General features: G+C 30.9%; 12 protein-coding genes and 2 long non-coding RNA genes across 25 annotated transcripts; 7 read left to right on the plus strand and 7 right to left on the minus strand.

The window, feature by feature from the left end:
• Positions 1 to 3,448: 3,448 nt before the first annotated feature.
• LOC115882396 lies at positions 3,449 to 5,819 on the plus strand. Its single transcript, XM_030900448.1, has 3 exons — positions 3,449 to 3,467; positions 3,529 to 3,652; positions 4,012 to 5,819. Exons 2-3 carry the CDS (start codon positions 3,539 to 3,541, stop codon positions 4,483 to 4,485), a joined length of 588 nt encoding a protein of 195 aa, XP_030756308.1. The 5' UTR covers positions 3,449 to 3,467; positions 3,529 to 3,538; the 3' UTR covers positions 4,486 to 5,819.
• Positions 5,820 to 12,815: 6,996 nt separating this feature from the next.
• Positions 12,816 to 13,604, plus strand: LOC115882404. Its single transcript, XR_004050188.1, has 2 exons — positions 12,816 to 13,093; positions 13,172 to 13,604. It is a non-coding gene; the product is annotated as an uncharacterized LOC115882404 (long non-coding RNA).
• A 14,998-nt stretch (positions 13,605 to 28,602) lies between these two features.
• LOC115882458 (probable G-protein coupled receptor CG31760) lies at positions 28,603 to 244,909 on the plus strand. 2 transcript variants are annotated; one of them, XM_030900525.1, is made up of 11 exons: positions 28,603 to 29,650; positions 143,723 to 143,906; positions 159,233 to 159,353; positions 170,892 to 171,038; positions 208,727 to 208,927; positions 210,929 to 210,997; positions 215,841 to 215,950; positions 222,836 to 223,050; positions 238,432 to 238,570; positions 240,974 to 241,079; positions 244,098 to 244,909. In XM_030900525.1, exons 1-11 carry the CDS (start codon positions 28,765 to 28,767, stop codon positions 244,839 to 244,841), a joined length of 2,922 nt encoding a protein of 973 aa, XP_030756385.1. In that variant the 5' UTR covers positions 28,603 to 28,764; the 3' UTR covers positions 244,842 to 244,909. The 2 variants fall into 2 exon arrangements, with proteins under 2 accessions (XP_030756385.1, XP_030756386.1); XM_030900526.1 differs by lacking the exon at positions 28,603 to 29,650 and adding an exon at positions 138,481 to 138,534.
• Positions 244,910 to 245,110: 201 nt separating this feature from the next.
• On the plus strand, positions 245,111 to 252,699 carry LOC115882461 (pyruvate dehydrogenase phosphatase regulatory subunit, mitochondrial-like). 2 transcript variants are annotated; one of them, XM_030900527.1, is made up of 15 exons: positions 245,111 to 245,623; positions 245,682 to 245,896; positions 246,075 to 246,236; positions 246,317 to 246,439; positions 246,496 to 246,684; positions 247,205 to 247,377; positions 247,912 to 248,060; positions 248,122 to 248,276; positions 248,336 to 248,475; positions 248,924 to 249,072; positions 249,139 to 249,460; positions 249,671 to 249,820; positions 249,874 to 250,046; positions 250,368 to 250,715; positions 252,156 to 252,699. In XM_030900527.1, the coding sequence occupies exons 1-14, from the start codon at positions 245,349 to 245,351 to the stop codon at positions 250,609 to 250,611; spliced, it is 2,619 nt and encodes an 872-aa protein (XP_030756387.1). In that variant the 5' UTR covers positions 245,111 to 245,348; the 3' UTR covers positions 250,612 to 250,715; positions 252,156 to 252,699. The 2 variants fall into 2 exon arrangements, with proteins under 2 accessions (XP_030756387.1, XP_030756388.1); XM_030900528.1 differs by lacking the exon at positions 252,156 to 252,699 and having other exon boundaries at positions 249,874 to 250,049; positions 250,368 to 250,501.
• On the minus strand, positions 250,722 to 251,762 carry LOC115882463 (PRA1 family protein 3). The gene is made up of 3 exons (XM_030900532.1): positions 251,442 to 251,762; positions 251,168 to 251,385; positions 250,722 to 251,107 (listed from the first exon to the last, which is right to left on the minus strand). Exons 1-3 carry the CDS (start codon positions 251,633 to 251,635, stop codon positions 250,983 to 250,985), a joined length of 537 nt encoding a protein of 178 aa, XP_030756392.1. The 5' UTR covers positions 251,636 to 251,762; the 3' UTR covers positions 250,722 to 250,982.
• Positions 252,700 to 253,687: 988 nt separating the features above from the next.
• LOC115882462 lies at positions 253,688 to 257,854 on the minus strand. 2 transcript variants are annotated; one of them, XM_030900531.1, is made up of 9 exons: positions 257,679 to 257,854; positions 257,415 to 257,623; positions 257,169 to 257,288; positions 256,924 to 257,043; positions 255,486 to 255,682; positions 255,250 to 255,429; positions 254,815 to 255,018; positions 254,582 to 254,758; positions 253,688 to 254,510 (listed from the first exon to the last, which is right to left on the minus strand). In XM_030900531.1, exons 1-9 carry the CDS (start codon positions 257,741 to 257,743, stop codon positions 254,205 to 254,207), a joined length of 1,578 nt encoding a protein of 525 aa, XP_030756391.1. In that variant the 5' UTR covers positions 257,744 to 257,854; the 3' UTR covers positions 253,688 to 254,204. The 2 variants fall into 2 exon arrangements, with proteins under 2 accessions (XP_030756391.1, XP_030756390.1); XM_030900530.1 differs by having other exon boundaries at positions 254,815 to 255,024.
• Positions 257,839 to 264,170, plus strand: LOC115882464. Of its 3 annotated transcripts, none has more exons than XM_030900535.1 (6): positions 257,839 to 257,863; positions 260,808 to 261,435; positions 261,500 to 261,757; positions 262,847 to 262,968; positions 263,139 to 263,262; positions 263,749 to 264,170. In XM_030900535.1, the coding sequence occupies exons 3-6, from the start codon at positions 261,662 to 261,664 to the stop codon at positions 263,842 to 263,844; spliced, it is 438 nt and encodes a 145-aa protein (XP_030756395.1). In that variant the 5' UTR covers positions 257,839 to 257,863; positions 260,808 to 261,435; positions 261,500 to 261,661; the 3' UTR covers positions 263,845 to 264,170. The 3 variants fall into 3 exon arrangements, with proteins under 3 accessions (XP_030756395.1, XP_030756394.1, XP_030756393.1); XM_030900534.1 differs by lacking the exon at positions 257,839 to 257,863 and adding an exon at positions 258,627 to 258,741; XM_030900533.1 differs by lacking the exon at positions 257,839 to 257,863 and adding an exon at positions 258,650 to 258,806.
• Positions 264,171 to 271,073: 6,903 nt separating this feature from the next.
• On the minus strand, positions 271,074 to 274,243 carry LOC115882351. 2 transcript variants are annotated; one of them, XR_004050181.1, is made up of 7 exons: positions 274,163 to 274,243; positions 272,958 to 273,235; positions 272,764 to 272,903; positions 272,524 to 272,673; positions 272,062 to 272,187; positions 271,738 to 271,869; positions 271,074 to 271,461 (listed from the first exon to the last, which is right to left on the minus strand). It is a non-coding gene; the product is annotated as an uncharacterized LOC115882351 (long non-coding RNA). The 2 variants fall into 2 exon arrangements; XR_004050180.1 differs by having other exon boundaries at positions 271,075 to 271,461; positions 274,098 to 274,237.
• A 6,556-nt stretch (positions 274,244 to 280,799) lies between these two features.
• LOC115882318 (small conductance calcium-activated potassium channel protein) lies at positions 280,800 to 364,869 on the plus strand. Of its 5 annotated transcripts, XM_030900319.1 has the most exons (14): positions 280,800 to 280,978; positions 319,896 to 320,163; positions 324,404 to 324,632; positions 333,612 to 333,866; positions 343,519 to 343,626; positions 347,987 to 348,337; positions 349,233 to 349,328; positions 351,163 to 351,587; positions 355,802 to 355,937; positions 357,374 to 357,484; positions 361,279 to 361,406; positions 361,463 to 361,532; positions 362,209 to 362,361; positions 364,449 to 364,869. In XM_030900319.1, the coding sequence occupies exons 2-14, from the start codon at positions 319,931 to 319,933 to the stop codon at positions 364,599 to 364,601; spliced, it is 2,448 nt and encodes an 815-aa protein (XP_030756179.1). In that variant the 5' UTR covers positions 280,800 to 280,978; positions 319,896 to 319,930; the 3' UTR covers positions 364,602 to 364,869. The 5 variants fall into 5 exon arrangements, with proteins under 5 accessions (XP_030756179.1, XP_030756175.1, XP_030756176.1 ...); XM_030900315.1 differs by lacking the exon at positions 343,519 to 343,626; XM_030900316.1 differs by lacking the exons at positions 343,519 to 343,626; positions 349,233 to 349,328.
• On the minus strand, positions 294,350 to 299,840 carry LOC115882319 (sodium- and chloride-dependent glycine transporter 1-like). The gene is made up of 9 exons (XM_030900320.1): positions 299,819 to 299,840; positions 299,527 to 299,680; positions 299,160 to 299,438; positions 298,386 to 298,584; positions 297,288 to 297,604; positions 295,765 to 296,101; positions 294,764 to 295,061; positions 294,550 to 294,705; positions 294,350 to 294,489 (listed from the first exon to the last, which is right to left on the minus strand). The coding sequence occupies exons 1-9, from the start codon at positions 299,825 to 299,827 to the stop codon at positions 294,391 to 294,393; spliced, it is 1,848 nt and encodes a 615-aa protein (XP_030756180.1). The 5' UTR covers positions 299,828 to 299,840; the 3' UTR covers positions 294,350 to 294,390.
• A 5,313-nt stretch (positions 364,870 to 370,182) lies between the features above and the next one.
• LOC115882317 (putative elongator complex protein 1) lies at positions 370,183 to 374,217 on the minus strand. Its single transcript, XM_030900314.1, has 5 exons — positions 373,254 to 374,217; positions 371,202 to 373,197; positions 370,900 to 371,143; positions 370,508 to 370,839; positions 370,183 to 370,337 (listed from the first exon to the last, which is right to left on the minus strand). Exons 1-5 carry the CDS (start codon positions 374,076 to 374,078, stop codon positions 370,267 to 370,269), a joined length of 3,468 nt encoding a protein of 1,155 aa, XP_030756174.1. The 5' UTR covers positions 374,079 to 374,217; the 3' UTR covers positions 370,183 to 370,266.
• Positions 374,218 to 374,320: 103 nt separating this feature from the next.
• Positions 374,321 to 375,918, plus strand: LOC115882322 (mitochondrial import inner membrane translocase subunit TIM50-C-like). The gene is made up of 5 exons (XM_030900323.1): positions 374,321 to 374,526; positions 374,583 to 374,881; positions 374,935 to 375,088; positions 375,145 to 375,471; positions 375,528 to 375,918. The coding sequence occupies exons 1-5, from the start codon at positions 374,388 to 374,390 to the stop codon at positions 375,722 to 375,724; spliced, it is 1,116 nt and encodes a 371-aa protein (XP_030756183.1). The 5' UTR covers positions 374,321 to 374,387; the 3' UTR covers positions 375,725 to 375,918.
• Positions 375,919 to 376,108: 190 nt separating this feature from the next.
• LOC115882321 lies at positions 376,109 to 378,954 on the minus strand. Of its 2 annotated transcripts, none has more exons than XM_030900322.1 (3): positions 378,424 to 378,954; positions 377,978 to 378,299; positions 376,109 to 377,921 (listed from the first exon to the last, which is right to left on the minus strand). In XM_030900322.1, the coding sequence occupies exons 2-3, from the start codon at positions 378,293 to 378,295 to the stop codon at positions 376,605 to 376,607; spliced, it is 1,635 nt and encodes a 544-aa protein (XP_030756182.1). In that variant the 5' UTR covers positions 378,296 to 378,299; positions 378,424 to 378,954; the 3' UTR covers positions 376,109 to 376,604. The 2 variants fall into 2 exon arrangements, with proteins under 2 accessions (XP_030756182.1, XP_030756181.1); XM_030900321.1 differs by having other exon boundaries at positions 378,758 to 378,950.
• Positions 378,955 to 409,891: 30,937 nt separating this feature from the next.
• Positions 409,892 to 551,235, minus strand: LOC115882260. Its single transcript, XM_030900202.1, is given in 6 exon segments — positions 409,892 to 413,160; positions 413,163 to 413,964; positions 418,926 to 419,161; positions 511,912 to 512,014; positions 533,586 to 533,795; positions 550,928 to 551,235. Coding segments are annotated over 6 exon segments (3,852 nt in total). The 5' UTR covers positions 550,994 to 551,235; the 3' UTR covers positions 409,892 to 410,725.
• Positions 551,236 to 576,716: the final 25,481 nt, after the last annotated feature.

The following is a 576,716-nucleotide window of genomic DNA, read 5'->3' on the forward strand; positions in this document are numbered from 1 at the left end:
ATAATTTGCAGTGTAAATAAACATAAGAATAAATTAAAAACGAATATACGTTTAAAATATGTTTGAAGATAATGTTACTAAATTGTTGATTTTGTACACTGTTTAACAATAGGCACTAATAGAAGGATTCTTAACATGATAGTATATATAAATTATTTTTCATACAACGACTTATATTAATCCAAACGTTGTTGAAACTGTAGATGTATAAATAAAATTAGACCATTTGATTTAGTATTAAATTAGTTATTTAATACATAAATAAATAAACATAGACATAGGCAATAGAGAAGACAATAACAAGAGCGGTGTAAATAATAAAGAATTATTTTCTTTTTAAAATTCCAACGTGACAATAACTCATTATACAAAAAGTAAAAATAAAACGAACCAAATAATGTGAGATTATTTACCTACATATCCCGCATATGATCAAGCAAACCAGGTAATGAAAATTTTTACCGTTTTAGCAACAAGACAAATAAATATATCACTTGTAACTCGTAAAAAGATGTCTTCCGAAACATAATCACTCTATTTGTGATTCCTTAGGATTAATTTTCAGTATTAAAAATAACGGTAGTGTATAATAATACTACAGGTAACATTAATTGACATTGGGTACCATATCTATATTTAAATCTATAAAATATTATACAATCCACATTAAGCATTATAGTTGACATCATTAGAAAATACTCAATGTATTTAAAAGAAATGATTGTGTATTATTACCCATATTAAAATGACTGACACAGTATTTTTTGTATTACTAAACATATACCCAACTATTTCAAAAATAATTAGTGACCATATCTTTTTATCTTTATATCATTTTTTTTAATTTTTGCCCCTTACATAAAAATCAAATCTTCAGCAAAAATTTATTAAAGAATATAAATTAGAACTTCAACCTGTATATGGCATTAAACTACTTTTACTGGCAAGAATTAAAAAAAAATTTAAGTAATTTTCTAAATGCATTCATTAATAATTTACACAGACAAATTCTTAGGCAAGTATACTATTAAGTTTCGTGAACTGTGAGACAAGTACATATTGTATATAACCATCTATGATTTATTACAGAAGCTTAATTGAATATTTTTTTTTAATATAGGTAAGAGAATATAAACATTATAATATAAAAATAGGTTTTCCTTCAGAACCTTGTTTCTTGAAATACTTGAGAAAATACATTTGGATGGACCAAGGTCAAAACGATTCTGGAACTTGAAAGTATATTATTATTCTATATCAAATTGCTCAATATCTAATATGTTAAGTTATTTTAATCAAAATATACCTTATGGATCTATATGAATTGATTTCCTGGTATAAAATATTTAAAATAACCAAAACATATCTTGTTATAAATAAAATTCTAGAAATGTATTTTACCAATAAATATTGCACAAATTAATAAATAAAATTATGTATTTACATCAATCAAATATATATTTATACAAAATGAAAACATTGGTTATTTAAAAATATTTAGATGGAAATATAAACTGAACTGTTATTTCTTGTAGTATACTTGACTATCTTAAATTTATTTAAGCAAATGTCTGTCAATATAATCCTACTATTTATTTATAGCCTTTTTAGCTAAATCTGAAAGCAGAATTGACAAATATACAATCATACATTGTTTATATAGGGTAGTAATGTAATAAAATAACTGTTATGGCATTTGTTATGTATTAAATTGATGTATATTAATAAACATATAAATTAATATATTATCTTTACCTCGAGAAATATAAAATGTATGTTAATGACAATAATTCAATAAAGTATTTGTATAAATCATTAAGTGAAGTTTTAATTTTTGTTTTTATTTGGGTGAAATAACTATTTTATAATAAAAAAATGAACAAAATACGAAAACAGGTTATCATGTGTAAAAAAGCTTCGGTAAAGCATAAACTTAGAACTGAAATTTTGTTGCAAAATTGAATGATACCATTGGTTACCCAGACGGACTTTTTTAGAATGCTTATTTACTTGAGAGGTACGACGTCTTGACTGAACATTTACAAGTTTTAAATGGTAAGACTGACAGGTAAAACGTTATGTGTAGACTAGTGTATGTATTAGTTGTTAATATAACATAATGTTTGTAACTTCTCATGCGTAAAGAATGTACCCTGTCGAATTTAGGGGTATATAGGTACATAGAAATATAAATACATATATATTTGCTACTTTTACAAAGAATTAAATATAACCGTAATAATTGCAGTATCGGTGAGAACCAGCCTCTGGACAGTCCACCTGATGAAGGGTAGGCCCAGAAACCGGTTGTGGGAGTGGAGCTTGGTTCCCCCCTTTACGACAAGCAAAACAATTTTCTTTTTACTTTTTATTTTTTTTCTCTACTTTCGATTTTTCGAAATTAGAAAAAATACACAGCTAAAGGCAAGAAAATATTATTTATTAATTAAATATAACTTACCCTACAGTGAACAGCTGCTGATTGTCCATCAGAGCCAGGTATATAATATTGAGGTTTGCTGTTTTAAGTAACATTACCATATACCCTGTAAAAAACAATTATAAAATTACTAAAATTCTTAATCATAAAACATTTTTGCAATATTAGGACCATTCGTAAAGGAAACTATATAATTAAGACCAACCAGTAAATATTAATGAGGTCAAGTGGTCAAATTTACTTACATTTTCAACAGAAATATAAGATGTTTTTTGTTGTCTTCTACCCCCATTATCATTTGCCTATGCTATCTTCTACCGATCCAGAAAAAGAAATTCCAACATTCGCGACCCGATATAAAGTGTCTTACCAGGATGAACCATGACCCCAAATGAATATCTCAAAAATTTGGGTAGCATAGTTCAGCGTATATAGTCTTAGTCCATGTTAAACTTTTGCAAGTTTTACCTAAACTTACTCTACGTACAATCCTAATCGCGGCGCGTCCGATATAAAAGCGAATGTAGTGATTCCCGAGGCTCTATATATTATAATGACTAGATTAACAATTATTTTTTTTTTCAATAGAATATTAAATTTTTAATCATGTTCGAACACTAAAATCTCGTATAATAACTCAGTATAAAGAAGCGTTTATTTGAAGGGACGCTCAATATGGCGGCCTAAGAAAAAACAAAAGAAACTGACATCAAGCGCCATCTGTCGTAGAGTTTCTGTATGTAGAGTATCTATCTGCATGTAGATTACTGCTTTGAACTTTTAGAATTAATATGTTTAATTCAAGGATATATAGAATAAGGATATTCGACTGGCCCAAAAAAAACGTGCCGTATTTTGTCGAGGAAGACGATTTCGTCACGACCAATGGCCGAGTATGGAGGGCTTAAAAAAGGAGATTATCGGCAATGGGCAATTTGAAATTTCTGTCCCACCTTTTTAAGCAGCTTCCTCGGTTTGACAGCAGAGGCACTGCGATCGACTGGGACTGGGATACTACATTTTCATTGTTAGTATACGATTTAATTGTGTTTTTAATAAAATTTATAGTTAATTTACTGAATTTTTAGCAGTACAACAATGAGTCGTGGTAGAAATTGCTTTGTACCTGGCTGTACAAGTGGGAATCCCAATAAAAACAAGGCAAATAAAGAACGGGGTGAAAGAAACCCAAGCCTTTTCAAAGCTCCTAATGTAAGTAGTATGACTATTTATTTATAAAAATTATGGATAGATGTTAAGAAAAACATTAAAATTATATACTGTCAGTGTACAGATTAAATTATAAACCAAATTAATAGGAAATATAGCCTAAAATCAACATGTGTATAACATAACCTAGGAGGCCTTGTTATAAAATTAAAATAATTTAATACTTACTAGGTGCTAAAATTACCTGTTGACATGTACCTATATTAACCACAGTTTGAACAGTGCTATTGAAAGTGAATATTAAATATTTATACTTCAAGATCGTATTCTCAAAATAACAGCTTTAATAGTGAAAAATGTTTTTTTTTTATTTTATTTAACAATTATATATCTTTTATTAGGATCCTAGCTTGCTACAGCAGTGGCAAAAGGCGATACCCAGATCAGACAAGACACTTAGCAGCAAAGATGCTGTTTGTGAACTACATTTTCTAGATGAAGATATTTTGACTCATTATGAGATCAAATTAACTGACGGAACTATCAGTAGAATTGAGCGGGGTAGACCATTATTAAAGGAGGGTTCAATTCCAAGAATTTTTCCTAACCTGCCTTCATATTTCTCTAGTAATAAAAGAAAGAGGAAACCACCATGTGTAAGGAGTGAAGCAACTGAAAAAGTTTCTAATTCAAAAAAAGTAAAAGGTCTGCCTATTAATCATGTTGAAAATCAAACTTCAGAACCTAACTTTGAGAATGAGAATGAAATTCTTCGTGATATTACTAATGTGCCAGTTGATGTTACAGACAGTAGAGTTACTATGTTCACAAATTTGAAAAATAGTTTGCATATGTCAGATTGTAAATTATTATAAAAATTATTTAGATTTTTGACTAGCCGTCGCAAGACGCTTTTTCATTGAGGAATAATAAGAAATAATTTGAAAATTATTGTATTGTGGTTGATACTTTTGATTGTGTATATAAACCATTTAGAATAGTTTTTATGAATATGAATAAGCTCTTTAAATTAATATGTAGGTATATTGTAGCTAGGTATTTTTTTAGAATGCATTTTTTTTAAATTGTAATTTTTTGTGTTCTTGATATAATATGATGTTCCTGTTTTATTTTTTGGCATAGTACATATAGATATTTAATATCTAAGTGCTAAATTGTATATTAAATTTATATATTGTATATTTTATTTATTAAATTTAGTGGAATTAGTTAATAGAAACAAAAGTTGTAATGTATTAATATTGCTAAATAAATATTTATATGATGAAATAAGTCAGCGTATATACATATTCACAACTCTGTATTTTTGTGCTTTTGAAATAAACTGAGTACATTATTTATTCATTAATATTTTATTTACAAACCTACCTTATATTAATAAAGTGAATATCAATAGAAAAACCTTTACAATTATTAGGTGACATTGAATATAATATATCTTGAATTTAATTGTCTACGAAACAGTGACAATTTGCAAAACTTTGCTAATGACATTAAAACTTACAATTCAACGCTAGAAAAAACGCTATTGAACACAGGAAACGTTTCAGCTCAATATACCTACTCTCTAGTTTCAGCTATAAAAAGTTATGGAATAGATAACACCGATCAAAGGGTGCAATGGTAACGTTCGTCTTCAGTTTCCATTTATGATTAAGTTATTCCTGATAAAATACTCTTAATTTTCGTTATTCAATCTGTCAATCGCCATAAAACCACTACTAGTTCGAAAGATTTTAATGTTTATTAAAATGGTATCACACTAAACTGCATGTAAACATGTCAATTTCAAATGTTTTAATGAAAAACTATGAACCTTTAAACTGCATCAACAAAACTATTAATAAAACACTAACACAATCACACCATAAACTATTTCATTCGCATTTCTCATCAAGAAACAATTACTGTTTACATCAAATCAAAGGTTGAACTGGTGATAAATTTGTTGCTGGAACTTCTATCTTTTTTGTACAACAGTTCTAGGGAAGATTTATTTTAGCAGCTTATATGTTTCTTCGGTCGTGTATGCACTAAAAAGAACCACATAATAAAACATTTTTATAATATCAACTTAGGAAAAGGATATATTAAACCGGCATCTAATATAACCTAACTAACTTTTCAAACTCAAATTTAAGGTTTTGTATTCACAATTTTAGCCACGCACATTGCTCAATTAGAAAAACCACGTTTCTAAAAGCTAACTCTGGTAAAAATATGCCCAAATATTAACTTGGCTCTATAATTTATAACAAAATAGTTATTCTTGCCATAAGAAGCTGTGTATTTCTAGTATCCCAATCATCACAAGCGCCCCTAACGGCGATTTTCGAACTTCATTTAGATCTCAAAACTGGGCCTAATTCAAGGATATATGGGAATAAGGATGTTCGACTGGCCCAAAAAAACGTGCCGTATTTTGTCGAGGGAAGACGATTTCGTCACGACCAATGGGCGTCGAGTATTTGAAATTGAAAACATATAAATTGACGGTAACCTATGTTTTTACTCATTTCACTGACAAATGTGATGACGATTGTTATTGTAATTTATAGATCCAAAATCCAAACGTTTTTTGAATAAATAATTTATTTTAAAGTTATTTCCTAGAGGTTTGGTTTGGCCTTCTATATTCTGGTATTTGTCTACTAATAAATAATATCTTATTTTGTATTTCGATGTATGGAAATTCGCAAGTTTTGTATCTGAAGCCGCAAAGAAATTTCGCTCTGTAGTGAGAAAAATGTTATTATATCTTTTTAGACGTGTAGAATTACAAAATTTCTTATTTCAGATGTTCTAAATGTGAGTGCTTAATGTCAAAAATTAAAATATATACTTGAAATATTATTTCAAGTTACATGCTTTGACATTGTTTGGAAGTAAACAAATATTGAAGAAAGTGTTGTGCCTTCACAGAATTTAAATTGGCATTAGGAATAGATTTCCTTGATTTAGTAATGATATTGCTCATAGAAATTGATGATATACTATTTTATATTCACTCGTTCAAGTGCTGATCTATTTTTAAATTGAATATTTATGTAAATATTATGTATAACACGATATAAATAATTTAAGGACATAAGAAATTAATATTTCAAGTGTCAATATTGATTATTTTTCCAGTTTTATTCAAATATATTGAAATTAATATGGAAACAAAAGTTCATAAATATTATTCTTAATAACAAGAATTGAGATTTGGGGATAAGTTTGAAAAGCCATGTCAGAAGAGTAGGATTAAAGACAAGTATTAAGGTAACATATATTTGCATAAAGTTTTAATAACACTGACAATTTTATTTGTTTATGTTTATTAATTAAAATTTAGTTGCAATTTATTTCATATTCTAATATTTTTGAGAAAATTTTACTTAGATACATACCTGAATATTATGCTGCTTTTTTATTTTAAAGTGTGCCGACTGTGCTGTTATTTTTATACTAGTAATATTGTATACTGTAGGTATTGTATTCATATATAGTTATATATATACCTAAGGCCTATATATATATATATATATATATATATATATATACTTTCTTTCTATGTGTATTCTTTCTTTCTATGTGTACTTATATCCTTTATAGTCTTTCTAAGTGCATATAATAGGTACTACTTTTTTATGAGAAGGCAGTTTTTAATAATCTATTGTTAATTCCCCTAATTCTGTGTCCCCTGGTTCTGCTATACAACAATTATATATTTTTTTATCATTACTGATTTTAAAAGTTTCTTTTCAAAGAATTTGACCATATATTTTTTTTTCAGAGTAATTGGGCTGTTCCTGAACAATATTGAATATAAATATTCAAAAATATGATAAACTGCATATCCTACTAAGTAGATCAATACCAAAATTCCATTAGAGAAATAAGTTAAAATTATGTTTTACTTGTATAATTTTCTTGCTATTTGTCCACCATTATTTGTGACTTAGAAATTAAATAGTCAAAAAGAATTTAGTACCAGTTTTTATTTCCCAAAAAAAATAATTGTTAAATAATTACATATTGCTTAAGAACAGTATATTATATTTTGTTTATAGTTGATAATTCTAGTTCTTAGTTGTTTATAGTGATAATTAACAATATTTCTGATGTTAGATATTATATTAGATAAAAAATTTAATTACCAATAGCTACCTACCAATAGCATAATTCTTTAGTTCAAGAAACAAACATCAGTACAAGTATATAACCAAAAAAATGTTAATGCAAATTCTTTGTATAACATACGTACCCCTATGGTATTCAACTTTTCATTGTTCTTTTAATTAGACACACAATAAGCATATTAATTCGTTTATTAAACAACCAAAACTAACTACTTAAATTCACAATATAAATATCACAATAAATGTATAAGCTTTGATCAATTCCTATTATTAATACCTGACGACTTCATACTTTATAACTACTAATGGCTATCCTACTAACACACTAGCCAACTAATAATAAATCTGTTCTAAAAAAATACAACATAAAGACATCGTTATTGCAATAATATAGAAATATATTCCATATATCATTAACTACCTATAAATACAATACCCACATCTTCTTTTACGCGAATAGTGCATTAAGAGGCAGAAATATTGCCTGCATTGTACATCATACAAATTGGCTAGAATTTATTAATATCCATTGCAAACATTTCTCTTTCAAAGGGTCTAAATGTTTTGTCTTTTTACTGTGTCCCTGTAATATGTTATCAATTAACAACAGTTATCAAATGACCTGGAGAATAATAATTGTTTTACCTTTTTTTCAAACTAAACTCTTTAAACAAACTATATAAATACAATTTATCTCATAACCTAACTTCCTGCTAGAATTTCTTTCTTGTTATTCTATGTTCCTGTATTGTTATTCTTCACATTATCAATTTCTATGAGCAATATCATTACTAAATCAAGGAAATCTATTCCTAATGCCAATTTAAATTCTGTGAAGGCACAACACTTTCTTCAGGTGCTTGTCAGATATAACACCCTCCGAATTTGGCATTTATTTATATATCAGTCGAAAGCATACACTTCAATAAGAATTTTAAGCAAAAAAAAATTGCGGATGAACAACAAATTATTGAAAAACAAATAAATTAAAAGTGCATTTTTAGGTTATGGTGAAGTTGTATAAGCGTGTAATTATTGTAAAATATGACGATTATATGCATTTTTTATTAATATAAAGGTCAGAATTAATCAGTGAGAAGTATTAATAAGTCATAAGTCAAAAATAGAGTTGGTGATATCTTTTGTAATACTGCCTGATCAATTTACTCTTTCGATTCAAACTTGCCGCCGGAGCCGTCTGTCACCATTTGTTGTTAAGGATGTAAGCTGCCTAAGCATTGTTGCCAAAGTTATTTCTCTTGTTTGTATGATACATAATACCGTATGATCGAAAAAAAAACGGCGTCCAGCTGGCTTGGAAATGACGATCGATGACATTCCCCATATAATTTTACATATAAAATGACAGCGATGTTCATTTCATAGCCATGGCTGACGCCGTTTTTTTTCGATCATTCGGTACGTTACATGATACAAAAAAAGAGTTGAGACCGAAAGAGTTTTGATTGCGTTGGTTTCAACCTTTCCGTGAGTGTGTTAATCTTTTGTTTTGTTTTTTATTTTAATACGAATCTGATTGCTTTCACTTGATTTTACGTGCCGGTCGCCGGACGAACAAATCCTTATACAGTAGCGCTGTCACGATAAGAACAGATTATAAGTTATTTTAAAATCAAGATATTGAAAGCACTCAGATTCGTATTAAAATATAAAAAAACAACAGATTAACCCCCAAACAAGTTGAAACCAACGCAATCAAAACTCTTTCGTGCAACTTTGTAGTTATAAATAGTCAGATCTCGTAGGCAAAATATCAGCTATGGGTAGGAGCAGTTCCTCAGACGATCGCCTTTTCTTGATTTTAAAATAATCTGTTGTCATAGTCTGTTGTTAACGTGAGTTTTCTTCCGACCAGCACGTGTTTTTTTAATGAACCTTTCAAGAAGAAATGAATGAATCTGGCAACGCCGACAAAATTTGGAGGAGTTTTCGCATAGAAAGTAGCCTGTTGTAGCAATAATTAGATGTTTATTTTTTCATTAAATTATGGATCATCCACACTTTTTTTTGGCTTGAAATACTTATTTCTATGTATGCTTTCGAGTGATATAAAAAAAAGTACAAAATTCGGAGGGTGTTATATCTGACAAGCACCCTTTCTTCAATATTTGTTTACTTCCAAAAAATGTCAAAGCATATAACTTGAAATAATATATCAAGTATATATTTAAATTTTTGACATGCACTCACATTTAGAACATCTGAAATAAGAAATTTTGTAATTCTACACGTCTAAAAAGATATAATAACATTTTTCTCACTATAGAGCGAAATTTCTTTGCGGCTTCAGATACAAAACTTGCGGATTTCCATACATCGAAATACAAAATAAGATATTATTTATTAATAGACAAATACCAAAATATAGAAGGCCAAACCAAACTCTAGGAAATAACTTTAAAATACATTATTTTTTCAAAAAACGTTTGGATCAATGCCTTCTATTAAAAGATCAGCCTGCGGGCGAGATTTATGACGTCACGCTAGTTAGATATAACGGATTAATAAATATGTTGTAGAATACATGGAAAACATAATTATTCCTCAGATTTTTGGTTTGTATTTTAAAAATGATATAGTTTAAATGAAATATACATAATATACAGTTAATAACTACAACATATATACCTATTTATAGTAATAAATACTTTGGCAAATAAACTATGAACCATACAAATGCAGCAAATGTTTTACGATGTACAAATAGTGTATAGGTACATAACATAATGGGTAAAATGTAAATATATTTTAAATTTTGGGGTTTGAAAATCGATCTAATTTAACAAAAAACATTCAATATCTAATAATAGTGATGTATTATTATTTGCATTCACAAAATTTATATGTATATCTTGCAAGTATCAATCTTCGAAAAATTATATTTACAAATAATACAATATTATCTAAAAAAGGCGTCAGCGATGGCTATGAAATGAAGATCGCTGGCATTTTATATGTAAAATTATTCTAAAATTTTTGATTTTCTTGGGATTTTTAGGTTCGGGAAAAACGCTGATTTAAGTTTTCATTTGGGTTTTCATTATTTTTATTTGGTTTAAAAAAACGTTTCGGCTAACTATAGCCTTCATCAGTGTTGTGTCATATGAGAAAAATAGTGTCGAATATAATCCAAAAAATTACATATACAATATAATTCACACCTCATAATATTTACTGCAATTAATAAACTAATATAAACTAATCAAAACATGACCACATATTTTTTAAAATTATTATTCTTAACACTAAAATTATCTACATTGACTATGGAGTACGCAGTACGCAGTAAACATTATGTGCGTGGTATGAATATTTTATATGTAATTTTTTGGATTATATTCGACACTATTTTTTTCATATGACACAACACTGATGAAGGCTATAATGTTAGCCGAACCGTTTTTTTTTTAAACCAAATAAAAATAATGAAAAACCAAATGAAAACTTAATCAGCGTTTTTCCCGAACCTAAATCCCAAGAAAATCAAAAAATTTAGTATATTTAGAAACAAGATTCAAGAATATCAAATTTTCCAAGATTGTAAAATTCTAGTTAATTATTTTATGTGTACAGTTATTTAGGGCATGTCATCGATGTTCATTTCCAAGCCAACTAGACGCCGATTTTTTTCGATGATACGGTATAATTCTTACATAAAATGTAAATAACATTAGACCAATTAAAACAAATAAATATGAATTTCTTAGTATTTTTAGTAACACCTTTATTCTTAAAACTTAATTTTGTATTATGCAAATATACCAATTTTATTGTTATTTTATTCATATTGTATTCAGCCATCACTTAAATATTTGATATTAATTTGGTATTATAAATAATACATACATTATATATTATCAAACAAAAACACATTCTTCTTTTAAACTGTATCAGTCTTGTCTTTACAAAAATCTTTTTTAAAATTTGAACTCAAAATAATAATCTTTTTCATGATCTTTAATACACATATTCTTTATTTTTCCCTAGATCATAATACCAACTTACGTGTTTGAATCTATCGAAGCTGAACCAACAACACTTGGAGTGGAGATTCCACAATATGAATAAAATAAACATAATTGTCCAGTTTCATTAATACCATCATGGGAGAATATTATTTTTAAATTTATTAAAGATATTTTCAATAAAATTCTCTTGATTTATAACTCGTACCCACTTTTCTTGCTCTTCCGGACACTTTAGGCTGCCTAGTATAATAACTATCCTTAGTAACTATCCTTTCCACCAGGAACACAACAAAGATGAGGCATAGCACCAATAACACACTCCACTTAAGCTTTATTGATGAATTGTTAGAGTCTTAAAAAACACACACAAAAATCACGATAAGTAAAAAATGTATGGGCACTTTTAGGTTAAATCACTTGCACAACGTGTAATTTTTAAAATTTCTATTTTTTTATGCGAAACCGAGAGTGACCATATATCTGGTAGTAGTTTATGTCACTTCAACACCAAAATAATTAGTTTTTTGCACTACAATAATAAATAATACCAAAAATCAAAGAGTTAAAACCAAAAATCAACCGACAAAATATGAAACGGAATCTAACCCAATATCTAAGTATGTACAGCTGATGAAGTAAACAAAAGTCCGCCCGTAGGCTGATCTTTTAATAGAAGGCATTGTTTGGATCTATAAATTACAATAATAATCTCATCACATCTGTCAGTGAAATGAGTCAAAAAACATAGGTTACCGTCAATTTATATGTTTTCAATTTCAAATACTCGACGCTCATTGGTCGTGACGTAATCGTCTTCCTCGACAAAATACGGCATATTTTCCTACATAGCCCGCTATAGGGAGTTGAATATCCTTCTTCTATATATCCTTGGTTTAATTACATTTTAAAACGTAAAAGTAAATTGTTTTATACCAACATTTGGAATATGCTACTCTATTTATATTTATATTAAATATATATTTTGAAGATAAAACAAGAACAAAGAATTAATTTTTGGGTTATACAACCAGTAATTCACCTCCCGTAGAACCACGTAGAACCAATCAATAATCAATCTTATTCTGTGATCTTATCCAATCTGTCAAAGTAAAATATACCAAATAATAAAAAAAAATATAATATACTAAAAATTACTTTGGGAGGAAAATTAAAATGTAAAAAATTATCAAGATAATCTGATATGAAATTATAGAATTTTCCAAATTGTACATATTTTTGCGTAAGATATGTGTAAATATTTTGGGAACGAGGTAATAGAAATCGTCAGAGAATATGTTCGAACGATAAAGATATTCCTGATACCTGTAGGTTGTTCACAAATGTCAGAGGTGATTACGAAGATCTTATATTTATTATTTTATGACTCTCAGATATTAATTTATTCTGAAATAAACCTTATTTTTCAGTTATTTTATGGTATTTCCTACTAAGTCAACAAACCAGGGTATACGAGTGGATAACGACAAATTTGCCAATGAGAGAGAAGGCTACTGTACCCCCATTTAAATTACGTTACTTCAATGTATATATTGTGTTAAATGTTGTTGGACCCAAATCAGTTAAATTATTAAGTGCATTATCAAACAGTGACTTTAATGATGCCCCCTTATTATATAGAACATTCAATATAGGATACATATTAGCTGCCATGCTTTATATAATTACAAACAATTCTTATGTGAAAAAAAGATTTTTAAGTTTTGTATAAAACTTTACATGTACATGTACTGCCAAAATATCATTTTACTGCCAATGACTGCGAAGAAAACTGCCTATGACTGCCTGGTCAAATATAATGGGTCTAGTACTTTATTAAATGAACAAATACATTAATTAAAATTATTGTTTTATTTCAAAATTACACGAAAATTTATCTAGGAAATATTTTACTTCTTGAAACTATGAATATATCATGCAGATAGATACCAGATATTTCTCTAAACAATCTAATATTGACCTACTAAAATATCTTTCACTTTACATTCATTAAAAAAAATTTGGTCTTTAAAAAACTACAATATATAGGTACCTAACTCTACATTTAATTTTTATTTTTTTATTTAATATACAGGTCTTCAATACTTATTTTTTTATTATTATTTAAAATATCCTTTATTTAGACCCACAATATTTAGTTACATTTACATATTTCTTTTACTTACAGTTTAAATGAAAGTATCTTCCAATCAATGCTTATTAGCATTGATAAAGAAGAACTCTATGAAATGAGTGTTATTTTGGTAATAACAGAATAGTATACATGGCACATGGCTTAACAATCTTAAATTAACTTCAACATAGATTTATTTGATATATTCTTTTAGATTCTTTTTAAATATATTTGGTCAGTTCTCAGATGTCAAGTTATAGGTAAACTATTGAAAACACCAATTCTAAGATTTCAATTATACTTTATGTTGCATTGCACTGTTGTAAAATCCGTTTGGACCAGTATTGGGACCAGTAGACTTCATGATTTTTACCGGTTCTGTCCATAAGGGGTAATGCATTCTCCCATTTCTTACTATTCTTCTTGTATTTATAGTTAACTTCTTGTAAAATATAATAAAGTTTCAATCTTCTCTGATAATTTTTCCAATTCCCTTAGGTTTTAAACACATTTTGAATGGTTAAATGAAGCCCTGTATTGATATCTAAATCCAAATTCTTCAGAGTTATAATATTCTTCTAGCCAGATTGTTTTTATAACTTTGTATTATGGCTTTGTATCTTTTAATTTTCGTCCATTCGAAAATAAATTTAGTATAAAAATAATTATTAGTTTTTGTTATGATGGGATGAGGTATTACTGGTTGTATACCCTTAAATTTAATTTTAATTTTTTGTTCTTAATTCTTATATACCTTTAAAATATATATTTAAAATATATAAATAGGCTAATGAATAATAAATGTTTAGCTAATTTACTTTTACGTTTTAAAACAGAATTTTAAACTTTTTTAAATTATTAATTCTAAAAGTTTCACGTGCTACTTCACATAGAGATGGCGCTGCAGTTTGACGCGAGAAATGCGAGACGATAGTTTCATTTGTTTTTTGGTAGGTGGCCATATTGAGCATTCCTTCAAATAAGCGGGTCTCTAATTTTACTTATTATAAGAGATTTTAGTGTTAAAATGTGATTAAAAGTTGAAAATTCGGTTGAAAAGCGAAGATTTATTGCTAATCTACGCTTTGTAATATATAGACTTTCGGTAATCGCTATATGCGTTCTTATATCGGACGCGATATTTCATTTATAGAAAACTTGAAAAGTTTATCATAAACTAAAAATATACACCCTGAGATATGCTACCTAAATGTTTCTCTTTCGAGATATTCATTTGGGGGCATGGTCGGTTTATCCTGATAAGAGTATATCGGGTCGTGAATGTTTGAGGACTTTTTAGCATGTCAAATGAAAATGCAGAAGACAACATAAAATATCTTATATTTCTGTTGAAAATGTAAGTAAACTTGATCTCACTAATATTTACTGGTTTGCCTCACTTTGTTTCCTTTATACCAATAATGGTCCTATATTGCAGAAATGTTTTATGTCTAAGAATTTAATTTGTTTTATAATTGTTTTTCTTTTTTTACAGAGTGTATGGTAAATGATACTTCAGCAGCAAACCTCAGTACTATATACCCGGCTCTGATGGACAATCAGCAGCGGTTCACTTAAGGGTAAGTATATTTAATACCTACTTCTTTAAAAATTAAGCAAATAATTTGTTATTTATATTTCCATACACCTATATAGGTACCTAAATTCAATATAACATATTCTTTTGTATGAGAAATTACAAAAAAAAGTATTCACTTAAACGTGTGTATAGAGCTGTAGTAGATGTTTTTATGCAATATGGATATACAATTCCAGAAACCCAACTTGTGTCACAGCTGACAAATTAAAATAAAAAAATTAAATAGTATACCTGACTAAAAATTTGTCTGTGTAAATTATATTATAGAATACATTAGGAACATTATTTAAAATATTTTAATTTTTTAATTTTAAACAGATTGAAGTTCTAATTTATCTACTTTAATAATTTTTTCTAAAGATTTGATTTTTATGTTTGTAGTTATAGGTGGCAAAAATTTTAAAAAGGAATTATCCTTTCGAAAAAATATGGTCACTAATTATTTTTGAAATTGTTCGATATATTTTTAGTAATATAAAAAATTCTACAGAGTGAGACTTAAATAAGTGCAAATATTTTCAGGGGTAGTAGATATCGATAAAAGAAACATATTTTACCGTTCTTCAAATAAGTCCAAAATAACCGAGTTATTTTACTTTGATAATTAAAAAAATGATTTTTGCTTAAATTTTGAGAACCACTTGACCTTTCCAGGGTTTTAATTTTTGTAAATTTAATCTGGTATACCTATATGTTGTCATATTATCATTAAATTATGTTATTAACTTAAAAGTAAAACATTTTCCAATTTTTTTTTCAAAAAATTTCAAAATTTCAAAAAATTTTGTTTGCGAAAAAACCTCATGGGCGGGTTTCCATACTATACTGCCACTAAAAATAATTGCGCTTATTTGAGACTTACCCTGTATATTTTTTGATGTGATCTGGCCGATATGAAACTTAGATAGAGTTACTTAATTCCCAATAATGCTTTAGTTTAAACAAATTTATTTTTCATATGTTTCTTCTAAAAATATTGAAAGCAACTATATTAAAAGGTGTATTTTTTAAATCATATATTTTACTCCAACAGTTTTATCAGTAATAAATCTACTGGCAATATATTGTATTTTTCAAACAAAAATATTAAATCCCATAAATACATCACCATTTGACAAACACTGGGTCGTTATATTTTTGAACCTTTTTTTCGCATTACAGAAGCCCAAAACACAATAAAGGGCCCAAAAAATACAACCCATTGAATGTTTTAAATGAAGAAAAGGTGTCAAAAAAATGAAAAATGGGATTTCTTTCTTTTAAATATTCTAGACAAAACACGTCCTAACTGGAATTTAATAATTATGTCATTGAAACAAATTAATGAAACTTTTTGTATAACAATTAAAAAAACAATTACTTTTTATAGAATTAAACTGATTGAAATTATAATTTATATCGCATTCATTTAATATGAATTTATAATATAAACTGATAGTACTATAAAATGTTATCTAATAGACAAAAATTTGTAATAATATAATAATATAGATTGCATTAAAGCAAAGCATTTATAAAGCCTTTGCAAAGCTCTAGTTATCTATCTGACGGGTGGTGCACAGTTGTTAGAAACATAGGAAATCCCATGCAAATTTTGAACTTTCCAAATATTGGTTCCCCTGTTGATTTACAGCCAATATGCTGAATACACTTGCCAAATTTGAACAATTTTGGACAAGCTGACTTTAATTAATTTAAGAAAAACTTCCATATTTCTATTTTTAAATTATAGCTGAACAAGTAACAATGGAAAACCAGGCAAATATAAGTAATATACAGCAAAAGTACTAATTAAAAAATACAGGGTGAATACAATGAATGATATTTATGCTTCTTTTGAGTTTTTAGTACTGTGCTATGATGTTATTTTACTTTTTTACCAATACTTCTTATATAAATATTCTTATTTACATCCATGAAGTAAATTATTCAGATCCCTATAATTATAATTGTCTTCAGTCCTCTCGCGATTGTCTATTGTGCTTACCAGTTATTATGAGTTTTTAAAACAGCAATAACTTTTGGTATTGTCAACTTGGTAGAAATTGATAAAAATCAGTAAAATTAACTGAAAGCATGTTAAAGACACTGATGCCTAAAATATTTCCCGCATAGTAGCCTTTTTATAATGGTATTTTTTTCTTCAATTGTGTAGCTAATAATATGTATTTACATAAACTCCTATTAGTGTTAAATATTAAAATTAATATTTTAAAATTATATTTGACAATGACAAAATCATAGGTTCACAACATAAGGTGTGTTGATATTTGCCTGGTGGTGCATTGTTATCTGTTCAGTTTTAATTCAAAAATAGATTCTGTTTTTCTTAAGTTAGTTAAAAACGGCTTGTCCAAAATTGTTAAAATTTGGCATGTCTATACAAAGACCTTTCAAATTTGCATGGGATTTTCAACGTCGATACTATACAGGGTGGTCCGAACTGTATTCCGGAAACTTCGGCAACATATTCTGCAGATAAAAATAAGTAAAAAAGTTCGTATAAATATGTGTCCTAAAATACTTAGTTTCGGAAATACAGGGTGTAGAAGTTTCATTTTTATTTCGATTTTTTCCATATAATTTCTGAAGTAACGTCAATATTTAAATGAAAATTGGTGTCTGGGAGTTTCTTGACATGAACAATTTGATTTTGATGTCAATATGACTTCTACTTGTAGGTGGCGCCACCTACATGTGTTTTAACTCTTTTGTAGAGTAAGTAAACCTTTTCGTCCATACCTGTATGATTTTTTATGTAATAAATGTCTCTTGGTAAAAATCGCTACGAGCAACCATTCTCAAGATATTTAGAATGTAATTAGTCAGTACATATCATTATTGACATAAAATAAACATATGTTGAGTAGATAGTAATTTGACTGAAATGATAAATTTGGGAACTTTTTATTTTTTTTTAAATTAATCATAAATTTGTCTTCGAAAAAATTATGATAAAAGTGTTTCTGTTGAACTTTTGGCACAAAAACATTTCAAATTTATGATTTCAGTCTAATAACTATTTAGTCAACAACATGTTTAATTTATGTAAATGATGACAGGTATTGATAGCTTCGATTCCAAATATCTCGAGAACCATTACTCGTAGCGATTTTTACCAAGAGGCCTTTTTTACGCAAAAACGTCGTAAATGTATATTTTTTTACCTAGTAGTTTTATACAGGTACGGATGAAAAGTTATTACTCTTCAAACCAGTTAAAACACATGTAGGTAGGGCCCTCTACAAGTAGGAGTCATATTGACATCAAAATCAAAATTCTCGTGCCAAAAAACTCCCAGACACGACACCAATTTTCATCCAAATATTGAAGTTACTTCAGAAATTATTTGGAAAAAATCGAAATAAAATTGAAATTTCTACAACTTGTATCTCCGAAACTAAGCATTTTAGGACATACATTTATACGAACTTTTTTACTTATTTTTATCTGCAAAATATGCTGCCAAAGTTTCCGGAATACAGTTCGGACCACCCTGCATATAAATGTTCTCTATTTCCAAACCAAACCAAACCAAACCGTACGGTGAATTACTGCCAACTATAATCCTTACGTAAATCCGAAATAATGAAGCATTACTGCATATATGTGCATATTAACTGAACCAATTAAAGTCAGAACCCCCTAACAATATTTAAAAAATTTTCTTTAAACAGTATAAAAAACGTAAAGCACCACTATTTCAGCCAATGATTGGAGAAAATAAAAAAACCGGTATTATTGAATGAAAATTAATATTCCTATCTCAAGCGGCAGCTCTCTTAAGAGAACGTCAATATTAACCTTCTGAAAATATTTGAAATAAAATTCAATTAAAAACTTAAAATTACTGGGGGTTATATGGAGTACCGTAACTTATAATTTCTTTTTTTTTAATAAAAATATTGATGTAAGAATAGCTACCCGTAACGAAATTACTAGGTTACTTAGAAGTCTGTCTGAACCTTGCCAAAGACAATTATTCGTAGCCCAGCCCTCTAAAAATATATGGAAATAAAAATTAAATGATACAATCCAAGAAATGATATTTGCGTATAATTTTATGGTAAATTTGGTAAGTTGAAACAAAAAAAAAATAACTCTCGAACGGTTACCAGGGAAGTGAAGGGTTCAAGAGGAGGGTGAAGCGGGTGCCAGGTTCAAAGACCAATCTGTGTTTGAATCTGTTCTCCACATGCTGTTTCTATGTATAGGAGGCCATATTGTATTTTGATACCTAAAAGTAACTCTTTATATTCTCAGATTTATGATTTTATCATGTGATCTATTTAAGTGATAATATTGAGCTTGTATTTGTCATTTAAAAGTAACGATTTCAGTTAACGTCTCCTTTTTGCTGCCAGGGCTAATCTGGATGGGACCTACTTTGTTTACGCGGAATCCGAACCGCGGTCCTCGGCCATACCATGGTCAATGGCCTACCGACTTGGCAAGTGTCTAAATCGACTCTTACTCACGAGATATCCGATCTCATCCGGCCTCGAACCGGCGTGAATGAGCAGTGTGTGTCAATAGATTTCACACTTTTGCCTTTTTTTGGACAACAGCACGATACAGAGTTTCAAACCGGTCACCCGTTCATCCACTAGTATCGCCTTACGTCGCTTAACTTCGGTGTCCTAATGGGAACCGGTGTTTCAACGTAGCTCGGCCGTTGCCGCGGTTCAAGAGGAGGGTGAAGCGGGTGACAGGTTCAAAGAATAATCTGTGTTTGAATCTGTTCTCCACATGCTGTTTCTATGTACAGGAGGCCATATTGTATTTTGTATTATAAAAGTGGCTGTTTATATTCTCAGATTTATGATTTTATCATGTGATCTATTTAAGTGATAATATTGAGCTTCTATTTGTCATTTAAGTGGAGCTTGTAGAATATAGAATTAAGGTTAGTTTTAATGTTTTACTATTACCACAGATTATACAGATTATAAACTTATCGTCAAAGGCATTGTTTTTCGTGGTTTCAATTTTCGGAGTCGCGCACTAGTTAGGTTACTAATTTGGGCACAAGCACACCCACTTTTGGCCTCTAAAATTGTGCACAGCGCCTGACCGGCCCAGTCATTACGCTGTTTAAACGGAAGTTTATTTTTGCGCACAAGAAAATTTACTCGTTTGCTCATCGTCATAAAAGCAATTTTCGTACCACGAATTAGGGACAGTCATTATCAAACAACTAAAAGAAAAGTCAATTGAATTTAATACACCAGCATACGTCTGCTTCATCGACCTCACCAAGGCATTTGATAGGGTGCGCCTTTACGACATCGTCAATATACTAATGGCGAGAGAGGCGCCAGACACCATTGTAAGAGCGATCCACAACCTAAACATGAACAACAGGACTAGAGTAAAGGCAGGAGACACTTATACGGAAGAGATACCGACACCAGGAGGCATCAGACAAGGTGACAGCCTTAGCCCATTTCTGTTCAATCTCTTAATGGACAGAATTATAGAGGAAGTATCATCACTAAATATAGGATACCGAATGGGACAGAAAAGAATCAGCATGGTATGCTACGCCGATGACGCAGCCATTTTCGCGGAAACGGAGGACGACCTGCAGAAACAGCTTCACAGATTCTACCAGGTCAGTCAAGCGATGAATATGACCATATCTACAGAAAAACGAAAAGCATAACCTTTGCTAAAGACCCCGTGAGATGTAAGTTGGTAGTTCAGGACAAAATCATCGAGCAAGTCTCACAATTCAAATACCTGGGTATGGATCTGTCGAGCCACCATGATCCAGCGAAGGACTTAAGAAGCCAGATCAATAAAGCGACTGCCATGTCGGGCTGCTTAAGGCAAACAATATGGGCGAACGAATACATGAGATGGGATAGCAAGGTAAAGATATACAAGACTTGTATCAGACCAATCATGACATACGCAATAGAAACCAGAGAGGAAACCAACAAAACGAAGAGCATGCTACGAGTAGCCGAGATGAAAACGCTCAGGACAATAATGGGAAAAAACAAGAAGAGACCGAATTAAGAACACCGACATCAGGGAACAATGTGAGGTGCAAGACATAGTAAGGTGGGGCAGACAAAGAAAAAGAGGTTGGTACGCCCACGTGAGAAGAATGGATGAGAGAAGACTGCCACGAATTGCATTGGAAGCGAAACCAAGAGGGAAAAGAGAACCTGGAAGACCACCTAAGAGATGGAAGGACAGCTGGCAGTCCACCTCCCAAGAACTGTTACAGAGGACCCATCAAAATTAACAGATCGCGAGATCTTAAAAATGAATAAGAAGAAGAAGAAGAAGAATTAGGGACAAGATTTTTATTTGTAAACTTATAGTATACCTAATCTGTGCTATTACTACAATTACTATAAAATGTATTTTTCTTAAGGAGAGTTTGAGGACGTTTGAAATAATTTTTGTGGGTACTGTTGAAACAGTAAATAGCAATAGTTGATTTATGTTTGATTGTTGAAATGTTTCCTTTTAGTGTATTTTTAATTTATTTTTATTTATCAGCTGGGTCTAAAACAATACTGTAGATTTTAGCTATTTTTCTTACTTATTTTACTTAATTTTCTTATTAATTTATTTACATGCTTTTACTGGTGAAAAACTAATTAGAATTATCTTTATGGATAATAAAATACTGCGATGTTGCAATAATCTTTTTTGAAATAAATCTTAATCTATTTTGAATTAATTTCACGTGTTTTAATTGACCCCAATCACTGTTTTAACTGCCTGCGCCCTTGGCATTGAGATGTTTGAAACGAATCTTTTTTTTAATATTGTATACTCCTCAAAATAGCAAGGAACTAAAATAGTATAGCCCTGTCAAAGATAGAAATGCCGTTCTTGAATTTAACATATCATCATCGCTCAGGTAATAAACAACAATACTACAAAAAATAAAAGCCAAATCGTTTCAACCATACCCTACTGTGTGAAATTAATTAATCCTATTATCGAAAATTAATGTAACTTATAATCCACAATCCCGTTAATTTACTAACGAAATTATAAAGCAAATAACAGTTTTTCACTGTAATACAACTAGAATTCACACACGCGAAGGTATAAACGTAGTTTTCCTGCTAGCTCTTTATTTGAAATATTTACCCCATACTGAGAATAACTTAAAACCCTGAGATTAGCGTTAACCTTTTCACCAGTACTTTGTCAAAGGCCACGCAAACTATTGTATAACCCCTTTTTCAACGTTAAGCAGGAAAAACTCTAAGTCTAAATTCATGTTATAAAAATTTAGATAATTGTACAGATAATACAATGGCGAGCGGAAAACTAATTACTACTAAAACTTTAAACTTGATTTATTTTAGAACTTAATTATAAATCTCTGTAAAAAGGGTAGATTAATGAATTGCATAATATGTGTTTTTTAAAATTACAATTTTGATGAAATAAGATATTTTCTTTCATTGATAATTGTTTTTAATTTTGAAGTTGTAAAAGTCTTACTCTAGTATATACAGGGTGTTTCAAAAAACATTTGTTATCTCTTGTACGGAGATTCCTCACGTAATAATAAGACATGCTAAAGAAAATGCTAAAAAAGTCACCTTCAACCTTCGGGGCATCAGGGGGCACCTCACTGTATTTACTTCTTACTTCTACAGGGCCCGGCAATAGTGCGACAGGCATCTCTAGCTCCTGGAGTAAAAAACTTGGGAATTTTGTTTAAGTGTAAACGTAAAGTATGTATATACAAGGATGTATGAAAAGAAAATATTTTAACTTCTATAGAGTGGCTCTAAAAAAGTGTGAGTGGATCGGGATGATATTTGTTAAATGGAACACTCTATATATTATTGCATTTTTGACTTTTTTTAAATCGATTTACATAATCCTAAGATATGAATAAATATATTTCGATAGTTTCAGAGATATTAATAAATAAATAAAAAAATTATATTTTTCAACCTTAATTAAATAAAAATATTAGAAATACAAGAACTGTCCTGAAATCAAAACTATATTAGGTATTTAATTTAGATGGTCTATACTTAACTTTACTATAAACATCATAATCTTAAATCATACAGGATGTTAGATTTGATGAATTCTACGCCAAACTTTCTAAAATATAAAATAATTTTTCCATTTTAATACCATTGTATTTATTTGGGAATTTGCTATAAGTAGGACTGAACATCATTGTTATAAATTTTAATAAAATTTAATAATAAGTTATATAAAATAAATAATTTAAATTTTATTTTAATTTTATTAATTGTGATTTTGCGTTTATGGAACGACAATGATATCAACAAGAGATGGCATGTGTTTTTTAGACACCCTTTATAAGTTCAATACTTAATTATAAATAAAAATATTTAAATTAGAAATTACATTTTAGAACTGGGTTATTATTATTTAATGAAAGGAAATAATATTTTTTAAATAAATATATAAAATGTTATATTTTTAATGCAGACATACCTATACGCGCAGTTATGAAAGTAAATGAATAAAAAGATAATTACAAGTTAGATAACATACATAAAAAATGTATGAATTGCGAAATAACTTTATATGAATAGTCGTATAGAAAACGAGATAAAAAATTATATTTAGCAAATAGCCTTTAGGTGCCTACATAAAACTTTCATGAAATTTTAAATGTCTACAAAAATCATCCAGTGAGCACGGAACTTTTGATATAAAAGCCTGTTATCTATGCATTTAAAAATAAAATATTACCTGAATGAGAATAACTTCTCTATTCATGAATTTTTTAGTTATAGGCGTTTCCAAATGCGTTGTAGCAAAGAATTATAGATTCTTTTTTTCTGTTGTTCTATGTAAAGTATTCAAGTATTATTTTTTATCTAAACCCTTTCGCAATTATGACAATTTGGAGATTTACTAATTTAATAAAACTTCCAACTAAACAAAAAATAGTAATAGGAAATGGTTTATTCAATTATACGAAATAACAGTGAAATGAGTATTGTACACATTAGGTAATTGTGTAAATATATTTTTTTTGAAATAGATCTTGTGTTGTTTCATATGATTTTGTCAAAATTTAATTGCCAACTTTTATTTGTGTATTTTAATTAAGTTAAATAAAATATTCAGAGATTAGCAATAAGCCCAATAGAGGAATATTTAAAATATATGTGATTTGTTATAGCGGTCCTAGTTTTATTTTTAATTAAACCTGCAAAACAGATATGGTACATGGATATATAAACTTAAACGGGTACTAATTTAATGCCTAACATAAATTTAATACAAATTTAGAAACTTTCGATGTACTAACAATAGGAAGAAATAGAAAAATTATGAACAAAAAATAAAACAAAGAAATAAAAAACAAATAGGTAACAGTATAATATCCGATAAACTTAAAATAAGCGTTGCAATTCGGATTATGCTTCATTACTTTGCCAAAATAATAAAAAATACTTTATACAAGGTGTCCCACAAATAAGTGCAAGTATTTTAACTGGTAGTATAGTAAAAAAACATAATTTCTTGATAATATGGCAACATAGGGTTTAGATTAAATTTACAAGAAAGAAAAAATCCAGTGGTTCTCAAAATTTTAGCAAAAATCATTTAATTTTGGAAATTTTCAAAGTAAAATAACTCCGTGATTTTGGACTTATTTGATAAACGATAAAAAGAAAATATGTTTCTTTTATCGAAATCTACCACCCCTTAAAATACTTGCATTTATTTCTGGGACACCCTGTAAACTAAGGGTCGGCATTTCTGGTCTTGGGTGCCGGTTTTCATGTGTACGAAGAATACGGTCAACACGCTTAGTAAAATAAGATGTACTGAATAAAGACGGAAACTAGCGTCAGATTAAGTAGTTATATAATAAATACTTCGTATTTTTGCTCACTCCGACTTACTAGATTGCCATGACGACTCACTCCTGTACATAAACGCCGACCCAAAGGTTCGCTTGTCAGCGTTGTATGATATTACAAGTGATGTTAAATATTTTTTAAAAATACTATACTATATGTATTAGAATAAATACATAAACCTGTTAATTTATTAAAAAAAAATATTACTACTATAATCTGAAGTTTTTGAATAACTATAATCTGAATTTTGTCAATAAATGTAAGAAAACGTGTTTCATAACCAGATCAGTTATGATTTAATATACTTTACATATGTTTCAACACCGTATAACGATGCTAACTTTCCCATTTGTTTTCTATTCCTAAAAATTATGTAATTAGTAATAATAATAATACTTCTATTTCCAAAAAAATGAGAATGGTATAACCTATCTCTCACAAATTACAATAAAAAATGACATTGGCATTACTAATAATTTTTTTTTGTAATTTATTAATCTAGATATTTTTTAGGGATATTTTATCAGATTATCCTAAAGCAACAGTTATTAATATAACTAAAATACATTAGACAAAAATAATAATATGTCCGATTTTGAGCGTAACTACCTGACATAAAATTGTATATACTAGGTATTTTATCAATTTACGTAAAAAATAATATGTTATTTTAATGGTAGCTTTCATATTAACTCTACGTAGGCCTAACTGAGTTATTGCCTTCAACTTTCTTAATTATTGCTTCATTAATTTCCTTTAGATGTTGTAAGTGGTTTTGAAACTAGTTAACCGCTCTTGCCTGCAATTATCTTACTCGATTATCGCATTCTGCTATTATGTATTATTCATAAAATTGCGTCTCAATCTATTTCTAGACTTACTGATTCTGTTCTACGAGTTTTAGTTCATACAAAACTATTCGTTCCTTCTATAAACTAGAAAGAAAATAAAAGAAACTTGTTTTATGGATATATTCAAATATTGTCACTAAATAAAATAATAAAAATATACACGCCACATTTTATGCTAACTAATATAGACATTATTCATATAGAGTAAACGTAGCTAGCAGTAGCTATTTCCAGCATAGCCTATAAGCTGATGTGATAAGGAAGATTATATACACACCATGATTAGTATTGTATTGGATTTTCAGTGGAGCGTGTTACTCCTGAAAGTGATTTTCATGAGCGACCCGTGAACCAATCTACCCCCACGAGTTCTAATAATTCTCTAAAATTTATCTGAACAAAACTTTAGAGCAGTTCTTAAGAAGTTTGTTTAATCAAACTTTTCCATCTTTTACTTTTATGAATATTATTGGATATCTTTTTTAATATTCGTTATAATTATTCAATTAATAAAAATATGTATATGAAATAATATAATAACTATTTTATTAAAAATTATTATAACTATTAAACAGCTATAATATTTTTGCTTCAAAAAATATTTCTGGGTATTTCGCCACTAGAAGAAAATATATGAAAGAAAAAAGCTTCCTACGATGCGCAACGGAAGGAGGTATACCTCCTGAAACTTTTTTTCTCCGTTAGGCAAATTTGTTTTATTAGTAAAATATTGCTGACAAATTGATCTTTCTTGAATCAACATTTAACAGCGGTGTTTACAAAAAATAACGATTTCATTCCGTAAATTTTCTTCTAGTGGCGAAATACCCAGAAGTCTTTTTTGAGGAAATTCATCCGCAACAAATGTTTAGACATTATTTAGAAATCTAAAAAAGGTTATAATTGTTGTCTTAAAAATTTGTCTATGGCTTGCACTAAATAAGAAAAGGAATATCTTAAGAATTCCCTAAAAAATGAAATTTTACAAATCACAATACAATATAAATTGTTACTTTAAAAACACACAATTTATTATATTTTTAAAATACAATTAAACAAAAAAGACATACAGTCATAATATGAATTATTGTATATAAAATTAAGAGATCCTTGACAGATGTTTTCCTTAACAACTTCCTTTTAGTAGGCGCTAGATTAGAAAAGAGATGAAAAAATAAAAACATAGCACGGAATTTTTGTTCATTGGAAGAAAATGATTTTTTTCAATCAAGCAGCTTGTTTTGCATTTTTTTTTCAAATATTTTATGTTAATATTTTATTATACCATACGATCGAAAAAAACGGCGCCAAAGACGTTACTTACCTGAAGCGAAATTTTGTTATTTTTTAATGGTGTTTGCTGCCAGTTGGCATTAAAAAAAATGTAATTTATTTTTATATCGAGTAGTAATGATTTTTGAACAGCGTAATTTAAAATTCGAGAAAAAAAATTGGAAATAGATTTGTGTGAGACTTTCATTTGGTTCAGTCTTTTTTTAATCTGTGTTTAGTGTAAATTTTTGACAAAATTTATGTTAATGTTTGACAAAATTTATGTTAATTATTTTAAACTTTATGTAAATTTTTAGTAAACGATGTCTAGAAATTGAACTCCCTAAAATGATCATTGATTGTCATTTCCCAGCCTTCTTTGACGCCATTTTTTTTCGGCCATATGGTATAGTCTTATGAAATTAATAAAAAATTGTATTTTCTAAAAATTAAACAAAAAAAATATGGTGTACTATTGTGAAATTAATTTTACTAAATTTGATGTTTAATTCTTATCAAAATTTGTAACGTAAAAATTAAAGAAATAATAATAACCTTTAGAATAATTGCATATTTTTGCATTTTTTAGCAAAATTTGATGCACTTAAATTCGTATATTATTGTCATTTTGTTTGCATTTTCTCCTTGCTTTAACAATCAACAGTGGTATGTATATATAATAGTAATAATTAAAGTTTTTATTGCAACAATTAACATAAATTATTACAAAAGACGGAGTTGAAGTATAACTTCCTATCTCAACGAAAGAGAAAAAAGATAACATTTATTATAAAAAATTTAAAAAGTTTACGAGAATTATCTTTGATTGTTACTGAAAATTGATTGATTATATACATTTTTTGATACTTGATAACTAAAGGATCTCTTATAATAAATGTTTATTTCTTAAGATATGAATTATTTTTTTATATATTATATATTTAATGAATACATAATAATATCCATTCATACGACATATAAATACTATTTATATATCGTAAGAATGGATATTTTATAAATCTGATAATAGAATAAGTTAAGATTAATTAACAAAACTAGAAACATATATAGGGTGAGACGAAACCGCGCCGTCGCGATATCTTATCCTTCTTGTATTTCGCTCTTGCCAGCGCTCAGTTTAAAACCCGTGCCCTAGCAATCCGGTCGCTCAGAGCTTCACTCCCTCTCCAACCGATTACGCGTCGAGATCTCTCCAGTTCTCCAACTATGAAACTTTTAACTCGCACCCCGGCAGCTTACGTAGAATCCACTTGAAATTAAAATTCGATTAACATGACATCTTCCTCTCCGTAACTCGACGATGGAACTCAAATTCGCTACTATTTTCTTACTAATAAATTTACTCGCCGCAGATCTAATTGACGAAGAGATCGAAATTAGACACCAAAGATCGCGCCTAATTCGACTCAGAAGAACGGGTAATCGTAACCACAAGAATGCTGAAAAGAGAATCAAACAATTTATTAATGAGAAGTCAGTATTTTTAGAAGACAACGTTACGGTATCTGCGCTGGGCAAAGAGATGGTTGGTAAAGTATCAACGACAGACAACGAAATCGTAAGGTCTGATCTTGACACAGATGAACCTGTTAATAACAACTTCTATGATAACTCGTTGTTATATTTAAGCGATTTCTCGGGGGAGACGATCATGGGGTATGATTTTAATCAGACTGATCAGGATGGCAACGGAACTTTTGATGCTGCTGGCGAGGACGTAGACATTGTAACGCATTTTTTAAGAATAGTAGAGACGCAACACTTGCTGGGGGATAACTGCACTGCCGGAACTAATTTAACCCTGCAAGAAGGGGTGGTAGATGGATACGCCCAAGAAAGGTTTCGCGTGGAGGCAGACGTCGCTGTAAATAAAGCTAACATGTTAACCCGACTATGGAAATATGCCGAGCCTGAAGTGATGGACTCGGAATATTTATTGTACGCCTCTGTGTTCTCTATGGTTGAATTCGACGATGTTATCTTTGCTGCCGGCAACTGCTACGACCAGTACCAGTACAAAGATTACTTGCTCTTTTGTCCTTACGCTTATCGTCTGCCCGAAGGGGGGATTCTGGTAAAAGACCTTGCAGTCGAATACAATTATCTCAGCAATTCATCGGAATGGTTCTATAAGGCGAGGAAAAATGCCGAAAATGTCATTAAGAACTTCGATCAATTTAGCGAAGGTAAGTCGTAATCACTTTAAACATGGCACGGTTTTTTATTTAAACCGTAAAACTTAAATACTTTCTTAAGTAGATTTTTAATATCCTTTATCTCCACTTTTAAACCGTTTAATTAAAAAGACTCTGTGTTTACTTAATCATCGCATAATTGCGCTCCTTCTTGGCAAATGCCATCCTCAAAATAGCTACTCCTTAGACGTAAATATTCGGCGAGATATGCAGTCCCTTCCTGGGGATATATACTTTGTAATAATATTCTTATATACTTGCAATAAATAAAATTACTACTTATAATTATTATTATAAGATATGTGAATTTATCAGGGGCCGACACAGGAATTTATTTTAGGAGGGGGGGCAAATAAAACTACTGTAGAATATACTTTTCAGGGCGCCATTTTTAACCGAAAAGCCTATTATGTAACCCAACTTATATATTTCAGGGGGGCCTGGGTTCCATGGGCCCTTCTCTGTATCCGCCACTGGAATTTATCATTATAGTTACGGATAAAATAATATATGTAATAGATTATTTATTATCACTCTCAAATTATAAACAATCATATAACAGAAAATTACTCCTAATTAATTTTTTAAGTTTAGCAGTTAAAAGAAATATTAATTTTTTTGTAATGTTTTAAATAATAATAATAATTATAATAATAAAATAATAAAAACTTTATTGCGAAGTTTAAAAAAAATTACAACTGGCGAAGTTGAAGCTTAGTTTCTTAACTTAACCTAAAAATAATATATCACCAATAAAAAATAAAAATGTTTTATATAGAACTAACATAACCTATGCGCTGATGCGTTGATTTGATTCGTCCATGTCTACAGTGAGCATCATTCGGATCGTCGATGCGATGCGTAGGTTCGTTTGACATCTCAGCGAACCGCCGCGCCGCACAACTTATCGCATTGAAGCATTGGCGCTTCAAGTCAACGTATTTACAAACCGCATCAGCGCATAGTGAGTATAGGGCTTTACTTTAATACTAATAAATGGCAGACAAAATATTTTTCAATATAGGAATCACCACAATACAGCATAATATATTCATATTATTATTAAAAGAATTAAATCTTAAATATATCAACTCCAAAAAAGCATATAATATACTATTCATACTTTCCTCTTTACTTTTCTATATCATACATAATACATATCCCTTTGCCTTTAAGGTGACGAATTTGAATTATCAATACAATCAAAAATACAAATTTTAATTTGAGTTGGTAAACTAAAATTACCACAGTACAACAATATAGTATTTTTTAAACTTTAATAAAAATGAAATTAATTACATTAGCAAAATATGTTATATACATATAATTATATTTTGCATATGATTTTGAAAAATATTATGCAGCTACTTTTTTATTTTATTATTCTAAAAAATATAATGCAATAGACAACATTAATATATTTAAATTACTAGCAGACTAATTTTAAAATAAAGCTATTGTTTCGTAAAGTATGAGGTAAAGCAGATTTTGATACTCACTTTTGACATTTTTTTGTCCCACTCTAAATCAAAACAATTCATTACAATGCCCAGATACTAAAAAATACTTTATATATGCTAAACCGTAAGGGAAATATAGCGAAATATATTTAAAAAATAATATATGTATTGCAATACATACTTAAACCTTTATTAATATATTAAAAAAACTATAATCTGAAGCTTTTTCCAATAAATATAAGCAAACGTGATTCATATCCAGACCTGTTATGATTTAGAAATGATTTAATACACTTTATATATTAGAACAGTATAACAAGGCTACTTTTCCATTTGTTTTCGATTTCTAAATATTATGTAATTAATTATACTAATAATTCTATTTCCACAAAATTGGCAATGGCATAACCTGAGTCTCATAAAACACAACAATATTGGCATTACTAATGTTTTTTTTTCGAGCATAACTACCTCAGATAAATTTGTGTACTAAGTATTTTATCATTTTACTTAAAATAATACGTTATGTTAATGGTAACATTCCCCGAAACAGAAAAATATAATGCTATAGACAGCATTTAAATTAAAATAATCTCATTGAAACCAAAAAAAATAAGTCGAATATTTATAGTGGTAACTATATCACAAAACTATGCTATTTATCTCCGGAGCTACAAGAAAACAGAGGCAAACACCTTGTTACATGCAAACGCAATAAAATTCTGTTAATTCCTTCTTTGCACGAAGTTCTTTAATATCAATAAAATAAAAGATCTTAGAAAAAACTAACATAGTAAATGCCTCTCTACATTACACAAATATATTTCTCCTATAAATTTATTTGACGACCAACATTTATTTATTCCTTAATTTTGAATAATTAAAAAATAAATTTAAGTTAAATTAAACTAAATAAAACCTAAATCATGACAAATATAAAATTATAATGATTTTATCAATAGAATAAAGAAAATAGAATAATAGTAAATATTTTAAGCTCTAAATTGTCTAAAATGTTTCTTACCGTAATCTACTTTGGTCCAATATTTAGCACTTAAGGCTAATTTAGAACGATTAAAATATAACTTTAAATTAAATCAGACAATAGAAGGTTTTTATATTTTAAGATAATCCTTTAATATGAAATTATAATCCCATAAGACACAAATATATGCAAACTTACGAAATATGCTAATTTTAACAGCAGCTTACATTTTCAAGTTAAACGAGAAATAGAATAATCTTTATACTAAAATCCCGTAAAGTTCGCACGTAACAAATTAAACAAATTAGTAACACTTCAACACTTCAATTAACCGTAATATTTCACAAAATGGGGTTTCTTTAATCATCGTTTTACCCCCAATAATAGCCGATATAGGGATAGAATAAATTAATTAAGCTGCAATTAGCGCAAGATAAAGATAAGAGTAATTAAAATAAATTAGCTTCTCCTCCACCGTTTCAGTAAAAAGGACCAAAAAGAAACACATTGTATATTTAGTTACATTACATTATTTTCAGAAACCGAGAGTCACGATATAATCTGTTTAAACTCAAGAAACCAGTAAGTGTCTATCTGGCAAGTGAACAAATTTATTTGAAACTATTCTCGAGGTTTCGTTCTATAGCTTCTTACTTGTATAATCTGTTAAACGGATTTTATATCCGAACCATTATTTAAGCTTGCCGAAAGGGTTAAAGGTATAAAACGAAATATTTGGAGATAGTGAAAATATATTTTAACCTGGGAATTAATACGTGTTAGGAAATCCCTCTTTAACACCTTCAGGCTGTAGAAATAATATATCTGACAAGATTTTTAATGTACCCCTGTCTTCTAACTATTAAACTGTCACAATGATCAGAAAAGATAAACCATATTTTAAATAACATAGTATTGGCATCAGACAGATATCTAAGTATGGATATAGAAAGTTAAAAATAAAAAAATATATCTATGTATATACAGCCAAAACCTCAGTAAATACTTAAATACAGATTTCATTCAAAGACAATTTCATTCTAGTATTTGTATCAATTAAAAATTATTTCTTTTTATTCCGTTTTTATCATACTATGGCGCGATCAGGAATTATATATAGTCAGTTTTAGCTTTTCTTTATCTTCTTGAAAATTTACGAGTTTTGACTTTGTTACTTGTGAAATCGAAATATTTTTTAATGTAAAAAATTACTATTTTGCAATACAAATATAGTATTTAACATGGAAAAGGAACACTTACATAATCACAAGAGAAGTTGTCCAGGTTCTTCAGTTCCGGTTAAAGTTGGTTTCCCCTTGGGAAGCAGAACGGTTCTGGTCCAGTTAGTGGAGTGTTCGCTGCTTTTCTAGCTAGATTCTATCGGAGGAATTTATTATCTTTGCCTAATTTGTTCAGCTTCTCTGACCATTTTTTGACCAACTTCGAATTGGTGATGTTGATCACTTTTAATGCTGCTTAAGTGTTGGATTGGTTTGGTTTGGTAACAAACATTTTTATTAAATTTTTTAATAGACTTATTCAATTTATTTATTTTTCATGTCGTTTTAACTAGTCTTACATTTTGAAAAAAAAAGTTAAATATCGTAAAAAAGGTCATATTATTTAATTTTTGGTTCGTTCTGACGCTAGTGATAACAGCCGATAAATATTTTAATGTTGTAAATTTATTGTCAACCAAAGGAACAAATCAATCATTTTTGATCGCCCTGTACATATTTTTTCGTCGTAAAGCACATTTGTAAGTTAGGCGAAAATTAAGCTGATGATAGTAGGAAAGGATAGTAAATTAAATTTGTATAAAATCTAAGAAAAGAAATTAAAGCGTATTGAATCTTAGAGCTCTTTAGCGCTTCCTGCTTCTTTAAGTGAAACATGGGATACACTGTCTAATATATTCACCGACCGATAAAATAGAAAGCATTGTATTATAAAGTAGAAACCTGTACTAGCCTTAATATGCTTTCTCATTTTTATTTTCGTTTAAAATTGGGATTTTATGGCTTTTCAACAATGGTCTGGTCGTGAATCACTATATCACTATGATGCTTTTGCGCGTTGCCGAAAACGAGTTCTTTTATATTATATAAAATATTTACGTAGCAGCAAAAGCATGCTAGAGATTAAATTGATTTAAATTTCACAGCTTCCAGAAATGGCGAATATAAAAATAACTAAATGGATACATAATCTCTTCGATGCTAAAAATATAATTAATTTACTTTGTACGCCTACTGTGACATCGTTTTCATTCATTTCATTACTTTGTTGTTAACTTATTACCAGTGAAATCCAAATATTTATCGATATCCATTGCAACTGTCAAAATTAATTCTACGGATACAATTAAAATTAATGATTTATATAATTTAAATCTGTTTTTAGGTACATTTCAAATAAAACATTATTTCTATGAATTACATGAATATTGTTGATTGTTATAATGTAAAAATATATAACATATAATATATAAAATTCTCGTGTCACAGTTTTAGTTACCATACTCCTCCGGAACGGCTTGAACGATTTTGATGAAATTTTATATATAGTATACTCAGTAGGTCTGAGAGTAGGTTGTTATCTATTTTTTTATACCGCTAAGTGATTAGGGTGGTCCACCCCATTTTTTTTATTTTTTAGAGAAAATGTTTATTTTATTTTTTATGATGTGGCATTAAAAAATACATACAACCCTAAATTTTTACCCTCCTACCATCAACCCCTATTTTTTAATGGCGATATTAGTAATTCGATAATTTTCGACTCGGCAAATAAAAATGACTGTTGTACTGTAAAAAAATATTTATATGGCAAGACAACATTTGCCGGGTCAGCTAGTAAGTTATAAAATTCAGAGAAACAAATGTTATAGGACATCTAATAAACTAGATCATGTTTTATTATAAAATAAATAACCATTTCGTAGCAGTCATTATCTGTAGCTTTAGAAAGCTTTACTTTAAGTATCTCTTTCAATAACAAAAAGATTTATGTAAAAACAACGAGGGGATTTTGTACCATTTCTTAGATTTATTTCGCTACAAAACTCAACTTTTTGTCATGAAGCAGACACACACTAAAGAAGTCAGTTAAGAAAACAATTATCCGTGTAAAACTAACAAAAACTCCCACGCATGTTGGCAAACAGTATATAATTGAGCGCTATCAAATAAGATGTCGAAAAGATTTGTTTTTTTCTGTAGCTTAATACAATTTATTTTACCCCTCATGGTGTGTGACATCTTTCTTCAGATTCCAGATACTTTCAGATTTATGGGGTCAACTTATAAACTTTTTAGAATAAATGGTTTTCAGGAGTTATTATTTTGTATACTTTTACTTAATTCTTTGTAACACATCCTACAGAGACTTTTAAAAAGTCTTCTGGGTAGGTATTTCGCTACTAGAAGTAATTCTACAAGATAAAATATTTACTTTTTGTAAAGATCGCTGCTTTGATCCAACGTAGACCAATTTGTCAGCGGCATTATAATAATACAAATTTGCCTGACGGACAAATAAATGCTTAATTTTTCAGGAAGTATATTTCTTTTCCTCTTCCCGCCGTCTGAAGCAAAAAAACTACAAATAACAGAGAAAAAACTACTTAAAATATCTACATACAGCTCTTCAATTTAGCAGATACGCCTATTATAAAGCGTTGACGTTCTGTTAAAATTACATTATAAAAGCCAAATTACCAAACCAAACCAAACTATTTTGTACATTTTATTTTGTACCTTCACTTCTAGTGGGGAAATACCCAAAAGTCTATTTTGAAAAAATGAACCTGCTACAAAGACATAGACATTATTTAGCTTACAGTTACAAATAAATGTAAATCTAGCCTACAACATATTTTCTTAAATAATTTTTAGGTTCGCCTATTTCTATTGAAAAATACATCTCCGTGATATTAATGACAGTTGAGTCTTGTGCAGACATCTATTCATTTAGTTAATTCGAGCCTTGATTAGAACATTCCATCAGTGAAAAAGTTTCCTTTAATTAAAACAACCAATCCCAATTTAGGTGACAACTAAAATGGTCAAATCCACAAACCGCACAGTGGCCTACTTAAACGATTATATGGTAATAAATAGGCAATATAAGCGTTTTATTTCGTAAATGCCAATAAATCTTCAAGTAGAAATAAACCTTGGAAATTATTGAACGAAATATAAGCGATGCAAATCATTATTTTCAGACAATCTTAGTTTAGATATTTAACAGAGTATTTTTGTCATTGTAATACGTTTTATTAAACGTGCGAAGCTATAAACGTCAATTGACACAATATTTCAACAATAATATAATCACTTAGGAGTATAAAAATAGATAACCTATTCTCAGACCTACTGAATATATATATATATATATATAAAATTTAATTAAAAAAGGTCAAGTCGTTGGAGTATGGTAACTAAAACTATGACATGAGAATTTTATATATTAGATAAGTCTCACATGAAATAAACAAAGAAAAGCTTTAGCACAATATTATAACAGGGAATTAAACTATAATATGCTTTAGTTAACACTAGTTAAATATTGAGAAAAGCTAGAAGACCTATCGTCTCTTTTCGTTGTGTGATTTCCCTCTTCCTAGTTTGCGTATAATATTTTAAAAATCAATAATTAGTTATGTATACAGAATGTCTTAAAACTGAATGTTTTGAATTTAGAGAAATATGTTTATTTTTAAACCCTATTGAGATAACCCGCATCTCAATAGGGCGCTCTGTAGAGAAATAAAATTTCATATATGCATAATTTCCAGTTTTACGCCTTTAAAATTGTAGCCAGTAAAAGTTTTATTATTTTATTCGTGTTAAATCCTGGGTTTGTCTTACTAAAAGAGCATTGCTTTCAATTTAACGTTGTACAAAATTACAGGGCTCGAATTAAGGCGTATTTAGATTTGAAAACAGTGATATCCCTTGAAATGAGACCCCTAAAAAGGGCAAGAGTGGACTAAATGGGAAAAAAATTGCCGAAAGGGACCTTTTGGTAGGTAGGGACGTGGAATCCATAATGTGTCCCAATTTCCTCCTTCCTTCATAGTTAGTGAAATAATAAAAACTGGATGTTGTTAATAAGCATGCTTATTGGGAAGGAGTAACATTTACGATCAATGGCATTACTATTATGATGACAGGTACCATACGATAAAAAAACGGCTTCAAAGATGGCTGGGGAATGAAAATCGATGATAATTTTGTCGAAATCAAGCCCTAAAGGTCATTACTTGGCCTGTACTGTTCTTTATTTTTTTAATGACATTTACTGGCAAATTAATTTTATATTGAGTAAAAATTACTTTTAAATAGTGTAGTTTAAAATTCAAGAAAATATAATTTTAGGGAAATATATTTGTGTGTCTGGAAACGTCCTATCCTTTTTTAATCTTGCTATAATTATTGCTAATTTTTTACTAAGTTTATGTCAGGTTTTAGTAAATGACATCTAGAGATTGACATCGACAAAATTATCATGGATTGTCATTCTCACTATTTAAAAAGAGCACTAGAATAAATATTATCTTCAATATTAATTATTCTAATAATGGATATACTACAAGTATTTAATGACTATGAAATTATTATCTATTTTTAAAATAATTTAAGACAAACTAAAATTAACTCTTAAACAACTAATAATCTAAATAAACATATGATAAAGATAAAATAGAACTAAATAATGAATATCAAAAAACAAACCTGCAGCTTTTTCATGTTGAACGAATTCTTAATTGTGTCCTCTGCAATTGATGAGTTTTAAATTTTCTCCTCGATAAATGAATTTTCATACAATGGGGCGCTGACTTAATATATTAAAATATGCAAATTATAATGAAACCCAACTGTAGATGAAGAATATTAATTACGAAAAAGTGATATGAATCGAAATAAGATTTTAGATTCAGTTGCATTAGAACTAAAGAGTCCTTTATAAAAATGATTACATTTAACAAAAATACGAGAATATATAGAATTTTATACTGATGGTTCCAAAACTGGCACAAACAAATATTCTCAACGAGTCTAATGGACTTTGTGACATGAAACAACAGCTTTATTCACAGAACATGTTGCTACCTGAAAAGCCCTATCTTTATGTCATCGAGGAATACAATCAAACTAGAGTGTTTTGGTTTGTTTGGTTTGTTTCTGATTTGGAGATCGTGTCTAAAATTATTGGAATATTTGTCCAAGACCTTTTAAAAAATTCAGACTCTTATACAAAAGTGCAGGTAAAAAGGAATTAAAACTAAGATTTATATGGGCTCCAAGCCACAATAATATCCTTCTTGCCAACACTATGGCAGATGAAGAGATACCATTAATTTTCCAGATATTAGTACATGTGATCTTAAAGTACGACTACATAAAGGAATAGAAAGGGAATGGCACTATGACTGGACAAGTAAACTTTAGAAACTTACTCAATAAAACAGGATCCGTCAACTCCACCCTTACATTTTACTCTAAGACGAGCAGATGAATCCAGAGTGCTTTGTTTTTGTATTGGACATACTGCAGTGACACATGCACATACCTGCTTAACCAGTGTACATAGACTTTTATGTTGAGTTGACAGTCAGCCACATTATAATATGTGAATGTCCTCAATACACGACAGAAAGAAGTAGATTCCAAATAAGTTGCGAAATCCGTGAAAATTTAGCTGATAAAGAAAAAATTATGAACGTTTTGAACTTTATGAAAAAAATTAATATATATTACTGTGATACTGCATAGAAAATCCATACTTGTGATGTGTGATGTTACTGCATGCTTACCTATCTTCTTGTTTGTTTTTTTTTCTACATTTTTCAACTTAAAATATTTATTTTGGGCTTAAAGTGTCATGTACAATTAATTGCCTTAATCTACTATGACCAATTTAAATTTTGAATTGTCCTTGTAACTGCTTATATCCAGCGACTAGTTGTGAAACGCAGTATAGAGTGATCCCTGTGATGGGCTTGATTGTTTGGAGCCTATATGGGGATAATAAAAATGCACTGTCTGTCCATCCTGTCTGATCCTAAAAAAAAAAGAGAATAATGCTACTAAAAAAATAATATATATTAATGAATAACTTATGATTGCTTTTGTCAGGTTCTTAATACTAAGCAAAGTAAGTTATAATTGTAGCCTCTAAAAGGAATACCTTTCACCAAATTTAATTAACAAATTTTCCTAAAACAAGACGCTGATTTTATATATCAGAATATGTAAATTATAAGAAAACCCGGCGATGGAGAAAGATTATTAATTACGAAAAGAGACAAGATCAAAATACGAAGGAATTTTCATTTAGCAACCCTAATTTTTAGGACACTTCCTGTCGATTTATGATTCCAGCCCCCCAGAGACCGAAAACAAGGGACAAAAGAGATAGGTAAACACCAGTTTTCCATCATCCATACCGTTAGGTGAGCATTCCTTATGGTTTCAAGGCACTTTTTTGGGAAACGTTCATTGTTTGCCTCTATTTTCTACGTTACACTTTCTGATTCCATCTTCCTTCAGCCTATTTTATTTTATCCCTTTAACGTGAAATTACGTAAAATATCAATATTTTAAGGCACTGCCATTTTCTAATATTGAAATACAGTTAAATCAAAACTATAAATTGAAAAATATATCTTTATAAATCTATAGTACCTACGAAAATAAGTCATATTAAAACTATAGGATATTTTCTAACGCAAAAGCATAAAAAAACAGGAATTGTCGTCACAACCATACGATCGAAAAAAAAACGGCGTCAAAGACGGCTGGCTTCGATAATACTTTTAGGTTAGGGCCTTAAGGAGGTTGTAGTTTATTTTATATTGAATAAACATTTTTTAAATGGTGTAGTTTAAAATTTGAGAAAAAATTATTTTTTGGAAATATATTTGTATGTCTAGAAACGGGGGGCTCTATACTTTTTTAAATCTTCTATAATTAGTGTTAATTTTTGACAAGTTTTATGACAATATTTAATAAATGATATGTAGAGATTGACCTCGCTAAAATTCACATCGATTGTCATTCCCCGGCCGTCTTTCACGTTGTTTTTTTATCATACTGTATTAATAAACATAAATAGCATCAATATAATCGTCGTAATATATAAAGTACGTATAACAGATTACAGATAGATTAATTGCAATACGTGATGATAGAATTATTTACTGGAAATTTTATTTTGAAACAGATATAGGTACTCAAAATCAAAAATATCTCAAATGGGGTTTATAAATATGTATTGCAATTTATTTTCAATTTCAATTTAAAAAAATATATATTTATTTTTGTTATTTCATGTTTTCCAAATTGAAACCGATAAATTCTAAAGCCAGTTTTGATTTTCAATTCATCGGAAGGTCTATTTGTGGCATATTTAGCACGTTCCCAATCACTTGATAATCAATAAATATTTTTCATCATTGTAATATATCTGCAACTCCGTACTCTGTTAATTTAAAAAAACCAGTGACTTCCAAATAGTTTTATTAAAAATCTGCTATATCAACTTTGATTAACAGACGATATAATATAATATGTACATTTTTAATTAAAAATTGATAATGATTGGAAAAACTGAAAATCGTCCTTTCTTCACAACATCCTTTTTTGAGGTTGAAATTACAAATCTAAACTTTTTTGGCGGTCTCTTAACCGCTTTCAGATATTATTTATTAATCACCGCGACATTATAGATCCATTATCCTTCAGTTATAACTCATCATACAGTCCCAGAGCTTTGACAAACGCCAGTATCAGAGACGGTTTTACAGAGGCTAGAGGTTAGATTATTTGCTTTTTTATTACCTTCTATCCCTGGGTGGGACGGCACCCAGAAGGAAGACTTTATTTTCTTTGCCTAATTTGTTCAGCTTCTTTAGGCATTCATTGACTAACCTTGAATTGATGGATACTGAATTGATCGCTTTTAACGCTGCTTAACTCAGATAAGATGGATATTTTTTTCCCATGGTTCCTATAACTAGTAACAAAAAATTAGCGTATATAGACTAAATAATAAAAAACATCAAAATTAATTAAAATTTCGAAATATTTCTCAATTATACCGAAAAATAATTTATGGAAAATGTAATCTTTATGTTATTTTTAGTTAATATAAATCAGGTATACTAATTATACATTTGCCTTAAGCTTAAATTAATTATATCACCATTTCAATAACAGATAGGCTCATTATACAAATACGAATATAATATTTCAAATCAGTTGTACGTAACTTATTTTAAATAATGATTATAAATTCCCTATTTTCATATTTAGTCATGCTATTAAAATTGTTAAAAATAATATTTCCAAATTACTGTTTATACTTCATTTTTCCTTAACGGTAACCAATAAACTTTAAAAGCCTTCTCGATTTTAAATTCATAGCAAACACCATTAACTGTCAAACACGCTTCATTCATCTCATAGTCAATGGATATTTTTTGCAGGAGTTATGATTTCACAGTCTTTTGTTATGTTAATATAAAGCCTAATTGACTTTTCAATATTTTTTTAAAGTTCAACACTATTAACGGGTAAAAAGTGAATGAGAATAATAAATGTGTTTTCGAATAACAGATGTACGTGTAAAAAAATAAATTGCGATATATATCAAAGGGATAAAACCAGTAAAAGACATTAATTCTCATTTGTTTGCAAATGACTTCGGTAATGTAAACAAAAATTTGGAAAAAATTAACACTTTTTATCAACAGTAAAAATCCTTCATCCAAAAATCCATCAAAAAATATGGAAATAATATAAATTTCTTTCAATTTCACGCAAATTTCTGGCATTTTTTTTAACTGACAGAAAATGGTAACTAGTTGTTAAAGTTGAACCAATTTGACAAATATGTTGAAGTAGCGCCAAGATTTTTTTTTAAATCATAAGAATGTAAAATTGTATTTACTTCCAACTATCTTCTTTGAAGTTAAATTAACGATTTCTAAAGTTTATAACAATTCTTCTGTGACTGATCTCATTCATTGGCTATGGTTGTTTTTCTCTTATTATATCTTATATTTTATATATTTTAGATTATCAAAAAATAATATATTTTTTGATAATCTGGATGAATAAGTTAATAGTCTGTTCATAGTAACCTTCCATATCATACAGCGGGGTAGTATATTTCACTTTTCTAGTTAACATTTAAAGGTTTCATTATTAATTTATTTCTATAGATTCTAGAAAAGTTTTTTTTTCTAAGAAAACAAAAGTCAGCCATTTAATTTTGATAGAAATAATAATTACTAGAGTAAAAGACAAATGTTAGCAACCTATCATTTATTTGAAATAAATAAGTTTAAAGTTCGTTGTAACAAAGCAGTTTTTAAAATGACATCGCAATATATATAAAAGTCTGACACAACAGTTTAGCCAATTAAAAACATACCAATACCGTCGACTAAATGAAATACGACCTCTCCTACACAATAATTTCATTATTTTAGACAATGGGCAATATTTCTTAGAGTAGAAAACATAAAGCATACCTTATTCTTTACTCGTAGCAAAGAAATGGTGCTTTTGATATAATTATTGTATTTTGTTCTACAGGATGGTCCGAATTGTATTCGGGAAATATCGAGAGCATATTCTGCTGAATATTAAAATAAGTAAAAAAATCTTATAAATTTATGTCCTAAATGCTACATTTCGGAGGTACAGGGTGTAAGTTTCATTTTTATTTCGAATTTTCCAAGTAATTTATGACTTTGTCAATATTTAGATGAAAATTGGTACCTGAGTATTTTTGACATGGTAAATGGTGATTTAAATGTTAATATGACTCCTACTTGTAGAGGACACCACCTACATTAGGTTTAAACTGGTTTGAAGAATAATAACTTTTCGTCGGTTCTACCTAAAAAAAGTATCTTGGTAAAAATCACAACGAGTAACCGTTCTCAAGATATTTGAAATGTAAATCATCACATGTCATCATTAGCAAAAAATAAACATGCTCATGCTCACTTCATAGTTATTTGACTGAAATGATAAACTTAGGAACTTTTTATTTCTTTTAATTAATTAATCATAAATTATTCTAGAAAAAAATATGACAAAACAGTTTTTTTAACAGATCTTTTTTACGTATACAATGGCGGAAATGTATATTTTTACACTCAGTAGATTTATACAGGTACGTACGAAAAGTTCTTAATCTTCAAATTAGTTAAAAATAATTAAGTGGCGCCCCCCAAGTCGGAGTTATATTGATATCGAAATGAAATTTTTCATACCAAAAAAATCATAGACACCAATTTTCATCCAAATACGACAGAAAAAATAAAAATAAAACTTCTACACCCTGTATGTCCGAAACGAAGCATTTTAGGACATGAATTTATACGAACTTATTTACTCATTTTTATTAGCAGAATATGCTGCCAAAGTTTCAAAAATACAATTCGGACTACCCTGTATAATCATGATGTTTCAAGATTTTATAATGGATAGCTTAAATAACAAAGCACTTATTTGATTTCATAAATTATTGTTAACACATTTGTCAGATAACTAAATATTTAAGTTTGAAATTACAATATAACTAGCAAGGGATCAGCAAGTCAAATTAAAATATTTGAAATATGAAATTATTACATAATTACATTAAAGTAAAGACAAAATAGAGCAAAGTTAATTAATTAACGACAATATACATAATAAAAAATTGCTGCACTTCATCAATATCTTTTTTAACACCCTCATATTATATTATTACAGAAAAACTATATTATAAAGTAAACCTTTTAACCCTACCCATAAATCTCATTTCGCTGTAAAAACGCCTTTAATAACTATTTTTTAATTGAACCTTTAATATAAAAGATTGGTTAAGCCCTTCTCCTAGATAAGATCTGGCTTATTTCAACATTGATTGGTCCGTGTTCGTTCAGTTTTAATTTAGTAGAAACCAGCTAGAAAAAATGAAACTGCTTCAGAAAGCATTTCTTAGTTCGATTGAAATAATTTAGACCATTTCGAGTAATATTCTTTTCTCCAATAATTTTAAGTTTTCTTACACTTGTCCTTTACGCTTTAAGTAACGACGAGAAAGCCAATGTCAAAATTTAGCACGATTCTAAAATTACATATAACTATTTAAAAACTGTTTAGCCGAATTTAGTGTCTAATATACAGGGTGTCTCAATATTCCGTGGACATAGAACGCATTTTATACGTTCTATACTACGTATTTTTAAAGTCAAAATAAGTTCATTGGAGACAATTTACCTCGGGACGAAAGTGTTCCGTTTGTCCGTTACAGGTCACCAAACTTTAACAAAAATTAAAAAAAACACATGGGAAGGGTGAAACTTACCCCCACCTCTACATACATTTTAGTAGAAATGTTTTACAACTCCACCGACGACTAAATGTTTTTCGTAAAATTGTTCTAGTATTTACTACATTTTTTGTCTGTTGTGAAAAACGCTATCGCGCATACTTTTTGAAGAATAAAAATATTTTCTTCCGAAGCTAATTTACAAAAAATATTTCTTGTCACATCAACCTATGCAGGCGCATAAAATCTAGTATGTGCTAATAAACCAGTTGACGAAAATATGGAATTTTATTGTAGTATTACAAATGAGCTTTGACAGTACAAGCTTCATAAGTTTTAAATTAATTAACGTTCGCGCTTATTTTTCATTGTTTGGTTTGGTTTGTGTCCAATGAACTTATTTTAATTCAAAAAATACGTACTATGTCTCCGAAATATTGAGACACCCTGTATAATATTTCATTCCTAAAAAAAATATGAATGCATTTGGAACAAGGTGTGATATCAGACACCAACGTTAAAAGACTAATAATCCTAATGTAATGGAAATAAAAGAGCCCTATTTATAGGATGCAATTCCCAATAATCATTAAACTTGTTGATTAAGTTGATTGAAAATTGCAAATATATATTCACCATAAATTTTGGAGAAAGAAGTTTACTTTTAAAAAACAAAATGCTACATTTGTGAAGTTCAATAAGTTAGCATTGTATGAAAATAATGCTTTGATAGAAATAGATCTAACTGCACAGTTTAAAAATATCTCTTTTAATTTAAGTGCTAGGACATTCACGATTCTAATTAAAACGATTAAAACTAAATCAGATATATCTTGATGAATGCGGCAATGTACGACCGTTATACAATGTATTTGTAACAAAAACTGTGGAATATCTAATTCCATTCCAGTTAATAATTGCAGATAGGGTTACAGGGACACATAAACTTCTGATCGCGAAGCCAATAGCCGTAATTTTACGATCTCTGGTTCAACGTAAATTCAAATACATGCCCCATCAATCAGAATTCTAATATTCCATTTATTAAGTATGCAACAACGTTGCAGTTTTCCAATAAAATGGAGTTTTTTTAAAATAGAAAATATGAGTCTGACATTTGACTGACTGCATATTATGCTCTTCCGGTAACAACATAAAGAAAATTGATAAAAAGTAGATTAAACACCGATAGTAAGTATACCGAAATCCTTTCTAACACTGTCCGCACATGGGTCGTCTGGCTTTCGAAGCGGAAGCTTCTCGAACTCCAAGCCAATCTCCCTCCACTCTATCTTCGTATGTAAAAAATAGTATCAATCACATCGACTCCGAGTCGACCGCAAAACGACCCGTTTGTGTACCTACTATTATTTACGTAGGAAGTAGAGTTCGAGACGCTTCCGCTTATGAGAATTTGAGACGACCCGTGTGTGCACGGTCTTGGTGAACTAGTTAACGACCTTTTCGGCAACTATATGAAGAAAATACATTAAGTAGATATTTGTAGATGTAGATGTTGATTGTATGGGAGGGGGGAATTCAATTTCAATGTATATTTTTAAATCTATTTTATTTTGAAATAGTTCCAATGACTTCCTATTTTTAAAAAACGTCTTTTAGAAAAAAAAAATCTATTGCCCTCGTGGATTTACAGCTTGGAATAGCTGATCTCTATTTTCCCAGTTCATCTTCTTTGTATGCTAAAACGCCAACGCAAAGTAAAATTTTATAAAGCCAAAATATCATATGAAACGAAAACCTTAAACAAGCAATCTAGATCGGTGCACTGAAGTTTGAGTATCCTAGATTACGTTGTGGCCGTATAAGAGTTTATCTCGTCACCATAAACCAATTCCGGCTTTTTATTTTCCTCCGAGATTTTAGCGAATTGATCGAGATTTAACTCGTTTCTACATTGAGTTATTAAGATTTTTTACATTAAATCTGTTTTTTTTACTAAAAAATCGTTTATTATTTCTCAAAGCAAAAAAAGCTCATTCTCATTCACCTAAAAAAAATACTTCTAAACACTGGACGTGCTTTCTAACCATGTTAGCATCATCAGCAGATCATTAAAACTAAACTAATATCTACAAATTCACGTTTTATATAGCTGCTCTATTGGAAGGAATTGGGTTTTTATCTCTGTACATTTTATCTTTACATTCTTTTGACCCTATCATATGCATCTAACTGTGTGTAATTGGATACTTGTTTAATTAATTTTAAATTATTAATATACAAAGTGGTCCGAACTGTATTCCGGAAACTTCGGCAGCATATTCTGCAGATAAAAAATACGTCAAAAAGTTCATATAAATGTATGTCCTAAAATTCTTAGTTTCGGAGATACGGGGTGTAGAAGTTTCATTTTTCTTTTGATTTTTTCCAAATAATTTCTGAAGTAACGTACATATTTAGATGAAAATTGGTATCCGGGAGTTTTTTGACATGAGAAATTTGATTTTTATGTCAATATGACTCCTATTTGTAGGGGCGCCACCTACATGTGTTTTAACTGTTTTGAAGAGTAATAACTTGTTGTCCGTCCCTGAATAAAACTACTGAGTGAAAAAACATACATTTCCGTGATTTTCTACGTAAAAAACGTCTCTTGGTAAAAATCGATACGAGCAACCGTTCTCAAGATATTTAAAATAGAATTAGTCAATACATGTCATTATTGACTAAAAATAAACATGTTGAGAAGATAGTTATTTGACTGAAACCATAAATTTGGGAACTTTTTTATTTTTCTTCGAAAAAATGATAATAAAACAGTTTCTGTTGAACTTTTGGCACAAAAAACATTTCAAATTTATGATATCAGTCTAATAAGTATTTAGTCAACATGTTTAATTTATGTCAATTATGACAGGTATTGATTATTTCGATTATGAATATCTCTAGAGCCATTACTCGTAGCGATTTTTCCAACAGCCTTTTTTACGTAAAAAAGATGGTAAATTTATATTTTTTTACTTGGTAGTTTTATACAAGTACGGACAAAAAGTTATTACTCTTCAAACCAGTTAAAAAATATATAGATGGCGCCCTCTACAAGTAGGAGTCATATTGATACCAAAATCAAATTTTGCATGTCAAAAAACTCCTAGAAATAATTTTTTATCTAAATATTGACCTTACTTCAGAAATTATTTGGAAAAAATCGAAATAAAAAGAAAACTTCTACACCCTGTATCTCCAAAACTAAGCATTTTAGGACATACATTTATACGAACTTTTTTACTTACTTTTATCTGCAGAATATGTTGCCGAAGTTTCCGGAATACAGTTCGGATCACCCTGTATATGCAATGAACTTTTTTTCCAATATGTTGAGCAAAGCAAAATTTATCCGGTTTACCATGTCTTATCTGAGCCATATGTTGTTTAAATCTAGTTAATCTTCTAGTTTGCCGGACATATTTCTGATTACAATCTTTATTTAATAATTATCTCATTTTTTTTATAAAAATACATTTTAATTCGTTGCTTTGCTGACCGTGTTTGCTTTTATAGTTTCATCACACAGATTTTATTATTATTCTTTTTAAACTCATTAAACAAACTGTGTTTTGTTCACTTCTGTTCCACTCAATATTATCGTATCCATATTGATTGAAATAAAAATTATGTTATCTTTTAATATCAAAATCTCTGCGCAATTGAATGTTGATTTGAACTATCAGAAATTATGAATGAGTCAGCCAGGTTGGACACTTGCCCCACGTTGGCCCACCGTGCCTGCGCCCATGGCCGTAAGTTCTAATTTTCTCAATTGGATTTAAGTAAATAACTAACACACCTTTACGTGTAGAAACCAATAAGAACGCAGCTTAATTCAGAACAGAGGATGAAGCTCTTTACAATTGCAGATTGGTTGCAACTAATTAAATGTAATTATCAAAGCTTCTGCGAATCGAGAGTATTTAACGTTACAAGGGATTTAAATTATTATACATCGTACATATGCTGTACGTTTCCTTGATCCAATTAAGCACAGTTAAATTCTTAAGGATACTATTTACAAAAAGTTTATACAGGGTTGTTCACCACATACGACACGGGGTATTGTAGCTAAACGATTAGATTTTTACAAATTGTAAGTTTTAGATTCGTTGAAGGACTATTAGAGCTGCAATTTAAAATATTTTTATAAGATACCTACAGAGTGTCCCAAATAAATAACAAATATCAAAGTTCTATTTTTTTAAATGGAACACCCTGTATATTATTACATTTTTAGTTTCTACGATTAAAATAAAGGTAAATTTGCTTAAGGTTTATTACACTTAAACCTTGCCGTTTTTGAAATATTTACAATTTTGTGAAACTGCAGCAAACATTTTAAGGCTTTATTTCTCCAACGGTATCAAAGTTTTTAATACTAAATATTTACTGCAGTTTATTTATTGATCAGTTATTGTGTTGCAATAATAAAAATAATACTACCTCATACAGAGTGTCTAAAAATTTATTTCAAATAATTTCTAGTTTTAAACGGCAATGATTTGTTAAATTTAAATAGAAAGCCCTGTATATTTTAAGAGAATTAGATGCACAATTTAATTGTCTATCAAATTGTATAGTACCATTTTTACCTATCCCTTCAAGTTTACCAAGAAAATGCATTTTCTTATAATTTAGACCTCATTTATCAATATACCCATGGAATATTGACATTTTAGATTGTTTTTAATGTACAAAATGTACAGTCTAGTAATATTGTACATTTTGATAAAAACGTATGTAAAAAGAAAACTATTTAAATTTTTATAAAAGAGTATACCATTAATTAAGTATACCACCCATTATTTCCGCCCAAATACTAATTAATTACATACTTAATTGTGTTCGTTAATAAATTATTCTAAATAAATGTGGATTTGAATCAGAAATAAATATAATAATGTTGTTATAAATAAGCATTTATCAAAAAATGAAATATCATTTTTAAGGTGTTACTTTTTACCACACTGTCTAATACACATACAAAATTCAGTTATTTAGTATCTGGAGCAATTATTATTAACCAACGCAAACAGTCAATTAATGTAGTTTGAATACAGGAATCATATTAATTGGTCCTCTTTAACAAATATTTAAACAGTTTTTTTATTTTTTTTTAATGAAATAAACGAACTATATCGACAATATTAGTATCTGTACTCTTTAAAAATTTGGTACATGTTTAAAAATAATCTAAAATGTCAGTATTCCATGGGTATATTGATAAATGAGTTCTAAATTACAAGAAAATGCATTTTCTACGGAAACTTGAAGAGATAAGTAAAAAATTGTATAATACAATTTTGTAGACAATTATATTGTACATCTGATTCTCGTAAAATATACAGGGTGTTCTATTTAAATTAAACAAGTTATTGTAGTTAAAATCTAGTAATTATTTAAAATAAATTTTTAGACACTCTGTATATGGTAGTATAATTTTTATTATAATTATAGAAATACTTCAGTACAATATTTGGTTTTAAAAACTTAAATAGGCTTAGAGAAATGAAGTATTAAAATTATTACTGCATTTTGACAAAAACCTAAATATTTCACAAACGGTAAGGTTTAAGTGAGATAAACCTTAATCAAATTTAAAATGTGTTCCATTTAAAAAAATGTGTTCCATTTAAAAAAATACAACTTTGATATTTTTTATTTATTTGGAACACTCTGTGTCTTGCAAAAATATTTTTAAATTGTAGCTCTAATAGTCCTTCAACGAACCCAAAACTTACAATTTGTAAAAATCTGATCGTTTAGCTACAATACTCCGTGTCGTATGTCGTGAACAACTCTGTATATTTTACTTCTACATAAACGTAACAAATAGAAAATTGAATTAATTGTTTTATAAACCCGCTAATTTTTTATATGTGGAATTATTTAAGGAAACTGAACAATAATTAATAGAAATCGGTATATAATGCGGTCCTGATATTCATCAACTTTATTTCGAAATTCAGGATTTAACGAGCATTTTTACGTGAAAGCTTATTCATCGACATGACTCGAATATATGTGTATAATTAGTGAGCAAATTAATGCTAAAATTCTGATAAAGTCAGTTGATTTTAATCACAGCCGAACACACATAGGCGATTGGACTGCTGGATCGTATTCCACATTTTTTTATGATAGTAAGTAAAACATATTATACATTTGTATATATTTTTTATTTTGACCTTAATTTTGTCTTAAACATATTAGGGTTTTTAGTAGCAGTGTAAAAGTACATGTATACTTTAATCGGCTGCATATTCATCTTTAAATTCAATTATATATTATACAGGATAATTACAAATTTGACCCAAACCATTGGGACCTCGAAAACTATAGGAGATAGGAAGATGGTTAAATTAGGGTAAAGTTGTACACAGCAAGAGAAATGCCTTGGACGGCAAAACTCCGATCCATGTATTGGTGGGTTGGTAATAATTCTCAGTTAAAAAACGAAAACCAGGTGTTGTGACAAACCAAGCCAGTTTACATACGGAATAGAGCTCTGGAGAACAGCAAGTAATAGCAACATAGAAATCCTGGAAAGGTTTTAGACTAAAAATATTAAATCTGTGTTTAACATTCCAAAATACATCTGTAACAAATATATTCTGATGCTCAACATTGTAAAACAAGAAATCGCTGCCCGAAGACTAAAGACCAAACCAAACAAATTTACAATACATGTGTTAAGGCTCTGGCTGCCAAATTAACGGGTTCTGGAAGTACCATTGACTCAAGACTGAGAAGGAACAGCGTTTCAAATCTGAATAAAAGATTAACTATACCTTCTTACAGTGCCATACTCTATATAGAGCGTCGGCTACCTCTCGCATGTACTTGTGATATGTGTCATCAGTGTTTCACAAGTACATGGGACCTACAGTTTATTGCCGAATCCGAACGGCACTATTTGAGAGGCTGTACAAGGCAAATATACTCAAGGTGGTTTGCCATTGCCTTTCTTGAGGTGGCGGCTCGTTGGTCGCTCTATTTAGATAAATAAATAAAGCAACCGTACTGGCTGGGCATCGAACCCAGTACCTTCCGCTCCGTAGATCGACACACTAACGCTGGAGCTACGGCCGGCCACACTAACTATACCTACTTTCTATAAACCGTTCAAACCTTTAAAAAGATAACCTGTATATTAAACTTTATTGCAGATTTATAAAACAAATTAATCAAATATCGCCATTTCCCACGATTGAATATCACTTTGATAAATAATGCAAAAAAACTTTCTGACGAAAAGTTGTGATTTTTAATTTTACAATTATTATGTTTACCAATTAATAATTTTACATTATTATCAAGACTGTTAAAGTAGAATTACTGTATATATAACAGCGACAGTACAAGAGTATCTATATAAACAGTACTAAAAGAGAAACAAAACAGAATATTTATCAAACATGTATTCTTTTCAGTATATCACGGAATAAATCAAGGCTAATGCCACTAGCTGGAAGATAAATTATTCTTTGAAAAATCCACCTAAATACGGAACATGACTTTCTCTACATTGCGTGTTTTAGGATTGACTTCGGTATTTCGCTGTAGCTTGGTCCTTAAAGGGTTTGACTAAGAGGAATGATTTTTTTCTTCGGGATTCCATTACAGCACAAGAAGACTTGGTTTTGTATAAGTTATAAAAACTATTTATGATATTAATAACTATTGAAAATAAAGTTATACGTAAATGAAATAAGGAAACTATCAGTTTGTACTAAACCATTGTATGTCTAAATAACAGAATGTTCTAAAAAGTGAATTATAAAGTTGGCCACCGAACTATATAACGCGGCCAAGTGCTGTACAACAAACAAGACCAAACACACACAGAAACTACCGAAAATTATGTATGCCACTGACTCAAACAAAATTATTCTCTCTAGTTTGCGACATAGCTAAGTTGTCTGTTTCTAACACAGATATTTCGAAAAATCTAAACCCGTTCTAGCCAGCTTTAACAATCGATTCCGGAAAAACATACTGTCTCGCATATATACAAAGAAGCAAAGTTGGAGTAAAGCTTAGTAAAGTACTTCCAAATCCTGCTTATTTTTCATTTTATTTCATTCCAAAACAAAGTTAAAAAGCTAAATCATGATCTCAAATACAGTCTATCCTACTTGTTTAGAAAATATTTTAGTTTAAGGTTAAGTATGTCCTTCTCAACAAAAATATTATTCTTTGAGTGGTTTTATTTTATAGGCTTGATGCATTTGAATCGATTTTTAAAATTTGGACAGTAGCGTTCGGTACGGCAATTAATTGGGCTAGAGGTGGGAATTCTAGTTCCTTGGGAGGAACTAGTTCCTTGGGAGGAACTAGTTCCTTAGTTCTAGTTCGTCCAGAGGAAAAGTTTCTTGAACTAGGTCCTCAGTTCACAATAGTTCCCGACTAACATTGACATCCCCGTTGCTTGCTAATGGATTTCGTTTTCAGTCAGAACAATTCACCCCCCAGTTTACTATTCAAAATTATACAGATCATTATAATTTTTATAATGTACGAAATATAAGAAGACTAATTGCATATGTTAAAAACATATAGGTAAGTTTTATAGCAGATAAAAAAATTAAAGAAACTCAAATCAGAGTTTAAAAACTATATCACAAATCAATTGGAGGAAATAATACGAAAAATTTACGAAAAAATTTATTTTTCCTCACTTCAAGCTTTTTGTTTTTGTCTAAAAATTCGGAATATCTACTTCGTTTTATAAGATATTTCTTAATTTTAGGGACCTAAAGTGAAACATTCCCATAAAATATTTAAAAAACAAAGTAAAAATCAAAAACAGTATCCACGACAATCTGGACAATTCTGTGGCAATAGACAAGGCCGAATCCATCGTCGTCGCCTTGTATTTTATCTCGGATCTGCCGACTGAATAGGTTCCCGTGAACTAGTCTTTTAATAGTTCCTCTATGTCCGGATCCGATAACATACAGCTGGCACTCCTCACGCCTGCCTAGCATTAATCGCGCTGGCTGATCCATACGTAAACTAATCTTTTATTTAGTTCCTCTAGTTCCTTTAGGTCCGGATCCGATAACATACGGCATACGGCTGGCACTCCCCACTCCTGCCTACCATCGGGCTACGCGCGCTAGCCGATCCGTCGCCGTCGCATATAATTCTATATCGGTCACAGTCTCGATCCCGCAACAGGTCCTGAGGAGTCCGGGTTCTTTGAGAAACCAGGAACTAGTTCCTTTCATTCTGGGGTCGGAATAGTTCATTGGAACTAGTTCGTTCACGAACTACACACCTCTAAATTGGGCATATACTATGAGAATAAAATATAAAATAATCAATATTAATAGTCTACTTCTTTTTAATCAACTAGTGCTTAATTTTTTTATGGACGTGTTCTAAAATTATAATCACTTAAAAAAGTCGTTACACACCAGATAACCCCAGTTATATCCCAACTAGCAAAATCGGTGCATAAAAATATGATAGCTAACGTAGTTCAAGCACCCCCTCTGAAAAGTTTTATTAGCTTGAGTAATAAATTATAATACACGTTAGATCTTCTGAAGATATCAAAAGATTTACAATTTTAATTTTTTTTAGAATTTTCACAAATTGCACTTACTAATACTTTTCAAATAATATTATAACAAATTTTTCTGTACTCGCTATTTAACCCCTGTATTTGTTTTGTCGGCTGTTTACGGTATTTTTTGGTGGTGGTCAAATAATTAAACTGTCTGAAAACATGTTTGATTCATTCATATCTAAAAAAATGCAAATTTAGATATATAAAACTGGTCAATTCATTTTTAACAAAGTACAAAGTTTAAAAAAAGAGCTTTTATTAATGGCTCTTTTTAGGTATAATTTAACTGAGCCAGAGCACTCGGAACAAAATGAAAAGTAACAAAAATGCCTCTAGAAACTGAATAAAAAGTAAGGGATCGTGGCCAAATATATTTTTTGTGTTTTGTTTACATTAAAAATTATAAGCCTACGAGTTTTATAATCATAACACTATAATGGCCAATTTGCTTTTTATTTAGTCTGCTTCTTATTTAGTCTGCATTTTGATTATTATGTTTTTATGAGCGAAGCAAAAAATATGTATTAAAAGTAAATAACATACATATATGTATGTATTTTAAAATGCCTATCTAAAATTTGAAAAAAGTAAATTGGTATGTACATCTTTAAATTGTATATCACTTAAAGATGTATACAATATTTATACAAATTTTCATCTTTTCGATATGTTATAATAGAACCTAGACACGAGAGTAGTCGAAAAATGCAACAATGTCAAATTTGCCCTGTACTTCAGGAACTAAGAGGGCTAAGACCAATTTGTGTGCAGCATCTTTAGTATCATAAAAAGTAGCATAGTGATGTGAAAACCGCATTTTTGTACTTCTTCCCATACTTAAGCTAGAAACCCTGTACAACATATGAAGATGGGACACCCTATAAATAAACAAAAAGCGTAATTATACAGGTTGTCCTAGAAATAAGTGCAAGTATTTTAATGGGCGGTAGATTTCGATAAAAGAAACATATTTTCTCTTTATCGTTTTTCAAATAATTCCAAAATAACGGAGTTACTTTACTTTGAAATTTTTCTGATTTTTCTTTGAAAATGTTTTTTTGCTAAAATTTTGAATTTTCAATTTTTTTTTTTCACGAAAAAAACCTCATAGGCGTATTTCTGGGGTTGAACTATACTACCAGTTAAAATACTTGCACTTATTTCTGGGACACCCTGTATAATAACTGGGTCAATTTTTATATTACTTTTTTTGGAAGAATTGAGATTCCTGTTAGGAAATAGATTCGTGTTATCGATGTGATGTGACAAGTATAGTATATTTTTTTTTTGGAAAAATATATTCGTCAAAAGAAATTCTTAAGAAACGAGATCCTATTCTGACCCTTATATATTTTTCCTTCTTTAGCAGTAATATTTCATATTTTTTCTATAATATCATTGTAGATCTTAAAAAAATATTATTGATATACATATATTGTGATGACCAATAAAATATATTGGTTATATTTGGGAATATTTTTTTGAAAGAAAGATTAAATCCCTAAGTACCTAAGTGAGTAAAACTGGGAAATTTAATAAACCTCTAAATGGAATAAATGATAATATTATTTATGTTATAAGTTGTTTGAATGACAAACGTAGACTAATGTCAGATAATTTATCGTTAAAAGTAATTGTTTGGAAATGCCTCTCTGTCACCGATAATATCTATATCAAAGTTTCTCTAAACGATAGATGAGTCCCAACGGACCTTATTTGGTGGTCATTAAAGCCTTCAGACCCTTTTCTATAGAATTATTTACCGACTGGGAGAGCGAATAAAAACAATAAAATTGTTATAAATTGAGTAAATTCTTATTTCTTCGACGAACACAAAAACTGCAAATAAGGTTCTTTTGTCGTTCATTCCATTTAGTACTAAACTAATCGCAAAGCAAGTTTGTAAGTTTGAAGATGGTAAAATGTTTTAGGATGTGCACAAACTACTTGACTAAGTTGAGCTCTAACGTATGGCATACGTTACATTCAAACATATAAGTTGGTCCAAGTTAAGGCTGAAACACACCTGGAAGACTTACATAATATATTTCTATGTTTGCAATTAAGCTCCTCCCAATTTGCACGTCATTCATTCCATTTTCGAGCGTATGCAAGATTTCCACAATTAAGATGCTATTTAGATGTTGTGTTTATATTACTTCGCATCCCTTACTTTACTTGCTACATGAAAGTTGTTTAAAAACAATTTACATAAGAAAGACATCTCATCTTATTAGAAAAAGTCTTAAGTAGAACTACTAGGTAAAATACGAGCTAAAAAATAGCAATAAAAAATAATAGTTAATCTTCAAAAGAGAGTTAAAATACATGTAGATTGTGCGACGCCATGCATACACCAGTTTTAATTCAATTATCGACGATAGTTCAGAAAATATTTGGAAAAAATCGAAATAAAAATGAAACCTCTACACCCTGTATCTCCGAAACGAAGCATTTTAGCACATACATTGATACGAACTTTTTTACTTATTTTTATCTGTAGAATATGCTGCCGAAGTTTCGTGAATACAATTCAACCAGGTTTAATAGTCAAATAAATTTCTAATCTTAAAATGATAAAATATGTATTACTTGTTGCAAATTAATCGTGTTTTAAAATAATGACATGCACTGGGCCAAGTTGGAAGGAAACAAGGACAAAATCACTGACAAAATAAACATAGAACATTATTAATCTAATTAGAGTTTTAAAAATAATGGATTTCAAAAAGCGTATTCCATTATATGAAACTGTTTTCTAATCTGATGCATTACAGCACATGTTTATGCAATTTTGCCATTACTTTTGCTTCCATGTCAACGAGCAATATGGCCTGGATATAGGTAATCTTGCGTAATTTTTTATTGTTCGCTGAGCGTACATTGCGTTATTACTGTTTTGCTTGCAAATGAGTTTTCAGGCGAAAACGTAATATTTACACGAAAATGACCATTTTTGGCAATTTTTTACACATTTTTAAAGGCCTTAGAAACATAGTAAACATAGACATACAATTATGAAAATATCAGAATTTGTAGGAAATTTTATGTAGATTCAGAATATACACGTTGAGCACTTGGATACCTTGAATTTTTGAGAAAATTAATTTTTAGAGTGCTTGTTTTTGAGCTATTTTTGATGATGGTTAAAACGTCGCCTAGATCAATTACCGCTCTCGAAAAACCACAATACGCATATATTTTTAATTAGTAAATAGCAGCAGAACAAAATCGGTGATATGACAAAAATCGCCAATTTTCGTGACTGCATGAAAAAAAATCGGAAAAATGCCCATTTTTGGATAATTTTTAGACAATTTCAAAGGCCTTAGAAATATAGTAAACATAGTATGACTATATAAATTATAAAAGTCTCAGTATTTATAGAAAATTTTATATAGATTCAGAATAGATACAACTTTGGAGGCTTATTAGATACCTTAGATACCCAAAATTTCAGCATTTATAGCAAATTTTATCTAGGTTCAGTTGTGGGAAAATTAAGTTTTTGGACCCTTGTCTTTTTACCTATTTTTGATGATAGTTTAATGAGAAGTCGAAAAAATGTCCATTCGTTTAATTTTCAAACATTTCTCTATTTCCTACTGAATCGATTGGCTATTTTGTGTGTATAACTTTCTCGTTTTATTTAAGCCTTCAACCCCTAACTTTGCTTTGTCCCCCTTTACATTGCGTACTATTTTCGTAAACAAATCGCCTTTTTTATTCACGTCACGTATTTAATTTTTTAAAAACACCTCCGGAGATATATTGTGCCCATACCTACCCGTTTTATTTAAAACCAATTCAAAAAAAATCGATCAAAGAGAGGGTATATCCTCAATCGGGGATTTAACCTCCCACGAAAATGTTTTTCGTAGTATAAAAATCTAACTTAACATAATCTTGCGGCAAACGAATTACCACATTAGCGGTGCTCTTATCTTTTTTCCTTTAGAATCTTCATCATCTTATAATAAAATTGGAAACACAAATATTTTCTTAAAGGCGGAATTTAGACTTCGCAATTTGAAATATTTCAAAACCACTCAAGGGGTTAGAAATAAAAGCAAACAACGAAACGGTTTTAAAATGTCTGAATCGGAGATAATAACTCTAACAAGAATACTAACTGAAAGAACGAGAAGGTACTTAAAAACTTTTATTACTATTTAAGAAAACTAATTTTTCTTTTTAGTCTTTTTTAAACATTTTATTATCAGCAGAATGTTAGTTTCATGAAATGGCAAATGGTTTTTGTTATTTTAAATCTAGATAACTTTTAAACAAAATAAAAAATTAAAATCAGCATTTTAAGAGATCGACTTTTAATTTAGAAACTAGGACGGTGTTCATAAATTGTAGAAAATTAATTTCGTGTCTTTTGCACAAATAATCTGTACAAAATGGTACAGACTATAAGGTCAGAAGAGTGAGAGTAATAAATTTGAAGGGGTTTTATATGAAAAACCTTTGAAAATTGATTTATGCCTCAATGTTCAACGCAGATTGCCAATTCATTTTACGTAGATATTTCTCTAATAAGAAAATAAAATAGTTTAAACTGAATATTTTCCACCGAATAATATAAATTATATGTTTATTTGTTTTCAATTTTTGTTTTATTGATAATATTTGTGCAATTCTGTCGAAACAATTACGAGAAGAATAACTTTAGCAATAACTCATCGAAAATAACAATATACAAATATCTTTGAACGTCATTTTCAATTTAAAACTTAGTAAATAAAAATATTATTCATATAAATAATATCTATACCTTTCTGGAGTATTTTTGGAGTAATTCCTTCAGAAAGGGTTTCTCGGTTTTTCACCATTAGAAGAAAATCTACAAAACGAAATAATTTACGAACATCCTGCAAAACACAAAATACACTTAGACCTATTTTAACCCGTACTAAGCTAAGGGTCACTGAACAACAAACAATTATTATTCACATTGGTGAAACATCTCGACCGTTAAATGTTTGAATTAAAGAACTTAAAAATGATTGAAAAAGGCAGATTTCTGCATATCTAAGATTTGACAGCATTCATGGGACACAGGGCACAGAGCAGATTTTAATAATGCAAAAATTATTATGAAAGAATCGATAGCCTCTAAACGAAAAAAAAAGTTTGTATTGTCAGTCTGTTCCTACATTAGTAATGTATGGATATCGCTTCTTTCATTTTAATAAACATAACATATATAAACATTAAAAACAAAATCTAATCATATACAGAAAGATTGAAGTTTTTTTTTTCTTTTTCTTCATTAAGTAATTGTTATCAGGTAGTAGTTTTTAATTTTGAAATTTGACGTCATATAATGTCATTTTAACAGAAAGTCAACAGTTTATAATAAACGTATCTGCTAAGAAACGCTCTTGAATAATTGTATTTAGATATTTTATATATTTTTTTTTCATTTTTTTGCTTCCGACGACGACGGGGGGAGATGTACATCTTGAAACGTTAAGCATGTTTTGCTTGTTAGGCAAATTTGTTTTATTAGTAAAATACGGCTGATAAATTATTGGTCTTCGTTGGATCAATGCAGCGGTGTATACAAAAGTGGATTTTCTTCTAGTGGTCAAATTACCGGAAATATTTTTAAGCGATCTTTTAGTTCGGACAATTTCCTAAAATAATAAGATTTTTTTGGTATTTTTACTAAATCAATTTCTATAATTTGAGCAAACCAAAATACGTATCTCCGGTATTATTTTACAAAAATAGAGGATACGCTGTATTTCTCTAAAGTGTATATTTCTAAAAGCTTGTTTATGTTTGGCTGTGGAAAAGAGTCAACCCACTGCGTACACACTATTCCTTCCAGGAAATTGCCCAGCAAGATCAAATGTTTAAAGGAAGCTAAATTACGTAAAAATCAATAAAGTCTTATAGCTGAAAAGACAAGAGTCGCGCGTGTTCGTTTTTAAAATGTTATTTTTCGAGATAAATCAAGCAATTATAAATAGAAACTTAAACGAAAGCTGAGGGTGTTTTATAAATAACTTGTTAAAATGCGTCTCTCGGATTTGTTTGGTTTGGTTTGGCATATTTTGCTAATACCCAAGTGTTTTAGTTAAAATTTGGATAAACTTCTGAAGTGCAACGAAATTATAGTCTTTATTTACCGAACAGAGACGGTGAGGGTGCTTAAATTTCATTTGCTGATTTTCAAACATCCCTTTTATGCCATAACCGAGCCACATTATTTACATTCGCTCTTAAACTAGAAAAATATAAATTTCTAGATCCCGGGCTCGACATTTATGCATCAGATTTAACTAGAAAACTTATAATTTATTTGGTTAAAGCTGTGTGCGGATTTTAGATACTAAATTATTTCAATCCAGATTTCAGAACTTTTTTGTTTACTTGTTTGCATATACATATTTAAATAACCTCCAACAGTTTAGTTGTATCCGCATTGTAATAGTGAAACTTTAATCTCTTTCAATTAAATTTTAATCTGCTATAAAAGCTATTTTTGAGTTTTATTTGAGTTTTTGCTGAGACTACATAAAGTGTTGATCATATTCAGGATTGTACACGCTTTTCGACACGGAGTATTGTAGCCAAATAATTAGACTTTTAGAAACTGTGAGTCATGGGATACTTGGAGTACTGGAGCTACAATTCAAAGTTATTTTTAAAGGTACAGAGTGTCCCAAATGAATAAAAAAATAACACAGTTTTTTAAGTATCACTTTTTGAAAATAATTTTAAATTGTAGGTCTAGTAGTCTTCCAGCGATCATACCACACACAATTTCTAAAAATCTAATCATTTAGCTACAGTTAATACTCCGTGTCGAATATGGTGAACAACTGTGTATAGCTGGATTTAAAGAACTATATACAGATTCTATGTAAAAATTTATATTATACAGTGTGGAATGTGCAATTAGATTTTCGATTTTCTAAAAAGCAGAATGTAAAATGAGTGAGAGGGGTTTAATTACCGCAACCTTAAGGATTTATTGTGTCCACTTTTCTTGAGTTATAACTCATCGTATCCTCTATAACTCATCATACATAGGGATTTTCCTGTTGGAGGGTGGCAGAAGGTATTTCCCATCCTCCTCTGCTAACAGATTTCTTCCTCCGAGGAGTGGTCATCTACCTCCTACGAGGGTATACACCCTTTTACGGTTGGGGTTTGGCCCTCCGTGCCCTTGACAGTCGAAGAGCTTGTATCTGTCTATTTCGGTTTCCGAGATACCAATGCTCGTACCCCGAATTTGTAGCACCCTGTATATTTCTAAACTAATTAAATCCGTACCTGCTTGCAAGTAACACTGTAAAAAGGGTTTTAAACTAAAAGGTTACTTTTAATACACAAAATTTAGAGGTGGAGGACTAAATAAGCTATAACTAGGAACAGCTAAATATTTAATTTAAAAAATTAACTAATTTAATTTTTTAAATTATTCTATAAAATTCTACAGAGTTTAGAAAACCAACAAAAACAAGAAAGAAAGCACAGAAGAACTATATAAAACGACTAAATCTAACAACGACAGAAACACTTTGTAAATACACAAAAAATACTTTGATTCAATTGTTGATTCTTAAATTAAGGTGTTTAGTTAAATAAAATGAGCAGATTATCGACTTTTGCAGCCTATTCAAAAGAAATCCTTGTCCCCAAAAAGAGCCACAATCAAAACGTGTCATAATGAAAGACATTTTTCTTACGTTGGGTCCTACATACTTGAGTTAGGCAGCTAAATCTCCGGGGACGTACAACCCTTAGCTCTTACATAACAAACTTCCTAATTTTTCAGCTTATTCTATTTTATTCTCTCGCTACTTTCCACTTTGGGATTTGCGTTAATATTAATTTAGTTATTTTTCTTTTTGCTGAAGTTTTTCTGGACTTACTTTCACAATCAAGATATATATCTCACTTAGATCATCGTGAACATACAGAGTTCCTTATAAATAATATAATATAATTTATTACTGCTGAAAAAATACAGTTATGAATTTTATTACAGATTTTTTTATTCTTTGTTAATCACAATTCGTCGAAAATTTTTGATAATCAAAATAAATTTAATTTTAATTAATTAGTTCTGCTTTGTATATGTTATATTAACTGCAACAAAGTCCCTTTAACGATGAGATAGATATTCTATATAATTTTGGATGGTAAAATTTGTCTTTGTAACACATCCACCTATTACCCGGATATTACTGCATCAAAGCTGACATGTTATCGCTTGTTATACATTGGCGTAATTGAATATCCATGTAAAAGGAGGATAAAAATCCAAATACCGAGGCTTATTATTCACTAATTTAATTGAACATCATGCATGCTGTTGATATTAAACATTCATGGACAGTTATTTAAGTATACTCTAATATTTTGCATAGAGGGAGAAAAAAATACGGTAGATGACTCTTAAACACTATTGTTATTCGAAGTATTCTCCGCGAAGAGAAATACATTTTTGCATCCGTTGCAACCAAGTCTGAAAGCAGATATTCCATTCGCTTCGTTGGTAACTTCAAAATTGCGTTCTTGTGCTTCTATAGGCAAAATAGAAAAGACAATCCTAGTAATGATCTGGAAAAAACGTTTATACAGAATACTAACAATAATTTAAATGCACAGTAACCAAATATTAAAATCTTATGAAAATAGATATAAAAAATACATTATTTTAAATTATGAGAAAAATATTTAAAAAACAGCAGGATGATAAACAAAGATATTTTTTGTACACATAATAGTGATTGATTCGATTCACAGGCCATAAACGCCTACGACATAAACGTGTTTAGAGCTTCCACTACATTTATTCAGGATTTTTCTATACATATTTTTTTCCATTTTTTTGGCCACCTACTTTTACAGATTTCAGTCATAGACTAAGTACAGGGTGTGACATTTTTGTGTGTTTTACATGGTTTCTCACTTATGAGTAGAAATAGAAAAATACGGTTTTCACATCACTCCTTCTCCTTTCTTAGTAACTAAGATGCTACACAGATTTGTCCCAGCCTTTTTAGTTCCTGAAATACAGGGCGAATTTCAAAATTTTGCATGTATCTCGATTATCGTATGACTTATAGAACATGTGAAAACTGAGTAGTTTCGTTGCGTCTTTCACGTAGAATCCAGTGGCGTAACTAATTTTTTACTGGGAGCTGTCATTTTCGAAATATGAGCCAAACTTATGTTTTTTTTAAATGCTACAATGTACATTATTTTTTTATTTAATTTTTTCTTGGTATGGGTTTTCTAAAAATATATTATTATTTTCATAAATAAGGTAATAAATGCATTATTTAACTTTATAACATAAATCAACCTAGGTTTTAAGAATATTGTTATTTTATTTCATTTAATTTAACCAGATACGTTTGTTTTCCATCGTGTTATCTTAGCAAACTGCACTAAAAATGAACTTGTGCAGGTTTTAGAGAATAGACTATCAAACAGAGTTATTGATATTTTTGATACACACAATAATAATTCTACACACAGAAACTAGCGGCGAATGGCCAATATCTAAAATTTGACGTCAAATAAATTATTTGATTTTTTTTATATACCTACTTTAAACCGTCAGCCCTATGTTAAAAAATTAAATAATGCATATTTCACCTCGTTTATAAACATAAGTATAGAGTATCTTTAGTTTCATAAAAAGTAGCAGAGTGATGTGAAAACCGCTTTGAAAACCGAAAAAAAATCTTTGTATCTCTTCTCATAAACGAGAAACCCGGTAAAACACACAAAAATGGGACACCCTACACAGCCCTTACAAAATATCCTTCCTTTATTTTCCTTACCTTGCTTTATTTTCTAAAATACAAAAGAACAAAATGTGTATCGTATCCTGTCAAGTTTTGCTAAAAGTTAAATAGATATAAGGAAAATTTCTCACTTCAAATTAAGTAATAAAATAATTCAAATTAAATACTAAAGTTAAATAGATATAAGGAAAATTTCACAGTATATAATTTTATATTTGACTTGATGAAGAAGAGTTTGCTTAAATTGTTAGCGTTTGTAATTGATAGAAGTCGCGTAAATGAAGTACATGTAAGCAAAAAAAATACGTTCTGATAAGTAATATATTTGTACAAATATATTGTCAGTGGAATGTGTTAAAATAATAACTCCATTATTCCTAATTTTACAGGAGAGAAAAGAAACTACAAAAAAAAGTACGCAGGTAGCAAGTATATTTATGCGTTAATATGATAAAGAATAACAATAATATTTGCTGGCGAACAATAAAACTCAATATTTCATTAAATATTTAACGTAAAAATTATGTATTAAACGTATTATTTAATTAAAGTCTAAAATGGAGTTACTAGGTTAACACGTTTCATTGGCGATATAATATTTAGATCAATTATCATATTTAATATATTATAAACTAGTAGATTGTGTTCGGATAAATCTCTCGTGTACTGTTTCAGGTGCGAGACATCTAAATTTTGTAAGCGTTCAAATAAAATGATTTGTTCAATTGGATGGTTCATATATTTTAAAACTACGTTAAATTTCCTACAATTCGTATTAAAAAAGGCAATGTTGTATAAGAAAAAGTGTAATAATTCCTATATTAGTTTTGCTTGGATATTGTAATGGACTGTAGCACGCGGAAATATGCTGAATTGCATTTTATTCGTGGAATCTGCCTTGGAAATGCAGCAGCTGCTGTTGAAGAATACCGATGATGCTCCATTCACATTGTTGGCATTCTAACTAGTTGCCGGGATGGTCACCTCGCTTACCACATGCACGTGCATTTTTTCGATTTTTAAATATTTTGTTTGTGTGATAAAATGTCCATTCGAAATAATATTTGAAAACAAATACTATATATTTTCTATAAATACACCCTAGATGTTTGTATAAAAATTACCCCAATATTATGCCGATAATATCAGCGTCAACTTAATAGAGCTACACTCGTCGGCACGAAAAACGGGCACCTTAAAATTTTTATGTATTTTAAAGTTTTACAAATTGTGTTCTAATAGACCGATTTTGATGATCTTTTAAGCAATTTGTGGCTAAATTATTTGACAGTCTAGTTTATCTGTCAATTATATGAGGGAACACAAAATGAAGTTATTTTAGTGAAAGTTTGGAACACCCTGTAATCAAGGAATTTGAATTTTATTTTATCATCTAGGTGCCTCTTTTCTTGATGATTTATTTTCCCCGTATAATTGACAGGTTGGAACTTTTATTTTTAATTTAGATAGAGATACTAAAAAATTAAATAATTTAGCTACATACAAAAATCATCAAAATAGGCCCACTAGAACAAAATATGTTAAACTTTAAAATACATAAGAATTTTAAGGTGCCCTTTTTCGTGCCTGTGAATGTATTAGAAAAAGTTCTCACAAACCTGTCAAAAAAGGCCATTTATGGCAAGATATCTGGCACGCTTGTTGTCTGGAAATAGATATGAATCAATTTTCAAGAAAATAGTGTGGTTTGCTAGAACGCGTATCCCAAGACGGTGAACACAAGTCCCGAAATCAGTTGGCGAAGGGAACAGTATTTTACGCTATGTGTTTCGGTAAATAAAACTGTCTGAGCTTTTGTTTTATGTCTTGTGTGTCAGATAATAAACTCTCTGTTTGTTAAAGTGAATTAGAGTTCTTTTATCGCGTTTTTCTTTATATAAAACGCAAACATTTGTTTTAAATGCCTCACACACGTAACAATTTATCGTTTTACATGTTGTCGGAACAAGTCGTTCTAAACATTTTCTTTTCAGGAGATGGTCAAATATCATGCTGCATTAACCATGTTCTATTTTAAAATAATAATTTTCAAAAGTCTGAATCATTTTAAGTATTGTATATGTATTAATTATTTTCTTTATTCGTATATTAGAACGGCAAAAGCTTAATTAACATATACGTGTTAAGAACTTGGATATTTTTTTCTAAATAGTTTAGATTATAATTTTAGATGGCTGTCGGTTTGTTCCACTTCGACCTTTTCAGATCTATTGTGGTACTCTTCTGATCTCTAAGTTACATTCCTCAACCATATCATTTTCAAAAAGTCTAAAAGTTGGGGACTGAACCCTCCACATAACTTTTTATGTCCAACGTCAATGGCCTGTCATTGCGTAATAAAAAGGACCACACTTTTGTCAGGCTATCACACTGGCATAAAATGTGTCCTGTCGTTTCTTCTTCAGATTGACAAAATCTGCATAGGGCTTGTTTAAGCTTAATGTGGTTAGTAGACCCACTAGAGCTTTGGCAATCTTTCTGTTTTTGTTTATCAGCGAATATTCTATGAACATTTTTTCAAATAGTTTAATTTCGCCAGTTGAAAAATCTTTATTCTTTTTTTTTTGCTTCTGACGAGGAGATATTTGTTTGCTAGTAAAAAAACTACTGAAAACCTGGTTTCCCTTTGAATTCTAACCCAGCAGCATTTTACAAAATATAACCTACAAAAAACTTAACCTTTACTAACTATTCGTTTGAAATTACTATTCCGAATTAAAAAATATATCTCTATAAAAAACTAGTTTGCAAAATAAATTCCTACTGGATTATTTGACGGAAACATCCAAATATCTATAATTTCACAAGGTGATTCAATCTATCTCGTTATCATAAATATGTTTAGAAAACCCGACATTTTCTAGGCTACCGCAAATGTGAAATAAAATAGAAGGAAGACGCCAGCGCATTTGGATAACGTAGAAAAGTTGCAGGGTGCAACAGTCAATGGAATGTCAAATTTCTTTTAAAAGTGCACTTCGACTTTATTTAGTCAAAGGATACACCAGGCCGGGTTTATACCGCTGACCTTATTTGCATGCGTTATATTTCTTCAGCAAGTTTTCCTCAAACTTTTCCGTCGGTGATCTTCTTTAACTTTAACAAAATTACCAAGCGAAACCCTAAAAAAATCTATTTGCTTTCGTTGCTGACATTTAGAACTGTATATAGGGGTGATTCATGGCGATCATCAATAGATCAATTTTTTTTGAAAATCTGGATTTTTTGGAAATGAATAAAGCATGTCTAAAACTGACAAAAACATGATCGTGAATGAGCATTGGTAAAATTATAAATAAAACATTTTTAAAGTTGAAATTTGTGTTATAAGTTAACCAAAGTGTATATATTCCATCTCTATAAATTAACCGATTGGATATTACACAGGGAGAGCAAAAACATTATTCATTTCCATTTATTATAAAATTGTTCAAATCTTTGTTATTTTAAATACAACCATATTATTTAAAAAATCAAAAGACTAATAAAATTCCTTTTCAACCATGTATCATGTTCCCATACCCAACTCTTCCGGTTTTTTAAGTAAAGCTATTTAAAAATGAATAATTATAATATTTATTTAAGTATCATTTCAGGTTCAAGTATCAATTTTGTTACCATGACAATTCTAGAAATTTAGCAAGTAAAGTCTAATTTATACTCATAAAGTTTCAATATTGTCATGGTAACGATTTTCGTTACAGAGAATAATTATAATACAATATTTTAAAATAACTTACTGATCAATAACATAATATATTATTAAAAAGGAATTTTAGTTGTGTTTCGATTTTTTAAATAATATACATAGACTTGAATTTACAATAACAATGGTTTGAACGATTTTATAACAAACGGAAATAAATATTTTTCTGATCTTCCTGTTTGATATCCAATCGGATGATTTAGATTTATGTCGACTTTCCTTTGCCCATAAACCAAATTTCAGCTTTCAATATGCCGAATTTATGATTTCAACAATGCATATTCAAGATCATGTTTTTGTCTATTTTACACGTTTTATCTTTAACTTTCCGTCTCACATTCGATTACATTATGGATTTTAATAATTTTTCTTTTAACATTTGATGAATTAATTAATACTGATAATATTACAGTGAAGGAAAAGCCTAGCGAACAATCTTCACCAAGAAATTTTCCGGATGGGAAAATGTTTAAAGTTTATCCCTAACTCACGATCAAATAAATGCTACAATACGATCGAACTCGATTATTTCTTCAAACTTCGAACTTCAACATCTAAAAGCTATATTTTCATTATATTATTAGAACATCAAAGTTTTCTTTTCAACTGTAACATACTTTCATTCAATTGCAAAGAAACGGCACTATATTCGACAATTTCAACGAAAAGTAAAATAGTTACAGAGTTAAACAATCGTCGTTATTGTAAAATCTCTTTTAAAAGTACAATTTTGAACTCGATTTCATCTGGCCTGACAAAAGCTGAAGTTCTTATTTTATTTTACGTGAATAATATCATTTTTAGCAAAAAACAACTCATTTTTACTATTAACGTATTTAATAGGTATATACTATTATAGTTATGAGTAAATGCAAGACCAAGTCTAGCTTGGTTCTGGTCTTGGTCTTGCAGTCTAATGGCTCGGAAATAAGAGATATCCATCGTATCCAACAGTCAAGCAGCATTAAAAGCGATCAACTCAGTAAGTTGGTCCAAAAATGCCTAGAGCTGAAAAAATTAGGCAAAGAAAATAAAGTCCTCCTACCCTGGAGCCCACCGAGGGATAGAAGGTAATGAAAAAGCAAACTATTTAGCTTGGCAAAAAGAGCAACTGGACACTGCCTCCTCAATGAAAACCTCAGCAGATTGAAGCTAAGAAACAACGACGAATGCAGATTCTGTGGGGAAAATGGGGAAACAACAGAACACCTCACCACTAAGTGCATCGAGACGATAAACATTAGCACCGTGAATTTTGGTAAGACTTATATCAGTGATGGAGCACTAACCTCTGTAAAACCTCTCAGATAATGGCTTTACCAAAACCCTGAGACTGCATGATGAGTCATAACTCAAGAAAGGGAGACACAAGAGATCTTTATGGTCGCGATAATTAACTCTCGCCCCATAAATTCTACATTGTAGAATATAATCACTCACTTAGAGAAAATGTAACTGTCGTTATAAATTTTAAAAAAATAATGGTTGTGATTTAGTTAACCAACGGAGGGCAGAGAGATTTTTTTTGTTAAGTAAATGGCAACATAGCGTCCCAAAAATACTAAAATAAAAATAATATATTACTGTATTGTTCTAATACATTTTTGATATTCTGGAAGATATAGCAAATGGATCAGACAGGCATTTCGACCTTATAAAACGAAACAGGAAACAATTTGGAAGCAGCCAAGTGTTTCATATTTTTTTCTGCTCAAGTTCTTTTTTGCATCTGTTGTGCGAGAGCCACAATATCAGGTATATAAATATAAAGATCGAATCAGTGTAGCACAAATTGTTGAGGTCCCCTTCTCAAACTAGATTCCGTAAAAGTCCAGAGTACGCATTTGAAATATAAAAGAATTCTGTTATATCTTGCGGATAGAAATATAATATTTCATATTTTTGAAAAGTAGAACTTTTATGTACCATAAGGTACCAAAAAAATCTTAACACAAAGAATGTATGTATATTAGTTTATTATTTTGCATCAAGCTATGTATGCATGTAAATTTATTCGATTGTGTACTCTTTGTTGAAATTTTAAATTCGTATTTTTGTCGTGTTTATAAAACCTTCAAAAACTTTTAATAAAGTCAGACCTTTATGGAAAAAGCAAACAATAATATAGTAGAAACTTTGAAGTGTTTTAGATGTTGAAAGTCGATAAAACTCCAAACAAAAACAAGTTATGTTACCATGATTTGTGGTTATCGGTATTGTAGTTTAAACAGGTATGCAAATAAAAAAGTCATACGGTAGAAATGACTGTTTTGCTGGACAGATTAATTTTATTAAAAAATAGGCTGTTTTTTAAAAACCTTTTATTTATACATTTAATCTGAGGGCACGGTGTTTGATCCCTTTGGAACTTCGTTGTGGATAAAGCAAGAATATTATATTTTTACGAATGAAGGGGAAATGCTATAGCTGGTTAGATTGCCAATATATCTAGTAATTATATCGCATATTTTATAAATTATTGCCTGTCAAGTTTCTTTAATTTGGACAGTGATTCACTGAGAGATTATCAAAATTTTAAGGTAGTTTCACGAACAGATTTTGAATTTTAGGTATCTTTAAGCTTATAACGGGAGGAAAAAATAAAAAATCTATAAATATTCTTATGTATTATTCTGTAATACTCCATAGCCACAACATCTAACTGACTATCCAGTGGACAAAAATTTAGAAAACTACAAGTAATCGATTTTGCTATAGTATGTATTTAACAACAATAATTCAAAGTGTTTATGAATTACTGCTAGTCAAACTTATTTTACTTCGACAGTGGCTCACTCACCGTCATCAAAATTCTAAGGTAAATTCTAAGCTTATAGTGGGAGGAAACAATGAAAATTATATGTCAAAAACACAGAAAGATAAGAAAGTAAGTAAAGTAAATAACTAAAAGTAATTAGTAAGTAAATCTAAAAAGAAATAAGTTTTATTTTTTTCAGATTTACTTAGTAATCGAAATTGTAGATTATTCCTTTATAATTATGGTGCCGTGCAGTTGACAAGCCATTATAATTATTACACAAATAAAGATGTCTAATATTAATACTAAGAATTTATAACAAAATTGTTGAATAGGTGCTTCCATAGAAACTAAATAAAATAAACTGATTTGGTTTTACATGAAATCTCACAACTTCTTGTAGTGCAAGAATTGCATAGCGAGACATGGAATTTTTTACGTTCACTGTTTTTCATGAGATATTATTTAGTTAAAATAATACCTCTCTGGTATTTCATTTTGAAAAACAAACTTCAGCTCACATACAGAATATTGGTATTAAATAAAAGAAAATTGATAATGATCACAAAAATATATTGAGATTAAATTTTTCACTGAATTCTTAAATTTTCCCAAATGAAACTTTTCAAGGGCGAACTCCAGGAATATGCACTAGGAATCGCTATACGCTATTTTCTCGTTTGATTAAAAAAATAAGTTAGCACCTTTACGCTTGCTAGAGCAGATGTGCCGGTACATAGAAAACTACTTAGTCTAAAGCAGCTTAAAAAATTGACGTGTTAAGGTCGATTCTTTAGTCCCGTGTGTACGTAATATGTACTATCAAAACTTCTCTTTTCGTCATATATCATCCCTAATTTTTCAAGCAAGTTTGTAACAAATGGAGGCCTCAGATCTCAACAGTTACTGCCATATGTAATATTATATATACTGGTATATAGCGGATTTATATATACAGTTTTACTTATATTGTAATATTATGCACATTATATACAGGGTGGCGCCTCTCATATACTTTATGTATGTTAATTTAAAGCATTTTTTAACAATATACCGAATTAAACAGGGTGTCTCCAAGAAAAAGTAACGCATCAATTTTTTTTTATTTTTTTTTTGTAATGGAACACCCTATACATTATTTTTTTATTATTTATATAAGTTTTTGGATTCTAGAAGAAAATTAAAGCTGAGTTTAGAATGTAAGTTTTTTACCTAAAAATAAAGAACACATTTTAAATTTCAATAAAAACTAGCTAAATGGGAATTTACTCGGTATAGCCTTATATAATAATATAAATAGCAATTGTACTGTATACCAAATTAAAATGTGACCTGCAAAGTTATAAAGGGTGAAACTAAATTAATATTGAACATTTTCACTTTTAAAAGCAAGTTACTCTTTTATTTTAAATGGAACGCCCAGTATATTATTCCGATAATCAACGGAGAATTCATGTCTTTTCAAACTACTGTTAAAGTTGTCTACACTTCAAATAAAGATTGTCCTAGATAATTTCATTTTTACGATTTACTGTCAATAAATTTTTTATTATTTTTAAAATCTAGGCGACTGTGATATGCATGACTGTCAAAATAGTTCAACTTTAACAAATAGTTATCATTTCGTGTGTTTGGTTTGGTTTGGTTTGGTTTAGGTAAAAAGAAAAAAATATTCAGAAATTTCCAAAAAATGGAAACTACAGTAGAGAGAATTGATATGATTTTATTAATTTGTAAATGCTGTGTGTATTCACTAATTAATGATTTATTAGGATATGGTAAATACAGTGTCTACAAAACTCGGCCATTTACTGTCGACAACATTAGAGAAAGGTATGTTGCTGTTTTTTGTAGTTTAACTCGTAATGTGACCATATATTTTGATCAGGAATATTAGAAATAATATTTACATTCTTTTGAAAAAGAATCACTTTATACAGTATTTTACTCTAATTTTTTTAATTTTTTAATTTTTCTAATTTTGTTAGATTAACGATAGGCATATCACAGCCGCTTAGATTTTATAAAAAATAAGGATCTACACTAAGTCATAAAAATGAAAATATCTCATCAAATTTGCCCTGTATTTCAGGAACTAAAAGTGCTAGGACAAATCTGTGTAAAGCATCTTAAATTTCATCAAAAAGTGGCATACAGATGTGAAAACCGCATCTTTGTATCTCTACTCATAAAAGAGAAACTGTAAAACACACGAAAATTGGATACCCTGTACAGTTTTATTTCCATTTCGAGAAATTTAACGTACCAACAGGTAGGAAACGAAACAATCTTGACAAGATTTAATAAAAACAAGGGAAATCGGCTCAATTTACTGCTATCGGCGAAGTTTCAAAGGTGTTGTTGTAATCGCATTACTTAAGTAGCATAATTAACGTTTATCCTATCAGTGAGTTTACGAGTGGCCTAACTGGGATCTTCTATCAGAGCTCTTAAAACTTTGTCGAAAACTACGCCGAGTCTGTCTAGAGGTTATTTTGAAATGACTCTGACTAGTAGAAACTTTTCAAACTAGAGTATTGTGTTGGGTTGTTTATTTGTCGGTGATGGGCTCACCGTATGCTGTTTATTTGTTTGCCTCAACTGGTTCCAATAACAGACTTTAAATTTATATTAAATTACCGAATGTTTTGCTGAATTGATATTAGATATTTTAGAATTTATCATTCAATTTCAATTAATGATTTTAAATTCAATAATGTATAAAGAAATAATATTAGTCTTCAAAATATATACCTATCCCATCAAACACATAGAATGTAAAACATTACCTAGTCTCACAACACAATTCTTCCTCTACAAAAAGTAGTGGTTAGGTTAGATTGCAGTTTATTTTATTAAATTTTTATTTATTTTATTCAATTTATTATTTATTTTTTTATTTCAAATTTTTCCTGTTGAAGCACTTATTCAACAGTTTTGTTATAAATCGTTAATAACAATATTAGACATCTTTATTCCTGTATAATGATTTGGCAATTTTACGGTTTAGATTTACTTAGTAATCGAAATGTGGTAGATTATTCTTTTATAATTATGATGCCATGCAATTTCCAAGTCATTAAATTATTACAGAAATAAAGATGTCTAATATTGATACTAACAATTTATAACAAAATCTTTTTGTGGGTCATCCTTCTATTCTTTTTTTTCGGGTAATATATCTTTGAAAATATTGATAAAAAAGTCTGACTAGCAATAATTCATAAACTTTCAATTATTGTTGTTACATTGATATAATAAACAAAATCAGACAATAACAAATCAATTAATTCTAGTTTTCTAATATTTTATCAACTGGAAAGTCAGTTACAGGTAGCGGCTAAATACTTAACTTTTAATCCATAAGGATATTTAGAGAGTTTCAATTTTTTCCATCCATTATAAGCTTAAAGCTACCTAAAACTCAAAATTTAAAGATTGTGACACTTCTACAAGTACTTTAGAATTTTGATGATATGTCAGTGGGTCACTGTCAAAATTAAAGAATATGACAAGCGATAATTAATTCATAATCTTTGATTTATTGTTGTTAAAAATAATATATAACAAAAATAGATTCATATTCAGATAAACACAAAATAACAATGTAATAAACAAAAATACCTGAATTGTTTATACACATGATTTGCTGCAAATACATATTTTATTTAAAATTTAAATATTTCACCCAGTAACAGCTCTAATTAATTTAGGTCACTCCAAGTTGCATAATTCAGTGCAACTTAAAAAACCATGCCTGCGCTAGCTAAAGTGTTACTTTTAACTAAAGTATTACAGTTAAAAAGTCATTAGGCGTCGCTTATGTAAACTACTAAGACCCTGTTGTTTAAACCAGCGTGTTGGCAAGTATCCACTAAAGCCTTTTGCTTATTAAATCTGTTTGTAATAATCTTTTAATCTTCTCAGCCACTGAAACTGGCCAATCCTAAAACGCATATATTACTCTCAGAATGCATAAACCCAATTTACGACTGAAATGTTTGTTATAAGGGTTCAAAAAACGTTATTATACAGAACACATCTATTTAAGAACTAATTTGCTACATCTCATTAAAATTTGAAAGTTAAAATGAAACATTATAATAGTCTTTTAAACCAATTGCAAAATTAAAAATTTCACTCTTTAGTATCAAACTCAGATTTGATCACAACAATGAACAGTTGTTGTGAATGAATGAACAATAGGAACAGAGAACTGGAAGGAATTGGACCATTATCTTTGTTCATATTATCTTTACATTTATTTATTTTTACACTCTCATATGCATCTAATTTCCTGTAATTTTAGAAATGTTTGATTAATTTTAAATTACGTTTGAATCTAGTTAAAATTGTATGGTTCTTCTAGTTTCCCTAACATATTTTTGATTTTTTATATAAAATTTCATAGATATCCGACTATCCCAGGTTTTAAGGTTATATATTTATTATGTTTGAAGGTGTTTTATCTTTAGGATTAACTAATAGTTAATTTATTATTACCTCTAAACACAAATTTATAATTGACACTCTTGAAAATTCTTTTCAAACCACGGGATAACAATTTTCTATCAAACGGCATTGAAAGATAGTTTAATGTATCTTTTTCTCCCCCTGAAAAGTCGCTAACGGAAGCCAGAATTCGCAGAAATCGCTAACTTATACCATCGTTTTCTAATTATTTTGTCAAGTAAATAAGGATGTTATAGATATACAGATTTATCGCTAATATAATCCAGGAAAGTAACTCGATATTCATTATCTGATTAAAAAGTTCAAACAAGATTATGAATATCATAACTCCAGTAAGAAAGTTGGCTGCAGATCAGCTGAAGAAAATCTTCTCGATATTAACCGAAAAAGTAATTTATTTAAATATCTCTTTAAATGTTACAAAGCGAAAGACATTAAAAGAATTAATTAAATTTTAAGCATAAATCATCTGAGCTCGACAGAAAGCTATACGAAATTATAATTTATTTACTTCCAGATGGTGTATACACACCGATTCTCATTTCTTCAGCAGCTGAAGAATTCTAAAATATGTTTAGTCTTTTTTATATTCACGTCTCAAGTACATGTTTGATTTTATTAGACACTTTACTTATATAAATATTACATATCATATGGACATTTAAAAATTTTGATACAGTTATTTGTTAAAATAATTATAAAATTAAAATAAACACTTTCGAAGTAGCACAATATTTCAAACTCTGATACACTTTTTTTCATAGCTATTAAATTTTGCATGATTTTGAAATATTATTTTTTCCCTAATTGGAAATGTCAAATGTTGATATATGTCATGTCTTTCTACTCTGAATGCAATTTTCTAAAATGTAAAAAATAGCGAAAATAATTGAATACGTCAATCAATCCTGATTTATATACAGACATAGGTACATATACTGACATGCGAAATCCTGTTTTTTTATTTGAAAAATTAAAAAGTTATAGGGGTGAGCCACTTTTGAAAAACACCCGGTATACAATATTTAATTATAATCAAAATAACAGATTCTTGTCACATACACATATAAAAACAGAGTTTTTAAAGAAACCTATATAGAAATGATCCATTTCGAGCCAGATAAATGGAGATTCCATGTAAGAATGAAAGAAAAAGGAAAATTAATTAACTATATATAGGCGGTTGATGAAAATGTTACGAAGAATTAAACGTACCTCAAAAGGAAAAAAAGAGGAAGACACTTTAAGTTTTGTGGGTACTTTGTGGCTCGTGATACGCGACGAAAGGGTCCAGAAGGTGTCCATTTAGGCTCCTAAATGACCATTTTGAAAGATATTTGCGGCTGCTGACCACCAGAAAAGAAGTCTAGATTTTTTTTGATATATAAGGTTTTGTAAAACTGTTGACAATTTTTTTTTCTTATAACGAACTTGTATAAGTAAAACGTTAATAATTTTTTTTTTAATTTATTAAGTTGGGTAGTACAGTTCAACCTCTTTAATAGGAACAGCTAATTTTAACGATCTATTATGATTAGCAAATATACACCATATAAGATGTAGCAGTATGTTAAATGTTATATGCATTTTAAAAAAATATTTAAATATCTATCAAAAAATATTTATTAAAAATAAAATCTTATCTTATACAAATAATGGAAATAAAAACAAAATACTTACCTTTTGTACAGAAAAACTGGCACATCATCATGACTATTGATTTCACCTACATTGGTTTTGAACTGTTCTTTTATTGACCAACTTTAAAAAAATCTTGTTTTTCTCTGCCGTTTATATTTTTTGAAATGCAGCTTGCCTACAAAGATACAAGGTATCAAAATATATAGTTATACAGATATCAAAAGCTGATTTAAGTTTTCTATGTTGAATCATTTGCCAGAGACAGTCTGATAAATATTAAACGGCGGGTTCAAAAAATATACAACTAGCATTTTTTTTTAAGAAATGTACCCACCACAATATTTAGCCATTATCTTTCGATCTCTAGTATTTCACCAAACTGATGAAAATATTTTTATATTAAAAACAGAAACTTATTCGTAAAGATCGAACATATAGCAAAGTCAGCTAAATATAAATATAAATTAATAAATACTTAGAAGGCATTAAAGCTAAATAATTCCAGCCTGTTAAAATAATAATTCTTTTGAAAGCTTGTTGACAAAAGTATTATCTTTCATCTTGTTGCGACAAAGTACAGAAGTTTCAGTTTATTCTCTTTTTTAATTTTAGTAACTAACTAATTACAGACAAATTTAAGCATTTTTTACTTTAAAAATCTTTCATATTTAAATATTCTCTAGATTCACTAAATATACTGATTTTATTAGATTTAGTATTTAAAAAATATAGAACTAATGGATGTAATAAATCATGAAATCAGATATTCACACTGACAAAAATGGAAATCTGAATTAGCATATAAATGAACTGAACAACAAACTGTCCCAATCCCATGGACATTTGTAAGTAATCTGTATACTTTAGTTAATCTGACAACGTCAAGTAACTCGAAATTTAAACAAGAAATCTCTAAAATTTGGTTGTTATTCTTATCGACTTCTAAAGTAAACTCAAAGAGTATAAACAATCAAATAAGTTTAAAAGATTTTGGTAGATGTTTTTTAAATATCTGATGATTTAGAGGCAGACACTTGATGTTTAATTTAGATATTTTACTTTAAGGCTGAGTATTCCAGAGTACCAGAATGATAAAGCAGAAGTATATATCATAAAGTTGCTTTTAGAAATGCATCTGTAGAAAGATTTAAAAGAAGAAATATACTTTTATCAGACGGCTTGGGGCTAAAACGACTTTTTATGGACTAAAACCATTCTCAGGCGTCAACGAGAGCATTTACTACAAAAAATTTAGATGGAAATGCTAACTTACCTAAACAACTGTTTGACGTTATATAAACTGAGAATATTATTCCGCATTTCAGCTTTTACAAGGAAATGTAAATTTTAAATAAGCAACATTTTTAAAGTTTTAAAATTCAGTTATAAAATCTATTTATCTTTTTAATTGGTAAAATACCATTTGAAAATTTGTTCCTATGTTAGAGTCTGGATAACTTTATGTTAAACTATAATGAATTATGATACTGCTATCTAATAATTTTTCAAAGTATTTCGTTTTATTATCTCAAAACTTATTTGCTTCTTTTGTTACGACATAGTGACATTCCGACTTCGACAATATATCTCTGCCATAATAAAAAGTAAGGTAGAGTCATGGTAAAGTCTAGTCAGTTTTACACAACGTCTAAAACATTTATTGGTTTTACGTTATTCAAAAAATGTCAAATGTTCTAGTCATGCTTTCTTCAAGGAATGCAAATTTCTCCTGTCTGAGACTTAATTTTGAAAGATACAAATATGTTCGGTTATTGATCAGGACTTCGCACTGATTTATTTTAGCTAACAAAAATGTTTTATTAATATTTTATTTCAAAATCATGCCCTTTAGTATTGTCTTATTTTTTTTGGTAAAGTTTAAATTACACAAAACTATTTTCACGTTTGATATATTTAAAAAACGCAAAAAAACTATTTAAAAAAATCATCCCGATCCACTCAAACTTTTTTGGGTCGCCCTGTAGAAGTTAAAATATTCTCCTGAAATACATCCGTGCATATTTTAGGTTTGCAAAATTCCCAAGTGTTTTATCCTAGGAGCCACAGATGACCGACTAATCACGTCGTATAGTTTGTATTTTTGACAACAATTTGTCAATATTTTTATTAACTCTCATTATTTTTTTTTAATTTATCATAATAAATATGTCTTAAATAAAAACAATTAATTTCTATATTGTGAAATAATAGAGGCTACAATGGGCTTGTATAACTCACGTGTCACCATAAATTTTCTTGACAGACAATCCCTTCAAACAGAGATTATTAATCACTAGGCAATTCTTCATTTTGTCATTAATCAATGATAAATTAACACTTAAGAGAATGAGAATTTTTGGGGAGTTGAGTGAAAGTTTGAAAGACAACGTAAATAATAATGGAATACTGATAAAACTTTAGTTTTCTAGTATATCCTGTAATAGTAGAAAAAAATATAAAACAACTTAATTGGTATGAAGGCAGTATCATACTGCAAAGTCCAACAATTATACAAAGTTCGATCCCTCAAGTTATGTTTAATGGTGCCATAGTTAAATATTCAGAAAACTTCGAAACTAATTAATGCCGAAGACTGCTTGAATGACAACAACAAAACTAAATTTTATCAAGTGCTAAAAACCAGGAACTTCTCGAAACTCACTTATCGACAATTGGTAATTCAATTTTCCTTCAACTGTATTGGCAGTTTTTGTCTTCCTATATATTGAGTTACTATTTAAATTTTAAATTTTACTAAGACTAATAAATTACCTATGAAATTATATATTTAATCCTATGCAGTGGTTTGGCAGTCTTATAATTTTATATTAGTATATACGTCAAACACATATTATGGTTCAATATACCGACATCTGCATTTTTTGTGTCACATACTAACCGATATGGAAAAAATTTGACACAAATTTGAGTTAAAAATAAAATAAATTATTAAATAAAAGTCAACTTTATCTCGATTAAGAAATATCTTCTTAGGCTGACATTGGTCTTTTTTTAATGCCTTTTTAATAATTAGATATTATCTGTCCCGTTTTATTTCTCTTTGCAACTAAAAGGGCATGCTTGTTAGCTGTTTAGACTTTTTGAAGTGAAACATCTTTACGCGCGATGGGAGTAAATGTTCAAGGCCGTGACACACCACGGCCTTGACATGACATGACCTTAACCATCAGGGGCGGATACAGAAATTTATTTTAGGGGGGGGCCAAATAAAAAATAATGCCAAATATGCCTTTTAGGGCGCCATTTTTAACCCAAAAGCCTAATATTTAACCTAATTTACAGATTTTAGGGGGGGGGCCGGGCCCCATGCCCCCCCCCTGTACCCGCCACTGTTAACCATGCTTTTACTATGGAGTGTAGAGGTTGTAGAGTGTAGAGGAATGATTTTCTTGCTTTAAATTTCAGTTAGCTTAGATTCAGTTAGCGCGATTGTCACATGTTGTAAAATATAAGAATAAATAAGGATAACTTGAATAAGAGGCAATAGAAGGATAACATTAAATTGGGCTTAACGTTGGCAACAGTGACAGGCATCTGGCGTAAATTCGCTTTGTTTTTTCGTGGTTATGTATAATTGTCTACAACCTAGCCTAACCTCTACACTCCATAGCTTTTACGCACGAGCCAGCGAGAAAAAAAGTAGTAAGGATCGCCTAAACACCAAGAAACGTTTGATTTAAAGCTAAGAAAAGCATTATAATAAACTGAATACTGTACCTGGGTTGCAATATCTTCTGGTTGTGTGCTAGGATGTAAATTTTCATGTAAATTTTCATAGATAGGTTTGTAGCTTGACACACCACGGGCTTGACACGACATGACCTTAACCCATGCTAATTGTCTACAACCTAACCTAACCTCTACACTCCATAGCATTGACGCAGGAGCTAGTGAGAAAAAAAGTGGTAAACTGGATACTGTACCTGGGTTCCAATATCCTCTGGTTGTGTGCTAGGAAGTACATTTTCATATAGATTTTCATCGATTGGTTTGTAGCTTCTGAATAACGGTCTAGGCACAGACAACTATAATAAATATATAACAAATATATAAGTTAGTTTGTGGACTAGGTAAAGCATTTAGCTCATTTGCTACCTTAGAATTAGAATTATTATTAGAGTTAAGCAACTCGCATTTTCATTGGAGGACATCGTCATATATATTTCAAACCAATAATCAACGAGAATATTCGTATAATTTAACAAAATTACTGTAAACCACTATAAATACGAATTGTTGGTTAGGTTCAAAATTCTTTCTCTTCTTAAATACATTTAAGCGTTATCATTATTAGGCATTTGCTTAAAAGTGTGTATTTTGTGTGGTATTCTACCTGTGGCTATTGAGGAAACAGAAAATGTACAGATTACAGAAAGAAATTATAAACATTTATATTAAAACAGCATTATATGTCACTTTTCGAACCTGTCCTTCCAATCCTCCAATTTAATAGCTGTTAGTAAGAAGTTTCACTTCAGATATGTGCACACACAATAGTGCACACACAATTTTTTATTTAATTTTAGCTCGTATCATCACCGACTTTAAAGCTAAAAAAGTTTTTTTTAAAACATTATTTGAAGTAAAACATAAAATATATTATCCAATGTGCATTCAAATGAACCGAGTGCAATAGATCGAATCAAATTTATTGAATGGGATTGAGGCCACACATTATGAATTTCATCGTTCAATTTTTGTTCAGTTTTTGTTATTAGTCATAGATTCGAATTTGAATTTTAGCTTTAGTTTGAAATAACGTAGGCCATTTAACACAAAACTTTTGGTTACATTGATAAATCTCCAAATCAATATCATTGTTCCTTCGTAAAAATAGAGGTAAATATCAAGGAAATTAAATTATGATATATGATCTATCATTACTGTGGTGTAATAAAATCAGGAAAATATACCACTTCGATCTTAATGGCTCTAAAATTAATATTTTACAAAATTTAATTTTAAAATTCTCAAGAGTTTAAGGCTATTTAGAAAAGTGAAATATACTCGTAATCCGACGATATGAGCTGCTCTACGCTTGAGGCATCATCAGTAGCTGACAGCACTATAATCATTATTTTTAATCAAAATTTTATTTGTTTTAATTAAATTCTAGGAAAACTAGCAGACCAGTACATGCACAAAATTTTTTGTTGGTTTTTTATATTTTGCATGGTAAATGCATACGATGAACAATTTCCGAAACTTTTTTGTTCAATTAAAAATACGCCTTAATTTATTCCGACGTGTAAGAATCAAGGTTTGGTCCTAAGCATAACTCAGGCCTAAGTTTTAGACAATATTAGTATATCTTACTAAAATATGTCCATATAACCGCCACAGCCACATTCTAGATTTATTTTGGGGTCTTGAGAACCTATTATACCCAAAATGTGGCTGTTTCGGATAGGGACAAGATTAAAGCACATTTGTGTACTAAAATGTATCCATTTGACTTCAATTTGCATTAAACATACATTATACAAAGTTTAAATCATTTAATTATAATAGATTTTTAAAATAGAACATTATACAAACTGTAATAAACTGATAATTTATATATTAAAAAATGTTTATACCTCTGTGGCGGATGTCAGAGGTTTGAGAAGCAAGGCGGATGAGACTGTTTAGAGAGGTTAGTTCTCCATCTCCGATATCAGCAGTACCGAGGTTTTTGGCGCGAGTGGTTGTCGTCTCGGCGCTGCGCCGGCGCTTACTTAATAATGGGTTGTTTTGGTTTTTCCCCATTTTCCCTACAGAATAATCATTCGTGGTTGTTTCTTAGCTTCAATCTACTGAGGTGTTCATTGAGGAGACAGTCAGTGGGATTCTGTAATTTCCTGTCTAGCCTATGCTATTTGTATACGACTGATGAGTCACTAGACAGGAAATATGTTTACAGAATCGCTAGCAGTGTCTTGTTAAAAACCCCGAGACAATCTGAAGATTGTTCTTACTTATATCAAGGTCATGAAAGTCTGGGTAAAGTATATATTGAAAAACATTTCAATTTCATACATTGCCTGAAATTGTTGGTAATTTTATAGAACACCTAAGTTTTAAACAAAATGACTTGTGATGAGTATGTGTGTATATTGGCTTTAAAAAACTGAACTGTTTCGAAAAATTTAATTATAATGACTATAATATTATTTTTGTAAGTCGTTCGGTATTCTAAAGCTAGTAAAATGTGAAAGTAAATAGACACCAACTTAATTGAAATTTAAAATTAATTTTCCTAGACCGCGAACGTCGTCCACTTTTCTCTTACTTTTTTTAATTAATAAATTTGTCTCCCTAAGTTACGGCGGTAGAAAACCCCTTTTATTGCATCAGCTACTTCTGAATAAAATAGTGTTTCTTCCGCACCGCAAATAAAACGATCTTATAATTTAATCTTAATCCCAGACAGTAATGCACATTTCAAGGCATTCCCTAAACCCAATCTGACCAACTATTCCAGCTTAAAACGAACACAAAACATTCTATTAAATAATTTCTCGACGCGAAAATAAACAGGTATAAATTGATTCTGAGACTAAAAAATTGTGGTGGAAATCTGGAGAAGTAAATTAAATTACATAATTTTAAACACGAAAACCACAAAAAAAAATAGCATTAACAGTAAACGCAAGAGAATTATCAAGAGGTAAATAATTTGTATAGAACAATTTGGAGAAATTTAAGTATTCTTAAGGCTAGATAGCATATAAAGCACGAAAAAAAATTAAAATGGTTAGATAGAAAGGAAGACGAATATAACAAGGAGTAGATATATCCATTTTCGATTAACAGGACAGTGTCTCCTCAATGAACACCTCAGTAGATTGAAATTAAGAGGAAACGGCGAATGCAGATTCTGTGGGGAAAATGGGGAAACACCAGTACACCTCATCACTGAGTGCGCCGAGACGACAACCATTCGTGCCATGAACTTTGGTTCGACTGATATTGAAGATGGAGAACTACCCTCTATAAAACCGTCCCAGATACTGGCTTTTGTCAAAGCCCTGGGACTGTATGATGAGTTATAACTCAAGAAAAGGGGACACAATAGATCGGTAAGGTCGCAGTGATTAACTCCCCTCCCACTCATTCTAAATTCTAAAAATCCATTTTCGATATGATATTTAAATTATATTTTAGACAGAAAGGCAGATGAAATGAGCAAACCATGCAATATCACAATGTCATTTTTTTTCGAACCAATAAGCTAAAAATACACATAAAATTAGTAGTGGGGAATAAAATGGTGATAGACCACAAAACAGTGAGTAGCCAACAAATTCTTAGAATGGTGGAGAAATTCACCAGGACCGAGATAGGTAAAACAGTTTATAGCAGATTTGATAAGCAAAGACAGGAAGACTGTGAAAGTTGTACTGGGTCTAATAACATAGCGTTGTAAGCTTAATATGCATTTAAAGCTGATGGGATTGACGAATGAAGTCATGTACAGAATCTGTCAATCTGAAGAAGAAATGACAGGACAAATTTTATGTCGGACAGAGCAGATCTGATAAGCAAAGATAGGAAGACTGTGAAACTGTACTGGGTCTAATAACATAGCATTATAAGCTTAATATGCATTTAAAGCTAATGGGATTGACGAATGAAGTCATGTACATAGTCTGTCAATCTGAAGAAGAAATGACAGGACAAATTTTATGTCGGACAGAGCAGATCTGATAAGCAAAGATAGGAAGACTGTGAAACTGTACTGGGTCTAATAACATAGCATTGTAAGCTTAATATGCATTTAAAGCTAATGGGATTGACGAATGAAGTCATGTACAGAGTCTGTCAATCTGAAGAAGAAATGACAGGACAAATTTTATGTCGGACAGAGCAGATCTGATAAGCAAAGATAGGAAGACTGTGAAACTGTACTGGGTCTAATAACATAGCATTGTAAGCTTAATATGCATTTAAAGCTGATAGGATTGACGAATGAAGTCATGTACAGAGTCTGTCAATCGGAAGAAGAAATGACAGGACAAATTTTATGTCGGACAGAGCAGATCTGATAAGCAAAGATAGGAAAACTGTGAAACTGTACTGGGTCTAATAACATAGCATTGTAAGCTTAATATGCATTTAAAGCTGATGGGATTGACAAACAAAGTCATTTACAGAGTCTGTCAATCTGAAGAAGAAATGACAGGACAAATTTTATGTCGGACAGAGCAGATCTGATAAGCAAAGATAGGAAGACTGTGAAACTGTACTGGGTCTAATAACATAGCATTGTAAGCTTAATATGCATTTAAAGCTGATGGGATTGACGAACGAAGTCATTTACAGAGTCTGTCAATCTGAAGAAGAAATGACAGGACAAATTTTATGTCGGACAGAGCAGATCTGATAAGCAAAGATAGGAAGATTGTGAAACTGTACTGGGTCTAATAACATAGCATTGTAAGCTTAATATGCATTTAAAGCTGATGGGATTGACGAACGAAGTCATGTACAGGTAAATCTGAAGAAGGAACGACAGGACAAATTTTATGTCGGACAGCCTGGCAAGTGTGCGGTTCTTTGTAACAGGCAATGATAAGCCATTAACAAAGAACTATATAGATGGTCCAGTCATCAAGCTGTTAGACTTTTTGAAAAGGACTGGAGAATGTAACTCACAGATCAGAAAAGGACCACAATAAATCTGAAAATATCGCAAATGGATCTAATTTCCAATAAAATTTATAACACGTTTTAGAGTTTATAATAATTAATTTATCAACAAGTCCGAACAATGCAGAAATAAAGAAAACTTCTAAATGCACAGTAATTATTTCATCGAGCGTTAAATTCCTACACATAAAGCCTTCTAAATATCTAGTTTGACTGGAACTGAGGTGTAGTTTATGTAATAATAATTAACAGAAAATCAGTGTTTGTTAAACTAAACTGACCACGTACCGATAAAGTTACCATCAATTTTATTATCTGTGCGTTTACATAAAGTTTCGAACTGACAGCTACATTATGGGTATTAAAACTACAACTTAAAAACCACCAAAACATTAACCGCATTATAGGTACTTCAAAGATAAAATAGACGTTAAAGCTTTAGTTAGTGTTCTCGTTTGACTTCATTCTTACACCTCCCATGATATTCATATCGTACTGGTTAAACAACCGCCGGCGGTATTTTTAGTGTATACAAAAAAATACCGTTATCCGGCGGCATGATATTTTTATATCTCTAAATTCCAGAAAAAAATTGAATTAATTTTATTTTGCCAGCGGTATGCTTAACGTGGCAGATAAATGCCGTATTTTAAACCTCAAATGCCGCCAAAATCATAACCTTGCTTTTGCATATTCTTTGCTTGAACCAAGCATGTCATTCAATGACTAAAGAATCCAAGGACAAATAACACCCGAGAGCAAATTGTTACCATGTCACCAAACAGTGCCGTGGCACATATTTTTCTTAACTTAGCTGTTTGAAGAGATATTTATATTTGTTGATAAATGTTTTGACCACGCCTATGGTGTATACGGTGGTATCATACTAATTAATTACGAAAAAAACGTATTAAAATGTTAACAAAAGGTAAAAAACTAGTATCGACGTATAGCACACATGAAGTACATATAATACCGGAAAAATAATTATTGAATTCAATAAGAAAACTAAAAAAATGCTAAAAAGGTGGAGTGGACTGTTTATTTAACTATGAAACGTAACTCCTGGCTCTTTCTTATCGCTACGGCTTTTACACTTGAAAGCTGAACAACTAATCACCATTGTAATAAAGTTTATACAAAGTTCACTACACACAAACTATTAAAAATCGCTAAAATAAGGTCACAAATTCTGCTGCAGCCCATATATGGGCGTTACTTGTCCTTGTATTCTTTAGTCATTGGTGTCGTTGATCTTTGATATTGTAAAAAATTTTAAAACATCGATCAAAATAGTCAAAGCAATCAGATGCGCATTAATCAAACAGAGAAAAGCGAAAAAAAAAGAGACCAAATCCACATCAAAACACTATTTTACACTAGATATTAACCTACCTTTAAGATCCACTTGCCGCCAAATCTTTATTGTTTTGAATGTCTCCATTATGACGAACTCATTTCGAAATGATAACGTAACCTTTATTTTTGGTCTTCAAAAAAATCCTATGGGTATTTCGCCACTTGCATTGTAAGAAAATCTACAAAATAAAATAATTATTTTTTGTAAACACCTTTAAAAAAAATGTTGTAATATTCTGTGCTTAAAGCTTTAGCACAGGATATTACAACAGGAAAACAAGCTGTAAGTATGCTGTGCTGTATGCTTTAGTTAACACTAGTGAAATAATGAGAAAACATTTACTTTACCTTTAATACACTCTTTTGTCACAATAACTAAACTTATAAAAACACCAGTGCATTAAACACCAAAATAACATCAGTGCGTCTCGAACGGTAATCAAAAACTATTACCTAATTCCTGTCATCTGTGTTCATCATCTTACCTAACTCCTATCATCTGTGTCTGATTTCCCTCCCAAAGTATGCAAATAATATTTTAAAAATCAATAATTATGTATGTATATGTATACAGAGTGTCTTAAAAACGAAACGAATAAATATTGGATTTCAATTGTCATCTCAATACCTTAGTGAAAACAATAGCACATAAAATTTAGTAAAATCATGCCGGAATTTTTGTTCTTTTACAAAGTATTTTTTAAAAGACACCAAAGGTTTTTCCCAACTGTAATCTGCGATATACATATATATTTTTTATTATATTTGCAGTGTTAAATGAAATACGAAATATGATTTTAACTATTTTGTTAAAATATTAATGATATTAAATGTATAACCTCACAAAAATGGTTCAATTTATCTGTTAGTAATTAAGATCAAATCAAAGTTTAATGAACTGAACGTGCCAATAAAGTTATAAACAATTTTATCTCAATGCTTATGCAAACTTCGAACTGCAATATGTATATATTTACAGTACAGCCTGAAACACCAACAACATGAAACGATTTATTATTAGAGTTTGCTTAAAGCTTCTGAAATTAGTGTTGATACAATTTCTAATAAATTCGGGTTTTAAAATATTTAACTTTAATAATAATTTCAGATTTAGTAAGCAAATATTCATAAAAAATGAGAATATATTATAATAATGCAGATCCAATGCAAATATATGTAATTTTTGAAATATATTCGTTATAAAATAAAATAAGTATTTTCATAAAACCTTTAACGATATTTACGACCCACACTTAAAATCACGACCGCCAAAGCAAGGTAGATTAAATTTACCGATTAGTAATTAACAGGAAATTAAACAGTTTAGTAAACCAAACTCAAACGTGCCGATAAAGTTATAAATAATTATCAGAATGTTTACGCAAACTTCAAAATGCAAGCTGCAATATGCATATTTACAATTCAGCATGGACCACCAACAACATGAAACAATATATTATCACAAGTTGAGAGAAAACTTCTAAAATTAATATCGATCCATTTTATAATTAAATTCGTTTTAAAAATAAAGTCTTAAATAGGCATTTTGTTTCTACAAACAGTAATTTTGTCAAACAGAATTATTACATCTATTCATAAATATTCAAATGCATAAACATAAAATCCTTTAATCGTATATAGTTTGATAGTGTATAAGCGTGATTTAGTTCATTTAATAGTAATTAACCCAAAATCAAAGTTTGGTAAACTAAACTCTACTTAAAACGGCAATAAAGTTATAAACAATTTTGTTTCACTGTTTGCTCAAACTTTTAACTACAATATGCGTTTTACACTACATGAAACACCAACAACGTTTTAAACGCTATACGTATTACAGAGATTTGATTATTTTTAGTTTAGAAATTAGTTATAACTGACTTTTATAATACTTATAAAAATTAGTCAAATGCATGTAATATTTAAGTTTACCGAGTGTTTCTCAAAAGTCGTATTTTAGTATATGACAGAAGTTAGGATTGATAGATCTATTTAATTGTTTTTGATCGCTTCCTGTTTCACCGGAAATGGCTACAACTTTTGATTTTTAAATGGCCCCCTCGGTATTTTTTTACTTTATTCGACAGAAAATGACACTAAATATAAATATAATACCATATCATATGTCAACTTTTGACATTCTCGCTTAAAAGGTAATAATAAATCGTATTTTAAATACGTGTATTTTAAATAGAGTGCCAGGGCAGTGTTAAAAACCTTAACTTTTAATCTAGGAGCCCTTGGAAAAATAGATTTGATCGTCTAATGTTTTTCATGTCTTGTCCTGGGCGGTTAATAGTTGCCCAAATCTTCTTTTAAATCATAACTCATTTTTTTTAAATAGAACGAAGAATAATTAATATGTTGACTTTGAAAGAGTAAGGCCGTGTTTTGTTGGAGTTGTGATAAACTATTAAACGCAAATATATACAAGTGTACTAGCGGAGCAACCAAATAAAATGCATTTCAATGCAATTCAAAAATGGAAAAACGGAAAATGAAAAAGAAAATGGAAAAAGTGGAGCTGTGAGTACATTGGTACTTTTTTGTAGCTTATTGATAAAAGCAGTGAAAAACGATTATTGTGGTGTGTCAGATAGTCAGATTTCTGCTGACTATTCAAGAAGGTTTTTTATCGCTCTTTCTAAAAAACGGTCACTACACTACTCGCGAAATAGGCCGAAGTACCGAAGTACGTCAAAGTCAATTAGCAAAAAGGGGTATTTCGTATTTATTCATTTAAACAAGGCACACACCACATAGTTTTCGAATTACCAATTACTAACAATTCTGTATTTAAAATGCAAATATTTTGTAATAAAATGAAACATAATTTCTCATTTCTCAAGTTCTAATATTCATAATGGATATACAGCTTAAAATAGCTTCATACGTGATTTGACAGATTGATTAAGGACATCATTTACATAAATTGCCGAGTTTAGGAAATTGCAGACATAATATCTTATGCATATGCATGTGTTATAGTTTAATAACCCTGATTAAGCATTTACTATAGTTTGGGTAATACATTTTCCACCTATATATTTTTCATTTTAATATGTTTAAATAGCTGAATTGAATAAGATTACAATAACTAATATTTGTGTAGTACAGTATGATCGAAAAAAACGCCATCAAAGACGGCTGGGAATGACAATCGATATGCATTTTTGCGAGATTAATCTCTAGACGTCATTTACTAAAAGTTGACATAATTGGTCAAAAATTAACACTAATAGAATAGAAATATTAAAGAAGGAAAGAAACAATACCAGAAAAACAAATCTATTTCCAGAAAATAAATCTTCTTGAATTTTAAACTACACTATTTAAAAATCATTTTTACTCAATATTAAGAGAAAATACAACCTTTTAGCGCCATTTAAAAATAAAAACGAGTACCGGGCGAGTTAATAATATCTAGGGCTTGAACTCGCCAAAATTATCATCGATTGTCATTCCCCAGCCATCTTTGACGCCGTTTTTTTTCGATCGTATGGTATAAGATGCCTACCTAAAATACATATAAAGACAAACACAAAATAATACAAAAATGTAATAGAAAAACAAAAATTAAATTATTAAATGTAATTAAAAAATTAAATATAACACAAAAATTATCGAAAAAAAATACACAATTTCAGTTCTTACTAAAATAAAAATTCATGTTCAATTATAAGAAATTAACCAAAACTATAAAACAATTTGTTTATACAGTCTCTGTTCACCATACAGCAGAGTTAACGAATTGTATTTGCTCGGTAGACAGAGAACAGGCTACCTAATGAGGTAAAACCAAAATATCCAGTTGTTTATATGAATTTAACTCGTGCGTTTGACTTTTCAATTAATTAATCAATAAGCTATACATTGCACAATTAGCATTGTACTATTCGTTTCCTTTTCAAGCTAATTGTTAATTTAATTGTTTGGTAATAAAACGACATCACAGCAACCGTAGAGTTATCATTTTAATTCGAGATTTACTCTATGTCTATTTTTGTTGAAAAAATGATGAAATGATTGAAACGAAAATTGGTCGGACAAATTTTATTTTTTTTAAGTTAAATACACATATGCTGCATTAAACGAAATATCAAAGAACATTTAAATGATTTGTCTGGAACCTTGTAATTACAACAAAATAAATAGATTTCGGGCTACATCAGCCTTGTCCTTTATGACCCTTAACTCCCTTGTAACACTAAAAATACATACGTAGGGTATCCCTGTTAAGTGAAATCTGATTTGCTTTTACATTTTCGTGAAAATGCGAAACCTTTCGGTATAATGCAGTAGCTTTTTGAAGTATATGTTAAAAGCAATTATGTTTACCTAATATGATAAGCTTTAACTTTCGAAGACCTACAAAAACGCTTTTTTAAAGCACATGATCTTATTAAGATAGATTAAACTAAAATACTAAAGGGCATAATAGTTAATCAAATTAAGCGATAAAACGAGTAATAGAAAAGAAGATTAAGTAAGTTTACTTCGTAGAATATTTTCTCAATGTCACTGCAATATTACACTGTATGACCGATAAATGATGGCTGACAGACGAAGATAGACGTTATTTACTAAAAATCGACATAAAACGTATCAAAAATTATTAAATTATAGGAAGATCAATGCAGAAACTTTTCCAGAAACAAACAAATCTATTTCAAAAAAATATGTTTCTCGAATTTTAAACTACACAGTTTAAAAATCATTTTTACTCAATATAAAAACAAAATCCAACATCTTAAAACTGGCTCATTGATAGATATGCCAATGCGATGATTATTGACGGAAACAGTGTACTAGGAGAATTGCCAGCTCAGAAGCTTGAGAAACCCTCAAAAGGAAAATGCCACTCCTTCAACTCTCAGTGGATGACATACCATTAATGTAGAACTTTGAGGAACACCTCACTGTAGTAATGAGCAACAAAAAGAAGTTGAAGAGAGAAACGTTGGCTCAGTAGTTAAAAGATGGTGTACATTACGTAGTATACTGATGCTTCCAAAACTACAGCAGGAACAGAGATAGGAGTATTTGTTTTTCCGCACAAATACTCCTATCTCTGTTCTCCGCACAAATACTCCTATCTAAATTCTCCGAACCAAATCAAACCTACCCCAGCATACTTCAGGCAGAAATCCACGCTACCGAAAGATGCGTACAACTTATCTTAGATAGGAAGTATCATATAGCAACCTTAAGAGCAACATTTTGATTTAGAATGACATCTAGGGCTTGACCTCGCCAAAATTCTCAATTGTCGTTACCCCCAGTCTTTGACGCAGTTTTTTTTGAGTGTATGATACTTTTAATAAAGGAAGTTAAAAAATACAGTATCTATATAATGTTCATAGGTGTGAAAAAAAACATATTTTTAATGTAAAGAGAAAAATACAGTGGATTGACATAAAATGATAAATTTTTAGTTAATTAGTACTGCAATTTTTCATTTATATCAATATTGTCTTTTAATTTATTTTATTCTTTTTCCGGCATTCTGTGATAAGAGTGGGGCTTTCTCGAAGAGTAATGATGCTTCCTTAACAAAATGAAAGCTAGCATTTTTTCCTGTTAGCAAATATCATTAAGCAGCGTTTGTATTTGACAAATAAATAAAATTATACTCAGGATGGTCCGCCTGATAGGTTTATAAAGTTATATAAACAAGACTTACGAAATAATATTTGTTCCCAACACGGTACAAATGTATATATAAATAAGAAAGGTTTATGAAATTTAACATACTTGATATTTTGTGAAACTGCTATTAATATTTTAGAATTATTTTTTATAAAAGGAAATTTTAAAAAATTCCACTCGATAAAAAATGTTTAAATGAAAGAAAGTTGACCAATTGTATTTAAACCAACCCTTTCAAAGTATTTTTATACCTAAAATGTTTTTGCATTTTAATGGACATTTCCGCTGGTTAAAGAAGGCAAAAAACAATATTTATTTAAACCCAAAAGTGTGTGTTTATTTTGGTACAAAAAAAAATGGTATTTACAAAACATTTCTAGAGTAATACTGCATTTTCTGTAATTAGGGATTACATTACTGGTTTATCGATTTACCGGATAAAATGTTTTAAAAGCGCGATATTACCGGTAACTCGTTTTTTACAGGTAATTTCGGAAATCTTTAAAAAAATAAATATACACTAGGCTTGAATTCAGAAACCAAATTAGTCCAAACTCAGAGAGTATTAGGCTGAGGCCAAAGATTTCCCAGTACTGCTGCCACATTTATTAAGATGGTAGTAGGTCTATAAATATTTATAATATTTATTACTGGTTGGGAAGATATTAGAGGAAATACTTGAAAAAAAATATATACATATATAGTATTCGAGTATTATTGTAGAGTCAACAAAAAATTTTTCTTCGTCAGGATCAAATAGGTCCTAGTTCTATGATTGCTTACCCATGTTTTGTTCTCTCAGAGATTATCTATTGAACAAAAGATATGAATAGATTATATTTTCCTAAGCTAAATTAATTAAAAGCACCTAATATGTTAATTATCTTCGTTAAAATTGAATGTTATATTTGTATTACTATACTATGAACATGTATTCTTATAGGTTTATACAATGTGTTCTATTACATATTCCTACAATACAATTAGAAGTACGTTTTGAATAATTTAAGATTTAGTATGTTTATTTATTTTATTTGATTTTTATTTTTTTATATTCATTTTTTATTCCATTCTACATTAAATTACCCACGGCCAGTCGGTAAGTTTGTGTCTGTAAGTTTATCTGTAATTTACAATAAAAATAATTAAAATTATTTTTTATTTATTAGTAGAAAAAAAAAATAACTCCATAGTTAATTATGAAACCCTCTATTTTTAGATTGAAGTAATATATAACTTTGAAATTTAGTACAACCGTTCATAATTAGGTAATCCACGTATTTCTAATTTCACACTCAATTCATTTTTAGTAGAACAAGTAAATATTAATTATACAATGCGGATTAATTATTACGTGCGCTGTAATGAAATTTTAGTTATAGCCTCAAAATGCATTTTAGTAAACGTAATGTATGTTGTAGCTGGAGGCACACAATGAATAATCAATAATAAAACCATATTTTACACTATAAGCTACATATCTTAACCGCCTACTATTATTTGATAAACGGTTAATATCATAAAACCTTCCTGGGAATGCATCGCTAAACATTACCTACATAATAACGTTCATAAACTTTAAAAAGATTAATTAATGCTTCGTTAAAATAAAATACATGAGTAAATAAGCAAATAAGCAAATAAAACAAATATATATATATATATATATATATATATATATATATATATATATATATATATATATATATTTACAAATATTCTTAGGCTGGAAATGGTATCTAAGCTTAAACATTAATCTGGATTATATAACACCTGTCTAAATTTAGGGTGAATGATAATCTTAATAATAAGACAACACATGTTTCTCTACAAATGGTATCTGAAGATTAACACAGTTCAAGATTGCAGAAATGAAGTGGTCCTAAATAAATTAAAAATAAAATAAAATTTATTGATTAAAACCACACATATCAAGTAAATTTAAAATGACGAAGACGTTCGATTAGTTTGAAATATTAGTGCTATGCCCTTTGGATCTAATATGACAGATGGATATAAAAAAGAAATCTACTTCCTTCTGAATACTACATTACCTTTATCATTTTGCTTTGAAAAGTTAAAATCCCTTTAGCAGCATTATCTACCCTATCACGCCGCATATTATGACAAATGGAAATGTAATAAAGATGAACTGCCTCCCAGTATTCTTAACTCGCCTTGCATTCAAAACCGAAAAATATAAAAAAAATGCGAATAGACGGAAAAAAAGTATAAATCTCTCTTTGCAGTCGGTGTTTTTATTGTGCTTACTTTAAACTCAATAACCGGAATTTATCGGTAGTTAGAATGTACTTCAAATACCTATTTTGACCATTATTTTTGCTCTAAAATATTTAACAAAGTCTTTTATAACGTTGTAAAATGTGAACTTTATCTCGCATAAAGAAGAATAAAATCGTTAATAGGTTGTTACTTTTCGTTTTAGCGAGTTAAAATGAAGGAGTATTTTGTCGCAACGATTCCCCCCGTTATTATATTATTAAAGATCATCCGGACTGTCAACTCAGTACCGTATTTAACTGTCACATAGTTTACAAGGGATAGCCGCAAGCGACAAAAGCTAAGATATGGCTCCTCTTAAGTATTGTCGAGTAAGCAAGATCTATCTAAATTTCCGAAACATAAATGTCTTTAGAAGACAGAAATATGTATTTATCTTATTACGTATTTTGGAATTTTACCTAGATATACAGAGTGGTCCGAATTGTGAAACTTCGGTAGCATATTCTGCTGATAAAAATAACTAAAAATGTTCTTATAAATGTTTGTACCAAAATGGTTTCGGAGATGCCGGGTGTAGAAATTTAATTTTTATTTCTATTTTTTCTAAATCATTTTTGAACCAACGTCGATATTTGGATGAAAATTGGTATCTGGTGTTTTTTGACATTAGCAATTCGATTTCGATATCAGTATGACTCCTGCTTGTAGGAGGCACCACCTACATGTTTTTTAAGGCAGGGCGCCCACCGAAATAACGTGGTTTATAACATGGCGTATGATCTAGCAAGTGGAATGCATCTGGCATGCTACATCAAACTGAACCAACGTAAACAAATAAACAGGAACCCACCAAATGACCAAGCGAGCAACGCGCATGTCGTGACACGTGGCATGTCATGCGACTGCATTAAAAATAGAACATGTTCTAATTCTTGTCACGTCAGAAGGCTGCAAAGTTGATTTCATCCTATAGAAAGACTGAAATTTGTCTGGATATTGATGCAAATCTTTAAATACATTAAATCCGCTATATGACTGCCTGTATTTCCAATACGGATGTATCCAATGCCTACGTTTAGTCCGTTTTTTATTAATATTAATTAAATTTACTATGGCTAAGGCATTTTCATCTGAGGACGACATTATTTACTCATAATGGCGAGAAACTATACAAATGTATCAAATGCCAATTGCTGGTTTTTGACTTTGCTTCTGCTAACTTTTGCCATTTAAGTGGGCGTCTACTGAACCACGCTACTTACATCGTGGTCATGCTGCACGCGCCATATCATATGCTATGCATCACGACACTTTGGTGGGCGCCCTGCCTAACTGTTTTGAATACTAATAACTTTTCGTCCGTACTTGTATTATTATAAGTAAGAAAAAAATACACAAAATCAACAAAAATTAAACCTGTTGAGTAGGTAGTTATTAGACTGAAATAATAATTTTGGAAATGTTTCTGTGTCAAAAGTTCACAGAAATCTGTTTTATCATAGTTTTTTTTTTCTAGAAAAATTTATAATAAATTTAAAAGAAAATAAAAATGTCCCAAATTTACTATCTAGTCAACATGATGTTTATTTTTGGATAATTTTGACATGAATTCGTAATTTCTATTCCTAATATATACGGACGAAAAGTTATTAGTCCTCAAAAATGTTAAGGAACATTTAGGTGGCGCCCCTACAAGTAGGAGTCACACTGACATTAGAATTTAATTTCTTATATCAAAAAACACTCAGATGTAAATGTTATCCAAATATCGATGTTAGTTCCGAAATAATTTAGAAAAAAATCGACATAAAAATGTTCTACGCCCTGTATCTCACAAACGATACATTTTAGGATACAAATTTATAGGAACTTTTTTACTTATTTTTATCTACAGAAAATGCTACCTAAATTTCCGGAATACATTTCGAATCACACTGTATATTCTATTTTCAAGATTAATTGTTAATTAATTAATTTATTATGATTTTCTTTAAAAAGATAAATAAATTCATGATTCTTCACTGTGAAAAAAGCATCAAGTTAAAACAAGATTTGTTTAAATATCTTAAAATAAATCGCTATGAAAACCCGCACTAATTAGTATTTCGTAGCGTTATAATTTAAGGTAAATAAGGAATCTCGCTCCATTTAAGTTTCAAAGAACATTTATTTTCCGGAAAAAAATAAAAATCAAATTCTGAAAAGCGGTAATCTACTAAATATAGTCTAGACAAGGAATGGATAAATATTTCTTAGTTTGAAATGATTCGAAATTGTTTACTATTTATCTTTCATTACATATCTAAAAATCATTCATTCTTTAAGCTATAGCAATTTTAATTAAAATTTACGTTCTCTTATGTGATTTTCTTGACAAATATATTATTCTTCAATTTAAAAACAAAATCACTATTGGATTTTGTATGTCAAATAATAGCCCTAGAAAAAGAAATAAATGCATTTGAAATTTTATATATACATATGTAAACAAACAATTTTCATTTTTGCTTCATGATACTCAGAAAAATAGTCTTCAAATATATAAACCAATATTATTAGCGCGAAATGTTGCAGGAATAACGAAAATAAGTATATTGCGTATATAGAAAATTCAGAACTTATTGACAATCAATTTTATTGAAGCGTTTTGCAACGGTAGAAACTATCATCAATGAATGCAATTTCAATTTCAAATGTTTGCGTTCGAATTTCTCTCAACAAGGCACAAAAAGTAACCGTGTGCTTCTATTCACTTTACATTTTGTTTGGAACCGGTGCAGGTACACCAACCGCGGTTTCAATAAATAATTTATCAATACGGGCAAATTCGGAACTAAAAGTTTAGTAGAAACCTATTTCTTCGGATCTGTCTAAAAGGGTTTCAAGTACAGTAATTGAAAAGTTTCCCGATATTCAAAAGCATATGTATGTATACATAACTTTTTCGTGCTTATCAACAATATTTTTTAAATTAATGCAGCTAGTTGTGGATATTAACATGCAAGTGCATTATTTTTATGCGCCATTAAAAAAACAGAAAACGCTTGCTTTTGCTGGTTAAGCGATAATATTCTCTTTGGATTATATGTTACAAAAAATATACTAAGAATATACAAGTATTATTAAAATAAAAATGAATTAAAATAAATTAACACAATAAACAGATTGGCTTATGACGTTTGATTATCACACAGGCTAAACAACCGCCGCGCCGGCTGTATTGTATTTATACCGCCGAACGGCTGTTTTCTTTATATATTTTGCAACAACCGCCATACTTGAAAAAATTACCTCATTGTTCGGCGGTATTCATGTAATAAATATGTAAAACCGCCTAAAGGTGGTCTTCTTTTGTTAAATGTCTATACCGCCGGCGGCAGTACTCACCCACTTTATTTGATAATACAAAATGTTATCACCGCGATCTTACATGTCTATTTTGTCCTCCTTTCTTGAGTTATAACTCATCATACAGTTTCAGGGCTTTGACAACAACGAGTATCTGAGATGGCTTTAGAGAGGTTAGTTCTCCATCTCCAATATCAGTTGTACCAAAGTCCATGGCAAGAATGGTTGTCGTTTCGGCGAACGCAGTGATGAGGTCTTCTGGTGTTTTCCCATTTTCCCAACAAAATCTGCATTTACCGTTGTTTCTTAGCATCAGTCTACTAAGGCGTTCTTTGAGGAGCCAGTGTCTTGTTAAAAACCCGGAGATAATCCGAAAATTAATCTTACGTAAATCAAGAAAAATCTTTTTGATGAATGAAATTGAAATTTGAATTTTCTCGGTTGTAAGGAAGATTCCCATTTTAAGTTCTTAAGTTTTAAGTCTTCCAGGTTTTTCAGTTCTGGTTTTAGTTGATTTCCACTTGGGAAGCAGAACAGTTCTGATTCAGTTAGTGGACTGTTCGCTCCTTTTCTAGCTACATCATAATAATAATGATAATATGGTATTCGGAACTAAGCGTCAGTTATTGGTAAAAGCTAAAAAACATTGTTGCCGAGATATAAAATAAAACCCAAATGCCACTGTTTTATATGAGAACCTTCTTTAATATAAAAATATACGTACCAACAGATATGGCTGTGCAAATAATCCAGCGCAAAACAGTTTACAACGCTTTATACGTGTATTTGCATAGTTTTTCGGAACAATCTATTTGATTACTCCGAAGGTGAAAAACACAGCACTACAATGCTTACGGAAATCTAACTTTGTCCAACTCAATTAAAACCTTAAAGGGGTTTTAATTGTAGATAGCGCCCATGAGAGTTTATTTGGTTTGAGCAGCGCTAAACATTTTAGTTTCAAAAGCAATTAAATCGCGCCCAAATGGTTTTGTAAGACTAAATTTGACCAATCCCAAAAGAATATCGTCTGCTAACAATACACTAACTCTCCAAAATGAAACTATTCTTTGTTTAGTTGTTCTTTCCACTAATACTGATATACAGAAAAGAATTGTGATTTATCAAAAGAATCACTTACTTATTTTATTGGAGAAAAATCTTAATTAAAATTGGAAAAGTTGTAATTTTATGTTTGCCAATAATTTTATTAAGCTGGTATATTCCGAGTAAAGCACTCAAAATGAAAAGTGAAAAGTACCATCTCCTGATATAACAATAAGAAAGAAAAAAAAAAAAAAAATGAGTTTACAATGTTTATATGGAAAACTTCCGTTACAACAAGTTTTTGTGTTAATGTAAAATTATCTGCTTTAACTATTTCCGGTACAAAACATTTTGCTTTGACTGAAAAGAGTCTTCTCCAGCAACTAAATTCTAATTTACTGACTCATATATATTTCGACCGAGCATTTAATTCCGGTACTCTGTTTATGAGAGTTTGCCTTAATTTTAGCTACATAGTTGGATTATGAAGAGGTATTGAAGTATTCAGTAAAACTATTCAGAAGAAACTTTGGTTTTAGCGGGCTTTTGATTAACTGAAATTTTAGTAATATTTGGCTGTTATAAGTTAAATAATTTCATAATATTTACATAAATCGTTATATGAAAATATTAATACAATCAGACAATAACATTTATTAAAATCCTTATTCCATAAACTTCCTTTGTTTATTTTCTGCAATTAGAAGTATAAAACTACGGAAAAATGAGGAAATAGTCTGAAAAACTTTTCCTATTTTAGTAGTTTACTGCTTTCGGCTGCAGACAGGATAGGCAAGTTAGTTCTGAACTTTTTGCAATAAGCCCGAAGAAAGTTTTGTTTGCATAGAATTATTTATATTTTACATATACTTGCTTATATTTCGTACAAGAATTTAATTAAATCAGAAAAGCGTATAGCGGCATCTAAATGTTTCAACCAATAGAACTGTTCAGACATCGGTTTATAATTGATACCATTAAAATCCAGTTAATCGAGTTTCACTCAGTTGTTAACCCCAAATTAGACCACCATTAAGTTTTCGTATAGTAATGGAACAGATGATATTCTACAGGATGGTCCGAATTATATGCGGAAAACTTCGGCAGCATATTCTGCAGATAATCATAAATCAAAAAGTTTGTATAAATATGCTTCTTTGGGAGATACAGAGTATAGAGTTTTTATTTAGCTTTTTTTGCAAATAATTTCACTAAACTAATATCGATATTTGGAATAAAATTGGTGTCTGTTCATGTCAATATGATTCCTACTACAAATAATTGTGATCAAATAGTTTGCGTTGAAATAATTCTAGGAAAAATAATAATTAATTGAAGAAAATAAAAAAATCTCAAATTTATCATTTGAGTCAAACATGTTGTTAAAAAATAAACATGTTTCAGTCAACATGTTTATTTTTTGTCAACGATGACATGTAGATATTGATAATATATATCAAAAATATCTTGAGAACGGTTAACACTGCCTGCCAATATGTTGACATCGAAATCAAATTTCTTATATAACAATTTTCATCGAAATATACAGGGTGTCCCAGAAATAAGTGCAAGTATTTTAACTAGTAGTATAGTTCAACTCCAGAAACACGCCTATGAGGTTTTTTCGCGAATTTTTTTTTCAAAATTCGAAATTTTTTGAAAATTTTTTTGAATTTTTTTTTTAGTTTTTAGTTAAAAACATAATTTCTTGATAATATGACAACATCGGTATTAGATTAAATTTACAAGAAAGAAAATCCAGAAAAGATCCATTGGTCTCAAAATGTTCGCAAAAAATCATTTTTTTGTAAATATTCAAAGTAAAATAACTCGGTTATTTTGGAGTTATTTGAAAAACAATAAGAAGAAAGTATGTTTCTTTTATCGAGATCTACTACCCCTTAAAATACTTGCACTTATTTCTGAGACACCCTGTAGAGAATAAAAAAATAGTTTATAAATTATTTGGAAAAGATCGAAATAAAAATGAAAATTCTACACCCTGTATCTAACAAACGAAACAGTTTATACATAAATTTATACAAACTTTGTTATTTATATACAGGGTGGTCCGAATTGTATTCCGGAAACTTCGGCAGTATATTCTGCTGATAAAAATAAGTAAAAAAGTTCGTATAAATGTATGTCCTAAAATGCCTTTGTCCTTTATTTCGATTTTTAACAAATAATTTCTGAAGTAACGTCAATATTTGGATGAAAATTGCTGTCTGGGAGTTTTTTGACATGAGTAATTTGATTTTGATGTCAATATGAGTCCTGCTAGTAGAGGGCGCCACCTACATATTTTTTAACTGGTTTGAAGAGTAATAACTTTTTGTCCGTACCTGTATAAAACTACTGAGTAAAAAATATACAATTACGACGTTTTTTACGTGACAAAGGTCTCTTGGTAAAAATCGCTACGAGTAATGGTTTTCGAGATATTTGGAATCGAACTTATCAATACCTGTCATCATTGACATAAATTAAACATGTTGACTAAATAGTTGTTAGATTGAAATCATAAATTTGAAATGTTTTTGTGTCAAAAGTTCAACAGAAACTGTTTTATCATCATTTTTTGCAGAAAAAATTATGATTAATTTAAAAATAATAAAAACTTCCCAAATTTATTATTTCAGTGAAATAACTATCTTCTCAACGTGTTTATTTTTCGTCAATAATGACATGCATAACTATTTCCATTCTAAATATCTTAAGAACGGTTGCTGGTAGCGATTTTTATAAAGAGATATTTTTTACGTAAAAAATGTTGGAAATGTAGATTTTTTCGCTCGGTATTTTTATACAGGTACGGACAAAAAGTTATTACGCTTCAAAACAGTTACACATGTAGAACAAAAAAACACATGTAGGTGGCGCCTTCTACTAGTAGGAGTCATATTGACATCAAAATCAAATTTCTCATGTCAAAAAACACCCAGATACCAATTTTCATCCAAATATTGACGTTACTTCAGAAATTATTTAGAAAAAATCGAAATAAAAATGAAACTTCTACACCCTGTATCTCTGAAACTAAGCATTTAGGACATACATTTATACAAACTTTTTTACTTATTTTTATCTGCAGAATATGCTGCCGAAGTTTCCGGAATACAGTTCGGACCACCCTGTATATCTGCAGAATATGTTTTGCCGAAATTTCTCAAATACAATTCGGACCACTCTGTATAGCAAGGATGAGATATTGTGTGGAAACTTATTTAAAAATAAAGAAATTTATTTCGTATTTTGCCTGGAATTTTTAGATCCTAGTGAATTAATTCTAGTAATCGTCTTAACGACATTACTACATTTGCTAATGACCCTTTTTGTTAGTTATCTATAGTATATTCTGCTGCTTAATGGCGCATTTTAATTTGTTTTTTTTTAACACCATTAAGTTTTCATTAGAGTAATCTTGTTTTAATATTACCGCAATTTTATGCCCGCATTTACTTAAGAGAACTCTAACACAATCATAATTATGCACTATTCCAAAATGTGTTGTTATAATAGCAGTGTTCTGACAAACTATTGTAATTTAGTGATTTTAGACTGAAATGCGAGTCTTCGTTCTTCATTTAGAATGACAAATACATTTTATTGACAATGATAATAGAGGGAGATCTTGAAAACTGTAGGAGATACGAGGATGGAAAATTAGGGCAAAAGGAAAACCGAAAATTAAAGATTTCGATTTTATTTTTTGACGAGGTTTTTTATCGCAAAATTAAATTCACATTTTTATTAACTAATTACTCGGTATGATAAAAGTTTTCAAATCGCATATTAATGCCCAACTTTACCCTAATTTAACCATCCTCGTATCATATAGTTTTCGAGATCCTAATAGTTATATAAAAATATATTTTCTATTGATTTCTTGCTATTGAAATACATTTTAAAAATCACCCACCTATTTTTAAACCCCTATAACATTAAAATATAGAATTCTTAATGAGTTTGGGGTGTTTTAACTTTAAAAAAACATCGAACAAATTCAGACCGTAGGCAAAAATGCTTTTAAAAAGTTTTAAATTGACAATCTCAATATCTCGGAATAGGAACAGGTATGAAAAGCATGAAGGTTTCTATTCGACATAAATTTACTTTTAATATCCTTTTCCTTTTTTCGGTGCGATATGTCCAGAGGATTTTAAGCGATTTAAAATGACTATAATGGCAAATACCGTTGTAAACATTCAAACACGATTTTGAAAATAGCTCGTGCATTCACGTAAGTTTTATATGGCGTTATGCATACTGAATTTTTAAATATCTGTATAACGTACTTACATTCTATATACATTGAAGATCAGAAAATTAATCGAATACATAATTTAGATACATATTTTATCAAGTTTTATTAGGATTGACATTTATCAGTACAGCTTAAATTAATGAAAGTGGATAAATTAACAAAAAATCTAATTGAAGGAATATCTCAAAAAATTAATTACACTCTGTATATGTATATATTATAGAGTATTGCTTAGTTTTATTTTTAACTCTAAAATACTGATTTGGCATAATATTGATTGCTTCTTTAACCCCATACATCTATTCTACGAAAATACTTTTTCGTCAATATGTCAATTCATCCTGATTTATGTCCTATACTAAAATATCAAATTTCGTTTTTATCTATAGAGATAAAAAAGTTATAGGGGTAGGCCACTTTTGAAAAACACCCGGTATACCAGTTGAATAATTGTGATCTAGTAAAACTAATGACCAACACTTTTCAGCAGTTATTCATTCTTATTTTCAGCAGAAAAATGTGCAAAGAAGAAAGATTCAAGAGAATAGTGATAAAAAACAGATATATCCACTTTAGTACAGATTCAGCGATAGGAATCTTAATATTTTTTTTATCGAAAATATTATCTATTGTGTGTTTTTTGATTGGCTACCATAACTAGAGCTATAAAAATAAAATATTATGATGATAAACATTCTTTAGGATCAATATAACAGTTTGAAAGTGTTGATGGGTTTTAAAAATCAGGTTGTGTAAAATATTGAACTGCTATGCTTGAGGCAGAATTTTCTTGACTTACATTTCACAAGATATTCTTTAGTATTATCCCAGAATATACGAGTTTAAAATTTTACTACCGTGTTATAAAAACCTAAAGGTTGACAGTTGGCATATTGATGTTGTATTAGAATATATACGATTTATGTTCTGTAGAGTTTGTCATCGAGTCCAGGGCCGGAGAGGAAGGGAAATAACCAAGAATATTTAAGCTATTTTAATAATGCATTTTCACTTGGAGATACTTCAAATGTAATAGTGTTTTTTTTAATTACAACAAACATAATAATAATAGCTCCCGTATATAGCGTTTAACGCCTTGGGAGTAGCAAGATGCAGCTTGCTATACTAGAGCCGTTCGGTATACAAGGAAGGTACCGAAAATTACTTACAACAAACATACCTACAAAATATTCAGGGAGTTCCATGATTTCGTGGATATAGAACCACTATATGTTTTTGAATCAAACTAAGTTAATTGCACACTATTTAACTCTAGGCACCCCAAATCTCATTCAAATCGGACTAACCCTTCTTAAAATATCTTAAAAATGTGTTTATTTCTTCAAGTTTCATGCCCTCTAACGGGCAAACGAAGCAGTTTTTTATAAAGGTAAATTGTGCCCAATGAACTTAATGTGATTCCAAAAATACGTCGTAGTTCTATGTCCACAGAATATTGGAACGCCCTGATTTTCTTTAGGTGTTGTGGTAATTGCAAATATTTTGAGGTGGAAATTGACAGTAACGACTAAAAAAGCACCCCTTATATTCGGCTCTCCAGATCGTGTCTAAAAATATAATTTTCTCATACGTACCCATAACTTAGTTATTAATATTTAACTTCTTATCTTAACACGGGGCTAAAACTTAAAACTTTAAGGATGGACTTTAAAACAATTTGTATTAAAAACAGATAAAATTTTCTTAGAAAGTTAGCAAGGAATCCGAGTCCTTAATTAAATCTAAAGGTCCGTGATTCGATGGGAATCGAGAACATTTGGATTTACAGACGTTCACTTGTCTGTAACCAATAATCCTCAAGTTCGAATCAAGTTTTCCACTTCAAACTTCCCTATCTATCTAAGTATAATTATATGCTGGAAAATTAAAACTAAGACATGCTCTTGTGCTGTTCTAACTACTCACTCAGAAAAGGCATTCACGTTCATTATATTTCTAATATTCCACATTTCCTCGGTTTAAAGTCGGCTAAATTTAGGGTTTCCATGCAAGTTTTTGGAAATTCAGCACAAGTGAGCTCTGGAATCCGGACAAAATTCGGACTTTGTTGAAAAATAAACTATGAGTTTATTTCGGTTTCTAAAGTTTTTGATTTTGGTTTGTAAAGAACACTGTTAACATCCCTTAGCTAAACTTTCTTCTATGTATCGGTGAATTGTATCACCAAGTAAGTTGTACGACTGATATCAGAGACGGAGAACTAACCTCTGTAAAATCGTCTAAGATACTGGCTTTTGCCAAAGCCCTGGAACTCTATGATTGGTTATACCTCAAGAAAGGGGGACACAACAAATCTCTAAGGTCGCGGTGATTAACCCCGTGTCTCTCCCATAACTCATAACTAAATACTCCAAAACAATGGGTCCCAAATACTCCAAACCCCAGCATCCTTTAAGCAGAAATATACGCTTTCGAAAAATTCGTACAGCTTATCTTAGCTTAGAACTAGCCTATGTAAAGACGTCTCAGATACTGGCTTTTATCAAGGCTCAAAAACTGTATGATGCATTATAACTCAAGAAAGGGGGACACAATAGATATGTAAGGTCGTGGTGATGAACCTCCCTTTCAAACATTTTACATTCTACTATCACAAATTTAAGTCGATAAAAGTACCAAAATTTTTATCAAATTTATTATTAATAGGTGACTTTACTGAAGGTCATAAGTGGTTCACAAATATATAAATGCAACCAATCTAAACTGTGCCTCTGTGCGTTAGGTAAATCTCATTTCTGATTGGAACACAAAATCTTTAGGGATTACTAATGTATCCAATGTACTCCAATTAGTATCGATTTGAAACAGTGGTTGAACCGAAAGATGCAAACTGAACTTCAACAATGCTTTAGTTAGACCTGTAGTATCTATATTCGTTATAAAAATTATTCGGAAAATTAATTAAAAATATCGATGTCTGCTTTGGAAATGTAATGGAGGAAAGTAAGAAAATTATTGAAAAATCAAATTAAAAAAAATACTTTTTTATCAGATTAAACACATAAAAATGCATACGCCTCTTATTTTTCTTTACGATAATGAATTAAAAATTAGAATTAAAAAAAAATGACTAAACAAACTAACTCAAGAACATTTTAATTTCAAAGCTGAATTAAAAACGTCTCTTTATTTTTCCCTTTCGAGTTCTATTCTTTATTACTTTTGTATTATTCCAATTCTGCCAGCACTCATGGGACTTAAGACATAAAATTGGAATTATTCTGAAGTAATACGAAGGAACCGATAGCTAGAAACAGATATTTTTATTCCAATCAAATACAGATAAATGTATTGCAAGCCTCTGTAGATTTTTTTAATTTTTTAGCATTTTTATCGATGTTCTGTATATTTTGGTATTCAAAAAATAATGACACGAAGAAAAATTGTTAGTCAAATAGTGGCTTTAAAAAAATAGAAATATTTCCACTATGACATAGAAATTGCAACATTTAGTACACGCTTAGCTATTGTTACGTTTTTCGTCGGTTCCGTGTGGATAGAAAGTCACAATTTATTTAAACCCTATTTATTTAACACTAATTAACAAAAACAATAACGATAAAAGACTTATAAAACTATTTACAAACGATTTATAACTAAAAATTTATTTTGAATTTTAGCGCGTCAACTGTATATTTATAACTGCCCTCTCTAGGCCACAGCCGCCGGCTTTTATACCTACAGTTAAAGTTTACTAGGATAGTCCATAGATCGTTAGGTGCATAGAGAAGATTTTTGGTGACCTAGCCTCTGTGAAGTCGTCTCAGGGCTTTTGTCAAGCCCTGAGATGAGATCTGTATGGTAGCGGTGATTAACCCTCCTCCCAAATATTCTACATTTTACACTTTTTAGCAATAATTCCTGTAGGAAGACCGTGTATCGTCAATTAAGTGAATTTGAACGAGTGTATGTTCTATTGGGAAATTAAAAATAGGATTGGCCGGAATGCTCCAACAGTGATGCGATGTTGAACAGAGTAGTCTGTATATAGTCTTGGACGTCGTATGGGCTGGGACTTTAAGAAGATCAAGTGATCTCGAAGAAAGGCTCCTAAGACTTAGTACCTTTAGAAACCTCTTCAGCACTAGCAGCTCAATCGCATATGAATGGAGGCCTGGACAGACTTATCGTATATTGAACATGTCTGAAATGTGAAAAGTATAACGCTGAGTGTCGGTTGCCACATCTTATACAGAATGTACAACTTCTACATCACGAGGTAATATTAGCATGGAGAAACATAATAGAGGAACATATTGCAACATGCTACGAAGAGTTACAGAATCTCAAAACATACGTAAAGGTGCAACACACTATTGTTTGAAAACGTCATCGATTATCATTCATATTTATCCCAACTACTTCCCAAAGTGTTAATAAAATACTTTTGCGTTTACTGGGTGTTGCAGTGTTACACCAGTTTATGTATAAAATTTATATTGACAAAGATAAGACTTTTGTTTTCGGTTTGTCTATTCAATTTAATGAAATAGTTACGTTTTATGCGACTAGAAAATTAAAGATGAAGAAAAGGTATGTGAGTTTTGAAAACCTCCATATTTCTGTTTACAGCGTAACATAAAATTGCGAACGGTATATCTCTACAATGTTTCATAAAGAATAAACATACAAAATAAAGTATCAATCATCAAATACCTAAGTTATTTTTTAGATAACACATAATTATGGCAAAAATTATAATATAAAAAGTACATATAAGTACATATTAACATAAATAAAAATGATAGTGTTTTAAAATTCCATTTTTATTCTAACAATAATTGGATTAGAAATTGGAACAAGGAAATTCAATCTTTCTTCTTTGGTTATATCGATGTTATGACAAGCATATGCATCTTATTCGACACTAAGTTTTGAATGTGGAAAAGTTTGATGCGATACGTTTCGGAAAGTTATATGTTTCTGTTTATGATAATATATAAATCCATAATAATATCCTTTGACTCATGAAGAAGAGGAATTCAAAAAATTATTTTTTTATAAAATTAAGATATCTAAGCCTTCCAAGGTGTATAAATTCCCAATCTGCATAAAATTTCCTACAAATGCTGCTATTTTCATAATTTTATGTCTATCTATGTTCATTAGCTTTTTAAGTCCTTTGAAAATGTGTAAAAAAGCCAAAAATGGTCATATTTTCCACTTTTTATGATACTAATAAAATAACGATTTTTGTCATGTAACCGATTTTGCTAAAACTGCTGCTATTTACTAATTAAAAGTGGTAGAATAAGAAAATATAGTCTATTATAGTCTTACGAGAACAGTAATGTATATAGGAGACCTTTAAAAATAGCTCAATACAAGGGTCCAAAAAATAATTTTCCAAAAATCCAGGTATCGACGCTTATAAAGTTGTATATATTATGAATTTAAGTAAAGCCCTAATTAAAAAAAGTTTCTACAAATGCTGAGATTTTCATAATATCATGACTATGTTTATTAGCTTTCGAAGAACTTTGAAAATGCATTAAAAATAGGCAAAAATTGAGCATTTTTCGACATTTTTCCATACAATCATTGGAATCATGAAAATCGGTGATTTTTGCCTTGTCACCGATTTTATTAAAACTGTTGCTATTTGCATATTAAGAGGCGTAAAATACGAAAATATAGTCAATTGTGATTTTATTATATTAAAGACAATATTGGATTTTGAAATTAAATTTGGAATAAGCTTTTTTAGAACACAATATTAATAAAAATTTTGTGATATAAATACGAGTAAATGTCAAAAATCGTAATTCAAAGGTCCTCGCATATAAAAACTGTTTTTTATAGTGCTTCTGTTACACCCTTATAAAACTTTATTACAAAAATATATCCGTATGTCCTGCTATTTTTATTAATGGTTTTTATTTATTTTCAAAGTATACTCTATAGAAAAAGATAAATAAATCTGTCCTGCAAAGCTTTAAATGAGAAAAAGCACATGAATTATAAAATCTGTCGTTATTCTTTTCACAGAACTTTATAAATGTATAAATGGTGGGTTACACATAATTTCTTTTTGTCTTATGAAGTATATTACTAGACGTTTACAATTTACAAAATTAATAATACAACACTTTGTGTAAAATGAAATACACAATATATTTTATACAACAAATTGTGCATTTTGCAAATTGTTTATTATAATATAAAGTAATTAATTTCCATTTGTATATAATTTTATATTAATAAAAGAAATAAATCAACCTTAAATGTGCACTACAATATATAACTAAAATTGAAAATATGCTTTAAAAAACTTATTATTAAAGGATTATATATTTTGTAAATGATTCCTTTATAATAGGGAATTCAGAGCAATGTATTCATATTGATGTATATACTACTTGCTAAAACCTTATCGATTAGTGATGCGAATAATTAGAAAAGCACTAATTGAGGTTAATTTGATTATCACATGTGCTTAATGCGTATGCATCTAACAGTGGCTGACTGAACTACTAGTCGATAAATTGACAATATGAGGAAATAACTAGGTAACAATTTACCTAATTTTATACCTCTTGTGCTGCTTAATACGTAGTCTATTATATCAGTATATACAGGTGCCGATTTTCGTGTGTACGAAGAGTACAGAAGAATAAAGAAATTCCAAGTGCAGTGCAATTTTTCCACTTCAATATTTGAAGTTTGTGGAACTTCTAGAAGTACCTTAAGAATGTTGATGACGGTAACATTGACATATAAATAAAATCAGACAATATCAAATCGATTAAGGCACGATTCTCACTATAACATACCGCCACCGTCACCACGGTAAATATTCTTAAATGGCCAACAATGAACATATTCACACTACCCATAACGTCGCCGTCGTGTCATGGCAACGTTCATGTCCCATTCGCTTCGTGTTTTCTATCGAGACGGCGTCGGCGCGGCGCGGCGGCTCAACGTGACGGTGACGTATAGTGAGGATCGCGTCTAATTCTAGTTACTACCTTTTTTCTACCTTTCTTTCGAATTGAAAATCAGTTACCAAGAGCGGCTAGACACCTAACTTTTAACTCATCAGGATATTTTGAGATTTATTATTTTTTCCTTCATTCACTATAAGTAAGTACCTGAGAATAATTTATTAACGTAGTATATAATTACTTGAAAACAAAAACAATGTCACATATATGTATATCTTGCAAGCAATTAAAAGACTGAAAAAACTTTCGATTATGACTCTGAAGAAGATTATTTATATTTTACTGAATGCGAAAATCGACACTGTCTGAGAAGATATACCCAATTAGTCTATAGGCAGTTCTATATTGTTCCGTCCCTCTAATGACATCTTCGGATTTAGAAATTCAGATGCTGGTATAACAAGATCAATACGTAAGTTGGTCAGATCGAGAGAGCAAGTTTATTGAGAAATAAACCGCTTTAAAGAGACAAACAATTAATTTTACGATGCTGTAAATACTCGTTTGCCTTTAATTGAAAAGAAAGACTTCAATTAAAAAATCGGAAGCTCGCGGATCTTTTACGAAGCTGAATTACGAGGATTAAATATAGAGGAAATTATTGACATAACACTTTTATTTCAAACAAAACATTGTCCACAACCATTATTGAATATAAAAAAAATGTTTATATATTATTGAAAATTTACATACAAACTAACACCAATATACTCATTAAATTTATCTAATTATTTACACACGTTATTATAAACTTCAAGTAGTACATGACCATTACATCAACATTCCCATTGCAGTAAATTAATATTTAAACTTTAACAAGCATTGATCCAAAACTTTTAACCACTTAACTCCATAATTCAAAAAAAAATAAATGCCGAAAACGGAAAACCAAAGATGTTACACGTCTCTCCAACTTTCAAAAATTTATCTGAATGTTTAAATTCAAACTGGACCCTTCAGGTGCCGCATCTCAACTTAACCTCAACTAAAACTAATATCGATACAGTCATAGATTCAATTAAAAATTCGTTTCCAATATTTGATTCTTATAGTGATACCTATGGCGCTCACAGTGATACTTTATTCATGATATGGAATATCGTATTATCTGTCTTAGTAATATATCTCTTATGTAATCGTAATAGACTAGCAGTTGCAACGTCATTAATTCAAATGGTTCACGGTCAAGGTGCGAAACTTGATCACGACACGTCTCATGACATACTTTTTGGGCTAGTTTGCACTTTTTTCATTGTTTTCTTTTTATGTTTAGTTATTTACTGTATTTGGCATTACTTTATAAAGTTAAAAAGGCAAAATAATAGGCGTTTAAAAAATTTAAATAGATGTAATTTTAACAATGAAAATAAAAATATTAAACTCTCTTGCGTATCTAGCGAAAATCGAACATTTCATTATAATTTAGAGCCAAATGATAATCAGAACCTCCTATCTCTATCTCCTGGGGATAAAATAAATGCAACTATTGAATGCATACAAATAGAATAAGTATTGTGTATACGTGTATTGGAAAGGCAACTCTGTATGCCCAAGTTAGTCTTCTTCAAAATAAAATCAAGATGGAATATTGAAATAATTGGAAAAAAGATATGTTTTTCTTAACATAAAATATTAATGATGTCTTTATTAATGACATGTATTATTGGAGCTCCCCTAGTGTGTAGGTTTTAAATTGATATTTAACCCTAACTGCGCGCAAACTCTAGGACAAATATCAATTTGAAACGAAAAGTATTGAACCACTAGAGTTAATTATTTAGCGCTTAATATAAAAAATAAAAGAAATAAAGTAAATTATTATAAACCCAAATGTAGGTAGGAGATAGAGGGCATACAAATTAGGTAGGAGTGTTCATAAATCCTACAAATTTGCAACGAAAATATAAGTTTATTGTTTGTTTTACGCCCAATCATATAAAATTTTTATATTCTCCCTTGCCGTCAAGAACAAAAAAAAATGATATTCTGAACTAAGTTGAAAAATGAAATTAAACAAACAAACTTAAAATAGGATTAAGTTTGATATACTTTAAGAACTAGTTTATAAGACATAATAATTTAATACAATAAGCTGTAAGTAAGAGCACATATTTACTCTTTGTTCTCTTTTTTCATGTAATTACTGGTCAAAACTGCCAATACCAAGCAACAAGTCAAGGAACACCACTGAGAAGAATCGACGTATGGACTCAACCCCGAAGGAGAAAGAAGAATGTAGTACCACACCATCATGCCTATACGATGCAAACTGCCTACCCTTGTTTATGAAGCTTTGTGAACAGTACACTATGGTAATGCAGTCCGAAGCAAGTAGTCCAATTCAAAAATGGGTTCAGAACGTGCTGTCAAATTTGGTTTGGCGATATAAGCAGCTACAGGAAGAGTTATTGTCTTGTCTAAAAACTGGTCTCTTCTTCGAAAGATGAATTCGACGCCAATCCAGATGACAAACAAAATCATACTGGAATTTTGTTTCCATTGTCAGCCTACACCGATATCAAGAAACAACTCCCTAAGGACGCAAGTATTGAGAAACAGCTTACCAAAACAAAGAGCTTTTCAAAGTGCAGGGAACGGGAGGCATGTGTGCATTCGTTAGGTTTATGATGTGAAGGTGGATACTACAATCAAAACTTCAGTTTTCAGCCTCCGTGAGCAGCCGACGAGATTTGTGGGTGGGTGTTTTATGAACGAAGTCAGTGCAAAGTATTGAAACTTAAAAACTATATAGGTATTGTGCAGTTCACGTTAGTGCCAGTATTAAAAGACATTTTTTTTTGTCTATATGTAAACGGCTAATCGCCATCCTTAAACTTATAGAGAAGCTTTTTTTTATATTTTTTTTTAGTTAGTAATTTCTTTAAAAACATTTTTTTTAATTTTTTTTTAATATTGTATACTTAAAACATTTTTTTATTATGAAACGTTAAGCACAATTTATTGCAATGTATAATAATTATTGTTAAAAAGTATAATTTCATAAATCTTGAATTATCGCTGGGGTCCAGCTTTAGAGGTGCGGGGGAAGTGTCAAGGATGGAATTATTCGATATATAAAATAACATATTTAATATTAATATATTTCGTAAATTAATAATTCGATTGAAAGGAAGTATAAAATAATTAAAGTTCATTGGCATTTACGCAACAAAAGTAAAGTTTTAAAAATCAAAGTTATAAGCATAATTGGCAATTGCGAAATATTTCCTTTCAATACTACGAACTTTGTAAAATCATCAAATCAGCACTAACGCGGTCATCGCACCGGTCATCGCACCGATAGACCAATAATGCTGATTCGATGATTCGACGTAACGAACCAATAAATACAAAAAAAATGTCACCTGTTGGGGGACAGTCGACAGTCGACAGTCCACAGTCGATAGTCGATAGTAAGTTCGATAAGGTCGCGGTCGAGATTCCGGCATTGGCGTTACACTACCCTGACACTACCCCAGAGCCAGTGATGATGTTCGTCTCATTAAATTTATCTAATTATTTACACACGTTATTATAAACTTCAAGTAGTACATGACCATTACATCAACATTCCCATTGCAGTAAATTAATATTTAAACTTTAACAAGCATTGATCCAAAACTTTTAACCACTTAACTCCATAATTCAAAAAATAAATAAATGCCGAAAACTATTATATGATATAATAATATATTCTAAATTTTTAAAATATTGTAAACCTAAAAATATACTAAGTGGCTGTTATAAACGTTTTAACAAAAATATATTTCCTTAACAACAATCTTTAGAAGATTTATATCTGATAAAAGGAAAACTCAACAATAAATACTGCATATATTGCACAGTTATTGATGTACAATAAATAAAAAATGCATCTGTAAAATATATAAAATGTTGAAGCTATAAATATAGGTATCTTGTTATAAAAATAAACAGGCATTTCTATGTGTTGCCAATAAAATATGATTGGCAAAATAAAATCATAGAAAAATCAAACTAAAATCGTATCTTGTAAAGGGGAGAGTAGTTTAAACAACACTATATAAACGAACTTTAGCATACATAGTTTCATATTAAAATAAAATAAACCAAATTAATTATAATTGTATTTCTACAGCTGGCGAAATAATTTTAAGTTCTTATCAGGCTTTCTTCAAATAAAATTTGTGGAGCATTCAGCATTCGTATATGGCGAGCACCAAAAGAACGACTCAGTTCCCAAGTTAAATGAGCTGCACATTGTTGCACCAACTTTAAACACGCATTCTTTAAAATAAACCTTCAGTTAAATAAGCATGCCAGGAATAATGAGTGAGCTTAAGCTTTTGTTTATTAACTAGCGGATAGTTTTCATCTATTTAACTTTGGTTCCCTTATAAACCAACCAATTTTTGCTGATTAGGCAAATTTGTCTTTAAAATTGATTAATGTCAATCTAAGTTTAATTATTTTTTTGTTAGTTTATTTATTTTTTTTAATTGTTAAAAAAATAAATATACACTAGGCTAGAAGCCTGAAGTCAAAAAAGCTTGAGCTCAGAAAATGTTAAGCCGAGGTCGAAAATTACCAGCACTCAGGCCCGTTCCTGGGGTATCTATCTCAAAAATTTAAAGAATTTATATTCTGCGACAAACGAGCAATATGTAATTGGAAATGTAAAAATACTATTCTAATTAAAGTATAAAAACATTTATTAAATAAAGAAAACAAACAAAACCACAAAAATATTTAGCGACAAAAATAGTACCCTAAAGAAAAAATTGACCCATTTTATATGAAATACATAAAAACAATAAACTAAAGATCGAAAAAAATATACATGTACTGATTTCTTTCGAAAATCGACAACTATGAAACTATGATCCCGTCCCTGACACAAACGGTACATTGTGAGACAGGAAATTGTAGAGAGAAACAAGTCCTATAACATAAGATACAACATTTTAATAAACAGTGCTTTCTATAAAAGCAATAAAATGAAAAATATACGAAATAATATACATGTACTGATTTCTTTCGAAAATCGACAACAATGAAAATATGATCCCGTCCCCGACACAAACGGTATATTGTGAGACAGAAAATTGTAGAGAGAAACAAGTCCTATAACATAGGATACAACATTTTAATGAACAGTGCTTTCCATAAAATCAATAAAATGAAAAATATACGAAATAATATACATGTACTGATTTCTGTCGAAAATCGACAACTATGAAACTATGATCCCTTCCCCGACACAAACGGTACATTGTGAGACAGAAAATTGTAGAGAGAAACAAGCCCTATAACATAGGATACAACATTTTAATGAACAGTGCTTTCCATAAAATCAATAAAATGAAAAATATACGAAATAATATACATGTACTGATTTCTGTCGAAAATCGACAACTATGAAACTATGATCCCTTCCCCGACACAAACGGTACATTGTGAGACAGAAAATTGTAGAGAGAAATAAGCCCTATAACATAGGATACAACATTTTAATGAACAGTGCTTTCCATAAAATCAATAAAATGAAAAATATACGAAATAATATACATGTACTGATTTCTTTCGAAAATCGATAACTATGAAACTATGATCCCGTCCCCGACACAAACGGTACATTGTGAGATAGGAAATTGTAGAGCGAAACAAGCCCTATAACATAGGATAGAACATTTTAATGAACAGTGCTTTCCATAAAATCAATAAAATGAAAAATATACGAAATAATATACAAGTACTGATTTCTCTCGAAAATCGACAACTATGAAACTATGATCCCTTCCCCGACACAAACGGTACATTGTGAGACAGGAAATTGTAGAGAGAAACAAGTCCTATAATATAGGATACAACATTTTAATGAACAGTGCTTTCCATAAAATGATAAAATGAATAAAATGAAAAATAAATAGATGAGATCAATGTGTTGCCGACAGATTGCCCTAGACTTGTTTATTCGGTGCGGCCAACGCAAAAAAGGCGCTAAGCAAACTTTATTCTATGATGTATGTTTAAGTATTTGTTTATTAACTAGAAAGCGTATCGGTTTTTTGTTACAAAATACTGACTGACACTTTGATTTTGCGCCCCCAAAATGTTGCGCCTACGTGCGTGCACGCACTGCACGCTTGCCAGGAACGGCCTTGCCAGCACTGCTGCCATCTTTAGTACAATGGTAATAGATCTATTACAATTTTTTTTTCTATAACGCTATTAAAATATTCATATTAAAATGTATTGCTGTTTTCAGGAATCCTATAAAAAATATTATTTAGGGTTCAATCGCGCCTATATTTTCATATATGATATAGTTTTGAATTGCAGCATTGCAACCAATAAAAATTACTGTAGCAGTCCAAGAAATACCAAACGATCGAAAAATAACGGCGTCAAAGATGGAATGACAATTAATGATCATTTTAGCGAGGTCAAGTTGGTAATTTAAAGAGCCCGTAAGTTTTCAATCTCTAACTTCAGGTATATTAAATGAAGATAAAAGTACTGACTTATCTTAAATAATAAATAGAGGTAGGCATTGTACACTTTTCAGGGTTTTAAAGTTTTGAATACTAATGGAAATATAAGCTAAAATCTACGAAGGACTAAATTTTAATGATGAGCTTAAGTCAGACGAATTACACTGGCAGGCCATGTTTAACAGCGGAAAAAGAATTTTAAATATTTAACTCAGACGAATACGCTAACATTTACTAATGAATAATGAAAATCCCAATATGCCGAAAACACCAAGGACATAAGATTAAACAAAAAGTTAATTGCTTTTCCTACAAAATCATTATTTTTTGTTATCTATGTTTTTAATAAAACCTACATACAAAAATCGATGTTATGCATATTATAGTTAGCTCCTTTTTACTAGAATTTTCTATTTTTTCATGAAGGAATAAAAGCTTCTAATCAGGAAGGATTACACACTTTCTTAAAGCAGAACAGTCTCGGTGAAAAATTGAAGCATTTGTAGAAGTAATAGAATAGTTAACTGTAGACATATTTCACAAGTTAGCGGAAGTAAATATGGGATGAAAACAGATGAAGATCTAAGAGAAAGTAACTTTGTCTAACTCAGCGAAAAACGCCGTTTATTTAAAATATAAAATCCATTACAACCATAAATTAATTACGTTAATACTATAAATACTAAATAATATTAAAAACATTCCGGGATTTTCTGTAAAAAAAGTAATTCTAATATTTCTATACTTTCTGATTTGTGATATCCACTCTGCTGTTATAATATAAATTTGATATGATATATTTTCATGTACGATTGTACGATTGAAAGGGCATTAAAAAATAATTAACTATATTTATAACAATAAAATGTTAATGGTTTTTTCATTTTTTTTAGTAGTAAAACATAAAAAATATTTTATTTTCCAGTTAACAAAAAGAGAATAGAATAGAATATTAACAAAAATAGAATATTGAATAAATTCCAAATATTTAATATCCAAAATGATGTCGTCATAATAAAATTAAAAAAGGCGCTTCATCGGAACTGCATATATACCTTGGGACTTAGATAACAATCAATCATCTTTCACAATTCAATGCATAAAGAATTTATGATATTAATGCAATGGCTCACGTTAAATAGAAAAATAGTTTCCAGACAGATCGGCACGGATATACAGGGTGGTCCGAATTATAATCGAGAAACTTCGACAACATACCCTGCAGATAAAAATAAATAAAACAGTTCGTGTAAAATCAGGTCCTAACATGCATAGTTTTGGAGATACAGGATGTAGAAATTTTATTTTACTTCATTTTTTACTAAATAATACCTGAACTAACGTTTATATTTGGATTAGAATTATGTCTGTGTAAAACTTGGAAAATAAGTTGGTTATAATCTTGTTATAATAATGGTTTTATAATTCGGAAACTCTGTATTTATTTATCTAGCAATGCTAGAACACTATTAATTTGAAAGTCGATTAGAGAAAGTAGTATGATTCATTGGTAAACGATGTAAATATTTGTGAGCAGGTAAAAATGTGATGTGAGGAGGCTTAGCTTGCCGACGCGCAGGAGGTCAGTCAGTAGTAGACGGGACAGCCAGCTGTGTAGTAGTGTTGTGTTGTGTTTTGTTTCAGAGCTGACATTTGCTAGTTGTTGAAGATTATGACTAAGGTTAGGTATAAAGGATTAGATGGAATATATACTATAGGATATATTGACTATTAGTATACGAGTCTTGGCTAGGGGGGATACGGGTGTTATTGACTATTTGGATACGAATTCTTATCCAGATCATTAGGATATACGAGTGTTATTTTCTATTAGGATACGAGTCTTATTGACTATTAGGATACTAGTGTTATTGATTGAATTTGGATACGAGACTTATTGACTAAGTGGATATACGAGTCTTATTGACTATTAGGATGCGAGTGTTTTTGATTATTTGATACTTAAATTATTGACCATTTGGATACCAGTCTTATTGACTAATTGGATACGAGTCTTATTGACTATTAGAGTAATAAATTTTCGTGAGTCCCTGTACAAAACTACTGAATAAGAAAAAATAAAATTTCCATAAAATATTGACTATTAGGGATGCGAGAAATCTGTTTAGCTGCAACGATTTGCGTCCGGGAAGGCCCCTATACTTGTTTCAGGTGACACCGCTAGTTGTTGAAGATTAACTAATATATCCGAATAATATTTGAATTAGATGGAAGATATGGAATGGGATATGTTGAATAGAATACCAGTGGCTAGGGGGCGGAGTACCCCCGGGGGAGTTTTACTATTTAACTATCAATTTTATCCAGATCAGTAAATGTTTGTTTTGTTATTTTCATATACAATGAGAGCCTGCTTGCCAATGACCAACTAAATGGATATTTGAGGTGAATTTGCATTGTGAGACCCGGTTGAGTAAGTCCCAGATATAAGCGATTTTACATCTGAGTGTTTTTGACATGAGAAACTTAAATAAAAGTCAATATGACTCCAACTGGTAGGGGGCAACACCTACAGTAGCACCATCGTGAGTCCCTGTACAAAACTACTGAATAAAAAAATATAATTTCCGCCAAATATCGACTATAGTTCAGTTATAATATTTATTACCACCTTATAATATAAAAATAATATTCAGAATATGCTGCCGAAGTTGCCCGAATACACTTCGGACAACCCTGTAGATGTCTCTAAGAATCATCAATGTATTGTATTATTTTGATGTTAGAAAAAATCTATTGACACACACTGCTCATCCACGCCGGTTCGAGGATGAGATCGGATATCTCGTGAGTAAGAGGCGATTTACACACTTGCCAAGTCGGTAGGCCATTGACCATGACATGGCCGAGGAGCGCGGTTCAGAATCCGCGTAAACAAAGTAGGCCCCGTCCAGATTAGCCCTGGCACCAAAGAGGAGACGTTAACTGAAATCTTTACTTTACTTTACTTTTTCTTTATAAAAAGACCTGTATAGAGAACGCACATACTTAATCATATCAGACGTTTATTAGCATCATATGAGAGCATATTGCGGTAATAAATTTTAATGTATTAAATTACACAGTAATAGTGACTCAAATAGAGCACTTTGTTATTTCATTGCCAACGAAGTTACCATCATATATCACTTTTTTCTTATATTGTTTTCTGTCTCTGACACATATTGGGATAAGGTTAGTTTTGTTACACGACGTTTTTTTATAGCATTAACTCTTTCATTATTTCAATTCATCCAAAAAAACTACTTTAACATTTAAGGAATTTCGATGTTCAAAGAAAAAAAATTAAATAAATTAATAGGTTCATTTCAGATAGAAAATACAGTTTCAAATAAAACCTGTTTGTTAATTTAATATGATTATAAATCTAATTTCGTTGGCAGCTACATTTGCAAATATATTTCAGTAGATATCGAAAATGATGTATTCAGTACTGCGACTTATATAAGCCCATTGAAGGAAAGAAATTACTTTCAACTTGACTCCATATCTCAGCGTCCCAGACTAAAATAGTTCATATTACGTAAAAATCAAACTATGTTTACCTCATCGAAAAGATCAATGACTGGTTGTGGCAAATTTATTTATAAGTTCTTCGGAACATCGATAAATCTAATGTTACGTTTTTCAATTTATTTCTGTTATGTAATATAACAAGATACGTATACCTATATAGTGTTATATAAGATGTCTTTGGGCAAAGCTTGCATTAATAAAGTAAAAAATGAGATTTCCACTAGACAAAATGATGTGTACACTACCAGACAAAATGATGTGTAACAAAATGCATGTAACATTGTTCTAATCTGCTTGATGAAATATGAATTATACGAGGGTTGTCTATTAAATTTTGCATATAAGGGTAGAAAAACACACCCAAGCAGCATTTGGACGTCGGGACAACGTTGTGTCACGCGACCAAACGTCGGGGCGCAACGTCGGCACAACCTCGTGCCAACCCTAGTCTGCACTAGTTTGGAGAATAATTTTTGGGTCGAAACGACGTTGGATACCGACGTTGGCTAGAAGCCTAATTTAGTACAATCTGCAACGTTGTTTAGAAAAGTAAAATAGTCGTTAAAGATTTCGGTCGGGACTGTATGGAGGTTAGTCCTTGCTTTAAAAACTTAAATACAAAACTAATATGGCGTCTAAGTCGCGTTTTATCCTAAATTGGGATAATTATAGTAAAAATATTATATTTATAATTTAGTTAGAGACATATGTCAGATGGCAGTGAAGGAAAACAAAACAAAAGTATTTAAGTGTGGAGGATGTTTGAAGATCATAATTATTGAAACACTTTAACCGACTCTGTAACTCGTTACCCAAGGTAAAAAGTTAAACGCAAACAACTTTATTGATAAATGTATTGTTTCTACTTTAAAAAATACTAATGGGCCTTGAAATTAAAGAAGTTTTAAAAATTTTCTTGAATTTTTTTTTTAGTAAAATGAGAATAATTTATTCGCATTCGAAAAAATTGTTTCCGCGTATTTTTTAGGGTCAAATATTTCAAGTTAATGTATTCAAAAAGCAGGAATTGCTATTTTAAGAACGAAACATTTTCTTATTTAACAACATGGCGGCTTTAACTTTGTTGTTTTGGAGATTAAGATGGAGTAGTTCGAGTAGTCGCATACTGGACTAATAAAGTCGCAGTTCGGCCTTAACAGGTAGTATACTAGTCGCAAGATTGCCTAATTTAGTCATTCTAGAGTCTAGCTTGTGCCGCCCTCTATAATCTAAATAAACGAGGAAGTGTCGGTAATATATGTCGATGTATATTTAAATTTAGTTTTATATGTACCTTTCTTATGTCCCATTTTAATTAAGTTTTTTTTTTATAAAAACAAAAACAGCACTGAACTGTCTGACTGAACAGAACAATGAATTGAAAATTTAAGATTTAAGGTTATGGTTCAATACAGTTGCAAAAAGGTAGTGACTCTACGTCCTACCAACGTAAGAATAAGGAAATCTAAACAACGTTGGAATTAGTAAAACAGACGACGTTTGCATAACGTTGGAATAGGTCCTGAAACTGACGTCGGAAAACTCTATATTATCCAACGTTGTAACTACGTTGTCCAAATCACCTAAAGATCACTTAAGCAAAAAAGGTTACAAGACAACGTTTATTCGACGTCGCAGAAGCTTCTACTTTGCTGTAGTACAAGTCCAACGTCGGCACAACGTTATAAAAACGTTTAAATTTATTTTAATACCTAAGGTAGGGAGCTAACTATTTTTTGTAACTAATCCAACGTTGTGTTTAGTAAACATGTGGTCGCAAGTCGTGAAAATGCTACTTGGGCAGTTGATAACTTTTAAACACTATTGTTTTTCGAAGTATTCTCCACGAAAGGAAATGAATTTTTGCATCGGTTGGAACCAATTCTGAAACCAGTTATTCCACTCGCTGCTGGTACCTTCAAAATTGCGTTTTTGAGGCGCCTAACCTAACCTAACCAGATCATCTTAATTTTTAGAAAAGTAAAATAGTCGTTAAGATTTCGGTCGGGACTGTATGGAGGTTAGTCCTTGCTTTAAAAACTTAAAGTGTTAAAAGAATTATTGGGCGAAAAATGTCTCGGCTTAATTCCATTTTTTGACTGATTGGTCAATTTCTTAAACGAAGAGGTTTTGGCGTTAAGCTAACTAAAGATGACAGTTAATTTTAACATTTGCTATATACCGACGGGCACCTACTATATTTCTGTATGCAAAATATAAAAGACTACCCTCGTATTGATGATTTTTTTAGAACTTAAACATTGATAGACCTTTCGTTAGACACACTTATTAAAAAAGAAAGCGTTAATGGCCATCAGCACTGGGGAATAAACTACCATTTATATTTCGTTCTGTTCTTAGAGCATTGTTATTTTTTAATATATTTTTTCAAAGAACAGCCAACAGCAACTCGAAATTACGCCAATATGTTTTTAAAAACGTTTTTGAAACATTTCTTTCACTCTTAGATTTTATATACATTTCCATCAATATCGGTCTGGCTTACAAAAGAGTCTCCGGGATTTTTTTTGTAAAGTATTTTCTCCCATGGCCCTTCCTAAATTTTCTATTCGTTTCTTTATTGTTTTGCCATTATTGAAAGCTTTTTGTTTTTTTTTATTTCGATTTATTCCATTTCTGGATTCTCAAAAGAGTTATCTCCGATATATGGTCCAGCTACTTTACCTCTATCACCCACGCGATAACCAAATATACTACCAACGATTGAAAAAAAACAGCGTCAAAAACGGCTGAGGATTGACAATTGATGATAATTTTGACGAGATCAATCCCTATACGGCATTTATTTCGCACGTATTCTTCTTTATTTTTTAATGGCGCTTATTGTTAGTTTGCCTCAAGCAGATTATAATATATTTTTATATTGAATAAAATTCATTTTTAATTGGCGTAGTTTAAAATTCGAGAGAAAAATATTTTTCTCTTTTTGGAAATAGATTTCTGTGTCTGGAAATGTTCTATCGTTTTTAGTCTTTCTATACATTTTTTGAATTTTTTAAAGTTTATGTCAATTTTTACTAAATGACGTCTAGAGATTTATCTCGCCAAAATTATCATTGATTGTCAATCCCCAGTCGTCCTTGACGCCGATTTTTTTCGATGATACTTTATATACTATACATGGTGAGTCTGAAATTAGTGCAAGTATTTTTAGGGCTGGTAGAACACTATAGAAGAAACATATTTTCTCTTTCTTATTTTTTCAAATAAGTCCAAAATAACTGAGATATTTTACTATAAAAATAAAAAAAATATATTTTTGGTTTGAATTTTAAGAACCGCTGGATCTTTTTTGTTTTTTTTTTCTTGTAAATTTAATCTACTAGCCATATTGCCAGATTATGAAGGTATTATGTTTTTTAACTAAAAATTAAAACTTCCAAATTTTCAAAAAAAAATTTTCGCGAAAAAAACCTGCATAATAATTAAACATAAACTAATAAGGTTGCATAGTATTTTTACAGTTTTTAATTAAAACAGATGTTCGCTGAAAAAGTTCGTTATAAAAGCGGAGCAAAGTTCTTTTGAAAGTTCAATTTTGGTGCGATAAAAAAATTTCAATAAATGAACATCCAGTTCTAAATATCACTTAAAATATGGCAACGTTATTTTTGAACAAACACCACGTGGAATTCAGAGGGTGTTAAAGTATAATTTTAAACACCCTTAGTTCTCATGAATATACATAAAATGTTCTAATAACACTTCATGTTAGAGCAAAACGCGTTTAAAGTGTTTTAAAGTAATAATGTTGAAAGTTTCGCCCATTTATTTTTAATTTTAGAAGTGTCTTTTGAGAGACAGCTTTTAGTATATAATATCATATTTTAACTGGCTACTAAAGAACTCTATACATTTTTTAATATTTCTCCGATAAAACAATAATAAAGTTTAAAAAAGTAACGCAAAAACATAAAATCTTCCTTTATTAAAAATAAACATCTATTAACTAAGCAAGTGCATTGATTCAAATTTTAACAATAAAAGTTGATTCGAATAGCTGGTAAATTGCCTTATTTTCGTAATTAAACTGTTATTATTACCAAGAAACAAGAAATGCGCAACTGAATGGATTAGCAAGTATGTACGGAAATTTTTAGAAGAAAACAACATAACAATCTTATTGAAGTATACAATTAATATAAAAATACATTTATAATTGCCATACATTGATTGATACACATTGGCGTAACTAGAGGAGTGCCCGAGGGTGCCGGGTCCCCCTAGGTTCTGCTGGGCACCTCCCAAAGAAATCTTGAGATCTGAACGATGACCCTTGGCTAAATATTAATTTTTATTAAAATTGTTTGTGATAAAAATAATTTTTTCCATTTTTATTTAGATAATATTTTTCTGTGTTCAAAAAAGTGTGTTAGTTTTTATTTTTTTACAAAATTTGTAGGTATTTAAGTAATCCGCGGGAACAAGAGTTGATATAATCAAGTCTATCAAATTTATTGATAGAGAAATTCATGTAAACGTTATATACAAAAAATGTATTTATTTTGAATGATATTATTCTCCATTTTTTAAAAAACCAAATCCCTACGACCCCCTAGGCTCAACCCTAATCCCCCCAGATGAATTGCTTGCTACGCTAATGTTGATTTATATTCATTATATTATACACTAAAACAGAATTTTTTTAACATTTTTTATTTTTTTGTGTACACTAAAAATACCGCCGGCGCGGCTGCGTCGGTTATTTAGCCAGTATGGTATAAATCATACCAAATATCTTTACTCTGAAAAGTGTCTTTGTCAAGTGTCAAAATGGTAATATCAGAAAAATAAAAAGTATCAGAATTTGTTAAAAATATATCAGAAAAAAATCATATAAAAAAATATAAAAATATATATATTTTTTTTAAATGATGAAGATATACCTTAGAATTAAAGATCAGTCGTTAAATAATTATTACCACTACCCTAACCTCACCCTTGACATTATTTTAAGTATACCCTTTTAACGATCAGCTACTAAACCCCGAATAAAATGTCATTCGCAGTTCAGGCGCTTTTTGTCGGGCATAAAGGACAGAATACTTTATTCCAAAACTAATCCGGTCCCGACTATTGTTTGCCACGTCACTTTCACTAACATTAACTTAAAGAACGTAGAGAGAGACACTGGCTTAAATAACTTTTAAAAGTACGCGTCAAATGCTATCATTTATTTTAGTTTACCAGATGAATTAATACGCGGTTCCAAACTTAAATTCGGAAATTTGTGAAAGGAGACTTTTTCAAAGTGTATTCGTTATAAAGAACCTTTTTACTTGATAAAACATCTATTCAAATTCATTTCCAATTCAACGTATTTATTCTAGTAACTTTGATTCTCCAAAACCTCGAACCTCATTTGGTGAAACACCTACACCATTAAATTTATTTTATTTTTTCACTCATTTGTTATAAGAAGCTTTATAAAGAGTGAGTCTTAAATAAGTGCAAATATTTTTGGGGTGGTGTATTTCGATCGCAGAAAAACGCCTACGAGGTTTATTCGCAAAAAATAATAAAAGATTTTTCATTTAAAGATTCATTTAAAAAAATAGTATTTTAAATTTCAAACTAGAGTGCAATGGCTATTTTCATAACGATAATTTGCCTCGAAATACCAACTATATAGCACCTAATTATTCGTTAAAATATGTTCTTTCGGATATTCTAATGAGACATCCTCAATCTATTTGAAGAAAATTAAATTATGAAAAAATTACTTCCAAATCAAAGTGTTTAAACCAAGAATTTAATGCCTCAAAACCTCCAACCTTAATTGGTAAAACATCTAGATCTAGACGAATAAATTTAGCATTAAATTTGCTGTGTTCTTTTCGTAGTCAACTTACAATTTATGCAAAATGTGCAAAATTAAAGGAGCTGAAAATTTAATCTACATACTAACGTGCATAATGTTAGAAATTCTTGCTGTATCAAGGCAAGTTTCCCGTTACAACGCTGTTTTACTCTCGTTAAATAACCATAAGAAAACGTAATATCACACAAATAGAAATCTGAACAACTTTTTTACTTATAATAGTTAATACCTACTTTATAAATTTGGAAATATGTATACAGGAAATACCGGGTTTCCTTTGAAATTTCTCTTTATTGTGCGATACTTATTTATATGTAGCCCACGCGTCCTTTTAAAATATCATAAAAATTACGAGATACGAGGAAGTAATAATAATCGGGAAGAGATGAAAATACGAACTGTATAACCTACGAAAAACAAAGTAAATATGAAGATAATCAAACACGTTCGTACTAGATATGCCTTACATTATTGCAGTATTTCTGAAACGCATAGAGGAAAAAGAATTTAAAATCCTAGCTTGGCTGTTTTCACATAATAATCAGTGCAGAGAGATAGACGTTATGCACTGGTGTATGAATATTTCAAGGAAAACTAAAACTTCAGATGAAATTCTATTAAATATTAGCAAATAACATAAGCAGAGTTATATCTTATCTATTATTTAAGACAACATGTAGTTGCCTTCTCTATGTTAGTAATAAAATTAGTTTGGATAAAGTTCCATTAAAATGCGAATAATACTGCTTGTAATTTTGTTCACTCGAAATAGTCAACTCAAAATGTATGCAAATTATGCAAAATTAAAGGAGCTGAAAATTTAATCTACATACTAACGTAGGTAATGGTGTAATTCGGGCTACATCAAAGCAATTATCTAGTCAAACAAAAATCATGTTCTACTGTAAATATACATAAAAAATAGGAATGAAGAAACAGTTTAGAAATTTTATTAAGTTTTTTATTATGATTAAATTAAACATAATTTTTAATTCTTTATGACTCTTTGGTATATGATTTGCCATTTTTAATATATCCTAAAATTATACCAGAATTCTAAGTAATTAAAGTTTATATTATTTAAAATACGCAGTTTTTAATTTTAATAAAAATTACAAAATTTGGAAACCTTAATAACATTTTTATTGCCAATAAATTAAAAATAATTTTTAATTCGTCATCACTCCCTAATATATGATTCCCCACTTTTAAGATATTCTTAAATCGACCAATAAAATATGTACGTAGAAATAACATTATTTGAAAAGAAATAAAAATAAAAATTGCATAAACAAAAAAAGCAGAATAAACTTAAAGAGAATCAGACACGCATTCGTATTCTAGTTGAGCCGTGCAAAACATTGCGATTTTCTTGAAAAGCATTGACAGAGCGGAATTTTAAACAATAGCCTCGTGTTTTAATTGAACCGCCATGCCAGTCTAGCGAGAAAGAATACCTCCAAGACACTTTCTGTTCATTACTCAACACCACCTGAGTATAAATGTTTTGCAGTTAATTAAACTATAAATAAATTAAATAATTAAAATATAAATTTGTTTCGAATATTAAGGTATTATGAAACCAACATTAGAATAGTTTAATTATTATTCAATGAAGTTATTATATATGTCAGATTTAGCTTTTTATAATTTATAGATATGACACTAGATATTATGTAACGGGAATGATGAGAGGTTGGGAGAAACACTACGCTAGATATAGTAGCTTTGTTCGGGTTCTTTTTATTACCGATTCTGAACCGTCCTAGAACTCTGCAGCGCATGAGCAAATGAAATAATGTCTTCATATTTCCTTCTGCGCATACGCACCCGAAGTAAGCTAGTTAGTTAAGGGCAGGTTATTACGACGGAATATAGGAGTTATATGAAGGAAATCCAGTGTTTTATTTGAAAAGTACGTACTACATTCTTACTTCAGTACTGAAATCGACCTGCTAAAAGTACCAGAAAAGTTTTAAAAAATGCCAATAAGCCATGTTGCGTGAGAATCTGGAGGTGTTGGAAAAGAAGATAAAATTATAAAGCAACAAGTCCAGCAGAGTTAGTGAAAAAGAAGGATAGTACCTAAAAGAAAATTTGGCAATTTATTACGACGTAAAAATCAATGGAGAGAAAATATCACACATTTTACTTCAAAAAAATTCAGGGCTGTTACAAAGTGCAGGACGCAAACTAAAAGTCATATTTGCTAAAATAGATCTGTAGAGTGGTAATGTTCATATAAAAACTAAAACACTGAAAAAGTAAAACTTCGGAGGGTACATTTGAATTAGATAGTACACAGATATCGATTAAGTTAGGAATATAAAAGTTGTAGTTGTTTGCTTGTGATTTTAAAGGCATAATTGAAATTAACATTCCAGTAAATTAAAATTGTAGAATAATCAAATAAAAATGAAGGGTTCATATTAATTAATGAAAATGATATCATTACAGGACAGCCTTTGTAATGAGAAAAAAGGTTATAACTGAAATTAAAAATAAAAATCTTTTGCAAAATCTCACATATACAATAATAATTTGAATTGTATTACTTCTAAATGATATCCTATCAAAACTTATTTGTTGCTTAAAAATAATCACAAACTCTTATTGTTCTTTAGAACGGTATAATAAACTATTTATAAGTTATATTATTACACGCTTCCTGGACTCCTTAAAGTATTCTTTTATGTAATTTGAAATTAAAATTTAATGTTAGAAATGGCTCAAAGAAATTTAAATTTACTTCTTTTCCTGTTGCTTTCCGTTCTATTGTACCGTACCATTCAAGAAGTAGAAAATTCTAAAGTTAGCACTAAATTTATGCCCAAGGAAGAATACTAAAATGCTAAACAAATTAACTTTATATCATTTAAATCACATAATTTTAAATTTGAGAACAGATTGCAGAACTTCATTAAAAAATGAAATAATGAATTCCTTATTCCTAAAATAAATATTATAGAATTAAAACTGCTGTTATAACAAAATGTAAATGTCTGAAGTATATAAAACGGCGTAATCAAACTATTTTTGCCGTATGTTCATTACATCTTTTTAAATCCCTTTCTTGTCTATGTCGCCCAATAATTGTGTTAAAAACCAAATGCCTCAAAACTGTTTCCAATTCGGAAACAACGCAAATCCATATGTTTGTCGCTGTTAACTACATTAAAGCTACAGCATTGTTTAACTTTAATAATATTGCCGTGAAAACATAACCGCGCTGCTTTTTTTCGGAACTACGGATTTGCAACAATGTGATAAAAAAATTTAAAAATCCCTTACTGTGTAAAATCCCAAATTTACGCGAAAAATAAAGTGCGCGACATTTTTGCTTGTTAAGCTTAGTTTTTGTTGAAAGAATTGCGAAATATTAAAGCTACTTTATTGTTAGTTTCAGTCAAAGGTAATTGAAAATTCAACGATGCCAAAGTAAAAATAAACAGTGCCCGTGAAACATTTTCTATAACAAGCATCTGAAATTTAATATTCGTCATTGAAACTTTGTTTTAATAAAAACCGTAATAAGAGATATAAAATTACGACTCCCCACTTTGCTATTTATAAAACGAAAATAAACGCTCCTTAAATTCTTATCACAACAGCCGTATAAATTTCAATATTGCCAGGCAAAATTATTTCATTATTTTTTAAGTTTGAATTAATAAATTTATCAATAACTAGAAATTTAGTCCGGTAATTATGTGTGGCAATTTCGAGGATTTTTAGACCCCCTAGATGATATACTGTGAGATTTGTCTCGACCCCCTTACCCCTTCTCTAATCTCACGGCTTTATAATTGTTACTAAGACTAGTAAAGACTATTATTGGAGACAATTTTATTCTACAAATACTAAATAACTATACATATATTCACGGGTTTTAATATATAGAAGAATTGTGCCAAATATCGGAAAATTTTAATCTGGAAACATGTTTTACTTTCAAATAATCTGATTTTCTCACATTTTTACACTATTTTTTAGCCCGAAAAAAATTACGCGATTTTCGCCGAAACCCTCTATCTCCCCACGTGAAATTTAGTGAGATTTGATTTGACTCTCCCCTCTCTCATGATCCCCTTATGTAATTAATTGCCCCAAAAAAAGTAATAAATTTATTAATAACTAGATATTTTAAGTAAAAAATGAAAATTTAAATCTAAGAATGTAAGAATAAAAATGACAATCTAAAATATTTGTAGAAATTTATATAAATCGAGGGTCTTTAGAGATATACATACGTACATTTTTTTCAACCCCAAACTTGACAAATCTATATTAATTACAACACATTCATCTTTCTAAATATGAGTTTGAAATGATTCAGGGCCAGCTTTGACCTACTTTTATTTAATTCCATGGTTTAAATTCACTGTTAAAACTGACACAAGTTGTCTCTTGGACATAATAAACTCTCCAGAAGGGCAATTATTTAAAATCTCTCCATATATACGCTCCTGCATTTTCCTCACATACCACAGATATTGTTATTTTTTAGTAAGAGTTTGTTTGTTAAATTCACTAGAAATTAGATTTTAGTCTTAACTTATTCAAAACTTAGAGTTAATTTATACAAAATATTTTTATATAACTGTATATGTCAATATACATAACAAATATTTATAACTGAATATAGTTCCGCTTGCGGTATAAATAATTGACGGAAGAAAGAACGCCGTTAGACGGTGTTGCATATTTACTATGAATACCGTCGAACAACGAGATACATTTTTCAAACTCGGCGGTTGTTGCTAATATATAAAGAAATCCGCCGTTTGGCGGTATACTTTTTTAAAACACAGAAATACTGCCCTTATTTTACCTTACTTTATGTGTTTACGCGATTAGGTTAACAAAATAAAACTACATTTCATTGCATACAAAAATTAACATTTTTGACATTGATATTTAAATTGCAGTATACCACCGTTGGATGGCATTTATATACCAGGTTAAGCAACCGCCGTCAATATAAAGAAATTAATTCAATTTTCCACTGGCATTTACAGATATAGAACTGTCATGCCGCCGGATGACGGTATATTCTTGTATACTTTAACAATACCGGCCGTCGGTTGTTTAGCCAGTGTGTGTTTTTAAACCTGCAAACAAAGAATTTTGTACGAATATTTTATTCTTACTGAAAAGAGGTGAATATTTCACACGCAGTAGAAAATATATTTATATCTCTTTATTATCTCAATTTAGCAGCATTTGCATAACTCAAATGTTGCGAGAATCAACGTAACGAAGTTACAGTCCCCTAGAGCTTAAGCCGCCACATATTAAAACTGGACAGTTTCATAAACGAATAAACAAAAAATAAAATATATATTTTAAAAGGTGTAAAAACTTCTGCAAATAAAATATGAATTAAAATTTTAGTGCATTAAAAATAATTGTTTTGCTTCAAATGCCAACAAATCAAGCTTAATGTTAATTGATTTTCTTGGAAAGTACAATGCCTGTAGAAAGAAAAATGTTTGGATCAACTTATATATAACAATATTACTAATATAATTTATATGTTATAAATTAAAATAAGCATAAAAGATAATTATTTTCTACTTACAATTCTACTAACGCAAGTTCTAGAAACATTCAAATATTAAACAGGAAAGATATAATTTTTGATGTAATGTTACATTATATAAAAATACTATACCGCGATTCTGTTTTATTACTGCTGTTGATTTATATGTTGTTACGTTGAAAATGTTCAATTACATTTAATATTTCATAGTTCCCGTCTACGACACAGTATATATTTTCATAAATTCTTTTAATAAAATTCCTTGACGAAGAATTGTAATTTTTGAACTACTTTAAAGAAAAATCTTACAAAGGGTTTTAAAAGGTTTTACGGAAAATCTCTAAATTTTCTTTGAAATCTTAGTACAAAAGCCAACTGTCTTATTTCTGCTGGTAAGAATGAAATTGCTTTTAAATTGTTGGAGAATCGACAATAAACCGTTAAAGACATGTGAAGTGTGGGATGTTTTGAGATCGCAAACGCACCTGATTCAATGGGATTTGCCAATCCCAAGCGCGCAGGTTAATCTCTTAATCTATTAAAGCTAATATCCTGGATAGACCAGTTAGCCTTTTCTTCCTTTTTTCCCAGCTGAGATTATGCTTCGCCGTGATACCCAATTTTATTTTTAACAACCTTTTATGTATATAGTCTGAATATTTTCTTAAAATTGTCAAATAACTTGATTATCTCAAAAAGCGCTCATTTACTCAAAAATACGTTGTTTTTCAATTACCTCCAGAATTCTTTTTCACAGTTACCATAACCTTGTAACTTTGTAAATTGACTCGTCAATTTAGTGTATCTAATAATTAATCGATTTATAAAAATAAGTTTTGCATGGGTTAAGCTGAAATTAACACAGAGGGAGAAATATTAGAAATGTTATCACGATAATTGGAATGTAACGATTACAATGAAGGCCTTCAAAGAACTGCTTTATTAAAATTACTTTCGAAACAAACAAATAAATATATCTAGTTTTAAATAAAACAAAGCAAATTTTGTTTTACATTTAAAAACAAATATTTTTTATAATTTTTTTAATACGATTTACGTGTTTTAAATAAAAGCTGAAAATAGTTTGAACATCAGCAAATTTGTTTGATTTAAATTATATTACCCTGATTTCATTGAACTAGAATGAAATTTATTTTGTATTGCCTTTTTAAGAATGGAGAGAGCTATACATAAAACCAAACAGATTATTGCCTTTTTGAATGTTTATTTTGTTGTAGTATTTCCAGGAAAAATATTTGAATAATGCTTTTTTAAAATTTATTTTTTTTCTGATGCAGGTACCTTAAAAACTTCAAAATTAATACTAATTATAGAAATATTAAAAAAGAGTAGAACATTTTCACACACACAAAACTCTTTACAAAAAAATATTTTTATCTCCAATTTTAAACTACGCCATTTAAAAATCATCTTTACTCCATTATAACAATAAATTACAACTTTCTTAAGGCCAACTGACATTAAGCGCTATTTGGTTGAGTATAAAAAAATACACTCAGATTTACCAACAACATTTTTTACAACCTTTCTTATAAACTTATTTTTTATTATTTAATATCCTCTTCTAATCATTACATAAAAGCCCCAAAAAATCAGTTTCTATCTATGTATTTAACAAGGCCATAAAGACATAATGCATGGACAAAATTCACGTAAACCGAATTTGAGTTGATGATTGGATCTGCCAATCGATAAAAAATAGAATTTCGAATAACAATGCGATTCGGAGTTAAAGTTTGGTTATCCACATGATCCCTAACCATTCTATATGGAAATGAACTTATTGTAGGAGCCCAAAATTGTGCGTCGATAGGAACAAATGTGTGTACGGTAATATTCTTGCGAAAGAAAACTTAGAGGTATAGTCATAGTCAGAGCTGCAGCAAGTCAGTTTTTAGAAGACTTAAGTTAATTATATCAAAAATCAAAATGGTTTAAATCTCGCAACATAGGCAATTTCAACCAAAAAGTTTAAATGATTGAAATATTAAGTATTTGTCTTAAATCGTTTTCTTTCAAGTGTTTTTAAGACTTAAGTTTATATTTTTGGTTGAAATCATGATGATGTGCGAGATAAGTCGACAAAATGACTTAAATAAAAATAATTTCCGTCAAGACATTCAAAATTCAATTTAAGTACCTATTTTTAGCCAACCATACCGACAGGCTATTAAGATCGGCAAGAGAAAAGTTTTTTTAATTTCACTCAAAATAAGTTATTTGGGTCATAAATGACCTAAATACAAAATATTTTCATGGTGTCTGTCTGTCTGTCTGTCTGTATACGTGCCTCCCGGCGCCAATTTTTTATTGTTAATATAAACTTTCTTGTATTACCCATTAGCCGATTTCATTATTACGTATCTACATAATTAATTTATTTTTTATTTATATAATTTCTTGCGTTGTTCTTTCGGGCTATATAACGGAGTGGGTGTTTGATTTGTTACAAAGACAAACCAAACCAAACCCGTGCACGGAGCCTTCTATAACATAATGACACAACAGCAGCTTTCTGAGAGACTATCGTTTGCTTTCCTGAGGTCGAGCGGCTTAAGATCTGAGACAGAGGGATTTATACTTGCATGCCAGGACGGTGTCTATGGCTCTTTGGTGTATCGTAGCCGTATTATGGGCCAACAAATCGAAGATATAAGATGTAGAGCATGCCATCAAGCTCCGGAGACCCTGTGGCACATACTATCAGCCTGCCCTACTTATGCGGCTTCAACTTATACCCAGCGCCATAACGCCGCATTGAGGGTGATATACTATCACCTTCGTCATATGCATGGATTTGATGAAACGCCAGTGCTACCACAAAGACCGAAAGAAATCCTTGGTGGAAAACGAAACAACCAAAATTTACTGGAACTATCCATTCCAGGCCTTCGGACAAATACGGGCGAACAGACCAGACATAGTTCTCCAGGATATAGCGAAGAAAATAATTTATGTCATAGAATTCTCGGCGCCATCAGAGAAGAACATAATCAGTAAAGAAGAGGAAAAGAGGGAGAAGTACCAGGAAATCCTGGAGCAAATGCGCAGAATGTACGCTGATCATTCTGTAAGGTTGGTGGTACTAGTGATAGGAAGTTTAGGAGGAGTTAAAGACACCCTGCTCCAGCAATTGAAACTGATACCAGCGTGTTATAATGTAGCGGAACGACTTGCTGCAAGCATGCAGAAGGCTGTGATTTTGGGCTCTCTCAAAATACTCAGGGCACACGAACACTGAAAGAGGACACCGGCAAGTTTCCTTCAAGTGTCGGAGCTGAAGGAAGCAAACCGGATTTGTAAAAAAAAAAAGGATTCTTACCACTTAACTGCTAATATAGAAATTTAATTCTACGCTGTGTTTGTCATAATCCATTTTGTGGATCTCCCAAGCTCACCTGATGATGGAGTAGGGCTCCGAAACCGGTAGTGAGAGCAGGTTGTTCCGCATTATGACAAACACAGCGTAGAATTAAATTTCTATATTAGCAGTTAAGTGGCAAGAATCCTTATATAATTTTATTATATACCTCTACTGCAAGAAATTTGTTTTCTATTTTTATAATTTGGCTTGCCTGAAAAAAAAGCCTTTTACCATCCTTTTACTATCGATAGTTGCGCCTCGGTGGTACGAAAGTACTACCATTGCACGCAGGCCGCTATCTCCCGTTCGGGACTTAATATCTAACCGATACTTTCCGACAAGTCGGAATTAACTATCTCTGCGCTGTGGTTGTCATTTTGTGGATCTCCCAAGCTCACCTGATGATGGAGTAGGCTCCGAAACCGGTAGTGAGAGCAGGTTGATCCGCATTATGACAAACACAGCGTAGAATCAAATTCTATATTAGCAGTTAAGTGGCAAGAATCCTTATATAATTTTATTATATACCTCTACTGCAAGAAATTTGTTTTCTATTTTTATATATATATATATATATATATATATATATATATATATATATATATATATATATATATATATATATATATATATATATATATATATATATATATATATATATATATATATATATCTTTATTCCAAAATAGAAAAATAGTAAAGTCATTAAAAAGTTTTAAGTCTTTTTATTAAAAAAATATATATATTTTTATGATCAATTTTTAATATCAGCATTTCTTTTAAACTGTTCGGCGGCAGTCAGGCCAGCTGATAAAAAATACTCAATACCGCTAGCAAATAAAAGGTTGATTTTTCGAACTGGTTTTGATTATTATATATATATATATATATATATATATATATATATATATATATATATATATATATATATATATATAGATAAATACTCATATACCGCTAGCAAACAAAGGTATATATATATATATATTTTGATATATATATATATATATATATATATATATATATATATATATATATATATATATATATATATATATATATATATATATATATATATATATATCAAAACCAGTTCAAAACCAATCAAAACCAGTTCGAAAAATCAACCTTTTTATTTGCTAGCGGTATTGAGTATATATATATATATATATATATATATATATATATATATATATATATATATATATATATATATATATATATATATATATATATATATATATATATATATATATATATATATATATATATATATATATATATATAATAATCAAAACCAGTTCGAAAAATCAACCTTTTATTTGCTAGCGGTATTGAGTATTTTTTATCAGCTGGGGGGGCCTGACTGCCGCCGAACAGTTTAAAAGAAATGCTGATATTAAAAATTGATCATAGATCATATTTAAATTACAAATAATTTAAGTCTTAAATCGGCTTTTGAAAATTAATAGAATTAAGTTAATAAATTAATTTGAATTCAATTTCCAACGTTATAACATTTTCAAAAAATCATAATAATAAATTTTCCCGCTGATGTGCATGCATATAGTATGCGTAATGGAAAAGTAAATCTAAATAAAATTAGGTATTCCTAGGAGTAAGGCGGCAACGGTAAATTTTCTGTAGCTGTGTGGCGGCGTTCCAAATAATAGAGCATGAAAAGAGTTCCGATATCCGAAAAAACTACAGCCATAATTTGCAAGCGAACGCCTGCACCTGATATCTGCAGGAAAGCAAGGAACCTGGAAGAAGATATTCTACACTATCTACCTCAGATTTTACAGCCACAATTTACTTTCTTGTAATTTAAGAGACAAACAGGAAATCATATAAAATTAAAATATGAACGAATAATGAGAAAATATTAGAATAATGACTATACAGAAGTCAAGTTCGAACCATGCCATTGGGATCTAACTATCCTTGTATCTCCTATAGTGTATATACGAGGATACATATTAGGGCGAAGTTGAGAATTAATGTAAACAATAATATGATAAAAAGGCGAAGTGCTGGATGACAGATCTGAAAACACTATTATGTGGCTGGAAAAAAGTTGCAATTTTTCTTCCAAATTTAAAAAAATCGCGAAAAAACTTAATATCGTGTTTCTGGGTTCGAAATAGACTACCCCAAAAATATTTGCACTTATTTAAGACTCGCCTTGTATATAGAAACAAATATTTTATCTGTGTTACTCACACCTTTTGCACAAAATCTAGCAGACGGTTAGCAGCAATGCGATAAAAGGCATCACATCACCCTAACATCAGCCAGACCTACGTAAATTTGTTTCAAAGTTAAACCTCCTTTTTAGTATTCAGGATGTGGCACACAATGAAAAAGCACAACAAGTGATAGGGGAAAGGCGCTTAAGCTGACATACTTAATTTCTCATCCAGAGAAGTGGAAACGATATAAATCCACATTAAATTACATGGCTAGTAGCATGTTAAGAGAAGCAACAAAATCTTAATTTTTGTCGTCAAATTTTGAACTAAATTAAGAATTGAACATAATTTGAGACAATAATTTATTTAAAACTATACCTAATGTCTCAAACAAACTGTCCTTATACAGTGTCGCCTGTAAGTAAATTACAAAAAAACTTGAAAAAAAATTAAGAAACACATTACTAATAATTGTATTAATCAATAATAAATATGTAAAAATATGTAAAAATTAAAAAAAAAACTATTAAAAAAAGTCGCCTTGGCTAGGATTCGAACCTACCTTACTACGGCTTCAATATCATAGCAGCGTAAAGTCCTAACACTTTAACCACGCGGCTACCGAGGACTTCAACATAGATACATTATCTATGAAAATTTCAACTGTCTAGCTATAACAGTTCATAAGATAGACCTTTGTGACAGACGGACGGACTGACGCACAGACGGACAGAGAAGTCTTTATATTATATTTATTACCATAGGGTTCTCGTTTTTACCCTTCGGGTACGGAATCCTAAAAAGACCTGATAAGTAACGAAAGAGTCGAAAGTCCTCCTTGCCTTGAAAAAGAAGCAAGATGTTTTTGGAAAAAACCCTAGACCATGTTTTCATCTATTAACTTAGACAGCCTTTTGCAATCTGTTTTAAAACGATGTGAAGACAACGTTTTACTCTGGATTTGACCTCATTTCAAGACTGCGAAGTTCGAAATGCTGTTATAAAAAAGGAATATGTATTTTACAAGTTATAAACGTTACTACAAGTTATACTCTCACTCAGCAATAATAGACAACTATGGGCCAAATTACAGGAAGATTATCTAAATAGGTATGGGTGGCCTACACCATAATTGGCAATGGTTGAATAACCTGGAAATAATGATAATGGTACATACAAAAATGGTGAAACTTTATAAAAATTTAAACTTATATTCTATTGTATGGCAATATAACTGATTGTGATTTTTTCAATATTTGCCAGGTTTACGTAAATTATTTTTCTTTTATTTAGGTTGAGTATTAAATATTTTTAATTTTCTATATTAATTTTTATTTTATTATATTTACATATATCAAATATAGATATTGAGATGACTCGCTTATTTAAAAATAAACATATTTCTCTAAATCCAAAATATTCAATCTAAGACATTCTGTATACATAAATAAGATTATTGATTTTCAAAATATTAATCACAAACTAGAGAGAGAGAAGTCGGACAACGAGCAGAAACCATAAATGTTAGGTAATAGTTTTTAGACTACCGTTCAAGACGCATCGAAGTTATTTTGGTTTGTACGTTTTGGTTATTCTGACAAAGAATATTGTTAGAGGTAAAGTAAATGTTTCCTTATTATTTAGATAGTGTTAACGAAAGCATACATATATTTTATTTCCCTGTTGTAATATTCTGTGCTAAAGTTTTTCCTTATTTATTTAATTTGAGACCTATATCAATATATACAGTTCTCGTGTTACAGTTTTGGTTATCATACTCCTCCAAAACGATTGACCGATTTTGATGAAATTTTATATGCATATACCGAGTGCGTCTCAAAAGTGGCTCAGCCCTATACCTTTTTTATTTTTGTAGTTAAATAAACCAATTTGGTATGTTACTATATGACATAAATTAGGCATATTCATTTGTTTTCAATTTTTTTTATTCAATTGACGTATTCAATTGTTTTCGGTCACTTCCTGATAGCCAATCGGTATTTTTTTACTTTATTCGATAGATAATAGCACTATGAATAGAATGACTATCATATGTCAACTTTTGACATTTTCACATATGGTTTATTTGAAATTATAACAGGCGGTTCATAACGAAAATTTGACTAGAAATACCAAGTGTGTGGTATTAACTTATTCGTAAAAAATGCTTTTTTCAAATATGCTTATGAGCCACCCTCGTTCCATTTGAAGAAATTGAGATGTAATTAAAATACGATTTGGACAACTTCAAACAGGCCAGGACAAGACACTAAAAACATTAGACGATCAAATCTATTTTTCCAGGCTCATTGATTATAAGTTAGTGTTTTTAACATAGCCATGGCATTCTAGATTGAAATTTAAAATACGATTTTTTATTAAGTGAGAATGTCAAAAGTTGACATGTGATATGTTATTCTATTCAGAATGTCATTTTCTATAGAATAAAGTAAAAAAATAACAAGAGTGCTAATTAAAAACCAAAAGTTGTAGTCATTTCCGGTGAAACAGGAAGTCGCCGAAAAGAATTGAATACGTCAATCAATCCTAATTTATGTCATATACTAACATATGTACCAAAATCTCTTTTTTTGTCTTAAAAAATAAAAAGTTATATCGGTGAGCCACTTTTGAGACGCACCCGGTATATATATATATATATATATATATATATATATATATATATATATATATATATATATATTCAGTAGGTCTGGAATAGGTTGTTATCTATATTTTATACCTCTAAGTGATAGTGGTAAGAGTGGTCCACCCCATTTTTTTTTATGATATGGCATCAAAAAATACATACAACCCTACATTTTCACCCTTATACCATCAACCCCTATTTTTTAATAGCGATATTAGTAATTCATTAATTTTCAACCCCGGTCGATAACTGACCAATTGCCACTTGATCAGTTATCCCCGCCAGGCGTCTACCGTTGTCACGTGTGACCCAGTCAACAGCACGGAGTAAGGATGAGATATCTCTCACGCAGTAAGTCGTTTCTCACTCTCTACAGTTTTCGGCCATTATTATTATTATTTGTTGATCATTCGTAACAGTGACGTTTACAATGCTAATTTGGCAATGAAAATGTACTTTTAGTTTCGGGATGCTTTAATCAAATAACGTCAGAAAAAAATAAAATCGAAATCTTCAATTTTTTTTTCTAATATCTACGGAACTACCCGGAATTTTGAATATTTATAAACGGCATATTATTAGGCATATTAATGCACAACTTCACCCTAATTTAATCATCCTCATATCTTTTATAGTATTCAAGTTCCCAATGGTTCCAATGATCCCAATGGAAGTCGAAATTGAATTACTCTGTATAATATAAAACTCAAAGAGATTACTCGTAGTAAGACTCTTGTCTGCTCGAATTTTTCCTAACGATAGGTGTAGTTAACGTACTCCTCGAACAAAATTCATTTCGAGTTTGCCTCGCCATCTGGCTGGTAAGCACGTCCTAGCCCTACATTTAACATCTGGATTGGTATAATTTATTTGTCTATGTTCTTTTTAATAGCAGAAATTCCAGAAAAAGTTTGCAAGGGTTATGCTCTCCAGTTTCCGTTTCAGCCAAGAATTCCTTAAAGATTTTTAAATAAAAAAATCAAACGAGCTTAACGTCTTCAAATTATACTTTATAATCTATACAGTATGTCCTCGAAGGATTGTTTTTACAAAGGGAAAAACTTTTTTATTATTGACATTTGCTTGTTCTAAAATGGTTAATCCCGTTTAATTCTTTTCCAAATATCCATATCGTCATAAGTCCTAAAAATTAAAGGGCGTTTCTATGGTAATGTAATTTTGATTCCATTCTTTGAGAAATCGTTATAATTAATTTTGATTAAAGTCATATTTTTTGATGTTGTTAAAGTATCACATTTTCCGATAACTATTATCACCCTTTCCGTGGCATTGAACTAAATAAATGTTGTGCTTTTTACCATTTTAAATCAGGAAAAAATATGACGTTAATTAAAATTCGATAAAAAAGAATGAAAAGGAAATTATATTATCATACAAATGCGTCTTGATTTCTAGGACTAGGAAAAAATTCAACTACATTTTCATGTTTTTTTTTTTAATTTTTTCTAAAACGGTATGGAAATTTGGAGTACAAACGGCATTAACCATATCAGAACAAGCAAAAATGTTTTTATGAAAAATGCATTTTTCACAAAATATCAGTAATAAAAAAGTTTTTTCTCTTGTAAAGACAATCCGGGGACATACTGTATATCTAAGGTTTTTTTTAGATAATCAGGAATAATAATAATCGTTATTTCTTTAAAACATACTCGTATTAGCTTTGTTAATGGTCCATTATATTTTACTTTTACGATTTCCGGGTTTATTTTGGACGTATTTCATCTAAAAATGTAAGTTTTAATCATACATTTTCTAAACCGTCGGAGTTTCGTATTGAAAATGTCGATTTTTTTCTATTTAGAGTTTCGAATTGAAAACGAAAGAAAAATGGCAGATGATACTTAAAATAGAAAAAACTGTACGGGATATTCTTTAGTAATGAAGCTTTTTATTCTGCGAACTATAAAATTATTCGAGTTGAAGCCAAACTTCTGTTTTTTTTTATGTGGTTGATTATAATATTGTATTATTTTATTTAAAAAACTTTAATAGACAATAAATGAAATAAACTGTCTTATAAAACCAAGTCAGGTTATCTCATTTATTGTCTATTAAAACATCTATTCAAGAATTTTGTTATAAATTGTTAGTAGCAATATCAGACATCTTTATTTCTGTAATAATTTAATAACTTGGTAATTGCACGACACCACAATTATAAAAGAATAATCTACCATTTCGTTTACTAAGTAAGAATATCGAACAGTTCGAGCTACCTAAAATTCAAAGTTTGAAGTTTGTGACATTTCCAGAAGTACCTTAGAATTTTGATGATTCAGTGAGTCAGTGTCGAAATTAAAGAAATTTGATAAGCGATAATTCATAAACTATTTCGTCATGATTACTAAAAAAAAAGTCAAAAGTGCCGTTAGTTGCTTTAAGAAAAGGATGCTTTATATATTTGAAAAATACTCTGTATTACGTTACATAACCTTAGAATAGAGAAGCAATTACTGTTTGTACTTGAATACTTCAATAAACGCCAAAAATTAATATCATGAACTAACAGAACATAAAGTCGATTTTTGCGACATAGAAAAGGTCATTATGTAGACAACGTAGACCTAAGTAATTATTAGGTTAATAAAGAGTGGGGAGAATATAATTCATATGTAAAAGCGCGGGACCTATTATGACAGTTAACAAGGGAGCTTTTAGCATATAGTTGTCGAGACATATACGATTTTTAAGTGGGGCCAACTTGTTATCTTCTGCAAACCAACTATTACAAATACCATAATTTAATCACTATTATTTTACGACGATATACTTAAGCACAAATGGTCATATTAATAATAAAATATTCAGGATTAACGACATCTAATGTAGTTTAAAAGCTGAAAATGTTTTAGAAATAGAGTCCTACTTAATAACACATTAAAAGTTCAGTCAACTTGAGTTAAGTAAATTCTGAAATGTTTTATAAGTTTATGTCAACCAGCCATTTCTCAAGAAGTATTTTAAGTATTCAAGGAGTATACCGTATGATCGAACAAAACGGCGTCAAAGACGGCTGGGGAATAACAGTCGGTGATAGTTTTAGTGAAGTCAAACTTTAGACCTCATATATCAAAAGTTGGCATAAAACTTGTCAAAAATTAACTTTTATCTATTTAAGACACTAATTATAGAAAGATTCAAAAAGGATAGAACGTTTCCAGGCACATAAATATATTTCCAAAAAAAATATTTATTCGTGAATTTTAATCTACATTATTTAAAATTCATTTTTACCAAGTATAAAAATAAATTATAACCTTCTTAAGGCAGTCCGTGCCATTAAAAATTATAAAGCCAAAAACACTAAATAAAATTCATTATATAAAATATTAAATTTTGATCAATAAAGATGCACCTAGCCTGATGACAATATATATCCAAAGTATTTAAAACACTGTTGGATGACACTATAATTAGTACATTGTAGTGTCATGCTAGTGTCATGTATATTATTTATCTATTGAAACTAATGAAGAACTGCATTAAAGTAATATTTGCCTCAGTATTTCCTACATTTATAAATATTTCGCAGAGCATGTATAATTTTTTACTTTTAAAACTCTAATATACTCCATAAAATGTATAACAATTCGGATGTTATTACTCAGAAAATAGAGCAGTAAAATTTAACATTGTCTCTATCGTATTAATAGTAATTTATGTAATAAAATACCATAAATGAAAGTAACCTAAACGCAGCTTATAGCCATAAAATTTTAGAACTAAAATAGGGGTTGATAATGCATTAAAACTACAATCAACTGGGATTAATAAAATTACCATTAGGTCCTTAAAACTTACGTGTGTTAAACACTAATAAACCAAAACATATTTTTAGCATTAGAGAGTTACCGAAATACCTATAATACTAACCGATACGTATACAATTATAGTGGATAAAGACTTGTAGCATTAAAATCGCATTGTTACGCAAAATTATCATTAAATAAACCTGAACAAACGTTTAAAAATTAAATAAAAATATACTTAGTTCTAAATATTCACTTTAGTAGTAAACTCGAATCGTAGCCTCTTTAATTATGTTCATATCAAGTTTAAATCGTATATTGTATTCTTCATGTTTGACACTAAAAATAGCTAAATTAATAAAATATTTTGTTTCATTTTAGGTTACATGTCATTCAGATTTAACGGGTCTTCGCATGATGACCGAATACCAGATGAAATATTAACTGTCACATATGAAGATGGTAAATGGTCAAAACCCTACTACGACTGCGGAGGGGGAAATATTTGGATGCTCACCTACACAGTTCCTTTTTTTGGATTCACAAATAATACGTACTTTTTTAAGTAAGTAGTTTTAATCATAACTTTTTACATATTACTTGACATCATCTCTCGTCCAAGGTATAATCATAATATACTATTGTCTACATATTTCGAAAAAACAATTGATATCATGTAAATAAAAATAAAAAGCGAATTATTTCTTCTGTTTGTTGTACTAAATCGCATACTTCGATATATACGAAATGTGTATAGTTATTTATAAATTATTCCTCTCTATAATAAAATAATAGTATTCAATTTATAATTAAATTTAATTTCTCGACTGCCCGTAGGCCGATGTGTCAATAAAAATATTTTTAAATTATAAAACAAATACTATTTATATTAAATCCAATAAAATTATTAAACATATTAAATAATTCTATATTTAGGCCACTGATTGGAAAATTTAAACACATTTAATATGCCTGATAAACCCAATCGATTTCAAGTGGCGTACAAAAAAAATATTTGTATTTAATTAAACTTTACTCTATTTTTACAGAAAAATTACTAGTTTAAACAAACAGTATACATAATTAGTTATTATATACCTCATACTTTAATATAACCATTAGAAAAAATGTATGTGCTGGGGAAGCACATGTAGGTTTTATAGCCATGATTGATGGTATTATACTTCAGACCAAAAATTTTTTTACACGAAATGAGACACTTCAAATAAGTAAGTGCAAATTATATTCACGTAATCAAGAAGTTAAATAATACTTTCAGTGAATAGCAACAATATGCGATTGTATTTGGTATGTCTCAGAGGCAGAAAAATTTCTATAGCAAGTTCGGTTCTATTTTCATAGAAATTTATTATTTCAAACACTCGTACAATTTTTGTGTATTGTCAAACAAAAGTATGACGAATAAAAAGGGAGTAATGCCTTTGTCGTTCACGAAATGAGCTTTATTACATTTTATAAAAAGGCCAGTCTTGTTTAAATAACTTTATAGAAAAAGGCTCAACAATATTATTGCCTCTCTTCGTATAAATTTACTGGAAGATAAATTTAAAGAAAAATGTAACTTGAAAATAATTGCAGTCGGGTCTACTGACTGGAAAATAAAAATAGACAACATAACATAAATGCAACAATTTATCTATAAATTATATTTTTATTATTTAAACATGGTACCGGATGGGCCACTAAGAATAGCTCTCGGCTGTATTTCGAAAAGAATTAGCAGTAGAGCCTTCGATAAAATATATTTATGACTAAAGAGATCATGAGAAATAGCTGGAAATTATTTTCAAGCTCGTAGAACAGCCGCTAGAGTGCGCAATTGCTATGGCAATTAAGAAAATGAAATTTTGCTGAGATAAGGGATTATAGCAACCCTTATCGCTTCTGAGATTATCAAAATGTTGATCTAATAACACTTCGAAGTTTAAACTTTTACTTCAAAAATCACTATTTTCCCAAGCTTACCATGACTTCACTGAGGCTTCGTGTATTGTTTACTATCATCTAACATAATGATATTCTGGTATATTATCGATATTAGAAGAAATTAATTGTTTCTATTTTATGTTTTATTAGATTGGTCATAATCAAAAGGGCTACTGATACCGTGTTATAAAAAGTAAGGTAGTTAAGGTTTTCTCATTTATTATATTTGTGCTAATATCTTCGGTTTCAAAAAAGATATCAAGATGGGGTTTTCGCTGACTTAAGCTTTTATTTTTCTTTACTCTATTTAATATAATTTCTTTTGAAAAAATCACGCACTATTTGCTAAATTGTAGAACAGCACCTACTATCGTCTACTATCAAATGCATATTATTATTGTTCATATGGTAGGTACAATATAGAGTGCAGAATGCTCTTTTCCCACCACTTCATTTTAGCAGATATGACAAAATGATTTAAAAAATTGAAATATCCTGAAAATTATGACAGAATTATTTATAGTAGACACATTCTATAGAGATTCATGTAGAATATGACATTCTACATTCTACATTTATAGTACCCCTTATCTAGGCAAAATTTTATAAAAATATAATTTTTTTATTTGCCGTAGCAGCTGCGCCCTCTATCGGCCGTTCTAAAACCTTGAAAATAAGTTCCACCAGTTTCTCATAGTCCCTTTAGTCATAAATAATTTTTCCGCATGCTCTACTGCTAATACTTTCCGAGATACAGCCGAGAGCTCTTCTTAGTGTAAGACCCTGTACATAAGGGACTAATTTTAATCCTATATCTTAAACGAAAAATGTAAGAGGGGCTATATCAAAAAACTTTATTTGCAACATAAAAAAGTGTTTTAAAGTAAAAAATTACGAGGAAAAATAAGAGCAGTTAAGATTGCATTCTTAATACTTTTTAATTACGGAATCCTTGAAAGTTTAAAAACATACGAAAAGTGAGCTAATGGATTATGAGATAAATATCGACTTCTAACTGAACAAAGTTGTTTACACGAGGAGGGCAACATATCGGTTAACGGCAGTAAGAAATTCAAACTTATGTAAGATCTTATAATCTCGCCGTCGAGTTTTAAGCTTGGGTGAGCCATAATAACACCAGATTGTATTTCTAAGTCAACTTGATGACGCTTATTTTCTATATATCGTACGTACTTGTTTCTATAAATAAATGGAGATAAAAAATGAGGATGTGTAAATAAGATAAAATGATTTAAATACTAAATTAAGAATTCGAAAGATGAGTCATTGTATTTTGAATCTTTTCCAAAACTGTATTTCAAAAATTTGTGATATACGATGCTACACCTAGGTGGCCAAGGTCCACTCAAACTGTTTTTTTTTTTCTAAATATTAAAGGACCATTCTGTGCCGGAAACACTGCAAATTATAATGCCTATTGCGTGTGTGTTTGTCCTCTTTCTATATCTATACCCACTCTCCTATCCCTGTACCTTGTACCAACTTGAGCAGGTCCTTGATAGGATGGAAGCATAGTTCTTCCGGTACTATGCTTTTCCAAATAGAAATTGTTACTTATGATCCAGAGCCCCGTAGTAACATATTATGTGTTTCGTTGTTTTAGGATCTTAAAATTAGGTCTTTGGATGAAGGTCTTGCTATGCCTGTGCCCCCCTCATTCTCCAGCGTATGGTTTATTTTTTTCCGACTCAGAGTTTTACTGCACTGATAATAATAAATAATAACTACGGGATATACATTTCGATATTCGCAATGCTGGCTCTGGACCAAGACCTGGATGACCAGCTGGTTGAATGATAGATCTAACAGGTGTTGAGTAATTTGGTAAAATATGCAAAACAACAGATCTTGACTTATATTTTAGCTGAAGTTATAAATAGATATAATTCAATTTATTTTTATTAACACCAAAAAATACCTAATGCCCGATTCTGTAAACATATTTCCTGTCTAGTGACTCATCAATCTTATACAAATAGCGTAGACTAGACAGGAAATTTCTTGCTACGGAGCTTACAGAATCCCACTGCTGGTTACTCACACATTCACAACTTCAAACAACGTAAAAGACGAAAATAAAAGAATCCTGATAAACTAGAGCAAACTTCCACACTTTTTTCAAATTGAAAATTAATTTTCTTCCATACAAAGAAATGCCTGAACAAAAACTTGTTTCCATATAATTTCAATGAAATATACAAAAGAATAAAATTGTATCTAAAAATACCGGTGTTTTATTACAAAGCAGCCATACACAAAAGTTGATTTTACAGCCTAATATTTCTTTATATCTAGCCAAAGAAAATTACTTCATATATATTTCACAGCAATTTAGGTAGCTAAAAATCCTCGCGATTTAGAGTCGCACTTTATCCATTGAGCGAACATTGAAGCGTTCAGAGTTAATAAATCTGATAAAAATGAAATTAAGACCTCATAAAGCAGCAACCTTGTGGAAATGGAGCCAACTCAGAATTTATGAGGGCTTAGTCTAAGTGTAATCTCTAGGACATTACCCACTATGTTCTAAAATCGTTGATACGCTAAGATATATCGTATGTGTTAAATAATCTAGCTCTTTACAAATGCTTTATAGTTCCTTTAAATTACTTTTGTTTTATGGATAATAAAATTTAGAGTTCATGAACAGTTTCAATATATAAAGTATCCTTTAGAATTATGTATTAATAGGAGTCTATTTATAACCATTAAAATTTTATAGTTATATAAGACCACTATGTAAACGATATATTTAGAGTAATACATTAATTGATTTTAGTAAAACAAATGCTTGCAATTCGAACATTAATGGCATCATTACAAATAACAATTAATTTACGCAGTTTACCTAATTACCAAGCCACCATAAATAAACAGTAACTGAAAATAAAACGCCACAAGATAAACCCACCACAATTAATTTCAAATAGTATTTATATACCAATATACTATTTAGTTAGAGCTTAATATATTAAATATTTTTAAATTCAGTGTACGTATCAATACACACATCAATAGCATTCTGAACATTTTTAACTTTCACTTTGCAAATCGTAAACTTCGTCCAATAAAAAACTAGGTCTCATACACTGTATTTGCATATCATGCCGCTGGCTAGATCCGGAAAACGGCACCACGTAATATATTACAAAACGAAAAAATAACAAGAAATGTTTATATGGATATGCTTTATGTGCAGATAAATTTCAAGTCTAATATAAAAGTATAAATGTAAACTGATTTAGACTACGTTTCAATAAATCTAAGGTTTATCTTAGAATTATTTTTTTTTTCGCAGCAGTTTCAAGTTTTAAATACCTATACAGGGTGAGTCTTAAATAAGTGCAAATATTTTCTCGATAAAAGACACATATTTTCTCTTTACCGTTTATCAAATAAGTCCAAAATAACCGAGTTAATTTCCAAAAAAAAAATATTTTGCTTAAATTTTGAGAACCAATGGATCTCTTCTTGGTTTTATTTCTTGTAAATTTAATCTACTGCCTATGTTGCCGTATATCAAGATTATATTTTTTAACTAAAAAAAATTAAAAAAAATAAAATTTTCCCTAAATATACTACCCCTATAAATATTTGCATTTATTTAAGACTCACCCGGTACTTACTTCTTTATAAGAGATTATTTCTCCATAAGCAAATAAAACATCAGAAACTATAGACAAAGAAGCCTACTACTTATTATAAAAAAAGGAATGTCGAACGTTTCCAGACACACAAATCTATTTCCAAAAAAAAACATTTCTCCAATTTTAAACTACACCATATAAAAATCATTTTTGCGCAATAAAAAAAATCAAGTACAATCTTTTTAAGGCCGACTTATTAAGTAAGGTAAGAGCCTTTAAAAGACAAGGAAGAGTATGAGCCAAATGAAGAACATCTAGGGCTTGACCTCGCTAAAATTATCATCGATTGTCATTCCCCAGCCTTCTTTGACGCCGTTTATTTTTCGATTGTGTGGTACATTTATTTCTATAAGACGAATCAGAAAAATTATATTTATTTTTGGTGTTGAAACTATCTGACCTCTTATAAGGTTGCAATTATTAAACTATATTTCCTGGTAACTCACAGACAGTTTCTAAAAAACTAAACGAATGTTACAAAACCTACGTAATTAAACCCATAGCATCTATTGTGTCCTAACAAAGAACTCTCTGGAATTTGCGCTCTAAAGCTGTAAAGGAAGTATTTAATCCTAAAAGTCCAAATTTTACCACTTAACCCCACTACGCTGGCATATATTGAAGCTGTTAAAATATTTAAGTTAGTTTTAACGTATATTCGTGGACTATTACTCTCAACCACAGATAAATTGGGCAAATATACTTTAGGATCAGACAAGCTAAAGGCATACGTCGAACTCTGAATAGTAAAGAACTTTTTTATTTTATTTTTGGGAAAACTTTATTTCTTTATTTATATTTTCAGAAGATCTGAACGTTAATAGAATTAATTCAGTTAAATATCTTTGCAAAGAAACATTAATATTTATTAATATATATAATAAACTAATTCTGAATAAATCAAAGGGATTATTCTGTAACAGCCGTTAAGGTTTTTGCCGAAATTAGATGCAAATGCATTGAGATTGTAATTACGGAAGGCTATTGAGATGCCCAAGTCACGTATTGAGCATGGACGTCAGTTGACGTCCTAAATACTAACTGTTTATGTGGCCATAGATAAATTTACTAAGAGGTCAAATAAAATATTTGTGTTACTCTAACAAACATATTTGTAATAGTAAAATATCATTAAATCAGAAATATTATGAATAATCTGAGGTAATTATTTACAAAACGATTGTTGAGAGTTTTTTGGAACAGATATGTTCTGTTGTTTGTAAGGAATATGATCAATCTAAGTATATACAAGATTTTAAATTCGTTTGATATTCAGAGAATTAATTTTCGAAGCGTCACCAAAACTTGTAACATAAAACACTTAATCCGATTAATGCTTTTTATTACTACACGATTTAGTTATAATTGTTTTGGGTTACAGAAATTAGAGTATTATCTCACACATACTAACGCTCTATTTACAATTACATTCATTTCGTTAATGTAAACTAACAATAACAATGGGTCAAGCAGACATTAGCAAGTTTGCTTATTGCTTCCTATAATTGATAATATAATTATTTAAAATAATATAAGACGTATAAAAAGTAAATCGTACAGCATTTGGTGAATAACCGTAAAAATGAAATTTCTGATATTTAAGAAAATTGGTAGATGGCAAAAATGTGATGGCAATCTAACAACTTTATTCCTCTGGAGCATAACTTCATGAGCAGGTAGTAAAACCTGCAAGTGCATAGTTCTGGAATGGAATTTTTTATCACTTAATTTTAAAAATTTCATCCATACTTTTAATGTGTTTCCTTATTTCTTTGTAATTATTCAGAACTGAATACTATTTTATAGCCTATAAACTTTTGATTCAATAAAGCCATACTAAATTACTAGTCATAAACAGAACTACTTACAATAAATACTTATTATCATCATTAAATAAAAAATTGGCTTTAACCATAAAGCACTTCACATTTTAATATTATAGCTCTATAAATCTTTATTACATTAGTTTTAAAAAAGAAAAATAATAAAATTTGCATTGATATACGTGTTTCTAAAAGTAATTTGGCTTGAAATAAACTTTTTTCCAGCGAAACCTACATCTTACTTCCTTTTTAGACCAACTAGCGAAAACATGGTTACTATTTAAAGAAAACAGCTTCACATAATGTAATTAGTTGAAAAAGGCCCAGAAAACTTTAGAAAGGAACTTTGTTGATGCGATTAAACAGAAAAATTAAGTTTTTTGTCAACTTGTTCATTAAAACTAATTAATTTCATTTTACTTTTGTCTGGGCTTAGAAATAAACCAAAGCAATTTATTTAAACATATTATTTGTTTGATTTGTTCAGAATATTTTTATTTATATTTAAAATAACTAAGGTCGAAAATATAATCAAATAAACTAAAATATTTTATCAAAGAAAGAAGCAAAAAAGTATTTAAGTTTTTATGTTTAGAATTGAAGCAATACGATAAAATTATGTTTTTTTTATACAGGGTGGTTCGAATTTTATTCGAAAAACTTTGACAGCATATTCTGCAGATAAAAATAAGTACAATGTCTACACACTGTATCGCCGAAACGAAGCCTTTGGGGACATACATATGTAATATGCTGACGATGTTTCCCGAATACAATTCGGTCCACCCTGTATATTAAGGTATAAATTATATATAAAAAATAGCAGGTTTAGTTGTGACTGACCAAGTTAAGAAAAAACTATTAAATTTAGTGATGATGCAGTCAATAATTACCACATAGGCTAATAAAACTACTTATCAATTTGTCAAGCTTTCGAGAAATTTATTCCCATCACCAGGACAGTTTCTAAAATATATAAAAAAGGCATTAAAATATTGCACTTGTATAAAAAACAAAGTTACGATGAGTTAATTAAAATATATAATAAAATATATATAATTTATACACCCTTCTTAGCTGTATCGTTTAGAAAGACAAACATTCGCCGTTCTTTATATTTGACTGCTAACGAAAATTTATATGAAACTTAACTGTAAATCTGGAGCAATTAACAGCACCGTACGAAATCAAGATTTAAGGGCAAAAGAAGACAGAAAAGTTTCATATTTTGTTCAGAACTGTATCGAGTTTTGTTTCGTGCATGCACTTTCGAAACATCCTCGTTTTAAAGACTGAAAATGTGTTAGAAATTTTGTTTCGTAAAATTTACGGTTGCATTTACCGTAAAAAAACTACAGCGAAATGTTTAGCGGACTGAAGTTATAGTTTTACATCGAGAAAGGATGATAAATAGTGCCATTCCTTGTTTTTTAGTACCTGAAACTTTTTTATGCCAACATAAATGGTTTATCTTTACAAACTACTATTTATTTTCATCTAAATTCATTTTATCTAAAGTTTCCAGTCTTTGATTCCTCTTAATTTAAAATACAAAGGCTTATCAACACTGTCTCATTAAACCAATATTATTCAAAGGGATATTATAGATATCAAATTTGCCTACAGCGGCTTCCCCATAATATCAAATATTCGAGTTTATTCGCTTATAGATCAAAATGCAAGGAGAGATTACTTCCGAATCAATGCCAACCAGAATAACCTTATAGGTATTGTTAATACAAGGCAGCTGGAAATAATTTCTATGCCTTTCTGACAGGTTCATTACCTATAATATTTTGGATATATCGCCATTGAAACAGAATACATCTAAAAACTCATTTTTTTTATATAAAATGACACTGTTGGTATTAAAATTTCTTAATAGCTTTTTATTGAAACAAGTAGGAATTAAGTAATCGGTAATTTAAAACATGGAATTACCGGTTACCTTTTTCTTTTACCGTTTTTTACCCATTATCTAGGGTTTTGGGGCAAAAATACTTACCGGTAATATTTTGGCGTGTTTTTAGGACATTTAACCGGTAAACCAGTAATGAAATCCTAAGAAACAAGAAAAAGTTAAATTAAATGACTCAACAGAAACGATAGCACCTTAACATATTATATTTAATCTACTGACAGTACCACATAAACTAGATTAATAAATATAGCACAAATTAAATAGAAATTATTTCAAATTCTTTATTACTAATTTCCCCTTCGTTCTAACTTCAAAGAAAACATCTTTAGATATTAAAAATCTCAAGTACTAAGAAAAACATATTTTATAAAATGTGCTGATGCATTTAGAACAAAAAACTTTGCCGAGAGCCCTTAGAACGCGACGTTATTGTTTCCAGGCTGGAAACCAAGGAAAATGCTTCCATTTATCGTGTTACATTATTTTTGACTGTATGAACTGAACTTTTTCCACTTTTAAAACGTTATCTTTGTTATTTTAATTCAACAGCTTCGGTCTACTTGCCTATCTTTCAGCTCAATTTATTTTTATTCTGCAGGTCAGAAGTTTTGCAGTCGAATGTTTGTTGACTTTATTATAGTGGAAAATAAAGGTTAAATATCAATTCTGTACATTATATTATATTTTCGGCTTAAAATTATCAGCTGTAAAGTTGTCTCTTTCTCATATTACATATATCTTGGAGAATAAAATTGAGTTATTACAATAATTGATTTAAATTCAATAATTTGTTAATTGAATTAATAATAATTAAAACTATACATAAATTAATTCCATCTTTCAGAACAGAAAACAAACTGGTTAAATTCTAAATAAGATATCTTATTAAGGGTGATATTCTATTAAGAAAATATTTTATAAAAATATTAAGACGAGGCAGCGAAATGTCAAAGAACACCACAGAAGAATATTTGTTTTTCATTATGTCGTCAGTCTGCTCCTAAATTATTTTGAATAAAAAAACTGAATAGACTAAAATATGTTTGCCTTTGCGACTAACGTTCAAGAAGATATACATGCTTATTTTGCCTAAACTCAATTTAAATTGAAATTAAATTTATAGTGTGCCGTTTCATCTTTGAGTCTGTAGGCTACAGATAAGAAAAAAATCAAAGGAAAATAAATTAAAACCAAGCAAGTAAAAAACAACAAAGCATTATAACACGTACTTTTTTGATACTAAACACAAAGTAATACTAAACATAAAAGATATATTTTGATAAGCTGTCACCAACATTTAGCCTTAAAATACGCACATTTAACAGCAGTTTTAATATTTTACGAAGCCTTTTCATAAAATTCTGTAAAGGGATACGCGTGTCTATATTTTAATTGGACGGACCATCAGGGTATCCATTATACTCGTTTTTCTCAGAAAACAAAATCTCTCTATATGCAAATAATCCGAATATCATTCCTCATGAATAATTTGGTGTATGGGCGTTTTTAATCGAAAGCGATTTTTATTAATTATTAACAAATTAAAATATTTCTCATTTTATCCTTACTCAATTACAGAACTTCACTATGCCTAAGTGAGTTAAAAAAGCAGAGTAGCCAGTAGTAAAACCACCTAGTATTACACTAGTGTTAGAGGTCCTATAGAATTGTGCATCTATTATCTTATAATAGATGGTTCCCTTAATATTAGGATGATTTAATCTGAGTCAGTTCACAAAAACTGCGTTACGTAAGAATACGAGATATATTCATTATTCAATAAGAAACCATTGTAGAGATTAGTCGTTGCTATAAAATACTTATTCTCCTCTAAAGAGCATTATTATTTGAGAGATTCCTAATATCAGAAGTGGGACATTTTTTGTGTGAATTTATCCGCAGTGAATACTTGTACTTTTGATTAAAAATTAGTGCCATAATTGGCATCAGGAAGACCGACATACAGAATGGTCGAGTGTTGTTGTGATGTACTATAGAATTGTGCATCTATTATCTTATAGTCGAAGGTTTCCTTAACATTAGGATGATCTAATTTGAGTTAGTCTATAAACACTTATGAGATATATTCATTATTCAATATGAAATTGTGGTAGAGGTGTCAGAGTTGTCACTATAACTTTTTTATTTTCTACTAAACAACATTATTATTTGAGAGATCCCTAACACTAGTTAACTCGAAAAGAGGAAATAAATCTATATTTGAATTGAACTACGGGAATTATGTTTTCATTTTAATTCTGGTATGAATAACGAACTACATCTGCATACGAATAATTTAAGCAATCCTTCGTATTATTTCGCATACATCAAATAATTATCTACGTACTATAAACGCCAAAAATACATTCTGTCATCAAATAAAGCTAAATAATTTAGTTTCCAAATCAAATAAGATATTAATTAATTCGCCTACTCTTGTTAAATAATAAAATTAAATTGAAAATAACTGTTAAAATCAATAATAGCAGTCACATATTTTAAATAATCTTTATAATAGCCCAAATATGTGTTTAGCAGTGGCGAATGGTCCTAAAGGACACAGTGGCACGTTCACAGCGAACCACCAAAATGAAATAAAAATATAAGAATAAAGAGAAAATTAAGTGCATTTTAAATTGATTGCACGATGATATGTTAACCTGGTACTTCTAGACGATTAAATAATCTTGACAGGACATGTGGCTGTCAAGAGCTACCTGAACAAGCCCAACCTGTATCAAGGAAGTCTCTACTGCAGACTCTGCGATAAAGATCCTGAAAGAGCGGAGCACATAATATGTCACTGGGGGGCTCTGGATTGCAAGTGACACGTACTATTTGAGAGAACAAGGCTAGAACCTGAGAATAACTATGCTCCCGTTCTATTAAGGACATGCACAAGTTGGTGCAGGGTACAGGGTACAGGAGAGCGAGCATAGAAAGAGGACAAAGGCAATAGGCATTACAGCTCGCAGTGTTTTCAAAACAAGACGGCCCCTTATTATTAAAAAAAAGCATGAAAACGATAGGTTTAATGAACTAAAAATTGTAGATACGTTTTTTACTCGTGAAGGCTGCGCACACACTCCTTTAGAACTCCCAAGCCGCCTCTGATTGAATACAATTTTTTATAGTTGTTAGCTAAAATTAGATTAAATTTATCTGTTATAGTCACAGGGAGTATAAACACTCCACTAAGCTTTAGAGAGAAAGCTAAATCTAAATTTGAATTGGACGGTTCACACTTTCCATTGTATTCCGTTTTCTCTTGAATGAAAGGCAAAATATCTCGGCATGCAACTAATCGGAATAAAGCACAAACATGTACAATGGACGTTACAAATCACAACTAGCATTCAACCTAAAATATGTAGATAGTTAAATTAAATTGGAGAAAATTAGTTATTTTAATCAAACCTACATTTTGTAATGGTTTAATCTCGGGTTTAATTTAAATATATCAAAATTAATGTATTACTTATACAGGATGCGCTAGAGTTTGCAATAAGTGAGAAATATTTAATATTATTGAAGTTATAATTTACAGAATTACTCCATCATGCCCAAAACAAAAAAAATACATATTATATGTCGTCCATAGACTGTCGTGGCTTTTTAGGAACTTTCTTTTTCATATAGTTAAAGGGTGGTGACTAAATAGAAAAAGGAAGATAAAAGTTGTTCAGAATACGATTTTAATTCTCTATAATATTGATTATCATAAATGTGCAAAAACTTTCAAAAATTACCATTTTTTTATATTTTCCGACAGATTTTCAAAAGAAATGTATATTGTTCGCTATAATTACATTGAAACAACAGAAATTCATTTACAACTAGCAGAAAATAAGCAATAAAACAAACTTATTAGAGAAAAAAATGAATACATATCCACAGTCTGGATATCGAAAAATATTTTATGCTCCTACATGTAATCAAGATAAACTAATACTATTTCGTATGCATTATATAATCACGTACTAGGAACGTTACAAAGCATACTGTCATTATACCAAAATAGGTCATCTAGGGTCCAATTCGAAATGACTAAACATTAATTAAACCAATAAGGGCAAAATCACAGAGGCCTGCATTTCATTATAAACATTTATTAATTTTTTTATGCAAGCATTTCCCAAACATTGTATGCAAATTACTTAACTGGTATCATTATTCTCAAATTAGGTCAAATTTATCGTTTACGTAGAAAATTTTAGGGCTACTTTTAGGCTGTTTTAGAAGGTTTATTAGCTGTCATAAAACTGTATAAACCTTATAACCTTTTTTACTAAAATAAATACCATATGATCGAAAAAAACGGCATTGTAGATTGACTTGGTTGGGGCATGACAATCATTAATTATTTTGGCAAGGTCAATCCCTAGACGTCATTTACTAAAAATTTACATAAAACTTTTCCGAAATTATGGAAAGATTAAAAAAGGATAAAACATTTCCAGACACAGTCTATTTTCAAAAAAATATTATCTCGAATTTTAAACTACACCATTTGAAATAATTTTTACTCAATATAATAATACTTACAACCTCCTTAATGCCAACTGGCAGTAAGGTCCATTGAATATAAAGAATAGTCAAGTTATCATCTCCAAAGTTATCAGTAGTTATTTCTAGCCGTCTTTGACGCCTTTTTTTATCATATGGTATTATTTTGAATAACCATATTTTGCAGTAACACATTTTATTTTAACAATTCAATTTTACCAGCTGCCATATTTATTTGATATTAAAACTGTTATAGTTTTAACACAGCTCTAATTGAAATTCGCATTTACTGAAATTTCTCTTGATTCAAAGTATATTTTAAGCACTTGTTAAAAGACCAAACAAGTTAAATTACAAATTTCAAAGTCTAGAGGCAAATTCATTAAGTTTAATTATATAGTTAATAGGTTTTCTTATAAACTCTACCAAAAGACACCTTGGCTAATAGATTTCAAGTAAATTAAGTGATAAAGGTGATTAATTATTCAGTTTGTAGTGCGATAGCATTAAAAACGAGCTATAACCAAGAAAAATACTACTGAATAAAGATTACGGCGTGTAAATCGACATTGATGGGACAAAAAATAAAATAAGAATTATATCATTAATCTTTATTTTTTATATTTAAGTAATCTAAATTACAACAGTATAATATGTCACATGCACATACAGTTCAACTGTGTTTGTCAAAAACAAGCCTACTGTTGGCACTTCAGTTAACAGATGCACTGATGTTAATAGCCAGTAATATGAACAGAACTGTTAACTGAGCATCCATTCAATTAATGTCATAATCGATTCATTATGAACTAAGCATGGAAAAATTTGTGCCTAATAGTTTCAATCAGTTTTAGCTAAATTGTATTTTAAATTTAGTTGATGAATGTTACACACAGTGTACAGAAAATACTAATTAAGTTATATTAGTTTAAATAAATTAAAAACGACATACTTATCTCAGATCGAGTTTGTATACTTCCTATGTTTGCTGTTCTCACATTCCAGGACTACTAATAAAACTGATCGTTTATTTTGAATAGTAAATAATGCACTGTGAAAAACTATGGCCATATTCTTACCAGCATCGGGGCATGCATTGAAAATTTGCGAGAATATGGAGATTCAAATCGGCGCCACCCGATGCATTCTGGCTTCCCCGAGGACCAATTTCAAACCATTTCAAATTTAAACATGTCCCTACGGGCATGTCCTGCGTCTTGGCAAAAGAACCTTTTTTTAACACCGATAAGTTTTAAATTAAGTAAGACTTAAACATAATGAAAATAAAATAATTTTCGAGTGTTTAAGTTTGGAAAGATACCGCATGAAAAATATACTATAAAAATAGATTTATTATCGCCTTGTGTATACAGATTTGTGTATACAGATGTTTTATATCGATATTCAGAACACATTATAATATAATTATTAATACCTATACTTTTCTGTTTGATTTGCTTATTCAAAAAAGTCTTCTGGGTATTTTGCAAGTGTAAGAAAATCTACAAAATAAAACAGTTATTTTTTGTAAACACTGCTGCGGTGTTCTAACGGAAACCAAATTGTCAGCGGTATTTTACTATAATAAAACAAATTTACTTAACTGACACAAAATGCTTTCACTACGTCGGAATAAAAAAAACACAAAGAACAAAGAAAAAAAACTATTTAAAATTTATCTAACTACAAATTTTATGTGTTATTTGGTTTTTAATAGACGGATTAGTTAAAAAAACTGAATAGAGTTCTTGAATAGTTGTAGTTCCATATTTTAAATAGTTTTTTTTGTTTTCTGTGTTTTTTTGCTTTCGAAGCATTTTTTGTCCGTTAGACAAATTTATTTTTTTAGTAAAATACCAAGTTGGTCTTCGTTGGATCAACGTAGCGGTATTTAAAAAAAATATTTTATTTTGTAAATTTTGAAGACATTATAGTATATTAATAGATTGATAGAAAGCCATCATTATATGATGTTTTATAATTCTAACATATATTTTTGTATACGTAACGAAGAAATATTTTTTAGGGGAACCAGCGGCATCGACATTGATCTACGTCATGTGGATATTGACCAGTGTCCAACTCCAGCGGGCGAAAAGAAATTAAACATATTCGCAGGCTCGGCAAAATGTAAACCAACAACCAAGGTGAGTTAGCATTTTATAAATAAAACCCTATTTAGATCCCCTAACACGAGGGCACGCTGTTACCTATTATTCATAATATCGAAGTATACGATTCAACACTTCTTTTCTTTTAATTTTGAGTAGAGGTCTGTAAAAACATTCTTTATTTCAAAGAATTCGTTAAACATTATTAAAATTAAAACTATTAAATATATACGTATGTTTGAATACACATACATATATCTAAAATTATTGTATATCGATAAATAGAGCATCTAAAAATACAATTAGAATTAAATATTCATTACGTAGGTATTGTTCACATGTTTTGAACAAACTATAACAAAATATAAAATAACATAAGGAATATTTATTTATATTTTATTATGCTGTGCGTATTAGTAGTATTTTAGCTCTTCTCTGTATTCTGATCACGCCATTATCGTATAAAACTGCCACAAGATGTTATTTGCTTCAACGTCTTTTAATTTTACCAAACAATCATATGTAATAATTTTGGACATATGTGTAGTAAAAACCACAATGTATAAAACTATTTCTATGGCCAGAACTCATAGGAAATAAGCCATAAAGCCCTTTCTAGTTCATTTAATAGGATTTCTTCAAAGAAGAGACTAATTTGTCTGTTACTGATAGATCGAAACTCGTTCATTTTTATCCAGTAAAAAAAGATAAAGGATTAAGAAAGGAAAATATTTAACCCAGTGAAAAATAGAGGGAAAATAAAAGTCTTATCTTCCTACAGGCAATGCCATTTATTTTTTCCGTTAAATATAAAAATAAATGATATTTATCTAGATACTGTGCGATAAATCTTAATGCATAATGAATAACATTTTGAACGAAATTACCTAAAAAAATGATTGTACACAAGAGCGCAAACAGTTCTAAAGAGTGTCATTACTAAAATGGATTATACGACATAAAGAACACGTTGAGCTATAAATATTATATTCGTTATAAAAATAATTGGGTGCCGCATACTTGGTATTTTGTATTTTTTATTAAAATACTTTCTATAAAAGATAAAATCAATATGCTATATATGTTAATTTGTGGAATATACTGGGGAAAAGAATACATTAATAATATATATATATCTTAAAAAGTTATATTTTAAATCAATCTAAAATTTTCCGTATGTGTGTATAAAGCAAGTTAAGAATTTATTGTTCGCTATGTGTTTTCTGGGAATAAAATATTTGTTCTCTAAGCCTGGAATATAAGCTGGTCAAATACGCTTGACTCGTGTTATTAATCATTAGTACGGAACATTCCTGTTTTCATTGTGGTATGAAAACCTGAATTGGTTAGTACAACCGAGATGGTCCTAAAATATTTATTTTATAATGTACTAACCCGTTGTTCTAATAATATTAATTTTATTTTATTATAATATATCGTGTGGTGCATCGGAAAACGGGACATAGGAAATCTCATCTCTCCATATGATTTTATGCAAAAGTTGTATTAGACATTTTGTAGTTCGTATTATAATTTTACTAATTTGTAGCTAGATTATTGCAAATAATCTTTATTCCAAATACTCTAGGCATAATTAAAACTTTAAAAAAGTGTAATAAAAATTTTGCATAGAATTGTCTGCGGAGATAATATTTGGCCATTTTAAAATTTACATGAAATTTCCTATTTTCCGTGTTTCAATTCACCATACGGTATAATAGATTACTTGTCTATTATATAATCAAAACTTAAAGTCAAAATAATTTGACACGATAATGCCGCATACGCCAGATTGAATTTGTGCATCTCTTGTAAATAACAAGGCCCCATATTGCAGTGACAACAGGTTGACATGGCAGACTGAAATTATGTCCCGCAGAGACCACAATCTGACTACTATCTGTCTGTTTATGCCGCATTTCTCAGTATTTTACGGACTATGATTCAGATTTTCTTTTACAAAGTATATAATTTTCATATATATATTTCTTAAGTATTCTCAAACAAAAATAAATATTTTTTGTAATATTTTATTTATAAAATATACAAAAATTAATTTTATTTAAAAAAAAAATATTGCATAGACCCAGTTAATATACAAAGTTCAAAATCTAATTTTTACATATATATTTCAGAAATATTAACTAGTAAATAAAATAAATTTTTGGCCTTTTTTAAGACAAAATATTAAAAATACAAGAAATGTTCAAAAATCAAAACTATATAAAGTAATTACTTACTTACTTTAGTGGGTCTGTACTTACTTTCCTATAAATATCTTAATCTTAAGCCATACAGTGTGTTCAAAATTCTATGCCAAACTTTCTAAAATATAACATGCTCTTTCTTGTTTTTTTTTTTAAATGGATTGGTGAAAAAATTTTAAATTTCTAGGGGCCAATTTTTTTTATTTTAAAATTCTTTAAATACAAATCAATTTTAATTAAAAAACGTTCATTTTTTAATTTTCCATCTAACAAAGAGATAGTATACGGGGTTCCATTTAAAGAACGAAGAAAAATCATTTCATATTTTAAAAAAGTTGGCATGGTATTTTGAACACCCTGTATGGTTTAAGATTACGATATTTATAGGAAAATATGTACAGACCAACTATAGTAAATACTTAGTAACATATTTAATAATATCTTAGAATTATGTAAAGTGAGACAGGAAGCCAAAAATGTAATAATATACCGGGTGTTCCATTTAAAGAAATAATACCTATCCAGTCACACTTTTTGAGCCAGCTTGTAGAAGTTAAAATAGTTTCCTGATGTTAAAATACATTCTAATAAATACTTTATGTGTATTGGCACTAATACAAAATTCCAAGTTTTAAATTGTATAGAAGCTACAGATGCCGACTTTGAACCTTGAGAACCCCTATTTGAGGTCACTTTTTAATTGACACCCTGTTAAAAGTGTATACCCCTATTCATAAATATATATAAAAAATAGTAAAATAGAATGCAACATAAATAATTATATGTAAAAATTTTGATTAACTATATGATGAACATACTAATCCTGCAGCCTGATCCTGTACTAATATTAATATGAAGCTATATGTTCTATTTTCTTCTTTATCAAATACTGTTGCTATAAAATTTAGAAGAGAATTCATTTACCCTCAGTGGAAAGTAAGAAATTATGTGTTGTTGCCCAGTTAACTTGCATATTTAATTTAATTAAATCCTTAGCTATCCTTAATTTGAAACATTTACAAAACGTGTCTAAAATTTATTCATTATTTTAGCACAATAATGAATTGTTAAAACTGTTTTACATTTTTAAATAATTATACATACTTATCAGTTATTACAGCCTTTACTGTACAAAAAAATAATAATCATTGAACATTGTTAACAAAAACGTGCAAAATTTTTGAATGATTTTAAATGGCAAATTAAATACACTTTATATAAATTATATTTATCAAATACCATTAATTTTGCTGTGAGTTTATTAAAATTGATTTTAATTTGTTTCCAAATCTACTGTCGCCGGACATTATTAATAGTCATTTAGTTTCTTATTTTCATTCCAAACAAACTCGTTGATTTAAGACTGTCGACAAGAGCGAAATTTAATTGGGACCATTTATAAATTGTAATTAAAAAGTGCAAGTCTAACTAGTGAAAACTCTTGAAAACTTCAAATAAAAATGCGATTTTGAAATAAGTTTCTATAAAAAGAGGCAGATGTGTTAAAAACAGCAAACGCTCAAGGGCATCAGTTTTGCAACTTAGGTTAAAAGCGGATTTCTTAAAGTTGCAAGAGTTTTTTGTGATAATTTTCAATTTATTTTAAGCTTGGACTTTTATTTTACTTATTACTTTAACTTAATTACACTCACCGGCACGAAAAAAAATGTTCTAGAGGACCGATGATTTTTAGTACCTTTTTCTAAATTAATGAAAGTTCTTATCTTTCAATATTATAACACTTGTTGGAACACTAAATGTTGATATTTTGGTGACAGTTTGGAACACCCTGTGGAATATGTTAATCACCACGAATATTTTTTTTAGAATTTAGAATGAGTGGGAGGGGGGTTAATCACTGCGACCTTACAGATCTATTGTGTCCCCCTTTCTTGAGTTATAACTCATCATACAGTCCCAGGGCTTTGACAAAAGCCAGTATCTGGGACGGTTTTAGAGAGGGTAGTTCTACATCTCCAATATTAGTCGTACCAAAGTTCATGGCACGAATGGTTGTCGTCTCGGCGCACTCACTGATTAGATGTTCTGGTGTTTCCCCATTTTCCCCACAGAATCTGCATTCGCCGTTTCTTCTTAGTTTCAATCTACTGAGGTGTTCATTGAGGAGATAGTGTCCTGTTAAAAACCCCATGACAATCCAAAGATTGTTCTTACTTAAATCCAGGAAGATATTTGATGTTTCTTGGTCGTAAGCCCTCAGGAATTTTTTCGAGTGTCTTAGACTGTAGCAAGATTTCCATTCCAGGTTGCGGATGGAGTCTTCCAAGTTCTTGAGTTCCGCTTTTAGTTGGTTACCACTTGGGTGGAATATGTTAACAAAGCAAAGGAATTTGAAAAACATTTTATCATCTAGGAACATCTTTTCTCGATAGTTTATTTTATAGTTCATCTCAATAGCTTTATTTCTTTTTGAAATATTGGCTTTTGCAGAAAACTAACATTTTTTCATAATTTTTACATTAAAAACATTGCTTTTGGTCCTAGTTAAGTCCTTGCTATCTTAACATATTCCACAGGGTGTTTCATACTTTCCCCAAAATATCAACATTTTGTTTTCCTTCGTATAATTGACAGATGGAAACTTTCATTTTTAATTTAGAAAGCGATACTAAAAAGTCAAATAATTTAGCTACATATTGCTTAAAAAATCATCAAAATCGACCCACTACGGTGAAATATATTAAACTTTAAAATATAGTTTATTTTATAGTTCATCTCAATAGCTTTATTTCTTTTTGAAATATTGGCTTTTGCAGAAAACTAACATTTTTTCGTAATTTTTACATTAAAAACATTGCTTTTGGTCCCAGTTAAGTGCTTGCTATCTTAACATATTCCACAGGGTGTTTCATACTTTCCCCAAAATATCAACATTTTGTTTTCCTTCATATAATTGACAGATGGAAACTTTCATTTTTAATTTAAAAAGCGATACTAAAAAGTCAAATAATTTAGCTACATATTGCTTAAAAAATCATCAAAATCGACCCACTACGGTGAAATATATTAAACTTTAAAATACATCAAAATTTTAAGTTGTCCGTTTTTCGTGCCGGTGAGTGTTTTTGTTAAAAATTTGAACTTACAATTAAACAAGTTCATTGATATTTTTTTAGATTACTTTCTAAAACTGAGTTAGATACAATTCTCAATCTTGGTTAAGCTTGCATGACAGTTACTTTAGATTTAAAACGCTCGTTTTAGTAAGATTATTCTCAGAAGATTGATAAAATGAGATTTACTATCGGGTATGAGGAAAATTCTTTATTTTTCATCCGTACTTTGCATAAAATATTGAACTCACCTATTTAATTCGACAAAAGATTTATTTCTAAGACCGAATTTTTACCTCTTTCTCTCTCTATGTAAATACTTTTGCCAGTCTTTCGTTAGTTTGGCACTCTATCCCAATTACCTAATAAATCTTATCTTTAAATGATTCCTTTTACAATACTTATCCTGAAATACAGTAAAAATTTATTCAACTTAATTATTACTCAAAAAAATAACAAAAAAGAAATAGTCAGATTATCTGTTAATGTAAACAAAACTTTGTATGATCTAGAAAATAATAGGATAGCTTAATATATTTTGATCAAAGTCGTCTATATTGTCAAATACGTTTTAACTAAACCAAAAATAAAACTTTTCCATATATATTGCAGTTTTGGAATAAAATATTTGTCTTCAAATAACAATACGAACGAAATTTTATTAAGCTTCAAGGGAAATATATCATAGACAATACTTTTGCAGACATGCCAATATATCATTGTTTTAAAATAACATTTTCGTCGGGCATATATTTACGTCAACGATTCGAAAGAAAAATATCTGATTTGAGGTTTTAAAATGACGATTATACAGGGTAGTCCCATTGTCAATGCACCAGCTTTGAGAATATCGCTTTTCATTAGCTAACACAATGGACGCAATTTGTCGTCAATTCCATACTTTAAGAAGGTTTTTTCTTTAAATGGAAGTAACGTCTAATGCATTTTCGTCATTTTATGACTACGATATAAAAAGCGCAATAAAATTTCGCTAACATCTGGCAGTCAAGCAAGCCCTATAAATTTAACCATTAAAAGTTCAAATATTAATTAAATAGGAAGTATAACAAAACCACGTGCCGTAAATTAGAGCTCAAAAATAAATGAAGAAATTAGATTATTTTTTACTTGTCTAATTTTACATTCGTATTATGAAATGAATACGGGTAATCGGTAATTTAAAAGATGGAATTACCGGTATTTACCGTTTTTTATCAGAACTAGCAGAAAAAAATATAAAAGCCACCTTTTATCAAATTAAAGCAGCATTTTTAAATATTTCCACTAATTCCTTGTTGCTGAAAATATTGCATTTCTGTTTTCTAGCTTTGGGCAATAAACATAGATGTTTACAGCCTTGTTGTTAAGCTTGGTTGGCTTCTGTTTTTTTTCTCACTGAATGTAACAGATTTGCCTTAATCGACAACAGAGTTTCTGCCAGTGTTGAAGAAACCGGAATATTAGCGCAATTCAACTTTGACCTTTCTGGAGACTCAGTTAGAATTAACGAATTCGTCAATATCAATAGCGTTCGCGTCCGCTTTTTTTATTTTGAACTTTAAGATGCTAGTTATAGTTTTTCCGAAGTCAATTGGAAATAGGATGGAACACTTAATTTAGGCACTGTCTTTGTTAAGAGTACCAGTATTTCCAATTGTTTCCAGTTTCCACCAGTATTCCACTTTTGAAATAAATAACGTTAAAAGTTGATGTCCGATCTTAATCGGGGTGGGACGGACAGACAGACGGATTTCTTTTAATAATTACCGAAATTACCGGTAGTAGTAATATATTCTATTAATTTTAACTGTATTTTTTAGACATTGTGAATGGGTAAGGTCGTAAATTCTTAAGTAAAAAGTATAATTGAAGCAACTTATTTATACACTAATTTTGAGGTTCTGAATGAAGCTTTAGACATATTTAAAGTAATCATATGTAAAATATTTTCATCTATATATAAACGATGAAATGCAGAGGTAGAATTGTCGTTACCAACTCGGAAATAGTGCATTACTGGTATTAATTCTAAGTTGATACCCGCGCGCTTAGAGCCTTAGTTGTATGTCATTATCCAATTATTCAATTACCTGCATTCTCTCGCATCGTACGATAATTCTCTCCAGCAAAGTACCCATCTTAATTTCGCTTTTTGATTTGACTCACCGTATTTTAGTTAATTAAAATTTATTTCAGTTAGGATCACACTTCCTAAGCACAATCCATATAGATTCTTAAAAATCATTTGCGTTAAACAATTTAAGAAACTTTCTTTTATAAAAGAAAAGCCGTTAAATTTAACATTCATTATTTTATTATTTTAATAAATTATTATTTCATGTTACTTCGTTTGGAAATAAAACTTAAAAAAGAAATGAGCTGCCGTTGTAAAAAATACAAATTTAAAACTCTAAATGAGCGTTAAAATGAAGATAAAAGTTAAACTTTAACTCAAAAACTTTTAAATCTCTTTGTAAAAAAAAGGAGGTACATAAAGTATAATTCCCTCTATAATATTTTAAAACTTTGCGAAATAATAAAGAAAATAAAATTGAATTTCCTTTGCAAGAGTTAGATTTCCACCATCACCATTAGGCAAAGATTTTACTAAGATTAAGATCAAGTAGCGCAATAACTGATCAACTAAATTTCAGTATTCTACAATTAAAAATTCAAACCAAACTTGTATTATGTACTAAATTACTTGGCTGAATTACTAACTATGTTTAGATCAACATATATGGCTTGGTTTACAGGTGTCCAGCAATTTAGTTAAGTAGTGGCATATATATAATTATCAAACGGATTCATAGACTACTTTTTGTCTGGTTTAGAATACAAGTTTTTTCACAATTATTTGTAAGATTTTTAAAAACTTTCATTTCATTATTATTTCAGATTGCGGTTTATAATTATTATACATTCTATACATTCTTCGTTTCTAGTTTTAGATACTAAACTAATAGTTACATATGAACATTTTGCTGTTAACCAACTGATTAGTATTAACAAAATGTTTTTCTATTAAATTACTTTACCATACTAAATTACTAAACACATGTAAACCGGGCATTATGTAGAACAATCGGGTTCTCTAAAAGGTCCTAAACTAATTCTACTCACTTAAAACAGTGTCCCAAATTTATTTTAATAGTTACATATTAAATTATAAAAGCAAGTATGTTTTTGAGTTTAAAATTCACATATATGAGCAACGCATCAGCAAAAAAGAAACATTTTGTTCAGCAAGCTATTCTGTTTTTATGAAAAAACATTTCCTTTAACGGAAGAAAAATATAAATGCGCTTTTATGTTTCAGCACGACAGTTTAAAAAGCTTTTAGATGTTAAAAAAATAGTACTGCATATAAACATATGTTTAACTAAACGTTTTAACTATCTAGTTCATGAATAATGTTCCGGAAAATTAGTATTATTCATGACTAGCTATTAACAAGAAAATCTTAGTTAAATTTTTAATGAATGAAAAGCCAAAGAACAAACATATTTTAAATAGATTCAAAGCGACTTTTCCGAAAGTCTTTCCATTATTAAAGTTGACGAAGTTCGAAAGTTGAGCAATATTTAAGCAGCGTTAGACTAGATTCTGTATTATTGAGGTGAAAGGTGTTGCAGTTTCATTTAATGGAGTGAGAAATGTACGTTTCTCTTATCTGAGCTAGACATCATTATCTGACTTGAGACGTGGCATTTTATTTTGGTTGGAAAATTGATACGTAGTGTAATCCTCGTTCGAAATGTACAAGTATATTTATTTTCGTGATATTTAACAAAACGTTCATAGTAATCACCACGAAAATTTACTTTATTTGCATAATAAAGTCTAGTGATTCCTATTGTATTTTAACTGCTTATTTACGATTTATTATTAGAGGCAATTTATTAATCAGCAATAGAAATTTATTTTAATAACATTTTACTCTCGATTTTTATTATTTTCGTGTTTAGGATCAAGTAATATAAATATGATACATTTCTTAGCTACAACTATTGAAATACAAAAGTTGTTCCCATTAATATAATATTGAAATCGTGGCTTTGTCAAATATTTTAGTTTTTTGCTAGTGCAGTTATTGAAACTATAAAACACCCAGGTACGAGGTTTGTGTGATGTAACGCAGTTTCGTGTAGTAAAAATTAAGTGAAAAAGAACTCGAACTGGGCGCCGCATTGTGTTCTGGCAATATCCAATGTTAATAAAATTGTTGAAAACATGTTAACGCGTAAAGGAGGGCGTTATTACGTGGTTGTTGGGTGCAATAACATTCAATAACTCAACTTTCCCGAATATTTGAATCTCTCGAATCAACATTTTATGGCTTCACAGCTTCTCAAACTAATTTGATCAAAAGCAAAAATGGATTCAAGCAATTCGACGAGACAATTAAGTGAGTAAACAAAATTTTTAAAAAAATTCAAAAAAAAGCCCATTTTATAATCAAAAAAATTAAATAGACATATACAGTCTGACAAACGGAACTAAAACAGCAAGAGGAATTCGGGCAAAAAAAGTCGACGTTGTCACTCGTTGTTTAATAATAGAAAAGCAAAGTTGCTCAATATTACCTATAAATTGAATAGATTTTAGTTCATTTCACAAAATTGCGATCCCCTTACCGTTGCTCCGTTGTTTCAGATCCGTTTGTCAGACTGTACAATAAGAGGATAAAATATAATTTGCAATATTAATGGTATACTCTTTTAATTTTTAACCAATTAGTAGTTGAACTCGTCTAAAAAGTTTTTTTAGCTTCAATAATAAATTATAATACAAGTTATACCTTCTGAAGGTGTCAAAATATTTACTTTTTTATTTTTAACACTTTTAGAATAATTATATAAACTTTTTTTCGTATACTCGCTTTTTAAACTCGTGTATTTGTATATACTGACTGTTTATGATGTTCTTCGATGGTGGCAGCACCGGCGGAGAATGAACCAAACCTAGTGATGTTGGTAGCGAATATTTCCATTCGAATTTTGCAGGAAATTTCAGAAATTTCCGAAATATTCGGTCCCAAAATCGCGAATATTCGCCAAAAACCGAATTTTTCAAGATATTTCTTTTCAAAATTCAAGACATTGAGCAAAAATTTAACGAAAGTGTATCAAGTATGCCTATTCTTAAATCAGAGGAAAGAGAATGCTTCTCAGCATTACGAAATAGAAAACGTATGGCCCTTAAACCAATGCATTTTACCGCGAATCTCTTGGACCCCTCTGTTTCCTGGGAGAGCAACTTAACAATGGCTAACACATAGCCGCTATGGAATTTATCAACAATATCACCAACAAGCATCCTCAGTTTGTCAATAATAAAGAAGCCATTTTTACAGATGTAACAAATTATTGCGCCAAATCGGGTTTATGGGCTCTCGACTACGTTTGGATATCAGTTAAAAATGTAGACTGTCTAAGTTGGTGGCAAGCAATGTGTAAAAATACTCAGTTGAAATATTTAGTTGTTGCTCTGCTGTCTTTACCAACGTCATCTGCAGCCACTGAGAGAAGTTTACTTACAGTTTTATCCATACTAAAAAAAGGAATCGATTAACTGCACAAAGAGCCGGCAAAATAATGTTCGTAGCTCATAACAATAAATTATTACTACAAAAACAAAAAGTGGATATGGAGCACGATATTCAACAACCTTTCTTCTGAATCAAAACCAGATGATACATCAAATATATCTGATTTGGATATAGAGACTGACGAAGACAGTACTACTACTACTATAATACCCTATGAAGATGGGACCAGCTCGGCGCCTGAAAGTATTCCGGAATAGAATAATTCAGTTATTTGTGTTTTACGTTTTTTAAATTTATATTTCGTGCTTTTTTATTTTTTTTTAAGTTCATAGTCATAGTTCATGGTTTATGTACAAAGTACAAACGTTTCCAAATGATTTTTGTTATGTGTTATGTTTATGACTTTTATGAGTTATGTATTGTTTATTAAAAATATAACAACTAATATTTTGTTTATTTTTTTTCACTTACATGTTGGTATCAAATGTCTATCTAATTTATTCCTTTATTGTATCATCAAAAAATATGTAAAATTGTAAAATTTACTAAAATTTCATAAATTTCCGAAAGTTTCCGAAAGTTTCTGCAACAATCAAAAATTTCTGAAATATTAACATCACTAACAAAACATATATGCAATATAATTTTATTCACAGTTCTGTGATTCGAGGATAAAATAATTTCATTTTTCTCTATATTACTCGTAAGATATAACGATAATAATTTCTCATGTTCTTTTCAGTGCATACCTATTGCCGGTTTAGGATTTCGCCGTGGAAGTTATACATGCAACTGTGAAACAGGGTTTTACTTCCCCAACACTACCAACACTGAACAACTCTTCTACAATGGCACGGAAATTGAGGAAGAGTACGAGAAAAAAATATTGGTAAGTACAGCTTAACATTAAAAAGGACAAAAAATTTATTATATATTAATAAATACATCTACAACTTTTAATATCTAGCAGTACCCTGCTAACAAATTTAGTTAATATGAGTTTTTACTAGTAACGACTGTATAACATAGAAATTGCAACACCCAGTATATACTTAGCTATATTTCTAATATTTTAATTACTTACTATAAAGTAAGTAGTATACAATAACATTTTTATCCTAGTCTTTATGCGTTATGGTTTGAGGTGCTATAACAGATGGAAGCTGGTCACATCTAGTTTTTTTTTCCAAAAACATGAACTCTTAATACTAAATTAATAACAACCTGTCGCATTGGCCTACCTTCAACAAATGCAAGATTCCTACCACAGGAAGATATCGATCCATTCTGATTAGCATCATGCCACGAAAAACTACAGAATGTCAAAACTTACGTGGAGGTGCAAATTACTATCGAATTGTTAAGAATTCCTTTCAGTTTGTATGAAAATGTCTATTCTATAATTCTATACCACACAGTATATACTCGTATATCATTTGAGGTATCCCTTATAATGAAAAAAAATATATACTTGCTGATTAAACTACCTTATGTTTAAGCATAAAAAATATTAAAAGCGAATCTTTCGACTTTTAACCAAATTACTTTTTGCATAAAAAAAAGATAATTTAATTTGTCAATCCTTGTTTTCGTTATTATACTTCTCGAAAAGAGTAAACAAACTCTTTGATTTCGCTTTTCTCTGCCATCTTAACATTTTACTTTGTCATGTACTTAATTAAATTAATATCTTAAATACCATTAAAAGTTTCACTTTGTAATTTGATTACAAAATAAAATTTTTCCTGCTCTTTAAAATGCCCCTGCCTTTAACAGGTTGTAATATAGATTATGTTGTAAATATTTTAATAAACTTACCAGCACATTATTAATTGGTTGTTTTTAAAAGATCCATAAAATGTCATAACATCAAATGTCATAAAATATTTTCTTGTCCAAAAATCAAAACTTATGAACTTACATAATATAGAGAAACTAGCTGACGCGGAAAACGTTGTTTTGCCATATAATATTGTTTTTTTTTATGAGCTTGACCAATTTTGATGAAATTTTAGATGTCTGTATATTCAGTAGGTCTGAGAATAGATTGTTATCTATTTTTTATACCCTTAAGTGATAAATGTGGTCCACCCCAATTTTTTTTATTTCTTGGAGAATTTTTTTTATTTTTATAGATGTGGCATTAAAAAATACATTCAACCGTAAACTTGTACTCTTCTACAACAGTTTTAATTTAACAACAAATTGTTAGAACACCTTAAATTCGAAACGTACTCACGTTGATTGGGTATATACCGGGTATAATGGTATTTACCCAAATATCAATATACCGGGTACTTGCGCATCACTGACCTTAGCCACAGCAGCCACAACAACGCGTGGCCAGGTCTGCTAGTATACATATAAAATTTCATCAAAATCAGTCAAGCCGTCCCGGAGGAGTTAAGTAACTAAAACTGTGACACGAGAATTTTATATATTAGATTAAAAATTTTTATACATAAAAAAAAAGAAACCGACAGATTGGTTATTGTTAGTTATAAAATACACTGTATATAGATTGTGGTTCAAGGTAACGCAGTGTTTTTCTATTTGATTTGTCGTTGTTTCCTTTTGAAAAATCCGTTAGCAATGTGACGACAAAATCTCTTACTCTGCATATGTGAATTCTAGGCGAACACAAAGTCTTTATGTTTTTGCTTCGAATATGTGGAATATTTCTTTTTAAGTCTTACAATATGTGCAATACTCCTTTACGGGCTTGCCTTGCCATACAAAAATTCGCAATAGCACGAAAAATATCCGGTACGCTTCTTAATATTTAAACTAAGTTTTATTCACTTTTATAAAAAAATCAAGTAAGGGATAAACCGGTTCAGGAATAAATACCTAAGGGAATTCTGTCTAACTTTATTTATAGTTACTTTTTCTTGGGCCCCTTCATCTTTTAGTTGACAATATTTCTCCTGATATATTGCGAGCCATATCGGAGACTTGCTTTTCAAGAGTTCATATTTTTTCTCTCACTCACTTAACTTTCGATTTATTTTTGAGTTACTTTTCCTTACTGGCAACCTTGTTTTGAAAATAATTGTTTTTTTTTGTATTATTATAGAGGAACTGAGGCTAATTCGGAATACTATTGGTAATTTAAAACCTAGTTAAAGATGGTATAATCTACTAGTTCAGCTTGTATATAGCGAAGAACAAATTGTGTAGTTATTTTAATTTATTATACAGCGCAAACATATGTAAAAAATTAATTGTGACATAACAAAAACTTTTATAGTAGAAACTAAATCGAGAATCATTGCTCTGATTTTTTTTAAATTAACTCTCAGTGGATCTTCAGGTACAATGTATAATGTTTGGCAGATATTTAACTATATTGGACAGAAATGGTTATGTTTAACGTATCTTTCATTCGTAACAATAAGAAATAATTGAATTGAATGTTAATAAACTGGCTACAACATTGATGCACAACTACAAACAAAATAACACAATGGCCAAAATCATTCGATCGAAGGATATTAATAATTAATAAACTATAGCTTCTTTATATTTGGACGGCCATTTCACATCTCGAAAAGTAAATTTAAAACTAAAACGCCAAACTTTTATGTTCTTAAGTGAATTTTCCTCTACGTGCTTTCTTTCTCTGGCCTCTTATTACCACAAAGCTACTTTAACAAATTTATTAGATAATAAACCCATAATTCTTTCAATTTAGAGGTTTGAGCTTGAATCTCAGGCTTATTTTTCAAGCTGTTTATTGATTTTCTTTTTAGAAAATATCCAGTGTAACAATTAAGTGGAATTATTAAACAAAAAATTATTAATTTAAAGAACAACACTATATGTATTATTAAGTTCTTTTTGTCGGGTTGTCCATGAAACACTTTCGTGTATAGTCGCGTGATAAGGTCTCTAAATTATTAGTTCTGTTAAAATTTTGCATACAGCCAAATTTCTTTGGTTTAATAGAGTACAACAATAGTTCATTTTATATCAAATTGCCATTAATAACTGTTATCTGATTGGCAAGATCCATTTTGTATTTTTTTGTTTTACCATAGATTTCTGTTCATAGTAGAGTTAGGATTTTAAGAAAAAAATATTTATGTGCGTAAAAGTTAATTAAAAACAAGTTCTAAAATACACTTGGGGAGATTCTTCACGTAAAATTCTTTATTTTTTATATCAACATGGTTCGATTCTGCTTTGTTTCGTAGCTACAGGGGGTTAAAATGTTTTTTTTTCAATTTATTATAATTTTCTTCCAAGTGCTTTAGCTCAAACGCACTGACCACCAGGTCGCAGCGACCATTAATATATCAAATGATAACAGTAAATCAAACCAGTAATACAATCAAATTAAATGCTGGTCGCTGCGACCTGTTCGTCAGTGCATTTAAGCACTTAGTAATTCGAAAAAAAAATTAAGAATAAAAGTTACCTTAAGTGCGAAGTTGGCCATAGAATGCTTAGAAAAGCTGAATAAATTAGGCAACGATAATCCCCTACTCTGGGTAACAACTTATCAAGGTATATGATGCTTAGTTAAATAAATACTCATTGATTCATCAAACGAACAAAAAAATTACAATCATACAAAATTATGTTCATTTTAGACTTATTTTAAGGGCTACAAAAACGTTCAGAGTGATCAAACTATAGATTAGATGAACTGTATGGGCCTGAATTTAGCCATTTCAGCCATTGCGCGGAATTAACTGAAAAACAATTTATGCCAAGCGTATAGTAGATGCTAATAAATTATTAAGAGTATCTGATAGATAGGACTCACAAATTGCGAGACATAAATATAATGAAATGGCCCTAGTTTATTTATCGTTTATGTATTGTTTATCGTGTATGTATAATTTTTCAGGGAGTTAATAAAAATATATTTTTAATATTTCCATCAAAATCTAGACAATTTAACTTTTTTGACCGCACTGTTTTTACATTATAGCTTTAGTCGAATCCTTGAACTTGACAGTAAACCACAGCAAAAAAAATCATTATTGCCTTTTTTCGTCCAAAAGCAATTGAGGATTTGTTTAAATTGTTATTTCCTACCCTTGCCAATACGCTCTGGGGTTTGCGGCACAGAATTACTTTACCCTTGTGAAGGCATCAAAATTTGACATTTTACATTGCGGGGACAAAGATATCTAATTCGCCCTTTTATTTTTTCGTACAGAAAATCAGAAAAACTGTTTCTATAAAATAACAGTTTATTAAAAAAGAAAATAGAGTTACCCAATTTTTTAATTTTCCTTTAAAACTTTTTTTTGTTAAAAGTAATTTATTATACTGACAAATTAAATTTGAATGAAGAATTGTTTTTCTATTCGGTTTACAAGCTTCAAGATTGTATTAGATTATAGAAGTATTTAACGGAACTTTATCAAAGCTTCTCTGAAAATAAACGTTTGAATCCAACATAAAGTAAAACGGTCTGAATAGGAAACCGAGCAGTCTGTCTTTAAAAACTATTTTAAGTTTTTTTTTGCTGAAAATATATATAGTCCTTTTAAGGTCTTATCAAGAAAGACGGCAGTTAATGAGAAAGTTTAGTTGACAAATTAAATTCAGATAATCTAAACAAAATAAGGGCTTATAAAATAAAATGCCTCTGGCTCTCCATACTATTCTATTATTCCAATAAAAAATATTTACTCTTTAGTAATTATAGTTTCAATAGCACTCGAAATAGTAGATGAGTACATAATACTATATACGCAGGTCAGGATCTCGACTACCAGAAATCTACAGAGGAATTAAATTAGCATAAAGTACAATATCATCATATTCAAATCTAGAATACCAGTTTATCTACAATAAAAACATTCGATCAATGTGTACTACCATGGCCTATGCACGCAAAACTACACAACGCTCAATGGAACGAAATATGCTGGAAATAACAAAGAAAGACTGTAAAAGAAGAAAGTGGACACGACAAAGTTCCAGGTAATAGATTTTATTCACAAAATGGGGAAAATGCTTTAAGTTGCAATGGTCAGGACACCTGGCAAGAAGGACACAGGTAGGCCACAAAAATTACAGCATGGCTCATACGAGAAATTAGGAGACCATGCCTAGGAGACCAAGCCTAAGATATAGCAGGGATAATTTGAACCCGCGTAGCCTAAAATAGGCAACATTAGGCCCAATTACATATGCAATTGGGTCTAATATGTAAGGAAGACTACACCATAATTGGAAATGATTGAATAAACTGCAGATTATGATTATTACAAATTAAATTTAAAAAAATAAGTACAATAAGGAAGTCTTATAACAAAGCGATGTGTCCATTAAAATTGCCCAATAAAAGTATGGCAACAATCCTGGATATTTTCGAGAAATAATCAAGTCGAGGGAAAAACTAAACACGTGCCGTTTAGAACTGCTATTTACAGTTTTCTGCCTCTTTATCGATAAACTTTTTGCGATAAGGGAAAACGTGTGGTGTTTATTCTCGTGTTATAACTCGATTAAACTAAGACACTGAGTGCGACGGCTTTTATGGACGGATAAGTTTGCATTTAATATAAAGCGATTAGAGAAATTATGCTTTTATTTCGCAGATATAAAGCAATGCCACTTAGAGTTTGAAACAATTTTCACTTTTATTTTCAGCTGATATTTTTGAACTGAAACTTTTTTACGCGCGCTGGGAGTAAAAATTTAAGGCCGCGACACACAAGCTAGCGAGATACAGCCTACGGCTTGGAAATACGTAGTAACGCGATGTGTATTTGTGGGAAGTCCACGTGTTTATCAAAAATATTGATATTTTAATACATATTTTTTTGCTAATGAGATGTTTTTTTTGCTAAGGAGACACTGTCTTGTTAAAAACCCCATGACAATACAAGGATTGTTCTTACTTACAACCAAATTTCTGATAAATTTCTCTCTTTCGAGCGTCTTAGACCGTTGGAGGATTCCTATTCCAGGTTACAGATGGACTCTTCCAGATTCTTGCTTTAACTTGATTTGTACTTGGAAAGCAAAACTGTTCTGGTCCAGTTAGTGGTGTGTTCGCTCCGTTTCTAGCTAAATCGTTATCTATTTCATTATCTTCTATTCCTTGGTGGGCTAACACCCAGAGTAGGAGGACTATTTTTTTTGCCTAATTTGTTCAGGCTTCTCTAGGCATTCTTGATCCAACTTCGAATTGATGGTTACTTAGTTGGTCACTTTTAATGCCGCTTGACTCTCGGATAGGTATTTAAATTACAATAAGATTTTTTTAGGAAATAAAATATTATAAAAAAATAATATATTGTTCAGTGTTATCATATAGGGCGTAGGCACAGATCAGATTTATTTTTGCAAATAACCTAATGAAGAAGCAAGTTACTGGATGCCAATATTACCGAAAACGCCCTTAAAGGACGTGTCTCGGCTCGTCTTTCTGCTTCGAAGAATCAATCACGAAATATAATTATCTGATTTGCTCCGTTACCCTAATAAAAAAGCGTTTCTCCGGTATTTAAGAAAAATCGACGTCAATTAGTATCAAACAGCAGTAAACAGACCGAAAGGGCATTAATGTTGTCGTCATAAAATATCTTTATATATAAAATACATTAGAAAAATTGGTCATTATTAGTCTTTCTGTGCCATCAGTGTATTCTCTCTGCTCTTTACAGTGTTGTTCTTAATTCTAATATCAAATTATATAAATGTAGCAACTTTCAAGACTTTTGCTGACAGCTTGATGGTAAGCTTTATTCTAATATGGTTTTTAGTAGTAAATATGGTATCATTTAAAATGTGACAAACACTTAAAATTGTTCTATTTCTTATGTATATTCTAGTTCATCGTACTTATAATTTGTTAAGTTTCTTCAAGAAACAATATGATTCCATTGAACTTACTAAAAATATGTTTTGTTTTTTATAGAAATTCATTCATTCAAAATTTAAAAAAATGCTGTGTTTCGTAACTACCGGAAGTTACAATTATTGTGTTTTCGATTTATAATAATTTTCTTCCAAGTGCTTATAGTAATTCGAATGAAATTTTGAGAGTAAAAGTTATTATAATATAAGTTCATATTTTGTCAAAATAGCAAGAAACAGCTTTTAATCGGCATTAAACGGCCTGCCTAATTTTTGCTAACTTGAGAAAAAAGTCAGTGGCACACATGTTTTATTTACAAAATATTCTACTGATAACCTATATGGAGCTCCCTGGTGAATCTCAGCATTTTTTTAGGATTAAAATAGGATGCACTTATAGTAACTTTTACCCTCAAAATTTCATTCGAATTGCTAAGAGCACTTGAAGAAAATTATACTAAATCGAAAAAAATGAAGACTGTAACCCCCTGGCGCTATGAAACAAAACAGCATCGGACCTATCTATGTTGATATAACAATTAAATCTTATTTTTACGTGAGGAATTTCCCCACGAGAGATGACATATGTTTTTAGAAATACCCAGCATTGGAATTTATAAAATATCACAACTGATTAATAAATGCTGAGTTTTCCTTAGTAGTTAATATTATGTATTTTTTTAGTATATATAAGTAGTTATTTTTCTGATTCCTTTCAAGAAAATTAAAGCCATTAGTCAATACAATTAATTTATTATAATTACTACATTAATATATTAAATTAAAAACTATCTAACTTTATTGTTATTCAAGTTTACTAATCCTAAGTAAATTCACTCAAAGCAAAACCACTCACTAAATACCGTTCTAAAGGGTACATTGTTGGGTTTATGAGACTTTTAGAGTTTCCGTCAGTGACATTTCAAGAATGACAATGCAGTTTGCAGGGTTGAATATATCCGGAAATAAACAGAAACTCTTATTAGTGTCATTAACTATAATTATCTACCGGGTGGTGCATAGGCGTTGGAAACAAAATATCCCAATAGTTCAAACATTGGCTCCTCTGTTGATCTTACAACAAAGTCGTAAATAAGTTTTTTAAAGGTCTGCGTATGCTGAATACGCACAACAAATTTGAACAATTTTGCACAAGGCGTTTTTAGCTAATTTAAGAAAAACTGCATCTATTTTTATATTAAAACTGAACAAAGTAACAGAAAAACCAGACCAATATCATCGTACCTTAAGTTATCAAAAATACTTTAAGTTACTTAAATCAAGGAAAATTTTTGATTTTTCTCAGTCGCGTAAATTCTATGTATAGGATACACAAACTTTTTTATTGAACTTTAAATATTTAATAAAAAATTGATTATTTTTTGAAATTTAATGAACCAAAATAAATTGTTTGCATCGCATCCTTACATAAACTAAAATTTGATGAATAGTTTTTGCTTACAAACTATCCAAGCTCCAAGAGACTCGAACAAATTAAAAAACTCAAGTTCACTTCGGTGTCTTATTATGAAAGCCGCCCGTAAAGTCAAAAGAAATTAATGAAGCCGTCAGCAAATATCAAAATTACAGCGAGTTGTATACTGACACTCATGTCCAATGCAATAACCCAATTAGCTAACTTTTAACTCCGGCTATATTTTCAACTTCTTCTATCGAACTTTCCCGAGCGCAAACTGAAACGAACTCGATAAAAGAAATGGGAATGTTGACTGGAGGCTCTTTTTTCTAACGGCTTCGAAAACACTATCCATATTTTCATAGAAAGCGTCACAGTAAAAAGGTGTCTGCAAAAGCCATAAATTAAATAGATCTTTTTTCGCATTTTGATTTTCTATTCAAACGAGAAAAAAAAGAGCACAAGGAAGAACTTAAAAATAAATGGAAAATATATGGAAATCAACAGGATTATGAGTGCACGGCATTTTACAAAAGAAAATTAGGCATAGAAAGAAAAATTAACATAATTAATTAACGTTATTTTCTTAACCAACGATTTTCTCTTACTAGTTTAAATATTTAGAAACTCACATTTTGAATACCCAAAAATGATAAAAAGAGCCTAGTATTTTTAGTGTATAAAATTGGCGTGGTTTCTTAAAGTCTGGCAAAATAATGAAATTTTAGTTATACAGCATCAGTCATAAAAATAACGAGAGAATTTAAATTTTCAAGCTATTTTTCACAGTGTTTGTGAACAACTCCGTTCATAAGTGGTAAAAAGGAGGACCAGTCTTTTACGTTGCCTTGAATATTCCAAATTTAATAAATGGATTCTTGTAACCACAGAATTTTCGTTTAGCATAGTTGACAATCACGAGAGGACTGAAGAGAATTATGATGATAAAGATCTAAATAATTTACTTCACGTGGATGAAAATAAGAATATTAACATAAGAAGTATTGTAGAAACTGTAAAAGAACATCAATAGCACACACTAAGAAACATAAATTTCATTCATTTTAGTAACAAAATCATCAAGAAAGGCCAGTGAATGAAGAAGTAGTACGCTGTGTTTTTTATTATACTTAATAATTTGGTACCACACACTTCGGTATTTCGAGTCAATTTGTCGTTATGAATCGCATGTTGCAGTTTCAAATTTCAGAGGGTGCCATTTAAAAATCAAAAGGTGTAGAAGTGACCGAAAATAATTCAATACGCTAATCAATCTCTAATTTAAGTCATATACTAATATACCAAATCTCGATTTTTTATCTAAAAAAATAAAAAAGTTATAAGTGTGAGCCATTTTTGAAACGCACCCGATATATTCAGCTTGTTTGGATAGTTCAAAATTTGCATGGGATTTCCTATGTTTCCAACGGCGATGCACCACCTGGTTGGTATAACTGTTTTGCTCCCCCTACTACTCTTGCAAACATTAGATAAAAAGAGAATATTTCCGACTTTTAAGAGTGTAGATGTTATTTATTGATTGCTCTGAAGCAACATCTTTTACGGTATACCGTCTTTTCTCAGATTATCTTTCCATATTTTATTAAATAATGCAAATTTATATCTTCCACGTTCGCTTCATATTTAAAGCTTTCAATCAAGTTATTTTTTCACGTCGGTTCGATAACGAGCCCGCTGAAACACAACGAAAATAAAACCTTTAAAACAGTTGTCGGCGATTTCTGCTTGGTGGCGCTGGTATTGCAAACTTGCAAGGCCAAATTGAAATAAATCAGTGTGTCAGTGTCAACACAGATGGTGAAAAAATAGCTCGATATTTAATTTCAGAAAAGTTCAGCTGATCGTAACTAGGGATGGGTGATAATGGATTTTACCTATCGATAAGTTATTGAAATGCATCTATCGATATATTTTAGTTATCGATATCGTCGATAATTATCGATATTGTGATGAAGACCAAAGTCTGAATCGACATAAAATTTCCTATATATTCTGAAATTTTCATAATTTTATGACCTTTGAAATGAGTGAAAAATAGCCAAAAGTCATGAAAATTGGCGATTTTCGTTAAAACTGCTGCTATGTACTAATTTAAAAGGGTAGTATATGAAAATATTATATCGCTACCTCAATTCTACACGTAGATATATCGAAAATTGGTTGTTTTTAGTTAACTCTTACCAACCTTTGTTATTTTGGATTATATTTGTATTGAAACAACTAGGTAACTTAAAAATGACGTCATCCACTTTATATTTGAAGTGTGAAACGTAGATATTTCCCAAATAAATTTCCATGATATTACAACAACTAGACAGCTCAAGTTGTCAAAACTATGATGAGATATCTAGTTAAAGGTTTGAGGTAGCGATATAACAGTAATAGATGTAGGAAAAGGTCACTATATTCTGAACCCATCATATACTGAAAAAAATATCTATACCTACCCCTGTAGCGGATGCAGCTTTTTAAAAAAGTCCTATGGGTATATCGCCACTTGTACTGTAAAAAAATCTTCAAAATAAAATAGTTATTTTTTGTAAATCCAACAGAGACCAACGTGTCAGCAGTGATTTACTGATAACCAAAATTTGCCTAGCGTTTTTGTTCGCTAGGCAATGCTCAACGTTTCTGGAAGTATATCTCTTCCCATTCTCGGCAGCAAAAAAAACACAAAGAACAAAAAAAACTATTTAAAATATCTAAATACAACTATTCAAAAACACTAGTTTTTTTTTTTACAGATACATCTATAAAAACCGTTGACGTTCTGTTAAAATTACATTTTTTTAAATTAAACTTTAAAATTTTTAGAGTAATTGATATTCTAATCAAAAAAAATAAATATATATAAACCTACCTTTTATATACTCTTATATAACTTTACATGCTAGAGCTAAAATATTTTTATTTGGTATTATCCTAGAATTCGTCTATTATTATTCAGAGTGTGTGTTCCATAGTTTATTTCCTAGACGCTTCGTCACAAAGCCTTATTAAAATGTAATTCACCAATTTTATGGAAAAATACTCTGAATTCAGTAGGAGTCAAAATTCAGTATTAAATACGAAAGAGGAATCAAAAATTAATAAGAAGTGGCAGTAAAAACGGGGATATTTCCAAACAAGCAGTACCATTATACAAGGTAAACATCTTTTTTAGAAAGAAAAGTACACTAATGAGGCTATTGAGAATGTCAGTGGATAAAAAGGTTTCAAAATTAGAAAAAAATGTACAACGGTGCTCATTTGAAATATTTGAAGAAGTATTATTTACATAAGACATTTAAAAAAATGTTCAGACATGTATATTTATTCAAAATTAGTAAGAATACTAAATAATTTGTAAACAAAATATTCCTTATTCTTAAATAATTAAGTTATTATTTTCTAAAATAATTCGATATAATAGAAATAAATTCTCAATGTAACAATCAGCGTGAAAAAATATTACTTGGTTACATTGCCTCTAGTAATAAAAGCAGGATTGTCTAGAACTTCATCGATTACATTTTGCTCATTGTTAGCATTCTCTTTCCTAGCATAATTACCACAACTATTATGTACAACAGTTTCAGGAATTACGTAAATGTTACCCTTAGAAACGTTAAGATTTTATGTATATTGAGACATTCATATTTTATATAACTAAACATACATGTTATAATTTACATCAGCCAAACAGACTGTATACTGTGTGACTATAGAACTAACTTTAAATTTTCCATTAACAGATCAATTTCGCTGCTAATGACTCAAACTACTAATGCAATTACAGATTTTTTATATAGGATGATCAAAACTGGTTTGTACTGGCCAACCGATGTCATTAAACGTAGGTCGAACGAAGAATTAGGTTGCTTTTGATTGCTAGTACCAGAAATCAACAGAAGTATTAAGTTAGCATGGAGTACATATGGAAGAAACTCAATCATATTCAAATCTAGAATGCCATTTTATCTAAAAAGGAAACCATTCGACCAGTTTGTACTACCAGTCATGACCTATGTATGCGAAACCTGGACACTTAAAACGGCCATTACAAGGAAAGTATAGGTCGCACAATGTTCTATGGAACGAAATATGCTGAGAATAACAAGACAGACCGTAAAAAATAGAGTGGATACGACTAAAGACCCAGGTAATAGATGTCATCCATAGAAGAAAATCCCCCAAGTGGCAATGGGCAAGAAGGATGGACAACAGATGGACCGCAAAAATTACAGCATGGTACCCGTACAGGGAATTAAGAGACCTAGGAGAAGACCAGACCTGAGATGGGACCATGATATTAGGAAATTAGCAGGGATAACTTGGGCCCGCCATAGCCAATAATAGACGACAATGGACCCAATTCCAAAGATTTTATCTAAATATGTGAGGGATGGTGATAAGCTGATATAAATTGTTTAATTTTTATTAAAATACTAGCGTGTACCAGCGACTTCGTTCGCGTCGAATTAATCATTTATAATGGTGATGATAAAGCAAAGCAAGAATTTCCATTAACATACAAACTGGATAAAATTTTCTCACATTTATGTCAGCATGAGAAAAAACAATATGGCGATATTATTATATAACTTGGTAATATTTGAGGAGTAGTTTCATCTCGTTGAAATTTGACTTTTTGCCAAAAATAAGCTTTTTACCTCAAGCAGTTTAAGCAGAATCGCGGTTAAGAAATTACCCAACTTTTTGGAACACCCTGTATGATTTTTTCAAAAATATGTAAAAAAACCATATAAATTATGCTTGTCCAAGCGTTTTCGCGAAAGACTAACCGTTTTTTAAATAACAAATATTGTAATATTTTTAGGGGCGTTTTCACCCTCTTGGAATTTGAGATTCGAGAAACTCCTCCTTATCGAACCTCTACACCCCACAGTCAATCCGCTTGCCAAAAATCAGCTTTAAACGTCAAGCAGTTTAAGCAGAATCGTGATTACTCAATGGTCATATTTTATGAAACACCCTGTATGAATTTATAAAAAATCTTAAAATATGCAAAAACAACAAAATAAAATATACGTGTTTAAGAGTTTTTCCGAAGAACTCACCGGTTTTTAAATAAAAAATATTTTAATATTTGAGGGATAGTTTCACCTCGTTAGAATTCGAGTTTCGAAAAATCCCTTCTTATCATACCTCTACACCCTAAAGTCAATCTGTTTTCCAAAAATCAGCTTTTTACGTCAAGCGCTTTAAGCAGGATCGTGGTTAATAACGTGGATCGTGGTAATGACCAGATTTTTCGAAACATCCTGTATACATTTTTAAAAAATCTTAAAATATGTAAAAAAACAAAATAAAATATACGTGTTTAAGCGTTTTTTCGGAAATTGACCGTTTCTTACTTTCTTGACTTAAAAAATATTGTAATATTTGAGGGGTGGTTTCACCCTCTTGGAACTGGAATTTCGAAAAATCCCTTCTTATCGAACCTCTACACCCTAGAATCAACCTGTCTGCCAAAATTGAGCTTCTTACGTTGAGTGGTTTGAGCAGGATCGTGATTAATCAGTATGTCAGTCACTTAAGGATTTTATATATTAGTATAGATATGACTTCCAGATAGGCTATATAAGCTGCATCACCACATTCACCATTCATCACTAAACTAGCATTTAAAATGTACAAGTGAACTGACACTACTTAAATATAAATTAGACAATTAAAAAATTAGAAATTTAAAATAGGACCTTTTAAATAATTTAATTATTTTAATAATGACCCTCTGATAAGATTACAATTATCCAGAAAAGCATTTGCCCCCAATATACAAATTGAATAAATAACAAACCTGGATGGAATAACATTAACTGACGAAATTCCAATTTGTCAAAGCCCCAAGGCCTACTTTGTCTCGTAAAAAAGCCTCGGTTCCTATGAATATTTTTTACAGTGGGAGAAAGTTAATCATCGAGATAAATCGGCCAAATAAGCTGAACGGATGCAAATCCTTCAGTTATTTATCAAGGTCTCGATGAAAAGTATACACACATTTAAAAGGACGTGTAATGTTTTGATAAAGAAACGGATTTTTATCGATATTTATCAAGATGATGTAAAAAGACGAGGAGGAATGTTAAATATTTTATCTCGATCGATAAAAAAGCCCTCTTCAAATGTTTTTTACAGATTTAAAAAATATGTTTTATAATTTTTTTCATTTTATTGATTTTATGGAAAGCACTCCCCTCCATACACTTCACATAGTTTCATAGTTGTCGATTTTCGAAAGAAATCAGTACATGTATATTATTTCGTATATTTTTCATTTTATTGATTTTGTGGAAAGCACTGTTCATTAAAATGTTGTATCCTATGTTATAGGGCTTGTTTCTCTCTACAATTTCCTGTCTCACAATGTACCGTTTGTGTCCGGGAAGGGTTCATACTTTCATAGTTGTCGATTTTCGAAAGAAATCAGTACATGTATATTATTTCGTATATTTTTCATTTTATTGATTTTATGGAAAGCACTGTTCATTAAAATGTTGTATCCTCTGTTATAGGGCTTGTTTCTCTCTACAATTTCCTGTTTCACAATGTACCGTTTGTGTCCGGGAAGGGTTCATAGTTTCATAGTTGTCCATTATCAAAAGAAATCAGTACATGTATATTATTTCGTATATTTTTCATTTTATTGATTTTATGAAAAGCACTGTTCATTAAAATGTTGTATCCTATGTTATAGGGCTTGTTTCTCTCTACAATTTCCTGTTTCACAATGTACCGTTTGTGTCCGGGAAGGGATCATAGTTTCATAGCTGTCGATTTTCAAAAGAAATCAGTACATGTATATTATTTCGTATATTTTTCATTTTATTGATTTTATGAAAAGCACTGTTCATTAAAATGTTGTATCCTATGTTATAGGGCTTGTCTCTCTCTACAATTTCCTGTTTCACAATGTACCGTTTGTGTCCGGGAAGGGTTCATAGTTTCATAGTTGTCCATTTTCAAAAGAAATCAGTACATGTATATTATTTCGTATATTTTTCATTTTATTGATTTTATGAAAAGCACTGTTCATTAAAATGTTGTATTCTATATTATAGGGCTCTCTACAATTTCCTGTCTCACAATGTACCGTTTGTGTCCGGGAAGGGTTCATAGTTTCATAGTAGTAGATTTTCGAAAGAAATCAGTACATGTACAGGGTCCGGCAATAGTGCGTCGGGCATCTGTAGCTCCTAGAATAAAATACTTGGGAATTTTGTTTGAGTACAATCCTAAAGTATCTATTAGGATGTATTTCGAGAAAATATTTTAACCTCTACAGGGTGGCCCAAAAAAGTGTGAGTGGATCGGAATTATTTTTTTATAAATGGAACACCCTGTATATTATTGCATTTTTGACTTCCTTTCTGATCACTTTACATAATTCTCTAAGATATTTTTAAATATGTTGTGATAGTTTCAGAGATAATAACAAATAAATAAAAAAAATATTTTTTCAGCCTTTTTAAAAAAAAATATTTAAAATACAAGAACTGTCCTGAAATCAAAACTATATTAGATATTTATTTTAGATTTCTACTTACTTTGCTATAAATATCGCAATCTTAAATCATACAGGGTGTTCAAAATTCTACGCCAAACTTTCTAAAATATAAAATATTTTTTCTTGGTTTTTTTAAATGGAATACCATGTATATTATTTTTTTAATACATTCCGCTTACTTGTTAATAATACAGATATTTCCTCTGAGGAGTGGGCAGTGGAGTGATATCCTCTGAGGAGTGGGCATCTATACACCCTACGAGAGTATAAACCCTTCCACGGTTGCTAAATCCCAACCGTGGACCCCTCCGTACACCTCACAGTCGAGAAGCTTGTCTCCGGCTGAGGTGCCCGTGAGGTGGAGGCTGGAGGATCTGTCTCCATTTTTTCCATCTCTTTAACTTGGTCTCTCCTTAGACCTGATACCGTTGTTGTCCCTATCTATAATAGAGGATATATCCCTCTTTCTCCATTCCCTCCTTAGATTTGAGGTCAATTACACTGCAAGGGTTAGTCGGTCCACTTCTACAGAGCCCTGCAAGTGAAGAAGAGAATACAATGGGTTGCCCCCTGACGGAATAATGACCATACAGTATTACTATTAATCAGTTATTATCATTCAGTAATAGACTAATTGTTTTGCTAACATATTCAATTTGCACTGCCCTCAATATATACGTATGTAGCTTCTGCCGGTATGCAAATTGGTGGTATTATTAATGTTTATTAGACATGTATCAGTATCCTTATTATCTCTAATTGGAATAATCTGATATAAATTTAATTAATCTTTAAATTTAAACAAGAAAAAAATATATTTTCCAACTAAAAGTTATTTCATATCACATATAGAAATTATTATCAATTTATTACGAACAAATTTGTGTGTAAATCTTGACTTTATTTTGCGGTAAATTAAAAAGGCCGCCAAAAATCAATAATAAATTTGGGTAATTGACTTTCTAGGGAATTTAAAAATACTTCCTAGCTTCCGGTGGCCGAACTTTTGACAGAGAATATTGATGGATTCTGGTGCATTAGAATTTTAATCTACTCACATTTTTTATAACGTTTTTTTTCAATACGCCCACATAACTGCATTCCATATCAGCAGCAGAGTCCGCCTTTTTTTCTATCGGACATTATAAACTAAGAAAGGAATATAATGTAAGGCCCTTTTTATGATTCCCGTTTCTTTTGTTAGAAAACATTTCGGGTTAAAACCCCTCTCAATAAAAAACATTTCTTTTTATCAGAGGCATGTTTCTCTTCAAGGGTCCTTTTCTTTTTGTTATAAAGACTTCTGTCATCATCCACAAATTACTAAACAGATGCTTCAATGCTTCAAGTTTTGTTAAAGTATTAATTTTAGCAGTTGACAAACAGTTATTAAATAAAACATATATTTTTGTATATTTAATTATTTTACATATAAATACATTTACGTGGCTGATACCAATTATTAATTAAAACAAAATGTTTGCTATTTGTTATTGATGATGTAATGTATACATGTTCAATTTAATTTAAAATTTTATCAATTAAATAATTCAAAAGTAATGGAAGGAATTGTTGTTAATAATATATTGATAATATCTTGTTTGGCGGATAAATGTAACAATAAACGATAAACAGTATATCGCTCGTATAATTTAAATTAAAACGTGCCAACTTTCATGCCAGAGAAACCAGTAAGCCACCGATTAAATACGAGCAAGTCGTTAGTAATAATGCTAAATACGAAGATTATAATTTATTGCAAATGTATATTTAATTAAAATAATTGAAACTTATTTATGACCCAAAGAGATTACGTACTTTTTTGTGGTTAAAACTTTTATTAATGTCTTGCTACTTTTTGGTCATAAATGCTGATTTATTTTTGTGTAAAACTGTTATAATTTATATCTTTATTTTTAGAGTGTTTTAGAACAAAACCGATAGAATTATTAAAAGAGATAAATAATCTGGCCTGACGTTCTTCATAATACGTAAGTGTTAGTAGTTTAGTTATAAAGGCAAAGTGTTTTGATGTATTGTGGTGAATTACAGCGCTTTCAGATGGAGCGGACCGTCCGCGACTTCCAGCAAGTACCATGAGTTTGATTTTGTCCGACGGCTATCTTGAAAAAGCACGCGGACGACCAGCGCGAACGCTCCGCGACTTCGAGCAAGTACCATACGTTTATATGAACAATTTCACATGGGTCGCGTATGCTCCGTCCGGATGGTGACATCCGCGAAATCAAACTTATGGTACTAAACTCATGGTTGAAAAAACATCCACGCGGACGGTCCGCTCCATCTGAAAGTGCTGTTAGTGTTTTATTTTACTGTTGTAATACAAAAGATTCCTAAACCCAACTTTAATACCTTTGCCGGATATAAAACATGATAATTGTAGATTATTTAAAGAAAATGTTTGAGAAGAGGTGTTTTTAATATGATATATACCGTGTAACAAACTCACAATTCCGATTTTGATTTATACAAATCCAAACAGCGTTTGTGGCTCACACGATATTATTTTTTTTCAATTTAACCTTTAAAAAACGATAGCAAAACCACTCCCATCCATTTTTTTATTTACTAGAAGGAATGCAATATTATAGGCTTAGAATTGAGCGGAGGAAGCTGGCAATAGATCTAATAGCGCTCAAAGGAGCTCTGAAGCCTGACGAGATATATTTACTTTATATTAACCCCAAAACCAAAGTAATTACATCAACAGGTAACTTGTAATACTGTTCTATCTAACACGGAAGAACGTTTCTAATACAATTAAAGATCAGAAAGTTTCTCCAGAAATGCGCTCCTCAGCATTCCTGGGAACTATTAACTATTAAAGAAATGTGCGGTGCGGTGCAGATTTTTACGTTATTAACTAATAGACCGAGAGCTGGCTACATAAAAAACCTTATCATCGTTACATGGCTAATTTTTTGTGTGAAGTATCCTTTTGTGTAGCCATTGTGAAATAGTGATGTCTGCCAGCGCGATCCCGGGGCTTAAAGCGGAGGCGGCCAATTGAACGGGTGAAATTTTGGCACTAAAAATATTATAAGGTACACGAGTTATAAATGCCAAATAGCTTTTATTTATTATTAGGAAACGTGCAAAATTGTTGACAGACATTTTTCTCGTGTCTGAAATGCCGGCAGACAACGCGAAAGAGGCATAGAATGTTGACAAAAGAAAATCATCGCATCCATGCATGTCGGTTGGTGGAATGTCATGTTTATTGTTAATTAATTTAAAAAGCCATATGCAAAAGGGCAGACAAAAAAATCGTTATTGAAATAATAAAAAAATATATTTAAAATATAATCGTATATTATATGGTTTATCTATACTTAAATGGATGAGGCGGCCAGCGTTCCCTGAATAAAGCGCTAGAGTAATATCGCGCTTTTGATAACTGTCTGCAGCTGATTGAGCTACGATATTTTTGTCTGCCCTTTTGCATACGGCTTTCAAAATAAATAAATATGACATTTCACCAATCGGCATGCAAATATGCCATAATTTTTTTCATTCTTCAAATTTCATTTTTAAATAATTTTTAAAATTTAATGCCTCTTTCGCGTTGTCTGTCGGCATTTTAGCGACTAGAAAAATATCTGCCAACAATTTTCCACGTTTCTTAATAATAAATAAAAGCTATTTTAGCAATTATAACTCATGTATCTTATAATATTTTTAGTGTCAAAATTTCACCCTTTCGATTGGCCGCTCCCGCTTTAAGCACCGGGATCGCACTGGCCGACATGACTATTTCATAATGGCTACACAAAAGGATACTTCACACAAAAAATTAGCCATGTAACGATGATAAGGTTTTTTATGTAGCCAGCTCTTAGACTATAAGATATTCTCTAATGAACAAAATGAAGGAAATTAAATTTTTAGATAGGGGATTTTTTAACTCCCTCCCCAGCTAGTGAGCTATCATGAGATTTTTCTGGACTCTCTCCTCCTACTTTAATCTCACGTGGGATCTTTCAAATCTTAATAATTTTTAGAATATAGAATCAAATAACTTTAGCGTCTAAATCTATTTTTTAACATGCATATTAGTAGATTTATTTGTACGTTTTATTCCAATACATTTATTATCTAGCTAAAATCTACACAAAAGACAAACAGTATAGATTCATTGGAGCTAGGTAAACTAGAGAGCAAACGGTAATAATTCTTCGAGCAATATACTGGAAACAGTCAACTTGGACTAATCTGTTACTCGTGGCTGACCATGTAACAAGAATAGATAGTGAAATTGAAACATTGTATGCAATGTTCGCCTGAAGCTCTTGGAACGGCGCTTACCTTACTGTCCCAATTTTGCGACGCAAGCAAGCCCTGTGGCAGGTGCTGTTAATAAATAGTTCAGTTCTATGTCAATAATTAATTAATTACATGTAATATCATGTCTATTAACGAGTTCTTCGCGAAGGAGTTGTTTCTTTTAAAAGAAAAAAGCGTTCAGAAAAAAAAATCATACCAAAAGGACAGAAAATAATGTAGAATCATATTTTCTCTAAACACCCAGTGAAAACTGGTTTCCGTTGGATGATTGTGGGATTTTTCAAAGCATTAAAATACTCACAAAAAGTCAAATTAGCCAATGATTAGATTAATTAATAAAATAAATGAAAAAATATATTAATACAAAATAAATTTCCGAAAGAGTAAAATCTTTATATGCTACTGTTAGATAAAAGAAAATTTATTTGTTTCTCGTTTTCTTTTATCTTAAACTGAAGAGAATTTTCCACTGCCAGGCATTTTAATAAAACCTTTATAAAAGGCTTCAAAACTTTTGTAACTATGCGTGAATTTAAATTAGCAATCGGTGACAACTTTAACTCTTAAATATTTCCCTCATTAAATTTAATGCGAACTACAACAAAATTCTATTCTGAAGTGAGTATTATTTTTAAAGCTAGATTATTTTTATTTTTTAATACCCCATTAGTTTAAGTAATACATGGGTGTCCGAATATTCCGTGGACATATATTTTTATTAATACTGTAAACTGATTCTTATGTACTGTAACGTGCTTTTTAACTAAGCTTTAAGCTTTTATTTTGCGATCTAGAACATTCATTAAAAATAAAATATTTGGATTTTCAGTTAATTTTTGATACCTATTAGTCGTGCCCAAGTTAAAGAAATAATTTATATAAACACTTTTTATTCTAATTATAAGAGAGTTATCGAAAGAAATCCTTTGCTGATTCTGTTTATATTGGGAACAAATCGAAAACAAAACAATAAACAAAATTTAGTCATTTAAAGCGATTTTCTCAGTAAAATCGAACGTTTCCTACACGACACAGGGAATATATCGCCGAAAAGGATTTAAATGTGAAGCTAATATAGGGGAAAATTACTTTACGTCGAAAATATTACTGTTTAAATTCAATTTACGGTCACAATTCCAAGAGCTTTCATTGAAAATATCAAAACAATAGCCTGGCATAATAAATTTTAAATGTATCTAATTTATTTATTGTTTTTATACAGTTTTTAGCTTGCACTGATTTGTTTGTTAAAGCAACGAATTATAACTGAAGACAATGTCTGTCCTTCAATAAATATTTTATCCCCTATAACCCCCATCGTGGTTTTTGATGTTTAAGATGATAAAATAATAATAATTGTGCTCTTAATTTAGACTATAACCAAAACCATAGTTTTCAATTATTAAAACACTGAACATAATGTCAATCTATTTAATGGCATTATTCTAATCTCAACCTACTTATCATAACGTCTTATTTACTTACTGTCATTACTCGCTGACGAGTAATTGACACGCATCAGAAAATAGTTACGCTGGGTGTTTTCTTTCATGAGCTTTTCTATGACTGAAAAGCCCGATACGTGATGCCATCTGTCTTCCGCACTTCGGACATTCAAAAATCTCATTGCTTGGTTGCCTCTTTACTTTTAGGTTGTCGTTGTTAACTGAGTTTACAATTCTTCTTCATTGTGCTCTATTCTACGCTGCTTCCTCCCACTGATTCTGCATGCTTGTCCCTTTTAAGTTTTCGTGGAAAATATCTTTGTACCTTTTGTGTTGTCTACAAGCTCACCGTAAAGATGTCTGTCTTATTTACCAAACTATTGATTAACTTTAAAAAAAAATTACGGTTAAATTGATCGATCTAGACACTATAAAATTATATATCGCTTCTAAAATGCAAGTGGGTATTGAAAATTGCTTGAGTAAACCGCTTTATCTTATAAAGTAATTGAAAAATGTGTTTAATTTACTTATTCTGTAAAAATAAAATCCACCCAGGAAGACTTTTTGTTACTTTTTTTTCTTCGGTGTACTGGTTTAGCGAGTGTGCATGACAGATTAATTTTGAGCATCAAACCTAGAGTTTGTACGTTATGGAAAATTAAAATTGTCATCTCTACACGTTTTCCAGCACAAAGTTGTTATAAGGAAAACTTACCTTGTATATTAAGTTATATTTGCAAGCTCTTGTTTTTAATCTAACAATGAAATTTATGGCGGAAGATATACTATGATTTTTTATGTTTCTCTCCTTTTTTAAGCAATTAAATATTGGCAAAAATCAAAATTAAAGGCCCAGTAAAATATAATTAAAATATAGAAAAAAAATTGGAAAAATTCAGAAAAAAAATGTAAATTGCAAATTATACGGGAGCAACATTTAACCGTATTTTTTCGTAATTTTCTTTTAATTTTTAATTGAAAGTCTCTCCCTGTCCTTATTTATATTAAAATAGCCTTTGGATACCCTCCTAAGGAGCGCAGGGAAAGTGCCCCTCTAATACCCTTAAACATTATAATTATGTTTATTACGTGGCTAAATGCCATAGCGAAGGAGAAACAACCTAAAGAACGTATCTTCAGACCCAATTTATTCTTCAAAGATTTTTTAAATCAAGTAAATGTTCTCCATTTCAGAGTTTTATTTATTTTCAAATCTTGTTTTAAACATAATATCATTTTACCTATATTGTAAATATATTATATTTCGAAAATAATTAAGCAGATGTCTGAAGAAAAGCAGTAATACGAAATGAGAACGGAAAATACCCTTTTCAAAGTTTTAATGCCAGTTAAAGTATATCCATACCAGCATCATTTATCATTTGACGATAAGCTCATCACTGACTAACTTTTCCTCCTTTAAATATATTTTATTGTTATTTCCATTGTTATATTGTTATTTTTATACTAAATAAAAGATACTCATCTCCAAATCTTTTTATGGAAGACATCATTTTCTTTTAATTGCTTTGCGGCTTTCGTTTTTCTGATGTTCTTTTTTCACGCTCTTCTAAGCCTTCTTATTTTTCTTTTCGATTTAAGAATCTATTAAAATAGTTATTTGGAAAAGAGATACAATGATATTATTAAGGAAGAATATCAAATATATCAAAATTAAACCTTTTAAGGACACCACAGACGCTCAGTTTTATAGCTCAGACTACCTGTGCAAACCTGGCTTGTACAGGTATCACATCATCATCATCATCATTTAACTACATAGAGTCATGTCATGTTTACGGGATATAAACAATACAGATCATTGTGACTGGAATAAAAAATTGGCAGCTTATGAATACTTCATACAGTAGAAATATCAAAGAAGATTGATTCGGAAGTAAATAGGGAATCAATTGTTAAAATAATTAGTAATTTAAGAAGTTCTTCTAGAAAAAAAATAATTTAGCGTAAAACTGCACAGTTAAAAACTGCATAAACTGGCCTGCACAGTCCGCCAGAGGGTTCATACGTCGCGTCGGTTATGTTAACTCAATTTTTTCAAATTGTTTGAACTTGAAATTGTTGAATACATATATCTAACTTATTTTATTTTAATATTGCAAATATCGCACACTATTTTGATCATTGAGGATTTTTGTTATTTCAGCTAAAAAAATCTTAATGGAGTTTTTTTCCGGCTTCTCTCATCTAGACATTATTTAATAAATGACATACAAAAAGCGGGTAATAAAATAAATGGCATTGAGTTAATTCGCGCAAAGCTTTCACTTAAGGGCCGATTCTGTCTTTATATTCAAGCAGAAAGGTATACTTAATCTAACCCCGGATGGATAGATTAAGCAACATTTTTTGCCCTTATTCCTCCTATATACAGACATAAAAAATAATTATTTTTCAAATTAGTATTTTAGTCTGTATTACTTTTACTACAATAAAAAAATCTACAACTAATAAAATGACTTTCATAATTAATAAAATTATGAAAAAAAAGTATTAATAACAATTGTAAAAAATATAGAAACGCGAAATTTCGAAAAATGCAATCCCCAATTAAAATTTTAAATCGATAAGATTTTCTATTTTGTCTTTCTTTGCAATATTTTCGATATTTCAATTTTCCAGCAACAATACAATGCCAGACCATATATAACACTGCAGTTATTAGAAAATTTTCCATGGCCAGCAAGGTCACCAGACTTATGGCCTATTGAACTAGTCTGGGTATAATACTTAGCAAGCTGAGTCGGCTGCAATATCTTATACTGGGTGTACATCGTCCACGTGACGAGGCAAAGTTAGCCTGGGAGAAATTACCTCAGGAATATAATCGATCATCTGATTCGCAGCATGCCACGAAGAGTTACAGAATGTCAAAACTTACCTGGAAGTGCAACTAATTATTCAATTCTTAAGGATTCCTTTCATTAAATTTGTTTGAAATTGTTATCAATTATTATTCAGATTTATCCCAACTACTTTCAAAAATATTAATAAAATATATTTACATTTACTAGGTATTATTTGTCCCACTCGCAATAAATCAACTATAAATGTTCTCTACCTCTATACAGCGGTTTATAAATAAAAAACAGATAACGTTATAGTATGCTAAGCATTTACTGTAGAATTGAAAAGAGTGGTTTAGTTAAAAAAATGTTTATACAATGTAGTGTTTGGATAACACAAAAGTTTTAATATTCATTTCGATATCGATTGCATAAGAATTAAAAAATTTAAACAAAACCGATATATTTTTGTTTGGAAAGACTATTTACAGAAAAAATAATAAAAGTAAATAAGATGAATTAAAACGATAATAGTTTCCTCAATAATGCACATCAATTATCAACATGAAAAAATATGTTTCCTTGATAAATGTTTAATTTTTTTTATATATTTAAAATATATATCTTAAGCTGCAAAATTTTAAATTTATTGAGGATTATACTACTATGCCAAATCTACCAAAAGAAAAGAAAAAAAAGACATTTCGCGAGGATGTGGAGATTAATTAGAAAAAAAACCTTATTTAATGTGAGTTTTATGTGTAGCATAGCATAAAATAGTTGTTAAACTTTAAAGACGGTCTTTTTAACTGTAGGTGGATATAAAAACTTTTGATATATTAACTTCGTAGTTGTAGCGACAGGAATTACACTTGAAATATTAGATTTCTGTAACGATAAAATAAACGAAAGAAATATATTTTAAGAATCAAATAATATTGGTTTGCTAGTCAATTTAACAATGTATTCAGATCGGAAAGTCATCACATTTTTTTGTCTAAAAGAAAGTCCAATCTACTACATTTTAAAAATATTTCTTACGTTATTACACCTGTGTCTCAAACACTATAGACGGTTTATGATTTTGACGTAAGAGTGTAAATAGAAATCAAAAGCTTGTCAGCTATGTATCAAAAAAGGTAGGTTCTTATTTTAAAAAATAGGTAGTAGAAGTGGGCATTATTACCTTGTATGTAACGAATATATATAAACTTATTAATATATACCCCAAGCTAAATCATCATTATCTACTGTAAATCTGTTAGATAAATGTAAATCTATTGTTATATATATTTTAGTGCTCAATGTTTAGTAAAAAACTAGAATAAGAATATCACAGTTTTCTACATAAAACTTGAAATAATCTTGACGCCAAAGTCGTTTGCATGCAACTGATTCGTATTCGGACACAATATCCAAACTCGTGATGGAATTTCTTTTAACTATTACTATTACCATTGCAGATTGGACCTCTATTCCTGATACGTATTGTAATTTGTTGTTTACAAGCCGTGCTATCCTGCAATCTACGTTAATGTTATCCAAATCAAAAGCGGTATTAGGTCACGACCGTTTACATTATAAGCTAGTTACAATATGTGGGACGTTAACACTTGATACTGGATTAAAAACGTTAGCTTTACGCATGTTGCTGATTAAACGTTCCATTCAAGAGAACATATAGAGTCTCAATAATTAAGTGGTGATGAGAACACATTTCTCCTTAACTATTCGATGTAGGAAAATATCTAGAAAAAAAGTCCTAAAATTGATTTTTATACATGATTATTTTTATTTAAAAATTACTCAAAGGATTGAAAAATATAGTAAACTACGCACGTATAGAGCAGTTGATTATACTGTAGTTGATCACTCCGTACCGAAATAATGATTTTACCTAAAACGGGACTTAATTAGTGACAATATCTCACCAAATTCCAACTTTTTAGTGTTATAACCGTTTTTAAAAACTAATATTGCAAATGCTGTCTATATATCTTTGTGGCGGGTTCAATAACTAATTACCGAAACTAGAGCAATAGGAGGGGGAGAAAGAACTGGATGGAATTGAACCATCATTTCTGTTCATATTATCTTTACATTTATTTAATTTGACGCTCTCATATGCATTTAATTGCCTGTAATTTAAGACTTCTTTGATTAATTTTAAATCAGTAACATCTATACAATGATGTTTATTAAAAATATGTTGAGCACGGCAAGATTTATCCTCTCTATCATATCTTATCTGAGCCATATATTCCTTAAATTTAATTAATAATAATCTTCTAGGTTGCCCAACATATTTTTGATTACAATCTTTGCATGAAATTTCATAAATACCCGACCTTTCCGGTGGAGGTGTTTTATCTTTAAAATAAATTAATGCCTAAGCGTAATATTTGTAATTTATTATTAGCGCTATACGCAAGTTTATAATTGACATTCTTGAAAATTCTTGTTAAACCATGGAATCACTCTCTCTTAAACGGTATTGAAATATAGTTTGACGTATATTTTTTCTATATAGTTTAATATAAAAAAAATCATCATTTTAAGTTTAAGTATATTCTACATACTCGTAAGTCATTTACATACACTATAAAATTAACAATAAGCTGGAAAGTTCGATAGTATTGTTTTAAAAGTGGATTTTTATTTTAAAATGAGGAAACATTATGTTGGTATCGTAATCTGATTTAGAATAAGCCTTGCGTTCTATGTTAAAAACTTTAAACTTTAAAAAACACTTAACCTTGCAAACTATAATATTGACAAAGCTAATGTAAAATAAGGTTTGTAAGATATATTACACTTAGTAAGACACTATGAACTATCTTTTAATGACAACGGAAGTAAAACTTTTTACCAAATATTATTAAAACCGCAGAAAGTAAATTGTATTGCAAATTAGTGCAAAACTCCGATTACATTGATGTTGATTGCTCAAATTTCTAGTGCATAATAACAACTCTAAACCGCACCATTATATGAACAAAATAGCGAAAACCAAACAAATAATTTTTAATTTAACATTTTTTAATTTAAATTCAGACAAAAAGTCTCATTTGTCTTCATGTTCAAGCAAATTTTGAGAACTGCTACTATAAATAATTTTATAAATGAATTTTTCATTACCAAAGTTTATCTAAATTTATAAAACATATTTGTAACCATACATGCATTAAATAACATATATAAAAACTAATTTAGAAGCATAACATATAGATATCAAGACAAACAAAAATCAATTATCTTTATTTGATCGAATAAAAACAATGCTTTAATGGAATATCAAAAAAAAATCTTGTAATTATGGCCGCTGAATATCTATCATCACTTTATACCAATTTTGATACTTTGAATGTTTTATTTTTAAATCTTGAATAAACAATGCAGGGTGTTCCATTTTCTTATGTTTTATAGGGTAATGGATTGCCTTGTATATTATTTTTTATTTTATTTGTCTTGTTATGATCTTTCAATCAAACATCAAAAGATAGAATAATATATACTTATATTTATAAATATGGTAAAAAAATCGCCCTGTATTTTAGGAACCAAGAAAGCTATGACAAATCTGTCTGTAGTATCTTTAGTTTTATAACAAAAAAGTACTGCAGTGATGTGAAATCTCTACTCATAAACGAGAAACCCCATAAAACACACGAAAATGGGACACCCTGTACAAAACCAAATGTATTATAGAAATTGGTATATTTCTAACATCTTGTAATTTTTTTTTAATTTTAAAGTATTTTAATTCAAAAAAATTATGTTATAAAAAAATTAAATAAATATTTTTATTTCAATTTTCTTGATGAAAGAGACTTAGAACAAAAGGGAACGCCATTTTATATTAATTTTACTTTCTCATATTCTGACCTGACTCTTTTTTATTCTAAACCTGATATTTTTCCTCTGCGAAAAATATTAAAGTTCCCTCGCAAAAAAAGTGGAAAATGTGTTAAACGAGAATCCGCGCATTCATACAATTTTAATTAATTTGACGGAAATAGAGTTAAAATTTTACAAGCGTAAATAATTAGACACATATGTGTGCGTACCCGTATAAATAGTATTTTTGATATATTAATTTTACTGCAAACTTTTATATATAATTTCGCATTTATAGAAAATTATAAGTAAACAAAATTTTATTTGACCCTTGACTGGATTAAATATATTTTATTACTCCCAATAAACTGTACAGGGTTGTTCACCACATACGACACGGAGTATTTTAGCTAAACGATTAGATTTTTACAAATTGTAAGTTTTGGGTTCGCTAAAGGACTATTAGAGCTACAATTTAAAAATAGTTTTACAGAATACAGAGTGTCCCAAATAAAGGTAATTTATCACTAAACCCATGGAATATTGACATTTTAGCTTATTTTTAAAGATGTAACAAATTTTCAAAGGATATAGATACTAATATTGTCGACATAGTTCGCTTATTTAATTAAAAAATAAAAAAAACTTTTATTAAAAAATATTTAAGAGGACCAATTAATATGATCCCAGTATTCAAACTATATTAATTGACTGTTTATGTTGATTAATAATAATTACTCCAAATACTAAAAAAACTGAATTTTGTGTATGTATTAGACAGTGTGGTAAAAAGTAACGCCTTATAAATTTTATTTGATTTTTTGACGAATGCTTATTTGTAAAAACAGAGAGGTTTATTTTCATAACTTATTATTATATTGATTTCTGAGCCAAATCCACATTTATTTAGAATGCTTCATTAATTAAAACAATTTAAAAGTATATAATTGACTTATTTTTGGTATTTTGGTCGGAAATAATGGTGGTATATTTAATTGGTATACTCTTTCACAAAGATTTAAATAGTTTTTTTTTGTATGCCAAGTGGGGTTACAATATTTGCCACCTGTACATTTTGTACATATATGGTGCTAAAAAAATTTGAAATGTCAATATTCCATGGGTATAGTGATAAATGAGGTCTAAATTATAAGAAAATGCATTTTCTACGAAAACTTGAAGAGATGGGTAAAAAATGGTATAATACAATTTGATAGACAATTTAACATTGTGCATCTGATTCACGTAAAATATATAGGGTGTTCCATTTAAATTAAACAAGTTATTGCCGTTTAAAGCTAGTAATTATTTAATATAAATTTTTGGACACTCTGTATAAGGTAGTAAAATTTTTATTATTGCAACACAATATCTGATCAATAAATAATCTTCAGTAAATATTTAGTATTAAAAACTTTGACACCCTTGGAGAAATAAAGCCTTAAAATTTTTACTGCAATATCATAAAATTGAAAATATTTCAAAAATGGTAAGGTTTAACTGTAATAAACCTTAATCAAATTTACCTTTATTTCAATCGTAGAATCCAAAAATAGACTAATATACAGGGTGTTCCATTTAAAAAAATAGAATTATAATATTTTTTACTTATTTGGGACGCTCTGTATCTTGTAAAAATATTTTTAAATGGTAGCTCTAATAGTCCTTCAACGAACTTAAAACTTACAATTTGTAAAAATCTAATCGTTTAGCTGCAATACTCCGTGTCGTATGTGGTGAACAACCCTGTATATTATTCTCTTGTATATTTATTACTCCCAATAAACTATATATTCTTCTATGCATTTCTTCTTTTCTTTCATCTTTCTTTCTTCTTTTTCTTTTCTTATCTTACCTATTTTAATCGGTAGAATACGTTGTCGAAATTTTCCGAAAACAATTTGGGTCACTCTGTAGAGACACGATATTAGGTGAATCATTTAGTCATTTAAGAGGTTAATATAATCTTATTTGAATAATTTTTAATAAAAGTACAAAGCTAATAGTAATTTGTTATTATGACATGCTAATAGACAAAGATTTAAAGAAACGTTTTTTATTTAGGGCCAAACATACTTTAATAATTTCAACATTTTTCTAAAGCTGTAAAAATATAAGAGGATTTAGTCATTATTCGGTTCTTACAAGAACATACTCGCATTCTCTTACGAAGCTTTAGAATTTTAGTTTCAGTTTGAAAAGTGAGGTTTATTACAGGATAAAATGCTTTTGTTGTCCCAAGATTGTTTGCCATAAGAGACAATATTTTTAAAACAGGTTTCTTAAAATTGTTTATAATCCGCCTTTAAAAGCACGTAACGTATATTAAAGCGCCTCCCTTATTTCATGCGTGACTGAGAGCACAGAAAATAAAACAATTTTGTTTGTTTAAGAATTTTATTATCAGATATATCTTACATTAAAAACGCGATAAAATATTACCAGTAAATCGTTTTGAAATACCGGTAATATATGTATATGTTACGGTTAAGGTCCGATGTCATGTTAATGTTGACATTACCCGGTTAATCTTGAGAATAACACACAACAAAACAACCAAAAACATAACCTAACCCAAACATTAACATGTTAATGTCGACATTAGCCGGACATCGGATTTTAACCGTAACATATACAGGGTGGTCCGAACTGTATTCCGGAAACTTCGGTAGCATATTCTGCCGAAGAAAATAAGTAAAAAAGGTCGTATAAATTATGTCCTTAAATGCTTAGTTTCGAAGATACAGGATGTAGAAGTTTCATTTTTATTTCGATGTTTTCGTTCCACTATAACGAATACAATAGTATACAGTATTTCCGAAGACAATTGGAAATACTGGAACTTAATTCGTTTGTCCAGACGAACCCGACAATGGCTCTCACAAAGACTCAGTGGCGAAATTAAGAATTCCATCCTATTCCCAATTGACTTTGAAAAAACTATAACTAGTTCAGCGCCATCTCAAAGTTCAAGATAAAATATTCGAACACAAACGCTATTGATATTAATGAATTCGTTAATTCTAACTCATTCTCTAAAAACGACAAAGTTCAGTTAATACTCTGGTTCCTTCAACATTGACAAAAACTATCGTTGACTAAGAAAAAGCTGTTCGAGGAAATGTTTAAAAATATATTTTTTTTTATTTTTATAAAGGTAGCTTTGATATATTTTTTTTGCTAATTCTGATATGAAAATACCGGTAAATATCGGTTCACCGTTAATTCCATGTTTTGAAACCGGTAATAGATAACCGGTAAATTGAAAACCTACTGAGAATAATAATAGCTATAAAAAGGAATAAAATTAGAAATATTAGAAAACTTGGTAACCTTGTATTAAAAAACAAACTCAATGTATTGCCTCCTTATAGACTCGCTTGTAGATAACAGAAATGATAAATCAAATTTAAAAAAGTTTTACTAGCTCATTTTCACATTTAAGCGAAATTGGCCCAATGGCAAATTTCCTACCCGCGATAGGATCGAAGTTGCTTTTCCAAAAACAAAGTTATTTTTCCCATTCGGAAAATCTACGTTTCAATTAAAAAATCATTCGACCTACAAGTTTTTACAATTGTAAATTTCAATTGCGCTTTGTTGAATTTTGATGCCCGGCTTTGCAAACTCTAATGCCCTTCTCAGGCAATTAATTATTCAATGTTTGAATCTAGATTACAAAAGGTTTTATATGTTGGAAGTTGTTTTCAAGAGTTGATATTAAAATATTTTGAGCCATTTACTACCATTTCTGATTTCAACAATTAAAGAAGTAACTCAATATTCACCCTTTTTAGATATTCAATAGTAGACGTGAAGTACTGTATGATCGAAAAAAAATTGGCGCCGGGAGGCACGTATAGCCGACCATACTAAAATATGTAAATAAAAAGTTGGTAGGCAGTTCTTTTAGTTTCAAAGTATAGAAACTTTTCCAATTTTTTTTATCTCAAAAACTGCGACTTTGACTGATTTTGATGTTATTACAAATTTTGTTGCAAATATTATTCCTAATCTTAAATTGAAAACCGCGTTTCGCTAGCTACTGTAATTTTGGAGTCACGATTTTTTTAAATTTTTAACCCCCTCCCATACCCCCTTACCAACCACCCACCTCACCAAAAATTAATGGCCTGATTTTGTGGTGCCACAGTATTTCTGTGCCAAATTTGGTTAAAATCGGTTTAGCGGTTTTTGAGTTATCGTGTTACAGACGGACAGACGGACAGACAGACAGACACCATGAAAATATTTTGTATTTAGGTCATTTTTGACCCAAATAACTCATTTTGAGTGATCATTGATTGCCATTCACTGGGTTTTTAACGCTGTTTTTTTTTTCGATCGCATGGTATTAATTAGAAACAAATTCTGCAAACTTAAATGATGGGACAAAATTAATATTAACAATTGTCTAAAAACTTTAGGGAAGTATTGAAATATTAATAGACCATTTTTTTTAAAAGGAACATAAATTTATAATGTTGTATAAGAGAAAATGAAATAAATTCTAATTATACTTGGATCTTCTGACATTTTTGAGTTGGAGCAAAAATGCTTTATAACAGATTGTAGCTTTGTTGTTTACAAAACCACTAGGGGCCTTTGACAGCTTTACAGTCACCGTGAAATCAGATCAAAAAGGTTTAATACATGTTGCAGATAAATCGTCATTTGTTTGCTACGTTCCGAGAATTTCCAAAAAAAAATACTTCTATTAACTAACCAATCGATGCAATTTATTATTGCAATTAGTTTTATAAATACAAAAATATAAAAAAAATCAACTGCGAAGAGTGTTTTAATCAATTTTAAATTAGAAAAAGTAAAATTAAACTCTTGCTGAAAATGCTTGCTTGAAAAAGAAAAATAATCATTCAGTGTGATGGCCGCCAATATTGAAAAATACGAAATAGTCTGCCAAATTGATTCAAAAACTACGTGTTTGAACATACAAGTTTTTTGTATATATTTTCTTTCTTTTCAAGTTTAAAACCAAATATCCATCCGATACAGTTCTAACTCGACAAATAACTCATAGTATAATAAAAAAAACTTTACGATTTATATGTCATAAACATTTTAACTGGTTTTCATATACCCACTGCAAAATTGACAAACTAAATAAATGATCACTTTGTGGAATTCTATCAGCAAAAGTGAGTCGAAGAAAAAATCTTGCGTAATACTGTCATTTACAGTTATGAGGTTTTTTGGTTAAATTTATTTTATGCGGTATATATCTTCAAAACGTCAAAATAAACATATCACAAAATCCGAATAAATCTGAGATCAATATTTACTAGCTGAGCCGAAAAGACATATCGAATTCACTGGTTCTCCAAATAATAAAATGTCGAAAAGCATTTTAGAAGGTCGCGATTGACATGAAAAATGTTCTCGTTCCATTTAATAGTAACTTAATTATAAAATATTATTAAAAAATATGTCTTAGACATATAAAAAAATTTCATTCAAATATTTTTAAAGTGTATAGAATAAGAAAATAATGGAAGTTTTAACCATATTTTTAAATTATATATTAATATACAGTGTGAGTCTTCAATAAGTGCAAATATTTTCAGGGCTGGTAGATCTCGATAAAAGAGTTATATATTATCTTTCCTGCTTTTCAAATTAGTCCAAAGTAATTAAGTTATTCATGTTTGAAAGTTTACAATAAAATAGATTTATTTAAAAAAAATTGAGTTACCGAAAAGTTTTCTAAGATATACAGGAAAATCTAAAAGAAAATACAAAACTTTCAGCATATTATTTTGCGAAAAAGATCATAATTGTCGTGTTCCTGGGGTCGAAATATACCACCCCTAAAAATATTTGCACTTACTTAAGACTCACCCTGTACAATTAAAAAAGTAACAAAAATAAAAGGCTATAGTATATTTTCTTTGTGCTTGTTGTCACTTGTGTCGAATCTAATATTCTACAATCTAAAATATATTTGATCAGGTAATGTTAGGGTACTCCATATTGCACCACTGAGCTAATTGCTCTTTACATAAGGTCTCTAAGCGTTGTATGAATATTTATAGATGATATTGACAGATATTATGTAGTTTATTGGGATTGTAAACAGAATAGAGATGCCTATTGGAATAAAGCTTAATTTTAACTTTTGCCCTTAACCCAGAAATGTCTATTTTTATGGCTTTCCTATGCGTGCCCTTGCCCTCAAATTTGCGTGTATGCATGCAGATGTTTAAATTACCTCCGCTCAGAAGCAGTGTGCAATTTAATTATGCTATCGATAAATATATTGAAGCGTTTTACAGTGTGTCACATTTTTGTATGTTTTGCAGGGCTTCTTGTGTATGGGTAGAGCTACAAAGATGCGGATTTCACATCAGTATACTACTTTTTTTTAACATGCTACACATCTGGATTAGGTAGAACAAATCTGGATTTGTCTTAACCCTCTCAGTTCCTAAAGCACAGGGCGAAATTAAAAATGTTGCATTTTTCAGTTTATAACCCAATCCAACACCCTTCGTATCTCGGTTATCTTATAACTTATCGAGAAGGTAAAAACTGAGTCCCATAGCGTTTTTTACTTAGAATTCAGTGAAATAACTAGATTTTTCATTTTTAGTGGGATATTTAAAAACATTAATAACTCTGATTGACAGCGTGTTGTCTAAAAGCTGTACAAGTTTATTTTCATTGCAACGAAAACCCCCATAAACCACACGAAAATGGGCCACCCTGTACATATGATGTAAATAGTTTTGTTATTAATCTTTAATAGATTAATAGATTTAGGAAGTGGTTTCTTTAAGTACAGAGCACTATAATTCCTTTTTGTTTTTAGCATCAATTATTTAAAGAAAAAAATCATATTACAGGAATATCAAATAGTAAGCTATTTTCGAAAACACTTTGAACAAATATCTTTCTGGATTTTCATAATAACACCACTAGGTGACTAAAGTGTATCCAACAACTCAGAGAAAATTTCGACAGAACACATCCAAGGCATGGCACAATTTAATTGTGAATTAAAATGACATGTTTTTGTAATTTCTTCTTTTGGAAACTTAAGTCCTGTGTATTGTGAATAGAAAGTGTAGTCCTATTTGCTTCCAAAAATTATCTGTGTCGTATGATAAACGCTGCTTTGTAATACTGTAATTTAATATGTTTGTAATTATCTGTTTTCGAAATTTAAAACTGGTGTATTGAATTGCATTGAAAGTTTCTCTCAGCCCATTGGTTAAACTACTGTAGTTAATTGTCGCTTATCTAATAAAATTAATAATCCTCAACTGATTCCGGCTCATCCCAGCTTTCTAATAATTAATGATGCAGTCGAAAACAGATTTCGGTAAAGTTCTGAATGAAAAGGAAGCGAGTGCTTATCAAAATGGGTGTTGATTGGCAGATCAATACACATTCTTGTTGAAAAAAAAACAGACCAAAAGAATGCTCTTTGGTTTATAGAAAGGAAATTTCCTGTAATAGGCTGACAAAATAAATATTAAATTTATACCAAAAGAATTTAATTTTTAACAATTGACAATTGCGCATCATAAATCAAAAAGTTATGACAATAACAAACAAAGATAAATGTATTTCTTTAAGCTATTTTAGCTGCGCATTAAAGTATAAAATTATATTGAATAAATAAAATTTCAGGGTAATAAATAACTATTCATTATGGTGGGTAGTTATCAATTAACAGCAGCAAACAAGATAAAATGTGCAAGGAAGTAAAGTTCCATTTGCAGCTAAAACAGCTGAATTTAAGCCTTCTATAAGATAAACGACCATTGTCAGATGCTTAAAATAAAACTTGGAAATCGTATGTCGATAAAAGTGCTAAGTAATAATTGCCTGGAATAGAAAGATATATTCTTAATGAGTCTTATCATAGTGTTGAACATATGTAAGATGGCTAGTTTATTTTTTTTAGTTAGACTAAAAAGTTTTCCACATAACCAACGAAGGATATGAAATAGACAGAATTTATATTAGGGGAATGTAGCTGAGTGTAATGGTTTGATGTAAAATGTTAATTTTTATCTCATTTTTTTTGTTTGGCAATAAATAAATACCAATTTCGCGATTTATGATATGGCTATTACAAATACAATAATCACTTCCTTTTGAGAGTCCCTACTGCGGGGACCTGGTGATTTTCCCACTGCGGGCACCATTCACTTGATTTTAATAAATGACAATATATCGATACAACAGACACTATTCAGTGGGGAAAAAAATAAAAGTAGGTAAATTCGTTTCACTTTTTATTTAATTTGTTCCATTTTAAAGCAAGCATTGATTGTTTTATTGCTTACATTAGGGCTCATAGTTCCGGATCTGCGTTTCATCACGTCAACGTTGCAATTGACGCAGTTTACATTCCTACTGCCAACTCGACCGTTGTATTTTTTTTGCTAGGGCTGATTTATTACAGAAATCGTTGGTAAATTTGTCAGATCCATACACTTGGTATTTGAATTGCAAAAACAAATTATTTTATTGCCAAATTGATTAACAAGTCAAAACAAAATTTTTATTGTCATGAAAATCTTCGATTCTTATGTAAAACCACATTTTTTCAGCATTATTTGTTATGATAATATTTACACGTTAGAGAGATAAAATATGACTTTTAAGTTAGTAGAATCTTCTCATCAGTTGATTTTTTTTTGGAAAATCTATATATTTTCCGGAAACCGCAAGCCCTTGATGAATTTTAATTTTTTTAAGTCTTTTTTATATTAGAGAAAAATTAAAGCAATTAACTTTAAGATGTTTATACACTGCTAAACTAAAAAGAAATCCTAACATAATAAAAATATACATTATCTTTATAATAAAAGTTTAATTTATATATACCCAATTAAATAAGCCTCTCTCCATTCCAATAGCATTATTAATCAGTAATGGGAATGAATACTATAATAACGTATATTACAGTAATATTCTATAATATTATACTTAACAAAATTAAAATTAATTGCACTGGATGCTATTCTAATAATTAATATTAATTATTAAAACACTCACATTTAAATTACATTAGCTAATTTTGAGTAAATTAAAAACAAATAGAAATGTGCAAAACTATTGAATAATAGCAAAAATCTTTCTAAAATATATCCTACTTTAATCATTTAACAGTTTTAAATTAAAGACTTAACTTTAAGTCTATAATATACAGAGTGTAAATTAAGTGCGAAAAAAATTCTAGAGATTATTTATTCAAAAAATAAATGGGAATTTTGACTACTATATCAGATACAAAATTGCTTATGCCGGGTGAGCCAAAATCACAATATGCATTCTAAAATGAATGAAGATTGCTTTTAGATTTTAAGTGTTTTTGAAACAGCAAGTCTCTATATAGATATTATTCTTATTTTTCTTTTCTTTTGTTTTTAGGGACAGGAAAATCTTTATGCGGATAACAACACGTTCAAGTGTCTGCCATGTTCGGAAGGGTGCGAGTCATGTACAGATGGTCGTCCTTGTGTTGTAACCTTAAACTGGATGATGAGAACTTCAATTCTGGCATTGTCCTGCGTAATTGCTTGCTGTTTACCCGTAATACTCTTTTTTACGTGGAAATGGCAACATATGAAGGTAACTATAATCACATTCTTTGTATAAAAAGTAGTATATCTACTAGTTACTTATTTACCGAAGTTTTTTTTAATATTAATCATCTATATTTACGCACAGCATTTTTCTTTTGTAAATGTCTTCTAATATGTTATAGCTTTGAAAGTATTAGATAAATTTCTTATAGAGAAAAAGAATTTATAGAAGATCGGAAATAGAAGAAGAAATAAACGGAATTATTGTTAACTTGTGTGAATTATATTTACAACTCGGTTTTGAAATATTACACCTTAGTACTTCTCAAAATAAATCAAGCAATTTAAAGAAATAGTAGTACTCGGGTTTTCTTTTAATAGTTTGTACACGGCAGGATCTAGATATTAAGAGCTGGGTTGTATAAAACCATAATTTGAACTTCGAGCTCTAGGTAACAGCCAATTTTCTTCCAACTTTCACATATTTATTGGACATCTGTGCAAGTTTTTTTCTTTATTACTCGTACCTCTCTTGTTTCTTAATGTTTCCTTGCAAATTTTCACGTAACACTTACGTTATTACTAAAAGAAGTTTGTTGTAGGCCTACAAAGTGTCGAATGTTTATATTTTGATTTACATATGAATATAAAATCTAAAAATATGTCATGAAGATAACTATATTTTTATTCTCAGTAGTTTGCTAATTATCGTTTTAAAAGTTAAGCAAAGCAGACATAAAAGTTTTTTTATATATTTAAGTAGGATGAACCTTAATACAGCAAAACTGTCCCAGAGTTTCACATTATAAATTAATGACAATTATGCAACTCCCCCTTAAATCTTACCTTTCAAATTTTACAAACTTCCCCTGCCTTATATTGAACATGTAAAGTTAATTCAAGTTAGTTAAATAGACGTGATTTTCAAACCTACGCTCACTCGAGACGCGAGACGTTAAAGTATCATTATCTTATTGCTTTCTTGGCGATATCTTCCGAAGTCTAAACAACTACTTGCAGTATTAAGATTTCCTATCACTACTAAGTGCCTTAGCACGTTTTATCGCAATATGTCAATCAGAGATGTAAGAAAACAGTCGTTAACACAGTACCATACATAAAGCCCGTATCAGTGATTTTGCTAATTAACATATATGATATATTTTATTAATTTTATCTCTTCATTTCTTGTTTTAATACATACATAATAACTTTTAGTGTTTTTTGTCTAATTACCAGATTTATTAAATTCAAAATTTATCTTAATAACTTATAATGTGACTTTCATATACAAATAGGTTATGTTTAAATTGAGATTCTTATAAAATTAAATCATTATGCTTCTGACGACATAATAAAATGTAACGCATCTGCTTAAGTAGAGTATTAATTAGTTTTGTATATAGTTTGATCAATTGCAGCCCTAAATCAAACTTTGTTTTAGCTCACAATTCTATAATGTATAATAGCTCGTTTTCGTTACTAACGAACCACCTGTATAACACAATTAACATAGTCTCTTATGTGCTTTACCTTCTTAATATAAATATTTAACAAGGCTAATTTCCATCAGACATTTTAGATTCAAAACGTTTTATGTTGCCTTGCATTCATCGGCTGCATTACTTTAACGCCCGTCATTAGGGCTTTTAATAATTTAAGTACCCATTGAAGCAAATTTGTATTATTGGTTTATGTAATTGCATAGTCAGTAACACCCTTGACTTTGACAAATCATACAGGGACCCAAAGGGATATTATTATGCATTTGGAAAATATAATATAATTTTAATATAATAAACTTGCAATAATGCATTAATACAAAAGCACTGGTTAAGAGAAATCTAAAAAATTAAATATAAAATTATTAATTAAAAAAAATTTTAGAAACAAGCTATTAATCCATCAGTTTATATATATATATATATATATATATATATATATATATATATATATATATATATATATATATATATATATATATATGTATTTTTCTATATAAATATAGAAAGAATTCAATTTAATAATAAAATATTTTTTTTTTCAGGTTGTGAAAGCTGCTAGTCCACTGCTGCTGGGTGTCATAGCTTTGGGGGCATTTTTTATGTACGGCACCGTGAGTATTAACTGTTACAATAAGGTAAAGGCATTAATCAGTCGCAACCCTTGTTTCACTGGCTTTTGTAAAATTAAATATGTTTTCACCTGCTTGCCACTAGGTTATATTTTACACGCAATATATATTGTTTGCATTTGTTTGAACAGAGATAGACAATTCGTGTCAAAAGCATTGTTTTACAAAAAAAGTGTGAGAGATGTTAATAATAAAAAATCTCTTAAGTAGCTATTTAATGTAGTTCTTGGCTCTCGAATATTCCTTCTAATTTACATTCCACATGGACAAATACATAAAAAGTCGAATCAAGTGTTGTGGTTTCATAAATTTTCTAACAAACTGAAATAATAAGCCATAAAAAGTCTCCTGGCACTCTCTATCTTTTACAGTTGGCAGCCCCATGCTATCTGTCTAAAATATTCAATGCTTAAATCCGAACCTGGCTATGAAAAAGCCAATCTCCATTTTTGTCGGTTTGGAGATATAAACATTCTCGAATTCCCTCAACGGAATATTAACTGCATTAAAGAAACTCTTCTTAAAACAAGAATTATTACTTTGTACATCATAAAAACACCTTAAGATTGTTTAAACATATTTATATTTTAGAAAACTTTTTTTTATAATTAGGTAAATATATAATACCTTCAAAAATTTTTATTTTTGTTGTTAACGTTTAAATTAAAATTAAATGTCTCTGATCTTTATAAATGAAGATGTTAAAAAACACGTGCTAATGGAAAAGTTTAATTAACTGTAGAAAAGTATACAGTTCATTTATTAGATTCGTTAAATAAATAAGAAGAAATGCTTTCAATTTAATAAACAACACTGGAATACAAAAGGCAGACGCTTTAATTACTCAGTTAGAGATAAAGTATTTTTTATATCTATATTTAATTCATATTCAATCATCCACCCAAACAATGCCGTGGGTTATCGCTACTTAACAACCTAATTATATCAAAATATATAAAAAAAAATATCGCAAATGGCTTAAAATTAATTAGATTAACCGTATTATTGAGAGAAATATATTAAAAAAGTATTCACCTTAGTTTTAGAGACCTAAAAACATTAATTAATTCTAAAATAAAATAAGTGCAACATAAAAAACTAATATAAATTCCAGTCGTCAAAAACAAGTCTAATCGGTTACAAAAAATAATCTTTTAATTATATGTCTCCAAAATTATAGAAAACTATATAAAATAAAGTAAATATCACACATTAAAAAGAAACTACCATCCCGTAATACTAAGTCTGGAAATAGAGTTTCAAATAAATATTTCCATGTTCCAAACTTTCTCCAATCAGTAATGATTTATCTAGAAGGAAGTAATTTCGCCAAGAATATAATTTATATAGATTCACGAATTAGTCTCCTGGTGTTAGATAGCATGGAATCTCAAAATATTCATGCAAATGAGTTCTAACCCTTTCAGTTACAATATACCTCCAAAGTTGGATCGATTAAACATCGGAGAGCAAATCGAGAACAATTATCGATTCAAATTTCTCAATGCATCAAATATATTTGCAAATACTTGTGAAGTTACGATTCTCATTTTGATAAATAGACAGTTCGTAAAATGATTTAATTTCAAGTTTGGTAAAAGGTCTTTTGGAAAACAGCTCAGAATTAGTATTTTGTTAATAATAGTATATTAATTCTGAGCTTATTAATAATGATTTATTGATTTATTAATACTTTATAATTATTTAGTATCTTAATACAATACAACTATTATTTTTTTAGAAATTACACTGACGAGTACTGATAACACAGCAGAGTAGCAAATTTTCATTTTCTATTAAATTAATATATACAGAATAAAATACATATCTTTAACTAAAATTTAAACAGCACCGCTTTTTTAGGAGTTACAATTACACATACATAATTTTAAAGAATAATCTTTTTTCTATATTTTCGTTGTAGAATGTAGAATGTCTGGGAGGAAGGTTAATCACCGCGAACTTACGGACCTATTGTGTCCCCTTTTCTTGAGTTATAACCAGTTATAACTCATCATACAGTCTCGGGGCTTTGACAAAAGCCAGTATTTGAGACGGTTTTACAGAGGTTAGTTCTCTATTTCCAATATCAGTAGTACCAAACTTCATGGCACGAATGATTGTCGTCTCGGCACACTCAGTCATGTGGTGTTTCCCCATTTTCCCCACAGAATCTGCATTCGCCGTTGTTTCTTAGGTTCAATCTACTGGTTGAGGAGACAGTATCCAGGTAAAAACCTCGTGACAAAACAAAGATTCTTCTTACTTAAATCAAGAAAAATCTTGATTTTTCTCGGTCGTAAGTTCTGAGAAATTTCTTTGAGTGTCTTGACCGTTGGAGGATTCCCATTCCAGGTTACGGATGGAGTCTTCCAGGTTCTTGAGTTCCGCTTTAAGTCGGTTTCCACTTGAGAAGCAGAACGGTTCTGGTCCAGTTAGTGGAGTGTTCGCTCCTTTTCTAGCTAGATCGTTTGCTTTTTCATTGCCTTCTATCCCTTCGTTGGCGGGCACCCAGAGCAGTAGGACTTTATTTTCTTTGCCTAATGTTTTCAGCTTCTCTAGGCATTCTTTAACCAACTTCAAATTGATGGTTACTGGATTTATCGGTAAAAAACAGTTAATAGGCATTGACGGTATCATGTATGTCAGTTTAATAATTATTTAATAGTTTGAAATTGGTTTAATTCTGTCATAATGCAAACGCTCTCCCCAACGTTAACTGAACCAGTTTTTTTATATTTAAGTTAAAGTGTGCTTTCATATTTATATGATTCCAAATAATAATGATTAAAGAATCAGAAATATCAGGAACTGAAAACAATATTTAATGTAACAGCGAGCAACAAGTGTGCAAAAAAGAAGAATTATTAGTGTCTAACTTGAAAGCTAAATTGTTGGGTGATCTATCAAAAAAGAATTTCAAACCATCCAGTATTTAACGCCAAATTAAAAATAAATTGCAAATAATTATATTGCCACGACCGAGTTGTTTTTTATGATTAATCTAAGTGTGCATTGGGATTTATTCGACTCTAGATTATATTGTTTTCAAAATCTCTTTCGCTCCTATTTGCATTTAATTTAATTCGGTAATTTGTTCAAACATTTAACGTATGTGAAATGGGCGTAATTCAATTAAGGATGAAAGATGTATGAGATCGCTCATATCGAGTGTTCTTGTTTTCTAATTATGAAAACGCTCCAGTGTGAACTGCCGGGAATTCGTGAAAATATATATATAGTTGTGTTGCTCGGCGATACGCAAGTACGTTGATAATTTTAATACGTAATCAGCGCTTGTATTATAAATAATTTCCTTCTTGACTAATACCATTACGCCAAAAGCAATGACTCAAAAAATATATTTTTTAGAAAAATTAAATATTTTTTTTTAAAAGACATGCAAAATTCATAATTATATTCCTATGTTTATATTTTACTGAGACAGATAAAAGAAACTCTTAAATATCGTCTATTTATCAACATTCTTGAAGTGAGACTTCTTTACGCGGGATGGGAGTAAAAATTGAAGACAGTGACACACGAAACGCGAGAGAAAAAGTAGTAACGATGGAACGTTACGACGGACGTTGTAACTGGGCCCCTATGTGAGCTAGGGGGCTGAAATTTGGAATGTAAAGAGACCTATCTTTTTATGATATTTTGACGACATTTCATGCACTACGAAACCCCATCATCGATGAGTCAAACCAAAAAATCGTCCGACTTAAATGAAATTTGATGTGTCTAGAATTACGTCTATACGTTCCTCTTTACGTTAAATATTTTAAATATCTCTGTTTCTGAGTATCTTTAAAAAAGGGCCGTTTTTTTTTTCGTTTCAATTTCTATGCTAATAAGAATCTTCGTTTTAAATCAAGAAAAGATATTCTAAATCCTTAAATAATGTCTAGTAACTTAAACTAGCGGTTTTAAATTTATTATGCCACAAATCTTAATATATTTCCGCATTTTTGCTTCTCCGTATTTTACAATACCCAACAGAATTCTAATTTACAAACACTAAATAGAACAAATAAATGTTTGTATTTGAAAATGTCTTTTAATACTTTATTTTTCAACATGTATTTTAAAATTAAGATGAATAATCTTTTGTTTTTTTATATTTTAGCATAAGTTGTTTTGCATTAAGGTGGATTGTATAAAAAACTGTTTCACTGGAATTTCAAATGACAATCCTTGATGATATGACAACCTCTGTCAGGCTAATATCTACAATATATCGTTTATTAAATATTGAGATAAAAAATTGTTAAAAATGAATATTTAATTTAAAAAAAAGTATAAATTGCTACTAGAAGCTTTTAACTAGTGACAACTAACTTGATTTGTGAAAAATGGCATACCCAATAAATGATATATTTATTATCGAAGCACTTTCAACGAATGGATTCTGTAATAGTCAATAATGGAGACTACAATAACACTTAAAATGATCAATAATAGTGAAAACAATAGGTTATTGCCGATTTGAAATCAAAATTAACAATGTTATTAATGGCGATACAACGTTTAGCGTGTTCAATACAAAGGCAAATTCAATACTGTCCGAGATAAATCAAAGGCCCCAATAACGACACAAAAAGAATATTCACTACGGCCCATTACTCTGAGTTTAGTTTTGGCATTCGACAAAAAGAAAGCCTCTAAAATGTCCTTCTACACCAAAAATCTATAAATAAACGCATTAAAGTGTCTCATAAACGGATCTGACGTTACTTTTATCGCTTCATTTTACGATTTGTGAAATAAAGGCGGCGTTAGACGGAATTCTCTCTAACTGTGTATCTGTCATTTTTTTCAGATGATCGTTACTTATTTCAATCCAACCATATATTTTTGTACCGCACGTATTTGGCTTCGAGAGATTGGCTTTGCTCTCACGTACGGTGCTCTGATGCTGAAAACATGGCGGTAAGTGTAATCTTGTTTTTATAATATACGATCAGTTTTTTTTTATTCTAATAGTTCCACTTATAAAATTATAAAACGTCGATAGGTATTAAGGCACTACCATTTTGACTGTAGAAATGTCCAGACATTAGTTGTTTTTTACTTTAAATGGTGATTGCATGAAAATGATTATACAGGGTATTTCAAAAAACATGTGCCATCTCCCGTGGGACGATTCCTCACGATTCCTAAAAATATGAAAAATTATTTTTTATGTAAACATAGATCCGATACTGAATTGTTTTGTAGCTACAGGTGGTCAAAATCTTCATTTTTTTCGACTTATAATTTTTCTTCTAAGTGCTTTTAACAATTCAATTGAAATTTTTAAGGTGGATATTTTTATGCTTAAAGATGTCAACAGATTCACCAAGGACGTGTATATGGGGTACCACTGGAATAATTTTATAAAAAAAAACATATGCACCACTGGCTTTTTTTTTGTTATCAATGCCAATTAAACATTTTCTGTTATTTTGCCGATTTCGGTTTTCTTTGTGACATAACCGCAATTTTATTAATTTGTCTTAATCCAAGTCGTAATGAACGTTTAATTTTTTTTTTAATGTCATTAACTAGCCAAAGTGTTAAATAAATAATCTGTAGCACTGCATACGCGTTTCAGTAATCATGTTAGCATCATCAACTGATGATCGAAAACTCAACATTATTTCTAAATTAAATAATAATTTTCCTTCCATTAAATTTGTCTATTTTAATTTCCTATAAATTGAGAGAAACGATAGTTTACCATTTTTAGATTTATTAGTTATTAGAAATACTAATAATTGCCTGGAATTTGATATCTATAGAAAAAAGATTGCTACACACAGATATATTCCTAATGATTATCATAGTGTTGAACATATAAGACTAGCTACTTTAAATTTCTTAGTTCATAGACTACTTAGTTTTCCACTTACCAACGAGAGATATGATATAGAAAGAAATTACACTAGGAATGTAGCTGAGTTTAATGGATATTCTCCTTCATCAGTTGATAAAATATTTAGAAAACATAAGTGTAAGTTTGCGATTTCTGCAAATTTGACTTTTCAAGTGGAGAAAGATACGTCAAACTATATTTCTGTACTATTTGATAGAGAGTTATCCCGCGATCTAAAATGAATTTTTAAGAATGTCAATTATAAACTTGTGTATAGCACTAATAATAAATTACAATAACTATTAGATCTATTAATCATTATAATGATAAAACACCTCCACTGGAAAGGTCGGGTATTTAGGAAATTTAGAAGATCAGTATTACGTAGATTTAATTTTAATCATCTGCTCATGATGCTAACATGGTTAGTGAAACGTGCGTTCAGTTTTAAATGTAAAGTGTTTTGGTGTATTGCGGTGAATGAGTGTTTTGAAAAGGTTCCAACCCCCAACTGTAATAACACATAAAATTAATTTGATTAATTTTTAAAGAAATTGTACAAAATTAATTACTATTAGAGAGATGTCAATGGTTATCGTAATTGTCAAGAAATGTTAAAATAGGAAATGGGAATCGTCCTATCACATATTAGGAAAAAAATCTAATAAAGCTACTAGGGAGGGCTCCTGACAATCTTGTTTCCCGAAAGCCCTATCCTAAAGCAACTTGGGAGATAGTATTTCAAAGCGACAGTAAAAATCAAAGTTGTGCAAGCCACAAATAACTACAACTGTACTAACAAGTCTGAACTTCTGAAATGCAGCTGGACATTTTATCCGTACAGGAACTCAGTAATGTGTCGTTTTAAGGAAGAATAATAGACATAATTCTCTGTAAGACAGGTTCACAAATTAAATGAAAACATCGCAGACAACACGAACGTTAAATTATCTTTATGAAAGTTTAGAAATTGAAATTTTGGATGACTAGTTATCATTATGAGTTTGCTTAGATAATTTATACACATACAGAAACAATGCATGGCACTCTAAATTTAAACACTATATTTTAATATTACTCCTACTTTTCGCAGGAAAAATCTACAGTATGTCCCCGGATTGTCTTTACAAGAGGAAAAACTTTTTTGTTCTTGACATTTTGAGAAAAATGCATTCTTCATAAAAAAGTGTGCTTATTTTCAAATGGTTAATCCACTTTATGCGATCCAAATTTCCAAACCGTTTTAAAGAAAATAAAAAATAACATGAAATTGGGGAGTTGAATTTTTTCTACCAATATGATTAGAATGTGATTTTATACCAAATACAGTAAAAATATTAGAAAAATTTATTTATTTAATATACCTAATATGTAATATTTATCTGAATAAAAATTAAAGATTAAAAAATAGAAATAATAGAATAAGATAAATATTTATAGAATAAAAAAGTTACAGGGGTGAGCCACTTTTGAAAAACACCCGAAATACAAACAAAAAATTTCATAACAGTTTCTAATTCTTATGTTTTTGGTACTAGAAACAATACAAACACATTTAAAAATCATCCATCAAGAGAAAGATAATAAAATTGACTGTTCAGTATTGGTACAATTAATTTTTAGGTGGATACATTAATCCAAAATTAAAAGTCACAACCGACGAAGCCAATATTTTGTTCGTTTTTAACAGCCACCATTAAAGCATTTGATTTATGACAAAAAGAACAGCAAGCTTAAAACGGTAGAAATCCGAAGCCAAATATGCTAAATATCGAAGAGAATAAATAAGCAGTTGAATTTTTAATCTAAAATTTAACAGATGGCGAAAAGTAGTTTTTACCAAACTAAAAACATCTATTATACCAAATCATTATATTTTTTTCTCCCCATCTGCCCCTAGTATTGAAATGTTAAAATAACCTCCATAAAAAAATACTAACATAAATTAATTAGTATATTTAACGTATGTGTTAATTGATTATTAGAAAATTATGCAATGTTATTTTAAAATAATTATATAATTATTGAGATGAAATAACTAATAAATAATTAATTGCATTTATAGTAATAATAATGGTGCTCTGTTAGTAACATCAAACGAAACAATAAATATTATGTAATATTTTTTAATGCTAATAAAAATCGAAATTATTTGGTATTTCTAATAGAAACAATTATTATTGTTATTTTTAGGACAGAAAATATACTAATTTATTATTGCAACATCTCTTAACAACATATTAGTTATATATAAAACCTCTTAACAGCACACATGTTTAAAGGGATTTTTCGATTCATATGTTACGTTCAAAATATTTTAAAAACTACCATCTCGCCATATCGCGCACCCGAAAATAGAAGATGCGGTTTAGACTTAAGACTTAAGCGGTTTTCTTTGAAACTGAAATAAACTTTTTTAAAAAACACATATATTTTGAAAACATATTGAGTTTTAAAGAATTACGAATATAAATTTGGCAGTTACTCTCTTTTATTTGGAAAAGTCAATACGACATACATATGTCTTTTTGTGAGTTCCACTACATTAAACATAAGTCCCTTCTAAGCATTGGCGAGCTTAATCCAAACTTTTTTTCTCAATTTTTTATGATTAATTTTCTGTAGATATCCAATCAAATTAGATCGTTATCAGTTCGTGGCGATAATGAGAACGAAATAATCAAATTGATCAATTGATAATCAAAATAGATATCAACATTATTTTGCTACTTTTCCCTCCAAATAATAAATTTTACTGCATTTATTATGAATATGTCAACAACAACACACTTATACATAATGAAATAAACTACAAAATTAATACATTATAGCCTTGGCCTTAAAATTAACTAAACTAAGTAATCTTTTGAACTCCTCACTTTAGTGAACGAAATTGAAAGTTGGAAATCAGTGCAGTGAAGTCAACTTCCCACCTATAAGGCAGACAAATTACTAATTTCTGGTACAAGTATAAGGTCGGCTATATTGGGCTATTTGTCGTTGCACGGTTTTATGTCCAGCTGTGGAAGAATAGCAGGTGGCTGTTGTTTCGCCACAGCTGCTGCAATGTCATAGTATGACGACAACAAGGCCCACGGAGCGGCGATTGTTTTCAGAAACCGCACAAACCTCTCTAATGAGACCTTGGGGACCGAAATGCATGAGAAACTTCTCAGAAACAATGAACATGGCAGAGATTTTGCCTATTGCGATGTAGAAACAGGAAATTATGGATGGGGATATCGCTAAGAAACATTCTCTAACTATATAAATATAAACTTTATAAATTATGAAGAGTAATAAATAGTTTTACTCACTTTTGTTTCATAATATAACGGATTATTAACTAGTAAGAGTATCGACGAATTGAAAAAAATGGAATTACTGTTATTATCTATTAAAATGGAGATTGACTTGAGCCGAGTACTGTAGGTAATAACGCTTGTTCGCTGCTCGCGAGTCGATACGCAAAAATCTCATTTCAAATGCTTGGCTGTCAATGCTCTATTATTTTTCTATCATATTTTTTGCGATATTGTTTGGTGAATAATAAAAGTTTGTCTTCAGACAACTCCATTTATTATAACGGGTGCGTATCAAAAGTGGCTCACCCCTATAACTTTTTTATTTTTTCAGATAAAAAAACGAGATTTGGTATGTCAGTATATGACATAAATTAGGATTGATTGACGTATTCAGTTATTTTTGGTCACTTCCTGTATCACAGAAAATGACTACAACTTTTGAAAATAGCACCCTGGGTATTTTTTTTTACTTTATTTGATAGAAAATGACATTCTGAATAGAATGACATATCATATGTCAACTTTTGACATTCTGGCTTAATGAAAAATCGTATTTTAAAATTCAATCTAGATTACCATGGCTATGTTAAAAACACTAATTCTTACTCAAGGAGCCTTGGAAAAATAGATTTGATCGTCTAATGTTTTTAGTGTCTTATCCTGACAAGTTAGAAAATGCTGAAATTGTATTTTTAATCATATCTCAATTTTTTCAAATGGAACGAGGGTGGCTCATTAGGATATTTGGAAAAAGCATTTTTTTACGAATAATTTGATACCACACACTTATTTCGAGTCAAATTTTCGTTACCAACCGCAAGTTATAATTTTAAATAAACCACATACGAAAATGTCAAAAGATGACATATGATATGTCATTCTATTCAGAGTGTTATTTTCTTTCGAATAAAGTAATAAAGTAATATATATATATATATATAATAAATAATAAGTTAAATATAAACTATGATACCAATCGTAACCAATCGGATGTAGAAAACTTAAAAAATGTTACATTATATCTACTATTTATCCTATCCTAGTAGTCTATTAAGTCACAATGTATTTCTTAAATATTAAATTATGCAGTTATTAAAAATAGCAGCTTTTATTTCCAAATTAGCCCCCATAATTTATTTATTGAGAGTCTGACGTTTTAATCTCCAAATTTACACCCTATTATTACCCCTAATTGGGCCGTGATTTATTTGAATTTTTAAATTTTACGGACTTGATTTGCTAGTTACAATGCGGAAAAAAAAACGTAAATCACTGTACATATCAGTGTTTTGACTAAAATACACAATATAAAAATAAATTACAATCTTCTTAAGGCTGGCAGTAAGTGCCATTAAAAAAATAAAAAAGACAACGTGCCAAGTAATGACGTCTAGTGCTTGACTTCGCAAAAATTATAATCGATTGTCATTCCCCAGTCGTTTTTAACGCCTTTTTTTCAGTCGTATAGTACTTTGGTTTAAAATATGAAAATTGAATAGATGAATTATTAACATGTGAAGTGTCTTGGAAATGTTAATTACTAAAGCATACTTGGGATATGGTTTGGTTGGATATTACGTATAAATAATTTCAAAATTGTGTGTACATTTTAACACACTATTTCATTTTTACTTAACTGGCCAAGCTTGTAGAACAATTAATAATGGGAAAAATAAAACAAAACTCCAATTTGTATCGTGGCGTTCGATTAGCTGACCAAACTGAGCAAACAAATTAGAGTTCATTTTCTAGAATGCAGTGTTAATAGTGTAACGCAGTAGAATAGAAGTTACGGATATTTAAAAGTTAAGAGGCATTGAAAGTATCTAAAATTTAAACTATTCATATAATAATTCTCCAACAAACTAAAAAGGAAATGTGAATCATAGTGTGGTATATTATAACAAGAATCTAATAAAACTACTTACAATAAACAGCAGTAATAACAGGCCACATAAGCTATATAATATTAATTGCATGAAATAAACTTCCCGTATTATTGTCAAAGCTTCATTAAAATTTCAGGAATAATCTTACTGAAGGCTTTATTGTGATAAAAAAGTTACAGATTCAGAATGAAACAATTTAGTATGCCAATCGGCGGTAAAAATCTAATTATAAGCGAATTTTGTCGTAAGAATCTGACAATTTAATCAAAAAATGTCCTCGTCTGCAAGACAATGCCAACGCTTCTCGTGGCATTTATTTCATTCTTCTTCTTATATGGCGGAGGCCTCAGAAATGTTTAATTAATGGAAGGAGAAGTACAATTCAAGTAATGAATTCTGCATATATTTCGTTTCCGTGCCGAACCGATTTAGTTTCTAGAAAGAATTGCTGGTTACTTTCATGCCCTTTGAATAGGGATTTTATACGTCCAGATTTACCTGGGCATGTCCAGATTTTTAAGGTGACCGAGATGGACATGGACAGGCCGGAATTAAAAAAAATGTCCGAGAAATCAAATTTTAAAAACTCAACTTTGTTGAATGTTTCAATCTTACGGTCTGGTCAATGTTTTCGTTCTCGGTGCACCTCTTTTACAATTCACTTTTTTGCATATGAATTGTAAATTCTTTTGAATAGACTTACCAGACTTTGCATAGAGCTGTAACAAATCATGTGGTTTAATGCGAAAAATCTTTATACTTCCAGAATATCCCTCATTTTCCGAGTCCGATCAGCCAAAAAAGTAAAAATCAGCGATATGGGCCTACTCAGAAGATTGGGTGTAATAGTGTTCATTTTTGCATCAATGCTGGTCGTACGTACAATTGTGGCACCACCTATAGTGACAGTTGGCAAAACTGAAGACGATTTGAAGGCCTACTTGTGCCGCACCGATCTTTGGGACAATTTTTTCAGTGTTGGTAAGTAAACAACAGTAGTTTTTTCTTTGCTAGAAACATTTTTAACCCGTGCATCCAATATATCATTAACTATCTAAATCAGCACCTCTAATCAACATAAATTTGGGACATTAACCATGAGCGTGAAGAGCCAGAGCGTTTTCAGGCTATAGCGTTTCCAGAGCTGCAAGCTCACAAAAAACTTGAGTGATTTTTCGAGAACTGACTTAAAACTTAAAATTATTTTTAAACTTACTTGTGATTTAAGTGCTTATTCCGAAATATTATATATAAACATCAGATAGATGTAAAAATTATGTTGTTGTAATAATTTTTTATATGGTGGGATATAAACAACTGTTTTTATACTCTTCACGTGCTTTAATTTTGAAATATTTATATATTATATTGACTCATAATTATAATAAACTTTATTTCCACTATAATGGTTTTAACCTAGATCGGTTTTATTTATATCTCTATTTCAAAATCACCCATTTCTGTTATTTCGACTTTTGATTTGAAAAGCAGCAGTAAACTTATCGAGAGTACTTCAGCTTTACAATAAAAATCGGATATAACTTAAAAAGGAGTTATACTACTTTTCCTTTAATGACCAAGAGTTTCCAGTTACATTTTATACAAAATTTAAGTTGGATCAGACGAAGATGCAATCATTTCAAAATAGTACGTTTTTATTTAACTAAATGTACTTGATACAATTAGCAAATTATAATATTACTTCTAAATCTAAAAGTATACCCTAAATCATATTTATAACAATATAGAAAGATTTTAAAAATTTCAATATAAAATTAAGAAGAAAAGTTTATTTTATATTGGTTAGAATGTATTTCAGTTTAATAAAATGTTGTATAAGCTGAACATAAGTAACCAGCAGTATTTTTTTTTAAGTTTGAGAGAAACTCATGTTTCTTAATATCATCTCTAAATATGCTAGCCTATAATGTAATGTGGTACACCAAATTTGATTATATTTCCAAAATTTCGAGTTCTGTCAAAATTAATCTTTGCAAATTTCAACATCCTCTATTTTTTAAAACATACTATTTTTGATCCCATACTGATTTGATTTGTCACTCTGAAAAAATCCTGGTATTTTATATATTTACCAATTATTAATATACTTAAAACTAAAATATCTTGGAAATGATTTTTTTTCCAAATATAGTATGCCCTTAAAATCTTAAAATAACTCTCAAAAATTTGGTTATCTTTCACATACCTACTAAAACGGTATCAGATGTTGACACCATATTCCAATAAACTTTTAAGTAGATGGAAAACATCTAGTAAAAGTTTGTTGGCACAAATACTTCATAAGTTTAAAAATGTTTTAATATATTTCGATTTGGGGTATTCTGCAAGTGTTTGAGAAATATATAAAATATCTCATTAATTTTACGTTGCAACTACAGTGTTTAAACGGATATAAAACAGACCCAGCCAGCTTTGGAATTGCATTTTAAATTCAAATTAATGCAATCTTAATTGTAGATTATTCAAAGAATACTATGAGACAATTAGCTGGACATTTTGTTTAAAACTAATCTCAATAATTACCCAAGTTTTTTTGTAATATTTTTTTTAATTTTACACTTGTCATCCTTCAATTACGATATAAAACTCAACAAGGAAAATATAAATTTATCAAATTGAGTTATTTAAATACACGAAAAATATAGTAAGAATAGTGTAGGATAATTTTGTTTCAAAATTTATAGAAATTTAAAAATTTAGGCTAGGAATGATATTGTTTTTAATAGTATTAGTGAATTATTTAAGTGATACTTATTTGATAACAAATTTTTAACACATATCTCTCTGAACATCACGTCATCAAGTAATACAGTAATGCAAAAATAAGTTCTCTCTATGTCTCTATCCTTTTAAAATGTTTATAAAAGCTAAAAATTCCTGGCGGTGACACTTCCAGAGATTTACGAAGGTTTACTTTGTTGTGTGGACATTTTAGTAAAAAGAATCTTTCCACAAGTATATGAAAAAAAGCTGTTCCCTTATTTTTCCAAATAGCAATTTTTACACAAAGTTCTAAAGTGATTTACATGGTTTTATGGCATATTTACTAGAAAAAAAGCTTCCAGCATGCTTTTATAATAAAAATAAAAACATATTTGGCACAAACTCAAGTTACACCTATATTATCCTTGGTGTTAGCAGGATCCAAAAAAGATCTATAAAACCTTGCAAAAAAGCATAGAATAGGGGAATAAAATCGTAACATATAAAGATGTCATAATAACCTATAAAAGGTTTATACCGTAAGAAATTGTCGATGGTTGAATTGATAGATGAATGCTGAAAAAAACCAGGCCATTTATATGATCTATTATCATTAACTAAATCGGGATTAATTTAATACGTATCATACTCCAAAATATATATTGTTCAATGGAGAAATATGCAGAGTGAGATATTTTGGATAACATTTTAAAATATTTTTTATAATTCTCTTTTGTGTAATAGTGTATTTTTAAACTAATGGAGAAGAGACCCGCAATGATTTACCTACATTTGAACATGAAATCGGCATCTCAAAATGAAATAAAAGAAGTAAATAATTTTCTAAACAAATCAGGATATCCAAATACTTTCTTCCAAGCAAGTAATGCAAAGAGTCTCAAATACGATTAAGAATGGCTAAATATAGGTATTTTTTCGACATTTTCCATACAATATAGTCATGAAAATTAGCGATTTTGGTAATGTTGCCTATTTTGATAAAAGTATTATTATTTCTTAAAGTATTATTATTTCTTAAAGTAATATTATTTCTTATTTTTGATGTAGGCAAATTCATTAAAAAAAAAAGATCATCAAAATTAGCTCACAAACTAGGGTTGAAAAAATACATTTTTTAATAATTTTCCTAATATTTTTATATGTGCTAAAAGCCCTTCCGCGTCGTAGGAGGAGCCATCCTGTACACAGAGAGGAAATTTGAATTGAGGACAAGCAAATGCGGATTTTCATTAAAGTAAATGCTGGTAAATTAGGGTTTACCACTACTTCTTAATTAGAGATAGTGTTTACTTGGTTCCCTTAAAAGTTAAGCCACTTTGATGAAGATGTCGTTGACGCACTTAATTCTCAATTTTTAATTTCCTTCGTCAAAGACAAGCTGTGTAGGCGAAGGCTAAGCTTAGTTTGGCTTAGTTTACTTCACTTCAGCTAAACGTGGCGAGTTAATTAACAGCACACTGATCCTGTAGGATCCTCGTACTAAATATCCCCCTTTTTTAATCATACCGCGATACTCCTATCGCATTCTGTATTAACCCTAAAATTAAAGAGTCTGATGAAGTCTTTGATTTGTCATGAAACGTTATTTGGGGAGGAGTATACAGGGTGTTATAGATAAAATTCCGACCGCAGCGCTTCAACAGAAAAAATTTGAAATTATCAATAGATAGTTCACGCCGTTTTTGCTATGTATTTCACACAGTCCCGGTTACAGTTCAAAAAAAGATCGCATTAAAATAATATTAAAATCGTGGTTTTGTCATAATATTTAAGTATTTTGGTTTTTTGCTAGTGCAGTATTGAAACTATAAATTCACACTCAGGTACGAGATTTGTGTGATGTAACGCTGTTTCGGGTAGTAAAAAATAAGTGAAAAAGAATTCGAACTAGCCGCCGTGTTATGTTATGACAATTTCTAATGTTAATAAAATTGCCGAAAAAAAAATGGTAACTCGTAAAGGAGAGCGTACTTAGGCCGTTGTTGGGTGCCTATAGGGAAGGTTGCAGATGAAGATGCACAGTTTAATTTTTTTTATTACAGAGTATTCGTGGTTTATATATTTAATTTTTTTTATGCAACACCTTATTTTTTATTTTATTATTAAACTCTGTGTGTGTTATTTACCTAAAATTAGTAGTTTTTGTAATATTTTAATTTGGAATTTTCCGGTATCCTGGTGGATTCATCAAACCCTGAGCGTTAACACAAAAAATAAATAAATATATCATTTGCATTAAAATATGTTTACAACTGTTAACTAAAACTGAATTTTCTCAATCAAGTAAATACAAATAAAGTCGTATCATTTAATTATCGTATCATTATATCGTATTTCGCAATTCAATTATAATTTTCCTTTGTGCAACAGTTAACCGTAAGTCTTCTAATCAGAGTAAAATAATTTAGTAAACTGTAAGCCAGGAAAGTAGTTACTGCAATCCCCCCAACTCTATATACAAATATTTGTAGCTATAAACTGTTACGTTAAATATTAATGTTTGAAAGTTTATAGTTTTATTGGTCGAAATAATTCAAAATAATACCTACATCTTGTGGAATAAATTAGTGTTTTATATATCTTCTGATGTTTATAATACTTTATTTAAGTTAAGTATTTAAGGTATTAATGTTCCAATTTAATATTGAAATCATTACATACTTTAACATAGGTAATAATAATTTATATTTCATTCAAAACAGTTTCATTAACCAAATATCAATTAATTTTTATCTATCAACGGCCCAGCTACGTCGAAACAGCGGTTCCTGGTAGAACACCGAAATTAAGCGACCTTAGTGAATGCACCTGGATGGACGGGTGACCATCTGGAGACTCTGTCGTTGCTGTTGTTTCGTGGCAAGAGTATAAAACCTATTGAGACACACTGCTCGTTCACGCCGGTTCGAGACCAGATGAGATCGGATATGTCATAAGACTCGTGAGTAAGTGTCGATTTAGATATTCGCCAGATCGGTAGGTCATTGACGATGATATAGCTGAGAATCGCGGTTCGGATTCCGCGTAAACAAAGTAGACCCCGTTCAGATTAGCCTTAACAGAAAAAGGGAGACTTTAACTCAAAATACTTTACATTAATTTTTATCTCAATCAAATAATAGTCTGTTGAATATATTGTTTATTAAAAATGACAGCTTCAGAAAATAAACTACCCTATTAGTGAGATGTAGAGAAAAATAAATTTCATCCGTCTGGCAATTTGTCAACTATAGAAAATTACTGTTCAGTAATCTTTAAACTTTAAATAACTCTGTTCCATACATGCGATCAATCTTAGTTTTACTCAGACTTTAACATAAATTTATGCAGTAAATTCTAAATGGATATTCAACCATATAATGGGATATTAATACTATTAACAAAACGTGATTATTTGTTAATTAAAATTTTTCTATTTTATATACCCTATTGTCCAAATTGTTTAAACAGCTGGTCATTAAAATTATCAACTACTTTTTAATTTTATATATATTCTACGTTGTGTGTGTGAATTGCAGTCCCTAACTGATTTAAAAAAATCATTACTTAATAAAAATATATTTTTTATTAATATTATTAAAAAAATATTTATTTCTAGTCCACCATTTTTTATCTAGTGTATTTACTAGAATTCAATTAATAATGGAACGAGTAGCAAATAGTATAATTAGGCAACGATACTTTTAAATAACCAAAATAGTAATAATATTCTTTTCTTAAATCTGTTAAGTATTTTTAACTATTCGATATAATTTTGAATAATCTGCAAACAGAAAATATTGGCTAGAGAATTGATCACTTCATGATTATGTCATTTATAAAAATATTGAATAGAATTGGAGTAAGACGTGAGTCCTGAGGTACACTTGAAGGAAGATTATAGACTGAAGAAAAACAGCCGCTTATCCTCACTTGCTCAGTCCTGTCAGAAACATATGATCCCAGGAAATTGATCGTAAAATTAAATTAATTATAATGAAAAAGAATTATCGAGATGCTTTAATTACTATATACTGCTTAAAAATATAGTTTTTTCGTTGCTAATCAAACACCTGGAACTGTCGCTAACAAGCGAATAGAAAATATCTATCAAAAAATATTTATGTACTATCTAGATATATTGTTGGTAGTGGATACTGGAAAGCTTTCGTATAAATTATTTCGTTTGCCGTCCGCAAGCTTCTTGTTTAATTGTTTCGATAGTCGCAGATATTAATAATCTTAAAAGCTCTCAAATTACAACAGTTGATAACGATTACTCAAAATAGCTTTCTAATTTAAACCTTGCCTGGAAGCAATTTAACATTTAAGCGTTTAAAGAAATCAATTTCGCGCTGTTTGATAAAGTTATTTGCCGAGATATTGTGAGGGAGAGAACAATTCCCTTTTATTCCGATTGTTTTATTTACTTTTTTGAACTGCCAATGGGCCATCGACAATTTAATTAATCGAAAGAACGTTTATTAAGGAGATACTCTTAAAATTATCAAGACTAATGGCTTTAAACCGACTAAATAGATCTCTAAAATTTTAGCCAATTAACCATTAACCCAAATACCCTCGAGGCGTTATTAATAAGACCTTTAAAATCCTTAAACCTTTTAATTATACTACTTATTAAAGATGTGGGAGCGTTATCTTTGATAAACGGACAATTATTGTTACGAGATCACGTTTTGAGTAGGGGTTATAATGAAAAAAGCAAAAGTAAAAGCTGTACAACTGCTTTTGTACGAATTTTCGGATAACTTGCCATGTTCGGAAAGGTATCCCTGTATACAAAGAACACCTCAGTAGATTGAAGCTGAGAAACAACGGTTGAAATGAGAAAAAAAAAACTGAGAAACAAAAAGTTTTAAAAATTTCAAGGATTGCTGAGTTTTTTGGAAAAATACGGATTTTTTTGAAATCAAATTTTATTTTTTCCTGTCATTTCTTTTTAGAAAATCAAAAAACTAATTGCACATTCTCATAGTCACTTTATTAGGGCTATCTGATAGTATTTTTAGATTTTCAAATTCGCTGATAATTTGTGAGATACAGAGGCCAACTTAATTTTTTTTAAATACGGACATGCATTTTTTATTTCAGATTTTGAAAGAACTCACTTTCCTGAGTACAATGATATGCCACACTTTATACTTTTTTTTTGTTTTGGGTACCTTAACAGCAACAAAACTATTTAATTATTATTTAAAAAAATGTCCGACTCTGTTTTTTAAATTATTTAATCTGATTATATTCATCGCAACAATATTGATCAGTGCTAATTAAAATTGAATAAGGAAAATTGAGCCAATTGAAAGATTCAAATAAATAATATCCAGATCAGCAATTTAAAGATATTATTGAAATTCTCAGTGTACGATCTAATAATTTGCATAATATTTATCGTAGTTATTATGAATAAATTAACTTCTACAAACTAGTTTCTAAAGCTTTACATAGTCTACATGTTCGAAAGGGTTACCACCCTCCCTATTGCACAAATTTATTTTTAGTTCAATTTTATTTATAGCTTTTGAATAGAACTTCTTCTTATACTTACTATTGCATTTTGTACTCTGTATTGTAACTGCCGAGATGTGTTGATTTCACTTTTTTGTAAAATTTGGACCTGTCGAATTACTTGACGTCATCAGACGGTCCAGGAACCTCGCTGGCCTTTATACTGCTCTACCATTTCCAATCCATCTTCCGGGGAAATGGTTTGATTGTTTATATTACATTTTATTTATATTATTTTTTTATTATTTCATTGCATTGGATTTTCCGTATTCAACCCACGTCACTGTTAAGTTTGAAAGCTGTTGATTAAATATTAAAAAAAAAAACAGAGCCGGACTTGAAATTAGTTTAAATAAATTGTGTCCAAATTTCCAAAACAAAAAGAAAATAAGTGTGGCATATTATTGTACTCAGAAGAGCGAGTTCTTTCAAAATCTGAAATAAAAAATGCAGGTCCGTATTTAAAAAAATTAAATTGGCCTCTGTATCTCACAAATTATCAGCTAACTGGAAAATCTAAAAATACTATCAGATAGCCCTAATAAAGTGGCTATGAGAATGTGCAATTAGTTTTTTGATTTTCTAAAAAGTAACGACAGGAAAAAATAAAATCGATTTTCAAAAATATCCGTTCTTTTCAGAAAACTCAGCAATTCTTGAAATTTTTAAAACCTTTTTTGATTGCATCTTGGTGAACATCCCAAAGCGCAACTTTGCCCCAATTTAACCATGTTCGTATCTATTACGGTTACCGAGTTACCAATGCTCGTACCTCGAATTTGTAGCACCCTGTATACACACTATATTCACAGGCACTCAAATAATTATTATGGAAATTTAACGGTTAAAAACATTTATTCTGGATTTACATTCACAATACTTTTCAGAAATTTCCATAAGTCCTAAAGACTAGTTGCCATCCAACTACACACACAATTATAATCCTGTAAGAAGAAAATGTAAATCTCATATTTTATTACTGCAGTAAATATATTTTGTAAGTGAGAAAATTCTGAATCTTATAAGATATGTAAGTCTTCTCTCCAGTTTATTTATCAAGTAACAAAATACATCGCTTGACATAATTCCGAAAAACAGGAAAATTGATCATTTTTCTTTATTTTTCTTTATTCCCTCTCCTAAAATTCAACACCTTATTTAAAGGAATATTTACGTTACGTTTTTGCTTGTTATCTTATAACCATAATTAAATAAATTCGAGGAAAACAATTTTGGACTTCACTCTCTTCGGATAATTCTGCTTCTCGTTTAGAAAATTTCTTTTCAGCTTCTGTCCTATTTATTATTCATCTTCTATTTATCATTTCCTTTTTCTTATTTTCAAATTATCCAGTTTGTGAAAAACATTACTAATTAACTGTGTATTTACGTTCTATTAACAAGAATATTATTAATTTATTTCAAGAGACATCTCGGTTTAATTATGTAAACTAAAGCAGAATGCTTACTAGTCATGTTGACTCCTGTTGACAAGACAAGCGCATAATTGGATTTTTTCATTTCAATTTCAACCCACCGGAGAGATCTTCAAAGCAGTGTAAGAGATAAAAGTTGGTTTCGACATTTTTTTATAAAGCAAATTATACAGGGTGGCCCGAATTGTATTCGGGAAACTTTTTCAGTATACTCTGCAGATAAAAATAAGTAAAAAAATTCGTATAAATTTATGTCCTAAAATTATTCCTTGCGGAGATACAGGGTTTAGAAGTTATATTTATTTTGAATTTTTACTTCATTTCTCTGAATTACATCGATATTTTGGCCGAAAATTGGTATCTGGGTATTTTTTGGCATGAAAAATTTTATTTCAATATGTTAATATGACTGCTACTTGTAGGTATCTACATATTTTTAAGAAATTTAAAGAGTAATAACTTTTCGTCCGTGCATGAAACTACTGAGTGAAAAATATACATGTAGGCCATTTTTTACGTAAAAAAAAGTCTCTTGCTGAAAACCGTTATGGGCAACCGTTCTCGAGGTATTTGGAATGGAAATTATCAATTCATGTTAATTATCAATTCAATGTTGACCAAAAAATTAAGACTAGGTAGTGATTTGAATTGATAAAGTTTTATTTTTAAATTAACCATATTTTCTTCTAGAAAAAACTGTCTCTGTTGAACCTTATTTGACACAAAAGTATTTCAAATTTATTATTTCAATAATCTAGTCAACATATTTAATTTTTGTCAATATTGACATGTATTGATTATTTCGATTCCAAATATATTAGAGAACCGTTAGATGTAGCGATTTTTACCGAGAGACAGACCTTTTTTACGTAAGAAATGGCGGAAATATATATATTTTTTCCCTCCGTAGGATTATACAGATACGGACGAAAAGTTATTACTCTTCAAAACAATTTAAAAAATGTAGGTGGTGCCCTCTACAAGTCGAAGTAATGCATTTTAGGACAGGATTATATGCGAACTTTTTTACTTATTTTTTTTCTACATACAGTATGCTGCCAAAGTTTCCTGAATATAATTCGGACCAATTTTATACTATATTTTTATAATATACGGAATATCACAATGTATAGAATTATACAGGGTGAGTCTTAAATAATAAAAGAAACATATATTCACTTTACCGTTTTCGAAATAAGTCCAAAATAACCGAGATATTTTAGTTTGAAAACTAAAAAAAATATATTTTTGCTTAAATTTTGTAAACCACTATATTGTTGTTTTCTGGGGTCTCTTTCGTGTAAATTTAATCTTCTATCTATTTTGGCATATTATGAAGATATTTTTTTTTTAATAAGAATTTAAAAAAATTCAAATTTTTTTTTCTTGAAAAAAAAACTCATAGGCGTGTTTCTAGGGTCGAAATATACTAACCTTAAAAATATTTGCAGTTATTGAAGACTCACCCTGTATAAAACTAAATTAAACTACAACAGGACGCAAAACTAAATATACACATTAATGTGTAACAGGCCATGATAAATCCATCTTATAATATGCTTCCTATTTGATTTGAACAATTTTTTGGGCACCTCTGGTAGAATTTAGAATACAAAAGAGATGCTGTGTTCTCAGCAACAAAATTACTCCCTGAAGAAGAAATCTTGAAAATTCCATTAGTGGAGAACAGAAAACATGGAGTTTTACGTCAAAAATTTGTTGATGAATTTCTGTCACTATTTGCCATTAGAGCAAAAACTCATATGTCTTTTTTTATTCCCCTTTAATTAGAGCTAAACTAATATACGCATACCTGTATGTACTAAAACGAGAATTTCGAGGGTTTAATTACTGCTTTGAGTTGTACATTCACCAAAGCAACGTATTTTCTATTCCCTTATTTAAAAAAATGTTGAAAAATATCAGAAAAAAATCTACATGAATGACGGCAGGGTTAAGTTTCGTCTAGAACATACTCTTTGATGTAAATCCGCGGATTTCTGTTCACCTCTAGCTTTTGTACACGCGGAACTAACTACACTAACATTCTTGAACAAAAATACCTCTATGCACGAAGCCAAAATAAAATGCTTACGTGTTAAAGCCTGCTAGATCTTAACAAAATTAATTAATGATATATGTTAGTTATAATTAGTTTTATACAGGGTCCGGCAATAGTGCGTCGGGCATCTGTACATATACGTATTACTTTTTACAAATATACTCAGCCTAATCTCCAAAAAATGAAGCCCAAACAGTGAAAGAACAATATGGAATTCTGCATAAGTCTATTTCACCCGGATATTCATTTAACTGAGCATGCCTCACCTGAAGAAGTTTTCATTGGTCGATGTTTTTAAAGGGAAGTGGTTGACTGACATTTCCCCTAACCTTCAATTTTATTTATATTTTTATTATTTATAACACATTATCATGGACTTGGAAAAATATCAAAAAATAGTTGGAAACAATAAACTAAACAAAATCACTCTTTTACGCGCACAAATAAAAAGTAATCCAAACAGAACTAAAACAACAATCAATCGGAGTTTGGCGCAATCTCAGTTCAATCCATATCCGGGTGAAATAGACTTATGCAGTTTTAATATGGAGCTGGGTTATGTTGTCTTTTTCTTACGGCACAGAAATTGCACACGGGGTTAAATAGGGAACCCTGAGTATATTTGTAAAAAGTAATACGTATATGCATCTGTAGAAATAAAAAAACTTGGGAATTTTTGTTTAATTGTAAACCTAAAGTTATTTTTTGATAAGTATGTCTTTCAGGAAAATATTTTAACTTCTATAGGGTGGCTCAAAAAATTGTGAGTGGATCGGTATGATGTTTTTTAAATAGAACACCCTTTATATTATTGGATTTTTGGCTTCCTTTCTGATCACTTTACGTAATCCTCAGATATGAGTAAATATATTTCGATAATTTCAGAGATATTAACAAATAAATAAAAATATATATTTTTCAGCCTTTCTTAAAAAAATTATTAAAAATACAAGAACTGTCCTGAAATCAAAACTATATTAGGTATTTACTTTAGATGGTTTATACTTAGAATTAGAATTTAGAATAAGTGGGGGGGTAATCTCTGCGACCTTAGAGATCTATTGTGTCCCCCTTTCTTGAGTTATAACTCATCATACAGTCCCAGGACTTCCTACGGAGACCCGTGTCCCTCACAGTCGAGGAGCTGCGACCCAGGCCGGGTAGACGAAACGATGGTTTATACTTAACTTTATTATAAATATCGTAATTTTAAATCATACAAGGTGTTCAAAATTGTACGCCAAACTTTCTAAAATATAAAATAAATTTTCTTTTTTTTTAAATGGAACACCCTGTATATTATTTTTTTATTAGATGGAGAAATAAAAAAATGAACATTTTTTGTATTTAAAGTATTTCAAAATTTTTAATGGTTTCGCAGATACACGCAGTATTATTTCATAACGGTAAAATACAAAAATAAAAACTTACTATTGGAAAATGCCATATGAAATATGAAACCGCTAATATCTGCGCAACCGTTAAAAATTTTAAAATAGTCTGCGTACAAAAAATGTTCATTTTTTAATTCTCCATCAATTAAAAAAATTATATATTATATGTCCCATTCAAAAAAAAAATGGAAAATTATTTTATATTTTAGAAAGTTTGGCGTGAAATCATCTTGTATGATTTACGATTACCATATTTATGGCAAAGTATAAGTACAAACCATCTAAAGTAAATACCTAATATAGTTTTGATTTCAGGACAGTTCTTGTATTTTTAATATTTTTTTAAGAAAGGCTAAAAAATTAATATTTTTCAGCCTTGTGTCAAACTGATCTGAAAAGAAGCCAAAAATGCAATAAGATACAGAGTATTATGCAATAAGATACAAAGTATTTCATTAAAAAAACATCCCTATCCACTCACACTTTTTTGAGCTACCCTATATAGAAGTTAAAATATTTTCCTGAAATACATCCTAGAACATACTTTAGATTTGCACTTAAAGAAAACTCCCAAGTTTTTTATTCTAGGAGCTACAGATGCCTGAAGCACTATTGCCGCAGGTCCGTTCCTGGGGTATCTGGCGCCTACTTTGGTGCGCCCTTTTTATATTTAAATCAATTATATATTTTAATCTTAATTTCAAAAATTTAAAAAATTTATATTCTGCGACAAACGAGCAATATGTACTTGGAAATGTAAAAAAACTATCCTAATTAAAGTATAAAAACATTTATTAAATAAAGAAAACAAACAAAACCACAAAAATATTTAGTAACAAAAATAGTACTCTAAAGAAAAAAACTGGCCCATTTTATATGAAATACATAAAAACAATAAACTAAAAATCGGAAATAATATGCATGTACTGATTTTTTTCGAAAATCGACAACTATGAAACTATGAACCCTTCCCGGACACAAACGGTATATTGTGAGACAGAAAATTGTAGAGAAAAACAAGTCCTATAACATAGGATACAACATGTTAATGAACAGTGCTTTCCATAAAATGAATAAAATGAAAAATAAATAGATGAGATCAAAGTGTTGCCGACAGATTGCCCTAGACTTGTTTATTCGGTGCGGCCAACGCAAAAAAAGACTCTAAGCAAACTTTATCCTATGATGTATGTTTAAGTATTTGTTTATTAACAAGAAAGCGTATCGGTTTTTTGTTACAAAGTACTGATTGACACTTTGATTTTGCGCCCCCAAAATGTTGCGCCTACGTGCGTGCACGCACTGCACGCTCGCCAGCCCTGTATTCCCGGACCTTGTAGTATGTATCACAGATAAAATCTGCATCATATGAGATATATTTTTATTAATCAGTGTAGTAATTAGTTTTTTCTTCAAATTAGATTGGATACAAAAAGAAATTTAACTTGTTGCTCTTGGATGTTTGTTAAATTTGATATTTTAAGTAATAAATGAGAAAACAAACAATTCTTTTTATATTAAATTTCTATTTTATTCGAAAGATACAAAATGGCCCTTTCATCTGAACCATTTTAGAAAAATGTATGTACGTACATACAATATATAGGCAATATATTTGTATGTCAGCAGAATTTTCACTGAAATCCATACATATAACCTATTGTTTCGACAGAAGTCCTCCCTATTCATTTATTTTGATATGTTGCATTGGTATTCTCTTGAAGAAAGATTTATGATTTCTATAAGAATAAACACGAAACAAATAGGTTTTGTGACTGTGGACAAAAAAATTGGATTGGTCTGGATCTTCTATTTTTATTAGTATTACTAATTTCTTTTGTGATAATTTTATTTAATACCACATTTTATCTTATATAAAGCACAGTTGTTTCTTTTAACATGCATAAACTGCATAGTCATTTAAGTAAATTTAGTAGAAAATTAATTTTATACTCAGAATATTATGACTCCATTTAGAGTATAAATTGGGTTATGGGCTTAAACTATTTTTGTTTGTTGTTATTTATTCTAGGTGGTTATTTATTCAAGGTGGTAGGAGTTTCGGAACTATTTTATATTGCTTTACAAGCCTTACTTTAATTTAATTTATTGTTGCTGTTTAGAATCTAATTTAGTTGGGATATATAACACAAAAAGTTTTAAAATATGTGTTAACCAGAACTATATTTTATATAAAGTTAAATTTTGTAATAATACGAAAAATTTTCAGGAAAATGTAATTTAATTTTATCCTTCCAATGTGAACCATAGTTTGAGTAAAAATAAAAACAAAATTTATAGTTCCCCCGTAGCTTATATTATGTTTCTTTACTAGAGTTTATTTTAGAACAAGATAAGCGTTAAATTATTATTTTAGAACATATAAATTTCCTTTGCTTTAATATAAGTTCTAGAGATGGGCATTACGATTCTTTTCAGCGAATCGAATCACACTATTCAATTTCTCATAATGAATCGACTCTTTTCGTTCATTTGAACAAACTAAGTACACATTTTACGTATCACAATATAAATCGGTATTTTTTGTAAATAACTTTTACATCCCTAGTATTTTGATGGCGTTAAATTACAGTTTATTTTATTACTAATGTATACAGTTAGTATAAATAGAACATAAAATTTTATTACTAAAGTAATAATTACTGATCTATATATCATTGCAATTTATACCTAAAATACAAACCGTTTGGGTATCCAAACTAATAGTATATAATTCTAATATTATTTTTTCAAACGAACAGTAATATAGGTAATGAATCAATTCTCACGATTTATTGAATGAACGAACCATAGGAATGAACGAGTCGCATTGTAATCCGATTCAATTCTTACGACTTAATTGAACGAACCGTATTCTAAACGGTGAATCGATCTCACGATTAATACTCGTTCAAGTAAACGACTCGTTCAATCTTTGACGAACAAGACATTGAAGACTAATACTTCTTCAATATTGACCCATTCTAACTGAAAATATAGTCGATATACGTCAGTGTTTACCACAGAGGACGGATCCTTATTATGGAAAAAAAGATCAGTCTCGCTCATCACTACGAACGCGCATTAACAATATTAAAATGTATTGATAGTTTTATTAGTCTTTAACTAAAATGCATTTTATTTCAATTGATTGGGTTTTAGAATTCACTCCTATAAGTAATTAGTAAAACTAATTAACTAATTTGTCTTGTTCTAGCGGAAATTACCTTTTTGTCATGGGGCGTTAGACTCTGCGTGGTGGTAAGAAAGGCACCTTCCGAATTCAACGAGAGCAGATTCATTTCCATGGCAGTTTACAATGAATTCATTCTCGGGCTCTTCTTAAATGTTACTACGTGAGTATATTTTACTTGTTGCACTAAATTTAATTTTTAAAAGCAAAGGAAATATAGGAAGAAGGCACACCTTTTTGAATGTCTTTTTCCAAAATTATAATAGATTTTTTTGCTCTGTTCGATAAAGAAATTAATTGCTGAAAATATTCGACCTCTAAATTAATTGACTTAATGAAGTTAATTCCAAGTTCTCGGCATTATTGACCGTATAATCTAGTTCTAACATATAATCAATTGTGGTTAGGTATCAAACCGTACACCTGAACTAATACACCAATTTCTATACGTCACTGAAGTTTAGCAATGCAGGCATTGTAAGGTATTTGATTGGGCAACCGCTAAGTTAAGCAGCAGCATTGTGTGCATTCAGAAGCAAAAATCAAAATTAGCTTTTCTTATTTGTGTTACTGTATAAGTAAAGTTAGAATCTTTCGTACTTAAGTAATAAAGGGTCAATAACTAAAGGTTTTTATGAACAAATCATTTTTATTATCTTTAATACTTAAAAAATTATAATATTTTTACTAGCCAAAACAACTGACACTGCAATTAAAATATATAGTTTATCCCTGTTCACACATCTAAAAGTAATCTAGCCAGCTAATAATATAAAAAAAATCTAAAATTACTATTGAAACGCTAAATCACTAAATGTAACCGTTTGCTTTGCAATGCTCTGTAAAACTGCGCTGAGCGGAACTAAGGAGATTACATGCGTTTACAAACATGATTAACCCTGCTCCCGTAGCCGATTCAAACGTGGAATATAAGCAGTGACGGCGGTATGTTCTATGTATATACAGGGTAAGTTTTAAATAAGCGCATATATTTTCCAGGGCTGTATAACATATTTTCGCTTTGCCGTTTTTCAAATAAATCCCAAATAGACTAGTTATTTTACTTTGAAAAATAAAACAAAATATTTTTTCACTTAAATTCTGAGAACCACTGATTATTTTCTGTTATACAGAGAGTATCAAAAAGCATGTGCCATATCTTGTGCGGAGATTCCTCACGTAAAAATAAAGTTTTCTCACGTAAAAATAAAGGATTTGTTTTTCATACCAACATAGGTCTTCTTTTTTTTGATTTATTATAATTTCCTTCCAAGAACCTATAGCGATTCGAATGACATTTTAAAGCTCAAAGTTACTTTAAGTATACAGGTTACCACTAGAATAATTTTCTAAAAAAAAACATGTACCCCCTGATTTTTTTTTCTTTTGTTGCCATAATTTTTAGGCTGTTTAATGCCGATTAAAAGTTGTCTCTTGATATTTTGTCGATTTCGATTTCCTTGATGAGATAAACGCAATTTTATTAATCTCAATTAATAGAATTAAAATAAAAAATAATAATAAATTTTATTTATTCAATCTAATTTATTATTCAACTTTATTAAAATTTGTTACACTTATGTTCAATGCTATCTACAGAAAATTTAAAAAAATAATGGTACTTAAGATAATTACAAAAAACTTTTATAAAGGTTTAAGATCCTGTATCTTTAGAACTATGCATTTGTTTAAAGGACCTGCACCCATGTTTATAGGAACTTTTTTTCATTTTTTTTTTTGATAAGGAATCAATGAATACTTATTTAACACTTTGGTCAGTTAATGACATTAAAAAAATTTAAAGGTTTGCATTAAGGCAGATTAATAAAATTGCTTTTATGTCATCAAGGAGATTGAAATCGACACAATATTAAGAAACAAGTTTTAATCGACATTAAACGGCCTACACAATTATTGTGTTAATTAGAGAGAAAACTCAATGGTGTACATTTTTTAGAAACATATTCCCGTGATAACCCATATGAACATCCCTGGTGAATCTATCGACACTTTTATATCATTAAAATATGTATACTTATAGTAGCTGTGTGTCAAAATGTGCACTTAAAAAAAATTATAATAAATGAAAAAAAAGAACTTTAACACTCTGTAGCTACAAAACAAAGCAGGATCGAACCTATGCTGATATGAAAAATAAATATTATTTTTAGGTGAGGAAAGATGGCACATGTTTTTTTGGAACACCTTATTTTTTATTATTTTTATTTCCGATAACTTTCCTGACCGAATATTTGATATCTTAAAAAAAATCTACAGTAAAATCTCTTTGTTTAACTTCCTATCGTTTTTCATCTAGTTAGTTAAATTTATTAAAAGTGCATATTCTAGAGTAACGTTGAAGTATCAAATCTGCATAGTTCGAAACTTTTGATACCTGCAATTTGCTCAGAAAAGAAAAACAAGCTAACGCGAGGGCTTGAAAGAGAGCAGGGCAAAATAAAAGCGGAAGCTCGAATTGGACTCCCCTATTTCCTAGATTTTCTTTACTTAAACTTTATTAAAGCTATCGATACACTTTTAATTAAAGTCGAATGTTCTTTTTCAGATTTTTCCTAAGGAAACCAGCCAATCCGGATTTGATGTACATCATCTATTTCGTTCATACTCAATTAAGTGTTACTTTATTGCTGGTACTAATATTTGGAAGCAAGGTACAGTATAACCGTTCCCTTCAAGTGAAAATAGACATTAGAAATGGTTAAAACTAAAATAAAATGTCTATCCGGTTTGTCTCTAAGCCAGTAGTAATTAAAGAAAAACACAAAACTTTACTCAAAGTACATACATCGGAGTCGTTTCTGACATAATAAATTAATAATATAGAATTATATGACTGAACCTCGTGGAGAGAGAGGGGGGTGCTTGAGCCCCTGAGGCCCCCCACGTGGATCCGCCACTGGCAGTAATACAATAATAACTTAATCTTACAATAGTAATTGTACGAGTAAAATAAAACGCTAATTCATCACAATACACCAAAACACTTGTTAACCATGTTAGCATAAAATAAATCCGAATGTAATCTTAGTAATTGTACGGTTAGAAGATGTTATGGGACTTCTCAATACCTCAAATTGCAAGTACATAATGCCAAAGTATGTAATTTCTTAAGGCAGAAATAAGTTTTCCGTCCTTCAATAAACTTCCAAACAATTATGCGTGCCCTAGACTATCTAAAATTAAGATACTCCAGAGAACAATCCCCTTTAAATATATTACTTCAATTAAATCCGACATTATTGGCCCACGTTCACAATTATATAGCAAAAGGTCGATTTCGAAAGGTATGCGAAGGTCTTGTAATAAAGACATTAACAAGATATACAAATTTAAACTATACAAATCTAAATTTAACAAGGGTAGATGAGATTACCTATATACACAGCCATTTATGTAATTCAATTTATTTTTCGTTTAATATGACATGTGCATTAGTCCTGCCTTGTCTAGTCCCTAACATCCTGTAGAAACGTTTAAATCTCTTAACGATATCGTGGTTTCACAATGAGAGTTCCTATGTACTTAACTATTTTAAGCTCGCTTTCATGCAGAATGCACAATTACAAAAGATACCTTTGATGAAATATCGTTCTTGAGGTGTGCGGCTTCGTTAAATTTATCTTTCTCCTTAAGTCTGTAGCTGAGGAAACTTTTACAAGAATTTACTTTGAGGAAACAACAATATTACTGGCTTAGAACTATGCGCTTTATATATGCGACAGTACTTCCTTTTTATATACGAGATAGTGTTGTATTTTAGTGACCCCAAGAGCAGTTTATAGAGCATGAGCCATTTCATTTCCCTTGAGCCTGGTGTAGTCTAGTATAGAGATTAACGTTACATCATTCTGTCTCTGCCAGACTATTTAGTTTCTTAAGACCTCGCATGGGGCATTTCGCTTACCAATTTTCGGTGTTAAATTTATATACATTTTCCAGTTTATCAAAATTTAATAGAAAATATAAAAAGAGCTAATAATTAAGTGGTAAACATAATTAGTTTTATACTGCACTTATAAAAGACGAAAATAATAACTGATTTCTTATTTTATTTATTATCATATACTATTTAGTATTATCCTTATTATACAGGGTGTCCTAGAAATAAGTGCAAGTATTTTAACTGGTAGTATAGTTCAACCCCAGAAACACGCCTGAGGTTTTTTTCGCGAAAAAAAAATTTTGAAAATTCGAAATTTTTTGGATTTTTTTTTAGTTTTTATTTAAAAAACATAATTTCTTGATAATATGGCAACATAAGTATTAGATTAAATTTACAAGAAAGAAAATCCAGAAAAGATCCAATGGTTCTCAAAATTTTAGGAAAAAATATTTTTTTTTGGAAATTTTCAAAGTAAAATAACTCCGTTATTTTGGACTTATTTGAAAAACGATAGAGAGAAAATATGTTTCTTTTTTCGAGATCTACCACCCCTTAAAATACTTGCACTTATTTCTGGGACACCCTGTATAGGACCATATGAACATACTGGATATATTTTTATACAGTCTTATAAATGAGATATACAGGATGAGTCTTAAATATATGCAAATATTTTTAGGGGTGTTATATTTCGACCCCAGAAACACGATTAGGAGGTTTTTTCCGCAAAAAAAATTTTGAAAATTTAGAATTTTTCGAAAAAAATTTTGGATTTTTTTTTAGATTTTAGTTAAAAAACAATCAATTTCTTGATAATATAGCAATATAGGGAGTAGATTAAATTTACAAGAAAGAAAAATCTGCTTAAAATTTAAATAAAAAATCATTTTTTTTTTGGAATTTTCAAAATAAAATAACTCCGTTATTTTGGAGTTATTTGAAAAACCATAAAGAGAAAATATATTTCTTTTATCGAGATCTACCAGCCCTGAAAATTCGCACTTATTTAAGACTCGCCCTGTATAGATAGTTATTATAGTAAATTATATCTTTCTTTTTTATCTATTTTCAAAATGATTACTTACTTATTATTAGCACAATAAATTTTGTCCTGTGTCTAAGTAAATTTAACAAGATCTAAACTAAAGTGAATTTTGCCTATGTTAATTTCTCAAATAAATATATAATTTAATTCTTATTTCAATTAATAATTCTATTTTAATTCTAATCTTATTTGAATTCATTTAATTTAATTTAATAACCTAATTTTAATTCTAATTTTTTATCTTAATTATGCAAATTTAAATATAGGCACAGTTCATAATTGAAAATTCAAATATACGCTAGTTTTAAATATCTAATTCAATTTTAATCTGAAATGCAAGTTTCCACATAAAGTGAAAATCAAATTTACTAATTTATTGTAATTTTTTTAATAGAACTATTTATTCTATCTAGATCAAGCAGCTTTTGAGATAATCTTGCAGGACAAGAGTCTTTTGAACTACTTCCGTTTCATTAGATATTCAAATATTCTACCTGTTACCCTAAAGATGTAACAATAACCCTCAGACTTTGGAGTGTGTAATTTAAATTACATTCGAATCTAAAAATTCTCCAAGAAATATATAAAACAAGCTTTGAGCAGAAAGGATTCCTTTAGAAAATATATATTTATTTTTCTGTTTCGTGTTTAATAAAAAAAAGGAGTATTTATTTTTTGAGAGGTTGTATAAAGTATTTTTGCAGATAAATAGTATCTCTTATACAAATTTTCTTTTTATAGCTAATAATGGTTATCAAAAACAAAGGAAAACAACAGGAAGATAGTTCGAGCATGGTATATAAGACGCCATCGAAGTTCCTGCTGGGAAGACGTAAAGAGCCATGCCTATACTCGAGCGGAAACTCGTCTGTGGCGGGACAGGAAATAATTTACTCAAAATACTCCGAACAAGATATTCAAGAAGAGTTCCTAAGACTTTACACCCAACTCGAACTATTAAAAGAAAGGAATATGCGCGTTGGGAACAGGCATTTAGCTTCGAAAATCAACGCAATGCAGGACGCAGCTCGGATGTGTGACACCGACAACGAAATCGACATCGAAAATGAAAACGAAAACGAAAAATCGTCTTTCATCATAAGAAGCAACAGCAGTGTGTCTCTATCTGGCGACAAATCAGTCATAGAACTTCAGGACGAGTCCTTTATTGAAATCCAACGCGAAAGCATCTCATTTAGCAAAGAGAAAAAGGCTAGCAGCGAAGCCAACATCGAGAAGAACTCCAACGGCACACCTCTCAACGGCGTCGATAAGAAAAGCGATAACGACAAATCCGAAACGTCTAAAAAAATGAGTGAGACGGATATTGATCAAACTAGCTCAACGACATATCCAAAAAGTGATAAAAAGAAAACTAGTACTGACAGTAACGGCAGGCATTTAATGTCGGGTCACGCAAGAACGCATTCTATTGTTATTAATTTAGATGATAAAAGTCGTTTTACTGACGAAATTACTGTTTAAAACTGTTTTTTTTTACGTTCATGTACCTGATGAAAGGTTGTAATATAAATGTAACTCATTCTTTTTCAATAAATGGTATCTCAAAATCACATTTTTTTTAATCAGGATTACTATTTGACGCTCCCCCGTAATGTTGTTCTCTAAGACTCTGTATATCTGGTTGCATATAGAAATGTCCCTCTGAAAAAATTGGTTTTATCCTTGTTTCGAACATATCACTTATCTCTTATCTCCCTCTCGTGTTTTTTAAATAATAAAATGTCATAATAAAATTCTAACCTTTAAATTCTTGATCTGTAGAAAACAATATAGGTCTATATATATGTTATTTTTCTATTTTTGGAATAATTTGATTTCATAAACAAAAAGGCCGATGAAAAAACTTAACATCCAACTGCACGAAAGTGTGCGCTATAAATTCTATGTCGTTTAAATATATATTTAAAATAATATGTAACAAAAAGTTCTCTTAAATAACAGTATTAAACAAAGTGATAATTAGTAATAATGTTATTGCAATGTTACTTAAGACACTGTGGTACAAAGACGTTACCCAGTTTATCCAGAATTCAAGAATACTCGACTAATAATTTTCCCTCGCAAGCTCAAGTTGTAATAGCCGGCGCTGGAGTGGTAGCTAATTCAGTGGCATATCATTTGGTTAAAAGTGGTTGGAAAGACGTCGTCGTAGTTGAACAGGATAAAATTGGTAGCGGGTCTTCTCATTTCGGTTCAGGAATTTTGGGCCTTTTTAAACCAATAGCTCATCGAAATGTCATTTGGTAAGACCTTTGCTTAATTATTCTGCTTAATAAATGTTGTTATCTATTTCTTATTAAGGTATAGCATCAGTTTGTATAAAGAGTTACAAAATATGGGTTACGATGTTGGAATGAGACAGTGTGGAAGCTTAAATCTTGCCCAAACCAAAGACCGGCTCATTGCTCTCAAAAGAAGAGTTGCATATAATACTCCATCAGGTTTAAATTGTGTATTTCTTAATCGTAAAGAAGTACAAGAACTACATCCTTATATTAAAACGGATGATATAGAAGGTAAATATTCTTTCTTGTAATTTATGTTTATCAAATTCAAGGGTCAATGTACCATATGATTGAAAAAAATGTCGGAGATTGTTTGGAAATGAAGATAGCTGTCATTTTTTTGTTATATACAATTAATTATTATAATACGGCATAATTCTTACCGGTTTTTATGTTTTGTTTTATCCAGGTGCAGTTTATGTTCCTGAAGATGCTGTTATTGATCCCAAATCTATTTGCGATGTTTTGGCTTTATTGGCCCGACAAGGTGGAGCAACCTATATTGAAAATACGACCGTGCAACAAGTTTTTACAAATAATTCTTGTGTCTACGGAGTCGAGACTGACAAAGGTGTGAAAATAAAATTATATACTTTTAACTGGGTCCTAGCATTTTGTAATTTCTAATAAAATATTTCTTGTCTATTTTAGGCGTTATTAACTGCGAATACTTTATAAACTGTGCCGGAATGTGGGCTAGGGAGTTAGGACTACAATGTAATCCGAAAGTTCGTATTCCAGCTTATCCAGCTGAGCACTTTTATGCTGTGACAGGTTTGAAAATTATATCAATATAATATCCAAAAAAATAATCTGTTTTAATTATATAGGTACATTATCACAGAAAATGAATGAAACCCTTCCTATAGTAAGAGACTATGATAGCCACACTTACGCAAGAGAGTATAACAATGGTTTAATGATTGGTTGGTTTGAGCCAGAAGCTAAACCGGCTTTTGAGAAAGGCAAAGTGCCTAAAGACTGGGAAAAACATATTAATGTAGATTTAAAACATATTGGTAAGAATGTTTATTACATAAAGTTCACTTCATAAAATATAATACCGTATGATCGAAAAAAACGGGGTCACAGACGGTTTAGGAATGATAATGAATGATCATTTTGGCGAGGTCAATCTGTAGCATCGTTTACTAAAAATTGCCATAAAACTGGTCAACATAATTGTAGAAAGATTAGAAAAGGATAGAAAACGTTTCCAGACACACAAATCTATTTCCAAAAAAATATTTTTACTCAATATAAAAATAAATTACAACCTTCTTAAGGCCAACTGGCATTTAGTGCTATTTAAAATTAAAGGAGTATGGGAGTCTGTGGTACGGGCCAAGTAAATGACGTCTAGGGGTTGACCTCAACAAAATTGTTATTGATTGTCAGTTCTCGACCATCTTTGACGCTTGTTTTTTTCGATTGTGTGGTATAAATGAACGGTTTATAGAAATTGGATTACTGTAATAAATTAATTGCTAATGATTTTATTGAGATGTACTTATGTATTTGTATGTTCTTATTTTATAGAACCCCTTTGGGAAAATGCAGTGTCTCGTTTTCCTATTTTAAAAAGTTGTTCCAGTCCCAAAGTCGTCAATTCTCCTGATAACTTCACTCCCGATGGAAGGTGGATTTTAGGTGAAGCGCCAGAAGTAAAAAATTACTTTGTGGCATGTGGAATGAATGGCAATTCACTTCAAGTAATATTTTAATTATAATCATTACACTGTATGATCGAAATAAACGGCGTCATATTTAGCTTACAAGTGAAGATCGCTGTCAGTTTATTCATAAAATTTAATAATATAAGAAATAATAAAGTAATATATAAGAAATATATAATTATATAAAAAATATATTCAGCAATGATACTTCAATATGATTGACTTAAATTGCGGTTTTGACATTCTAATTATTTTGTTAAAATTGTTAAATAAACATATTTCTAATAAAAGTAAATAATTTCCTAAAGATTATTATAAATAGATTTAAAAGTTTTTAAACTTAAAGATAACACTAATAAATTAATGTAAAAATTTTTCTAATTCTTGTTGTTAAATTGTCTAATTCTATTTTTACATTACTGTAAAAATAGAATTAGACTCCTTCCTTAAATCCTTAAATTATATGAAGAATATCATTGATCGTCATTTCCAAGCGAGCTAGACGCCGTTTTTTTTTTTGAGTTAGGTATATGGTGTTTCAATATCACTGTTGTAAAATGTTTCCTTTAGGGCGCAGGTGGCATAGGTAAAGCGGTAGCAGACTGGATAATTGAAGGAGAGCCAAAACAAGACTTGCTGCCTTTTATCCTACAGAGATTTTTAAATGTGCATAATGGTAGGCATTATTTAAAACAAAGAATCAAAGAAATTGTAGGCAAGTATGTTGTTTTTATAATCGTCAGTTAATTTCTTTTCATTCCAATCTTAAATTTGTCTTAGGCACTATTCAATACTGTATCCATTTCAGTGTGAATATAAATACGCAAGGGAATTAAGATGTTCTCCATTATACAGCGTTTTAGAAACTAGAGGAGCCGTTTTTGGCATCAAAATGGCGTACGAACGAGCTTTGTATTTTGATTCTACTTATAAAAGTAATTTTTTACACATTTTTTGCCAATTTAACGTTAGCTCTTGATATTCTCTTCTTTAGGAGGTGAACCAAAACGAGAAATGCCCCAGGGTACATTTTTTAAGCCGCACTTCTTTGATTTCATGAAGGAGGAATATGTTGCGTGCATAGAAGGAGTTGGAATTATAGACATGTCATCTTTCTCTAAAGTTGAAATTAAGGTATAACAAGGGTATAACAACCATAAAGTGAGTGAGAATGTAGTTGATTATTTTTTTTTACTCTTGACCCTATTGCTCTTACACTGAGATTAAGAATAAAAATTCTTAGATAAACATATGTTTTACATATGAAGGGTCCAGCGGAAAAACATGATAAGCGCGATTTTGCTAATTTTACAGTAGAGCACTGGACGTCTGGCGGTTATCAGGTTCTTTCCGTGTATTCTTTATTTTTACTAGGCATATATCATAGGATTTAACCAACTTATTGCCCTGCATATTTTATACATATTGTAGGAACCAGTTAGACCTACTAAAACATTGTAAAATCCTAAAATTAAGAAATTGGCGTTTATCAAGTTTTTACCATGGACCCTTGCATTTGTATTCCTGAAAGACAATCTGATATGAGATTTGACGCCGACATATATACTTTTATTTTTTTAAGTCATCAGGGAATGAGGTAGTAGAATATCTTCAAAGAATATGTTCGAATGATATAGATATTCCTGTAGGCTCCATTGTTCACACTGGTATGCAGAATGTTAGAGGTGGTTACGAGAATGATTGTATGCTTGTTAGGCAGTCTCCTAACAGGTAACGCCAATAAGAAAAGTCCGTCAACTAGGAATAATCTATTCTAAAATATCCCTTACTTTTAAGTTATTTTATGGTTTCTCCTACAAGTCAGCAAACCAGGGTTTATGAATGGATGAAGAGAAATTTGCCATTCAAAGCTGCTGTTCATTTAAATGACGTCACTTCAATGTATACTGTACTAAATGTTGTTGGGCCCAAGGCAGTAAAATTATTAAGCGAATTATCAAATAGTGACTTAAATGTTGCTCCCTTTTCCTATATGAAAGTCAATATAGGATATGCATCAGACGTAATGGTTATGTCATTTACACATACTGGAGAACCAGGGTATTGCCTCTACATCCCATCTGAATATGCCTTGCATGTATACTATAAATTAATGTCAGTAAGTATTAGCCTTATTAGTAAAGAATACTGAAAAATTATTTATACAGGGTATGCTAGAATTAACATCAAATGGGAAAAGTTTTATTACTAAGTTAGTTAAAATTCAAACTGCAAAATGAAATAATAAAAAGTGTAATGGGTAATAAAAAGTTTTCCCATTTGTTGAAAACTTTATCCCACACTCTGTATAAATTACCTATATTACCAGGTTGGGAGAGACTATGGTGTTCGAGACGTTGGTGTTATGACACAAAGATTTATGAGAATTGAAAGATTTATCCCATTCTGGGCTGAAGAGCTTAGCAGTTTCACCACACCATTTGAAGCTGGCAATGGCTGGAGCGTCAAGATAGAGAAAGTATAGTTTTAGTATCAATTGAGATTTATTATTTCGCTAATTTAACATTTTAGAAAGAAAATTTCATAGGAAAAGCTGCTTTGCAAAGGCAAAAGGAAAAGGGTGTCCAAAAGCAGTTGGTGTTCTTCCATTTCAATAATATAGATCCAGATGTGGACATATGGCCTTGGGGTGGAGAGCCTGTGTATAGGAACAATGAATTTGTTGGGACTGTCACATCTGCTGGGTAGTAAGATATTATTATAGTATAAAAAACTAGCCATGTGAAATTTTTTCTTAGTTACTTTAACTTTAGAAGATTGACTTGCATGTTGTTCATTAATTATAATTTTTCAATAATGATTTAAAAATATATTGCTCAAGAATTGGAAAATTTTCCATAATAAATTAAGTGTGTTATAGAACTTAATTTATATAAATTAGCTTTATTTTCTTATAGGTATAAATTTTTCATTAAATTAGATTAGTTTAACTGTATTCTATTCAGTAAAACTTATATTTGCACTTGAAGTTTAGAGAATGATTATAACTCTTTTCCTTCTTTTAGATTTGGATTTTCAGCGAACAAATTGATTGGTTTGGGATTTATTAGGAAACCCGCTAAAGATGGTGATAAGATAGTCACAAACGATTACATTCTTTCAAAAAATGCGGTATATGAAGTCGATATTGCTGGACATAGGTTTAGTGCTAGTCCATATTTACATGCACCTGCTATTCCAACAATAAATAACGAGAAGAAAAAGTATAGGCCGACGCCCATCAAATATAAGAGTGATATTTCAGTATAATTGGTACCTACTGAAATAACTGATAATTTTATTACTTGATCTAGTCAATTGTACTTATGTTATTGTAATTGACCGAGCAATACAAGAAAATTGGAATAAATAAGGTATTGAATTTTATTTTTATTCTTTATTGTAATTAATTTTAAAAACTTTATTAAAAATATTTCAATATGAGCTAATAAGATTTTTAAAGTAATACAAAAACACTTATGACTAAGATTATACATATATAGCTTATTACATAATAACAAGTATTATCACAAAATAAACTGGATTTAAACATGCTTTAAGCTAAAACTGACAAGAGTTTAGTTTAATTATCTTTGGAGGTGATAGTAATTTCTCTGAAAAAAACAAGTATGAGCAAATCCTTATTCATACAGCATTTCATCAAGGAAAAGACCCATTGGGGTTTTCTTTAGCCCTAACCCTTCCACTTGATTAGCTAATTTATTTTTAATGTTTCGTAGTCTCAATGAGGCATGAATAAATGTTACTAAAATTAATTGAAATAAACATTATGATTGTATTTCAGTAAGTTGTATAAATTTAATACCTGCCACTGGTAATAAAATTCCGAGAGAGAACACCAAAACACTTTGGAACATATATGCTACGATGCATAATGTTACAAAGATAGTGAGCAAAGACAATATGGGGTGTTTCACTTTTAACTGAGCTGCGTATTCCTTTTCAGAATTGATGTATATAAATGTTCCAAAACTTAGCAACATTACTAAGCCACCGCATATTACCTTAACAGGATGAATAATCCTATAAAAGAAAAAAGAATGTGAAAATGGGTTCTTAAAATAAGTCGCCTAGCTTACCCAACAATAACAAACATAACGAGACCTAACAAGAAGTAATTCGTTTGATAATATAATAAATTGTTAGTGACTCGGAAGGCCCATTTTCCCAGATCCCTATAATTTGGTAGTTGAAATACAGCTCCTTGTAAAAGAAAATCGTCTAGCGATCTTAAAGGTGCAAGTTCGATATCTAAACCCGACTTTTTGCTCATGGTTTTGAAGATATTAAAATTAAATTATAAACAATAGTAAGAATATTTTCCCTTTTAACATTGAATAACAATCAAAAATGTCAAAAATCAAAACGTCACAACATCTCTGAAATGTCAATGTCAATTGTCAATAATTACCTTAAAGATCTAAAAGATCCTAAAAATTGAAATTCGTAATAAGCCTGAAATTGTAAATTTTTAAATTACGGTAATTGCTAATAGATGTCTCTCTTTACTGGCGCATTCGCCAGTTTCTTAAAAGGGTTTGTTAAATTTTGGAAGGATTGGGAAGGATATAAATGCAGTTTAACTTTTTTAACTAATTTATTTTCAATTTATTATTTTTATTAACTTGTTTATTGTAACCTTATAACTTGTATTGAATATATTTATTCAATATTTTTTTTCTGTGTCCCAAATTAACTTAATATAAATATTATACACATAACATTCAGTTATTTATTTATTTTATATCCTTTTTTACAGAAAATATATTTTAATTACATCTTTTTTATTTCAGATTTCCTACAAAATTACCACCAAAAAATGGGTAATGTTTTAGTGTCACAACAGGTACTACTTCTTATCCTTATTTTTTATATATAATGTATTTATTAAAACTTTCATACTTATCGTAACAAATGTACTATAAGGTCAATTTATACATAAATATAATATATTATATTTTTGTACAATAATTGTCATTAAGTGTATTGTTATTATTGTATAATAATAATTGTCGATAAGTCATTATAATAAATTATTTATTGTAATGACTTATCGCGTAAAGAGAACATTATTTATTTTGATTTATGCACTTTTAGTGGCTATGTGTCCAGATTTACCTTGATTTGGTCATTACAAATATATAACAAATTAGTAGGAATACAGATACAATACCTAATAATATTACATTTATTAGGTTGCAATAATACATGTATTAGGTTGTAATAATACATTTATTAGGTTGTAATAATACATTTATTATGCAATAAATAAAGCAAAATTCTCCTTTGTGCACATATAAAACTTAAGGTTTTTTCTAACACATCAATAGAACTTAATTTTTAAAGTTTCTGAAAAGTTCAAAGCAAAATTAGACTAAAATTATCCAAGAAACAATAAAAACAATCTTACCATTAGCTCCTTATATGCTTCCTGTGGTACTAAGTTCATTTTAATCATATCTTGGAATAGCACTTTAATTGTCCCAATACGTTTTTCAAGTCTGTCTTTTTGCACTCTTAAAAGTCTTATTTTTTTAGTTTTGTTGTTAAACGCATCTTTGATAAATTCAATACTTCTTTTTGTTTGTTCAGGAGTAGAAAAATGTTCTACCCGTAAATTACCAATATATTTAGGTGTTAATGGAAAGTTTGCTAAAAATTAAACATATACATTTTTAAAATAGTTATTTTTTGTAAATTGTCACAAAGGCCACTAGCAGCGAAATTCTGTAAGCAATAGAGTAAATTTCTAGAAATGTCTTGTCTTTCAAGAAGATTTTGTTATATTTTTTAGTTCGCATTTTTTATGTTAAGTTTATCCTACGCACACGTAAGGCAGTTTCCTGTGTAAATTTATAGGCAGTTTTTAAAATTGCACACTTTCGGTAGTTACAGAAATAAATAACCTACTAAGTATGTAACAATGAAAAAACTAAGTCTTCTTCGTACTTCGCCACTTGCAGTGTAAGAAAATCTACAAAATAAAATAGTTATTATTGTAAACACCGCTGCGTTAATCCAACGGAGACCAACTTGTCAGGGATATTTTACTAATAAAACAAATTTGCCAATTTTTTTCCATTTGCCTATATACTTCCTGAAACATTAAACATTTTTTGTCTGTTAGGCAAATTTGTTTTATTAGTAAAATATCGCTGACAAGTTGGTCTCCGTTGGATTAACGCAGCGGTGTTTACAAAAAATAACTATTTTATTTTGTAAATTTTTTTGTAGCTTACAGTGCAAATGGCAAAATACCCAGAAGACTTTTTTGGAGACATGAATCCACCACAAAGGTATAGACATTATTTAAAGAAAAATCTAACTATCACAAAAATATATTTCAATTCAGTATTCAGCAATGTAGTATATACAGTATCTTAGAAATAGAAAATTATAACCTACAGCATAACATAGGTAGTAAAAAAATCAATCAATTAATATTATATTTAAATAAAATATATGTTTGTCGAATAGTTAACTAAATTATTATTTACAAATTACCGAGACTAGAGCAATAGGAACAGAGAACTAGAAGGAATAGGACCACTATCTCGGTTCATACTGTCTTTACATTTATTCATTTTGATGCTCTCATAAGCATCTAATTGCCTGATTAATTAATTTTAAGATTGATGATTAATTTATTATTAACATTTGACCCGTGATCTTCATCAAAAATACGTTGATCAACACAAGATTTTTCTGCTCTCCCATATCTTAAATTGTGCCATATACATTTGTTTGATGAGTATTACTATTGATCTTGAAGTTTGCCGCTACATAATTGTAATTAAATAAAAAAAAAACTAAATAAATATTTCTAAAAAATCAAACCAAATCTAATTATTTCCATTTTTGGTAACATGGTCAACAACCCTCTTAATACTATTACTTATATCTGTAATGGCTGCTGCCATAACAGCCAAATTTTTATCAATACCCGATAATTTTTTCATTAACTGTCCATGCATTCTGTTTTGGTAAACAAGCCGCCTTGCTTTTCTTGATATTATTTTTCTTTTCTTTTTTAATGGTACCTCGTCTCTGGCAGATAAATTAATTCTTTTACCTTTACCTAAGTAGCTTTGCCGAGGTTCTTCTAGTTTGAAACTGGCAGGTGTAGCTAATGCATTTGCACCTATATTCTACACACAAATGACAATATAGTTAAAAATATAAAAAATAATCAATTATTTACTCATCGATTAAAACTTACTATTCTTAATTCCGTGTTTTCATTATCCGTCATCGACTTCCAGCCTAATAAACGTAGAAGTTTTTCTTCTGTATCAGTTAGAGGTGGAGATTGCACCAGATTATCCCCACTCCTCTTCACTTCCAACCAAAATGCAGCAGCTTTGGCTTTAATTTTAGATTTCCAGCGTCCAATAGCCTATTAAAGTTGTTATAATTAAAATTTTATTAGATTGGTTATGGGGCAAAAATTACTTGTTGCCACTTTTCCCCTGATCTCGTTCCCATTCCCAACGAATTTAGATGATCCACCAACTTATTCCATATTGCCTTTTGATCTGCGCGATTACGATCAAAATTTTTTTCGAATTTTGATTTTAATAGGATGGGATATTGCTCTAAATATTGTACTACTAATTTCCAGTGCTCTGGAGTGGTTTTGAAATCACGCTCTTCAGCCTGAAACTGGCACTACATTTTACCAACACAACAATAATTATGAACTAGTTAGAAGTATAAAAAACAGGCATTTTAAAATATAAATTTCACATTGGCGTCGAGGATAAAATCAACATTTTTTTAATTCTATCCTTAAGGATTCTATGTACCTACAAACATGATGTAATAATATGTTTATATTACAATTATTTACACATAAAATACATAACATAGATTTTAATTAAAACTTACCGGTCTTAATTCCATGTTTACAGACTCCTCCGTCACTGACTTCCAATCTAATAAATTTAGGAGTTTTTCTTCTGTATCAGTTAGAGGTGGAGACTGAACCGGGTTATCCCCACTCCTCTCCATTTCCAACCACAATGCAGCAGCTTTAGCTTTGATTTTTGATTTCCACCGCCCAATAGTCTATTAAAGTTGTTATAATTAAAACTTTGTTAGATTAATTATGGGACAAAAATTACTTGTTGCCACTTCTCTCCTGATCTCGTTCCCATTCCCAACGAATTTAGTTTATTCACTAACTCATTCCATATTACCTCTTCATCTGCGCGATCACCATCGAAATATTTTTCGAATTTTGATTTTAATAAGATGGGATATTTCTCTAAATATTCTACTACTAATTTCCAGTGCTCTGGAGTGGCCTTGAAATCACGTTCTTGAGAAATATATAAAAGAGGAAAACTTTAAATTGGAAAAGCATTTCTTGCAGTTACGTTACATAAATAAAAGATTAAATTCTTGCCGCAAACAACTGTTAAGGTCTATTCACACATGTCAGTCACGTCTCAGTTCCTTTCCGTCAAACAGTCTCATTTTCGATAGAAATATATTGTTGCCGTTCATTTCAACGGACATTTTATTCACACACGACATTCACTTCGTCGACGGCTTAGCCGTCCGTCTCGATTCAGTATCCGTTCAGTCATAAATTCATCGTCAATGATATTTTCTTGTTTTGATTGGTATCTTTTCGTAAGAAATTAGTTTTTACACAAAAATAGCCGTTCTCCAGTAAATGTTTTCTTTTTTTAGGTGGGGTTTACCATGGTTAAGAAGTATATAAAAACAATCTATATGTCTACTCAAGTCGTCTCTCCTTCCTCATCAACAGCGATCTCATACGATCGAAAAAAACGGCGTCAAAGACGGCTGGGAGTAACAATCGATGATAATTTGGGTGGTCAAACCCCAGACACACTCTCCATTATTCTTTTAACGTACTCTCCATTATTCTTTTAAATTAACATTAAAAATTACCATCGGTTGTCATTCCCCAGCCAACTTTGACGCCGATTTTTTTTTATTATGCGACTGACGTGTGAATATTGTAATGGAGGAAAAAAGAACGATGGTGCGCGCAAGATAGTGAAAATCAAAACTTTTCACAGCTTAATTCTTGATCGAATTTTATAAATTTGAAACTCCCCCATATACCAAATAAAATATTTGAATTTTGACTAGAATATTGAAAGTTTGACAACACGCAAACGCAACATCTCACAAAATTTCTGACGAAACTAAAATAATTATTTTCTCCATACTTGCGTCCAATGCTTTTGGAAACAATGTATATCCTAAAAATATCATACAACAGACAGGAAATTTCTTCTCTATTGGCTTACAGAATATGGCAATAGTTGGCTGTTTACTTGTAAACAAATTTTTTGAACCAACAAAGAAGTTATATAAAATTTAAACAGAATAGCTGTTTGATTTATACTGGTTATTAGTATAAATACCGTATGATCGAATAAAAACGGCGTCCAGTTGGCTTGGAAATGACGATCGATGACATTTCCTATATAAATTTACATATAAAATGACAGCGATCTTCATTTCATAGCCATCGCTGACGCCGTTTTTATTCGATCATAAGGTATTTTAAAAATCACTTACTATAATCACGTTGCATGAATGAATTTGTATAAGTGCCATTACTAGTGCATGGTTCTGTACAGATAGTAATAACTGTTGGCATTATATCCTCACTTATTGTTGGTTCCTCTATTGTTAAATCTAAAATTTGAAATGATAATCATAAAAGAAATATATTTATTGAAACTACATAATAAAAATCAATGTTATTCATATTTAATGTCCCTAGTAATAATATTAATTTTCTATATGAACTTATGACATACCATATTCCTCTTTGACAAGAGGATCAGTGCTCGTACTTGAAGGAGACTCATAAGATTCCACATCCGAACCAGAACTTTGTTTAAAAGTGTCTTCAATTGATTCTGATTTTTCTAATGAGCCTACAAAAAATGTAATAGTTATTTTACTTTAGAGATACTTACTTATTTGTATATTAATAATTATTAATTAATTTACTTCATATAAAAGCCCAGTAAGTTCTTAGATAACATATTATAATAACTAACCTAGATTCTTTTTCTGTATTTTATAACAAGCACTGGGTTGAGGAAAAGCGTGAGGCAGAAGCATCTTTTTTGGCCAATGATACATATTATCAGCAAAGTCTACAATTCTAAAATGTTTGGAACAGACAAAAGTTGTAGGGCCAACATTAATATCTTCTATTCCTATGGCATCCAACCATTTCTTACGTATTTCCGGACCTTTGGGGAACCTAAAAACGATTTCTACTAATAAAATTGTTTTCAAAACACGTACTGTGCACTTACCGATGAAAAGATAAAATAGTGTCTTTTTTATATTTAGATCCACATACAATACACGCTTTTGACATGTTTAATAAAGTTTATTTAATAATAATAAAACCAAGGAATTTATAACTTACAACAAATTACAAAACAATCCACAGAAGATAATACACACAGATAATACACATAAAAGACAAAAGAGTGAGGTTAGTAAAGATGTTCAAAACTATCGATATTTTTAAAAATGGGTTTTGATCTATGGTTTTAATCTGATATATCGATAACAGGACTCGTGTAGGGATAGGCCGGCGACTCGACGCTCGACGTGCCGGTGGCGGGGTTATAGTGAGAATCGCGCCTAAATACTAATTTTTGACAAGTAATTGTTTCATATTCCCTCTTGTATTTTTTTTTATTTACAACTTTATTTGGAATAAAAGGACTATTTCGTATTCTTAACTTGATTTTGTCTTTAAATTTACAGGAATAAGATACTTTTGCATCTAGTAATTGACAATAGAATTAAGAACTTTTTTTCTAAATTAAAGCGAATATTATCTATCGTCATTTCCGAGCCTAGTTGACGCCGTATTTTTTCGAACATACCTACAGTATCACCAAATATTGAGTTGAGTGCCCCAAGATCTGTTTTTGAAGTGCTCTTGCTGTTACAAATCATTCATAATAGCCTTTTATAAAATTTTAGAAATACATTTGTATATTAATAATTATTCACCCTCATGTTTTAAAGTGATAAATCATTAAAATAATAAGAATATCTTATTTATTCAAAAAATAAAATCAAAACCATTTATTGTAAAATACCTATTAATTTGACCCAGTTTTAAGTAATTTGGTCCACTGGTTAAATTTAAAATAAATTATTCTTTATCCTCTTAACTAAGACGGCTGTGATTTTTGCTATCTTAAAATACTTCCTTCTTATTGGTCAAGTCACATATGTCATCCCGACTTCCGGAAATTGGATCGGGACATGTTGATCATGTTGATTTTGAATGCTGATAGATCTGCATCTCTTCGTCGCCGGTCGCCGGCTTTCAAGTTTTGTGATTTTTGATAAAAAGTGAGTTTTGTGTACACTATTTATTCGTAAATTCTTGTTTGTGTATCGCTCAGCCTCTCCAAAAAGTGAGTAATTAATATTTGCTTTATATTTCATTATATCTCGATTAACATTTTTTGCAGTCTTGTAACCGTCATGGCGTCTTCGCGTTCTTGTCCTAATAATATCTAAAATTCTTAGTTTTCGATATGTTTTAGGGTGATTATAGATATTATCCAGAGTTAGAGTTTAAAATATTGCGCGTGTTTTGAAAATTTTCTAAACTTTTAATGCTCTTTAGTTTCGTTCTATTATGTAACGGGTACGGGTATATTTATCTCCATTAACTTTTATCGCATTTTTTAACTATCATGACTTAAATATTCTAAAAGTCCAAGAAATTGTACATTCTTCGGTACCTGTTTAATATTTGTGTATTTTAATAAAAATTTTATTTTGATGTAGTCTGCTTGTTTGAAAATTCTTGTTTGGACATCGTTCAGCCCATGTTCAGCCTCTTCAAAATGTGACTACATTTTTTGATTTCATTTTTATTCTCTAATCGATAACGATTAGACTCCATGAATCTAATTAATTCAGCGCTATATAGGGTGATATTCATTTTTTATATGAAATAATATGTTTATTTATTTTTCTTATTGAAATATATGTTATTAGTTATTTTTTTTACTTATAATGTTTTTTTACTTAATCTTAACTTATATATCCTTTACATAACAGTTATTTCATATGTTTTTTCTTGTCTATACTAATATATAAAATCCTTAAGTGACTGACATACTGATTAATCACGATCCTGCTCAAACCACTCAACGTAATTAAGAAGCTCAATTTTGGCATACAGGTTGATTCTAGGGTGTAGAGGTTCGATAAGAAGGGATTTTTCGAAATTCCAGTTTCAAGAGGGTGAAACCACCCCTCAAATATTACAATATTTTTTATTTAAAAAAAGGTCAAGTTTCCAAAAAAACGCTTAAACACGTATATTTTATTTTGTTTTTTACATATTTTAAGATTTTTTAAAAATGTATACTGGGTGTTTCAAAAAATTGATTATTCACGATCCTGTTATTTAAAGCGCTTGACGTAAAAAGCTGATTTTTGGAAAATTTATTGACTTTGAGGTGTAGAGGTTCGATAAGAAGGGATTTTTCGAAACTCGAATTCTAAGGGGGTGAAACTATCCCTCAAATATTAAAATATTTTTTATTTAAAAACCGGTGAGTTTTTCGGAAAAACTCTTAAACACATATTTTAAGATTTAATTAAGATTTTTTACAAATTTATACAGGGTGTTTCATAAAATATGACCAATGAGTAATCACGATTCTGCTTAAACTGCTTGACGTTTAAAGCTGATTTTTAGCAAACGGATTGACTGTTGGGTGTAGAGGTTCGATAAGGAGGGGTTTCTCGAATCTCAAATTCCAAGATGGTGAATACGCCCCTGAAATATTACAATATTTGTTATTTAAAAAAAGGTTAGTCTTTCGGGAAAACGCTTGGACAAGCATAATTTATTTGGTTTTTTACATATTTTGAATTTTTTAAAAAAATCATACAGGGTATTCCAAAAAGTTGGGTAATTTCTTAACCGCGATTCTGGTTAAACTGCTTGACGTAAAAAGTTTATTTTTGGCAAACGGATTTTTCGAAAGTCAAATTCCAACTAGATTAAACTACCCCTCAAATATTACCAAGTTATATAATAATATCGCCATATTGTTTTTTCTCATGCTGACATAAATGTCTAACATAAATGTCTAAAAATGTATAAAAATATTATCCAGTTTGTATGTTAATGGAAATTCTTGCTTTGCTTTATCATCACCATTACAAACGATTAATTCGACGCGAACGAAGTCGCTGGTACACGCTAGTACTATATGTATATATGATACGACTATAACAGTATAAATAAAATAATACCTATCAAAAAATCTTAATTTAATAATAAACACATTTTTTGATTCGATATTTTATGGCATTTATGTGGGATATGTAAACTATCTTTAGTGAATTTTATTTTTCTCTTTTTATTTTTACATTTTTTCTTTTCTTTTCAGACGCGATTTAATACTACCATACTCCATACACTGTCGCCTAGCGGCCGAACCGGCAGGGATATTATTAATTAACTCGAGGACAGTTAATGAAATTTACATAAGAAAATTTTGCCGATGGTGTCCCGACGGATTACATGCAAAGGGTGACGCTCCAGAATGCGACGCTTCCTTCTTCCGAAGAGGAGACCTGTAATTTTGTATGAGCTGGGTGTTCTAATGGAGATCCCTTGTAATGCTAGAAGTTTCGGCCGGATACGACCTGGCACTGCTGGCACCCAAGCATATGCCCAAGCCACCCCAAGCTACGAGACTTATCGTGCACGTATTGCGTGGCACCTCGAGGGCGTAGGGGACGGGATACGGACACATTTGATGATGAGGAAGGGGGTGAGGCCGTAGGGGGTCCCGATGGTAGGTCGTTCGATAGGATAGGAAATTAAAAAAATATCTCAAATGAGGCTGTTTAATTTGGGATTAAGAGTGACTGCTGAGGCACAATTATCGTAATGGGTCAAATCTTTAGAACAGAGCAACCACACTTCGGACGCGACGTGATTTGCTTTTTTTATGGGTAGTGATTCGTGATAGAGAGGCTAGCATACCCCAGCTCAGCCAGAAACCAACCAAAGTAAATTTATTTTATTTTTCTCTATTACGAGATCCTAAACTGATTATTTTTTTAATTTTTCTAGGTTAATTCGAGCTTGTGGCATGTATAAGCCAAAGAAGATCCCAGATGAAACATTACAAGACGTGTGTGATTGGTCTTAAAGCTTCTTCTGGTTCTCCCAGACTCCCAGGCAAGGTCGAAGTTCAGAGGATCGTCCGATGTCCAGGGAGTTGGGGCATTCGGCATGCCCAAGTGCAGCTTGATGCCTGGCCTTTTATTAATGGGACTGACCATCATAATAGAACTGAAGAAATACTGGTGGAGGGATATGGATATGGTGGTAAGTTTATAATAAATTTTATACTTATTATTTGTGATTATTCTAATATTACATCCTAAAAAAGACCATATTATTATTCTGTTTGTTAATACTCATATAATATGCTATTTTATGAAAATTTACAAGCCTTTGCATTATAATTATTTTAAACTAACTTTAATATCTTTAAAACTTTAATATCTGCCGAAATTATATAGGGTGATTCTTAAATAAGTGCAAATATTTTCAGGGCTGGTGTAGATTTCGATAAAAGAAATATATTCGTTCTTTTCGAGTTTTTCAAATAAGTCTAAAACCGTGTTATTTTACTTTGAAAATTAAAAAAAAATGATTTTTTGCTTAAATATTGAGAACCACCTGGATCTTTTCTGGAATTTCTTTTTTGTAAATTTAATCTACTATCTATGTTGATAAATTATCAAGAACTTATATTTTTAAACTAAAAACTAAGAACAATAATTATTGCAAAAATTTTTCCATAAAATTCAATTGAACGTGTTTCTCAGATCAAAATATACTACCCCTAAAAATATTTACACTTATTTAAGACTCACCCTGTAAAGTAACTGATAAATTGATTGAGTTGGGGTAAATTGCTTTGCAAAATTATTTCATTGATCTAAAATTTATTTTCCAATCTAACTTTTTTTATTATCCAAATTCTTTATTATGTATATGCAGTATGTCCTCGGATTGTCTTTACAAGAGGATAAACTTTTTTATTATTGACATTTTGAAGAAAATGCATCAGGAATTTGCTTGTAAAAATATGTAAGTTTAAATTTAATCTTTGGAAAAATTGTCTTGATTAAATTTAGATATTTTGAATATTATTTTATTATGTATGTGAGGCATACGATAAAACTCTGGTTTCTATCTACTATTGCCAATTTCATTTAAAACATATACCGTATGATCGACAAAAAACGGCGTCAGCGATGGCTATGGAATGCGCTGTCATTTTATATGTAAATTTATATGGGAAATGTCATCGATGTTCATTTCCCAGCCAACTGGACGCCGTTTTTTTTTCGATCATACGATTTAAACGATGATGAGCTAGAAATTTTATTTATTTTTTTATTTTAGGAAGTATTGCAATATGGCCTAAAGACTGGTCTGTCCTCTCATATCTTACAATGTAGCAGCTGTAAAAATAGCTTGTCCTATCTCATGAATCAATCTGGAAGAGGCAACGTTCTGTTACATATGTAAGTTTATAATTTTATTTATTTTTCTTAACACTAAATAACTGGCCTTATGTGAATAGTTTAATGATTTGTATGATTACATTTATTTTTGTAATTAAGTTGTTATTAACTGTTTGAAAAACATTTTAGGGTATAATAGAGCCAATACTTATTAATTTATTTGATGTTAGGGTATATTACAGTATGATTACAATACATATTCTGCATATTTCTATGACTCGGTTAACCTCCCATATGTTAATGGAACAGATTGAACAGAACAAATTGATAGAGCTACCTGCATTCTCCTTAAAAGTAAGAAACATTTTAAATTTTATACTTAAGACTGATTTTTACGTATCCAGTAGCTTGCGCAAGTGTCACTGGAACAGTACCACTGCCATGACATTGGCACCATTAAACACTTCTTCATGTCAGTGATATAGATATTTATTTACACGGTGCCATATTGATGCTATTGTTGGCGTACCAGTGAAAGTAGCGCCCCGCAACCTTTATATTTACTAGAGATATAATAAAAAACACGGAAAGGCAATAATAAAAGACGAAAAAGATGTATGCAGTATGAAAAAAAATAAAGAAATCGCGGCTGTCTTTGCCCTCTACGTTTTAGTATTTTTATATCTCTACGGTATTTGAAAGCTGTCCTTTGTCCTTAGAGTTTTACAGTATTATAAAAATTCTTTTAGTAATAAAATTTAAATATCTTATATATTTAGATTTTACAGTTCTTAAATATCTTATAGAAATACTTGTTACTTATAGTATTTTTTCATGCAGGTATTTATTTTTGCTGCTTCTGTTGCCGCCCTCTTGCTCCTCCTCATCTTCAACAGGATTCAACAAAAAATCCTCTTGCTCTTTCACCATATATAAAAAGGTTGGTTTTGTGTATTTTGTCTATAGAGGTCTATTTTTATTTTGGTACTGTTGTAAAACTTTGATAATCTGGACAAACTTTAGACTTTAAAAATGTCATTAAACTGCAGAAAATATTATATAGATGATAATTTATCCATCATATCTAAAATCATGCTTTGAATTTCATTTAAAATGTTCGTAATGCTGCTTGTATAGTATCTAAAGATATTTTTTGTATAGTGGTAATCTCGATTCTCTATAAATGAGGGTTACTTGTATTTTTTATTAAGTTAATTATTTTTTTTTTAATTAAAAATCTACTCTTATCGATAATTAATATTTTGTTTAGTTATTTCAATATGCCAAAAAAATATTTGTTTATTTAAATAATGCACAACTTTACAATAATACCGTATGATCGAAAAAAAAGGCGTTCAGTTGGCTTGGAAATGACAATCGATGACATTTCCCATATAATTTTACATATAAAATGACAGCGATCTTCATTTCATAGCCATCGCTGACGCCGTTTTTATTCGATCATACGGTATTAATAGCTATAACTAGAAAATCAGTAATTATTGCTTACATTGACTACTATCTATAATCATTGTTTTTGGATGTTAAATACTTAAAAAGTTTAATTTTTGTTGAAGGTAGTCAAATATAAAATATAATTCTCTGCATAACGCGCAGTTCTTAGAATTATTAATAATCAGAAATACAGAATAGATAACTAAATAACAAATTGCCTATGTTGGTTTCTATTAGGATCACTTTGAATAATTTATTATATAAATTTATTCTCTTATATTAATGTTATACCAATAAATCAGTGAAATTAATCAAAAAGTCATATTTTATTATTATATAATTTATTTTTTTTTATTATTATATAATATAATTTTTTTTAGTATCCTTATACTTAATATAATTACTGTTGTTAATATTTACTGCCAATCATATTTTTACACAAGTAATTTTCTAATATACTAACTGTTATATTTTTTTAATTCTTATTAGTTTTAGTTAACAACCTATAGAATTTCCAGATTATCGCAGTTCTTTGGTATATTTTACTTGCGTAAAAGCGTCACTATATAATGTGGCAATGTGAATACATAATTTTTTTAATGGACATCAAAACTTTGTAATGTTCTTGCAATTGACAGTTCATTTTGCTTTCAACTGTTTCTATAAATTGGTTAGATATATTGTATATAGCAGATTTTTTTTCTAGAAAATTAATAATTACAGTTCAAAAAAGGCTAATTTTATTTTGCAACGTTTTCATTAACAAATTACTTTTTTTATTAAAACAACTAAATTATTATCTAATGCATTTAGTCAGTTTATTTAGTCGGTTTCACAACGCCAATGTTCTGTTTAATAAATTATAGTTTGTGGTAAATGTATTCATAGAGCTACTTCTAAAAATTAAACTCTAGAAGTTTATAATTGATTATTATAAGCACATATTAACATATAATTAACTAATGTATATAGGTAATTTAATTTTTTAGTTATATATTTTTAAGTAATAATAAATTTTAAATAGTATTAATAAAAAATACTGTTTAAAATTCATTAATAGATATTTTTTAGAAAGGTATATTTAATAAATTTAGTTACATTAATTAATTATTATGATAATAAAATATAGAGTCTATTAGTTATAACGTCGATGGATTTGTTTCTCTAGTGCATATGCAGCCAACAACAATGGTTTAATTCTGTATGCCCGACGTCTGGCGCCGGCGTCTCGCCGCACACTGGTTCGTTTACTCATATAAAGTCATACATTACTTTTCATTGATTTAATAAAATACCGGGTTTGGCCAGGTACGTTCATAAAGACGAACCAGTGTGCGGCGAGACGAGGACGCCAAACGTCGCTAGGAAATCGCACCATTAGACACTGTTTGGAACGGAACATTTAATTTTTTAATTAACAAGTGGGGTCAAAGTGAGACGCGCACAGCGTCCAAGTGTAATGTATGTTACGGTCAAAGTATAAAAAAAATATATATATATATATATATATATATATATATATATATATATATATATATATATATATATATATATATATATATATATATATATATATATATATATATATATATATATATATGTTACGGTTAAGGTCCGATGTCCGGTTAATGTCGACATTACCCGGTTAATCTCGAGAATAACACACAACAAAACAACCAAAAACATAACCTAACCCAAACATTAACATGTTAATGTCGACATTTACCGGGCATCGGACTTTAACCGTAACATATATATATTAACACAGACGAGTGTGTGTATGCGTGTATTATGCTTATACAACACGCACGGAAGGTAGGTATTATAATAAATAGTACCTACTATTCTGTGCGTGTTGTGTGTCATAAAACATCCATAACACACACACAGTAGGCTTTTGTAATTTAACATATAAAATGTTATGTAACCCCTGTTGATTTTTTTAATATTTAATAAATCTGTGTTAAATAGAATCCTGTTTTTCATTTCTTATAATTATAAAAAGTTATACTACAGTGGCGCCCTCTTGCGGCAAAAGGCTGAAACTAAATTTATTGTTCAGTGTTTTGTCGCGAGAGGGCGCGTACGTAGCGCCCTCTGGTGGCTAAAGGCTGAACTAAAATTGCGAATGTGCCGCCCTCTTGCGGCAAAACATTGAACTAAAAAGTAAGTTTCACCCTTTTGCCACCAGAGGGAGCCACAAAAATAAATTTTTGAGCGACGGTGGCGCCCTCTTGCGGCAAAATGCTGAAACTAAATTTTTAGTTCAGTGTTTCGTCGCGAGAGGGCGTGTGTGGGGCCCTCTGGTGGCTGAAGACTGAACTATGTGGCGCCCTCTTGCGGCAAAAGGGTGAAACTAAATTTTTAGTTCAGTGTTTTGTCGCGAGAGGGCGCGTGTGAGGGGCCCTCTGGTGGCTACAGGCTGAATTAAAACAGCATATGTGGCGCCCTCTTCCGACAAAACATTGAACTAAAAATTTAGTTTCATCCTTTTGCCACCAGAGGGCGCCACAGTCGTATTAATTTCTGTGAGCGTCTGTGGCACCCCTAGTGGCAAAAGGATGAACTTTAAAAAAATAAAACAACCAAATGTCTGCAAAATGTATTTATTTTATTTTTTAAGTTAACAAAAAGGATGTCAGGTTGAAGTTTTATATTTAGGTTTTTTGGTCTAGGTCAGTGTATATTTTATACATTGGGGATAAAGAAGTCTTGTGTTGGTGTATGATCACATATACATACAGTAGTATGTGTTGAACTATACACGCACACTACTGTGTGGATATGTCGTAAACACACCCATACTTCTGTACGTATATGCGTTTAGTACACGTGTGGTACACGTACAGACCCGTGTACTAAACACACACGTAGAGGAGTGTGGGTGTGCCAAACTGCAACACAACTTCCATGGCTGTACCGACAAAAAAACAATGCGGCATATGGAAGTTCCTCCAACGCCGCTTTGGTTCCAGGCTCGGTGCAGCCAGAAGAAGTTTTTCTTACCCGCTACAACTGTAGCGGATAAGGCCAACTACGCAAAATTCTGTGGAATACTAACTAAAAGGATTGTACAGCAGTGCGACTATAACAGTAACGATCCAAAGTATATGACACGTATGTGACAGCTTGCTGGTTCATGGGACTCTATCGATGCTGCCGATGCCGCCCTATTCTCTGGATCGCTAGAGCCAGAGGTTTTGCACTGTAAATAAGTTTTTGAAAATTTACTGTAGGCAAGGCCAACTGAGAAGGAAAAGATATTAGTAGGCTGAAATCGACTTATAAATGGCGTAAAAAAGGTAAGTAGTTGTGGCAGAATTTATAGAACTCTTCAGGTACGTAGTACTTTTCAGATTTAATACCGTATATGATCGAAAAAAATCGGCGTCAGCGATGACTATGAAATGAAGATCGTTGTCATTTTATATGTATATTTATATGGGAAATGTCATCGATCGTCATTTTTCAGCCAACTGGACGCCATTTGTTTTCGATCATATGGTATAAAAAATACCTTGTGATTGAAGAAAAATGGCATTACAGTATGTGTAAATTATATACAGAGCGAGTCTTAAATAGGTGCAAATACTTTCAGGGCTGCTCGATAAAAAAACATATTTTCTCTTTACCGCATTTCAAATAAGTCCAAAATAATTGAGTTACTTTGAAAATTCCCAAAAAGATGATTTTTTGCTTAAATTTTAGAGAACAACGGCCTACGGTCTAGTCGGCCGCTGCTGGCACGTATACGTAAACGTAAAGAATCTTTTACGTGTATAAAAAATAAAAAATATTAGAAATGCGCATGCGTACGTAAACGTTTATACGTGTTTGTAGTCTGTACCGTTGTTCTCTTTTGAGAACCACTGGATCTTTTCTGGGTTTTCTTTCTTGTAAATTTAATCTACTACCTATGTTGTTATATAATGAAGAAATTATGTTATTTAACTTAAATCCAAAAAAAAATCCAAAATTTTTTTCAAAAAATTTCAAATTGTCAAAAAAAAATTGCCAAGAGGACTTCATAAGCGTGTTTCTGAGGCCGAATATACTCTCGCTAAAAATATTTGCATTTATTATATTATGAAAATCTGTTTTTTAACTAAAAATTTGCCCCCCCCCCCCAACAAATTCCAAAATAATGTTCAAAAAATTCCAAATTTTCGAATTTTTTTTCGCGAAAAAACCTCATAAACGTGTTTATGGGGTCAAAATATACCACCCCTCACAATATTTGCACTTACGGTATATATTAGAATCACCCTGTTTATCAGACTCACCCTGTATATATTAGAATAAATATCTCAAACTATAAGAATAGTTTAATTCGAAACTTGATACACATGGCAGACGTTTATTCATGCTATTCGAGACAGAGTTTTGTAGATAAATGATTTGTTTGTTAACGTTGTTAGAATTGTAAATTATGAATAGTTGTTGAAGTACTACTATAGCTAAAAATTAATTTTCCTTCGCTTTTCTTCCTCAATAATTACACAACGTAGTATCGCTGATCGTTCCTGCGGATCTTCGGAAGAAAAGCTCAGAAAATTACAATTGATCTTCCTTTCAGGTAAGTCGATCAATTTATTAATTTCATAAGGAACACAGTGTACCAAATAAATGAAAAAAATTCTGGTTTTTCTTAAAAAACTTAAATGCGCTTAGAAATACGAAGAAGTAGTGAGCTACACCTCAATCAAATTTTCCTAAAGGTAAATGTCACAATAGATCTGTAAAGTCGCCGTGATTAATCCCAGTCCTATACATTTTACATTCTACCTATATTTTAACCGTAGAACCTAAAAACATAATAATATACAGAATGGTCCATATAAAAATACAGCTTTAGTATTTTTTATTAATTTGGAACACTGTATCTTCTGAAAATAATTTTAAATTGTAGCTCTAGTAGTCCTTTAACTACTCCAACAGTTATAATTTTTAAAAATCAAACAATTTAATTACAATAACACTTCGTCCGAATAGCCCTTTTCACTGCCAAAAAATTCTATGATTAAGTGTGCTTACAGAATAGTAAAATTATTATTATAAGAATTGCGGCAGAATTTTCGTAACTAGAATGAAACAATATTATATATACGTTATAGAACTTTCGTCTCGCATCAAAATCGAGTTTGTCTATGAGGCTGCCACAGACCCGGCTTTGATGCGAGAGGAGACTCTTCTAGAGCGTACAATAATGCTTTGCTACTACCCTTTACTACCTAAAAGTCAATGCCCACTTGGTATGGACCTAATAATGAATAATGGGTTTTCCACAAAATATGTATAAAAATTTCTAAAATAAATGCACTGTATAATGTATACTAAATCTCTAAAAGCAATGCAGTGTATACTGAAAAAAACATTAAAATGTGTATTGAGAGATAATTAAATGTATTCATATTGCTCATATTGTTTTACCGAAATAAAATTTAATTGGCTTAAGTGTGCCATTCCTACATATGTTAAAATATAATTTTATTTATCTATTACTGCATTTAATTACTTTAATTATCAGCTATAAATTGTATAACTGTACTGACCTAAAAAAATAAACCAATACAAAGAGATATGAAAATATAAAAGTTGCAATAATACAAGAATAAAAGTAGTGTTTTTGTAGTAATAAAGTAAATTAGCATGGATTTTACTTAACAAATATAAGTGCTCCAGTTGAATTTAATCGTTTTTAATAAAATAAAACGAATATAAATACATATAAAAAGTAAAGTGTATGGGCATACAGAATTGCACCATTGATGTATCTTTGGTTGCATACCCACTAGTTTTTCGACGTTATAACCACAAAACAGATACAAATTTGTATCTGTTCTGTGTTATTTTTAGCCCTCCATAGTTATAACTATAATAGACTCTATATTTCATTAACAAAATAATTAACTAATGAAACTTAAATTATTAAATATACCTTTCTAAAAAATACGTAATAATAAATTTTGAACAGTATTTTTTAATAATACTATTTAAAATTTATTATTACGTATAAATATATACTTAAAATTTAAATTACCTTCGTTAGTTAATTAGATGTTAATATAATATGGTCTTTTATTGAAAGTTTACCCCGAACCAGCTTATGATAAACGATTAAAAACATCTAGAGTGCTTATTTTAATTTTAAAAAAGTAGCTTTATGAATACAAATATTACAAAATATAATTTATTAAACAGAACATTGGCTTTAAAACCAACTAAATAAACTGAGTAAATGTAATTAGATAATAATTTAGTTAGTTAAATTAGTTGTTTTAATAAAAAATAAGAACGTTTTTAATGAAAAATGATTCTTAATTAAAACTTAAAATTAGTCTTTGTATCCCAAGGGGAACTAAGAAATTAAATAAAAAATCTGTTATGCCCTAAATATATCTAACCAATTTATAATACAATTTTAAAAACCTTAAAAATAATGTATTCATATTGCTACATTATAGCCTGCTTTTGCGCAAGTAATATATACCAAAAAACTGTGATAATCTGGAAATTCTATGGGTTCTTAATTAGAACCAATTTAAAAAAAAATATTATATTATATCCTTGTTTATATTATATGTATAGCTAATATTATATAGTTATATAGCTAAAAATTATTGTAAAGTCGTGCATTATTTAACCAAACAAATATTTTTTATCTTATGAAATATTACTAAAAAAATTCTAAAGATTAATAAAAAATTAGATTTTTAATTAAAAAAATAATAACAATAAAAAATACAAACCCCCATTTATAGAAAATTGGTTTACCCATTATACAAAAAATATTTGAAGACAATACCAAGCAGCATACATCAACGTTTTAAATAAAATTCAAAGCATGATTTTAGAAATAACAGATAAATTATAAGCTATATAACTTTTTCTGTAGTACAGTACACATTTTTAACGTCATATTCAGATTATCAAAGTTTTACAACAAACCAGAATAAAAATAGATGCCTATTATACGCATAATATTCAGAAGCGACATTTTGGTGTATGGTGAAGGAGCAAGACCAATTTTTGCTAAATCCTGTTGAAGACGAGTAGGAGTAGGATGGAAGCAACAGTCAGAAGCAGCAAAATAAATACCTACAAGTAAAAATACTATAAGTAACAAGTTCTATAATATATTCAAGTAAAATGGCAGATGCATTTTTTTTATTTTTTCATTATGCATATTATATGTTTTTTGTCCTAGTTTATTATACTTCTCATAAATATAAAAGCTGAATTACACGTATCCATGCAGTTGCGGGAGCCAGTTTTACTGCATTTTACTGTAACGCCGGTGCTGACGTACCAGTGAACCAGCGTACTGGATACGTGTAAATCAGCCTTTAGTATAAAATTAAAAATATTTTTTACTTTTAAGAATCCTGGTAGCTGTATCAATTACAAGATTTGTGAAAAAGTCAAGATAATCTACTGCTGCTGTTCCATCAACATAATACGGGAGTTTCCAGCCAGTGTTAGATATTATATGTTATTGTAGTATTCCTTAAAATAAAATAAATAAATAAATATTGCCTTTCTATAACACTATAACATGTTTAAAAAAATAATTAAAGAACAACTTAAATTAAACATAATGATACAATCATTAAACTGTCCAAATCAGGATTGGTGTTAAAAAGTTATTGGTTTGGTTTGGCTATGGTGTTAAAAAGTTAAATAAAATTATCAACTTACATTTCTTACACAAAGTTGCCACTTCCAGATTGTTTCAGGCTCAGACAATCTATTTTAAGTGTGTTACTGTTGTTACATCGTGAAATGAGAGAACTATTTAGACCATAACCCATAATGCAGTATTTCCTAAAATAAAAGATATAATTAATTTCCAGCTTTATTCATAACATATATTATTTATTACAGTTGGAGGTTGGAACCTTTGGTGTACAACAGCAAATTAAAACACTAATTCACCACAATACACCAAAATACTTTACTTTGGCACTGGACGCGCGTTTCGTTAACCAGTTCGTTAGTCCATTGCAAAAGTAAAGTGTCTTGTGGTAAATTAGTGTTTTATTTTGCATATGATTTAAATAAAACGGTTAGTAGTAGATGGAATTATAAATACTAAAATAATATTCAAATTATCTAAATCTAATCAATATAATTTTTACAGAAGATTAAATTTGAACTTACATTTTTTAGAAACAAATTCCAGATTAATTTTTATTGCTTCATTTTTTTAGATTGCTTCACAAGTTGGACAATCTACTGAAATACTAAGACGTAATATCATCTAAAGCATGATAGAGGCCAACCAAGAAAGTTTAGAATACAATATATTCCCTGAAAAAAAATCCAAATAAAATTTACTTAACCAAAATAATAATAGCAACAGTAATGAGTATCAAACAATTAGAAATCAATTAAACTTACATTTATAGAAAGAATATTCATCTGAAGAAAAGTGCTTCCTCATATTGAGCACAGTATTGACCGCTCGTAAAATGTCTGCATGTCTTCTCAAAAAGATTAAACCTTCCCGCCAGACTTAACCATATTGATCAGCAATTCAACTGAAAAAAAATCTAAATAAGTATCTGCATACTAGTAAGTTGTTTAAAAGCTACCTTATAAATGTTCCAAATATTTCCACTGTTTTAAACACTTAGTTTAAACACATATTTATTCAATCCTTCCATCATCTCAATTTCATGAAAGTTCGGGAGATATTCCAGGTCTCCTTTTCGGAAGAAGGCAGCGTCGTGCTTTGGAGCGTCACCCTTTGATCCAATCCGTCGGGACACCACCTTACGTAAATTTCATCTGCCATCGAGCATAATTAGTAAGATCCCTGGCGGTTCGGTAGCTGGGCAGCAGTGTGCTGATGTGTGATATTAAATCTCGTCTAAAAAGAAATGAAAAAACACTGTAAGGTCTCAAATTCATAAAAGATAACCTTATCACAATCAAAAATTCCAAAAAAATCTCGTATCAAAAATATCGGTATTATACTTTATTTATACTGTTATATCGCCATACAAGTACAAAAAAAAACATAATCAATGTTATTTATAAAGATATAAGTAAAAATATTTAATAGATAAGATGAGGTATTAAGAAAACTACATAACATATTTCATATCGAAAAATAAAAACTACCTAGATAAAAATCACCCTATAGGTATATCCCTAAATATTAATTAGACTCCATAACGATTCGACAATAAAAAATAAAAATTGAAATCAAGAACGTACACACATTTTAAAGAGACTGAAGGACATACAAACAAGAATTTTCCAAAAACAGTGTAGGTACATCAAAACAAGCATTTTATTATAAAAAAACACAAAAATTAAGCAGCCAGGCGACAAAAAATGTAGAATGTAGAATTTTTTCGACTAGAATGTTAAAAAGAAGTAGAATGTTAAAGTTATTACATAATATAAACGTTTTCAATAAACATTAAACAACATGGGAGATATTTAATTTTGGAACTTCAGAACAATTTCAAAGTGATAATAAGACCTTTTAGGATACTGCATTAGTATACGTTTACATATTAAAATTATTAACCGTAATTGTTCTTTTCTTTATAAAATTCAGAAACATTTAAAAAACTTTAGCTCGCCATTACATAATAGATTATACAACCGAGAATTGAAAATATAATTAAGACGAGATAGGCGAAGACGCCATAACGGTTAGAAGATTATAAAAAATGTTAATCAACATATAATGAGATATAAGGCAAATATCGAGCACCCACTTTTTAGAGAGGCTGATCGATGCACAAACAAGAATTTATGAAGAAATAGTGTACACAAAACTCACTTTTTATTAAGAAATCACAAAATTTTAAATGCCGGCGATAAAGAGATAAAGATCCCTCGGCATTAAAAATGAACATGGGCGACATCAATTTCCGGAAGTTATCATGACATATGCTTGACCAATAAGAAAGAAGTATTTCATGTAGCAAAAATCATAGCAATCTTTGTTAACAATAATTTTATTATAAATATGCACAGTAGGTTAAAATAATAAAAAGTGGGTCAAAGTAATGCTGTAATAAATGGTATTTATATAGAACTGAAACATTTAATAAAAAAAATTTCTGACACAAAGTAAAGGGCAATATTTATAAATACACCAATGAAAAAATGTAAAATACATGAATGAGAATACTACGCGAATCGTATATTTATATAATTCTTTCTGTACTGAGTTGCATTATCCGTAAGATTATTACAGCCATTATAATACCTCTAATCATGGTATAAACTGTTTTAAAGATTTTCCACCATAAGTATACCTATCCGTTCGCCAGTATTTCTTCAGTCTCCCTTTTATATATGATACATTATATAATATACGTTACATTGCACTGAGGCATTTCGAATGCCCTCCAACACCTATAATGCTCACACGTTCACATTTAATGATTATTCACAAAAAATATATATAAAATACAAATACTCCAAAAAGTATTCCATTTGCAGGATTTTGATTACCGAATTAATAAAAAATGTCGAAACTGATGTTAAGATGAGTCATTTTCTGATAAACTAAAAGGTTTTTTGATAAACGATTTTTGTTTCTGATAAACTAAAAAATTTGATTTGTCAATCCATTAGCAAAATAAAACACTAATTCACAATAATACACCAAAACGCTCTACTTTTGCACTGGACGCGCATTTTCGTAACTATGTTAGCATCATCAACAGATGATTAAAACTGTTTTTGAGTTTTAATGATTAGCGAGACGCGTGTCCAGTGCAAAAATAGTGTTTTGATGTATTGTGGTCATTTTATTTAGTGTTGTATTCTGTTGTTGGTTTGGTTCAACACCAAAGATTCCAACCCTCAACTGTATTGTCAATCCAATCACAGAATCCAATATCACAGTCCAATATGAGCTTCTTTTTGCGACTGGATAACGAATGACATGATAACGTTGACTTTATGTTTGTTGCCCTCAAAATCACGCAACCAGTAATACTACTAGATGACAGTTATAACACTATCTGTCCATATTATCTTTTCAGTTTTCAGACAACCCTAAACATACCCCAAATCCGTTCTAAAGCTAAATTATCTCTTTTACATATGAAAAAATAAATTCTACTGTAACTTCTGTCTATCATCTGCCGTAAATAGGTATATCTTAAAAAAAGGTCATTGTCATTACAACAGGGTTTTATTTCAAGAACGATTAGAGTAATTTCTCTAGGGTGATAGATTGCATGCTGCATTTAATTCTTTTACGTAGTGTGTATAATTCTAATTTCGTTATGATATATAGAATTATTAAATGTTGGCCTTCAATTTATTTTCAGATATCAAATTACATAGCAAATATGTCAGTTGAAGAAATGTATTTTTATATATATTTAAATATTTAAATCATAGAAGTAATGGCTAAAAACTAATAGTATAGTATCATGTACAGGGCGATTTTGTAACTTAAAATATATATTTTTTTTCATTGCCAATTGTAAATGAAAGATATTTTTTATCTATGTTTTACCCCGAAAAATTAATAATAATTGATAATATATAAGAAATTAATTATAGTTGATAATTAATAAAATTGAGATATTTTATTGGAAAATCTGGTTTTTAATAAGCATCAGTTATCGAGCTTAAATATTAAAATCTCTGAAATATCATAATTAATCTAGAAAAAAATGCAATTAAAAATCCTGAAAATTATGAAGGAAAAAGTGAAATCGATTAAAGTTAAAAATAAGCTCAGTATTTATATTTATTTCATAGAAAATACGTTAAATTCTTCCTTGACATAGAACGCTACTAACCTGGATTGTAGTGAGTGTCTTTATTTCTATCGATCCACTATTGAAAGGATCAATTTGTTCAATTTTAATATTTTATACTCAAACTTAATACGTATCTAATGGAATCTATGTAATATGTCTCATACATATATTTCTGAAAATTTAAAAGAAAATCAAAATAATTCAAGCTTTTTATCCTATCGAAGATAAAATTTATTGGCGTGAAAAATATATTTTTATAATAAAATTTTTGACGCGTCATAAGCGTAATTGCGGCAGTCTATGAGCTATAAAGCATTAACAATTTAATTTTACGCTTTTTGAGCATCCAGTGACAAACAACAAATGCCGTATATATTTAATTATAATTTTTAACAAAAATGAGTTTAAAATTTAACGATGAAAAAGCAAAACATTCGAGTTTTGAGTGTTACGATATTTAGTAAACATCAAAAATAAAAGGGAAAATAAGGTGGAGGTAGTAAAACAAATAAAGCGGAGGTATGAGAGGCGAACTTATTTGTATTTGTCTTGTGGAAACTCTAAATATTGTAATCCGTATTAGCATTTTTATGAAAAAGTTTGATGAATAGACTCAAAGAAGAAGAAGTCTACTTTTACGAAGAGGAGAACAGTTTGATAAGAAACCTATATTTTCGTATAAATATTAATAAACAATTATAGTATATACACTCATAGATCAGAGTGTAGAATATTGAATTTGTATTTCTTTAAAATTTCTTGTATTTTTTAGAAAACTTTATAGAACTGCAAGTTTAAATAAAATTTTCTCAGAATATTTCCTCGGTTACTGCAATATGTAAGGGCTTGCAATTTTACAACTTCGTACATGATCTACATTTTTAATTATCTTATCAATAACCATGTTTTCTAAAAAGTTTTCTAAAATAACTATTTTTGTTCTGGGAAAAAACTATTAGATATATTTCTAGGGTTGAAATTACAGTACCCTTAACATAGTTGCACCTATTCAAGGGATACCCTGTATAGACTTTATATTAAATTAAACGAATTCTATTTCATTGCTATATGCTCAGGGTGAATAGTGCAGGGGTGTTTTTCTAGGATATGTATTTTATTTGAATTTTCGTTTAAATTGACTTTAATTGCAAAAATTAAACTGCATAAATTCATAATTATCCTAAAATTTAATGAACTTTTTATCATATTTTTATTCTATATGAATCATAAACTTACGATTTTTTGTCTAGTTCTTTAATATTAACACGAGTACTACCATGAATTTAATGACAATAATTTTGAAAATCTTATTATTATACAGGACGAGTCTTAAATAAGTGCAAATATTATCACGGCTGATAGATATAGATAAAACAAACATATTTTCTCTTTGTCGTTTGTCAAATCACGAAAATTTAAGAAAAAAAATATTTTTTGGTAAAATTTTGAGAACCACTGTATTTTTTCTGGGTTTTCTTTCTTGTAAATTTAATCTACTACCTATGTTGCCATATTATGAAGATATGTTTATTTATTTAAAATTTTTGAAAATATTAAAAAATTTTCAATTTTTAATTTTTTTTTTTGCGAAAAAAACTCATTGTCGTGTTTCTGAGATTGTAATATACTACCCCTAAAAATATTTGCACTTATTTAAGACGTATCCTGTATAATGTATCAAACAAACCTGAATTTTAATCTTGAGTTTAAAAAAAATGCTTAAATATGCATAAACGTTTGTTATACCGGGTGCGTCTCAAAAGTGGCTCACAACCAAACCAAACCAAACCCCTATAACTTTTTTATTTTTTTTAGATAAAAATAAACGAGATTTGGTATGTTAGTATATGACATAAATTAGGATTGATTGACGTATTCAATTGTTTTTGGTCACTTCCTGTTTCACCTACAACTTTTGATTTTTAAATGGCCCCTCGGTATTTTTTTACTTTATTCGATACAAAATAACACTCTGAATAGAATGACATATAATATGTCAACTGTTAACATTTTCGCATATGGTTTCTTTGAAATTATAACTTGCGGTTCATAACGAAAATTTGACTTGAAATACCAAGTGTGTGGTATCAAATTAATTGTAAAAAAATGCTTTTTCCAAATATGCTAATGAGCCACCCTCGTTCCATTTGAAAAAATTGAGATATGATACGATTTGAGCATTTTCTAACTGGCCAGGACTAGACATTAAAAGCATTAGACGATCAAATCTATTTTTCCAAGGTTCCTTGATTAAGAGAATTAGTGTTTTTAACATAGCCAGGACATTCTAGATTAAATTTTAAAATAAGATTTTTTATCAAGCGAGAATGAAAAAAGGATATTTCCTTGTTGCTAGACACAAAACTTGGAATCGTTGCACTGGTAATTGGACGAAATCAGAAATGCAATAAGTTTTCTGTCTAGCCGGGCTTAGGAAAATGCCAGAAGGGCTTTAACAGCATAACAGGCTTTTTGCCTGATCAACAACCATTGTAAGGATTAGATTTTAAAATAAATTACACAGCTTAGCTATATTAGCACCTTCTAAACTAAATCAATATTCTAAAGATTCAGTGTCTTTTATTTAATTTTATTAGAGCTTCCAAATATTAATTTTTAAAATACACAACTATGGCATATGTATACAGTTATGTATTTTCTGATATACCCACATACTCAGAAACTTATTTTACTGTATGTATGTATGAGCTTTGAAGTTTAAAACAGCTGACACATTTCTTGGAGATCAGCAATATTTCCCTGGTAAGTTTCATGTTGTAAGTTTAATCTGTCTTAAAGTAGTTTTAAGAAATTTACATCACATACTCTGCCTATATTTACATACGATTTATTCAAGTTTCTACGTGAAAATTTCCTTCCAAAGATATTGGTAACTGGCAACTAATTTAAAATGATAATACATCACATGCTTTGTTCCTTTTAGTTATTCAAGTTGTTACACCGTTGTTAGTTTAGTTATACAAAGACTTTACTAGGAAGCAAAGTAGTAGCTGGAAAAACAATATTTTTCTTTTGAAATATTTCACTAAGGAATTTTGGAGATCAAGCTGTTTCCCAGCAACTACGGCGAATTTTTTTCACGAAACTCTCAATAAAGTTAGGATAGTCTTGTTTGTCGCATTTAACGAGACCTATTGGCAAGAAGATCTTTGGAGAGGAACAAATAAAAGTTAAAATTTCGGTAAATATGTGGGAAAATAGACATATTATCCTGATCCTGAAAAGGTCTTATGATAATGTTACCGCGCACAGTGTTGCCAAAGGTTAACATCTTGAGTCTGCATTTAAGAAGAATCTCTTTCGCTGTCAATAAAGTTAGGGATAGTCCTTTTGGTGGCTTTTATTCACACCCGTAGATGAATATTTTCGGCGAGGAACAAGCAAAAAGTGGAAATTCCGGTTAATCTGCGGGAAATTGGAATTATCCAGTGTAACCTTCTGATCCTGAAGATGTACTATGATACACACTGATTACACACTGTTGTAACTGATCGACTAAAGAAACACATGGCGAAAACCGAGTCTTCATTGAAGAAGACTCTCTTTCGCTGTCAATAAAGTTAGGATAGTCCTTTTAGTGGCATTTATCGACACCCGTAGATAAAGATTTTCGGCGAGGAACAAACAAAAAGGAGAAATTCCGGTTAATCTGTGGGAAATTGGAATTATCCAGTGTAACGTTCTGATCCTGAAGATGTACTATGACAATGCCGTAAAACTTTTTCTGCACTTTTTTACCAAAGGTTGTTATACACTGTTGTAACTGATCGACCAAAGAAACACACGGAGAAAACCGAGTCTTGATTGAAGTAGAATCTCTTTCGCTGTCAATAAAGTTAGGAGAGTCCTTTTGGTGGCTTTTATCCACACCCGGAGCTGAATATTTTCAGCGAGGAACAAGCAAAAAGTGGAAATTCCGGTTAATCTGCGTGAAATCGGAATTATCCAGTGTAACGTTCTGATCCTGAAGATATACTATGATAATGCCATTGTGCACTTTTTTACCAAAGGTTGTTACACACTGTTGTAAGGGATCTACCAAAGAAACACATAGCGAAAACAGAGTCGTGATTGAAGGAAAATGGATTTCACTGTCAATAAAGTTAGAATAGTCCTTTTGGTGGCTTTTATTCACACCCGTAGAATATTTTCGGCAAGGAACAAGCAAAAAGTGGAAATTCCTTTTGTCGACACCCGTAGATGAAGGTTTTCGGTGAGGAATTAACAAAAGTGGAAATTCCGGTTAATCTGCGGGAAAATGGAAGTATCCAGTGTAACGTTCTGATCCTGAAGAAGTATTATGATAATGCCATTGTGCACTTTGTTACCAAAGATTGTTAAACACTGTTGTAACTGATCTACCAAAGAAACACACGGCGAAAACCGAGTCTGGATTAAAGAAGAATCTCTTGCGCTCCCCATAAAGTTAGGATAGTCCTTTTGGTGGCTTTCGTCGACACCCTTAGACGAAGATCTTCGGAGAGGAACAAACAAAAAGTGGAAATTCCGGTTGGCCCGCGGGATAATGGAATTATCCAGTGCAACGTCCTGATCCTGAGGGAGTCCTACGGCACTGGCATCGCAATTGAGGCGGCGCAAAAGGCGTCGCGGTGCCGTATACCGGCGTCGGAACTACGAGCGTGTGTAGTCTAGTCGTGGATTCGGTAACAGAGCGGTTCAATTTTCGCGGCCGACAAAAAAATCGTCTTCTTTCTTCAACGCCCGTGCTATTTTTTTCTCGCCCGAACATGACAACTTTCTGACATGTTGCGATCCTTTGCAGTGCCAGTCGACCGCCTCGGCAGGGGAACCCCCGCACTTAACAGTAACAAACATCATGAATAAAGGTAAATTCCATGTATTTTTCCCTGTTTTTACGAAAATAGTCGCGTCAACTACACCCCGGAGCCAGTTGACAACTTGGAAAACTTTTTCCAAGTGGTCACGTGTCAACTTCAATGGGCCTATCCCCACCACTTTCGCGCAGTTTTATAACCTCATATTTCACTAACATTATTTATTACCCATAAATCTGCAATTATTTGTGTCGCCAGATTATAATTGTTGTACCGCACAACACAAAGAAACATGCATTTTCAAACTATGATCTAAGGACTAATAACATTTGTTACTGCAAGAATGTAAACATTCAAATTTTTAAACTGCATTAACATACGAGTACAAAACTATGTTAATATAAAATTAAACTTTTTTATATTTAACTAAAACTTAACTTAAATCATAGTCGATATTGAAGCTTACCATGTTTTATTGTAGTTAAATGTGTACTATATCGACTACTTTTCGAACTACAAAGTAAATAAATATATACATTATAAAAAAGAGATAATATAAAAATCATTAGAGTCAATGCTTTGATAGTCTGTTGATGTTTTTCCAATTCCTGTAATTAAACTGGTGTTTGTATATTTTTTAGGACTAAACAAAATTAACCCCTGAAACAGAGTTTCTCAATTAGCCTCTAAATTTTGCCCTTAAGTAAAATATCCCTGGAAAACACAAATGTCCAAATTATATAGGGAGTATAAGAACTACCGAAAATACTACTTATTATATTATTATTACCGAGTGTGAGTTTTTTTAAACTCACACAGATTTTCCATTATTTAAATCCAAAATATTTGTTACTTTACTTTAAAAATGTATGCAAAAAATATACTGTCTTAACTACTGGACATTTTACTCAATTATTTTTAATACGTTGCCGTATCTTCAAGATAATATTTTTTTTAATTGAAACTTAAAAAACAATCTAAAAAATTAATGGTAAAATACAAAATTTTCAACATTTTTTGCGAAAATCTCATAGACGTTCATGGGATCGAAATATACCACCTCTAAAAGCATGCGCTTATTTAAGACTCATCCTGTATATACACTGGTATTGTAACCGTATATAATTATAAAGAAAAAAAATATTAGTAAATTATTCAAATTATAAATTTGGTATCTTATGGCTATACATATTTTGATTAGAGGAAATTAAAATTGTAATAGTTAAAAAATAATAGCTATAATAATCTAACCCTATACCTTTTCTCGAAAAATATTACGTGCAATATTGGCCTAAAGGGCAAGTTCTATATAAGTACACTCCTGGAACTAAAAATAGAAAATCTAATTAAGAACTACGTACTTCGTAAAAATTCAAAGACTATCAAAAATTTCAAAGTTTCCAAAGAAATCCAACCACGAACTTTGTATAAGTAATAAGTAATATACAGATTTTCAAACTGCTCAAACGTTTTAAAGTTTTATAGAGAAACCCAATTATAAAAGTTTCAACTAAAAAGACGATATGATTCCCTTTTATCATTTTTTAGGATGTTTGAAACAAAAATTATATTAAAAAATACAAATTTAAATTAAAAAAAATTGTATGGAAATATAAACATTTATTTTCCATAGCTACTGCTAGAATATTTTCAGTATTAATTAAATTATAGAACTCTGTCGGTCCAAAAATAAGATAAAACAAAACTAAAAGGGCTTTGAAAATGCCAAGGGCTGTTTTACCGGTATTTTGAGGATTATCTATTTAACTCCATCCTATTAAATTTCAGTATACAGCCTGAGGCCAATTAAATGAGCAATTTATATCCACAATGCACTATTCATTCATTAATAAATCCTTTAATATTCACATTTTTTATGTAAGAAGCTCGTTGAAGCTTTATCAGAGGATTTAATAGACATTCTTATTTTATACCGGTCTACACGTTTTATATTATAGGTACGTAAAAAGCGCAGTTTTTATTACAATGTGCAAAAAATCCGAATATAAAACGGGGAGCATGGCAATATGAAACAAAACTAATTTAACTTAAAACTGAAAATGCAGTTTTATGGGAGAAAATCCTGCCACACTAACGATTTTTAGTTAGGTGGGACAAAAAAATGGAATAATGGCATCTGTTTTTTTTGTTTTCACTCCGTGACAAGAAAATTACTTTTTATCATCCTGCACAGCCGTGGAAATGTCGCCTCAAATATCAGAAAAGTCGAAATTTATTTGAATCTTCCTGATGCTTCCTGTCGAACGCTTCAAGTAAAATGATTTTTGATTATTTTTTCTCTTTAATAATATTTTACGAGATCGATTTATAATACAATATTCTAAATAAAATAGTATGAAATAAACCTATTTAGAATAGCACAAAATCAACCCCCATAGTTTCCTAACGCATAAAGCATCTAAATAAATATAAAAATCGTTTTATACGGTCCCTGACGTCACGAATACGTCACCCATTACATGGGTGATGATGAATGTGTTATTTTTCTACGTCAGACTAAAATAGGATTTCAATGTTTATTTTTTCCCACTGAGTTGAGACAAAAGAACAAAGAATTAAAAGGTCAGAAATATTACGACTAAAAAAAAGAAATTTAAAAGTTTGTTTAAGAAAAAATGCAAATATTTAACAAGATTATTATTTTTATGCATATCTGAAAGTACCACAATATTTCCTTAACAAGCTAGGAGCTTTATATCAGAAATAAGATAAACTAGAGCTTGTTATTCAAGACTTGAGAAGGACCAAGGCTATGATACGACACTAGAAAATACTCAAGTAAACAAAATGGATGTGGGATCGATAGTCTAACTTGAAACATCCTATTATATGACTATATACAGTGAGATGCTTTGAAGACAAAATAGTTTTGTTTTATTTATTTTCTTTTCGAAGTACTCATAAGACTATGATAGCTTAAATTTTCTTCTTTTACTGTCGTTCGTAACTAATTAAAAGGTTAAAAGTTAATTTTTATTTGCAAACTAAACTAAACTAAAACTATTTATTTTTGGGTAATTTTTACACATTTTTAAGTTGCTTAGAACAGTAATAAAGCCTGTCATATCTTTTTTAATAAAAAATTAAATTTAATTTGTTAATTCTGGTTCGAATTTTTAACTCCTTCAGGATTCTTAGAAAACTAGACTAGTAAACATAACGGCAAAATTATTATGTATTATATATATGTATAGTACTTTGAAAATATATTGGTCCCTAAAAGCTTAAATGAATACGTAAGAAAATATATATTTTCAAAATTTGTGTATCATAATATAAAGTAAATACCGTATGATCGAAAAAAAAAACGGTGTCCAGTTGGCTTGGAAATGACGATCGATGACATTTCCCATATAATTTTACATATAAAATGACAGCGATCTTCATTTCATAGCCATCGTTGACGCCGTTTTTATTCGATCATATGGTATTATTAGAGTTGAAGGTTGGAACCTTTGGTAACATGGTTAGCGGAACGCGCTCACGTGCATAAGTAGTGTTTTGGTGTATTGTGGTAAATTAGTGTTTTATTTTGCAGTTATAAAAATTATGGCACATTAATAAACTTAGTTCAGAAAAAAAAACAATGGAGATTGATTTTTTATTTTTAAAATAATGAATTTAATTCTTAATGAATTTTAATAATAAATTGAATTTAATTTAAAAAAATGATGTATCGATTCAATTGTAATAAACCTAAATTATTCTTTTTTTGAGACTGTTCATTATTCTATCGTGTTTTTTTATCGAATTGAATTTAATTCAGTAAATAAGTAAACTTGTAAACAAAGAAACCTAATTGTAAATAATCTGTTTGATTAAGCTACTCAGTTTTATAGGCCTATAAAATTTTATGATTTAGCTATAACTGAAATGGTTGTAAAATGTCTAATACGGCAAATTTCGGAAACATGCACGAAGAACATAAACCTCCTTGCTAGTTAATTTAACTATTAGATTAAGTACAACTATTTGCTACAAGTTAGCAAAACGTTCTTTTAAATGAGCTAGAAAACAAAAGTTTTTTTTTCTGCTAACAAAATATCCATTCTTCTACAAAATATTAATCAGGTATAAATATTAAAAATTGATTCTCAACAGCGAAGACTAAATTTAGCTTGAGAAAGCCAATTGATTGATGATCGATATCATTTAACTTAATAGTGGTGTAGTCTAACAAATAATTAAAAAATAATATATTGAAGATTTTTTTGTTTATGTCTTATTTTAGTTGTTACCAAAAATCAGAGGAAATAACAAAAATAAATAATAAAAAAAGTTTTGTTTGGGTAATAAAATGTTTAAATATTCATTACACAAATACTAAAGAGTTATGAATATTAAAAATTGATTCTGATGAATGAATGCAGACTAAATTTAGAATAAATAAATAGTTGATCGATGGCAGAACCTTTTCTTAAGACTCATTGTGGCTCCCCGACGAGTATTAAGGACAGATAAAATTAAAATAATAAAATAATAAAAATATAAAACGATGTCCGATGTATGACAGAAAATGCGAGTCGTCCCTAATCTAGCTGTTTTATCTAAATTAAAGTTATTCCTGCACGAAGGGCTAGAACGGTATTTTCGTTATAACTGAAAAAAATATGGCGATGACTAATCTCCACCAAGAATCTTACTTTTAATACTAATAGTTTATGCACTGTAGTAGAATTTTAGTTTATTATTTAGCGTGCCCTCGAAAAAATCGAACATGTTTGAAACATGATCCTCAGACAACATGCAATTCTATGATCTTGTACAGTTCGTTATTCTAATGCCTTTTATCTTTGAATATAAATTTCTCAGTTGGCTGCACCGTATATATTGATTTAATCGCCATATAAAAGCTTATTTATGTCTACGAAAGAATTTTTATGCAAATCTTGAAGAATATTGCCCTGCTACTGCATTTTTAATGTACAAAAAGGCTTTTGTTGCCGCTGTCAATAAAAGTATACGAAAAAGAAAATTTGAGAAATTAATATTTAAAATGTTTTTTCCACAGCTACCAGAGAAGGAATGATTGCTTCTAAACTTTTCTTTAAACCCATTTTTCTTTTTCAACCAGAACGAAAAATGTATTAAAAAAAAAAAGAAATTTCTGTTTTAGTTTATTTCATTGAGTTAACGATATTATAAATGGAAATGGCTGACAGCTTTAGTTTGCAATTTCAAATTAGCATAAAATACCCAGAGCTAATTTCCACAGAATAATTTTCTACGAAACATTTCAATATTGAGGAAATCGATAGATCATTTCCAGTTCAGATATAATTAATCTTAAGAGCCCATATATATCTCTTCATCTTTCGTTTATTTTTTGGTCTCACTTTATAACACTAATAATACAGGAAAAATCTATATCTAAAAAAGAAGTATCTATTATAAATTCAGAATATAAAAATGTATATTATCTTTATTCCTAGCATCCAGAGGGAATTAAAATATTCCAGTATTTAATAGCGGTAATTTAAATGACGCAAAGTCCAGAAACAAATGTGGCTAGGTATAAATTAATACAGAAAGGTAAAATTATTTAATCGATACGAGTTAGAGAACATTGTGGATACATATTTCTTTTGCGCATTTTTCGGAATATTAACTTATTGTCAAACGCACATAGACGATAAAATAAACCTGTCTGGTATGGAAGTGTAAACAAAGCTTGTTTTTATTCCGAAGATTTTTCTTATTTATGTAAAAAATTGCTCGCAGATCAGTTGTAAATCAATTTTAATTTTTTAGAGAGCTCTTGGCTATCTGCCATTTCCATCCTATCACATTTTTCGTTTGCTTTCGATGTTAATGGACGGTAATTACCGACTCATATTCATGTCATTTAAAATAGTCGTAAATGTGCATTTCTAATAATAACAACTAAAGATGTTTGTTTATAGAGACTACGTAGTATGTAGACTAATGTAAATCTTTCTATCTTTTTAAAATACACTTTGTTAGTTGGATGTTAAAGTTCATTTCACTTAAATTTGCACGACAAAAGATTTCTTTCTTGTTGGTTTCGAGACTTGCTGGTTTATACACTTTTTCTTTTGTTTCTCTTTAACACAAGCTCCTTTAACTTTTTTCAGCTAACTGACATTCTTTTCTTAATACCTAAAATATGGTCTCACTTCCTGCGATAAGATATTTTTGTTCTTTATTTCGTAAGAAAACCAACAGAACTGTATAGCTTTTCATATACCGTTTTTTATAATGATTCTTCTTGGGATTCATTTTTCAGTATTTCTTCAAGGCCTGGACTGCGCGTAAATTATAAGAGTGTGGTAGTCATTCATATTGTCCTTACTCCTACTTGGAGCAAAGGGCTTCAATAATTGCTCTCCAGCGGGTTCGGTTGTTTGCAATTTATTTGACATCTCACCATGATCGGTTTACTGTTTCGATCTCTTTTTTGACTGTTCTTTGCCACGTGTGTCTTGGACGACCACTTCTACTGCCTTGTGGGTTCCACTCAATAGCTCTACCAGCGATGTTGCTGCCGCTTAGCCTTAATGCGTGACTAATCCACCTCCATTTCCTCAGTTTGATCTCATTATACACCTGCCTCTGGTTGGTTATGATCCATCCTCATTTCTGCTAGGCTAATCTTTATCTCGCCATGATCGATTTACTACTTCAATCTTCTTTTTGATTGTTCTTTGCCATGTGTGTCTTGGACGACCACTTCTACTGCCTTGTAGGTTCCACTCAATAGCTCTACAAGCGATGTTGCCGCTTAGCCTTAATGCCTGACTAATCCACCTCCATTTCCTCAGTTTGATCTCATTATACACCTGCCTCTGGTTGGTTATGATCCATAAATCCTAATTTCTGCTAGGCTAATCTTTATCTCGCCATGATCGATTTACTACTTCAATCTTCTTTTTGATTGTTCTTTGCCATGTGTGTCTTGGACGACCACTTCTACTGCCTTGTGGGTTCCACTCAATAGCTCTACAAGTGATGTTGTTGCCGCTTAGCCTTAATGCGTGACTAATCCACCTCCATTTCCTCAGTTTGATCTCATTATACACCTGCCTCTGGTTGGTTATGATCCATAAATCCTCATTTCTGTTAGGCTAATCTTTATCTCGCCATGATCGATTTACTACTTCAATCTTCTTTTTGATTGTTCTTTGCCATGTGTGTCTTGGACGACCACGTCTACTGCCTTGTGGGTTCCACTCAATAGCTCTACAAGCGATGTTGTTGCCGCTTAGCCTTAATGCGTGACTAATCCACCTCCATTTCCTCAGTTTGATCTCATTATACACCTGCCTCTGGTTGTCAGTGGTATCCTATTACCTATCGTATAATAATTTAGTACGTGTAAAAAAAAGTGTAAAAAATGCTACGATATGAATAAAAAAGATGCCAGATAGTGCAAGATTGGCAGAAAAACTGAAAGAGATTGAGTCGAATGCTACAAAAGCTGACGTTAAAAAACTAATTCAAGAAGTCCTTACAAAAAATAAAATAAAACACTCAAAGACTAATAACTTTCCCACCAAAACCAGTAGACAATCGATGTTTTGAATTGAGAAAAAAACCTGTGTGTGGCTACCTTTAGAGAGCAGTCATATTTACATTGTCCGCTATAAGTTTAGTATCCAATATTTCAGTTTATAGATTTATGTAATGTTTATCCGTTCAGCATTTTCGCTTAATAAAATCTATCCAACCACTTTTTTACTTTAAACAAGATTATTTAAACGAAGTACTCACATCATCGTGTCGATTTATCACACTCATATTGATTTTCTAATTTGTTATTAAAATAATAATTAATCGAATAAAGCTGATAGAAATTGTTTATTTGGTCTTTCAGCTAGTTTTCCAGCTTTCAAGTTATTTAAATTATTAGTTCGGGATATTTGACAACTTGGGGCAAAAAAATACCCTAGACGAGTAGTTGTTGTTATTAAAAATGTAGTAAACACTGGGTTGGAGGGGATATAATAAATAAATTAGTAGACAGTCCCCATCAGAATCGATACCTGCAACTAAACTCCTGTGGCATCGGGTTATTTCACTGATATTTTATGAATTTCGGAGCAATTATTTTACATTTAATTACATTAATTAGTGATTCATTTATACCACAACGAGTCGGATTTTTCGAAGTATAACGAATATTTTTACCACCATTTATATCAACGAATATACATTAATTAAATTATACTATAATATATACATAGAGAGAAGACCAACATTCGACCAATGTATACTACCACTCATGACCCATGGGAAACCTGGACATTTAAAACCGACATTATAAGAAAACTACAGGTCGTAAACGCTCAATGGAACGAAATATGCTGGCAATAAACAAGAAAGACCGTACAAGAATAGAGTGGATACGACAAAAAAAACCAGGTAATAGATGTCAACAGAATCAAATCTTGTTGAATATGCTGAAAATGATGATGGCATACAGAGGTATTTTTAATCAATCTAATTCCTGAAATATACTGACTTTATTGAATTTATATTAATCTAAATATTGCAAAATATTGTAAAAAATGTTAGCGGATTCAACAACAAAACATTCACCATCTTATTTTAACAATGAAATTAGCCTTTAGAGAGATAAAATCAAAAATAAACTATGCATATTCTGTTTCCGCTTGTGTTTTTTCATGCCCTTAAGAATTTATGGTAGTACAAACACTAGAGTTCCGTATATATTTGCATATCAGACCTCGCAACGAATGCTTACGAACGCATGACCCAGAAAGATTAAAACAGTAACACTTGCTACAAAGTAATAATTAAAAATATTTGGTTAGTGTTCGACCCGGCACAGACGCTAATATCGACGAATGCTCATGAGTTTTTTATTCTAACAGCCTTGGCTATACATAAATTCCATCGATTTCTTTTCAGTTAAAGGAAAGAAAAAATAGAGCTAATATATTTCATGATATATATCTAAATATCTAGTAAATCAAGATTAAAAAATAAAACAGCTGGAAGACTAATTTACACCACTTCATTTGATTTGAATGAATATATATCTCTAATTAATGAATAATAACATAAATATAACATTTAGGATGCATATGAGTGGTACAATATGGTAGGTACATTTTACAAATCTACCTCAGAAGACTAACAAAAAAATGATTTGCTGCCAAAACCTTATATCCTGATAGAGATATCTTGGTATAATTGTTATAAATTAATTAAACAATTTTATTTATCTTATACACTAAAGTTAATTGATACATAAATAATTACCTACTACCATCCAAGCAAAATTCGACATGGTTTACCATTTTATTACAAGTAAATTATCAAAAGCGGGTGAGAAAACACCCTGTGATTTTGATATATATTTTTATTAATATTATTAATAAGTTTTAGTATTTTCGTTTATATTTTGTTGATTCCGGGGTTATTATTTGCGTACTATAAAAGTTCATAAATAAATTTGTAGTTTCTTTTTTGCGACGTCTGGATTTTGTCCGGATTTCAGAGTGCATTTGTCCGGATTTCTGGGGTAGTATAGTTTTATGAAGATAAATACGGAACTGATGGGGCTATCTACTTGATTGAGCTGCCATTTGCTTCAGTGGCAAAAAACGCATCGATTTATGGTAGTTTTATTCCTCTTCAACCCTTACAATAGGGGTAGTTTTCGTTTTTAATAGTTTTTAGGCAATAAGTTGGAAATGGATGGGGTAAAAAAATTACCAATTTTGCTGAGTAAATACATTTACCTTAAGTACAAAAACTAGATTCTTGTTGTATTATTATTGTGAAATCTAATAAACAATTTGTTGTGTTGGTGTTTGCTTGTTTAAAGCATGGCATGCGAACAAAAGACCAACTGTTGCTGTTTAAATTTCTAACTTATTCCATAGTTGCTAAAATAACTTGCTAGATAAAGAGAGCCTACGAACAATGACTTCGGAATTCCGTAGAAAAACTTTTCGACGCATTCCGGTTTTGAGCGAAATGTTTATTAAATGTTTTTGAACTAATAAATATACCAAGCACAAAATACAAGTTACATTTCCAAGTTGTGAACGGAGAAGCAGGGAAGGCACGCTTGCAAAATAAAAGTTTAAAAATTAACTCTTCACGTGTGCTGTAAAGAGAGAGATATTTTTAAAACTGGCTCTTTTATTTTTACTCTCCGGACTCTAAAAATAACAGAGTCTGTTTATTTTTGAGTTTATACTCTCATGTAATATTGACTTAAATATTATACGAGACATAATAAAATAAAATGAGATTATCTAATCTGTTCCTTTTTCAAAATAAAACATATTTCCAGGAGTTCCAGGAAAACGTACGTTATTGTAGCTTAATTACTTTATTTACTTAAACCAGGCTACTTGGACTGTCTTTCTTAAAGAAACCTAAAGTAAAGCTACACAATTTTAATCTTGCTAACGCAATATACTAAAAAAGATGGAAAAAAAGGATTAAAGAAGACGTTGGAACAGAACTTTAAAGATATTTTTAAAACTTAATGTTCTTATTTTTATTGCATTTCTTATTAAATGTAAAAATATGTGAATTCTTCCAAGTTCAGTTAAGAAACTGGATAAAATCAATACAATAAAAGAAGGTAGTATACGTAACAATTCAATTAAAGATGGAATTGTTTTCGTAAAAAACATATAAAAAGCTACTCGGGAATTTACGTTATTTGTTGTAAAAACTAGTCCTTAATTCACTGACCACTAGATAGGAACTTTAGAAAAAATGGACATCATTAATCTTAGTAAATGCCCTCCACTTGAGGCTTATGAATTTACTAAAACAATTTGTGTAGTTAGTCTCTGAAGAAAGGGTATTTAACCTTTATTTAAACGCTACCATATTTTACTTTAACTAAGGTCCATTCATTTATAATTTGCTACTACTTTACGCGTATACAGAGTATTCATTTTGAGTTTGCCATTAGTATAATTTTGTTTAAGCTTATGTTCTAAATAGGAGTTTTATTTTTATGTCTAGTTTTATCGAATGACTATAAAAGTAATGTTAAATTATGATCGTAACATATTTTTATTTCGTTTTTAAGCTTTCGTACAATCGGATTGTGTAGATAATAGTGGGACAGTGAGCGCTGGCATTATATATTAAAGCGGGCCAAAAAAATCGATATGCTAGTGTAAAATTGTCACAAATTGACTGAATCGTTAGGTTTCTCCTGTGGTCTTATCTTTTTTCAGTCGTTTCTGTCGATAATTGCTCCACGCATTCCCCCAAATTTCGTCTACCAAATATATTCTGCGGCATTATCTTTTTTTGCATCTCCTCTATCTGGTTAAGGCAAAAGGTCAAAAGGTTTTTGTTCCTCCGCCACGCGATAGGCGTCATCGTGTACACGTACCCTTTAAGGATCATAGACGTGCCTTCACGCTTTCTTGTTAATTATATAGTTGCCGTTATAATAATTTATTTATGTATATATTTTGTTAATCATAACGGGACGTGAGCGCATTACAAACGAGGTTATATAGGGGATTATCCAGGTTATATATTTTATATTAGGTAACTTCCGAAAATTAAAATTCATTTGGTTATTCGCACGCTCATAGTTTTTTCTTTGAAATTCAGAATCCTAATTTTATTATATTAATTTTAATTTACTATATCTCAGGTTCTGGGCATAGGACCCACACCATATTTTAGTGATTTAACGTAGAGCCTGCTAGAAATATTTCTGTATTGTGCACTACCAACACACCAACTTAACTTTTTAAAAATCAAAAAGTCGATTTTTATAAAAAAAACCCTAAAAGAATGATGAATTGAGCCAACAATGTTTCTGTTTGCTCTAAAAACTCAATACGCATAAACATATTTATATAAGCGAAATATCCGAAAGCTATAATAAAATCTGATACTTTTTGTTCAACAGCATCAAAAATTTTAATTCGTGCAAAAGGTCTTAAGTTTCACAACATACTGGCGCAAATATAATTCAGAAGGTATTTATTCAATTTAAACCGATAATAAAAAGCAAAACCGTACTGTTTACCCTTTAGAAATATTAAATAACGTTGGATATATCAAAAATCCGAGGAATTAATAAAAGAATGCTCAGTTATAAATAAGCCATTTTGCTGAAGGAACATATAAAGTTTGAAGTAATGTTTCGCTGTTCGAAACACCATAATAAAACCTAGAAAATTCATGTTCGTAAACATGGATTACACCGAAACTAGATTGTTTTCTAAAAATTCCATCTGAACTTTCCCCAGGGTGCGTTAAACACAAAAGGAGCTCTATTTACAGCTATATAAAAGGCTATTTTATACTACCATACAACCTAATGACTTTATGTGTATCTCTCTGAAGTACTATTTGCTTGAATAAATTTATCCTAATTCACCATCTCTAATTTCTTTAAACAAATTGCTTACTAGTACAAAAGAAATTAAGCAAAAAACAAAGTACCTATAAGAAAGAAAATAATTATATTTTGTCGTTTAATTGAGATCTCGTTATTTAACTTCTGCAACGACAGAAGAATATTTTATGCAAAGCTTCGTTAAAAGTTTTCGTATTTATTAATATTCCAAAGAAAATTCAAAATTTTCAACTCTTCTTTGTTTACATTAAACTTTCTTAGCAGAAAAAAACTGATTAAATTTTTGATGCGCCAGTACAATTGAAAAAAAGGCATGATTTTATGAAATTTATACATATTATAGATAGAGTAAATTCGGGTAATATGAAATATACAGGGTAATATGGGATTCCTTATATTTTCAAAACAATATGTCCCATCTATGGTCTAATAACTAAAAGACCATTAATATATAAACTACAGTTCACATGATCGAAAAAAACAAGAAAAGAAACAAATCGAAAACACTAGTTTTTAAAACTTTAATAGGAAATCATTTCGATTACTTAGTTAAACCAGGCTAAACAAAATATTTATTATGTATTTAGTTAACTGCTTCGACTTAAATTTTAATAATATGCAACAGGTATTGGGGGAAATATGAAATATTACCACTTCGTAATGAGTCGCAACAAAGAAGGTGGAATGTGTCATTTGTAAAGAATTGGCTCATAAAGAAATACCAAACTTGACACATTGAGGTAAATTTTGTTTACCGTTTATTTAACTCATTATTTAGCTCATCCTATATTACCCTCCATTGTTATCCATACCTCCATTGTTATCCAACTCTTACGGGAAAGTATCTTAAATAAAATTGCTAGCTATTTGCTTCCAAATTTGATATTTTATATGGGAAAATCAAAATTGAATTCCATGCTACCAGAAATTACTCTACGTTTGGAATTTTTTAAAATTTTTTAAAAAGTGATAAAAAATGCTTAAACTTCTTGTAAAGGTTAAAATTAAATAAGAAAAATTGGATTACTGGAGTTAAACGGTCTCGAAATAAATAAAACACTTTTCTAAAGATTTTTATTTACAAAACTACGCCATGGACAAGTTATTCCGTGCCCTCTTTCGGTGTGAGAGACCATTGACTGTCCGCAACTGCTCCTTGCGCTCCCCATTTTGTAGTGTTCTGGAACAAAGCTTTTCCCCGCTGAAAGTACACAACCGTTTAGCTCATTATTCTAATGCCCCCCTCTAGCAAATGGCTTACATGTTCCGTCCTCCAGAAAACATAAACTAAACCGAAAATAAAGGGCACCAACGTAGTTAGTCCGATTAAGAGACCCAAAACATCGGCCCACACGGGAAATACGTAGCCCTCGTACGAAGCTGGCGAGTAATCCACCATTTGGAATACAAAAATTCCCTTAAATTTGCCATATTATTATTTTAAATCAATTAAAAATGTATTTTAAGGTTCGCACCAAAAGAGTTACGGGTGTTACGATAACCCAAGACGTCCACCAATAACCCTTCCATAGTGCCCTCATGCTCATCTCCATGTGGGTCATGTGACCGATAAATTTGAGACAGCCGTAGCACCATGATATGGCTACAACCTCCGCGAAACCTATCAACATTATAGCCCAGGATGCTGTGTTCCACTCCATAAGGGTAAATAAATATACTCCACCGGAGAAACACATAGGGATGGCGAGTATGAAGCAAACGGTGCATATAATTAAATTGATATAAGATTTGTACTGTCTCAGATGCGTCCACCTAAAAAAGATTATAGATTTCTAGAGCTAAAATTTGTTTCGCCTATTTCCCGGGAAAATAGAAGCATCTAAGATGATTAAAATAAATTTTATATATTTAGTTTCGCAAAGCAAAATACTCAAAGTATAGCTACAGAAGTTGCTGTATTTGCAGTTATATAGAAGCCAATTTCACACCTCAATAATTATGATTTTGTATAATGCTCTGTAGTATTAACTCTGGATAAATATATTCAAACCTATCCAGTTTATTTTGTACAGAAAATTAAACGTAATTCCTAACTTTCTAATTATGTTTCATAAGCACCATTTTCATAAAATATTTACTTTACCTCTTAATTAAAACAAATATGTTTATCTAAAAAGAAGCTACAAAGTTATATAGTTCAAATTTCTGTAAATCTCCGTCAGTAACATTGAATAAAAATGCTAAAGAAACCTTGCAACAATAAATTTGGCAATTGATAGCGATTTTAACTTTAAAAAAATAAAATAGCCTTTATCTAAGATTCACACAGACACTGAGACACAATATCATTCCAGATTTATACTCTATGAATATAAAAATAGTATTGGGCTTCTTCCTTAGTCTTTTTATTCAATAGTTAATAGTTTTAATTAAACAAATAAAGTACTAGACAATTAGATTTAAAGAAACTCAAAGTGTAACACTTCTAAAATGTGGTAAAACCTTGTAAACATACTTATCCATAATACTGCAGCTTATAGCTTCGACACCGGCGAATTGCGTGCCCAATCCAAGAATAAACAGCATGAAAAAGAACATGAGTGACCAAACGGTCGAAGCGGGGAGCCTTAATATAGCTTCCGGATATGCTATAAATGCTAGGCCAGGTCCGGCATCGGCTACTTCTTCGACTGGCAAATCCATCTGATTGGCCAGGTAGCCTAACATGGAAAAGATCGCAAACCCTGCGTACACTGACGTGAAGGCGTTGGTAAAACTGACAATTACAGCGTCCCTAATGCAGTTGTTCTTGAAATTGTTGTAGGAGGCTAGCGTTATTAGAGAACCGCAAGCTGAAAAAAACGGGAAAGAATATAAAGATTTTTTGAATTACTGTAAATTTTTTTATTAAAAAGAAAATCTAAGTCATGGAAGTGATTTATTTTTCTGAAACCCTATATGCGTATATGTCTGATGAAGAAAGGAACTCAATATGCATAACAAAAGAAGCGGTTATAGGTATAAGTTTCTGTCGCGTTGTATTTATGATGAGGTTTCTAATTTTGGCAACACATTTATGTTTGCTTGCCTTTGCTGAAGTCCTACAAAAGAAAACGTTTCCACCAGACAAAAATGTTTAGTAATTCTAGGAGTTTATTTATTTATATGTTCTGATTATTTATACACTCAGATACCAATAAAACGCAACGCATATTTTTTTTCGTCAAATTTAAAGTGTTACATTTTTTATTTTTAATCCTATTTTCATGAAATTTTTAGTGAACTGTGTACAATTATATAAACTTTAATTCGTAAACTCAGTTTTTTATAAACTTTAGTATTTGGCTTATTAAACAGGGTTAATTTAAAGGTTATTTTTTACCCTAAAATTCTCTGTGTAATAATTTGGTGAGTAAACTCATTGGCAGGAGGCTTAGAGGTTGTAGGCTCCAGCTTCATTAAGTGAACTCTCTTGGATCTTGAACAAAAATGGAAAAACATAACGCAATATTTGCAGCCTTACTGACAATGAACCGACGACGTCTACAGGCAGTTATAGCAGCCAGGGGAGGCAATACAAAAATACAAAGTATAAGAATATTTTTACAAGTTTTTTCTGTTTATATACATAGTTATTACAGTTATGCCTTCTTTAATATCGTTAGTTCTGTTATTGTTATTTCTGTTTATATAACCAAGACTCGATCTTTATTCTTTAACGTTTTTAATTAAATTTAATATAGTACAGAGTATCTAATGCGGCTTTAATATGACATTAGGACATTTTAAAATGTAATATGGTAAAGAACACTTCGCTCTTAAAAATTAACCAAGGCATTTGTTGACATGAAATTATTGTACAGGACGTTTTAAAGATAGGGTAAAAATAACCCTTTGATTAACTCTATGTAACAGGCCAGATTAAACTTTAGAAAAAATGATATTACGAATTAAAGTTGATACATAAAAAATATAAAACTTTTAAATTGACAAAAAAAGAGTGTTACATTATGTAAAAATAAGCACTGCTACACTTACCAATGCCAAAAGAATAGAACGTTTGGGATGCGGCGGAAGCCCACAGATTAACATCCGTTAGTTTATTCCAATCAGGTCTTAGGTAAAGTAAAATGCCGTCTTTGGCTCCTGGCAATATGGCTCCTTGGATAACGAGGGCGGTCAGAATGAAATAGGGAAACAATACGGTAAAATAGACAACTTTTCCCGATGTCTTTACGCCCTTGAGTACGGCCAGATAGCAGACCACCCAGGAGAATATCAAACAGCCAAAAATTTCCCATCTCATGCCCCCAAAATTCTCCCATGTCGCATCTCCAATACCCAAAACATATTCTCTATATAAAAGGAAAAAATGAGTGAGTTTTTCCAGTTCTGTTTACTAAAGGGAATGAAAAATATATCTAAAACAACCTAATTAACTATATAATGCTAATATATTAAACTATATATGCTCACGAAAATTCTTTAAATATATTTACTATTACATACTTTACTTTTGTGCAAATCTAGATATATTTAATTTATCTGTAGATCTAATCTTTCTCTCGTTGTTAAGAAAATGTTAAGTCATGAAACTTGATCGTTTGTTAATCACAATTAAAATATATAAAAGATAGTTGTCATTGATACTGTTATCCTTATTGATTAATAATATATTATATTGAGATTAATATGTTATTAACATTTGATTAAACACTTTGATAATACAAATAATATAATTTAGCAAATATAGTAGATTTTTTAACATTCCTGGAATGATTTAAAGTTATTAATATTTAAGTATTGTATAACATATTATAAAAAAAATAGCAAATCTAAAGAACGTTTCTTTATTGATTTGCAGGAATATTTTCTGGAATTTGGTTTCTATTTTATTATAGAGCGTCCATTTTTACTACGTTTACCCCAGGAGTATTACTAAGGATCTGGATGCAAAGACCTAACAGTAAAACCCTTGAGGGTCCATTTGAATGTTTCCGTTTTTTTTCGTTTCCTTTTATTCTTTTTCTCACGATATCTCCATTAAAAGTATTGACATACGGTATTGTGGATAAAGCAAAATATATTTCAAAATGAGAAACATTTCAGATGGCTTGATGAGAATGGATGACCTACCTAAAGTACTCTGAACTAGCTAAAGTCCTGTTGACCAAATTATAAATAGAGACATCCGCGGTACCATTGTAACAATAGGTTCTGTTAGTAGCATCAACCATACCAAATCCCTGGCAAAGTTCTTCTGTATTCATACAATCTTTGGCGTACCATGTTTCGTTCATTGAGCATCTCGCTTCCTCTAAAGCACTATAACAACCTAAACAAACCCTTCCATTGTAGCGATGGAAAAAAATACAGAAAACAATTTTTGAATTTTTTATGCGTTTATATACAGCCTATTTCAATTTATCAGCACGTAGCCATTAAAACAGAGTAATCGTGAACAACTCGTGGTAATGGCTGATTTACCGGCAGATTTTTTTTCCAAAACATGAAAAACAAGCTTTTTAATAGTGTTTTTGTCCGGCCTAGTAAAGTTAGTTACGTTCAACTAAACAATAAACGGTTTTTGAGGTTTTTTTTAAACAAAAGATAATCAAAAGTAATAGAAGTAGAGAGTTTTACGTTATGAAGGACTAGCTGTTGAAAATTAAAGTTCATATTAGTCTTGGATGCCCGACTTTCGATATAGATCGCCATTACTCTTTGGTCTGGGACATATTTCAAGATTAATTGAACGAACTAAAAGTTTCCCGAAGCTTGGCTATTCTTGTAAGTTATAAAAGCTCTATATATTTCTAGTACATTAAGCTAGAACATATTTTTCAACCAGTTAACCAGTTAAAAACAAATTATCTTATAGAGAAATATACATTACATGTAGCATATTACCTAAAGTATTAAATTCGTGATTGCATCGTCCATATCCTAAATCTTTGGTAAATGAAGCGAAAAAATAGAATATAGTCCAAGAGACTATCATCATGTAATAGACGGTGATGAAGAATACGACCAAAAGACAGCAATATCCTAAGCCAGTAAAAATGGGAGCTATATGCCTGAAAGCCATATCTGGCCCTAATCCAGAATATTGACCTATAAGCAATTCCAGGAGAAATATCGGCGTTCCCATTAGAACAAGCATAATGAAGTAAGCCAGCAGAAAGGCACCTGAAAAAGAAATGTACACTCAAACAAAAACACCAAATCAATATTCCTAAATATCTTGTACATAATTTGACAAAATAAAAATACTTACCACCTCCATTGCTGTAACATAAATATGGAAATCTCCACACATTTCCCAAGCCTATGGCATAATTCAAGCAGGAAAGGACAAATTCAACTGGACTGTCCCAATTCGATCTTGAATTTTCCTTTTCTGCCGATTTTTGTGACACTTCATCTTGTTTCTGGAACAAAGAGATCTATTTATTTTACAGTTTTAGAATTATAGGTATATATTTTTTTGTATGGTACACCCTATATCATTAAAAGAACGAACTTTCAGATAAACATTATTTAACGTGTTCCAAAACCACACACCATACCTGATCCATGGCTGAAACAGGATAAAACAAATAAATATTTCCTACTACATTTTTTCTTTGGATCGTAAAAAGATTAAAGGTTTTACACTATCTTTAGATAAAACTGTTTTAAATAAAGTCGCAACAAAAAAAAAATAAAACATTTTTATGCCAGACAATCAGAAAAAAGTGGAATATAAATAGAGAGCAGTAAACTCCGGAGAAGTTTTTATGACAATTAAGACAAAGTAATGTTTAAAGTTTGGGATCTTTCCAATGCATTCTCTTGTGTATGTAGAGCGATATAATCCGGGATTAGGGCATATCACTTCTAACGAAAATTGGAAGCTTTCGCTGAAACGCCGGGGCTCAACTTTCTTAGTTAAAAGTTTCCGGTAATCATGTTTTACCGTTAACGAAACCGTCAACTCACAACGTTCCCCTCAACGTTATCGAAATATTTTCTAAAGAATTCTGTCGATAAACGATCTATTTTTAATAAAACCGCCACATTGTTCAGTTAAAGTTGATAATTAAATTAATATTACATTTAGATCGTTGGAAAACAAACAACGAAGTATTATATTAGTTTATATTTATCCCTGTTTTCAGCAAAAACAAAGTTTATTCAGATTTTCGACAAGCAATCATTATTAAACGGATATTACACTACCAATAGATATTTATACAATACCGAGCTAAAAGAGGGAAAGAAATTAAATGTTGTAGGTCAGAGAATTTAGTCACGTACCCAGTTAGAGTGATATAAAGTTAGCCCTTTCAGCAATATCAGTTTATATGTCGTAGAAAGACACTCTGTCCTTTGACACGGACTCGTAAGATTAAAGCGAATTAAATTTTTAAGTCCACGGTTTTCTTTTTTTCTGTATTAGTGACATTAAATGATATTTAAGAGCAATTTCCAAGATATAAATTTAGCCCTTTTAGCAATATCAGTTTATATGTCCTAGAAATATACTCTACCTTTTGACACGGATTCGTAAGATTAAGGTGCATTTAATTTTTAAGACGCTTTCCTTTTTTTTTGGTGTATTAGTGACATTATTTGATATTTAAGAGCAATTACCAAGATAAAAATGTAATAATTAAAAAATGTCAAAAACAACCCCAATCTTGTAAAATTCCTGCCTAGTTTGATATATTGTTTAGTACGATTTTTCTATATTAAATTTCTGTGAAATCGAAAAAGGTACGATATGCTGTCGCATGTTATTCTAAGGAAGTTTATTGCCTCTTATCGATTTCGTTCGTCATGGTTGATCGATATGCAGGCTTAACTTTTATCTCTAAATAAATTGCATTGTTACTGACATTAATGATTGACACAAATACATAACGAAAAATCATTTTTAAAACAGCAATTTACAAGGCAAACTATTTACAGTGTCAATTAAAAAAAAAGAATTTAAATAACTTAAAATCGGCTTGTCCAAAAGTGTTCAAATTTGGCATGTGTATTCAGCACATCTGTAAAATTAATAGGCGAGCAAATATTTGGATAGTTCAAAATTTGCATGGGATTTTCTATGTTTCCAAAGACGATGCACCACCCGGTATAGTGATATAGTATGAAATTTATGTTAGCATTTTATCGTTTTGTAACAACATTATCTGAAAAAAACAAAAAAAGGACGCATGCATTTTGTATGTACCTATGCTTTTTTGTAAAAATATTTAATTTTTTTGAACCTTTGCCCTTTCAAATATTAAACTTGCTTCCCATTGGCCCAATTCCAATACCTTCAATCTTTACGTCGATTGTCCCAATGGATTTCCTTTTTTACGTTTTTGTCGTCTTTGGACGGTTTTGATGTAGTTTTTTTCCCACTCTGTTCTTCAGAATGGTTTTCCCATTTCGGTACAAAGGGAATGGGAAGTTAGAGCAATAAAATTCCTATTAAGCATTTGCAATCTTTCGCTGTTAAGGGAACTATAACACTTTATCTCAAACGATTCAGAATTTTAACGTAAAGTATATTGTACTGAATATCAAAAGTCCTAAAATCCTGGGTTTTAAATACTTTCTCAATCGAGTTTCGGTACAAAAACTTCAAGAACATGTCTCTTTCGTTCTGATGGTTTTCCTTTCAGTGAAATTTATTTTACGTTCTGTCTTTTTACACAGACACTCTTCAAACCAGTTCAGTTTTTTAGTATCTTTTTTATTTCATCTTAAATTAAACTTTCTCCTGTCGAATTCTCGTATTTTTTCACATTTCAAGATGTCTTATATTCGTCCAACATCTCCAGAGAAAAATACAAAATTAATGAAAATAGAACATAATTATATATGTTTCCAGAATTTTATATTAAGCGATATAGAACAAATATTTCTTAAATCAATCAGAAATAAGTTAGATCTTAATTTCTGTATTTATTTCAACATACATATTAAGTTTAATGTCCCCAATGAGTAATATCTTGCATAATTGAATCCATCATTAAACTACCAAAAATCGATTTTAATTGACACAATCAAAGCTGACCAACAAACCAATTATCTCGCACTAATGCCAAGTCAAATAGTTCAGGTCATTCTAGAAAGGCATTACTTAACCCTAGACTGGCTAATTGGAAGAAATAATTGGACACTGTGCATATCAAAGAGATTAGTTAAATTTAACCCAAGCCAGCCAGATAATGAAAGGACTGGAGAGTAAGATCTTTTTTATCTGAACAAGTCAGATTTACCCTCAAAAAACACTTAATTCTGTTATATTGAATTAAGGCATAAATCTAATTGAAAACAATACAACCCTTTCCTCGGTGTACGAAGGGCAGAATAATAAATAATAATAATCTTTCCCTTCCGAACAGATTGCTATCTGTTTTTGCAAATATTTTATTATATCCGGTAATAAATTTAATTACCAGCAGCCTTGGGGTTAATAAAATCTAATTTCCCTTCAATCTCAGACTTGCCGCAAAATAAACTGCTTAAACGCTTTCTTAAACCACCTAAAATGGAACAAACAAAGCGATTTAATTTAATTTAGTCGTCTTTAAATTTGAGGAGAAGGAAAAAAAATACGGACACTTTCAATTACACTCTCAATTAAGGGCTGTCTAGTAACAAGGTTTAATTGAAAGCATCTTAAAATATCTTTTGTCGAATGCTCTTGCTTTATCCAATAACAGGATTTGCTAAATGGATCTTGGCGCTGGAATGGAATGTTTTGGTTTGCTGGAGTAGTAATTTTAGCAGTTAGAGTAAAACTGTTATTTAATAAAGAAGATAAACGACATCGACTTGGGAAATGCATAATTTAAGAGATTTTTTCCTTTATTTCCTTTTATTTCGGATGAAACTTTGTTGTAATTGAAAAGTAAATTTCTAGTGCTAAAACTCTCTACAGGGTATCCCAATATTCTGTGGACACAGAACTACTACGTATTTTTAGAGTCAAAATAAGTTCATTGGGCACAATTTACCTCTATAGAAAAGTGCCTCATTTGTCATTGCATGTTTTAACGTTTGACTTTCACAGAAATAGAGAATTTTGTCAAAAGGAAGTCAAATAATGTTAAAGCGCTTAGCAAAACATAGGTACTTCAAATCTCATTCAAATCGGAATATCAGTTCTTAAAATATCTTAAACGTTTTTTTTTTCAACTCTCCAAAAAATCCTTTATGGGTATTTCGCCACTGCACTGCAAGAAAATCTACAAAATAAAATTTTAGTTATTTTTTGTAAACACTTCTGCGTTAAACCTAAACGGACACTGCTTGTCAGAAGTTATGTTTACAGTTACACAAATTTGCCTAACAAAGAAAAAAATGCTTAACGTTTCGGAAAGTTTATCTCTTTCCGTCGTCGGAAGCAAAAAAATAAAAAGAATAAAGAAAAAAATTATTTAAAAATATTTAAATTCAACTATTCGAGAACACTTTACTTTTTTAAAACAGATACGTCTACAAGAAACCGTTGACGTTTTGTTAAAATGACTTTCTGTATGATTATTTTTAAATTTTACGTATGTTAGGTTTATTTATGTTATGTTCTTTAAAATCAAAGAAGCGATTACCATACATTACTATATCAAACCAACATCTACAGATGCATGAGCAATACATTTATTTTTATTAGATTGAATTAAAAAAGCCTCTTTTATTTTTCTTTTAGAGGCTATCGCTTCTTTCATTATAATTTTGGCGTTATTAAAATTTATTCTGTGCCCTGTGTCCCATGAATGCTGACAAATCTTAGGTTTGTGAAAATCTTCCTTTCTTAAATAATCTTTATGTTCTTTAATTCTAACATTTAAGGGTCTAGATGTTTTACCAATGTAAAATTTATCGCATTCACATGGTATTTGGTATATTACATTTTTTGTTTGTTGTTCTGTATTCATTGGTTTAGTATGTGATAAAATGGATCTAAGTGTATTTTGTGTTTTTTTTTCAAGTTTGATGCCCTGTAACGGACAAATGAACTACCGTATGATCGAGAAAAAACGGCGTCAACGATGGCTATGAAATGAAGATCGCTGTCATTTTATATGGGAAATGTCATCGATCGTCATTTCCCAGCCAACTGGACGCCGTTTTTTTTCGATCATACGGTACTTTTAACTACGTAAATTGTGTCCGATGAACTTATTTTGATTCCAAAAATACGTAGTAGTTCTATTGGAATATTGGGGCCCCCTGTATGTCTATACATAACTGTTTTTATATGTTTTCAGTTATTTTCTATGAAATTCGCTCTAATTTAATGAGGTTCTAAATCGATATGCTCCCCCAAATGAAAATACAAAATTTAAACAATCAAAATGATTATTACTGTGACAAAAATACTGAATTATGACCATAAACATTGAAAATAGGTTCAAAAATTTATCTTTGATCTGAAAAGTCTTTATTAACACGCAGTTAATTTGAAATTCTATTACTCTTGTACTGATTAAAAAAAAAGTTGTATGCAAATCGTGATTGAACAAAAACAAAGACTTTTAGAGATTCAGATTTTATGCAGATTTTTCTACGCTTGACTTTGATATGAATAAAGTATGAAATCCTTGCATAAACTATAGATAAACTAAAGTTATGTTAATTCTATTAAAATATGAGCCAACGCAATTAAATTATGATTCCAGAAAAAAAGATTATATATAAATAAAAAATATTCGTCCAGTATATTTATTCTGGAAAAACCTGGATATTATATTTTTTAAGAAATAAACTGTTAAAATAAGGTGAGTCTCGTGAAATAACAATGTTAGAAACACTAACCAATTATTTCGTTAGACACGAAAAGTAGGAAAACGAAGAAAATGACATTTTCTTTCCCTAAATCTTTTGGGAATTTACGAAATTGTTAAATCTCAGGGCTTATGTATTTTCTATGTTCTTGGTGCCTGTTATGATTTTCTTTTAAGGAAGGAAAATCTACCGTGTTTTTAAAACTTTTTCTTTTGTCCACACATATTTTACTTTAACACTGGTTCTCCGCCGGTGCTGCCACCATCGGAGGATACTGTAAATAGCGGACTAAACAAATACACGGGTTTAAATAGCAAATACACGAAAAAATTGTTATATAAAATTATTCTAAAAGTGTTAGGAAGTATAATTTGTCAGAATTCTAAAAAAAATATATAAAAGTACATATTTTGAGATCTTCAGAAGGTCTAATTTGTATTCTAATTTATTATTCAAGCTAATAAAACTTTTTAGATGAGTTACTTACGGTAGCGAGTTACAACTACGGTAGCGAGCATAGTTTTACGCACCGGTTTTGCTAGTGAGGATATATCTGTGTCTATTTTGGCTATAACGAAAAATTTTAAAGGTACATCATTATAAGTTTAGAATATTTTCATAAAAAATAAGCACTAGTTGATTAAAAAAAGTATACCATTAATATTGATCAAATTATATTTTATCTTCTCATGGTATATGCCTATTTAATTTTTTGATTATGTAATGGGAACTTTGTTTACTCATTTGTTTCGTCGAACTCCTTGAATCCATTTTTGCTTCTGATCAAATCGTTGTGAGAAGCTGTGAAGCTATAAAATGTTTCGGGAGAGTTATTAGAATTAGAATATCCGGGAGGCAAGAAATTTTTTGTCGAGCCTATGCTATTTGTATACTATTTATGAGTCACTAGACAAGAAATATGTTTACAGAATCGGACCTCTGAATTTCCTGTATTACTCCTTTATTGCATCGTAGAATCAGAGGTAGTACTCAGGATTACATAAGAGCGACACGACATTCTCAATCGCCTGTTCTTAACTAACTTATTCGAGCGTAGGGTTTCTCCCAATCTATGATTCTCGTTACATAATATCTAGGGTCATTTTTTTTAATTATAAAGAGCTAACTGAATATACTTTGATAGTAGGAACATAAAAGAGCGATAAAATAAAATATTATGTTTTTTTTTCAAGATAATTTGCTAAGGTAACTTTAAGAAACTATTCCAAAACTACTCTGCTGTTTGAAATGACTCCAAAATGCCCGACGGAAATTTTAATAACCTTCGCAATTTCGAACACCCTATATATACAGGCTTTATTTTAATCCTCGTTTGTTTTTATAGGTCGGTCAAATAATCCGTTCCAATCAAAATTTCAATAGCAGCCGCTAATAAAAAGGCAAAGCGTGGGTAAATCGTGTGTTTGAAATTTAAACAAAGGCTCCGATATGTTGTTTTATTGATAGGTTCGAAGACACGGGACATGGTTTAAAAACCACACTGTTGAAATCGTTGACCACACTTCTAAACCAAACGCGTTAAATTTGATTGAGCCAAATTACCAAGAGGTTTATTATTTTTTTCTTCTAAATATATATAACAGGAATTCTTTCTAGCACTATAAATGATTGATGTTTGTTTGACTTTAAGACACAGATATCATAAAAGCATTAAAACTTTTATAAAAAAAATCCATCCGAAAAACATAAACAGAAGAACATTCTAGAAATATTTCGTGAAACATTTCGCAAAGCACTTCTCGAAATACTTTCAGAGGTAAACTCAGTGCTTTTCTTATGTTATGGGGAATCTTGACTGGTCTCGGCCGCAAACTCTCTACACTATGCCCGAAAAATTCGCGAAATATTTCTAGAAATATTTCATGAAACATTTCGCCGAAGCACTTCTCGAAATACTTTCAGAGGTAAACTGAGTACTTTTCTTATGCTACGGGGAATCTTGGTTGGTCTTGGCCGCAAACTCTCTACATTATGCCCGAAAAATTCGCGAAATATTTCTAGAAATATTTCGTGAAACATTTCGCGAAGAACTTCTCGAAATACTTTCAGAGGTAAACTCAGTGCTTTTCTTATGTTGCGGGGAATGAGCACATAGCAGGAACAAAAACAGCGCGGACGGACGGTCCGCTCCGCTCCATCTGAAAGCGCTGTTACTTCGCGAAGTAATCAAGGTCAAACTTTGTGGTGGTTTCGGAAAAATAAGTAAACATGTGGTAGGAATAAATATCATTAGTTTGTAATCGAGTATAATGTACCTAATGTCACTAGTAAATAGTAACCGATGGTAGGTTAAATTGGCTATTCCTCTAAGGTTATACAAGAATATTTAGTTTTAATGATTGTCTAATATTATAATTATTATTTATTATTTCTCAATGGATTTATATCACTGAGATTTATGAAAAAAGGTCCTTTATCGGGTATAAAATCCGATACGTCGTGAAAGTAGCTCGAGACAAAACGAAAATGAACGAGACACAGAAGACAACCGAAAGTCGCCAAATAAAATCCCCTCACACCCTATTCCGCAATTTAACGAGTAGTTTCAAGACGTTTATAAGAAATGAAAATAAACCGAGACAACCGGACACCAACCGAGACGAGACAAAGTTAGACGAGAAAATATGACTATGACTTGCTTCTGACTGTTTCGCGAATAGTGTAGATGGTAGACAACCGAAAGTCGCCAAATAAAATCCCCACACCCTATTCCGCAATTTAACGAGTAGTTTCAAGACGTTTATAAGAAATGAAAATAAACCGAGACAACCGGACACCAACCGAGACGAGACAAAGTTAGACGAGAAAATATGACTATGACTTGCTTCTGACTGTTTCGCGAATAGTGTAGATGGTAGACAACCGAAAGTCGCCAAATAAAATCCCCTCACACCCTATTCCGCAATTTAACGAGTAGTTTCAAGACGTTTATAAGAAATGAAAATAAACCGAGACAACCGGACACCAACCGAGACGAGACAAAGTTAGACGAGAAAATATGACTATGACTTGCTTCTGACTGTTTCGCGAATAGTGTAGATGGTAGACAACCGAAAGTCGCCAAATAAAATCCCCTCACACCCTATTCCGCAATTTAACGAGTAGTTTCAAGACGTTTATAAGAAATGAAAATAAACCGAGACAACAGGACACCAACCGAGACGAGACAAAGGTAGACGAGAAAATATGACTATGACTTGCTTCTGACTGATTCGCGAATAGTGTAGATGGTGTATTAGAGGTCCTATAGAAATTGTGTATCTATTAATTAAATTATAGTCGAAGGTTCCCTTAATATTAGGATGATTTAATCTGAGTCAGTCGGTCAAAAATAACGTTATGTAAGAAACATTAAAAATTTATTAGTAAATAAGAAATCGTGGTAGAGATCAGTTATATTGCTATAAGATTCCTATTTTCCTCTAAACAATATTATTATTTGAGAGATCCCTTACACTAGGTAAAAATAAGAGATTTAAGAGGTTCATACCCTCCCAATTTAAAACCGATTGTTTCAGTAGGACGCCTCTGGAACACAATACGAACGAAATATCCCGGTTCCTATATGCGATCCCCTTCTATTTCTTGCATACGATGCAGCATTTCTAATCTTTTGTTTGGCCGAACCGCTTGGAACTCCGATTAAATATTCACGAGTGCCAAAACTTAATTTCAGTTCTCACCGACTGACTTATCTGGGAATTCTCCACGGTGGAGAAAAATAAAACAGCGCGAAAAAGAGGGAAAAAAAGGCGAACCGTTCGAGATGTTTGGAAGGAAAAAATCCAGTTGAGTTTATTTTTCGACGATGTATCTTATTCTATTTAGATTAGAAATACTGCGAGCAGACCAGTCAGTGATAAATGTTTGATTTAGATAATGATACAGTCAAATTTTAAATAATCAAAAGTTGATTAATACTTCAGAAAAGGGATTTTTAAAAAATCAAAGAAAAAATGTATTTAAAGACTTTTTTTTTCAAAACAATAACTAAAGATTTATAGATGTTTCTGTTATAAGTAATAATTTTGATAATATTTAATCAAACTGAGTGCCACAGAAATTCAGATAAAACCTTAAATAACGTTTATATCATCGAAATAAATATGTTTAATTATTTAATTTAAATCCAAAATAAATTAAATTACTGTTTGGTTTCCTGTCTATATTGTTCCGTTTTGGGATAACGCTAATATAATTAATTGAAGAGAAAACAAATTAAAGAATTAACATTATTATGTCGCAACATATTTCTACTATATGTTACTATATTTTGTAAAATATAGTATACAATGTATTGTTACAAAAGTTATTAAAGAAATTGGTTAATTAATGGTTGATATTTATAATAAGAATTTATTAACCGCCTTCGTGAAACACTGAAAGCGATACACAGAATAGGAATTGAAAGAAATAAATGAAATATTATTACTCCAAACGCTTTACAAAACAAAAAGCTTTCAATTAGATTAAAAAGTTTTCGGAGCTCTTTGAAAATATGCAAATCGGCCTAAATCATTCTCTTATTAACTGGAATAAAGCTTGGAAACACAATTTAGATGCAAAAAAGATGTAAATTAGATGAAAAATGCACTGGAAATATGCATATTTACATCCATAATTAAGATTAACACCAATAAGGAAAAATATAACATGAAATACATTCAGATGCAAAAAGAACGCAACGCAAACATTTTTCGTCAAATTTAAAGTATTATATGATTCTTATTTTTAGTCCTATTCCCATGATATGTCATTCTATTCAGAGTGTAATTTTCTATCGAATAAAGTAAAAAAATATCGAGATTGCCATTTAAAAATCAAATGTTGTATAGTCATTTCCGCTGAAACAGGAAGTGAAAAGAATTGAATACGTCAATGATTCCTAATTTATGTCATCTACTAACATACCAAATCTCGTTTTTTTATATGAAAAAATAAAAAAGTTATAAGGGTGAGCCACTGTTCAGACGCACCTGGTATAGTGGATACCTTGAGTATACTCACTCGTTTTGTGTACTGTTAGGTATTTTTTGTATATCCATTAAAGAGTCCAGGAAAAAACTGAACAGCTAGACAAACACAAACATAGAAATTCTATCCATTTAGAGGGACAGAACAGAAGCATCAGCGTATAAACAAACTATTAACACTTCAGCGATTTAGTCACATAACAAAAGTTTTGCACTTTTTGCAGCAGTTCAAAAATAGTGCTTCCCAATTTATGTTCTACCTAACTTAAATTAATTAAGGTGAAACTTACTGCAAATTCTGTATGAATCTCAAAACTTCCTATAGAACGCTAGCAGATTAACAGCTTACTGCCTGTGTGTAATATATAACTAAGGTGCAGCATTCCGTAATTTTCTGTTATACATTGTTAAATTATATTGTTTACATTTAGAGGATTTAAAAGTTAACAACGTGTGTTGTTCTGAACGTCTAAGTAGAGTTGTCAATATTATTTTAAAATAATATTTTCAAGATACAATATAATTATTTAGAGTCCTTGTCTGCTGGAACTATTACTATCGAATTATTACATTTATAATAAAAATATCGTTGGCGTGTTTAGCTGACCTAATCTAGTTTACAAAAAGGTCAAAGACCTTTCCATTTTAATAGTGCACTTAAGCCTCCGAGAAACATGCAAACAGTTCCCAATTTAATGGAAATTCTCAATTTTAGGCCTCTATGTCAAATCCATGTTAGATTAGCATGTAGGAAATTGCTCCTACCTAACCATATACCTCAGAAGCTATGATACGTTCAAAGATAATATCTGGTTTTATGCTTAAAACCTAATTTAATCAAAAAGTGATTTTGTAAAATAGCTTAGAAGAGGAAATAAGCCGAAATTTAATTTCTTCCCTTAGTTGAACCCTTGCTGGGGTAATAACGGGCACACCTATTGCTTTTCGGAGCAGAGCTCAACATACAAATTAAAACTGGTAGCTCAATATGGTTCCAATTAAATTTGTTAAGCGATTTTGCTACGCCGTATTATTTATTAGTTTGTTCTGAGCTTTTACACCCATATTCTTTAATTATTGGATTAATATTCCTGAACCCTTATCAAATATAAACGTATTTCGGTAAAATATACACAGACTATAGCTAAATTGTACATATTTTTACAGTAATTTAATTTACAAACTGCTGTTAATATATTATAATTCGGTAAAAATGAAAAAAAAAACTATATGCATGGTTGTGCTTGGTAGTTTTAAGTTATTAGCCAAGTTAGCATCTATTCTGAACAGAAAAATAAATTTCAATGAGCGTGTGCAACGAAAGGAGAGGAGCAGCCACAATTCGCAAACAGCTCTGAAAATTTACGGCCAAAGTCAGTTTCCTGAAGTCAAAAGTGCTGGCAATAAATACGACTTTTTTTTATCAAGAAATGGATGATACAGTGGACATTTTTCCAGACATTATAAAAGGGCATTTTTAAGAATTGCCTGTTCCAATTATTTTTGTTCTAAATTTTAATAAAAACAGACCATGCCATAGTTCTTTAAATAGTGCATAACTAGGCAATTAACAAAGGTACTGAGATGAACCGCCTATTTAAAAATAGACAATATTTATTTAAATTCGAAACATTCATTTTTAAGACACTCTGTATAGATAAACAAAATTATTGATTTTTAAAATATTATTCACAAACTAGGGAGAGGGAAATCAGGCGACGAACAGTAGTGATATTTGTTAGATAATAGCTTCTAGACTACCATTCGCGACGCATTGATATTATTTTGGTTCTTGAGTTTTGTGACAAAGAATATTATTAAAGGTAAAGTAAATGTTTTCTCACTATTTAACTAATGTTAACTAAATCATATTATTTTGTTTTCTTGTTGTAATTCTGTTCTAAAGCTTTTCATTATTCATTTGATCGGATAAAGGCAATATATAACATGTGTATGCATTTAATGGAATCTATTTATGCTGTAAATAATTTCAGTTTAAAAGTAATCTAAATAAAATCGTTTACTGTTCCTTCGTGCCGATGTTTGTGGTTTGTGAGAATAAGAGCCTTGTTGAGTGTACTAACAATTTTCGACCTTGCATGGGCGAATATCTTAGCTCGCAAAAGGGCAAACAAAAATAATAAATAAAATAATTCATAGAATAACTTACAATTTATTAAATTATAAGATATTGGCACCAAACCTTCAACTTTAGCGTCGATTCCGCAACAAGGGACTTCGTACCTACGGGTGGGGACCCGTTAAACTAACAAAAAACTCTTCAGTTTTGAACGATATAAATGTGGCATGTTTTGAGTGTATTAAACTATAAACCTAGGTATGAGAACAGTTTCTTTATTATTTCTCTTTTATTAAAGTTCAGGACAGCATAGTTAGATTCTCTGGAATAGTGATCATGGTTTTCTCTGCCGTGCTCTTTTACATGTGAATTCCAGGCAGAGTACGGCACTCCTTTCATTTCATTTAATAAAATAAGTAGGGCTTTTTCCAAATTTAGCGTTTTATTTACATAACCTATTCTCCTCAAATTTCCCAAAATATTGCTTTGTCGAGGCGCATCCGAGGTAATCATAATAAAAAAATATTTAACACAACGTAGGTTCCTTTCTTTCATTTAAATTTCTTGTTATACAGTTCGCCAAAATATTACCTCTTCAACTTTGTTGACGAATTTGGGTTGTTACACTACAGTACCTTATTAGGTACTTTTGTGTATATTTACAGAATTGTATACCGTGTTGTTTTTTATTACAAATGCATCAAAATAGAAAGAAAGATTTTGAATTAACAAAACACATAATAAATCAAGATTTGGGTCTATTAGAGCATAATAGAGTCAATTGTGTTTGACTCTATATATTGGTATTGAAAGCAACGTTCATACACATATTTTAGTAATAAAATCTGTCTGTAATAAAGTGATTAATACAACTCTATGGCATTAACCTGGGAATAATTTATGTCAGCAAAATTTTCAAAATTGTTACATGTACATCAACAAACCACAGTAAACAGATTAAATTATTACACAATAAATGCAATAATTCGTAATAAGGATTGTTTTATTATCGATTACCTAGAATTTTCAATAGTTTTGGAGTCGAAAAGCAAACTAGGACAAAAAAATAAAACATCCATATAAATAGACAAATTATAAGTAAATGTCAATAGTTAACATATAAATGTCAGAAGTAACTGCGAGATTATAAAAAAACAAATAAATTTCTTACTACGACTTTACCTTTAATCCTCAATAATTAAATCAGACAATTTTAAATCTGATGAATATTTACGGCATACTTGGAAAAGGTCAGACAAGAAAAAACAGGAATATTTTTCTAAAACAAATGTCCGTTTATCTGAAAGCTAAAAAGAGATAGTGAAAAAGCAATACAGAAAGAGCAACTAAAATGCAAAACGGTGACAGAAATAGAACCTTTGGGACACATAAAGTAAGGAAAAGGTGGTGTTCCTCTTTTTGAAAAAAATGCTCTCTTAAAAATGTGTTTTCTTCTACAAAAACAAAAGCATTCGATGCTTAAATGCTACTTGAAACATCTTAATAATGAAACATCTTAATAACCCTTCTTTTCATAAGAAAATAATAACTTTTTTCAGTGAAATGCTATCCAAAATCGATATCTACTCAATAAAGGTTTATCAAATTTTAATACCGTTTTGCGGCCAATCATTTTCATATTTTCAGCCATAGATATCTTGATTTATATATGATGTGGATTTAATGAAAAAAGATGTGTAAAAGGAAAGCTAAGTTTTAGGTTAATCTAATCTAAAGATGATGGATGAAGACTCTTTGATTACATTGTTTTTTTTCTTGAAAGACCTACTCTATTATATTAGGATAATATATGAAGTTCCGGAAATAATTTTATTTATTTTAACACAGGATAAACTTAAAAAATTAAACGATGTTAACAGATATACAAACTATTAATAATAACTACTAACTAAGCTTCCTTAAAAAGCGTAAACATCTTTTTATTAAGAGAAAGTGTCAGAAAAGCTGCTTGAATTTATTACCTTGCTTCCAACAATTCTTAATAAGTACACAATAAGGGTAAAAGCTGCATCCAAATGGAATGCCCTTGTTTCCTTTCTATTCAGTTTAAGTCAGTAAAATAATGTATTTGAAAACGATAAAATTTTACCTCAAAAGAAGTTGGGTTCGCAGAAAAATATAAACACGTTGTTAAAAAAACATTACCTTCTAAAAATTTCGAGCTATTAATGCAATGGTTTCCTAAAATTGATACTCTTTGATCATAAATATTGTGGACTTACGGATAAGAAATATAAAATGGCACTAAAGCCTGTCGCTTCAGAGAGAATCTGTTCGGACAGTAAAAATGAATAAGACGCTGAGGAGGAAATTTTACAGCTAAACTTAAAGTCGATTATATTTTATCTCATACTCGGAAAATAAAATCGATGTTTTCCCTACAGTAGGCCCTAATTTTAATCCAGATGATATTTGAGCAAATAATAATAATAATAAGAAAAGAGGAAAGACTAAGAAGATACAACAAAAGGGTTAAGCGATACAAACAAAATCGTGATTTCCAACTGAACCAGAAACTCTTCTACCGCAACCTTTCAACAGATTCCCAACAACAGCAAGGAAAACCCCCAGAGAAGGCGCATATGATGGAATATTGGAGCGAAATATGGTCTCAGGAAGAAAATCATAATAAGGATGCCTATTGGCTGAGAAACGAAGAACAGAGAAACCAAGGTATACCGGAAATGGAAAGAATAATAGTAACGGCAGAGTTGGTGAGAAGAGCTCTTACAAGGTTGAGCAACTGGAAGACCCCAGGGAATGATAAGATCCAAGCATACTGGTGGAAAAACTTTCCTGCTACCCACCCAATCTTGTCCAGGCAGTTCCAGCAAGCCCTTGTCGACCCTGAAAAGATGCCGCCTTTCTTCACGCAAGGAGTAACTTACATGCTACCCAAGAATCAGGGGAGAAATCCCAGATTCTCCCAGAGATTGAAAATCCAAAGAATTTTAGACCAATAACCTGCTTACCCGTAATCTATAAAATACTTACATCTATAATAAACGCCCAAATAACTCAACATCTAAAGAAAAATGAAATTCTAGCCATGGAACAAAATGGAAGCCGGGAGGGATCGCAGGGTAGTAGAGAGTGGACCGTAGTTGACGCCATCGTAACAAAACAGGCCATGGTTAAAAAAAGAAATATAGCAATGGCATGGATCGACTACCTGAAGGCGTTTGACTCCGTCCCCCGGTTAGTAAAAACATTAGAAATATATAAAATTAATACAGAAGTAATATACTTCCTCCGGCAAACCATGGATAGATGGAGAACGCAACTAGCGGTGAACCTGAATGGTGTTTCATACCTTACTGACACCTTAAAAATCCGGAGAGGCATTTTCCAGGGGGATAGCCTGAGCCCAATATGGTTTTGCTTGGCACTTAACCCACTTAGCTCTATGCTAAAGACTGGAAACTACGGGTACCAGATAACGAAAAATTCAAGTGTTCGACTAACGCACTTGTTCTACGTAGACGACTTGAAGCTCTACGCTACAAATAGGGACCAACTACACAGCCTGCTAGAACTAGTGTCATGTTTTAGCGAGGATATTAAAATGAAATTTGGTATCAGTAAGTGCGCATACGTGAACGTGATAAAAGGAAAAATCATAGAATCCGAAGGCATCAACTTGAGGGGAGGACAACACATCGCAGGACTCGAACTAGGAGCAAAGTACAAATATCTTGGTGTGCAACAGTCCGCTATTATAGACCACACTGAAATGAAAAAGGCCGTCGAATCATCTTTTCTCCAACGCGTGACCAAAATACTTAAAACGGAAAAAAACTCTGGGGCAAAAGTCACGGCAATTAATTCTTGGGCAATACCAACTATATCCCACACATTTGGTTTATTGAAATGGAGCAAAACAAACCTGGAAAGCATTGACAGGAAAGTAAGGGTGCTTCTAACAAAATTCAGGTCCCACCACCCACAAGATTCGACTGCCAGATTATACCTTCCGCGGGCAAATGGAGGACGAGGTTTACAAAATCTAGTCGTACAACACCACCAACAGACCACCAACCTCAGAGACTACTTTCTCCGTACCGATCAGCCATTGCATCGAGCGCTAATACAGGTTGACGACGGATATTCACAGCTTAAACTTGCAGATAAGAATCCCCCACCAATCCCAGTTACAATCAGCCAATTCGAGGAAGAATGGAAAGCGAAACCATTACATGGACGGTATGCAGCCAACCTCAACGGAGGTGAGGTCGATAAGAAGCTTTCAACGTCTTATCTTTCTGATGGCCAGTTAATGTTCGAAACTGAAGGATTCATAAACGCCATACAAGGACAGGTAATACCTACGAGAAACCGGAGAAAATTCATCCTAAAAGAGGACTTACCATCTGATAAGTGTCGACTATGCCAGACCACTACTGAATCTATTCAACACCTAACTGCTGGTTGCACATATCTTGCCCCGAGGGACTACCTAAACAGGCACAACCAAGTTGCAGGCGTAATACATCAGGAACTCTGTGTACAAATGGGGCTCCTTACTGCAAAAGTCCCATACTACAAATACCAGCCTCAGACGGTACTAGAAAACGAATCGTGGAAGATCCTATGGGACCTAGCTATAACAACGGATAGGACGGTGAGTCACAATCGACCAGACATCTTAGTTTTTGATAAGAAGCAAAGAAAGGCGCAAGTAATAGATATACAAATTCCAGCAGACGAAAATGTAGGAAAATCAAGAATGGTGAAAGTCCTGAAATACCAAGAACTAGCGGATGAGATAAAGAGAATGTATCAGTTGGAAAAGGTGGAAATATATCCTATAATAATATCGTGTAATGGGTTAGTAGATAAGTACTTACCTCGCAATCTAAAGGCTATCGGCATACGCAACCCGAAGCAAATCGTAGCAATCTCACAAAAAGCTGTCATTCTGGCAACCTGTCACACCGTGAGACGTATACTGGCAACAGATGGTCGCGTTGGTCTATAAAGACCCCGCGAACATTGGCCGTACCCAGCAAAAGTGCTGTGAAAAAAAAAATAAAATAAAAAAAAAGAGGAAAAATTATTAAAGATTTTTTAATTCACTCTTGACGGAGTTTTCAAGAAAAATAAGACTTTCAAGAGGCCTATTACCGTTAAAAGAGATGTGTATTGCGCCCTCTACAAAATAAAAATCCTTCTCAGCTGATAATCCTGGTAATTCTAAACACTTATTCCGGAAAAACTGCACTGGTTATCGCTCTATTGCTGAATAGAGAATATGTGGTAATTTTTCTTTATGGTTAATATTACAGAGATGCAATTTAAACTAAAAAATAAAGGAATATATTTTTTTTTAATTCCAGAACTAGCAAATGTTACAATTTTATTTTGAGGTAAAACATAAGATATCATTTTAATTAGTAAAACATTTTAGTTAAAATAAAAAACTATAGCAAAATATAATTTTCTAGATCGATATACTATAAAAATATATTAATTTTATGTGTGACCTTTAACTTAGTTCCCTTTTATGGTTTCCTTAATATACATTGTTGCTATAAAAAGCACGGGTTACGACTGTTCTAAAAAAATTTAGAACTAATACCAGAAATACCTTTTAGAGGTTAGAGATATAAAAGGATTATATTTTTATAGAGCCATATCAGCTCTATTTATATGTATAGATGCATATAAAGATTTTTTATTTAATATAAACATTTAATTTATTGACCGAAAATGCTTCAGAATAAAAAAAAATAAAAAATTTATAGATATATTGACAGGTAGAAAGATAAATCAAAATGTCAAAAGACTTTTCGTGGATCGCTTAAAATTAATTATTAAAATATTCTGCTGAAATATGATCGTTTGTCATTCTGATAAATTAATCTGATATAAAACGCCCCTAGTATGCACTAGTGATGATACGAAAAGTTAATAAAGCAAATTTTGTTTATTAAGCGCTTCTTAAAAATTAATAAACTTGTTAAGATTATGAGATTTTCATAAAATTAACTCTAGGATTAGTTAACTATTTATATTACTGATCATTATGACTAAACTAAGCATGAACTTGTATTTTTGTAAATTCTAAGTATTTAAGTTCAAGTAAAACATCAAGTACTGTATATGTGAGGTCCAAAGCATTACAGTACCATACTCTACGCCTTTTAGTTAGTTAATAACAGTAGTTCTATCAAAATCGGTGACTTCGGTGCCAATTTTCATGACTATGTGTGGAAAAAGATCGAAAAATTGCTCATTTTTGGCAATTTTTTACCGGTTCTCAAGATGCTCAAACTTATAGTAAACATATTCATACAATAGTGAAAATTGCAGTATTTATAGAAAAATTTAACATACTTTTAGAATTTAAACAATTAACGCTTTATGTTTTTTTAGTTTTGTCAGAAATTCGATTTCTTCAACACTTGTTTTTAAGCAACATTTGGTAATGGTTAAAACTTTGCCTACATCTAATTCCGTACTCGTGAGCTCCAAAAGCACTATAGTTCCACATTCTACGCCTCTTAATTAGGTAATAACAGTAGCTTTATCAAAATCGGCGACTTGTATGTGATAGTAAACATAGTGATAAAATATGAAAATTTCAGTATTTATAACAAATTAAATATACTTTTAGAATATGTAACCTTTAAAGGTTTTATCCTTTGGTTTTGTCAGAAACTCGATTTCTTGAGCCCTTGTTTTCGGGCAATTTTTGACAACAGTTAAAACGAGAGTTAGAACTTTGCCGACCCGGTGCGTCTCAAAAGTGGCTCACCCCCTATAACTTTTTTATTTTTTCAGATAAAACAACGAGATTGGGTATGTTAGTAGATAACATAAATTAGGATGGATTGACATATTCAATTGTTTTCGGTCACTTCCGGTTTCACCGGAAATGACTACAACTTTTGATTCTTAAATGGCACCCTCAGTATTTTTTTACTTTATTCGATAGAAAATGACACTTTCGCATAATATGGTATTACGTATAATATTTGAAATTGTAAAATGCGGTTCATAACGACAATTTGACTCGGAATACCAAGTGTGTGGTATAAAATTATTCGTAAAAAAATGCTTTTTCGAAATATGCTAATGAACCACCCTCGTTCCATTTGAAAAAAATTGCGATATGATCAAAAATACAATTTGGGCATTTTCTAACCGGCCAGGACAAGTCACTAAAACATTAGACGATCAAATATATTTTTCCAAGGCTTCTTGATTAAACATTCGTGTTTTTAACACAGCCATGGCACTCTAGATTGAAATTTAAATTACAATTTGTTTTTGAGCGAATTTGTCAAAAGTTGACATATGATACGTCATTCTATTTAGAATGTTATTTTCTATCGAATAAAGTAAAAAAATACCGAGGGTGCCATTTAAAAAATAAAAGTTGTAGTCATTTCCGGTGAAATAGGAAGTGACAGAAAACAATTGAATACGTCAATCAATCTTAATTTATGTCATATACTAACATACCAAATCTCATTTTTTATCTGAAAAAATAAAAAAGTTATAGGGGGTGAGCCACCTTTGAGACGCACCCGGTATATCTAGCCCTACTCGTGAAGCCCCAAAAGGACTATAATTCCATATTCTAGGCCTCTTAGAGTGCCTGCAACGACGTCCCGTAATCCTGCTGTTAAAACATAACAATTGGTTTTTTATATATAAAAACCAGCTGTTTTAGCAGCAGGATTACAGGACGTCGTTGCAGCCACCCTTAATCAGTTAATAATAGTAGTTGTATAAGACTCTGTGACTTGACCAAAACTATCTGTCTCTTTCTAGGTTTAAAGATAGGCTAGGCCTGGGGGCATCACAGAATGAGTAGTCAGGATGAGACAGCCAGCCTACTAGTGGGCCAGCCCTCCTTGACCAGCACCTCCTCGCCAGCGAATTGTTCCAAGCCAGTTTTGATGCGACAGGAATGCACCACGTTTCTGGTCTCGTCACAACATCCTCAGTTATCGGTTTTCTCTGACAGCGAAGAAGACGGATCGCTCTGTCTCGAAGAGAATAGCACTCGTTCTGTTCCCGACATAGAATTACATTGCAGGTAAATTTTCATTATTCACTCATTAATTGCATATACAGGGTGGTCCGAACTGTATTCCGGAAACTTCGGCAGCATATTCTAGAGATAAAAATAAGTAAAAATGTTTATGTCCTAAAATGCTTAGTTTTGGAGATACAGGGTGTAGAAGTTTCATTTTTATTTCGATTTTTTCCAAATAATTTCAAAAGTAACGTCAATATTTGGATGAAAATTGGTGTCTGGGAGTTTTTTGACATGAGAAATTTGATTTTGATGTCAATATGACTCCTACTTATTTCGGCGCCACCTACATATTTCTTAACTGGTTTGAAGAGTAATAAGTTTTCGTCCGTACCTGTATAAAACTACTGAGTAAAAAAATATATATTTACGACATTTTTTACGTAAAAAAGATCTCTTGGTAAAAATCGCTACGAGTAACGGTTCTCGAGATATTTAGAATCGAAATTATCAATACTTGTCGACAGTGACATAAATTAAACATGTTAACTAAATAGTTACTAGACTGAAATCATAAATTTGAAATGTTTTTTGTTGGTTCAAAAGGTTCAACAGTTTGTCCAAAAGGTGCAACAGAAACTTTTTATTGTCATTTTCTCAAAGAAAAATTTATGATTAATTTAAAAAAATAAAAAGTATCCACAAAAGTAACCAGAATCTATCTATTCAGTCAGATAACTATCTAACCGACATTGTTCATTTTTTGTCAATAATGACATGTATTGACTACTATTTTCATTCTAAATATCTTGAGAACGGTTGCTCGTAGCGATTTCCAAGAGATATTTTTTATGTAAAAAATCAGGGAAATTTATATTTTTGCACCCAGTAGTTTTATATAGGTACGAACGAGAAGTTATTACTCTTAAAAACAGTTAAAATACATGTAGGTGCCTAACCCCTACAAATAGAAGTCATATATTGACATCAAAATCAAATTTCTCACGTCAAAAAACTCCCAGACATCAACTTTCATCTAAATATTGACGTTACTTCAGAAATTATTTGGAAAAAATGGAAATAAAAATGAAATTTCTACGCCCTCTTCGAAACTAACCATTTTATAGGACATACATTTATACCAAGTTTTTTAATTATTTTTAGCTGCAAAATATGCAGCCAAAGTTTCCGGAATACAGTTCGGACCATCCTGTATATTTAAATTTACTGATTTCCTATATTCGCTTCACAATGTGCAGCTATTTAGTACCGTATGTAATCGAAATAGATTCACATGTCTGGAAACGTGCTATCCTTTTTTATTCTTTCTATAAATTTAATAATAATCTTTATTTGACAGGTTTAATGTCAATTTTTAATAAATGACGTCTAGAGAAAGAATGCCAGCATGAAAATTCAAATTAAAAAATATTTCTAATTTAAGTAGTTTATTAATAAAAATATTTTTTTTCTGTCTTTAAAAATAAATTAATGTGATACTAATTTTAATTTTAATTTTTCATATATGCCACTTGTTCAATTTAATAATTTATTTTTCATTCTTCAACTTTTCGACAATCTCCCAAAATCAGATAGTGTTTTTGACAGTGTAAAGTATATGATCCCGTTAACCCTTACCGTAATTAAATATATAAAGTTTAATGAACGCGTTGAAGTCCCAGGAAGTAAATTTAAGCTACAAAACTCCAGCCTTATTCAAGTGAAAGTTACGTAACTAACAAAATGAGATTCGGGAACATCCTTATCATTTATTTTTTATTAACATACTGAGGTGAATGAGTTGTCGGTAACCATTCTATTAAATATGAAAATATATTTTAGGATTTAATAAAGTTAAAAATGTGCGATATACTAATGAAAAAGTATATTTTATGGAATACATTGTAATGCAAAATTTCTCAGATTCATCACCATGTTACCGTTGACATTAATCTGGCTAAAAGCTGTATGCATATGTGCATAGAGTTAATGTTGAGTTTCTCCATAATTTACTTAAGATATACCCTAGGCGCTATAAAGCTGAGACAGTTTTATTGTCATAGTTAACTCTAGATGTTAATAGTATCGATTGTTTCCTCCATTTCACGGTATTTACATTAACTAGCTTGCCTTTGTTTGGAGACCTAATGAATGGCTCTTGACAAATTTATTGTTGCGCAGGAAAACCAAATCAAAAGGCTTTTGAAGACACTTTGTATAGCTTGTACGTTATTACACAATCCTTTAGTTAAACTAGATTCAATTGAACTAAATTTGTGAACTAAAACAACAATATTAATTAAATTTGGAAAGTAAGAAGTAAATATATATCAAATAAATATTTAGTTAAAATCAGTCAAATACTGATATCAGTTTAGATTTAAATCGTCCGTTTTGACATCAGGACATAAAGAAAATAAATCTCAACTACCTAACAATTAAAACTGAAGGCCCATTCAAATGACCCAAGCTCGTCCTTTAAGCTCCAAGTGTTTTGACAAGTCAAAGAGATTTATCTGAACTCGTGGGGATACCTTTCAGATAATCACTTCAGATTTTAGGAATATTTCAACAGCTGGACAACTTTAGCGCCTCGTATCGTTAAAATATGTAGGTATATTTCTGTATATATTAAACAGTTGAAATATGACAAATTTGATATTTTTCATGTTAAGATAAAGTTTATTTCGATTAAACTATTAAAATTATTATTTATGATGTATTAGGCAAAGGTTCAATCCTGTATGATAATTTCTACCACTTAGTGTGTCCGTAAACAATAAAATTAAATAAATGATGTAAAATATGTGGATTAAAAATATACAGAGTCATTAAAATGAAATCTAGCCACGTGGAATGTCATCGAACGTGCACGAACTGTTCTATTTTCCCCCCGACAAAGTCACTTATTATAAATTCTGGTTAGATACGACCATTTATCTGGGCGTACTTTTTGCAACTTCACGATGAGTAAATCACTTTGCGCTCCCGAGCTACTCAAACAGGCAGCTTTCTCCAGAACTTTTTCCCTTTAATATGCTTTGATAGCTCCAGCTTTATCCGATGACGTGGAATATTCTTCTGGATTTAATTAGGACCATTACGGTCATTCTTTAGAGCTAATCTTGTTTTATGCAACTATTCTGTGACCAGTATTAAAGCTTCGTTGTTTCATAAAGTTGAGTATGTTTATGTATAATAATGTTTATGAATAATAACACAATAATAATTAAGAGTTACTGTGGATCGATATTTTCCTGTGGATGTTAAGGAAAGACATTTTAATAAAGATGCACGAGGGTGTACACAAAGGGCCAAAATATACATGAGAATTATAAAACACATTTGAATATTCAAACTGTCGCATATATACCTACATACATATGTATGCATTCTCATGACTTGAAGATGAACTGTAATTGTGGCTTGACATGAACTTTAAAATTTAAAATATACCTAAAAAATTACCCAATTTGGAAAAGTTAGTTGTAGATATATTGTAATTGAGGTAGGAAGTTAATCACCTTATAAATCTATTGTCTTCCTTTCTTGAGTTATAACTCATCAAACAATGGCAGGGCTTTGACAAAAGCCAGTATCTAAGCCGGTTTTCCGCACAGAATCTGCATTCGCCGTTGTTTCTTAGCTTCAATTTACCTGAGGTGTTTATTGAAGGGACAGTGTTACTGAGTTGATCGCTTTTAACTCAGCTTCACTATTAGATGAGATTGATATTTCTTGTTACCGATAGTTCCTATCTAAGATAAGTTGTACGCATCTGTTGATAGCGGGGTAGGATACTGGGGTAGGTACCCATTGGTTCGGAGAATTTAGCTATCGGCCCAACTATTCCTATCCCTGTTCCTGCTTTAGTTTTGGAAGCACCAGTATACCATTTTATGGTATGTAATACTACATTGAGGTCTTCCTTAAAGTTGAACATTTTAGGTATCTCATACACTAGTAGTTGGAGGACTCGAATTTCCTTTTTGAGGGTTTCCACTTTCCTGAGCCGACAATTCTTCCAGTACTGTTTCCGTCAATGACTATTCTAACCATTGTCGCATTGGCATGTCTACTATTGACAATGGGCAGTGATGCAGGATCTCATGGCTCTTTTCTCTGGTCTCCACTTTGCACAGGTTTTGCCTTGCTGTACGTTGCTCTAGTTTTTTTACCATTAAATATTATTCTCAAGGAAATTTAGCTTTAAAAAATCTCCCACGGCGGGTCCCCCACAAACATAATATGTTTGTTTATCCAAATAAAGGTACAATGCAGTTTTATTGTATTTTTTTAGACTAGACGTGAAAGGATGCAAGCAAAATATCTCGTCGCACCCAACGCGCAATCGCAGTTCATCCAATGCCTTCCAGCTGGCACCATATTCCTCCTTAACGAATACCAGGGGCATTCTGGAGCGAAGAACGTCCACCACACCGGCGTCCACACTGAAAATTGGACGCTCAGTATCGAGGGAGAGCGTCAGGTCTATCCACCATTGTACCTGCCCTTGCCTCAATGCTCCGGTAAGTTTTTTAAGTCAGAATCTACCTGCATTTCTTATTCCACCCTGTATATACACTATTGAAAATCATCCTGTAGCTATCACAGCCAGGAAAAAAGATTAAAAGAAATAATTATATAACGATTGAACAAATAAATAAACGTCTGAAGATATCAAAATAAGGTCCAATTTGGTATTTCTTCACAAAGCTATTTGCTTCTATAAATGAATCTCAGTATACTTATTTATTTACACCTAAATATAAATATCTTAAACTAGGTATTTGTTGCGGCATTAAATATTGGACACTGGATTTCTCTTTGGGACAATGCTTGATTATTTAGGGATTGTAACGTTGAAACTGACCTTTGCTTGAATTAGGGCGATAGGTACAAAACGATGTTGGGATTGTTAACTCAATAGTCCTTACAAATAATGTTACAAATTATTGAGCTATTTGTACAATACCCATTTACAAAACAATTTTCTGATGTACTGTTAAGTCTTTTATCGTTCAAATCAGTTCTTTAATGACATAAGATTGAAACATGAAGGTATCGATTTTCAGTTAAAAATTTTATTTAGTTCCCGAATGTTGTCAGCATGTCAAATTTGATTCTGCAGTTTCAAGGGTATTTCTCTCCAAAATATTTTTCTCATGTACTAAAGATTTTGCAATTTATTTTTCAATGCATATATAAAGCATATTTTGGAAGGAAAATAATTTATATGAAAAATAATAGAGGATATGCTACATTTTCTTCAAAATTTTCATTCATAAGTGATTTATTGAATATATATTGGAAAATAGAAAACTTACTTTAATGTCAGTGGCATCAGAGTCTTATTGAAATAAAAATAAGCTTATATTTTTCAACACATAAAAAGAAATATTTTCGGTTTTCATATCTGAAATTATACCGTAAATTAATATGATGCCAAAAGCGATTTGCTATATTTAAAACGTGTTCTATATGTACCAATAAAATTAAAACATATTAAGATTTTGTATATAGTGTAGTTACTTGAATATAAATAAATAAATCACTAGCTAATAAACAAAAGTAGCAGGAGAATTGATCTGTTCCCTATTTAAGATTTAAATAAATAAAGGTTTCATCGATTATGGTGTAGAAAATCCAGAGAATTTGTAACATTATTTTTATCCTTGGAAAAAGACCCGCTTGAAAAATTGAAATAAAAACATAAACATCCGCTATTGTATCTATTGAATTATTTATGGATTTTCTCAACCATCCAAAAAGAGAAAATACTACCGCAAAATGGAAAATGTATTTGTGATTTAACTTTAAAAATAATCCTATTCCCGAGAAGATAAAATATATCTACTAAGAAAAACGTAGAATACCCTACAAATGTAAACTATTCAAACTGGCAGAACTAGGCTTCGATTTATATACAAGATTATTCGAGCATCTTCGATGCATTAGGGCCTGGGATAGAAATCTTTTACGTTTATTTATTTGTTTATATTTTTATATTGCTTTAAAAGCATATCGAAAGAAAAGTTCGAAAAGTATCAATTTCTTGGACAATTCTTCTTTCTTATGCTACTATACATACAATACACGGTTGATACTGATTTATCTATTGTTGTTTCTTTCAGCTACCTATCTCAGGTTTTGTTACATTTACTTTATTTTCCAATATCTATGCTGATTGGAGATTTAGGTCAAAAGAACGCTATTTTTTCTTTAGTCTTATAAAGCAAACCCAATATATCATAGAAAATAATAAATCAACGTTAGGTGTTTTTTTATTTCAGCGTGACCGTATATCACGAATTGTAAGATGAAACGCAAAAAAGTCCACTGGGGCAACAGTGTATTTGTTTTTTTCTTGTAAAGACATATATACTAAAAAAATTGCATATTTTTCGAAGACGTATTCGAAGATTTATATAAATTTTCGTATAAAAAAGACGAAAAATAGATTTTGCAAGTCAAACGAATCATTTATATCAAAAAATAAAAAAGTTAGAGCTAGAACTCCGTCTCTTTTATTATTCGTTCGAAAGTTAAATATTCGTTAAATATTTTCAAGCGAACGAAGTCGATCTGAAGAGAACTAACAATCATTTAAATCAGAATCACCGTCTGTTATTGTATATTCTCTCGAACAAATGATATAAATCGATGTTTCCTCCTTAATTGTTTGTTTAATTTTTATGTCATGCTGTTATTGTTGTATTCACTTCTAATAAAAATTTGTGCTATGTGGCAATGTATCGTTATTTGTAGTGTTGTTCCCTTTTATATACATTTGTGTGCATGCACTTCCAATATAATTAACCCGTTTATATAAAACTACGCTCAATAAAGAATTAAAATATTTCAGTTTAACGTGGGTTCAGAAAAAAACATGCGGGGAGCAAAACAATAGGTACGGGCTTGCTGGGAAATAGACAATTAATTGCCAGACATCATTAGGGCTGTTATGGAAGTAATTAAAAAAGGTTTAAAAAGGTTCGACCAAATATTTACTTTTCAAACAGCACCGGTTTAGTCGCAACTCTTTTAAATTGAATTTAATTAACGAAAAATAATTGAAAAGTAAAACGATTACATATTTTTTATACATGATGATATATTGCGTAATACAATTATTTTAATTCTTTGCAGCTTTAATAATAAATCTCTAAAATATTTTAACAAAAAATCTAAATTATTTCTTTATTTCCAGTAATCTGTGTAAACCAAAATGTTTGAAATATATAAGAAAACTATTTTTACGATTATTCTACATTGTTGTTTACTCTTATTTGGTATCAAATATTTGGTGCACACTGTTAAAATTCTTGATTTAATTAATTTACTACTTCTGATCACTACTGCTACTAACTAACCTCTGCAAAAACATTTTAATGCTCTCTGATGGAAAAAAAACGGTGTCACAATGGCATTTCAATGGCCACTTTGGTAATATTTCGGTTGACAGTGAAAGACTGAAAGAGTGAAATATCTCAGTTGTCAGTGAAAATACCGAGGCGGTTTATGCCATTAAGCATGTCACAGAAATCGAGCTCATGACATCAATGTCATGTCGGTTTTGCATTTAGTCAGCAAATAGGTTTTCTCTGTTAAAACAGACTAATTTCGACCACCCTGTACGACTAGAACAGTAAAGCGAATTAAATATTAACACGAACCGAATTTTTAATGCAAATCTAATTGAATTTTGTCGGACTAAATGGCTACCAGGCTCATTTTAAATTGCGGAAATTTTATTTCAGCCGGACCTGGAGCTCGGAATCCGACAAGTAATATTATTTGTTATTAGCTAATCTAATTTTTAGCTTATTCCTAAAACGTAACGCCCTGATTAAGAAATATACTGCGGGTATATATTTTTTCTCGTCTGGAGTAAAGTTTAATATATTTTCTAACAAAGAATATGAAAAGTAGAACGTAATAATTTAGTTTAATTAGTTATAAATTACCAACAGTTAATGTCAACAGAAAAAGCTTGTAAGGGGAAAAAAGAATGAAAAATTACTAAATTACAGCTAATTTAATTTGGGTTGTTTCCTGCTAGAGTTTCTTTTAGCCTTGTATAGAGACGTTAAAATCAATGTCACCCCAAGAACTCCTTGTCGTCCAAGGACTGAAATAATTGGATCTCAAGATATATGTCAAGTTAAGTTTTATTTCTCCAGATTATTTGATATAAATTTCTTTAAGTCAATCTGATTTGCATCATTTTCCGCAAAGTGTATTTGAACACCTATAAAAAAGCACCCCTATAAAAAATATATATTGTCTTCAAAATATGAAAACTTATAACGCATAAGAAAAAAGGAATTGGCTTTATCCATTTTTTATCGCTTTACCTTTTTGCAAAGAAGGTATCAGCATTTTCAATTTTCTTAAAATAGGTGGCTGGAATTTTTTTACAGCCCTTGAAATATGGCGTATCGAAAAATAAGCGATGATACTCGAAATTCCCAAAATAGGGTTGCTCAAACATTTATCCCCTATTGATTTAAAATTGATACGTTTCCCTTTTTATCAGCGAATCCATAAAATAGATGGAAAAAGGACTGAAAAAGAAACCGTTTAATATAACATTAAAACGGGAAGCTAAATTTATTCTAAGAGGCTTAAAGTCTGCGAGGAAACCGTAGTTTATTTGATTTTTACCGTTCTTATTAGTTACTTAACGATTTTGGCCGTTACCATGACTTATTTTATGTTGTTAGATGTCACGATCTCCAAAATTAAAGTACTTGAAGGTAAGCTAGATTGGTAGGGCATTTTTACTAGGCTTATAAGGTAGAAGGCTTCGCACGTTACACAAGATTTATTAATTATTTTATAGTTGTAACATATTTTTTAATAAATAAATTAGAAACTTCGTAAAAACGTAATAACCCATAATATACAATAAAAAGGAGTATATTAAAAAATGGCCTACACTTCCTCTCACTCCTTTGTAAATACCAAGATCCCAGAGATAAAAATCCCAGTTTCATAACTACTGTTAATAAAGATTATGCAGAAACTGATACAAGCACAACGCTATCATCTTTCAGAGACCACAGGCCTTGCAATAGCGCGGTTGTTTTAGAGAAGGTACATACAAACTTCTCTGTCGTGATCTAAGAGGATACCTAAAAGGATCAAGCAATTCTCCGAAACAGTTAGTTAGTCTAGTGTAATTCTAGCATCTTAGGCAATATCAGAGAGTTAGTATTTCATAGGATAAAATATTTTAAGATGTAAATATGTGTGATGTATATTATAAAACAATTAAAAAAACAGTTTTAAAAATTAAGTATAACGAAGTAAAATATGATTCACCTTTTATAAATTCCAAAAATTCAATTTATTCTATATTCACACCTTTTAGATGGGTTTTTCGATAAATCAGATAAATTAAAATTACAAAACGTTGTTTTCTGTGTAGGAAGGTAAGGCCTTGTGGGACATGCGGTGAAAAATGGCTTTCTGTGCGAAATTAATCACCAAGGAAAAAGGCGTCTAATAAAACCAAACAAATACCAATAATACCATTTTGATATTGATTTTTATAATACCTTTTGGCTGAAAGCAATCTTTAGCTCGGAATTAAATGGAATTATTGTCGGAAAACCTATATAGAATTTTCTTTTATTGATATTTCTAAAAAAAAATATTTTTAATTTTTTATGAAGAAGGGTAAAACTAATCTTCAAGAATAAGATTTAAAAATAGACTACATATTTTATTTCTAATTCTAAAATCATAAAGTACATTCTGAAGTAGCTCTTCTTTCGAATATTCCTAGAAGTAACATAAAACAATCTTAATGTTTTGCTAAATCCTATACAATCAAAATCTGCATTCGGTTGCTATCAATCAAAAATACCGCTAACGATGATAAATGCCGTTCCAGCGCTTATGGATTTCTCTGAACATCGCTGCTTTCCAAACTGAATGAGAAATATTTCATATTTTACGTTGATTTTAATTTGTTATTAATTATTTCGGCTAATTTATTACTTGCTGGATTTGCGTCATCGGTCCTAATCGACATCAAAACCACCAAAACCCGTCTTTAACATAAATATATCAATACAAATCGGTTATTTCTCAAAATTACACAGGTTTATATATTTCTTTGAGGTAATGTCAAGCAAAGAGAAATGTCACACTATATAAAAGTATAAAAATTTAGCTGTATGACCTTTGGCTAAGCGTGATTTTCAAAGATATAATCGGTACTGGAAGGTTTTACACTTACTTAAACTATTACCGGCTTAAAAGATCTAATCCAAACTTCTTTAACTAAAAAACCGTGAAAATTATTTATTCCACAGATTTAACATACGTGGCGACATAATCTATAAGGTCACGACTTCCCATTTTTTAAGCTAGTAATATTAGATTAATTTATATCGAATTCTATAGGGTACACATTTTAAATTATTAAATATATAGATTTTTCTTTAATTAAACAACTCACATTAAAAACAAAAACAAATTAAACTTGCTTGCTACGAAACCCTTTTAAAAATTCATTAAATATTTATTTCTCAAAACTTTTAGCCCCAAAAAACCGAAATTGCTTCAGTAACTGGATTTTTCGAAGAACTCTGATTGGGAAATAATAAATTAGGGTATTATTGGAAAAAGAATTCTGAAAGCTTTAAATGATGTACCACTTGACCCAGGACTTATTTAAAATTCTAAGTATCATCTACCCTTCCCAGGGGATCGCACCGCAAAGGTTATAACTATTCTTAAAAGGTATCCCCCGTGAATAAAACTGTCATGTCTTTGCCATAATTATTATTATTTCAGGGAGGGGAGATACTAAAAGACATGGAACTAATATTGCTTGTAAGGACAAAGTATGGTTCTCTGTCGTTCTTGTTATTCTTTAGCATAATTACTAAGATAAACATTTATAAACCACTCTTATTATTGAAGGTGTCTTTTTTCTTGATAGAGCACGGCAAATAACTTTAAAACATATATATTTTCCATTGTGAAGCGTTGTTAGTTGAATATTGATTACACGGAATGTAATTATTTCATCGATTTTAATATTACATTTGCTATTCAACGTCCCGTAACTTATTTACCTGTACACTTTCAACTGTAATATGGCAGCAATAAATTTCAAAAGCAATCTGTAACCAGCGATTTAATTCTAATGAATCCTATTTAGGGAAAAAATAAAAATCCAATGATGCCTTTCACTTAAAAAAACATGTCTAAAAACAAGTTTTGTGTTAATTTTTTTACTCTGTCTTACAAGATCATAAAAAACGAACATTTTTCGTTTCTTATACTGAATAAATTGAGCGTGCTCCAAAATGAAGCTTATTAAATTTAAGGAAAGTTTTTTTAGATTTTTATTAAATTATTATATATCTGGCGTATGTTTAAAAACGTCTGATAAAACAATGCCTAATGAAGTTTAAAATTCTGTCAATTACCTTCAAAAAAATAATAAATATGCTCTTTGAATATCTAAAAATATCCTAAAAAGATACAGAAAATAACAAAAACCCTTCCAAGAGACTAAAATTGGTTCTAATTATTTTGCGAAGAAATTTGGAAGGGCTTGTTACACTGTTGTTATAAGAGTGAAATAATGAGGGCTGTATTTTAATGAGATTGGTTATTTTTATAAAACTCCAATCAGAGAATTTTGTTCAATTAAAAATAAAAATAGAGAATATAAAATAATACGAATCTAATATTGTAAAATTCAACTCTAAACAAATTCATACTAAATATGTGTTAGTATAAATAAGATAAAGTGCTTAAATATTATATGATTCGGAATGCTGACTTTCGTAATGCTACTACAAATGCACTTTCACATATACCCTAAGTAATAAAAAACGTAGATTAAATATTTTATATACAGCACAGTAGATTCACACCCTTTAAACCATATAAAGCCCGAGAGAACGAACTTTAAAATTGAAATAAAGTCAGTGAAAATAATTTAATTTAAAAACTAGTGTGTGTGCAGTAAGTTAACAACAGATGCAAATTACTAGGTAGGTTATAAGTACACTCAAAATAACATTTTTCAGTTCAGAGAACGCATTAGTCCCGTAATTCATTTCAGAAAGAGGTTTTTTGCAAAAATCTAAAATACAAGTTTTAATCTTGAGCTTTTCGTATTTTTGTCATGCTGCATCGCTTTAAATAAATTGTTCCTGTCCTCACCCTGTGTATTTTGTGTTCGAGTACTGTAAAAAACCTCTTCCTCTTTTATATCATTTCATAATTTCATTTTTTTAAATCATTTTTGACATATATGACACTTCAACAAAATTAAAATTCTGAGTGGCAAGTAGACTTTATATTCTCATGAATAACAAGAGATAGCTATAAATTTATTAACTTGTAAAAGATAATTGTATACTCTATTAAATGAAATATAAATTCATATTTTTTTTTTCAAAAATTAAATTTAAGAATAAATAAAACCTCCTGAAGGTTCCCTTTAAATTAAGCACACAAATAGCTTACTGTATATATTTCATGCTGCTATACCCCTATGCTAGAAATTATCTTCATTATATAAATTGGAATGGCTTCAAATATGTATTACTTCCTATGTTTCGGCTAGTCCCTATTGTCCAATTTTTTGGAAGGAAGTATATTATTTTGGCCATTATGATTTTTGTAATGAGGAATATCCCGAATTAGATATAATTATAAGTCGCTAAAATGTACTTCCCTTAAGTTTGACTAAACTAAACTTAAGAGCACTATATACTATCTATCTCTTTCTCTGTCTTTTAGCCACTTTTGTTGCACTATCTTTATCTTTGTCTTCCTCTTCCTCTTTGTTTGACACAGTCACGTTTTGTTTACCAATTCCAAGAAACGAATTTGGTTCATTTTTTCTTTCCTCTACATTTTTTTATATAATTTCTCGCCTTTTGGAATTGCCCTTTGGTTATTTATTTTGTCAATTTTTACCAACATCACAACAAACTCATAAGGGTCATAATCAAGAACAAACGAAGAATGAATTCGCCGTCAGTCTCAAACGACAACAATTTAAATACAGACATAAGTATACAGACAGTTTAGAAAAAGAAAATTGATACTTTGGCAGGAAAAACTTTTTAATTCGATCTAAATCGGAGAAACATAAAACTTTTTTTCTAAAAATAGCATAAAAGTATTTCATTTAAAAAGTTCTTTTGTGCGGTAATATTGTTAAATTACATACATTTGATTTGGATAAAATCCATAGTCTGTTAAAGAATATAATTTAGTTGAATTACTTTTATAAAGTCGTAGAAACATTCTTAATTTAAGTACACTGAATTTTATTTAATGCTAAATTAAAAGGACTTGAGTCAAGTCACTCAATTATAGTATCTATGCAGTAAAGGTATTTGAACAGTTGTCGTATATTCGATGTCTGTATTTAACTGAAAGTAATTCCAAAGGGCCTGGCATAACGGATAACGGATTGGCCGTTAAAGTCCAGATGTTGATTGCACTTGTCGGTGACATTCCAGGTGTCGTGCAGTTCGTGTCCAGTCGCGCCCGCCTCCTCTGTGGTCACCACGTTACCGAGCTCCAGGATAATTCGCCAAAGTTCGCAACCGGAAGCATCGGCCGCCCCATGTTGTGGAACAGGCTGTGTTCATCATGGGGTGGCTGCCCACCCATCCACCTCTCTCAGACAGCTAAGAGACCACGATGCAGGAGGCATAGCAGGCATCGCGGCTGATTCGCTTCGAATCAACGGCGCCATGCGCAATTTTCGCCAGGTATGATTGACGCGCAGAGACTTGTGACTTATTTCAGATACAAGCATTTGAAATACAGATATAAGATACAAAATACGTATTTTCAATTTATATTTGAAATTTTTTTTTGAATTTCATCTTGTATTTAGATACCTTTTTTAGTATCTTAGTATTTTATAAATACTTAGTTTGCTAAAATAATTTTACTATATATTATATTTTACAGCATCCAATCATATGTGTCCGTATTCGGTGCGACGAAATAGCTAAGCAACCTTTGCAAGATCTGAATGAAACAATGATAACGTTGAAACTACCCCCTTTTAAACAAAATTAAATACATTTTTAAAGTGAATATGTTGCTTGTTCAAAGCCAACAGCAGAAGACATACAAAGTCTGCAAGGCGATAAAGACACATATTATGGTTGTCTGTTACCCGAACTCATAAGAATCCAGTATATCATTAAACATTTTAAAATTGAAAACCTAAAATACTGCTAAAACACTTTGCTAGATTGCATTGAAGAAAACATAAACAGACGTTTTATCAAGTTTTTGCAATTAGAGCTCGCAGCTAATGATGCAATATTAGCTTCAGTGCCACATCAATTCTTTAAATGAAATGGAAGCCATAATCATTTAAAGATCTGTCCTCGAAGGCCTGGCTGAAACTAATCGTAAAACTAATCGGTAGAAAAAATAAAAATTGGATACTTTAAACTACAATGGAAAATAGGAAAATACGTAAAAAGAAAGGCAAAAGAAGAATCTTATTACATTTTTTAGTGAACTCTAACAAAATAAGTGATACAGTGTTTGAAGACCTAGTTTTACTTAAGTCTAAATTGGCCAAACAAAACTTTTCAAATATGTTTCTCAGACTTACAGGATTCTTGTTCATAATTATTATTAATGTACTAAGCTAAATAAACCTTAAAAATAAAAATATTCTTCTAAAAAGTATTTTATTATAATAAAAGTTTATATAAAATACGTATTTTATATCTAGTATTTCAAATATCCTTTTCAAAAGTATCTTTTATCTGATATCTCAAATACTTTGCTTGGAAGTATCTTGTAACTTGTATTTTTCAGGTATTTTTTGTGAGGTATCTTGTACATCTCTGTTGATGCGAACTTTAATATTTTTCTCGTTAATTTCGGCCCATTAATAACCAACACTATTTCTAGCTGATTTTAAAATAGTCTGTTCATTGTTAACAACATTGTCTACGATTAAATGTAGCCGCACAAATTATATTTCCGCTCAAGCCAAAGCTGCGTAGTCCACACATTGGTCTGCGCAGTCCGAAGCTTCAGAACAAGCTGAATGTGTGCGACTACTTTCTAACTTAAACTATCAGTTAAATAATTAAAAGTGTATATAGGTTGGTCTGAATTGTATTCAGTAAACTTCGGAAGCATGTTCTGCAGATAAAAATAAATAAAATAGTATAAATTTATTTCCTAAAATGTTTCGTTTCGGAGGTAAAGGGTGTAGAAGTTTTATTTTTTTTAATTCGATTAAAAATTATACATATCAATACATTGTCGTCATTGGCCAAAATAAACATACCGGACTAGATAGTTAATTGGCTAAAATAATTTTTTTTACATTAATTATAAATTTTTCAAGAAAAATTATGAAAAAATAGTGTCTGTTGAACGTTTGGCACAAAAATATTTATAAATATATTATTTTAGTCTAATAACTATCTAGTCAACATGTTAATTTTTATGAATGATGACATGCATTGATTATTTCGATTCCTAATATCTTGAGAACCATAACTCGTAGCGATTTTCAATAAGAGACATTGTTTACGTAAAAAAACTGCGGAAATGTATATTTTTTGACTCAGTAGTGTAATATAGTTACAGACGAAAAGTTGGTACTTTTCAAGACGAAGAAGTTAAAAATATGTGGGAGGTGCCTACAGAAGTGCCCCCATGTCAAAAAACACCCAGATACCAATGTTCACCCAAATATGGAAGTTGACTCACAAATTGTTTAGAAAGTAGGGAAATAAAAATGACACCCTGTATCTCCAAAACGAAGCAATTTAAGACATGCTTTTATGCGAACTTTTTTACTTATTTTTATTTGCAAAATATGTTGCCTGATTACTCCTGACCACCCTGTATATTTCTGTAACATAGAGAACTTTGTATGAATCTGAACAATGTATGAATCTCTTCGTAACGTTCACCAAACCAAAAGAATCATCATTTCGTAGAAATCACATTATTTAGTACAAAAATGTACTACTAAATGGCTAGATCTAGATAATGTCGTAATCTGGAGGCAGATATACGTACATACGTACTAGAGTAGTAAATATATTTGCGGTGTATATGTTTGCCGCGAGATTGGATTTTGGATCTCGTAATTTAGCAGCAATTTTTGGTACTCGCAGTGGGATTTATGCGCAACTCTGTGACTAAAGTTTAGTAACAATAATTCTGTTTTCTCCTCATAAAATAGAAAAACAAATCTGAATAAATTATTATTTTTTGAGGTTTTATATCAATATTTCACCCTTCATTTCCCAGATATATCATTTTACAACATACAATAAAATTTATTTTATTAATTGACCATTCAAATTCATTACATTATTAGTAAATCATTTAATGTCAATCTGCGAGTAATGGGGACATATAGAGTTTATGCATTTTCCTGCAATACTAATTTTATAAAACCAAATAATATACGGAATACGGAAGTAACATACATGTGTGTCGTATTTAAATTGAAAGTTATTGGTTGAATTTGATAAAGGATTTTTTCTACAGAAAATTTATTAAAAAATTAATTGGTTTAATAAGATTCTTAAATTAGATTCATTTTTTTCCTGATAAAATTTGATTTATTTTCTTCTTATAAAGAATACCTTTAAATTAAATCAAGTCCATTAAATTCTAGTGGATTCTTTCTCTTACTCTTACTTAAGTAGTAAAGTAATTATGAATTTTAATTAATTTTTATAAGACAAAAATATGAATATAATTATCACGAAAATTCTTAAAAAAAATGTAAACAAGAAACAATATTAATAAATATTCTGAAGTAAAAATTAATAAAACGATTAAGGTTTTGTTGAGGAAAATTTAAAAAAAATCGAAATATTAATAAAGTAAATTTAATAGTTTACTTACAATTCACTGAGTTGAAGCTGGAGCCTGTAAAAAAATAAATCAATATTTAAGTAGGTACATTAAAAATAAATGATAATTTTAAATATGCAAAAAATGGAATTCTCGAAATTTAAATATGGGAAATTTTATAATAGGGTCTTTAATAATAAAAAATCGCATTATTCATAAATCATTATACCATTTAAACGTTTGGCTGCCATAAAGATTCAACGAAGTCAGAAATGATTCCATTAAAAGTCAATTTCGAAAAGTAACAAAACTGTGCAATTGTCTGCTTTATAGATAAGCAATTTTTATGGCTTCTTCCATAAATTCGCAAAAATGTTATAAAGATAAAATAATACATCGAACAGGGCTTTTTGGTTAACGTGTAAATTTTATACGCTCACTACCAATTTGTCAAATTTTAATATTTTACGTTCTACAAACAGGATCATCTTTCATATCAACAAAGTCCTTCTTTTTTCGATTGATTTCAACCTAGATATCTATACTACTCGACTATTAATCATAAAAATCTTTGATTTATTATTCTATTTACATGTCCTTTGTAAGATATACATAGTTCGTTTAGAGTTAATTTTATTTTAACAATAAGAATGTGGTAGCTGTACTGATAAACACATATTAAAGAAAAACTCGTTAATAGTATGTTTTTTGTTCACTTGAATAAAGGATAATATAATATCAGTAATATTAATCAAAATATTAATAAGAAAAAATCATACAATATAATAGAACATTTATCAGTAAATAACTATATTTTTGCAAGTCATTACTAACTTTCATCAAAAACGATATAAATATAATATCTAAGCACTTTATACGCAGAACTAAACGAGAATTGCGTCTAAAATATTCAATTACTCTGAAGAACAGTCTCGTACGTTAAAGATACTGACAGGGAATATGTCATGTCTTAGTGAACGATATAGGGCTTCTAGACCCTATTCTCCTAGACAAACCAAATATTTTCGGCATACCCTAACTTATTGTCGACATACCACACGCACCCTTTCAACCGCTAAAAATTAACCTCAAGCAATTTTGATGACACAAGCAATTTATTTAAATATAGAGTATATTACATTTGAGATTAACGTAATGCTTATATCATTCAGTTCATAGTGAAACCCTTAAAAACAAATAAGTAACTTAATTGTGGATAAAACAAAGAGTATAAAATAAACAGTTTGAGTGAAACATGTGTGGTTCAAGTATCTACCATTGCGGGTGGGCCTACAATTTAAGAGGGTAATAACATCTATCATAAATGTAATACAAGATGCCTGGATGTCATAAAATATACCGTAGAATTCCAAAATATAGCTCTTCGCAACATCCTTTTACTTAGAAACGTACACTGAAATAAACAGGGCAACATATTTTTTTGTGAGACAGAAACTAAAGTTTTGCTCTATCAAAAAATATATATTTTGTACCATTATATTTACACGAGATATGAAAAGTGAATACGAAAACTTACATTTTGTAATATTTTTTTACATAAAATTATTTGGAGAAAAATATTTTAATCTATGTACTGCTTCTATTAGAGAATCTTTTCTTAATGACAGGTGCTATGAGACCGTATAAAGTGAGGGCTAAAATATAAATTGGCACAGAATAAGCAGAATAACCCTAATCATGTGTCACGGGAATTATAAATAGATTATCAAAGGCAAAGTGTAGACTGGTGCTCTCATAGATGAATCTTTAAAAGGTGTTAGTCTGATTGATACCCGAAGGTATACACTCCACTCTAAAACATTAAACATTTAACCTTTCGTTAAAAAAAATTAGGTATATCAAAACAAGAATAATAATCATAAAAAAAAATATTTCTCGCCAAATTTTCAGTATTGTCGTAAATAACATTGTTTTAGGAATAAAGTAAACATTTGCCAATACAGAATATCCAATATTTTCCAAACTTATCAGAAATGTTTGCCGAAAATAAAAAGAAACGTTTTAAAATTCGATTCGGTCCAAATGTTCTGTTTGTATTTAATTTAATATAACTCCGAAACGTACTGTCGCAAAGTTTTCTCTTGTTCATAAATTCTGTTAACCTTTCTAGGATTTATAATTCTACTACAGCAAAAAAGCTATTTTTTAGTTCTAGAAAATTCGAATTGAAAAGTTTAATTCAAGCCTTCTGTGAAATTAACTTGGTAAATATGTCAATTAAAGTCTTAACAAGAAGAAACCGATAAGCCCAAACTAATGTTTTTTGGATAAAAGGGATTTAACTTTGAACTTTGAAGGTCTTTGTGGTTTTACCAAAAAAGCCGTGCTCATTTCAACAATAGGGTAGTTAAGTTTGGCAAAAATTGGAATTATTTAACCAGGGTAGCAGCCTTAAAATTAAGATTAACGGAGAAAATCTACCTAAAACATTAATAAAATTCATTTGAAGATGTAGCACTCGTTTTTAATGGGCACATATTCCAAATAAGCATAACATTTTCTACAAATTCTGAAATGTTCAAAGGACTTAGAAATTAGAATTAGAGAAAAAACAAATATCTGCCTGAATAATATGGTTTATGCACAGCATAATTTTCAGCTAAAAATTGCCTACGCTTATTGTCTAAAATGAACTGAACTTCTATTCAATTTTAAACCTGCAAAATCAGCAACTTTTACATTTCTACCAAATAATCCCTTTTAATTTATTTTGAAATTGTACTTTTCGTGATTTTTAAATTTTATTTGAAATATATTATACTTTAATGTGTTTTCATGCAGTTTTATGGGCTTGATACAAAAAATCGCAACGATCCCCCCATATGTTACTGCTGCAGTGGAAATATATAAGAACATGTCAGTTGAAAAGAGTAAATTATTGTAAGGTAACACGTAAGGTCTGCCTTATATGTCCGTCCAAATGCATAGATGTACAAGATAAAGCAAAATTTATTAGCTTGTTTGCCAACAATTTGGATGGGCTATACGGCTGAATCGATAACAACATACGAATCCACCCAAAGACAATACGGCATTACATTTTAAAGTATCACGTCGAGACATCTTATATATTTGACTTACTACAAATTCATAAAATTCATGTTAGAAAGCATAATTTACCTGGATTCGATATCTTTTTGTTTTAAATTCATAAAATTATACACAGACGTACAGTGACATTTCGTGATAAATAAACATTAATTTTAAGTCTGGAAGGAAATTCATCAGAAAGACAAAAGTTTTGATAATCCATAAATAAAGAGATTTTCTGTGACGTTTTTCTTATAAACATTACAAATAATTATGTCAAAATTAGTAAACTGAAACAATTAGTTCAGATAGAAAGTTTTAAACGGAAGAAACTTTAGTAACTAAACTAATTTATTTCTCCTTATCTCTTCTACCTTCTTTCTCTTTTGCTTTTAACGTGAACTGTAGAAAGTTTTAGAATTTTTCCTCAGTTTTCATTCGAGACATAAATAAATCAGAGTATGATTGGCTCTGGGTTTTTTAAAACTTTACTTTTTTTAGATACTTCTTGATATGAATGTATAATGAGTTTTAGCTTCATGTCCCGACGCTGATGACAAAAAAATGCAATATTTTCGCCATAATTCATATTCTTTTTCCCTAAAAATTCTCTAACTGGAATGAATAGGATCTTGTAAAAGTTTTATGAATAACTACTCTAAAACTGTCTGAACTTTTCCCAGAATAAAAATGCTTAGCAGACTGCTAAAAGGAATTATTAGGAATATAAGTAATCCGAAATACCATAAAACAGAAAGGCAATAATAAAGCAAGCTTCTTTAAGTTTATAATGGAAACACCAAGAGCTTTAAAATGAGCTGGATAATTTTACTACCTGACTTTCCAAGTTCAACAATAATCAAGTTTTCAACGGTTTAAACTTGGATATAACTTTTCAAAGTATGGAATATGACATATCTAACTAAGAAATTAACTTAAACATAAGCTCCGTGATATAATATTAATAAAGCCATTTCGATAATTATAAAAGAGATTTCTTAACACTCAGAAATAAAGATAAGGTATCTACAAAGGAACCAACTTTTTGATGTTAAACTAAATTTATATAAAACGAGACGCGTATGTAAAGTTTTCTTAATCAGAAAGTTCTTCTAGAAAATTAAAACGTTATAATGGATGTACGAATATAATAAATGAACTTAAATATAAACTTCTATAGAATATAATTTAACATAATCCTTGATGAAATAGTGTCCGCAATTTTGAAAACTTATGTTAATTTCAATTTTATATGTTTGGTGGATTTAAGGCTTTAAAGTTTTCAAAATTAATTTCCAAATTAACAGACTGTTATTTGTGTTTAAAAAAAGGAACATTTGCTTTGTATTTTCCTAATGAACTTGCCTGAAATAAATTACGATAACTTTAGTTCAGTACAGAAATGGAATTCATTTATTCGAATTTCATTTCAGTCAAACTAATTTCTTTAAATTAATTAGAACATCGTTCACTCTCGGAAAATATTTAAAACGATCTCTAACTTAATAAAACGTTAATCAAAACATCCTTTTCAAAGCCTCCTCGTTTTTCATCATTAAATTTTCTAATTACATTACACAAAAATGAACAACAAAATAATATATCTGAAATTTCTGTAAGGAACTAATTTATTTAATTACTTAATGAGAAAAAAAAACGGAGCAAAAAAGTCGATAAGTAATCTTGGACTGTGGGACTTCTGGGCAGAATTAAATGGAAAAGGAATGAGCATCTTTTTTCTGTTTTTTTTGGTAACAACCTATTCGCAATATTGCCTTTTAAAGAAATTCATTTCAGAAAAAAATACCGTAAGAAACGTAAGCATTTCAGTTTTGAAAAAAGTTAAATTTAATTTATACAAAGTATTAAAATGTTTTAATTAAAATTAATCACAATTTTTGCCAAATCATACAAAAAAACATAATAAGCTTTGGAACATTTCTTAGTTGGAATGAATATGGCTTTTTTAAAAATTCTTTCATTAATAACATTGCCTTCTTTATCAGCAACTCTTTTGACATTTTTTTCCGCGTAGGCTATTTAAGTGCTTGATAAATTATTCTCTTTTTAGCAACACCCTCTCTAACAGATGGTTAAATAAAAAAAAATAAGTTATCATTTTTACACATTTTGGAATTATATTATCTTAAGTAAACCAAACACTTATTAGAGTTTATAAATAAATAAGGTAATATTTTTAGTTTGATATATTCTTAAACGTAGTCTTAATTTTTTTTATAGACACTTCATAAAATCTAGGCTCTTGATAATTAGGTAAAATAGCCCCAGTTAATGCCAGATTTCTTTATTTTTGTGGATTTTTATACTGATTTAACATGCCATATTCCACCCCTGATACATAAAAAGCCTCAACAACTAAAACACTATATCTTTAATGGTGTATAGAACGCAAACTTATTATTAGACACTGTTAATCCGATTTAAATAATTCAGTCAATTCAATTGAAATATATATATTTTTTCTAACTAGCTTAAAAATATTTGCCGCTGAATAAAAACCGATAAAGTTGAAAATTTATATTTCTCAATATTTAGTTGAATTTTCAAACAGATATAAATTCCGTTTAAAATAAAACCAAGCATTTTTCACTCAGTTTTTGCATGAATAGCGATAGTCATTGGGTGTTAAATAAATTTATATTTTATGAAATTTATTTTCAAAAATTTGTCATATTCTATAGGATTTTAACAAGAACGCGGTATTTCGATTCATAAGGGGCCAAATTTTGTCTATTTTTTATAAAGAGCTGTCCTTTTATTACCAGTGAAATAAAAAATCTATTTTTGATAGGGTTGTAATAAGTCCTTGACATAAAATAAAAAAGCATGTAAAATTAACTAGAAGTGGGTCTGTCTGCACATTTAAAAAATACTTTAGTATTACAATTTTAATATAATATAGTATTATTTATTATTAAAATAGAAATAATGCTAAAATGCGCTAAAATATTTTTAAATATAATTTAAAAATTATTTTAGCATACTCCATAATTTCTGGTAAAATTACTGCTGCATAATAAGTGTATAAAAAAAATCACATATTATGTATTTATTTTTATATACACATAAAAATATATATGTAAATTAATTAGTAGATAAAAATGCATCCATGCACAATTTTTATGGTTATGGTTCTCATTTTCTATTTTTTTCAACTATTGAAAACTAATACAGCTAACCTTTTTTCATGTATTGACTATTAACTATTAGCTAAAGCACATTATTTTTGACTGTTACTCGTTGTGTGTTTTGCGCAAAATATTTTATTATGATTTATATTTTCTAGGAAAAGTGTGGAAAATATAAAAAATAATGAAAATTTAAGGCGCACTCTAACAAGCTTTTAAAGTAATTTCTTGACATGGCACCGTATGAATTTCGTTGTCAGAACTTTAGCGTTTTCGCGTTTTATTTTTCCGTGCGACTGGCGTGTGCAGCAGGATCGCTGGCCTCAAATCTGTCGAGATGAATTGTATGATTCTCTCTATATAGGGTTCTGGCATGCTGTCTTCTTCTCAAACAATGGCGCAGGCGCGAAGAACAAGACTCAAGCGCGCCCTTACAGAAGTCTCCAGCGACACAGTGTCCTATGTAAAAACGGTTGGATGATCATTTAGAGTCCCTTTGAATTTTTAGGCCGAAAGTCCTTACGTTTTGCCACATAACCTCAAAACAACCTGGCCGTCTGTTTACTCGGATCTCGGCGAAATGTGTTTGTTTTTCGGCAAAAAAATATATTTCTCGTTTAAACGTGAATATCCACTTGCGGCGTCAGAATTACGCTACACAAACAGGTAAAAACAACTTTTGAATTTCCTCTGTCGCGCAAAAACTTTTCGCTTCGCTCAGCGGTTTGCTTTTTTTATAAAACTTTCGTTCAAAGTTTCATACAAAATACTGTGTATGTCAAAATTTTCTTTTATAAATACTTTGATAACTCTCGTGAAGTATAAAGCGCAACTTTATTTTTAATTTTCAATAAACTAATAGTTTATTTGTAATCATCAATCAAAAATTCTAGTGCAATTTTTTTATAATTCTCAGAAGCAAGAAGCGCACCTTTTGTGAATATTAAATAATAATAAAAAATAATTAGTTCTTGAACCCTAATAAAATTCAGAATTTCATCTAAAAAAAATCGTTACATCTCTTGCATATTTGTTCTCATAATTCTCAAAACTATGATACGCACTCCTTTGGTCTATTTTCAAAATAAAATAAGTACAAGAATTCTACAAAAGTATTCCAAGTATATTACTACTTGTACCATATAAATTTAATTAGAAAAAAAAATATTGTTCAAGAAACTTGAAAATAAAAATTTAAATAGCTATTTAGTATATTTTGAATTAATTTTTAAATTCCACAACAAATTAACAAAAAGTTTACGTTTTATATTAACACATCTGACAACTTTCAGTATAGCTTAACTAGACGGTTTTAAAAATAAAAAAAATATAGATAATGGTCTAGGTACTTTGAGGTTATGAGACTAAAAATCACCGCTTGAAGTTTTTCTAGATTACCTACTAAAAAATGCACTAACTGAATTCAATCCTCAGGTTCTTAGCACAACAGCACCTATCACCTAGCATGTAATTTATGAACTACAATAGAAAATATACAATAATAATTTTGTCATAAGAAAATACACAAATTCTCTCTTACCTAATTTAAAACTAATATTTTGTAACCAATCAAATTTTTTTTTCTATTAAGAAAGCAAAGAGTCCTACCCTAAAATATTGTAGTATAAACAAAATAACTTGGGCAAATATTTGAATATTTTAAAAAATAAGTGTATTAAAGTAATTCTCATTTATCATTGTCCACCTACGGCGTGGAAAACCTTTACATGAGATTTAATTCACTTTTCAGGGGAAAAAAGGGAATCTATTAACCTAAATATTTAATCAGCATTTCACGCAATGCCAAATTGTATAAAAGGCCTTTCTTTAAAAGAGAATTACGCAATAAAGGGCCTACTGTTGTGGATTAGAGAAACACACGAGCCGGCTATAAATTTTTATATTAACGCCTTAGAAATTTCCCTTAAATGTTCAATATTAAATAAAGCCTATAGAACGTCTAAAAAATACGTAATTAATAGATTAATTGTTTTGACTTTGTCGTCGATACGGTTTCTCTAGGGCAGAACTGTTTTAATTTTCATGTCGATTACACAAAGAAAAAAAATCTCTTTGTTAACTCACGAAAAACTCTTGTTTTTGGCATGTAGAAAATTGAATTGGAAAAAGGAACGCTTAAATTGGAAAACTACGAGACGATTACTATTATCTTTAGCCCAAAAGATCATTAATGGTAACAAAATATTATTTTAATAAAAACAAAAAGGAAAATGACAAGATTACTTTGTATATTTTGAAACTGCATTATTTTTTCTATTATTTATGCAGTTTTTCTCCTTTAAAATCAAACCACCGCGTGCTTCTTTACGAATTTATTTTTATTTTGTATTTCCATTTTTTTTTCTAATTAACTTTAATTTATCTTTTCTCTTAATTAATGTTTTCTACCTCTGTCCCTATTAAAATTCAAGAGATCATACTCTTTACAAAAATAACGGATCGAAAATTATCCAAAAACATATAGAATATAAAAAGTACAAAGAAAAAACAAAAAGCTTCTCTAAAATAATAACGGGATTTTAAAACAACGTAATGTGTGAATAAAAAAATAATTAAAAAAACGTTAATTAGTACGAAGTTGTGGAACAAACGAAGTAAAGAAGCACGCAGATGTATATATTAATATTACAAATGTAATTTTAGGCCCGAGAAATTAGTTTAAACCAAGACCTCATTCTCCTAACTGCATTTACACAAGCAACAGAATGAGAAAGCAGCTCGCGGGATTGATGATAATTAAACGAAGTATTTATTTAAACCACGAAATTAAGGGGCAGATTTAATTTAAATTGAAGAAAAACATGCATGCCTCGGGATAAAACGTATCAAATACGTGAAAAATCGGATAAAAATTAGACCTAAATCGCTATAATCTTTACTGATTAATCAGCGTTAAAAAATAATCTCCGGATAAAAAACTTTATCAATCGATGTAAAATTTGCGTTGTACAACCACTCAATACCGTTGGAAACTCCTGCTAATTACATTGAACGTTGCTTTTTCCGTTCCCCAAACATAAATAATGAATATCTCTGTCTCTCAATTTCAATCCCAGTGTTTCGACAAAAAAAGATTGCCCAAAGGTAAATTTTTATGATTCGCCTCTTGTGAAATTTATATCCGTAATATCGGTTGATTTTTTTTAATCTTTGTCAAATCGCGCTTCAATTGGCTTTTTCAATACGTCATTTAATTGGCTTGGAGCGAAAATAGCATATCCATTTTTTGTTTGAAAGTTTGAGAGAAAACTGAATCCTATAGTTATTTAGTTGAATTAAAAATACACCCATTACGCTTTTTAAGGCATCAAAACAAGCTTTGTATAGCTTTAGAGCTTTTATTAGTCGAATCAGAAATCTTAGCTTGTATAACTCATCTGAATATGAATGCCAACGCAATGTCACCAGAGATATTCTGCATCGCAAGCATTTTCTGGCTAGAAGTCTCGAAAACCATAATAAAAACGGCGTCATTAAATTTCTAGGGCTTCAAACTAGTTTTCTTATAAATATTTTTAATTAATACCTAGATGGTTAAGTCTGAAAATAGAATTCGTTTAGAAAAATATGTTTATTGCTAAGCTCTCTAGTACAAAAAATGTCACAGACGCGTTCATATTTTTTTTAAAGCTTTTTGGTGGAAGAATTATAAAAAAAATATGATACAGAATATATTATAAAAATATGATACAGAACATGTTTGTGGACATTGTATGCTTCATATATTGTCTGTTTGTCAAAAATATTACTCAGATGCAGAAATGTGAAATGTGTTTTATTTTATGTACTGGCTAAACAACCGCCGGCGTTATTGTTAGTGTATACAAAAAGATTTCCATATCTTTAAATGCCGGTGAAAAATTGAATCAAACGTCGCCGAAATCACAACAATTAATATCTTTGAATTGTCATTTTTTAACTTGAATTGAGCCCCCCCTGTCGTTGATATTTAATAATAGTTCTAAAATTGTAAAACATTTTTAAAATTAAAATATTTAAAGCAATAAAGATGCGTATTAATCAAACAGAGAAAAACTAAGGAAAAAAGAATGAAACCAAAGCAATCAAAACACGTTTACAGCATGTTTTGATTGCTCGAGCTATAGATAGACATTAACCTGCCTTTTAAGGTCCACCGACCGCCAAATCAGTACTGAATCACTCCATTCTAACGAACTCATTTCGAAATGATAACATAACTTATATTTTTGCATTTCGATTAGGTGATAAAATAGTTTAATGTTCGTTGTTTGCTATTTTGGATCTATCATGTCAAAAATATTTTTTTCGTATGCAATAAAATATAGTTTTATTTTGACAACAGTACCTAATCGCGGAATTACTAATTAATTATTTGGTAAGAGCGGTATTTCTGTTTCGGCATTCTTTATATATTTAGCAAAAACCGCGGTTGTTAATAATTTTAAATTCCTGTTTCGGCGATATTCAATGTTAATACATATGTAAAACCGTCCAATGGCGGTGATTTAGCCAGTTCGTTTATTTCAATGCAGCAAAGAGACAATATAATACCGTATGATCGAAAAAAAAAACGGCATCCAGTTGGCTTGGAAATAAACATCGATGACATTCCCCATATAATTTTACATATAAAATGACAGCGATCTTCATTTCATAGCCATCGCTGATGCCGTTTTTTTTTCGATCATACGATACTAAGAGAATGTTACTGAATACAAGCAGGATTTAGATGAATTGCACTGGCCATGTTGAGCTGATGCAAATTAACCAAATGACAATTATTTACAATTACAAGACTCTACTTAACGATTGATCTGCATGTGTTGCAGTTGAGGAAACCAGTCTCAACCCTATCCATTCCCGGGGCTGTGAAAAACTCAAGCAGGGATTCGGCGGGGGGCGGGGGCAAGATGCAGCAAGAAGAAGGAGCCGGGGTAGCCCTGGTGGGCCACGTGGACTACCCGAGGTTCATGGAGGACCGCACGATAGGCACGGGGTACAAGGGGCCCTCGTCAGGTAGCCTCAAGCACAAGCCGAACGTAGGCTATAGGTTAGGTCGGCGTAAAGCCCTCTTCGAAAAGCGGAAACGGATAAGCGACTACGCCTTGGTGATGGGAATGTTCGGGATTATTGTTATGGTTATAGAAAATGAACTTTCAAGTGCCGGAGTTTATCGGAAAGTAAGTACACTTTCACAATTCTTCGGTAAATATACTGGTGTGACATAGAGATTGCAAAACCCAGTAGTATAGTAGTTGATTGCCTGCATGAAGTGTAGTAAACTACAACACTTTTATCCCAGTCTCTTTAGAAATAACCTAATAACCAGATTTTATTAACAGTGATGAGATTTTTTAAAATTCCTTTCAATAAATTAAAATATCATCAATTATTATTAACTCACATTTATCTGAAAATATTAATAAAATATATTTGCATTTCCTAGTTGTTGCAATTTCTATGTCACACAGTATAGAAAGTTAACCATAACCACTTATATACGAACGATTTGACCTTATAAAGAGATGATTTTGTGGCACCAGGTGTGGACCTTAAAAGACACACAAAATTACCCCCTTCGGTTGGCTAAGAAACTATTAACTTAATTGTGCCATTCCCCCAAACTGAAATAGGTAAACCCACTTAATTACAAACTCGTTTGCAAAGTTTGTGCAATGCCGCGTTTCTTAGAGCAACGTGTAATGTCTTTATAACTTGAATATATATTAGATGTGTCACATAAAAATACGCAGTAAGAAATTATAAAGGCAGGAACAGTTTTTCTTGAGAAAATATTTTAAATAACATATGAAAAAAATATGATAAAGCCTATAAACCTTTATCATAACTCTACCGTAGCTGCTCTGTTCAATTCTGATAGAAGGAAGATTTGGGTGGCTCAATAAAACTTCGATAAAGCCCATATGTTACTGAGAAGTTACAGACTCACGACCGTCTGGGATAAACTAGACTACAACATTTTTCCTAACAATGTTAAAATGTAATTTAATAAATCTTTAGAGGCTTTCTAAATCTATTTGCTATGTTATATTAATTTTTTAATTTTTGTTCTAGGATGAATTTTACTCAATTGCGCTCAAAACTTTGATATCTGTATCGACTGTGATTCTTTTAGGCCTCATTGTAGCCTACCATGCTTTAGAAGTACAGGTAATGAACATTTTTGTTTATCTTCAGTCGTTAAAAATATAATAAGGCCTTTTTCAATTAAAAATGTGTTATTGAATAGAATAAAACAAGATATAAAATTATATTGGCCTTGTTTGTTCAGCTTTTCATTTTAGTTACACATAGACGTATGTTTGTTTCTGTGCACCGTATAGCACCTAATTTATTTGCATTCTGGTACTTTGTTACGTAGTTTTATATGAAAAGAATAAAGTACGACGTAAAAACAAAAACAAAGCCGAGTGTTGGTTTTGCGTGCAACAATTTAACGATCAGTGACTGCAATTAAAACTTTTAGCGACTACAAAGACAAAGCAACGTATTATCTAACAACAATAAAGTCACAAAAATTTCACATTTTAACTTCACACATTGTCCCCACATTAAAAATAAAGTATTTTAGTTCATTTTTCGGGGAAAAAATGTTACGTTTGACATTTTGTTTATGTATTATTTATTTTTATATTTATGACATGTGTTGTTTCACAAAAGCGAAAAAAACACATAAAAGGAATATTTCCGGCTTCTTTTAAGTATAATACGATGTAAAAATTCGTAAGGAAATGTTTTCTTTGCGGCTATTGTTCGAGTTCAAAAGAAAGAAGAATTATATAAATAGCTTTTCGGGATCCCTTTCAAAATTATATTTCTACATTTAACAAGATTGTATGTATCACCGTATCAAGAATTATTTTTATATCGATTGAAAAAAAAGGTGAAATAAAATTTATGAGACGAAATATCTCAGTTTTTTAGCTGGGTACTTGGTGTTCATGATGGCCCTTATTACTTCCAGCTCCCTTGTCGTCCAAGGCATGACAATACATAAATTTCGTATAGTTTTCGCACAAATTTTATTTCGTTTTTATATCACATACGTAACAGAAAACCGATATATCGTTTTATTAACGTTATATCAGACGAAAAATCTTTTTTTTTCCGATGCAATAAATCAGACAAAAAAGCCTCTCAAATCAGGAAACATCGACTTTTTTTCACTGAGTAGAACATTTGTACGAAAAACAGGGATAATGTATTATTTATTGAGGATTTATTACTTTTGCCAGTCCTCAGAATACGTTCTCAAGATAGGTCTACCAACAAAAAATTTAAGAATTTACTAAAATCGTACAAAATTTATTTACACATTGTATATTAGATTGATTTGACTATAAGCTGTCAAATACTTCTATACAGGGTGAGTCTTAAATAAGCACAAATATTTTCAAGGCTGGTAGATCTCGATAAAAGAAACATATTTTCTCTTTACCGTTTTTCAAATAAGTGTAACATAACCGAGTTATTTTACTTTGAAAATTTCCAAAAAAAAATATTTTTTGCCTAAATTTTGAGAACCACTGGATCTTTTCTGGGTTTTCTTTCTTGTAAATTTAATCTACTACCCATGTTTCCATATTATCAGGAAATTATATTTTTTAACTGAAAACTAAAAAAATTTAACGTTCCAACTAAAAACTAATAAAAATTTCCAAAAAATTTCGAATTTTACATTTTTTTTTTCGCGAATAAAACTCATAATCGTGTTTCACCCATAAAAATATTTGCACTTATTTAAGACTCACCCTGTATACAATTAGTAATAAAAGTAATTTTTCTGTAAAGATTATTTAAATCTCTTGTCAGAAAATATGTATATGTGTATTTACATTTATGTTAATATTTCTAAAAATATACGAAAAGTTAATTAAAGTTAATTTTGAATAACCTGCGGTTGCCAATAACGAAATATTAGTATAATTCGACGGCAATCTACATAGCGCGTCATGCATACTAAACGCATATTGTGTGTTTGCAGCTCTTCATGATAGACAACTGTGCGGACGACTGGCGGATCGCGATGACCTGGCAGCGAATATGCCAAATATCCATGGAATTAATAATTTGTGCAGTGCATCCGATTCCGGGCCATTACCGCTTCGTGTGGACCACGAAACTAGCCAACAGACAAAACGGTGGCATCGGATCGAAATGCGTGCCGTACGACGTTCCCCTCTCTTTGCCAATGTTCCTCAGACTCTATCTCATTTGCCGAGTGATGCTGTTGCACAGCAAACTGTTCACCGACGCGTCGTCGCGCAGCATCGGCGCATTAAATCGGATTAATTTCAACACGCGGTTTGTGCTCAAAACGCTGATGACCATCTGCCCAGGTACGGTCCTGCTGGTGTTCATGGTGTCGCTGTGGATCATTGCCAGTTGGACTCTGCGCCAATGCGAGAGGTAAGTTTTATTGCTATCTTGGTTTCTCCGTGCCAAATGCGATCCGAATATATCGTTTCTCATCTTTTATTGAAAACTATGAAATTTTATGGGCCACTCTATCCGGTTAAAGTTCGCCGGTCCCAGCAGGACAATTTACGGTTCGAAATTATTTTATAACGCTACAATAAATTCGAGAAAATGTTTTCTATACAATATATTCTTTATTATACACGATGTCCCTCCCATATAAGAATAAACAGATGGATCTCGAGAACTAGAAGAGATACGCTGAAAATTAAATGAGATAAACGTTCGCCTTGTTCAAACTTAGAACTTCATGTAACAAAAAAACTGTCAAGATTTATTTGATGCCTTAAAAGTAAAAATTGTAACAGAGAATCGAAAATAGGAAAATATGCTTTCTTCACCACTCCAGAAAAAATCACATTCTATTTGAATAAAACAAAAACCTTGTACTCATTTATCTGGAACTTCATCCAATTCAACCCCTCTTCAAATAAAAAGCCACGATAAAAAATATATATCTAAATAATTCTTACTACACATGAAGTTTCCATTTCAATATTACAACTTTCAACAGAATAAATTGTATTGCGCAAACCAATTTACTTGATATGATTAATAATAAATTGCATTTAATCTCGGAGGCTTTGGCCATGTGAGATTTAGAACTGGAATCCTACGGAGAAATGCCCAGATAAATTAAAAAACTTTTCTTCGTTAAGCGACTGCACTCCTTTAGCCAGCGCGTTGCAGGGCGGCTAAATAAAGGTTGCGGACAAGTTCGACTTGCTAAAACTTTCCTATTGATTCATTAAAAGTTTCTATTGGATCATCAGAAAAAGTGGACTTCACTAAGTTACGCAACAGCAGTCGTTTTGGATTATCTTCGCTGCGGGAGGTTTATTATTGGAATCTAAGTTAAATAAATGACTGTTTCTTTTACTTTAACGACTAAGACGTGGTAACCAACAGTGCCAATTAGTTATTTCTATCTGGCTTTGGATAGTGGATTAACACACACAAATAATACTCTCTAGAGTAATCATCTTCCTCATAGTTGAATATATCTCTATTTATGTGGATTCTTTCTTCTGCCTGCATCTTTGCTAGGTCTTCTTTTTTGAAGGAATGTAGAAAGTAGAATGTATGGGAAGGGTTGGAGTTTAATCACCGCGACCTTACACATCGATTGTGTAATTATTTCTTTAGTTATAACTCATCATACAGTCTCAGGGGTTTGACAAAGGCCAGTATCTGAGACGGTTTTACAGAGATTAGTTCTGCATCTCCGATATCAGTCGTAACACAGTTTATGGTACGAATGATTATCGTCTTGGCGCACTTAAAGATGAGGTGTTCTGGTGTCTCTCCATTTTCCCCGCAGGATCTGCATTCGCCGTTGTTACTTAGCTTCAATCTACTGAAATGTTCATTAGGAGACAAGTGTCCTGTTAAAAAAACCGTGACAATCCGAAGATTGTTCTTGCTCAAATCTAGGAACCTTTGATTTTTCTCGGTCGTAAGTTCTGAGAAATGTCTTCAAGTGTCTTATACTGTTGGACGATTCCCCCATTCCAGGTTACGGATAGAGTCTTCCTGGTTCTTTGATTCCGCTTTAAGTTGGTTCTTATTTCCGTTTTAAGTACTTGGGAAACAGAAAGGAGCAGAGAGCTTGGGAAGCGGTTCTGGTCCGGTTAGTGCAGTGCTCGCCCTTTTTCTAGCTAGATCATTTACTTTTTCATTGCCTTCTATCCCTGGATGGGCTGCACCCAGAGTTGGAGGACTTTATTTTCTTTGCCTAATTTGTTCAGCTTCTCTAAGCATTTTTTGACCAACTTCGAATTAATGGTTCCTGAGTAGATCGCTTTTAATGCTACTTGAGTATCGGATACGATGGCTATTTCTTATTTCCGATCGTTCCTATCTAAGATAAGTTGTACGCATCTTTCGATAGCGTAGATTTTTCCTGAAGGATGCTAGGATAGGTGCCCATTCATTCGTAGTATTTTTCGGTCAAAATACTCCTATCTCTGTTTTGGTTTTGGAAGTATCAGTATACTACCTTATGCTATAGTCATTTACTAGCTGAGCAAACGTTTCTCTCCGCAAATCCAGGTGTTTCTCAAAATTGTACAATCTTGGTATGTCATTTACTGGGAGTTGGAGAAATGGAATTTTCCTTTTGAGGGTGTTCCAAGTTCCTGAACTGACAATCTAGTAGATCTTTAGGGTACTATAACTTTTTTATAGGCAGGGTTACAACCCTATAGAAAGTCATCATGTCTGACTAATCTCTATTACTTCTTTTTTATTTAGCCTTTGTGACGGAGGTAATTCGTGTCCGTAGGGGCGTCACTTCCCAAAGCAGAATTACTAACCAGACTGCCCCCTGCGGGATAAATGTATTATTGTTCAATAATTAATCTGATAATCCCAAATAGACATCTAATATTAACATTTCCGAGCCGTAATAAACATAAAGAAAGGTTTGACGACGAAATAATTATGGTTAAAAAGTTTCCACGAGAATATTCCAGGTTTTTAATGAGCTTCAAAAACGAAACTTTCGCACTCCAATTTAAATAACACGACAAAGGAAAAAACACGCTTCGAGCTAGTAAGTACGGAGAGACGTAAAAAACGAAATTACACAATTCTCGTTTCGAACAAGGGAAAGAAAAAATATATTTTGACGTTGTATCAACTCGAAAAAAACTATAAAAGAGCCGCCGGAAAAGGTCCGCGGGCATCAATTTGTAAATGGAACCTCACCAATTTAAGCATTCAAAACGGCAGAGCGTTAACACGTGAACTTTTGGCACAGCGCTAATTATCTTATAGAAACTTTTTCGCTGAAAAGTTTCACCTCAAAGCATTTGTAAAACGACTGGCTTTGATATTGTTGAACACTGGAATTTTTACGGGATCTAAAAGAACAGCTCTCTAAAGTTTCAGATAAAACTTCTTATCAGTGAAGAACTTCTCAATTCAGTTAATATATCTATCTATATATACAGGGTGGTCCGAATTGGATACCGGAAACTTATTCTGTAGATGAAAATAAGTTAAAAAGTTCGTATAAATGTATTTCCTAAAATGCTTAGTTTCGGAGATATGGGGTGTAGAAGTTTCATTTTTATTTCGATTTTTCCCAAATAATTTCTGAAGTAGGTAACGTCAATATTTGGATGAAAATTGGTGTCTGGGAGTTTATGACATGAGAAATTTGATTTTGATGTCAATATTTTTATTGGTAGGGGGCGCCACCTACGTGTGTTTAACTGTTTCGAAGTGTAATAACTTTTCCTCCGCACCTGTATAAAACTACAGAGTGAAAAAATATACATTTCCGTGACTTTTTACGTAAAAATGTCTCCAGGTAAAAATCGCTACAAGCAACCGTTCTCAAGATATTTAGAATGGAAATAGTCAATACATGTCATTATTGAGAAAAAATAAACACGTTGAGTAGATGGTTATTAGACTGAAATAATAAATTTGGAAATTTTTATTATTTTAAATTGATCATAAAATTTTCTGCGAAAAAATTGTGATAAAACAGTATCTGTTAAATTTGTGACACAAAAACATTTCAAATTTATGATTTCAGTCTAATAACTATTTAGTCAACATGTTAACTTATGTCAATGATGATAGGTATTGATAATTTCGATTCCAAATATCTCGAGAACTATTACTTGTAGCGATTTTTACTGAGAGATCTTTTTTACGCAGAAAAAATCGTAAATGTTTATTTTTACAGGTACGGACGAAAAGTTAATACTCATCAAACCAGTTAAAAAATACAAGTAGGAGTCATATTGACATCAAAATCAAATTTCTCATGTCAAAAAACTCCCAGACACCAATTTTCATTAAAATATTGACGTTACTTCAGAAATTAATTGGAAAAAATCGAAATAAAAATGAAACTTCTACACACTGTATCTCTGAAACTAAGCATTTTAAGACATGCATTTATACGAACTATTTTACTTATTTTTATCTGCAGAATATGCTGCCAAAGTTTCCGGAATACAGTTCGGACCACCCTGTATATAAAATGTTTTGCTTCACCTGTATGTATGTTAACAAAATTTTGTATACTTATAAGTTTACTAGAATATCCTGACCAGGACCATCATGATTAAGAATTTAGTGGTATATTCACTCCAAAATTAAATTTAACCCCTTGTTATCCTTTACAGATTCCATGATGAAGAGCATGCAAACCTTCTAAATGCAATGTGGCTTATAGCCATAACGTTTCTTAGTGTAGGATTTGGTGATATTGTGCCTAACACGTACTGCGGTAGAGGTATAGCAGTGAGCACTGGTATTATGGTAAGTAAAATTGTGTTAGTTTTGAAAAATTCCGCGATATTTTAAAGAAATGAAGCGAAAAAACTCTAACAAATTACACGGATCATGTTCATGTCGTTTGTAAAGGAAACCTTATAAAACTTTTTCTTTATAACTTTACGTATATCTGTAAAATTTTTATACCTCATTTTTCTTGGGGATCTTTTTTTTATTAAAAATTCAAGAATAAAACATAAAAAAGTATTTTTCTGTTTTCATAAAAAAATATCTTTCTGTTTTCCCAACAGAATTATTCGTATATACATAACTGAGAAAGACAATAAGAAAAAAAAAACATATTAGAAGTACTAAATGTAAAATTTAAATATTTGCAAGGCTTAATTTCTTTATCAATAAGTATATCAAATTCTGTCAATCAATCTTCAAATTTTTTTTTACTTAATCTATAGTTTTAATAGATTTATTAGTTCGTACGTCATTTTTCTGCGCTATAGTATTCTAGTATTTATTTTATATACGAAAACGTAATATGCACGACCGTTTCAACTCTCTTGTCGTAAAATTTATCTATGTCCATTATTCCCAGCACTAAAATAGCTTCTCGTTTATAGTGTTCAATACACTTTAATATTTCAGAATTTGAAATAAAAACGAAAAAATAGTTTCGGGATTACAGTATGAGATTACGGTATTTTTAAAACTTTTGTCAATAATATAGGCACTTCTGTCAAACAGTCTACAACCTAATTTTAATAGTGAAATATAACGTATTCTTAAAAACCGTCATAGACATACTGTAATAAAATTTAGTGCTTCAAAAGGAAACTAAAAAATATATAAATATTTTAAAGTAAATATGAATTCTAAATAAAAATATCTAGAGCAGTGTCGTCAAGTAGCAGTCCCCAAGTTACTGCAATATTCAGCAAAGTTTTCCTTAAGTTTTAGGCACACCTAACCAAATTATTTTATATAATAATACAGTAAATAGTCTGTAATAAATGTATACCTACTAAAAAAATACGTATTCGTTTTTTAATATAAAAATTTACAATGTGCAGATAAAAATATAAAAACATATATTTTTTATGAAACCATAGGGACGACACTGGCTTAAACTTGCCTGATGGCCTAGTTTACCTAGCGGCCATCAAATTAAATTCTAAGCAATAAAATTCCTGTAAATGCACGATAACAGCGCTTCATAAATATATCTAGACTTTAAAATATCATTGCGGCTGTTTGTCACACCGAAATTATGAACCTAAGCCACAGTGTCGTAACTACCAGGGTATCGGGAGCTGAAATTAATAGGGCAAAATAAAATTTAGTACCTTACACATGAGGGGTTGATGATTTCCCTTCCCATAGGAGCGACTTTTTTTTCGGTGTAAACCTTGCGCATTTCAACCTAGATACGCCACTGCTGATTTACAAACCAAAAACCACTGTTTCAGGGTGCAGGATGTACAGCGTTATTAGTAGCGGTAGTTTCTAGGAAGTTAGAGCTAACAAGAGCTGAAAAACACGTTCACAACTTCATGATGGACACACAGCTAACGAAGCGGGTAAGTTCTCATCATTTTCCACTTAGATGGTTATAATAATGTTGGATTGTATGTCGCGTTCAATTTACAGACGTATAATTTAATTTAATACGTAATACGTAATTATTTAGTATTAGTACGTAATAATTTACGTAATACAGGAGGTTCTGGATGAGAATAGTTAGTACGAATTTAGATCAAATATATTTTAAATTGAGTGATTTTAATGGGAAAACTAGATTTATGTGACCAACATACGAACTGAAGGCCACAATGACCTATATTTTCGTTTTCTATGCTTTCTACTTCCTCTAGGAGATGTCACATCTTGTCGTTGGTGGGGAAGCTCCTACTCAGGTGCTACGGGGAATCACCTTTAGCACTTTGGCTGGGTCTAAGGAGAACCTCACTGTCGTGTCCCTGGCTGTCAATTCATAGAACTTAACCGCCCGGACCAAGAGGAGACAACCTCACCAAAAACCTAAATCTTTTTGCCAAAATTTTGCCAGAACTCCAATAGAAGAACGTCGAGTTGGCGAGTCATCAACTCGAGTGCCAGTACAAGGAGGCAATAGAGAAAGAGAAATATCCTCTACTATAGATCTGGGACAACACCGGTATCAGGTCTAAGGAGAGACCGAGTTAAAGAGGTGGAGAAAATGGAGACAGATCCTCCAGCCTCAACCTCAAGGGTACCTCAGCCGGAGACAAGCTCCTCGACTCTGAAGGGCACGGAGGGCTAAACCCCAACCGTGGAAGAGTGTATATCCTCGTAGGAGGTTTGTATATTGCATAATAGAACCTCTGTTGTCAAAGAAGGATGGGAAATACCCTGTTCCAGCTACAATAGGAAGATGTATGATGAGTTATAGACTGTATAATGATAATATCTTAACTCAAGAAAGGGGGACACAATATTTCTTTAAAGTCGCGGTTGATTAACCCCCCTTCCACTACATGCAAGGCCTTTTAATTGCAAATTACAGTAGTTTTATCAAAATCGGTGGCATCACCAAAATCAACAGTTTTCCTGACTAGGTATATGTATGGAAAAAAGTCGAAAAATTACAATTTTTGGCTATTTTTTACCCGTTAGAGAAAATGTATTTTAAATCTGACTTATAAAATCAATTAATAATATAGTACCCCATAAATAGTAAAGTAGTTTTAATAAAAAACCAAATGAGTATTATATGTGTGACCAAAAGAGTATTATATACGGGCTTAAATTTAAAACTGTAGTTTCAACGGCACTCGACAAGATTTTCGAAAAAATATAATCGCAAAAGTAGGTGTTTTGCTGAACGGATTTGGTGAGATTACATAGAACGTCCTTTATTTGTGCCCATAAAAGCGGAAATATTTTAAAGGGATTTTCTGGGCTGAAAATAAAATTAAAGTAATTCCCCTATTTGGTTACAAAACCCCGGTCAGTTAATGCTGTTTTGTGGTTAAAACGTCCCCCAAATCTGACGTATATTGCTCGAAATCTAAATTTGCTACCGCCACAGCATATGTATATTTAATTTTCGAAATTATTATTTATGAAATAAAACGATATATCCTTTTTCTTCAGACCTAAATTTATCATTAAATAAGTCACTTAAAACTTTTATAAAAATTTAAAAAATTACATTAATTATAATTGTCGTATGCAATATATTGATTATTATAGTATGATAAATAGATTTTATACGACAAATACCGCATGATAAAAAAAACGATGTCTATGAAATGAAGATCGCGGTTATTTTATATGTAAAATTTTTACACCGTTTTTTTCGATCATACGGTATAACTTATAATATTTTTTTCAGCGATATAAAAACTCGGTTTTTTCATCTTAAGACAAAATAAGCCGAGCTAAAACTGTCTCTCCCGGGATCTCCATCAAAGCTATTAACGTTTTAAAAATTTAATACATAAGTTCTTTAACAAATTCCATAAAAGGAAAAAAAAACAAATGATATTATTAACACTTCTCTAAGTCCTACAAGGCTATCACGTAGTTTTACAGCTGCACGTGCAATTACCCCAAAATAGAGCCATTCTGCTTGTAAGCTTAGTTCCGTATTCCATGTACACTTTTAGTTTTTTCCAGTAAAAACGTGTTAACATCATCACTTCCAATAATTTAAAAGAATTAACTGTTGTTCTGGGTTAATAAGTTATCAGGAAACATATATATATATATATATATATATATATATATATATATATATATATATATATATATATATATATATATATATATTTATAAGTCTCTACCACCCAAGTAAAGACAGGAGGTAATCACTAGTTGAAAATAAATCATTAAATATAATGTCACGGGAAGACTTTGTTATTCATATTCATAGTTATATTAAAAAGAAATCAAACATCGATACCTTTGGAAAACTTCGATTTAATGTTGCTGAATAATGTGACGATGTAATTTCCTTCTAAATGAAATATAGTGGGGAACATACACGCCGAAAGTTCAGACAATGTTTACATTTCCTTTTTGTAAGGAATTAGATTAGTTTCAGCTGGATTTCAGAAAGTTTTGAGAGTATACGCGTAGATTTATACAGACTCTTCTTTATCATACAGACAGACGTCTTTTGATAAAATTATGGATTTCTCAGACTTGAAATATGAACTTTGTTATTCATATTCATAGTTATATTAAAAAGAAATCAAACATCGATACCTTTGGAAAACTTCGATTTAATGTTGCTGAATAATGTGACGATGTAATTTCCTTCTAAATGAAATATAGTGGGGAACATACACGCCGAAAGTTCAGACAATGTTTACATTTCCTTTTTGTAAGGAATTAGATTAGTTTCAGCTGGATTTCAGAAAGTTTTGAGAGTATACGCGTAGATTTATACAGACTCTTCTTTATCATACAGACAGACGTCTTTTGATAAAATTATGGATTTCTCAGACTTGAAATATGAACTTTAAAAAGCAAAGGAACACTTAAGATTTTTAGCAGAGCTCGACAAAAAGAATGTAAAATTATTAAAAAATTTTCTTTTGAACATAATATTGTACAGCTGGAAATTTAAAACTAAAAAATTAGGTACGTAACAACTTCTCGTATAAAATTTCATCAAGTTAAAATAATTTTGAAATGTTTAGCTTAAAAGAAATATATATAAAAAATGCGAACAAATAGAACCTTCTTCTCCGTTCATGGTTTCAAATAACTTTGTTATAGTAAAAAGTTGCAGAAGTTAGTGAGGCAAGGCATTTAAATCGAGAAAAGTTTCTAGCTTCAACTGAGCTGCAATAACAACCATTTTTAACGGCTCAAACTTAATAAAAAAGTAATGTGTGCAATAAAAACGTTCAAGTAAAGTAATTATTATAAATTATTAATCGGTAGAAAAATATACGAAACGGTTTGAGAAATATACCAGAAAATATTTATTCAGCTGTAATAACTTATTAAGAAAAGTTTAAAAGAGCTTTAAAACTGAAAGCACTTAACAGGTTTATCTCTAATGAAACTTTTGTTACAAATTTGTCAAAGATACCTTGTAGATAAGTGGAGTTAACTTTAAGAGGTTTTATCGATTGGATCAGTTTAATGGCAGAGAAAGAATAAAATCAGAAGTTTCCTCGCAAAACTTCCCATTAACTTTGATTTTGTCTTTCTTACAGTCGGTGAAAATATCCTGAAATGTTTATTTGTTCAGTCTGCAGAAATAATAACACATATAATGGTGTATTGTATTGTTATAGCCGTGGTTATAGTTCTGATAACATACCTGGAATAAATAAAATAAACAAATAATGTTACTCAATTTTTTGTATTTTTTCAGTTAAAAAATGCTGCAGCAAATGTTCTAAGAGAAACATGGTTGATATACAAGCATACAAGGCTAGTGAAAAGAGTTAACCCAGGTAGAGTTCGGACACACCAAAGAAAATTTTTGCTTGCTATATACGCGTAAGTTAAAAGCAAGGACACCAAGGTATAATTCAATAAATTACTTATCTTTTTAGACTAAGAAAAGTAAAGATGGATCAAAGAAAGCTCATGGATAATGCCAATACAATCACAGACATGGCAAAGGTAAGTTTGAGTATTATATGTGTCGAATGTCAATAAAGGTACATTCAGGCTGAGAGCGTCGAGCGTCGAGCTGAGAACTCGAACCCCGACACTCAGCGGACGCTAGCGCAACGCCAAACGCGACGCTGTCGGCCTGAACGGTCATTTAAATTAAGTGAATTGATTCCATTTCGACACGCGGACGCGACGCTCTCAGCATGAATGTACCTTAAGAGTCCCAAAGTAAAGCAAATCTGAGGATTTTTTTTTAAATGTATTTAATTGAAAATAGCTAAAAAGTTTTCAGAAACTCACAACTATTAATATTATAAAATATTAATTTTTGATACGTTTTTATGTCAATTTATAATAAACGACGAATAAGTTTTCTTTTTTCGATCATACGGTATGTAGATACCTAACTGATTGAATAAAAATTCCAGAAAGATCTTTTTTGAAAATTTTAATCAAGTAAAAGTCCCCGTAACAGTATTGCCACAGAATTTACTTATACGACTAATAAATCTGTCCAATTCTGTTTTTCATTCGATTCCAAACCCATTGTCGAAAATCCATCGTTATGGCATTTCCCGATACGGGCTTTTTTCCAATTATACATGAATCCGAGTGACTTTATCGATTTCAAATTTCAACGGCTACAATAAATAATAAATATATCTTCGGGTCTTCATTTTAGACGCAAAATACCGTATATGAAATAGTTTCCGATATGAGCACCAGGCAGGACACGTTGGAAGACCGCCTAACAAATATGGAAGAAAAACTATCTGCCCTGCAAGAACAGCTAGATCTTCTTCCGGACTTAATAGCTTCGAGAATACAGACGCAGGTGAGTGATATTTAATAAACTACTATATTACACACTACAATCAGAGCTGCAAGTCTTTTTCGATTTAAATCATTTTAATAATTTAATTTTTCAAAAGATTTAAAATTTAAGTAATTTACAAAATGATTTGTAATTTAAGTCTTTATTTCGAAATAGAAATATGTATTGTCTTTAAAAAAAATTAAAAGATAGTACAGGGTGGCGCCTCTCATACGACGCGGAGACTCCAAGAGGAACGGGAGTTTATATCGAAATGAAATTTTGGAAGTATATGTAGGTTAAAAAAGCATTTTATAAAAATATATAGAGTTCTACAGGGTATCTCTAAAAAAAGTTACGCATCAAAAAACGATTTACGGATTCTAGGAAAAAAATAAAGGTGGGTTTCATTACAGAAGCATATGCCTAAATTGTAAGGATTTTGACATGTTTCATATTTTATGAAAACGAATAATAAATTTTAAAATTCAATTAGAGCTTCCTAAATTGTAATTTACCTTGTATAGCCTGATATTTAATTACAATAACCATTGTATGTTAAACCAAAATAAAATTTGTCCCGAAAAGTTATACAGGGTGAGACAAAATTAATACTGAACGTTGGCCACTTTTAAAAGCAAGTTGCTCCTTTATTTTAGATGGAACACCTAGTATATTATACCGGTATTCAATGGAGAGTGCATATATTATAGGGTGATGATAACTAGTTGTTAAAGTTGAACTAATTTTACAGCTATGTTGAAGTAACGTCAGACCTATCACCCGACACATAGATTTTATCAAATAATAAATATCTACTGACACTAAATCATAAAAATGAAAGTATCTAAGAAAATCTTTGTTTGAGGGGTAGGCAACCTTATTAACATGAATTCCCCATTGAATATCGAAATAATATAGTGGGTGTTTCATTTATATAAGAGTAATTTGCTATTGAAGGTGACCAATGTTCAATATTCATTTTGTCTCACCCTGTATAACTTTTTGGGTCAAGTTTTAATTTGATTTCAAGTACAATTGTTATTCTCACAACATATTGGGCTATACCGGGTAAATTCGAATTTAGGTAGCTTTTATTGGCATTTCAAAACTGTTCTTCATTTTTAGAAAATGCTAAATCAAAAAAAAAGTCAAAAACCTTACCATTTCAGTCATATACTTCATTAACAAAACTCACCTTTATTTTTGTCCTAGAATCCAAAAATCAATTAATATACAAGGTGTCCCAGAAATAAGTGCAAGTATTTTAAGGGGTGGTAGATCTCGATAAAAAACATATTTTCTCTTTTTCGTTTTTCAAATAAGTCCAAAATAACGGAGTTATTTTACTTTGAAAATTTTCCAAAAAAAAATTATTTGCTAAAATTTTGAGTTGCTAATACCTATGTTGCCATATTATCAAGAAATTATGTTTTTCAACTAAAAACTAAAAAAAAAAATCCAAAAAATTGTTCAAAAAATTTCGAATTTTCAAAATTTTTTTTTCGCGAAAAAAACCTCATAGGCGTGTTTCTGGGGTTGAACTATACTACCAGTTAAAATACTTGCACTTATTTCTGGGACACCCTGTATAGGGTGTTCCATTATAACATTATAAAAAACAACTTTGATGTGTAACTTTTTTTGGGGACAGCGCCTGTAGAACACTCTATATTTTTAAAAAAGTGTTCTGAATTAACCTACATATGCTCACAAAATTTCATTTCAATACAAACTCGTTCTCCTTGGAGCCTCCGCGTCGTATTGTATATATGTCGTATGTATATATATAGACGCCACCCTGTATATACATATAAAGTACTACAAAATCGGTTAAATTTTATAAAAAAAAACATATTTTTGTGTTTGCAGTTATTCCAAAAAAGAATTGTTTTATTTTACGTGGTTTAGTCTGATTTACACCTTCAATAAATTAATAATATAGGTAATAAGGAAATCAGCAATCGATAATACAAGAAAAATTATATTAATATTAAAAAATAGGTATACTTAAATTCAATTTTGGCTGTCTTGACTTGACGGTAATAACTAATGACTTGACGGTAAATAGCTATGACTACAATATATAATTCGACTTTTTGTTTCAGCAAGAGAAGATAGAGCAGAGGAGAAACTTCCTGCATCCAGAATCTGCTGCAGGATTGCAACAATCCAGGAGCGTCCCCCCGGCCTGTCCCTGGCCAGGACCCGCTGCGATGCCAAACGTGTCCAGACCGGCAACAACCACAACACAAAGCTAGGGATAAGCCAACTATTGTAGTATTTGTTAAGGACTATTTTATAAAAAGGACGAGATTTTAATTTAAAACGCTTATTTTTATTTGAATAAATGAAAAAAGTAAATCTTCAATAAGTTCGTTCACAAATTAATTAAAATATAGAGTAAGAAAAGCTAATACAAAAAAGTGTATGTAATATCAGAATTTACTATCGAATGGTTATACAGGGTGAGTCTTAAATATGCGCAAATATTTTCAGGGCTGGTAGATCTCTATAAAATAAACATATTTTCTCTTTGCCGTTTTTCAAATAAGCCCAAAATAACAGAGACATTTTACTTTAAAAATTAAAAAAAATTAATTTTTCGCTTAAATTTTGAGTACCATTGGATCTTTTCTGGGTCTTCTTTCTTATAAATTTAATCTACTACCTGTTTCCGTATTATAAAGGTACTTTGTTTTTTAAAAATTTAAAAACATATATTTCCAAATTATCAATTTTTTGGCGAAAAAAAAACTATGACGTGTTTCTTGGGTCGAAATATACGAAACCTAAAAATATTTGCACTTACTTAAGACTCACCCTGTATAATAGTATCGACAAAATAAAATAATACATTTTACCACTAACACTTTCTCTTTTAACTATATTTATGTTTCATAAAAAATATAAGGCCTTTTAATACTATATACTATATGCATATATAGGGTGACCATTGTGTTCCCCCTGAGTTAAAATTAAACAATAAAAAAGAGGTATTGTAGTGTTTACTATGTTATTTTTTATAAAATAAATTTATTCTACAAATCCTACCTCAAATAAATCTTAGAAAACTTCGTAGTCCAGGAATCATATATATGATGTCTATTGATGATTTTATTAACTAAAATTCGGGTTGCGGACGTTATTTCAAAGACTACTGTGACGCCGGTTTATTTTCTAATCTGTTAGGTCTGATATTACAACAATTTTTTAAATTAATGTTGATTTTGGATACTGTTTATATTAGCTGTCCTTTATAAAAGAGTCCTAGTAGATACTATGATAAAATAAAGTAGCCAAATTAACAATGGTTTTAATCAAGTTTACGAAAAGGCTAGTAGAATTTTTAAAATATTTTTAGAAACAGTTTTAAACGATAAATATTTTACTGTTATGTCTTAATTTTTTTAATACTCTGAGAATTATTTAAATTTTAAAAATATTGCTGGCCTTTAGGTGAGCCGTTTCCAGTTCCAATATGAAAATGAAAAAGTACGAAATTGTATAGTGAAATATAAGGTATAAACGCCTAACATATATTGTAAAAATAAAACGAATATATTTTCCTTTCATTTAAATAATACAAAGACTTACATTATACATTTTTTAAATATATATAAAACATTTAGAACCATACATAAGTACAGTATTAAGAAACGGTCATGTAGAATTTAATTTCATTGACTTCATCTTTCATTAAAAAAAAGAATGCTATAATCATATCGATATATAAGGTTAAATATTACATAAAGCCAAAAATTATATAAAATAATTAACCACCAATAAAAAGAAAAGAGGTATGTTAGAAGTGCCAGTAACGAATTTCTTCTAAACAAATTTTAAAAAAGCGATCAAAGATGTTCTGACATCATTGGTCCACTGTAAAAATAAGTGCCATGAATGATACAATGCCAAAAGCACACACTTTGTATATTTTTCTAATCATCTCATAAATACCACATCATGTTTTTTATTACAATATATTCAAAAAGAAACATAATTTTTTAAGTCATTTTTATGTAGATAGACAAAGATATGATTACAGTATTTTTTATATTTTTTGAGATCAACTTTGTTAAGACAGTCAGGTAAATTTACCTACAATCATCCTCTATAATCCTACCTTCTTTGTAAAATACCATTATTTAAGTTAAGAACTTAATAAACACATATAAACCATATTATTCACTTGCTAGAAAATAAACATCACAAGCACTACATGATTCAATGTTGAAAACATATTTCTGAATTAGCCTGATACTCAAGCAAAATATATTTTCCAAAAATATATACATACAATAATTAGTGTTCTCCCTCTCAACTATCAAAATTATTATAAAAAAAATATTGTAAAATCGTACATTTGATGAGCATATTTCATTTTGAGTATAATAAAAATGTTTTACTTGATCTATATATAATTTTAAATCGATTAGATTTAGTATAAATCACATTCAACCCTTGTACAAACTACATAGGTATTCGATAAGATTAATTTTTTATTATATAAAATATAATCACACAAGACTATGTGAATATATTCTGAATAACAAGATGTATAAAATTAAATACTTGAACCCATTGTTAGGCAGAAAGCAGGGTGTAAAAATAATATGTAAAAAACATTTTGATAATACTATATTGCAAACAATAATGTTAGAGTTGACAGAATTAAACTAAGCTTACCAGCTATACAAATACCATAGACTTTACTATATCTATAGCAGTTTCAAATATTAACTCTCCGTTAGTAAACTAGAGGAAAGTTAATTTTTGAAGCTGTTAACTAATAGTATTAAAGATATAAAAATTAGTCATAATTTAGGCATTTACATTAAGAAATTACTTCCACAAATGAGATGTAAAAATTTTATAAGCTGTTTTTTTTCCATTTTTCAAAAAGAATTGTAAAAAAATAAGGGACCGCTAAATGTCAAAAAAATGCCTGGTAGTGGCTTATCTAGGATTTCATTCTAAAATTGCTTTAGTTAATTGTATAAAAAACCTGTTAATTATTTTTAGGTGTTAAAAAATTCCTGTAAATATTTATCTTCGGTATTTATTGTTTCTATCTTCAGAGAGATTAGGAAAAACTGTTTCTTCTTGAATCAAAGTATTTTTTATTATATAAAAATAATGGTTATCCATGTGTTCGAGCAACACCTTTGTTATTTTAATCAAATTAAATCTAGTAAGTTAATGAACATAAGATCAAAAATGCTATAGATCTGCTACATCAGAAACAGAACAAACTTTCTACCTTAAAAGACTACCATGTATGTACTTAAATATATGTAGTCTATAAAAAAAATATCTGGATAAGAAGATTCAGAACCAAAAAGTAGTAGGGTGGAATAAACAAACAAAAATTGATCATATAAAAAATTGTATATTTAGAATTAAATTCGTTTTTCAACAAACAGTATATAATATGTATCTATTTCAACAATCATAATATTTTCTTTTAAACATTGTTCGGTTGTTTATAATTTGGAACAAGCATTGACCACCCTCCTATTATAAGTAAATAGTGTATAATTGGTGGATATGCTGGTGTGATATAGTATATGGTGCACCTTAAAGCATTATATATTTCAGAGGTCCAAATTGTTAGAGTTTTCTGCAATTTCACAAGTTTTATAAGCATATATTATATAATTTAATAAATATACCTTAATAAATATACAAAACGTAAAATATGATATCTGCATAGGTTAGCCTGTTTTCAAATCCTTAGCGTTGTTATATATTTTGACGAAAAAAAAACAAATATGCAGTTTCATGTTATCCCATTCAACGAATAAACTATTAGTTTCATAGAATCCAGAGTTTTTATTAATACACATCATTAATTTGACCCCCAACCCTCCAAAAAATATTAAATAATTTATAGAAACATAGTTAAAAACAAAAATTACACTATACAGGGTGAATCTTAAATAAGTGCAAATATTTTCAGGGTTGGTAGATTTCGATAAAAGAAGCATATGTTTCCTCTTTGTCGTTTTTCAAATAAGTTCAATATAACCCAGATATTTTATTTTGAAAATTAAAAAAAAAATGATTTTTCGCTTTTAAGAACCACTGTATCTTTTCTGGGTTTTCTTTCTTGTAAATTTAATCTACTACCTATGTTGCCATATTATGAAAATATTATATTTTTAAACTAAAAATTAAAAAAAAAATCCGACACAAATTTAATTTTCTTGGGAAAAAACCTCATAGACATAGTATTTCTAGGGTCGAAATATACTAACAGTAAAAATATTTATACTTATTAGACTCACCCAGTATAATAAAAAATCAAAACAAGACACAATTCAGATTAAAGGCTAGTGTAAAAAAAATCTCTGCGATTTTATCAATGACAGCATTATTAGTGTTAAAGTTGTTAAGTTGCAAAGAAAAAACATGGAACTTCCACTACAAAATTGTATTTACGGTTTAAATTTGGTTTGTAAACACGCAAAGCTAAAAAACTGAAAATAGTATCGTTTAGTAATAATCATTAAATAGGTATCTCTAAACAATTTTGTAAAGTTATATTATTTTGTCAAACTAAGTAAAAATCTTACATTTTTAAAAGTCGTTCATTAAAGATGCTGTCATATAATCTCATTATTTCTTATAAACTTACTTCTTATTTTTTTTTCAGTGTAAGCAAAACGAGTTTTGTTATAAGACTGAATGATTCCGTTAGTTCTTTAGACGATCTTCCGCCTTAATTTGGTTCTAGTAAAATTTTCCTTTTTCGGTTACACATAAGGTTTTACTTGATACGGTACGACTGAACAGGTAAGACGTAAGGTAAAACGTTATGTGTATATAGAGCTTAAGGTTGCATTAAAAAATGCAACAATATGTTCAATAATAGTTATAACAAGGCATCAAGCAAAAGTCTAAATTCTCTTAAACTATAAAGGTATTATCAGAAAAGCATAAGCAAAACAGTTGCATCTAAAGAGGATGTCAAAGCAAAAAAGTTTTCAAAAAAGTCGAGGAATACATTTGAATTGTAGGAAAGTAGAAGATTTTTAAGATAACTTATAAATCAGAGTAGATAGCTAGAAAATTTTAAAATTAATGAGAATACACAGTAAACCCGTTAAAACAAAATAAAAAGAAATATCTGGAAAATTCGTGGTGGAAACGTTCAAAGACGCACGATATTTTTCCAACATTTTCGCTGCAATGTCGCCGGCAGGATCTAAACATTCAAAATCGCAACATCTCTCTCTCATTCTAAACTTCTTGCAAAACTGAAACGGAAAGCAAGCATAGTTTTTCCGTTGGCACTGGAAATATCACAGGAAAACTTACGTAGGGGGGATCACAATAAATATTTTGACACCATTTAGGCACTTCGTGATAGCAGACGCACAGAGAGCATACAGAGGGTCCTGGTACGTATAAATTGCCATGCTCGATTACGTATCCTTGAAAATCCGTGCAATTTTCTTCAAAAGACACTAAAACGAGCGTTTTGTAACAAGGGGCACAATTAAAATAACGACTTACATGCTTGATCAAACGATACAAAAACAACAATTAAATGAAATAAAAATTGACACATTTTTCTTTAAATTCGATCACTGGATCCATAAGTTTAAGAGCGCAAATAACTTTAAACACTAAGAGGAAAAGCCACACCATAGATTATTTATACATTATGTATAATATTGCAGTAAGCTAGAGGCGCTATAATCGATATTTTTACACTGCAGATAAAGCTAAGCGGTTAAAGAATGGACGTACACCATTGCGGAAACTTAATTAAAAATACGTCAGCGTTCAAGATGAGCCATTACTAAAAAGGTTTGGGTTAAAATAAGAGAAGACTTTATATTAAAAACAATTTTTTTAATATAAACGATAAATCCAAATCGATAAAATATATTATTTATGTACATAAAAAATAACTCTTTAGGAAAATATAAGCGTGCTCCAGTTCCTAGTCAATAATTCTGACGAAGGTGGACTCCTGAATTGGATATCTATAAAGTAATTAAATATTTTATATTAGTATCAACTCAATATTTACTCTACTACTTATTCATTTTTTTTTTCAAGTTAAATATACATTTTCATAATCAATATCACGATCACGCACGCGGAAATAATTATATATTTTACTTGAATAAATAAGCAGTATTTACCAACCTACCTAATTCAGACCTATTCTGAATAATGCCTAAAACATCGGGCTCTGGAGATTCATTAGCATTTAAAAATGTATCACACCAAATTTTTGGAATTTCTAAAATTACTTGATCCTGAATATTTTTTAATTTTTCATTCAGTAATTTGGCGTAGCCAAAACTTTCTTCGTCCGTCAAAATCGAAGAAATATCTTTAACTTCTTGCCCACAACCAAAAATATCAACAATCAAAAGATATAACTGTCTTATAAGAGCGATATCCTCAAAAACGCCGCCTTCTCTTAAATCGATTTTTTTCTTTTCTTGCTTGCGACGATTTCTAGAAGACTGGGTTGACCTTAGAGAAAAAAATAACCATATTTATATAGTTTTGAAAGCCCTAAAGTAAAATAAATACCCCAAACTAGAACTGCTAGACCTTAAGGATGAATCTCTTGAAATAATACTGCCATATTCACTATGAAGATCGTCATTGTCAATGAATCCATCAACCTCTAAACCTCTTTGTTTTAATTTATATATTTTCTTTTCTCTGAGAGACTGTAATCTTGCTGAATATTCGGAAAATTTATCTCCTAGCTCTGTTATTCTATCCAACAAGTCTTCTCTGTATGTTATGATTGAAGGAATTATTACATTCTCTAAAATAAATTACTATAAATATGGTAATTTTACTAAATATATAAAAAAACTTATTACCGATAACCTCCTTATAGTTATATTTTTTAGCTAGGGCCATCGCCTGTAAAAATTTTCGTTCTTGAGTCAATACTTCAATAGCTTTGTTTCTTTCATCACAGTAGTACTCATATATTATAACTGCTTCTTCTAGTCTCTTTTGAGAGACTAAATTATTTGCAACATTTAACAAAATATCTTTTCTAGAATCCTGATCCAAATTTAAGTTTTGAAACAAAATTAATAGTCTTTGCCAATTAAGAGCTTTTTGATAGTGATTTAACGATTCTTGTAATAATCCCGCCCTTTCTAAGACAAACCCAGCCTCATTATGTTTAGATCTCATTGATAAAAATGTAGCAAAAAGCTCAGAGGCTAATTTAAAATTCGCATGCTTAGGTGTTAGACTTTGATAAGCTATATGCTGTGTAACATGTTTTGTAATAAAACTTCTGATAAATATTGAGTCATAATTTGAACATCTTACTAGGTATTTAGTAGCAGTTGAAAATTTTTTACCTAGTTCATTCATTTTAAATCTTAAATGTATCTCGTCAAGGTCTTTAAGTTGCTCTATTTCCGGTTCAAAAACACGAGGATCTTCAGAACAACAAGTATAAATAAAACTCAAAAACCCTAAATTATAAAGACAGTAAGATTCGTTAACAACGTCTTTAACATGATGATGAAGTAATATTTGATTGACTGATTTTTTACAAATTTCCATATCCCCAATTTGGTAAACCTGGCATACAGAATATAGAGCTGATTTTAAAGAAAAATGTTTTATTTGAAGCATGACAACGCTGATTAAGTTTTTTATAGGATTTAGAGTTATTATTTTATCAAGGATTTTTGATATCACTTGTTTTTTGTCAATGTCTGAGAACCCTTTTTCGCTATTTAAACATTCAGAATACATAGTTTTAAGGCAATTTTCAGAGGAAAATTCAGAAACTATTGAGTTTAAAACTGAAATTGTGCTAGCAGCCTCTATAAATTTATCAATATGATTACAAAATCGTTCTGGATTTAAGTCAATTAACAAATTCCAATTTAGCCTTTGTTTTCTCATCTCTTTAACAGTCTCATCCCATCTATTAGCTTCTAATAATTTTTCAATTATATCAATAGCAATTAAGCGGCACGTTATCGTTTCTAAATTTCCTCTAGGTAAAATTAATACTATGTCAAAGGTGTTTGTTATACTAAGAATTTTAGCACCTTGTTCAACTTCCCTTGAATAAAAATTCTTTAAATCCCACTTAGATGCCGAAATATTTTTTAAATTCAGTCTAATACAGTATAGTTTGCTTGAAGCATGTGTAAACAATAAATAGTTCCTAAATATAATCATTGAATAGACATTGTTACAAATTATATTTCCATCTACTATCAAATCATTATTTGTATCTAAAGAAAAATTATAAGAAGCATTATTAATAGAGATTTCCTTAGAATATAGGCTTATAGAATCTGACGAGTGCTTAAAAGCATTATTTAACGATGAAAATAAACTAGAGCCTTCAGCAAATTCCTCTAAATGACAATTTTTTATTAAATAACTTTTTATAGAATTATTTGATAAAATTATATGACAGGTATTCAAAGCCCCATCATTAAAAATAACTCTGTTTACTATTTCGTCAAAAGATAAGACAAAAGATGACATAGGAGGAGGGATGATTTGTTCTGAAATATTTGTAAAATTAATTTTATCTCCATCGATAGAAGCTATAAGACCAGATTCTAAAGATCTATCAAAAATTAGTTTAAAAAAATGTTGCTCAATATCAACACTGGTCAAAACAATCAAATTACAATAGTTTTTATCATAACAATTTGTCCAATAAAATGATATTAATTGTTTATCATGTGTATAATTTAATTGTTGCTTGAGATACCAATGTCCATTCGAATATAAATAAACACTAAGATACCCGATATTCTCTGTACATTCACTAAAAATAGATAAGATATGCAGATCAGGATGGTATTGTAAATCCTTTATTTTTCCCTAAAAAATATAAATTACCTTCCAGATTTCTTTAAAAAGATACTATATTAACTTACCTTAATATGTTTTGCTAAAAACTCAGACTTTACAAGACAATTCTTTTCAAAAATAACTATTTTGTTAAATTCATTATATTCAGAAGCACACGCTATAAAGTTACCCTGTCCTTTAAACGATGTTATAGGTAACAAATTTGGATATACATCAGACTGATATAAGGGGTTCAAATTACTGTCAAACACTTTCAAAAATCTTTTTGACTCTCTCCAAAAGTTTATTACAAATTGTTCTCCATTACCCCTCCATGAAACTTTCGGAAAACTGTATTCTTGTGGATTTTCTATGACAGTTTGTTCCTGTATTTTTTTTGACCCTTTAAATTGAGTGTTATGCGAGCCCCAACCCACATAAACAGAGTTTGGAACAGGATCATTCAAATGTGCTTTTCTTAATGTGATAAATTTAAATTTTGGACACTCATTAGTAATAACAACTTGAAAATTTAGTGCAAATATATGTTCTAATTTATCCACTACTATAAGACATGTCTCATTAGGGTTCCATGATAAGTATGTGATATTATTTGTTGGTGTTTGGAGATTAACAGTTTTACTAGTTTTTAAATCAGTTATAATAAAGCTGTTTTCTGTTCCTACGAAAACACAGTGCCAAAAACTGAGATATTTCACTTGTACAATATTGTCATTCAAATATTCTGCTAGTTCAATAATTTTTATATCCTTAAAGTTGTCAGCAACACAGAGCTCGTTCCTTTCAGTCATAAAACAACAAGCATGATCACCGATACTAGATCTCGTGACGTTCTTGAGCAAGTTTTTGTCGAACTTATGTAAGTTTACAGACAATTCTACATTTTCCATTATTAAAAAACGTTCTTAAAAGAATCTTTACCCAATGAAGCACAATGTGTTTATATTATTCGTAAAAGATAGGTTAGAAACGCTGTCAAAATTTTCTGTAATTTAAGCACAGCCAGTGCCATCTACACAAAATATTTTACATGTAAAATCTGTAAAACAGACTCGAAATCTAGAAAAGGATATCCTCATTAGGCAACCAAACATACACTAATCTGCTATATCTATAATAAAAATCTGTGGCTCAAAAATGACATTTTTAGAAGAAAAGTGTGGCTTCCTAAGAAATGAGGTTATATATTAATTCGGAAAATGTTTCGGTTTTCTTCCAGATCTATTACTATTTTAAATAATATTACTAAACAGAGCTCTCATACTTTTTTCCATGAAAAAAGCTACAGAGCAGCAGTACAGATACACCATAATTTTTATTGTAGATATTTTTGCAATGGTATTTGTTTAAAGAAACAAAGCTTCAGGGTATATTTAAACGGATTTTATTTTTAGAATCGAAATATAAGACTCCTTTAGGGAACTTATTAAGCAGTACTAAACAGCAGGCTGATACAGATAAAAATGAAGAACAAGAAGCCCAAAAACAGAGAGAACAGTCATGGCGTACAATGAAACTTGCCTTGATATTTTTTGGAGTCAGTTTTTCATGTTTCGGGACTTATCTCGTCGTTACATTGGGGGCGCCAGATAAAGATGAAGAAGGTGTTCCAATTAGGGATGAATTTTCTGACAAACCCCTTATAAAAGCCTATTTGATGAGAACTTTTAGGGAACTAGAATATTATCGGAGAGTATGTTATATTTGTTTCTAAAAAACAAATTTAATTAACTGCATCATTTACAGCTTATTAAAGAGCCATCAAGAGAAAAATTGTTACCAGATACATTGCCGTATCCTTATATTCAACCCAAGTATACTTTAGTTTTAGAATTAACTGATGTTCTAGTCCATCCTGATTGGACATATAATACTGGATGGCGCTTTAAAAAGAGACCATGTAATACCAGTTTTTATATATCTTTATATCCCATAAGTAATGTAAGTATATTGTAGTGTTGGATTACTTTTTGGAATCATTGAAAGATCAGTATGAAATAGTGGTATACACTGCAGAACAGGGTATGACGGTTTTTCCTTTAATAGAAGCCATAGATCCTAAAAATATTATAGCATATAAATTAGTCAGAGATGCAACTCATTTTACTGGAGGACACCATGTGAAAAGTCTAAACAATCTAAACAGAGACTTATCAAAAGTTATTTGTATCGATTGGAATGCAAATAATGTGAAATTTAATCAAGAAAATTTGTTCTGCATTAAGAGATGGAATGGTAGTGATAGTGACACGTCTCTATTAGATTTAGTTAGTTTTCTCAAAGGTAACTGTAGAGAATAATAATTAGAAATATAAAGTCTAAATAACACTTTTTTACAGCAATTGCTGATAATGATATTGAAGATGTTAGAGAAGTGCTAAAAGTATATAGCAAATATGAAGATCCTGTTATGGCATTTAGGGAGAAACAGAAAAGGCTTATAGATGAATTGGAGGCCCAAGCAGCAGCAAAGAAGGAACAAGAAAAAAGCAAGATTTCCAGGTGGACACCAAGCTTTCTTAAGAAATCTTATTAAAATTAAATTAATGATAAATTGTACATTTTTTGTTTTTGTTATTTTTGAAGATTGAACTATCTGAAACAAATGCAGTAGATTATTTTATGTAAACTGCATTGTAAGATGTAAATTTTTTTTAGTCATTATCTGCCTTTTCCTAAAGTAAAAAATGATTTTTCTGATGTATTTTTTTTATGAAATAAACAAAATTATAGAAACATATTTTTTTATTTTCCTTCTTAATTTACAGACAATTTCAAATCTGAAGCAAAAAGACTACTGTCAATAAAGAATATTTTCTAATATATTTTGAACAATTGCAATAGAAGTAATTCTTATTTATGTGTTAAATTAGGTAACATTTCACAACTAAAATTAAAAATACTCAACAATTATCTATCATTTCTGACATCAATCTATATAGGAACCTTTCTCATATCAATACAAAATATTTCAGTGGAATATTTTATTCAAAAACTTAACATTACACTCACTTTGTCAGAAATGACCTATTTTTGTGATTAAAATAAATTGTGAGAGATTTTTTTCAGAACAAAAAATAATATAAATTAATACTTTAAAAACAGATTTATGGTAAACACTTATATATAGTGATTTTAAGATCCATATAGTCAGACAAGATTAAAAAAAATAGAATACATTAGGTCTAAAAATTAATAACTGATAAAAACATGACATTTTACACTGAATTAAAAAATATATAATAATTTAGAATATTTTTTACATTACTTAATTGAGAAAAAGTAGAGGTAGTAGGTAATGTACATGGTATTAATTTTCTAAATTAGTTTCACAAAAATATTTTTTGAATTGACTATAAGTATAATTTTTATCTGTATTATTTTATTGACATAGAACATGTAGACATATAGAATATTCAAAAGAACCATCTATTATTTTCTCTGGCAGACATATAGTCAAAGTACCATTTTGCCTTGTCCCTTTTATGTTCTCTAAACCGGTTTCTCTTGAAATACCAATTTGTCTCAGAAAATCTTTCAGTGCTTCTGAAATTTGTCCTAGAAGATCCGTACAAGTTAAAGTACCATTGCCCATTAATTGTTTTATTACCATTTCTTATTAAAATTGAATCTTGGTGTGGCAACATGGTAATATTAATAAATTCAATGGTGTTTTTTACAGGGTTGTATTTTATATACCATTCATCATCTGAATCAGCTTTATCTTGATACGTGGATTTTTTAAAATTATTTTTAGGCTTGGTAAACTGTGTTTTAATTTTATTCTTAATGTCTGTCAATATTTTGCCTTTTTTATAATCCCTATTTCTAGTTTTGTCAATGTTTTTGAATTGTGCATGATGTTTTTTAACATAATCTTCCTTGCATACATCAATACCAATCTTAACCTTTTCTTTCTTATTGAAGGCATTCAATTTTTTTTTATTCTTTTTTAGCTTTCCTATATTATTAAATCTGTCATACTCATCATCAGTTTCAAACTTTTTCTTTATTTTCTCTTTCTTTTTCTTATTACCGAATGAGACAACTCTATTATCTATATCTTCATTTCTTTCCTTGCTATTATAAACTTTCTTAAAATCTCCAGTTTCCAAGTTACTATTGTACAATCTTTTCTTCAACTTATTTAGAATTTCCTTTTCTTTTTCAACTAGTTCTCTTTCTCTTAACTCTAAAACTCTTTCTTTGATTTGAAGGTAGATCTCTGATTTCTTCAACATATCTTTCTTTTTTTTCTTCAGAGTTTTACTCAAACACCTTTCAATAACTTCATCAGAATAATGATCTTTATATTTTTCTATGCAAAAATTAATAATATCTTTGTCAACTTCGGGCATATCCAGAATGGTATTTAGAGGAGAATGATACTCACTCTCAATATTATCCAAATAGAATTTAAAAAAAACTGAGCATGTCAAAAATAGGAATGATATGAACATTCCATTAAGGATAAAATTAGAGTGATGGTCAGTGGGTATTCTTTCAGCAACTGCATTCGACATGTTACTTATAGACTCTTCTTTCTTCACAACTGATTGGCAATCATGAATACTCTCAGTATCAATATCAGATATTTCTAAGATGGGCTCCTGGGAGCAGTCCAGGAAAAAGGGCTTGCTTGTAGTCTGGACATCCAGTTCAGATTTATTATTTACAAAAGTCCAAGATTTCATTGAAGACTCAGATGTAGAAATAGAAGACATGTCATCATCCTAAAATATTACAAAGTTAAATAGAGTGAAAACCTAAGCTACCACTAACTATTTACAGTAGGTTGATATCCATTTTCTTTTGTAGAATTCTGCATAGAAGTTCCTTCTGAAACATTGTCTAGTGTTTCTGAAGATGAGTCAGCAGAGTTGTCAGTTATGTTGGTATTTTGATCAGTCTCATGGCTTAATTTCTGCAATACATCTAGCTGCTCCTCTGAAGAATCAGAGGAGTCTGATGGTTCGCTTACCGTAATGATACTTGTTTCAGATTCATGATCTGAATCTTGTACAGTTGTGACAGAATTTTCTGATTGTTCTAAACAATCAACTTTGTCAACTAGTACCCAATTTAATGCTTCACTGTCCTCATCCATAGTTCTACAACAGACAGCAAATTATTTTCTAAATTGTAATTGTATTTTCTAAATGTCATAGAACCAATAAGATCTTAAGATAAGAATGGCAAAATTCATTTTTATTAAATAAAAATATTACTACTTACTAATTACTTTTAAACCAAATTTACAACTGCTAACAGAGCCAGGAAAGAGATTTCCAAAAATAAATTTGCTCAGTCATCAAAAATGAAAAGTGAAACAAATATTTTACGTACTTGAATTTAACGTATTCTTTAAACTGAAATAAAAGCACCGAATTCTTTTTTTGGCTCAGAAATTGTATTCTAGTGTGACGAAAAAAAACTTTTAACTTCGAATGAAAAGTATAAATGTATAAGTTTATTGCAAGAAATAGTCAAGTGACACCCGATAAGAAATTATAGTTTCCATTTTAATAAAGTGTATATAATGTCTTTTGCGTAAAATTTAAATACTTACGTATTTTATTGACTATTTTGATACAATATCTACGCACACGTAAAAACGATCACCACAACAAAAACAAAGCTGGATAAAAATCTGACAGCTAATGTATATCCAATACCAAAGATCACAAGTATATGTATTTCTTATTCCTTTTATCTCGAAAAATGAACTGAAATACTAGAATAATTATTTTCAATTTTTAATGCCAATTAGCTTTATATATTTTCTTAAGTATACTAGTTACTTATATAGGTAATGGTGTGGATCCGGTGGCTGACCTTGAAACGAGTTTTTGCTGCATATAGTCACAGACACTACGCATGCGCACATCTTCGATGTTGCCAGATTGCAAGTTATTTTGGAATTATTTTTAGTAGAAAACAAATATGTGCTTTTCAGTGTTTTTTTGTCAATATATACAGTATGATCGAAAAAACGGCGTCCAGTTGGCCGGGAAATGACGATTGAGTACATTTCCCATATAAAATGACAACGATCTTCATTTCATAGTCATCCCTGACGCTATTTTTTCAATCATAGTACTCGCGGTATATTATTTATATTATTATTTTAATATTTTGCACAACACGTGAAACGTGAACGCTTATTATGTATTTTCATAGTCAATAAAATTAAATAGAAATAAAATTCTAGATTCCTATAATTAATCTAATTGCTCTAGATTATTATGCTACGTTTAAAAAGTGCTTTATTAAAAATTCGGGAAATTAAAAGGGATGTGTCCAAGTTTTTTCTTTTTTTTTAAATTTTTAAATGCTGTAGCTCCATGTCATGTTCATAATAGTTTTTTTTTAACATTCCATCAAAACTACGGAGGCCTTAAAAGGCCTTTTAGCCTCCGTAATTAAAATTGTAGAATCATCAGCTTCAGCAACATTTACAGTTACCTTGTTTAATTCTGCTTATACATATATTGCATTAATTTTTCTGCTACCTTAAGATTTCTCTATTCTTACACCTAATTTATGTGATTTTCTTAGCATATATGATCTATAAACCATATTTTTCCTAATGGAAAGATGGAATAGGATATGCAAAATTAAGATATTTAACATTTATTTTCCAGACAAAGCATAATATAGTATTAAGATTAAGACATAACAAATATTATAAGAAAGATCTTAATATAAATCACAAACTAACCAAGTCTTAATTTGGTCTTGTATAAACACAGGTATAAAAATAATAAGATCAAAACTCAACCTTCACCATATTGTCAAGATTTGGCATTATAGGAAACAAAAAATTAGAGTAAATTAAGAAAAGACTATCAAACTACACGATATTAAATACTGTAATGTATTCTACGACACAAACCATCTCCCTTCTAAAGAGAAAAAGACATAAATAAAGCTTATTTTAGTTTATCACCACACTCTTCGATAAAATATATGTCTAAAATTGCTATTAATCCACTAACTTGATATTTATAAGAAATTATGATACAAACATTATAATCAAAGTATATTATATTAGTAACATTATAGGTAAAATGTTACCTCTATCTCCCATTGACGTGTATTGTTCTATAAGACTCGTCATGGTAGTACTTCAGTACATCAATACATATAATCAGAACTATTGTTGCCTGTAAATAACTAGAAATTAAATAACTTGAAAGAAATTAAATAATTCTAATAAGTTTAAAACCATTAAGAAAAAATCCGTAAATGATAATTTTTAATTCGAATGTAAATATATAAATAAATGTTATTAACATTACAATTTTATATATTCAATTTTATATATCATTCCTTAAGTTTGGATATCAAGATAAATCTGAAATTATAAAATTAATTAGAGAATTTGTATTATTATTGATTAACACTCAAAAGAAAATTTTCAACTGCAAATAATTCGAAAATAAACCGCAATTTGGCAACATCGACGATGTGCGCTTGCGTAATATCGATGATCAAATGCAGCAAATATGGGCTTCAAGGTCAGCCACCGGATCCACACCATTACCCTTATATAGTTTCTTCATAAGTCTGCATTGATAATAATTATTTACCAGTACTTATTTTTTTATTATGTATATCATTGATTTTAGGATCTACGGAAAAAATACTAGTTTAAATGTGGTTTAAATATCAGCTCTTTACAGATCACTGTAAAATCCCAATAATACCAAGGATAATGCTATACCTAGAGGGAGTAAATCGAGTTTCTAGTTTCGCTTACTCCGTATAGATGGCAGCTAAGATAAAAATTATTTAAAAGCTATAAGTAAATCCCCTAAATATTATTTTAAAAAATCTAGTGCAATTCCTTTATTTTTCTTATTAATTCCTTATTGGTATTATTATATGTAAAACTCAAAAATAACTAAAATTTTTATTTAATTGTTTTTAAATGGAGGTATAATTTTTTATTAAAGTTTTTTTTTCATACATGTAATTTGAGGATGCTGTGTAGATGAGCTTCTAAAACTGAAGCTTCTTTTATTTTTTACGGGAAACTTCAATTAAAAGCTACAGTAAAGAAAACGCGGAATGGAACAAAGGACAATCAGCTAGCGGCAGCGACTTCAGCCCCATTTACCATAGGCGTAGGTAATATATTTAGTTATACTTAAAAATAATTTCACATTATAATTCTGAAATATTTCCAAGTAGAAAAGCATCAACATGTTTGAATAACATTCCAAACGTTCTAAAGTATGATATTAGAAGCAAAAAAGGTCTTTGTTTGATTAATTATTTTTATCTTTATAAAGGGTGATGCATATCTTCTGTATCTATATAAATCTTCAAATAAATATTGGACTCTTTGTATATGACAAATATCAATTGGATATTAAGACTATAAGCCTAGTCTTCTAGGTTGCTCGTAAGAACATACTTTATATTATAAATCCCACTTGACATTCACTATTGCTAATTGGTTTTCATCTATGGCCAAAACCCCTAATTTTTATGTATGGAAAATACAGTTTTACACACAATACAATTTTTTAGCCCTTTTCGATCGAGGCTCTAGTATCCAGGTCATAAAATTTTAAAAGTTTTGGAAATTTTATTTATATTTAGAAAATATAACTCTATTAGGGCTTAAATGCTTCAGTTTTTTTGAACTCTTGTTTTTCAACGAATTTCAATGATGGTTAAAATTGCTTACATCAAAGCAACGCAAACGCAAGGCCATAGTGGCAGTTGCCTATATTTTCGTTTTCCACGCTTTCTAATTAGTAAATAAGAGTTATAAAAATCGGCGAAATTTTCATGATTATATGTACCTATGGAAAAAATCGAAAAACAGCCTATTTTTGGCTATTTTTACCCATTTTCAAAGGTTTTAGAAACATAATAAACATAGTAAAAAAAATGATGAAAATTTCAGGGTTTGTAGGAAATTTTATGTAAATTCAGGAAACCTTTGGAGGCTTAGATACTTTGGCTTTGTGAGAAAATTAATAATTTGGACTCTTGTTTTTCAGGTATATTATTTTTTGATAAACGTTAAAACGTCCCATATATCTATTACTGTTTTTGTAAGACAACAAAGGCCTATATTTTCTTATTGTACAAATTTTAATTAGTTAATCATTTTGTTAACTAATTTTAACAAAATCAGCGACACGACAAAATCTCCAATTTTCATTACTATATGTATGGAAAAAAGTCGAATAATGCCTATTTTTTAGACATCTGCAAAGGCCTTAGAAAAATAGCAAACTGGGTAGTAAAAATTTTGCGATTGTAGGAAATTTTATGTAGATAAAATCAAATTTTTATTCTGCAGATACGCCTATGACTATTGCCGTGCATCGTGAGGCACTATGCGTGGACCAAATGAACTTGGGGCCATTATCGTTGTAGAATAGATCACAACCGTCAGGTGAGCGGCATTCGTAGGTCTATACCTGATGGTTGTTTGGCGCTAAGATTTGACCACGCCTTCACCATCACAACTGCTTTTCACTATGCGGGACTTTATATACACCGGGCCGTAAATGTATTCGATGCTGTCATAGCCGATGAACGATGGGTATCTAAAAGATTTTTTCCATCACGACAATAATTTATTTCTAATTGACTTTTTATCCTCGCCTCGTTAGAACAGATTCTACATGATGACGTAATTTTAATCAAACCTGTGACATAATCATTTTGGCATTTTAATATTGATCGTAAGATGATAGATTTTTAATAATAACCAATCGTAACATGTTTTAAAATATTTTTAAAAAATAGTATGCTATCGAAAGATCTGTACAACATATCTTAGATAGGAACTATCGGAAACAAGAAATAAGCATCTTATCCGATACTCAAGCAGCATTTAAAGCGATCAACTAGTAACCAGTAACTAGTAAAAAATTGATTAGAGAAGCTGAACAAATTAGGCAAAGATAATAAAATCCTCTTAGCAGTGGCGGACTAAGCCTGTCGGGGGCCCGGGGCGGCGAAGCTAAATGTGGCCCCCGGTCTGTTTAGATAATGATATGCTTCTAATGCACATTTTGTAAAAATTGAATGATGGTTGACAAAATTCAAGTATTCAGGGTGTCCCAGGCTGAGCCTGCGTTAGAAGTTTCTAGAGAACTACAATATCTAGATACGAGATTTTGTGCATATCATTGTTTCACAATGAGATCTATGGATTAAAAATATTTTCAATATGGCGGCACTACCGGAGATACCGGAATTTGACAGCAACTTTCTTATTTTAAATGGGTGACCCCATTTTTTATTACATACTTAAATTATCTGTAAAATTTTATGAATTTTGATATTAAACACCTCTATACCTAACGTTAACCGTTTTTGAGAAAAAAAAAATATTTATAATTTTTGGAGAAAAAAAAACTGCCTGTCAAAAATATGTATATAGCCTAAACGTCAAATTTAGTGATTGCCACAGCCACTGTACCATAAACAGACATGGTAGACATGTGGCTATCTATGTCAAAAATTAAATTGTCCGAATGTCATATAATAATGGCCGCAGCTGTCACAGAATTGAGCGATTAAAAAATTATCATAAATCATTTTTTTCAAATGGAAATCCACTTTTTTTATTTCACTCGTGAAAAGAATTTTGTTACTATCGTTTTTAAAATTTGTTACTTTTTGACTCGTTGACACGAAATCGTTTTTAAGTTATTTAAGATTAAGCTTTAAAGCGTATATTTTTCTTGATTTTAACCAGTAGCCTATGACTAGTATATTATCGATCATCATTTCCAAGGTAACTTTGCGCTGTTTTTTTTTCGATCGTACGGTATATTATTAAAATATCAACTATTAGATATCACTAAAGAACGAAAATACGAGATATATTTATATAAATACACTTTTTAAACTTTTAAGGCAGCTCTATAGTTATAATGTTATAATACAGGAAATTCAAATAATTCATTTTCTCACAGATGGAAATAAATTGTCTTTACACGTCGTTTGACACTTAATGTCAAAGGAAGCTAGATAAAATCAAGAAAAATATACGTTTTCAAACTAAATCTTAAATAACTTAAAAACGATTTACTTTAGGTATAGGAATATGTCTAGTTAAAACGTAACGAATTGGAAAACCTTTTCACTAGCGAAATAAAAAAATTGGCGCCGGGAGGCACCTATAGCCGCCCATACTAAAATATGCTAATATTTCGAAAACTGCGACTTTGACTGATTTTGATGTTATTACAAATTTTGTTGCAAATATTATTCCTAATCTTAATTTGAAAACCGCGTTTCGCTAGCTACTGTAATTTTGGAGTTACGATTTTTTAAAATTTTTAACCCCCTCCCGTACCCCCTTACCAACCCCCACCCCCACCAAAAACTAATGGCCAGATTCTCGGGTGCCACAGTATTTTTGTGCCAAATTTGGTTAAAATCGGTTCAGCGGTTTTTGAGTTATCGTGTTACAGACGGCAGACGGACAGGCGGATAGATAGACAGACAGACAGACAGACAGACAGACACCATGAAAATATTTTAAATTTAGGTCATTTATGACCCAAATAACTCATTTTGAGTGAAATTAAAAAAACTTTTTTTTTGCCGATCTTAATAGCCTATATACCATACTTATTGGTATGGTTGGCTAAAAAGTGGGTTTCCGTTTGAAAAAAAAATATTTATGATAAGATCCGAGGGGCCCCTTCGCTGTCTCAGGCCCCCGTTATACTAAAGACTTCACTGCTCGTCATCAGTAACGAAGCTAGAATACAAGTTATGCTGTGCATTGGTTGTAATTTAAAATGTTTATTCAGTAAAAATAAATAATGAAACCACTGAAAAATAACTTAAAAGCTAAAATAAATAAATTCAGTCTGAAAATATATAAAAAATATTAATTATTCGATTTAATTAAACAAAGAAAATTACCCCTAACCTAAAACCCCTAGCCTAAAACTAACTTCAGTTTTTTAGTTTATAATCATCTGCTGATGATGCTAACATGGTTAGCGAAACACGCGTCCAGTGTAAAAGTAATAGTGTTTTGGTGTATTGTGGTGATTTAGTGTTTTATTTTGCTTGTTTGCCATTTGAATAAAGAATTACTTAGGCCCCCTAAAAGACGGGGCCCGGGGCGGACCGCCCCTTCCGCCCCCCCTTAGTCCGCCACTGCCTCTTAGTCCGGGTACCAGCCCACCAAGGCATAGAAAGGAGCAAGGCAATAAAAAAGCAAAATAAATTATCTAGCCAAATAAGGAGCAAACACTCCACTAACTGTACCAGAACCGTTCTGCTTCTCAGTGGAAACCATAACCTGGAATGGGAATTCTCCAACGAGTCTAAGACACTGCATCTCCTCAACGAACACCTCAATAGATGGAAGATGGAAGCTAAGAAACAATGATGAAGGCAGATTCTGTGGGGAAAAGCCAGATCACTTCATCTCTGAGTGCGCCGAGACGACAATCATTTGTGCCATAAACTTTGGTGCGACTGATATCGGAGATGGAGAATTACCCTCTATAAAACCGTCTCAGGTACTGGCTTTTCAATCCTTCAGTTTTAATCATCTGCTGATGATGCTAACATGGTTAGCGAAACACGCGTCCAGTGTAAAAGTAATAGTGTTTTGGTGTATTGTGATAATTTAGTGTTTTAGTTTGCTACTGGCTGTTTGTTAAAGCACTGAGACTGTATGATGAGTTATATCTCAAGAATGAATGAGAATTTTTGGCTCCTTTTCAAGTTTTCAAAGCGTTCAGAACAATAGTCAATATAGCTATAGAATTCTGAAAATTTCAGGGTTTGTAGGAAATTTTATGTATTTTTAAAATGTATCTTTTTGTAATAATTATACATTTAGGAGTCTGAATGCTGTAATTTTGTGACAAAGTCTATTTATTATGCTTTATGAAGTATTATTATTATTATTACATCTAATTCTGTCCTCATAACGCCACAGTGGCCTATATTTCGTTACTTTTTACCTTTTAATTAGTAATTGACAGGATGTTTATCTAAATATGTGACATAACCAAAATCGCCGTGAAAAATTTTCGTGACTATAATATGTAGGGAAAAATTGGTATTTTTTGCGTATTTTTTATAGAGCTCCTTGAAAAATAGTTATGCACTGTAAAAAAAATTGAGTGAAATTTCACTCAGATTTCACTCAATACTTTCTCAATTTCTGTCCACACCCGATTGAGTGAAATTTCTACTCTACAGAACTGAGTGAATCTTCAATTCACACAGTGAAAAGCACTGAGTGTTTTCACTCAATCGAGATTAGACGAAAGACTCGATTTTGATAATTTATTCACTTTAAAATGAGTGAACTCACTAAGTGTTGAGTTCAAGTACACCTTTATTGAGTGACTTTTACTCAAATTTGTGTTACACTTAACTCGATTAGTACTCATATCTGAGTATTAATTTCACTCAGTATTGAGAAATATATTCTAAATGATTTTTTTTAAAGCTATATGTAAGCTAACTTGTTATTTTAAAACAGGTTGGCAGGTGCCTTTCAAAGGTAAGTTTCAGTTTAGGACATGGTCTCGAACATGTCCATTTCCTAAAATTCACTTTTGGGAGGCATCTGTTCATTTGTAATAAAATAACAAGTTAGCTTACATATAGCTTTAAAAAAATCATTTAGAATATTTCGTTTTTTAACAAACCAAATGAAAAACTGTAGAACCTTCAAAATATTTTTATTTGTCATTTTTATTTGAAAAAACCAAATAAAACCAAATATAACACTATTATTATAATATCAAAAACATTTTAAAATTTTTCAGCTCTTTATACAGGAACTTTTTTAAGCTAGACGTCTAGAAAAGTTGCATCACATCGCAAAAATCCGCTTTATTAAGAGCATTCGTCAGCTCGGCCACCTTCTCGAATATTTCTAATTTCTAAACTAACTTTTAATAACGAAAATCCCTCGGAAAATCCAGATACTTTTGCTCCTGAAAATTAAAAAAAAAATGTTATTCTGCCAAATGTTCCAGTTCCCAATTCATGATTGAGAGAAAGTACCTAGATTTTCGCTACGCTAATTAGTCAAGGAAACATCAGCATTGCGGCATTGGCGCAGTCGAATTTGAATCTATGCTATGTTGGGCGAATTTCTGCGATGTGAAAAAAATGTTCTTAACATAAAATATATTTATTTTACCACTCCACGCCGCCACAGTCACACTTTACATCACACTTTATACACACACTATGGGCTTGTGACCTTGGCACCTTCGAAGGGACAAGACAACCTACGACTCGAACCGATAATTACAAACTGAGGAACAGGGGAATAGCCTATTCGGTATCGAAGAAACGCGTATGACGTATGATTAGTACACTCAAATTTTTAATGTGTTAAACTATAACATGAGTTTTTAAGTTAATTTTTCTATTCCATTACTCAAAGATAGGGGCTATAACTCGAACATGAGCTTATTCAATCGCTATTGATTAAATAGAGATCATATTTGAGTAAAATGATGAATTTACTCTATTTTAGATGAAAATGTACTCAATTATTTCACTCAAAAAATTCACTCCCTGAGAAATATGTGTTCACTCTGGCTGATTTTTTACAGTGTGTATGGGCAAATTTTGAAAATTTAACCCTTTTGTAATTTTCTAAATACTATGTGTTAGTAACGAACTCTGCGAGTAAAATGCGTACTAAAATGATAATCTAACTATGGCAACATCAAATGTAGATAAAAACAAGTAGCAGAAACCGATTTGGCAAAGTAGAATATACAACAATGGATGCTTATTTAAGTAAATTATCCATGCGAGTGCGTCGGTTTTGAAATAAAATTTTAGGGAATAGTCAGTAAAATTATTATAGTAGTTTGCTTTGAGGGTGGTCTACGTAAGGCTGAAGTTAACAAGCTTATAAAGTTACCCCTTTCATGTATTTACACCGCAGTGAGCCTGTCAAATTTCATAATGGACATTTGCTAAAATATTTTCCACAATATGACCAATAATAGGGCTGTAAGCATTTTAAAGAGCTACCGAAATGTACCTGAACAAATTAAATATAATTGAAAATATAATTATCTGAGGGCAGACAAACATTTTACTAATACATAATAATAAATTATTTTCTTGGCTTTGAAAAAATGTTTAAAAACATTAGAAGGTTATAATTTTAACGATACATAAAAGAATTCTATGTACCTATATACTTTTAAAATACCGTATGATAAAAAAACGGCGTCAAAAACGGCTAGGGAATGACAGTCGATGAAAATTTTTGAGGTCAATCTCTAGACATCTTTTTCTAAAAATTAACACTAATTATAGAAAGAATCTATCTATAATTAGTGTCTAATCACACAAATCTATTTCCAAAAAAAATATTTATTCTCGAAATTTAAACTACATCATTTTAAAATCACTTTTACTCCCTATAAATGTAAATTACAACCTTAATTAAGGCTAACTGGCAGTAAGTGCCATTAAAAATAAAAAGAGTACAGGCTAAATAAATGACGTCTAGGGCTTGATCTCGCAAAAATTGTCATCGGTTTTATCATCCAGCCGTCTTTGACGCCATTTTTTTTATCATACCGTATATAAACCATTATAAGCTTAAATGATTGAATTTTGTGAAAAAAACAAAAGGTAAAAACACGAAACAAAAGGTAAAAAAATCCTTTTTATAGTTAGAAAAATTATTCTGTCATATTATTGTTGGCAACCTGGTAATATTGATTTTCTTATACTAAACAATTTCGAACAAAATCAACTTCACAATGGAAATTCATGAGTAGTAAATCTACATTATGGGCTATAGAAAGATCGTTAGATCATTTTGGGCTACTGACGCGATGTACACCGATCATATATCATAGTATTTTGACACTATGAAAAGTAGTGGGAATATAGAGACCGCTTTGATGTTTTATAAATGACATTCGGAATTCGGAGTCACCAGCGTACGAGCCCGAATAGGCCACTTAATTTTTCAACAGACAAAGAAGGTTTTTCAAAATAACTATATATTGGGTGTCCTTAATATCACTACCTGCCATGCTATAAATCTAAAATATTCTCTTAATTTTCTTTTGGAAATTAATAGAGACAGAGATTATACACCCCCATAACTTTTCTTATAATAACATAATAATACGCTCTGGTGGATATACAAGCTCTGTGGTAACAAATTGGAAAGCTATGACGAAAGCTCTTTGTGAAAATCAGTACAATTATTGAATAAAAATGATAATTAAAAAAAATAAAAAAGTTTTTTAAATTCAATTGGCTACAGATTCATAATTTTTCTTTGAAAAAATAGCTCTCCGAATTAAATTTTAGAAGTAATATATATCGATAGAGCGATAAGAGCGCGGCAAGGCAGTTTCTGATGTCATCAGTTAGTGTGATATATAGGCTCATATTTCACACAGAGACACTGGACTTTAGCGAAGATGATATCTGGCACTTCCGTAGCAAAGCACTCGGTCTTAACGGAACGACAAGTAGTTATTTACTGGCCATAAAGTCTTACTTATAATTTATATAGTTAATACACGTTATCTAGTTGGCCTCGTGTATTTAGGGCCGTGTTGTCCTTTTAATCGATTAGAAATATTAGGAGAAATATTACGATTACGAGGAATTCATAAAAAAAATTGTCAACGAGTATTTATCATGTTACCACCCATTTTGTTAAAACTGCTTTTATTTACCAACTAAAAGGTGTAAAATAAGAAAATATAGACCTGTAGTCTATCGAAACCAGTAATAGATGTAGGAGACGTTTTACCCATCATCAAAAATAGCTCAAAACAAGGGTCCAAAAAATTAAGTTTCTCACAAAACCAAGGTACCTTATAAGCCTTCAAAAAATATACATATATGTGTATTCTGAATCTACATAGAATTTCTTACATATCCCGAAATTGAGATAATTTTATGACTTTTTTCTATTATCCTCAGCAGCTTCAAAAATTCATACTACTCGTTTTTCAATAGATATACTCATAAAATTGGCGGTTTTGGACATGTTAACCGATTTTAACGAAATTGCTCTTATCAGCCAATAAAAAAGGGTAATAGAATAAGAAAATATGTTCATTTTTGACCATACGAATACGATACCAGATGTAAGCCGAACTTATTACATCATCAAAATTCTTCAGAAACAACGGTTCGAAAAATCAATTTTCTCACAAAATCAAAGCGTTTAAGTTATTAATAGTTTATGTATTCTAAAAGTACATAAAATTGACTAAAACTCCTGAAATATTCATAATTTTATCACTATGTTAACTATTTTTCTAAGCGCTATATTAAACGGCCTAAATAAATCATCTAAATATAAATAAAAATTAAACGTACTTACAAGTTTAAGAGATTCAGAAAAGGTTCCTCTACAAAATGCACACAGAAAAAACACTTCACTCTAACTTTTTCCAAGAAAAAACCGTAAATTACTGGAAATTCGACGAAGATTAAATAAATAGGAAGTCATTTTCACACATATGTCATCTGACATCGACACCATAGAACAAAAATGTAAAAGCCGAGCTAATGCTGCATATAGACTATTTTCATTCTATTAAGATGGGTTCGCATTAGAACTTGCACTAAAAATTTGAATTTTTAATGTTTTATTGCGTAATATCGTACGTAAGTTTATTTATTAATGTAAAATACTACGAAATAGAAGCATATAAATCTACGACACCAAAAAATGAAGAAAATTTTTTTATTAATTAACAGATAAGAACAATAGAGCATTACGTTAGAGTCTATGTAGGTATGGAAAAAAGTCGAAAATTGGTCCACTTTGATCGTTTTCTAGATATTTTTAAGACGTTCAAAAATATAGTATTATATTATATTTAAAAAATATTATATTATGAACAATTCTGAATTTTTATGTAGGTACTTTTAAAATATATAAACCTTTAGAGCCTCAATGCTGGAATTTTGTGACAAAGGCTATTTTTTTGATGATGGTTTAAACTTTACCTACATTTAGTACTGGACTCGTGGGACAAAAAGGACTATAATTCCTCTGTAACTTCTAATTACTTATGTAATAATGGCAGTTCCAATAATATCTGTGACTACTTTGTGACCAAAATCGCCAATTTTATTTGCTAGTCAAAAAATTGTATTTTGAATGTACAGAGTGGTCGAAATTGGTCTGTTTTAACAGAGAAAACCTATTTCCTGGCTAGATAGAGCAATACCGACATAGATGTCATGGGCTCGATTTCTGAGACACGTTTAAAGGCATAAACCGCCTGTTGCTATTTTCACTGCCGACTGAGATACGGGGTCCTTTTGAATTTTTTACCATTTGGAAAACTGCCCATAACTTTTGCATTTCGCGGAATAATAAAATTCTGTAAAAACGTTCTTAAGGCACTTTTTTAAGCACAATCGAATGGCGTAGTCAGTTTTTTTTCTATACATGCTCTTTTTGTCAGAAATAATAAAAAATATAGTTTTTTAAATGAAAATAATAGTTGGCTATGAACTTAAAAAAAATCTGTCGTTAAAACCTTTCAAACGATATAAAGTTATGTGTATTTATTTATAAGAATGAGAGAAATATTAAGTTTTTTATCTTTGTATCCAAGCGGGCTTTGATTTTGTGTTGATCTAGTTGCCTAATTATATTTTATGACAATTTAATATTCTATATTATTATTTATCTGCATAATTAAAAACTTTTGAAAAGGTAAATCAACATTCTATATTAGTATTACCAATTACAATTAAAACACCAGGAAAACATATTGATAAAATTGTGAAAATTTTAGTTTTTTAGAAAATTTTATATGCTTTTAAAATAAATTATCCTTAATGAAAAATAAAGGCGATTGAGTTATTCCCTTTGTGAATATTTCTTGTCAGGAACATGACAAAGGACAAAGACGTAAGTGAATCCCCGTTTCTACGGGCTGTCACTTTAGATTTTTCCCAACTTCCGCTCGTGGACGACGAATCGGCGAAACGATTCCCATAGGATGAATAAAAATGTAAAAGCCAAAGCCCCAAGAAAATACTTACTGACCTTTTAGTCCAAGAATCCCCGTTCCGAAATTGCAAAATGTATTTTCAATCCTTTAAAAGCTACTGTCCGCACTTTCGAATGTCAAATTCGGATTACGCATACCTATATCGATATGTATTTTCAAAACTTCTGACGTACAAAGCTTTTCCGGTAGCGTCTTATTTGAAAAACTCGCCTTTATGTTATTGTATTTGCAAAAAAAATCACATTTATTGAGAAAAATGACAAGAAAATAAAAATCAGATATATTTAGAAATAAATTACAGCATTCATTCTAAATAAGGGACTATATTTTTTATTTTATACAGGGTCAGTCTTTTATAAGTGCAATATATTTCATGGCTGGTAGATCTCGATAAAAGAAACATATTTTCTCGTTACCATTTTTGAAATTAGTCCAAAATAACTCAGTTATTATACTTTGAAAATTTTCAAAAAAAGTTTTTGCTTAAATTTTTAGATCCACTGGATCTTTTCTGGGTTTTCTTTGTTGTAAAATTAATATACTACCTATGTTGCCATATTATTAAGAAATTATATTTTTGAACTAAAAACTAAAACATTTCCAAATTGTTTTTAAAAAATTGCATAGAGTTAAAATTGGTGAAGCAATGAGTTCAAATAAAAAAGTAATAACAGGTGTACCTCAAGGCACTGTACTGGGTCCCTTAATGTTTTTAATATATATTCACGATTTGTTGGAAAGTAACTTAGAGGGTGAAATATTGTCTTTCGCTGATGACACATCAGTGGTATCAATGGCTGACACATGGAAAGGTGCTCAAAATAAAATGAATGATTTATTAGTAAAAATATCAACATGGCTAAAACTGAATAAATTAACGCTTAATATTGAAAAAACTGTATATATGACAGAAGCAAATTACTGTGATAGTGTACCTAAAGAAATAAATATTAATATTAACAATATATCAATTAAAAGAGTTCATGTGTGTAAATATTTGGGTTTGACTGTGGATTACAATCTGAAATGGGATAAGCATGTTGATCATTTGGTAAAAAAACAAGTATTTGATTTATGTGTTTTATAATTGTATAGTGTAAATATTGTATTATAAGATTAGTAATAAGTAAATTTTCTATTCTATGTTAATTAGTTTTAATTATTATATTTAGTTTTTGTTGTATCCAGTCCGCTTACAGAGACTATCTGCGGTTTTGCAAGACTATGTAATAATATGTATTGTAAAATTTACAGGTAATAAATAAAAAATAAAATTCCAAATTATTTTTTTTTTCGGTCGAAATATACTACCCCTAAAAATATTTGCACTTACTTAAGATTCACCCTGTATACTCTAAAAGTACATAAAATTCCTCCTACAAACCCAGAAAATTTCCAGCGGCGTAGCGCGGCGTCAATACAAGGGGATGTAATAAGTAACTGCAATACTGCAATTAACATTTTACCAACACAATAAGTTTTTTTATTAAAGCCTTTACAAAAATTTTACAATTTTACAAAAATAAAATATACAAGAAATGTAAGAGGCTAAAAAAATTTAATCAAACCAATTTAAAAAAAGATCGAAATTTAGGTAAAAAAATAAAGCTGTGCACGTATCTATTAGATAAAACAGTAGACAATGCCAACAAAAAAGTTTACAGTTGGGGGTGGAACCTTTGGTGTTACACAGCAAAATAAAACACTAAATCACCACAATACACCAAAACACTTTTACTTTTACTCTGGACGCGCGTTTCGCTAACCATGTTAGCATCATCAGCAGATGATTAAAACTGAGATGGGGAATTACCCTCTATAAAACCGTCTCAGGTACTGGCTTTACATTCGTTCAGTTTTAATCATCTGCTGATGATGCTAACATGGTTTGGCGAAACGCGCGTCCAGTGTAAAAGTAAAAGTGTTTTGGTGTATTGTGGTGATTTAGTGTTTTATTTTGAACAAAAAAGTTTATCGAGTGCCTTACAACTACTTATATAACCAGTGTTCACTTTTATAAACACACATTTTTCACCAAAATGACGAATACACGGTTTTAATTTAGTTAATAATTAGTATTAATATTCTAAATATGCTTTTGGTTATTTCTTCAATAGTTTTTAATTTTTCTGAATACACCATAGAACTAACTGAACGATGATTACAAAATTATTTCTATTTTACAGCCGCACTATATTTTTTATTTTATACCGCGAACGAGATGTGTTTAAAAAACCACATCACCCAACGACTAAAACAGCGAACGGGAGACGTAATCGCGGCGGGAAAGTTCGCTGACTTGGATTGGCGTTCGGCGGCGTTCAAGATGTAACGAGGATAGTAGCATCATCGCGCTGTCAAGATATTTTTAGCGCTTAGAGTAGGTATTAGCATTATCTATAAAGCTCGACGAATACATACAAAAAATAAAATAAATTGACTTTAATAATTTGAACAAATTTACTGAGAATTTTAATTTATTATAGGAGATCTCAGTGACTTAAAAAAAGACGTATTACAATATTTTGAAGGGATGCGACGCATCACCAGCATCAATGGAAGCTTCGCCGCTGACGACAATAAAGTTTGGGTTTTTGATGGTAGTAGAGGGAATATTTGAGTAAATTGTGACAGAATTGGCTGCGTGTGCATTTCTATGAAAGTCCGAGTCTCCGAGTGATTTGTTTCCAAAGGCTGTTTAATTACCTACGTAGCATACTGGTACGTTTAACTCTAGGTATAGTACGTTCGTACGGTTATAATTTATTTCGGTCTACAAATAGGAATGGCGTGATCAGATAGAAGTTACGGGGTTTCGCATGCACAGATGCCATCTGCAGATAAATGCAATTAGCGTGCCAAAGTTTCGAACGACGTGTATGCCTGTGTGTGTATATGTATGTGTAGGATATGCCGCACCAGCAAAACACATCTATATATCGATGATTTAGCGTACATATGCATACACACATAATATACTCCACTGGATCGAAAAAATTCCCCACTATAACGCAAAATTTCATAAAAGTAATAAAATTAGATATTAATTATAGGTTCAATTGTAGTCTTATATAGCTAAATATAAAAAATACAAATACAAAAAATTTCTTACCAAAGAATGTATCATGGTATCCATATATAGCTGATTTTTAGAAGCCATCCATTTTACTGGTCTAGAGACGACAAGGAAATCTCTAAAATTCTGTTTTTTGCGAGCATAAGTATAACGTCTTCTTGCTTCACTGGTCTGACATGCAGCACCCAAAACTGCTTGTCAGGAGAGTGTTACTAAGGATACTATAGAGGTCCATCCAATTAATTTGTTCACTATAACACACAAATATAAATTCACTACTTGGAGGGTGAAAACCTTAATTTACTAGCTAACTAAAGACCAGTTTTCAGAATCTAATTTATTATTTTGAATTTAGATCCTAAGTTCACATTTTGAGCTTAGACCCTACGTTCATATTTTTAATTTAGATATTAAGGGCATATTTTGAATCTAAATTCTAAGGATTTGGATTTGGAATTAGATCCTAAGTTCATGTTTTGAATCGCATTCCTAAGTTCTTACTTTAAACTCAGATGCTAAGCTCATAATTTGAGCTTAGATCCTAAGTTTATATTTTGAATGTAGATCCTAACATCATATTTTGTATACAAATCCTAAAGTCACATTTTAAATTTCCAAAATTCCTAAATTCATATTTAGAATAGAACTTAATCATTTAATCCTTAGTTATTATTTACTGTTTAGATTCTAGATTTTGATTGTAGATCTTAGGTTTATATTTTGAGCCTAGTTCCTAGGTTTATATTTTGATTCTGGATTCTAAGTTTACATTCTGAATCTAGATATAGAAGCTAAGTCCATGCTCAAAGCATCTAGAACTGCTACTGGTATGAGTAGCTGGGATATCCTTAATGATGTCCAGCAGAGAATTTGTAGACTATTTAGCCGTGTTTAACCGGTACTACCGAACCTACTGATATTTCGAGGGTGCCGGTTTAACACGTTTCCCAGGGTGCACCACGAGGAGGCTAGTCTACTTTGCACCCCAGTCCCCCACCCCCTAAAATACCAATAATTTAATTACTATTAATAATTGGTTATAAGATATATACTAAATATTAATAATAATATTTTACTATAACGTATCTTATATACTTGAAATATTGTAATAAAAAAATTACAAGAGGATAAATAAAAATGTAAAAAACAAGCTTCCAAAAGGTCTGTTAAAGACACTATGCAAAATAGGTAGAATAACCAGAAAGATATTCCTTAGATAGGTCGATACCACGTATTATATATATTAGAGGGTTGCCGTCATCAATATGTCTCAAATATTATTAACCTGTAATTTTCCAAATTTCAACTAAATCGCGTGTTCCCTTTTGGCCAGAGGCACCTGCGTCGTAGCGGCTATTAACTGTCTGTCTGACTGCGCATTATATTAATTTTTCTGGCGTGTAAAGTGTCCTTATAAAAACTTATTATTACGTGCTTTTTATGTAGGCTCGCTAAATGCCTCGTGTCTGATACATATCCGATTAAGATCCTCTTCGCTCTTTTTATTTTCCGTTTTATGCCCTTTTGTTCGTTTAAAGCGTTTGATAACCAGCTTAAAAAATTACAGGAGGCCTTGGTTTTACTAGATTTTCCTTTAGTCTAGACGTTTGTTGCTTTAATTTGGCTAAAAACATCGGCTTTCGGATGCTGATAGTGGAGGAGAGCATAATGTAAATAAGAGTGCATTCAAATGCAAATAAATAAAACAAGCGATAACATGGCAAGGGGAAATGGTTTTGTCGTTACATTTGCAACCCTTATCCATTGAGAAGGAGCCAATACTCCAAAGTATCGCGATGACTGTACATTATTCAAAAACGATTCATCTTGTGGTCAGGGAGAGAGTTTATTTAGTAGCCATCCCTTCGTTTCTCATTTACATTTTCGGTTAACTCTTGAGATCCTCAGGCACAATTAAATCATTCGACTGAAGAAGGATCTCCACTGATTTTGCTCGGAATTTCAGCTATCCATCTACAAAATTTGCCTTAATTAGCCAGTCGCTTCATACATATTAATTTTATTAAACCTACCAGGAGGGTGGTCAATTTACCAGTCGAAAAAACAACACAAAAATTAACTTCCTAGTTTTTAAACGAAACCTATGCGAGGGTAGTTCTAGAGACAAATGAGTGTAATCACGTATACTGATTTTATCAAAAAAATTTGGTATACTAAAAGTAACTAACGTGTATTTTAAGAAACATATCTCAAATTTACTTTCACACTATAATAGGAAGGTAGTTCTCAAAAAATCTAATCATAGTGACATTATCTGAAAAGTGTACATCTCCAAATTTGGTATATTAAATTGAACTTGCGTGTATTTTAAGGAACCTATCTCAAATTTACTTCCAAATGCGTAGGAGGGTAGTTCTAGAGGTGAATATTGATAAGGAGGGTGAATTTGAAAAATCTAATAATGTATACTAACTATGTGAAAAGTGTACATCTCTATATTTTATATATGTACATTTATTTTTATGCATCAGATTGAGGGTCTTAACGTTATTATAAATTATAACAAATATAAATGAAATATAGAAATTTGATTCTCTCAGTTGATCTTTTTTTAAACTGACTAAATATATTTAAACAAAATTCTTTAATGGTTCATGAGCCAGTAGAACATCATGGGCTTCTTGATGGGTCTAAAATCAACTGGGCATCTGTTAAACGTCTTGACGCGTTCATTTAGCCGTAAAATATGAGCATATGAAATTCCCTGCTCTGAGTCGTCTATGGCAATTGTTGCTGGGGACCACCAAAGAGGTTTCGAACTGGTACAATTTTAATTTTATTTCCTGTACAGCGTTGGACTTCTATAAACGATAGGATTACTAAACAGTAGCTCATATTGAATTTCAATACCACCAGTCACCAATACCAGTGTAACTAGTTAATTATTGTACCTCCCATGTAACAAGGTTTTCAAATCCGATCAGTTTCAGGCTCGGTTTCACAGGTTATATGGTTCACTTGACCAAGAATATAACGTTAATTTATTCATTTAATATTTGTTTGAATTAAAAATAAAACGAATCTTTCCTTTAAATAAACAAGTTTAAATTTTCTATATGATATTTTTAAAGAAGAATAATGATTTACAAGCGATTGCTGGTGCAAAATGTTGTAGAATAAGGTTGTTTAAGTTAAGTTTCCCTAAATAATTAATTCGTCACATATAAAGAAAGTAAATTGGTGAGTATATCACCGGGTGAGTAATCTAAAAATGTAAAAGGTGTTTCGAAAAGAGCGGACCGGCTGAAACGGGTTAGTCGAAGCACTGAACAAAAGGCAGCAGATGAGAACACCGCCAATAGGTTCTCATTAGGATGTCTAGAAACGACCATAATTCAACCCCAATGTCAAATGTGGCGCTCGCAAGAATATTATTACAACGTTTATGGCCTGTCAAATAATCTTCGAATCGTTTGTGACCTATAATTATCGTCCTTCAAAGATTTTTAAAGATTTTCTGCTAGCAAATCGTCCACTAAAAGTTTGGCTATTTTTCAGTTCGATAATTTGCCAACTCAATTTGAACTGCAAAGATAATTTTAACTCATAGATCAGTCTATGATTGGCAGTGGCTCCCAAAAAGTTCCTAATAAATGGTATTTTTTTATTATTAGTGACCTATAATTATCGTCCTTCAGAATTGTTTTAATGATTTTCTGCCTGCAAATTGTCCACTAATTTTTCAGTTCTATTATTTGCTAATTGAATTTGTACTATCAAGATAGTGAAGTGACTCCCAAAAAGTTTCCAATAAACTGGATTTTTTTATTAAATTATTAGTGACTTATGAATATCGTTTTTTAATTTTTTTAATAATTTACTGCCAGCAAATTATCTACTAATTTTTCAGTACTGTAGTAGTAAGCTAATTTTAACTCATAGATCAATCAACAATTGGCAGTGACTCCCAAAAAGTTTTGAATAAATTAGATTTTTTTATTAAATTATTAGTGACCTATAATAAATTATTGTTCTTCGATTTTTGTTCATGATCTTCTGCCAGTAAATAGTCCACTAATTTTTCAGTTGGATAGTTGCTAATTCATTTTGAACTATAAAGATAATTTTAACTCATAGTCTGTGATTGGCAGTGACTCCCAAAAAGTTTCCAATAAATGGTATTTTTTATTAAATTATTAGTGACCTATAATTATCGTTCTTCAAAGTTCTTTTAATGATTTTCTGCCGGCAAATTGTCCACTAATTTTTCATTTCGATAAGTTGCCAAATCAATTTGTATTGCAAAGATAATTTTGACTCGTAGATCAGTAACTCCCAAAAAGTTCTATCACTCAATAAATAGTATTTTTTATTAAATTACTTCTGACCTATAACTATCTTCTCCAAAAATGTTTAAAGATTCTCTGCCAGTCGATTTTTATAGGAAGTTTCCATTAAAAGTTTTTTTTTGTTAAATTATCATCAAGAAAAGTTCTTTCGAATTATTTCATGTATTTAAAACACATTTTTTTTACATTTTATTTGATCAAAACATTATTTATCAAAATTTTAAGAAAAATTACCAAAAATTGTAATTTTTTGAAAGTCAACTAATTTAAAAAAGACCTTGAGTTATCTTTAAAACTTCATTGTACCAAAAATTTAATAAAAAGAAAAAAATTATATAATGATCAATTCAGAAGAAAGGGCGTCCTTTTTTACCTATATCATTATAAAAAATGACAAATAAGTTTTATATAGGCAGTAATGTCCTCATGGTTATTTCTCAGTGTCAGAGGCATCATATTTCACATTAAGGTGGGTTTACGATTATGAAAGGACCCAAAATCCATGCACTATTATTATGTCATAAATACGCTTCTTTTAGACGACAGACGTCTTTTTTTTGACAGTCCTTTGGTTAGCCCGTATGAACAGGGGCTTTGTCGTAGAATAGGCTTAGATTCCTCTGTTAAAAAAAAATATTTTTTATTAAGAATTTAATAAAAATTATATAACTTGAATTTGAATTGAAATTAATTGAGTAGAGTAAGAAGAAGGACGCTCTAAAAGCTAAACGGCAATTTGAGCTGGTGAGGCATTAAGGGATTTAAAAATTATGTATCGCCAAAATCGTAATTGGTTTTCCGAAATGTGTGTAACTGATGCAATTAAATTTTCGGTCTTTTTGTTCAATGCGTAATTGTATGGGAGCCGTGCATCCCTTGCGACCGGCCATAGTCATTTAGAACCAATAATAATAGATTATTTGGAGAGTCTTAAATATAATTAATGTTCCATTGGTGCATGCGTAAAATTTCCAAATCGTTTGCAATTTTACACGACACCGCATTAGCATTTTGTTGAATGAATATCTAAAATTTTGTAGTTCTCGCCAAAATTGCCGGTTTATACGAAATTTGCAAGGGAAATTATGCCTAAAAATTAGACAGCTTTGCGGTTCATGTATCTGAGGACCTATTTTTATTTTCTTCTCCGCATTATTTTTTTCGCTTTGGCTCTTGTTGCGTGCACCTTGTCGTTTAAACCTGTATTCGCTCCCAAATTATATCCCAATTAAAATTTTAATGTTGACATTTTAAATATTAAAAATCTACTCATACTTAATTGGTTTCTATGAAAAAAATAAAAAATATACTGGCCATTTTATTTATATATCGTTTCGTTTCAAAAAGGTTATCTAACTTTTTGTACGGAAAAAGTAGGCTCGAAATCATATCATGATGGATGAAAGGCAAATTTGGACCACTCAATGAAAAGGTGATTCGTCAAATTTCGTATTCTTTTTGGAAAGTTTCTTACGTTTGGACAATGGGAAGGAATCCTGTGGGATATTCGCGACACGGAGGGTGCGAAACAATGAAAAGCAGGCGCAAAGAAAGGACCCGGGCAAAGTTCGTGATAGATACAGATATATTTTCATCAATAACTCACTATCGGGGCCGTGAAATATGGAATTGTGGCCTAAAATGACGTATCGTTCGGGGAAAGGTCCCTCTTGAGGCCGACATTCGATTTTTCTCTACAACAGATACCCTTATCCTAATTTATACGGTAAATGTTTAATTTCTACTGCTTTCCCACTTAATTTTCCGCTGTAATCTACTGCTTAACTCGTAATGATATAAAAGAGAGAAAAATCGTTTGCAGCGATATTATTTATTGATGTTAATAATAAAAATAGCCATTTTTCAACAAATTATCCCGTTCGAACGCTTGATATTCCGTTGAATCCGTTGGTTAGGCCGCCTTATGTAATAACAATAATAATCACCTTCTATTTGTTATTACGAGCGTAATTGCTGTGAGCGTCCCACCCACCGATGATAATGAGCGTTTCTGATTGGCTTTTGTCTAAAACTGAAAGCACTTCTCATCAATTTTATTTCAAATGGAAATAGAACGGATCCTTTTGACATGACCATGCCCCATCCTCGTCCCACAAATGATAGCTGTTGTGTATTTGATTTATATGATTTTTTTAATCGGTATCGCGTAAATATATTTTAGAGGAATCAGATCAAAAATAGAACAAATAAAACAGTTCAAAACGTTAATCTTTCTCATACAAGTGTGTAATGTTGTGACTTTGTCGCAAAATAAATTATGAATTTATTTATGTAAAGATTCTCTCACGAGAGAATACCTGACAGTGAGAGTTGTTCTCTGTCATTTTAATTCACAGGTAAATTGTATTTTCTGTTTCTGTCATTGCTTAGATGTCATTTGATGATGTAGAATGTAGAATGAGTTCAAGGGGGGTTAATCACCGCAACCTTAATGCTCTATTGTTTCCCTCTTTCTTGAGTTATAACTCATCATACAGTCTATATCCCATCATAAAATAACAGGACCTTCCTGTTGTAGGGGGGCAGAGTATTTCCCATCCTCCTCTGACAACAGCTGTTCATCCCCCGAGGAGTGGACATCTACCTCCTACAAGGGTATACACCCTTCCACGGTTTCGGTAGTCCCTCCGTGCCTTTCACAGTCGAGGAGCTTATGTCCGGCTGAGGTACCATTGAGGTGGAGGCTGGAAGATCAGTCTCCATTTCCTCCACCTCTTTAACTTGGTGTCTCCTTAGACCTGCTACCGGTGTTGTCCCGGATCTATAATAGAGCATATGTCTTTTTCTCTATTGCCTCCTTGGATTTGAGGTCAATTTTTGTTGTGAGGACGTATGAAAATACTACTTCTGAAACATAATATTAAAGTAAATGCTATATCTGCCAGCTTTATCAAAAATTATGATAGTGCCTAAGGCATGCGACGAGGATGCCTTAAGTAGCCGCATGTAGTAAATAACTTTAGAAAAATGCATAAAATAAGCTTATAAAGTAAGTGGCGGACATAAGATAATGTAAATTAGTGTTATAAATCGATTAATGAATGACTAATAATTAAAAAGAGGAGTAAATCGTCTGTTGGTAAACATAAACTGTTACACGCTAATTACATGCAAACATATAGTGATTCGTGCACACAAATATATTTTAACGCTATATTTTACGGTAATTATAACTGGACGATATAATATATATTGCGACACGGTGTTAATGATCGGCTTTTAGATAAGCCAGGTGCTCCGGAAGTCGTTCGGGGTGGTGGCACGTTTAAACCCCAATTTAACCCCCTACGCAACGTGTGTGCATGTAAACATAATTTGTCCGATTTTACAGATAAGCCGGCCCCATAGTTTTTATTTCATCGTGGCGAAAATCTTCACGGCACCGTTTTGAACCTCGTTGCGGATGTTCGCGATTGCCTTTCAATCAACCATGTGTTAGTTTCACAATAATATAATAAAACGCATCGCCGCAGGGATTAGGAGGTGATCATAGTAGAACATAGATTGATAATATGAGTTGCATTAGGTATATAACCAACAATATTGTGAGCAGCTAATATAGAAAAAGAACCTGTCATAATGAAGACTGAAGTAAAAAATGCTATTAACTCATTAAAGAGCTCAAAGGCACCTGGTGTCGATAATATTCTAGAGCTAGGTACAGAGATCAAACTAGTAAAGCACTGCTACACATTATCAATAGCAGTCTCATTCCCGGCAAAGGTACTATAGAGCAAATATTAAACGTTCGATAAATCATAGAGAAAGCGTATGAGTTTGACATCATGCCTCACACATCTGTGTTTCGTGGACTACAGCAAAGCGTTTGATTGTGATAAGTGTATCCAGCTGATTGGAGGTCTGAACGAAAACAGTAGAGGAAATGTGAGAATAAATAACATCATCTCAGATTCATTTGATTTGGAGGCGGGAGACTCGTCAATATATATATGGCGAATCTATAATGAGGGAAGTTTTGGAAGATTACAACGGTGGTATCACTATAAGCGCGCTAAACAAATAATGAATTTATGGTACGCAGATGATACACTTATACTCGCATCCTCCGCTGATGAATTCAAATCCACTATGCACAAATTAGAGGTTGTCAGCGAGAGATATAGGTTAAAATTAAATAAGAGAAAAACAAAATTAATGAGTATCGAACCCACGAAAACAACAGAAACAGCAGGTTTCGAAGTTGTAGATCAATATAATACCACAGATCTCAAACAAAGGAGGGTGGGTTGCAGAAATCACGAGAAGACTGTGTATAGCACAATTCAATAACCAAACTGGATAAAACATGGAAAGATTCAGCCGTTTCAATTAGCAACAAACTAAGACTACTAAGAGCCGTAATATTCCCCATTGCCACTTATGCCTAGGAGTCTTGGACGGCGAAGTTGGCAATGCGACTTTAAATCGATGCTTTTCAAATGTGGTGTTATAGACCGATGTTGCGAATACCGTACAGGCCCGTTCCTGGGGTATCTGGGCCTACGTGCAGCATTCTTTGGTGCGCCCTTTTTATATTTAAATCAATTATATATTTTAATCTTAATCACAAAAATTTTGGAAATGTAAAAAAAATATTCTAATTAAAGTATAAAAACATTTATAAAGAAAACAAACAAAACCACAAAAATATTTAGTAACAAAAATAGTACCCTAAAGAAAAAAACTGACCCATTTTATATGAAATACATAAAAACAATGAACTAAAAATCGGAAATAATATACATGCACTGATTTCTGTCGAAAATCGACAACTATGAGACTATGATCCCTTCCCCGACACAAACGGTATATTGTGAGACAGGAAATTGTAGAGAGAAACAAGTCCTATAACATAGGATACAACATTTTAAAGAACAGTGCTTTCCATAAAATCAATAAAATGAAAAATATACGAAATAATATACATGTACTGATTTCTTTCGAAAATCGACAACTATGAAACTATGATCCCTTCCCCGACACAAACGGTATATTGTTAGACAGGAAATTGTAGAGAGAAACAAGCTCTATAACATAGGATACAACATTTTAATGAACAGTGCTTTCCATAAAATCAATAAAATGAAAAATATACGAAATAATATACATGCACTGATTTCTGTCGAAAATCGACAACTATGAAACTATGATCCCTTCCCCGACACAAACGGTATATTGTGAGACAGGAAATTGTAGAGAGAAACAAGCCTTATAACATAGGATACAACATTTTAATGAACAGTGCTTTCCATAAAATCAATAAAATGAAAAATATACGAAATAATATACATGTACTGATTTCTTTCGAAAATCGACAACTATGAAACTATGATCCCTTCCCCGACACAAACGGTATATTGTGAGACAGAAAATTGTAGAGAGAAACAAGCCCTATAACATAGGATCTACATTTTAATGAACAGAGCTTTCCATAAAATCAATAAAATGAAAAATAAATAGATGAGATCAATGTGTTGCCGACAGATTGCCCTAGACTTGTTTATTCGGTGCGGCCAACGCAAAAAAACGCTAAGCAACCTTTATCCTATGATGTATGTTTAAGTATTTGTTTTGTTAACAAGAAAGCGTATCGGTTTTTTGTTACAAAGTACTGATTGACCCTTCGATTTTGCGCCCCCAAAATGTTGCGCCTACGTGCGTGCACGCACTGCACGCTCGCCAGGAACGGCCCTGATACCCTGTACACAGCTCATCGAACAAACATTTCAATTCTCGAACAATTGAATATTGAATCTAGACTGTCAACATCTGTAAATCAATCTTGTTTAAGATGCTTTGGCTACATATCCAGGAACACCACTGGCCTAGAAAAACTAATTGTGGACGGAAAAGTAAACGGGAAACGTCCTAGAGGGAGATATCCAAACCGTTGGGTGAACCAAATAAAGACGATAATAGGTCATAGTCTGCACAAGACTAGTACTGCTGTACAAGACATAACAACATGAAAAGACACAATAACCACGATTTCATAATGTCACCATACTCTCATAGAGTAATAGGAGGGTGAGTGGAGGTAGATAAAGGGAAGAATAAGTTTAAATATCTTGAACGTCAGAAATTAAAAGAAAAGAATAATTATATGTTTTCAATTCACTTTAAAGAAGCCCCGGTATACAGAGGTAATAACATTAACAAATAGGGTATAGATTATGAAGTTCGATACCAATTACGTTCCGCTGTGTCACGAAAAAGCAGTAGTAGTGGCCAAATCGGCAGCTTTAATGCAAAACGTGACATTTTAAGGTAGAATTGCTCGCGATCCATCCGATAGATGTGTTTTCCCACTCATATGTTACTTAATTGTCTAACAGACCGTATCTAATGCATTAAAGACACTAATTTTATTTGTACTGGTGTAGGCAAAACACAATTTAGCCGATATTACTTCTAGATAGAGGCACGAAAATTATATTTCATTCGGGCTCGTTGATCAAACTGTCTGATTTGGCAAATAAACAGTTTTCAAAGCTGCTTCTTTCGCTATATTTGTATCACCTAGAGAGTTCAAATTTATTTAATTAGATTTTGACCTTCCCTCGTATCAGGCCCCTGCTAATTCATTAGACTCTTGAAAATTTAAAGCAATTACACCCAAAAACTAATTAAATATATATCACGTAAGTCACGGTATTGTTGACAAGTCTTAATGACGATGTTATCGTCTCGAAATTTATTGCCTATTCTGTGATTACTTTCATCAATAATTCTGAAGTTTTCCTTTATATTAAGGACTCTACTTTGAAACGAATTTAACTTTTCAAAGAATTATAATACTATAGTTTATTTTTTTTCGTCAAATTTTAGCAATAAATTAAAACACGAGTTTTTAATATTTCTAGGAATAAATATTCTCTCATGGGTCGATTTACATATAGATTAGCAAGCGCAACATTGTACTGGGGCGCTGTCAAACATGATAAACATCGGGACAAAGATAAAGAAAAGGTACGCCACTGCAAATGCCATTTTGAATTGGACATTTATTTTGTCTGCATCGGGAAAAAAAGTCCTGTCTTATTTTGTCGAGCCAGGAGATACTAGTTCTTTGAAAAGGTGAAACATGTGTGACACGTTAATAACAACGTATGACCAGCGGCTGAATTTTGACAAGGGTCAACCGCAGTGCCGTTCTTAGAATATAGCAATTAAGAATTTGTTAAATTATATGTAATTTTCGGAGTGTTTTAGAAAATTAATTGCAAATTAATCGGGAAAAAGTTATTTTGTACGAATGGGCCTCGGGTCACTAGGTCTCAGCTATTAGTGTTTTTTGGTAGATGACAGCGACGGCTGGTAGAAATTTTTAAATGGGTTTTCAAAAATTAAAATGAAAAAATGGCGAATTCTAGGATTTTACCTAAAACACTAAATTTTAGTTTTTCAGATGGAATTTTTAACCCAGAACAATTATACAGATCAGTGGCATACCACACCATTTTTTTGGTGAGGTTCCCATCACCATCTCGAGAGAGATGATCATAGACAATCACCAAACAGTGTGGTAGTCAGATTGTTGATGCCTACTAAAAAAATCCAAGAATAGAGCATTTTAATAAAAGCTTGTTCTTGAAAATATTTTTTTAAATTTTATTTATAATCTATGAGATTATTTTCGCACCGCCTCTGTCTATTGTTTCGTATGGTCCACAACAAACAGAAAATTAACCCAGAGCAAATGTAATTATGTAACTTTTATTATATGGTGTACGAGATTTCAGCCCTAGCAGACAATAACATATCATTTATTAAAATTAATCTGGCCAAGCTAAACTGCACTAGGCTTATTATAACTGAATGCACATGAGTATTGTTGTAGTGCAGTCATAATTAGTGATATAAAAATCTTGATTAGATTATTAATACAGGAGGTTCTCGTTTTACGTGGGGATTACGTTCATTAAAAATATTGCGTTAATCGAAACCGCGTATATTGAAGCCAAATTTTTATTACATAAACTATAATATAGGAAATATAGGTTTGTAACGTTTCTGTAATGTATATTTGAACATAAATAAATGTATGGTGCTGTAAAGACCTCTTGCGTAATTTTGAAACTTCTTTTTCAGACTTCATTTTCAGTTTCATTCTTATGCTTCATTTTTCCTTGATTTCTTTTCAGTGAGCTCACCAATACGTGGTTCAAGTAGGTCAAACAACCATAGGTGTTCTGATGTTTCCCCATTTTCCCCACAGAATCTGCATTCGCCTTTGTTTCTTAACTTTAATCTACGCAGGTGTTCGTTGAGGAGACAATGTCCTATTTAAAACCCTGTGACTTAAATCTAGGAAAATGTTTGATTTTTCTCAGTCGTAAGTTCTGGGAAATTTCTTCGTGTGTCTTAGACTGTTGGGTGATTCCCATTCCAGGTTATGGATAGGGTCTTCCCACGTTCTTGAGTTCCGCTTTAAGTTGGTTTCCACGTGGGAATCAGAACGGTTCGGGTCCAGTTATTGGAGTGTTCGCTCCTTTTCTAGCTAGATCGTTTGCTTTTTCATTGCCTTCAATCCCTTGCTTGGTGGGCTGGACTGGAGTAGGAGAACTTTATTTTCTTTGCATAATTTGTTCAGCTTCTCTAGGAATTCTTAGACCTTCGAATTGATGATTACTGAATTGATCCCTTTTAATGCTGCTTTACTATCGGACAACATGACTATTTCTTGTTTCCGGTAATTCTTATCTAAGATAAGTTGTACGCACCTTTCGATAGCGTAAATTTCTGCCTCAAGGATTCTGGGGTAGGTGCCCATTGGTTCGGAATATTTAGTTTTCGGCCCAAATACTCCTGCCCAGCTAACTAATATGAAATTGATAAAACCGCGTAAAATAACTCACTTGTGTCAAAAATGCAATCGCGTATAAAAATGCCGCGTAAGACGTTCCTGTAATTATAAAAAAAAAATCAACGTTTGAATTTAAAAAATATTATAAGACTACAATGTTTTGACGAGGTTAACGACAATGCAAGAGAAGCATGAAAAAAAAGAGAGGAAGAAGAGAGACCAATAAAAAGAATCAATTTGGACGCCGTACAAGTCCATCAATAATTTATTAAAATATCCTATCAGGGGTTATGTTTTGATAAGTGTTCTATTTAAATGAACCGATCCATTCCGTGACCTTGAGAGATGTGCGGCTAGTCCTGTCTTGGCAAAGGGGCCCGCAGCCCTGTAAATAATGAGTCTGTGTGACTTACTGCGGGGGGGCATGCGAGACTCCGCCCTAGGGGGCCGTATTCATTTCCAATCACCACTGGATACTGACTGGATCCGTTTTAATTTTCTATAAAGAATTATTGTTTTATAACACTTTGTTCGCTAATCGGCAAAATAATTGTTTAGCTACAGCAGTAATTAATAACTTGGCTTAATTGTTTCGTTGCGTTTCAGCCTTCGGACAACGGCCATGTCTCATTTTCTACCTTGGGACTGTCCACTAATGATCTTTACATGCCCCATGAAATTTCGATTGTTTGTACTATATCCTCCTGTGAATAATATTACCGTCTTACAGGACACTATTAAGACAAAACTAAAAAGAATTTAAAAATTTAAAATATTATTTATATAACAAATCTTTTTAAAAACAAGCTTTGGTTAAAAGCTAAAAAAATATATACTTAAAATTAATTTAAATCCATCAATCTGTTACATTACTCAATTTATATGATAGAAAAGTCTGTCGCCAGAAGAAATATATAAATCTAACTGACATAGTGTTGATAGGTAACTATCTTATAAAATATTATATCTTTCTTATTATTTACTACTTTTCCTCTAAAGAATTATTTTTCATCTTTCGTCTATTCAAGAATTATACATATTTTGACATTAATTAAATAAATATGAACTGTCATCAGTCATCATCTATAAAGACGATAGATATAAGAAATTTTATTAGAAAACACTAAATTTAAAAATTATACCCTTTCTCAAAATTCTGTATTAATCTCATTCAAACAAAAATCAAATTATACTAGAAGAAAATTTATGTTCTAATTAATTACTTAAAAGTACAAAAAAAGATTTAATGAAGTGAGATTTGAAATTTGAATTAACAAATTAACTATCACAATTATTATTAAAGGCTTACAATGTTATTATCTGGAAAAAATTACACTCTTTACTGCTATTGTTAAATAATAATTATTATTGTAAATTTTGATAATATATAAAATTAAAATTCATTTTCAAGGCGACTTCGATTATGAATTTACTATTTATATAAAAATATAAGGGAAATGGAGTGAAATAAAAATACAAGTTCAATTTTATACGACAGCTATATTTTATTATGCCCAGAGGCAATACATACTTCTGTACATAAGAGGGTGCAATAACAAAAACATTTAAAAAGTGTTTCTGATGCATAATAACAAACGAGAAAATAATTTAAAATAATTTTGAATGAGAAAACCCCCCGAACAAAAATGAATGCTATTGGTAAAACTGAATTTTGGACTGTTTTATTGTTCGTATACCTTAAGGACATTATTCTATATTTTTAGACGAAGTTATTTACATCTATACACATACAGACGAGATAGCTTATATACAAAGTTATTGCACATTTAAATATACATGTTTTAATATTGATCAAAAATTTCACAGTAAGATATACGGATAACAATCCTTTATTATAGGTAACGTAGTATTTCATTTTCTACAAGCGAACACACAGTGTTTAAAGTTACTTTTTTTTCTTTTAAACATGATCTGAATATAGAATTGCTACAAACTGATTTCGTGGTAATAAAAATGAGCAATATATAACCGTTTAACATGAACAGCAATATTTAATCACGACTTACTATTAGAGATCGCTAAAAACTACTGTATATATTTACAAAAATGAGTATTTTTCCATGACTGGCTAATGTAAAATTTTATACACGTCTAAAATTTTTATATATATAATATATATAGGAAATTATTTTGTACAAGAGTAATTAATAAATAAAAAAACAACTGGCTTTGAAAAATAAAACTAATAAAACTAAATTATTCTAAAATCACAAAGGAATTTAACAGTTGATAAAAATACTTTGAAGATCGATCACCACCATAGAGGTACAGTCCTTAAATCTAGGCCATTATTTAAAGGTCACGAGACCTCTGACTCCTTTTTCAACAAATTTATATGGAAAGATTCGTTCTCTGAGTGAATGTTCCTTCTCGTTTTTGAAGCAAAAACCTTCGGACAACCTATTATGGTGCATTTGAACATTTCCGACAAATGGTTCTTTTCGCAATGCTCTTTGAGCTGAGACGGTGCCCCAAACGATATTCGACAGAATCTACAAGGAAGCTTTCCTTCTTTGTCTAACGTAGGGAGGTCCTCTTCAACACAGTGAACGTATTTCAGCGAGTTGGGTGGATGATTTGACGGAGGCGGCGATGAAGAAACTGGAGAGCTAGAAGTGGAAGATCGTTCTCTCCTCATGGCGGAACCGTTAAACTGGCCAAACGGTGGAAAACTTCCTAAAGGAAATGGTAAAACTCCTAGAGGAGGCGGTAGCAATAAAGGTGGGTTAGGAGGTCGGTCCCCGTTTAACATTAGCTGGTCTAAGTTCGAAGGAAGATGGTGATTTTTGAACGCCTCCTCCGCGCAAAGCCTGAAGAATTCGCTATGTGAAGCAGGGCTGGGAAACCCGGGAAACGGAGATAATCCAGACCCACCTTTATCCGAAGACGTCGAAAGCAGTTTTCTGTGTAAATTTAAGTTAGCACTGTGCCTATCTCTACTCCTTTTCGAAGGAAAGGCCGCATTGCATCCGTCAACGTTACATTTATGCATCAGTTTCAAATGAACGTTTTGATAATGCGTCTTTACTCCAAAATGGTTTTGGAAAATCTTCCCGCAAGCCGTACAACGTCGTGGATTATCTTTATCTATAGGAACATCCATAGTGCTTATAAAATGACCGTTTTCGAAATGCCCAAAAAACTGATTTTGGCTGTTTTCATCAGGAGATTCGCCTCCGTTACTGCTACCAGCTGAAGAGGCTTGGGAGCGAGCAGGGCTTGGAGGGCCTGTTCCAACCATAAACCCCACGTGAGGAAACTGCGCTCCAGGTCCTCCGAGTCCTAGGTGAAATCCCTTTGACATCCAATCGCTAAAATGACCGTGAGATAGACTTTCTAACTGTCTAAGAGCATTGGATGAATCAAATGACTCGTCGCTTTTGTTACTTTCCACGGAACTCGCTGGACGGTCGTCGTTTTCTTCAGCTGCTTCAGAATCGTGAAAAAGCTTTTCTTTTTTTAATTTGTCGATGGAAAAAAGGGGGGCCAGTGACGTTTTTATTTCATTGCTGATGTTTTTTTCGGGTTCGTTGGCGTTCACATCGGGACTGTGCTTGCCTAGGTCTAGAGGCGACTCGCACCTGCTCTCCGTCTTTATTTCTTTTTTCGGTTCGATTTTGGATTCCACTTCTAGTCTCCTAGTTGATTCTGCTAGGCGTTCCGCAAACACATCGCTCGAGGAATCCCCGTCGCTTGTTGGATCTTCCATCATAACAGGTACTGTGCATCGGGTTGGATTCTGGCTCTTCCGCTTTCGTTTATTTGTTTGTACACTATTCAGTTCGTCTTTTAAACTATGATTATCTACTACACTTAAAGAATCTTCGTTACTATCGACATTACTTGTTACCTCTTCGTCTGCGTCGGATATAGACATTTTCTGCTTCTTACTGGGCATACTGAAGTCTTCCGGCTGATCTGACACTGGTGGAAAGCAAACCGGAGGACTATTCACTGGCTCCTGTTTTTCTCTGACTGATTCAAATATCTCCTTAGACGGTTCCGGTTCGATGGTTGGCTGTAAATTTACTGGCTCAGGTTCTGTCTTCACTGACTCTTTTACTTCTATCTTTACTGGTTCTATTTCCATAGGAAGAGTCCTATCTTGAGGAATATCGTCATCTTCATCACCTCCAACAACTACAATACCTTCCTCTTCATCCTCCTCTTCTTCAGATTGCTGTTGATTGGATGTTGTTAAAGCTAAGACACCGCAATCTCTAATTATGTTTTTACTCTCTTCCATACTTCTTTGCATAGATAAATCTAATTTAGCTTTAAAATCCATTGTGGCTAACTGATGATATTTCATATCGGGAGTAGGTGTTAATAAAGAAAACGGGCTGAATGGTAATGGGTTTAGAGCTGCCGCAGCAGCAGCTGGTAAAGGTAGTCCAGTTTGTGGAGGAATGAGCATCGGATGAGATTGTGCGCTGCGCCCGTCGTGCGGTGATATTTTTCTTCTCAAATGCGGGGAATGTAACTTGGGATTCGGGTTGGCGCTGTGCCGATTTCTAGATCTGCGAGAACTAAACATCATGTTACATCCTTCCACTGTACACTTGTGCATTTCTCTAAGATGTACCGCTGAGAAATGAATCTTCAATGCACCTTTATCGCAAAAGTTTTTTAAGCAAACATTGCACTGCACCCTTTTCTTCCCTGTCGCTGGGTTAATAAACTGAGTCCCTAAGTTAAGAGGTAAACCAGGAGACCCCCATTGCCTTTTGTCGATGTAGACGGTTTTCTAGGCGGAAGTATCCGAGGTTGTTTAGGCGTCTTCATCGCGTCTCTATCTCGACTCAGGTTCAGTGCACTATGAGAATTCTCATCTGCATCATCATCCTCTTCACTGTTATTATTGCCAATAAATATGTCAGCGTTCGATGGAGATCGACTACCCGTGGACATCCTCGTGGGCATTAGTGAAGGAAATGAGGAAACCAAGCTTGCAGCTAAAGCGTTTGCTGATGCCATGGCAGCTGCAGATGTCGGATGATGTGGTGGCAAGCAGTTAGGTAACGAAGTTGATATGCTTAAATTTAGTCCAGTGCATTCGTTTTCGGAAGTCCGCCGTCGCACCATGTCAGGACTGACGCGGCTAGGAAAAGTCGGCAGTCCTGCAGCTCCCAACTTGCCGTAATCAAACGGCTGCATGCTCTGAAGCCGATTCAGCGGGTTGTTGTTGATGTTGTTCGGCGGAGACGAGGAATTCATGGGCCCTGCTGAAACAGGAGGCATTTTAAGAAAGCTCAAAGGATGTTTCTGATGGGGTGACATAGCATGGGCCGGCGAGTGGAAGACAGATGGCGGTGCGGTGGGAGGCGATGGTCGGCGACTAGGGGACATCGCCCGTGGGTGCGGCGAGTGTCGACGCTCCAGACGCTCCAGGGTGCGGTCCTGAAGTGCCTGTTGCGCCAGAAGGAGTTGTTGCGTTATGGCTCTGGTTTCTCCGAACCTGAGAAATTGTTGGAGGACCAGAGGCTCCTCCTCGGGATTACAGATGCTCCATCGGTCCAGAGTGCTGCCGTGTGACTCCTGCAAAAAACAGTCTGCATCAGTAAATCGTCTATAGCTTCGAAAAGAGTTTGATAATCCACACAAACCAAAATATTCATACAAAATGACAAAAATATATATAATTAATCGATCGCTGTTTGTATTTAGCTATATATAGGTAGTAGTCATGCGTCTGTTGGTCTAAAAGCAAGTTTCCAACATAAAAATCGTTTGGCGGAACGGCAAAATTTATCTGGAAATTCAAAGAGAAGGTCGACGTAGACTGTATATTTTACAAACTCAACGTATAAAAATATACTCTCGATTCGATACCGCCAACGCGCTCTGTTTAGAGACGAAGTCTGCAGACTGTCTCCTGTTCGATTATAAATAAACGGAGTGATAGTCACCTGCCCTTCTCAAACTTTAATCTACATCAAACAAGCATAGGCTTCTATAACAAGAACATAATCAAACTATACTATTTATATATGACATTCGTTGGCCGCGTCTGCTTATTGTACATCGGTTTACATGCGCTCCCAACATATTTGCTTTCAAACATGTTTACTTACTTCTTAATGGCAACAAAATATTGTTCTAAGGTAACCCAAAAAATGTGGAAAAAAAATTATTAATTATATTTACAATATAACACCCTAGTATTAAATAAAAAAAATCGTATTATGCTATTATGAATTTCGAAATGGAATATTGTAACAACCAAGGAGATATTCACCAATTTTATGTAATATTGGTACATAACGTAGAAATTATTTATCACTGATAGTATTTCTTAGTAAAATTTGTTTAGAACTAAAACACAATTTATCAAAGGAAACTCTTTGATTATTTTAATTTCTTTTCTTATTTATTTAATCAGTTTTTCAAAAAAAATCATTTTGTGATGGATAACCTCGACCCTTATTCATAATTTCCAGACTCCTTATTTTTTGATAGATTATTTCTCTTTTTAGAAAAAAATACGTTGTACTTAAACCGTAAAAAACGGTATTATAAATACTAAAAAACACTAGTGCTAAATTTAAATGATATCAAAAAATTATTTATTTTTTTCGTTTAACACAAAAATAGATTCAAGTTTTAAAATAAATAAAATCATATTTGTGTATGTACCTATTATTAACATTGCGTTTTACAAATTTAGAGTGATATTAATAATCCCTCTTTCTTTGTCGAATATTTTAGCCATAATTGACTTTCTCAAAAAATGTACACCATAGAGCAAAACTAATGTTGCAGCGAACAAGAATTGGTTTAGTAGTGATTCGACTGAAGATAGGCTGATAATTTCTGCAGTTTCCGAAGAATCCGCGCTGTCGGTGTTCGAAAAGCGATTAAATATTACAACCGAATCCGTTATAGAATTATTAGAACTACTCCGGAGATTAAAACGACGGTTGTTAACAAGATCTTACAGCATCAACTGTCTGTCAGCCATTTCAACTCGAATGCCCCATCATTTAATAGACGCTTTTGATGCTCCTGATGCGTCCTCGATAATAAAGATTGTTTTCAGACCTCCTAACAATCGATGCACTTTAGAAACCCACTTAAAATTTCAGTCTTTGTAGTATATTAACAAGATAAAAATAATAAATAATTATTTCTAAATAAGGCAGTACACAATTTATTTAGTATTAGTTATTGATTTTGTTTAGTCTATAACAGTGGCAAAGCTCACAAAATTAGAAAACAGTGGTTTTGTTTATAAACTGACTATTTCACGTGCTATACCACGATTTTTCTTGCATGGTTTCCTCACCTTATCACTTCGTTCGTTAATTTTGCGATAAACTAATGTTTAAAAACATGGATTATCTGCAGCAGACCACCGATTTTGGCAATGAAAAGTCTCGGGAAAAATGTTTATCAAATTTTACTGACCTGCATGAACTTTAAAAGTTGGTCTTTAAAATTTGGAGAATATTTATAATTCGTGAGCTCATTATTATTGATTTTTGATTAGAGAAGTACATTAAAAATGAGAAATCAGTTTGGTACTGTTTTAAAATAAATGTTATTTTTGGAAAAATGATCTAATAATACCACCACTAGGTTTTTCATAGTGATAAGGAACTTATAAAACTCATTACTGAATTGATTTTGAATAAAAAAATCATATTTCCTTATCTAAATTAAATATGTATATTTTTACAATTAACTTTAGCAAAAACAACCTTCCTATCAATTTAAATAAATTACATATACATGTGCTCCGTTGTCAAGTAATATTTTAACATCCAAAACCTTTGTATACTCATTGTATTTTATTGACCACACAAATACTAAATAAGTGTCACAAATAAATAAAGAAAATAAACATAAATAATTACAAGAACAATCTAGTGAAGAAAAAAATAATTCATAATAATTATATCACCTTTTTCATGAATAACAACGCATAAAAAACATAAATTTAATTTAAAAAAATAATTCTTTCACCTGTTAAAATTTCAATTGATTACAATGTAAGATACTTAAAAAGAAAAAAAGATTGTTTTTTCTTGTATTTCATGAATGGGTTCGAGAGTAACTGGAATTCTCAAATTAATAATATTCATAAGAAACAATATTATGTATGCAACAAAACAAGTGAAAATATAAATATATGCATACGGCGATTATTGTAATAGAGTTAATCTTATTGCGGCTATATAAATTCACTTTACGATCGTTTAAATTATTATTATTATTGAATAAATGGCGGCGGTGTCAAATAATCGTTTTTTCATTGTCCGTCGGATGTAAGTGTATTTTCGGTGGCATAGCAGAAATGATTTCCGAGAATTTTTAACAAATTTCGATATTTTTTATCCCAAAGACGTGACTAAATAAAATAAAACAGAAGTGCTTAGCCGTACGAATTGAGATCGAGGCTCCAAGTGGCCGGTTACTTATTTATTTTGAAAATTTCACGCTTTATGAATCCGAATCTGCTCCTTCCGATACTCCTGATTGGTTTGATGTCTGCGGGAATTTTTGTTTTAGTGAGAACTCTTCTTTTTACGCCTCTTTAAACGCCAAAGAACCAAGCTAAAGATCCGTGGCTAATGTCCGTCACTAATGTTCATGGTCTTGGTGAGTTATTGGCTCATTGCGCTCTTGTAAAACGACGCTAGTATTTATTAACTCACAGCAAAAGTCATTGTTAATTTAGAAAAAATAAAAACAACTAAAATTGGTCTTTTTTGCGGTTTTATCAGAGTACAAAATACTTATTTTGATAATTTTTTGGAAATAGAACACTTAGTATGGGATTATTACTTATAAAAAAGAGGAAGCAAATATCCATTTAGATTTCCAATGTGCAAGTATATTATTAAAATTATTTGGTAGACAGTGACAGTTGTATCTGTCATTTTATTTAACAAACAAATTTAATTTTCTGTCATTTTTTGGATGTTTCTTGGGACAAACATTGATTATCCTTTATGGTCTATGAAGAATAGTAATCAATGAAACAAGAATATAAATGTAAAATTATTTAGAAGTATATTAAAAAATATAACCACAGATAAGAAATTACAGACCTATATACGGGATATCCAGGATTACTTATATTATTTTCAATATGCTTTTAAATAATTTTACGACATATTTGTTTCACTTTGATTACTATTCTTCTTAGACCATAAAGTACAACAAAGTTAGAGCCCCGTCCGTATATTTTTGGTAAGTTACAGGCTTGACTCTATATAAAACGCGCAAACATCGATATCAAGACATTCAATATTGTTGGAAACACTATTAAAATCAAGAAGGATTATTAATAAACAAAAATAAACCAAAATTGGTCTTTTTCGGGATTATACCTGGCAATAAGTAATTTATTATGAGAACTTTCAGCTTTGTGAATTTAAACAGAGTTTCTGCTCTTTTGATAATCCTAAATATTTTCGTGTTTGTAGGTATTATTGATTTTGCGAAAAGTCTTCTCTTTTTGTGTCTGTTTAGTTGTTAAAGAGCGAAATTTAGAGCCAAGAAAACGACCAGAAATGAGGAGAAAGTTATTTGACGAAAAACTAAATTATTAATAGAAAAAAATATGTGTTGTGATTACTATATATTATTGTTTTGATGAGTACAGAAGTATTTATTTTAGTTAAAACTGTTAAAGTAAAAATTTAAAGGTCCGCCATCGATATTCTTTTCTTCTTTCTATTAGGAACTCGATCTTAGTTGAAGTTATTAATATAAAAAAATGGGTAAAATTTTTATTAGATTTAGTTTTTTTTAATTAAAAATAAGAGAAATGCCGGTTAATAATATTTTTAAATTGTTTGGGTCGCGTTATAATTAAATAACGTCCAATATCTAATTATGGAATTCCGAAGCGACCAAAAGCAACTATTAGAATCGAGAGAGGGCTATTAATAAGGGAAAAATGGTCAGAAAAAACAAACTGCCGCTTTTTGGGATTATAGCAAGCCACAAATTATTGGCTCTCGCGAAAATGATATGCAAAACACTGTGTAATTTGACTGTCTGTGATTCTTTCACTGCACGAAATCACCGTCTAAAAAGGCTTACATATTAATAAGGGCTTCAAACGCATTCGTGCCAAGTAATTGTTTCTACGATGCGTTTATTGCGGGCCCATATGCATAAAGGACATCATTAATCTACCAAACACAAAAATATTCACGGCGCTAACGACTGGGTCCAGCCGCTAATCGCTAAATAACTGTTTAAATAAACCAACACAAAATTCCGTAATTAAAAAGGCATTAACATAGGGGAAAATAAAAATGATGTGACAATAGGTATGAAATAAACATGTCCAGAATTTTTTGTACTATCACGTTACTGATTGGATGAGACCGAGAAAATAAATTGAAATTTGTAATGGTTTAACTAGAGGCTGCGGTATTAATTTTGTGTTATTTTTTATTAATTTTTTTCTCTATTTAACGCGCGACGGAATTGAGCGAAAAAAAAGTTACGAGCGCGTTAATTTGATTTTGAACTGGTCCTACCTGCACAATATATCCTCTAGCGTAATCTTCGATGGTCCAGCCAAATCCATGCAACACTCGAATCACTTGGTCCTTTTGGAGCACAGTAAACAATCGATCGAGAAGAATCTTGAGTCGGATCGGTAACGCTTGACATCCGTACAGAATTAAACTAGCTGTGTCGAACGCAGCATTCACATGCACCGGTTCAGGAGCACTGATACTGAAGAGATGTCGCAGGCCCAACTTGTCCAATGCTGTAACAAAAGTGGGGGTAACTCACAGCGTGCGCACTGAGGGGGGCGGGGCCAGATACGAAGGGGGGGTTGACAAAAGGTGGACGCCAAGTGTAGGTGACGATACCCCTTCGCAGGGACACTCTGCGCCCCTCAGACCAGCAGGACCGTCTCTATAGTACGGTATACTCTGTGGCCCAAACGCCAGCTATACAGCTACTCCTGCTGGCGTTTCGCCTTTAATTGATATCAATTTGCATTTCTGATGCTTATTTATTAGGCGTGCTCTGGTGGAAAAATGTTAATTTTTCATTAAGCAGGACTCAATTTGCATAGCAGAATTTCTTAGAAAATTTTATCTAACTACTGAAATATTATTATAAATTTTGGCTAAAAATTAACTGATATAAAAATAAAGGCTAGAAAAAATATTAAATATCCACAGTTTTATCAAAATCTACATATTTAAAAAATCGGCAATTTTTATGAAAATGGAAAATGAGATGCTTTCAATATTCTGAAATTTTCAGAACTTGTAGAAAATTTTATGTAAATTTAGAATATGTATGTAAACATATAGGGGCTTGAATGCTTGGGCTTAATAAAAAAAATTAGTTTTCCGACTCTTGATCATGGAGAATTTTTTAATGATAGATAAAATTTTGTCTACTTCATTATACAATTTGTCTACATAGCGAGCTCTAAAAAAGCCTATATATTTTCGAATTCTACACCTTAAAATAATTTAATAACAGTAATTTTATATAAAACGGTGACTTGTGACCAAAATTAATAATTTTCATGAGTATATGCATGAAAAAATGTCGAAAACTTATCGTTTTGGACATTTTTGTATGTTCTTAGAACTGTAAGAAAAATAGTATCGATGGTCAAAACATCGCCGAAGATTTTTTTAATTTAATTTAAATTCAGGGTATCCTATGTTGACAAATTATGCAAAAAAAAAATTTTAATTGAAAAAAATATATATCGTCAGCTTTATGACGAAAAGGCGTATCTCGATTTTCGCAACTTATAAGGAAAGCAAATTAAAAATTCTAAATATTTATTAATTTTAGTATTTAGCATAGGGCAATTTTTTAAATGAATAGAAAATTGATACGGTATAATATTGAAATACAGCCAATTTTCCATGCTAAAAAATGATCCATTGGGTATGAAGTTGATATCTCGAAATTGCCAAAAATCGAGATACGCTTTTCTTTATAAAGCCGATGATATTTTTCCTATTAAAATTATTTTTGTGTATTAAATTATTAACTAAATAGAGTCTGGTTACCTAGCAGTAAGCTGATTAAAATTAAAATTAAATTGACTGACTAATAAAAATATTTTTTTTCTAAAAAGTATGCCGAATTTTAAATAAAAAAAAACTGCTGTAATTTTTAAAAACTTGGGTCATTGATTGGAAATAAATTCACTAGATGTACGCCGTAGAAATCAGTGTGGCGATTGCGAATGTATTTTTAAAATTTAACGGATTTGTCGAACTTTTCAGGTGTGTATCTTTCATCGGAAATAATTAACTTTTCTAAAAATAATCTTATAATCCAAAAGCGAAATTAACCAGATGTCACTACGACGAAAAATATTGTACTGCTTACGGTCATTTGACTGACGATTTTTATCTGAATAATTAAATGGCGATAAAATCACAATAAAAATCATCTGCCGGACGGCAATTTTCTACAATAGGCAATTAAGTCTTTCCTTTTATTTTAGTTCTTCTGTTTTAATTAAGGATGGTAAAGCCGAGACCCATTTTAGCGGTATTTAGGGAATAATTCATTTCATTATATGGTCCACTTCACGCCTAAATATAAAATTTACATTAAAAACTTTCTGCTAAAACCCTAAAACATATCAAAAATTTCATAAATTTCTGATACATAAAGCCAAACTATTAAATAATATTCTTGAGATACCCAAAGTTTTTTTACGTAAGATAATTAGGTACGCCATTTATATAGCTAATGATTTTATTAATATGACAATGCAAATCGTTTTGGTCAATCTTTTATGATAAATAAATTAATTATCTATAACCAAAAAATTTTCTTCAATGTACTTTCAGTATATTAAAATTTAATATTAGGTACACCGATATCAATATACCGTTAGGATATGATGGTTACAATAGAACTTTAGACATAAAAATATATTAGATTTTGCTACACAATTGCTCTTGGGCTTTTAGGAAAATACTTCAAAATTGTTGAAAATATTTTAGAAATTAATACTGATGATAAGGCCGGGGACCGCAGTTTGGATTCCGCGTAAACAAAGTAGGCCCCGTTCAGATTAATATTAGCAGGAAAAAAAGAGACGTTAACTTGAAATACCGTATGATCAAAAAAACGGCGTCAAGTTGGCTTGGAAATGAACATCGATGACATTCCCCATATAATTTTAAATATAAAATGATAGCGATCTTCATTTCATAGCCATCGCTGACGCCGTTTTTTTCGATCTACGGTAGTTTACTTACTTATTATTATTTTTGGTACGGCGTACTATAATTTTACTTCTATGTATAATCTGTTGGTCAGAAATAAAGACATTATTATTATTACTAAAAAATACGTATTTTTAAGAGCTTTTAAAGTAAAATTATTGAAATAATTTCCTCGACTGCACTTATGGGTTGATGATTAGTTCCAGTAGCGATTCTCGACGTGGTGGCATTGATCTTCAGTGACATTTCTTCGGCTTGACTTTGGCTACCTGGCTAATCCCGGCGCTAGCCTTTCTTACAAAGGGACTTAAATTACACGACTGATTAGTTTAAGACTTATTACATTTAAAAAACAAACGTACGGTCTGCCTCTATTTCTTGCCGATTGTTGTAAAGCCGAACTGTATCTTAATATTCTTCAGTTTCTTTTGTAAGGTATCTCATAGACCACCCATGTAGAGGAGGCAGTTTACGTTAGAAATGTTTGTCAGAAATTTTGACACGTTTGGTTACAAATAATGAAATTATAAAATTTATAATTTCATTATACATTATTTTTTCACTTCGATACATTTAAAGTCTATGCATTTCTCAGACAAAAATATTAAATTCTCTTTTATATTATTAGTCCTAATGATAAGGAATCCAGTGTTACTTTTTGACAATATGTTTTCTATGAATACCCAATGCCTGACTCTCTGATAGAATGATTTAGTGACGACAATCTGCTACCGAATAGTTCATTAAGTCTCATTCACGTTGACATAAAAAGAATGCTGAGAAAGCAATTTGACTTCTTGTATATGAGCCGAATCATTTTTTACAGTTGAAATTTGTGTAGATTATTCATCAGGACCAGATGTACATATTTTATTTATTGTGTTTAAAAGTCAGAGTACTTTTAAAAAGTATAACTTCATATTTTAAATCACACTGTTAAATTAATGTTGAACAATATTTAAAACTTTGTCTATGTTTTCGAACGATTTTCGACGATGGTTAAAATTATGCCTACATCTAAAACTGTAATTGTAAGGTCACAATGGCCTATATTTTCGTTTTCTACGTCTTCTAATTGTTAAATAACAGTAGTTTTATTCAAAAATGTCGAAAAATTGCCCATTTTAGGCCATTTTTTACCTATTTTCAAGGTACTTGGAAATATAGTAAACATTGCGATAAAATTATGCAAATTTCAGGATTTATAGTAAATTTTATGTACTATTATTATATGTAAACACTTAAAACTTTAGCTCTGTTGATTTTTTCCACCCTTGTTTTCTAAACGATTTTTGATGATGGTTAAAATTATGCCTACATCTAAAATTGTAATTATAGAGCCACAATGGCCTATATTTTCGTTTTCTAAGCATTCTAATTAGTAAATAACAGTAGTTTTATTACAATCGATGACTTGACCAAAAGCGCCAATTTTCATGACTGATTTTTGGCCATTTTTACCTATTTTCAAGGTGCTTGTAAACATTGCGATAAAATTATGAAAATTTCATGATTTGTAGTAAATTTTATGTGCTTTTATAATATATATATATATATATATATATATATATATATATATATATATATATATATATATATATATATATATATATATATATATATATATATATATATATATATATATATATATATATATATATATATATATATATATATATATATATATATATATATATATAAACGCTTAATCTTTAGTTCTGTCGTTTTCTAAAAAATGAGTTTTTCCACCCTTGTTCCTGAACGATTTTTGATGATGTTTAAAACTATGCTTAAATGTAAAACCGTAATTATAAAGCCAAAACGGACTATATTTTCGATTTCTACCCCTTCTAATTAGTAACATTCAGAAGTTTTATTAAAATCGGTGACTTGGACCAAAATCGCCAATTTTAATGACCCTATATTAAGAAAAAAGCCGAAAAATTGCTCAAAAATTGGCAATTTTTCAAAATTTTTAGAAAAACAGTAAACATGAAGAAAAATTTTGAAACTTTCAGCACTTATAGAAAATTTAATGAGGATATATAAAGATATGAAGGGTGTACATGTTTGAGTGTTCTGACAAAATAAATTTTCTGAAAGTATATAAAAAATAATTATTTATATAATTAAATTTATTTTAATAAAATGCCCTTGCTATATAATAATTTTCTAATTCTCTAGAATTTTCAAGAAAGGGCCGTTTTAAAGAAAGCGTTCTGATTTAGAAGAAAAAGAGGTAAAAAAATCACGTTCGTGCTTAGAGCTTTTATACGAAACACAGACAGAAAATTGTAGTCATAATGAAAAGGGCCGGCTAACTTGTTAAAAAAGACATTGGCTAAATATTTAACAATCATTATAAAAGCGGCTCGTTTTCTAAGAACTGGCGTTGCGTGACACTTTGATTTCTAAAACTGAAAAGTCCCCTGTAACAGGTACAAAGAGTTTTCGGTGACATTTAATAGGCCCCCAAGAAAATTTATCGACTAGTTTTTTTATAACCTGTGAACAAGCCATAATGACTTGTTTTAAAATTCATTCTCGTCGTCAGTGTCACATTAAATACTACGCATAGCCTAGGCCCGCAGGAACTTAATAGGAGACACACAAAGCTTCGTTACGGAGAGGACCATTTTAAAAATGTCCGTCATTCTAGTAATTATTTTTATATAACCCAAAGATATATACTTAAATTCTGTCCGCCGTGGACCGCTACGGCGTTATTCAGGACCGTACTTTAAAATATATTTTCAATTTTTGTCCCACACAGCTGTATACCTAGTTTAATTTAAGCAAAAATCCTTCCCATAACTGAATCGAAAAAACATCGAGGGTTAATAATTCCCTTTACATTTTTAAAGGGATGAATAAATCAAGATGTATAAAATATCTTGTTACGTTTGTAACAAGTATCTAGAGTTAATAAGGCATAAAATGATAATGGTCCAGAGTTGTTAAGGCCTAACCGCAGCCATAGTCGAGAGATGAAAGAAGTACCCTTTAAACGAAATCTAATTAAAATGCGATTTCATGCTTGAATTAGATGTTTTATATTCATAGTTTGTTTAATTGTCTTAAATCTGTTGAAGGCTCTTGCCAACCGCAACCCATAGACTGCCCTTTTCAGCTAAAAAAGTTAAAGGTGTTTTTTATGAGTTAATGCCACATAGTGGTTACATAAGTCACACGGTTAGATGCAGTAGGTCTTAATCGTTACAAGAAAATGTTTTGTATTTTAATACCGGTAAATTCCAATGAAGCAATATTTTCTATAAATAAACAATCTATTAATTGTAGTTGAGCAAAATCAAATTAAAATAAAAATAATTAGTTAACGCCACATTTGCGAGTGCGAAATTAAACATACAACAAATTAACAAAAATAAACAAATTGAAGCGTAAAATAAATTGAAAACATTCGTTATTAATATGAATTCATTTCTAGCTAATAATTCCCCGCAAAAGAGATAAATCTTCGTTTAAGAAATACTTGTGGCGTTATTCTTCCATATCTGGGACAAACAGAACGGTGTAGGACTTACTTAAGAAGCGATCTGATAGCTAGGACCCAATACTTAGTCATCAGCCTCCTTAATTGTCTGTATACTGCTTGGTCATCTCTTATTGTATATTTTATAAGAGAAAACAACAAGGCGTCTAAAGGGAACCCGTCTTATACAGGGTTTTTTCAAAGTATTATACCAAAAGTTTGTTGTTAACCTGTGGCACATTCTGATAAAACATTTATAGCTAATAACTTTAAGCTAGCAGAATAATTAGAATGTAGAATGTATGGGAGGGAGGTTAATCACCGCCACCTTACAGATCTATTGTGCCCTCCTTTCATGAGTTATAACTCGTCATATAGTCTCAAGGCTTTGACAAAAGCCAGTATCTGAGATGGTTTGGTTTGGTTAGTTTTCCGTCTCCGATATCAGTCGTACCAAAGTTCTTGGCACGAATATTTGCCGTCTCGGCGCACTCAACTCAGTGATGAGGTGTTCTGGTGGTTCCCCATTTTCCCCACAGAATCTGCATTCGCCGTTGTTTCTTAGCTTCAATCTACTGAGGTGTTTGTTGAGGAGATGTGTCCTGTTAAAAACCGCGTGAAACTCCGAAGATTGTTCTTACTTAAATCAAGAAAAATCTTTGATTTTTCTCGGTCTTAAGTCCTGAGAAATTTTCCCATTCCAGGTTACCGTTGGATTTTTTCGAGTTCTTGAGTTCCGTTTTAGGTTGGTTTCCACTTGGGAAGCAGAATAGTTCTGCTCCAGCTAGTGGAGTGTTGACTCCTTTTCTAGCTAGATCGTTTGCTTTTTCATTGCCTTCTAACCCTTTTCGTTTCTTACCGGAAGCATCAGTATAGCACCATGTGGTATGATACCTGCTGAGTAAACGTTTCTCTCTTCCAATCCTTTTTATTATTCAATACTGCAGTGAGGTGTTTCTCATAGTTGTACATTCTTGGTATGTTATCCACTGGAAGATGGAGAAGTGGAAGAGTAGCAGAGTTAGCAAAATCTCAGTTTGGAATTTGCAAAGAAAATTAATGCATAAACCAAAAATCTGTTAAATCTGTATCTTAATGAAGAAATGTATGTATGATGCTGATACTGTTCTGTCTGAAAGATAAGAGAATACATTTTCGTTTCTAGATCTTCTAACCATTCTGGTGATTTTGTGAACCATATGTGAATATTTTCTTCAGATTCCGTAATCAGAGATAACTAATATGTTTATGTTTTTATACACTATTCACCAATTTTATCAATTTTACTATATAAATTGCCAAATATCATGTTAGTTTAGGGTTTGAAGACCTACAAGCTCAACTCCTTAAAACAGCTTGATATGATCGAACACGGTTATGTCTTTGAAAGAAAAAGGAACTACGAAGGAAAAAAGAAGGGTCGTATTTTCTAAATATCGGATGTTCTATTATTTTCCTTTTGAATCGAAGCGACTCGATCGGCAGCCAAAGAGAGCCAAGCAAGCCGGTTGTGTGTGTGTGTGTGTGTGTGTTGCCCTGATAATTTCATTCCCCGTTCGAAACGTTCTCGTTATAAAGCATCTCGTCGTTCGGCGGAGTTGTTAATGACGTCTGCGGCAACGATTCGGCCATATGAAAGCGTTCGAAGAGAGACAATAAGTCCCTGCTCTCACATACGTTACCTACACGGAGAAAAATAAGATATCTGATCATCTGAAACTTAGAACTCTGGAAAAAATATCCCAGATCAAAGACCCTGGAATATTAAGATGCTTGTCATTCTGAACAGAAATTACTTAAGGCACCTAAAAATCCCCTCTTGACTGGATATCATTCACTTAATAACAGTCTTCAATCCGCTGAAGGCTTTTGGAAACCACAACATATAGACACCAAAAGATCATGAGCCTTATAAAAAGTTTGAGGTTAGAGTATAATTTTTGAGGTGACAGTTGGCGTATTCCACTGTTACCTTTTCAGATCTATTTTGGCCCTCTGAGCTCTGATTACGTATTCTCTAAATGTATCCTTTTCAGAAAGTTTATTAACTTCTATCTATCTATATCTTACTATCTGTCTAATCCTATCATCTTTAAATGCGTATTGAGCTTGCAATGCTTCCAAATGCAATTTTGGAACTATTATATAAATATTAGTTTGTAGTCTGTCTAACTCTGATGGTTGCGAATGTTTCGACGATTCTAGAGATTTGTTGTCCAACTGTTGTTCTGTGCTTGTGTGTCAAAAAAAGATTAGTTTAAATTTTATGGTCACGTGTTACACCTACTCTGTGCTTTTATATAATATGGAATCCTGAACTCTGAAAGTGAATACAATGAGGAAAATCGAAGCCTTTGAAATGTGGTTATTTCTTCGGATGCTTTATCATAGGGTTATCAGACGTCCGGATTAATCCGGACATGTCCGGATTTTTATTACATCCGGTTGGGTCCGGGCGGATTTTTCATAAGCGTCCGGATTTTAATGTTCCATGTCGCAATAATGCAAAATAATATATTAGTTTTAATAAATTTAGTTACTTAAAAAATCGTCGATAAATTCAGCAGTGTAAATTCATTGTTTTACTTCGTAAGTTTCAAGTTTTGAAAGTTATAAATGCATTTTTTTTCAGACGTCACAAAAGTGTTAATTTTTACAAAGTGATTGATTTCAAATCATTTTAACGCCTAGGCATAAAAGTAAAGCACTTTTACGCCTAATCATTTGCGCACACTAAATTATTTGGGAAGTTTGAAATTGTTTAAAAAATTATTTGTGGCGTTTGATAAAAAAATAGCATATTCTATTCAGAGTAAAAATGACTTTTGGTGCCTCGCTTGTACTGTCAAACGTACATCCTCGCCACAAAAAGTATCATTTTTACTCCTAATAAAACATTATAGTATTTTTGGCTCTTATATCGCTAAAAATTATGACGTCCGGATTTTTGGGAAGGCTTGTCCGGGGTGGACAAGTTTTCATCTGGTAACCCTACTCTATCATCAAAAGAAATCTCCAGAATGGTGGAGAAATTCATCAGGAGAGAGACATGCGAAAAGGTTCATTGTAGAACATTCGCCAATATTCACGGCAGACCCGACAAGCAAAGACACAAAGTCAGTCCAAGCTGTAGTGGGTCTACTAACAAGACATTGTAAGCTGAATAGGCATCTAAAGCTAATGGGTGTAGGTTCAGTCAACATAGAATACATTTCATGTCGGTGCGACAATGATAGGTCATTGACAGAGAGCTATATGGGGGATTCAGTCTTCAAGTTGGTAGACTTTTTGAAAAGTTTGGACTGGAGAATGTAACCTAAGGATCAGAAGAGGACCACACAATAGATCTAAAAGGGTCGCAGTGGATCAGGCTGATAGCCACTGAAGAATCTAATATAATTTATTATCAAAGGTAAAATTGAATGAAATGGACAGGGCCTATTTTTCATCTGGTCGGGCCCTAAGGCCCAAGCAAAAATTCGGGCCCTCTTTTCCGATAAAATTCAAAAATTATGAATATTTTACAACCTTTAACGGGCCCCCAGACCACCGGGCCCAAGGCCCGGGCCTTATGGTAAAATAGGCCCTGCATGTACGTTGTGAGACAGAAAATTGTATAGTGGAGCAAGCCCTATAACATAGGACACAACATTTTAATGAACAGTGCTTTGCATAAAATCAATAAAATGAAAAATATACGAAATAATATGCATGTACTCAGAGTCTATTTTTCATCTGGTCGGGCCCTAAGGTCCAAGCAAAAATCCGGGCCCTCTTTTCTGATAAAATTCAAAAATTATGAATATTTTACAACCTTTAACGGGCCCCCCAGACCACCGGGCCCAAGGCCCGGGCCTTATGGTAAAATAGGCCCTGGAAATGGAAGTTTATGCCGAAGACAGGGGTGGTGGGCGAGGAACATCTGAGAATGGACTGGAATGAATATGCAATCACTCGTCAGAACAGCCGAAAGACGAGCAGAATTCGTAGGCACCTGGGGAAGAAGTCTAAACGGTGCAACGCTAGTGAGTGATATTTCTTTGCGTGTAGGTGAGTTCGCGGACTCGTCCCAAGTCCCCTCGGCATATCGTCCGGAGCGGCGTCGAGCATCGGCCAGGTAAAGGTTTCGGAGTTCGCTTTACGGTTGCCGCAGACTAATTCAGCCGCGCTGGCCGCCACGAAAGGCGGAACGGCAGACCTGCGTGCCTGTCACTTGCCACCGCCCGGCCTCGACCTCGGGGACCCCATACCGCCCCCGAAGGACCGACCAAGAGACGGACGGACGGATGGTCGCTCTCGTCCGCGCTCGCCCGTTTTACTTAGACGAGATCCCATCTCGAAATTCTAATTGAGATTCCTTCACAGGCTGCGTATTGCTGCATACTGCTGCATATTACCACCGGTCGAAGGTGTTCGCTCTTTACCAGGTCCGTATTTCGCGGCCGCTTGCCGCTCTCTCGTTCCAGAATTACTTCTGGTTACAACCTCTTCATTTTCTTCATCAGTATTAGATTAGATTCTTCGAAGTGGCTATCGGCGTGATCCACTGCGACCTTTCCAAATCTATTGTTGTTCTTTTCTGATACTTAAGTTACATTTTCCAGCCTTCCATCATTTTCAAAGTCAAAAAGGAGTCTGAACCCTTTATGTAGCTCTCTGTCAATAACCTAATCATTGACTATTTTTATTTAATCAGTTCTTCTGACGAATGTTTACACATTCATTCCAGTCCATTCCCTGATCCGAACCACGACCTCTGTCTTCTGCCTGGACCTCCATTTCCTTCAATTTTATCTCTGATGATAAAATAGATTAGAATCTTCGAGGTAACTAAAGGCCTGGTCCACTTCGACCTTTCCAGATCTATTCTGGTCCTCTTCTGATTCTTAGGTTATATTCTCCGGTCCTGTCGTTTTCAAAAAGTCTAGCAACTTGTAGATGAATCCTCCATATAGCTCTCTGTCAATGACCTATCATTGTCTATTACCGAGAATCGCATATTTGCTAGGTTAAATAAGATATATAATAAAATGCTTTAGATGCCTATTCAGCTTATAATATCCTGTTTGTAGACCCTCTACAGCTTTGGTTGTCTTTGTTTGCCGTGTATTTTGGCGAATGTTCTACAATGAAAGTTTTCACTTGTCTATGCCCTGGATTTCTCCACAATCCTAGAGATTTGTTGGCTAACCATCGTTTTGTGGCCGTTCTCCTGACTGCTTCATCAGTATACTATCAACAAAATTCCTTCTAGTAAAATTGTCTCTTTATATAGACACCCATTTTATCCCACTCTTCTTGAATCTACTACTACTAACTTCTGACTGAACATTACACTGCTGGTAGGCCACAAATAGACACTAAATAATATTAAGGCAATAACTGTAGATTAAATAATTTTAGTCCAGGTATTAATTACCATATGTAATTTTAGGCAATGATATTTGGTAATTGCTTAAAATTACATATGGCTATTTGGCCATTGTTTGTGAACTACAACCGGTGTTAAGGATCTAAGCTTGAGTAGCTTCACTTCAGCTACATTCATCAGTTTCAATGCATTTTTATGTTTTATCGAGTCTGGGTATTTTGTTATCCCAGATATATTTAATATCATGGTAATATTATCTAGTATCACTTTTTAGCATAGTTTTTTTTGTGTTTTAACAATGTTTTTAAATACACTTATTTTTTTGGACAGTTAGTGCATAATTTAAATGATATATTGGCTTCACAATTTCAATATCTTATTTACAATAATGATAATACTCTCTCTATGTGTTCACGCATTTTAAATCTCATAAATACCACGAACCAAGAAATAAGATATTTCTTACTTTAGCACTTGACGCCAGTGTCAAGTATTATTTACTTGAATACTTCACTCTCAGAGATGAAGAGAATTCTTTGTTTCGTCTACTTTGCCTATTACTATTCTATACCATAATCAATCAAAAAAGGATGTCAAAGATTAATACAAAAAGATTGCGGTTTGATTTTTTAAATATGATTTGTAAAGTAAATTCTAATACTTGCTTTTGTTCCACGATGAACATTTTTATAAAAACATTTTAATTGGATTCAAATAACTAATAAAAATATAATAATGTTTATCAATATGATACTGTTGTCAGTTAAAAAATAAATTGGAACCATCGTAGGTGATATCTAAAAATTTCCGAAAAAAAAAGAAATCGAGCAAGCGTTACAAATTTGAAAAAATTAAAACTAAATTCGCATCCAACAGTCGGCCTCTTTGTATGTCGGCATATCAGAAGAGGCACCTTACGAAATTTGACTTTAAAAGAGGGTGCCCGGCGCCCCTGCAGCGACGAAACCTGTGACAAACGACATTTTGATTTTGTACCTGTCAGTGATCGAACCGGGGATCCTTAAATTCTTAATATTTATTCTAGGTGTAGAAGCACAGGCGAAGATATAATTTATAGCCCACCAGTACATTAGTCCTTTTTAATACAAATACCGCATAGATTTTTTGTTTCGTTTATATGTCAACTAGGGAGTCGAATTTTTTATTCCAACCTACTCCAAATATATACGGTGAATCCTAAATAAGTGTGAAAACATTTTTAGGGGTGGTATGGGAGGGGGGAATTTTACACTGCCCCATTTTCCTCACAGAATGTGCATTCGCCGTTGTTTCTTAGCTTCAATCTACTGAGGTGTTTGTTAAGGAGACAGTGTCCTGTTAAAAACCCCGTGAAAATCCGAAGTTTGTTCTGGTAGTACTTAGGTCGAGAAAAATCTTTGATGTAAGTTCTTAGAAATTTCTTTGAGTCTCACTGCTGGAGGATTCCCATTTCAAGTTACGGATACAATCTTCCAGGTCCTTGAGATCCGCTTTTAAGTAGGTTTCCACTTGGGAGGCAGAACGGTTCTGGTCCAGTTAGTGGCGTGTTCGTTCCTTTTCTAGATGTATCGTTTGCTTTTTCATTGCTTTCTATCCCTTGGTGTGTTGGCACCCAGAGTAGGAGGACTTTATTATCTTAAACTAATTTAAGTATTCAGCTTCTCCAGGTATCTGACCAACTTCGAATTTGCTTGAAATAGTTACTGAGTTGATCGCTTTTAATGCTGCATGTGAAAAAATATGTTTTTAATTATTAGTTAAAAAACATAATACATTGATAATATGGCACCCTAGACTGGAGATTAAATTTAAAAGAACGAAAGCTCAGAAAAAAATAGTGTTTCTCAATATTTAAACCATTTTTTTTTTATTTTCAAAGTAAAATAACTCGGTTATTTTGGACTTATTTCGAAAAATGCTAAAGAAAAAAGACGTTTCTTTATCTATAAGTTATAGTATAATATCGGGATTTACTAGCCCTTTTAAAATAGTTGCACTGTACTCGTCCTGTATATCTTACAAAAATCCTTTAAGAAACGTCACTGAAATTCGCCTTAATGATGTTGCGGAATTGTCTCGTCGTTTCGTTCTTAATTAAAACACAAGTCGACAGAGTAAATTTTGCGAAAACGTCAAAGATATAAAAGTGACATTAAAGGGCGAGAGGAGGGCCAAGTAAAAAGCTTTCAAGCCAACGGAATGAAGAAAATCTTTTAATGGATATGGAACGGACTCTTCAGACTGCGTATCGATTTCCACCCTACCCCGTTAAGGGCGTAAACGCTCTAGACGTTACTGTTTCTACCCACTGACCCCGCATCGTGATAGATTGACAAATAAATATGCAAAAATCCTTCTAATAGCTTTGCTGCGACAAACACTTAACAATTTCGCACGGTCTATAAACAAGCGGCCCAAAAACTAACCCCTAAAAGCATGAAAAAATTGAGTATCTTTAAATTTTTGCCCTTGGGTTTAAGAGTGACGTCCTTATGACACTGGGCTATTAATATTTCTGCTAAAAGGGCCCATATGATTAAAAATAACCCATCTCGTGAAAGAGTATAATTTGATCATATTTCTCGATTATGTAAGGATCGTTAATATGTTGTTTCGCATTTTTCATAGGCCTCTCTCAGGTAGACGGCTCTTTTCTAAGCGCCATACAGGCATACATGGTCTTTGGATACGGCTTTCAAATAAATTTAACTGTCTTGCTAATAACCTTTTCAAAAATACCACCTGAGAAGTGATTTGAAAACGGTCTTTTCACTTTTAACATAAGATTTGTGGATAATTTGCCATAGAACACACGAACGTTTATGTTCACATTTTTTGTTAAATTAATTGGTACAATTTGTACTTATTAAGATGCACGAACATTAGTAATATAACAATTTTAAATTGAAATTTGTGGTGGAAATTCTGACAGGCCTTTTAAAAAAAATTTAAGATGCCGTAACATTATAATTCACATTACAGATGCAGTAATTGTAAGTGGGCTATCCTAACGGGCATATTAAAATAAATAGATCCAAAAAGGGCATTTTAAACATTAATACATACTTATTATAAATACAGTGATAAAGGCATTTTAAAATATAATATTAATCCTAAAGGCATTTTAAAACATAAATAAATATGTTTAAGTTTTGAATAGAATTTAATAAAATTAATAGTGAAAGCTATGAGCGATGTTTAGTGAATAAAGACAGCGAAATATATTGAATGAAACCCGAATAATATAATATTTGCCTAGCTCACATCCCTCCGAATTTAATATTCACATAGTCATCTCAAATCAATAGAGCTATCGGAATAGAGAACAAAATCCAGGAAGAAGCTGAGAGGCAAGGCCCCGTTATCAAATGCGAAGTAATATTTTTCGTTTATTTTTTCCTCCTTTCATGAGGAGGGAGTCCCACCCTTTGTTAGAGATTAATAAGCAACCCTTTTTAACTATACATATACAATGCAAGTTTTTCATCATGCCTGTATTATTTATGTCTGGTTGACTGCTTTATCTTTCGGGCTGTGCTCTGCTTGCTTCCATTTGGCGAGCCTCATTTTTACTTGCATGTGTCACGCGAATACGCTGTTTTTTCCTCTCAGCCTATTTCTATTTATCTCAAATGCTAACGGTGATTTTTGCTTACATATTCTTAAGTAGACTGTACCAATATTTGAGACATGCATATCACCGTACTCCAGCTGAATGAATAAAAAAAGTATTCATTATAGTATGCATGGATTTTTATTATGGACAATTTACAAATTAAAAATAATAAAAAATATAACTGCAGATTTGTAGCCTTACAAAATTTATTATCCTCATATCCTAAAAAATAACGCCTTTAGCGACCAATGTCGGAAATAAAATGTTTTTACCTTTTAAGAAGTTCTATTCTTAAGAAGTTCATATAGTAGTTTGTTTTAAAATGCCCACAGGCATTTTTAAATAAAAATGTTGCAATGCCTATTGATTGGTATTAAATGCCTGTTAGGATAGCCTATTCAATTACTGTGTAGTAATATAAATATTTGAAATATTGTAAGGAATTTTTGGGTGTAAATATATTTAAAGTTAGTTGGCTATCAAAGATAGATTGTATAACTGTATATAAAGTAAAATACAAATTTCATTTTATGTGCAAGTCATAGGCACTTTGGGATTCTTTTAAAATTTAAAAAGTTATATTCTTAAAAAGTCGATGTTTTAGTTTGTTTTAAAATGCCCATAGGCATTTTAAAACAAATATTTTATTATGCCTATTGATTGGTGTTAAAATGCCTGTTAGGAAATCCAGTACAGACTTTTAGGTATAAATATATTTAAAGTTAGATATGTATTTACAGTTAGCTGATCATCAAAGCCCGATCATGCAACTGTATATGAAGTAAAATACGAATTTCACTCTAAGTGCAGGTCATAGACATTCTTGTGTTGAATTTTAATAGAGAAAATGTTAATCATTTTTCTTTAACATTTAGCTCGCGTTACTATCAGTCCGTGCAAGCCGAAATAATGGTTTTGTAAATAATTACGTTGCAAGTGCATATTGTTTAATACGACACATGTAAAATAGACACCGTGCGCATGGCTAGCCAAGCGTGACGTAGAATTTATATAGTATTTAGTAAGATCAAAGGGTCGCAAGGTGGTGTTCCAACAAAATTAAAATGCCGATAGCGTTACATAAACGATCGGCCTTTAGGTCTAATTAAAACCGTAGGGTTTCCGAAAAGATGCACCTTTTCTTCGACAAAATTCGCTTCAATTTGCCCTTTTTTACGTACAATACCTTGGCCTGTTTGTATTGTTAAAAATCTTTTGGAAAATATGGAATTATCGAGGTAAATGGGCAATTATAGCCACACAAAACAGGTTATTAGTAAATTATTTTTTTTTGTATTCTTATACAGATTAATTAAAATTGTTAGTTCTTTTAGTACGTTTAAAAATAGTAAGAGTATTTTTTTAAACTCCCGCGCAATATTATTATATTAATGACTTGTCTTGGCTTTTCCCTCCTTCAAAGGCCAGGTAATTTAGCCGAATTTTATGAACTAATTTTAAGTGGACAACGCAGCCATAACCTATAATTATAGGCGATTTCTATTTTATGGTACGTTCGCCGGACCTGTGGCATTCTCTGAGAGCTAGGATCATTTTTTACGGCGGCCTGTGACATTTCTTTAATTACAGGAATTTTTGACGAGTTTTTTTCGTCCGTTCATTCTTGTCTTGATAATTTAAATCCGTTCTCAAATGGTATAATTTGCTCCAGTCAGAAAGACAGAAAGGTTTCGTAAACGCTAATTATTATAGATTGTGGAACAACTTAATGACAAATTATTAATAACGTTAGATTTATAATCTGTCCATATATTCATAAATTTAAATAAGCGGAATATTACATAGTTATTAGCGATTTTTGAAAAAAATTGATTTACTTAATCAGGTGTTGTGGATACCGTGGCAAAATTACATCCGAGAACACATTACCATATTTTTTAAACCATTGTACTGTGTATTGTGTCCTTAGAAATATTTATTGCGACATATAGACACTTTGAAAGCAAGGAATTTATACGAAACGATTTTTTAACATTTCAAAATTACATTTAACCGTTAGCAAATTAAATTATTGAAAATTATAATAAAATGGCACATAAACATTGATAATATACATACATAGTGGCTTAGTTTTAAATGGACACATTTAAAAAATAGAATGAATAGCTTGAAATCTATTTTCACAATTTTGTTTGGCACACCCTGTAATTGTTACAATGGTTATAAAAAATTGAAAATAAATTCTGTAAAAACGTAGTTAAAGTAAAAGTTTCCGTGTGAAAGAAATGTCAACACACACTGATCTGCGTGGATTGCGCAAAGGCAAATAAATTTGGCGTACATAACAAGAGACAACAGAAAGTGTTGTAGGCCTTTCTCTATTGCACGAACCGAGAAGAAGAAAGAAAACAAAGCGACAGTTGAAAATTCGTTAATGAAGTTTTGAATGCTAATGGTATGCGATGAGAGGCAGTAGAGGCTGGCAGCGCGAAGTTTGGTGAGAAATATATTCCAAGATTAAGATTGTCACAGTTAGTGGCCAAATCTACATACAATGCAGTGACATGTCGTAATGGGAAAAGTTGGCTTGTTCCGGACACCGATCCCCATGCTTCTTGAACACAATTTTCTATTAATCACTGTTACATCCCGTTAATTAAAAAGGCTCTGCATATCTAGCACCGATCTCAACAGATATACGCCGTATTTTTACTCTTCTTTTTTATTTAATTGACAAACCCATTTCACAACTTCCTCCTTTTCACGTATATGTCTCTTGGTTTTTACGTAAAAAAGTCTCACTTTATTATTTGGTATTTCGAATCCATTTTCATTGGAAATTTGAATTTAAAATCTTTTGAAGAAGAATTTGTACGATAATCTAATCACTTTTACTGACCTTATTTGACAGATGTACATCCCCAAATTTCGTATATTAAAAGAAACTTACATGTATTTTAAGAAACCTATATCAAACTTACTTCCAAACCCGACGGTATTTTGAGAGCAAATAATGATGAAAGTGATGAAGCAGCAAAATTTGAAAAAAATAATCAATTTTACTGACCTTATCTGGGAAGTGTTGATCTCTAAATTTGGCATATTAAAAGTAAGTTACAAGTATTTTAAGAAACTTATCTTAAACATACTTCCAAGCCCGTATGATGGTATTTATGAGATCAAATAATGATGCAAGAGGTGATCAAATGAATTTGAAAAATCTAATCAATTTTACTGACTTTATCTGGGAAGTGTTGATCTCAAAATTTGGCATATTAAAAGTGAGTTACAAGTATTTTAAGAAACTTATCTTAAACTGACTTTCAAGCCCGTATGAGTGTATTTATGAGAGCGAATAGTGATGCAGGAGGGTGATCAAGTGAATTTGAAAAACCTAACCGATTTTACTGACCTTATCTAAGAAGTGCTGATCTCTAAATTTGGCATATTAAAAGTAAGTTACAAGTATTTTAAGAGACTTATCTTAAACTGACTTTCAAGCCCGTATGCGTGTATTTATGAGAGCGAATAGTGATGCAGGAGGGTGATCAAGTGAATTTGAAAAATCTAATCAATTTTACTGACTTTATCTGAAAACTGTTGATCTCTAAATTTGGCATATTAAAAGTAAGTTACAAGTATTTTAAGAGACTTATCTTAAACTGACTTTCAAGCCCGTATGCGTGTATTTATGAGAGCGAATAGTGATGCAGGAGGGTGATCAAGTGAATTTGAAAAATCTAATCAATTTTACTGACTTTATCTGAAAACTGTTGATCTCTAAATTTGGAATATTAAAAGTAAGTTACAAGTATTTTAAGAGACTTATCTTAAACTGACTTTCAAGCCCGTATGCGTGTATTTATGAGAACGAATAGTGATGCAGGAGGGTGATCAAGTGAATTTGAAAAATCTAATCAATTTTACTGACTTTATCTGAAAACTGTTGATCTCTAAATTTGGCATATTAAAAGTAAGTTACAAGTATTTTAAGAGACTTATCTTAAACTGACTTTCAAGCCCGTATGCGTGTATTTATGAGAGCGAATAGTGATGCAGGAGGGTGATCAAGTGAATTTGAAAAATCTAATCAATTTTACTGACTTTATCTGAAAACTGTTGATCTCTAAATTTGGCATATTAAAAGTAAGTTACAAGTATTTTAAGAAACTTATCTTAAAGTTACTTTTAAGCCCGTATGAGTGTATTTATGAGAGCGAATTGTGATGCAAGAGGTGATCAAGTGAATTTGAAAAATTTGGTCAGTTTTACCTGACCTTCTCTGAAAAGTGTGCATCCCTAAATTTGGTATCTTAAAAGTCAGTTATATGGATATTAATAAACATGTTTCAAATTTTCTTCCAAATCCATGGAAGGGGTGATTTCTCTTATTTCATTGATGATATACCTAGATTTCTCAGTAATGAATCCTCCACAAAGATATATACAATACTAACAACTCGCCGAAATATTTTACCTTGCTTTAAGACATATTGTACAGATAACCAGGCTGTTATTTCCGAAGGATATCGTCAAAATAGGGCTCGAAAAACTAGAGGGGCAACGCGGCATCGAAAATAGCGAAGAAAAAATGATGTAATTTTCATATTTTATGGTCTGGGCGGAGGAATACGATAATTTAAAAAAGGTCGTCCTTTGTAGAAACCTGTCCCCGTGCGTACAGCAGATGAAAATAGATTAGAGAGCCCCGGCGAGCATTAATACTGCGCCCAATATTTGGTCGTGTCGTATCGGCCGCCCTATCTACGCAGTTTTGAAACAATACAGAACATTATGAAAGATAATTGCGGGTTGTCAAGGTGTCGATTTGTAGTCCCCGCCGATGCTATCAAAAATAAATATTAGGCGTTGAAACGAGGGAATTGTTTCTCGCCGTTGTTTAAGGCCTTCTTTATCCGCAACCGCAACAAATGACTGATCGTGATAAATTTGATTGAGAGAGCCAAGTTCCGATTGCATGACCGAGGAAACAGGGAAACTCTGCATTTGCCATTGTTTCAGACAATCTCCACATGCACAACTCAGGAAACTGAGTCCCCAATTTGGTGTCGTACACGTCGACTATATATAAAACGTAATAGCCCTGGGCTAAATTATCGCCTTTTATTTAGACAATTTATTCATCACAAAGCACATTAACAAAAATAAATATTAAACAGTCCTCTAGCTTTAAAATCCTACTAAAATACAATTCTTTCACTTCTTCATTTTCATTCTTTCACTTGAAAATAAAAAAAAATGATTTTTCGCCTAAACATTGAGTGGCGAAATAAACTGCATTATTTTTTTGAGAGTTTTATAAGGAACACAAAAATGGTAAAAGAAATAGGGGTTGCCATTTAAAATTTTAGGGGTAGGTGACCTGATCAAAGGCCAAAGGGTTGAAAGTAACACGACAACAAATACCTCAAAAATTGTAAAAAATGTAAATTGACGTATTTCGGCAAATTTTCATACTATCATCGGTAGAGGTAATATTAAATACTGTTCGTTTTCAAATTGTCACCCTGTATGTGACATCGTAACGATTAAAATATTCAACAAAGTTAAGTTATTTTTACGGTTAAATTTCCTGGACATTTTTGTCCGGATTTACCCGGACAAAATCAGGGCAAGTCCTGGTAAATCCGAACGTATAGAAACCCTAACTATGCAGGGCGTCCCAGAAATAAGTGCAAGTATTTTAAGGGGTGGTAGAACTCTATAAAAGAAACATATTTTCTCTTTATCGTCCAAAAGTCCAAAACAACGGAGTTATTTTACTTTGAAAATTTCCAAAAAAAAAATATTTTTTGCCCAAATTTTGAGAACCACTTTTATGTATGGATCTTATATATGGATTATATATATGGATCTTTCCTGGATATTCTTTCTTGTAAATTTAATCTACTACCTATGTTGCCATATTATCAAGAATTTTTTTTTAAATAAAAACTAAAAAAATTTTCAAGCATTTTTTTTCGCGAAAAAAACCTCATAGGCGTGTTTCTGGGGTTGAACTATACTACCAGTTAAAATATTTGCACTTATTTCTGGGACACCCTGTATCGATAAAGTATAGTAAAAATATTATATGTTTGAACCTCTGGCATTTCAACATAAAACTACACAAATCTGCCTCAACTAATATGTTTTTATCAAATTTAAAAATTGCTTATTCGTTTGTAAATTCGTCTAAGGTCATATTTTAAAATATTTGCAAACTGGAATTAAATTTCTTCGAATATTAGAGGTAGTATATATAATAGATAAACTTAGAAATTGTAAGGTATTTTAACAAACCACTTAAGAGATTTTCCATGCACCACTGCAACACATACATACTTTTGAGCTAATAGCGTGACTACGAACTGTCAATTAACAAATACATACGTATTAATTCGCAAAGCTGTAAGAAAATACCATGAAAATTATTCTGCCCCTTTCTTAAAACGTATGCTTATGTTATTTTATTACACTCAAATTTCTTTTATGTTCATGGGGAAGTAATTTTTGCATTTTGTTGATACCTTTTTTCAAAGTGCATGTTGTAAAAGTGTTAAGGTATATATTTCTGTTAAAATATACATAAAAATCATATGTTGCGGTCGGGGATGCTATTGTACTTGAAAAATATAGTACTTGAACGGCTACCCTAAAGCGAACAAGGCTAAGATTCGCTTACTGTCTGCTGCCGAGACCAGGAAGTCTTTACCGAGAGATATTTAAACATCATAATTTGCGATGCTTTTACCACCAACAGCAAGCCTAAATAGAAAGCATTTTCGCGGAACATTATTTAAATAAGATCCCTGGTATGTAAGTTTTATATGTATTGTTTAGTAAATAACACATTCCAAGAGAATTCGATTTAAAAGAAATGAACTGAAAAAGAAAATATTATCATATAAAGGTAATTTTCGATTTACTTTTGGATAACACTGTATATATCAAATTAAAAAAAATAGCGTGTACTGAAAAGTATGGGAACTGAATCAGAGGAACATGAACAATAATTGTCGATACGTCTGAGCTCCACCCACTAAATTTTACCCTTTTGATTAGCGAAAGAAATGAACTTAAGTCCACTCAACCTTCTCTCTCTATATATATCCATGTACATGCTCCAAATAAAGGGTGTATATCTATTATGCAGGACCCTATTCCATGGGAACAGTCATATGACAGATGTTGTACCCTACTTGACACAAATACATCCTTGGTTTCGGCCATATCTGAACGAGCATACACCCTTATAAGCCCGATCTCCTGTCCAAACAAAATATTAAGGACATGCCACTTCATTGCGCCATTTTGAATCTGCCGTCTCTCTAAATCTCCCTCTGTTATTCATAATTAAAAATCGAGTTCGTTATTTCTTGTTAATTATCAAAAGTATTTTTAATATAGTATTCGCCATGAGCAGGCAGAAGCTTTTAATATCACACTATAATTCTTTAAGAGTAAATTATTTTAATCTAAATTATTATGCCTAATTTTTGTCAATCTGATTATTAGTCAGTTATCATCACAATTTTTCTACATTTTTAATTTGTGGAAAAATATATATTTTTTAGAAAACCAAAGAATTTAAGCTTTTAAATGTTCATATGTTCTAAAAGTACATACAATTTTCTAGAAATCCTGAAATAAATGGGTTTAACATAGTAAACATAGTCATAATTTTGGGACTATGTTTAGTATGTTTCTAAGGCCATTGAAAATGTGTATAAAATAGCCAAAATGGGCATTATTTCGACTTTTTTTCACACTTACATACGGGGTCCGGCAAAAGATCATCGGGCATCTGTAGCTCCTGGAATAAAAAACTTGAGAATTTTGTTTAAGTACAAACCTAACGTATGTACCAGGATGTATTTCAGGAAACTATTTTAACGTCTATAGGGTGGCTATTTTTTTTAAATGTAACACCCTGTATATTATTGCAATTTTGGCTTTCTTTTAGATCACTTTACATAATCCTAAGCTATGAGTAAATATATTTTGATAGTTTCAGAGATATTAATAAATATATAAAAAATATATATTTTTCAGCCTTTCTTAATAAAATTATTAAAAATATAAGAACTGTTCTCAAATCAAAATTATATTAGGCATTTACTTTAGATGGTCTGTAGTTAGTTTGCTATAAATATGGTAATCGTAAATCATACAAGATGTTCAAAATTCTACGCCAAACTTTCTGAAATATAAAATAATTTTTCTTTGTTATTTTTAAATGGAACACCCTGTATATTTTTTTTATTAGATGGAGAGTTAAAAAATGAACATTTTTTGGTATTTAAAATATTTCAAAATTTTTAATGGTTTCGCAGGTACATGCAGTATTATTTCATATGGCAATAATGCAATAATATACGGAGTGTTCCATTAAAAAAAATCATCCCGATCCACTCACTTTTTTTTGAACCACCCAATAGAAGTTAAAATATTTTCCTGAAATACATCGTAGTACATACTTTAGGTTTGTACTTAAACAAATTTCCCAAGTTTTTTTTCTAGGAGCTACACATGCTCGACGCACTTTTAGAGATTAAAAGGCGTAGAATAAGAAAATATACATATACAAATCCTGAAATTTTCATATTTTTATCGCAATGCTGACTCTTTCTCGCTTTTTCTAAGCCCCTTGAAAATCGATAAAAAAATATGTAAATTTCAGTGATATTTTTATCATAATAATTCTTACAGAAAAAAATACTCAGATATTAAAATGTTCTTCTAAAAAATATCTCTTCTAAATACTACTCATGTGTAACCATCATATAACCGAAGTTTTTAAGATAAAGTACGTATATATTTAATGTTGTGGAAATGTATAATGATGATACGGATTATATTTATACAAAATATACCAAAAAAATCTTTTAAAAATCTGGGAAATATGTGATGCGTTTAAAATGATTTGAACTGACGGTCTTTGTTTGTTGAGTAACTCGATACAATATTAGCAGCGTGTCATACGGTCCGCTAGACAGTAAAGTATTCATAATTCTTTGTTCCAGGATTAACCATAAGGGCTATTGATACAGATTACTAGACCCTTGTCCGTACGGGGATGGAACCGAATATCGTCGACAATCGAATGGCATATTTTCAATATATCTCCGAACAAAAAAATATTAAATTCATCTTTTATACTGTCAGTCATTGTTAAACTTGCCAAAATGGTTTTGAAGGACATCTTGTTTGTGTCGGCGAAGCCCAGTAGCCTAGTTCGGAAATCCCAAACCAAATATTTGTCTTTTAACATCCCTTCAAGGTAGGATAATAGGGCACGACGCATTCAGACATCGTCCTCTCCCTCTATTGGTCGCTATTGTCACGTAGGCCGGGGAGCCAATGGCAGGCTGGCTGCTTTCAATTGTTCATTAGGTTTTGTCATTGTTGTCACGCAAATGTCACTCGTAATGGCTGTTCTATTAAAGAACGGGCAGGAGGCATACATAATGCACGGTAAAAATGTCTGCTTCCTTTTTTGACGTTGAACTTTTGGATGTTTCGAGTATTTTTAGAGATAGGATATCATAAAGAAATATACGTTTTATTATTTATTATTGATTGTTTTCCTCTTTATTTATTTAAATATATGTCTAACCTTTTTTTAAGGAACGAATTTCATAAAAACTGGAGAAAAAAACATAAAATCTTCACTAATTCCTCCAAATATTGATATACCGGGTGCGTCTCAAAAGTGGCTCATGTCTGTAACTTTCTTATTTTTCGGGATAAAAAAACAGATTTGGTATTTGATATGACATTAGTATATGACATAAATTAGGATTGATTGACGTATTCAATTGTTTTCGGTCACTTTCTGTTTCACCGGAAATTACTACAACTTTTGATTTTTAAATGGCATCCTCGGTATTTTTTATACTTTTTACAATTATAATTTGACTGTAAATACTAAGTGTGTTGTATCAAATTATTAGTAAAAAAATGCTTTTTCCAAATATGCTTATGAGCCATCCTCGTTCCATTTAAAAAAAATGAGATATGATTAAAAATACGATATGGGCATCTTTTAACCGAAAAGACACTATAAAAACATTAAAAATTAGTGTTTTTAACATAGCCATGGCACTCTAGATTGAAATTTGAAATACGATTTTTTATTAAGCGAGAATGTCAAAAGTTGATATATGATATGCCGTTCTATTCAGAATGTCATTTTCTATCGAATAAAATAAAAAATACCGAGGGTGCCATTTAAAAATCAAAAGTTGTAGTTATTTCCGATGAAACAGGAAGTGACCCAAAACAATTGAATTAGTCAATCAATCCTAATTTATGTCATATACTAACATACCAAATCTCGTTTTTTTTTATCAGAAAAAATAAAAGAAGTTATAGGGGTGAGCCACTTTTGAAAGGCACCCGGTATGTAGATACTAATATAAAACTGGTCTAAGATAAAATACAATACAACAATAAAAACTAGAAACTACAAAAAATCTCATATATCTTGAAAAATATAAAGCATGTCGTATCAGGGCTGATACTATAACAAAATAATATAGATGTTACATGAATTTTTTTAGTACATGCGTGAAACAACCTGTATAATAAAAAAATATATTTACAATCTGTACCTAGGTTTCCTTAAATTAAAAAACTCACGAAAACCTGATATGCATCGGGACAAAGTCAATTACTTGAAATAATTTATCATCCAAGCACTTTCATAAAGCGGAGCTCCTAGTAACTTTTATTTCCGGTTAAGTAAATTCAAATAAACTGTAATATTCATTAAAAAGCAACAATTACTTTTATTCCACTCGAGATATTTTATTTTTAATTTTGCGCCAATTAAACATTCCGCGATTAAAAAAATTAATGGCTTATGTCAACGAATGGCTCCTTGCCTGTAGCTCCGTGCGTGGACATAATGCTAGACTTTCCATATACGTTTTCTTTTCTCATAAGCCTTTTAAAAATGTACATGAATTTGTGTGTAAATTAGTCAATTACTTTTGTCTTTAAGTTGACTAATTTTCATATTTGATTCGCTTTGTGGCTAGCTTAACGACAGTGGCTCTATCTATGTGAAAAATCTTCGTATTAAATTAAAGGAAACGCAAGGCTTCTGATACTTAATGGTCTCTCGTCTTCCTTTAACTGTTGTTTCCCTGTATAAGATATCTTCGTCGCTCTTGCCGATATAATTCTGATTTAAATTAAGTAACGGATGCCGGCTTTAATTATTGCAAGTACAAAGCAGGACATTCGCAGACCATAACTAATATATTCCCTATAAAATCTCTAATATTAATGGTTGAGGTCACGACGGAACGGTTTTCATGAATTCCATTTTAAAACGAAACATTCGAAAAATTACTTAATCACGGCTCGTCCGTCATCAGTGACATTTCCAATTAAAAATAATTAATTTTATATTACGAAATGAAGTCCTAAAATAATGGAAACTCTATATAGTTATATGCTAATAATTTATACTCTTATGCACCTCTAATTGCATTAGTTGTTTCATTGATTCAAACATTATAGCAAAAACATTTTAATAGAGATATTTTAATTTATTTTAAATGGAAGGATAATACAGAGTGTTCTATTAAAATTTATACCAGTCTAAAACTATATAAATAAGATTTCTCATAGCCGAACACCTTATAAGTAATTTTGTATTTCATGACTGCCCAAATCACAGATTTCAAATTAAGATTGGGGCCCTTTTGTAATTAATATTTCTTATAATAAGTTAACGACAGTATCTAGATGGCGTATGTCATTTATTAATGTTTAACGAAATTAATTTCGAAGCCAGAAGGATAATAAATATTATGTCCTGTTGTTTCCTGTACATATGGCGTTCAAAAGCGATCTACCTGACCCCTAAAGATCGCCTTTATGTATACATAAAGCGATTAAATAAGGCACTTTGTTTTAAATTGACTGGATAAAAAAGAAGGAGAGTGGAAATTAAGAGACCTGACACATGCTATGCACGCCGAGCACGATCCTGTCTATTTAAAACTGTCAAAAACTGTTTCGAAAGGCTCTTGCTCTTATCAAATTTAATATCGTAATTTATGGCTAAAAATAAAAATACTACGTCATATAAATATTGATCCTTTTGACCTTTTACAAAATTTTGCAATATTTTTACCTAGCCATGTAAATTATGATATTTGATTTTTTTATTATTGTTTGATTTTATAATTTATATTTGTGTTATTTTGTAACCTTAGATTTTCTTAAATTTCATATCGACTGTGATTTACTAATGAAAAAGCCTAGAATAAAAAAAATATAAGCCATTATGGTTTTACGAGACCAGTATTGGATGCTGAGGACGTTTTAATCATCATCAAAAATAACTTAATAAAAGGGGTCAAAAAATTAATTTTCTCACAAAACGCAAAGATGTCTGGGCCTTTTGAGGTGTATATACCACTGTAAATGTTCGAAATGCGGTAAAACCTAAGGATAAGCGCGCTAAACCTAGGATTCGAAAGCTCGAAAACTTTTTTATTTTGCTTCCATTTCGGACTTTTACCGGACCCAAACAGTAAATCTTAGGATTTACCACATCGCATTGGTAAAAATACGTATATATTATATATTATTTTTCTTATAGCACAATATTATACAACAATATCGACAAATTAAGGATGTCGATATACAAAGACATCTCTGTTTTTGTTTACTTAAGCATTGAAATTTTAACGAGTATCGATTTTATTAAATATAAAATATCGTTATTGATATATATCGATTTTTGTAACGTATCAGTCTGATATTTGTTACTGTAAATGTCCGAAATGCGGTAAAACCTACGATAAGCGCGCTAAACCTAGGATTTACCAAAAGCATTAACTAATTAGGTTAGCCTGGTTATTTGGAGGGTATTAATGCATTGTTTAGCCTGGTTATTTGGAGGGTGTTAATGCATTGGTTAGCCTGGTTATTTGGGGGGTGTTAATGCATTGGTTAGGTGGTTATTTAGAAGGTGTTAATGCATTGGTTAGCCTGGTTATTTGGAGGGTGTTAATGCATTGGTTAGCCTGGTTATATGGGGGGTGTTAATGCATTGGTTAGGTGGTTATTTGGTGGGGTTGGTTGGTTTTTACTAGCACTTGCTTATTCGTACTTTTACCAATGCGGTGTGGTAAATCCTAAGGTTTACTGTTTGGGTCCGGTAAAAGTCCGAAATGGAAGCAAAATAAATAGTTTTCGGGCTTTTACCACATGCTTTTGGTAAATCCTAGGTTTAGCGCATTTCGGACATTTACAGTAACATTAATATTCTGAATTTACATAAAATTTCCTACAAATGCTGTAATTTTCATAATTTTATGACTACTTTTACTATATTTCCAATGCCTTTGAAAACATGTAAAAAATAGCATAAAATGGGCATTTTTCGACTTTTTTCCATACGATTTTGGTCAAGACACCAAATTTGATAGCATTGCTCAAATTCACTAATTAAAAGGCCTAGAATAAGAAAATATAGTTATTTTGACTGGTACGAGTAAGGTTTGGTTGTAGTTAAAAAAGAGAAAAAAGGGTTGAAAAAATTGATTTCTTACAAAAACAAAACGGTTAAACCTATATATTTTTACATAATCTAAATATACCATAAACTTCTACAAACACTGGAAAAAAACTATTAATAGCAGTGTAAAAAATACTACTAATTTGGTTTAAAGTTACTTATTATATTAATAAAAAATAGAGAGCTAGGTATATTATTCTTGGAATTTGAAACAATTAACAGATAAGGCTACCAAATGGCTAATTTAGCGGTATTACAGGTAACAGCAACCCTTATTCAAGATAAATGATTTTTTGTTGCAAGCCTATTTAAAAGGTCTCTTAGACAAAGGTTATTACAAAGTGTTTTTCTTATCTTATTCATCGGGTTTTCACACCCAGCGTTTGATGGATGAGTGGAACCATATCTGATGGACGCCGGTCACGACATTTAAGTTCCATGGTACTGCAGATGTAGGATATACGTACAATCATATGGTAGACATTCTGTTCCAATATGGATTTCTGATACTGACCGCATACTCATTTTACGGTCATTGGGCCCAAAATTATAACCGCTTTCAGTTGCTCTTTCTCTACAGGGCCGGTTTCAATACATTTTACAACCAAACTTTAATAAAAGCCATTTAAAAAGTAAATTTACCAATCAAATATTACATGATATAAATACAGCAAAATGTATCCCCTGTAATGACAAATAATTAAAAAAAATCTGGATGTATGGAACATGAAGTAACATTGACAGCATAAAGAAAACACGTGTGATACGCAAAACGATATACTAAATATTCTAGGAAATTGACAAGCTAGCACGCATACAGGCATGTCTCCTGTCTGGAGGATTTAAATTGATGTTTGAATACTTATTATGACAGCAAGGAAAGCGTTCGGCAAAAATAACACTTTGTCACTATATATCCTGTTTTCTTTTTGTCTGGCTTGAAGTGTATTACACTGATGTACTCTGTACGAAAGACATTTTAAAAACAGTTATACATAATAAACTTACTTGTTTTCCTCTTAGTATTAATAATATAACAACCTTCTCTAAAATATCCAGTCATGTAAATAAATTATAGTTTTTGCCAAATATCAATTCACCTACAAAGATCTCGACTCAAGGTAAATATTCAATAAATAATTATAATAACATAAAGTGGAAGTCGGTCCAAAGAAGATTATTTTTGTTTAGCGTAGTTACCTATTTAAGGTTAAATTAGATATAAATTGGTATCTGTGATAATAACATGTGCGCGTTTTTTTGCCATCAACAGTAATTTCTTGTTCCATTAAGTGACACTGGTTACGCCATTTGAGATCGAAAGCATTCATGGTCGTATGTAATTGGTAAATTGGCGATTGAGCAGCGAATTTGGATCATTTCTAATATTTCGTGAAAATGACTCAAGGTTTTCGTAGTTTCAAGATTTTCTGCCATTATATACGGTAGAATTATCCACATCAGATTAGCGGGATTTAATAACGAATAATGTCGCGTTGTTAAAAGTATAAACAATAATAAACAAAATATATTAAAAACAATTTAGTAGTTTATAGTTTTAATACCAGAAGCACTACTGTTTCCAGGATTCTGGTCAAGTTACCGATTTTGATGAAACTGCTGTAATTATCTAACTGGAAGGCATAGAATAAGAAAATATCCTTATTATCCTTAATATTAATATCCTTATAGTCCTTTTCGGTGGTTATGTACGTACAGTAAGCAATATTTCAACCAAACGAAGAACCTGGAAGATTCCATCAGTAACCTGAAATGGGAATCCTCCAACGGTCTAGGACACTCGAAGAAGTTTCCGACTAAGAAAAATCAAAGATTTTCATCGATTTAAGTAAGAACAATCTTCGGATTGTCACGGAGTTTTTAATAGAGCATTGTCTCCTCAATGAACACCTCAGTATATAGAAGCTTAGAAACAATGGCGAATGCAGATTCTGTAGGGAAACACTAGAAGATCTCATCACTGAGTGCGCCAAGACACATCCATTACATCCATTCGTGCCATAAACTTTGGTACGACTGATATTGATATCGGAGATGGAGAACTAACCTCTATAAAACCTGTATGATGAGTTATAACTGAAGAAGGCGGACACAGTAGCTCTATAAGGTCGTGGTATAAACCTTACCTAACCTCTCTCCCATACATTTTACATTCTAGTAATTTATATAAAAAATTGACATATTATAGTCATTAGCTAAATTATTAATATTTATTAAGAAATTACACAACAATTAATAATACGTAATCTGATAATTTAAAGTAATTATTTGCGACATAAAATTTTATATGGGGCGTTTATTTGGCTGAGAATATTAAGGGGTCCATATTATGTTGTAGAAAAAAAAACACGTAGGGTAGGCAGCATCCAAAATGGCAACCGTAATGGCAGATTTGTTGGAAACTGGCCATTGTATATAGGGATTATGATCTTCCGACCGAAATAATTAGCCGAACGAGTTCATATTAACCCTTACAGCGAAGGGTAGCGAGTTATGTCAATAACGGCGCGGATATTTCGAATTAAGGCAGATTGCGGCCCTTATCGTTCCCCAGTTTGCATTATCCTAGCCGAATATGTCAATTCGTGATGAGTTTACGTCAATATTGCTTTATAAATATTGACCCTCAAGTCCTTGCCGCTAATTATACCCTTTACGAGCTCAAATATTAAAATTTTTGCCCTTGAATATCTTTTACCGCATTCATGAACCTTTATTTCATTTTGTGCATGATTACAACTAACATTTCTTTAGACCTCAACAAATTTATACATACCATGTTAACTTTCTACTAGTTACATTATACATATAACAAATTATATTAATAAAACATTAACTTAACCAATGTTTAATTTTTGGCTATCTTAATTAGAGTTAAGATAACCAAAGTAGAGAGACAAATAGGAACAATTTATCTAAAACATTAACTTAACATATAGTATTTCTTAACTTAACCTTTATTAAGTCATTCGCGGTTAAGTTCTTTTTACATTAAGTTAAGCGTTTTAATACTGTGAAGATTAATTTGATGTAAAATATTTGTAACTTCCAAGATTCTAATGGTCACTTAACAAAGAGTTAATCTAACTGAGTTAAGCTAAGAATTCATTTAACGTGTGCAGAGTTAACAAAAGTTACTTTAACCGAAACATTCACTTAATATCTATTAAGTCACAACGAGTTAAGTTTTTAAAATTGTAAATAGGTATCAGTTTGTAATAAAATACTTTTTAATACAGCTGGAATTAAGTTTTAATCGGGATTAAGTAAGGATTAACTTAATTTTTAGTCTGTTTATGTATATATCCTTCGTTAGTTAACTTTCCACTATAGTTCCTTTAATTGTTAGTTTAATAGAAAAATGACACTAATTTAATCATGTACTTTTTAAATAAAAATCATAAACACACTGTTGAAGATTGGATTGCATCTGTAAAGCAACTAAGTTCTAAAACAGTTAGTTTTACTCATTTCATAAAACGATGTTTGACTGAAACTAACATGAAAATATAGCTTACCGAGAACTAAACATATTTCTTACATTGTATTCAAGTTAGAAATATAGGAGAAGCATTTCCAAAACATCACAGGCATGTAAATTAATGAATTTTGTTTATAAAATCACATTAGTAGTATATAATATTATGAATTTTTAAGTCAACGACTGAAAATAGTAATTTTTAATGTTAGAGTTTTTAAAAACTAAGTGAAAAAAGAAAAAAAATGATTTGTTAAAAGATAGACAAGGTTCCCCTGATATATTTGACGGTAGGTGTGCTAAATTGGGCCACTTAGTTCGCCTCCAAGCTATATGTGTGTGTATCCTGCATATGAAAATTAAAATAAACACAGGATATTGCTAGTAATCCTCGTGCAAAATTGAAAACAGCCTATAGGTAGCAAATACTGACATTTTACATTGAATACAGATGACTTCCCTGTCAATCACTAACCGGATGATGTTCGCCGTTGGATCGCCAGTGACAGATTTGTGCCAAAGGCTGTTTACATAAAAATTAATTTACCGGCATTTCACGTAAAAACAAGAACGTATCTGGTTAAACAATGCGGTTTAAATTTGCCTCTCCTATACTAAAACACGGCGATGAATATATACACACCACAAATATTTAACAAACCTTAATTAACAGTTAAGTAATGTATTAATTCAAATTGCAATTTTATAACTCTACTAATATTTTACTGTCGAGTCACTATACAAAATAAAAACTTCGTAGTATACGTTGGTAAGGAAGTAAAAGTTAATAATAAGTGTCACAGTAAAAACTGCAGTGTTCATCAACCATGTATAAGTAATCCTGATGTCTCTATTAATCAGAATTGAGACTTGATTGATATTTATTTTATCTTGGTAACAACCAAGCAATAACCAAACCAAACCAAACCAAACCAAGCCACAATATTGTTTTTTCGATCGTTTCAAAGCGTGGATAATCAAGAGTTATACAGAACTAATAACTACAATACTAATACTTATTAATGCTAAGAAAAAATCGAAATATTAGATCAATAAGTAGGCGATTAATGTTATTAAAAAATGTAACCTTTTGATCAAAACTAGTCCACATACTGTATCAGGTGTAAAAGATAAGATCCATTCTATATAATAATTTCAATGTGCATTAACAGTATATACAAGTGTAAACTATTAAGAAAACTAGTTATTATGTATAATTGTTTGGTGTACCGAATTCAGCCAGTCCAATTCTAGATTTCGATATCAAAAGCTTTCAAGAAAAAAATACTATTTCATCAATGATACAAGGCTACTTTTTCTGGTCTTTGTCTATCGCTGTTGCCAACGAAAAAAAGCTTTTAGTTTGTCTTCTGCGACTTTTGTTAAAACTAATTGCAGTCTGATGGGCCAGCGACGTAACATGACAGTCATGACAGAGTCAATACTGGCGGCTTATTGGAAGCCGTGAAAAACACAGGCCAAGCTATTGGGAGTGATGATACGTCATATTTCGAATAGACTGGAATAGTTGCGTCATTCCATTTATTGACCGTTTTACACAATGGAATAAATTGGAAGTTAAAATTGATCACAGTTCTATAAACTGGGGCTTTGTCTAAATTCTTAATGGAGACGGCGTTAGACGGACTTGAGAACAAAATTCGTTACGGGCGTCATCGATGCTAGTTCAGTAAAATCTTAATTTAATTTTACAAGATTTGCTGAATGTAGGTCATTATATAAAATACAATTTAATAAGTGATTATTTAGCAAAGGAGCTAAGTTAAACTAAACCTAACCAAAGGATTAACTTAGCCCTTTTTGACGTAATAAATGGTTAAATTGACCCTGGTTAAGTTATCCCTAGAGTCAAAACTTTTGCGACTTTGAATTTTAGGTTTCATGAATTAGGTTTAATTAAGCTGGAGTTAACAAAAGGATTAATTTAACCAAATAAATAAATTAACATATATTTTTCTTAACTTGTAGTAAGTCACATTCGGTTAAGTTAGTCCTAGATAATATTAAGTTTTTTTTAAGATTATGAATATTAGTTTCATATAAAATACCTTTTAACATCTAAGATTTTAATAGTCATTTACCAAATGGTTAATTTAACTGGAATTAAGTTAACCAAAAAATTAACTTAACGCCTGTTGAGATAACTTTTAACCAAAATATTAACTAATAGCCTCTCATAAACAATTAAGTCTCCCCTGCATAAGTTAATGCCCTAGATATAGCTAGTTAATGCCCTAGCCATAGATAAGTATAGTTTGTTAAGATTGTGAATATTAATTTTATAAAAAATGATTTATAAAAAATTTTTACCTTCAAAGAATCTAATAGTCATTTAACAATGGGTTAATTTAACTGGAGTTAAGTTAACCAAAGAATTCTGGGCCCACCTAGATTGGGCATGAGTCTAGCTAGCGCAGCTGCTGTTCTTTCTGCTTTTTCAATTGTCTTATTGATATGTACAGTAAACGTTAATTTAGAACCAAGCCATACAACAAGATATTTAACAGCATTTTGGGTTTCAATTTGTGTGCCTAATAAATTAAAATGGATTACGTCCATTTTTCTCTTTTTGGTTAATAATACTGCCTCAGTTTTATGGGGTGCCAGTTTTAAATGATTACTTTCCATCCAATTGGTAACTTTTTGAAGGGCAGCGTCTGCTAAATTCCTTAAAGTGGGCTCGTTTTTTGCCACAACAACCAATGCAACGTCATCTGCAAAACCTACTAGACTAGTTTCCCCAGGCATTTTGAGTTCTAATAAATCATCATACAATATATTCCATAAGGTAGATCCCAGTACTGAACCCTGCGGAACCCCGCTTCTTATTTCTATTACCTTAACTGCGTCTGCCGTTTCTAATATTATGAATCTTTCAGAAATATATGATGCCAAGATTTCTTGCAGGGGTTTAGAGAAGTTTCTTTTCCTTAGCGCGTTTAGGATAAGTTGCAATGACACGCTGTTAAAAGCGTTTTGTACGTCCAGAGTTATGACGGCACAAATTCTTCTGTTTTGCGGAGCAAAAGCGGCAGCTTCCCTGGCAATGCGAATTACTTCCCTTACTACACTTCTTTCCATTTCTTTATTTAACCTTCCCAGTATCAGATGCTCATACAATTTGCCTTCGACGTCCAGCAAACTGATGGGCCTGTATGAAGAAACTGGTGTCTTGAGGGTTTCCTTTTGGCAATAGTATTAACTTGGCCTTTTTCCACTCTTTTGGAAGTATTGAGGTAGCAGCAAGTTGGTTATAAACTGCCAAGACATATGATGGGGCCTTTTCCACGACAGCTTTAATTACCTCACCAGGAATATTCCTTGGACCCGGGGCTTTATTCATCTTAATTCCAATACAAGCTTCTCTTAATTCCTTTATACTAAAATTTAAAATCGTATCATCTATATCACAGTTGGGGTTAAATATCACAGTTTTGTGCGATGGAAACAAATGTTGAACCACTTTTTCCATAAAATCTATCGTCAACGTTTGTTTTCGGGGAAAGCCTTTTAAAGTTTTCATGACAATTTTATATCCTGCGCCAAAAATATCCCCGTCTAATTGATCACATAAGGTCTTCCAGACAGTCCTTTCTGATATTCGCAATTTCGTTGTTCCACCAGTATACAGGAGCTCCTCTTTTACAAGCTTTTTTCTTTGGCATAGATTGATTACATATGTATATCAGATTTTCAGAGAACGTGGCATGATCTGCTTCGTCTTTATTTATGTGGTTTATAGCGCCTTCTAAGTGTTCTCTATTTATTTTACTTATTTGCCATCCCAGATTATTGGTCTTGTTCAATAGAACGCTATTAGACGTTATTGGTATTTCGTATTCTATATACTTATGTGGGCTAAGCGATTCCAACTCATTTACCTGCCACTGTGTTATATTAACATCTTCTGTACTCAAAGTAAGATCTAATATCGATGTGTAACCACCACATTGAAAGGTAGGTTTGCCTCCATTATTGACTACTATTAAATCATTTGACGAGATCCAGTCTACAATTTTCTCTCCTCTCTTGTCTGTATAATTCATTTCCCACATTGGTGATTTGGCATTAAAGTCTCCGGATATTATTGTTTTCTTATTCCTTTGTGCTCTTATTTTAACTTCTATACTGTGCATCATAACTTCCAAGTTTTCAATTGGAGCATTGCCTGACGAATAGCAACTGTATATAGTAAAATATGGAGTTTCTATAAATACATAGCCCGGACCATGGCCTTGTGTACATATTGGAATAGTTTGGTCAATTACTATAATAGCTGCATCTATATTTTGATCATGTAACCAAAGAATTAACTTAACGTCTGTTGAGGTAACTAAAGTTAAGTTTAGTTAGACTTATAGCACTTATAGCCTCTCCTAACCGCTATTCAGTTACCTATGGTTAAGTTAAGCTTAAGTTATTTTCAGATTGACAAACGATTAATTTAAATTAAATTAAGATAATATATAGCCATTCCTAACTTAATATCTATTAAGTCAAGTCCTCGGTTAAGTTGTTTAGATGGTGAATGTTAATTTGATATAAAATATTTTGTTGTCTCCAAAAATTGCAATAGACAATAAAATCTAACTAAAAATACTCTAGGTATTTATGTAGATTTGGAGACGACCTGTTAATCGTTTAGTTTGATTGATTCGACTGGGCTAAAATTAGAAACTCTTTTATGTAAAGTCGGGAAACAGTTCAAACCAATAAATCAATCGCTTGCTAAAGGTATATAAAAAAACGCGAAGTATTTGAAAAACTGACCGGTATTGTTTCCAGAACACCGTATTTATTAGCTATAAAATAAACAGAGAGCGAGAAAGAGCCGAGAGAAAAGGACGGGCAGAGCGAGTGGCAGTGCTCACAAGGCAAAAGCCAACCGAAGCACGCATTTTCAAAGTTTAAAACTTGTAATTAGTTTTCAGAAGCCGTATTCACGTACAACTTTTTTCTGTACGACTGCGATTTTTAATTAAGCCCCTACCTCAAATTTATATTCGGAATAAGAGCTGCCCACGGACCGGAAAAATGTTCAGTTCATTTGATATTTGTCCCGCAAGCCGGGGTTTGTTTTCTTGTCTCTCCTGGAAACCTCAAATTTTAATATCAGTCGACGATATTTGCTTTAAATGAAAATAAAAAAGGAACCCTGTTATTACATCTAACTCGTTAGCTACGCCGAACCGTCTCACTCGAGCGAAAATATAATTTTTAACCCTTATTCTCCACCCTTCGTTTTATCATACGTTAGTTACCCTTAACGAAAATTAAAAGGAAAAATATACCATCCCAAACACGGTATCTTAAACATTATTTAAATTATAAATGATTTGGCAATTAGAAAAAAAACTACAAACTTTATTACAAAGATATCACCATGGGTCGGATTAAAACAGGAGCCGAAACACACTAGTAATTTGTAAAAACATATCTTCTTTTTAAAGGCTGTTAAAATTCACATAAGGACTTAAACGACCGTATTATACAGAGACAAGTGCCATTACGGTATGCAAAAACGATCTTGCTGACACTTCATGCCTCATTTAAATGAATAAAGTATCTTATTCGGTCGCATTAATACGTTCATATGAGAAATATGCGCCTGTATACCGGGCGTGTCTTAAATTAATGCAGGTATATTAACAGGTAACTGTGTTTTTAAGTTCACTGTTTTTATATATACAGTATTGGCCAAAAGTGGATGAACCAATACCAATAATTGCGAAGAAAATCAGATTTGAGGTGTTAAATATCAAAATTATTTTATGTACCTTTGTATGTTAAAAGTTTAATACATTCTCACCAAAATACTACAAACAAATATAAATTCTTCTGTTAGTCTTATCATTTATAGATAAGAATTGGCAAATATTGCTTTTTTGTCTTGGACAAAAGTAGATGAACCAAATATTTTAAAAAATCGTTAGTTTAATTTGTTCTGCTTTTATGAACAATTGCGATTTAAAAACATTTGAGCTCTTGTGATCATTAAAAACATTTGAGCTCTTGTGTATCATGCCACGTGGAATTAACTTGTCTGCAGATCTTAAGTTGCGAGTAGTGAATGCTTTTAAGGATGGTTTGAAGCAATCGGAAATCGCTAAGCAATTACGCCTTGGAAAATCAGCAGTACATTATATTTTAAAGAGATATAATGAGAGAGGAGATGTCTCTATAAAAAGAAAACCAGGACGACCTAAAAAAGTTGGTCCCAATATGATAAAAGCCATAAAACGAATTTCTTCACAAGATCCATTTTTGCCGTCAACAAAGATAAAAGCAAAACTTGAAGAAATGGGCTATCCACCAGTGAGTACAAGGACGATCCGACGTAAATTAGTTGACCAGAAGTTGTTTTCCCGAAGACCCGCCAAGAAACCACTGCTATCAAAAAAATTTGAAGGCCCGATTAGCATTTGCCAAGGAATATCAAAACTGGACTGTGGCACAATGGAAAAAAGTTTGTTTTAGTGATGAATCAAAGTTTAATTTGGTGTCATCAGATGGAATTTAACATGTAAGAAGACCTCCCAACACACGATTGCTACCAAAGTACACGCGACTCACTGTGGTGGGGGCTCAATCATGGTAGGGGGGTGTTTTTCTGGGTATGGGATGGGGCCTCTCCATAAAATTGAGGGCATAATGGATCGGTTTGGCTACAGAGACATTTTACAAAACCTTTTAGTGCCTTACTTGGAGGAAAAAATGCCAGTTGTACACTACTTCCAACATGATAACGACCCGAAAGATGCCTCACAATTGGTTAAAAGGTTTTTGGAAGATGAAATGGTGACTGTTCTCAAATGGCCATCGCAATCCCCAGACCTGAATCCAAAAGAAAATTTATGGGAAATTTTGTATCAACACATTAGGACCAAATTCTACAAAAATAAGCAAGAATTATTTGCAGCTTTGGAAGAGTCTTGGAAAAATATCGATTTTTCTATAATTGAAAATCTTCTGGGATCCATGCCTAAGCGATGTCTGAAAGTAATTAAGAATAAGGGTTATTACACTAAGTACTAGTAAATTAACTTAGAAAGTTAATTTTTCAGTTTTTGTTAACATAAGATTTTTTTTTTATTAAATGTATATTTTGTTCATCTACTTTTGTCCAGTAGTTTTTTCAATTTAAATTTTTTGCTACTACCATATTAAAGCACATTTAAAAAAAACAATTTGCAATTTATTTTTATAGCACTGACACTAGACTTCAAGTAAATATAGCTCAAATTTTAATTTTAAACATATTAGGAAAAACCCATTATTTTAACAAAGTTCATCCACTTATGGCCAATACTGTAGCTAAAACTATTATTTTTCGAAAGTAAGGAATAAAATGAGGATCTTTTGACTTCAAGTGCTTCCCCGGAGTCGTGTAAGTCAAAGAGACACAATCCAGACGTTTTCCGCGTCATTTCTATTCAAAATTTGTCATTTTTGTGGGTTACTAACCGTTATACGTGCCTCTGTGGGGTCGTAATGGAGAAAACTTTGCAGGGTGCTGAAACTTTAGCATCCCATTTCAGTCACATTCGTCTTATTGTTTACCTACTCTGAACGTTAAATTTTATTTTGGGTTTTTTCACGCTAGAAACATAAGAGAGGAGATTTTTTCTTCAAGAATATCTAAAGGATAATTATTTAATTACCTTTGTATCTTTTTATTGTGCATTGTCGGTAAAAATAATTCTATATGTTAAAACTAAAAGAATTTCGGACTTCCATTGTCTTTATTTATTTTGCTGACACAACTTTTAAGGGTTAGTATATTTCGACCCTAAAAACACGATTATTAGGTTTATTTCGCGAAAAAAAAAATTTTTTGTTTTAATTTTTAGTTAAAAACAAAATTTCTTGATAATACGACAACATAGGTAGTAGATAAAATTTACAAGAAAGAAACCCCAGAAAAGATCCAGTGGTTCTCAAAATTTAAGCAAAAAATTATCTTTTTTGAAAATTTTTAAAGGAAAATAACTCCATTTTTTTGGACTTATTTGAAAAACGGCAAAGAGAAAATATGTTTCTTTGATCGAGATTTACCAGCCCATTACTAAAGCCTAAGTATAATAAAACTAAAATTACATAGTCTTAAATTACTTCATGGTAAATTTTAAATATCGTAAAGTTACATACGCTAGGCTAACAAAATTCCAGTCAATCGAAAAAATAAAAGCCATCCAGAAAATTTCTGGCGAAAAAAAGAGCGGCAATTTTAATAATGCAGCGAGTTGTCGAATTTACGAATTCGGCAAACCGAGAAGAGAGCGTCAAGGATCATAAAGCGATTGTGGCGGCCTCTGGCAAAAACATGTTAGCATACATTACACAGTGACAGGGCGGCTGGTGTAGAGGCTTTGTTGTGAGACCTAGACGGGCTAATGTCATCCCGAGGCGCACTCGTTCAAGACAATCCCATTTGCTGTCAAATTGGAGCCGAAATCATTTTAAAACTGCGCATACAACACCGAGTCCCTCAACGCAGTGGCGTAACACTTTATAAAAAAATATCAAATAGTAGTAGCATAAATGTATCGGTACCTTCACCATTTGGTTTTCTATGAAATCATCTTGAATTACTGTACTTCTATGACTACTTCTATGATCCTCTTATTATTACTGAGTTTTTCCCACTTGTTTCTATCCACAATACATCTTATATTATCCTGCAATCATGTTCCTGTTAATTGATTTACTTAGTCGAGCCAACGATTTGGAGAATATTCTTTTTGGTTTGATCCCTTCCAGCTTCTCCTATACAACGAATCTTTCCAAATTTTCTTTGCTATGTATGTATATACAGGGTAAGTCTTAAATTAAGGCCAATATTTTTAGGGCTGGTAGATCTCGATAAAAGAAACATATTTTCTCTTTACTGTTTTTCAAATATGTCCAAAATAACCGAGCTATTTTAATTTGAAAATATGCAACTGATTTTATATATGAAACTGATTTTTTGGTTAAATTTTGACAATCACTGGATCTTTTGTGTGTTTTCTTTCTTGTAAATTTAATCTACTACCTATGTTGCCATATTATCAAGGAATTATGGTTTTTAGAAACTAAAAACATTTCCAATTTTTTTTTAAAAGTACCAAATTAAAAAAAAATTCGCGAAAAAACTCTCATAATTGTGTTTTCTGGTGTCTGGTATAATTAGTGGTAGAATATTTCGACCCCAGAAACAATTTTGAAAATCTGGATTTTTTTTAGTTTTTAGTTAGAAAACATTATTACTTGATGATATGGCAACATAGGTTGTAGATTAAATTGAGAAGAACGAATACCCACAAAAAATCCAGTGGTTCTCAAAATTTAAGCAAAAAATATATTTTTTTAAATTTTCAAAGTAAAATAACTCGGTTATTTTGGACGTAATTTGGAAATCAGTAAATGGAAAATATGTTACAAGCCCTCAAAATATTTGCACTTACTTAAGACTCACCCTGTATATAGCAAGCAATGCTATGTTTTGAGGCATATCTCTGAACAAACTGGATTCAATGTTAACGTGATCAAAATATAAAATGAGTAAAGTTATTAGTATTTTTTTATAAAATTTTATAATTTTATTATAACTACAGTTTTCACATTTCGTTAGTTATAATTACTACGGCAAAATTTCAAATTTCAGATTTTTCAGGTAAGTTAATATAGGTACGTCACTGCACGTCACTGGGCATTATAAAACTGGCACATGATACCGCGCGGTTGAGAATATCCTTTTGTCTTCGATTTCCGATGCGGCCTGCCTGCAAAACGCACATCATTCACCCCGTTTAAATTAGGTTACAATTTTTTTCATCCCATTAGAACCGGGTACATTTAATCCCCGATAGGAGAAAGTATGGATTAGCCGCTTCGGCTTGTCGAAATGATATTGGGATAATCGATATAAACCGATGTTTCGCTAATTTATCTTGACCTATCGTATTTTTGAACATGGAAATTAGCGGGAATTGTTAACGTTTCTATAGAAAATTATTGCGATAAAAATTACTTTTCATGTAAATAATCTATCCGCAATTTTTTTTTTTAGATTTAAATGTGATCTATGGCTAAATTTTCTTAGCCTAGTGTCTTTATTTATAAGTATTAGTAGTATTTATATTTTTTAATTGCTTAACTTTAACTTTAGTCTTTAGTCTTTACCTAGTATTTTCTAGCTAAATATTATTAGGTAGTATTAATTATCATTTATGTAGGTACGTATACTTATATGGCAGCATCCACCTGGACTTGGTCCAAGTATAGGATAGTCCTACTTGGACCGTGTCAACAGGGCTTTAGGCCTAAAATTACTTAAACATTTTCTAAAGGAAAATTAAGTAGGTTTAAATCACCTAGGCTAAACATTAAATGGCCTAAAATTACTTAATGAATAATTTTAAATCGTTAAATTACTAATGGCTAAATTACATAATTTAAACCTGTGGTTTACACATTATGTCAGGCAGAATTACATAGGCTTAAATCATACCTTTACGGTATGCTATGTAAAAATATAGATTACTTAGGTTCTATAATATGTAACATAAAAATTGTCCTAGACAAAATTACATTAAATTAAATTACATAGGCCCATATTACAAAGGCTCAAATAGCATAGGCTAGCCATATAGTCCTCATGGACACTGTGTAAATGTTGTTCTAGTTAATATGTGTATCATTTTTAATATGCTTTTGGTTTTTTTATTCTAAACAATATTAAGTTGGGCCTTAATTGTATCGATCTCGGTAGGTTTTGGTCAAAATTCGACAGAAAACGACGACCCCGTTTACAGAAACGTGTTCCCTTTAGGTCATAATAAATTCCTAAAACGAATTTATCAACCGAGACAAATAATTTTGGTTACAGTGGAGACGCGAGCGTAAAATCACGCTCTCCGAATTTCGAAGATTCTCCACTCAATTAAGGCCCGAAAAAAAATAATAACAAATTTATTATTAATTATATTCGTCGAGGTACAGATGTGTCTGGTCGATAGCGGAGTCACGTGAATGTCGGTCCTATTGTAAACGCCGTTAAGGACGATTTTTTGATGCGAAAGCAGATGTTGCCGGCAGATGCAATATATAGATATAGAATCGACGTGTCCATTTCGAAATATTGCGACTCATGCAGCAGTCAACGGCGCTACGGGACAGCCTACAACTTTGAAACCATTAAAAAACAAAAGGGCAATATCTTCCTAGGGTCGGGTCATTTTTTTTTTCCTTTTGTCTTTCTAGTAGATTTATTTATTTTCCCTTTTACTGCCAAAAATCCATCTGCTAAATTTAAAAGTATCTATACCACTTAATTATTATTTTATATATTGTTTATGCATGAATTGTTAGCCAGTAGGTAAAGTAAGAATCTAAGGCTACAAAAAAATATTAGTTTATATGTTTCTAGGTATGTACGAAGACTGAAGTAAAAGTGAGCCTTTATGAAAACTGGTAGCGGAAACAGTGTAATTTAAGCCAATGTAGAAGGCAGAATGTATGGAAGGGTGGTTAATCACCACAACCTTACAGATCTATTGCGTTCCCCTTTCTTGAGTTATAACGAGCGAGTTATAACTCATCATATAGTCTTTAGGGCTTGACAAAAGCCAGTATCTGAGACGATTTTACAGAGGTTAGTTCCCCATCTCTGATATTAGTTGTATATACCAAACTTCGTAGCACGCAGTGATGAGGTGTTCTGGTGTTTCCCCACAGAGTCTGAATACGCCGTTGTTTCTTAGCTTCAATGTACTGAGGTGTTCGTTAAGGAGACTGTTACAAACCCCATGACAATTCAAAGATTTTTGTGACTTAAATCAAGGAAAATTTTTGATCTTTCTCGATCGTAAATTCTGAGAATTTATTCGAGTGTCTTAGACCGTTGGAGGAGATACAACCGTTCCAGGTTACGGATGGAGTCTTCCAGGTTCTTGAATTCTGCTTTAAGTTGGTGTCCACTTGGGAAGCAGAACAGTTCTAGTCCAGTTAGTGGTGTGTTCGTTCCTTTTCTAGCTGCATAGTTTTTTCTGTGTTTTCTATTATCTTTGCCTAATTTTTCAACTTCAGCCTGAAGTATGCTGGAGTAGAAAAGCCTATGTAATTTTAGCCTAAACAATTAAGGTCTATGTAATTTTAATCTTTTTCGTTAATCGGTTGACAAAGTAAAATTAATTCTGTTTATGAACAACGTAATACACTAAACGTTTAACAGATTTTAACTTGTTATTATTAAAGTGTAAATTTGGTTATTAAAGTATATACTCTTTCCATGTCCAATCGGCGAGAATTTCATTATAATTATCTATAATAATTGAATTAGAAATATACAGGGTGTTTCAAAAAACATGTGCCATCTCTCATGGGGAGATTCCTGAAGTAAAATAATGATTTATTTTTTATATCAACATAGGTCCGATTCTGCTTTGTTTCGTAGCTACAAGGTGTTAAAGTCTTAATATTTTTTCGATTTATTATACTTTTCTTCCAAGTGCTTTTAGCGTTTCGAATTAAATTTTGGGGGTAAAAGTTACTATAAATGCGAGATATTTTATTATATGCTTAAAAAGTGTCGACAGAATCATCAGAGGCTTACATATATGGGTTATCACTGAAATATTTTTCTAAAAAAGCATGTACGCCACTGGCTTTTTTTTTCTCTTGTTACAGCGTTTTCAGATGGAGCGGAGCGTCCGCCACTTCGAGCAAGTACCATGAGCTTATATGAACAATTTCACATGGGTCGCGTATGCTCCGTCCGGATGAGCTATCTTGAAAAAACATCCGCGCGGACGGTCTGCTCCATCTGCAAGCGCTGTTAGAGAAATACTATAAACCCTTTAATACCGATTAAAAGTTTTCTCTTGATATTTTGTCGATTTTGGCCTCCTTGATGAGATTAACGCTATTTTATTAATTTGCCTTGATCCAAGTCAAATAGCAACCTTTTAAAAATTTTAATATCAGTAACTTGCGAAAGTTTTAAATAAGTACTCATTCATTCCTCATCAAAAAATATGGAAAAAAGTTCCTATAAACATTGGTATGGAAAAATATCGTTTTAAAGAAACAGGATGTTAAAACTTTTTAAAAATAAGTCTTTTGTAATTATTATCTTAAATACCATTATTTTTTATTTGAAATTGTTGTAGGTTGGACTAATAGTAATAATATTTAAAAATAAATTAAATAAAATTAATAATTTAATTTTTATATAAATTTTATTAATTGTGATTAATAAAATAGCGTTTATCTCATCAAGGAGATCGAAATCAACAAAATATCAAGATACATCTTTTAATTGGCTTTAAACGGCCTATAAAATTTTATTATCAAAAGAAAAAAAACAGTGGCGCACATTTTTTTTTCAAAAATTATTCCAGTGATAACCCATATGCATGTCCCTGATGAATCTATCGACACTTTTTTAGTACTAAGATATGTAGCACTGATAATAACTTTTACCCTCAAAATTTCATTCGAATCACTAAAAGTACTTGGAAGAAAATTATAATAAATCGAAAAAATATCAAGATTTTAACACCCTGTAGCTACAAAACAAAGCAAAATCGGGCCTATGTTGATATGAAAAATAAATCCTATTTTTACAAGAGGAATCTCCCCACGAGAGTTCTTTGAAACACCCTGTATAGTTTTATGAACGAGTAAAATTAATCCATTTTTGTGAATTATGCGATGCTTGATAAGTTGATTTATTTAAAAGGACGAGTTTTCACCTACATTGAAAATTTGAATAATTGATCATGATCGGGGCATTTTAAATTGGCTTTCGGACGGGCGGCAAAGTAAATTGTCGCACGGAATGCCGATGCGGAGCGGGCACTAAAAGAGGGTGATTCGATTTACACGGCTATTAGAATAATATCATGAAAATTCATTGAACGCAAGGAAGTCGAAATTTGCATCCGATTGTGTTCAAAGTCTGCGTTTCGAATTTTTCGGTTGCGGTGGCGTGAAGTGAAAATGACGTGCGACACCGTTTTGCATGACAAAGGACCGCTTGACAGCCTTGTAAATATGGAGAGAATTATTCATGAAACTGCGATACAGACGCCCAGCTGACATTTTGATACTGTTTCAAAGAAAGGAGAGAATAGAGCTGTGTGGCTGCGCCAGTCCTCCTCCATAAATATGCCATGCCATGCCATCCTCCCCTATGCGGTGAATGCGACGCAAAATCCACGGTAAACACACGTTTAATAGATCGTTTCCATATAAACCGACTTGCCCTTATATAAAAAAAAGCTCTATAAACATTTTTCTCATCTACTAAATCAAGAAAATACAGGATACTTTTAAAGAATCGTTTCAGTGTTCTGATATACCGTATGATCGAAAAAATGGCGTCAAAGACAATTGATGATAATTTTGGCGAGGTCAATCTCAATTGACATACACTTTGTGAAAAATTAACACTAATTAAAGTAAAAATGAAAAATGGATAAAACCGTTTCCAGACACACAAATCTATTTCCAAAAAATATATTTTTTCGATACCAAACAACTTTCTTAAGGACAAGTGACAGTAAGCGCCACAAAAGCGCCTTAAACAAAAAATAAACAACTTTCTTAAGGACAAGTGACAGTAAGCGCCACTAAAAAATAAAGAAGATAAGGACCAAGTAAATTACGTCTAGGGCTTGACCTCGGCAAAATTATCATCGATTGTCATTTCCCAGCCGTATTGGACGCTGTTTTTATTCGATCGTATGACCACAGTGTATGTACAACACAATGATCGAAAATTAATTTCAAAATCAAACCTGTAATCTTTCCTCGCATTGAAAATATTATTATTTATTTAGAATATGATAAATGAAGAAACGGTGTTGTTCAATCTCGAAGTGTGATTGTAACGCTAATTATCAAGCTATTAATAATTATATTCACAATACGAGGTACTATTATTGCCTTGAATACAATGGCGATCACGATCTGAGAAAAAAATCTATGCAACATAATGAGGCAAACGTATGACAAGTGGAGACTATCCGTGACCTTCTTGTCAGTGTTGTCTGTAAGACAAAAGATGTCGACTCCACTGAAAAAGGAAAAGAAACGTAGTGATTCAATTATTGTTTATTATACAACACTCAAGGACGATTTCGAAAAATATGTCTTGCCATAAGTCATATTTCATTTTATGTAATTTTTTTCGCGCTTGTAATTACTATTATTATCAGCGCGCTGATCATTACAAATGATCGAACACATAGATGATTTACATTGTGATCCAATCATTAACAACCACGAAGCTTTAGAAAATTAGAGAACCAAAAACACCAACACAGAAATTTTTGTCTAAAATTATTTCAGTAAAATTAGTTATTCTATACGTGTTATAATTTGCAAGGGTTATAAATAAATATTAAGATTTATGTAAATATAGATAAATTATCATAAAACATTACTAATAAATTCCTAGAAGCTAGACGTGAAATTACTTCAATTATAATCGGCTTGTTTATTTGTTTTAATTTAAATAAAATGCAGTTATTAAGACTTTTAAGTAATCTTGAAGTAATATTTCTAGTGACCATGTATTTAAATTGTTTTTTTTAGTAGAATATTTAACTATTAAGGAACAACTTTTTATAAAGACATAATAAATTAGTTTAAGACAACTAGTACTTTTTCAACCACCAACAATAATTTAGACGTTTCAACTCCTTATTGTAATTTTATTGACGATTTTCAATCATGCACAACGAGTATATTGAAAAAAACAGCGATTTCCTCGAGTAAATATGTCTCGAAGCTCGACCTTGGAAGACAAAAACTTTTATATACCTAAGTTGGCGAAGTGTTTTAAATAAGTTCCCACTAAGCTTTGACAATCGAACACGGCATTTACCGGTAAAAAAAGCCAAGCAATCATGTCCGTCATGTTATTGGTATTCAAAATGGATGTGGTCAAGATGATATGCGAAGAATAAGTCCGCTGGGACAAGTTAATAGCGAGTTAATTCAAGGGCATTCGTTTCAAAAAAATAATTGGAACAAGTCATTCAATCGGAGACAATAGTGGGGGGAGGGGGGAATAAAGAGAACCATAATGACATATTCTAAGGCTATTGTCAGGTTGACAATGGGTCCCGATAATACAAAGCCCTAGTCATAATTACAAGATTTCTCCTTCATCTAATGTGATATATCATCAATTGAACGACGTCTACCTGTGCGAAGGAGAAAATGGCCTCCCATTCACGATCTTTAAACAAAAGCGTTCTCGTTAATTTGACAATAGTAAAACGCCGTACTTTTTTGTCGGATATATTTCAACTACCTATTTTATAGGACCGTAACAAGTTACATATTATTAACTATAAAATATTATCTTTTACCTTTTTAAATTTTAAGGGATTATTTTAGATATAATATTCGATAAATTAAATGTTAAATAAAATTGTTTTACTGAGGCTTATTAAGTTAGATTCAAGCAGGCTATAAGATATTTAAAAAATTACAGTATCGAAAAAAGAAAATTAGGTACTGTAAAATACAGCCGCTTAAAAATCTGTGCAGGTGACGTTGACAGATTACGTATGACAAGTGGGTATAAATCATTTTAGTAGTTTTATTACAAGAACGTTACACGAGGCATATTACTGACACAGCAGGACCAAACTTAAACAAATATCCTATTAAACACTGTAAAGTGGATTTTAAAAATTAAAAAGCATTAAATTACTTTCTTCAGTGATTTGTTCACATTTGTAAATGTCTTATTTCTGTTCTTTTGCTCCTCATTAATTAATTTTGCAGTATTTATGTAAAACAATCTTTTTTAGACTCAAAATTACGAAATTTGGGAGGAACAGAATAAAACTAGTCTACAAATTATTTATCCTGCTCAATTAACAACAATATGGACTTTTCGGCAACTATCAGGAAACAAAAGACATTGTCCGGCTATTAAGTTTGGATACAATTTTTATTGTGCGAGGGAGTCCTGCTGTGGCCCCCATCGAGTCGACAGTAAAATTTTTCGGCTTTAACATACGTGAAAGGGCTTCGGAACAACAGTTCTTCGTTTGTGTTGGTTAATACATCATCTGACATCATTAGAAAACATCGCAGTACGGGCCGTAATACATTAACGTGAACTACTTTTTTTAATCCCTAAAACATGTAAGAATGGAGTAAAAATTGAGCTAAATATGGTATATAAGGGAGATCGGGTTGTGATGGTACACTGAGTACAAATATATTATAATATATTGCTAGTACCGCATTTACACAATGAGTGGAAAGTGAAGACAAAGAAAAGATTATTCTTTTCATTCGACAAGATTTTCGTGCGCATGCACCAAATAAAACGATCTGATTCGTCTACTTCATCGCTGAACGCTGTCAACTGCCCGCGCACTATTTTACACTCTAAATATTAATAACGTATAATATATTATTTTTTATTGGTAATGGCATTATTTCAACCTGTTATTTTAGATATTCATCATATCTATCCGTTTCTTGTTTTTATTTAAATATGTCAGAGATTAAATTTAAATTTATAAGTAAAGGCGCGAAAAGTCAGACGCTAAATTGATGTACGTTATGCGTGGTAGATAGAAACTTAGAAAACTACTTCTATTGGTTAGTATGAAATAAATCAACTAATCGAGAAGCACTTCTCACGCTTGCGTAGTTAAAAGTTGTCGAACGAAAAGGACCGACTTATATGGATTTTATATAGCTCTATCTCAAAAATTTGACTTCAATCTCTGTTCCTTACTAGCAATATAATCTTATATGTAATATATTTGACTGAGTAATCATGGCATACTTGCATTATCCTCATATTTGTAATGTTAGGAACATTGTATTTGGCAACTAATGGGTTCGCGTAATTGCGATTGTGTTTTGACGATAAACGCAAAACCTTTTTTTAATATTTTTCAGTAAGTAAATACTCTGTTCTTTGATATAGTAGTTGAAAAACTTGACGTTTTTGTCATACACAGGTATATGATGGTATCCTAAATTACAGTGTTTTCATGTGACCGAAACGTTAACATTCTTCTATTTTCTATATTTGATGATTTGTTCGTATATATAGGCGTATGGATTCGGATATATAAGCAACAGAACTCCAACAGATTTATAAAATGAAATCTAAAAATACAAAATAAAAAAAAACAGTAAAGCTTATTAGTAAGTTACATGCTAGTTAGTATAATAAACTGTCAGTAATACTGATAAATAGGTACTTAGGACTGCTCGAAGAAAAAAAATAATTGAAATTTCAAATAGTTTTTAAACTGGTTAGCAATACAATAAACCCGTCAGGGTACAAAGGGCGATTATTCAAGGAGCACACTTGCGTATTTCATAATATTTCAGAAAACTAAACTCAATAATACAGTTAATCATGCGTGTAATAAGGGCAGAAGAGCGGTATAACCTTAAGATATGGGACGCTTAGAGAACGCTTTCGTAAAAACTCGATTTCAAAGCAACCGCCAGGGATATATCCCATGCTACAACGCAACTTTGTATATTAATATACGAATGTTGCACAGTTCGCTTCACTCGTTAGGAGGAGATATAAATATTGTCCTTTGTACGCTCTGAACAATCTTTCCTGATGGTTTCTAAAGGGTATTGTTTAAGAAATTTATAAGCCTTCGGGTAGAAAAAATACGCCCTACTGTTACGACTTTGTTTGGCTGATTTTTACGTTATGCCCAAGCGTGTCTCTGTTATATTTTTTAAACGTATATTTTATGAAGATTTCGTGATAATTTGCAATATTCTTTTTCTTTCAAAGAATTGGCTGGACCATTAACATATTTTTGGGATGATGCGACAACCATGACATTACCACTAAATAATAAGAAATTCTACGTCACAGTTGACCAGCTTAGAACTTTCTTTCACCAAAACCAAACCAATTAAGTAATCCAGTCCTCGTCGTGGTCTTCTGACAAAAAAAGGCGACCAAAAAAAGGAAACAAGTTACACAATCTCGTTTAATTATTGTAAGAAGCAAAAGAAATATTGTCGGTCCTCAAATCGAAACCGCTCTTTGTTTGCTAAACATTCCGGGAATATAGTTGTAGTTGGCATTTTGGTCGTTTCAATTTCTGCTTTGACACTTTTTTTCTCAATCACGGCTTATTGACTTTTATTAACGTGACGAGAAGAATAACCATAAAGTATTTTGCTTTAAAAAGGCTAGTTTTTTTCAATCCTTCGTGGCTTAACAATAATACGACTGAAGAATTGTCGAGTAACTTTGTTTGAAATCTATAGCGTCATATTGTTGTTTGATATTTTTTATTGGAGACTGTTTTTATACTAATCAAAGCGTTCTGGCTACTAGACATTGTAGTTATTATATCTATTTTTTTAAAGAGAACAAAAGACAAGTTCAAAAGGGTTATAGATATGCTGACATTCCTATAATTTTATAGAATAAATGAAATTATTTGAATGTACGAGGGTTGTCGTTTATACTTTGTCATTTAGAAATAGAAAAAAAAACAGTAGATAACTTTTAAATACTATTATTTTTCGAGGCTGACTGCATTTTCTGGGGACTAGAACTTTTGATAATGCAGTTCATTTTTAATTTTTGGAAAACTAAAAAAAAAACTTCGTATGGAGGTTGGAACTGTATGGAGGATGGCCCAACAATTCGATGTTTTCTTGCTTTAAAAATTAAATTGTTTTTCGAGCTGTGTGGGAACTGGTATTGTCGTGGTGGAGGATCATTCGTCGTTGAGGGTTAGTTTTTCGAAACTAACCGCTAAAATCACTTCCGCCAAACAAAGAGATATGTAGCAATCAACATTGGTGGTTATTTTCGGCTTCATAAGAGTAAATTCAGGATTCATCACCACACACACTGACAATACTGTACATATTTTTTTAGTTTCCTGCGTTAAACCTTTGTAGAGTTTTTTTGTCACCAATTGACTATAATTGCTTTCTATTCATCCGTCATGCGGTATCCAACGAGAAAATATTTTTTACAGATAATTCTTCATGTAATGTCTTTGATATGCCCAATAATGCTTCAATTTCACGGTATGTGATATGTCGATATTCTTGGATCAGATTAAGGACAGCTTCGACGTTTTCTTGGATTGCTGCCATTTTTCGTGGACCTGTTCTTGGATCGTCGCTAAGACTAATCCGTCCACGTTTAAATTCTGCATACCAACGAAAAGCTAGTAAATGATGTGGTACTACATTGCCGAAAACAGAAACTAACACGGTAAGGCATGCTTGTTGAGACACCCCTCTTAGAAAATTGTAAAAAATTATTGCCCGAAAATTTTCTCGGCTCCATTCAATTTTTTGTTTGATTGGTGAACTTCAAAAATTCAGTTTTGGTGCAGCTTTAAACGAAGCGGTCTAAACGAAAATGGCGTTATGTTTAAAGTTTAACATGGCGTTAAGGATGACAGTTAATTTTGACAGTTGATATAATATGTCGACTGTGTTTCTATAGGCAAAATATAAAAGACAACCCTCGTATCAAAATATTTTTCTTGTAAGTATTAAATAACACGTACAACTCATCTCAATTTAGTAGAATCTAGTAATGAAAATATCGGTTAACGAATTAAAGAAAAACAAATAAGTAAAAAGGAACTGGCAAGATGCATATCTTCAATTATTAGCCTCCTCGCGAACTGGCTAAAAGATCTTCGTATATTTTGTCGGAGATAAATTCATTTTGTGTGAAAGAAAATAAGATCTCAATCATATCGCGTCGCCGGCATAATTTATGGTCGAACCAAATTGGTATATAGTGGATAAAACAAACAAGTTCCACAATATATCTCGTGCTTTACAATAAGAGTTCGGACGAGCAAAAAGTCCGCGCCGTAAATCAAAGAGCGTATATGGTTAAACAAATTTTCTCGAGTCGATAAATAATAGAGTGTTAACTCGGTATAAATCCAGGCGGACGTCTTACATTCAAAACATACAATAAATACGGTTTCGGCGTTTGAGGAGTCAAAAGGCGCCGACCGGGGACGTCCATTTGTTTTGGGGGAAACACATTAAAATATAAGCCGGGGCAGGTATATAGTGCGACACAATACGTGGTCTCGCAGCCTACGACTCTTCGACCTCCTGCAGGGACGCCACAAAGACCCATGACACTTAACTATTTGTTACCTATTATATACATTATGAGAATCTATCAGTTTATAATTAACCGCTTTTTCGAAGGGCCCTATTGTAATTCCGTTACGATTAATATTAATTGTCCTTTTTTTCAGTTAATGATCGCGCTAGATACACGTTTCCAATTTAAAAAATTACTAAACGCGTCCTAAATCTATTAAGTGAACCTTTTATTTTCGACAGGAATAATATACTATTAATTTAACAACACATATCGATATAGAAGAATAAAATTCATCATATATAGCACAGAGGATCGATGAAATATCCTTTCAGTGTTCTTAAAATATTTAATTATAAGTGAATCTTCTTTACGCGCGCGGGGTGTAAAAATTCAAGGCCGGGTGTAAAAACAAAAGGCGAGACGAAAAGTGGCAAGGGCGCGCGGTGGGAGTAAAAACTCAAGGCCGTGTCACACGAGCTAGCGGGGCACAACCTATGGCTTAAGGCGGGTTCTAACGATTCGTGTACTTGACAAGTACGCCAATATTTGCGTACTTGGCAAGTATACTATCTTTGTAAATAACATTTTTTTGCAACAAGATTAGCGCTCACGTGGCGGGCGCGACGAGTGACAGATAATTGCAAAAGTAAACCGCTCACACGACATGGCAAGTATATGCCAATAACCAATGTTTTTACAAGTACACGAGTCGTCAGAGTCCGCCTTTAGAAATATACGTAGTGACGCGTAGTGACGTAGTGACCTTTAGAAATATACGTAGTGACATGTGTATTTGTGAGCAGTCCACGTGTTTATCAAAAATTTTGATATTTTAATACATTTTTTTTTATTACGCGTAAAAACTATTTGATACACGTAAAAAAACTCTTTGTTACAAGCAAGAAACTACCTATTTTTTACGCGAAAAAAACTACTTGTTACACATAAAAAACTATGTTTTAAGCGTAACAGTATATACAGTAATGTTCGGTTATAACGAACCTCATGGGAAAATGGTTCGTTATAAGCAAAGTTCGCAATAAACGATAAATGCTGATAAATATGAAATATGTGGTATTTTTATTAATACATAGATTTTAGTACATAAAATATATTTTGTAATATGGTAGATACATTAACAACTGTTCTTAATAGTCTAATTTAAAAAAAAATATATTTTATTTTAGTTTGTTTTATTTTTGTGAAATGAATATCATTAATATGTAATTCTACTTCAGCTAATTGATTAAGAACATTTTGCGGAGTATTTCGTGACTGAAGGAAATGACGAACGTTATCAATATGTTGAAGTGCCTGTGATGTGGTCGGAACTGGTCTCAATTCTGTACTCACAGGTTCTTCATCTTCCGCCTCCTCATCGTCATCAATATAAACTGAAGAAAACACAGAAGCGACAATGGCATCATCACCCAAGTATTCGACACTTACCAGATTATCATCAATATGGACAAATTCATTAAACTCATTTTCAGAACAAGGAAAATTGTCTAGAATATTGATATCATCTTCTTATCCAACTTTTTTCAGCCATTCGGCTACTGTTAGGAAACCACCGTGTTGAAAACAATTTAAAATTATCAAATTGTTTGTTTTGATATCCCCTGCCATGCCATATGAATGAAGTTTATTCCATCCAAGAGGTTGATAGGAAAACGTTCACCCCCACTATCAATAAAATGTACCATTTTCGAAAGAAGAAGTCGACGATAACGGCTCTTTAAGCTATGAATGACACCCTGATCCATAGGTTGTAGTTTAGAACTGGTATTTGGTGGCATGAGCGGTAAAATACCGTTTTAAGTTCGTTATAAAAGAAAAATCTTACGATCATATCAAAATTTAAGGTTCGTTTTATCCGAAAGTTCGTTATAAAAGGGTTCGTTATTTGCGAAAAAATTAACACACGTTCAGTAATACCGAAGTTCGTACCTATAGATTTGGTTCGTTATAAACAAAAGTTCGCAATAAGCGGGTTCGTTATAGGCGGAAATTACTGTATTTGTAATTTATTACTTTTTAAATATTTCAAACGACATTTTTTCAAACATGGCCTTCAGATCCTTCAATTTAATAGCTGTTGATAAGAAGTTTCACTTCCAATATGCGCACATAGTGCACACAGAATTTTTTTATATTTCAATCGATAATAACGGTATAGAGGGACAACGTATATAGTATCCAGAAGGATACATACGTTTCACACATGATCGATGCCACAATAACAACCAATTAACTCTGTTTACTTTGATCGTGATTTTTTCTCGCTGAAAATTCGTCAACAATTTCTATTGTGCCAACTCTGGTCTGGACATTCCTAGCGACGTGGACTGTGATCACGAACCGTGAAATAATCGGCTACACGAATGATTAAATTTCAGCATAATTGTAACATGCAGCGTAAAGGGAGAAGGGCAATTATCAAAGTCAATGTAGATCTTTGATATCTCCAACTTCCGACGCTGTTCAGCTTTGTAGATGGAAGCACAACTTTCGTTCGGTTAAATTAAAAAAACAAACACTATCTAACATATACTACACAAGCTTGCTATATATGTATATACATTTTAATCTTTTTATTTTCTAAGAGGACTACTTAAAATATCTTTTTCTGGTTAAACATAGCTAGTGTTTTTTTGCTTGTTCTGGAAAAGAGTTAAAGCGTCTCTTTGAAAAGGTTATTCGGAGCAAAATAAATTTCGAAGTGTCATTTTTGAGAATCGTCCAACTCCAGTTATGTTAGTGGCATTGTAGAATTCTAGAAAGCGATAAAGACTAACTCCTCCCCCACAGGAAATTTTAATAAATAGGTTTGGCGAAAAGCCAGTTCATTTGCACAAGTGTATTCGGTAATTTGCAAACGGGCATTGTTTACTTAATGTAACAAATTCGATACGATTTATATTTAACAATTCAACGTGAATTTGTAAGTATTTCTGTGTCGTTATTTCGAAAGTTAAGTGTCAAAAAGTATTCGAACCTGACAATAAAATTAAATTAATAGTGCCCCTTGCATAATAACCAAAATTACCCTATAAAAATACAATTTACCATCATTTTTCTTTCGCTCAATATAAATGCTTTTCGAGACAATGTATCACGCTGCGTTCTTATAGATTGATATATAGAGTCGGCGGTCAGATTTTTAATTGGAATATGTTTTTTGCTCTGAAATGTAAAGGTAATAAAAGAAGAACGACTCCCCTTTGTGAGTGAAAACAATGCCTATTCTATTTTCTTTTTATCAAAGTGCTGCTTCAAAATTTGGTCATATCTGTACTGTATCTACTTATACAAAACATTATTTCTCAAAACTCTGAAAAAAATAATAAAAATCCGTATATAGCACATAATTGCAAAATTAATCTCTACATTCTGATGGTATCCAATCATACGCCAACTGGCTTTTTCTTTCGTATATTTTTTATCATACGACTCCATCAGGTTGTTTGAAGTAAATGAGCGTTTTATAATTACTTTTAGCTGTATTCCACTATCCGTGTTAAAATCGACGACAGAGTGAAAAAAAAACGAATCATTTTTTACGGCCAGCAGACGCAATGATAAAAACGTCCAACGAAAGTTAGACTCGAAGGATATGATTTCTTCAATTAGAAAGTTTCGTCTAGCAACTCGCATGTCATTAACAGTTGTACCGCCCCACAAATATTCTACTATAACAAAAGCAAGGCAGTGGAAATAACCCACTTAGCAAGAAATTTTTAAATCACTAACTTCACTCATTCTGCAAACCAAATATTTTTTAATAAAAATATATTTTTATAGAGGGTGTTTCAAAAAAAGATGTGCCATCTCTCGTGGGGAGATTCCTCATGTAAACATAAGATTTATTTTTCATATCAACATAGGTTCGATTTTGCTTTGATCCGTAGCTATATACAAGGGGTTAAAATCTTAATTTTTTTCGTGCTTTTAGTGATTCGAATGAAATTTTGAGGGTAAAAGTTGCTATAAGTTCTACATATTTTAAGACTAAAAAAACGTCCACAGATTCATCAGGGACGTGCATATGGGTTATCACTGGATTAGTTTTCGAAAAAAAATATGTGCGCCACTGACTTTTTTCTTTTGATAGCAAAATTGTGTAGGTCGGTCAAATTGTATTAAATAAATCTTAAAGGATTCTCCCCACGGGGAGAAACGACACACGTATTTTGCAACACCCTGTATACTTCTCTATTGGTTTGCAATGCTAAATTATAAATCTAAATTTAATTTATCAGGTATTTTAATTTGAAATTAGCGAGTCGTGCTGGTATGGCAGAACAACTTTATTTATAAAAGTCGAAATAATTAGCTGGATGATAGAATAGCTCTGCCTTCCAAATTAAGTGCTATTAGGGGCACAGTAAGGAGGTTGTGCTAATTTAATTCGAAATTATCTAACGATGTGTATTATATATTGGCGAAATTAACTGAGCAAGGCTGTTCTGAAATGGATTTCAAGATGTAATAACAGCCCGGAGTAATGGAGCATTACAGTTGGCGTTGTCATTGTCGTTGCTTCGAGTTCGGATTCGTGCAAAATCGAGGGGCAGAACGTCGGGTAATGATACATTACGGCGCAATCATACACGAACCTATTTAGCACTTAAAATTATATGGACAAAGAATTCCCGATTGCCTACCAGCATTCGCTCATATTTCGCGACGTCAAATTGCTATATACACAACATGGTTTTCAATGATTTACGACAAGGAAAAAATCAGCGACCCGCTCACCTTTAAACCATAATCGCTCCAACTATATAAACATAACGATTATTTTTTAGTACTTGTTAACTTCCCTCTCGGATTGTTTCACGACCAAACTCATTATCCGTCAACTCGGCCTGTCCATTGCGCTATTAAATTTACGTAATAATAAATTCCGCATTCATTATTGACATTTAAGCAATCCCTAAATCATCGGTGCACGTATATTATGAGCAGAACTAATTAGAATATCCAATAACAACATTATTTTGACATTTGATTTTTGATATAATTGGGTTAGGACCGAACAAAAACTTAACAAAATTGTTATCATTCTAAAATATAATTTACATTACAAAAAGAGGTAAACAACAGTATACTATTCCTTGATATGCGAATAATTAGGGACAATCAATCAATAGACACAGATTGGCATCATAAACTGACATTCTCAAAAAGATTTCTTTACCAGTCCTCCGAACATTCTCTTAAACAAAAAATAAATGTTCACTCTCATCAATTAATTGTCATAATAAAAATTTAAAATATATTGAAAGCATACTGATTAAAACTAATTACCCAATATCTCTGATTAAAAAGACAAATTTAAGAGCCACATTACAAAAAAAAACAAGAAAAATTAGAAATTACATCAAGGAGCTATCATACCATATATATTATAGCATTCCTTGTCCTCAATGTCCTTAAAGCTTTGTTGGACAGACCGGTAGATATTTAAAACAAAGATTGAAAGAAAATAAAAATGATGAAAACATTATATTTTGAATTACGGGCCATAACTTCGATTTTAACAAAACAACTATTTTACAAACCCAATGAAATTAGAAAAAAAAATAATTGCAGAGATGATCGAAATTCAAAAAAATGCGTTAAGAAAAGAACAGATGTAGAAAACCTAAGTACAACATATTTTAATATTACTATCAAAAATGAAATAATATAACTCCGAAATAATAGTTAAGCCTAAATAATATATTTATATTTTTTTCAACCATTCTATATCCTACTCTCGTCTCAGTGTAATACTTCTGATTTTTTTCGATAAAAAAATAGTATACAGGGTGTCATTGAAATGGTGTAAAAAAGGGGGGTGATAGTACTCCTAAAATTAGTAAAAAAATTTCCTATAAGTATAGGGCGGAAAATGCATATTAAGCTAGGGGCACTGAAAGGGTGAAAAATTTTGAAAAAAAATCCTCTGCCATAAATTTTGACCTTAAATCAAATGGTGATACTGAAAAAATACTTAGAAAAGCGAAAAGGGTAGATTTTGCAAGGGTAGGGGGTTGTTTCGCGAATAACTTTTTTGAGGTAATTTTTTTTACAACGTGGGTTCATTTTTTGAAAACTACATACTTTTTTCTACAAAATTCTACAAAATAGGTACTCTTGTTGCACACCGCCCAGAGTAATGGTTTTCGAGAAAATTGAAGGCAAAGAGTTTGCTCTGATGGGTTGCTAACTGGTTAATCAACATAAACTTATGAAAGTTATGGCGGTTCAAAAGTAACCAATTAGCTACCAAATAATTAATTGAAAAATCAAAATTTCATTATTTTTAAAACATCTTATTGCTTTAAAAAAACGAAATAACAAAGCTATAGTTTACTCAGTACCGATTAATACTGAAGAGCAACTACGGCAACGCATTATTGACTGTTCCAATCAAATTCGGACAACACCAAGGATATTCCACAGGGTACACAGATTTTGGAGAAGAAGAGCAGATGAATGGTGGTCACTTTGAACATTTACTATGAATGAATTAAGGAATGCGTTATTTTAATAAGGAATTTTGGTAATTGGTTTATTTCGTTTTTAAAGCAAAAAGATATTTTAAAAATCATGAAATTTTGATATTCCAATTAATTATTTAATAACTACTGGGTTACTTTTGAACCGCCATAACTTTCATAAATTTATGTTGATTAACCAGTTAGCAACCTATCAGAGCAAACTCTTTGCCTTCAATTTTCTCGAAAACCATCACTCTGGGCGATGTGCAACAAGAGTACCTTTTTTGTAGGAAAGGGTATGTAGTTTTCAAAAAATAAACCCACGTTGCAAAAAAAATAACCTCAAAAAAGTTATTCACGAAACAACCCCTTACCCTTGCAAAAACTACTCTTTCCGCTTTTCCAAATAATTTTTCAGTGTCACCATTTGATTTAGGGTCAAAATTTATGGCATAGGATTTTTTTTCAAAATTTTATCTCGTTTTTTAAGCCTACAATTTCAAAAAAACCGTTTTTTAAATTCACCCTTTCAGTGCCCCTAACTCCCTTAATATGCATTTTCCGCCCTATACTTATAGGAACTTTTTTTACTATTTCAATGACACCCTGTATATCATTTTGGATCAACAACACTAGAAATTAGATTATTAAAAACATCGAAAGGTAGTTGTTTTCGTGTCATTGTCTCAGATTCCTGGAAGATGCATAAACAATAGAAAATTTCAGGAAATCTGATCGAACCATTAATTGTCGCCTTGTACAAAAATTCCACCAGCGGGACAAGTAGACAGTAATTAGGATTGAAGATTCCCCACACACATATGCCTTACGTAACCTCAATAATAATGTAATTATTACAGTGAGACAAGTGATGCAATCAACAATTTTTTTGTTTTGTTCAAGCGGCAACACCTCGAGGCGTTTTAATACAATGCTAATTACAGTCGACCAGTTTTGCCGGGATTTCTATTACGGAGACAAAATGACAAATGATTTACTCACGGCAGATTGGACCTTTTTCGCCTCTTTAATTTTCTTTCGTAGAAAATCATCATTCCAATTTTTTACGGGCTATAATTGGTTTTAGATGGCGTTCCGAATTCTTAGAATGCCGTTCACAAATTTAAAATACACCGTAGAAGACTCAGATCGTCTCAGATATTAAACTTTTGTCAGGCTGTCTCGCTTGACAAACAAAAATAATTGAAATTCTATGTGAAACTGAGTCTTTTTATTTTTAATAAATGACTTGTATGTAATATATAACATGAGTTTGTCCCAGAAGAACGAACTAATGTGAAAAAAACATTTTTTGGAGATTAAATAAATGCCTGTTGTCCATTTTATTTTGAAAGCAGCCCGGTAGAGCGAGATAAATTTTTAAACAGAAGAGACCGATTACAAAGCCAAAAAGCTTACACACTTACAGGAAACTGTTATTGTTTTAGGATAAAAAGAGCGAACGACTAAAACAATAAAAGTACCCCCGGCAGCGTTGCGAGGGTTAAATAAACGGCATGTTTAAGCTAAAACAATGTGCATTGTACACTACTTCAAACAATTCTTGTCTATAAACATCGCGGGTTAAAACTGCGAAATGGTCAATGCGCTCTCTTTCTTTGGCACAGTGGACCTTTGTTTGACGTTTCCTATACGCCATCAGATATGTGCCACATACGCGCTTGCTTCGTTAGTTTTGCATTGGCAGGGTGAAGATTTTGATACTCGAGAAGCTTGTTGGGCTCATTCCGAAAGTGGAGGCTGCTTAACGACTTGATTAAGATGTATCAGCAACTCGGTTTCTTTTTTCTTTGTGCTCGGCTTTTGCAGCTTAACATGTTAATCGTTTTATTCGGTTCTGAATTCATCAAATATATCTTTGTACACAATCAGTGATTTTTCTTCGGACCAATATGTTTTAAATAAAATCAACAGTTTCTTACCGAACAGCTAATATGGTCAAAAAGGAGTAAATTTGCTTATTATACACCTTCAAATTGGTAAATAACATTAATAATAAGTGCCTTGAAGCTTGACGGCAGAAACAGTGAGCCATTAAAAATTCAGAATCTGTAATTTTTTTTTATGAATTTCTACAAAAATATATGGACAAAAATTGATATAGAGAAATAATACAATTTTGTATGTTTGTTTCTATTTAAAACAAGCATTAGCTACTAATTTTATTTAAAACCTATTGGTTTCCAAAGTAACTAATAACAGAGTATTATTTATTTTTTACATCGTGGGTATATCTCCGGTGATACGTTATTGAATTCCATGTAATCAAGGATTTGACTGATTTCTTGTGAAAGCATCCTATAATTAAAGGACGTGGTTTCTATGGGAAATGCTTCGTATGATTGATGGCGATTATTTTGATAAATTTGTCATTAGCATAATATGTAAAAATATCCATGAATATCGGGAAGGTCGCTCACAGATTGACGGATAGCGATAGACATTTCAAGGCGTATAAATAAATAACGAATGGAGGTTTTTAAATTGATTTATTTTTCACTGGCTAACCACACAAAGCCTGACGGTGTCTTAGAATTAAAGAAAATTGTCATTTATTCTTTAATCAGAAGATAATAATAGCCTCGCCAAGTTACATCCTATTCGATAAAATTCAAAGAAAAATAAATGGAGTCTGATTTATTAATATTGATTTAATTGGCGGATATATCGAGAAATTAAAAATAAATATTATTCTATGCGGCGGCATATGACTAGGCCGTGATGCAAACTTGTGGTTGACAATAAAAGTGTTGTGTCATTCGGACGGGCTTGACAATATCACCTGATCACCCCAACAAGTGGTTCTGTTGTATTCTTCTCGCTAGGAGCAGAACTAAATTGGTCCCCTAAGATATTTCTTGACAGTCATTTACTTTCATAACACAAAAACGGTTGCTCTTTTCCCCGTTCTATAGAAAATCCAACAAGTGGCGGATGTCAACTAGACGTCAGCGCGACAAAGTGGCCAGATAAAAAAACACCCTCGTCGCTTGTAAAAGATTTACAATCATTCTCCCCTAAAAAAACGGCTCAGAAGCTCTAAGTGAAATACAAAAAGAGAGGAAAGAACAAAACGGCAGGGAACAATGTCACATAATTGGGACTATAAAAAGATATAACTTTTCCTTAAGTTACTTTAACCGACTTTTTCCCCAAAAGGGGAAATGAGAATAATCCTACAGGATAAAAGACTTTTCATGTATTTAATCTCTTAATAGGAGCGAGTTTTTTTCAACTTTTCTTTTGGTGTAATTTTTTGCATTCTAGAACAATTAGTTAATAACAGCAGTTTCATTCATGACTAATTAAAACACATTAAAGTTAGGTTTATTTCTAGTAACAAATTCAGTCTGTTTTAAAAATAATTTGGTTGTGATTGAATTTCAATTTTAATGCAGGATTCAACTCACTGTACAACTCAAACATCATTCAGGACATCGAAATTAGTGGTTTCAATTAGCGTAGAAGTTTTGTTCCTCTAATTTCAATGTAAGCATTCACAACGTCAAAATTAGTGGTAGTAATTTTCAATTAGCTGAAAAATTTAACAAACTTTTAGTTTTTCCCCTAATTAAACTCAAAATTAGAGAGTAATGTAGTTTTGGCCTTTGATTATCATCCGTCAAGAGAAACTGTGGTTAGAAATTTAAAATTTATTGTTTTATAAGCTATTTATTAGGCTTCCTCTATGAATACAAAAGACTACCGCAAGTTGTTTAATTTTATTTTTTAGACATTGTGAATGATCGTAAACTAAAAAGTATAAAGTATAATTGAAACCACTAATTTATTCCACTAATTTCGAGGTTCTGAATAAAGCTTAACATCTGTAAATATTTATTGTATGAAGTGAACCCCAGTTTGAGAAACTCTTATTACTCAATGATTATTCAAACAGAATATATCCAATTAGTAGCCAGCAAATAAATAATGAGCAAAAACATCACCTAGGTCAAGAAAACTATTACACAACAATAATTAAATGTAAAGTAGAAATTTCTCCGGCGGAATATGTACAGGCAAAATTTACGACCAATAAATTGTACATTGGAGCAGAACAAATGTGAAAACACTACTTAATTATTTTATATTTTAATTTTACCTACTTAAATTAGTTAAGTCACATTCGTGATGCAGGCATTGCAAATAAATGAGTAGGTTCAATATTACATGATTATAAATGCAATTATTAATAACGTATTAGATTGTTTTTCTTTCATAAATTGTAAATTAAAGATACGTTGGTTATTAACGAGTTATTACAATAGTAAAATTCTATTATGGTATAAATTGCCTTTTTGACTATTAGTTTGAAAAATGACCATGAGGAAGGTGCCAAAAAAACGATATTTTTTGACCACCAAAACAAATTACCCTCGGAGCCCGTTGACAAGAATATAGGTGTTTTCTACCGATACTATCTTTTTAACATGGATGTATTAGTTCTTTTTGTCGGTCCCAGCCTTTATCTTTCCAAACCATCTTTTTAGTACCTATTAGTGTCCTTTTTACTAGCTTCTTTAGACCTAAGAAAGGCACCTTCGATATTGATGACTTCCAATCCCTTCTCATCCACTTTCATAATTACTTTATTTCATCGATAACTTTCAGTTAATGAATAATACTCTTAATCGATAAAGACGCAGTAAGGAATCATTCAATAATGAAATATTTGGAAAATTATAAGTTCTCTCAATAAAAATACTATAGATTTAAAAATACAGGTTGTCTGTATTAAAATCTGTAGCTATAATTAGAAGCAGATCAAGTTGAAATCAAAAGATTTCAGGGTTGACATAAAAAAGTTTTGACTAGACTCGAATCTACGAGAAGACCTACCGCTGGGAGGCTCTATTGAAAAACGTAATAATTTTATTTTAACTCGACCATTTTTTGTGACTAGATATTCGAGAGATTAAAATCACGAGACGCAACGTTTTCTAAATGGGAAGATAAGAATCCGAGCATACACGCTTGTCGCAAAGTCGAAGAAGCATAAAAGAACGTCAAGGTATCACAATCGTGTGTCACACCTACAAAAATACAAACAGAAATCGCTTCTAGCAGGTTCAACTTCTGTCAGGAACAGAACGAGGTTTAATTTATTATTTATTACAGACGATTTTTCGAGAGGATGAATGTAAAAACGATTTGGAACCGCGTGACGTACTTGATATAAGCCATATGTCATCCCGATAAACCATTATTTCAGTTTTGATTACTGTCTATCATTTACTATATTTTTCTATTTTTGAAACAGTATTTTATTTAGCATGTTTTAGTTTTGTAATACTATTTGAAATTAAGTTATAACATTTTTAATATCTCAATTCTGTCTTGTACTTTATGTCAGATGCAATTACAATCAAGAAGCGATATGTTAGTTGGATTAACACTTATTTCCGGTTTTGGCAAATGTCCAACTTTGAAATTAAAGCTTTTAAAATTTTACAACGTGCACGAAAGTTTATATTATGGTACATTTAAAAAAATACCAATTCATTTGAAACTTAACGAAATAATTAGTACATAGTTATTTAGCAACGGGATATAACAGCAAAAACTTCAAAATGTTCAACGTATCAGATAAGTTAAAAGAAATATCCTTCGCCTGAAGATACTTCAAGTTCTAAGACTTTAAATATAAAATAGTAAGTAAATGTAAAATCCCGTAGAAGAAGAAGAAAATTTCGAGTGGAGAGCACAAAGCATAAAAGTCAGAGCAGAATATAATGTTAAAAAGTTTTTGCTAAGAAAAGCATCTCAATCCCCAGAGGCTACAGCCTAAACTTTATATGAAAGAGTTGTCAGAGGCAATGTTCCTCTTCCAACCCTAATCGATGAAATTTTCCCAGTTTAAGATTTCAGAAATATTTAATTATGCATTATCAAGGCGCTCGACATTATTAAAATAGCTTTAGAACTTATTTCCTATAAAAAATATTGGAAAAAGATGGAATTTAGTGATTTTAGACTTCTTGATGGTTATTATTGTAATACTAGTAAAATACAGCACAGAAAACAATAATATCAGCAACTTAATCACTAAGTATACATATTAGTTAGTCAATACTAGACTAACATATAGTAGACAAACCAATCTACTAGCCTAGTTTATTAGTCTACTCTTAGTTCCCTAGTATTATGCCTAGTTTCATGCCTAGTCGGCTTGTAAACTTAGAACTTGTAAACCGCTAGTCTATATAATTTTTATCCTTCTAATAATAGCCTAAATAATTCTAGCCCATGCAACCCTAGCATATGCAATTATAGTTTTGCCTTATGTAATTTTAGCGCTCGTAAATGTTTTCTATGTAATTTTACATTACATTTAAATTAAATTTTAACCTATGTAATTTTGCCCCTTTTAAACATAGCCTATGTAATATTTACGTATTTAACTTAAGCCTATGTAATTTTAGTGCTAGGAAATGTAACCTATGTAATTTTTATCCATTACATTTGAACCTATGTAATTTTATTCTAAGTAATGTGTGTCTATTATTTACCCTAATGTAATTTTAGCCTTTTTAAACGTAGCCTGTGTAATATTTACCCATTTATCTTTAGCCTATGTAATTTGAATCTGCGTAATTTGTATCTAAGCATCTGTTATTGTTGTCTATATAAATTTAGCCTATAAAATTTGCCACATACATAATTAACTCCTAATTAAGTAGTACAAACCTAAGTAATAATTTTAAAATAGTCATATAAATAAGAGTAATGGATAATATGGACGATATATTATGACAAAAAATAATATAACTTTATGGAAAATTTTAATTAAGATAAGTAAAGTTTAACATGGACTTTTTGGTTTTAGGAACTAATTGTAAAATAAAAAGGAAAAAGGATGGGGAGCAACGACCAAAAGCACACCCCTATAATTTATTTATAATCAAATCTCACGTATTGGAAAGGGAGTTGACTTGGTATCGTTGATCCTGAGGGACGTGGACTAGCCGCTCCTGATTTATTTCTAGTCTATTCCACTTTCCTACTGGCCTATCCGGTTCAGGAAGCCGATCTTTGATATTTAGCGAGATTTACCGGCGGTTTCCAGAATAAATTATTTGAAAAACTGACCGAACAACGGAATGAGGAAACAGCAGTTACAAATTGAAAAGCAAATTGACCAGTCGCGTAGAAACTTCAGCATTACTTATTAATCTACGACATTTCAATATCTTTAGAAAGCTTTGTATATATACACTCACCGGCTCGAAAAACGGGCACCTTTAAATTCTGATATATTTTAAAGTATAATATTTAATATAATTTGTTTTAGTGGGCCGATTTTGATTTTTAAGCAATTTGTAGCTAAATTATTTGACTTTTTATTACCTTTTTCTAAATTAAAAAACAAAGTCCCCAGAAAAACTAATCAGTCAATTATGCCAGGGAAAACAAAATGTTGCTGTTTTAGTCAAAGTTTGAAGCACTGTGTGTTATCAAATCAAGGAATTTAAAAATTTTATCATCTGGATACGTCTTTTCTCGATATTTTGTTTTGTGCTTCATCCCAAGAGCTTTATTTTTGTTGGATATATTAACTTTTTAAGAAGGCACTAATTGATGAACTAAAAAAAAACTATCGAGAAAAGACGATAGAGATGCACCTAGATGCTAAAATGATTTTCAAATTCCTTGCTTTTTTAACATATTCCACAGGGTGTTCCAAACTTTCACCAAAATAACAACACTTTGTGTTCCCTCGTATAATTGACAAATCGAAATTTTCATTTTTAATTTAGAAAAGGCTTACAAGTTGCTTAAAAGATCATCAAAATTGTCCACTAGAACACAATATATAAAACTTTAAAATAGATAAAAATTTTAAGGTGCCCTTTTTTTTCGTGCCGGTGAGTGTTTATGTCGTAGTCTCATACTGTATTCCGTCTTTTCATGAAGATCCTAGTCACTTAATGAAAAAAACTAACCTAAAAACCTAAGAACATAACTAAACTCCTAACCTAACCTAGGCTTCATGAAGTGACCTAGGATCTTCATGAAAAGACGGAATACACTATGAGACTACGATATATATACACTTCAGATTTAACTAAACGGATGTCGAACAGAAAAATATTTAGGAATGTTTGTTATTAAAACAAGGGCCGTACCCTTTTTAAATATTGATTCGTAAAGTTTTACAAGTTTATGAAAAAGTTTCGTTTCATCCCCTTATAAATAATAAAAATCAATCTGTGAGTTCGTCATTTATATTGATACCAAGTTTGGAAATTTATGTATCTCGGCGAAGAAAGTTCATTTGGGGAGAATTTACTATGCGTTAACCCTTTCCGAGATTACGAGTCAGCGTCCTCCGGGAGTACGGCGATGAACTAATTTTTAGTTTATGCTTCCCGGCGTAATTATTTTCCAGAATGCATATTTGTGAAAGAGCAAAAAGAAATTAACAAAAGATATTTTAAGAAAAAAAAAATATTATGGCTGATATTTTTTTGAATTAATCGGAATTTCAAAATTGATGGCGATTAATTACAGTTCAAAATCGATTCTTTGACGATATTCGTTGACGATCGATGAAAAATTGTGGATATAATCAGACTGTCAAACAAATCTGATTAAAAACTGGTACATTCTTTGACTCTGCAAAAAATTGATGAGCAGCTGCCAAAGTAAATATTAGTGTTGGATCTATAAATAGTGCGAATTGTCATCGTTGAGGACCTCACAGTTATTGGAACGCGTGTTATAAACCTGTCGCGATTTGTTTATAAAAAAAGACATGTGCGCCACGACGCTGTAAACAAACTGATGCCAAAACGATTCCATACTGTGAGCCGCGTTGCCGCGTCTATTCAACTCAAAAAAGTCCACCACATCCTTCCATTCTTCAATACTTCCATCAATATATCTTTTCAAATTCTCTAACCACTTCTAGATTGATTAAAATTAAGGCAACTCCACTTATTTTGTCTTAAGCTAGTCACATCAATCAATCCAATTTTTTGAGAAGAAATCTGAGTTGTAGAGACTGCACTGTGACCACAAGTTTTGATAAAGCTTATGCTATTTGGGAGGTTCTACTTTACTGAGCTTTAAATTTATCCTTTTCAATTAGAAATTTAACCTATGTAATTTTATTCTACGTAATTCAGAACCACAACCGAACTAATTTTAGCCCTCCTAAACGTAGCCTATGTAATATTTACCTACATAATTTGAACCAATGCATTTTATTTTTCGTAGCCTATAAAATTCATCGCATAAATAATTTAACTTTAAGTCCATTCAGGTGGAGACCTAAACTTATTACTCTATGTAATTTTAGCCCTCGCCTATGTAATTTTTACCCATTAAAATTTAACCTATGCAATTTAGCCTATTATTTGCAATATAACGCTAATTTAATGTTATCCCTTTTAAGTATAGCCTATGTAATATTGACCAAAATAAGATGAGCCTGTGTAATTTTAATTTATCGCTTAAATAATTTAACACTAAGTAATCCAGGTGTACGGAAGTATTAGTAGTTTTTAATAATAGTAATTAATGGAAGAATTCTGACTGTGAAGTTTTTGTGTGGTGTAGAGAAAAAATTGAATTATTTAAGAGGAGACCTGCGATGTCTGTTTAAAAAAAGCGATGCCAGAAAAAGGCGCTGGCAACAGGGCATGCGACGGTCGCGACGCTTTTACGAGGACAAGTCGTCGGTGCTAGGCCACCTTCAATCTCTTGTTTACACGTTCCCAACCAGCGGTTTAAAACTGGAACCGTTGACAAAATGGGTAATTGCTTTTCCGAGCTTATTTACACTACTTCACGTTAAAAGAAAATTTAATAGAAGGAAGGCGCCCGGAAAAATATACGAAAATAAAAATGTTTATTACTATCGGGCGCGAGCTATTTATTTTCCCTAGACGAATTTGGAACACTGATTCACCTTAGAAAATTAGTTCCGATTATTATTTACTCAAACCGATCGTTTTCAAATATTTCACGTCGTTTACCTACCATTACAGACACGGAACAACACCAGTCACTTCGGAATTCAAAAACAGCCAATCTTCTATCGCAAATCTAAATTTGGCAACTTGAATAGTACTGTTTCATATACTATTTTATCACAAAAATACCAATAAGTAATCAATGAGTAGCATTTTTATAAAGGGAGAGATATATAAGGAAAGTTTTACGCCAAAATGATGACTGGTGTCACAATTTCAATGGCTTATAAATAAATCGTGGAGGGTTGGTCCTCGTAACGAGCAATATTTACATGTCGAAGGGTCATCCTGTGGCTATGAAAAATTCAAACGACTCTATTAATCTTTCACTGTTTTCGGCGTTTTACATTGCCAGACAATACCATTTACGTGACCCAGAAATCTTTTAGTATGCTCCATCAGTAGCGTCCACTTTTTCCAATATATTTAATCATTTTACGTTACTTCAGTCAATGTGCTTTTCAACTATTGGTTTACATTTATCAGAGTGTTATCTCTAGAGATGAGCGAGACTGGTTTTGGTCTTGCAATCTTTGATCAAGATTATCTTTTGATCTGCAAGACAAAGATAGACCAGAGCAAGATTTCTGCAAGACCAAAACCAAGCAAGCAAGACTCTCTTGGTCTAAGACACTCAAAGAAACCTTTCAAAACTTACCACCGAGAAAAATCAAGGTTTTTCCTTGATTTAACTACGAACAATCTTCGGATTGTGACGGGGTTACTAACAGGACACTATCTCCTCAATAAACACTTCAGTAGATAAGAAACAACGGCGAATGCAGATTTTGTCGGGAAAATGGGGAAACACTAGAACACTTCATCACTGAGTGCGTCGAGATGACAACCGTTCGTTCCATAAACTTTGGTACGACTGATACCGGAGATAGAGAAATAACCTCTGTAAAACCGTCTCAGATACTGGCTTTTGTCAATAGATACTGGCTTAGTCAATAGACACAATAGATCTATAAAGTCGCGGTGATTAACTTCCCTCCTTCCTTTCTAAATCCATAAAACTCTTCTACCATTTTAGGACTTTCTCAGAATTGGTGCTAAATGACCCTTTTCAATGATATCAAAACTAACAGCGGCTATCAAATAATTCAAAAAATAGTGTTTCTATATCTACTATAACAATATGAGATTCCACATCGGATGGTATTTTGTATTAAAATAAACATATGAATTTTTTAAGGATTATGTTTCAATACTTATTACTAGTAATTACTCATTTATTCTCTCTGACAGAGATATTTAAAAAAATACAGCAAAAATTCGTTGTGGGAATGAATCGTGTATTTTAACCGAAATGTGACCAGACTAACGCAAATATGACAGCAAAATGAAAACGTATAAAGGAAATGAAGAAAAATCGACACGAGGGCAAGCCACTGAAGTCCTAGGGTTCCAAGAGAAACCATTGGGGAACCGGGATCTGAGTGATACGGCCGTAACAGTTGCATTATTTAAAAGCCTGCCGGAATACGTTGTTCCTAACCATCGCTTATGTTCGAATTACCTTCATCCCAACTCGATATAAACGCAAAGCTTTTTAATTGGCTTCCAGAAGAAACCAAACACATAACATAAAATATATTTTCAAAAAAAGTCATTTTAATTTAAAATAGTACAAGATCTAGGGAAATAATTACATACTAAAATAGACAAAAAATGTCTATCGACCTCCAACGAATGTGAATAAAAACGAACCCATTGAAAATATTAAAGAGTAATTTTAAGTATCTTTCACGGGATATTAGCCATCGAGGTCCCATGCTGGTGCGCCGTGACAAGTGACAAAGATTGCATAAGATCTTCTGTGACACGTCACATAATCCGACACAACGTCGGTATTGTTCGACGCCAACATAAAGGAGATACTGTGAGTGATTTTTTTCGTCTTCGGTAAAACATATGACAAGTACAGACATTGCCGCTTTTAAAAGATGACCTCGAAGAATGAATATTTTAGCTTGTGTATTCATCATTTCTATACGCGGACGAAATCAATGTCAACATTACTGTTTTTTTTCACGTCTTTGTATAGGCGAATGTCGAACACAAGTAATTCCTTGGTATAATTAATTATTATATATATTATTAGTTATTTTCACGTCACAGCTGACAGTTCAATTTTGTAGAATAAATAATTATAATTTAGAGATAATATTAATTCCTACCCCATTCTTGGTACATATGCTCTTAGGCACTTATTATCAGACCTCGACTAGCAATATACCAAATTCGTCTATGTAATTTTAAGCCTCGCAAATTTAACCTAAGTAATTTTTTCAGAAACTTTAAACCCAGATAATTTACGCCATTGTAGGATAATCCTAGGTATTTTTAGTCTATGTAATTTTCGCATAGGTAATCCTAGCCTATTACAGACCTATACCTGTGTAATTTTACCCTAAACAACTTTTTAGTATAGGTTGTAGGGTGTAGAGTGAATGGGAGGGGGGTTAATCACAGCAACCTTAGATATCTATTGTCTCCCCTTGTCTTGAGTTACAACTCATCGTGGATTGACAAAACTCAGTATCTGAGACTGTTTTACAGAGGTTAGTTCTACATCTCCGATATCAGTCGTACCAAACTTCATGGCACGAATAGTTGTCTCGGCGCATCAGAGGACTTCCATAGTTATCTAGGTTATTTAAACCCAGGAAACATACGTCTATGTAATTTAGTCCCAAATATTTGCAGCCTATGTAATTTTAGCCTAGGTAAGTATTTTTAAGTCTAGGTAATCTAATGGCTGATAATCCAAGCCTCTGTAATTTAATCCTATGTAATTTCAGCCTATGTAATTTTAGCCTATTAATTTTATAAAGCATAAATAATAAGTAACAAATATATCTAATTGTGTTTTTCTGTGTTTCTTACTCTATTACTAATTACTAATTTGTCTATTTAAATCTAAAAATAGAAATATAAAGAAAATGCATTTTAAGCAAATATCTCTCCCTTGTACGTCCTAAGGGTCTTAAATTTTTAATTAAATTCCAATGTTAGGCAAATAAGGTTATGCTAAAGTTACTACGTAGACTCTAATACCGTATTACGACAATCAATGTGTAACCAAGCATTTTCATCCCATTAGAACGCTGTTACTGAAGTTTGTTTAAGATTTGCGAATCCCTCTGTAATGGCATCTTAAGTGTACAGGGGGATTCGGCACAATTAATATTATTACAGCAGGAAAAATCGTTAAATCTTACGAATGATTCGAACTGGTGAATGTATGCGGTATCGGATTTTAGTGTTACAAAAGTATAGCTTCCTGTTCAAACACTGTTAAATATAATTTGGATTCCTTGCGGTAGTAAGGTACTAAAAACATATTTAACGGTCGACTGTTGGCCTGTTGTTTTCGATTTTCTAATAGTGTGAAACATTCGCATCAGTTTTATTAGCCGTTTATTTCAAAAGTCGCTGTTTCACACAAAAAGAATGATTAAAATCAACTGCAAAAACAAATCCAGGAATTTTTTAAAATTAATAAGTTACAAATTGATTTCGTAATATTTAATATTCAGTTTTATTTTTTATTTGTGTATTTTTAAACGCTACAAGGTTGCTTTTAAATTATCTGAACCCCCTGTAACAATCTGCTGTTTGTCTCCAAGACGCTCCTCAAAGGTTAGCTCCACGTTTAAGGTCGAGGATTAGAAGACCCTTTGTTTATCTTGTACAAGTTGACTGTTAACGATTTTATTAAGACCAAACAAAGCAACATTCTGCCCGTTTTAGCTTTCCCCATACTTTAAAATTTTATGAGATATTAGCGAGCTTGTTTTAGGTTACACAAAGATGTAACTTTGTAAGTATTTAAAATTTATAATAAACGAAGTAAAAGCTATTCATTTTTTGACATTTGATGTTTGGGCATTTTGACCGGAAATGTATATAAGTCAGCTACTTAATAGAAAAATAATGCATAATTTAATTAATAAAAAAATAAAGAAAAATCGAAATAAACCGGCATCAAAGACGGTAAGGAATTGTAGATTATAGAGTCCCAGGGCTTTGAGAAAAGCCATTATCAGAGACGGTTCACAGAAGTTAATTCTCTATCTCCGAGATCAGTCAGTGATGAGGTGTTGTGGTCTTCCATTTTCGCCATTCTGCATAAGCGGAGAATCTGCATATGCCGTTGTTTCTTAGCATCAATCTGAAGATTGTTCATTTCAAATTTATATGTGACAATCCGAAGATTGTTCTTACGTAAATAAAGGAAAATCTTTGCTTTTTCGCGGTCGTAAGTTCTGAGAAATTTCTTCGAGTGTCTTAGACCGGCTGGAAGATTTCCATTCCAGGTTGCGAATGGAGTTTTCAGGTTCTTGAGTTCTGCTTTAAGTTGGTTACCACTTGGGTAGCAGAACGGTTCTGGTTGAGTTAGTGGAGTGTTCACTCATTTACTAACAATTTCGTTTGCTTTTTCATTACCATTCCTTGGCGTGGTTTGATTCTTTGCCTAATTTGTCCAATTTCTCTAGGATGGGTATTAACAATCGACGATAATTTTGGTGAGGTGAACCTCTAGACGTAATTTACTTAGCCCGTAGTCTTCTTTATTTTTTAATGATGTTTACTGTCAGTTGGCATTAGGAAGGTTGTAATTTATATTTATAATGGGTGAAAATTATTTTTAAATGGTTTAGTTTAAAATTTGAGAAAACTATTTTTTTGTGTGTCTGGAACCGTTCTATCTGTTTTTATCTTCTATAATTAGTGTTAATTTTTTAGTTTATTAGTGTTAAGTTTTATGTCAATTTTTAATAAATGACGTCCAGTGATTCACCTTGCTAAAATTATCATCGATCCTCATTCCCCAGCCGGCTTTGACACCGTTTTTTTTCGATCATACGGTACTATTTATCTGATATGAAAAATTCTACTAATTAAGTGAAGTAATGAATGAATTAATTACTAAAACGGTGTAATTGTCGTGAGGACTGTGTTTCCTGGATGCGAAGACGGACAAGACTTTATCGTAGATGATCATATTTATTAAGAATAAAGAAGCTAATAGCATTTTTTATGAAAGCCATTAGAAGCCGCTAGAAGAGAGTGAGAGAGAGAGAGAGAAAGAGAGAGAAAAACTAAAGCGATTTGGGTTCGAATAATTTTAATTGCTTAGAGGGAATAATTACAAGACAATAAGTGGTAATTACGTGCGACTTAAAAGATACACCATCTTAACTCAAGAGGCGTGACGAGAATCATTAATGCTATACGTTTTTCTATGCCGTACGATTCTTCAAAATGGCGCTTCTCTATATTGTTATTATGGCAACTGTTTATCCACTTGAAATTACTTCATACCGTAACAATTCATAGTGGAGTACATACGGGGAGATCCGAAATGATTGAAATAGTTGGCAAGACTGTGTTAGAGATTTAAAGATTAGTGATTGTGATTGGTACCGATGGAAAAACAAATTATCGATCGAAAATTTTCAACTATGTATGTCATTTCACTTTAAATTTACCAGTTTTGACTTTGCTATTTTTGTTTACAATGTAAAAAATTGCTAATATTTTTATAAAACTAGTGTTAAAAATATGCAAAATAAATTTTAATCAATACAGCATTGCATTTTGAACTTCACAACCAAACCAAACAAACATGTTTTTGGAATAAAACTAGTTTATGAAACCTTAATGTCTGTTTTATTATTAAACTTTTATTTAGAGAACGCAGTACCTATATTTTTTATTTATTTTGAGAGGTTTATTCAAAAATTAAATTAGAAAAACTTAAGATTAAATCCATTTATTTCTCATCTCGTTTTGTATAGTCTCACTATCATGGAAAACTAATTTAATATAATTAAAAAATTAATCATATTATTTACTTTTTCCTTTATTTTGCCTTTATGATGTCAGTTGATAAATATTTGAATATCTTTAATTTATTGCCAATGAAATGAACAAAATCGGAATATTTCAATTATTTTGGATCGCTTTGCATTAAAATTCGGTACATATATTAAAATAATGTTTAATTTCTGTTTAACTTGCAAACATAACTAACGTTATTATATAGGGAAGAAAAAATTTAGGGTGCAAATGAAACTTTATAAAAGTAAGAGAATACTTTAACATTAAAAATTTCAAAATCTGTTGACGTAATATTGGTTTTCTTTGTCACTTTTGCGTCAAATGGCGGCAATTAAGTTTAATTTTGCACGTAATTCGAACCGTAAGAAAACGGGCAGGAACTTTTTGCTGAGCTTTCTAATTATGGCATCAATTTTAATTGGCAGATTTTAAAGAGGCACAAGCGGAAAAGGATCCAGGGATTTGTATAGATTTACCCTTGCGACGATGTAATTGCTTTCATGGATTAAGTAATAGATGGTTTCTAAATTATTCATTTTAATTTGTAGACCCTTCTCGGCCTCTTCAGGTACTTCAGAAATATATATCACTTGCCTGTTGATTCTGTTTTCAAAATAAGTATAACGTAAAACAAATCACAATTAAAATTATCAACAGTTAATGAACAAAGCAGATGGATTTGTTTATTTTTTAATTTTATATCTTTCTTATGGAAATAAAGTTGATGTGTCAATTGATTGAAAAAAAAACAGGAGTTAAAGGCAGCTAAGGAATGGCAATCGATGATAATTTTAGCGGTGTCAATCTTTAGACGTCATTTACTAAAAAATTATAAAAAAACTTATAGAACGTTTCCCAGCTACAAAAAAAATCTTGATCTTTAAACTAAGTACAAAATTTAAAAATAATTTTTATTCAAATAAATATAAATTATAACCTTCTTAAAACCAACCGGCAGTAAGAGCCATTAAAAAATAAAGAAAAGTACGAGACAAGTAAATGACGTCTAGGGCTTGACCTCGCCAAAATTCTTATCGATTGTCATTCCTCAGCCGTCTTTGACGCCGATTTTTTTTCGATCGTATGGTATATCTGATATTCTGGTGTAAAGGCAACTAAGTGAAACGCACAAATGTGCCAATTTTTGTAATAAATTCCATAATTTTTGTTTTCTGTTGATGCACATTCGTGTCAATTCTTCTACGACTAAAAAAGCATTGCGATGAGTCGTTTCACTTTTGTGTAGCAACCGGGCACGGTTATGTCGTATATAAAATAAAGATTAGTAACATTTGAAGTGAAGCATAAAGCAATTTTAGTTTAATTATTAGAAATTATCAAGTGAATGTAAGTAATTAGAACAGAAAGTGATATAAATTGGCGGAAGGATAGAATTATTTAGCCAAGAAGAATAATGTTACTTCACCGCATTTTCTTATTTTTAATAACGTGAAACTATATGATAAATTATCGGCTTTGGACGCCGCCAACAATTGCGTCAAATAAAATGTTGCAAACGGTGAGGAATGAATCTTGATAGTCATGACTCGTTATTAGTTCATTTTCGAGGCGATATTTCTGCTGCACATTACCCAGCTTGATTTCTATAAATCTTTACCTATTAATTGAACAAACTACCCACGACTAATTTTCTATTGAGAATTCAAATTGGATATCATAGAGTTGCACGAATCACCAATGTCTTAATTATTGCCTAGCAATAATTTAGAATTACTTCCTAGTAACTGTTTTTATTGAATCTGTTTGATTTTGGAACTTGTGTTAATTTTTAAGATTACAGTTGGGGGTTGAAACACTTGGTGTTACAACAGCAAAATATAAAACTAATTCACCACAATACTCCAAAACACTTATGTTAGCATCATCAGCAGATGATTAAAACTACACTCGCCAGCACGAAAAACGGGTACCTTAAAATTTTGATATAATTTAAAGTTTTGTATATTGCAGTTCTAGGATATATTCGCTTTTAAAGAAGACATTAACATTTTTTTCGTAATTTTTACATTAAAACCTTTTTTTTAAAGCCTTTTGCGTTTGGTTCCAGTCAAGAGACAAGGAGGCTGGAGGATCTGTCTCCATTTTCTCCATCTCTTTTACTTGGTCTCTCCTTATAGACCTGATACCGGTGTTGTCCCGTATCTATAATAGAGGTTATGGCCCTCCTTCTCTATTGCCTCCTTAAATTTGAGGTCAATTCCTATTGTGAGGACCTGACAATGACCCTCCTCCCTCGAGTTGATGACTCACCAACTCGATGTCCTTACATTCACTCCGAAATATTAACATTTTGTTTTTCCTCGTATAATTAACTGATGGGAACTTTCATATTTAATATGGAATGAAATACTAAAAATTAAATAATTTAGCTACAGATTTCTTAAAAAATCACCAAAATCGACATAGTAGAACAAAACATATTAAACTTTAAAATACATCAAAATTTTAAGGTGCCTGTTTTGCGTGCCGGCGAGTGTAGTAACAGGTATCTGCTGATGATGCTAACATGTTAGCGAAACGCGCGTCCAGTGCAAAAGTTAAGCGTTTTAGTGTATAGTGGTGAATTAGTGTTTTATTTTACACCTACTAAAGAAAAAAAATTGGCGACGGGAGGCACGTATAGCCGCCCATACTAAAATATGTTAATAATCAATTATCTCAAAAACTGCGACTTTGACTGATTTTGATGTTATTATAAATTCTGTTGCAAATATTATTCCTAATTTTAAATTGAAAACCGCGTTTCATTAGCTACTGTAATTTTGGAGCTACGATTTTTTAAAATTTTTAACCCCCTCCCATACCCCTTTACCAACCCCCCACCCCCACCAAAAACTAATGGCCAGATTCTCGGGTGCCACAGTATTTTTGTGCCAAATTTGGTTAAAATCGGTTTAACGGTTTTTGAGTTATCGTGTTACAGACGGACGGACAGACAGACAGACAGATACCATGAAAATATTTTGTATTTAGGTCATTTATGACCCAAATAACTCATTTTGAGTGAAATTAAAAAAAACTTTTTTTTGCCGATCTTAATAGTCTACCATACCTGTTGGTATGGTCGGCTAAAAAATGAATGAAATAAAACTAAATCACAATGAATAGGTAGTATATTTGAATAGCGATCAGCGGATAACTCCTTGCTGGCAGGATCAAAGTTGTCTGGCTAATATATTCAGGTACCGACATTAAAATTTCGAATTTACATTACACTTCTTGCTAATGGATTTTTAATTGCCCCAAACGAATTATTTACTAGCCGCTGGTCTCCGATACAGATTCTAATTAGAAGTGGTAATTAACATGGCGAAGCCAGTGTCAATTTTAATAACACAAATATTTACCGTGCCCCGGCCTCTACGCGTAGTATCCAGTTTTTCGCCTCGCCGCTACACCTCCAGTTAAGTATTTAAGAAAGGTGGAAACCATGTAATTATAATCAAATTAGGCAGAGCTTTCAGAATAAAACCCTGTGTTTATATTTATATACAGGGTGAGTGTGCACATGAATACTTCATATAGATATACATAGTTAAAATTAAATAAATTTATTTTTAAAGGAAACGTTTGCTTAAACACATTATTATAGTATATGTCTATAGATTATATTTTCAAACTAAGGTAACCTAGTATACAGATGGCTTAAGAACGTCGGAACGCGTAGGAGCTTTAAGAGTAAGGCCGTAACAAAGAATAACTTAAACATATGCAAAGAGTTTCGCGGGAAATATTACGTTAATTTGCATGGGTACCAGGGCACGAGGGTCACAAGGGTAACGAAAGAGCAGATGAAATAGCTAAACAAGGATTATCAGTGCCATTCATAGGCCCAGAACCCTTCTGAAGCGCTGCGAAGGCAGTTACAAGAATAATCACAATACCATGGGTGGCCAACAAATCTCTAGAATGGTGGGTAAACGAGGCCACAGATAGACGAAAAAATTCATAGTAGAGCATTTGGCAAAATTCACAGAAGACCTGACAAGTAAAGACAGAAAGACTCTCAAAGCTGTAGTGTTTCTACTAACAGGGTACTGTAAGCTTAATAGACATCTAAAGCTGATGGGATTGACGGTCTCAGCAATGTGCAGATTTTAACAATCTGGAGAAGAAACGACAGACCACATTTTATGTCACTCCAACAGTTTGGCAAATATGCGGTTCTTTGTATTAGGGAATCACAGTCCATTAACAAAGAGCACTACAGAGACTTCAGTCTTCAAGACATTAAACAATTTGAAAAGGATAGGACTGGAGAATGTAACCTAAGGATCAGAAGAGGACCACAATAGATCTGAAAAGATCACAGAGGGACAGGCCAATAGTCATCCTAAAAATATAATCAAATCTAATAAAAACTTGTGAACATAATGTGAATTTGTGTTAAATACGAGTATAATAAGTAAGAATAAAATATAAAGAAGGCGTCCAGAGTCTTTTTTCTTTATAATTTAATAAGTAAGACTTCTAGTTTAATTCACAAACGCAATGATAGGACATTGAAAAGAGCTATATGGAGGGTTTAGTCTCCAAATTATTAGACTATTTGAAAAGGATAGAACTGGAGAATGTAACGTAAAGATCATGCAGGGGAGGCCTTCAATGGATCTGAAAAAGTCCCATAGCTACTTAAAGAAATATAATCTATTCTAGTAGGTTTATCTTAATTATTAGAACTGTATTTTTATTAGGAACCGAAAGAGGAATCTTAAGACAAAATGTTTGGTATGCTGGAATAATTTGTTTCAATTGAATAAAAATATTATAGCCCGTCGAAAAATATTTTGGCAATTACGAGAAGGGGGAAAATAAAAACAGGGCCTCATCGTCGGTAAATGAATATCAAACAGTGGCTGGCGTGTTTGATTTGATTTAAGGGAATACATAAATATGTAAAGGACCGAGCGACTGGGTGCAGGAACGTTCCTGCGACAACAGAGAAAGGGGAAATCTCCGGAGAATTGGGAATGCAGACCGGCGGCGGTGGCGTTGCCGGATCATAGATTGGAAAAGGGTCAAAAAGAACGGGCAATTAACATAGAACACCCTTCAATAGCAGGATGGCCTAAGGTTTGTTTCTGCAAGCGGAAGGGCAAAGGACAAGGTAGTAGTAGCATCACGGTTAAGCTAGAAGCGCTGCTCTCCCATGGGGCCGGCGAACGGTAGCAGGCAGCACAAGCTGAAGGCAAGGGTTAAATACTAATACAATTTCACCCCTCGGCGAATAACAATGCCCCGTTCCGTTCACTTTGCTACCTACGACTCTCTTAGGAAAAAGCGTGCATATTTATCATAATTAACGACTTTTATGGACGCTCGCGAAAAAGAAGACGAGCCCGACGAACAAAAAGTGTGATTAAAATTAGCGCATCACCCTTTATTGTGCGCAAGGAATGTTCATTAGGGCCCCCGCCTTCTTGCCCGCCTTTCAAACTACGAGCCGTTATTTCTTTTTTCGATGTTTTTATCTAAAAAAGTCCGAATAATCAAGATAAATCACTCACTAACGAAGGTATCGTCGAAGAAAAAATCAAACTTCGTTTAATTTTTAACTTAGGAAACCATTGGATTTAAAAATATATGTCAAACTAATTCAGAACAATTGTAGACAAGTTAGACGACGGGATAAAGACCTTTAGAAATTGAATTTCGAAATCTAAATCGACCAAAAATAGTCAATTTTTGGTCGGTTTCTTTATGAGAAAATTAATTTTTGGACCCTTGTCTTGATGTAGTTTAACCTTTTTTTTTATCTATCTTGATGAAGTTTAAAACGTCCCCTAGATTTAGTAAGACTACAATAGCCTATATTTTCTTATTCTACACCTTTTATTTAGTAAATAACATAATGTTTAGTAAAATCGGTGACATGATGAAAATCACTAATTTTCATAACTAGAAAAAGTTTCATGTATGGAAAAAAGTCGAATGTACGTTTTACTAATCATCAATGTCTTAATTCTTTAAACTAGTCCCAAAAAAAATCAACTTATGAATATTAAAACTTATCAAATTATTGCCAATACCTCTGCTTCCACTATTGGTGTTAAGAGATGTAGAAATAGAGAGACCAAAAATGGGGTTAAAATAAATCGAAGTATTAAATTCTCGAAGAAAAGTGATAAATGTGGGCGGGTGAACGTATCGTAGTTGGCTCGGGCAGTAATGTCATCGAGAAAAAATGCAATTCGCCCGAAACAATCTACCAGAACCTCTTTATACAAGAGGCGAGCCGTAAAGGATAGATCCATAAAAGTCGAAAAATTCTATATGAGGAAATGGCACGCAGTATATCATACATACGAAAGCCGAAGGAGCTCCCTTGAGAGAGATTGGGGACGTCGCCCATCCATGCATAGACAATGGTCAGCGGGGCCCGCATTTGACTATAGATGACCGCTAAACCGTTTTTCGAAACTATTGTAAATTCATATGACTAGCGGGCAGGCGTCGGCAGCGGTGCCAGGCCAAGACCTATTCGGTTTTGGTTGTTCTTCTGCCGCTCTCTTCTTCAGGCTCGAGACAGTCTGCACCAATAACAATTTATAAGCAGGGTTTTCTAAAACGTAATGCATCTTCTCGCTTGACTTCACATATTCTCTGACCTCTCCAAAAATCCTGTATTACTCCCTCCATATTTAATACCTAGCTATTAAAATTTCTGATTATAAGCCTATTAATTAATTAAAAACAGTAGTTTTATTAAAATCGGAAACTTGCCTAAATCGTCATTTTTCATGACTATAGTATAGAAAAAATTACAATTATGAAAATTCCAATATTTGTAGGAAATTTTACATTCAAAGCTTCAGTGTTTTAGTTTTTCGAGAAAATATATTTTTCTAGTCCTTGTTTATGAATTGTTTTTGATGGTACTGCATTCGTAAGACCAAAAAGGCTTAAGTTTTCATGTTTTATGTCTTTTAGTTGTAGAATGTAGAATGTTTAGGGGAAGTTAATCACCGCAACCTTATAGATCTATTGTGTGTTCCCCTTTCTTGAGTTATAACGAGTTATAACTCATCATACAGTCTCAGGGCTTTAACAAAAGCCAGCCTCTGAGACGGTACTACAGAGGCCAGCTCTCCATCCTTGACATCAGCCGTACCAAAGTTCATGGCACGAATGGTCGTCGTCTCGGCACACTCAATGATAAGGTGTTCTGGTGTTTCCCCATTTTCCCCACAGAATCTGCATTCGCCGTTGTTTCTCAGCTTCAGCCTACTGAGGTGGTCGTTGAGGAGACAGTGTCCTGTTAGGTCGTAAGTTCTGAGGAACTTTTTCGAGTGTCTTAGACCGTTGGAGGACACCCATTCCCAGTTACGGATGGAGTCTTCCAGATTCTTCAGTTCCGCTTTCAGTTGGTTCCCGTTTGGAAAACAGAACGGTTCTGGTCCAGTTAGTGGAGTGTTCGCTCCTTTCCTAGCTAGATCATTTGCTTTTTCATTGCCTTCTATCCCTTGGTGAGTAGGACGACTTTATTTTCTTTGCCTAATTTGTTGAGCTTCTCTAGGCATTCTTTGACCAACTTCGAATTGATGGTTACTGAGTTGATCGCCTTAAGTGCTGCTTGACTATCGGATAGGATGGCAATTTCCTGTTTTCGATAGTTCCTATCTAAGATAAATTGTACGCATCTTTCGATAATTTCTGCCTGAAGGATATTGGGGTAGGTGCCCATTGGTTCGGAGTATTTAGTTTATGTCTTCACCTTATGTCTTTTAGTTAGTTAATAACAGAAATTTTATTAAAATCGGCGACTTGACCAAAAAAGTCAATTTTCTATGTATGGAAAAAATATGTTAGAAAAAGTCGATTTTTTTACACATTTTCAAAGGCGTTAGAAATATAGTAAGCATAGTCATAAAATTATGAAAGTTTCAAAATTTATAGAAAATTTTATGTAGATTTTATTTTTATTACCTTTGAAGGCTTAGGCACCTTGACTTTATGAGAAAATTAATTTTTTGGGTCCCTGTTTTTCAGCTTATTTTTTATGAAGGTTAAAACGTCGCTTACGTCCATTACTGTTCTCAAATGGCTTATAATGGCTTATATTTTCTAATTCTACATCACCTTTTAATTAGAAAATAACAGTTTTAATAAAATCGGTGACATGACGAAAATCGCCAATTTTCATTACTATAATGTATGGAAAAATAAATGTAGTAAACATAATCATAAAATTATGAAAATTACAGCATTTGTAGGAAAATTTATGTAGATTCAGAATATATACACTTTTGAAGGCTTAGATACCTTGACTTTGTGAGAAAATTATTTTTTTGAGCCCTGGTTTTTCTTCTTTAGTCTGCTTTCCTAACTCATCATTTTTGGCGTAACTACCCAAGGTAGCGGAAGACATGTTCTTCTCCAAAAATCATCACTCTTTGCGAGTCTTTGGCACAGTTTTATGGTTTGTTATTTGCTCTAAAATTTGAATGAATACAATTTTAAGATAAAAAAGGATGTGGTGCAGGCAATGAAACCCGTATCGAGAGAGTCGTCTATAACTCAACGATGACAGTTCATTATTCGATAAGTCGCAGCGCTCCTACACATTACCCAACCAATAAACAAAGAGATCTCTTTGATAAGAATGTCGATAGATTGATCATTTGCCGAATTATTATTAATAGAAGTCTGATAAACACTTTCAGATGCCGAATATCTTCCTTCAATCTGTTTAATTCGTGGCGATTCATGGCGTCTTGTAATTGTTTACCACACTATTTCGATTTTGCGGATCTTTCACCGCTCATCCACCTGATTTCAAATCTGTTTATTTTGCATTTAAAAAAATCATCGTTTCTTGTTGCAATTTCTCTCTTTAATTGTACTACCGTAAGCCTGGTGTGCTTTTTTTAATGAAATCCACAAGAAAGTGCAGGCGCTCTTTATACTGTGCTAACAGAGGAAGTCATTTTTCATAGAGGAATAATTGTTAGATGCATTTACATAATAAAGCGTACTAAAATGGATTTGAATGCGTTTTCATCATGATACCGGCACAAACATAAAAGTCTGTTTGCATACAGGGTGGCACAGCGAAAGGTAATTGGCCTTAATTTATTTCCTAAAGTTGTTCGCATACAATTTTCGGGTAATTTGCAATTTCGAATGCCTCCGCTTCATTTATACGGTTAAATGTGCCGGTATTATGTTATTTCCATACGTTTAATGTCTCTTAGATCACGTTTTCAGATAAAGCAGTGCGGCTTGATATGTGCAGTTTCAGTCACGATACGTACTCATGTATTTTTGAATGCGAAATATTTTTATTGCTTGGCAATTTGTTGCTCTTTTGTTCTCGGTCTTGTTTACATTACCTCTGCTGGTTTAAATAACATTATATTGTATTTTCTTGAATTATTTTATTGTTATTGTTTGGTTTTTAATGCTCATTTAATTGTGAAATAGAACTGATTAATATATTGTCGAAATATCATATCTATTTATATATCCATTATGTAAAAAATTGATCTATTAATTTTAAAAATATAATATTTTACAGTGTTAGTATTTGGACATTTAAAATAAAAGACCATACCATAACGTGGTATACTGATGCTTCCAAAACCAAAGCAGGGACAGGGATAGGAGTATTTGGGCCGAAAACTAAATAGTCCGAACCAATAGGCACCTACCCCAGTATCCTTCAGGCAGAAATTTACGCTATCGAAAGATGCGTACAATTTATCTCAGATAGGAACTTTCGAAAACCTAGAGAAGCTCAACAAATTAGGCAAAGAAAATAAAGTCCTCCTACTCTGGGTGCCTGCTCACCAAAGAATAGAAGGCAATGAAAAAGCAAATGATCTAGCTAGGACAGGAGCGAACACTCCACTAACTGGACCAGAACCGTTCTGTTTTCCAAACGGGAACCAACTGAAAGCGGAACTGAAGAATCTGGAAGACTCCATCCGTAACTGGGAATGGGTGTCCTCCAACGGTCTAAGACACTCGAAAAAGTTACTCAGAACTTACGACCGAGAAAAATGAAAGGTTTTCCTTGATTTAAGTAAAAACAATCTTCGGATTGTCACGGGGTTTCTAACAGGACACTGTCTCCTCAACGAACACCTCAGTAGGCTGAAGCTGAGAAACAACGGCGAATGCAGATTCTGTGGGGAAAATAGGGAAACACCAGAACACCTTATCACTGAGTGCGCCGAGACGACGACCATTCGTGCCATGAACTTTGGTACGGCTGATGTCGAGGATGGAGAGCTGGCCTCTGTGGAGCAGTCTCAGATACTGGCTTTTGTTAAAGCCATGAGACTGTATGATGAGTTATAACTCGTTATAACTCAAGAAAGGGGAACACACAATAGATCTATAAGGTCGCGGTGATTAACTCCCCTCCTAAACATTCTACATTCTACATTCTTCTACATTTGGACATTTATTTTTCAGTCCCTTAAATTTATATAAAGGAATTGCTTCTTGAGTGTCAAGACCGTTAATTTTTGTTATATTATAAATTTTCCACTCGCACACTTTGATGAAAAAAAAACAATAAAAAATAAAGATTTAATAAAGTTTATGAAAACCGAATAGATAAAATTGTTCTGAAGCAGGCGGGTTAAGTGAATACCCATTTAAAAGACCTTTTATAACACGAATTGTATTGAGATCTTTCTAATAAAAGGGAACAATCTAATTTCGTCCGTACATACTTGTGCTGCGGAGAAAACTGCTTTCGATTTTCCATTGTGTGTCACGTGTTTCTTTTCAAAAAGTCCATTATTGGCTCCGTTAATACCGGTCAGCGTCATCAACTACAGGAAAACAATTATTTCCGATAATCTATTTATATTTTCACACATGGGTGGTCAAGTTATTGACTGGTCGAATTATTTAAATACGGAAAACATACTTGGCTTTCCTTTTGAAATTATCTGCCTGAAATACATCTACTGCAGTATGAGAGAAGCACCAGTTTTTACCTTTCAAGGCTTAGTGAGGAATTTAATTTGTGAGAAAATTTATTTTTTGGACCCTTATTGTTTTTAAGCTATTTTTGATGAAGGTTAAAACGTTCCCTATATCTATTACTGTTCTCGTAGAAACTACAATGGCCTATATGTTCTTATTATATCTCTTAATTAGTAAGGAAGATCAGTTTTTTTTGCCAATTTTCTAAGGACTTAGAAACTTAAACATAGTCATAAAATTATGAGAATTTTAGCATTTGTTGGAAATCTTCTGTACATTCAGAATATATATGTAGGTCTTTGAAGGCTTAGATAACTTAGTTTTGTGAGAAAATTAATTTTCGGATCCTTTTTTTTCAGCTATTTTTGATGAAGGTTAAAATGTCCCTTGCATCTATTACTATCCTGGCAAGACTAAAATGGCCTATATTTTCTTATTCTACACTTTTATTTGTAAATAACACCAGTTTTAATAAAATTGGTGACACGACAAATCGCCAATTTTCATGACTATATGTATGGGAAAAGTCGAAAAAAAATTGCCATTTTTGCATATTTTTTACCTATTTTCAAAGACCTTAGAAACATAGTAAAGACAATCATAAAATTATTTAGCTTGTCTTTACGCTATTTGATGAAGGTTAAAACGTCTTTTAATCTACACCTTTTAATTAGTAGATAACAGTAATAAAATCGGTGATATGACGAAAATCCCCAATTTTCATGACGACATGTAGAAAAAAGGCTATTTTTCCAACGATTTCAAAGCTCTCATACTTTTTTGTCACTCAATTTTACTAACACACCATTTCTTGGTGGGCCAGGTAACTCATTTTCTGTATAAATATAATATCAATATGGCCTAAAGCACGAAATAAATTCACAGAAAAAAATACGTTACATTACTGTGCGTATATTTTTTTCTGGTGATTTTAATACAAGTATAGAGAGGTAAATTTCATTAATAATATTACTATGGTCAATAAAGCGCACTGTCGAATACACGCGCGTTATTTGTTGTAGAAATGCGTGCATATTTTAGGAGGCTTTTAATTATTTGCCGATAGCGTGTTAACGTAATCCCCAAAATCAGCGTCGAGATCAGTTTTGGCATGGTATTATCGGAAATAAATTATTCCCACTGCAAAAGCCGTTCTGCTGCGTTTTAATCAATAATTAAAATCCCCAAAAATACCACCCATAAAACCACGCACCTATATATAAAAAAAAAAATCCGGAAAAACAGAACGTTATAGAATTTTTTGTCTGATTTTATATAAATATTGATTCCCTTTAGATTTGCTTCTGATGACAATTATGTAAAAGAACAAAGTAAAATGGTATTTTATTTGATGCAAACTTTATAGATGACACTGTATTTTTAATGAAGTAGGTCAGCAGAAAGCCAGAGAGATAGTTTGGTATTTTATTTTCGAGGAAACCTATTTTAGGATAGGTCCCTGTTTATAATTTGTTAGTCGAAATTGGTTAGGTGAGAAACGTTTTGACTTTTGATTATTTTCATTGACACATAGTTTTTATAAATTGTTTGTGTTTTCACAGTTGACTGTAAGTCTTACTGCCAACCAAACACTATTAAACGAAGCATAAAACTGGTTTAATTTTATCTTTATATCCCCTACACCGTGGTACAAAATACGGTTCGCGCGATGGATTCTCATTTTTCCCTGGATGTGCATAATTTCGTTTTCCTTTATGATTTATAATGCTAAAATGATTTGTTTACACATTTTATAAACTAAATAATGTGGCGCGCATTTGATATTTGATAAATTCTACGCGGAACATCAGTCTGTAGCTGGCGGCAATTTTATAAAACGTTGAAAAATAGTGGCGCTTTTTAAATATAAAAAATTCACATTTTACCTCAAAAATGCGCCTTATCTTGTTCAGCCAACCTTTAAACAACATTTATGAAGCCTTTTAACTTTTTATTTAAGAAAAAAAACTATAAGTACTTTATATTCCATATAATAAAATAAAAGTTTTAATTAATAATTAAATAACCGTAATAATATACTGCGGAATATATAACATAAAATATAATTACTTTTCTAGTATAAAATTAATGATAAATTTTAATATCCGAAAGTACTCAATCACATAATATATATACGGTCGTATATTCGGATGATAAATTTTGTCAAAATCTGGGAGAGTTATTAAGATGGTATCTTGACGAATGACGTCACTTAGAGAGGCGACATCCGTTTCTTTCCCCCAAACATTATAAGGTTAGTGTCATAGAGTTATGGATTAGGCGGTCCGGTCAGGGCAATATGTCATCTGTGAAAAACTTTTCGCAAACCCAACGAGACGCAGCCTTCTCTAATGAAAACTGATTATTTTTCTCACCAAAACTGTATTTACTCTGATTTAAAACACCTAACAATTTTTTTTTGGGTATATACAAGTTATATTTTAAATTTTCTCTTAAAAAAAGTTGTGTAAAATTAAAAAAAAGGAAAATTTTAAACCTTTACATTATTCACAATTGCTATTATTTTTTTAAAATAGCAATTGTTATGTTTAATTATTAATCAATTCATGCAGAATAATTTTTTAATATAAATAAGTATAATTGTTCCTACATATCCACCAATTTAAGTTCTAGATTCAAAGTATAAACATAGATTCAAATCTCTATCTAATTTCATATTATAAACGTATGTGCTAGATTCAAAATAGTAACTTATATTTTGAATTTAAAATATGAATTTATGTTCTAATTTTTCTAGTGTGTATACAGGGGGTCCCAGAAATAAGTGCAAGTATTTTAACTAGTAGTATATTTCGGTCTCAGAAACACGCCTATAGGCTTTTTCCCAAAAAAAAATTTTGAAAATCTGGAACTTCTTGAAAAAACTTTGGAAATTTTTCTAGTTTTAAGTTAAAAACATAATTTCTTGATAATATGGCAACATTTATGTAGTAGCTTAAATTTACATGAAAGAAAATCCAGAAAAGATCCAGTGGTTCTAAAAATTTTAGGAAAAAAATTTTTTTTTGGAAATTTTCAAAGTAAAATAACTCGGTTATTTTGGACTTATTTGAAAAACGGCGAAGAGAAAAAATGTTTCTTTTGGCCAGATCTAACAACTCTTAAAATACTTGCACTTATTTCTGGGACACCCGGTATAAGTTATATTTTATTTTATTTTCTCTCCAAAAAAAACTTTAAAATCAAAACAACAGTTTTAAACATTTTTTGTTCTTATAAAAAAGAAATTTTTATTACCCTACATTATATTAAAGGTCTAGATTCAAAACATAAACATAGATTCAAAACTCTATCAAATTTCAAATTATAAACTTATGTTCTAGGTTCAAAATATGCTAGATTTAAAAACTGAATTTAGGTTCTAGATACCAAATATAAACGTCAGTTCAAATTATAAACTTATGTTCCAGATTCAAAACAGGAACTTACGCTTTACTTAAAAATATAGACTTAGGTTCTAGATTCTAAATATTAACTGTTGTTCTAGGTTCAAAATATGAATTTATGTTCTATGCTGGAACTTTTTATTTTAAGCTCAGAATAAGAACTTATTTTATTCAAAATATAAAATAAAAATTTAGGGTTTATATTAAAAATTTGAACTGATGATGTAGTTCTAGAATTTATATTGTAGATACAGAATATGAATTTATGTTTATGTTCAAAATATAAACTTAAGGTTTAAATTGAAAATATGAACTTAGGTTCAAGAATCAAAATATGGAAGTAGGTTCGAGAGTATATGAACTTATGTTCTAAATTCAAAGTATCTACATATGTCCTAAGATCAAATTACCAAAATTAGATTAAGGTAATGATATTATAAAATATATAACTAATAGGGAATTTATCCAAAAATGCATGTTAAAATGTTAGAATATAATATATTAAAAGAAATGTCAAAACCTGTATAAAGAACATTCGAACAGACTGGAACATGATAAACAACAAAATCAGTGCCTACAGGAGCGTTTAATCGAACTATTTATATCACTTAGTCGCCGGCGTATAAACAAAACAAACCGAATATCAATCATGCGACCCCTGTTCCGATTAGCGAGCACGTCAAAACGTTGGTGTCGCCCCGTACACCTCAGCCAACCCCTTTGCCTGACCGTGCCAGTGACACTTCCGAAGAAACGAGACGAGGGTGCCGGAACAAATATTAATATGTCCGGGCTCTAGAAGGCCCTTAATAGCTATATAGTTGCACGTTATAATTTAATAAACGTTCCTGCTACATCTCGCAACATTAGATTTTAATTTAATTTCAGTGCGAGCCGGGACCGGCGGCGTAACGGCGGTCCCTCTTGCAGATCGCCCGCAGAGTGACACGGATGTGACACCCCGCGTTCTTTCTTTTATTTTATACCGGTCAATTATACTGCCTCGCGCCCCTCGCTTCAATTATTCGCGTTGCGCCGGATTAGTCTAAAACGTGTGCGGATTTAGGACGCTACCTTCTAATTGACTCCCATAAATTTTCAGGGATAATCGGAATTTAAAAATATGTGTTCTTGCGAATTCGAAATTACTATAATAAAGTAAGCAATATAATAAATTTAACGTACGATAAAATATATAATTAAAAAAATATACTAATTCAATTCAAGTTTTATTCGTATAACAATATTTGTACCAAAGTTCAAAAATTCGATTTTTTTCTGAATTTAAAATAATAAACTAATGTTCTAGATTCAAAATGTGAAAATAAGTTCTAGAAACAACATACAAATATAAGTTCTCGATTCGAATTAAGAACATAAGTTTTATAGTTTCATATTCAAAATTTGAACTTATGTTCCTATTTTGAATTTAAAGCTTAAGTTCGTATTTTGAATCTCCAAAATTAAATGGAGATCCTAGTTCGTATTTTAATCTGGAACCCAAGTTCTGCATTCAAAATGAACTTAATGTTTTAGAAAAAAGTTAAAAACACAAGTTTCCAATACAAAATAGGAACATTAGTTTCAATTTTGGATGTGATGAGCAACAACAAGACTTTCTTGGTCTTGGTTTTATCTTAAAGTTAATAAATAGTCTTGATATTGCAGTGTCCAGTCTTGGTATTAATCTTGCTACAAGATTCTTGCAGGTCTTTTAATACAAATAAACGTCCATTGAATTTTTCTACATAGAAAATATTTAAATAAATAGTATTTTTAGTAATTTAATGTAAATAAAACATCTGTCTGACCAACATTTTATTTGTAATAAATTAAAACAAATTTTGAACAAATAAGTAATTTTTTATATCATATAACCGTGAGAAAAATGCCGCAAGAGTCTTGCATGCTTGGGTTTTAGTCTTGCACTGGTCGACCTTGGTTTGGTCTTGCACAAAAAGCAAGACCAAGGCCATGACTAGCGTCTCGCTCATCACTAAGTAGAACTTATGTTATAATGAAATTATGTTCATATTTTGAATACAAAACTTAAGTTCCTATCTTGAATCTAAAGCCTAATTCGTATTGTGAATTTAGAGTTTATGTTAGTAATTTTAACCTAGAATCTAAATACTAGATTCAGTATATGAACTTAAGTTCTGGGTTCAAAACAAATTACTAAAATTAAGTACAAACTTGTGTTCTAGATTAAACATCAGAACCATGAGAACATAAGTTCTACATTCAAAATGCGAATATAAGTTTTAAATTCAAAATATAAACTTTGTCTATTAATTATTGACTATGTTATTAAAAATAATAAGAACTGTAGAAAATAAATAACAGTATTTCAATTTGAAGTTAATGTTGCGAATTTTATAATTTACAAATAATCTAGCTAATAATTTTATTGAAAAAAATATCCCAGAAAATACTCACCAACAGAAAATATATAATTTCAATAAAAAAATTGACCAAAGTTTATTTACTATGTGCAGTACTGTTACAGAATACCTAATATATTAAAAATAGTTCTTCGTGTATATTCAGATTTATATCATAGTTCAGAAATATTTCGCAATACTAAAGCAAGGGTTGCTGATGAAAAATATTTGTCACTTTCAAATCCTCCGTATCCGTTTGACATATCGCAAATATCTCTCACTTACGGCGTTTTAAAATATAACTGGAAAATCTAATATTCATGCAATACAGTAAAGATGGAAGTATGGGCACAACGTGACCTGGATAGCAAATTTCATATTTATGCCCAGTGTCCGATAGAAGGAATATGATATTTTTTCTAACCAATGATCGATAACTCAAGGGTTAGAAAAATATCACTACCCTAAATAAAGCATATTTATGTTCCGGTATAAGATTTATAATATTTATATTTCCTGCAGGTATCATTAATATTTATTATTGAAGAAGGGACAAAATAAATAGAATTTATAAAGATAGTGCTCACCATGTACTACCCAGCCGTGATTACAGGTCTCGCAATATCGTAGTCTGACTTTTCCAGGAACAAAATTTTCACATTTGCAAGTTGGTACTGTGCATCGAACAGGCTGAAAAGAAAAAAAACATTTTATAGATTTAATGCATATACAGGGTGGCGCCTCTCATACGCCGCGGATGCTCCAAGGAGAACGACAGTTTGTATTGAAATGAAATTTTGTGAGCATATGTAGGTTAATTCAGGGCACTTTTTAAAAATATAGAGAGTTCTACAGGGTGTCCCCAAAAAAAGTTACGTATCAAAGTTGTGTTTTTTCTAATGGAACACACTATATATTAATTGATTTTCGGATTCTAGGAGAAAAATAAAGGTGAGTTTTATAAGAGAAGTATATGACTAAAATGTAAGGTTTTTGACATATTTAACAATTTCTAGAAATAAAGAACTTTTTTTAATTTTTTAAATTACAATAAAAGCTACCTAAATTGGAATTTACCCGGTGTAGCCTAATATGTAGTTAAACTAACTATTCTACTTTAAATCAAATTAAAACTTGATCCAAAAAGTTATACAGGGTGAGACAAAATTAATATTGAACATTGTTCAATATTCAATTATTCATTTCGATATAAACTACCGTTCTCCTTGGAGCTTCCGCGGCGTATGAGAGGCGCCACCCTGTATTTTATTAACAAGAAAATATTTGAACTTAAGTTCTAGATTCAAAATATGAATATATGTTCAATATTTATAATGTCAAGTTATGCTTCCTGGTACAAAACAGTAACATAAGATCTAGAATAATAATATGAACTTACATTCTAGATATATAATATTGATGTGAAATATAAACTTACAATTTAAATTAAAAATAGGTTCCAAATATATAGGTATTATGTGAACTTTTGTTCTAGATTAAAATTTTTTTAATAAAAACCAGTTTCAGATTTAAAATATGAACCTATGTTCCATATTTATTCTACGAAACCTATGTTCTAGATTAAAATTATGAACTTATGTTCTAGATTTGTAAGTGACTAGTAATAAACGAATGCAAGAGCAAGAACAATACCCTCTTGGTCTTGCAGATATTAAGTAGTCTTGGTTTTGGTCTTTCTGCAAGACTTGCTTGCAAGAAGCCTTCCAAGTATTGTATTTTTTAATATATTTTTACTAGATGCACTTTCAACATAGAAAATCTTTAAATAAATAGTATTTTTAGTAAATTAATGCAAATACAACTTTAAAGAAAGAAATTATTAGACGTATTGTCTGACGAAAATGTTGATTTTTCAATAGGTATATTAAATCAGATTTTTTTTCTTTAAAATGTTATGCAGTAATTGGAAAAATACTATTTGTAATAAATTAAAACTATAGTTTTGAACAAATAAGTAATGTTTATAATTTTCTTATAATCTTGCATGGTATTTCTTGGTCTTGTGGAAGTCTTGCACTGGTCGGTCTGGCTGTTGCAAGACCAACACTAAGACCAGTCACGCTCATAACTAACAGTGACTTTATATTCTAGATTCAATAAATTCGTAACTTATTTATTCTTTTTTTTATTTAATATTTTTAGTCAAATGAATCTCGGAGAAACTTTAAAAATAGGAATATATGTATATGTTATGTGTATGAAAATGAACAATATGTGTGAACAATAAAACAACATAGAGAGAAAAAAAACGAAAAAAATGTATTATTAATTAAACTAATTAAAAAATCAATATCTACTATGAATGGTGATTTAAAATTTAAAAATAAGGACATTTTTTGCTGCAATACAATCAATGGAAAAAGGTTTTTACTTTATTAACTTACTGACATATTTTCTGTATAAGGGGAACGCAAACAACGAACCAAAAAGAGGCAAAGTAGGTATAAAGGATATTAATGGCGTAACAGCGTATATTGGTTAATTAAAAAGTTTTGCGAAATATTTGCGCGATGCATATTTGTCGTTCTCAAAAAGGTCCAAAAAGCTTTTCCGTGGTCGAGGATAATAAATGTTGCACGGGCCACAAGGTTCGCTGGATAAAATTAATACAGCGTCGAATTTAATAGTTTCGCGGAACATTCCAAGTTTATAAACCAGAATTGTTCGAACACCGATTAAAATTCATTGTAAACTTTCCAGCATGCCACAATTCGAACGAGAATTATGCAATATTTAATAAACTCTCCCGCACAACGGTTTCCACTGCCAAATGCATTCCCAGATATGTGAATTTGCTTTTTTCCATGCAAATTTTAATACCTGATTATGAAATGTTGGTCGAATTTTTGAAATATTTTTTTTCGAAAAACGCCCGATCCAATAATTGCTACCTGTTTTGTTGATGGTTTGTAATTCCGCAGTTCACGCTGATTTTCATCTATCGATGATAATCCCTCTATTAAAAGCATACCACTTTTTTGGAAAATGTGCATGAAACCGGAAATTCTCTTCTCTGTCGCTACTTTATTACATTTTTCATTTACTCAAAACTGCAACTGCATTTTCCTATATTTCTAACTAATTCAACCACTCTAAAGCAAACTCTTGCGTTGTAACGTGTGCTTATTAAATTGCCTAAGTTTAATGACAGTCGTTAAAAGTTTACATTCAAATTTTAAAAGCTGAAAACGAGCATTAAAACGGTACAACTATGTTAATCATCCTTTTGTTGCAAGAAAGGATTATTTAATAATCAATGGCTTACACGCTTCCTCTCTATTATATTGTTCAGTAGTGGACATAACAAGTCTTAAAATAACTAGAGTGTAAATTTTACGATCCACCTTATCGCTCGGGAATATAATTTGTAGAAAATATATTTCATTACACCAATAACGAACCTCTGCTATTATTTTAAATAATAATCCAATAATAATATAAAAATTGTGAGGTCAATTTTCATGAAATGACTGATTTTCCAATAATTAGAATTGGAAATGTGTCGATGGATAGGATATGCGAAATGGATGAGTCTGGACTGTCGCTGTATAGGATATGGATGGGGGCGAATGTTGACAGTTCAATACTGCATTAATCCATTAATACTCATCAGCCTAACGACCTGCCCTGTTAAACGCCATCGTACTGGCGGAGAGATGCCATCACCCGCATTACAAAATCAGCCCCACCTTTTTACCGAAAATTTTCCTAAAGTGCCGTTTTTCATTGGACCGAAGATTTGATCGATTAATCTTCGCAACTGAATATCTCCTTTGTTAATCCACTTAAGAAGCACAGGCTCCCGATGCTCAGATTGAAATTGATTCGCCATATTACTATGTATAGGAGTACCATGTGATTGGGAAAAAATGATCTGTCATAAAGCCTTGAAATTTGCTTTTTTCATTTGGTTTGGTCATCTTATTTTATGACAACCTGTGAAGTTCAGCTGTTTAGTTGAACTAATTTATTTAAGTATATCCAGACAAAAAGTCAATAAAAATATTTGATTAAAGCAGACAAATGACAAAAGCAAAAACACACAGTTAAAAATAATATTCAAAATTCTATATATGCCCTAAGTTCAAAATATAAGCTATATAAATATATGTTCTAATATAAAATTATGTTCTGGATTTAAAATGTGAACTTATGTTCAAGATTCAGCTAAGTTCTAGATCCCAGCTCAGGGCTAAGTTCTGGATCCCACAAAGAGATTGAAGACATTGAAAATGCAAACGATCCAGCTACGAAACGAGCAAACACTCCCACTAACTGGATCAGAACCGTTCTTCTTCCCAACTGAAAACCTACTTAAAGCGGAACTGAAGAACCTGAAAGAATCCATCCGTAACCTGGAATGGGAGTCCTCCAACGGTTTAAAACACTCAAAGAAATTTTTCAAAACTTACCCGACCAAGAAAAATCAAAGATTGTCCTTGATTTAAGTAAGAACTATCTTCGGATTCGGTATTTTTAACAGGACACGGTCACCTCAATAAACATCTCAGTGGATTGAAGCTAAGAAACAATGGAGAATGCAGATACTGCGGAAAGAATGGGGAAACATCGCAACACCTTATCACTGAGGGCGCCGGGATGACAACCATTTGTGCCATAAGCGTTGGTAGGACTGATATCACAAATGGAACACTAATCTCTATAAAACCGTCCCAGATACTGGCTTTTGTAAAAACCGTTAGACTATATGATGAATTATAACTCAAGAAAGGGGGACACGATATTCCAGATTCAAAATATTAAACTTATGTTCGAGATTCAAACAGTCTATGTTCTAGATTCACATAGGGTAACTGTTCCGAAACATCAACAGCAGATTCTGCAGATGGCAAGTCCGTATAAATGTATGACCTGTGTTTGTTGAAGATACAGGGTGTTTTCATTGATTTTTTCCAATACTTTCGAGGTAACATCAATATTTGATGAAATTTGGTTCGGGAGTTTTTGATATATTAGGGCCTGGATTTTGATGTCAATATGATTTCTTTACAGTAGAGGCACCACCTACATATTTTAACTGGTTTGAAGAGAATAACTTTTCGTCTGTACCTGTATATAACTACTAATTAAAAAAATATACATTTACGACGTTTTTAATGTAAAAAAGATCACTTCATAAAAATCGCTACGAGCAATAGTTCTCGAGATATTTGAAATCGAAATTATCAATACCTGTCATCATTGAGATAAATTAAACATGTTGACTAAATAGTTGATAGATGGAAATCATAAATTTGAAATGTTTTTGTGCCAAACCATCATCAATAATCATATTTTCGAAGAAAATTTTATGATTAATTAAAAAAAATAAAAATTTTCCAAATTTATCTTTTTAGTCAATTAACTATCTACTCAACATGTTTATTTTTTGTCAATGATGACATGTATTAACTATTCCCATACTAAATATCTCGAAAATGGTTGCTCGTAACGATTTTTACCAAGAGACATTTTTTACGTAAAAAAATACGAAAATGTATATTTTTGCACTCAGCAGTTCTATACAGGTACGGACAAAAAGTTATTACTCTTCAAAACAGTTTAAACACATGTAGGTGACGCCCTCTACAAATAGGAGTCATAATGACATCAAAATCAAATTTCTCATGTCAAAAAACTAACAGACACCAATTGCATTCAAATATTGACGTTACTTCAGAAATTATTTGGAAAAAATCGAAATAAAAATGTAACTTCTACACCCTGTATCTCCGAAACTAAGTATTTTAGAACATACATTTATAAGAAGTTTTTTACTTCTTCTTATCTGCAGAATAAGCTCCCGAAGTTTCCGGAATACAATTCGGACCACCCTGCATAATCGTATATTCTAGATGCATTATATGAATTTTTGTACCAGATTTACAACGTTATATGTTTAACTCTACTTTTAACAATCCACTTCAAAATATAATCAATAAAATTTAAATATTTATAGAAGAATAAACAAGACAAGGTCTTAAAAGAAATTTGGCCATTATACTGCGTACATAAAGATATAAAAACACGGTACGTATTAAAAGACACTAATAAAGAATTCTCTAAAGTAACATAACCAATATTGTCGCCCAAGGGGTGAATATATAAAAGGTGTCCAGCAACAAGGGGTCAAACAGGGAAGCGCCCAAAAGACGAGTTTTACAACTTTAGTCATCGGCCATATATCACGTTTCCCCTAAGTTTTTCTCTAGCAACTGCTTGCTAAAAATTTACGCTTCTTAAAATCCATGTTAAAAATATTCAAATTGGTTCTTTTTAGGGGTCCCAATGGCCCCATTGAGGTTGACGCCAATTTTCCTGACGTGAAACTCTCTGCGGGGACCCTTTTACTCTTTCTTGACGTTAAAAGGATAAAATTAATTTTTAACTCTTATTATACTTTAACTACCCCCCATCTTATATTGTTTTCTCCCTTGATGTTCCAAAAACTTTTTTCCAATCTTTTCACTTAATTTACATCCTGTATTTTCAGCATTATTTACTTGAATTTTATGTAAAAGAGAGAACGTACTGATAAAATATGCTTTATCTACTTCAATTTATTATAAATTGACACAAATAACAATTAAGATAAATATGTCATGTATTTACTAAATTAATTACCCTTTCCAATTCTTCAGAAGTGCTTCTACATTCAAAAAGAGGTATCATTACACGAAACGGTACAAAAGAAAAACGAATTTTTTAAAGCCGTTGTTAAGATTTGTACTCAAACATCTAAATATATCGAGTCAACTGTAATGATATATAAACATTGTTATTTAAAATGAAATATCGTACATACGAATACGTTAACAAGCTTTCTGCTAAAGAATATCTCCTTTGTTCAGAACCGCACTTGAACAACAGGTCATAAATACCCAAGATGCAGTAAACAATATTTCAGTGACACCTAGAATGAAAACAGTGTCCTAAAGAATATTCGACACACACACTGGACTGCACCAGGGCCGTACTTTCAAAAAATCACAAAAATGCTCTGTATTTCAACCATATTTCAATATTTAGCTTAAGATTAATTAGAATATATTATTGATTATAACTAGGAGATTTGGACTCATTTTCTCTATTGACCTAGTAAATATTGGAAGAAAAATCAAGAAAATATAAATTAAAAATTCTAATTGTGTCTAATTTAAAAGTCTACAATATCTATAAATATTTTTTTTTTGGTTTAATAAAACAAAATTAGAAAAATAGTAACTTGTAAAAGGATAATGTTGAACGTAGTGAGATATAGATGAGTCGGTTTCGAAGTTCGACCCTGGTCAGGATTTAAGAAACAGGTTACCAAAAGCCACTGCATCTTTGATTTGTGATTGGTAATATTACGCCCCCTTAAACTTGTCACAGATCGGGCTAACACAATCCTTACAAGGGAATTTGAAAAATAATTACCCATAGCGTTTCGTTGGTTTATTTTTAAGATTTTTTTTAATATTTATTGGCCACGAAAATATGATTACGACCTCCAATAAGATATCACGAGTCGCTACTGGAATATATTGAAAGTAATTCCACATCGTATAAAACTAATATGCTTAAAATCCAGAGCAACAAAACCATTTCATTTACATAATAATTCAAATAACAAATTCAGATCCTTTTTTTATTCATCATCTTTCGCCCAATGTACTGATTCGTTTGATGACTCTCAAAAACTACTAATGTATTTTCGACATACGGCTATCAAGGATCTTGATCTTTCTCTTCTTCATACGTACTTCCTCCGTTATATGAAAGTATTTCTCGTAATGGATGGATTGTGCTTTATTTCATGATAGCGAGAAATTCATTATTCAATGTCCCACAAAAAGACTTTTGATCTGCGCAGAGACAACTGGTCAGCCTAGGGACCTTAATACCGAATCTGTTCACAGTAATGGAATTCTTGATGTGCCGTATGAGAATCTAATAGAACTTCAATAAATATGTAAGCGGTCGCTCTTTGTATATTTCCTTCAATGTCTGAGTGTATTTCTTTCATCCATTTATTTTATTTGTTAACATTTATGAAGAGAATTATAAATATAAAAGTTCTGAAGTGTAAAATAAGGCTTTGACGTTAAAACAACAGTGCAAAATTCATAAGAAAGGTAGGTCGCATCAAAACTATAAAGATGTCAAAAGCGAGATACAGTACCGACTGTCACAATCTATAATAGAGGTGGAAAATAAATAAGGCCCGTGTGGATCCGCGCAGCATCTCGGCATAGGAAGAAACAATATTGCGGCTGCCGCGACAAACCATAAATTTAACATGTTTCGCGCCATTACTCCATATTCGCGATATCTGGCTCTTGTACGCTATATTACTCGGCTTTGCCGCCTTTCCCACTTTTAAATTGCGAAGGGATTTTGCAATTTCATATATACACACGCCAGACAAGCCCTAAGAAAAAAGCCCATAAAACTTTTATAGGGAAGACAGTTCATTGTCTAACAATGTTTAAAGAATATTAGACTATAAATTCTGAAAAAAAATGCTTATTAGTAAGACAAAAATAACGGTTATTAATTTTTCTTTATACTAAGACAAAGAAAATAATATTTAATTTATTATTTTGGACTATAGAAAAATAGATTTTATATCGAATCCATCCGACTGCACCATTTTTTAATCGCAGAACTATTTTAAAAAATATCGGCCATGTTTTTTGAATTTGCTTTTTTTCAGTTAAATATTAAGACTATATCTTTTTTTACGCAATTTTCCAAGTATGTACTAAAAATTGAGACAATTCTTACAAATTAATTCGTAAAAAAAATGTTGTGGTTTCACGAATTGCTTGATAAAGGTGCTACCAAATTAAAAACAGTTCGCTTGAGAGGAAACGACACGAAAGGAAATGCTACCTAAATTGATTAATTCAATTCTCATAGGCGAATGGTATCAGTTTAAGCGATCTCAATTTGTATCTTGATCATTCACAACGTTCAAGTTATTCTTCAAAGCGTAAACTCCTAACTGTTACTGGTGAAAAAATTACGTTGCACTTAACTGAACTAACAGAACATTGTTCTTAATATTCAAAGGAAAATTTAATGTAATTAAATAATATTAAGTCGTTTCACACCAACAATAAATAATGGAATAGGAAGGAGTATTGTTTCTGAATAATTAACTGTTAAAAAGGACAGGGAAGAAAATTGTTGTGATTAAAATAAAATATCGGTTAAAAGCTTTAACATAATTTTTTGATACCAACTGAGCGTAATTTGTTAGAAAAATGCTACGAAGGATCGAAGAGGTACGGACCGTAATAAATTGTGGGGCACTTTTCCATATAATGGCGACGACTCTGGAAATATAATCAATCTTGCGGATATAGATCAATCAAAATCTGAGAACCGTTGTCTGATTTGCATGTCGACAGACAAGATGTTTATAAATGGGTTGAAGACAGGCCAAAAACGAGAGAAGACCCCCTTTTCTCTTCTGGGGCTCTAAAAGCATTTTGCACCCTCAAATAATACTCTTTATATTGTCTAGCAATTAATTGAGTCCGCACGACGCGTGAGTAGCAGCATTTCGAGCTGGCACGGCCATAAAATAGGGTCACCAGAAAGGTAATTCATTAAATAGCACATTATATTGTACAGAGTGTGTAAAATTGTCTGAACCAAAATTAAATAAAAAACAATATCTATTTATTAATCATTCTTTATCTATATCTATTCATCTATCTTTAATTTCGGGTTGAAACTATGGAATATTTGAGGTTTATTTTGAAGAAACAGTACTGGGAGAATTGTCAGCTCAAAAAGGATATTCCAATCCTCCAACTACCAGTGGATGACATCAATAAACTACAATTTTGAGAAACACCTCAATGTAGTATTGAGCAATAAACAGAAGAAGTGGAAGGGAGAAACGTCTGCTCAGCAGTTGTACCATACCATGACGCGGTACACTGATGCTTCCAAAAGCAAAGCAGGGATTGGAGTATTTGCAGCATCCTACAGGCAGAAATCTACGCTATCGAAAGATGCGTTGCAACTTATCTTAGATAGGAACTATCGGAAACAAGAAATAGTCATCATATCTGATAGCCAAGCAGCGTTAAAAAAAGCCATCAACTATATCAGCAGTATCCATCAATTCGAAGTTGGTAAAAAAATGACTAGAGAACCTGAACAAATTAGGCAAAGAAAATAATAAAGTCCTCAGAGACTCAGTCACCAGATAGAACGTAATGAGAAAGCAAATGATCTAGCTAGGAAAGAAGCGTACACTCCACTCACTAGACCAAAATCGTTCTGCTTCCCAAGTGGAAACCAACTCAATGCGGAACTCAGGAACCGGGAAGACTCCATCCGTAACCAGGAATGGGAATCCTGCAACGGTCTTAAGACACTCGAAGGATTTTCGACCGAGAAAAATCAAATTTTTTCCTTGATTTAATTAAGACGAATCTTCCGATTGTCACGGGGTTTTTAACAGTCTCTCCAAGAAACACCTCAATAGATTGAAGCAAGGAAACGACAGCGAATGCAGATTCTGTGAGCAAAATGGGAAAACACCGAAACATCTCATCACTGAGTGCGCCGAGGCGACAACAGGCCATAAATTTTGGTTCGACGGATATCGGAGATGAAGAACTACCCTCTGTAAAACCGTCTCAGTTACTAGCTCTTGTCAAAGCTCTGAGACTGTATGATGAGTTATAACTCAAGAAAGGGGGACACAATAGATCTATACGGTCGCGGTGATTAACTTCATATACATACGCTCCCTCCCTTATAATCTACATCTACAAGAACACCCTGTAAATACTACCATACTATGGGCTTCATATTTTCAATAATGAGTAATTGTTAAAATAAATAATTTATTGTATGGGTACAAGAAGTCGAACTAGCATATACTGTACGGTCGTTAATTTGAAGCTGATGACGTACAGCCGAAGGTATACCTCATAATCGCAATGGCTATTGGAAGATGTTATTTATGGATGTGGATTTTATACGTACGGAGTATAAAAAACCCATCTCAACGTAGACGATTGGTATGTTATGACACCGGTGGACTATTACTTTGAAATTTCATTTCGCGTGCGTCCACTTGGATGTCCTACGGAGCCAGAACGGTTGCCCGATAGACATCATGCAGGGCTTCTTCTTTTCTGTAACCTCACTTGTCCGGCAATGCATCAACTGAACTTTTTTCACTTGCATTTTACACTTCGAGAGCTACGGATCGTCGTTTTTTTTTCGACTGGACATTTTTATAAGCAAGCAACTTGATTTGTTGCCGCGTCCGTCGCAATAGATTGATTTAGATCCTCGCCAATTGATTTCTTAAGAAAACTAACGTTTATCTTCAAAATAGGACGTTTTAATCAATCATAAGATGTATAATTCAGCGATACAATGTAATATTTAAAACGCTTGCTATAATCAAGGTTGCATAATAATAAAATCCATTAATCCAACTGATATTAAGACTTACTAGATATTAAGATTATATTGTATTCGGGTTAAAAAAATATTCTTCCTGTATTATCCTTGTTAGAATATTTAAGTAATATTAACTGTTCATAATTTCAGCGCTGCTGTATAAAACTCTTGCTCCAACATAAACATAGGGCTAAAGAAGTGTCTGGAGCAAAAGGGTGAAAATATGAGCAAACTAAAAATTAAAACCAGACGGCTCATAACTGAGTTAACTTCATACCGATGTTAATTAAGGCACGACAAAAATTACTGCTCTCAAATTAGGTACTTGGGGAAATTAAAATTTTGTTAAACGAAACAACATTATTTTATTAGAACATTTAACGTCTAACTGGGCTAACTAAATAGTATAGTATTTTGTTTTCTATAAATAGGGTTTTCTTAAAAGTATTGATCTGAATAATTAGAATTTGCGTAGGGCATGCATTACCAGTTTAAAGATATTACCGGTAAATCATCTTGAAATACTGGTGATTTTGGTAATCATTAAAATATAAATATGCACTAGGCTAAAAAATACAAGCCAGAAGCCAAATTTGCCAGAATATTAGAGGTCGAAGCCTGTATTTCGAACTTTTATTTTTAGTTCTGACAAGTAAAAACTGGTAAAAATCGGTAAACCGGTAATTGCTTGTTTTAAATTACCGATTACCGGTAAATTTGCGGTGAACATTTTATTATAAAAAACAGTTTTCGGTAAAAGTTTGCTGTATATATTTTGTTATATATAGCCATGGTATTAACATTGCTCAACTTGAACTAGCAGCACCAAGTTGCATAATCCACTTAAGATAACTATTTCAATTAGCGATAAAAACAACAGACCTACGCCTTCTTAGATATATTTATTTCGTTTGATACAGGCACAGCTTTCGTTCGCGAAAATATCATGTATTCTTTACGGAATCTCTTGCATTCTCACACCCTGGGTCGGAATTGTTATGTAAGAGGCAGGTATTATGAAACAAAATTTACAGTTACGAACTAACAGAGTAGGCGAATCATTACAGATAATGTTCGGATTGAAAATGTAACAGAATTCTTCGAAAATTTTGGGTACAAAAATATTCGCATTATTTGATTTAAATGAATATATTTATCTGTACGACCTCACGTCAAAAGCATATAAAGTATAAATTCTCTTCATTTCATATTATTTGAATTAATTAATTTTTGTGACGAGTTAACAAATTAAATGAGCCAAACATTCGTGTCTAACGAACGACTATTTAAATTATTTTGCACAAATATATTGTTGATATTGTCGAGGAAACGGTTTATCATATTCCGAACGGCTTTTTTTACTGGATGGCCAATGTCGCGACCTTTGCAAAAGTTATCGTCGCTTTTTTTTCTATGACACTGATTCCCAGTCGGTCTATGCGATGTAATAAGGTCACACTAATCTCCAATTTGTTTATTGATTGATCGAGAACGTTTCGTCCATGCCGTGACAACAAGCAGTAAGTCTTCATCCTGCATAGGTGTGGCCCATTCTTCCTGATTAGTGAATCGCCATCTTGAAAAAAGGACCGATGATTCTCCGGTCTTAACAGTGGCTCCGGAAGGTGGTCACAATTTCCGGTTATTTCGTGTCAAATCATTTCGCCTCTTGAGTGTTTTCACCCATTATACTCTATTTTATTTTTTGAGTCACCATATAGCTTGGAATCGATTTTTTCAATTACCCTACTTAACTTTTTCCTTCTTTATTCTTAAACTGGATAAACATTTTTCTAACTATGTCTACTATGGTTTAAGAGATATTATTCGTCGTTATTTCATAACTGGTGTTATTTAATTTGAAAAACATAGAATATATACAATACTAGCGAGTACCAGCGACTTCGTTCGCGTCGAATTAATAAAGCAAAGCAAGAATTTCCATTAACATACAAACTGGATAAAACTTTCTCACATTTATGTCAGCATGAGAAAAAACAATATGGCGATATTATTACATACCTATAACTTGGTAATATTTGAGGGGTAGTTTCATCTCGTTGGAATTTGACTTTCGAAAAATCCGTTTGCCAAAAATAAGCTTTTTACGTCAAGCAGTTTAAGCAGAATCGTGGTTAAGAAATTACCCAACTTTTTGGAACACCTTGTATGATTTTTAAAAAAAAATTCAAAATATGTAAAAAAACCAAATAAATTATGCTTGTCCAAACGTTTTCCCGAAAGACTAACCGTTTCTTAAATAACAAATATTGTAATATTTGGGGGGCGGTTTCACCCTCTTGGAATTTGAGATTCGAGAAACCCCTCCTTATCAAACCTCTACACCCCACGGTCAATCCGTTTGCCAAAAATCAGCTTTAAACGTCAAGCAGTTTAAGCAGAATCGTGATTACTCAATGGTCATATTTTATGAAACACCCTGTATACATTTTTAAAAAATCTTAAAATATGTAAAACAACAAAATAAAATATACGTGTTTAAGAGTTTTTCCGAAAAACTCACCGGTTTTTAAATAAAAAATATTTCAATATTTGAGGGATAGTTTCACCTCCTTAGAATTCGAGTTTCGAAAAATCCCTTCTTATCGAACCTCTACACCCTAAAATCAATCTGTTTTCCAAAAATCAGCTTTTTACGTCAAGCGATTTAAGCAGGATCGTGATTAATCAATGACCAGATTTTTCGAAACATCCTGTATACATTTTTAAAAAATCTTAAAATATGTAAAAAAACAAAATAAAATATACGTGTTTAAGCGTTTTTCCAGAAACTTAACCGTTTTTGAAATAAAAGATATTGTAATATTTGAGGGGTGGTTTCACCCTCTTGGAACTGGAATTTCGAAAAATCCCTTCTTATCGAACCTCTACACCCTAGAACCAACCTGTATGCCAAAATTGAGCTTCTTAAGTTGAGTGGTTTGAGGAGGATCGTGATTAATCAGTATATCAGTCACTTAAGGATTTTATATATTAGTATAGATATAGATTCTAAAAGGACATAAAGTTTCCTACACTGCCAATTTTGGCCATGTCACTAATTTTGATAAAACTATAGCAATTGTGGCTTTGCGTTTACAGTCCTTCATACAGGTGAAATTTCATCATCAAAATTTGCTCAAAACAAGGATACAAAAAATCAATTTTCTAACACCAAAATCAAAGTATTTAATCCCTAATATTTCTATATTTTCTAAAAGTCCATAAAATTTCCTACAAACATTGTAATTTTCAAAATTCCATAACCGGGTTTATTAGTTTTCTTAAGAGCTTCGGTAAAAAATAGACAAAATTTCGACTTTTTCCATACTATTTGTATGAAAATCGCTCAAAAACAAGGGTTCAAAAAATCAATTTAATGAAAAAAAACCAAAGTATTTATTAAATAATAACTGAGATAATAAAAATTGGCAAACATTAATAATCATTTACTCTGTTGTTAATAATAAAGCTATTCTTAGCTTAAGTAAAATATTCTTTTTATTAAATAGAAATAAATAAGGTTGCCTGGTCTGACAGCATATTTAACAAAATTCCTTTAAAAAAGCCGTAAAAGTTATTGTAAAGCGGGCTGTGACTCCTAAATTGTATCTATATAATTTCTAGTGCCATCAAAAGAACTTTTGCTTTATCATTGAAGAACCAGAGGCAAATAAATCCGTCCCAATCAAGAAGATGACTGAGCTAAATTCTTTTGATGGAACTACATTGTCACTGTTTCAATAGCTATGTCAAACTGCTGTGCTGCCTAACGGTATACGTATACCATTCGATTTGTATTTATTCTCGGAATTATCATTATATTATCAGTATATCAGTAAATTAATAGCGATACCGGCAGTAAAAAAAGACACTAACTGTTTTAAAATAGTATTGTAAAATTAATATATTCTTTTACCGACTTCCTCGCGGTTAAAATTAAAAAGAGAGAAATAAATAACGCCATTAAATGAGAACTGAACCTGTTCTGGCCAACTGTTAAATCAGTAAAGGTATCAAGGTGTGTGATAGCAATAAGGAATGAATTATTTGTTTTAACCCTTTATCTGTTTTAATATTTATAATGATCACATTTTAGATATGCGAGGAAGATATCATTTATGTCATGAGAATTTTCGTACGCTTTCAGGTGCAAGGCTCGATAATGTTAATAACAGTATTTTATAGCGCGAATAATAATTACTATTGACATCATCCGTTTTGATCGTTTCCATTTTTCTTTTCGAGATAATTTAATTTTAAAGTCTTTCGAAATTAAAATAAGATAACTACGTACAAGCCTTTATTACCTATAAGAAAAACATACACTGATATAATTAAAGCATGATATTAACTGCAATATTGTCTTTGATATTAATTTTTACTGCAAAAAGTTAAAGATATATGGATATTTATTAATAATTATATAATCTATATACAGGCATTTAATTAGTAGACTTATTGGCGAGTCTTAGTCCGAAAAAGTAGCAAAATAAGCCTTCGGCATTGAACGTTTTATGTAAAACTGGCTAGGTATTTTTACACAAATAAAGAAGAAAATTAAAGATAAAGGATTATACTATATCCGTGTTGTAGCACATTTTTAGACAACTTCTTTATTTTTAAGATTGTGATGGTCAAACATCAACAAAATATTCCTTATGTTTGGACTAAATGTTCTCGAAAATAAAGACATAATTTAAAATTCCGTTACAATATGCAAATAGTATGAAGTTTTGTGATTACAGTGATATATAATTTATATGGTTTTGTAACAAATTGCTCGCTATTTTATGGCAAATGCTGAAGCTCTGCTTAATCAAGCCTTAATCAAAGCACGTGTGTTTGGAATTTTGGATGTGACTGGACGCGACAGGGTCGGGCTAAGCCTTAGGCAGATTTCTGAAAAATAATATATATTTCCTTTGGCCACACACCCGCTTTACCCGATCCCTGAGAGCGACCCGAACAGTACAGCGTAATAGACTCTTAAGTAATGGCAAATTTTTATTGAAAGTTGCGTATTTCTAGGGATAGGTGAAATTGGCTTGGTTTGGTTGGAGACCAAGTCTCGGCCTTGGTCTTTGATCTACAAAATTAAGACCAAGACCAAGACCAAACATGTAAGACTCTTGCGGTCTTGCATTTTTTTCACGTTTATGTGATATAAAGAATTACTTTTGTAGATAATTACTATTTTAATTTATTACAAATCATGTTATCTCGTCTATTGCATAAAATTTTAAAGATAGAAATACTGTTTCAATATAATATATCGAAAAATAAACATTTTCGACGGACAAAACATTCTAATAATTTCTCTCTTTAAAGTTTTATTTTAATTAAATTAGTAAAAATACAATTTATTTAAATATTTTCTATGCAGAAAGTGCACCTAGTAAAAATCTATTAATAAAACAAATACTTGCAGAAGTTTTGCAATAAGACCAAGACTACTTATTAACAGCAAGACCAAGACGGTTTTTGTTGTACGTTATAGAAATAAATAATATTGTTCATCAATATAGATTTCATAAAATCAAAAAAAAATTATATCAATTGGCTTAGAAACGAATGTTGGAGTTTTAATATGGACCGATGACATTTATTCTAAAACAGATCGGAGTTCGGAGAAACCCAATCCGACAGAATTTGTATATTTGTAGAGTATAAATCTGGCTTAGTGAAAATAGAATTGAGACTAGACGCTGTATGTCGCAAGGATAAACAGGTAAGCTTAACCGTACATAACATACATCTCCTTATATAAACAAACATCGAACCGGTGTGAAGATGAATAGATGGGATGTTTCCATGTAAATTTAACACCGGACAAAAATAAGTTATTTAGTGACAGTAAATTATCATCTATTAATATTATTTTAACGTAAATATTATTGTAATAATTCTTTATTTTTGCCAACGTACTGGTTACACCTACAATAGGCGTAAGTCAATATTTGTGACGAGCTGGAAGAGATATTCTGTAAATATTTCTATAAGGCTACGTCAAAAACGAAAAATTTACGAAAATTTATAATCCGCAAAAAACTTTATTACAACCTTGTACTAATTAAAATTGTCCGATACTGTTTACGTTCAAATCTTAACAAACTATCATCGAAAGCTTTATAACGTTCTGGCTTGCAGGAGATGTACACCTATTTTTTTCTTCCATCGGTGTCAATGAAATTAGTGTGAAATGTTTCGAAAGCAGACGGCTCTGCAATTTGTAAAACTACGAAATTCCGAGAAATAATCTAGCAGTTAGAGATTTCTATTTTTCGGTACATAAAATAATAGGCTACTTTTGAAATGCTTCAAATATTTTGGGTAAATAATCGCCAATTCGAGCACAGCCGTATCATCCTTTTTTTTGTAGCGTCACTTTTGACACCCCTGTAACTTCGTTGGGGATAAAGCAAGACTATTAATTTTTACTAATCATGAGGTCACTGGCTAGATTTCCAATATATCCAATAATTATATGTCATAGTTTATAAATTATCGCTTGTCAAATTTATTTAATTTTAACAATGACTCACTGACAGGTTATGAAAATTTTAAGGTACCTCTATCTAAGTTTCACGAACTTAAAATTTTGAATTTTAGGTAGCTTTAGGCTTACAACGGAATAAAAAAAATAAAAAATCTCAAAATATCTTTATGGATTAAAAGTTAGGTATCTAGCCGCTACCGGTAATTGATTTTCCAGTCAATAAAAAGTTAGAAATATGATAATCAGTGTGATATCATAGTGTAAGGAAACTAGTAGCTTCACTCAATCCTTTGTCAAATCCTTTGTTCTTTTTCTGCCACTTTATATGACCTTGTTCTCGCGTCCCGTGACCACTGACGTAGCTGTATAGTCGTGGTCTATAACTAGGCAAAGTATAGTCGTGGCACTCGCCATAGTTTCACAGAGATGTATTGAGGAAAATATGAGTTCACAATAAAATAAAATAAAAAAAATTGATCATCGAGTAAAAATTTGCTTGAAAACAGAACATTTCCACATTTTGTGTAAGTAACAATTCTTCTGTATCTGAAAATCTTCTGATCGGAAGAAATGCGGAAAAAATATATAATGACATATTTTTATATTATCATCTATTTCAAAGATTTTCTACGTCTTTTTTTTTAATTTAAAACAAGTTTAATTTTAACATTAATGTGTTTCTTTTGTAGTAATATATTGGTTAGGTGATTTTCATTGGATAACTAATATATTGAACAACACATTGTACTAAATAACAAAATAACATATTTAAACTTGAATAATTGCTAATAAACATTACAGAAATTTCAAAAGAGAAAAGAAGCAAGAACAATGAGAAATAGCATCACTACTTTCTCACGTAATAAAAGAATATTTTTTTAGTTATTGTTACCGAGTCCCGAAGGTACCGAAAGAACTTGGAAATTATAATTTCGAGTCCCGGTTCTTTGATATCTCAATAGAACCGGGAATTTCCGGTTCTGAACCCTAGTTACCATATTATCAACGAGAAATTACGTTTTTTTACTAAAAACTAAAAAAAATTCTTTCTATTCTACTTCTATTTCTAGGGCTAAAATATACTACCCCTAAAAATATTTGCACTTATTTAAGACTCACCCTGTATAGGGCGATTCACGGTTATGGCACGTTAAAGCGTTTCCGGAACTGGAGCTGTTTTTCGGAACCGGTAATTTCGGTTCCATGGGAACCGGGATTTCCATTTTTTTTTCGGTACTTTCGGTACTAGCAAATTTTTGTTCAATGATGGTGCAGTTCGTTAAACAGCAAGCAAGGCGCAAGGGAGGGATGGTTGTCAAAAGTAAAATCGATAAAAAATTTAGGTTTAAATGAAAATAACATCAAATTATTAAGTAGTTATCAGTCTTGAGAAAATTAACCTGAACACAAACATGATCAAAAATGACTCTCAAAAAAAACGCAAAACACATTTTTTTTAATTATTACTACAACCAATAGCAGCATACAGTAAAGCACTCATTTCTTGTCAATCCTTCTCTGTGCTGGGACGCAACGCTCGAACCTCGCAGGTCGACGGACGGAACTCAACTGAAACGCTCTGCAATCTGCCGATGTTCGATAGATTGTAAAAACTGGCAGAAAATATTTGGGAGAGTGCAACTACTCTTTTCCTTCTACTATGGTGATATTCTACTAATTAAAATACTTTATTCTTAAGTGTACTGTTTAGATTTCCTTCCAAATAGTATATTATTCTTTTATTTATGGTGTCGTGCAAATTCTAATATTACAGAAATAAAGAGATTGTATAATATTGATACTAACAACTTATAACAAAATTGTTGAATAGGTGCTTAAAATGAAATAAACTGAATTGGAAAAATTGTTTCCAAAAACATTCTATTTTTTTAATTTTGACATCCGCATTTTTTTATAAAATATTAAAAACGAAACAGAGGATGTATCTTAATGGATGCAACGAATTTGTACAAAGAAGACCAGTTGTACCGTTTTTCCCATATAAAATGAGTTTAATTATTGTCGCCCGAGTCTAACTAATACGCCAATTAGTTAAAAGCCCCAAGACAAAGTGAGCTCTGTGACAGATTTACTCAACGTTTGCTCACGCGATTAGTATGTTCTTCTAAATGGAACCCGCGACAGAAAAACCTTTTTATTTTTTGTTTGCCTTTGTTAAAAGTGTCACTTTTCCGCTCGAATGTAATTAGACCTTACAAAACGGTTTTGTCATAAACAATATACCTATAATTAAAAAGAAATCCATTAAGCTCGACAGATTGTGAAATTTTAACAGAAACACCAATCAAGTATAAAAAAATCAAAAAGAAATTATGTTAACCTCCATCTCTAACCAATAATAGCAAAAAATAATATAATAAATTGAAAAAATATTCAAATAATAAAAAAAATAATAACAAAATACGTCTATTGAAAAAATTGTTTATTACCGTAAAAATTAAAAAGGTTTTTCAGGGCACATGAATTTTTATCACTTGGAATCACCACCGAAAAAAAGGAAGCGATGTAGCAAACTTTTATTTTTCAAGTTACAGGTAGGATCCAAAGCCGACTGTAAATTTGAGTATAGTCGACGTAGTTCACATCCATATTTCCCTTTAGATAACTCTCGAAAACGCTCTGGTTGCCTGGGTAACTCCTAATTGGGAACTTTTCACCATTTCCCTGTTGTTATTTGAGATGCAGCCGTATATATTTGCCTCCGCATTTCAGTTATATATGTCTCCATTAAACGTATTTGTATCACAGTCCTTATACGGATATATAAATCCTTTTTAGCTTTTGATTTTCATTAATATAATTAATAATTATTTTTGATTATTGTTGAACTTAAATCGCAAAGATTTTTACATTATACCGGGTGCGTCTCAAAACTGGCTCACCCCTATATCTTTTTCATTTTTTTCAGATAAAAAAACTTTGGAATGTTAGTATATGACATAAATTAGAATTGATTGATGTATTTAATTGTTTTTGGTCACTTCCTGTTTCACCGGAAATGACTACAACTTTCGATTTTTAAAGGGCACTCTCGGTAATTTTTTACTTTATTCGATAGAAAATTAGACTCTGAATAGAATGGCATATCACATGTCAACTTTTGACATTTTCTAATATGGTTTATTTGAAATTGTAACATGTGGTTCATAACAACAATTTGACTCGAAATACCAAGTGTGTGGTATCAAATTATTCGTAAAAAAATGATTTTTCAAATATGCTAATGAACCACCCTCGTTCCATTTGAAAAAAATGAGATATGATTAAAAATACGATTAAAAATACGAAAAACATTAGATGATCAAATCTGTTTCCAATAGTCCTTGATTAAAAATTAGTGTTTTTAACAACCATGGCACTCTATATTAATATTTAAAATATGATTTTTTTAAAGCGAAAATCTCAAAAGTTGATATATGATATGTCATTCTATTCAGAGTTTCATTTTCTATCGAATAAAGTAAAAAATACGGAGAATGTTATTTAAAAATCAAAAGTTGTAGTAATTTCCGGTGAAACAGGACGTAACCAAAAACAATTGAATACTTCATTCAATCTTAATTAATGTCATATACTAACATACCAAATCTCGCTTTTTTATCTGAAAAAATTAAAAAGTTATAAGGGTGAGCCACTTTTGAGACGCACCCGGTATATATTTTTATACCAGGTGGTGCATCGGTATTGGAAACATAAGAAATCTCATAAAAATTTTGAACTGTCGAAATATTGGCTCCTCTATTAATTATGCTGCTAAGTCGTAAATAGTGCATTAGTTTGACATTGTCGTATGCAAGGTATGACAACTTATGCATTTGCCTGGTTTTGCATGGTTACATGTCCAGTTTTAATTTAAAAATAGATGCAGTTTTTCTTAAATACTTAAAATCGGCTTGCCTAAAATTGCTAAAAACCTATTTACGATTTCGTTGTAAAATTAACAGGGGAGCCAATATTTAGACAGTTCAAAATTTGCATGCGATTTACTATGTTTCCAGCAACGATGCAACGCCCGGTATGAGAAAGACTTTTTTATATATAAATGAATAAGTACCTATTCTTTTTTTGAGCAACAGCAAACTTGTTTATAGTTTTATTATTCACACAATGATTTTATATTTAGTAGTTCAAGTACCATATGATCAAAAAAAAACGGCGTCTAGTTGGCTTGGAAATGACGATCGATGACATTCCCCATATAATTTTACATATAAAATGACAGCGATATCCATTTCATAGCCATCGATGACGCCGTTTTTTTTGATCATACGGTATATAATAATAATAGTTGGTACTCACCGTGCAAATTTTCGGTGGTTGATATTTACTTCTGTTGAAATTTTCTACAATTGACGGTGAAGGTGGTTGGAGTATTTGAATTTTTTCGTTAACTGCTGATTTCGATATGTCTATACTGTTTGTCAACGCTTGTGAACTATTCTGAGGTGTGGACATTTTCGAAGCAACTGAATTTTCTGGCTTGAAGAACCATGATGCTACTGAGGCCCACTGAAAAAAAAAATCACAATTATACCTAACTAAATAAATAGCTTGTTTTTGTAGAAAATACATTCTAGGCCCAATTATTTTTCTTATATTTATTAAGACTCACCCTGTATACGGTACTTCCCAGCGAAGCTGTCATAATCGTGATAAAAGTAAGTAAAAATAAAATAATAAAAGACAGAAGCAGCCTCTGGATAAAAATATCCTCGATCCAAAAACGGTGCGTGATTCATATGGGTTCTTGAGACCAGATGAAAAACAAGGTGATCATGATGCTAGTGAACTTGTCGATGATGCTTAATATCACCCGATCGAAAGCGTGTGTATTTTCGTATGCTCTTAATGCACACACTCGACATATCGGGATTGTTTTAGTGACATCTGCTCGATGCTCGTGTGCGATAGTGGGTGTGATGGTTTTAATTTCGATCACGACTTAATGTCATTTTTACGCCCCTATGTAATAAATATACATCTCGTGACTCTATACGTAAATTTAGACGGAAAGAAAATAGCAAGAGACGATTGACTTAATTTTTATTATCACTTAGGCGCCCCGGTATTTTTAAACCACTTTCAGATTATGTCAAACATCTGGAGTATTTACGAGATTTATTTATTTTAAAGTTTAATAAAAGAAAAAAAATTGTAAAAATTACACAAAACATTAAATATGAGTAAATAAGAGGGCATCCATAAATTACGTGGGGCGTTTATGAAGATTATTTAACCCCCCTCCCGCCTGGTGAGATGTCAGGAGATTTGTCTGGACCCCCTCCCATTATCTCAAGTGAGATCTTTATTTTATTTTATACCTTTATTTTATTATCTATTATTTATTACTAAATGCGTTAGATTTATTTAAAAAACACAATTGCTTTATTATTTTTATTAAGACTAGAAAGGCTAATATTTGAACGCCTAGAACAGATAATAACTAAAAAAAAATGGATGTAATGAAAAACGAAACTAGATCTGTGTTGATAGGCCAGATAATGGATTCCTGACATAGTCCAAATTCATCCCTCGTTAAATTATCAAGCTTTCCCCCTACACACAAGAGTTCATCGTCTAATAAACCCTTTTTTGGTGGCCATATGCCGGTTTTTTGCCATCTCCAATTACCAAAAAATGCCAATATGTGATTTACAACCCTCCATTTTATTTGTGAAAGTGGATAATTCTTTCTGGAGTAAAAAATATTAGCAGATTAAACATATTTAAATTTTAAAACGAGAAAATGTCAAGGGAGTTAAACTGAGAACGGTGAACAATTTAAAATCTGAGTATCCTGAAGATGAGTTAATTAATAAACGAGAAAACTGTGACCCGGTATTATAAAATATATAGGGATGAGTAAGTATACCATTCGTCAGTTGTTTAACTCAATTATTGATCAAATATGGCGCATTTCCCACCCCACCGGCTCCGTTAACCCTTTTGCGTTGAGGGGATTAATAATTATGTACCAACCCCCATATTAGGTCCTCAACATAACAACCCTATTATATTTATGCTCTGCGAAAATATCACTTTCATTGTTGAGGCCCTTTTTAAGGAATCTATTTGGTTTTGGTCTCTGTCGGTAATACAAAATCGATTTCTTTTCAATTTTCGTTTTTTCAATAACGGTTTAAATATCGAGAGTCATTCTAAATAATTTTATTGTTCTATAATTGGGCCCAGATTCTAAGTCTTTTGTCAAATTTTTACGCGGAATTGCAACTTCCTCACAATAGAAAGTCCTCGTATCTATTGGTGTCGGTTTATATTAAGAACTAAATTACAAAGGAAGTATCAAATCATAAATAAAGTATTCAGGGAACAATTTTCTTCGACATACGCTTTCTTTCGGTTTTTATAGACAATAAATTTACATCGATTCTCAAAGCGTGGAGGAAAAAAAAGGAATCGGTTAGGCTTGTGTTTAAATACACAATATATTATTTAATTACCACATATGAGACAATTAAAGTATGATGTACGGTGTAACGGATATTCCATTAAAAACGTTATAATTACTTTTTAATAAAGCCATTGATGACTGTATCAAAATATAATAACGAATAATTTGCGGCTATTACTGCATGGAATCCGATGATATTTCATTTGTGCCTCGTGAATTATTACTGCAAAATAATGAGGTAAGAACTAGAAAAGAAATAATGCTAGCTTCATAAATCTCAAAATAAATCTAATAAACTAATATAATTATCCTTTTTCATACACATTTTATAATTAACACACATCAATATTTAGAAATGGAATTTAAGTGTAATCACATCGACAAGACAAGGCTACAAAGTAAAAAACGAAAAACACCGTCTACTAAAATTTATTGTTTTTAATATTACTTATTTTTTGATAACTCCAATTGCGAGCTGTAAGTGCACGGTTTACATGTGCACACAGCCAGCTTAATACATCGAATGTCGCTAGATGGTCGCGGAGAACAAAGGATCCGGATGGCAAAGATTTGATCAATTACATCTAAATTCTAATATACCTACGACAGTTTTGTTTAGAAATCCAAACTTTTCATATTAATTTCTAGTCTATTACAAATAAATAGACAGATATAGATAGATAGATAGGTAGAAATAGTATCAAAGAAAACAGAAATATATAAAATATTTTCTTGGAGATAATGAATAGACTTGAAAAATACAAAAAAAATCTATTAACCTGTAAATATCTAGAACTGTATTAAAAAATGAAATACTTACTTAATTTTAAATACTTAGTTTTTCTCCTCATTTAAAAAAATAATCAGTAAAATATAATAAACATAAACAAGTGTTTATCTAATTACACATTCTAAATAATTCGACCATACTCAAAAAAAATTATTCAAAATATATGGCTCTAATTTTACTATGAACTTAAATAAGTAACACTTTTTTTTAATTTTCACAATTGTTTGTTGTTCAAAAAAAAATGAAAATTTGTTGAAAATTGTTGATTAAAATAGTGTATGTTTTAATACACTTGTAAAATGCTCCAATTTCGGGTTTTTAACTTTATGTACAAGGTAATTATAATGTACACCTCTGGATGGGTCTATTTCTTTAGGTTTAGCTAGATTAAACATTTCTTTATGCTTCCACAAAAATAAGAAATAAAAATCATTCCTTATCAAAAATAGATAGACATTTATTTTAAGTTTTAGTATAATACGGAGATACGCCTTTTTGACATATAAAAAAATCTGTCAACAGTCAACATCACCAAAACTGCCATAGTTGCTTGATATACCATTTTCAAAGTTTGCAAATCTAAGTACTTTTTTAAAACCAGTGGACTGTAAGTTGACTGTGAAATTTATCATTTTTGTCTAAGCAGAGGTCCAAGAATTTTACATCCGATAACATCTTAAAAAAAAAGTATTAATGAAAGAATGCAAATGAAGAGTCATTTAATTATTGTCATGGCTAGTCATAGCTGTATTTTTATTTCACTTTAGTATTTCTTGCTTCTTTTGAATAAGAGAGGTTTTTTAGAGAGGTGGAGAATTTCGTTTGTGTTTAAACGAAACGAAATAAAAATCTACTACAAAACCAATTCAATTAGGTTGAAAGCATCTATTTGTTTTTAGGGCAGTTCAACTTAGATGAGTTTACATGCCGCAGCATCCTTTCTACATTATCAGGACTAGTATAAAATTTATCTCGGCGGGATAGTTTCGCCTGAACCGTACACCGGGTTTCCGTTAAATTTACATAACTGTTACTCCCTCGCCGGTTTTTCTAAAACAATTTCTTATCTGCCACCAATCGAATTAATTGAAAAGAAAGTCCGACGCGTCTAGGTTTCTCATCAGAGTGCTCTTTCCGTTTTAACAAACTCTTACAAATAAAGTTAATCAATTACATTGTACTACTGCATTTCTAGTTTTTAAATATCTCAGGAAATTCTCAATCTATTGGACTCCTACACAAAAACATATATTTTATTAGGGAAGAGTAATCTAAACAGTACCGCTTTGAAGAAATTAATAAATTTTCCAAATTTTTTACTGGGTGGTTAAATTGGGTGGTTATGATTATTGTGAATATTTAGTTTGATGTCTCTCGCATCTTTTATATTTATTTTTTTGGTTTTTTATTAGCATCAATTCAACAGAAATGCCAATTTTTCCAAAGCCTTACAAATAGTACGATTGCAGAAGTCGTATGACTAGGCTTTCTATACAGAAAGGTCCACAGACTTCGAGACATAGGAAAAATCAAGTCCATTTAGCGTGTGTCGCAATTTTCACACCTTAAAAAATTAGTGTTTTTATAACTATAGCAACTGCAGCGACTATGAAAAAAGCTGTATGGTTTTCATAGAAAATAAGGGCACCTGTAATTCATTTGAGAATGTTATAAATCGCTAAAAGAGGTTTCAAATTTCTTGGATTTCTATTAATATTAAATAAATTTTATTAAAAATTGAACTAAAATTGTTAGTATCATTAAAAACAATTCAAATTCAGAAATTGTGTCAGTGAAATTCCCTCATTTAAGGTGAATATTAAAGTAAATATAAATACAGCTCATTCTAAGCTCTACTTATCTCTAAGAAAAATTTAAATCATTGGTGCAATTGGGCCTTAATGTCATTTCGAATAATAGTATTAATAATGTACCTTATGATAATAATAAATTTTATATCATAGTGTGTATTAAAACTACTAAAACACTTTTAAATTGATATTATATTAACAACTTTTGTTTTTTTAATCCAAAAAAAAATAAAAGTAACAAATTTTTCAATCAAAATATTTATGGTCCTGAAAAGGACTTTTGTTTTCTCATGTTCGTCAAGGTAGGTAATGGATAAACGGTAAAAAATCAGGATAATGAAATTTAAAAATTACAAAAATTATCCAAAAATGCCTCCCTCTTGCATTAAACAATAACCCAAATTATCATAAAATCTCCTCCTCACATTGGATAACATATCAGGGGTGACAGTGTCAAAGGCATTAAACATATTCTGCCTTAACTGCTCCAAGTTTTGAATTTCTTCATGGCCGTAAATTTTAGATTTTATGTACCCCCATAAAAAGAAATCATTCACCAAGAGGTCAGGTGCAATTAAACGTCAGTCTAAACAAAACTGTCATTTTTGAAAACTTGTCAAAATTTGGACACACGCTAAATGGACTTGATTTTCCTATGTCTCGAAGTCTGTGGACTTTTCTGTATATCGTATCTACCATCTGATATATACAGATTGTTAACTGGACGGTTACTTATTGGGGAACAGAATGGCAACACTGCCTATTCCCTGTCCTTGAGAACGCATGCTCTTATAGGGTTTTCTGCCGACTCGTCCCGTCGCGTCGCGTCGTCTCTCGACGAGCGGGCCGAGGTTGCCATATTTCAACCATAAAGCTCTTGCCGCGAGTAATAAACAAATTAACAACCTGTATATTTATATGTAATATCTATAAACCATAAATTTAGAGTGGTTTAAAAATCTGACATCACACTTTAACTTGTTAATAAATATCATAAACTCATCTTCCAAGACATCATTTTTTAACTAGGGTTGTCAACTTTCAAAATTAAAAATAGAGGACGCGAGTGTAAAAAAACGGGACCGGTGAAAAAATGTTTAATGTCCTCTGGAATAGAGGACGTTTGGCAACCCTATTTTTAACTGTTTTGACGACCACTACTGTCAGTTTACAGGTCATATTGTACCTCAAATCAGGATCTGTGTAAACATTTCTGTACGTAGACCAAATGCTACACCTCCATAATACATTTGTAGCATTTGATATACTACAGTTCTACCGTAAGATTAGTCTAATAAACCTGTACTGTTCAAGCAACACCATTGAAAATAACACACTACATTATTTATTGGTTTAGAAGCAAGGTGATGGGAAATGGAAATTAGAAGAACTATACTGAGAAGATTGTAGGCATGGTATGCCTATAATAAAAACCCCCCTCATATAATATTAGAATGTTTGTATAATATTATAAATAAAAGCAAAGAACCAATTAATATGGCAATTATAACGTTTCATGAATACCAATTAACATCCATAAAGTGTGGATCGTAATTACCAAAAAAAGCAGAACAGTACAGTAATTGTTGATGAATATTTAAAAGGCGAAAACCGTCACTTAACTTGCTTTGATAATAGCCGGGGACGCGATGAAATGGGAGGAGTTAAATGACACAAAATTGTCATTTTATCATTAGGGTTTTATCGGTTTTGTGGATCAAAGTGCGCCCTGCCGTTGGCCCCGCCCACCTTATAGACATCTCTTCGGTTCGGGCTAATGTGCCCTTGTTGATAAGCATCGGGTCCATTAAAGGTACCAGTGCTTATTTTATTAGTGATGGCCCCGCTCATGAATTATTGTCATGCCGCTAATTGATGGCTAAAATATATATCCATCACGCTCCACTTTAACGACACTCGGCCTTCTTTTCTTTCGTGAAATTTCACATCGCTTTTCATTAAGCAGCGCTTATCGAAAGCTTTCTGACAAATTGAATTTTATAATTAATACCTTTTATATCCTGCGACATTGTTGTATTATTACCCTTACGGCAGTTCAGGAACATGAAAATTTCGGCTTATAATTATATTCCATCATAAGCATTTCTTTTGTTACTTACATTTCTATTTTATTCTGAAGTTTATAATAATAAGTATTACAAATAATGTTTATACCTTATTATATATATGTTACCTTTGTGGCGGGTACCTATATTTATTGAAAAAAATTCTGGAGAAAGAACGTTAACAGTTTATAAAGGACGTATCTGCTAAAAACTAAAGTGTTCTTGAATAGTTGTATTTTGAAAGTTTAAATAGTGTTTCTTTATCCCTTTTTGGCTTGGAACACCCTCAAACCAAACAGTCCAGTCCTCCAACTCCGAGTGGATGTCATACCAAGTATCATCCTACCAGTCAATAAAAAGTATTGGAAGACGTGTGCTCAGCAGATAAAAGACCATACCATAACGTGGTACACTGATGCTTCTAAAACCAAAGCAGGAACATGGATAGCAATGGGTACCTACCTATCCCAGCATTCTTCACATCTAGAAATATCAATTCGAAGCACCAAAGGATAGAAGACAATCAGAAAGCAAACGATCTAGCTAGAAGAGGAGTGAACACTTCACTAACTGGAGCAGAACCGTTTTGCTGCAAGAACCTGGAAAACTCCATCCGTTACCTGGAATGGGAATCCTCCAACGGTCTAAGACACTCGAAGAAATTTCTCAGAATTTACGACCGAGAAAAACCACAGATTTTCCTTGATTTAAGTAATATTTGGGGTTTTTTAAACGGATAATGTCTCCTCAACGAACACCTTAGTAAAGTGAAGCTAAGAAACAAGGGCACAGCTTACAGACAAGGGTGAATGTAGATTCTATGGGGAAAGCTTTAAATTCAACGCAGTGATGTTTATATTTTTTTGTGTTTTGCAGATTTTGTTCCCAGTGGCGAAAATAAATAAAAATAATGCTGGGAAAATAATAAAGCCTATTATGTATGGGATATGGGATATATATTTTTTGTTGTAATAATATTAATTTTTCTCCTTGTTAACCTCTCTAATCTAGCAGAATTGCAGCGCTGGTAAAACGCAACGAATAAAAAATATCCATTAAAATAAACAGAACCGTATACAATAAATTAACAAACCATAACCTAATCCAAAATTGCGACATGATTGGCACAGAAGAACTGCTAACTGATAGGACCGTTTGTGTCAAAGATCAATAAATTATTTGCGATAATATTGAATCGATTATCACCGAATAAAAATCAACAATTAAAAACAAGATAGGAGACGATCAAAGCAATTTGTCTTAAAAACCTTCAAGGTCATTTTGCCAATTGATAACTTAATACCAAATATATAATAATTTGACATTTAATTAACGAAATTATTATTAATAATCGCTATGTTACATAAGCACGAAAAATGGAAATAAAAAAATCTATTTTTTGAAGCACTATAAAATGATCGCCGACCTCCTACGCATAAATCTTCCTACCTTATTATGCGCTACTTTTAGGTAGCACTTGTATTCCTTATAACAATGGGCGCTCTCAGCACAGGATAAAAAAGAATGTATTTATTCAAATCGAACACTCCCTGTATGCTAAACACTTAGCAACAGGGCTATAAAATGCAAATTGTTTGTCACTACCACCATACATTTCACATTCATTCACCAAATTTTTAGATTTTTTATATTGTGTTACTTAAAGTGATTTCTGTAATTCCCTTAATCAAATAACAAAATACCAACCACAGAGTATTAAAAATGTATATTTTATAATATTAATAATCAATTTGCAAGATGTTTAGGCATCGACCAAGTTTCATTTACGAATGACGAAATAAAATAAACAATCGTGTATTGTTAGAGCAGATGACAACTGTTAAGGCTAACCGCAGAGCTGTCAAACCGCAAGGAAATAAAAAGGGCAGTGCTTGTTTAGGCCGGACACATGTTCGATAAACAATTAATATGGAAATGTTCGTGACACACTCTGAAAACGGTTCTGGAAAATACTAAGCACATTAAGGACAGTCTTCGGTGGTATAGACAACATACGGCGTGATATGTTGACAAGACAATTGGCCTTTTTTACCAATTCTCTTTAATTCGTCATGCGACCTTTTAGCTCTTGTTTTTTTTGTACCTGGAGCACCTACTAACTAGGTAGACAATGAAATTATTATTTCTTGGACAAACACAGATCGTTTTCTGAGTTTTAGGTTTAAACAGGGATATTTTTCATCGTGTAACTTTAGAAAGAAGTTGTTTTTTTTACGATAATATATACTTAACTTTATTTTGTTATTCGATAAAATTTTAAAATATTTTAGAAGATATCGAACTGATGTGATAATGTGTTAAATTAATAAAAATAAAATTAAAGTAGTTATAAAGACAGATGTATACTAGGGCCGGCATTTCGGGCCTTGGGTGCCGTTTTCGTGTGTACGAAGAGTACGCTCAGTAAAAAAATAACATGTACTGAATAAAGATAGAAGAGCAAGTATTACAGGGTGAGTCTTAAATAAGTGCAAATATTTTTAGGGGTAGTACCTATATTTCGGTCCCAAAAACACGATAATGAGATATTTTCGCGAGAATTTTTTTTGGAAAATTTGGAATTCTTTCAAAAAAAATTTGGAAAATTAATTAATTTAGTTTTTAAAAAAATATAATTTTCTGATAATGCAACATAGGCAGTAGATTAAATTTACAGGAATGAAAATCCAGAAAATATCCAGTTATTTTAGATTTATTTGAAAGACGGTAAAGAGAAAATATGTTTCTTTTATCGAGATCTACCAACGCAACCCTGAAAATATTTCCACTAACTAAAGACTCACCCTGTATAACAAATACTTCGTATTTTTGCTCTCTCCGACTTACTAGATGGCCATAACGATTCACTCCTAGACATGTAAACGCCGACCCAAGGTTTCGCTTGCCAGTATGGTATACAATGGGGTCTCTATTGGCTTGGGGCATTCTCCGCCGGTGCTGCCACCATCGGAGAATACTGTAAACAGCGGACTAAACAAATACACGGATTTAAATAGCGAATACACAAAAATTGTGGTATATAATTTTTCTAAAAATGTTAGGAAGTAAAATGTTATTAAGGTCTAACTTGTATTATAATTTATTATTCAAGCTAATAAAGCTTTTTAGATGAGTTCAACTACGGTAGAGAGTATGGTTTTACGCACCGGTTTTGGGCTAATTGCTAGTGGGGACATAACTGGGGCTATTTAGGCTATACCGAAATTTTTTAAAGATACATAATTATAATTTTAGAAGATGTTTTTAGATGATAAAGGCACGATTTTAATATTATTTCAATGCGGCCAACATGAACGGCAACGGGATTAATTTTCTGGATTTTTTTTCTGTTTTTAACTTTCTTTTTTTTGGGAAAAAAAGTACATGAAAAAATTTAGAGAAATTTGGAAAAAAAAATCCTCATAAACGTTTTTAAAAATAAACTACCCCTAAAAACAATTGCACTTAGTTAAGACTCAACCTGTATATAGCTCTTATTTTCGTCTTTGTAGTTTTTACAAGTAGCTACAGTAATATAATATGACATACTACTAAAATTAATAATTTAGACAAAATTGGGCACAAAGAATAATAAACACATTTTAATAAATGTGAGAAAATCAATCAAATAAACATGTAAACACGTAACAGTTACTTTATCAATCTTAAATGTGAGAAAATCAATCAAATAAACATGTAAACACGTAACAGTTACTTTATCAATCTGCATAAATACTGTATAGTAATTCGTGTAGTATTATATTTATTTGATGTTCTTAATAAAGCAATAAAGATATTTTCGCTGTGAACTGTCTGGTGAAGTCCCCAATTTCGACAGAAACCCGAAACGACTTGGCCAAATAGCTATCAGAAAAACGATATAGATTTTCGTATCGCGTGATTTTGTGAGTAAGTATGACTACATAGCGTGAAGGACCACGTTATATAACGAGGAGCCTATTGCTAATCAAAGCATTATTTGTTTTTTTAACAGTTTCGATATGTGTCGCCCTGCGAGTATGGCCGAAAATCACGCACATGGGTAGCTCGCCATTGGCAGGTCTTACATCAACAGCATTAATATAGCTTTATTATCTGCATTGCTCCCTACATATTTCTCCTCTCGATGTAAATATTCGTGCGTGTAAGAAATATAATTTTGAAATATGGCACTAATAGGCACCTGTGTGCATGCCCAGCGAAAAAAAGAGGATTTAACTCAGCCTGCAAAAATTAAACTTTGATGACAATTTTAATTATTCACGAAGACAAATTAAAAATATGTGTTTTCATAAATATACTGTAAACATTACAATACTTCAAAATCGAGTAAACTGAAAAATAATTAACTTAAAAAATCCTCCAGTTCTCATAACACGAGGACGAGAAAATTAATACTACAAACCATAAATGAGCGTAAATATCAAAAGACGTCGATAATTCAAGTGTAGCCAAAACAGAAGGGCTTTGCATGCCTAGTATCGGATAACCGTAGCTCACATAAAGCAGGTAAAACCAAAACATGCCCCCCATATGAATTACGTGTACAAGAGCATTATTAACATTTCAATGTCGGTAAACTTTTGGCTAAATTTTGACATATCTGCAATGCCCTTATAAAAATCATAAACCAAAGCCATAAAATTCTGAAAAATTCAGAATTTATATAAAATGTGTAGAGAGAGAAATACTTATACAAACTTTAATGGTTTGGGTTTGTAAAAAACCGAGTTTTCTAATCTTGGTGACTTGATCAAAATCAACAATTTTCATGAGGCATGGAAAAAAGTCGAAAAAAATCCCATTTTAGGCTATTTATTTATGACCCTTTTTCAAACGACTGAGAATGATAGTAAATATAAACATAAAATGAAAGAAATTTCAGCATTTCTACAAAATTTTATGTAGATTCTGAATATACAAACCTATAAGATCTTAAATGTTTTGATAGTGTGAGAAAATTGATTTTTTGAACCTTTGAGAGAGAGATTTTGAGCTATTTTTCATGATCGTTAAAACATCCCCTAAATCGAATAATTTACTTTTAGCGCCACAATGGTCTGTATGTTCTTGTTCTACGCCTTTTGATTAGTTAATAACAGTAGTTTCATGAAAATCCGTGACTTGATCAAAATCAAGCAAAGCATTTTCATAACTATGTAATGTATGAAAAAAAATTGTTTATTTTTAGTCAAGGCGCTCAAAAAAATAGTAAACAAAGATAAAATTATGAAAATGACTGTACTTGTATTGATGAGATTCTGCCAGAATGTCACTTGTTTTTGAATGACTGTTGGTGATGGATAAAAATTTGCCTACATGTAATATCGTACTCGTAGGGCTCGTAGGGCCAAAATGGACTATATTCCCTTCTACGTCTTTTTACTGGTTAATGACAATAGTTCAATAGCTTCATTAAAATCGGTGTCTTGATGAAAATCGATAATTTTCAAGAGTTTTAGAAATTCAAAGTTTTAGAAATAATCATGAGCCCCTAAAAATATGAATAATTAGTAAGTATTCTGTGTATAATGTGGTGTAAAGTATACACAAATATTTATTTTTGTATTTCTTTTATATTTCAAATCTGTGCTGCCCTGTATTCGATCCCGCACCTGGCAACTGAACGATCCCTATCCTACCGGAGGCCATATTGGATGTACGTATCCTCCATCGTGTGACCTAAATAAAAAAAGAAGGAAGTTTCCCCATGAAACGAGGCAATGACCAAGCAACGTGGCGGCAATTTTCAATTATTAATCGAAAAGACTGGCCAGACTTATCATTATACATTGTCCATAAGACACTGGGACTTGGTGGTTTTTTTGATTGCCTTGTGCCCTACCGATATCGCGAGCGACGACTAATTTCGAGAGATTGCTTATAATTATGGCGGAAAGGTAAATAAACGCCTTATATAGTTGTTTTAAAAGCAATTTCGGTCCCGAGATATAATTGACAATAAGGATCCTTTGCTGGCGGCTTTATTGGAATAAAAAAGGAACAAAACTAAATTATACCTATTCCCACTAACGACAATAAGAAGGATCTGACAAAAATTGTATATTAAAAAAAACATGAATGAATGTCAATAAAATAAAGCACTCATTAAACACAGGGTATATACAGGGTGTTTCATTAAGCATGTGCCATCTCTCGTGGGGAGATTCCTCAAGATTTATTTTTCATATCAACATAGGTCCGATTCTGCGTTGTTTCGTAGCTACAGGGTGCTAAACTAAATAACCATTCGATTTATTATAATTTTCTTTCAAGTGCTTTTAGTGATTCGAATGAAATTTTGAGGCTATAAGTGCTACATATTTTAATGCTAAAAATGTGTCGATAAATGAATCAGGGACGTACATATGTGCGCCACTGACTTTTTTCTTTTGATATCAAAATGATGTATGCCATTTAATGCTAATTAAAAGTTATCTCTTGATATTTTGTCGAATTCGGCCTCCTTGAAGAGATAAAAACAATTTTATTAATCACAATTAATAAAACTAAAATAAAAATAAAATTAATAAATTATATATTTTACCTAATTTATTATTAAATATTATTACTATTAGTCAAACCTACAACAATTTCAAATAAAAAAATAATGGTATTTCAGATAATTACAAAATAAAATAGTTTTAAAAAGTTTTAACATCCTGTAACTCTAAAACTGTGCATTTCGATACCCACGTTTATAGGAACTTTTTTTCATATTTTTTGATGAGAAATCAATAAGTACTTATTTCAAACTTTCGCAAGTTAATGATATTAAATTTTTTTAAAGGCTGATTAGACTTGGAGCAAGGCAAAATTGCGTTTATCTCGTCAAGGAGGCCGAAATCGATAAAATATCAAGAGACAACTTTTATAATCGGCATTAAACTGCTTACACTATTTCGCTAACAGAAAAAAAAAGTCAGTGGCGTACAGTTTTTTTTAGAAATATATTCCAGTGATAACCCATATGCACGTCCCTGGTGAATATGTGACACTTTTTTAGCTTTAAAATATGTCGCATTTATAGGAAGTTTTACCCTCAAAATTTCATTCAAAACGCTAAAAGCACTTGGAAGAAAATTATAATAAATCGAAAAAATATTAAGACTTTAACGCCCTGTAGCTACGAAACAACGCAGAATCGGACCTATGTTGATATGAAAAATGAATCTTATTTTTACGCGAGGAATCTCCCTACGGGAGATGGCACATGTTTTTTGAAACACCCTGTATATATGAAAACACTTTACTTTTGCACTGGACGCGCGTTTCGCTAACCATGTTAGCATCATCAGCAGATGATTAAAACTTTTGAGTTTTAACGAGCAAAATTTCTGTGGTTTAGTATATTATACTAAATAATATTCTAAAAGAATATCATGTCTAGAAAAATAAGACATTTTGAAAATATTATTAAGTGTTTTTACTATTCGAGGACGAACAGATGAAATTATTTTGAATAGGAGTGTAGCAAAACTGTGATTTGTTGATGAGACGGTTGGATTTGGATAATAGAAGGTCTGTTTAATGCAATAAACGAAACCGGGAAAAAGAAAAGCAGTCGAAAAAAAGAAGAAAGAATGCGAAACGATCAGTTCGACGTTTAAAGGCTGCGTTCAAGCGGATTGTTCGTAATTGCAGGACCCCGTATAAGTTTCTCCACACGCAAGATCCGATTAAATGACAACTAAATCGTTAGCGTGGTATATAATTTATGTGAATAGTCCAAAAGGGTGGTTATTACAGCTGCTCCGGCGGATTCTACCCGTTTTTAAAAAGGCCAGTAATGAAATCGAAAATAATACGCAATCTCTGATTCAATTATCCACAATCACAGTTATCCCACCTTAAATTGTGGAAAATATCGTTTAAGATTGAAATACGGGATCGAAGAACACTTTGTTTCTTATACCATTCAAAAGTATTATGTAAAATTACTTAATTTTAAAAATATATTTAAATGTTTCTGATCAGCAGAGATGTACAAGATACCTCACAAAAAGTATCTGAAATACAAAAAGTTACAAGATACTTCCAGGCAAAGTATTTGAGGTATCAGATACAAGATACTTTTGGAAAAGGTATTTGAAATACTAGATATAAAATATGTATTTTCTATTTTCTCTTGAAAACATTTTTTTCTATTTTTAAGGTTTATTTAGCTTATTACGTTATTAATAATTATGAACAAGAATCGTGTAAATCAGAGGAAATATATTTGAAAAGTTTTATTTGGCCAATTTAGGCTTAAGTAAAACTAGTTCTTCAAACACGACTGTGTCACTTATTTTTCTTCGATGTGGTGTCAAAATCATTCCTTCAAAAGAAAAGACTCGCTCCACGTGGGCAAAACTCGGCAAACAGGTGTTTGTTGTTTTTTTTAATTGTAGGGTACAAATTAAAATCTTTAAGCTGATGTCTTTATGACTTAAATATTGCAGTGTTTCTAACTCACCGGTGCTGCCAGTAAACCACTAGAGTTCACTAAAAACATGTAATAAGATTCGTCTTTTGTCTTTCTTTTTAGGTATTTTCCATTGTTGTTTAAAAGTGTCCAATTTTTGTTTTTCCTACCGATTAATTTTACGTGTTTCAGCCAGGCCATCGAGGACAGATCTTTAATTTTATAGCAAACTAAGTATTTATAAAATATTAAGATAAAAAATGTATCTAAATACAAGAACAAGATGAAATTAAAAAAAGTATTTCAAATATAAAATAAAATACGTATTTTGTATCTTATATCTGTATTTCAAATATATATATATATATCTGATATAAGTCACATCTCTGCCTGATCAGTGATCTTGAACCACTACAAACCTTAAATCTTTATTGCTGTAATAATTTATTATGACATTATTTTCGAATTCTACTGTCAAAACGACATAATTATAAAATATTAAGTACTAATAACTTGTTCGATCTTCCTTAACAAATTATTTAAACAATCACTTCGTCAACGAGGCAATAAACACTGCCGATGGGGTCCCGCGTTTGTTAACAACAGCTATATTATGTAAAATAAGGTGTTTTAATGGATATAAGTAAGAATAAAATTGATTTAAGTGTAATGACGATTTAAAAACAAGCAATAAGGCCCCGGGTGATTTTAGTTAACAGGCGGCAGCCACTTGTGCATATATTAAACCAGAATTTAATGTAAGTTACAAGATGATTTATCTCTGGACGCCATTTAATCAGTCTTTATTTAGGCACGTTTAATGCTAATTCACTTAAATTTATTACCGTTAAAATTGGTGATTATCGCACCGACCCTTTAACTCACATTTATTATTAATATACCACGTCAAATAGATTGGTTTCGTTGAAATTTTGACAAATTTTCAACCCTCAGCATGTGTCATAACATGTCCTATATATAAGATTATAATATCCTTTAAAAGATATTTAAATATATTTATTAACTTCCAAATTAATTTTTACTCATTTACTTCAATAAATTAATTTATAGGTATTTTATAGAAAAAAATATCCAAATAATTGTATGTAATTAAAAACGGACTGGTATTCTAAGTCCATAAAAGTCTCCAAAGTAGTACCTTAGTGGTGCAATATTGCCCGAAATATAAGATACTGTACTCGGTTTTCATATAAACAAGGGCAGTTAACAACATAATATTAAAAAATAGATAATAGAAAATTATAGGAAATTGATAAAAAATAATCATAGTTCTAGTCTTCAAAGTAGTATCTTACTGGTACAATAATGCCTGAAATATGATACAATGTATTTTTGTTTTCATACAAACAAGAGCTGTCAAAAATATAGTATTAAAAAATAGATAATACATTCTAAGAACTTGATAAAAAATGCTAATCATAGTTCTATAAATTATGAAAACTGATAAGAATTTGATAAAAAAAGTTATGATTTCTCTGAATCAATTAAAATTATAATATTTCGTATTAAATCATAAAAACTCATAAAAATGCTAATTATTTATTAAAATATTTTAAATATAACTCCGGAATGCATTAAAAAATATTATTTTAAATCAAAATTTCAAAATCATTTAAAAATAGTTTAATACTTATGATATATTTGTTTTAAGTTTTCTTTATTTTGTTCTCAATAAACTAGTGTATATTTATAATTATTTATGTTTCATTAATAATGAACAGTTATAAACAACAAAAAAATAGTGTATAGTGTTAAATTATAACAAATATTTTAAATCAGATATCTAGCCTTTTATTTTAGGTAGTAATATTAATTAATAGAAAAAATAATAAATTTGTAAGTCATATTTTAAATCTGTGGTGTTTGTTTAAGCTTTAGAATAATAGAAAGAAGTTTAAGTATATTTTTGGCGGTGTTTGTATAGTTTTTCCGACAAATAGACACTTTAACTAAAAGACAGATATCCTGCACAGACAAACAACAACACCGTAGAGGTAAACAGACAGGCCCTGCCGTATACAACAGGAGTAGCGATACCGCAAATAAATAAACAAGAGTTTAAATTTAAAAGATTTATTTTAAGCTGTGGAAATACGTGTATATTTAGAAAAGAAATTTCCCAATATAAACTTACGTTTAAGGCGGGCCGTAACGGCTGGGAAGTGCTCATGCTTTCTGAAATTAGTGTGTCACGGGACATCGAACACTAGAAACACACTAAACAATATATATGAATGGGTGATCTCGACGGGTCTATGTGGACATTGTCGTTGGTGGCGCGAAGTGTCACATGAAGGCGACCAATCGTGGGACAGGCGGAGCTTAGATCAGCCAAGCATTGTTTTCGTCGAGCTTAGTAACGTAGGAACGCATGATTTTAATTGATAAACGGCTGCGAGAGGAGCTGCACGCTGTTCCATGCATTCGGCGCAATGGAAGATCGGGCTACTAACTCATGTGAGCTTCCTTCATAGCGGCCCATTCGACGCCGGCCGAATACTCACGGCTAAAAACGATATTCTTCTCTTTAATTCCGTTTAAACGGACGGCCGCAATTAATGGACAGATTGATTTCATTTTCGCTTGTTTTTCTGTTGCGCTATCTACACACGATCCGTTTCGATTTTTAAATCTGTTTTTACTATGTTTCGTTCCGATAATATTACCAGATCCCTTTACAACATTTAAATATCTGTTAGAAATTCTTAAACATACATTTCTCTTTCTATTATTTTATTATAATCAACCCCTTGCAAATTTGATACACGAATTCTAATATTTTTATAGAATTTTAAACTTTACTTGTCAATTTTTCGTTTTTAATTATTTTTTTTGTATTTTTAAATTTGTTTTCACTGCGTTTTATTCTGATAATATTACTAGATCTCTTTACAACAATTAAATATCGATTAGTAATTTTTAACATACATATTTCTCTTTCTATTATTTTATTATAATCAACCCCTAGCACATTTGATGCACGAATTCTAATATTTTTATAGAATTTTAAACTTTACTTGTCAATTTTTCGCTTTTAATTATTTTTTTAATTTTTTTTTTATTTTTAAATCTGTTTTCACTGTGTTTTATTCTGATAATATTACCAGATCCATTTACAACATTTAAATAATATGTATTCGCAATTCTTAAACATATATTTTCGTTTCGATTATTTTATTATAACCAACACCTCACACATTTGACGCTCAAATTTTAATGTTTTTATTAAAATTTTAATTTTATTTATCAATTTTTCGTTTTTAATTATTTTTTGTGAATCTTTTGTTTTTAAATCTATTTTTACTATGATAGTTTCGTTCCGATAATATTACAGATCCATTTACAACATTTAAATATCTATTAGAAATGCTTAAATATACCTTCACTTTTTCTTTTTATTATTTTATTATAATCAACACCTAGCACATTTGACGCTCGAATTCCAATATTTTTATATAATTAATTTTAAATTTTATTTGTCAATTTTTCGTTTATAATTAATTTTTTCTCAAATTTTATTTAAAAATCTGTTTTCGCTAGGTTTTGTTCTGATAATATTACCAGATCTATGTAGACATTTAAATATTTATTAGAAATTCTTAAACATAGAGTTTTCTCGCTATTATTTTATTACAATCAACATCTTACACATTTGATTGTTTTTTTTTCATTTTTAAATATTTTTTTTGTCAAATTTTTATTTTTAGGTCTGTTTTTACTATGTTTTGTTCTGACAATATTACCAAATCCATTTAAACATTGAAATATCTATTAGAAATTCTTATACAACACCTCGCACATTTTGACGCTCGAATTCCAATATTTTTATAAAAATTTAAATTTTAATTATCAATTTTCCATTTTTTTTTTGTCAATTTCTTGTTTTTAAATCTGTTTTTAGTATGTTTCGTTTCAATATTACCATCAGATCGAAAAATAAAAATTAATTTTTATTTTTAGATCTGATAATATTACCAGATCCCTTTACAACACTTAAATATCTATTAGAAATTTTTAAATACATAGATACATTTCTTTTTATTTGTCGATTTTAACCAGTTATTAAAATTATGAAAATAAATAATTTATACTGCCGTTTTTATTCTGATAAATTAATAAATAATTATACAATATTTAAATTGTTTGTGTTATTCTATGTTTTGAATTAAATTAAATTTACGTTTTTTATTGTAGTTAACCTATGGTTTATTTTAATAATAGATATTGATGTTTTTTTTTTATTTTTACCTACTAAAATCATTACTTTAAAGATTAAAAAAATACTGAAACAATATAGAAGTAAACTTAAAAATAAAAAATAATTATTTTTTAAAATAATTTTAATAATTCTACATCAATACATTAATAATATTCCTATAAAAATTATTTTTAATAAATTAATTAAAAACTATTGTAATAAAATTAATGTGCAATAAATTTAAATAGAACATAATTATGACATTATACAGCTCTGATGTCCCGTATGACAACAGATCATAAATATAAAATTAATTTTCTTTCGAACCGAAATGAAATTAAAATACCATTTAAAATCGTAATTAAGTAAAATATTCATAGTTTTAAATTAAATTAAATTATCACGGTAATTTATTCACACCTTCTAATTGAAGTGTACGTATTAACCTGAACTGTTAATTAATAAAATATATATAGCATGCCGTGTTCGGTTTAGTACATATCTCGGTTTATTGTAGTTTAAGGTCATTTTCTGACAATGAATTGTGAAAATAATCACGCCTTTCTGCAACTTAGATATCGCTTTCAATTGCCATTTAACAAATCAATTATTTCATAATGAGGAATTGATATTATCGCTTCATCTAATTTAATTCTATTCCTATAGCACATGCAATATTTTCTTGATTTTAAGTAACAAAACGTTAACTTCAAGACTAAATTTTATTAATACCCAATACATATTTTTTAAAATACTTAATGAATTCTTTATAAATTCCGAGAATTTGAATAAAAAACGAAAAAAAAATGTTGGGAAATATTTTAAGTTAGTGTTCTATTGGAGAAAAAGAAAAATTTAGTATATAAAAAGTTGCGGTAGGGGGCGGTAAAATTCTGGCGATCGAAGTCAAAAGGAAGACGCCGGCATAGCTGTTATAACTCTAGCAGAGCAGTATTAAGGAGTGAAATCCTCATAATAAAAATTTACTCCAAATTATTTCTGGCATATTATGTTGATTCTTCAGAATATAAATTTAAAAGGACATCAACTTAAATATGATTTCCTTTATTCACGAATTCCTATAGAGTACTACTCAATTCTGGACTGTACTATTCAGTTTCAAGATTCAAAATATCGACTTAAAATCTACATTCATAATATGAACCTATGTTCTAGATTCATATGATGATCTTAAATTTAGGATTGAAAATATTTAGTTAAATTTATAATATAAAATTAAAATCTAGATTAAACTGATGAACTATAGGTTCTAGATTTAAAGTACGATCTTAGGTGCTAGAATCTAAATTTAAACTTAGGATTTAGATTCAAATTATAAATTTAGGTTCCAGTTTCATAATATAAACTTAAGTTCCAGATTTAAAATATGAACTTAGGTTCCATATTCAAAATATTTACTTAAATTAATATTATCTTAAAATCTGGAATGAAATGACAAATTAAGTTCTAGATTCAAATTATACATTTAGGTCCTGTATTTAAAACATGATCTTAGGTTCTAGAACGAAAATTTGAACTTAATTAACATTATATAAACTTTGGTTCTAGTTTCATAATATGAACTTAAGCTCCATATTCAAAATAAGAACTTACTTAGGTCCTATAGAATTAAAATCCCAATAAAATCTTACCTTCAAATTATGTAGGTACTTAGATCTGAGATCCAATATATCAACTTATTAATTTCGAAATTCAAAATTTTTACTAAGGTACAAAATCCAAGTACATAGATTCGAGATTCTATTATTATTATAAACTTGCGTAATACAGTCAAAAATAGGTCCTAGATTTAAAACACGATCTTAGGTTCTAGAATCAAAATTAGAACTTCAAAATAATTTTGAAAGGATTTAAATTCAAATTATAAACTTATATAGGTTTAAAAAATAAAAATCTGAATTTAGCTTCTAGATTCAAAATATGAACTCAGGCTCAAAATCTGTGTATATAGATTCTAGTTTCAAATTATAAACAACTCTGGCTTTATACATACACAATATGCTTTTAAATTCCAGATTTAAAATATGTATGACCCAAAATATAAACTTGGGATTCAAATTGTGAATTTGGGTCTTAGATTCAACTATAAATTTATGTTCTAGATTATGATCGATATCAACTTTGATTCAAATTATGAATCGTTAAATTCGATGACTTATAATATCTGCATTTAATTATAATTACGGCCCATCTGTCTAACTATAGGTATATTATACTGAAAGAAAGACAGATCATCTTCTACTATTGAAAACTAAATTGAGTCCAGCTTAGTTTTTTAAGATATAAATGTAAAAAAATATATTTCCCACTTTGCCCTATATAAAATCGATAGCCGACCGGTGCGATCCCTTAGTGCGGCCCTGCGTGTCCGGGGCTAGCGTGAGGTCAAGGGTCGCGAGGATGCCGGGCGTGTCGTCAGTCGCGACGCCAACCTATGGACCCGAGGACGTAGCGCAAGCGCCGCGACGACGACAAGTGACAATCGTCCTTGCAGTGACAATTTCGAGTTGGCCCCGCCCCCGCGCCGTATGTACACTTAGTTTCGCCACATAGAACTCCGGTTTATATAACGTACGTAAATTAGCCCGGCTAGCTGACGTCCATCGGGCCACGAATCGTTAGATTCGGGCTTATATACGTATATACAAAGCGATAGTGGACGCCGGACGATGTATATACTATATCTTTCAAGTACGATAACCTATTTGCGTTTTCTGTTATATTGTATTAGGTATCCCTTAGTTACAAACCCTCATTATAAACAAAAAAACATTTTTTTTCAATAAATGTTCAGTTCTAAACAATATTCACATTTTAAACCTAGAGTTTGCTTTCAGATTAAAATATGAATTTTACTCTAAATTCAAGCTTTCATTCTATATGTATAGATTTAAAATATATATAGACTTCGGATTCAGTATCTGAATTTAGGTCCTAAACTCCAACTAAAATCCTAAGTTCCAGATTAAAAATATTATCTTAAGTCTTGGATTCTAAGTTCCAAATCAATGCAAATTACATAAAAATTAGTTCCTAGATTCAGATCTCAAACTAAAAACATTAAGTTCCACATTACAAATATTATATACCTTAAGTTTTGAATTCTAAATACTCAATTCATATTCTCGATTAAATACAAAATATGACCTTAAGTTCTAGATTCAAAATATGAACTTAAGTTCTCGATTCAAAATATGATCTTAGATTTTGGATTCAGTATAATTTTTAAAATATTAAACTTATAGGTTATGATAATAAAAATATGAACTTATGTTGTAGATTCGACACTAGATTCTAGATTCAAATATCTGAACTTACACTTTAAATTCAAGTTATAAACTTATGTTCCAACTTCTAAATATTTATTCTAGATATAAATTAAGGTTCGAGATAAGTAATGAAATATATAAGCTTTGGTTCTTAGATTCAAAATTTGAACTTAGGTTTTAATTTCAAACTATAAACTTACGTTCTAGATTAAAAATATAAATTTAAGTTCTAAATAAAAATTTATTTTAAAATTCTAGAATCGAAATATATGGTTAGGTTCTGGATTCAAAATTTGAATTTCAGTGTCATATTCAAAATATGAGGTTAGGATCTAGGTTCAGGTTATTAAAAATCTAAGATCTATGTTCAGAATAGAAAAATGGGTCTAAATAAAAATTTATTTTAAAATTCTAGAATCAAAATATATGGTTAGGTTCTGGATTCAAAATTTGAATTTCAGTGTCATATTCAAAATATGAGGTTAGGATCTAGGTTCAGGTCATTAAAAATCTAAGATCTATGTTCAGAATAGAAAAATGTGTTTAACGTATGGAGTGTAGAGGTAAGAAGATATATCTTCGTGCATTAAAAAATGGTCATAAAAAAGGGAAGACTTAAGATGGCGCTGCTGTAACAAAAACCTAAAATATGTAGCAAATAAAATATGCCCCAAAATTTTTAGAACAGGAAATGGTTCAAAAGAGATAAATTTTTGACGTGAAGGCGCGGGTTTTAAAAAAATACAAATTTTATTTTCATGTCACATGAAATTAATTATCGATTTTTGTTCAGGGCCTCTAATATATGAAAATAATTGTTTTATATTCTAAAATGTAAAAACAAAGCTTTTTGGGTAATGATTGGTTATGTTACTTTTACTACTTTATTTATGATTACTTTTCAATTTTTAAATTTATGCGTCATTAGCGCCACTGCGGTCATTTGGTGAACCCGTATTCTTCCTTTTTTTTGTGACCACTTTTTCAAATAACGTCCCATAAGAGATATTTCTCCTCATCTCTACACTCCATAGTTTAACGTTACAACTCTGAACTTGATATGAAACGTAATAATATGTGTATAACGTAATAATATAACTTTAGAGCTAAGTTCATACATACAATTAAGTACTAGTGAGATTTAAAATTTATGTGAAAGTGAAAAAATTAAATTCAAAAATAATATGGTCAATTTTCTTGCTTGAAATATCAAAAGTTTCACACAAACGCTTTAGTTTCGAGAGCTGAATCGTGCGCCACAGCATACTATCGACTAAAAGCCGTCGACAGATCCTCGAGGCAAGGCGGTCGCGTATCGAATAGCGTCAGTGACGGAGACCGGCAGAGGGCGCCTGAAGCTGGGAGTCAGAGGCGGTTTTCAGGTGACAAAAGTTGCCGCCTCGCGCACGCGTCTCCCTGTCCTGGTGACATCCCCACCGTTCTGGTGACAACAGGACAGGCCGACCCACCTGTATCATTGGCCCCGATGTCATCCAATGCTTGGGTCTACTGCTGTATAACGCTCAGCCTTTCCTATTTTAAAATTCTTGTCATTCTTTTATGTACGGCTATTCTCCGAGGTGGATCGTTTCTTTCACTTATCTCCTGAGTTTCTCTTTTTCATATGCGTACAACCGCCTGCCTTTACCGGATAACCGCTATAGTTATAACCAGTATACTTACTGGAGGAGCAAGCGATACTTTTTTCAAGTACTACAATCACCTATTGGACCAAATGATGGGTCAAATGACAGTATCATATAAACAAAGCAATATTTATTTATCCCTGTTTATTATCTCAGTCACACTGTCAAATCAAAACTGCACTCGGTAACCTGTCCAAAACTGCACTCGGCAACAGATCACAACTATATATATTTATTATGAAGTGTGGAGTGTAGAGATGGAAGAAATATCTCTTATGGGACTTTATTTGAAAAAGTGGTCACAAAAATGGGAAAAATAAGGGTTCACCAAATAACCACAATGGCGCTAATAACGCATAAATCTAAAAAATGAAAAGTAACCATAGATAAGAGAATAAAAGTAACATAACCAAACATTACCAAAAAAGCTTTATTTTTATTTTTTAGAATATAAAACAATTATTTTTATATATTAGAGGGCCCAGTCTATTGCTGCTGAATAAAAAACTTTTATTGTTTTAATACACTCCATAATTATGAGATATCCACAATAGACAGTAAAATTGTAAATAGTAGCGTAGAAGCTACACAGAAAACTGTAACGCGACATGGTTGGAAAATAAACTCTCAGGACATGTCAAAACTTATATATGGAATAAACAGTCTGCTAGATCATAAGGTATTATTATAAAATAACGGTTGAAGAACTCACAGAATTCATAAACATAGGTTGCAACAGGATATTTCCAAAAAAGTCTACAAAACACAAAAAAAGCTGAGTATCGCTGGTCTGACAAGATTGGAAAACTGAAGAATCTATGCATATCTACCTATTGAACGACTTATGGTTTAGTGCAAATAACGGTTCAGATAGGTATAGCAACTTAAACGTAATACCATGAAAATTATAAACTAGTTAGATAGCTAAAAATAGTTTGGAAGCAGCGATACTTACTGCAAAAAAGACCTTATGGAAAGATGTTATTAGTCAATAAGGATTTGGAAACCTTTGATTTGGAGTCGATCTAGTCAGATCGACGATGAAGAACAAAAAGAGGTAGTAAAATCTCTCTTCCCGCAGCACGAAGAATGGACACGTTTAGAAGTACCTACTGAAAAATTAAATTCCTCTGTTTTCTAAAAAGGAAATTATAGAAGCAATTGGCAAAATCAAAGACAAAAAGGATGCAAGGCCTGATATGCTACAGCCTATTGAGACACATTCCTTCAAATAATGTAATGAACGATATACTGGTTGACAGCATAATATTTAAAACATTAAAAATATCAAGACTCGCACTCATAGAAAAAGAAGTGAAATTGTGTCAAGGCTAAGGAGAAGGTTTATCGAAACAACAATTTGTATTTCAAAACGGGGAATCAACAATCACAGTCCTAGGTAAAGTTAAGGATATAATTAAAAACGTAAACCGAAGACCAATTAATTTATTGAAGAGGACTTTCTGCAATAGTACCAGTAGACATAAAAAATGTGTTTAATTCAGCTCCATGGAAGGAAATGAACTTGGAAAGAAATGAAAGGAAATGAAAGAACTGAGAAAACATCCCCCTACCTATATATCATGTTGGCCAGTTACTTTGAAGATCTTTTTTGGCGGCTTGTTACAGGACAAGGCACTCAATGCCAGTCACTAGTGGTGTCCCACAAGGATCGATGTTGAGGTCAAACACTCTTGAACATTTATTACTATAGCGTCTCAAAGCTTAAAATACCTGATGAAGTGACTCTTATATTGGTTATGCAGATGATCTAGCGATAGTTGTAAAAGCCGGAAGTCTGGACCTCCTGGAAATAAAAGCAAACCATGAAATCTTCTGTATCACTGAATGATTGGAAACCCAATTTAAAGCGGAACTCAAGAACGTGGAAGACTCCATCCGTAACCTGGAATAGGAATCATCCAACGGTCCAAGACGCTGGAAAACATTTCTCAGAACTTACGAAAAATCAAAGATTTTCCTAGATTTAAGTAAGAACAATCTTCGGATTGTCACGGGGTTTTTTACAGGACACTGTCTCCTCAACGAACAACTCAGTAGATTGAAGCTAAGAAACAACAGCAGCGAATGCAGATTCTGTGGGGAAAATGGGGAAACACCAGAGCACCTCATCACTGAGTGCGCCGAGATGACAACCATTCGTGCCATGAACTTTGGTACGACTAATATCGGAGATAGAGAACTACCCTCTGTAAAACCGTCTCAGATACTGGCTCTTATCAAAGCCCTGAGACTGTATGATGAGTTATAACTCGGCGACAACGTCGAACATACATTCTTTCATTGCGCAAGATGAAGCTATGTTAGACATATACTGTAGAAGAAAAGGTGGGTAAATTAACGCCAGATAACTTAGTCAACACCATGCTGCATGCAGAATGAAATATTTTGAAAGGAAATAAGTAAACTAGCTAAAGAAATTCTTATGAAAAAAAGAAGAAAACTTATGACCTGATCGGTCCCAAAAAAGCTGTAATTTCCTCTGAAGTAATGCTACCGCGGTTCCAGAAGGGGATACATGATACCCATAATGGGTTTCTTCCCTCAAAAAAAAATATAGTGGAGTGTTCTATAGTGATCGCACAACACAATTTCGAATAAATTTTCTATATACAAGCTCAATATATCACACATATACAAACACACAAACATTATATCATCAAACTTGTCGAGTAAGTAAAAATAAATAGATCGTTAATGAAGGTTACGGTCATGCTAAATGCAATAAACTTATTTGATATGATTTCGATTAATCTATTGTTTACTAGATTTATGCGTAATTTTACACTTTGTGCTGTCAACACAATTAACTACAATCGGACAATTCGATCTTGAATTGGCAGTTTATTACATTCTAAACTTATTTATAACTGTTACATGCATTAGTCATAAAGAGTATTTAGCACTTACTTTTCTACGTGTATTATATAAATCTTACAATGTAATAAATTATGGAACTGCCTGGAACATGATCCGACTGAATGATATAGAAATAAATTTGTTTTATTTCTCTAACATTACAGATACATTATAAAGCAAGATAAATAAAAATATGTTTAATAGCCTATAAAGTATGTATTCTTCTTAAATTGGTTCGCCCCAAAAATCGACAATATAGGTCAGTGTGATCCCCTTTCTACTATTTGGCATGGGGATGTTTTTGCCCTACTTTATTCAGCTATGAGTAAGGTTTAAGTTTGGGGTCAGCTATATAGACACTGTATAGACACCCCTCCCTTTCTACTACAACTAAACCTAAATTATATTCTACAAACATCGAATATAAGTGCTTAAATTTTGGCGAATAATAAAAAATAACAACTTTTTGGAAAAAATATATACTACACCTCCTCATTAAGATTGCAGAAAAGCATGTAAATAAATAATCTATTTCAAATATAAAAGACTTTGATTCATTAATTAAATTTGCTGGTATAACGGTCGCTCCAAATTTGTTTTGTAGTTAAATCAAAAGAGACCGACATGATAATGAAAAAAGAAGTACGAACTATAAACATTTGGTAACTACGCGTCTTGTTGTGCATAAAATGATAAATTGTTGCATAGATGATATATTATCTGTCAAAAACCAGTGGAGACAGCCGATATTAAATTTATTGAAAAGTATAGGTGCTGATATAAAATACAATAATTTTGACTAGGGATAGTTAATTAGTTAGATCTTAATTAGATATAAAAAATCAAGTTAATAATAATCCATATACTATTAATTTTTTTCTGAATTATTTAACAGTATATATCTGATGGATTTTATAGTGTAAATATTAAAGAAAAAATATGAGCACTGAATAAAAAAATAAATTCTAAAAAATAATGGCTGTTTTTTTTAAATAATTATTTATTGAATAGCATGACAGGAAAGTATTATGACAGACTTTAGATACGGTATAGTGTCTGAATAAATTTAAAAAATCTCCTCTACGTAGAATCTACCGGATGAGTCTTAAATAAGTGCGAATATTTTTTGCGCTAGTAAATCTCGATAAAAAAAACATATTTTCTCTTTACCGTTTTTCAAATAAGTCCAAAATAACGAAATTATTTTATTAAAAAAAAATGATTTTTTGCTTAAATTTTGAGAACCGCTGGATCTTTGTAAATTTAATATACTATGTTGCCATATTATCAAAATATTATATTGTTTAACTATTTTTTTTAATCATAGACACAATCATTTTTGAAAAAAAATCATAAAATCTCGATAAAAAAACATATTTTCTCTTTACTGTTTTTCAGATAAGTCCAAAATAACCGAATTATTTTACATTGAGAATATAAAAAAATATTGAAAATGATTTTTTGCTTAAATTTTGAGAACCACTGGATCTTTGTAAATTTAATCTACTATGTTGCCATATTATCAAAATAATATATTTTTTAACTTTTTTTTAATCATAGACAAAATTTTTTTTGAAAAAAACTCATAGACGTGTTTCGGGAGTCGAAATATACTACCCCTAAAAATATATTCATTTATTTAAGACTCACCCTGTATTGGTGCCATCTGTAGAAATTGAATAAAAATATCTATGCCACTTTTCAATATCTTAAAAAATAGTTACTGTCAAAAAATTGTTCTGAAAAATCCGAATAATAACATAAAAAAATGACATAACAGATTTTTCAAAATAAAACAATAGTAAAATATATTTTATGCCTATTCCAAATTTAGAGCAACAATATCTTTTTAGATTTTTCTAGATAAATGCGAATAATATGAGTTTGGTGAAAAATAAAACAATACGAAAAAACATATTTTATGCAAATTATATTTACGCTTTACGACGACACGTGTATACGTCTATCCTTGTTTTACTTACATGTCATCATACACGTCAAAACCTATGGGTGACTAGAGGAAGAGCACTACCATGCAACCGAAAATTTCTACTCGGCTCGAAGGACCAACGCTCAACAGGTGTCATTAAGAGACGCGATGATCGCGACAACGAGCGTCGGTGACATCCAATGCCACTTTCAATGCAACCGTCGCGGCAGTCTGGCTACCACTGAGAATCGCCGGTTGTCCTAATGTCACAGAAGGCGTTGTGCTGGCTTTCACTCCTCTCTATGCGCCTTCGTTTTTAGTCACATCGTGTCGTCCTAGTCGCGTTTTGGCAATTTTTTTGATAAGAGCATTATCGTGCAATTAGTACTCCAAATTATAGCAGTATATGTCTAAAATGTATTTCTAAAAGTATCAATAGCATACTAAAAGATAATGATAACAATAAGAAACCAATTCTTAGGTTTCTTATTGTTATCATTATCTTTTAGTATGTTGTATCTTATATCATTATCTATTATCTATTTGCAAAAAATAACAATCCCCAATATAACAAGAATTTGATTTTTGCTTCTGATGGCAAGGGCAGATATACCAACTAGAAGAAGTTCGTTACCTATAATATCTAAACTGCATGGCATTATACCATTTTTTATATATTTTTTTTTTTCAATTTTGGATATAAATAATTTGAAAGAATTTGAACTAGTTAACAACTTTTGCTGTAATAAAAATCGAATAGAAAGAGTAAATTAAAATCCCTATAAGTACACTACCTGAAGGTGTACCCCCATGACTGGTGAGCCCTCCATGACTTCAGATGTGGATGGATCTATCAGAAGCATTTTTATACCGAAAACCTCCCCTGGTAAACTAGCTAACGACTGCCCCTGCAACAATATGAAAAAACCTCATCAGAAAGAGTAGCCCTCCGGCCCTCCATATCCTAGAGCCCTCCATGTCTTCAAATGTGGATGGAACTATCAGGTGCATTTTATACCAAAAACCTCCCCTAATGAATTAATTAACGACTTATCCTGCAACGATATGAAAAAAATAGAGAAAGAGTAAATTAAACACCTTTAGTTACTCTACCAGATGCTACCAGAGCCTACCAGCAGCCCTCCATGTCTTCAGATATAGATGGAACCATCAGAAGCATTGTTACATTGAAAATCTCCACTAGTGAACTAGTTAACGACTTTTCCTGCAACAATATGAAAAAAAAAATAGATCCAAAAGAGCAAATTAGAATCACATAGTTACATTCCCAGAAAGTGTACAAGGAGCTCTCCATGTCTTCAGATGTGGATGGAGCCATCAGGAGCATTTTGTTATACCGAAAATCTTCCATAGTAAACTAGTTTACGATTTTTCCTGTCACAATATGAATAAAATAGATCAGAAAAAGTAAATTGAAAACTAAAGTAAACACACCTAGTTAGACTATCAGGAGGTGTACAAGAAGACCGCCGTGTCTTCAAATGTGGATGGGACATGTCATTAGGAGGTTGTTATCGTACAATGATAATAGCAGTATATATACAAACCACAGATAACAGAGTATACTGTGATACAAACATATTTAAAATATATTTTTTAATATATATAAGTATCAATAGAATACATGGAGAGATAACAGGAATAAACCTAAGAATAGTCTATTTATGAAAAAAAGATCACTATAACAGGGATTTGATTTTTTGCTGCCGATGACAGGGACAGATATACCAACAGAATGTTACTGATATTTAAACCTCATGGTACTACTTTTTTTTAATTTTGAGACATATATATAATTTAGAAATTAATTAATATATTGGCTTATGCTTTTCCCTGTTAATTCTGATAAATATTTAAATCAAATTTGTACAATTCTCATAGAGTTTGAACGGATAGATAAGCATTACGGTGGAAATGACTTTTTATGGCCGATAGACAGGTCAAGGAGGACACGTTAAGTTCGAAGAAAATTAGATCGGGTAAAGGAAAGCCCATTTTCCGGTAAAGCACCACATGACATAACGTGCTTGATCGAAACCGCCGCAAGGCTGTCCTGCGGGCCTTCAAGATGAGAACTTTTGTCACGCGATCCCGCGATCAAAATCACAATTTCCCAATGCCACACCTTCGCGTTACTCCATTAAGGTTACAGCGCTTTCGTTGTTATTGTTAAACAAGCCGAAGAAGAAAAAAACTTTATTACTTAGATTCACGTTTGGTACTTTCGCAATCCGATCTTTAAACTCACGTTTAGTATACTTACATCAAAAAGTAGATAAATATCTGTCGAGAAGAATGGGAAAATATACAAATTTTGTCTATTTGCCTCTTAAAATATATTACTACAATTTCGAGATAAGAAGATGAAATAATAATATTTAAATATATTTAAAATATTAAAGAAATATAATAGTATAGAAATAAAGAGGCCCCATATCCTCTAATTTAAAAGGAGTGAGTGGTCAGGAGCACACTGTACTCAGAGTCTCACTCTCTCAACATATTAACGACTTTCTACAATAAAACAAAAAACACATTTTGGAACATGCCATCAGGAGTGTTTTTATACCGAAAACCTCCCCTAATGAACTAGTTAACGACTTTTCCTGCAATAATATGAAGAAAATAGATTAAAAAGAGTAAATTAAACACCCCTAGTTACAATCCCAGAAGGTATATCAATAGCCCTCCATGTCTTCAGATGTGGATGGAACCATGAGGACAATTTTTATATCCAAAACCTCCCCTAATGACTAATAATAAATTAAAAGATTCCATAAGGAAGAACTAGTTAAGGAAATAAATTAATAATATATTAAATATAATAGTAAATTAAAAAGAAAACATGTCATCAGCAGAATTTTTATACTAAAAACCTCCCCTAATGAACTAGACTAGTTAACGACTTTTCCTGCAACAATATGAGGCAACAAAATAGATAAAATAGATTAAACAACCATAAATGCACTAACAGAAAATGTACCAGGAACCTTCCATGTCTTCAGATGTGGATGGAACATTGTGGAGATCAGGAACATCAGGAGCATTGTACTACCGAAAACTCCCCCTAATGAACTAGTTAACGACTGTTCCTGCAACAATACGAAAAGATGGATTAAAAGGAGTAAACTAAATACCCCTAGTTACAATCCCATCCATAAAGTATACCAGGAGCCCTCCGTGTCTTCAGATGTGGAACTATCAAGAGAGCATTCTTATACTAAAAACCCCCCTTAATAAAATAGATACCAACTTTTCCTGCAACAATATAAAGAAAATAGATCAGAAAGAGTAAATTAAAATCCCCTAGTTACACTCCCAGCAGGTGTACAAGAAGCCCTCCATGTCTTCAGAGGTGGATGGAACCATCAGAAGTATTTTTTACCGGAAAGCTTCCCCTAATGACCTAGTTAACGACTTTTCCGATAAAAATATGATGAAAATAAATTAAAAAGGGGCAAATTAAACACCCCTAGTTACACTCCCAGAAAGTGTACAAGGACCCCTCCATGTCTTCAGGTGGGGTAGGAACATCATTCTACCAACGCCTGTTTAACCTCTCTCAACGACTTCTTTATATACAATATTTCAAGTTAAAATCAGTTATGGCAATTCCTTTCGTGGTCAGAACATAAAAACGTGGTCATGAAATAGTAAAAGTTATTGAATAAATAAGTGTTCAGACAAAAACCTGCGGTACTCCGATTTAAAAGACAAGACGCCATTTGTACGAACAGTTAATACAAAAGCTGAAATATAAATATATCTCGGTGAGCCCGGGGGTTATTTGGCTCTGCCTAGCTATGGCGGGCGTATAGTCACGACCAACAAAGTGCTTATTCATAAAACAATTCACAGCAAACTGCGTGCACATTGGAAATTTGCTACACCTTTATCTAGCTACGAGATGTATATAGAGATAACTTCGAGGTAACTTCTTTAGCAATAATCATGCGTAAAGTGCCTTTGCCTTACTGTTAAGCAAATACGTTTTTTCTTCGTCCGATCCTAAACACTGACCGCGATTACAATTATGTTTAGGATACCTAATAATGGAATTATTAATAATAATTGTGATTTCGTAATGCTCACTCGCATTCTCCGATCTAGCCGACGGCTGTACATAAAATCGGAAACAGCCAAGCTTTATTAACAGAATGACAAGGTCTTATTCTGTGTGTTTTCCTTAACAAGGTTCTGTTTTTTTTAACTACAAACATTTACTTTTATCACGATTTTAAAATTTAAAAATGTGTAAGAAAACATGCTGAAAACATCTTATATAAACCATTAAGTATTAAATCATAGTAGGTATGTTAGTGTGTTATTACAGAAAATAATAAAAACTTACTAGTAATATCTTATTGCCTCCTAGCACCAATTTTATGTTATCACAAAAACCATAATATTCCTTCTAGAATCTGCAAAGAAAGAAACATAAAATTAATATTTTTTACTTACTTTACTACAATTATAACCTAACTACCTAACCTAACCTCAAACAAAATTCGATATAGAAATTTGAGCTATAGTAGTAATAGTTGAAAATCAGTAATTGTTGAAAATTTAACATAAATTGTACAGCACAGATTTTATTTAAGCCTTTTAATTTTTAGTTGTCCATATAAAATAAAATACGTATAGGGGTATTACCCGTATAGGTAGTCTAAAACTTCGTCTACACGTGGCGTTTTACCTGTCAGTCTTTCCTGTTCATTCAAAACGTATTAAATAAAGCCTTGTGCATGAATGAATTGAATGAAAGAGAAAAGACCGTCCAGAGTTTTATAACGAAACGAGGACAATTTTACCTACACTAAAATTAATATATGTAAATTTACAAAAAATGCAATGGATATATTACAGCGTCATTAATATGCTACTTTTTTAAAATATAATATTTTTGTATAATTTCACAAAATAACGTAATTTCACAAAACAAGACTGTTTAGGGATATTTAATGATTATTAAAAAAACGATACTATTTTCACAATTATTAGCTTTGAGTGTTTAGAAATGAAATTTACTTAAACCATTAAAAATTCAACTTTACTGTAATTGATAAATCCGCATGTAAAATTTTTGACTTGACATAGTAATATGACAGGATAGAGATAGAGTAGAACTCCCAAGCAATTTAGTCTGTCACAATGTATTAAAAGTTTCATCCTAGAACTTTCATTTGAGCAGCTAGTGAACAAAATGTGTGAAATTCCCTAAAGGTCAGATGTAATACCGTAACCTGGTTTCCTTGGGAAAGGTAGTTGTCACACAGTTGTATAATCTGTCATAAAATTGTAATACGTAATAAAAAGCGAAGGGTTAAGAACCGCAACCGTTTGGTACTAATTAATACATTTTATAGCTGCTATTAAAATAACTCAAAGCCGCAATACCGAGGATACTTTTCGACATGTGCTCTTTTTATTAACTTTAATAAATATTATGATGGGTTACTGATAAACATGGTTGGGCATTTTCTAAATAAAAGCCTCCTCCTGTAGGAAAATAATCCCAGTAAAAAATGTAAAAATTTAAAACACGTCTTAAGTTTTTTTCTCTAATTTTTGTTAAACATACATTTACTCGTGATACGTCAAGATAAATGTTATGTAAAACGGCTCATTTAATTGAAATTGGTTTGGAAAATCAAAAAGATTTTATAGAGATAATAAAATGTTAATTGATAGGAATCGTGACTATTATTTTAACTAAATAGTTTAATGGCTTCGCAACTAGGCCATAGAAACCATAATGCAAATCAACCAAAGGAAAAAACTAAAACACTACACTGTTTTTTAAATAACGTACATGCTTACACGACATGTAAAACATCTTGTGCAGATTATTTTAGTAGTTATGAATGAAAATATATTAATTTTATAAAATATTTTTTTAATGATTACTTTAGAACTAGCCTGATTCATTTACACTCCTCTATAAGCGAGGACTAAAGTAAAAAAGAGAAAATGAAGCAACTAATCCGGAATCGGTCAACTTAATCTGTTGATCAGATAAATCGATTGACATCGTGTTTAGTGAAAAAAGGCCCTCTTAGTGCAACTATCATGTCGCTGTCGCCTTTCCGTAGATAAATTACAGGAAACTGGCAGGACAGAAAAACAAAGAATTGGAGCTAATGGGAAACGCATTAGGTCAAGATGAGCAAGATTAGTTGGCAAAGTCTACCTCATTAAAGCTACAAAACCGTATTAAATTTTTGTTTTAGGTCAGTTTAAATAAAATTGCCTTTTATTACTTTCTGCTAATTAATATATTAACTAGTATTCTTCGTACGACTTGAGTTACTGAAGCGTTTGTATTTATTTAAAACGCAGAAAAAATCGAGGACGATGCAAATGTGACCAACGCCGGTACAGATATAAGTGTAAATTATAGAAAATAAGCTAATAATGTCAAAAAAGGCTTCCGCATTAGACGCTACTTTGAAAGTCCCACCGGAGCGTGGATATTAACAGCTTTCGGTTTCGGTCCGTAGTCTGCTTTCTTATCCTTTACTCAGCCATTGACCATTTCTTGGACACGCCAAGTGGACATCCGACATTCTTGGCGGAACCTCGCACTCCACTAATCAAGAATCGTTTCACGCGATTCCTCCACAGCGGTGCAATTCTGAAAAAAATGCACATTTCGCCTGTCTTTAATTATTGCTCGGCTTTTAATGTGCATTTTTTCTTCCTTACTTTGCATAATCGCTGCTTAAATTCGAGAAGTATTTTCGTTCGTGCTTGCTCTTTAATCACAATAAATCGTTTTTCTTAGTTCGGTCGTTCGGTGTACCTTATTATTACAGCAATGATCTAACTGTTGAACAACATTTTATTTTTATAAGTCCTGTATACATATAACAATTAAATCAGGAACTGGAAATGGTGGGTAATACAACTAAGATTATGAAAACTCAATTTTTTTAAGAAAGATATATACAGGAAGAGTATCAAATAAATGCACATATTTTTAAGTATTAGGTATATATTATATACATAGCAATGGCAGGAACAAATTAAATATATTTTTTTTTTATTTTCAGTAAAAAACATAATATTTTGATAATATGGCAAGATAGCTAGTAAATTAAATGTAGAGGAACAAAAAACAGAATAATCCCAGCGTTGTTAAAAATATAAGCAAAAAAATCATTTTTTTTTTAATTTTCAAATTAATATAACTTTAACGTTATGTTAGATTTATTTGAAAAACAGCAAAGAGAAAACAGTACGAAGACAATTGATTGAAAGAATAAATTAAACACCCCTAGTTACACTCCCAGAAGATCTACAAGGATCCCTTTATGTCTTGAGATGTAGATGGAGCCATCAGGAGCATTTTATACCATAAACCTCCCCTAATGAACTAGACTAGTTAAAGACTTTTCCTGCAACGATACGAAGAAAATAGATTAGAAAGAATAATTTAAACACCCCTAGTTACACTCCCAGAAAGTCTACCAGGATCCCTCCATGTCTTCACGTGCCTGGAACCATCAGGAGAGTTTTATACCGAAAACCTCCCCTGATGAAAAACGGCAAAGAGAAACAACATTTCTTTGATCGAGATCAAAGAAATATATTTTTTGAAGCTCTAAATATATCTGCACATATTTAAGACTCACCCTGTATAGAAGACTAAAATTAAATTTTAAAATGATACTCGATAAACTTTCAGTGATAATAATAATTTATTGGGTTATTGGCTAAAATATTAAACGGAGAGTGGACTAAAAATTGGTGACCAAAATCCTAATAGTTCATTAAATAAAAGCTATCAAAGGTAGCTATAGAAAAACGATATATAATAGGGTGCTGCCTAATGTAAATTGAGTTTGGAAGAGGTGGAACCCCAGGATATAGTTTGACGTGATCGGTATTACGTAAGATGAGAGAAAAACCTAATACCGTCGAATAAAAATGACTTGACCTAACATGCTATAATCGAATTAGCGTGTCTGGGGTTTAGACACTTCTTCCGAAAAGCAAAAAACCTTCTCTCCCTTTAAAATATCGTCGCAAATTACGGTAATGCCTTAGAAGTTGGATATTTATCGCGAATGGCGGTGACCGTGAACAGTTAAATGAAAATTATAGTGTGACCTTTTCGAAAATATCCCCATAACTCAAAATATAATACCACGATTTATTGGACGCAAATTAGAACTGTTAGAAAGATTTATATAGCGTGGAATGGTGCAAATCTTGCAGCGCAGCATAGATCTATGGATGACCGCTGCACTTGGGCTTAGAGAAAGAAACAGTTTCTGGCTATAAATTTTAAGTAACATCGTGTCCCAATTACTTCCTTGCACTCTGCTATGGCGTGACGCATGTAATGCACTTTTTGACAGCCAGTACTATGATTCAACCCACACCTGCTTGCGAACCTACACTTTCCAACGGTTTATTACAGTCTCATCGTGCTTCGATATAACACATTAGAGATACCAAACCAGGCCCATGTCATTTAATTCGTTCAATTTTATTAACGTATTTTCTAAAATATCAAATCATTTCAACTATTGTAATGTGTAAAAACAATATATAGCAGCGCCTTCAAGGGTAAACTAATAGTATTCTTATTGACTCATTTGTAAGATTTTCATAATAAAAAAGAAAGACATAAACTACAATAAACAATCCAGTCGACAGCTGTAGATGTTCTGAATAAGATAAAATCTTAATCTAAAATAAAACAATTAGGACGTTGTTGTTCTATCAAGTTTGTTCAAAGCAATTACGAAATCATAAATCTCTAGTGTCATACTGCGCTTATTATATTTTTACATCGTTTAAGAATAAAAAAAAGATGGAAATTCGTGATCGACGCGAGCTTATCGAAGAATTCTTTAACCTGTAAGAATAATTGCAATAATTAATAAATTCTGTCAAGGTTGAGAGTGGAGTGACGATGTATTCTGAATCAGAAGTAGCTTGTAATTCCGCGGAACACGAACTTAGTATGAACTTAGTCCATGACATTTTCGCAGAACTACAATTATGAAAGGCGTAACCTTAGTTTTTTTTTCTAAATTGATGGAACTAGACTCAAGTCCGCCGATTCTATATACCATATTATAACGATTCCGGAAAAAAAATTATGTTTTTTGACAACCACTTCAGACTTTTTTTATTTTGTACTGCCTGAAGGAAGTTTTTGTCTACTTCCATGTATTTATTTTTTGTATTTTTAACGTCAAATTTCCTAAATAAATTCTATTTGAATTTTGTATTATTTGAACGTGTTTTTTTTCTTCGTATTTCTTTACATTTGTTATACTATTTTTCAACATCAAATTTATTTATTGCTATGTCACTTCTATGTCACACATGAGAAACCTGGACACTTAAAGCGGACATTATAACGAAACTGCAGGTTGCACAACGCTCAATGGAACAAAATATGCTGCGAGTAGCAAAGAAAGGGCGTAAAAGAATAGAGCGGATACGATTCTCTATATAAGGACCCAGGTAATAAATGTAATCCACAGAATCAAATCCCTCAAGTGGGAAAGGACCCTGGTATGGATGGACCACAAAAATTACGGCATGGTATATATCCACGAGGAATTAAGAGACCTAGAAGAAGGTCACACCTGAGATGGGACTATGATATATGGAAATTAGCAGGGATAACTTGGGCCCGCATAGCCATCAATAGACAACAATGGGCCTAACTACAAGAGATTATAAAATATGTGAGGGAGGCTACACCCTAATTGAAAATGGTTGAATAAGCTGAAAAGGACGATGATGATGATGATGATGTCACTTAGTAAGTATATATAGCAGGTTACTCTACAGGGTGAGTCTTAAATAATAAGTATTTAAGTCTTAAATTATTTTAAGCGTAGTATATTTGGACCCCAGAAACAAGATTATGAGGTTTTTCTCGCGAAAAAAAAAATTTGAAAATTTGAAATTTTTTGAAAAATTTTTTGGAATCTTTTTAGTTTTAGATAAAAAGCATATTTTTTTGATAATATTGCAACATAGTTAGTAGATTAAATTTACAAGAAAGAAAACCCGGAAAAGATCCAATGGTCCTCAAATTTAAGCAAGAAATATTTTTTTTTGGAAATTTTCAAAGTAAAATAACTAGATTATTAAACTTATTTAAGACTCGCCCGTATATATACCTTCTAATTTATCGTAAATAATTAATTCTACTATTTTGAATTTTATAAATAATGCATTTAAATATGAACAAACGATGTAAACGTAGCCAGACTAAAAGGCCTAGGGGACTCACGTACTGATCAACATTGTCTCATGCTGCTAAAGGACCATTTTTTCTCCTATCGCATTTGTACAATGGTTACATGCAATGTAAAGAATTTTAACAATGCCTCCTGTAATTATTGATAAAAACGAAATTTATGGTTTCCCTCGTTAGGTTGCGGGGTACTAATCTCGTACCGTCTTCAACTAAATTTGTTCTGCTTTGTTTTAGATCCTTTTTTAATTTGCTAGCTTGAAAACGTCACGTCAAAAAAAACCTTCCATAACTTTATTAATCAGAGTTGTGGTTGTGTCAACACCACTAACTAGAATTTGTCAACCCCTGTATCTAATGACATGCAATATTTTCATCCCCCACAGATCACAGATTGATGCTACATACATGTAGATGTTCAGTAGATATTAATTTTGTAAAAAAAATAAAAAAGTTCTGGCTGTAGGACTGAAGATACTATTGATGAAGTAATAATGCACAATCATCAACATAACTGTTGTTTGGAATAGTTGTTGTGTCATATGCAAAATTAAGCCAAGGCTTCTTATTGTAGCACTCTGCGGTTTCTTCTACAATAATTAAAAATGATTTCTTCTGTCTTATGATTCGTAATCAATATGGTAATTTAGAATGATATAAAGAGATATATGCAAAACAACAAAGGAATATTAATACCTAAGACTTTCCTATTAAGATTGTAATTAAAATCCATTAAAGGAGTATAGACAGTATCCGCAGGTGTCTGATAATCTCGGGCCGAGTATAATAAAGATAATAAAATTTTCAAATGCGTCGTGACACTACCAAGGTGGCAATTTTTAACCAGTCAATGTTAAATAATGAATTGTGCACTATCACTTTTCGAAAATCGTGATTTTGTTTACTCTAATAAATAATATAAAGCGGTAACATAAATTTGTTATTGTACTAATCAAAATTATTATCTTCAGTCGGTTCCAATGTAAACAACACTGATTTATAGCCTACTAATTTGACATTTTCAGACAAATTATACTAAGGCTTTATTTGTAATAAATTATTATATAATAGTTGTGAGTTCGAAAATGGTAATAGTTTACACCCTTTACGATTATTAAGAGGCCTTCAACTTCTAGAGTACCTAGCTCGATTTATTCTATATTCATCTTCAGCTTCTGCAACTATTTCCAATTATGGTGTATATAGAATGATATGTGTAAATACAAAGATATATATATATATGTGTGTAAATACAAAGATATTACCGAGATATACATATCTCGGTAATATCTTTGTATTTGGGCCCATTTTTGTCTATTGTTGGCTTTGCGGGCCCAAGTTACCTCTGCTAATTTCATAATATCAAGGTCCCATTTGAGACTTGGTCTTCCAGGGCTCTTAATTCCTCATCGTGCTGTAATTTTTGTGGTCCATCTTTTGTCCGTTCTTTTTGCCAGGTGTCCTGTCCATTGTTACTTGAGGCATTTAGTTCTGTGGATGACATCTCTTATTTGGGTCTTTTATCATATCCACTCTATTTTTACGGTGTTTTTTGGTTATTCCCAGTATATTTCGTTCAATCGAGCGTTGTCCAACCTGCATTTTCCTTATAATGTCCGTTTTACGTATCCAGGTTTCGCATGCATATAGGTCGTGACTGGTAGTACACATTGGTCGAATATTTTCTTCTTTAGATACTGTAGCATTTTAGATTTGAATATGAGTGTGTTGCTTCCATATGCACTTCATGCTATCTTAATTCTTCTGTTGATTTCTCGTGGTAGAGATCCTGAGCTGTGTATTATAGTTGTGCCAAATATATCTATTCTTCTACTATTTTCAGTGTTGTGTTATTTATTAGAATGCCTTTTTGTCTACTGGTTCGTTGTAAATTATTTTAGTTTTTGCTAAATTCATTTTAAGGCCTGCTTTATTGCTGGCTGTATTAAGTTTGATAATTTGTGCTTGTAGTTCTTAAGTACTATAGTATTGTGATTTGTTATTATTATTTGTTTTTTTTTTCTATAGGCAGTTCTATTACTATTTAGGACAGCGAATATACACAGCGTCCCATTGCTGCCAAAAGTCACTAACTTACTTTTTATTACTTCCGAGAAAAGTGCGTCTAAAAATGAATTGCATTGCATAAAGATGTTATAGTTAGTAACTATTCGGTATTAAAATAAAACAATATAGCCAGAAATCGTAGTTAATGACTTTTGCAATCGATTCTCCGCTTCAAAACATAGTTAGTGTTTGAATTTGGTTGTTCGGAAAAATGTTAGTTAGTGACTTTTGGCAGCAATAGGACGACAGACTGTTTCATCAGCGAATCTTAGATAGTTAAGATATTTTCCATCTATTTTCAATCCTTTGTTGATCCAGTCTAGTTGATGGATGTATATATACAGGGTGAGTCTTAAATAAGTGCAAACATTTCTAAGTGTAGTATATTTCGACCACAGAAACACGTGTATGAGTTTTTTTTCACGAAAATTTTTTTTGGAAAATTTGGACTTTTTTTAAATTATTGTAAGTTAATGTAATATCTTCATAATATGGCAACCTAGGTCGTAGATTAAATTTACAAGAGAAAAAAAACAGAAAAGATCCAGTGGTTTGGTTTGGTGGTGGATCCTCCTGGATTTAGAAACAGGAAGGGGGGCAACAATAAGCATACCTTTTGGTGATGATGGTCGTTATTTATTATTAACAAAACTTTTTGCGCGGTTTTTACTTTGGTTGAATTTTTTTTTTAAATTTGTGTAGAGACCCCAATTGTACGTCGGCGATTTTAATTTTTATATTTTTTTGAAGCCAGTGGTATTGGCATTTAAAAAATAAAGTACTCAAAGTTGATATATTTTTTTTCTTGACATCTTGGCCCAGGCTAACTGTGCTGTATAGCAGTCACACAAACCGTTTTACGGCCCATTAGAACATCCTGACCCCGGTTTTTTCCGGGCTCTAGAATATGACCCCGGCACATCCGTGTGTGCTGGATCCCGACTTGATGAATGGCCTGCATCATCTATCAAAGACAAATCACAAATCCGCACGCTTGTCTAACCATCGAACTTTCCTCTCCGCAGACGCCGAAAATAGAGCACGTTATTTTATTAATTGAAATGATGACAAACAAGTTCGCACTTTTTCCTCGGCCTGCTCGTTATTAATTGTTTTTCTTCGCGTGATTTATTCTCTACAGAGTCCTGCGTGAAAATGCTTTTTGCCACGATTCTTCCTCTAGCAAATTAAACAATTTGTTAAGTCCTAATTAGTCAGAGCATGAGTCTTCCACGATCGTCAATTAAAACTGTAGATCTTGTATAATCCTGATATATGTATATTTTTAAAACCACAAATCCCGAACCTCAAATAGCAAAAAAAAAAAATTAAAGTCCTATTTTCCTGTGTATATGAACTATCTTGATGTAAAAATAACTGAACGCCATACTAATAATATTTTTCCTGATTGAAATCATGCAAATAAATTCGAAACTGCATGCATACCGGAAATTAGACAATTTCCCCATTTGGACGGAAGTTTAAGAAGATTGACACAATCACATGCATGACTCCGGCTCAAGCTAACATCAAAAATTAATTTCGAAACAAGTTCTTATCAAACACCGAATTTCAATCCGACTAAATTTGAATAGATTTTTTATATAATATGTATAGAACGTGATTTTTCAACGAAGGTTGAACGCCAATTACTATAGGAGGG

Source organism: Sitophilus oryzae, unplaced genomic scaffold (genome assembly GCF_002938485.1).
Source record: "Sitophilus oryzae breed Bouriz unplaced genomic scaffold, Soryzae_2.0 scaffold_177_pilon_pilon, whole genome shotgun sequence".
Classification (NCBI taxonomy): Eukaryota; Metazoa; Arthropoda; class Insecta; order Coleoptera; family Curculionidae; genus Sitophilus; species Sitophilus oryzae.

Bases quoted from the DNA above. Each gene is read 5' to 3' on its own strand.
- LOC115882396 (XM_030900448.1), top strand. From the start codon at position 3,539: ATGAGTCGTGGTAGAAATTGCTTTGTACCTGGCTGTACAAGTGGGAAT. The intron at 3,653-4,011 runs GTAAGTAGTATG...ATCTTTTATTAG, and splicing joins GCCTTTTCAAAGCTCCTAAT to GATCCTAGCTTGCTACAGCA.
- LOC115882464 (XM_030900535.1), top strand. From the start codon at position 261,662: ATGCCCAAGTGCAGCTTGATGCCTGGCCTTTTATTAATGGGACTGACC. The intron at 261,758-262,846 runs GTAAGTTTATAA...TTTTTATTTTAG, and splicing joins GGAGGGATATGGATATGGTG to GAAGTATTGCAATATGGCCT. The intron at 263,263-263,748 runs GTAAGAAACATT...TTTTTCATGCAG, and splicing joins TACCTGCATTCTCCTTAAAA to GTATTTATTTTTGCTGCTTC.
- LOC115882318 (XM_030900319.1), top strand. From the start codon at position 319,931: ATGAGTAGTCAGGATGAGACAGCCAGCCTACTAGTGGGCCAGCCCTCC. The intron at 320,164-324,403 runs GTAAATTTTCAT...GTATTTTTTTAG, and splicing joins GACATAGAATTACATTGCAG to ACTAGACGTGAAAGGATGCA. The intron at 357,485-361,278 runs GTAAGTTCTCAT...GTATTTTTTCAG, and splicing joins ACACACAGCTAACGAAGCGG to TTAAAAAATGCTGCAGCAAA.
- LOC115882458 (XM_030900525.1), top strand. From the start codon at position 28,765: ATGGAACTCAAATTCGCTACTATTTTCTTACTAATAAATTTACTCGCC. The intron at 29,651-143,722 runs GTAAGTCGTAAT...GTTTCATTTTAG, and splicing joins CTTCGATCAATTTAGCGAAG to GTTACATGTCATTCAGATTT. The intron at 241,080-244,097 runs GTACAGTATAAC...TTCTTTTTATAG, and splicing joins TACTAATATTTGGAAGCAAG to CTAATAATGGTTATCAAAAA.
- LOC115882461 (XM_030900527.1), top strand. From the start codon at position 245,349: ATGTTATTGCAATGTTACTTAAGACACTGTGGTACAAAGACGTTACCC. The intron at 246,237-246,316 runs GTGTGAAAATAA...TGTCTATTTTAG, and splicing joins CGGAGTCGAGACTGACAAAG to GCGTTATTAACTGCGAATAC. The intron at 248,277-248,335 runs GTAATTTTTTAC...TCTCTTCTTTAG, and splicing joins TTTTGATTCTACTTATAAAA to GAGGTGAACCAAAACGAGAA.
- LOC115882462 (XM_030900530.1), bottom strand. From the start codon at position 257,743: ATGTCAAAAGCGTGTATTGTATGTGGATCTAAATATAAAAAAGACACT. The intron at 257,289-257,414 runs GTTAGTTATTAT...CATTTTTTGTAG, and splicing joins AATACAGAAAAAGAATCTAG to GCTCATTAGAAAAATCAGAA. The intron at 254,511-254,581 runs GTAAGTTTTAAT...ATTTGTGTGTAG, and splicing joins AAAACACGGAATTAAGAATA to AATATAGGTGCAAATGCATT.
- LOC115882463 (XM_030900532.1), bottom strand. From the start codon at position 251,635: ATGAGCAAAAAGTCGGGTTTAGATATCGAACTTGCACCTTTAAGATCG. The intron at 251,386-251,441 runs GTAAGCTAGGCG...TTTCTTTTATAG, and splicing joins GTTATGTTTGTTATTGTTGG to GATTATTCATCCTGTTAAGG. The intron at 251,108-251,167 runs GTATTAAATTTA...AATTAATTTTAG, and splicing joins AATTTTATTACCAGTGGCAG to TAACATTTATTCATGCCTCA.
- LOC115882321 (XM_030900322.1), bottom strand. From the start codon at position 378,295: ATGGATGAGGACAGTGAAGCATTAAATTGGGTACTAGTTGACAAAGTT. The intron at 377,922-377,977 runs GTAAATAGTTAG...GTAATATTTTAG, and splicing joins AAAATGGATATCAACCTACT to GATGATGACATGTCTTCTAT.
- LOC115882322 (XM_030900323.1), top strand. From the start codon at position 374,388: ATGTTTCGGTTTTCTTCCAGATCTATTACTATTTTAAATAATATTACT. The intron at 374,527-374,582 runs GTATTTGTTTAA...TTTTATTTTTAG, and splicing joins TTGTAGATATTTTTGCAATG to AATCGAAATATAAGACTCCT. The intron at 374,882-374,934 runs GTATGTTATATT...CATCATTTACAG, and splicing joins AACTAGAATATTATCGGAGA to CTTATTAAAGAGCCATCAAG.
- LOC115882319 (XM_030900320.1), bottom strand. The intron at 296,102-297,287 runs GTAAGTGTAGCA...CGTTTTTTTCAG, and splicing joins GTTCTATTCTTTTGGCATTG to CTTGCGGTTCTCTAATAACG. The intron at 294,706-294,763 runs GTGCGAACCTTA...GGCAAATTTAAG, and splicing joins TAACACCCGTAACTCTTTTG to GGAATTTTTGTATTCCAAAT.
- LOC115882317 (XM_030900314.1), bottom strand. From the start codon at position 374,078: ATGGAAAATGTAGAATTGTCTGTAAACTTACATAAGTTCGACAAAAAC. The intron at 370,840-370,899 runs GTATTTATTTTA...TTTTTCTCTAAG, and splicing joins TCTAGCAGTTCTAGTTTGGG to GTCAACCCAGTCTTCTAGAA. The intron at 370,338-370,507 runs GTAGGTTGGTAA...ATTACTTTATAG, and splicing joins TCAGAATAGGTCTGAATTAG to ATATCCAATTCAGGAGTCCA.